The following is a 576,716-nucleotide window of genomic DNA, read 5'->3' as shown; positions in this document are numbered from 1 at the left end:
TCTATAATAGGGAGGCCAAAGTAGCCATGGCATTAGCCACTTTGTTATCTACTCGAGGAATTTGATGGAAGGTGATGTGAGCAAAATACTTCTTCAAGTCATCAACCATGCATTTGTAAGGGATCAATTTCTCATCCTTTTTTTGGTACACATAATTAACCTCGTTGATTATGAGCCAAGAGTCCCCAAAGATATCTAATTGATCCACTCTCCATCTAGCTACCATCTTCATGTCATTAATCAAAGCCTCATATTTTGCAATGTTATTTGTACAAGGAAATATAATCTTATATGCTTTGGGTATCAAATATCTCTATGGTGTTATGAAGATAATCCAACACTAGATCCCTATTGTGTGAAGGATCCATCAAAGAACTTGACTAATCAGGGAAATCAATGTTCATTGGTAGAAGACTCTACATAGGTGCATCTGCTAGCTGATCTGTCATCACTTGTCCCTTGATAGCTTTTCGTTCAACATACTAAATGTCAAACTTGTTGAATAGCATGACCCACTTAGCCAATCATCTTGTGAGATCTATCTTCCTGAGCAAGTACTTCAGTGGATCTATTTTAGCCACTAGATACATAGTGTGGGAAAGCATGTAGTGTCTCAACTTTTGGGGAGCAAAGACAACTGCCAAGCAAGCTTTCTCAATGATGGTGTAATTTTTCTCATAAGAGATAAATGTGCCACTCAAGTAGCAAATACCTCTCTCCTTTTTATTGTTTTCCTCTTGAGATAATAAGATTCCTAGAGATGTCTTAGTTTCTGAAATGTACAAAATCAAAGGCTTCTCATAGATAGGAGGCATCAAGATTGGTGGATTAGCAAGATATTGTTTTATCTGTGTCAAGCTTTACTTGCAATCCTAACTCCAATTATATTTCACACCCTTACGTAGAGTCCTTGTAAAAGATTGTGATCTATCCACTAGCTATGAGATGAACCTACAAATAGATTAGAGTCTTCCTTGTAAATCTCTCATTTGACTAATATTATGGGGTGGAGGCATATCCATGATTGCTTAAACTTTCTCTAGATCCACCTTGATTCCTTTTGAATTTTACACCCTTATGTAAAGTCTTTGTAAAAGGTTTTGATATATCCTCCAATTGTGAGATGAACCTACAAATAGATTGGAGTCTCCCTTATAGGCCTCTCATCTAGTTGATGTTATGAGGTGCAAGCATATCCATAATTTCTTGAACTTTTCCTAGATCCACCTTAATTCCTTTTTCCGACACAATGTATCCTAGTAATTTCCTTGATATGACACCAAATGTGCATTTCTTAGGATTGAGCCTAAGACTAAAATTTTCCATGCAATCTAGGATGGGTCCTAAATCTTGAAAAAAAGTATTAAATTTTTCACTTTTGACCAAGGTATCATCCATGTAGTCCTCCATGGTCTTATGCATCATATCATGGAAAATTGTAGTGACTTCCCTCTAATAGGTTGCACCAACATTTTTCAAGCCAAATGGTATTACATTCCAATAGAAGGTTCCCATGCACATGTAAAAGAAATATTTTCCTAATCTTCTGGTGCAATTTTTATCTGATTATAACCAGAAAACCTATCCATAAGTAAGTACATCTCATATTCTACTATCATGTCCACTATTGTATCAATGTTGGGAAGTGAAAAATCATCCTTAGGACATGCTAAATTGAGATCAAGGAAATCAGTATAAACTCTGATTGATTTATCATGCTTGGAGATTAGAAAAATGTTGGATATCCATTTAGCATAATCAATTACCTGGATGAATCCAACTTTCAAAAGCTTCTCCAGTTTAGCTTTGACAAGCAATGCAACATGAGGATGCATTTTCCAAAGTTTTTGTTTAACTGGTTGGGTGCCTGGTGCAATGGACAAATGATGCATAATGAGATGAAGATATAGTCCTAGCATGTTAGAATATGTCCAAGAAAAATTTATCTTCTTCTCTAAGAAGAAGGTAATGAATTCTTCCTTTTCTTTAGGAGACAGTGATTGTCCCAAATTTATCATATGAGGATGTTATTCTATTACCAAGTTGATCAACTGCATCAGCTCTATCAAGACCGATGATCTCTCTTGAAAGTGACTTGGAAGTGCATCAAATATCTCATCACAGGCGCCTCAAAGAGGTTTTCACCCTTGGATACATCTTTTTTTTTTTTTAATTTTTTGGGTTTCAACACTGCCACAGTATGATTTTGACCATCATACCTTTTATGTTTTTTCTTTTTAATTGTATGACTAAGATATTTTTTTCATTGGTGGAAGATGTCACAGGTTCGACAGTGTTTAGTCAGCAAGTAAGAGCATAGTCATTCTAGAATGTAGGGACTTCACTAGATGCATTAGGATTCTAGTCTATAAACTTGGGATATGTGAGTGAAAGTGTAGTGGTGGGTTCAAGTGTGTTCACAGTATAATCATTAAATGCCTAAACTAGCAATTTGAGACCTACAATGACTTCATCCACAAGTGTGTTCACATTCCTTTGAGTACTAATGTTAACAACTGATGACTTGAGGACACCAGTTGGATTAGACCTGTTTGACCTAACCCTAGATGTTTCACCCACTTTGGGTTGATTTTCATAGACATGAATTCAGTCAATGTCTTTATCAATAGTTGCTTCTAAAAGGGAGTCAAACTCATATTCCTTAGAATTAATGCTACATAGTGAGAGTCTATAGAATTCCATAATAGTGATAGGGATGTACTCACCTTCATCATCTAGATTTTTACACAAGTATTTAACATATAATGCCTGACTAGACTCTCCCTTTTCTAAATGAGCACTGGGTGGATCAGTATTGTCCTCTGAAGAATCACTAGTATCATCCATAGTGTTTACATGTGGCACAAAGTCATTTGGCTCAATAAAAAATTTAGCCAGATCATGAGGAATAGGATAAGGATAAGGATCCTCATCATTCAATTTATCATCTTTAGTATCTGACTTAGCTTGTGACTCATTCCTGGATAAATCCTTAGGCTCTGGTATGAATTTTTTAGCCCCCAAATGGAAGGGAACCTTCTTAAATCCTAGACTAGATGTATCTTTGTTTCTTTGAGCTATTGCTTTGATATGATCAACTAGACCATTGTTATTACACCCAATAGGAATAGTTCCCTTATAGCCAAAATGTTTCATGAGTCTAAGACTAGGCTCATATTTCTCAAGAGTGATCTCTCGAGCCTTCTTTGTTAGGTCTACTGGAGTCTCTTCTTTGTAAACCCATGCAACAATGACTTTGTTTTCACTTTCATCCTCTAAGGGAAATATAACCTTGACAAAAGTGCCATTATGCTTGGTTTGAGGTGTCAGCACAAATGGATTCTTTGTGTCAGATGGTCTCCCATAATGATGAGGAGACTTCAGAAGAGATGTTAATGAAAATACTAGTTTGATATGGTACTCACCCATGCTAGTTTCTTTCAGCTTGAATGACTGCTCAATCTTTTTTAGCTTGTTGTCATGATAATCAATGGATTCCCTATTAGTGGGGATGAAATTCTTAGTAGCTTTGAGCATATTGTAGGTGTAGCTAGTAGTGGAAAGAATAGTGACTTTAGAGCCATGAAACAATAATTTGATGCATTGATGGTATATGGAGGGCATAGAATGCATATCATGTATCCATGGCCATCCTAACAATATGTTTTAAGCCAAGGGAATGTCAAGGACTTGACAAGTGACAACCCTTTCCACAGGACTGAGATGAAGGGGTAAGACCATAAGACCTAGAGACTTTCATTTGACTTTGTCGTATGATTTGATATGACCTTGCGACAAGGATCAATAAAGTCCTCAAAATAATTCAATTATCTAAGAAAAGAGGTAGAGACAATGTTCAACCCACCACCATTATCAATGAGGACCCGATGAACATGTGTCTGATGTATCATGACCTTAATGTACAAAGGTTGATTGTGTGGGTGACTCAATGAGTTGTTATCCTCCCTAGAGAAGGACATAAAGTAAGGCGAGGTCAAGTGACCTACCATAGATTGAAATCACTCAAGATCAAGATCTTTATGAACATTTGCCTCAGTGAGGGCTTTTTCCAGAATCTACCTACTAGTAGGCAAGATTTTAAGTAGCTCAAAGATTGTGATTTGAGCGTTAGTTCATTTTAATTGATTGAGAACACTATAGCTAGTTGTTGCTAATTTTTTTGCAAGTTTTTCACCTTTGCTAGATGGTCTAGCAAGGGTTTTATCTTTATTTTGTTCAAGATCAGGAGTAGAAGGTGTGGGACCTTTGAGCACCAACTTGGCATGAGAGTGTGTAACAACATTGGTATAGTGTTGCAAAGATGTGTTGTCCATTGTTTTGGAAGTAGGGCCTCTCAAGACAAATGATGTATTGGGTTTATTGTTATCTTGCTTACCCTTAATGGTAATGATTTCATAGTATTCAAAATCCACAAAATCAACCATGTTGATCACATTGTTGTCATTAGAGTAAGCATAGTTGACCTTATCATTAGGTTTCAATTTTGAGCTCTCTCCTCTTTCATAAGTTGAGAAGGGCTCTTTGAAGGCCTTGTGATCTAAGTTCTTGTTATGTTCATCTACCACAATGTCACTAGCATCAATCATGTCCTGGACTTTGTGATGCAAGTTTATGCAATTACTAGTTTTGTGTCCCTTATTTTGGTGGTACTCACATAATGTGATTTTGTTCCACCCTGGTGGATGTGGTTGCAGATCATATGGGCGAGAGTTGTCCAATGGTTAAATGAGTTTGTTTTGTAACAAGGTTTTGTAAACCACATCCAAAGGTTCACCTAGAGGTGTATACTCTCATTTAGGGAATGTAGCCCAAGAGTTTCTTAGTTAGTTCCCATATGTCTTATTTTCAAGAGGAGGTTTCTTAGTATTCTTGGCCACATTGAGACCATCTATGAGATTAAAGGCTACCTTAGCAGGTTTAGGACTGACACAGTCAATGACCCCATCATGTACAACTTCTCAGTTCTTGTTGATGTACTTGGGTTTGTCCTTGCTAGAGGTGGAGCCTTGTTTTGTGTCCTTCTAAAGAGTAAGATCACCCTTCTTGACCATGAATTCCTCTATGTAGATAGACTATGTGATCATGTCTTCAAAGGTATGTGGACCTTGAAGTTGGACTCTCTACCCAAAATTAGGTAGGAGGCTATTAGTGAAGATGTCAAGCTTTTTTGCTTTAGGAATCTTGTGTGATTATTCAGTGTAAAGTTGTCTCCACCTCTGGAGGAATGTGAGGAAGGGTTCCCCAACCTTCTACTTAAGGTTACATAAATCTCAAATATTGATAGGGTGTTGAATATTATGAGAATACTAGTAGACAAACAAGTTGGCAATTTCATCAAATGTCTTGATACCAGGAGGCAAGTGAGAAAACCACTCCATAGCCTGACCACCTAGACTTTTGGGGAATAAATGTATGAGATATATCTAATTATGCATAAATTCCATAGACAAGGTACCAAATTCCTACAAGTGATCTTGAGGATTGGTAGTTCCAAAATATTTTTCATACTTAGGTAGCTATACTCCTCTTGGAAAAGGAGGCATGCCTATGCTCTTATCAAATGGACATGGACAAAGAACGTCTAAGGTGTATGTTTTTGTGAGTTTTTCTTTCTCATGAATAATTTGAGCTAGTTGGTCTTGCATGATTTTCAGTTTTTTTTGGAGTTTGGAGGTCTCAATTTCCTCTTTAGATGTGATGGTGGTTTCCACATTGAAGTGATGAGGTAGCTTAGCTCCCTCCTAGGCAAGTTTGAGAAAGTACTTTTCTTTCTCTTCATTGAGTAGGATTTCCATGACCTTTTGAAAGTTTTTGTCTTTTTCACACTTTTCTATGTGTTCAATCAGTATTTCCACCTCTTCCTGTTGCTCATCAGTGTCATGGTCTTTCTCTCTATCATTCCTAGGTTGATCTTGGTGTCTGTTATGACTACCATGTTTAGGTTCATAATCAGCCATTATAGGAATGTGTTTAGTTTCTATATGTTGTAATTGGAAAGGTCCTTTGAAAATGAAATCAGAATTTTTTTTAGAGATGCAAGACCTTTGCTAGTCTTAGGACCCTCTTGATACAAGGGATTCCTAGTTTTTTGTAAGTTTATGGAGAATGTTTGTTGGACTTGAGGTGATTTGACAGGTGAAGGAGATTGTGAAGATGCCTCACTGGATAATCTAGATACAGACTATGTATAAAATGGAAGGCAACCTCTACCATGACTATGACCCCTAGCTCAACCTCGCTTAAGTCTGAGGGGATAAAACACATTCATGCTTCTTGTTGTGACAGTCATAGACAAGAACAAGAAGCAAAAACCAAGACAAGGATCACACTAAAATATAGTCTTAAAAAGAAAAAGGAAGAGTGTTGTATACTAAGGTATGAGTAGTCTAAGTGAAGGCTAGAATAGCCAAGGATTATGGCTATCACAACATAGAGTATAACGAACACTGGAGGACAAGAACAAGACACTGAGAGACAAGACCAGTCAAAGTATAGACCACAAGTTATCAGTTGAGAAAAATGTCACTATTTGGTACTATTTATAGATAGAGAAGAGGTATCTTGATGTAGTAAATAGACTAGATGCAGAGCGCAAATTACTCAAAAAAGTTTATTTGATAGTTTTGACTCAAGGTCTCATGTGAAGATCCTTTGGGAGGTGCATAAGAAAATACATAGGCATGTGCAAAAACTCAGAACAACAATTTAAACTTGCAAGAGGATGTGCTCCAAGTCACACAAAGATGTGACAAGTTTTGGCAGACATATAGAAGGCTGTCAACAAGACCTTGCATGGAGATATGCAAGTTCTCATGTGAAGATCTAGACAAACTTGTGCAAAGAAGTTTCAAGACAAATTGGGCTCACACAAAATATTGAAAATTGTGCACGAAATATGGGACCAAACAGACAGCAAGCATTGGATTTCAAAGAGATTTTGACAATTTCATATTATTCTGGATAGATTATTGGTTCATTTGACAGATAATAGACAAATTGCAGGGTTGATTTTCAAATTGTGAGATAGTGTTGGGTTTCAAACAAGACAAGGTGTTTTCAACAAGACATAGGAAGCAAGCAGTAGTCAAATATAATCCAATTGAGAGAAAAGTAACTCAGAGGGATGGAGTCTTGACCTTCAGTTTGTTTAGGTAGGTTTGGACATGTTTAAGACTCAATAACAAACATGCTTTATCCCTAAAAATAGAAAATGGTAGAGAAGGAAAAACCTTTGTCCCACAACCTATGTACATGTATGCACCTCACATAGCTATGTCACCCCCAGAGGGTGCCCATGTTTTTAGTGTATTCAAAGGGATCAATAACATATATTAAAGAGAACAAATTTCCACAATCCATTATATTGTACTAGTATGTTTCTGGATTTGATTGTGTTAAGATTTTTACCATCCGTTTCGAATCACACTACGTGATCCATCATCAGGATGAAGAGCAAGAGAAGCAAAAAAGTATATTGGATCACGTAGTGTGATTCTTAACACAATCGAATCCAGAAACATACTAGTACAATAACATATATGCTGAGAAAACACCCTTGTGGTAGGGGTCAAGCACATATACCACCTTCCAATACCTAGTAGCATGCCTATGGTGAGTTCTAAAAGAGAGATTCTTCCCCCTCCTTGCACAAAGATTATGCCTCCTTTGGGAGATGAATTGGGTAGCCTCTAACTATTTTTTTTTTTTACTTGGATTCTATTCATATTAATCCCTGGTGGCTTTGCAAGTAGAGTTGAGACTAGTAGCCCACACCAACATCTGAGAGTGGACACACTTTCTTAGCAAGACTAGGGCTAGTGCTAGCTAGTGCAATAGATAGAGCTTCCCCTTGATATGTGATATCAAGAATTAAGGGGAAAAAATTAATATAGCTTTGAAGTCTTTCTCTCTACAAAGCTTCTTTATTATAGTGAGTTGGAATCTTCAGCTAAAGGAGTGTGCTCACTTGGGTCATTCATGGAGGTTGGATCACTCTAACAGGCCCTCTAAAGGATTGACTCAGATTGGTGGTTTGAACATAAGGGTCAAAGTTTTTGATTTCCCTCAAGGGAAAAGAGCATACTCCTCTACCTTAGTTTCTTACCAAACACACAGAACACATTAATCACCAACTTAGCTTAATCAATCTAGACTCATCCTTTCTAAAGATTTTGATCCCCTTAAAGGAAAACCATCTTCTCATCATAGAAAAGGATTAGCACTAAAGAACCACTAAGTTTCTTGCCTCCCTTAGATGTCATCTTTCAGAAGCTTCTAGGTTTCTTATTCACCCTTGATCATGACCTCCAAGTGGTGAAGAGCATAATTCCCTATTCTTCTATCTTACACCCTATGAAGTTCAAAAGCCCTAATTAGACTGTGCTTAGAAAGCAAGAAAAAGAAACATTGTTTTAATGGGTTTTAAGATTGGTCTTCAAAAATCATATCTTTGACAACATTCTGCAACACATAGTCAATTCATGTTTAGGCAAGTTTGTATGAAAGAGTCTTCCTCAAATGTCCTGTAGACAACTATTAGGCTACATAAAACTAGAAAACTTGAAATAATAATGCTTTATAGAAAAGACATTAGTAAAAGATGATAAACAAAATTTCAAAAAATTGAATCTTAATTGTACTATTTCAAGATTTTGCATGAAATCTTGTGCAGGTTCACGTGAAGTCTTCCACTATCACATGCAAGACAATGATGTGTCATATGAAAACCTACACAATAGGGCACTATTTTGTGTGAGAAAGTATACAACAACATGTAAAAACCTCAAATCTTCACGCAAAAATGAAAATTTTCATGCAAAAATCTAGAAGATTGTACGGACCAGTATGGCAGAGTACTGAAAAATGACAAAAATTAAGACAAATGTGACCAGAATTTTTTTTTTCTTGGCCCATGGTGGGTTCCAAAAATGTATACATGAAAATGAGGCCTTGGATCTTTCACCTAAACTTCAACATGGTCATTGTATGCAGATTCATCCTGGAATAAACATTGATTCATTTATCCAAGAGGTCTAACAATGTGACCTATTGCCCTCTAACTAGAAGGATTTTGCCTATGTGCTCTCAGAAAAAGATGCACACTAGACCTTTTTAGAATGAAGGATTTATGGAAAGTATGAGTGCACAAGTAATCTATATGATGTGCAATTTATTCTATTAAAAAATAAAAGAAACTAAGCTAGATGTATGCATTATTAATCTAGATGCCATTAAAATACTAAGCAAAAGCACATAGGAGAGCCATGAAAATGAGTATTTAGTTTGACAGCAATTCAATATCATCAAAATCTAACCTCTATAATGAGGGATTGAGAGCCCCTTAAATACAATCTAAGAATTGATCAATGGTCAGCATCGATTTGGATGAACAGTTAAGATTAGAGAGAAGATTCAATTAAAATGGAAACTTCCTTGTGCAAGTAAAATTGACTATTTCAAATTTGATTGTGATGAGTAGTTAACTAAAATTTTCATAAGTGTGAGAACAAGTTAACTAAATTGCTTCTAATTCAAGAGGTAGTTCACTTAGAGTTTCCATTTTGGAAGTGAAGAGGATATTTTGAAGATATTATTTAATTTAATAAATTGAGATATGACCTCATAAATGCCGTTTTCATTTAATTGAATAGTCAAATTCAATTAATTAAAGTGATCATAATTATTAAATTAAATATTTTTAATTCCTTAGTACATTAGCCTTGGGATATAATTTAATTTAATTAATATAAAAACACTTTGAATTAAATTAAATCTTAATCAAATAGGTTTAATGTGACTAATATGAGTCAACACTTAGGAATTAAATAGGTTGTCTAATTAATGCATATTTAGGGTTTTCTACATTTAACACTTAGGTCAAGTAGTCAAAATCAGAATAAGAATTGCCTAGTGACATAGGACTTTAGAATTGATCAGAATAGATTAGAATTGGTGATCATGGCAATGAGCCAATTTTGGGGTATTACAAGACCCACAACTTATCATTGGAGCAATATGTAACTGGTTAAGGTTACAAAGTTTGACCACCATCAATGGTCTACCTTGTGAAAGGCCTATCCTATTAAAGGCTTTACACCCTATTAAAAGTGACCTATCTAAAGGATTTACAAACATTCACTTGGAATGTCACCCTGATAAAGGATTTGCAACCCTATTAAGGATTTACAATATGGTTGTTAAACCAACCTATCATCATAGGATTTTCATTCTCCTAATATAATGGCTAGAAATTATTATAGAATGTATTGACCAGATGACTTAAAATCTTCAATTGTTGATTCCAGATCCTTGTTTTGTCCAATCTGATCTAATCCTTCTTGATCTAATAGAACTCTACTCAAAGTGCTAATACTCTATTCTAATAACCTTGATTCTGTAATGTTGTTCTTCCTCTAAGTCTTCACACCCCTTTTTTACTTCCTTCAAAAAATTTCTAGCATTCTCTCATGCATTCCCAAACAAAATTGAATTATGGGGTTTCACACTCTTTATAAAGGTTTTGAGACTTAGGGTTAGGTATGAATCTATGATCGAGATTCATCCATCTTTCTTTCTCAATTCTTTGCATTTTTCTAATTGGTTGCATGTTCTCTCCATTTTTCTAATTGGTTTCATGCTGATTGAATAGAGAATGTAGTAGATTAGATCTTATCTTTTAGATCCTTTGAGATTCATCTTGAGTCAGCTCATAAATAGTTTACATCAGAGATTGTGAAGGCACAAACTCTTATATTGATTATGTGTTACTTGACACTTACTGATTGTTGATGCTCAATACATATAGGAATTTTTTCTTGCTTGGCTCCTATAGTAACTCTATCTTTCTTGGCACATATACTAGCTTGACATTAATTGTCACTTGACACTTGATCTTTTCTCAATACTTGAATAACTCAACACTTGTTGATTTTTTGGCTTGACACATACTGTATCTTGGCATATATATTATACTCAACATCAACCTTAGAACTTTCTTAAGTGTATTGACACTCAATTGTCAAAACCAATATGAGACCAACATGCTCTATTATTTAATTCATTGCAAATATTTCTATGAGGGTGTTGAGAGTTATCAGTCAATAATAACTTGTCAAACTATTAGTAGCTTTTGTTCTTCCATTTGAATTTTTTTGACTCATATTTTACAATTCTTTTTGAAGGAAAAATTTGTTTACTAATACTCATCATGGAAAAGATATAATTTAATCCTTTCTAGTTTGACTTCTACTATTGACCTCATCTTTCTTCTTCTAATCTTCTTTTTGGCTTTGATAAGATCGTTCACTAGATCATCCACCATGACCTCTTCTCAATACTAAGGTAAAACTAGTATACCTCTTTAATACTATTCATATGAACTTCCATAAGACCATCAACTTCTCTACTCTTAGGAAAAACTGATATGTCTCCTCAATACTAATAATTCAAACCAAACTTAATTCCTCCTGAATGGTTGGCCTCAACCCATTAAAATAATTGGAAAATTTCTCCTTGTCATATTGTTGGTGTTTTAAAGCTACCATGTTCTAAACTACCCAATACCAGGATCCAGAAGAAAAAATGCAATCTAAGGGTTAGCTAATTCCTATATTCAACTAAATTCATCTAAGATCTAGACTAACATTAACATAGTATAAGGACTCTCTACACTTTAGGCTCCACAAGGCCAAGGCGGGTACACCTTAGGGATGGAAATGACTAGTTATTTTGATCTTCTTCTTCACAATTCATTCATTCACACTCTTCTTTTTAGATCTATACCTTATAGTAGAAAATGATCAATGATTCTTCTTAGATTTGTAATGACTCCTTGATTACAGTAGCTAAATATAATATAGAGAAATACTATTACAAATAAGTAATGACCAATAATTTGATTCTTCATGATAGAAAAGTAAATAATGATTTGACTTAAAATTTTCTTTTTGCAACCATATGAACTTATCAATTTGCATCTCAATTGATGATCAATGCCTTATCCATTTATATACAGAGTCACATGAGTAATTAATTGATCTATTTAATTTCCTTGTAATTAAATTATTAGTTGTTAACCCTAAACCCCATTCTTATGATATCCCTCTCATATGACTAGAAACCCTATCAATTTATGGAAGCGTTTACTTAATTCATTGAATTAAAAGAAACAATACATTGATATGCAACCTATCCTAGTTGCATTAAATTTTATGAACCTTACTCATTCAATCCCAAAATAAAAACCATTTGAAAATGGAGACATAATTTAGAGACATAGACATTCAAAACTCCCTCTTTTTATTAATATTCCTATAAAATAATACATCACTGGTGTAATACTAAAGATATAACTCAAGACATGACAAAAAAATGTCATTCAAGTTTCACTTGTATTCTTAGATTTGTACAATTAAATACATCATAAAATTAACACAAAGACTAATTAGACTGACTACAAAATAGCATGAAAACTAAAATTATATAGACTTCAAACCCCCACTCCATATCTTGGAAATTATTTTATAGGAAGGATTACAAAAAGCTTCAAATGGGAGGATAGATGTCACAACTCTATTGGAAAGAAAATACAAAGATATTTCATATACAGTTACATTCACAAACATTCTTTGTATTTTTATCAAAATTTTATGATGGAGTTGCAAAATTGGTAGGTGGCACTTTTTGTAGGTGTCCCTTCTACCTTTAACTGCACCCTTGAACTACCTAGTCACTTTCAATGGATAGTATGGCCTTTATATCTGCTATAACTTCCCAAGTAGAAAAATTAGTATCCACATCAAGGTAGATGGAATCCCGCATGGTGTTTAACTCATCTATGCATTTGTTCCATTTAGGATCAGTGATTACCTTTAATTTTCCAGTAACTTTTCTCATCTGATTCAATCCTAGATAGAAAATAATCATATCATAGATAGTTCTTACATCTGTCTCATTATTGCAGTAAGCAACAAACCATAGATGTCTCAAAATATCCTCAAAAGAGGAAGACCATTCCTACCAATATTTTATGACTTCATTAACATCTAAGATAACATTATGAATCCCCATAGCAATTATCTTCATTTTACCTTGGGATCAATTGAATTTTACCTAAGAAAAATCCATTTAATTCCTTTAGCGTATTTATCATCTTCCTAACATTGATAATTACCCACTTGGGCAATTCTTTCTCTTGGGGTAGTAGAGGGACCAAGCTATCAAAAAAATGTTTGTATTGCCCCCACGTTCTAAATAAAAAGGATAGAAAAGTTAGTGCCTTTGAGCATTGAAATTTATCTCCTTGCATACAGATGTAGCTGCTATGCACATTTTGTGAAATAATTTGCATTATTGGGCTCTAAATTATCCTAATTTCTACCTCCTTTCCACCATCCCACTCATCAATATCCACTTTTTTCCTTTCTCCCACATTTTTTGTATCAACCTCTATCTGGGCTTCCTAATCTTTCACCTCTATGATGGGCCTAGCCACATTTCTTAGGCTTCTCACCTCTTCATCCAAGGCATCTAATCTTTGTTCAAAGACATAAGTCCTCTTTAGATCCTCCTAATTATTATTTCTAGGATCAATGGATATGTTGTGTGTTTGATACATTTTTTCTTCCAACGTATCCATTTTTCTCTTCCCCATGAGTGATGTTGTGGTCATTAGGTTATGTATATGGTCACTAGACATAGTAGTGACATTCCAAAATATAACATTTCCTTGGGGAGATTCTTTTATCTCTATAAGGGTTGGCATGTTTCCCTCAGGAGCCATGCTCCATACTGCCATTGTCTTACTATCAATATTGAAACCAAACTACTAAAACTCACCATCAATGTTTTTGTCTTCAAAAGAGACTGGCTTATATTGTCTTCTTATTTAACTGAGCATGAAAGATGAACTAAGATCCCACCCTAGGAAAACAAGCATACCACTTCTCTTTACTAGCTCTCTAGCTCCTTCCTTAGTGAGGATCTCACTATTTGGGTCAGACTCTTACAATCTTTGTACTAATTGAATAGTATTCTATAATAAGTCTCATGGTTGTAGCTGCAAGGTAAGCTCATTTTGCTTGACCCTATATAAGAATGATCTGAATTCATCTAATTTTATGAATTCACCATCCTTCATAAATTATTGATCTTGAATTATTTGCTCATCCAACATTTGAATTTGTAGCTCATTTTATTAGGGATTTTCACATTCTCTCCAGCTTACTTCAACAAGAAATTATGCTTAACTATATCAAAATATTGAGATCCTCTAGGAAAAATTTGTAGTGTCCTTCATCTGACCTTATTAGGAATCTCAATCATCTTTTTCCTTTTTCTCTCTTGAGCCCATGAAGAACTCTTTGGCTGATAATCTTCTACCTCAATAATTATAATATCCTCCTACTAAGGGGCTTGAGGCTCTACTCTATCTCTTATTTCAATAGTTATCTCTTATTTCAATAGGTACTTGTGCCATTATCTAATCAAAATTATCAAGGCACTTATTGTACCTATCCAAATATCTTGGTTTAAGATAAAAACCCTAGAAAGATGATTTTTTTGCCTTCATGGCCTCTTCTATCCTCATTATCTCTCTCTACTTGTAGGTTTTATCTCTACAAACCTCTATGTCTAAACAAGTCATTATACAATCTTCCTCCCACTTTGGCTTGTTGTTAGGAAGAGTATATTTTCTCATCTACTTGAGAGCATTCCTCACCAAATCATTTGGATAATGGGTCCTAGTAGGGGCTCTAGGAAGCATTATTTAGTAATGCATTTTTCTATTTCTTCTAATGCATCTTTTCCTATCACAAAATCCCCTATTTTGGTATTCCTAGCTACAAAAGAGCCTTTCTTGACAACAAGACCTAAGTACTCCTTGTTCATCATAAGTAGTTGCTAGAAGAATTCCAACTAACATAATCTCTCTAGGACATACTTGGATAGCATATTAGGGGGCTGAGGACATCCAAAAACCCTTATCATTGAAAAGTTTTCAAAAAGAAACAAGCTAACCTATTCCTAGCTCATTACCTTATCTCCATTTAGAAAAGCATATGGTCTTATAAACATTCTTAATACTCTATGTATTCTCTCCATTATATCAACTTGCATGTTTGAAATTGGAAAATCAAAATCATTATAAAAAGCAATAACACTAGCATAAGAAGAAAACCTTTGCCAAAAATGACTCCAAGTTGACTCCAGGTTTGCACGGGTAGGTTCTCTCCATTTTCTATAGTGGCTTTAATGAAATAAAGAATAATGTGCATCAACAATGAGTAATGGAAAAATCTAAAATTTCCAATTCTCCCTTTTGAGCTGCAATAATTTCATCATGCATCCTACTAATAATAAACTCAACAAAATCATATCTAGCATTATGAACTAGGTCCTAGATGTCTAAAGCCATATGCATTCATGGTGCCATCTACTCCCACCAGTTTTTTGATCCCAAATATACTATATCTAAAGTATTTTTGGAAGAATTCAAGTGGCATAAGATCTCCTACCTTCTTAGGTAGTATTCCTTTTTCCTTCTCTGCTTTGGGAATGCGTCTTCTCATAACTCTTCTGTTAGATTGTGCTGACTGATCAGGAAAGTATTGTACATACTTGTATAAAAGGGCTTAGGGTTGGGTATTTTTTTATATGTTGTGATACGAAATTGGTTCTTGCGGCTGTATTGAGCTGTAAGGGATTACAGATTGTAATTAGGTTGTAATCACTGGATTGTAATAAGATCAGACTTGCTATTTGGTGGACGTAGCCCAGGGATTAGGTGAACCACGTTAAATCTTGGTGCCTTGTGTTCATTTTTGTGTGTTCTATTATTTTTTGTTATTGGTTATATTTGCATGTAGTTTTTATTTCTGTCAGTGGTTTATCCTAACAAGTGGTATCAGAGCAAGTTTGTCTTTCAGTTATCCTCTGCAGGAAAGTCTCACGGTTAAGTGGGAGTCTCACAGTTGAGTGGGAGCGATGGCAGATGAGGGTAAGTTGAAGGTTGACAGGTTTAATGGGCAGAACTTCCAGTTATGGAAGATGCAAATGGAAGACTATTTATATCAGAAGGATTTATGGAAGCCATTGGAAGGAAAAGCCAAGAATCAGGGAACTATGTTAGAGACTGAATGGGATCTTTTGGATAGAAAGGCACTCGGAAGCATTTGGTTATGCTTGGCACCATCAGTGGCATTTAATATTACAAAAGAAAAGACGACAGAAGATTAGATGAAAACCCTAGCGACACTGTATGAAAAGCCCTCCGCTTCAAATAAGGTATTTCTCATGAAGCATTTATTTAATATGAAAATGGCAGAAGGTGGATCTGTTGCAGATCATTTAAATGATTTTAATACTATTACTAGTCAATTATCTTATGTGGGTATCAATTTTGATGAAGAAATTAGGGCTCTCTTGATTTTGTGTTCTTTGCCTGAAAGCTGGAATGGCTTGGTAATGGTGGTGAGTAATTTTGTTCCTAGATCTAGTACCCTAAAATATGATGATGTGATTGGTGTTATTTTAAGTGAGGAAACTCGTAGAAAATTCTCAGGTGGATCTACATCAGGAAGTGTTTTAAATGCACAAAGTAGGGGTAGAACGACTGAAAGAGGAAGTAACTCTGGAAATCGTGGGAAATCAAGAGGAAAGTCAAAGGGGAGGAGGTCTCAATTGAGAGGACCAAATGATTGCTGGTACTGTGGGAAACCAGGGCACAAAAAGAAAGATTTCTGGAATCGAAAGAAAAATGAAGGAGATAAATCAGATGGAGACAAGGAGGCAAATGTGGTAAGTAACAAATCTGAAGAGGATGCTTTGCTTCTGTCTTTAGAGAGTGTTGATGATTCATGGGTTTTAGATTCTGGTGCTTCATTTCACGCTACACCTCATAGAGGTTATTTCATTGATTATGTCCAAGGGGATTTTGGGCTTGTTTATTTGGGGGATAATGAACCCTGTCAGATTGTTGGAAAGGGAAAACTTAAGATTAAGTTGCAGAATGGGAATCATTGGCTACTACATGAGGTAAGACATGTTCCAAAACTAAGTAGAAATTTAATTTCAGCAGGGCAGCTCGGTGATGAGGGTTGTGTAGTTACTTTTAATGATAAAAATTGGAAGGTTTCAAAAGGTTCCCTTGTAGTAGCAAAAGGTGTGAAAGTAGGCACCTTATATCTTTGTACAGGTCATATTGTTCCTTCTACTTTGATTGTTTTAGATAAAAATGAATATTTAGGAACAATTACTGCAGTTGAGCAGGGAGAACAAGTAGCTGCTGTAGATTCTGATACAGCGTTGTGGCACAATAGACTTGGGAACATGAGTGAGAAAGGTATGAAAGTACTTCATTCAAAGAAAGTTTTACCAGGTCTGAAATGTGTGAATATGGATTTCTGTGAAAGTTGTGTGTATGGAAAACAAAAGAGAGTGAGTTTTGTAAAGACTGGGAAGGAAAACAAAAAGGAGAAATTAGAGCTTGTGCATATAGATGTATGGGGACCGGCTCAGGTATCTTCCCTTGGTGGCTCTCATTATTATGTTACATTTATTGATGACGCAACTAGAAAAGTATGGGTTTATTTCCTTAGATAGAAATCTGATGTATTTCAAACTTTTAAGAAATGGAAATGCTTGGTTGAAAATGAGGCTGGTAAGAAATTAAAATGTCTCAGATTTGATAATGGTGGTGAGTATTGCAGTCATGAATTTGAAGATTATTGCTCCACTAATGGTATTCGTAGACAAAAAATTGTTCCAAGGACTCCATAGGAAAATGGAGTGGCTCAATGCATGAACAGGACTATAATGGAGCGTGCAAGGAGCATGAGTTTGCATGCTGGGTTGCCCTTACACATGTGGGCGGAGGTTGTCAATACTGTAGTATATTTGATTAATAGAGGTCCCTCTACTCCTTTGGGCTATGGTATTCTAGAGGAAGCATGGATTGGTAAGAAGGTGAGTTATTCTTTTCTCAAGACCTTCGGTTGTGCTCATATAGACTCTGAAAATAGAACCAAGCTAGAAGCTAAATCAAAGAAATGTGTCTTTTTTGGATATGGCATTAATGAATTTGGTTATAGGCTTTGAGATTTTGAAAATCTTAAAATTATTAGAAGTCGGGATGTTATATTCAATGAGAAAGTGTTGTACAAAGATCTATTGCAGCAACATGAGAAGAAAGAAGATGATTATGTAGTGTTGGATGATACTCCAAAAGCTGATGTTCCAACCATTCCTCATGATTTGCAACAACTGCAACAACAAATACCACACACACCAGTGAATGTTAGATGGTCAACAAGGCAAATTAGACCTCCACAAAGGTTTTCTCCCTCTTTGTATTCTATTTTACTTACTAATGCTAGTGAACCTAAAAGTTATGATGAAGTTGTGCAGGTGGATACTAGGATTCAGTGGGAGTCTGCAATGAAAGATGAAATGGACTCTTTGATGAAAAATAAGACATGGAATTTGTGCAAGTTGCCTGCAGGTAAAAAGGCTTTACAGAATAAATGGGTTTACAGGTTGAAAGAAGAGGAAGGAGGTAAGAAAATATTTAAGGCCAGGTTAGTCATAAAAGGATTTGCACAGAAAAAGGGAATTGATTTTGATGAGATATTTTCTCCTGTTGTTAAAATGACTTCTATTCGTACTATTTTAAGTCTTGTGGCTGCTGAAGATTTGCATTTAGAGTAGATGGATGTTAAAACAACCTTTCTTCATGGTGATTTGGATGAAGAAATATATATGGCTCAACCACAGGGTTTTGAGGTCAAAGGTAAGGAGAACTTAGTGTGCAAATTGAAGAAAAGTTTATATGGCTTGAAGCAAGCACCTCGGCAATGGTATCTAAAATTTGACAGTTTTATGCATGAGCATGGATATAATAGGTGTCATTCAGATTACTGTGTTTATTTTAAGAGGTTGGATGATGATAGCTACATTATTTTATGTTTATATGTTGATGATATGCTTGTAGCTGGGTCTAACATGGATCATATTAAGGGGCTGAAACGCGAATTAGCACATGCATTTGCTATGAAGGATTTGGGGGCAGAAAAAAAAATCCTTGGTATGAAGATTTGCAGAGATAGGAAGAACAGAACATTGATGCTATCTCAAGCTGATTATGTTGAGAAGGTGTTGCAACGTTTCTCTATGGAGAATGCTAAAGCTGTCAGCACACCTTTACCTGGTCATTTGAAATTGACTAAGGAGATGTGTCCCAAGACACAGGAAGAGGAGGATAAGATGTCCAAGGTACCCTATGCTTTAGCTATAGGAAGTTTGATGTATGCTATGGTATGCACTAGGCCAGATATTGCACATGCAGTGGGAATTGTTAGCAGGTCTATGAGTCATCCGAGATTTGAGCATTGGAATGCTGTCAAGTGGATTCTCAGATATTTGAGAGGAACATCCAATAAGTGTTTACACTTTGGGGGCTCTACTACTGATTTACAAGGCTATGTTGACTCAAATTTGGCTGGGGATATTGATACCAGGCGAAGTACTATAGGTTATGTCTTTACTATTGGTGGGGTAGCCGTGAGCTGGGTTTCTAGGTTACAGAAGATTAATGCTCTCTCCACTATAGAGGCAGAGTATGTTGCTGCTACAGAGGTAGCCAAAGAGATGATATGGCTTTAGTTCTTCTTGGAAGACTTGGGACATCCTCAGAAGGATAATTATTTGTTCACAGATAGTCAGAGTGCCATTCATCTTGCTAAGAATTCAGCTTTGCATTCTAAGACTAAACACATACAGTTGCGGTACCATTTCATTCGGTCAGTTTTGGAGGATGGACAGTTAAAGCTAGAGAAGATACATACCAATGACAATCCAGCAGATATGTTGACAAAGGTTGTAACAAGGGAGAAGCTAAACTCCTCTTCAGCTTCGGTTGGTCTTTTGGACTGAACATGAATAAAAGAATAGTAGAGTCCAGGATGGTTTGATCCAATGGGAGCCCCATGTGGTAGTGGTATTGCTACAGGATCAGTCTCCAAGTGGGAGATTTTTGTTTAGTGTAGAGCCTGATCAGTCCCCAAGTGGGAGATTGTTAGAATTTTTGCCATGAAAGCAATAAGAAAAGTTAATTTATTCAATCATTACTTTGATGTACTTATTTTTCTTTTGGTTCTAATTTATTTGTTTGTAATTATGAGAAGGGAAAAATTAATTGTTTGATTTATTTTTAGAATTGGATTTCTTCTTTTTTTACTATAAGGCATTTCATTTCATGCAAGCATGAATGTAATAACATATAAAAGAAGGGTTACCATTAATGTAAAGTCACTCTAACCCAAAATTCTACTTTAATCATTTGTCTATAACATGTTTGGAATTTTTCACTAGCTTGTAGTCTTCCAATGGAAAACATGATTGTCAAAGTCCCTGATGTGCCTGGCTATTCTCACTACTTAGGTGATATTCTTAGCTTGCATATTCAAACATTCTATGGAGAGTAACGATTTTGGACTAGAAATTCTAAAGCAAACCAATTTTCTTTTTGTTTTTCAACAAAAATCAATTGATTCTCTTTATGAACCTTGATGAAACTGGTCTTTGGGATTGGTGAGTTTGGCTTCTATATGGAGTAAGAGTTGATCTTTGGAGAATAGACCAACAATAGGTGATCTAAGGGAAAGGGCTAATGTTCTTTTTTTCAGCCTCTATACACATTGTAGATAAAATGAAATACATCTATGTAAGGATTTTTTATATGTTGAGGGAACGAGCCAAGTAAAAATTGTAGATTTGTGTTGAAGTCTCTACACTTGGTTATATGTTTTTAAAATATCATCAACCATAAATTTACACTCATTCTCATGAGAAGGAATATGCCAATAAAATTAAAACAATTTGTGAAAAGAAAAGTTTAAATCATAAGTCCAATTTGACTGTAAGTCATAGATTTTATATAACTCATGACACTGACCTTCAAATAATTATCAATTTTAGTCTTGAAGATATATTTAATGTTTGTTGGATCCATAATGAAAAAGTGTCTGAAAGCTATGGATCTTACCTTAAATGTGGTCATTTGCATTGTAGGTTTATTGTCTAGTCATGGTGATGGTGGAAGTTTGTTGTAAGTTCAAAAGTAGGAAATATCAAGCATCAATTTCTTGATGTTTATAACTAGCTAGTTAATCAAAAAGATTGTGAAATCCTCCTCCACTTCCTCTTCTAGTAACAATTTTTTTTTAATATTTCAGCAGATCATCACAATTGTGACAACCTAATCCAATGAAATGACATTGGATGATGTGACATTGCGAAGGATAAATTTGATACATATCTATTGCACCCATGGCACTACTATCACAAACCATCGCAATTGTGATGCCAACTCTGATAGATGACCATCGACCTTTGAGCACGAGTGTTGCTATTACAAAAACATAGTGAAATTGTTAGATGTCTTAATTGTGATGGTGTCCTATTGTAATTATGAAAATATGAAAATAAATTCTTGGGATTGCCTTCTGCCAAATTGTGACATCACAAGCCATCAAAATTGTAACGATCGAGCTTCCCTTCACAATTTGTGACTCCAAAAGTCTGACATCCATCTAATGGGAGCCAATCCTTGGTATTATCACTTGGCCAATGGGTGGCTTTCGTAATTAAGATAGCCTACTATTGAAATTCTCATAGCTCAGGTGATATTATTACCTTGCATGTTTAAATATTCTATGTATAGTCATGATTTTAGACCAAAAATTCTAAACCAAACTATAAATTTTATTATTTTTGACAAAAATCAATTGATTCTCATGATAAATCATGATAACAATAGTCTTTGGGAATGATGAGTTTGTTTCCTATATGGAGTAAGGGTTGGTCTTTGTAGAATAGACCAACAAATGGTGCTCTAAAGGAAAAGGCCAATATTCTTATTTTCAACCTTCATGCACATTGAAGATAAAATGAAACACATCTATGTAATGATTTTATAAATGTTCATGAAATGAGGTAAAGTGAAAATTGTAGATTTGTGTCTAACTATCTACACTTGGCCATATGTTTTAAAAATACCATCAACCAAAAATTGACACTGATTCTCATGAGTGCTAGTAAAATTAAAATAATTTTTAAAATGAAAACTTAAAATCATAAGTCCAATTTCAATGTAAGCGATAGATTTTAGAAAATTCATAACATTGACCTTCAAATGACTATCAATTTTAGTTTTGAAGATATACTTAACATTTTCTCGATCCACATTAAAAAAGACATTGAAACCTATGTGGATCACCTTCAATGTGGGCATTTTCATTGTAGATCTTTGGTCCAATCATGTTGATGGTGGACGTTTGTTACTGTGAGATTGTGGTGACTAATCGGGAAAGTACTATACATACTTCATAAACAAAAATTTTTTTTGGGCAGTAGCCGACATATTATGGCTGACATATGGCCGACATGTTATAACCCTAAAGCGGTTTAATACTTGTATAAAAGGGCTTAGGGTTGGGTATTTTTCATAATGTTGTGATATGAAATTGGATCTTATAGCGGTATTGAGCTATAAGGGATTACATATTGTAATCAGGTTGTAATCACTGGATTGTAATAAGATCGGACTTGCTGTTTGGTGGATGTAGCTCAGGGATTGGGTGAACCACGTTAAATCTTGGTGCCTTGTGTTCATTTTTGTGTGTTCTATTATTTTCTGTTATTGGTTATATTTGCATGTAGTTTTTATTTCTGTCTGTGGTTTATCCTAACATCTTCCAATAAAGAAACTTTTATGACTCTTGAATGTTTCATTCTTTTTTTCCTTCTCAACTAGCCTCATCATAGGTCCCCCTAGGTCAAAAACTTCAACAAAAGTCTCCCTATCCATGTTGCATAGGATACTTATATCCTTCCTATGAAATCCTTTAGTTGTAGGATTATATGGTTTGATCAACACCTTCATCAAATCAACATCTATTATTAACTCTTGCATTATTAATTTTACCATGGTCCCAATCCAAGGGTTGCAAATTGGTGATTTCTCAAACCTATTATTATAAAAATACCAAAAGATCCCATTCACATTAGTATCAAGAACAATAACTTCTCTACAGAAAGAGTATGCATCTTTGAATATATGGGAATTCATGGTTTGTGTTGGTAATTTGTAATGTTATAGGTTTCTGATAACCCTGATGAGAATATGGTACATCTAGGGGCATCTAACTCCCATCTTTAACATATCATTTTAGACACTAGGCCAACTATAATGCTTGACCCTTCTACTTTAGGCTCTGCAAAACCTACGTGGGTGTACCTCACATTCAATCAATATGGTACCAATACAAAAACATACTCTTGAATCTATCAAAGTAGATTTAACCCTTATATATCCTAATAGCTCATGCAATAACACATATCTACAATAGCTAAATGCAAATCTATGAAATTCATAAGCTAAGTGAGGGTTAGACTCTTCAGCTCTTCAACATGAAAGGGGAAAATCATTTGATTAATAATGTTGAATTCAACAAAACCCCAAATATGTAGCAGTAAGAACTAATGATCTTGTAGTTGATCAATGCTTTATCTATTGGGCAATTCCATGAATCAATCACATACATATGGATACCTGAGACATATTTTTATCTTTAGATATTTGATCTATCCATTCACCTTGTAAATAGACATCTATGTTTAATCTAAATCTCATTCTTACCTTATATCCTCATCAATAAACTTGCAACCCTATTGATTTCCCTAAAGCATTTACATAACTCCTTGAATTATAAGCAACAATGAAACAACATATAGCCTTAACAGACTACAACTATGACCTAAGCTCTTTGTTCAATGATCATAAAACATTGAAGATTACTGATAAAGGAGCCAAGATTTAAGAGGAAACTCAACACCTATTTTTCTTTGGATTGATTTACTTGGAATTATACATTCATATGCCTAAAATTAAAACATAGAAATGCCTAAAAGATCTGAACTATCTATGTTCTCTTAATTACTATTGTTCATACAAGAGAAATTATGTTGAAAGAATGGTGTCTCAGTAGTGAGTCAATTTTTTCTCAAAACTGGAACCAACCCTTACAAAGAGAAAGAAGAAGAACTATATAGAAGGAAAGAAATCCTAGATTTGATCAAAAGATGACAAGTGTCCCCTTAGAATTCTTTCCCAAGAAGTTGAAAAACCTCTCTCTACCTTCTCTCTATAATTGCAAATCAAATCCCCATCATTTTGGCCTCAAAAAGTAAGAAATATCTGAGATACTTGATTGAAAATCATAACTAATTTTGATGCCCAATTTGAACTCAAGGCAAAAGTGAAAAATTAGCTAAATGGCCTCTGGAATGCAATATAATCTTTTAGAATCATTTTTTTCCATAATCAAGCTTCAACAAGCTTTTAAATCTGTCTCCTAACCAATTTTGATGCTTCATGATGAAATCTGCTTGTTCTACTGAGAATGCCTTGGAAATCACAATTTTTCTTATAGCTCAAACCGATGAATAGCTATGCAAAAACTAACTCCATATTCAAAAAATTCATCTTCTCTCGGTTCCAATGATATATTGAAGTCCAATTTTTGAGCAAAAAACACCCTTGTTATGGCCCTCTGAAAATCCAAGCTTCTACTTGCAGTTTTGTATTAAAATGCAAAAATACTTGAAAATTTTAAAATTTCTATAGTAAAAAATATAGAAAAATCATCTCAATAACTTTCATTATTTTTTATGGATAGGTGCACATTTTGATATAAATAAAATATTCAAATTTAATATTTTATTTAAAACCTCTATTCCTCACTGGGCCCATTGGGCACCACCTGGGCTGCTACATGGTAGCCCTTGATAGGCCAGCTTGTGCCACATATTCACCCATAATGCACCACATGCAAATATTTGATAGGTTCTCTAGGCATTGTGGGTCCCACATCTCATTCTACTAGAGTTCTAATTTTTCTAGCAAGTTTCCATGTCGCTTGCCAAAAAATATCTCTTTTTTCTGGTGGTGACATGGCAACCACCAGATTCTGGTTATGTTTTTTGGCATACTACTTTGCTTACTAAGACCACATTAGTGCCACATCATCCATGCCACCTAAGTAGTCTCTATGTCACCAAATTAACCATTGTGCATCTTTCCTTTGGTGACATAGCGACGTTCGTCATATTTTCCACGTGGCACAATCTGGTGTTATTCGGTCCATCTCATCATCTTTGTCTATGTGCACATTTAAAATTTATGTCTAATGATGTCCATTTGGTCGACCATGGGCCCCACCTATGAGTGCATGGCTCACAAAAGTGTGTCTTTAAGACATTATGCCATTGTGTATGGGAGTATTTAAATATATTTTGAACTAGATTCCTACCTAATGTGGGATATTAGCTTTTCACCAAAGTTTCACTTATGTCACCATTGTTCTTGCTCAACATCTATAGTGTCTCTTGATGAACTCCTGTATGGGAGGCCTCCTTTATGGCATGCCCTATACTTTTGACGGGCTACTTTTTTTACATGGCATGGAGCTCTCTTTAATTATATTGTTTTCCCTTTTCATTTTTTTCTTGGGCTGCCCTTGCTCATGACTTGCTTGTCTTCATATTTTCATGCCATGGGCTTTCCTAATTTTTGTTTGACAGGGGTCTTGTGCCCTCTTTTGCAATGGGTTACCCTCCATGTGGACTGGGGGTACTTTGGAAAGATCGGCCTAATTTGGCCTTGTCTTGTCTATTACATTTTGGATCCTCTCTAACCTTATCATGTCTACCCAACTTTGAATCCTATTCATGCATTAAATGTGTCTTGCCCTTACTTCTTTCTCTCAATTGCTACCATGCAAGAGAAGCAAAGCCACCAAAGATGGAAGTATATTCTCTAGTTCCAAATCATCAAGTTGTTGGTACTTTCTAATTATAGGGAGCCTACCTCTTCTACAACAAAGGAAGGAGTAGCATCATCATTACTACACTAAAAGGAAGGAAAAAAACATGAGCTTCCTTAGGATTCGATGTGAGAATCGAGTTCCCAAGTTCAAAATCAACATAAACCTTCCTTGTATGAAATAGATGTCCCTAGATGGTCCATGGTGCACTAGAGGTGGTTCTCCATCTTTGTAATCATAAATCTTGAATACTTTCTCCATTTTAGATTAGCTCCACTAGAACACAATGCCCTTTCTATAAATATGGCCATGGGAAACATAGTCTGAAGTCTAGTTCTTGGCTTCTCCATTACTTGACTGGCTAGCTTTCAATATGACAGCCCTTGCCCATCTTAATTATAATTTCACCTTCAAAATCAATCCTCTCTTCCTCTAAAATTAAATTCACACAAATTCCTAACAATCACTCAACTACATGACCAAAACTAAAGCTAATTCTTTGTGCAAAGAAACATTAGCTCAAACATTACATTTTGCATTATAACTTTCCGCTTCCTTATAATAGTCATCAATAAATTTTGGGAAAAATTCAGATACATCTCATGTGTAATCAAACCATTTTTCCACATTTGACAAAGAATCTTCTTGGTTTTCTTCATCTCCCCATTTTTACAAAATCCAAGTATCAGTGCATTACAAGTTGGTATATTAGATGCAATACCATTTTCAATCATTTTATTGTACATGTTAAGAGCATATGCAATTTTACCTTCTCTACAATATTGACCAATCAAAGTACTATAAATAGAATAGTTGGTCTAATACCTTGCTTCACATCTCACAGAACAATAGAAATGCATCACCCAGTTCCCTTAACTTTACATATCTAATTATCATTTTTGAGTAGATATCAAAATTCAAAAATGTGTCTCTTATTTTCATTTCATTTATGACATGCCCTACCTCCATTTTCTTTTGTTTGTAAAGCTCATTAACTTTTGTATCGTAAGTTGAGAGATCTGGCTCAGGTTCACACAGTCTATTTTTTAATTTAGTTGTACCACTATCTCCCTCCTCCATTGCATTTTCCCTCTGGTGTAGACATTGGCATTCACTTTAGCTTCATTATTCTCATGCTTTGACTCACTCTACCTAATGGAATCAGTTAGGCCCCAACGTGGGTCTGGCTAAAAAAATTTCATTTTCAAACAACTGAATTGGAAAATTGATCAACTAAACATTTGATATATATCCAAATCAAAAACCATCATTGAACTTCTAATTAAAACTCATTTTACCACTTTATTTCAACTTGTCAATTTTGCGCAAAGAGGTTCTTTGACCGGCTTTAAAAACTAATTCAAACCTCTAACTAGGCTCTGAAAACTAGCACACTAATTCTTTGTTCTACATACTCCTACCTTATCAAATCTCATCTCATGAAAAATTGTCAGTCAAAAGATATTGACTATCAAAGTTGTCCTCTTAGAACTACCTGCAAGAAAACATGTCAGAATATAATAAATTGTGTTACGATTTGGCTTCAAAAATTGGGTAAACTGACACTTGAGGGCAAGAAAATTGTGATGTTGGTTCATTGTCATGAGGAGAGTATGAATCTGTGATTTGGGCTCATGATGAATAACAGGGTGCAAATGGCAAGTAGTCAAAATGGGTTACTCAGATTTTGCAAACTGGAAACAATGTCATAATAACATTTTTTGCAAATGGAAATGACATGGAAAAGTGTGCAAATGGATTCATTAAGACTTGAAAATTGGCACAATTGAAGCATTTTTAGAGTAGAACATAATGGTACAATCCATTTGATCTCACCTATGATGGATCTCAAGATATGATACCACGAATAGGGGTTCTAAAAAATCTTCTCCTTTTGACACCAATAAAAGTGAGAAATTGCATTTGGAATTGCATTTGAATACTGATCAAACAGATTTGCCATAAGCTCGAACTTGAAACATAGAAAGTCTCTAACCTCTAAAATGTAATGCAAAAGGAATTTTATCATTTTGGTCAACCAGATCAAAGTTATAACAAGTCAAATAGGGCCTCCCAGAATTTAGAACAATTCAAATCAGCATGGCAACAACAAATGACTAAGTTTAAGGGATTCAAAACCTAGTCAAACGGATTTGAAATGACTCAAAATCTTAAAAATAGGCTCTTAGATATGGACACTAGATACTCCCAAAGCAGAAAGTCAAGAAATATTATTGGGTAAAAGATATTCAAAGACAAACTGGGTCTCCTATTGCTATTTGACACTTAAGCAAAATTGCAAATTTTGACACTAGCTCAAAATGAGACTTTACTGAATGATTCAGGATGGAAAAATAGAATTGTGGATCACATGCATATGTCAAATGAAAGGTGTTAAGCCACTCAAACATCATGTAGGCCTCAAACTAACAACCAACTACATATCCATAAAAAGCATCGATAGGGCATTGATTCTTCAAAATTTTCAATATGTGACTAAAAAGGTCAATTTTTAGTCCCAATAGTTTGAGCATGGGAAGACCCTAGAAGGAAGTATACACATTCTTCTATATATAAACTTTCCAACTTTGGTTTGGCTTATTTAGTGGCTTTTGAAGACTCTTCTACATCAACCTGGGTTATTATCTTGCCTTCCTCTTGTGCCATGACTTATACAATCAATTCTTCCAACAAATCATTGTTAATATCAACTCTAAAAAATTTGAATGTCTTTGCAAACTCTAGAAATTTCTTAGTGCTCAAACTTCTATCTTTGGATTGTTCAAAATAATGTAACTCAAAAAACCCTTATGTCAACTTATTAAGTAGAGAAATGAGTAGCAGAGAAGAATTTAGGTATTTTTATGTGAACTTATGTGAAAATTCTCAAATTATATATAAGTGACAAAATTGACTTGTACTACTAGCCTTTCAAATATTTTTATGCAATTTTTTGATAGGACATCACTTTAATTCTCATTCCTATGACATGATGACTCCTTTTAGTCATCATTCCATGGTTATTTTCTATCTAGTGTTTAAAACTAGCAACTAGGAAACCATAGCTTCACACCTTCATCACCACTTCATAGTCTAGTTAATATTTTGGATAATTAACTGTGCAACTAGGCACCTTACAGATTTAATCCCCTTTTAGAACTTCAATACCATGGTTGCTCCATCTTATTAACATTTGCACTTACTACTTATGACCACATGAATGCCTTTAACTATCACAAATTCATGGCTTTGCACACTTTTCCTTCTTTTAGAACTTCCTTATTGCGACCACATGATCACCTCTTGCTTACTATCTATCTAACCACATGATGACTTTACTTATTTCATAACAAACTTGCCTCATGACTATATGAGCAAAGGATTCTTTATGCATTCTTTTCCTGGTCATTGCTTCGTAGCTTATCCTAACTGACATCTCTTTAACATCATGACAATGTGACTCATTATGTTCTTCTTTCCATCTAGCTATATTTCTTGGTTGTAGCTTAAATATTTCTTACAATACTTTACCACACAACCACATGAACAAGCGTCTCTTAGCTATTTTTGCCAGGTCAAAACTTGTCTTGATTAATTCCTTGTTTACATTGCAATAGTGTGATCAAATGAGTTCTTGCTTCAAACTTACTATGTTTCCTAATAATTTTCTTTTCAAATCTTATTCACTTCAACTACATCATCGAGAGAACAAATAAATTTATGCATCTTCTAGCTATACTCACCAATTCATAGCTTATCATGCATGTTATGACCTAACTACCTTAACTGCGTGACTAAAGGTAATCTTGAATGTTTTAACTCTATCATTGCTTCATAGTCAAACCTCTTTATTATATGTTTACCCCTATGAAAATGTGAACAAAGGCTTCCTTAAGTGCTTGTGACTACTTTTTCCTAGTTGCATTCATCTCAAACTCTTTATTCTTTAAGGCCCTAATTATGCAAACACAACATTTTGCACAGTCACTATTAAAATTCATAGTATCCTTTCCACTCAAGTGATTGTGTGACTAAGGCTATACTAGTTGCTTTACTTAGTTGTAATACAAAAAATGCTTAAGCACTTAAGTGTCATGATTCAATGAACAAAAGAAACTAGCTACTTCACCAGGTTACACCATAAGATTTTGCAATCTAATGATAAGCCTTGACTGTGAGATGAACCTGGTCACATGGTCACACACTTTAAAATTTTTATGAGCTCACATGAAAATGCAAATATACATTAAAAATATATAGAAGCAAATGATTTTTTTGAATTTTCAATAGTTTAAAAAGGGAGCGGATTAAAACCAATGGTTTGTTAGGGGAAAATATTTTTTATGAAAATCAAGGGAAAACTAAATGCCAGGAATGGGAAAACTAATCAGGTTTAGGATTTTCACCAAAGGATAGATAGCAAAATATTACAAACCCTAGCTACACAACACAATTCAAGGAATTTTCACATTAAAAAAATTTAGAATTTAGGCATAGTGAAAATAAGGGCTATTAGTGGCTATGTTTGGGGATGACAGATAACTTGTATCCGTGCATGAATTCTAAATTTTTGGGTTAAGAAGACCACACACATGACAACAAACTCTGACAAATCTAAGAGACAATGTAGACACAATAGAAACAACAAATATATATAGAGGGGCACACAAGAAAGACAATATACAAAGATTTACAAAGGCTTTCAAAAATTAACAAAATGTACATAAGACCTTAGACTATTGTTCATGGAAAAATAAGTATTTTAACAAAAATACCTCTTCAAGAATTTTCCATGAACTAGTAGCTCAATAATATCACTAGATAATTATTTTAAGAAATTGGAATCTTCACCTTTATTACCATGGATTAAGTAAGGACCAAATCATATGGGATCAAATTTACCATGCTTTCCTTTGTCTTCTAATCTAACATTCCATAGTAATACCAAATCCATAGGCTAAAACTTCCTATTTGATACTCTCTTGTCATACAAATACTTCATATGTCCTTGTAACCTTGCATTCTGTGTAGAAGCATCGTTCCTTGTTTCATCCAACTGTAAGATATCATCCATTCTTACTTGCATATCATCAACAATATCTTCATCATAAACTTGGATGAACCTGTACATCTCAGTCAGGTTGTTCTGAGGCAACTTTGCCTCGATCCCATACACTAAATAAAAAAGGGAACAACCAATAGCCTTTTTCACTATAATCCTATCTACCCATAGAGCCAAAGGAAACTAAGGATCCTAGGATTTCATTTTCTCTTCTAAAATCATCTTGATAATCTTGAGAAAACTTTTATTGCTAGACTCAGCATGATCATTTCCCTGGGGATGATAGGGTGATGATGTAGATCTAGTAATACAATATTTCTTTCAAAAAAATTTGTATTCATTTCATTTAAAGCACATGAAATTATTAGTGACAATTTTTTTCTTGGTATCCAAACCTAATAATGATATTATTCAATATGAAATTTATTACCACCTTATTGGTTGCATTCCTAGTAGGAATTGCCTCTATGCATTTTGTGAAGTAATCTTTGGCAACCATATTCCAAGAGTGCCCTCCACTAGACTTATTTGAGATTTCACCAATGAAATCAATACCTCACTGCTAGAAAGGTGCTTTCACCTCCACTAGTCTGAATGGCAGATTTCCAAAAAAATTCAATTTTCCACTAAATCACTGACATGCATCACACCTTTTTACCAACTCATGTGCATCTTTGAATACTGTAGGCCACTAGAAGGTAGATCTAAGGATTTTATAGGTTGTTTCTTTTTCCATATAATGATCCCAACACACTCCTTCATTCATGTCACACAAGATTTTCTTTGACTCTTCTTCATTTACACATTTCAACAAAACACCTTCCATGTTTGTCCACCACAACTGACCTCACACAATGATATATATATATATATAATGGCCTACAACTTTAGAGCCCTTTTCTAATTGTCAGTAAGTCCTAATGGAGCTTTAATATGATGTAGGTAGAAAATTATGCCCTTGTACTAGTCAAAAGTATCCATATCACATAAATCACTCATGTAGTTATCATCAAGTTTATTGATTTGGCTTGCTTCAAGGTTAGCCTCTACCATAAGCTTGGAAAGGCCTTGACCTCTAACAAACTTGGTAATTTGAAGATCAATATTAAATTACTAGATCTTATTGATCCACCTACATCTTCTTCCTGATGCTTCTTGCTATGAGAAGATGTCCTTTTACTATAGCATTTGGAACAAATGCAATCACATTATCTCCCATCTAGTAGCACCTAAATTCCTTGAAAAATTTAATCAATACATAAGCCTTCTTCTCATTTATATCATATTTTAATCCTAAAACTTGCAAAGACTTACTGAAAAATGCTATGGGTTGTTCATATCTCTCCTTATTCTTTTGTAATGACATTGCTGCTATAGTATAAAATGAGGAAAGGATAAAATGTACATGGGCTTGGAATAGTTAGGGGCTCTCAAAACAAGAGCATCTTTGATTTCTTGCTTTTTCTTATGGAAATCCATGCTTGGTTCTTCATCCCATTTGATCTTTGAACCTTACTTTAGCATCTTAGAAATGGGTCTACTTATCTCAGCAAAATTTGTGACATATTTTCAGAAAAATTTTATTTTCCCAAAGAATGACTGAATACCCTTTACAATCTTAGGCTTTTAGATTTTTTCTATGGCTTCAACTCTCTCAAGATCTATTTTGACTCCGTCATTTCCAACCAAGTGGCCTAATAACTTACCCTCAATAAAAGAAATGTCCACTTACTATTATTCAAGGAAATACCAAACTTTAAAGCTTTGATGAATACCTTTTCTAGGTGCATACAATTATCATTCTCATCCTGATATACCAGTAAGTTTTTATCAATAATATCAGCAAAGGCCACATCCATGGCTCTTTGAAAAGTTGCACCAACATTAGTTAATCCAAAAGGCATTCTTCTATAAACATAAGTCCCCCAAGGTGTTGTAAATGTTATTTTATACTATTCTAATTCTTTTACAACTACCTAGTTATAGCCTTAGAAGTCATCTATCATGGACATCATTTTTGACCTAGTAACTCTCTACAACATGGCTTCCATTTTTGGAAATCCATAGTTATCCTTCAATGATGATATAATCAAATTTCTATAGTCAACACAAAGTCTGATATCACCATTTTTGTTTCTCACAAGCACTAGATTTGACACCCAAGAAGAATGTCTAAATAGCTTAATAATTCTATCATCTCTTAGCTTTACCAATTCTTCTTTCATTTTTGGTGCCAAGGTTGGGTTAATAGGCCTCTCTTTTTGTCTGAAAGGTTTGGCCCCTTCTTTCAATGGAACTTCAAGTTGTAGGCCTTCAAGCCATCATAAGACCAAGAAAACATGTCTATATTTTCTTAATAATTCAATCAAAATTTTCTTGATTTTATGGGATTTTTTTATACCAATGTGTACTTTCTTAGGTTCTTCATTAGTCCCTATATTCACTTCCTCTAAATCTTTTGTATCATGGTCTTTTTCACTTGTCTTAAATCTGTCATGATTATCAAAGATAATTTCTAACACAACCAGACCCTTAGGAATTTTATTTGTCTTTAATTGCACAACTTGCTCACAAAAAATAGTCTCCTTACATCTATGGTTTCTACAAGAGCTAAAAAATCAATCTTGTGCCCAAAAAATAAGTCTTCACAATTTAGGAATCTTATTATATCTTTGTCTTCTTCAAAGACTTGCCAATGTTGGAGATTGTTAAGGACTGAGACTTTGGTCTGTACTTCCACTTTTAATAGAGAAGAAAAGTTTATATCATCAAGCTTAATAGAAATATTTGTCAATAGGTCTTCCAACTTATTATTACTCTTTTCTTTCTAGACTATCCCAAAAGCATCAAAACATTCAATCATATGCCATATAACATTCCTATATTGCTTTAATCTTTTTTTCATTGAAATATATAATCATCTTACTTGAAAAACAATTAGTTCAGAATCACCATTGACATACAAACATTTGATTCCATATTTATGAGCTAATCTCAATCCTAAGAATAGGGCATCATACTCTACTATATTATTTGTACATGGAAAACTCAGAGTAAAAGAGAAATTATAAATGTAACCATTAGAAGAAATCAAAAGAATACATGTCCCTGATCCCTCCTTGTAGTAAGATCCATCAAAGTATGCCATCCAAAGATCTCCTTTTTCTAATTTTAACTCAACTTCTTTTGCAATGGGTGCCTTGATTTTATCTTTATTTGGTGCCAACACTTCAACCCTGAATTCATTTACATTAGTATCTACAGATCATGTCATATCACCTTCAAGTTCTTTCTCAATCATGTAGATAATCTTGGGCTCTCTATTCACCTTTACCAACTTTTCATCAATTTGAAAAGTTGCATGTGATACATCACATTGCATACTTCCCCCCACTGTTGCACTTTATTTTCTAGATAATAAAATGCCATATTGGGGTGGGATATCTACAACTATCATACTCATGGTTTATTCCTTTTTAGGATAAGAAAGTAGTTTATAAGGCATTGCATTTATTATCCATATGACAGTAGCTTCTCTTTTGTCCATAGTATAACACCTACCTTGAGGAGTATCTACTTTCAGTCCTTATTCCTTCATTACCTCAAAAGAAACGACTATATTAGACTCTCTAGAATCAATCATACAGTTCTTTAAAGTATTTCCATTAACAATGATACTTAGGAAGAAAGGATCTACACTTCCTAAATAGTGATTGACAGAATCATCTAAATGCATAGGTGGAATTTGGGACACAAAAACCTTAGTTTCTAATTTATTCTTAGGCTCATTAGGGGTCTAATTTAAATTATAATCATGATTGACCTTATTATCTACACCCTTGGCCCATGCTATGGCTTTACTTTTATGCTCAAGTATTTTTAACAACTCTGATAGATGAACTTTTACTATGATTTTTGACAACATATTGATAGGAGGAGTAGTAAACTTATCAACTGACATACCTTTTATCTCCTTTTTCTTGTCAGATGAACTTGGATTGTTCTGATTTTTCTATTTCTCACTCATAGTAGTGATTACTAATGATCCCTTTTATTTCTTACTGTCATTAATCTAAATTTTAAGATATTTTGCAATATGTTATTTCTTGGTTATCCATTTCTTATTAATATTCTTGACCTTGATTTTTTTTTTGTCCTTTGGTTCATTGGGCCTATATTTTCTTTGGATCAGTCTTCTTGATAAAAACACCAAACATCTCATTTCCTTCAACCTTGTGTATCATATCTCTTGTCTACACTTGAGAAACCATGTTTATGGTAATCTGATCAATTTCTTCCTTAGTTGGCATTCTCAGAGTTGCTTCATCTTTTCATGACACCATATTACAAGTTGCATCATCCCCTTCATCTTTATCTGAGAATATTTGCTGTTGTATTGTACTACTAAAATGTATTTTGTCCTAAATATCATTATCATTATCATCACATTCATAAGAATTACCAAAAGATGACCCAACCATATTGCATCCAACATCTTCAACTCCACCATAATAACCTGGTTGTTCTTCATTCTTTTCTTGATCAGTAGAAAATTACTATACAATAGCACAATATTCTGGTGCATTAGGCAATTGATAGATTATACACCATTTAGGGTCATCAACCATGTTCATAGATGTTTTTTGTAAAGGATTAGGTGTACTTTTCTCACCAATATTCTTAGCAGGAGAAACAACAGGCTTCCCATCCTTCCATTGAGTAGTATAGGGAGAATTTTACATTCTATTCTACTTGTTGTAATTATTGTTGAATGGGGTTATCTCACTGGTATTGGGCTTATTTTCCTTGTATGCCAATAAATTTGTATTTTTGAGAAGATTCAAAACTTGACCCATTGTATCCTCTTCAAGTTTCTTACATACAACAAGCTTCTCACCTTATTTCTAATTATTTCTCAGATTAAACTATTTTGGTTCATATCTTCTTCCCAACTTATTAGAGGCTCTTCTATTATTCTCAATATTCACAACCATCTTATAAGCATCTCTCAATGTCCTAGAATCTTTGTCTCTAAGAGTATAGGCCATCTTACTATCAAATGCATTGAAGTAAGTAGTGAGACACACATCTTCACCAAGTCTGATCACTTGGAATAATTTGTACATTCTCTTTTAAAACATTACATTAAAATCAAAGGTTGAGTCATTTGGGCTCATTTTTATATTATTGATGTCATTCAACATAAAATGAACATTAGTGTTGTCACCATATTTCTCTTCAAGAAACTTTTATAAATCACTCCATGAGTTGATGTTGTGATTAGGAAATCTCCTAAACCAATCCCTGACATTTTCAGTCAATGAATGTACAAACAACTTCATCACAATGTCCTCATACTCTACCTCATAATCATTGATCATGTTAGTGAATTCTCTTAAGTGCTCTTCACTAGTTATGACATTTTTGCCCAAAAATGTTATGACCTTATCTCTCAGATCATTCAAGATAGGATGGTGAATGCTAGGAATACCTAAAAAGGACTTTTTTTATACTTGTCCATATAAATGGACCTTCCTCTAAAAACCAACAACATTTGATGTGCTTGGTTTAACATCCTAAGTTTGGATAGGGATTTGAGACTATTGAACTTGTTGAGTGGCAAGTATTTGACTAATTGTAGTAGAAGATGTAGTAAAGGCTAACTAGGATATATTTTGGCTAATGACTACTAACCCACAAGTAGGAACAAAGGGTGTAGCTTGTGAAGATAAGTTTGGCCAAGATGCTAAGGCAAAGTTAGATTTGATAAGTTGTATTTTCCTTTTGGTTTTAGCTGCTTGGGCTTCATTTTCTACTTTTTCAAGTTCCTTAGCAAACTCTTCTCTCTCCTTCTTGATTTTTTCTAAATTTAAATCCAATTTAGACATGACAAGACCCACAAATTTTCTAGGAAGAAATTGGAGCTCATTTATCTGTATTCCTATAACCTTCTACTTTCCTTAATAGGATTTCTCATAGTTAAGTCTATGACTTTTGGCTCAATAGGTTTATAAGGTTCGACTTGGGATATGACACATCCTTCTTTTTCATCTAGGAGGTTTTCTGGTTCCTAAACTTTTAATCTCAAAGTTTCAACATCTCCAAACACATCTAAATGCACTTTCGAGGACCTCTCTTCCAACTTCTTGTTTTGTTACTTCAGAGAAATCATTCTCCTAAGAAAATTATCTCTCTCAATAAGAGTGTTTGTGGTAATTTGTTCATTCTCCTTTTCTAGATGTATGTGTTTGGCCTCTTCTTAAGAAAGCCTTTTTCTAAGAACTTCCACTTTTTATTAAGAAATTCATCATGGTCTATTGTTGTCACTTTAGATTCTAAAGGGTCATTCAAATCTATTAGATTTTTTACAATGTACGGGGCTTCCCCAAGATTTGGCCTATTGGATTGAAGACTTCTAGGTCTAACATGTTGGTTCATTTCATCTACAACACTTGGTATAAAAAAAATATCTCGCATAGATTTTACCATTTTATCTTCATAAATCCTATCTCCATGATAAGGTGTTGTGAAAATATTACCCAAGAGCCTAGTAGTTTGAGATTTAGAACTATGGGATGACAATTCCTACTCAACTGAGGCATAGTATTGTGGGACATCTTTGGACTTCCATATATGACTAGATTCCCCTTTCTTTTTGGGCCAATTATTTTTATAACCCTTTGGTAACTCTATATACAATAGGATATCAAGGCTTTTCCCTACATAAGTGTTAGAAACAATAGTCCACAAAAATAACTAAGAAGGGGGGGGTGTAAATCAGTTATCCAACAAAAACAATTGTGAACCTTAATTAATCTTATATATTCAATCAAAGTAAATAGAAACCATACCCAAATGCACATACATAATTACACTAGATTTGTTAACTAGGAAAACCCTTGATCAGAGGGAAAACCCTAGTGGGAATGATGCTAACAAGATGATGTACTAATATAAATATTCCTTGTTAGAGGATGGACCCTATTAGGAGACTATTACAACACTTAGTACATATGAGTCCCTTTTAGGAGACTTTGAATCCTTGTTAGGAGATTCCAACCCTATTAGGAGTTGTAGAAGTCAGAAGGACCCATTGTCCAAATAGCTTCTAAGGCAAGACCACTGAACTCACTATCCAACTAATCTCTCAACTATTCCTTGTAGAATAATTGTCTATATTTTACTTTAACCTTTTTCCTCTATCTTTTCAACCAAACCAATCATTTTCATACCTTGTAGACCAGGTCATGAACCTCATATCCAAATATCCAACCTTAGATGTCACAATAAAATCTCAACAATGAAGTTTTCTCCACCTTTGCTTTGCTCTTCTTAGCTTCTCATTCTGCTCTTCATGCTTCTTGCAATCATTCATACATTCCATACATGATAAAGGAAAATTTCCTTCCTTTATACTAAATCCATAAAACAACTCCCTGAGTCAACTATTACACCTTCTCAATTAATTATTATAGGACCTCATTAAGAACATGTTACACTTAGTGATAATGTTGATCTTTTTCCTTGTAACTTGAATAGATTTTTTTACATGTGACATTACAATAAGTGATCTTAGCTACATCATCTCCAAAATTTTTTCTTCAAATCTTTAACTTTAGCTTCTCAAAATAACAACTCTATTAAGAGATATAATAAGTTAACAAGAGCATGCTTCTATAAACTATATCTCAGAACAATCTTCACCAAAACTTGCATAACATCTTCCAGACTTAATATCTTATGATTTTGAGGTTAGTTTCATATACTAGACACTTAGTATTATCTCTCATTAACCTAACTTAATAAAAAAATTCTACAATTTGTTTGTACCAACTTGATCTTTACCATTGTTCTTCTATCAGATACCATAGAAAACTGCTATGTTGACATCAATGACAAACATAGTAATGAATGTAACATATAATCATGATAATGATCTAATCATGTTTCTACAATACTCCCCCTTAAAAGTATCATCAAAATTCGTGCTTGCAACAATAAGCTCTCATACTTTTCCTTCTATCAACCATCTTTCACTTTAATACAAGCACTAGTAACAAAACCTAAACCGAATTGCCACCCACTAGGGGGAAAACCTTTTAAATGGATAAAAGATAAGAATATTTCATGAGAATAATATTTCTCAAAATATATTAGATAGAGGGACCCAACCCAGATAATTTTGATTGTATACTTTGGGAATATAGTTCTATATGCCTAGTAAGGCACTATGCAAGTTCACAATATGTCACATAGCTTCCATGGTATTGGGATATTTATAATTTCTCAAGGTTTTTCAATCAAAAGAAACCAATAACAACATGGGCTTACAAGATAAAAATATATATGACTATAGATATGTGACTCACATCAGATCAAATTCTAGCACTTCAGAGTTCATTTCTTTCATAGGCTCCCCAATAGAGTCACCATTTTTTTGGTGTTTTAAAGCTACCAGGTTGCAAAGTACCCAATACTAGGATATGGAAGACAAAAATCAATCTAAGAGTTATCTAATTTCTATATTCAACTAAATTCATCTTACATCTTGACCAAAATTAATAGACTATAAGGACTCTATACACTTTAGGCTTTGTGGGACAAATATAGGTGCACCTTAGCAATGAAAATGACTAGTTATTTTGATCTTCTTCTTCAAAATTCATTCATTCACACTCTTATTTTAATATCTACCCCCTATAGTAGAAAATAGTCAAAAATTATTATTGGATTCATAATGACTCCTTGATTACAATAGGTAACTATAATTTAGAGAAATACTATTACAAATAAGTAATGACTAGCAATTTCATTCTTCATTACACAAAAGTAAATATTGATTTGATTTAAAATGTGCTTCATGCAACCACATGAACTTATCAATTTGCATCTAAATTGGTAATCAATGCCTTATCCATTTCTATATAGAGCCACACTAGTAAATAATTTATCTATTTAATTACCTTGCAATTAAATTATCAATTGTTAACCCTAACCACATTCTTATGATATCCTTCTCATATGACTAGAAGCCCTATCAATTTATGGAAGCATTTACTTAATTCATTGAATTAAAAGCAACAATAAATTGATATATAGCCTATCCTAGTTGGATTAAATTGCATGAACCTTGCTCATTGAATCCAAAAATAACAAGCAAATGAAAATGGAGATAGAATTTAGAGACATAGATATTTAGATTTCGCTCTTTGTATTAATATTCCTTGAAAATAATACATCATTAGTGTAATACTCAAGATATAAATCAAGACATGATGAGAAATGTCATTCATGATTCACTTGGATTCTCATATTTTCTCAATTGAATACATCATAAAATTGACACAAAGACTAACTAGACTGACTGCCAAATAGCATAAACACTAAAATTATATGAACTTCAAACCCGCACTCCATATCTTCAAAAAAAATTATAGGAAGGATTACAAAAAGCTTCAAATGGGAGGACACGTATCAAAACTAAATTGGAAAGAAAAATATGAAGATATTTCATATACATTTACATTTACAAACATTCTTTGTAGTTTGATCAAAATTTTAGGATGTACTTTCAAAATTGTCAAGTGACACTTTTTGCAAGTGTCTTTAGCATATTTTTGTTTTTCTTCAACTAACTGTCACTTTCTTTTCCTTTTCTTTATACTTTTTTTTCCCTTCTACCTTTAACTACACCCTTGAACTTCCTACTCACTTTCAACAGATGGTATGGCCTTTATATCTACTATAACTTCCCAAATAACAATATCAACATCTGCATTAGGATAGATGGAATCCCACATGGTGTTTAACTCATCTATGCATTTATTCCATTTAGTATCATTGATTTCGTTTAATTCTCCCATAACTTTACTCATATCTGATTCAATCCTAAATAGAAAATATATCATATCATAGATAGCTATTTCATCTGTCTCATTATTACAGTAAGCAATAAACTGTGGATGCCTCAAAATATCCTCAAAAGAGGAAAACCATTCCTACAAATATTTTATAACTCCATTAACATCTAAGATAGTAGAAATAAAATTGGGAATCCCCATGGATATTATCTTCAGTTTACCTTGGATCAATTGCATTTTACCTAAAAATAATTCATTTAATTCCATTATCATGTTTATCATCTTCCTAGCATTAATAATTACCCCCTTGGGAAATTCTTCCTTTTGAGGTAGTAGAGGGACCAAGCTATCAAAAAAATGTGTGTATGGCACCCATGCTGTAAATAAAGGGAATAGCAAAGCTAATGCCTCTGACCATTTAAATTCACCTCCTTGCATAGAGATGTAGCTATTGTGCACATTTTGTGAAATAGTTTGCAAGGCACCTATCTTGTACTTTGTCAGGCTCTAAACTATCATGATTTCTACCTTCTTTGCACCATCCCACTTGTCAATATCCATTTTCAATCATTCTCCCACATTTGTTGTATCAACCTCTATCTGGGCTTCCTAACCTTTCACCTCTATGATGGGCCTAACCACATTTCTTAAGCCTCTTACCTCTTCATTTAAGGAAGCTAATCTCTATTCCAAGATATAAGTCATCTTTTTCTCCTCCTCATATTTCTTTCTAGCATCAATAGATATGTTATATGTTTTATACAACTTTTCTTCCAACATTTCCACTTTTCTCTTCCCCATGAGTGATGATGTGTTCATCAGGTTATGTATCTGGTCAGTAGACATAGTAGTGACATTCTAGAATATAAAATTTCCTTTAGGAGAGTTTTTTATCTCTATAAGGGTTTGCTTTTTTCCCTCAGTAGCCATGCTCTATACTATCATTACCTTATTATCAATATTGAAACTAGACTCTTGCAACTCACCAACGATAGTTGTCTCTTCAAAAGAGATTGATTTATCATGTCTTCTTAATTGATCAAGCATCAAGGATGAACTAAGCTCCCACCCTAGGAAAAGAAGCATCACACTTCTCTTTACTAGATCTTTAGATTCTTCCATAGTGAGGATCTTACTATTTGTGTCATACTCTTGCAAACATTATACTAATTCAACAATCTTCTCTAGGAAGTCTCCCAGTTGTAGCTGCAAGGTAAGCTCATTTTTCTTTACCTTGTATAAGAATGATTTTAATTCATCAAATTTTATGAATTCATCATCCTTCATAAATTCTAGAGCTTGAATTATTCTCTCATCTAACATTTGAATTTGTAGCTCAATTTAATTAGTGATTTTCTCATTCTCTCTAGCTAGCTTGAACAATAAATTATGCCTAATTATATCAAAATATTGAGATCCTCTAGGAAAATTTTGTAGTTCCTTACCTTTGACCTTATCAAGGATCTCCATCATCTCCCTTGACCCCATGAAGAATTCTCTAGATAATCATCTTCTACCTCAATATTTATAATATCATCTTGCTGAGGGGCTTGAGGCTTTGCTCTATCTCTTATTTCTGTAGGTTCTTGTGCCATTATTTGATCAAAATTATTAAGGCATGTATTGCACATATCCATATTTTTTTTTTCCTAATATAAACTTTAGAAAGGTCGATCTGTTTCCTTCATGGCCTCTTCTATCCTCATTATCTCTCTCCACTTATAGGTTTTATCTCTATAGACCTCTGTGTCCAAAAAATTCATAATGTAATATTCCTTCCGATTTGGCTTGCTGGTAGGAAGAGTCTATTTTCTCATCTTCTTGGGAGCATGCCTCACCAAATCATTTAGATCATAGGTCCTGGTAGGGATTGTAGGAAGCATGAATTCAACAATGTGTTTGTCTATTTCTTCTATTGCATCTTTTCCTTTCACAAAATCCCCTATTTTAGTATTTGTGGCTACAAAAGAGCCTCTCTTGATAGTAGTACCTAAATACTCCTTGTTCATCATAAGAAGTTTCTATAATAATTCTAACTCACCTAACCTTTTGGGGACATACTTAGGTATCACATGAGGGGGCTGAGGACAGCCAAAAACTCTTATTATTGAAAAGTTTCCAAAAAGATACCAACTATCCCAATTATGGCTCATTACCTTATATCCATTTGGGAAAGTAGATGGTCTTATCAACATTCTTACTTCTCTAGGTATTCTCTCAGATATATCAACTAGCATGTTTGAAATTGGGAAAAAAATCAATATAAAAAGGAATAGCACTAGCATAAGGATAAAAAATTTGACAGAAACGAGTCCACATCTGCACAGGTAGGTTCTCTCCATTCTCCTTAGTAGCTTCAATAAAATATGGACTAACATGCCCTATTTTATTATAAAGAATAATGTGCATCAACAATGACTAATGACAAAACCTTAAATTTCCCAATTCTTCATTCTAAGCTACCATAATCTCATCATGCGTCCTACTAATAATATACTCAAAAAAATCATATCCAACATTATGAGTTGGGTCTTGGATGTCTAGAGTCACAATACATATATACCCAAGGGCATTCATGGTTCCATCTACTACCACTAGGTTTTTGCTCCTAAATATGGTATATCTAAAGTATTTGTAGAAGAATTCAAATGGCATAAGATCTTCTACCTTCTTTGGTAGTTCACCCCTTTTCTTCTTTTCTTAGGGATGTGTCTTCTCATAACCCTTCCAATAAAGAAAATTTTCAAACTCTTGAATGTTTCATTCATTTTTTCTTCTCAATTGGCCTTGTCATAGGCCCCCCTAGGTCAAAAACTTTAGTAAAAGTCTCCATATCCAACCTACATAGGATACTTATATCCTTCTTATGAAATATTTTAGTTGTAGGATTGTATGATTTTATTAATGCCTTCTTCAAATAAATGTCTATTATTTATCATTATCAATTTTTCTATATTCCTAATCCAAGGGTTATAAATTGGTGATTCCTTAAACCTATTATTACAAAAATACTAGAAGAGCTCATCTCCATTGGTATCAGACATAATAGCATCTCTATAGAAAGAGTATGCATCTTTGAATATATGGGAATTCATGGTTTGAACATGGGAAGACCCTAGGAGGAAGTATACCCATATCTAGCCTGTACAAGATACTCATATCCTTCCTATGAAATCCTTTAGTTGTAGGATTTTATGATTTTATCTATGCCTTCATCAAATCAATGTCTATTATTAACTCTAGCATTATCAATTTTTCCATATTCCTTATCCAAGTCTTACAAATTGGTGATTTTGTAAATCTATTATTACACAATTACTAGAATAGCTCATTTCTATTGGTATTAGGCATAATAGCATCTCTGTAGAAAGAGTATGCATCTTTTAATATATGGTAATTCATGGTTTGAGCATGGGAAGACCCTGGGAGGAAGTATACCCATTCCTCAACATATAAACTTGCCAACTTTGGTTTGGCCTATTCAACAGCTTGTGAACACTCTTCTATGTCAACCGAGGCTATTGTCTTGCCTTCTTGTTGCATGACTTCTACAATCAATTCTTCAAATAAATCATTGTTAATATCAATTTTGAAAACTCTTAATGTCTCTACAAACTCTGGAAATGTCGTAGCACTAAAACTTCTATCTCTGGATTGTGTAAAATATTATAAGTTAGAGAACCATTATGTCAACTTATTAAGGAGAGAAATGAGTAGTAGAGAAGCATTTATGTGTCTTTATGTCAATGTACATTAAAATTCTCAAATTCTATAAAAGTGCCAAAATTGACTTGTATTGCTAGACTTTCAAATCTTTTAATGCACTTTTTTGATAGGACATCACTTTTTAATCATGATGAGGCTCCTTAATAGTCATATTTTTTCTATAAAAACTCATGCTTGTAACTTGACAACTCCTTTTAATCACTATTCCATGGCTATTTTCTATCTTAGTATTTAAAACCAGCAACCGAGTGACTATAGCTTCACACCTTCATCATTACTTTGCATTCTAGTCCCCTTTTAGAACTTCAATTGCATATTTTCTCCATCTTATTAACATTTTCACTTATTTCTTACAATGGTATGAATGTCTTTAACTATCATGAAGTCATGGCTTTGCACACTTTTCCTACTTTTGGAACTTCTTTGTTGTGACGACATGATCACCTCTTTCTTACAATTTATTCAAGACTTCACAAGGTCATAGCTTTACTTATTTCATAACATACTTGACTTGCCATTGTGTGAGCAAAGGATTCTTCATGCATTCTTGGCTTGGTTGCTACTTCGTGGCTTATCCCAACTTGCATCTCTTTAACATCATGACAACGTAACTGATTATGTTCTTCTTTCTATCTAGCTATATCTCTTGATTGTGATTTAAACATTTCTTACAATTCTTTACCATGTGACCATGTGAACAAGCATCTCTTAGTTGTTTTCACCATGTCACAATTTGTCTTAATCTATTCCTTCTTAACATTATGACACTACGATCAAATGAGTTCTTCCTTCAAACTAATTACATCACCTAGTCATTGGCTTTACAACTCTTACTCACTTCAATTGTGCGATGGAGTGAACAAACAAATTTATACATCTTGCAACTAATTTTTCTAGGTCATAGCTTATCATGCATGTTGTGACCTTATTGCCTCAGCTACACAACTAAAGGTAATCTTGAATGTTTAACCCTAATTTTGTTTTGTAGTCAAACCTCTTGATTGTATTTTTACCCCTATGACCATGTGATCAAAGTTTTCCTTAAGTGATTCTTACTACTTTCACCCAATCATAGTCATCTCAAACTCTTTAGTCTTTAAGACCCTAACTGTGCAGACACAAAATTTTGCATAGTTGCTAATAAAATTCACATTATCCTTTCCATTCAATAAATTGTGCGACTAAGGCTATACTGATTGCTTCACTCAATTGCAATACAAAAATTTCTTAGGCACTTAATTGTCATGACTCTACAAACAAAAGATACTTAGCTACTTCATTGGGTCACACCATAAGATGTTGCAGTTCGATGATAAGCCTTGACCATGCGATCAACATGGTCACATGGTGACACACTTTAAAATTTTATGAGCTCACATGAAAATGCAAATATATGTTAAAACTAGACAGAACCAATTTTTTTTTTTGAATTTCAATAGTTAAAAAAGGGTGTGGATTAAAACTAAGGGTTTGTTAGGGAAAAACAACTTTTATGAAAATCAAGGTAACACTAAATGCCAAGAATGGGAAAACTTATCAGGTTTAGGGTTTTCACCAAAGGACATATAGCAAAATATAATAAACCCTAGCTGCACAACACAATTCAATTCATTTTCACATTAAATTTTATAGAATTTAGGCATAGTGAAAATGAGGGCTATCACATACTTTGCATGGCCTATTCTGATCAGAATTTGATATAACTCTTCTATATACTCCTAAAAATATATTTGTCTTTCTTTACCTCTTACATTTTCTTTAGCAGATAAAAATCATAATCAATGAGAATGAATTGTTGCTTAAAATTATCTAGCATTAAATCTCTTTTATGCTACTTTCTTTCATGTTCTATTTCACTCCAATTGGATCTCCTACCATCAGCATGACCCTTTAGTTTGGCCTTTGCAAACTTGACCCTATTAGGATCCTCAATATCTTCATAATCAAAATATTCTTCTAATTCATTGATTCAATCGACTAATTCCTCTATATTAAGATTTCCCAAAAATGTGGGAACCTAAAACTTAGGTATTTTCCTAATATTGAAAATGCCCCTAAGATGTTTTTCTTCCTCTCAGTTCAAAAAATATTCTTCTTCTTCCTAATCAACTTCTTTTCCTCTTTCATCCTCATTTTCATCTCTTACATCAATATCATCCCTCTACACATATGTTCTTGTAGTTCTTGCTTTTGTCTCTAGAGAGCTATAAAACCCTTAGGTATCACACCTCTAGATGTTTCTCCTCATTCCCTTTATGGAGGCATTGTTTCACTTATCACTAAACCTGTAATGAAAACTACCTCACAATCAATAATTTTTCTAAAGACTAAGCTCAAACCATAGTCTTGGTGCAAACTGCCTCACATTTAGTGAATTATCTACACACTCAAGAACTCTTTCTTTTATACCAATTTATTAAGGTAATCCCCTTAATACCACAATCACATAATATAAAATAGAGAAATAATAGAAATTTATGAGAATAAAATATGGTCTTCTTATTATCTCCACAAGTGTGGAATTATAGAATTCATCTATATAATATGCAAACTGACATGACACCTTTCTTACAATAATCTACGAGATAAAGTTATGAACTACCACCCAGAACTACTATAGACAACCTATGGGTCTTCCTTATATAGAAATTGTCCACTTCCCAAGAAGGTTCTATTGGATACAATTGTCCAATTGTGTTCTATCTTTGATGTTACAAAAATGTCATATCAATTGGCAGATAGAGTCTACCGAGCTTAGTTGGTCAACAAAGAAAATTCCAGAGTCTGCTGAGCGTTCCTGGAAATTACTCTATGGAAATAGTTTCTACTAAGCTCACTCAAGCATTGAAGGATTTTTTGATAGAAGTCAGTGTTAACCGAGCTCAAAAGGTTAGCAAAGGAAAGTCAATGTTTATTGAGTTCACTTGATCTCCAAAGGATTGTGTAGAGTTTGTAGTGTTAACTACGTTTCAATTGGTTAACATTGGAAATTATTTTTGGAATAGTGTTTACCAAGAAGGGTCAGCCAATGAAGGATTTCATTATTTTGAGAAATAAAGTTTAATTGTTTTATGTAATAATTGTAGCTGATTGAGGTAATGATTATTGATAATTATAAGTTGTAACTGAACCAACTTGACAATTTGTAAGGTATAAATAAAAGGTCAAGATGTGAACTCTAAAGTGTAATGAGGGAGCATGCAAGTGTGTTCATTGTGAAAAGAGGAAAGTGTGAGATATTTTTGAAGGACGATCAAATATCCTTGAGGAGTAGTAAAGATTTATTCGATCAAAGAGGATCTAGTGAAGTAGAAAAAGAGATCTATATCAACATTTCAGTTGCATTTCATTCAAGTCAAGTCATTGTTACTTTCTCAACATTGTAGTAGTGATTTCTAAATCTCTTAATAGAGTTGGTTTAGCAACCATTTATAAATCCTCTAACAAGGTGATAGTTCTATTGAATTTTTCTAAAGACCTTTTGCAAGGCCACTCCTAACAAGGTGATTAAATCCTCTAACAAGGTCACACCTAAAAATGTGTTTTGTAACCGTTAATAGGGTTAGCTCCTAACATGGCTCACTTCAAAAGAGTGAAAATCAGTAGCTAGTTACTTGGTGGTTTTTCCCATATTGGGTTTCCACATTAAATTTGATGTCTCTTGTAGTCATGTTATTTATTTTATGCATGCATGTTAATCTATGTGAATGCGTAATGATTAGTAATAAGTTAACATACATTGCATCTATCAAGTTACATCATTTTTCTATATGATTACTGAGTGAAAGTAGTAACTAGTTTTGTAAGACATCTAAGGAATCTGTGGATTTTTTTTGTGGTAATTGATTCACTCCCCACCTCTTAATTACTTCATCTATATTTCCAATAATTGGTATCAAAGCTTTTCATGTTTGCAAGAATGATTTCAAGGATCTAAGCTAAAGATCAGGATGTCTTACAAGAGGGAAATTCCAAGGCTTAACAAGGATAACTTTTTAGCATGGAAAGGTCTCATGAGACTCCATCTCACTTCCATTGGAGATACAGGATTGAAATATCTTGATGAAGAATATACAACTCCTACTGCTACATTATCTGTTAATAACATTGTTGAGAAAAGGACTCATAACACCATGATGATAGACATTGAATCAGCCCTAAGCTATGAAGAATTTGATGATATCAAGGACTAAAAAATTGCTTTTGAAATGTGGAAAAAGCTAAAGGATATCTATGGAGGTGATGAAAATGTGAGAAGAGCCAAATAGAAAGTCTAAGAGGACAATTTGATTAGATGAGGATGAGAGAGGATGAAAACAATGCCAAATATGTTGAAAGAGTCAAAGAAAGTGTCAGTACAATCAAAGCTTTTGGAGGAGATATCAAAGAGGAAACAGTTGTAAGTAAATTTCTTAGAACATTGCTTCCCATTTATGCAATTAGAGTATCTGCAATTCAAGAAAGAAGATGTGAAGCAAATAATAAGATAAATTTAGAGGCCATAGTAGGAAGATTGACTGCATTTGAGCTAGATAACTATGACAACTATGTTCTAGCTTCCAAGAACATTGAATCAACATTTGAAGCCAAGATTTCACTCAAAGAAAAGGGCAAGAAGATAAAGGATTCTTAGTCAAAAAGTGAAGAAGAACTAGAAGAGAGCTTTGACAGTGATCTTGAGGTGGTTGAAGCTCTACTTGCAAGAAAATATTCTAGATGCAAGAAAATATTCTAGAGGCAAAGGAAAATATAAAGATAAGGTTCCTCTAATCTATTTTTCATGTGAGAAAATTGGTCATATTGTTGCAAGGTTCCCAAACAAGCAAAACAAGGATGAGAAGAAAGATCACAAGTGCAATGACAAGGAAGACTTCAAATCATTCAAGGACAAAGGTAACAAAAAATGTTTCATGGCTAAAGATTTTTTTGGTGTTTCAAACTACTGAACAAAAAAATGCTCAATATCATAGTGAAAATACTCACACAATCTAAGGATTAGCCAATTCCTAGTAGTAATTACATGAACAAACCACTATGACCCAACTTCAACAAAACCAAAGGATGGTTTCCTACTCTTTAGGCTCTGCTAAACCAATGCAAGTATACCTAGGGATGATTCTAATGCAAACTATTGTATGAAATTATCTTAGTTTCATTTTGATTCTCATCTTTTACCCTCAAGCACATATACAGTTTACCAAATTTCTCTAAAAGTTTCTTAAATCTATATGTATCCCCTATTAGCAGATCTGGTCATAATTATCCTAGGATTTACAAATATTCCTAGAAATAGTAGCTACCTAAGACTTAGAGAATAGATATAAACGAGTAGTGACCAGCATTTATAACTTTGAACAAAATGGAATGAAAAATGATTTAGATTTTATAATTGGTTTGATATGTAGTAGCAGAATTCATCCTTATTCACTTCTGACTTATATGACTAGTACCTTATCCATTGGGCAGAAAATTGACTATTGGCAAGAGATCTAATTCAAATAACTTGTAAATGAATTAATCAGTCGCAATCACCCATTTTGATTCTTATGAAGTATCATTTCTATAAACTCATAAATCCTACTAATTCATTGAAGCATTTCTATAGTTCCTTGAATTAAAAGAAACAATGATATCAACATACAACCCATTCAGATTGCTTTCAGTCAATTTAAACCTTATTTAAATGACTTTAAAGTAGATAAACCCATAAAATGGAGATAGAAATTGATGACACAAATATAGTGTAAATACCCCTTTATATTATTGTTTTAGATGACTAATATAATGACCAATAGAAATCACTTTGAAAACCTAGAAAAGATTGACTTTTCTATCATTTCAATATGTTATTAGAAAGTACAATTGGAAGAAAATTCAAAACAACTGCATAATATTAGGCTGACTATCTGTACTTTTCTTGAGAAAGACAAAAATTATACAAGTTACGAACCCTCATATTGCCTTGAAAACTCATTTATATATGCATGAGTTGAAACAAGAAAAGGGAAAATGTGATTGAAAGGTGTCCTTTTACAAAAATGTTTACACACACCTATCACAAAAGACAAAATGCAAATAACAGAAAGGTTGTTATATTGAACATTCCTTTGTGGGCCCTTTTCTATTATTCCATCTAAACAGACAAAAGTGTTACCATCTAATTCTTTGGTTATTCTGATTCCTCAGAATAAGTGGCTATCATGTTTAAAAGCAATGATTCATCTCTGATTACCTACATACTCACTTTAATCTGGGGATTTTCCTTGTCTAGATCATGAACTATAAGGGCAACTTTTATTTCTGCACCTTCTTCCTCCTCATCATCTTCTACTTCATCAACCTCTTCCATTTCTTCCATAGACAAAATCTTTTCCTTCCACTCATTGTAAATAGTGTCATCAGGCCAATGAAAATTAAGGACATCTCTTTGTACTATTATCAAAGAATTTCTAGTTGCTCCTATATCGACCAATTCCTTTCTGATGGAGTTATAGAATATTTTCACTTTAACAAACTCCTCATTTTTCATAGCCCATAACAAGTGTCCGATTTCATTTATAAATTTATTTATCCTTACAAAAAAAGCTTCATCTAGCTCCCTTTTCCATTCTTCCTTTTCCTTTATTTTGTCAATTGTCTTTAATGCACAAGGGAATAAATCAAACTTTTCTACAATATACTTCGAAAAACAAATAATTATCTTCTATGGAAAGAATCCCACCTATCATCAAAGCCTTGTAGATTATTTAATAAATCAAAAAAATTTTCTATTCGATTATATGTTAGCTGAATAATAGATATACACATAGCAGTGATATCTTAATTTCTCTCTGCCCATTTTTGTATAATGGGTTTGAATACAGTTTAATTTCTTTTCAATTCATCCCTGATAGCTGAAATTCTTGCTAATTGATCAAAAAATGTGGGCCATTCTATCCTGCCTATTAAATACATGATATTCTACCTCAATTTCTCTTCATACTAATTATTGAGTTCTACATGCATTGCATATAACTTATTTTTCTCCTCTTCAAAATTCATTGTAGTATAAAAATGAGGCCTTTCTAAAGTATCAGGTATCTCAATAATTGGTGTTGATTTAAAAGGGTCAACTGGTGGCTGTGGGGGGTATGCAATCCTAGGTTTACTAGTTTCTCCTAATTTTCTTTTCCCAAGAATCTTCTCCATTTGAGTTATTTTATTTTCTAATGATTGTATTTGCATACCCCTCTCCTCATATTCTTTCAAAACTTCTTCAAACCTAGCATTGAGTTGGGAAAAGTTATCTTCCTCTTGGCTAGACACCATGCTACCAAATTTTAGCATCTCTAATGCCATCCCAATTATTTGTTTACTACCTATCTCACCAGCCCTGAACACTACCAATGCACCAGTATGCTCTGTAGTGGAAATATCATGCATTATAGTATTGTTCCTTTTTTCCATGGACCATATAACAAGGGCTTGGTGGTCATCACTAAATTTGACTCCTCTATGAGCCTATAGTATTTCTTTAGCAGTCCTTGGTTGAACATCCCTCTATTTCCTTACTGAATCAAAAACAATGGCATTGGCTATATCCCATTCTGGCAGAAGGAGGACTCTTGACTATCTAACTATCTGCCTCCTAGCTTCTAGAGTAAATTTAGCAAAATCATTCAAAAATTTAGACTTCACCTCTTCCCTAATATCTAAATTAGGATTTTTTGGCTATTCTAGCTTTATCTTCTCATAGGTTTTCTCAAAATTTCCCATGTTTAATCTCCACAAAAATTGAGCAAAAGCCCTAGATTTTACAAAATTCTCATCATTAATAAACCTTTCAAGAGGTTTGGGCAACGATCAGATCAATTTCCTTACCTTGGTAATTAGCAATACTTAAATCCAAGGAAGGCATAGGAGGTTCTTGTGGTTCTCCAATCTCCAAATCTATGGAGGTAACAATTACATCCCCTTCTCCACCAATTTTTTCTAAGCTACTCCTTTAGAGATTCTTCATCATCTATCTGGATTGGGGACTAGCTTGGGGAGTATTGTTCTATTATTTGAGAAGAAGAAGATCCTTTCTCTAATTTTGGCCTTTTTGGAGAGCTGGTTGTAGATGGACTCCCTGGTCTTGTCCTCTGATGAAGGGGTGCCTGTTGCACATTTGAACCCTCACATAACCTGCCCTTCTTTGCAAGGTGTACTGGCTAGGAGCCACTAGATTTTTGCTACTTATCTTCCTTTGTACTTCTATAGCCTTGTCTGGATATGTCCTAATATACATGGATTTCTTTTCATTCATAGTTTGGATGATCACAAAAAAATTATTCATTAATGCTTGCATTTTGGCTCCCCAATATTTTTTTGTCTTTCAATGGGTCATATTGGGGGTTAAAAGTATTAATAAATTCTAGGGTCTTACTAAATACTATCCATTTTTATTTCCTCAATTCTTGCTCTTGGAAAGTGAAAATATTTTTGATTATATCCTCTAGATAATAAACCTATTGTACCATGTGAGAAGCTTTCACCCTCTCTCTTAAGAGGTCATAGAATCCTTCAGGATCAATAAATTTGGCATGAGATTCTGCCATATTATATCTATCTAGAAACAATTTTAGGTGCTTCCACCCTTTCCTGACAAAAACAAAATCGTGTACCACAATAAAAATTGGAAAAAAGGTACCCTTCTTAGACAATTCCCTCTCATCTATAGTAGCTATTTACGATAGGAGCTCAACTATCCCTATCTTCAAGGGCACATGAAAAGGCAACACATGTGACTCTCCCAAAAAACCATATACTCTTATTATAGTTGAAACATTATAAGGGATTATATCCCCCCAATTATGACTAACCAATAGTCCTTGTGCATGGTCCTTGGGTCTGACCAATTCTAACAATGCTTGTGGAATTTTGGAGCTGTCCCCTTTCAAAAATAGCCTAAGCTTTGATGCAAAGTATCTATCAAATCTCACATAATTGGCATCTGTAGCTTCTGAAGTCATATCTATGCTCCACAGCTGCACTGGATTCCTCTCTCCATCCCTAGTCATTTCTAGCTCCATACCCTTGGAGAAGAAGGTAAATCCCTTGTACAAGCATACATGCATAAGCAATGAATACCAAAAGAATGGTTTGTCCACTTTTCCCTATGCTATCCCCACCAAACCACTATGAATTTCTTTTGCAAGAAAAGTAGCAAAATCCAAAATAGTGCTTATCCAAAATTGAAGAGTTTGAGCCATGATAAGGACAATAGAGCTTGGGATTTGATCAACTTCATCCATCCCAAAAATCTTGCAAAGAGAAAAATATAATGGTTGAGCTCTGAGGTTGAAATGTCTTCTCAACAATGGCTCTAGGGCACTGGCTATAATCACAGGAAAGGTGTCAATTTTAGCAGCATGCTCCTACAATGGCCCTATTCTTAAGTAAATCCTTTGTGCATCATACCTTGCTTGAAGGTTATCCATATCAATAGTTTCATGTATAGCACAGTTAGGGTTGGGGTTGAAAACTTCTGTTAGAAATGGAAAAGGAAATATGGAAATAAGCTAAAACCAGGAAAGAATCTAAGTGAGTTAATTCATGAAAAGATATTACCATAAAATAGGAGAGAGAAAACTTCAAGCTCCAACACCATGAGACAAGATATTTGGAAAGGGGATAGCAAATAAAACCCATTGTGACATTATGAATGAGGCATGAAAAATCCTAAGGAGAGAGAGAGAGAGAGAGAGAGAGAGAAAGAGAGAGAGAGAGAGAGAGAGAGAGCAATTTCTCATACAATAATTGAGAAGAGGAAGAAACCTCATTAGAAATGAGAGAGGAGGGTCATCTCTTAAATAGAGATGAGAGAGAGGAGTTAGAATGTAACTCCCATGTCTATGAATGCCACCATTCATAAGTGTGTGAGGCCAAGTGTGAGATTTCTCTTAAGGAGGAATAATCTAAATTACAAATTACAATATATATTTGTCCTCACATATTCCACTAGATGACAAAATAAAATGTAGTGGACAAAAGACAAAAATAAATATATTAGGATACCTTGGCTTATATCCTAATATATTATAAAAATAAAGAAAGGAGGTCTAACCTTGGTTTATAAACACACCAAGGAAAGATTACAACTTCTAACACCCCCCTTGAATCTTTACTTGGGGTAATTACATCAAAGGGTATTAAACCCATAATTTACAAAAATCTGCAACTTAATCTTCAATATGAAGTAACTTGATTGTCTTAAAGCCATATGGTACATTTGCATATCCAAGAGAAGTACAAGAGTCCTTTGAATGTGATCAAGTGGAAGCATAGACACATCTACATATGTGAAAAAATGAGAAGGTTCCTTGATGGATCACCTAAAAAAAATAGAGAACAAAAAACAAGACAACTATCCACAAGTAGAATTACATTGAATGTACAAGTTAGTAAAAAAAGTTATAATCCTTTAATCAAGGAGGAACTAAGAGAGATGAGAATAAATGAATTTTTTCAGCAACATGCAATGGAGTTAACATGATAACTAAAATAATTCATAAGCTCAAAATGATCATAATATGGGTCAAAATGACCAATCTTTATGCAATAAATCTCTCATGAAAGAAACATACTAATGCACAAATGACCATAGACAAGGCCAACTAATGATATTTTCATCAACATTGCATAAATCACATAGATATAGATAGTCCACTAATGAGTCATCCCACTACAGGTGAATGGTTCCTGACTCCATCACCTACATGCCCCATGATCTAGGCAATAAAGAATGTAGAACATTATCACATTGTATATTTATCAAAGAAATATAAGAGGGACAGTTAATAAGTAGAACATGTTCCTGAAGCACCAAATAATTCAAGTTATAGTTTTTCCAAGAATTATAGCTGAAGTAGACCAAAGGAAGGTTTTATGAGGAGAACAACATATTGCCTTCAAATAAGAAATCCATCATGGACAAGCAACATCATTGCCACGAGGAAAAAGATCAACATGGGTCAAAACAACTTTTTCAAATAAAGTCTCCAATATGGGAGTACTCCAAGATATGGTAGCCTCATCACCTATACACTCAAAAATGAGCAAAGTGTAGGAAGTCATACCATGACTAAATCAAAACTAGGAGCATACACCAAGGAGATAAAGAGATTGAAATGGGAAATCCCCATAAAATATCATCCTTGCATTGAGGAATAAAGTGGAACAAATGGAGGGAAACTCCATTGAAGTAAGTGCACACCAATTATAGGTTGGAGGGATACTCCATAGGCTAGATAAGGCAACTACGAGTCAGTTTAAAACTATCAGGTCCACCATAGTTAACCTTGATAAATTGGCTCCCAATGCAACTTACAAAAAAAATCATATAAATCAATGGTATAAAACCATAAAGTGCCAACATGGGCATGGAATGATGGTATAAAAGCATAAAACTACAACCATGTGCAGATAGATCAATTAACTCAAATCATTAAATAATGAAGGCAATAGTGTAAGATACTCATAAACCTGAATAATTGAGATAAAAAGAAGTATTTGGAAGAGCAATAAGCATAAATTATTAGATATTAGTTAAAATTTCCATGCATGGTGAACATAAGTGAGAAAAATAATAATTAGTTTTGCAGATACCCCATACCATCCGTTAAAAAAAAACATCTGGTCATGGTGGTCGGGCTGCCGAAGAAGCCACAGTTATTTACGTAGGGCTAGAGGCCTTCTAGGACTTGGTACCCCATCTCCTCCTATACCCTATTTTGTGCCATCTCGGATTTAAATCCCCTCAAAAACAATAAGGACGAAACAAAACCCTTACGAACAAAGAAGAACCTAGATGATCTCTTCCAAAAAACACAATTCCATCAAGAAAATAGGAAAATCCAGATGAAATTCTGACCAAACCTCTAATCTTTTGTTCACAGACACTGCTTCACTATGGCAGGGGATCGAACTCGTGTACTTAGGATCAACCACAAACTTGTAATAATGAGGTAGCCATTTTTCTCTTCAACCCTATGGCCATCCCCACTAGAGAAAAGTGTGAGCAGCATACATGCTTGTTTAAAGGCGTTGGAGCCGAGGTGCAGGGGTCGAACCTCAAAAGATACAAAAAGTAGGGATTTCAAGGAACTCGATGATAATGGTGATGGTAACGAGGGTTTGAGTCCAAAGGAGGGGTGACCGACTTACAGTTCTAAGCATTTCTAAGCTTCTGCTTGGAGATGGACTTACAGGCCAACTGCTCATCCATCTTCTTATTAGTACAAAGGTACATAATATCAAACTCACCCCTGCCGAGCTCCTTATCGAGGACATATTTGTCATGGATGTTGCATTCCACAGCAATTCCCTTGAGAATAGAGACCTCAACACTGCTCTTGAAGTCATATGCAAACGGATTCGGCTTCTACCTTCCCTTCCAAGTCTTCTTGGTTCCTATGCTAGATCTACTGCAGGTGTTCCCCATATCTCACTCCTCCTCTGCTCGTAGGGTTTTTGAAGGTAGTTGTGCCTGAAACTCTGCACAAGAGCACACCTATTAGAGTTGGGGCAATAACTAGTTTAAGACAATAGCCTGGCACACCCCACATGATCGATCATGGTGGAGTAAATACAGAGAAGTGTTGTGCTACAACATAATGGTTCAATTTTACATCAAGTTTGTTGATAAAAGACTTAGTGTCAAGTACAAAAGAAGGAGACCAACTGGGAAACCACACATGACATGCCTGCCTCTCAGACTATCATACATTCACTAAGTACGATCTCATGAGCATCTCGAACAACTATTTATTAGCTTTTGACAGTGCATGCAAAAGACAAAAGATAGTGCATGCAAAAATAAAAGTAATGATTAAGTAATTAAAAACTGCACAAAGAGAATGAACTATCATTCATATTATGACATGTAGAAATAAGGAGTTAGAAATAATAATTGCAAAGAGAATATTCTAAACATGCAAGAGAGAAAATTAGAAACTTAAAGAGTGCAATTTCAAAATTAAAATGATTAAATAAGAACCAATATAAAAACTTTTTAATTATAATATTAGAAAAGAATTAATATTATTATCAAAATGAAAAGGATAAAATTTGAGATTTTGATTTATATGATATGATAAAAGATAATAAAAAAATTAATACAAATTTTAATAAAGGAGAATTAGAATAAACTTAACTAACAAAGTAAGGGGAGAAACTAAATTTTTTCTACTAAATTAAATTAGTTAAAAAAAAAATATATATACTAGAATAAACTCTCTCAACAATATACTAGATTAGGAGTGAGATATCTTTAAATTTATATTATTTTCTTTATCAACAATATATCAAAACCTGCACAAATTAGAGCAAACAGAAGTTAATCAAGTTTGGCAGTAAACCAGCCAAATCCAAAAAAAAAAAATTAAATTTCTTCCATCTTAAAAAGATTAAAGAAGAAATTAGTGAAATCTCTCTCAAGAGTCTCCAAGAATCGTACGTTCATGCAAACACTCAAAAAAAAGATTAAACTTCTCTGATACCATGTTAGAAATGGAAAAAGAAATATGGAAATAATCAAAAACCAGGAAAGAATCTAAGTGAGTTAATGCATGAAAAGATATTACCATAAAATGGGAGAGAGAAAGCTTCAAGCTCCAACACCATGAGACAAGATATTTGGAAAGGGGAAAGCAAAAAAAACCCCTTGTGACATTATGAATGAGGCATGAAAAAGTCTAAGGAGAGAGGGAGAGAGAGAGAGAGAGAGAGAGAGAGAGAGAAAGAGAGAGAGAGAGAGAGAGAAATTGCTCATACAATAATTGAGAAGAGGAAGAAACCTCATTAGAAATGAGAGAGGAGGGTCATCTCTTAAATAGAGATGAGAGAGAGGAGTTAGAATGTAACTCCCATGTCTATGAATGCCACCATTCATAAGTGTGTGAGGCCAAGTGTGAGATTCTTCTTAAGGAGGAATAATCTAAATTACAAATTATAATATATATTTGTCCTCACATATTCCACTAGATGAAAAAATAAAATGTAGTGGAAAAAGGACAAAAAAGAAATATATTAGGATACCTTGGCTTATATCCTAATATATTATAACAATAAAGAAAGGAGGTCTAACCTTGGTTTATAAACACACCAAGGAAAGATTACAACTTCTAACAACTTCACTAATTAATTTAGGGAAAACCCTAAAGTGATTCACTCTAGCATGGTTCTTTACCCACCCTATAATCAGATCATATTTCCTGGCCAAATGCATCAACAAATCACTATCAAAGAAAATTGTGGGGACTGTTAATTTATCGATGTCAAATCACCATACATTTCTCATAGGAGTGTCCAGTTTTTGCTCTAAAAACCATTTCTTAAACAACTCCAGATCCCCCATAGAAACCTGGGCATCTCTTACCCAATTTGCTCTATCATAAAAACCTTTTGCTATAGCTACTCTCAAGTGTTTTGAAATGAGTTCCCTCCCTTTAGTTATCTCATGCACTAATGATGGGAATTGTTCAAGAAAATCATCATGCACAAAATGCTTCAAATAATCCATTTGTTTGATGAATTCTTTTTGAGGAGGAATTTTGAATAAAACCTTAAAAAAATTATAACAGCAAATACTTGAAATTTTTAAAAAGAGTCATAGAGTACTTACCCACTAGAATTTGGACTTTTACACTGTGTGATTTCTTCTACAAATTTGCTAGATTACTAGCTAAAATTCCCGTGCCCTAGCTTTGATAATTTTGTATGCCCTGATGTTCTTTCTATGCTTTGGTGATTCATTAATAGTGAGATTGTGAGTTCTTTTCATACATTGAAATTGTACAAATGAAATCTGCACCATATTTACTCTTAGTGACCATTACCTCCAAATTGCAACCAAATTTGAATCGTATCTGTAGATTTTTGCCAGATCTAACAGCTTTGATTTAAAAGGAAACAAGCTTTATGGCTTTAAAAAACAAGGCTATTATGGCTTTAAAAAACAAGGCTATGTGTCGCAATACCACTTGCCCACATTTCTTAAATTTCTTGCACCTTAGAATTTTAAGGAAGCACTTCTCGTTGATCAAGACAAGATCAATGATCAGATCAATTCACAATTGAAAAAAATCTAGTTAGCTATACTGACCAATATGAAGCCTTTATATGAGTTTGTGCCTTCTAACAACTTCCATGCTAGCAGGTCCCATACCTTCTTCTGAGCAAGCAAGTGCTTGACATCATTATTTCCAAGTGTCAAGCTGGTGCATTCCCACTTTCCTTATTTATCAAGCATTTCCTTATTGTGAGATTGCACCAGCTGTTAATTTTTGTAAGATCAACAATGACACTGATTATACCCTGCAGAGCTTCTAAGTTAAAATTTTAGACATCACCATGGACACATGTTTGCATGGTGCATACCCTCTTTACTTAAACTTCATTCAAGTTCTTAATGCAAGTAAGCACCCTTCATAGATCAGGACAGGATCAACAGTGTGAAACAATTCTGCATCTCATGCTTGCATCATCTACTGGGTCCAATGAAATGACTGCTCTCAATTTGCATGCTCTGATTCATCTAACTTATTGCATTAATTTCTAAAACTTTCCATGCCCACAACATAAGTATTTCCAGCTAGGCACAAGTGGTAGACCACCTGGCATGACTCAGTGTTCTTCTATAATTTGGCCCCATTGTGACATACATGCATTCCTTATTTGACTAGAAGCTTCATAATGCAAGATTACACTAACCCTTGATTTTTGAAAAATCTATGGCTGATAAGGCTTCACTTCCATTTAGTAGAAAAACTTCTTCAGTGGCACATCTGGCAGTACATGTCAGTGATCATTTTACAATGTGGCACCACGTAGTATATAGTTAGTGATTCTTGACTGTCAAAAAATTGCTTGCTTGCATTATTTATCTCTCAAACAACTTGAGAATGTGGGCATGCACTGGCCTTTGATCTTTGACAGATCAATGGTTACAAAATCTGGCATTTTAAAATACCACGTTAGCTGAAGTGACAAATAAAATATTTCCATCCATTCCAACTCATCTAACACTTGCCATGAAAGAAATCTCAATCACCATCCTCGAGAACAGTGGGCCTATCTTGTCAGACTATGCCACTTGTCCCATTGACGCTTCCCCACATTATTTATCTCATGAGCATCTCCTTCTTGCAAAAAAGTGCTAGCCCTTGATTCTTTCAAGATCAACAATCAAAAATTATTTTGCGGTACATTAATGCTAGAATGGGAGGAAGGGCTACGTGTCATCATAGTGCATACCCACATTGTTTAAAAAACCTATAGTTTCTTCTTGCGGGAATGTGATGCCCATTGATCTAATCAAGATCAATGGTCACACAAAATTTGTGTTATGTAGGACCTTTTCTTAATAAATAATCGAGCTTGATGCAAGAAAAACATAGATAATAAAGGTTTAAACAATATTTAATGAAATTATGCTTGCACAAGCCCAACCCTAGGTAAAATGATAAACCATTAAAACGTTTTTTTGAAAAATACTTTGAGGATTTTTCAAAACTAGGATAAAACAAGGCAGGGCACTAGGGTTTTTGAAAAAATTCTCTGAAGACAAACCTTGAGAATTTAATAGAAAGTCAAAAACATAGAAACCAGGCTATGAACTAGGGTAATCTAAGGGTTTGAAAAATACACAGAACAAAACCCTAATTTTTAATATTTTAGGACTCAAATGATTTTTCACTAAATTTTCCATAATTTCTGTATTGTGAAAAATCAGACCAACAAATTCTAAGGATTCTGATAATAGTGAAGATGAAATAGTTTACATTGTTGTGAAAGATGAATCTGACAATGATGAGGAAGATAAGATGGCACTTATCTCTCATGTAAGAAAAAATGATACATGGATCATAGATGGTGGTTGTTCTCATCATATGACTAGTGACAAAACAAAGTTTGAAATTTTTTAAGACTATGATGGTGGTAGTGTGAGGTTTGGTAATAATGAACCTTGTTGCATAAAGGAAGAGGCTAAATCTCATTAACCAAAGAGCTTGTATGTGATAGTACCTATTAGGTTAAAGGACTAAAACATAATCTATTGATTGTGGCACAGCTAATTAGTATTGGATTCAAGGTGGAATTCATGCATGGAAAGGCAAGACTAATAGATGATAGAAAGCTGATTGGATCAGGCATACAAACAAAAGGTAACTTTTTCTATCTTGTACTTAGTGAATGCTCATGTTTTATTGCTCAAGTTGAAGAAATTTGGTTATGGCACAGAAGGTTATGTCATTTGAATTTTGATAACTTGGTGAAAATAAGGAAATTTAGGAAAGTAAGAGGCATTCCTAGTATAAATAATCTTGATGTTGGTCTATGCAAGAATTATTAGACTGGTAAGATGGGGAACACTATCTTTAAAAGTAAAAACTACCAGTCTGAAGAAATTTTGGAAATTATGCATATTGATTTGTGTGGACCTATTGGAATTGAGAGTTATACTAGAGAAAAATTCTTCATTCTTTTTGTTGATGACTACTCTAGACTGATGACTATCATGTATCTAAGAGAGAAATTAGAAGCATTTAAGAAGTTCAAATGATATTTGGCCAGAATAGAGAAGGAAAAAGGGAAAAGATTGAAATGTTTGAGATTAGACAAAGGTGGTGAATTCATTTCCCATGAATTCAATAACTTTTGCATTGAAAGAGGAATCAAAACAAAAGTATTAGCTCCTAGAACTCCCAAGCAGAATGGAATAGTTGAAAGAAGGAATAGATCTATCATGGATTGTGCAAGAAATCTAATGACTGAAAATAACATTTCTATCAAATACTAGAAGGAAGCTATTAGCACTACAATTCATACGTTGAACCAATTATAGTTGAAGAAGGACTCATTCAAAAACTCCCATGAGTTATGGTATGGCTATAAACCCAATGTAAGTTACCTAAAAGTATTTGGAAGTAAATAATATATCTCAAAATAATCTAGAAAAAGTGAATTTGATGTGAAGGGTGATGAAGGTATATTTTTGAGATATTCTTGCAAGAGTAAGGCATATAGATGTTTGAATTTGTCTACTCACAAAATCATAGAAAGTATACATGTGAAATTTGATGAGTTTGCAAAAAGGACTGAAGAAGAAAGAAAAAGGAACCAGAAGATTACATGAGATTTGTTTTCATTGAACTTGATATAGTGCCAGATACATCTGTCAATTAGGAGACTTTTGCTCCTAAGTCTTTAGTCATTGAGTTGCAAGAAGTTCAAACCAAGTTGTAGGAACTTGAGCCACGTTCAAATACTATCAAGCCAATGACTACCAAGCTAGAGCAGCTAGAACCTCAAGTTGAAGTGTAAGAGGATAACAATGCAATTCATTCAAAAGGCAAGGAACCTATATTGGCCAAGCATGCACTAGATCAAATTATTGGAAACAAATCTGACGATACTATGACAAGAAGTAAGCTAAAAGGTACTTGTTTACTTGCTGATTTTGAACCTAAAAATGTCAAAGATGCATTAGAAAATGAAAGTTGGATTGAGGCTATGAATGAAGAGATAAAGAAAATAGAGAAGAACAAAAAATGGACTCTTGTACCTAGGCCTAAAGATAAAAATGTGATTGGAACTAAGTGGGTATTCAAAAATAAGTTGATTGAAGATGGTAAGGTATCAAGAAACAAAGCTAAACTGGTATGTAAAGGCTACTCTCAAGAAGAAGGAATAGAATATGGAGATACCTTTGCTCCTATTGAAAGACTAGAAGGTGTCCAGACCTTACTTGCATATGCTGCACACAAAGGATTTAAGGTATATCAAATGGATGTCAAATCAACATTTCTCAATGGTATTCTAGATGAAGAAGTCTACATTGAGCAACCTAAAGGTTTTTTTGATCCAAAAAAAAAGGACATGGTATGAAAATTACACAAAGCATTGTATGGTCTGAAACAAGCCCCTAGAGCATGGTATGAAAGATTGCATAACTATCTTATTCAAATTGGTTTTTAGAGAACTAATGATAATAGTAGCATGTATATCAAGGAAGGACTAGATAACAAGATTTTTTTGGTAGAAATATTTGTGGATGATACTTTGTTCATAGGAAATGATGATCTATGCAAAGAATTTTTAGAGCAAATGAACAAGGAATTTGAAATGTCTATGTTTGGTGAGATCAAATTCTTTGTTGGTCTTCAGATTTAGCAGAGCAAGAATGGTATCTGCATCACTCAATCTAAGTACATCAAGGAGATACTTAAGAATTTTGGTATGGAAGATTCAAAACTAGTTGGAACTCCCATGTGTACTAGACTAAAGCTTACCAAGGATGATGAATCAAAAGAGGTAGATCAAACCTTATATAGATCAATGATTGGAAAATTATAGTATGTGGTTCATACAAGGCATGCCATTGCTCTTGTAGTTGGTATAGTAGCAAGATTTTCAACAAAACCCAGAGAAAATCACATGATGACAATCAAAAGGATCTTGAGATACTTGAAAGGTACTAAAGATTATGGATTGTGGTACAAACTTGGAGGAAATTTGGACTTGAAAGTGTTTAGTGATGTTGATTGGGTAGAAAACATTGATGATAGAAAGTGCACAAGTGGTGGAGCATTCTTTCTTGGAAAGAGGTTGGTATCTTAGACAAGTAAAAAGAAAAATTGCACATCCCAATATACAACTGAAATAGAGTATGTTATAGCAGTAGTAAACTATTCTAATATTGTTTGGTTTAAATAGTTGTTGGAAGGCATGAAGATGGAGATCAAAGAACCAGTTGTTATGTTTTGTGATAATACAATTGCAAATTAACATATCAAAGAATTTAATAATGCATTCCAAAATCAAGCACATTGCAATAAAGTATCACTTTGTTAGAGAATTGGTGTAGGATAAGGAGATTAGATTGGAATATGTCTATACAAAAGAAAAAATTGCTAACATATTCACCAAGTCATTACCTAAGGATGTAATCTTGTATCTAAGAGGTAAGCTAAGGGTCATTCCCCTATCTAAAGCTCACTAAAATAAATTTTTAGTGATGCATCAACAAGAACTAAGTTGAAGATCTATTAGATGATGCAACATAACTATGGAAACATTACATATGAATTAGTACTCAAGGTATTTTGTTACTCATTTGGTATGTGTTGTCTTTGGCATGTGTTATCTTTGGCATGTGTTGTCAAAGAGGGAGAGTTTACTGTCATATCTTTTTGAAATTTGAATCTTTTTATTGGAGATTTTTTTGTTTGAAAAGAAGCTATGTAATTCTTTCACAGAGGGAGATTACTACATTAGAGAAGTTTGTGCAATATAATCTAAGAGGGAGAAATGTTATGTCGAAAAAAGACTTGTTTTCAAATTTCATTGTGCTATGACATGTTGTGTTTCCATCAATACCAAAGAGGGAGATTATTGGATACAATTGTCCAATTGTGTGTTGTCTTTGATGTTACACAAATGTCATATCAGTTGGCAAATAGAGTCTACCAAGCTTAGTTGGTTAGCAAAGTAAATTCCAAACTCTACCGAGCAATCTTTAAAATTACTCTGTGGAAATAGTTTCTACCAAGCTCACTCAAGCATTGAAGGATTTTGTGGCAGAAGTTAGTGTTAACTGAACTCATAAAGTTAGAAAAGGAAAGTTAGTGTTTACTAAGTTCACTTAGTCTCCAAAGTATTATCCAGAGTTCATAGTGTTAATCGAGCTTCAGTTGGTTAATACTAGAAATCGCTTTTGGAATAGTGTTTATCGAGCAAGGTCAACCAATGAAGGATTTCATTGTTTTGGTAAATAAAGTTTAATTGTTTTATGTAATAATTGTAGCTGACTAAGGTAATGATTATTGGTAATTGTAAGTTGTAAATGAGCTGACTTGACAATTTGTAAGGTATAAATAAAAGGTCAAGATGTGAATTCTAAAGTGTAATAAGCGAACATGCAAGTGTGTTCATTGTGAAAAGAGGAAAGTGTGAGAGAATTTTGAAGGAGGATCAGATATCCTTGAGGAGCAACAAAGATTTATTCGATCATAGAGGATCTAGTGAAGCAGAACAAGAGATCTATATCAACAATTCAATTGCATCTCATTTAGGTTAAGTCATTGTCACTTTCTCACCATTGTAGTAGTGATTCCTAAATCTCTTAATAGAGTTGGTTTAATAGCCATTTATAAATCCTCTAACAAGTTGAAAGTTCTATTGAATTTTTCTAAAGACTTTTTGCAAGGGCACTCCTAATAGGGTGATTAAATCCTCTAACTAGGTCACACCTAATAGTGTGTTTTGTAACCTTTAACAGGGTTGGCTCCTAACAGGGCTCACTTTAGAAGAGTGAAAATCAGTAGCTAGTTACTTGGTGGTTTTTCCCATTTTGGGTTTCCACATTAAATTTGGTGTCTCTTATGTTCGTGTTATTTATTGTATGCATGCATGTTAATCTCTTTGAATGCTTAAAGATCAATAATAAGTTAACATACATTGCATCTACCAAGTTATAATTTTTTTTTGTATGATTACCGAGTGACAACAATAACTAGTTTTATAAGACATCTAAGGGATCTATGGATTTTTTTTTGTGGTAACTAATTCACACCCCCCACCCCTCCCCTCTCAGTTACTCCATCTATATTTCCAATAGGTTCTAGAGGCTCAACTCTAACTTGTGATGAAAACCAACCTCATATATATTAGTTTATTAGATAGAGTCATCTCAAGACAATTTACTTATTACATTTTTGGATGGCCCAACTTCTTGAGACCACAACTCCTAAGCTATTGATCCAATTGGCTACTATAACCCCTTTTTAAAAATGATATATTTGTTTCTACATTGATTGATCATATAGGGATCCATCAACTAAGGTTTGATCTTATTTTAGAGCCATTTAAACATTCATCACTAAGCCTAAAGTTTTGATATTAAAAATTCATACCAAAATCAACAATCACTTCACTAATACATATTGTAAGCATGCTTTCAACATCCAATTTTTGAACTTGTGAGAATTAGTCTTGTAGAAGTAGTTCTAGAATTATTTTAGTTCCTTGTTGGTTCTTATTACTAATGATGTCTTTATAAAGTTTAATTAGTAAAGAAGAAATGCTTTATGAACATGTTGAACTTTAACTTGAACCTAAAAGTTTAAAGGTTCGAAGTTCAAAGTTCAAAATGTAGATTCTATTTTGAGTTTGCATAATCTAAGTCCAAGCTTTGAGTTCAAAGGTTCAACTTCTCAGGTTTGAAATGTAGAAAACTATTGATTTACTTATTCAAAAGTATGCAGATTCAAAATTTCAATAGTCCATAAAGATGAAAATAAGTTCAAGTTCAGTATCTAGATTTATTTGGAACTTTCCATTAAAATTTCAAGTTTTGAAGTATAAAGCCAATTTTGAAGGTCTAGGTGCAAGGTCTAGAATTGCAATTCTATAAGTACAAATTCAAATTTAGTGATTCAAAGTTCAAGGTTTGATAATATAGATTTGAGTTCAAGTTTGGGAGTACACATTGAAGCTTGTGGATGAGTGATTCAAGTTCAATAGTTTGACAATATAGAAGCACTAGCCTAAGATGTCAATTTTGAATGCTTCAAAATCTAGAATCACAAGTTTAGAGCTAAATAATGTGTTTTTGTGATATAAATATGGATGGAAACTCTATTTTATTGAAGGAATAGGAAATATAATTTTAGAAGAAGAAAAAATTTTCAATAATGGTTTGAAAATAATGTGGTCCCCTCCTTTATAACTTTGATAAGACAGGCATCACCACGCTCTCTATGGAACATATATGTTACCTTTCCCAGCCATCATTGATAGGCCTTATATATAAAATGAAAGTAGCCCAATTAGTTGAAATAATGTGTTGATACCAAAATCATTCACTCAAAGCATCACAATTTTAATGTCATGTTCTTACATTGACATGTGTTAATTAATTGGCTCACATTATATTAACAAGGACTTAGATGGAATATCTCAAGTGATATAGACAAAGGGATGCCTTTTTCCACAATATTAATGTTAGAAATAATAGTCCACCAAGATAGCTGAGATGAGGGGTGAATTAGTTATCCAATAATTAAAACATTTATCCACCTTAAGTGATCTTAACCATTCAACCAAAGTAAACAACAATCATAACAAGAAGCACATACACAATTACACTAGATATGTTAACTAGAAAAATCCTTGATCAGAGGGAAAACCGTAGTGGAAATGATGCCCACAAGATGATGTACTAATATAAATATTCCTTGTTAGAGGATGGACCTTGTTAGGAGTCAATTACAACATTTAGTACATATGAGTTCTTAAGGAGACTTTGAATCCTTTTTAGAAGATTCCAACCCTATTAGGACTTGTGCCAACCTTATTAGGAGTTGTAGAAGATAGAAGGACCCACTATTAAGATAGCTTCTATGCCAAGACCATTGAACTCATTATCCAATTGATCTCTCAACCATTCGTTGTAGAATAATTGTTTGTACTATTCTTTAACTTCCTTCTCTATCTTGTCAACTAGACCAATCACTATCAAACCTTGTAGACCAGGTCATGAACATTGGATCTAAGTATCAAACTTTAGATCACATAATAAAACCTTGACAATGAAGTTTCCTTCACCTTTGCTCTACTCTACTTATCTTCACATTCCACTCCTTGTGCTACTTGCAATCATTCATTTTCATCCATACATGATAAAGGAAAATTCCCTTTCTTTATACCAAATCCATACAACAATTCCCTAAGTCAGCTACTACACATTCTTAATTAATTATTATAGGACCTCATTATGAAAATATTACACTTAGTGATAACATTAATCTTTTTCCTTGTAACTTGAATAACTTTCTATACATGTAACATTATGACAAGTGAGCTTAGCTATGTCATCTCCAAAATGTCTTCTTCACATCTTTAACTTTGGCTTCTCAGAATAATAACTTTGCTAAGAGATATAACACATTTACTACAACATGCCTTTGTAAACTCTATCTCAAAATAGTTTTCACTAAAACTTGCATAACTTTTTCTAGACTGACTATCTTATGCTTTTGAGGTTAGCTGCATATACTGGACACTTAGTATTTTCTCCCTTTAATCTTGCTTAGTGAAAATTCTCAACTGTCTATCCATACCAACTTAATCTTTTCATTGTTCTTTTATTAGATACCATAGAAAATTGCTATGTTGACATCAATGAAAAACAAAGTTGTAAATGTAACGTATCATCATGATAATGATCTAATCATGTTTCTATAGTAATCCCCCATAGGAATATCATCAACATTCATGCTTCCAACAATTTCCCCCTTTGGCATTGATGGCAACATAGATGAAAAACATCTAGTTCCAAAAGTACCATCTATAAAAGATTGTTAACCTTTCTTTTTGAATCGTCACCATCAATCATTCTACCCCATTGATATACCTCAATGTTCTCTATGCCAAACTATTTTTCTATGCTCAAATTGTTGTTGCTCAAACTATTTTCATGTTGTAGTTCTCCCAAACTATGTTTTATGTTGTACTTCTCCTGATTAACATCAATGTCAATGGTTTCAACTACAATCAATCTCTATAACAACTATCTCTAATCTTCTCAAGTATCCAAAGAAACTATTAAAAACAACATCCAACAAGAGTCCTAGATAACTCTTTTCATCATAGATACTCCCCCATCTAGGAAGCATTAGCATTTAGTCTAAACAAAAAATAGTGCTCTGTTAGATTGGACTAATGTAATCTTGCATCATCTACTCTAATGCAGGAAGGGGCATAACACCCTAGCATACCTCCCAAATACTCAAATGTCTCTTTGAGAAGAGGCTCAATGAAAATATTTTCAATCTACTCTTTGGTACTTACATACTCTAATCCAATTTTATTTTCTACAACTTTCTCTATCAACATGTGATACTTGATAGAAATGTGCTTAGTCTTAGAATACTACATTAGATTCTTTGGCACATTCATTGTGTTTGTGTTGTCATAATGCATGACAATAGGTTCACTAAATTATATCCTTATATACTTTAGCATCTGCTCCATCCAAACAACTTGATTACAATTATTTTTTGCTACAACATATTCTGCTTTTGTTGTACTTTGTGAGGTACATTCCTACTTTTTGCTTAGCCAAGAAACTAATCTTCCTCCAAGAAAGAAGGATCCACCATTGGTGATCTTTGTGTTATCCATACTGCCTGCCCAATCAGTATCAATATAAGCATATAAAGTGAAATCATTAGATCTATCATACCACAATCTAAACTTTGTTGTTCCTTTTAGGTATCTAAATATCCTTTTGACTATTGTATAATGTGCTTCTCTAGGGTTAGCTTGAAATCTTGCAACAATTCCAACTGAATTTTCTATATCTAGCCTTGTGTGAGTTAGATATTGCAATCCTCCGATCATAGATCTATACTTCTACTCAATAGTAGGTGTCTCATCCTTTGTAGATAAATTGTGTCTAGTTACCATAGGTGTTCCAATGGGTTTACATGTTTCCAAACCAAACCTTTTCAATAGATCTTTCAAATACTTAGTCTGAGAAATAAATATTCCTTTTTTTCCCTATACAATTTGTAATCCTAGAAAATATTTCATTTCTCCTATGATGCTCATTTCAAATTCCTTCTTCATTTCATCTACAAACTTGTCACTTTGAACACCATTTTCTCTAGATATGATATCATCAACAAATATTACCAAAATCATCAATCCATCATCAATTTATTTCCAATATAGATTACTATTTGTCATACCTTTTCTATACCCAAGCTTTGTCATCAAATGCTTGTCCAACCTTACATAGCAAGTTCTAGGTGCTTGCTTCAAGTCATACAATGCTTTCTTCAATCTGTATATGAGGTCCTTATCATCTGTTAAAGGAAAACCTTCAAGTTGTTCTATGTATACCTCTTCTTTAATTTCTCTATTTACAAATGTTGACTTGACATCAATCCAATACACTTTGAATTTTTTATATGCTTCATATGCTAAGAATAACCTTACCGCTTCTATTCTTGCTAGTGGAGCATTGGTTTTGTAGTCTATTCCTTCTTGATGTGAGTAACCTTTACATACCAATCTTGCTTTATTCATTACAAATTCACCTCATTCATTCATCTTATTCTTGAATACCAATTTTTTTCCTATCACATTCTTGTCGATTGGTCTAGGGACCAATTCCCATGTCTCATTCTTCACTATTTGATCCAATTCTTCTTTCCCAGCTTGCTTCTAATAGTCATCTTTACATGCTTCATCTGCATTCTTTGGTTCAACTTGAGATATCAAACATAATTCTTCATTGATTCTACTTCTTGTCATCACACCTTTATCTCTTCTTCCAATGATCTTCTTAGGTGGATGATTCCTTCTCATATTCTTACTAGAAGTAGGATTTTTTATCTCAACTCTTAGCTCTATTGAATGTTCCAAGCATTGTTTCTATCTTAGCTCTCCTTCATTCTACAAATTATTGTTAGTCTCAAAGAATACTTCATCATTCCTTGGTTTAGTAACAACATTCTGATCATCTAAATTGTAGTAAATTATTCTTTCTTATATCCTAAATTTCTCATCAACTCTTACATTTTCACTTTCAATAATAGTCTTAGTTCTCAAACTATAACATCTATAGGACTTTCTTTTCAATAAATGACCAAGAAGCATACATTTTTCACTTCTAGCATCAAACTTTCCAATATCATCATCTCTTTTGATATAATATTTACTACCAAAGATTATGAAATACTTAATAGTAGGTGATTGACCAAACCATAGTTCATAAGGGGTTGTTTGTGTCTTTCATGACTTGCACTCTATTCATAGTGTAGACTATTGTAGTCAAAACTTCTCTCCAAAATATCTTGGATGCATAATTCTTAGCTAACATAGCTCTTGTCACTTCTATTGCTAACCTATTTGTTCTCTCTACAATGCTATGTTGTTCTAGGGTTCTTAGAGCTAACAACTATCTGTTGATTCTATTAGCTTCATAAAAGATGTTAAACTCATTTGAAGTTAATCCTCCTTCTGTATCAAATATTAAATATTTAATCTTCATAACTAATTCATTCTCAGCTCTATTCTTGAATATCTTTAACTTATCAAATACCTCATATTTTTCTTTAAGAAATGGAACCCACATCATTCTAGAAAATTCATCAACAAAAATCATGAAATAACTTTCACCATAGAATCCTTTAGTATTCATAGCACCACTAAGAACTGTATGTAAATCTCCAATTTTTTTGTAGTAGTAAACTTCTTGCTGGGAAAAGAAGTTATGTTATGCTTTGCCAATACACACTCCTTGAAAATTGTGTTAGTAGGCTTTACAATCTTAGGAAAATCTCTAATTACAAACATACTATAAGTCTTGACAATGCTATCAATGTTTATATGAAATTTTTTTTTATGTCATAACCAACTGTCATGTACCTTTGCAACCAAACATGTCATTTCAATAGGATTGAGCTGAAATATATTACCTCTAGATTTGGTTCTTGTTCTAATTACCTTTCCATATTTTTCTCTAATCATGCATGTCTTTTCTATGAACTTTAATTGATAACATTTATCCACTAGTTGTCCAACACTCAAAAGATTGTATTTCAAACCATCAACAAAATATACATCCCCAGTGTTAGTCTTACCATCAAGAGTTATAGATCCAATACCTTTAACATGACACACTACATTATTTCCAACTCTAAAAATGCCTCCATCATGACTTTTGAAGTCAACAAACTTGTTCATATCACCAATCATATGATGTGAACAACCACTATCAATTATCCAATTAGATTTCTTTTCAACCTATGATACTAAAGCCATTTTCTCTAGAATTTCTTCTTTAATAGCTATAAATCTTATTTCATCATCACTTGCACTTACTTCTTGTTCATCAAAATCATCTTCTTCATTTGCATACAAACACTCTCTATCTCTTCTAGGTTTCAAATTTCCTCTATACCTTTTCACTATTTTAGGACACTTAGATGCATAATGACCAAATTCATTACAAGTACAACATTTAAATATTTTCTTACCATCATTTTCTCTTCTTACCAAAAGGGCTAATCCTTCTTCTATCTTTCTATCCTCATCAAATCTTCTAATGCTAGCAAAGTCTCCTCTAGCACTTGTGCTCCTCAATAAACTAGATCTAATATTTAGGACACTAAAAGCTTTTTTTTTTGGTCAATTCTCTAAACTGTCTAAGCTCATTCTCAACTACTTCATCTATCCTAAGTAATGTTTCCTTTGTGAAATCTTTGGTACAAAATATCAACAAATATATCATTTGAAATTACTTTCTTAAATGGTGGTGTTAATCTCTTCAATATCTTCCATATCACCTGATCATCTTGCTCGATTCCTCCTTGAGATCTAATACCTATAGTAATTTTTGATAACCTACCTACATATGTTCTTATAGATTCATCTTCCATCATTTTAGTATCTTGAAATGTACAAATCCAACTTTGTAACCTTAATTTCTTAGAATGTTCATCTCCTTCAAAACTATTTTCCAAAGTTTTCCAAATCATATGAGAAGTAATAAGTGACTTTGACTAGTTGTACTCAATTTTAGGAAGTGTAGACAATAGTGCTTCTCTAGCTCTCATGTTGCACATGAAAGTTAACTTTCTTCCTTGGTACAAGTTTCCAAATATATTTTAGCAATGATTGTCTTTTCTAATTTCGTCAAGATCCAATATTTTGGAGCCATACATAGTAGATGTTTCTTCATATTTTCCTTCCAGTTATCATAATTTGTTCCATTGAACTTCAAATATCCTTTCTGAATATGTTTTCCATGGATCTCCCAAAGTTGTTAAACTTTATCTTCAAGGACCTCATGTTCTAATACCAATTGTAAGAAACAATATTCCACCAAGTTAACTAAGTTGGGGGGTGAATAAATTTTCCAATAACTAAAAAATTTATCCACCTTAAATAATTTTAACCATTTAACCAAAGTAAATAGAAACCACAACAAGATGCACATACACAATTACACCAAATATGTTAACTACAAAAACCCTTGATTAGAGGGAAAAGCCTAGTGGGAATGATGTCCACCAGATGATGTACTAATATAAATATTCCTTATTAGAGGATGGACCCTGTTAGGATTCAATTACAACATTTAGTACATATGAGTCCCTATTAGGAGACTTTGAATCCTTATTAGAAGATTCCAACCCTATTAGGAGTTGTAGAAGATAGAAGGACCCACTGTCCAAATAGCTTTTGGGCAAGACCACTGAACTCATTGTCCAACTGATCTCTCAACTATTCCCTGTAAAATAATTGTTTGTACTATTCTTTAACTTCCTTCTCTATCCTATCAACCTGACCAATCATAATCAAACCTTGTGAATGTTATGGATACCATGCATAGTGATGGCAAGAAAGAACATAGCTCGTGAAATAGTAGAGAAGGCATGAAAACCATCCAAAAAAATGTTGATACAGTTATATGGAGTATAATGGAAAATTTGAAAGATTGCCTTCAAATCATTTGATCAAATGTTAATTCACAAAGGATGTTAAATGTTTGGAATATCAAATAGACACATTATGGAAACATGTCAAAAACATCATGACCCACCAGCCTATTTAGTCTCAAATGTGACAAGGTTGAAGAATGAACTAACTCCACCAAAGTGTGTCTTTGTAAAAGAGCTTATACTCGAGCCATTTATAAAGATAGTATAATCTTGACAAGATGATAATGATCCCAGCATGACCTCTAAATGATAGATGTGTAGCATAGGAAATAAAGAAGGTACTAACAAGGCAAGAGCCTCCCTCATCTATCAATGTCAATGAAGAGGTGCAATGAAGAACCCATATATTATATTAAGGAAAATAAAAAAACTACAACTAGGTCTATACACTAGAAAGATGAAAAATAATGTTGAGCTTTTATGATCATCAATCAAAATTGATGAATGACCTATCATTATAAAAATAGAAATATAATCTAAGGGCAATGCATGAAGTTCTTGGCTTGGTAATTAATGAGTCTCAAAAACCCAATATCAACTTGTTTTAGGGGATGATAATTTGAAGAGAGAGCTTGATAAACCATCAGATGCATACCAGCCATCCCAAATGTATATGCCTTTAATTTTATAATTATCTATGTCCTTATAACATAAAGTTCATAAAATATCAAGGAGAAAGTGATAAAAAGTGATTAAGATAGGAGGATAAACATGAATTATTTTTTATGACTGAAAGGGAACTTATCGAAAAGAAAAATAAATATGCAAAAGAGGGAGAAGTATAGGGTTCTTCTTTTCCAGACAGTCCTAAGGCTATAGGAGGAAGATGTCTTGTAAATGCTAATTGTAACAAGGGATAGATGAATGAGTTTGTTATTCTATATTTATTTGTAATTGTAGGGATATGTTAGTCATATGATTTCCTATTATGATTTCATAATAAAAATAGTTTATGTTAATCATATCTTGCAATTTGATGGTGTAATATTAGGATTTTTGTTGATCGTATGGTCATTGCTTTCATATTTTGAATTCATTCCTTCAATTTTTTAAAGTTGTAGAATAATATATCATTTTCTTTGTCTATGTTATGTAAAGGGGGATGAAGATTATTCATATGGCTACTATCTATTCTTTGACTATTTATTCTATTCTTAAATTTGATAATCACACTCAATCCATATTTATAGGTGAGTGTTAGCATGTCTTAGTACCATGAGGTTAAAGGTATATCTAGATGTTTAATTCATTTGAAAAATCTTACAAGAGGGAGTTGTACCTCTCAATTTAGAGGATATTTATCAACCAATGATAACTCATTCAATTGTTAGTAGCTTTTGATCTTCGGTTTGTGCATTTTGAGTTATATTGTGTATTTCTTTTTCAAAGGACAAATATGTTTACTAACACATATGATATGGAAATGAAACTCAACTAGAAAGATGATATGTCTTAAGATGAAAATACACCTATGAAATTAGAAAAATCTAATCTCACATAGCTCACTTACTAAAAATATCAGACTTTCACAAGTAACAACTCGACTTAGAAATAGCCCTTGAATTGAAAACATAGAAATAAAAATAGAAATATTTTTGGGTGATGCAATACTTCTCTTACATCTAGGAAGCTCATGCATCAACATCATGAACATGAGTTGGTTTCACAAAATGGTTGAGGACTTTGAAATACTAAATCTCAATCCTTAATTCATACTTCCTATTGAACTCACTTCCCAAATCAATCCTTGAAACATTGTATACAATCATATTCCTTATCCTTCTTCTACTTTTTACAATGAAAATCCACCTCATTATCATCTATCCATACATAATTCTTCCATCACCGACATGATTTCACTACCATGCTTAAACTTTCCTAAGAAATGGAAGAACTTAAAAATATCATCCTCATCTTACAAAATGGGGATCAAAAGAAAAGTTATCTTTCGAAGACATTTATCCTCCCTAAATTTATCCAAATCCATAAGTCTCATCTCTCAAATAGCCCTATTACTCCACCTAATGTACCATACTTGGAGCTTAGTGTCCAAAACCATCATCCTAGTCCTCCACCTAATCCTTAGCTTTCATGTACTCTTGATCCTCCATCATCCCTTTATTCCAAGAGGTTTTTATTTTTAGACAAAGTTACACAATCATCCAAAGTTAGATAATACAATTCTCTTATGAACCCTCTCAATATCATATCATATAAACTTGTTGACTACAATATTATGGTGTTTTTACACACTATGCCTTTTGATGAGAGTCAACCCAAACTTAGTTCATACAAGGAAAAATAAATACTATGATTATCATCACATAAAGGGAATTATATCAAGAAGTTTATAAATTTTAAAACTATATTTGAGACCTCATCAAAAATGGAGGGATTAAATATGAAGATCTTGACCCCTCCATCACATCACTTTGCTAAGTCTATATATGATAAGACCTCCAAAATCACACATGGATTCCTCTTCCCCTCTAGATGAATGCATTCCTCCATTTCATAGTCCCCTCATATTTGAAGATTCATTTATTCATCTTAATTTACATCATCCTCCCATTCCTAATAAAGATCAAAGAATCCCCTCTACCTCCACCAACGATCTCCTTCCACCTCAGGGATTCCCATCTATTTACCATCATATTCATGAATATATTTCTTATATTTAATCCACTAACTATCCTCCATGTCTTCCAAAACTAAAATTCCTTCTCCAAATACAAATTTTCCCATCACCCACATTCCAAATCCATTTTGGGCCCTTATGTCAACTATCCCATTTCTTCCTTATCTACATTTATTTTAGGTCCTTATATCCTAAATCCAAATCCTTCATCCCTTCCATCCATCTTGGTTCCTTGAATGTATCCATTCTCGACATATAAGTTCATCCTTCCATCACCACAACTCCCTAAAAATATCATCAAAGGAACACACCCTTGAATTCCTTCCAAAATTCACCCTTCATCGTTTCCTCCATAAACTCTCTATACCATTTATCTGCATACACCCATACCTTTGGTAATGGATGCAAATTGTATGCCAAACCTATATTTCATAAATAAAATAAATATGTCCCATCTAAATGGAATATTCAATCAAATAAAATAAAAAAAATCCAAAATAAAGAAATTAAAATGGTCGCAAAGGCCCAAAACATAAAATTAAAGAGTAATGTGCATTCCCAATCTAATCACCAAAGAAATGGATCTCAAAAAAAATTCTAAATTAGTGTCCAACCTTTCTAATCCAAATATTCCTCCACCTTTAATTCATTTATCCTTCCTTCTAAAAATACTCCAGCATTCAAATCCATTTTAGGTCCTTATACACCCAAAACCACTATCCTAAGTTCACCATCTACTTAATCTATTTTGAGTCCTAATATCCCAAAATCCACATTTTCACCTCCATTTCCTTAAAATCTCCCCCTCCACTATGTTTTTACCATTCAAGGAGTTAGTATGATAAGGAATTAGGGGTGATGTTGAAGGGGGGTTTAATTAGTGTAACCACATATCTTAAAACCTTTTGAAATTAACTAATATTCAAGTGATATTATAACATAAGTCCAAATAAAATGAAACATCCACAATATACAACACAAGAATAAAAATATTTTTATAATGGAAACCAAATGGGAAAAGGGGAAAACCATGGTGGAAATTAGTACCACAATGTATCACTATTATAATGATAAGATTGACCATGTTAGAGGTATTAAATCAACTTTTTAGGGGCAATACCTAGTTAAAAATATTTATAGCCATGCCAAAAGCTATACAAAATCCTAATAGGAGCTACCCAACTAATGTATATTTTTAGAGTCAACTTGTTAGAGGATTTAATATCCAAACCTATTAAGATCCTACTTACCTTGTTAGGAGTAACTTTGTTATGGGATTTAGCTTGCAAAATTGTTAGGGTCTTCCTTGAGTAGAGACTCAAATGATGATATAAAATATCACTCGCTACTTGACAAATCTAATGTTGTTCTTCCTTTATAATGCATTAATATTCTTCAACAATATTTTAATACATTTTCCCTGACTTCTTAAAAAATATTCATGCATTACAACCCCTCACATTATGATTTATACCTCCTTTTACATACCCTTTTCTATGTTAGTGGAAAGCCTCAAATGTGTTACTAAGTTAGCCTCTAAATCAAGTAAATACTATAAAAAATGTTGGAAATAAAGAGAGTAACTGAGAGGGGAGGGTTGAATTAGTTACCACAAAAAATTTTTCCTATCACTAGATGTTAAATTAAACTTTTCATTGATAATACAATATTGTCCATCTTGATTATAACTAAGTTCTTACTAGCACTCGGTTAACAAAGAAATCTATGAATATTAATCTATTTTAACCTTTATTAACTTAGTTGTAGAAACATATAGCATAAATAAAATAACATGCGCACATATGACACCAAGATTTTATGTGGAAATCCAATTTGGAAAAACCACCATGCAACTAGTTATAATATTTTTCACTCTTCTTAAGTGAGCCATGATAGGAGCCAACCCTATCAAAGTGTAATGTCCCCACTATTAGGGTTGGTTATAAATACTAATACCTACAAAAATAAATGTTAGGTTTAAATACTAGCAATACTATTCTTGATATAGTTCTAGCCATTATCTCATTCTCATCTAGCCATTTATACAAGGTTACTCATCTCTCACACTGGCACAATAGCCATTTATATGAGGATCTCACTTCTTGCATTGACACTATACGATTCCATCAATCCTTAATTTGGCCATTTATATAAAGAATACTCCTGACTCTATATTGGCACAAAGCCATTTATATAGATGAGTAATGTCCTTATACTGGCACTATGGGTTCTTAATCATTTCATAAGAAATATATGTACTAAATAATTAATTGACTTATGTGCATAAATATCACTTCTTAAACTAATATTAATACATTATACAATATTTAGATTCAATAATTATATTTCCATATATCATTCCTAGAGTAACCTATCAATACCTTGTATATTGCAATTACTCTTGCACTATATATTTTTGACATTTTAATACAAAAATATATTTAACAATAATAATAATGTAAGAAAACATCACTTTACCATGATAATGATCACAAGTAATGTCTCACATATATCATCCTATGTACCTTTACTCTTATTGGTTGTGTGGCACTCATTATTTTATTGGTAGGATTAGATGCCTACACTCATGACTTTGAATTAACTATATCCCCCACTATATTCAAAGACTATGTATCCATGTCACATTCTCCTTGGTGATTGGGGTGCAGTTGCTTCCATGTGGTTATGTTGATGACATCCTTCTTTTTTCTTTCTGTGTATCCACCTTCCTTCCTCCCCCTAATTCTTCTGTTGTCTTTGACTATTAATGTGGATGGAATTGCCACCTCATGAGCCACGACCCCTCATCATGATTAAATATAAATCCTTACTTATTGTATAGTTAGTTCAATCATTTATTTATTTAATCTTTCAATGAATATTATTATTTTCTATTAATATGTCAATGTATTAGTAATGCTTATATCTTTTTTTAACTAAATATCATTTGAATAGTATAAATGCATCTAATATTATTATTAATTACTATAGGAAATCAAAATAATTATTTGAATATATATTTCTTTACAATTGAAGTAATGGATGTTACATATGTTTATAGATGTTGCATGTCAAAATGGGGTTATTACATAAAGGTTACAAAACATATTGTTAAGTATGACCTTGTTAAAGGATTTAGATCACCCTATTAGGGGTGGCCTCGTTAAAGGTCTTCAAACACTTCAATCTTGAAATGTCACCTTGTTAGAGGATTTATAATATGACTAATAATTCAACTCTATTAAGAGATTTCTTCACTGGTACAATTGTTAGAAGGTAAAAGTAATTTGACCTGACTTATGAAGAAACTTTCTTTGCAAATTCAGATCTCTATTCTGGCTTGACCTCTGGATCCTTACTAATCAGAATATTCTTTGCATCTTATCTTCCACACTCTACTATTCTACCTTTTTCCTCACATATCCATCTTATTTCATGTATTTCACTTGTACTCTTTATCCTCACTACTTGACCTTTCATATATACCATAAGCTTTGATAAGTTAGATTAAATATTCTTTCAAATAATCAATAAACATCCAAATAGTCAGCCTCAATTAGTTAATTATTACACAATTGTATTATGTTGTCACTTGGTCAATTCTAGGATTGAACATTTGATTAACACTGGAAGTCCTTTGATGCCTGACCACTTGATAAGATTGCAAGTAGGATATCCTTCATTAACTGGTTGCTTGGTTGGCATTGAATGTTCCTAGTTAACACTACAAATTCTTCATTTCTCAGTTAATATTGACATTTGTGTAACCTTAATGGAAACACACAATTTTAAGAATTATTTCCAAAAAACTCCCTCTTTGGCATTGATGGAAACACAACATGTCAACATAAAAATGATAAGAATATGAGCAATTAGATAATATCCTTAGTTTCATTCTGATTCTCATCTATACCAACTCCATCTGATATTCTTCCTAGATTTGTCTTAGCTACATTCACATGAATTCCCCCTCTTACATTTGTCAACACTCTATTCTGTACTTTTGTCATTTTCTTCCTCTTTGTTATAGATTCCATCATTTGAATACTTTCCTTCTATGATACGAAAATATCCCTTTTTCTCTTTGACATAAACTCTCCCTTGTTGACACTAAACTCTCCCTCTTTGACATCAAATGCCAAAGCATACAAACTTTGAAGTTGCTATGTAAATCTGCATTTCACACCTGAAGTGTGACAATATGCATCAACTTGATAGATCTTCGATGGAGCTTGATTGATGCATCATTATGTCTTTCTTTAGTGAGCATCAGATAGGGGAATAACCCCTAGTTTACCTCTTAGATACATAAATGTATCTTTAGGTAATGCGTAAGTAAATATGTCTTTTATCTACTCCTTGGTGTTCACATATTTCAATCTTGCTTCTTTTCTTTGAAACAATCCCCTTAGGAAATGATATTTGATTACAATGTATTTTTTCTTTGTGTGCATCATATGGTTTTTGGATATATCGATTGCACTTGTATTATCACAATAGATAACTACTAGTTCCTTGGTTTCTCCCTTCATTCTTGACTATAATTGCTTGATCCATATTATTTTAGAACAATAGATTACTATAGCAATATACTTTTCCTCGACTATTAATTGAGAAATGCAATTTTTCTTCATGCATGTCCAAGATACTAATCTCTTTCCAAGAAAGAATTCTCCTCCACTATTTTTTTTTCTATCATCAATGCTTCTTTCTAAATTTGCATTAGTAAAGGTTCTCAACTCAAGGTTTCCTCCTTTCTTATACCATAAACCTTATTCTTTAGTTCCTTTTTGATGTAGAGAGATCAACATTGGAACTCTCCTTAAGGAATTAAACATAACAAAGTATGTTTGTATCAAATTACTCCACTTCAGAATGGTCAACACCCAAACCATATCAAACCATAGATAAATCTGAAAGTCATTTCCTTTTGAAATTATATTTCAAAATACATTAAAAATGGCCATGACCATCGAAAACCAAAGGGCTGAAATGTTCTCACATTTTTCTCTCCCTTTGAGCTATGTTTTGTTTGAATAGCTCGTGCTTTTTTATAATTTCATTTTGGGCAATTACAATGACTCTTGGGATTCTCTTTCAGTTACAAAAGACTTTTCATTATATTTATGTTAGTGCTTGATATGGTTACACTTTTAAAACTTCAAGTGCATAGTTTGAATCACTTCGAACTAACCACTTCGAACTAAAGTTTGAATTAGTTCAAAGTAGTTCAATGGTTCAGGTAACCCGTCCTATAGGTTCAATACAAGCGAAGTTCAAATTTTGGATTTGAAATGCAAATTTTTCAGTTCATAAAGTTCAGAGCCCATGTTCAGTTTAGTACCCGGGTTTAATCTCAATTCATGTTTCAAGATTAGACTTCATCAGCTTAATCAAATTCCACCAGCTGAACAGTTTCAAAGATTCAATGAGTCTGATGATTCAAAGGCTCAATCAAAGTTTGAAATGAAAATCCATTGATTCAAGAAAGTTCAGGATACATGATTAGTTTTCAAGCTCGATCTTGATTGAATGGTTCATGTTTAACCTATGTGGACATGGTTTTTAAACTTTCAGTTTCATGTTTTGAACCTCTCTGAAGTACTTCAAACTCAGTTCAAAGTAGTTCAAAGTGGTTCAAGATGTAGATTTGTTAGTTCAGATGGGTTTGAAAATGTAGGATCAGTTTCAAAAAGTTCAAAATTTCATCATTTAAGCTTAGGTTTTGCCAGTTCATAGACTTGAGAAAGTGCAAAGTACAGGTAAAGGTGAAGACCAGTTCAGTGGTTCAAAAAGGTTCATTTCCCAAGTTCATTGGCTGACAAAAGTTGAAGTGCAATTTCTAGTTTTCAACATGAGTTCAATCTTGATATTCAAAGATCCAACATCTATAGAGAGCCACAACTAGCAATAATCCATCATTCAATGAGATTGTTCAAAGAGAAAGATGAACAAATACATATGTATTCTTGGTGACTGCAGTAGTGACAGAGCTCAAGCATGTGAACCTTTTGTGAATGCAAGCAATTAAAAGCGTTGCCCTAAAATATCACAAATTGGGGGTCCCTCTCACATCTTAACTTACGTGGTTGTAGTAGATTACAAGAAAACACATAAGCTAGAGCATTTTGATGATAATTGCCAATCCATTATTGGAGATTCTCAAAGTCGCAAGCTACACAGAACTTAGACAACGTATCATTTGAGCTTCAAGATGAATGTATGTGGGCTATTCAACAAAGAGCATTGGAGTAAGCTCATATCAAGTCATAGGGACTCGCCTATGAATGGAGACATTGTGGAAAAATAGTGTTGGAACCTACAGATTCTTCCATTGCAGAGAATTAACAATTGGACATCCTACGACATGGAAACATTGACCACTCGATTGGGATAGGCTTCACCAAACATGAATCAAGACTATGCACCATGTCTTAGTTCCATAGTTTATTATAAAACTTGAGTTGTAAAGTTTCACCATACTGTTCAAACTAAAAGTTGAGAGTAGAGGTAAGGATACATATCTCCACAAGGTAACAATGGTGCCAATCCGAGTAGTCATTGAGTAAGCTGCAAAGACATATGAGTATCGATCATGCCAACCCACTCTATGCTAAGACCCATAAGGATGGAACCCATGCACTAATGTTGAAAAGCCACGAATAATTCATCTCATATTAATACAAAGATAAAATCGAGGGAACGACTTCAGCATTAATATATGATATGCTATCGGGTGAATAAGACTTAGGCTTGAGCTCGACTTTAATGGAGAACAATGCAGTGTGGATCATTTGAAAACCCATATGGTCTCAGGCTCAATACGTGTGACAATCATTGGGTACAATGTTGGGTATGAAGATGACCTTCAAGTTGAAGATATATAAATTCAATGCTATCAGCACAGTCAGTTACTTAAAATGGAGATAGAAGTGTGTCCAAATAGCTCCAAAGCTACGCATGCTCAAGAGAGGGTTGTAAGTTGACACTTTTCTCATAGTCACTTTAGTGAATGTACATATAGAAGACCTGTGTAAAGATACCCCAACCCACGGCATGAACAAAAGAAGGGTGAGCTAATGATGTTTGAAATCCTCTGCAGTCATTTTGATCAAAGGCCCAAAGGATGTAGATGAACTGTTTGACACAATGGTCAATCCAAAGCATATAATATTCCTCCTTGAGTGCAAATACAATCATTATAATAGCTGGTGTAGATAGTTTGAATCTTCTATAAGAAGAAGTGGCACCTTTCTCACATGCATATGCTCAAACATACCCACAGTATTTGATACCCGAGATCATGATGGCTGGGTCAATTCAAGCTTCCAAATCAATGCAAAATATAAAACACATGGCAATAGACAGTGGGTAGATTATCAGTTTAAATAAATCAAAAGGTCACTTTATTTAAAAATAATAATAATTAGTTAACCCGAGAGCAATAATCTAAAAAGAATGATTTGATGAGTCATCAGCTATATATGCTACTTGTCAGAAAACATATGGGCGCTCATGAGCCTTAATTCTCATCTCCATCAAAGAAAGATAAAAAGTTAAAAAGGAGAGAGGATTTCAAAGAATCCATACCTCCAAGAATCAGTTATAGAAGCTGAACAGTTTGCCCGCAAATTCTATATATGGTGAAAGCATCAAACAAACAAGGGTTCCATTTTTTTTTCTCTCCAAAAGACTGCAGACTTTGTGCTACAACAAGGAGGAGAGGTTTCCCCAATTTTATTTCATTTTCTTGTGAAGTTGTGGAGGGAAAAGCAAGTTTTCATTTTCCTATTCTAAACTGTGTGTTAGCAATAGGAGAGTTTTGAATTGTTACAGCTTTCTTTAATGGTGATTGTAATAGCAAGTGCAACTTTATGCTTTCAGAGGAGGGAGAATTGAGAGTTAATTGTTTTTCAAAACTTTGAGTTTGAGAAATCTACTTTCCACTAAGTGTGATCTTGGTGTCACTTTGGTTTTTTTTGAAATATGCTGTTATATCTCCATATCTTCATTTCTGCACTTTCTCAAGAAGATGGATAATGTGTTTCTTGATTCTATCTGTTGTTAGGGTGAATGGACTTTGTGTCATTTACCATTTAATTTCTTGTAGTTGTTTAGTTTTTCTTGCATCTACATTGTACTTATAGGTAGATGTTTGATATCCTTTTATGCTTTCTGGTAAAAGCATTCACATTTGATTCATTGAATATTTCATACGGGGAGCTGTACCCGATAAAATTCAGAGGAAAGTTATCAATCCAATGATAACTTGTCCAACTGTTAGTGCTGATTAGTCTTCTCATTTGGGCATTCAGGGTTATATTTGTATGTATTTTCTTGGAGGACAATCTGTTCACTAACAAATTTTTGGTGACTCTATTGGGGAAGAAATGAAGATCATTGCCTAACATTTGTTTCCGTAGTTTTATGGTTATCTCTGCATGCAGGAGATTGGTGACTCTACGTTACAAACTTGTTGAATCCTTGATTTTGGAGTTTCAACATGTACTATGGCAGTAGTTGTAGCTTAGCCATGGGGTTCTCAAATTGGACCATTTGCCTTGGCCCAATATTCAACCTTACCAAAAAGGTCATCAGAATTCCTTCCCAAGTTTCATGGAGATAGAACACAAGATCTAGCTGATCATATCAAAGTGTTTATTGTTGCATGCAAGATTCTTGGTGTACAGGAAGAAGATGTGTTCGTCAGATTGTTTGTTCAAAGCCTTGTGGGAAAAGCCGCAGAATGGTTTCAGCATTTGCAAGGTGGATGTATTACAACTTGGAATGATCTTGAGGAAAGATTTCTTGAAAGGTTTCAGCCCACAACCAATTCCCATCAATTATTGGTGAATCTTCTTCAAATTTAGATGAAAGATGATGAATCTGTAAGGGAGTTCATTGATAGATTTAATCAGACTGTTGGTAAAATTCCTCTAGTTCTTCAACCAAATGAAAGAAATCAGGTATGCTTCTTTATTGCTGCTATGGATGTTGAAGTAAATTTTTGGTTACAACGCTTTGGAATGAAAAATTTGGTAAATGTGCAGAAAGAAGCAGCCATATTAGATGAAGCTTTAATTCTTAGTGGTATGAAATCTGTAAAGACTCCCCCAATGAAAGAATATCTTTGTGAACAACAACATTACACTGATAAGAAAGTTACAAAAAAGAAGTGTGTTCTAGAAGGACCCAGACCTACTTCCACTCTTTCCCATTTTTAGAATCTAACGGTTTTTAATGATGGAGACTTTAAAAAACCTTTGTTCACTGAATATGGTGCTTTAAAGATGTCAGGATTCTGATGTGCGCATATTGAAAATGATAAAGAGGAGCAAAGCAATGCTAAAGAACTCACAGATTCAGGTAACAAGATTTTGCCACAATCTTTCTTCAACCCAGAGACTAGATCTCCCAAATCCATAGGTACGGAATGTTATCTAGTTTCAAATGGTCCAAATGGTAAAGATTTTCATAACAGTATTAAGGAGTTTAATCACACTGAAAGAATGAACGTTGATGATTCTTTTCATTTTGGAAATTGTAATCAACAAGTTAAAGAATATGTCATATATGATAATGAAGCCATATCATATTCTCCTTTGGGAATTTATGCTGATAATAAGGTGACATATGCCGATAAGAATTTATCTTACTCTAAAAAATCTTTTTACCATGATGAAGTAAGATGGGAGAACGAGAATACTCAAGCTAAAAATGAGAATCCCCGCACCAATGATCCAAAGGGTGAAGAAAAGGCTGAAAATCAAGAAGGTAAAATTGTCTGGAGTAACATCAATCCACTTTTCATACCAATGGGGTTTGATGAGAATACTGCTATCATAGAAAATCCTCTTTTCCAATTTCAAGATTCACACCTAAATAATGAGAATCTATTCAATAGCCCCCGGCCAGGTGAAAACTTTTCTGAAACACCACATGAAAATCTCATTTATGAAGAAGAAGAAGCTACAGGTATGTCTCTGCCATCACTTAAGCTGGATCATTTTCTTGATCATACCTTAGGTACCTATTCAAATGAGTTCCAGAATGAAGCATATATTGAAAATTTCCCTTCTCATTCATCTATGCATAATGTCATTGATTTGGAATGCAAAGGAAATGATGAGATATGTGATGACATTCTAAACAGAGAAAGGGATGGGATTTGTGGCATGATTGATGATAGTTGGTTTCTTGAAAGAAGTGAAAGAGATATATATCTAAGAGCTGATCCCATGCTGAAGGAGGCATCATTATGGCTACAAACTGGTCATGGCCATGCATAGGAGTTGAACTTGCATGACAATATTTTTGAGGATTACACATCATATTTTGGTGAGGCTTTTCCATTTCATATTTTTCAGCCTGAGGTGGAATCAGATCCTGCCAATGTGAAGGATCAATTCTTCAATGGACATGAGTACTATGATGAATCACAGCTTTTTGGAAAAGAGAATTGGTTTAGCATATGCATGCATGTTTTCATTTTGAAGTTCGGTATTAAAAGAGTTGTCATCAAGCAATGGTTTGGAGTTGTTCCATTGAGGTACGCTTTGCTGATTGGAAAAGGCTCCTATTTCTCTCAGTCGGTAAATGGTTTCATGTGATTCCTTTCTATTCTTCCAGTTCTCATGGTAGGTTCTCTTCCTACCTCTATAAATATTGTAAATATCTTTTTGGTGTGCATAGTGTAGTTTGAATAATGTACAAGCTTTGTGCTTACCAATAGTGTAAGTGTTTTCTTTGTTGTTGGTCTTGTTTGGTGGTTTTTCCCTGCTCCCCTCCACCCTCTCTGCAAGCAGCTCCTGGTTTTATTTGGCTGACTCTATTTGCCCAATGGATAAGGCACTATTATTTCCTAGAGATTGCTGGAGTTCTCTAATTTTGTATCAAAATCAGTCCCGCAGTTAGAGCCCCTATTAGTGCCTGATATGGTTACACTTTTAAAACTTCAAGTGCAGAGCTTGAACCACTTTGAACTAAAGTTCAAAGTAGTTCAAAGTAGTTCAGTGGTTCAGGTAACCCATCCTGTAGGTTCAATACAAGGGAAGTTCAGATTTTGGATTTGAAATGTAGGTTTTTCAGTTCATAAAGTTCAAAGCCCATGTTCAGTTTAGTACCTGGGTTCAATCTCAATTCATGTTTCAAGCTCAGACTTTGTTAGCTTAATCAGATTCCACCAGCTGAACAGTTTCAAAGATTCAATGAGTCTGATGATTCAAAGGCTCAATCAAAGTTCAAAATGCAAATCCATTGATTCAAGAAAGTTCAGGATACATGATTAGTTTTCAAGCTTAGTCTTGATTGAATGGTTCATGTTCAACCTATGTGGACATGGTTTTTAAACTTTCAGTTTCAGGTTTTGAACCTCTCTAAAGTACTTCAAACTCAGTTCAAAGCAGTTCAAAGTGGTTTGAGATGCAGATTTGTTAGTTCAGATGGGTTTGAAAATGTAGGATCAGTTTCAGAAAGTTCAGAATTTCATCATTTAAGCTTAGGTTCTGCCAATTCATAGACTTGAGAAAGTGCAAAGTACAGGTAAAGGTGAAGACCAATTCAGTAGTTCAAAAAGGTTCATTTCCCAAGTTCATTGGCTGACAAAAGTTGAAGTGCAAATTCTAGTTTTCAACATGAGTTCAATGTTGATATTCGAAGATCCAACATCTATAGAGAGCCACAACCAGCAATAATCCATCATTCAATGAGGTTATTCAAAGAGAAAGATGAACAAATACATATGTATTCTTGGTGACTACAGTAGTGACAGAGCTCAAGCATGTGAACCTTTTGTGAATGTGAGCAATTAAAAGTGTTGCCCTAAAATATCACAAATCGGGGGTCCCTCTCACATCTTAACTTACGAGGTTGTAGTAGATTATGGGAAAACACATAAGCTGGAGCATTTTGATGATAATTGCCAATCCATTATTGGAGATTCTCAAAGCCGCAAGCTACACAGAACTTAGACAACGTATCATTTGAGCTTCAGGATGAATGTATGTGGGCTATTAACAAAGAGGATTGGAGTAAGCACATATCAAGTCATAGGGACTCGCCTATGAATGGAGACATTATGGAAAAATAGTGTTGGAACCTACAGATTCTCCCATTGTAGAGAATTAACAATTGGACATCCTACGGCATGGAAACATTGACTGCTCGACTAGGATAGGCTTCACCAAACATGAATCAAGACTATGCACCACGTCTTAGTTCCATAGTTTATTATAAAACTTGAGTTGTAAAGTGTCACCATACTATTCAAACTAAAATTTGAGAGTAGAGGTAAGGATACATATCTCCACAAGGTAACAATGGTGCCAATCTGAGTAGTCATTGAGTAAGCTGCAAAGACATATGAGTATCGATCATGCCAACCCACTCTATGCTAAGATCCACAAGGATGGAACCCATGCACTAATGTTGAAAAGCCATGAATCATTCATCTCATATCAATACAAAGATAAAATCGAGGGAACGACATCAGCATTTATATATGATATGCTATCAGGTGAATAAGACTCAGGCTCGAGCTCGGCTTTAATGGAGAACAGTGCAGTGTGGATCATTTGAAAACCCATATGGTTTCAGGCTCAATACGTGTGACAATCATTGGGTATAGTGTTGGGCATGAAGATGACCTTCAAGTCAAAGATATATAAATTCAATGCTGTCAGCACAGTCAATTACTTAAAATGGAGATAGAAGTGTGTCCAAATAGCTCCAAAGCTACACATGCTCAAGAGAGGGTTGTAAGTTGACACATTTCTCATAGTCACTTTAGTGAATGGACATATAGAAGACCTATGTAAAGATACCCCAACCCGCGGCATGAACAAAAGAAGGGTGAGCTAATGATGTTTGAAATCCTCTACAATCATTTTGATCAAAGGCCCAAAGGATGTAGATGAACTGTTTGACACAATGGTCAATCCAAAGCATATAATATTCCTCCTCGAGTGAAAATACAATCATTATAATAGCTGGTGTAGATAGTTTGAATCTTCTATAAGAATAAGTGGCACCTTTCTCACATGCATATGCTCAAACATACCCACAGTATTTGATACCTGAGATCATGATGGCTGGGTCAATTCGAGCTTCCAAATCAATGCAAAATATAAAACACGTGGCAACATAGAGTGGGTAGATTATCAGTTTAGATAAATCAAAAGGTCACTTTATTTTAAAATAATAATAATTAGTTAACTCAAGAGCAATAATCTAAAAAGAATGATTTGATGAGTCATCAGCTATATATGCCACTTGTCAAAAAACATATGGGTGCTCGTGAGCCTTAATTCTCATCTCCATCAAAGAAAGATAAAAATTTAAAAAGGAGAGAGGATTTCAAAGAATGCACACCTCCAAGAATCAATTATAGAAGCTAAACAGTTTGCCCACAAATTCTATATATGGTGAAAGCATCAAACAAACAAGGGTTCCATTTTTTTTCTCTCCAAAAGACTGTAGACTTTGTGCTACAGCAAGGAGGAGAGGTTTCCCCAATTTTATTTCATTTTCTTGTGAAGTTGTTGAGGGAAAAGCAAGTTTTCATTTTCCTGTTCTAAACTATGTTAGCAATAGGAGAGTTTTGGTTTGTTACAGCTTTCTTTAATGGTGATTGTAATAGCAAGTGTAGATTTATTCTTTCAGTTGAGGGAGACTTGAGAGTTAATTGTTTTTCAAAACTTTGAGTTTGAGCAATCTACTTTCCACTAAGTGTGATCTTGGTGTCACTTTGGTTTTCTCTGAAATATGCTGTTATATCTCCATATCTTCATTTCTGCACTTTCTCAAGAAGATGGATAATGTGTTTCTTGATTCTATCTGTTGTTAGGGTGAATGGACTTTGTGTCATTTACCATTTAATTTTTTTTGTAGTTTTTTAATTTTTCCTGCATCTACACTGTACTTATAGGTAGATATTTGATATCCTTTTATGCTTTTTGGTAAAAGCATTCACATTTGATTCATTGAATATTTCATAGGGGGAGTTGTACCCGATAAAATTCATAGCAAAGTTATCAATCCAATGATAACTTGTCCAGCTGTTAGTGCTTATTAGTCTTCTCATTTGGGCATTCAGGGTTATATTTGTATGTATTTTCTTGGAGGACAATCTGTTCACTAACAATTTGGCACATCCATTGTGCAGATTTCTCTCTTAAACATATAAATATTTTCAACATGATATAAACTTATGCATTTTAATAATATTGTATGTTATCTTCCTCCTACCACTAGACTTCCTATTGCTGATGTGCCCTACACCATACTCCCAAATTTGAAAAGTTTCCATGTCCCATGGAAATGTGCTTGATTGAAACCTACAAAAACATAAAACCTTGCCTCTTCCTCTTCACTTTCTTTGATGTATCTACTAAATTTTATATTCAAACTGAGATTCTCATCATTAAAATTTGTAATGATTGCCTCCAAAATACATTGTTGCATCTCACACAAATAAACAACTTCTCTACCTCACCTAGGACTTCCTTCCATGCCTCTCTCCCCAAGAATTTTAGAAAACAACTTGGACCTCCTTCTAAGGCCCTCATGGTAAACCTTAATGACCACCTTTTTCAACAAGTGAACAAACACCTGCAACCAATAAAAACTCCACTAACAAAATCAAATCATAAAAACCTTTTGCTTCCCAAATACTAAAGTATGGCACACCGTGTTCAAATAAAAAGCTCTTGTCTTATTTTTTGTAGTCAAAATACTTTCAACTTTTGTCTTCTTTCTACAGCAAGAACATATGATATAAATATACTCTATTATATTTTTTACTTCAAACTTTTCTATTGTAATATATGACATAGACATACTCTGTTATAATTTTTACTAATTAATGTATAAAATGTTTGCATTGCTCTATCATAGCATGGTATTGACATTTAAGGGTGTTGCCAAAAATGAGTTATGAGTATCAATTTTTCCATTTCTATGCACTTCATGAATTGGCATGGAAATTATTGTTTTCATTGAGCCTTTGAAATTAAAGTTGTAACTAGTCCAATTCAAACAATGGGTGAATAGTTTATTTTCAATTTCACTGATTGATTTTACAACCCAATATTTTGATTCATCCCCAAAATGGATTAGTAAAAGACCATTTCTAATTTTAGTTTATAAAATGTGGTATTTAGTTTATGATTTCATCATATTTGTTAAAGAAATGGGATTCCTAGTCCTTTAAAGAGTCAATTTCGTAATTATGATTTGGAAAGATATTGGTTTGGTTTGGAATCCAAAAGTGCATATTTTTGTATGGTATGGATTTCTTTTATGGTCAAATTGGGAATAAGTTGAAATAGTTTTTTGAACCCAGCTGAATAACATGGAATAAGATCTATTTTCTTTATTAGCCCGGGAGAGTTAAAATGAGAATGTGCATAATGCAATTTCTTGGCAAATAAAAAGAGAAATCAGATTTTCTTTTATACACATTGGAATGGTTTCTTAGTGCAGATTTGAGTATTCAAAATATGAATTTTTAAAAGAAAAGTAATGGATGATGGAATTGATATTTTATTCTCAACATATGGAAACAATTTTTAGATTTTTCTATGGTTTGATATGGTTTGGTGTTGACCATTTTGAAGTGGAGTAATTTGAAATTTTTTTGTATGAGCAGATTTTCCATACTTTTAAATATTTTTGGAATTCCATTTGGGGAGACATGGAAATAAGATATAAGGTTGGTTTGAAGAGATTAGAAATTAAAAAATTTAAATGAGAAGACTTGGAAAACTTTAGCCATAGGAACAATATAGAGTTGCCTCTTTCTATTTACATTTTGACAGTAAATTAGTTGGAGTTTGTAGATTTGGTTAAAGAACTCATTATGAATTATATTAACATGTAGAAAAAATTCACTATTGAATCCCTTGAGTTTTTAATTCCTTAACAAGAGTTCCAGTGTTGATATCTCTGCATCACTTTTAGAAACCTTAGAATCCTTTTTACTACCATCATATGATTCTTTTTTGGATTCGCATGAAAACCTTGCAACTATGCCAAATGCCAATGCAATATCAAGTTTTATGTGTACCTCATACTAAAGTTTTCCAGTCATTGATATATAGATAGTCTGATTTACCTCCTTTGAATCATCATTCTTTCAAAATTTATATCCAGCAGACATAGGTGTTCCAATTGGTTTGGAGTCTTCCATTCTAAATGCTTTCAATGTTTCCCTGATGTATTTTGACTAAGTGATCAATATGAGATCCTTCATTTGATGGATTTGTAGGCCAACAAAGAATTTAATTCCTCCAAGTATAGAAATTTTAAATTATTTCCTCATTTCTTCAAAAAATGATTTTCATAACATCTCATGTACTTCAAATATGATATCATATACAAATATTTCTGCAAGCAATATCTTTTCTTGTGGTCCTTCCTTTGTATACAAATTACTATTACCATTTGTCTTTTCAGAACCAATTCTTACCATATATCCATGTATCCTTTCATATCATGCTTTAGGATCTTGCTTAAGTCCATATATAGCTTTGTGAAGTTTACATACCACATCTCTTTTGCTTGGATCAATGAAACCTTCGAGTTATTCAATGTAGACATTTTCTTCTAGTATTCTATTTAAGAAAGTTGATTTTACATCCATCTAATATACTTTGAATCCCTTTTGTGTAGCATATGCTAGAATTATTCTAACTCCTTCAAGTATTGTAACAAAAGAAAATATATCTCCATAGTCAATACCTTCCTCTTGAGCATAACCTTTGTATACTAGCCTTGCCTTGTTAATTGTTACTTCTCCTTTCTTATTTAACTCATTTATAAATATCCATTTTGTGCTAATCACATTCTTATCCTTAGGTCTATGTACAAGAGACCAAGTATTATACTTTTCTATTTGTTCAATTTCTACATTCATTTCCTCTAACCAACCTTCATTTTCTAAAGCATCTTTAAGAGATCTAGGTTCAAATTCACTAAGAAAACATTTTCCTTTTAATTTATTTCTTGTCATTATTCCATATGTCTCTCCTCCAATTATTTTTTTAGGCACATGATGTCTTCTGACATATTTTGTAAGTATTGGATCTTTCTTTCTTGATTCTAAACTTGGTTCACTTGGTTCTCCATGATCAATTACCTTTTTCTCGAGCTCCTCAAGCTGATCTATCTATAACTTGGGTTCCTCTATCTTTGACTCAAGTACCTTTGTCTATGACTCAAGTGCCTTTGCTTAAGATTTTCTATTGAAAGGAGATTGTTGAAATGAAGAAGATTGATGAAGCCTGTCATGGAGAAATCATTATTTTGTTACTGATGTTAAACCTACTACTTGTTGGTGAGACAATTACTTACTTTGGTCTAAATGCTATCATTTGATTGATTGATGAAGAGGATTTGAAAAGAAAGGATAACAAGAGAACCTAAGGAAAGGTTGAATTATATGGTATATAAAAGGAGCATTAAGAACAAGAAATAAATTGATGATATAGTGTATTATTTATCTACTTAAGGTTGTAATGAAAGGCTACTTGAGAAAAGACTATAAGGACGCTAAGTAAAGAAATGTGTCTACCAAGCCTAACCAAGAAAATAGTATAAGTCAAGCAAGTTAATGTAGGCTGAGCAAAAAGTTAGTTGAAGCTAAGAAATAAGTTCAGTATGTGCTGAGCAAAGAGAAATACAGTCCGTGTCAAGTGAAGAAAGTTAGTACATGTCGATCACCAGTAAAGACTTATGTATTCCTATCATGCCCAAAATGTAAGGACAAAAACACACAAATTCTTTTTATTTTTATTTTAACAATAATAATCAAATACATTAGGTTTGATATGTTTGACTCACATTTAAAGTATAGGTACACTATAAGATGGATACAAGATCTCCTATCAATACTTTAAGATTGCAACTCTGTTTTGAAAACATCATGTAAAAAAAGATTTTTAAACTTAAATGTTTGTTGCTAAATCAATTAATTAAATTTAAAAAACTAATTTAAAAGACCTAACACTTTATTATTATTTTTTAATTACTAAAAAAATCTTACATTCTTAGAACAATAGTAAAACATAATTACACTTAATTTAAATCCTATTACATAAATCAATAGAATATCTTTAAAGTAAAAATATCAATTAACAATAAAATTCATTTATTTGAATAATCATTTAAGTAATATAAGCCTAACCATTCAAAAATAAACTTGTTAATTGAGATAATGTCTATCACACAATTAAACAAACTTTATTAAATCTTTATTCTAATATCAATTTTGTTTGAATTTATGATCCATCCTAAAATAATAATATTAATACAACTAAAGTTAAATAAACTAAAATCCAAACTAAAACATACTAAAATAATTTATAGTTAAAACCATAATAATTAAAGTTACTTAAAACTACTTAAAATATAGAATAAAAAACTAACTATAATTCTCATATCTTATTATTAATTTAAAATTTCTTAAAGGAAAATCTAACTTTACTAAGAGCTAAACTACATTACAAAAAAAACTTTAATTAAAGGTACTAACTATATCTATACTATAATACTTGAAAGTTAGATTAACAACCATACTAACTTCAATCACCTAACACTTAAAATTAAAATTATTAAAATATAAATAACTAATTATAAAACAACCTAAATTCTAAACTACCAAAATAATAAAACTTACTAACGCCTAAACAATACATATAAATTAAATCACCAACAAAATAGAAACTAACAAACATTTAAACTAAATCTAATTTAATGTACACTAACTAATATTTAAACTTAAACTAATATAATATAAAAAACTAACTTACAAAACTATTAAAATTAAATAAAACTAACATTTAAAAATTTACACACTTATTACATTTAATTAATCCCTTAACATTACTAAACTAACAACTACCCACTACCCCCATCCTACCCCACTAACCTTCAAATCCCCCCACATGGCAACCTCAAAACCCAAAGCACTTTAAAAGCAAAAGCATAAGAAACAACCCCCCCCCTACTCCACTCTAAACCACCCAAGACAAGGCTAAGAGGAAATATCCTACACAAGTTGAAGTGGAAAAAGCATGTGGTTAAAAGGGTGAGAGATAAGTGGGAAAGGACTGCGCAACTTCCAAGGCCAAAGCTTCAACAAGGATTTAAAACTTGCCTTCTCCAAAGGACAATGTCAGTCAACATGGAGGAAATGCATGGGGATGCATTGGCAAAGGGGTCAAAATTGAATGCACCTACTACTAAGGAAAACTCTGTCCAAGTTTTATATGGTGAAATGAGTTATGCCAAAAGTTTAGTTGGTGGGTTAGAATTTGATAGGATAGGATATTTTGAGTCATGTTTTATGCATTTTATTTTATTTTTTATTTTTGATTCTTCTCTTTATTTATTTTTTTCTTTGTCTTTAATTTGAAATATCTAAAATGTTTTAAAGAGAAAATTTTGGGAATCTTTTAAGATTCTCTGTTGCAAAAAGGGAAAGAGTAATTTTTCTTCCCATACAAAAAGAAGTGAGTATTTTTTCTCTTGAAGGTGTGATTTTTTTCGAAGTGTTATTTTTTCTAAGAGTAGATTTTTCCAAGCAATGTGTTTTTATAACAAGGGAGTTATATTTTTTTTTAAACTTTCTAATAGAATTTGCTAAATGCCTGGTTAACCCAAGGAATTGGATAATTCAATTTAACAAAAATGCAATAGTGATTTTATTTCTTAATAATCATGAAAATAAATCAACATTCCAAATATAACATAATTTTGTCTTAACATGTTTGAACTTGAAATTTGCATAATTGAACATCATCATTTTATCTCATTTTCGGTACACATACATATAACTAAAAATAAAAAATTCTCATAAGCAAGGATATTACTCAATCATTATTTTATTGACCCCCTGATTCAAAGGCTCGACTGGTAAAGAACTAGGAAGAAAACTCAACATTGTTGCCACAACAAAAATAAGTTTAAAATACATTTTACACAGGATTTCAATCCTGAGGAGAAATCTCCTCAACATTACTGAATTTCAATAACAAGCTGAATTTCCTTCTTGGCCCTTAACAAGGGATCCATTTTGAATTCTTCAAAACATCATAGTGCTCATGGAGAGAATGAAAACTAACCTACGGACAACCAATCATAACATAAAGACAAAATTAGACATTCACTCCCATGCCAGGTTTTTACAATAGGTTTGACATTGAACTAAAACTAGGGAGAAGGTGGATTTTTCCAATAGGAGACGTCAGACACAACACCAAAATAGGTGCCATTTTGGGACTATAATCTGAAGAACTTTTGTTCTTCCATTCTTACATTCCAAAATTCATATGTGGTTTTTGCTGACAAGAAGGGGACCATAACACCCTACCCTCTCTCCCTCTTCTCATCCTAAGAAGAGACTTTACACTGTTGGAGTCCAACTAATGAACTTTCCCTGTACATGGCCACTTCTACCCTATCCAAGGATGAGTAATGCCAATACACCCATAAAAATCCATTTAAAATTCAAAGTAAAACACAAAGGAAAGACATTTAAGAAAACTTGTTTCCCATCCCCCCCAACACACTCAACACGCACACATGCATACATAAGCAATAAAACTGAAACATGAAACACAACATGAACAAAATGAGGTGAAGTATTCCTACCTTCAAAAATTAGGTTATGGAAAATGAACAAGTTTGAGATGAGCTTTCTTTCCTCTCCTTCTCCTTCAATTTTGAAAATTCCTCTAAAACTAGAGGTTGGGTGAACACTCCAAACCCTCTCAAAATTGCCTCTAAATAAGATCCTAAACTCAACCACCTCTAAAAGAAATAACTCCCCCACTTTCCCAAAAGTTCTAGAGGCTTCTAACACAACTAGACCTAAGGCTAACCTCAAGGTGGAGTTAAAGTCATTCAACTCATGATGAAAACTATCAATTTTTGCAATAAAGCAAAAATTGAGTTTTTGAGTGACCATAAATGTCAACAAAAGGGGCTGGGGGGGGGGAATGCCCCCAACCCATACCCATACCATTTGGGTACTTAGATTCTATAATTTTAGGTCTTAGGGATTAATTAGGGACCTAACAAATGTTAGGAAATTTTAGGACTATCTAACAACCTTCAAAAAGAAAATTAAACACTAATTTGGATTAGGGGTAATTAATCTTGATTATAAATTGATTACTAAAAAGGTCATTAACTTAGTCTGACTTAGATCTTTAGGTTACTCAGTTAACCCTAACTATCATGCTAGAATGCATATATAATTCATGAGTGTCAAGCGACACTATAAAAACATTGTTACAAAACATTAACATTTACTGATTATAGAATGATACATTTACACATCTCATGATAACAAATAAAATATGAACAATGGGGTTTCCATAAATGGTACATAGGGTTCAGTTTCATTTCTCCATTAGTTTTCTCGACTGAAATATCTTGCACAGTCATTACACACATTAGTAGCTGAAGAAAATCACATGCATATATGTATATAACTTATCAGGGAAATCACATAAATTAAAACATTCATCTTTTAAATAATCAGTTGTTTATCTCATTCTACTTATATTCTCAATCATTAAAATTGCATTATCAAAGTGTTAATTCTATATTCACTGACTTCATCAGTATATATATGTTCATAAACTTTAAATAACAAAATCAAATATCTAAAAGTAAAACATCACACAACATGAAATAATATAATATGTTTAGTGTATCAGATAGTGTCTTGACATATTGAGTCATGAGTATCAAAATAATAATGCATCAACTATGGTATGATGGGTCGAGGTGAGGCCTCGCATCCTTCCCCTCTAGGCATGAATTTCTTCATGGAGTTCATAAAAAAGATAAGAGTACTAAGATTGCATCCGTGTTGCATCCTCCCATGAAGCTATGACCTCATCATAACAATCTCATTGGACCCTAACTTGGTGCAACTCTCGACCTTGAAGAGCTAGGGTCTATCAGGCAATAATATGGATAGACTCCAGCGCTAGCTGCCCATTCGACTCCACCTACAAAGAATCCCAATCTATAATATGAGACTCATCGTAAATGTATCCTCTAAGTACTAAAATGTGAAACACATCATTTATGCATGACAGGCTAGGTGGAAAGGCTAAATAATATGCAACTAGTCCTATCCTCTCTAGGATCTTGTATGGTCCAACAAATTGGGGTACCAACTTAGAGCCCTTTCTGAATCGAATTAGACTCTTGTGTCATCACACCCTCAGGAAAACTCTATCTCCAACTTGATACTCTTGATCTGACCTCTTTGCATCAGCATACTTCTTCTACCTATCATGTGCCTCTCTCAAGCTCTATCTAATCAAGGTCACCTACTACTCCATGTCCTTTACTAACTAAGGACCAATAGATACTAGATCCTTGATGCTATCCCAACTCAAGGGCATTATGCATGGTCTTCCATACAAGGCCTAATAAGCTAGCATTCCTATGGAGAAATGGTGCCCATTATTATAGGCAAACTCAACAAGATGTAGGTATTCCTCCCATTTGACCTGATGGTCTTGTTGAATACAATTTTGAATTGTGTATTTTCTTTGATGTTACACAAATGTCATATTATCCATCAGACAGAGTCTACCGAGCTCAGATGGTTAGCAAAAAAATTTATAGTAACTACCAAGCATTCCTAAACATTACACAGTAAGTTAGCTCTTACCGAGCTCACTCGGGCATCAAAAGATTTTGTAGCAAAAAGTTAATGTTAACCGAGCTCTCAAGGTTAACAAAGAAAAAGTCAATGTCTACCAAGTTCACTCAGTCATCGAAGAGAAAGTTAGCTTTTATCAATCTCACTCGATAAGTGAAGGAAGGTCAGTGTTTACCGAGTTAACTTGGTCTCCAAAGGAAGTTGCAAGGTTTGTAGTGTTTACCAAGCTTCACTTGGTTAACACTGGGGAAACCATTCTAGAGTAGTGGTCATCAAGTTGGGTCGAGAAGTGAAGAATTTTAAAGTTCTAAAGAATTAAGTTTAATTGTTTTGTGCAATGTTTGCAGCCGACTGATTTAATGTCTTTCAATTGTTGTAACTTGTAATTGAGCTGACTTGACAATCTGTAAGGTATATATGAAAGGTCAAGTTGTGAATTCATGAATATGAAAAAATTGGATGCATAAGAGTGCGAATGTATAGATGTAAATGGAATGAGTGAATATTTAATATATTAGTGAATGTTGTGGAAGGATTAGATATTCTTGTGGAGCTACAAAGTTGTATTCGATCAGTGAGGATCTAGTGAAGCAGAACAAAGATCTGTATTCAGCAAAGATAAGTTGTATATATTTCAGATCACTTCATTGTTGCTTTCTAATCATTGTAATAGTGATTCAAAATCTCTTAACAGAGTTGGTTTAACAGCCATTTTGTAAATCCTCTAACAAGGTGACAATTCAATTGAATTGTTCTCAAGACCTCCAACTAGGCCACTTCTTATAGGGTGATTAAATCCTCTAACAGGGTCACACCTAACAGTGTGTTTTGTAACCTTTAATAGGGTTGGTTCCTAACAGGGCTCACTTCAGAAGAGTGAAAACTAGTGACTAGTTACTTGGTGGTTTTTCTCATATTGGATTTCCACGTTAAATCTAGTGTCTCTTGTGTTCATGTTATTTCCTTTATGCATGCATGTTAATCACTTTAAATGCTTAATAAGTTAATAGAACATCTATCAAGTTTTAGCATTTATTTGTGCGGTTACTGAGTTTCAACAGAAACTATATTTTAAGACATCTAAGGATCTGTGTATTTATTTTTGTGGTAGCTGATTCACCCCACCCCTCTCAGTTACTCCATCTCTATTTCCAACAATTGGTATCAAAGCTTTTGGTACTTGTAGGATAAGATTTCAAGGATCTAAGCTAAAGATCAGGATGTCTTATAAAAGGGAAATTCCAAGACTTAACAGGAAGAACTTCTCAGCATGGCAAGGGTTGATGAGACTTCATCTAGCTTCTATTGGAGACACAGGACTAAAATACCTCGATGAAAAATATGTAGAACTAGTTAGAGAAAAAAGTCTAAGAGGACAATTTGATCAAATGAGAATGAGAAAGGATAAAAACATTACAAAATATGTTGAAAGAGTCAAAACATGTGTCAGTGCAATCAAAGCATTTGGAGGAGATATCAAGGAAGAGACAGTTATAAGTAAAGTTCTCAGAACTCTACTTCCCATTTATGCAATTAGAGTTTTTACAATTCAAGAAAGAAGATGTGAAGCAAATCATAAGATAAACCTAGAGGCCATAGTTGGAAGATTAATTGCATTTGAACTAGACAACTTTGACAACTATTTTCTAGCTTCCAAGAACATTGAGTCAGCATTTGAAGCCAAGATTTCACTCAAGGAGAATAGTAAAAAGAAAAAGGAATCTCAGTAAGAAAGTGCAGATGAATCAGACCAAAGTTCAGATAGTGATCCTGAAGTAATTGAAGCTCTACTAGCAAGGAAATATTCTAAAGGCAGAGGAAAATATAAAGGTAAAGTTCCTTTAATCTATTTTTCATGTGAATAAATTGGTCATATTGCTGCTAGATGCCCAAACAAGCAGAAAAAAGATGAGAAGAAAGGAAACAAGTTCAATGGCAAGAAAGACTTCAGATCATTCAAGGATAAAGGATAGAAAACATGTTTTATGGCTAAAGATTCTAATGATGAAGAAGAAGATGAAATTGTCTACATTGCTGTGAAAGATGAGTCTGATAATGATGAGAAAATGGCACTCATTTCTCATATGAGAAAAAATGATATATGGATCATAGATAGTGGTTGTTCTCATCACATGACTGGCAACAAAACTAAGTTTGAATACTTTGAAGACTATGATGGTGGCAATGTAATATTTGGTAACAATGAACCTTGTTGTATAAAAGGAAGAGGGGGAATCTCTCTAACCAAAGAACTTATATGTGATAATGCCTATTGGGTAGAAGGACTAAAGCATAATTTGTTAAGTGTGGCATAGCTACTCAATAATGGATTCAAAGTAGAATTCATGCATGGTAAAGCAAGATTGTTGGATGGGAAAGGAAAGTTGATTGGATCATGTACTCAAACTAAAGGTAACTTGTTCTATCTTGAACTAGGTGAATGTTCATGTTTCATTGCTCAAGTTGAAGAAAGTTGGTTATGGCATAAAAGGTTGTGTCATGTAAATTTTGATAATTTGGTAAAGATAAGCAAATTCAAGAAAGTAAGAGGCATTCCTAACATAAAGAAACCTGAGGTTGATCTATGCACAAATTGTCAGATTGGTAAAATGGGAAAGACTAGTTTTAAAAGTAAAAACTATTAGTCTGAAGATATATTAGAAATTGTGCATACTAATTTATGTGGACCCATTGGAATTGAAAGCTATACTAGAGAAAATTTCTTCATTCTTTTTGTTGATGATTACTCAAGAATGATGATAGTCATATATCTAAGAAACAAATTAGAAGCATTTGAAAAGTTAAAATGGTATTTGGCTAGAGTAGAAAAGGAAATAGGGAAAAGATTAAAATGCTTGAGGTTAGACAAAGGTGGAGAATTCATTTCACATGAGTTTAATAACTTTTTCATTGAAAGAGGAATCAAAAGACACGTATCAGCCCCTGGAGCACCCCAGCAAAATGGAATAGCTAAAAGAAGGAATAGATCCATCATGGATTGTGCAAGAACTTTAATGATTGAAAAGAGCATTGCTATCAAATACTAGAAAGAAGCTATCAGCACTACAGTTCATACCTTGAACCGAGTACAGCTGAAGAAAGAGTCATTCAAAACCCCCTATGAGTTATGGTATGGCTATAAACCTAATGTAAGTTATCTTAAAGTATTTAAAAGTAACTGTTACATTTTGAAAGAATCTAGAAAAGGTAAATTTGATGTGAAAGGTGATGAAGGTATATTCTTTGGATACTCATGCAAAAGTAAGGCATATAGATGTTTGAACTTGTCTACTCACAAAGTCATAGAAAGTGCACATGTGAAAGTTGATGAGTTTGTAGAAAGGACTAAAGAAGAAAGCAAAAGGGAACTAGAAGATTATAAAAGGTTTGTCTTCATTGAACCTGATACAGTACTAGTTACATCAGAGAATCAAGATTTTTCTACTCCCAAGTCATCTATAACCGAGTTACAAGAAATTCAAACTGAACCACAACAAATCGAGTCAAATTCAGTGACTACTGACCAAGTGTCTATCGAGTTTGAAGGACCCGATCCAACATCTACCAAGCAAATATCTATTGAGCCAAAACTGATAGAACCTAAAGTTGAAATGCAAGAGGATAATAATGAAATTCATTCAAAAGGCAAGGAGCTTGTATTAGCTAAGTATGTTAGGAGACATCATTCAGCAGATCAGATCATTGGAGATAAATCTGAAAGAACCATGACAAGAAATAAGTTGAAAGGTACTTGTTTACTTGCTGATTTTGAACCTAGAAATATCAAAGATTCATTGGGAAATGATAGTTGGATTGAAGCTATGAATGAAGAGATAGAATAGATAGAAAAAAATAAGACATGGACCCTTGTACCTAGACCTAAAGACAAAAATGTGATTGGAACTAAGTGGGTATTTAGAAACAAGTTGGATGAAGATCATAAGGTATCAAGAAAAAAAGCTAGACTAGTATGCAAAGGATATGCTCAAGAAGAAGGAATAGACTATGGAAAAACTTTTACTCCTATTGCAAGATTGGAAGGAGTCAAAACCTTACTAGCATATGCTGCTCACAAAGGATTCAAAGTTTATCAAATGGATGTCAAGTCAGCATTCGTCAATGGTATACTAAATGAAGAGGTTTATATTGAACAACCTGAAGGTTTTGTTGATCCAGATAAGAAGAACATGGTCTGCAAATTACACAAGGCATTGTAAGGTCTAAAACAAGCTCCTAGAGCATGGTATGAAAGATTGCATAACTATCTTATTCAGATTGGTTTTCAAAGAACTAATGATAAAAGTAGCTTGTATATAAAGGAAGGATCAGATGATAAGATTTTTTTAGTAGAGATATTTGTAGATGACACTGTGTTCACAAGAAATGATGATCTTTGCAAAGAATTCTCAGAACAAATGAACAAGGAATTTGAAATGTCTATGTTTGGTGAAATCAAATTCTTTGTTGGTCCTCAAATTTAATAGAATAAAATGGTATCTACATCACTCAATCAAAATACATCAAGGAGATATTGAAAAAGTTTGGAATGTAAGATTGTAAACCAGTTGGGACTCCTATGTTTACTGGATTGAAACTTACCAAGGAAGATGAATCAAAAGAAGTAGATCAAACATTGTATAGATCTATGATTGGAAAGTTATAGTATGTAGTTCATACTAGGCTACATATTGCGCTTGCAGTTGGTATTGTAGCAAGATTTTCAGCAAAACCAAGAGAAAATCACATAATGGCAATCAAAAAAATAATGAGATATTTGAAAGGAACTAAGGATTATGGTTTATGGTACAAATTTGGAAGTAATCTAGATTTGAAAGTGTTTACTGATGTTGATTGGGCAGGAAACCTTGATGACAGAAAAAATACAAGTGGAGGTGCATTCTTTCTTGGAAAGAGGTTGGTTTCTTGGACAAGCAAAAAGAAGAATTGTACATCCCAATCTACAGCAGAGGCAGAGTATGTTGTTGCAGCAGTAAACTATTCTAATATTGTTTGGTTTAAACAGTTGTTGGAAGGGATGAAGGTGGAAATCAAAGAAGCAGTTGTTATGTACTGTGATAATACAAGTGCAATCAACATATCTAAGAATCCACTGATGCATTCCAAAACCAAGCATATTGCAATAAAATATCATTTTATCAGAGAATTGGTGCAAGATAAGGAGATCAGATTGGAATATGTTCATACAAAGGAACAAATTGCTGACATATTCACAAAACCATTACCTAAGGATGCATTCTTGTATCTAAGAGGTAAGTTAGGGGTCACTCCCCTATCTGAAATTCACTAAAATGAAGTTTTGGTGATGCATCAACTCATACTAGGTTGAAGATCTATCAGTTGTTGCAGCATAATCAAGAAATATTGCATATGAATCAGTACTAAAGGTACACTAAAATTCATTTGAGTTGAGTTGTCTTTGGCATGTGTTGTCAAAGAGGGAGAGTTTTACTATCATATCTATCTAAAATTTGTTTAAGATAAAGAGTTTTCTATGTAATTCCTTCATAGAGGGAGATTACTATAAGAAGGAGAGTTTTCTATCTTAGAGGGAGAATTTTTATGTTGACATATTGTGTTTCCATATAAGAGAAAAGACTTGTCTTCAAATTTCATTATGCTATGACATGTTGTGTTACCATCAATGCCAAAGAGGGAGATTGTTGGATACAATTGTTAATTGTGTATTTTCTTTGATGTTACACAAATGTCATATCAGCCATTAGATAGAGTCTACCGAGCTCAGATGGTTAGCAAAGCAATTTATAGTGACTACCTAGCATTCTTGAAAATTACACAATAAGTTAGCTCTTACCGAGCTCACTTAGGCATCAAAGAATTTTGTAGCAAAAATTTAATGTTAACTGAGCTCCCAAGGTTAACAAAGGGAAAGTCAATGTCTACCAAGTTCACTTGGTCATCGAAGAGAAAGTTAGCTTTTACCAAGCTCACTCGGTAAGTGAACGAAGGTGAATGTTTACCAAGTTAACTCGGTCTCTGAAGGAAGTTGCAAGGTTTGTAGTGTTTATCGAGCTTCACTTGGTTAACACTAGGGAAACCATTCTGGAGAAGTGGTCACTGAGCTAGGTTGGGCAGCGAAGAATTTTATTGTTCTAAAGAATTAAGTTTAATTATTTTGTGCAATGTTTGTAGCCAACTGATTTAATGTTTTTCAATTGTTCTAACTTGTAATTGAGCCAACTTGACAATTTGTAAGGTATATATGAAAGGTCAAGTGGTGAATTCATGAATATGAAAAGTGTGGATGCATAAGAGTGCAAATGTATGGATGTAAATGGAATGAGCGAATATTGAATATATGAGTGAAAGTTGTGGAAGGATTAGATATCCTTATAGAGCTGCAAAGTTGTATTTGATCAGTGAGGATCTAGTGAAGCAGAACAAAGATCTGTATTCAACAAAGATAATTTACATATATATTTCAGATCACTTCATTGTTGCTTTCTAATCATTGTAACAGTGATTCAAAATCTCTTAACAGAGTTGGTTTAATAGCCATTTTGTAAATCCTCTAACAAGGTGACAATTTAGTTGAATTTTTCTTAAGACCTCCAACCAGGCCACTCCTTATAGGGTGATTCAATCCTCTAACAGGGTCACACCTAATAGTTTGTTTTGTAACCTTTAACAGGGTTGGCTCCTAATAGGGCTCACTTTAGAAAAGTGAAAATTGGTGACTAGTTACTTGGTGGTTTTTCCCATATTGGATTTCCACGTTAAATTTGGTGTCTCTTGTGTTCATGTTATTTCCTTTATGCATGTTTGTTAATCAGTTTAAATTCTTAATAAGTTAATAGAACATCTATCAAGTTTCAGCATTTATTTGTGTGGTTATTGAGTGTCAGCAACAACTATATTTTAAGACATCTAAGGATCTGTGGATTTATTTTTGTGGTAACTGATTCACCACTCCCCTCTCAGTTACTCCATCTCTATTTCCAATAGGTCCATCATGTAAATACATAACATGTCTTCCAAAACATAATTCACTCGCTCAGTCTGAACATTAGTGTGAGGATGGTATGCTATACTAACATTGAGCCTAGAGCCCAAAGCTACCTGCAACTCTCTCCAAAAGGATAAAGTAAACAATGAGTATCAATCAAAGATGATCTTACAAGGAATGCCATGAAGTTTGAAAATGTCCCACAAGAATGCCTGAGCTATGTCTCATGTTGTGTATGTAGTACACACAGGTGAGAAATGAGCAACCTTGATCAATGTGTCAATTGTCACCAAAATGGCATCATGGCGGCAAGATGACATGGGGAGGCCAACAAAAAAATCATAGATATAGCATCCCACTTCCACTTTGAAATCTCATGAGGCTGAAGAAGCCCACTAGGATTATAGTGCTCTACCTTGGCCCTTTAACATTCGAGGCACCTTGCAACAATACTAGAAATCTGCACTCTCATGCCTAGCTAGTGATATTGCTATCTCATATCTGCATGTAACTTCTAAACATTGGGGTGCACTACATAAGGTGCTCTATGAGCCTCAAGTACAATGAGCTTGTGCAAACCCCAAATGGAAGGTACATACATATGTTCTCTATGATGCAAAAGTTGATCACACTCCAAAGAATACTCTAAATACTTCCCTTCCAAGGGTCTCTAAGAGTGCACTATCTAACTAACTTCTACATAAAGCTCATATACTAGCAAGTGCTATAGGATTTGCTCCCTCAAGTCCATGCAAGTAGTCACAGATGAAAGCTTATGGCACCTTCTACTTAAGGCATCTGCAACCACATTCTCTTTTCCCTTAATATAATGAACATCAAAATCATACTCACAAAGGAGCTCTATCGACCTTCTTTGCCTAACATTAAGGTTTAGCTGAGTAAATATGTACTATAAGCTTTGGTGGTTAGAATGAATCTCGAATCTATGACCTAGAAGGAAGTGTTGCCACCTCACTAAATCATGAACCATTGTGCAAGCTCTAGGTCATAAGTAGGTTAATTGAGTTCATGAGTCTTCAACTTCCTAGACTCAAAGGAACTAGGTCATCCATCTTGCATAAGGACTACCCCTATACCATCTTAAGATGTATCGATGCACACCACAAAATCCACAGAAGGATCTGGTACTACACGAATTGGTGCACTCGTGAGGGCTCTCTTGAGCTCTTGAAAAGTTCTATCACACTTCTCTTTTCACTCATACTTCTTTCCCTTCTTCTAAAGAGATGTGATTGGGTGTGCCAATCTAGAGAATCTTGCAATGAAGAGTCGATAATATCCTGCTAGTCCCATAAAGCTCCTCACTTCAGTGACACTAGTGGGTGTTGGCCAATCCATGATGGCCCTAATCTTCGATGGGTCTATTGAGACACCATCGCCTGATATGGCATGACCCAAATAATGTATCTTAGGTTTGAAGAATGCACACTTTGACAAGCTACCATACAACTGATTCTCTCTCAACTTCTACAATATTTGTCTCAGGAGTTCCTCATGCTCCTTCTCATCATGAGAATAAATCAAAAAGTCATCAAGGAGCACGACCACAAAATTATCTAAGAAGGTATGGAATACTCCATTCATGAGGCTCATGAATATAGCTGAAGCATTTGTGAGGCCAAATGGTACCATGGTGAACTCATAGTGACCATACCTCATAGAGAATGCAGTTTTCAGGATATCACTATCCATAATCCTCAACTGATGATAACTTGACTTCAGATCAATCTTTGAAAATACTCAAGCACCCTGTAACTAATTGAAGAGATTGTCAATTCTAGGAAGAGGATATCAGTTCTTGATGGTCACTTTGTTCAACTATCAATAATCAATACAAAACCTTAGTGATCTATCCTTTTTTTTACAAAGATGACTCGTGCACCCCAAGATGACACACTAGGTTGAATATGCCCCTTCTCCAAGAGTTCCTCCAACTAAGTCTTTAGTTCACTGAGCTCATGAGTACTCATCTTATATAGTGCTCTCAATACTAGCTTAGCTCCTGGCATAAGATCAATATGAAAATCCACTACTCTAGGTGGAGGCATACCAGGGAGCTCTATAGGAAACACATCTACAAACTCCTGTAGGATTGAAAAATCATCAAAGGATGGCTCCCCCTCTAAATCTTCCTCTCTATCACTAATGGTGATAGCAAACAATTGACATCCCTTTTGCATGCACTGCCTAAGCTACATAGCAAAAATCATATGAAGGGATAATGGTCTCTTTACCCTGAAGATCTCTCTAGAGATACCATCTTCATCCACACATTCCACCCTCTTCTATTGAAAATTCATCTTGGCACTATGGGCATAAAGCCAATCCATGCCAAGAACTACATCATAAGAACCTAGAGGGGTAATGTGTAGATTAGACATCATGGACATGTCTCCAATTTGCATCTGGTAATCATGTACCATGGAACTAATTGACACTCTAGCTCCTACGGCTAACTCTACTTCCCAATTGACATCTTGTCTAATTGCCACTAGCCCACAACACTCCATTGCATATGGAGATATAAATGAGTTAGTAGCTCTAGAATCAAATAAAACTGCAACCATATGACCTGTATAATACCTATAGGCTCGATAACTGTGGCTTAATGCTTAGCCTATAGTTGTCAACCACTGCAAAAACTCTATAAGATCTATTCATGTCACCAACTGTCGACTTTGAAAAAGCTGTTCTCTAACCACCAGATGACTATACCTGTAGACACTCTCTTTCTATATGACCCATGCCACCACAAGTGTAACATGATCTTCGAGTATAAGATCATGCATGCTATGATCTAGACTATTTTGCAACTCCTAACCTGCTAGATCCATTGTATCCACCCCTGGAAGACTACTAAGTCTTCACTGACTATGACTATGGGGCCCATACCTTCTAATCCTACTTGGGGCCCTATGACTGCCACTACTTGGGCTTTGAGCCCTAATAACCTTGTGAAGGTTTCTGCTACTGCTATTGTGGTTTTTGCTATTGAGACTGTTGGCCCTTAGAGGACCCTGCTATATAATTTTGATTCCCCTTCCAAGGGGGTTTCTACTAGGTAGAGTTTTGGTTTTGATACCAATCCCATGACTCCTGTCTACCCTGAGTATCCTCAACAACTAGTGCTATCTCAACTACCTCTCTGAAGGTGGTAGGGAAGGCCAAACAAACTAGACCCTAGAGTGAGAAATTTAGGCCCATGATGAATTTTTGTACTCATAGTTTCTCATCCTTCATGTATTCAACATATGGAAGGAGCTTGAGAAACTTGCTCTCATACTGAGCTACTCTAAGACCCCTCTGATATAGAGAATGAAATTCCTCTATCTATTTCTATTTGAAGTGCTCAAATAGGTACCTCTCCTAGAATCTCTCCAAGAATGAATCCCATGTGAGGGTATCCATCCTCACTCCTCCTATAGTCTCCTCTTGATGCCACCAATTGGAGGCATCTCCTCTCAGCTGATGGATTGCTAGACATGCCTTCAGATTACTCCCATAAGGATGTAATCCAAAGCACCATTGTAGACTTTGTAACTAGGCCTCTGCTACTATTCCCTCTATTGAAAGGTAAAGAATGGTGGCCTGAGTCATATCAACTCCCTGATATCATCTCCTATATGTCTAGGAGGTCTATTGAGTGGTGGTCCTCTCTAATCTATTGACTCACCTTCATGTTCGCCCTATCCATCTACCTACCTCAGTGGGGGACTCCTACTCCTCTCTCTACCTCTGGCCCCACCTTCTCTAGGTCCCTCTACTTCCCCTTCAAGAATTTGCTACCCTGGTTGTACTACAAGTAGTATCCTCTACTAGACTACACCAATCAATGTTTGAAGGACATCAAAAATATCCTAATTTGGGTTTGGTGGTGGCAGTGGTGGAGGTGGTGGTGATCCATTGTCCTGTCATGCTCTACCACCTCTCACCCTACAACCTCTACCTCGTTGGTTGCTTTGAGTAATAGGAGGCATCCTACACAATTTAAAGTTTAGTTTAAGTTTCAAAAGCATAATGGTTTTAGGTTCCTAGTGTTGAAACACGAGCTCTGATACCAAAATGTAAGGACAAAAACACATGAATTTTTTAATTTTTTTTAAAACAATAATAATCAAATACATTAGGTTTGATATGTTTGACTCACGTTTAAAGTATAGGTACACTATAAGACAGATACAAGATCTCCTATCAATACTTTAAGATTGCAACTTAGTTTTGAAAACATCATGTAGGAAAAGATTGTTAAACCTAAACATTCATTGTTAAATTAATTAATTAAATTAAACAAACTAATTTAAAAGACCTAACACTTTGTTATTATTTTTTTAATTACTAAAAAAAAATCTTACATTCTTAGAAAAATAGTAAAACATAATTACACTTAATTTAAATCCTATTACATAAATCAATAGAATATCTTTAAAGCAAAAATATCAATTAATAATAAAATTCATTTATTCAAATAATCATTTAAGAAATCTAAGTCTAATCATTCAAAAATAAACTTGTTAATTAAGATAACATCTGTCACACAATTAAATAAACTATATTAAATCTTTATTCTAATATCAATTTTTTTTGAATTTATGATCTATCCTAAAATAATAATATGAATACAACTAAAGTTAAATAAACTAAAATCCAAACTAAAACATACTAAAATAATTTATAGTTAAAACCATAATAATTAAAGTTACTTAAAATATAGAATAACAAACTAACTATAATTCTCATATCTTATTATTAATTTAAAATTTCTTAAAGAAAAATCTAACTTTACTAAGAGCTAAACTACATTACAAAAAAAACTTTAATTAAAGGTACAACTATATCTATACTATAATACTTGAAAGCTAGATTAACAACCATACTAACTTCAATCACCTAACACTTTAAAATAAAATTATTTAAATATAACTAACTAGTTATAAAACAACCTAAATTCTAAACTACCAAAATAATAAAACTTACTAACACCTAAACAATACATATAAATTAAATCACTAACAAAATAGAAAATAACCAATTTAATGTGCACTAACTAATATTTAAACTTAAACTAATATAATATAAAAAACTAACTTAAAAAATAATTAAAATTAAATAAAACTAATATTTAAAAATTTAACACTTATTACATTTAATTAATCCCTTAACATTACTAACCTAACAACTAACCACTACCCCCATCTTACCCCATTATGCTTCAAATCCCCCCTATCCAACCCACGTGGCAACCTCCAAACCCCAAGTGCTTTAAAAGTGCAAGCATAAGAAACAACGCCCCCTACTCCACTCTAAGCCGCCCAAGCCAAGGCTAACAGGAAATATCCTGCGCAGGCCCAAATGGAAAAAAGCACACGATTAAAAAGGTAAGAGATAAGTGGGAAAGGATTGTGCATCTTCCAAGGCCAGAGCTTCAACAAGGATTTAAAATTTTCCTTCTCCAAAGGATAGCATTAGTCAACATGGAGGAAACACATGGGGATGCATTGGCAAAGGGGTCAAAATTGAATGTGCCTACTGCTAAGGAAAACTCTGTCCAAGTTTTAAATGGTGAAAGGAGTTATGCCAAAAGTTTAGTTGGTGGGTTAGAATTTAATAGGTTAGGATATTTTGAGTCATATTTTATGCATTTTATTTTATTTTTTATTTTTTATTCTTCTCTTTATTTATTTTTTTCTTTGTCTTTAATTTGAAATATCTAAAATGTTTTAAAGAGAAAATTTAGCGAATCTTTTAAGATTCTTTGTTGCAAAAAGGGAGAGAGTAATTTTTCTTCACATACAAAAAGCAATGAGTATTTTTTCTCTTGAAGGTGTAAGTTTTTTGTAAGTATTATTTTGTCTAAGCATAGATTTTTTGAGCAATGTGTTTTTATAACAAGGGAGTTATATTTTTTTTACTTTCTAATAGAATTTGCTAAATACCTAGTCAAACCAAGGAATTGGATAATTCAATTTAAGAACAATGCAAGATTGATTTTATTTCTCAATAATCACAAAAATAAATCAACAGTCCAAACATAACATAATTTTGCCTTAACATATTTGAAATTTGCATAATTGAACATCATCATTTTATTTTATTTTCGATGCACATACATATAACTGAAAATAGGAAAATCTCATAAGAAAGGATATTACTCAATCATTATTATATTGACCCCCTAATCTAAAGGCTCCGTTGGGAAAGAACCAAGAAGAAAACTCGACATTGTTGCCACAACAACAATAAGTTTAAAATACATTTTACATAGGATTCCAATCCTGAGGAGAAATCTCCTCAACATAACTAAATTTTGATAACAAGTAGAATTTTCTTCTTGGCCCTTATCAAGGGATCCATTTTGAATTCTTCAAAACATCATAGTGCTCATGGAGAGAATGAAAACTGACCAAGAGAGAACCAATAATAACATAAAAACAAAATCAGACATTCACTCCCATACCAGGTTTTCACAACAAATTTGACATTAAACCAAAACTAAGGAGAAGGTGGATTTTCCCAATAGGAGACGTCAGACACAACACCAAAACAAGTTCCCTTTCGAGGCTTTAATCTTAAGAAATTTTTTTCTTTCATTCTTACATTCCAAAACTCATACGTGGTTTGTGTTAATGACCAAGGGCCCATAACACCCTATCCTCTCTCCCTCTTCTCATCCTGAGAAGAGACTCTACACTATTAGAGTCCATCTATTGACCTTCTCTCGTACATGGCCACTTTTTCCCTATCCAAGGGTGAGTAATGCCAATACACCCATAAAAACCCCTCAAAAATTCAAAGCAAAACACAAAGGAAATACATTTAAGAAAACCTATTTCCCATCCCTCCAACACACTCAACACACACACATACATAGATATGCAATGAAACTAAAACATGAAACACAACATGAACAAAATGAGGTGAAGTATTCCTATCTACAAAAATCAGGTTATGGAAAATGAAAAAGTTTGAGATGATCTTGCTTTCCTCTCCTTCTCCTTCAATTTTGAAAATCCCTCTAAAACTAGAGATTGGGTGAACACTCCAAACCCTCTCAAAATTGCCTCTAAATAAAATCCTAAACTCAACCACCTCTAAAATAAATAATTCCCCCACTTGCCCAAAATTTTTAGAGGCTTCTAACCTAACTATACCTAAGGCTAACCTCAAGTTGGAGTTAAAGTCATTCAACTCATGATGAAAACTATCAATTTTCACAATAAAGCAAAAATTAAGTTTTTGAGTGACCATAAAAATCAACAAAAGGGGCTAGGGGAGTGGGAAATGCCCCAAACCCATACCCATACCCTTTGGGTACTTAGATTCCATGATTTTAGGCCTTAAGGATTAATTAGGGACCTAACAAATGCTAAGAAATTTCAGGACTATCTAACAACCTTCAAAAAGTAGATTAAACACTAATCTAGATTAGGGGTAATTAATCTCGATTATAAACTGATTAGAAAAAAGGTCACTAACTTAGTCTGACTTAGATCTTTAGGTTACTCAGTTAACCCTAACTATCATACTAGAATGCATATACAATTCATGAGTGTTAAGCGACACTATAAGAACATTGTTATAAAACATTAACATTTACTGATTATAGAATGATACATTCATACATCTCATGATAACAAATAAAATATGAACAATGGGGTTTCCATAAATGGTACATAGGGTTCAATTTCATTTCTCCATTAGTTTTCTCGACTAAAATATCTTGCACAATCGTTGCACACATTAGTAGCTCAAGAAAATCACATGCATATATGTATATAACTTATCAGGAAAATCACATAAATTAAAACATTCATCTTTTAAATAATCAGTTTTTTATCTCATTCTACTTATATTCTCAATCATTAAAATTGCATTATCAAAGTTTTGATTCTGCATTCACTCACTTCATCAGTATATATATGTTCATAAACTTTAAATAATGAAATCAAATATCTAAAAGTAAAACATCACACAACATGAAATAATATAATATGTTCAATGTATCTAATAGTGTCTCAACATATTGAGTCATGAGTATCAAAATAATAATGTATCAACTATGCTACGATGGGTCAAGGTGAGGCCTCACAATTTTGAATAATCCAGTGTTGGTTGAGCATCAGGAGACAATGTTTACTGAGAAAATAGAGTGTTATTATTGAGTGACAATAAAATGTGTTAGATCAAAAAATTGACAAATTTGAGCTGATAAAGTTGATTTCTTGAATTATGGGAAGCATGTGGAAGGTTATTATGATGAGTTGATGGCACAAAGTTCAAGATAACATATTTTTAGGTGAGTTCAAAGAGGATTGTAAGAGAAGTTTCTAGAAGGGGATAAATGGAAAAGTGGGAAGATTCAATGAATCGAACTAACCCTGGCATGGACAATTCTGGTTAAGTAGCCAAAGACCTAAATTCACTATATAGGGAGATAGAAAGCTAGAAGAAACTATGTCATGTGTGAGAACCTAAGAAAGACAACAAGTATAGGGTGTTTCTTCATATGGTGGCCAAAGAGAAGAGTCTACAATTGGAAAACTAGGAAAGAAAGCTTAAGGAGATGAATTCTTAAAGGGTGAACAAGTTGTCAAGGGCAAAGAAGATTGAATACCAAGAACAATGTAGGACTGAATGTGAGATTTGTAATCTGCAAGTGAGTTGTATTTATTATCAAATCAAGTCTTGTTGTTCTTCTCTAACAATTGCATCAGGCTAGATAAATCCTTTGGACTAAGATTGACCTAACAATCATTTGTGAATCCTTTAACAAGGTGAAATTCTAATAGAATGTTCTAAAGTCCTCTAACAAGGCTCAATCTTAATAGGGTTATTGAAATCCTTTAACCATGTCACATTTAATAGTGTACATTCTAACCTTTAATAGGGCTGGATCCTCATAGGGATCACTTCAAAAGAGTGAAAATTGGTAGCATGTTACTGGTGGTTTTTCCAAAATTGGGTTTCCATGCAAAATCCTTGTGCCGAAATGTGTGATTGATTTTGTGGTATTGCATGTTTACATTTCTACAAAGTTATTTTGACCTAGGACAACAATATGCAAATGTTTAAGATATTGAATGATCAATGCATGCATAAGTATAAGGTGAAGTAATAAAAAGTTTATTTTTTACATTTGGACCTTGGATAATTGATTCACCCCCCCTGGCCCAAGTTACCCCAAACATTCCAACAATTGGTATCAAAGCACCAAGTGCTTAAGAAATTTTTTAAAGGTACTTAAAGCTAAAGATCAAGATGTATACAAAGGATGTACCCAAGTTAAGCAAGGAATACTTCCCTACATGGAAAATTTTGATGAAGCTACATCTAGGAGGTCTTGGAGATTATGCATAGTCAACTATCACCACTGAGCAAGTTGGTCCAACTAGAGCCCCAAATGTTAAACAATTAAAATAGAAAAAGGAACACAATTAGGCAATTTTGGAGATTGCATTTTCCTTGAGCTATTCAAAGTTTGATGACATCAAAGGATTTGATACTACAAAAAAGATGTGGAATTCCCTATAGAAGATCTATCAAGGAGAAAAGAATGTGTTGAGAGCCAAAGCTAAAAGTCTTGGAGGAAAATTTGATGAAATGAGAATGCAAGAAGGTGAGACTATAGTCCAGTATCTAATGAACAGATTGAAGATGAGATGAATAGAAAAGTATTGAGAACCCTATTGCCTATCTATGATATTAGAGTCTCTACTATACAAGAACTAAGGTGTACTCCTAGTAGTAATCTAACCCTTGAAGGACTAGTTGGTAGTCTCATTGCTTTCGAACTTTCAAATTTTAATATCGTCAAATATGATAATGTTGGATCTACTTTCAAAGCTAAGATGACACTAAAAGAACCTAAAGATAAGAAAATGAAAAAATTCAAAACTACTACTAGTGATAGTGATATAGATGATGAAGAGATAGAAGAACTAGAAGCACTGCTAGCTAGGAAATTTCATAGAGGCAAAGAAAAATATAAAGGTAAGCTACCGATCATATGTTTTAATTGTAATGAGGTTGGTCATATTGTAGTAAAATGTCTTGATAAGTTAGATAACAAGAAATAAGACAAATATAGAGGTAGAAAAGGCTATAAGGATAGGGGAAAGAAGACCTATTACATTGGTGAAGAAGAATCCAATGGTGAATCTAAGGATCGTGGTGATGAAGTTGTCTATGTTTCTATGAAAGATGATTCTGATGAAGATGAGGCACCTACATTGATATCTTATGTGAACAAAAGTGACAGATGGATCATTGATAGTGGATATTCATGTTACATGACTAGAGACAAAAGCAAGCTCATTACCCTTGAGTATTATAATGAAAATAGTGTTAGATATCGTAATGATGTACCATGTCTAATAAAAGGAAAAAGATCAATAAAATTAATAGGCAAGATCATGTATGACAATCCTTACTATGTGGAAGGACTTAACTATAACTTGTTGAGAGTGTCACAATTGAATAGTTCAGGTTAAAAAGTTGAATTTGATAACAGAAAGGCTAAGATCCATAACAATAATGGAAAACTAATTGGAAGTGGAGATTAGACTAGAATTAATCTTTTTTATTTTGACATGAATTTAACTACTTGTCTTTTTGTTCAATTTGATGACATTTGTCTATGACACAAAAGGCTGTGTCATGTAAATGTTGACAATTTGGTCAGTACCAATAAGATGAAAAGAGTCAGAGGTTTGCCAAAACTAAAGAAACTTGATAATGTGATTTGCAAACAATGTCAATTTGCAAGATGAAAAAGTCTAGTTTTAAAAGTAAGACTCATACTTCAAAAGAAATCATGGAATTTCATATAGATTTATGTGGACCAATTGATGTGCAAAGCTATGAAAGTGACAAGTAGATTATCTTATTTGTTGAGGATTACTCAAGATTGATGATAGTAATGTTTATAAAAAAAAAATTTGATGATTTTTAAATGTTTAAGTGGTATCTAAAAAAATTTTAAAAGGAAATTGTTAAAAGCTTAAAATTTCAGAGATCTGACAAAGGTGGAGAGTTTACATCAAATGAGTTTGAAAACTTCTACACCTAGGACCCCTCCACAAAATGGGATTGTTGAAAGGAGGAATAGATTTGTAATGGATTGTGTTAGACTAGTGATGATGGAGAAGAATGTTGATTTGAAACACTAGAGAAAGTTGGTAGTATAGCTATCTATACCTTAAACCGAGTACAAATCAAAAAAGGTACAAATTCCACACCTTTTGAATTATGGTATGGATACTCACCTAGTGTCAAATCTTTTAATGTATTTAGAAGCAAGTGTTACATTCTTAAGGATAATAGAAACGGTAAACTCAATGCAAAAAGTAATGAAGGTATATTCCTAGGTTATTCCACAAGAAGTAAAGCTTATAAGTGTTTAAATGCTAACACTTACAAAGTTGTGGAAAGTGTAAATGTAAAGTTTGATGAATAAATAGAAGTACATAAAGATGAAAAAATTAAGAACCTAAAAATTATAGAACCTTTATGTACTACTATAAAGACATGTCTGAAAATGATGATAATTCTACAAACCAAGTGGATAATCAACAAGAATTAGAGACTATTGAGTCACATACAATAGATGATGAGTTACATTCAGGAGCCAAGTTGTATTTAGGAGCTGAGTTGCAATCAAAAGTCAAGGTGCATACTTATACTAAGATCAAATTACATAAAAGGAATGTTGAGTTACCTGATAGAGAAGTGCACAATAAATTTGAAATTGAACTTCATGAAAGACATATTGGAGAAAGTAGAATAGAGCCAAGGTTGTGAAAGTATGTCAAAAGGCATCATCCTACTAGAAAAATTATTGGAGATATAGAAGAAAGATAAATGACAAGGAATAGATTGATAAATGACACATTTTTGTTAAGCATGTATGAGCCTAAGTTAGGGAAGGATGCATTAGAGAATGAAGACTAGAATCAAGCCATGAAAGAAGAGATTGATCATATTGAGAAGAACAAAACTTGGATACTTGTATCTAGACCTGAGAACAAGAATGTTATTGGAATGAAGTGGGTATATAGAGACAAGTTGGATGAGAATGGTGAATACACAAGGAATAAGGCAAGATTAGTTTGAAAAGGATATGCACAAGAAGAAGGAATTGACTATGGAGAGACATTTTCCCCAATTACAAAGATTGGAAGGAGTAAGAACTCTTCTTTCTTACTCTGCATACAAAGGATTTAAATTTTATCAAATAGATGCCAAATCAACATTTCTAAATGGTTTACTAGAATAAGAGGTTTATATAGAAAAACCTAAAGGGTTTTTTGATCCAAACAATAAAAACATGGTGCATAGATTGCACAAAGATTTATAGGGTTTAAAGCAAGCTCCTAGAGCATAGTATGAAAGACTTCATAACTATATTGTGAAGATTGGTTTTCAGAAGACTGATGACAATAATAATCTGTACTGGAAGATAGAAGGAGGTAAAGGAATCATACTAGCTAAAATATTTTTTGATGATACCATATTTGTAGGAAAAAATACATTGTGTGAGACATTTTCAAATGAAATGATGAAAGAGTTTGAGATGGCTATGTTTGGAGAAATAAAGTTCTTTGTTGGATTGGAATTATATTAGATGAAATATGGTATTTACATCATTCAATCTAATTATGTGAAGGAAATCTTGAAAACTTTTGGTATGGAGGATTCAAAACTTGTTAATACTCCTACTGTGATAGGATACAAACTATCCAAAACTGATGATTCTATTGAAGTGAATCAAACATTATATAGGTCTATGATTGGAAAATTGCAATATATAGTTCATAGAAGACCTGATATTGCACTAGGTGTTGGGATTTGTGAAATATTTTTTAAAGATACCAAGGAGAATTATTTAATGGTTGTTAAAAGGATTATGAGATACTTGAAAGAAAGTGGAGACTATGGTCTATACTACAAGAAAATGAAAAGTTTAAATTGAGAGCCTATATAGATGTTGATTGGGCTAGAAATATTGATAACAAAAAAAGTACAAGTGGTGGAGCATTATTTTAGGAAAAAGATTGGTTACTTAGACCAACAAGAAACAAAATTGTATTTCACAATCTACTACTAAAGTTGAATGTGTGGTTGCTTCATTGAATTGCACAAATATGGTATGGATCAAATAGTTACTCAAAGGAATGAAGGAAGAAATCAATGAACCTATGGTACTTTACTATGACAATACAAGTGCTATAAACATATCTAAGAATCATGTGATGCATACTAAGAAAAAATACATTGCAATCAAGTATCATTACTTGAGAGACTTGGTTCAAAATAAAGAAGTGATAATGAAATATATGAATTCAAAAGAATAAATAGCTAATATATTCACAAAGGCTTTACCTAAGGATGCACATGAGTATCTTAAAGGTAAACTAGGAGTGATACCCCTATCCAATGCTACTTAAGAAGATAAAATAATGCCCTGCATCAACTGACTTGAATGGCATATTTTACAATTTGATGCAGCGAAGCTTACTTTAGGATCTACCTAAAGTAAAGAAGGAGCTAAAACTAAAAGATTTACAGTCACATGCAAGGTGATAGAGGGAGAACTTGAATCAATTATATCTCCATGTATAGATGTCAAGTATTTGGCATTTTTGTCAAAGAGGGAGATATCAAAGAAAGAGGGAGAATATATAGAGAGTTGTAATAGATGAATATATTGAGGGAGATAGAGATATCTAATATCAAAAAAATCAAAGAAAAATGGAGGAAGATTGACAAGATTAGATGAGGGAGAAATCTAATGAAGAGATTAGAGTATGCAAAGGAAGGCACATGTATTGATAGAGGGAGAGATTTCAATGTATTAAGTTTCTTTTTGGTATTGTTGTTGTTATTGGTTTTTCATCAATGCCAAAGATAGACATTATTGAAAGGAAATTATTGAAATGAAGAAGATTGAGGAATCTATCATGGAGAAATCATTATTTTCTCACTAATGTCAAACCTACTACTTGTTGTGAGAGAATTTCTTACTTTAAATTTTTAGTTTGAATGCTATCATTTGATTGATTGATGAAGAGGATTTGAAAATAAGGGATAACAAAAGAACTTAAGGAAAGCTTGAGTTATATGGTATATAAAAGGAGCACTAAGACCAAGCAAGACATTGATGATATAGTTTGTTTTTTATCTACTTAAGGATATAATTCAAGGCTACTTGAGAAAAGGGTGCAAGGAGGCTAAGTAAAGAATTGTGTATGCCAAGCCTGACCAAAAAAATAGTGAAAGCCAAGAATGTCCATGCAAGTTGATAAGAAATTTAGTTGAAGTCTAGCAATAAGTTCAATATGTGATGAGAAAAGAGAAATCTAGTTGTTGTCAAGTGAAGAAAGTTAGTATGTGTCAAACACTAGTAAAGACTTAGTGTATGCTAAGAAACCCAATATTGGCAAAGCATCAAGAGATATTGTTTGCCAAGTAAATAGAGTGTTATTGTCGAGTGATAGTAAAGTGTGTTAGATCAAAGATTTGATGAATTTGAGCTAAAAAATTTGATTTCTTGAATTGTGTGAAGCGTATGGAAGATTGCTATGATGAGTTGGTGGCACAAAATTCAAGACAAAATTTTTGAGGTGAATTCAAAGAGGATTGTAAGAGAAGTTTCTAGAAGGGGATAAGATGAATTTGACCTAACCCTAGAATGGATAGTTGTTGTTAAGTAGTAAAAGACCTAAATTCTCTATATATGGAGATAATGTGCAAGAAGCAACTATGCCATGTGTAATAACTTGAGAAAGAAAAGATTCTAGGGTGTTGCTTCATATGGTGGCCGAAGGGAAGATTTTGTAGTTGGAATACTAAGCAAGAAGGCTTAAGGAGATGAATTCTTGAGGGTTGAACAAGTTTTTAGAGATGAAGAAAATTGAATGCCAAGTAGAATGGAGGATTGAATGTGAGATCTATAATCTTCAAGTGAATTGTATTTATTATCAGATCAAGTCCTACTATTACTCTCTAACAATTGTATCAGACAAGATAAATCCTTTGGACTAAGGTTGACCTATCAGTCATTAGGAAATCATTTAATATGGTGACATTCTAATGGAATGTTCTAAAGTCCTATAATAAGACTCACTCCTAATAAGGTGATTGAAATCCTTCAACTAGGTCACATTTAATAGTGTGCACTGTAACCTTTAACAAGGTTAGCTCCTTACAGGGTCACTTTAGAAGAGTGAAAATTGGTAGCATGTTACTCATGGTTTTTCCCAAATACGTTTTCATGTAAAATCCTTGTGTCAAAATGTGTGATAGATTTTGTGGTATTGCATGTTTACATTTATGCAAAGTTATTTTGACCTAGGATAACAATATGGAAATTTTGAAGATATTGAATGATCAATTCAAGCATAAGTATAAGTTGAAGTACTAAAAAAATGTATTTGTACATTTGGATCTTGGACAACTGATTCACCCCCGCCATTTACTCTAAACATTCCAAGATTTTCTAGGTTCACTTTCTTGTTTCTTGCCTTCAATTGATTATGGTAAAGACTCAGGCTCATCCTCATAGTAAAAAAAAAATTCTATAGTCTTCAAAATCCTTTTTACTTTGTTGTTCACTTGTTTCTGCAAACTCATCAATCTTTAGTTGTGCACTTTCTATGACTTTGTGAGTAGAAAGATTCAAACATTTATATGACTTATTCTTATTGGAGTAACCTAGGAATATACCTTCATCACTTTTTACATCATGTTTCCTTTCCTAACATCTTTCAAGATATATAATTGTCTTCCTAATACATTGAGATAAAAAATATTAGGCTTTTTCCCATACCATAATTCATAAGGTTTTTTGTTTGTACCTTTCTTCAGTTAAACTTGGTTAAGTGTATGAACTATCATGTTGATTGCTTCTCTCTAGTATTTTAGTGCAATATTTTTCTCAATCATTAGTGTTCTTTCACTCTCTATGATGAATTTATTCTTTCTTTATGCTATATCATTTTTCAATGGTGTTCTAGGTGTTGATACATATCTTTTGATTCCTCTTCCATTGAAGAATTTATTGAATTCATTTGTGATGAATTCTCCTCTTCTATCTAATTTTGAGCATTTTAGATTCCTCCCTATTTCTTTCTCAACTCTAGCCAAATACCAATTGAACTTTTCAAAAGCATCATACTTATCTTTTAAGAATATTATAGTCATCATCTTAGAATAATCATCAACAAATATAATGAAATATATGTCTCCATAGTAGCTTTCTATACCTATTGATCCACAAATATCTATGTAAGCTAGTTCCTAAACTTCTTTAAAATTAAAAGACTTACTTTTGAAACTTCTTTTACTCATCTTTCCAATTTGAAATTGTTTACACATGCCCATCTTAGGTTTCTTCAAATTTTTTATGCCTCTTACTCTTTTGTTCTTGCTTATGCTAACTAGGTTGTCAAAGTCAACATGACACATCATTTTATTCCATAGCCAACTTTCCTCTATTTGAGCTAAAAAATATGTACTTTTAGTGAGATCTAGATAAAACAAGTTACTTCTACCTGATTATCAGTCTCAACTAGGTTTCCTTTTCCATCCAATAGTTTATCTTTTCCATTCATGAGTTCTACCTCATATCCTTTATTGTTTAGTTATGCAACACTGAGTAGATTATGTCTTAATCCTTCAACCTAGTAGAAATTTTCACATTTGATTCCTTTAGTTAATGGTATGATTCATTTTCCTTTTACATAACATGGTTCATTATTTCCAAATCTAACACTTCCACCATCATAGTGTACTAAATGTTCAACCCTTTCTTTGTCACCGGTTATGTGATGAGAACAACCACTATCTATGATCCCATGTATCATTTTTGCTAACATAAGAAATAAGTGTCATCTTTTCATTTTCTTCATTATCAAATTCTTCCTTAACAATAATGTAAACTACTTCTTCTTCATTATCATCACTATCAAAAAATTTAGCAATTTAACAAGATTTCTTACCTTTGTCTTTGTAGCCCTTGTAGTTCTTGAAGTCTTTCTTGCTTTTGAACCTATTATTTCTTTTCTCATCTTTATCTTCTTTGTTTAGACATCTTGCAACAATATGACCAACCTCTTCACATGAGAAACAAATCAATGGAATTTTGCCTATGAATTTTCCTTTCCCCTTTGATACTCTGTTTGTAAGTAGGGCTTCAATGACTTCAAGGTATTCATTTGATTCATCTTCTTCTCAACTATAAACTTGTTTTCCTTTTGAGTTTCCTCATTTTCTACCAAAAGTTAGTTTGGCTTTGAAATTTAGATTCAAAGTTGCTAGGGTTAGGAGCATAGTTGTCAAAGATATCCAATTCAAAAGTAATTAATCTTCCCACAAGTGCACCCAAGGTTATATTATTTTTAGGATTGCATCCATTGGTACATTTGGGGGTAATTTTTGATGGTAGGCCAATTTGGCTTGTGAAATTCATTTTTAAAATAAATTGATCCTGATAATGTTGGAAGTTTAATAACAATAAAGTTTGGCATCGATAAAAATTTTGACATTGTCAAGGATTTAAACAAAAAGGGAAAAGTAAAACTTCATTTCATATTATGCAAAAAAGTACAGGCAGTAGGCTTTAGGCATGACCAATTAAGATATTTTTAGTGTCATCAAGGTAAGGTTGATGGATTCATTTTCATTATCCTCATCCTCTTTTGTTTGGAACTTTCTTTCAAGGTAAGGTTTGGTCCTCTTTTGTTTCCTTTCTTAATTTCAACATAAGGGTTGAAGGTATTTTTCATTTTCATTGTAAGGGTTTGAGGTAATTTTTGTTTGTATAATTTTACGGTAAGGATTCAAGCTAATTTTTACCTTGGCCATAGATTATGGAAATTCAAACATTGTTCATATTACCAAATTTCTTGGTTGGATTTTGTAAAGACCTAGCCATGTAAGATTTATTGAACTAAAAAATTGCCCTTGATTGTGATAATAAAATGGGTCTCATTTGTGACTTTCTTTTGCATCTTCATTATATCCAAAAGTTTTAATTGATTGAACCTATTAGACTACAAATATTGGTTCTAATTTGGATGCTTCCTTAGCTATGTGTTGAACCATAGGAGTACCATCATCCTCTTTATCCTTTGCATATATATCATTGCTTCATTTTCAGCATTGCCTTGGTCTATCTCCATTGTTCTCTCTATTTCAATTTGGTTATTATGTTTCCCTCTTCCATTAATGAGTCCTCTTCATCATAAATATTTGCATTGGGAATCACAAAGATGGATTTTTTTTTGGATAACTATTTATTTTAGAATCTTCAAGGATGTTTTATATTTAGGAATTTGTAATGAATGTATTTGAAGTTCTCTTTCTCACATTAATAAATAAAGGAAGAGAATTGTGTTGTTATGGGTTTTGATGTTGATGTGACCATTATTTGAAAAGACTTTTATCCCTGAAACTCATTTAATTTTATCTATTTCCTCCATAAGATGCATATGTGATCATTTTCTTGAATCAAGTTTGAAAATTAACTTGGCATTCTTCTATAGCATCTTTAGATTTATAGTTATGAGCTATAACTGCTGGGAGAAATATAATTTTAATTTCTACCAATTCTAACTCCAAATTTTGCAGCTTTGCATTAGAATAATTTCATGTTAATATATCATTCTTTTCTAAGCCCCAATCCATCCTCCTTGTGACTTAAGATTTGGTGTATTTTCAATCAGAGCAATAACATGATTATTCAATGCTATAACTTTTCTTTATACTATTTTCAATCATTTCAAAATCTTTATAGAATTTAGTTCCAGCAATAAGAGCATCCATATCTACTAACAAAAATTTTCAATTTATAAGTAGTTTAGGAACAACTCGTTGTACAATATGTTAAGCAAGTCCTTTAGCAATTGAAATTTTTCTAACACCAGGATCTTTAGTAATAATGAATTTATTTATGTTCTTTTTGAAAGAATCATTCCAAAGCTCCATATTCTTTCTCAAGATTCTAGATAGTATTTCTTTATCAGATCAAGTGACATCAATGATTGCCCATTTTCTACTTTCTAACATCATAAATGGAGGACCTGGCTTTTGAAAAAAAAACTAGGGCTCCATCTTGCCTCAGATTATTCCATTGAATCATATTCAAACTAGTGAATGTACCTTCCCACTCATTGTGGAAGATGAATAGCCTCTTCACAAGTTTCTCATATCACTTCCCTCCATTATTGCTCTAACTCGACAGATTCCTTATTAAACATTTATAACATTCAGGCAAAAATTACAATCATGTTTTTTGTTCAGATAAAAGGTAATCATATATATCCTTCGATAACAAAAAATCAGAAATAAGAGTAGGCCATATATAGTTTCTCAAACCATGAATGATAGTGTATAGGTAACTGCTACTTTCCATCATGAACATAGAAATTACAAAGCATGAACTATCAAGTTCCATATCTATTCTCGATGCTTGGTGCTTCCTATCATTAATGTCTATGCCTTCCAACATTCATTCACTCACCTATTTGACTTTCCTCCATGATTCCTTTGTACGATTCCAATATTTTAGTTTCTAAATTTTTATTTGAAAGTAAACTTAGTTAAATGAGGTGATAAAATTGCATATGCAGATGTATGTATGTGTATATATATGTATATATGTATGTATGTATGTATGTATGTATGTATGTATGTATGTATGTATGTATATATATGTTATGGTGAGATGAAGACCGAATCAATAAGAGTAAGGATTTTTCCACCAAAAGGATTGCCATTTCATTCCAAATCCATAAGTACTATTCCAACCCCATAATAGGTTGAAGATAATCAATTTATAGGTCACAACTCTTGACCTTACAAATTCATCCTTCCATGTTCAATCAAAATAATGATCTGATTGTTACACTTCTAGATTGCAAGAAAATTTGTAAAAAGTTGCATGACAACTTTTATTGCATTTTTTGCAATTTTTACAACTTTTACACAAACTTCAACTAAAAGACTCCACATGCCTTCAAAAATATACCACAATATGAAAAGAGATTATAAAACATAAAAAATAGAGATTTTTGGTCAACTTGAAATGTTTGACTAGTCATTGACCAACCTTTGACTTGCCTATAACCTTATTACATCATGTAAACAACTTGCCTAAATGCATGTTTGAGATTTTCTAAACTATCTTTTATCAACTTGGATGCTTATTGATCACCTTATATACTATCCTACATGGTTTTTAACCACCTTATTTAGGACCTAGGGCCCCTGCACCAAGATCTAGGATTCTGTTGTCATGCCCTTTTGATCGATGTATATTTATGTATGTATGTATGTGTGTATGTGTGTATGTATATAAACAATAAAACTCACTCAATAGGTAGCATGGCCTCAAGCTTTTAAACATAACTATATAAGGAATGAGTTAGGACATATACAAGTCAATTGGTCTAGTTTTTGATTAGTTGGATTGATTACAAATTCCTATAGAACTGTCATCATGTAAGGACCCTCCTCATATGTACTTATCAAATATGAATCCTATGTTAAAATTGTTATAGGAGATTGTATCAGAAATGAATTAATGTTTTATGTTGAGAATGTCCTAAAAGAAACTAATATTAGTTTATTCATTCATGTTTTAGATACTTAGTGATTCAAGAACTACTACATCACGTCGACTGTTTAAAATATTAATTTTTACTAATGATGGGATGAAGTGTTTTCACCTGATAATGAGGATGTTAATTTTGTAACACGATGATTAAGTTATATGCAATTCATATGATACAATATGCCCTATTGGTGATGTTATGATGTTTAGGTATATGCATGCCTAACAATGATTATACTAAAATTTTAAATTTGAATTAATGAATAAAGTTATGTTATGTGAGGCCTCGCCCCGACCCATCATAGCATAGTGATACATTACTATTATTTTGTTATTCATGATTCGAGATGTCGAGACATTATCTGATGCTTAGAACATACTTTATTATTTCATGTTGTGTGATGTTACTTTAAGATATATTTGAGGATTGTCATTTAATGTTTCATGTATATGTATGTTGATGAAATCAGTAAATGTAGGATTGAGACTTTGATTTAAGATATTTTAAATGTTTAAGAATTATGTAATATGAAGAAACCTTTATTGATGTATTTTTTAATTTATGTAAATTTTTGATACGTATACATTTTTGTACATGTGATTTTACAGGACTACTGATGTGTGCAATGAGTGTGTAGATATTTAGTCGAGAAAACCCTATGGAGGAACATAACTGATCTCTATGTGCTAATTTTGGAAACCTTGTTGTTCGTAATTCATGTATTTGTATTGTGAGATGTATGTATGCATCTTATTTGTTCAGTGAATGTTAATATTCATAATTATGTTCTTTTAGTGTCGCTTGACACTCATAAATTGTTTATGTGCTTCAGTGTGCTGTTTAGGGTTAGTTGTTTAACCTTTGGACCCAAGTTGGTTTAGTTAGTGTCAGTTTTCTATTAGGTTCTTAATCGAGGTTAGTCATCCCTTAATCTGAATTAGTGTTTAATCTGTAAGTTAGAGTAGTTAGATGGACCTATTTTATTCTTAGATTTTTATTTGGCTCTAAACCTCTTTTCTAAGGCTTAAAACTTGATATTACTATACCCAAAGGGTATGGGTATGGGTTAGGGGTCTTTTCCAACCCCTAAGCCCCTTTTATTGACTTTTGAGGTCACTCAAAGTCCCTTTTTGCCTTTGTGCAAAAATTGACCATGGTTATCTTGAGTTACCTCACCTCATCTCCACTTAGTGGTTAACCTTAGGATTGGTTGAGTTAGAAGCTTTTAGATTTTTAGGTGAGTGGGGGAAGTTATTGCCCTTTTTGGTGGTTGAGTTTGGATATTATTTAGAGGCCCTTTTTAGAGTAGTTTTGGGTTGTTACCCAATCTCTACATTTAGAGAGAAGCTTTTGAAGGTTGAAGGAAGGAAGTGGAAAATCTACTCAAACTTGTTCATTGCCATTACCTCTTTGTGAAGGTTGGAATTCTCATCTCCCTTGTTCAAATTTCATTCTTGTTTCATGCTTATGCTACCTTGATGTTGTTTCAATGTTTGTATGTTTGTGGGTATGTTGGGAAGCTTTAGAAACTATGTTATTTTTGGTTGATTTCCTTTCATGTTTATGTTGCAATTTTGAGATTTTTCTTGCATGGGTGTTTTGGTATTACTCACCCTTGAAAAGGGCAGAAGTGACCAATTTTGGGAAAGGTCTATTTAGTCGGACTCCATTCAGTGTAGAGTCTCTTCTCAGGATGAGAAGAGGGAGAAAGGGTAGGGTGTTATGGGCCCCTACTTGTCAGCACAAACCTTGTATGATTCTGGTATGTTGAAATGGAAGAACGGAAGTTCTTGGTATATAGCCCCGATTGGGCATCTGTTTGGTGTTGTACTTGACTTCTCCTGGTTGGAAGAATCCACCTTTCCCTAGTGTTGACTCATTGTGAATCTTATAGTGAAAACCATGTATGAATACGCATTTTTTATTGTCTCTTGGTTATTCTTGTTGTCACTTGATCAGAATTCTGTTCCATCCATGGTTCTAGAGATGTGTTGCACGAATGTTATAAATCCCTCGATGAGGGTCATGAAGAAAATTCAATTATATTGTTAAAATTTGGGATTGATATCCTATGTAAATTTTGGTATTTCAAACCTTGGTGGATTCGCATCGAAGCCGGGTTTTCTTCCTGATTCTTTCCTGGCTGAGCCCTTGAATCAGGTTTGCCAATAAAATTGGTGATTGAGTAAAATTACTTGTCTTGTGATAAATTTGTAAATTTTAATTAGATGGATGCATATCAAAAAATAGGATGGAAAATTAGATAAAATGGTAACATTCAATTTTATGCAATCTTGAGTTCAATTTCATTTTTAAAAAAAGAAGAAGGATATGGTTGATATTTCGATTCAATTTCATGCTTTATTGGAGATAAAATAAATCTTGCAATTTTGTGTTAACAAATTATTGAGCTCTAAGTTATAATACCCCTTTAAAAAATATATATATCCCCCTTGATTAATTAAATGAGTTGACATTTTTAAAAAAAAAATCAAACACTTAAAAAAGATATATACTTGAGAAAATTTATGTTTAGAGCAAAATTGCTCTCTGCCTTTTACATGAAGAGACTTTTAATTCCCCTATAATAGAGAATATTCTCAATAAAATCCCTTTTGTAAAACCTTTATTTAAATTTAATCAATATTTAAAATTTAAAAAAAAAGTGCAATAAAAGAAAAAATATCTAGATTATCCTATGACTCTTACCTTTACCCACACCTAGAAAACTTTAAATCTTAACTCCTAATTCTCTTCCCTCCTATGCTAGAAGTTGACAAACCCTCCAAGGTCAGAAAAAGTACCTCTCACATGGCCCTATGTCAGACTTGACATGACAAGTAGGCCAAGCTAGAAGAAAATGGGAATCATTGAACTCTAGCATGTATTTAAGAGCAATGAAAAGCACTTTTTTGAAACTCTTTTTACCTCCACTTGACTTGGGCGCTCAAAAATCTTGGGATATCATGTTGCTGCATTTTTCAAGCCTTGGGGAGAGTGTGGAGGCATGGGGAAGCACCCATGTCCTTGGGGTTAGGTTAAATGTTAAAGTGTTAGAAGGTTGGTGGGGTTAGTTAGGAGGTAGGGGGTTAGAATAGTAAGTCAAGTTAGGAATTGTTTAATATTAGTTAAAAGTTAGTGGTTATGAGGTGTTGGTAAATTTTAGTTAAGGGTTAGGATATGTTTTTAAGTTTTAATGTTAGTATTAGTATTGGATTATAATTAGTTTTTAGTTAATAGGTGGAAGTGAGTTGTTAAAGTTTAGTGTTAGAATAAGCTAGATGTTAAGTGTTTAAATAGGTGAGTAATAAAGTTAGAGTAGGAATTAATTAACATGTAAGATATTCTTTCAAACAAAGGTGGATTTATTGCTATTAGATATATAAAGTGAGTGTTTGATTATAAGTTATGCTCTATAAGTTTCATATTTAAATATAAGTGTTAGTAATTATTTTACGATTAGAAGTTATATGTTAGGATTTAGTTTTAAATTCAATAGGGATTTGAAATTTTATTTTCATTTTTATGATTGAAAATATTAAAAAGGTTGGTTAAAGGTATTATGAACATTAGTCTATAGAATTAGTATTGAAATTTTAACCGTGATAGTAACGAGAGGTAACCCATGTCCCTTGATGTATGAATATGTGTATATTTAGATTTAAATAATGAATGAACATAAGCTTTGTATTATTTTATTAAATAATTAATTAGATATGATTTTATTGTTATTAATATTTTGGTTTTAAGGTGTCATCAGGATATGTTAATGTGCATGTAATGTTTAAAAGGGGTTGTAAGATGAAATTGACTAGACATCTTGAGTTGGTAAATTGGATTATGTTTGAAGATGGAATGAATATTGTAAATGATTTAATAAAAATTAATTAATGACTTTAACTAGTTTAAAAGTTCATTTAAATAATGGACACAAAGTATTAAGGTAATTAGATGATTTTTTCTAAAATGATGAGACTGTTCCACCTGAGAGATTGAACCAACACACAAATGAATATGAAATAACTTGATACCTAATAGAACAAATGAAACTTTATGAACTAAAATAACATGATTTATGGAAGGTTCAAATTAAGGTTTACTTAGTCAACAATTAGGGTTTAGTCAACCCAAACTTTTTGTTTGTATAACACCATGATTTGAGTGTCCCAAACCTATACAGTATGGTCGGAATGTCAACTTTGCATCTTACTAAAAAAAATAACCACTTCTCACTCTAACGCTTGGTCAAACCTTTCATAACTTTGAAGGTAGCATGTATTACACATAGTGGATTAATTAGCTTAATTTTTAAAAAAAATGGTGTGTTTTTGCTCAAAATTTTTGGCATGACACATCAGATGAGGTACAATAAAACAAACAATTAGCTCTTCCCAGCTAGCATTAACTTGACTAGTCTATTTAGATCCATTGATTATTGTCACAATATTTAAAATATAAATATATAGGGAGTGAATTAAGACATATATTTTTTAACCTTACATTAACTGTAAGCTACAACACAAAGTTTGCACTAGGGTATTACAGGATTGTAATTATAGAAAACTGCTTGATTCACCCTAGTGGGTATATGATGGCAAAGAATTGCATTAGGTGAGTAAATATCACCACTAGTTATAGGAATATAGCTATATCAAAAAAATTAGAAACTAGAACTATGTATTCATTAGAGACAGTAGTTCAAGGGTCTTGATCCTATGTATATGAGTATGTAGGCAACCTAGTAGGTGGAGTATGCCTCTAATGTGCAGATACCTTGGACATAGTTAGGTAGCCTTGTACATATTTAGGTAGCATGGATCATCACAATGTGGTATGTGCTTTCTCCAACCTTACCTCATAGATGTAATAGTTCAAAATATTTCTACCAAGTTGAATGAATTCTAGAATCAATGCTAATGCTATATTGTTCAAAATCAATGTCAATATTTATATTGTATAATTCATTTGATTTGTTTAGATGCCATCTATACTAAAGAGATGTTAATTTTTATTATTTTATTATTATCATTTATATACAACATAATACTAATGCTTTTATGTTTATATTTGTTATAATTTTATAGCCTAAATATTTGCTTCTAAAAAAAGTCCACACCTAACAATATGGACCCAGAATAAAATAAGGCGACAACTAATAGATTGTGGTCTTAGTTCAAAAGAAATGGTGATGAAAAATGTTATTTTCCTTTAAAAAATGCAAGGGCTTAAAGAATCAAAGAATTCTAACACAACATCTTACAGACATTATAGGAAACATGATCACATTGAAGGGGGAAAGGATTTTCACTCTTTCATGAATGTGAATTTCAAACTGGTGGAACATTGAGATGTGAATATCAAAGTAGAACGTAATACCCCCATGGAAGAAGATGATTATGAGGCAGAGAACACAATTGAAGATGTTGGTATTGGTGCAGCTGATAATGTACTAGAGAACAGGGTTGAAGAAGATGTTACTGACATAACTGATGAAGATGATGAAGATGATGATAGGCATGCATCTATGATGATGATGAAGAGAACCTTGATATACCTGTAATTGAAAAGGCAGACAAGCCCTTGTACCAAGGATCACAAACAACACTTCTCTCCATTGTATTGTTGTTAGTAAACTTCAAGGTTATGAATGGTATATCCAATGTAGCAATCTCATGTTGATCTCAAATTGGTTTTGAAAAGTGAGTGTCAACACACTTAAGAAATTTACTTAGTTCATACCAAACTAGTAATGCATGATGAGTATAATATGTAAATACAAGACCATGTTGAGTTACAATGAGTGTCAAGTCACTCATGTACCGAGTCACTCAAGTGCTAAGTAGATAAACCATGCCAAGTGATTCAAGTGCTGACTAAATAGTAGATGTCGAGAAGTTCAAGTGCCAAGTTAGAAGTAGAATTATAGTGTATGTCGAACATCAATAACTATACATGTCAAGTAATATAGATTTGACATATTTGTTTGTTATGGTACAAAAAACTATGTAAATGATTTTTCAGCTAACATAAGGTTAGATTTTGATTCTTTAGATATAAGGATAGATCTACATGCAGATTCCCTATGTGATTACATGCAGCAAATCAAAAAAAAGGGAATAATTAAGCGATAAAATGGATGAATCTTAGTCATAGATTCATACCTAACCCTAAGCCACCTCAATCTTCTTAAGGAGGATGAAGCCCTAAATTTTCATGAGAGAGAAGATATTTATGAGCATTATAAAAGGGTGAATGATAAAATTGAAGGAGTGAACAAGACAATTTGTAGAGCATTCAAGGTGACTTAGCAGAGAGGGTGAATTGTAGGATTAGTTAAATGAAGAATATAGGATAGAGGTTACAACATTGTTATATCAGATCATGAAGGATTAATCAGAGACTAAATAGAGGTTATCTATTATTAGGAAAGCAAGTTCCAATAGCAAGATCTATGCTGAGACATTTTGACAGGTGATTTTAGTTAAATCTCCTATGCAGAGTGGTCCTCACAGGCCTTATCAAATCCTTTAATAAGGTGATATTCCAAGTGAGTGATTAGAAGTCCTTTAACTAGGCACACTTCTAACAGGGTGTTGAAATCCTCTAACAAGGTGGGACTTAATAGTCTTTGTAAGCCTTTAATAGGTCAGGCCTTTCACAAGGCAGATCATGTCTCATGGTCAAACCATTATAACCTTAATTGGCTACACTTTATTGCTACAGTAGTGAAGATTTGTGGGTGTCATCCCCACCCCAATTTTACCTTTTCATTTGAAGGGTTTTTGGGTAATCATATCTGGTGTCATGTGTGTGTGTTTAATTTCTTACATGTTTTAGATACATTTAATTTAAATGTTATTTCAGTATGATAATGCATGTGATGTATGAATGGTGAAAATTTTTATGGGTCCAAGTTTAAACTCCTAATTTACACACCCCCCCCCCACCACCACCCTTAAAAGTTTACCTTTCCCACTTGTAATTCCAACAATTGGTATTAGAGACAAGTTCTCAAAAGGAGAAGCTTTATAGCATATAGGAAAGATCTTGAAATGGAAGTCTACAAATTGGCAAAGACCATTGAGAACTAGGAGATTGAGATACATCTTATATACATCAACTGAATGAAGCCAGAGATGCCTTGAAGACCTCCTTGATGAGAAGGAAAGAGATTACAATTGAAGAGAATGACATACAATACAAAGAGATTGACACCAAAAATCTATTTGTAGATGGTAATTCCAATGAACTTGATGCTGCCATTGTAGATCTAATGGAAAAGAATAGAGCACAAGCTAACGAAATTAGAAATCTCAAGTTGGATCAAGAATCACAAGCAATATTACTATGTGAGGTGACTAAGAAAAAGAAGAAAACCATGGAAGACAAGGCTAGAAGAGAAATCAATAGAGCTATCTAGGATCTCAAACATCTAATTGGAGACCTTGAGCCAAATGATGAATGCTCATCATGAGTTGAATTTCAAGGACGTTGAGATAACTACATTGAAGTTACAGAATGAACAACTATAGAATGACCTAAAAAGAGAAAAAGAATTTTCTAAAATTTTCAACAAGCCAAATGAAGCCATCGAAGACTTTGAGCAATTACTGAGGTCCCCTAGATCCAATAAAGATACATCAGGATTGGGCTACACAAGCACTGAATAAGGAGAATCATCTAAGGCTGCTAAGGAGAGGAACAACAAAGGTAAGAATTCCAAACCTACTTGTCATAATTGTGGAAAAAAAAGACGTACTACTAATGCGTGCAAGAGAAAGTACAAATCAGAATGCTAAGCCTAAGAACATTGTCCATTGTCATAAGTGCAATAAACAAGGTCATCAAGCACATGAATGTAGAACCAAAACCATGCAAGCACCAAAATTTGAAGGATATTACTACAACTATCAAAAGTATGGACATAGAGCCTTTGAATGTAGATCTAATTCCACATGGTCATCAAACAAGCTAGCAAAGATAAGAAGCTATGGAAACTCTTACAATTGGGATTACAATACAAGATATAGATGTCACTATTGTCAAGAATATAGACATGTTCCTAAAAATTGTATTAGGACTCACTTTAGTGATAACTACAAAAAGTGGTTGAGTCAAACTACATGCTTTAGTTGTTTTAATACTAGTCATATTAGCATGCATTGTTCAACTAGGTCAAAAGCACCAAGTTGTGAATTTGATAAAGGCAAAGGCAAGACAAATGTTGAACACATCAGGAATGAGATGAATAAGACATGGAAGAAGAAATATGGTTGTAGTACATCAAATGGAGAAGGGGTCGATTCACCCAATGGGTCAAGTGATCACACTAAGCAAAAAAGAGGTATGTGGGACTAATACTTAAATTATTCTATCATACATTAGTTCCAAAAGAAGTTAGTACTAAAAGGACTACATTAGCATGAATGAAAATGCAAGATGTTTTTGAAAATTCAAGATCAAATTTTTAAGTTTTCATGTTGTTGCCGAGCTTGAAAAAAAATTTGTGGATGTTGAGTGGAACACTAGTTAGTAGCAAGCTAGAAGGATATCTAGTTGATGTCAAGTCTATAGTAGCTATCAAGTGATGGTAACACCTATAGATGATGAGTGAATCTAAAATTGTGTTGATGCCAATTTTATAGCTATACAACCACTAAGCATTACTTGTAAGGTTTTTGAAGGGTATATGTTTATTTTTTGCTCATTTCTCATCATTTAGAATTCAAGCAAGAGCTAAAAGTGTAGAAGGCAATTCAAAAGTTTGTTTTAAGTGACTACAAAGATCTCAAAGATGATTTCACTCTCATTCTTCAAATTTCAAAGATATTTATTCACAAGATGAGCTATGCAATTTGTATTTTTAAATACCCTAGTTTATCATAATGGCATCAAGCTCAAGAAATTTAGAAAGGAAAGAGGTCTTAAATGTGTAGTTAGTTAGTAATGAGGTAAAACAACTAGATTTCAAAGTAACTATAGATGTTTCTTATAAACAAGACCCCTCAGGTGCATTATCCATGATTCCCCCGAAAGTCATTATGGTCCAAGATGTTAGAAAATGTTATAACTACAAGATAGGTGGAATAGGTGATATGGAGATAAGGAAAACCTATGACAGATTGTGTGAAAATGGTATCTTAAAAGAAGAATTTATAATTGTTGAAAGGAAGGGTTTGATGCATGCCTTAGAATTTCCCACTATATTCAAGATAGATTAGATAAGAATAGTATTGAGCAGAATTCACAATGCATCCCTATGGTTGGAAGGAGGACCAATAAAGATTTCAAAGAGAATAATCCATAGGGTAATTAGTTTTCCTACCCTAGATCAGCCAAAGACTCTGTAGAGTGACTCTAAAGAGGCAATACAGAAGAATACATGTGCAAAGTGGAATAAACATGGAATGACAATTGATACCATCATAGATCCACTAATGGGTCATTTCTCACAAGTTTTATCAATCCATCAAATTGAACAGTGTGCCCTATATTGCAATGGATGTGGGATACACAATTGTGAAGAAAGATCATACTTGTGATCTAGATGAACTTCAACTGCAACAAATAATGGAGAGCATTAGGGCAGTCAATAAAACCAAGAGTGTACAGTGCAAATTTGGAAAAATTCTAATTTGCATATTTTTCTATGTACAAAATACATTCCCATATTTTGGCAAAATAGGATGGAAAAAAAATAGGACAATTTTTGCCTAGATAAATGAGTACATTGAGTAGATAAGTGAGAATTTTGAAACTATCATGACAAGCTATTTTGAAGACTTGAAGAAGTCTATGAAGCAAAGGATGAGAATACCTATTTCCTTGGTTGAAAAATACTATAATGATATATGTTTTCTTGTAGATATTGATTATACATATGTATAGGCTGCCACACCTAGGGTAAGATGGATAAGACCCTTAGGTTATGAGATTAATGTTGATGAAGCCTCAACTACCATTACTACACTTCTAGTTGAGGAAGCTGATAAAACTGCCAAAATCTTTGGCAATTATGATGTCACAAACTCCAAAGTAGAAATGGAGTTGAAGATATCCTCCACACTAAAGAAAAAAGAAAAATTAGTGAAGAAACTTAAGGCCAAATTTGGTGAAGGTGCTAAAGAAGAAGAAGAGGAAGGTGATAAAGAGGATGAAGAGGAAGAACAAGAAAAGAACTAAAGAACCTCTTGCACTAACACAAGGCATGGGTGAGGATAAAGAAGAAGAGGAAGAGGGTGCCAAGGAAGAAGAAGCTGAGGAAGCACCAATATATGTTGAGCCTAAAAGAGAAAGGCCAAGGCATAGCCTGTGGTCAAAGCTAAGAAGGTTGCAAAACCTAGTCCAACAAAGCCAATAGCACTAGCGACCAGAGCTAGCACCTAAGCTACCACTCAAAAGGCCAAGGAGAAAATAAAGTAGATAGAACAAGGAGGCCAAGAGAAATAGAAGAAAAGAAGATAATACATTGCTCAACCTGAATCAAATGAGGAAAGAACTGAATCAGATGATCAAAGCCAATTCAAAGTGGTAAGTCATACACCACTTTCTAATCTTAAAAATATGTGTGAAAATATCAAAAATAATGCAGATTTGTCTGGTCTTAAGAATGTAAATTTTGATAATTTGGGAAAGGAGAAGAAAAATTTAGTAGAAGAAGCCCTATAAATAATGATGTCCAAAAAATCAAGAATACGCCATTAGAATTTTCTAATTTAGTACCCAAGGCATTGTATAATTTAGTTGAGAAAAAGTGGCATTATTGTTTGAATTTGGAAAAATAATTAAGGGAAACCACTCTAGCCCAAGTAGTGCCAGAACTAAAAAAAGGGAAAATTTCTAAGGCAAATAATAAATATGGTGGAAGTTCACACCAAAATATAGAGCCTTAAATATTCTCCAAAATGATATTGAAGATGTTGTGAAGAAATCCACTCAAATGTGGAAATTAACCTATGGATTAACTACAGTTAAGAAAGGAGAGAAGGACCCCTTTGAGGGAAAAAATGATGATAAAGAAGAGGATGACAAAGAAGATAGCAAGGAAGAGAGAAATATAGATGAGGAGACTAATAATATGGACACTAATAGGGCAACATCTAAACAATAGCATGAGAAATGGAGTGTGCATGACACACAAATGTCGAGTGCTAGTCCTACTCATGACACAAGTGCTCCTACAAAGAATATAATTTTTCAAGGATGTCTCTGATGCATCATCTTAGAACATCAATTGATTAACTAAACAAGATTTGAAAAAGATTTTAGATCAACCTACACTGCAAGCACAATCATGCACAAATCCAATTTTGATCAGTGTAGAAGAACTCCAAAAGGTAGTAACTGAGGTTACAAGGGATAAGGTGAATACACAAGAACTATCCTCTACCATACCTTTAGTTACTAGTGATCAACCATTGATTCAAACAACAATAGATACATCAATTAGGGTTGACACAAGTGCCATAAAAGACATAGTTGAGCAGAAGTAGACTACCATAGAAGAGAAAAAAGAGATAGTAATAGAGAAAATCAGACAAATAGATACATCTATACCTGAAACATAGATACAAGGTGCTCATGTCATTGTCATAGATCAAGATAAGCCTAAAGAAGGTGAACAAACAACAAAGGTAAAGGAGTAGGAGGCCATTTAAGCTTTAGTAACTTTACCAATATCTGGCTCCTCACCTACAAAACTTCTTCAGAAGCTGAGCACGGAAGAAATACCCCTAAAAATCTTAGTTCCAAGATCAAGCTCTTATAAAGTTGAAAAGGTAATTCACTATGGTGATATTACTTTAGATGATGAGATAGTGATTCCAAAATTTGATTATGATACAATGACTACAAATCAAATAAGCATTTTACAACAAGCATTATAGAAGAGAAAACATCAAAAAATTCTTAGAAAGGAATATAGGCAAAAGCAAGCACTACAAGAAATCAACAGCATCTTTTGAGATGCATTCAGCTTGCCTACTCCTAAAGAAACCAAGCCACTATTGGAACAATTGTTAGATATTGTTGAGAAGGTTAATAATGAAGACCTAGATATAAATGCCAAACTTTTGGAATGGTCTAAAAGAAATTTTCAAGGAAAAGTAAATGAAAAGATATCTAGTGATATAGTACTTACTCAAGTTGCATTGGCAACCAAGGTCAAGGATGTGAAGAAGGTATTTTAGAATATCTTCTCATTGTACACCAAATTGTGTGATCCCACACTCTTCACTCAAGACACCAAACATAGAATTCTAAGCCTAGAGAGGAATTTAAACATATTAGGTACACAACTACCTAAGAACCTAGCTCAGGGTAAGGAGCATTTCCATACATTGCTTCAATCATAGAGTCAATTCGTTGTATTAATAGTAGAAGAGGCTAATATAAGAGCCAAATTGACACAAATTAAGATCTCTCTCACCCCACACATGGAAATCCTCCACAAAGAATAAGGCTATGTAGAAACTTTGTTAAAGAAAGATCCCAATCTTTCTACACTTGATGGCCTAGTACACCTTGCAATCAAGCTCGCTATCCAAGTTAAGTCATTGGATGTTGCATGTGATAATTGGGATGCATCTCTAAAAATAATCATGGAAGTCCATAAATCATCTTTGGAAAAATACACTATAAGTGTATAGACCCTTTGACATAAGTGTCAAAAAGGGGGAGATAAATAAAAATGAGGAGATAAAGAAGCAAAGGAGATAGATTAAAAGGAGGAGTAAATATGCAAGAAGAAAGGGGGAGAATAATGAAAGGGGGAGAGATGAATAAAGAAAAAGAGAAATTTTGAACAAAGGGGGAGTAATCAAATTTTGATCCTAGTGATATACATTTTGAGATATCAATTCAATATAGAGATAGAAATAGAGCAAAGTAGATATTAGCTAAGGAAGAGTACAAAGAGTATAAGAGCATTGAAGTTAAAGAGTTTCAATCAACAGAGACAAATCTAATTAGAATGGAGAAAATATTTTGGACATAGAATAGACACATTAACTCAGGGGGAGTTACTACATTTTGAGGTACATAGATTATTACATAAATTTGAAAATTTTGAAGTTTTGTATATAAGCTGAGTCATGGATATTTATAATCGAGAAGATAAAATTGTTTGTATATATTTAAGTGTTTTTGACACTCAGGTCAAAGGGGGAGATTGTTGATCTCAAATTGGTTTTGACAGTTGAGTTTCAAAACACTTAAGACATTTACTTAGTTCATGTTGAACTAGTAATGCATGCTAAGTATAATATGTAAATACAAGACCATACTAAGTTACAATGAGTGTCGAGTCACTCATGTGACAAGTCACTCAAGTGCCAAGTATATAGACCATACCGAGTGATTCAAGTGTTAAGTGAATAGTAGATGATGAGTAGTTCAAGTGCTGAGTCAAAAGCAAAATTACAATGTATACCAAGCATCAGTAACTATACATGCCAAGTAATACAGATTGGACATATTTGTTTGTTATGAAACAAACAATTATGTAAACCATTTTTTAGCCAACATAAGGTTAGATTTTGATTCTTTAGAGATAAGGATGAATCTACATGTAGATTCCCTATGTAATTACATGCAGCCAATCAAAAAAAGGGAAGGTTTAAGCAGCAAAATAGATGAATCTCAACCATAGATTCATAACTAACACTAAGCCACCTTAGTCATCTTAAGGAGGACAAAGACCTAAATTTTCATGAGAGAGGGAAGATAGTTATGAGCATTGTGAAAGGGTGAATGATCAAATTGAAGGAGTGAACAATATCCTTTTTAAAGCATTCAAAGTGACTTAGTAGAGAGAGTGAATTTTAGAATTAGTTAAGTAAAGAACAGAGGATAGAGGTTACAACATTGTCACATCAAATCATGAAGGATTAATCAGATATTGAATAGAGGTGATCTATTATTAGGCAAGCAAGTGCCAATAGAAAGATTTATGTTGAGACATTTTAACAGGTGATTTCAATTAAATCTCCTAGGAAGAGTGGTCTTAATAGGCCTTATCAAATCCTTTAACAAGGTCACACTCCAAGTGAGTGATTAGAAGTCCTTTAACTAGGCACACTTCTAATAGGGTGTTAAAATCCTCTAACAAGGTGGGACTTAACAGTCTTTGTAAGCATTAAATAGGGCAAGCCTTTTATAGGGTAGATCATGTCTCATGGTCAAACCATTGTAACCTTAATTGGCTACACTTTATTATTGCAGCAGTGAAGATTTGTGGGTGTCATCCCCATCCAAGTTTTATCTTCTCATTTGGAGGGTTTCTGGGTAATCTTATCTGGTGTCAAGTGTGTGTGTTTAATTGCTTACATATTTTAGATACATTTACTTTACATGTTATTTTAGTATGATAATGCATGTGATGTATGAATGGTGAAAATTTTTATCGATCCAAGTTTAAACTCTTGATTCATCCCATCTCCCCCCCCCCCCCCCCCCCGCCTGCCCCACACACACACACACACACACTCAAAAGTTTACCTTTCCTACTTGTAATTCCAAAATCTCATTTATGCTAAGGTATAGTGTCATTTTTGTCATCTTCTATGTTAGTGTACCATTAATATTATTTATATTAATATCAATATTTTTCCATAGGTTTATAGGTGAGTGTTTATTACCACCATCAAAAATTCTACCTCCCTCTTACTAAGAATTATTGACCATTAGGAAAGATATTGCAATAGAGTATCAAACAATACATGCATGTCCCAATGATCATATTATATATCATAAACAACATAAATTTTTAATAGAATTCCCTAATTGTCACACTAGTAGATATTGATCAGATCAAATAACAAAAAATGTGCCTCATAAGGTTCTTCAGTACATCGCCATTATTCCATGTCTGCAATGATTATTCAGGTGTACTAGCTTGGCACAATTTATGGATTACCATGCATGCAATAGAAGTCAAGATGACATTATGTGAATGCTTATAGATGGTTTTACATTTAAGGAGATAGAAGATAGGTGGCAAGTATTTAAACAAGAACCTCATAATTTGAAGCTTTTATTGGTAGTAGACGATGTCAATCCATTTGGAGAGATGAGATCTGTTTACTCAGGTTTGCATTTTTTTTTATTAACAATAGCATTCTTCCTTGGATATCTATAAAGAGGGAACACATAATGTTGGTAATTATTGTACCAATTATTTTTCCATTTAATAGTCATGTAAATTAATTTATAAACACAGTATCAAAATGGGCATAATAATTATATTTTGTTTATGTTAATTCAATTAGGTAAGTACCAAGTGAAAGATATGAATTTATATATTGAGCCCTTGATTGATGAGTTATTGGAGTTATGGAATGGGGTCACTATGTATGACATCTCTAGACCAATTGGTGCAAGGAAATTTTAATTTTATGAAATGCTTGTATGGACTATACATGATACCCCTAGACTAACACATTTTTGTGTTATGTAAAATTGCTAACGCATATTTTTCATTGTATGTTTAATTTGTGTATGATAACTTTAAATATGAATCCAATTATATACAATCTTGTCAGAGTTTAGACAAAGGGAAAATTTTCATGTCCAATTTGTGGTCCAAAGATAATATCTCACCATTCAAAAAATTTAGGAAAGCACATGTTTGATGAGCATAGACACTTTCTCCACAAAAATCAAGAGTATCGAATTGCCAACAAATTGCAAGAAGAGACAACATCAAAGCCATAAATAATGACACCTCACATGTGGAAGTTGGAATACAATAGACTAAATTGTAAAGGTAATGCCATTCCATATGATGTAGGTTTTTGTATGAAATTTAAATTTGGATACTATCTTTTGTTTACTAATGATATAATTGGTTTTCTTGAAGGTCGTCAAGGCATCAATGAGAAACTTCCATAAGGGCTTAAAATTTACCCTAGATAATTTAGTATGTTGTCATACTACAAGAACCTCCCAATTGTACATTTGTTTGACATTATGCATATTTGAAAAAATGTGTTGGGCGTTCATTTTGCACAAGATCAATGGCCAGAATCCATTGCATAATTCCTCTCTTGAAAAGAAAATATTTTTAAGGATCTGCTCCAAGGTTCAATATTTGTCTTGCAATGTACCAAAATCTACTTAGTAGAAGATAAATGTGAGTGTTCACAATGAGGCCTTTCCTGGTTCTAAAAACCCTTTTATCTCAAAATCGAAGTAAATCTATTCGTTGTCTCAAAATATCACACCAAAAAAACAATATTTTTCTATTTTTCTATTTTTTCAATGAATGCAATTCTAACAATGTAGCTACTATGAGGTCCCATTCTAACAGGGGGTTAGTAAAGAAAATAAAAAAGCTGAAAGAAAATAGCATGAAATTGAAATAACTTAAAATTGAAATTCCTAAATGGACATAAGCTACAGAACACAACATGCTACGAGTTAAACCTTCAAAGAAATTGATAGGAAACTAATGAAAATAGGAGTATCGCTTCCTAGAATCCACTGATGCAATTGTCAGCAAGAATCTTTAGCAAATTGAATGATGTTTCACTCTTCATCAAATCACAAGGCCACAGAAAGTGTGCTCATGTGAGATGAAAAGCTATGTTGACACAATCAGGTGATCTCTTCTCAAGCTTGTTATGCCAGCAAAATTTGTACATATGTAGCAAACACCAAAACTAAAAGATCGCACAACCAAAAACAACACAATAAACCCTTGGCTCAATCACAATATCATGAATAAAATTCACAAAAAAATGATGCATTCAGGCAAGAATAAGTGCACTCTGAATACTAGAACCAAAAGCATAATTTTATTGCATAATAATGGCAGCCCTTGTTACATTTTACAATGGGATATTTATAAGAAATTGTCTCCTCAATTTGTGTTGAGAGTGAGAGATATCTTGATGCAATAAAATGCTTTTAAAACATTAAAACAAACTAAATATATACAAACTAACAATCAAATTGGTTCTTAAAGGGACACCATCCATATTTTATTTGTTAATTGGATGCATGAGCCCTTTACATGTCAAAAATGATAAAAGAATGAGAGAGAAAGTAGGAGGAAGCCATCAGTTAAAGTGAAAGTGCATGGAGGTGCCAAAAATAGAAGCCAGCCCTTCACTAGGCATGTGTCAGAGCCATCAAAACATATTCCCAATGAATGGAAAGTGTTATTTTTGGAACTAGCAGTCAACTGTCAACGCACCTCCAAATTTTGAAATTGTGGAGCTATAGAGCTATGAAACTATAGAGATACATGAAAATATAGAGTTGCAAACCTATGGAGCTATGGATCTCGACTGGGTTAAAATCTCAAAATTTTACTAAGTGTCAAAATTGAAATTCTAGCATCTAGGTTTTGTTCATCTTCATCATAAAGCTATGTTTGGATGTTTGCCCTTAAATTTCTCTATCATCTCAATAATCTTAGCAGAATCTAGAAGATCTAAAGCCTCATACTTATCCTTTACCTTCTGCCTATAGTTTTCCACCTCAATTCAAGTCTCTGCAAAATCTCTGAGTTTGGTGTCCAACTCTAACAATGCTTCCTCTATCCTGAAGGGTTGTCTGATGTCTTCATCACTAGATGCCTCCTCTAAAGTCTTCCTAAAATTTTCCACAACTACCTCAACTGGCAATAGCTTCTCTCGTTCTTCATCTTCAAAGATATCAAAGCATGCATCACTGTACAACTTTTCTACTTCCAATATTCACTCTCGAGCTTGGTCCTTGAGCCTATGTATCTCATCATGCAATGTTTCCATCACTTTATTTCCTTCTAAAATCTTCTCTATCTAATCATCTATCATGTCTAACTCTTCTTTGATATATACATCAATCAAAATGCGGTACCTTTTCCCTTTTATGGCTTGTAGAGTTTGCAAATCTTTGCTCCATGCCCATACCTCATCCATGATACTAAAGTCCTGCCTCAAAATTGCCATGATCTTATCAACATTCTCTTGCATAGCATCCAAAAACTTCAAACTTCCTATGATTATAGTGACACCTTTATCCTCAAGGAAATCCCACCATTCTTGACAAGCTTTCAAAAATGGATTGAGGCATTCACCTTCCCCTTCTCTAAGAATGATATTCAAAGTCTCCTTGGGGTGTTCAGGATCAAGAGGACCAATAACTTTAGCTAGATATCCCTTTAGGATCTCTACTTGCCTACGAAGTGTTCTAATTTGAATCTCATCCTATTCCATGTGTTTGAGAACCTCTTTCACTCCCATAGTCATCATCTATCAGGATGTATCCCATGTAGGCTTTCTTAACATAATATCTTTCACTTCATAATCCTCAAGACTAACAACTTTTGTATTGGTACCTTTAGGAGGTTGAGCCACTTGTGCAAATAAGTCCTAGTTCTGTATGGAAGTGATGAATGCAAATGGCATTGCATCATGTAATAGAGACTCATGCTTGTTCAAAATCTCTGCAATATCACAAATGTCATCCTCTGAAGCATGGAACTGATGCTTGGCACTTATCATTATTTCTTTTCGAAACCATATTGGCATATGTCTCTCTACAACCTTGGCTCTGGATGATGAAGGGATGTGTTCAACTACCTCCTTCCCTTTATCACTCTTACTTGAAGTCTCTTTCTATGAGGACTCTTCTTCTATAGTCTTGGTATCTGTAGATCCTATAGTTTGATCCTTAACTTCTTGAGAAGGTTGTTGTACACATTCTACTATCTATGCCTCTTTTGATGCTTCATCATTAGTCATTGGTTTAGGTTTCTCTTATAATGATGAGTTCCTTTTGAACATGTTCCTCTTCTAAACTTGGAGGTGGAGGAGTGACTAAACCCTTATCTACCATCATGACCTATGGTGGAGATGGTGGAGTGAAATGAGGACCTTGTGTTTCTAGTGGCATCTATGTCTAGTCTTGCTATTGAAATTCACCTATAGGGGTGTCTCTGATCTTATCTCCAACTAACTCCATACCTATAGGCATGAAATCAAAATCCAAGATGGAGAGAACATCATCACCTTGCTCCCTTTTCTCATTCACCCATCACTACACTTCATCTTTTGAAAAAGAGATTTCTATAGGTTCCACTTGGATGGGTGGTAGGGTACTCATGGCACTCTTCCTTTTCTCCAACTCTGTGGCTTTTGCCAATTGAGTTCTCCTTTGTAAATGTGCTTGTTCTTCCTCCTCATCTAATTTTTTTTTCTCCTCATCTGATTCTTCCTCTGGAATGGTCTTAGGAATAGATGGATTAGAAACTAATCTTTTACAAACTCTTTGCCTCTTGTTCATTCTAACCTTGATCCTCTTTTTTTTTTTGTAGAACTATAGGAGAAGTGGGATCTTCATGCACTAGAGGAATGGAGGTCTCTGCAATGTCTCCCTCTTCTCGTTGACTTGAAAAAATAGTAGGCAATGGAAATTCAACCTAGATATGAGAAGCTCCACCCTCTTGGGGCTCTTACAAACTTGATTCCTATTGCTGGGAAGAGACTTGTTCTTCAACATGCTCTGTCTGAATCCTTTGAGGAGAGGCACTCTTCCACTTTCCCTTCCTCTCTAAAGGGTGGTAGTATCTTACTAGATGATCAAGCTGGTAGACTATTTCAGGCCTGATAGGAGACTAGAGTGCAAAGATAAGAACTATGAATTTCCTTCCCTTACCCCTTTCTTGGTGAGAATGTACATGGAAGATCATTGTATCTAGAATTAGATCAAGTGGAAAGGGTTTCTTAATCCAACTCTTTGTCATTCAGATGACATGTCTTGCTCAATGATTAATATCATCTCCTTTGTCTCTATCAACTTCTACATTTAGAATGGGTCTCTCACCAACTTTATCTATATTGAATAAAGGATCCAATAGTTCCTTGGAGTCCTATAGCCTTATCTCATCCGAGATGGTCAAATGGAGAGCCTTTTTTGCTAGATACAAAGTCATCCTACAATAGTCTTTGATGTGGACATCATAGTTGTTTATGGCATTCATCCAATGATCTTCAATGGCATCATCATGATAGAACTCCTTTCCTACCAGGTTTTCCACTTTATCAACATTATCTAAGAATGCATGAGGAGAGTTATACTCTTCAAGAGGGTAGTTCTCCTATTCCCACTCAAAAGTTAGGATATCCTACTTTCTCTTCACCTAATATGCTCCAACAACAAAAGGCCAATCCCAACAAGGTCTCCATTGTCTTTTGATCCTCTCATAAACTAACTCAATTTGCCAGGATATTTCCATTAGGACCAACTTGTCAGTAGGGTACCTTGGGAGTTTCTTTGGATTGGTGGATGCACCACCTACTTGAATGTATGTAAATGTCCAAAACTAGATGAAATATGCTCTGAGACCTATGATCTATGCCCTGGCTTCTTCGAAAAATCTCTTCCCATAATCCCCCTCTATTAATTGAATTATGGTAAAGATGAAGGCATCATTTACAATCATGTACTCTTTTCTCTATAGCAAGAGCTTCTTCTCCACTAACTAAGGATAGACTATATATGACCATGCATTAGGGTCTTGCATACTACCTTTTTTGTATAACCTATGATAGCTCATCGCCCTCACTGCAAGTAAGTACACCACATAAGAATTCATATAGAACTTCTTATTATTCTTTATTTTCCTCAATTAATCACATAAGTTTTCACTTAGCATGGTGGCCCAATCCAGTGGTATCTTTACATGCCTGATAGTCTCAATGAAGCTGACTATGAATGGAACGAGATGAATTATTGTAGGTATGCCCATGACTCTACTCCAAAGAATGATGTATTATCTAATGTTATCCTTCATGTATCCTCGAGTCATATCCACTTTTTTGATTGTCTTTCCCCAAGGTGGCTTCTCAATGAAGTACAAGGAATGTATGATGTCGATGGCCTCTTGGTGATGATCCTTATACCATCTTTTAGTTGCTTTGTAGGAGATTCATATGAACTAATTGGCTCTAGGCAGATGAAAAAATATCTTGATGTTGTCAGGTCATAGATCCAAAACCACTTCTTTGGTGATGCTCTTAACTACCATATCATCAGGAACAAAATGTCAAGATAGGGTAATGATCAACTCAGCTAACTATATCGACATAGGATATGATGTTGCATTCGCTAATCTAGATCAAATTAATGTGAACCTCAAGGATGACCTTTCTATTGGACTATTGCAAACTCTCAAGAATTCTCCCAAGTTTGTGTGTTCAAGGTCCATGCCTTTGATCTCAGTGTACTCATCGAGTAACCTTGATTTTGCAGTTATGCCTTGGAACTTGTAAACAACTGGTTTCATTGTTGATCTAGATGTGGACACCATCTGATTATGTTTCCTACAGATTACAAGAAATAAAACTTGATCAGTCATTAGATAGCGAGAAAAATGCAAGTGAGAAAAAAAGTCCACCTTGGGGACTTATTCATTTTTTATTTGAAAACTTATTTTATTATTTTATTTTATTTTTAAATTTAATTTTATAAAAAAAAATCAAAAAAACTAAATTTATTATTAAAAAAATAACATCCCCATGAGCACACGACACATGAAGGTGTGTGATGTTAGGCATGCGCACTGAGGTGCATAGGACTAAATGTGCACCCTCGACATTGCGCTCAACCCGCGATGCACGACACCTAGTGCAGCATTGAGGGTGTGTGGTGGTGGTAGCACCTAGTGCATCATGATGCTCAGCACTTACACCAAGGGTGCGTAGTGCCAAGGGCTCTACATGTGTGACACATAATGCCAAGGGCACACACTCATAGTGCACAATGCTAAGCGTGCAAGCCCACGATGCTCGACCAAGTGCCATGGCGAGGGGAGCGGGGGGGTGTCTCCTCACCTGTTCCTTCCTTTTCTCTCCCATAAAAATGAAAATAAAATAAGGGGGAGGGATGGTTTTATAGCCCCCTCTCCCTCTTGTGCAAAATGATAAGTGCGTCGTGCCTCTGTGTGTGTGTACGAGAGAGGGGGTGAATGGGTTTTTTTGAATTTTTTTTTGAACCTTTTCAATTTTTCTAATGTTTTTTTATTTTTGACTTATTTTTTGTGATTTTATCAATTTTTCATTTTTTTTTTTAAATTTAAATTTGACTACAAAATCTAACTTCTAATCAAATTTTCCTCTCCTGACTCTCGAACTGTGAGTTCGGGAGTCAAAAAAAAAGGGGGTCCTCATTCCTAGAAAGGAATGGGGCATGTGTTCTGAATACCACAATAAAATGTAACAGAGACACTATGGAAAATATTGGATGGAAGGTGTTACAAAGAAAAATTGGTCAAAATTTGCAATGATATTGATGAATCCAATCATGCATTGAAGTTTTTCATTGAATCAAATAGAGATGGAAACCATATTAATACAAGCATCATTCTTTGGTTATTAATGCAGAAACAAACTGATGCCATATATGAAGCTATAAAAAAACTAAATTTTTCATAGTATTTTCTACAAACATAAGTAGTCTCATATCAAAGAAAGGTGATTTTGAGTTAGGGTTGAAAATGCATGCTTAGCATACCTTTGTCAAGCTAAGTCATGTTCTCCTCTATTTACAATAAATTTGTAAAACATCATGTACTTTTGATTGTTTTATTTTATAATATATTTAAAAGATCATTTTATTATTATTGTAGTTCGTCCTACCTCTATCTCTCTGACACAACTTTGACAACATGAGTGTCAAACATGTTATATATGATCTCGGGAAATACATGAGGTTAGAAGTGCTATTTGTTAGATTTGTTGTATAGAAGTGTTACTAGTCTTGTTAATATATTTTTGCATGATGAATACCTTCTAGGTGGTTGTCATCTAAAAAAATTGATAAAAAATACATAAAGAAATAGAAGAGAAAAATTCTACAACTTTTATGCAATGCAAAAGTGTCTACCTTCAACTTTTTTCAATGCACAAGAACACTACCTTATACATCTAGTTGAGGAGATTGAATTGTGTGGACTTGTACCAACTAGGTCAATGTGGATGATTGAGAGGCACTTAAAAAATTTGTAGGGCTTGGTTCAACAAAGAGCATGTTCTGAGTGTTATATGGTCAAGGGATATATGGTCTACCAAACCATGGTTTACATTACTGAATATCTTCCGAAGTTTGCAACAAATATGCATGTAGCTCACAATTGGGATCCCAATTGAGGAAATAAGAGGTAATTATAAGATGTTATTGTAGTTAATTAATTCTTATCCATGATCAATATAAGTTTTTTCTAATTGGTCTATTTATTTTACACTATTGCTCGTGAGTGGGATGCACTTCATTTGTATATTGCAAACAATCTTTGATTGGATGATGCTATGGATTGAACAATCTCAACAAAATGGTTACTCATTAGCATGGGAAGGTTTTGCTTTATTGGTTGAAGAAGCTTGTCATAATGGACATCCCAATGTTATGCCAATGGTGATTGATCTAGGAAATGGTTTAAGAGGTGGAAAGGTATGTGTAAGTTAATTTGTCATGAACCATTTGATTAATATCAACTCAAGGATGGATGCATAATTATGACATGTTTGAAAAATAACATGTCAAGAACCATAGAGCTATGTACTACAATGGCCATAAATTTTACATAAAAAAGGTGGATGAGACTAAGAGAACTTGCAATTTTGGGATAACTATAGTTTGAGGTCACTAATATTTTGTCTAGAAATGACATGAATCCTCAACAATCTAAACACAGATACTATGGCATTTTGGACCATATAAATGAGTGTGACTTTAATTCCTTCAAACAAGTTCTATTTGATGTCAAATGGTATAGGCTATGATTGAATCAAAATGATCTTGATAGAACTATTATTAAACATGATAATGGATTTACAATGATTAATACAAGGTTATTTGAGCCAGCTGGAAATGAGCCCTATGTTTTTCCAAGCCAATGTGAGAAAGTGTTTTACTTTGACATTCCACATAAACTAGGTTGGTCATTTATCATTAGACACAATCCAAGAGGAAGACTGGTAAAGTATAATGCAATTAAGGAAGAAGATGAAGGAGGATATGATAATGATGATGATGAAGGTGAAGGAGGAGGTGATGATGCTAATGATGGCAAAGATGAATAAGGAGATGATGATGATGGTGGTGAAGATGTTTATGATTATGGCGATGGCGATGATGATGGTGGTGTTGGTGGTGGTGGTGGTGATGGTGAAGATGATGGTGGTGGTGATGGTGATGGTGATGATGATGATGATGATGATGACAATGATGGTCATACTGATGATCATGACATTGATGATGGTCATTATGATTGTAGACACCTAAAAACTTTTAGAAAATAAAGTACTTTTATTTTCTGAAAAAGTCCTGATGACATCATCATTTATTAATTAATTATTTATTTAATTAATTAATTAATTTTTATGCCATTAAATCCCTTTATCTTAATTAAAAATATTTAATTAAGGAATCCCTCCCAAAAATGTTTAAATATTATTTAAACATTATTTCCTTATTTATTAATTATTTAATTAATAAATTGACCAAAAATCCCAAAATAAATAAACAATTCATTTTTTTCCCAAAAGTTGGCCAATTTCCTCAAGACCACTAACCTCTTCCAAAATCTTCTAATCCTTCTTTAATTTTAATTAAAGGCTAATCCCATCATTTCCTACCCCTAATCCCAACTCAAAATATTTAATTAAGATTAAATATTAATCCTCATGTTTATTAAAAAAGTTTTAATAAGTATCTCCTCAACCCAAACCCTTGAAATAAATAAAACTTTATTTATTTCCTAAAAATCTAATTTATCCTCATCCTAAGAAGTTCTAGACTCTTCTAGAAAATTCTTCATCCTCATCCTAGGAAATTCTAGACTATTCTAGAAAGTCTTTATCCTCATCCAAAGTCTAGACTCTTCTAGAAGATGTCTTTAAACCTAATCCTAATCCCCTCCTAACCTTGTCACATTCCCTAAACATGAGTTAAGAATTACTAACCCAAGCCAAAGTTAACAAATATCTCCTCCTTCACCCACCCTCATTAAATTCCATCCACTTGCCTATCCCTAAGCTAATCCTAAACCATCCTAATCCATCCTCTAATCATTTGCACAAGCCTAAGCAAGCTTAAAACCCTCCTAATCAAGTTCAAGTCAAAATTTCTCTCATCACCCTCAAAATATCTCAACCATAAAACTTTATGAAGTCCACTAGGTCATAAATGACTCTTACAAGCCCTTTTATTGCTCTTACAAGTCATTATGAGGTTCTTTATGAAGATTTTATCCCTTGAGCCTCCTTTGTTGACTCATCCTTCCCCTTTCCTCCATCCTCTCACCATGTGACATGTGTCACTCCTTGATTTTCTATAAGGAAGCACAATCCATGTGCTCTCTTCTCATGCAATCTGAGCCCTCCATGAGCTTTTTCCCATCCTTGCATCTTAGCCCTCAACCCCTCAAGCCTCTTGCCTATAAATTGGATCCTTCCCCTTTGCAAAATAACACAATCCATGAAGTAAAGTTATAATGCTATTTTGAGAGCCAAATCCATACCAAAGCCATCTATCCACACCAAAAATCCACAATCATCCATTGAAGCCTTTGGAAACATATTGAGCATACATCCTATCCATTTAGATAAAGCCACTCAACAAGAGAGCTTCTCATTGAGAGAGCCCATTAATGGCTCATATTTTCAATTGAGAGCTCATCTTACTCTATCTTGAAGTTTATGAATTTTGTTTAGTTTATAGAAGCTTTATTTAAATTTGGTTTCTATTAGCATACTAACATTGCTCATATACATTTTGGCACGCCTGGTGGGACCCCGCATGGGTCATCTTCATTAGCTTTTTTAGTCAAGTTTTGTATGTCATTTGCTGATTTTGACTAATTTTGCTTGTTTTTGTGATTGGTAGGATTGTATAAATTGGTTTTGTAGGTCCACATGAGCATGAAGAAGACAAAGGAACTCATAGTCTATCTCATAGTATTTGCAGATTTTTCAAGCTTATAGGTGGACAAAGCACTTGGAATTCTTCTTCCTCTTCTTGTCTATATTTTTCTTATTCCATCTACTTCTTCTTCTTCTTGAGGGAGATCTTGGCCATTTTTTTTTTTAAGGAAGAAAAATCATACACACTTCTTTTTAGTGCTTAAAATGAACCCCCAAATCATACTTAAATTCATTTAAAAATTAAAAATTTGCAAAAAAGAAAAAATCTTTTAACAAGTGAAACTAAACCAATCTAATCATTTGCATCCTTGCAACATCAAGGTTTTAGATGCATTCATGCAAAGTTAGGAACACTTCATTTTTGGGAATTTAAAAAGAACTTCAAGTTTCCATTTCAAAAGGTTCAAAATCAACACTAAGTGCACACTAAAATCTAAATCAAACTCAAAGCATCAATCAAGGATAAAATGAACCTCATTTGCAAATATGTTAAAGTTCTTTTAAAAATCTGATGAAAACTAAGAGTCCTAAATGGTTGCCAAAATTGTCCTAAAAAGCTTTGTTATTTGTTCCAAACAAATGTCTTGTTGCAAAATCTTGAATGTTTCTTAGGTTTTTTATGCATCAAAACAATCTAGGAACATCATTTTTGGGCTTAAAATATGCAAAGTAGAACACAAAATCTTGAATGAAAACCAAAGTCCAAAGAGTCATTTTCACTTTTGAGTCCAAAACAATCTTAAATGATCTAAGGTTAAAACAAAGCACTTCAAATTTCTTAAAACAACACACAAAATCTCAATCTTGAATGCTCAAAGAAAAAAACTTGAATGTTTAATCACTTGTCTTTGAATGCATGTTGCTAAAATCACTCTTGAGTGCCATGGATTAAAATCAAGTTTGTTTTTTTTATGAATGCATGATTAAAACAACAAATCCAATCTTGAATGTCATAGATCAAATAATCATCTTTTGGGGCATAAAAAGAATCCACATTTTTGAAATCTTCTAAGTTATAAAAAACTAATAAAGACGCTTTGAGTAAGTTTGTAGTTGGACTCACCCTCTTTAATCACCCATCAATTTAACCATTGGTTGCAATCTTAGTGCCATCTATGGGGATGGGTCTACCTAAGAGGGTGTTAAGTGCTCCACAAAGATCAAACTCCACTCACTTGGGTCTTTAGTGGTTTTTCTAAGTTAGAAAATTCCTTGAATGCGCATTAATCTCGCTCACACTTCATTTGGGCATAAAAATTGGACAAATCTTGATGTGGAGAGCCTCCGGGTGTGCATTTGAAATCGAATCTCACACACCTTTGTTTTGGGTTTAAAATAAACTCACACTCAATCTTGAATTCCTTAAAGAAAAATCAATCGATACTTGACGTGGAGGACCTCTGGGCGCACGGGTTTACCTTCTTGTTGACCCTAACTCTTCTTCTTATTCGCATTCTTTGATCAATTTTATTTTTGTCGACACTTCAAAGTTGGAATAAACATTGTATCTTAAACATGAGTGCTTGCAAAGTCTAGATCAGAAAACTTAAGCATCGGTTGGTAAAAGAACAAGCGTGTTTTTTAGCCCAAGATCATCCAAGTCTTCTCTCCCCTTGTCGTCTTTCAAGGCCATCTTGGGTGCATAAGATTAGGATCCAAAATCTTGTCTTAGCTTTTTAGGAGGCCTGCTTGGGGATTTCATCACCCCTTAGGATGACCTCAACTCCAGCGTTCCGGTGGAGTATAAAGATCGGGAGGTGAATCCAAAGACACCTCTCTTGGGATCAAAATTGTGTCACTCGGGCTAAGCCTCAAGGAACTTAATACCCTTGAGAAGTGAAAAAGGAGAAGTGGGTTACCGCTCCTCTTGATTGTGTGACATCTTTTTGGTTTCATCTACAGATTTGGGCCTCACGTACCTTGTGTATATCGAGGACTCCCTAGCTAAACCAAATTTCATCCTTATAGAAAGCTTCCTAGGATGTTGGTGTGTTTGACGTGCTTGCTCCAAAATTTTGTCTTCTTGTTTGTTCATAGCTTTTGAATGAATATTTTCCAACTTTGGTAAAAATCCTAGAAAAGCAAAAATCTCCCAGCTCAAGGCATACTTAGCGTAGTCACTGCCTTATCAAAAAATCATCCAAGCTCCCCTGCTGCAACCGAATCTATCTAGTTCTTTGCCTTAGAAAAATCCCAAATCCAAAGTCCATCCAAATCATCCCCCCAGCCAACTAGCAACCCAATCCAAAATCACCCAAGCCTTTAAAGAGTTGTTGTTACTCTACCAGAGTTTTCTATCCAATCAATCCTACCAATCAACCAATCTCACCAAGGTTATCCCTCTGATAGAGCATTGTCTAGGGTAATCTAGCTTTGTCACTTGCATCACTCATCACCTTGAGCTAAAGGTTGGGATCCACAAGTGGTCAATCTCGTGTCATGCCCATAGGATCATTAGTCTATCCTCAAGTTGACACAGCCACAACCAAATCCAGCACATAGGAAAGCAAAACTCTCACTTTTTGACAGCATACCCTTGAAGTCTTCCACCCACAAGACAGCCAAAAATCTCTATCAATCCTCCTTAGGTTTGTCATGCAACTTTGACTCTCCCTAGGAAATATTTCATCAACCAATCCAAAATCTGTGCTTAATCCAAATCCAACCATGAGCTTCCGTGTTCATCCATATGCAAGACCCCATGCCCATCAAACTCATCATCAAAGCATGAAGTACCAATCCTATCATGATGTGTTTGGTCACATTGTCCTTGCTCCTACCACCTTCTATTCCAATGATGATGAAAATCTTGTTGACTATGACGGGTATATTGAAAGCCTTAGAAACATTCCCCCAAGCATCCCCCAAAATCAAAGAGTTATTCCAAACTATCTAGTCATGCCATCTGATATTCTAGCTTCCCCTCCATCACCCCATCAACCAAGCTTCCAATCTTCCACCCCCATTACACTAGCTATTCCTGTCAATCCACCTCCACCTTCGACACACGAGTCTCCAAGGAATCTCCTAGAGGAAATACAAGAAAATTCACCTCCAACAGTCGATAAGCCATGTCATCTAATCCAACCATATGAAGTAGTCAGTAATGAAGCTTCCCCATCTATAATATCACCTCCATCTCCCATAGCTATCATCCCCATACCATCCATCAAATTTCTTAAAATCCTTCCACTTCCCGCAAGCATCAAAATCCCACCACCTATCAAATCCCTCCAAATCCTATCCACATCGCCTCCAAGCATTTCCCAAATCTCTCGTAATGACCCTTATGCATCCATCTTCTACTCACCCATCTCCACTACTGAATCTCCCATCTATCCATCCACTGCCTTTGAAGAATCCATCCCTTCACCTCCTATCGCACCATCCATTCCAAACCAATCCTATCAAGATCCTGCCCAAAAGCATGTTTACATCCCCCAAAGCATAAATGAAGATATCATCGTACCATGTCTTCCATCCATAGTGCAGTCACCATCTCCTCCATCTCCAAAACCTCAAGCCATATCTCCTCCACTACAAGATATCTTGTCATCCCACCAGCTACATCAAGATCCTATCCTTCCATCTCCCCCACTCCATGCTTCCATCTTACCACCTATACAAGCTATTCCACCATCTATAATCTACCCTCTTGGTTCACTTACATTCATCCACAGTGGCCCTCTCTCAGCAGAAGAATTAAGAACAGTATCTCCCCTTTGCAATACACCTAATAAATCACTTCTACCATTTTCTGCAAGCAAAAAGTTTCCTCAGCTTGTTCAAATGCTCAATCAATGGCACTATCAAGGTCAAGGTTTAGGACCACAAGAGCAAGGAATCAAAGAGTCTATTATTGCACAAAAAAATCTAGGATTCCATGGTCTTGGATATGTATCCAAAGGCTCACCATCTAAAGGTGTTGGTACACCACACCCCCAAACCAAGCCTATCTCCAAGCCCACCATGCCAGCTTGCCATCACTCCTTCAAGAAATCTTATGTCATCCCCCCTCCACCATCTTTGGAACCCAAAACAACCTACCATATCCCCCCTTCATCCGCTAAATCCATTTTGGGTCCCTATGTCCCAAAATCTACCATCCTCCATCCTCCTATTAGCCATCATAAAAATCCTATTCCATCCATTCCTATGCAGGATCAACCAAGGCACATATCAGGGCACATCATCCATCATCATCCCCCTACATGCTCTTTCATATCCTCTCCATCTCACAAAGCTTCTCCTAACCATCTTCCCAAAGCTTACCACAACAATGTAAATGCCAACTTCAAAATGCATAAAGCTAAAAATCCGCATCCTAGGCAATCATATGTCTATTCTAAAAGACATACTCCAAAAAGGCAAAATCCAATCAAAGAATGCCAAACAATGCAAAAGCCTATGAAAAGAAAATCCAAAACCATGTGGATCCCCAAGAAAAAAGTTGAAACCCAATGCATAATGGCATCCACCATTGCTAATCCCCCATCTAGTGACTCATGTCCCCCATCTCCTAACTCCATCTTGGGTGCCCATATCCCCAAGCACGCTTCCACAAATCCTCCATCACGCCCGCATCTACCATCTATCCCCCATATGCTCTTTTCACACCCATTCCAACATGTGCCAATGTTGCTCTTGCAAGCATCCCCATCTCATGCTCCTTTCCAGCATTTTCATCCCTCCATCTCCTACCATCAATCTCATCTAATTTGATCTATTGCATAAATCACACATTCGGTGTACCAACAGCTAGCAACAAAATTGAACATTCCAATAGCCAGTGAAAAATCCCAAAATAGCCAAAATAGCTGAAGAAAGCCAAAATCATTCCAGCTAATTCCAAAGTCAAAAAGTCAAAAAAGAAAAGAAAAATAAAGGGTCCACTGGTGAAAACTTGGCAATTCAAGCGCCTTGGACAAGTACCATGATGAAAACTTGGCAAACAAGCATCATGCGTAATCCCGCCATCCCTAGCTTAGCCTATCACCCTCATGCTTTTGGTCATCTCTTGACATCCACCTCCATCTTCCAATATATCCACCTATCCTCCATCCTCCAGCTTCCATCTCACACCATCCACTAATCTTATGCAGCTTCAGCCAATCATCTCAGCTATCATCCATCTCCCTAGCCCCTTCAGCTTTTTCCATCCTAGCTTCAATCCTATCACATCCATCATAAGACCTCCTTCTGCATGTTATCTTCTGATTGGGGGCACTATATTCCTTGGAGATCTTGTCTTGTCAATCCTCCCTCGTCATTGGTATCTAGCTCTAGGCTATCCTCATGCATACCCAATGTCATCTCTTTATATCCATCATAATCCTAGCTATCTACCATCTTATCTAGCCATCTCATCCTGCTCCTCTAGCTATCCTTGGTCACAAAATCTCTCATCATCATTGGATGCATCCTGCCAAATCCATATCTTTCGCTATCACCCCACCCTTAGCTTTCACATCTTGCACAACATCGAACCATCCCGCTATCCTATCATCCTGAGCTTTTGCCTGCTTGTAACTATCTTGGTCCGTTAGCTTGTACCATATCTTGGTCAGCTTCAGCTTGTAAATATCTTGGTCCATCAGCTTGTACATCCTCTTTAGCTTAGTACCATTGTATCTATCCAACGTTCGTGTTAGTTTGTCCTTGATCAGCATCTTGCACACATCGCACAACCCTTGGTTAGCTATCCCAATGCATCCTTTAGCTAGATCTCATGTCACCAAAGTGTTATCCTTCTTAGTTCAGCTTTCCAGATGCATCACTCATCTAGATCCACCAGCTTAGGTGCTCTCCGATAGATCCTTGTAGGATATAGCTTTCCTCATGTCTGATCTTGGTTCGTTAGTACCTCGTCCTACCCATCTCGTTGGAAAATGTTTCCTTTTTGGATTTTTGCTTTCTTTTGATTTGGACTCTTCCCTATTGGGTCTTGAAATATCTTTTCCAAGCAATCTCCTTGTTCCCTCCTCAAGGTTGCCACAATCTTCCATATCATGGTATACTACGAATGGGGCAATCAGAGCGTAAGGTCTTGATCATGTCTTTTGCTTGTTTTCTTTTTTTCTTGTGGGTTACCCAGTGTCGTTTCCACACTGCTTCCTCTGGGATTCATGTGTGATACTGGGGCAATCCTTGCGTGTTTGTTTTGAGTTAGTTCTTCAGTCCTCTGGACAGTTGGTGAAAAGGCCTTGATGTTCTTGGTAACCTTGGAAATTAACCAACAGTCCTATAGCAAATCTAGTGCTCAACTACATGGTGGTACTTCTCTTTGAAGTATCCCCCCGCTCAAAAAGCTTCAATGGTTTTCCTTCATCTCCATTATCCCCCATCCATATCCAACATCCATCTCTCCTACCCCAGCTTATGCATCAGTGTCTCTTTGAATCACTCCTCACCTTTAGCTTTAGGGATCCACAATCCTAGTCTTAGGGATCCACCAATCCAAATCAATCCACCAAGCCTCATCTTTCGAGATCCACAATCCTAGTCCTAGGGATCTCCGAAACCCATCTTTCGCCAATCTAACTCTTTGAAATCCTATTGCATCAGCTTTTTTTAATCCCCTCATCCATCTCCCCATCCTGGATTCCTTTTATAGTGCTTCGCTCCTTCATCCTCTACCTTCCCTAAAGTCTTAAGCTTGCTTCCTCTTGTGCATCTGATTCTCCTTTATCATTCTCCCATAGTAAGAGTTTGAGCTAATTCATCCCATTCTCTTTGCCAATCTAAGTTTCCTTGCTCATCCAAGATTCTTGTACTTTTCAAGAAGCCATCGAGCCTCGCTTTCTCTCCCTGCTGCCTTCTTGAGGGGGCATCTCACAGTCCATTCTGTCCTCTTCTGCTCTGGCCTTGGGCATCTTATTTTCTTATCTTTGATGCCATGCCACTTGCGGCATCCCATCAAAGAGGGGCAAAATGTAGACACCTAAAAACCTTTAGAAAATAAAGTATTTTTATTTTCTAAAAAAGTCCTGATGACATCATCATTTATTAATTAATTATTTATTCAATTAATTAATTAATTTTTATGCCATTAAATCCCTTTATCTTAATTAAAAATATTTAATTAAGGAATCCCTCCCAAAAATGTTTAAATATTATTTAAACATTATTTCCTTATTTATTAATTATTTAATTAATAAATTGACCAAAAATCTCAAAATAAATAAACAATTTATTTTTTTCCCAAAAGTTGGCCAATTTCCTCAAGACCACTAACCTCTTCCAAAATCTTCTAATCCTTCTTTAATTTTAATTAAAGGCTAATCCCATCATTTCCTACCCCTAATCCCAACTCAAAATATTTAATTAAGATTAAATATTAATCCTCATGTTTATTAAAAAAATTTTAATAAATATCTCCTCAACCCAAACCCTTGAAATAAATAAAACTTTATTTATTTCCTAAAAATCTAATTTATCCTCATCCTAAGAAGTTCTAGACTCTTCTAGAAAATTCTTCATCCTCATCCTAGGAAATTCTAGACTATTCTAGAAAGTCTTTATCCTCATCCAAAGTCTAGACTCTTCTAGAAGATGTCTTTAAACCTAATCCTAATCCCCTCCTAACCTTGTCACATTCCCTAAACATGGGCTAAGAATTACTAACCCAAGCCAAAGTTAACAAATATCTCCTCCTTCACCCACCCTCATTAAATTCCATCCACTTGCCTATCCCTAAGCTAATCCTAAACCATCCTAATCCATCTTCTAATCATTTGCACAAGCCTAAGAAAGCTTAAAACCCTCCTAATCAAGTCCAAGTCGAAATTGCTCTCATCACCCTCAAAATATCTCAACCATAAAACTTTATGAAGTCCACTAGGTCATAAATGACTCTTACAAGCCCTTTTATTGCTCTTACAAGTCATTATGAGGGTCTTTATGAAGATTTTATCCCTTGAGCCTCTTTTTTTGACTCATCCTTCCCCTTTCCTCCATCCTCTCACCATGTGACATGTGTCACTCCTTGATTTGCTATAAGGAAGCACAATCCATGTGCTCTCTTCTCATGCAATCTGAGCCCTCCATGAGCTTTTTCCCATCCTTGCATCTTAGCCCTCAATCCCTCAAGCCTCTTGCCTATAAATTGGATCCTTCCCCTTTGCAAAATAACACAATCCATGAAGTAAAGTTATAATGCTATTTTGAGAGCCAAATCCATACCAAAGCCATCTATCCACACCAAAAATCCACAATCATCCATTGAAGCCTTTGGAAACATATTGAGCATACATCCTATCCATTTAGATAAAGCCACTCAACAAGAGAGCTTCTCATTGAGAGAGCCCATTAATGGCTCATATTTTCAATTGAGAGCTCATCTTAGTCTATCTTGAAGTTTATGAATTTTTTTTAGTTTGTAGAAGCTTTATTTAAATTTGGTTTCTATTAGCATACTAACATTGCTCATATACAATGATGATTTGAATGATGACATGGCAATAATGATTATGTTCATGATGATGAGATAGATGAAGAAGATGATCAATGACTTGATCAATGGAAATGTATTAGGTGTTGATTACTTATAATATGTTTTTTGTAGAGGTAACCAATTGAAAAATATACAATGCTATATTTTTTGTGATGTAGGAAACTATACTCTTTTAATGAGGATCATACAAAATGACATGGATCGAGAGGTATAGGTTTATTACATGCTTTCTTTCTCTTTACTTTTGATGTTAACTTTAGGAAAACGTTATCAATATTAGCCTCATTTTATATCTTGATATTTTGTTCCTTCAACTATATCTCTCATTTCATGGGTTCTAGGTACCACCAAATAGGCATCTATTAGATATGTCTTCCTCAAGTGAGGGAAATGTGAGAATAGAAGAGGATAGTGAGACATGTAGTAGGTCTATGAAAGAGAGACAAACTAGAGGGAAAAAGATTAGAAGAAAATTCAATAAACACATGCAATATTTCCTTGCTCAAGGGGGGTCACGCTCTTATGATGATGAGATAAATGGTGACATCAACATTCCCTTGATCTATAGACATCTTGAGAAAGAATGGGTACCCAAGGAATTACCTCCAATTAACACAGATTTTTGTGTTAACGAGAGGATATATCACATAGCTCCATCATCATTACATGGTTTGGGCCTCTTTTCCATAGATGACATAAAGGTTAGTTATAAAAAGGTTGTTGATTTAATGGAGTGTGTAGGAGCTTGTTAAAATTACAAAAACTAGATGCGAATAGTTCAATATAAAAAATGTATATGTAGATATGCACTATTAGCAAATTATCTATAATGGAAAGAAAATGGACAAAGTAAAAGACTGGTTGTGTACATTGATGGAAGGCCAAAAGAAAAAGGGAGAATTGTAAGTTTTATAAATAGTATGTGTCTTGGGTCAACTAATAAGTGACCCAATCGCATTTTCAAGGTGTGTGAAGGAAATCATGTTTTTGTATGTGCGATAAAATCAATAAGTTTAGGGGAAGAGTTGCTAATAGATTACAATTTGAATCGCATAGATATGAAGAAAGTTACTATCATGGAACTTGTAAGTACTCTATATGTAAAATTTAAGCTCATTACTTCCAACTAGAACTCTAATAAACAATATACCATTTTAATAATATTTTTTTTTGTTGACTGGACTATTCCTTTGATTATGCTGATGTTTTTATATATATTCTTCATCACAAGGTGACATGGTCAAGCCATCAGATGACAAAGACAGGGATGTTGCTCCCACCCTTCTCTAGCACAAGTAAACCTTCTATATAAAAATTAATGCAATTTTAATTTTACAAAATGTCAAATTATTATGTTACTTTTGTGAAGGTTTTGGACTTGTTTTGATTGTTTTACTAATTTTTTTGTCACAATTTGATTCATAGGGAAAGGAACAAATTATACAACATCAATTACTTGATGATATGGCAACCACGGTATTATGTGATGATGACATCTCATATAGTAGTGATCCTTTTAGCCTATGTAAAAAGACCCTAAAGAATGTCAATCTACAAATTCTGGAGCATGTGTTGGTTCCAAATCCAATAGAAGGAAAAGAGGCCATAAGAAATGAATTGTGTTGTAGAGCACATTGTCTAGAAGTAAGCCAAATGAGTCTTTTGCTAGGACAATAGTTCAATGAAAATTTATCTTTTATACTAATTTATTGATCATGAACCACAATATGTATGTTTTGTTACAAGATTTTTTTGAGATTACACCGAGTTCTTCCACTTGACTAGGGTACTAGTGTGCATCCTACAAGTATGTGATTCCAATTCTCAATCATCAGAAGGGACATTATTTTCTTCATGATAATTATTGAAATTTTAATATTACTATTGTTGTATGTGGAAAACTCATATATCTTTTATAATTATAATTGTTGAACCTTTATGATGACATTGTCTTAAATGTATATCCTCTTGACTAATTCCATGTCCATGAGCTTGTGATGATATGATTTTGATATGTATGTTGTGCATAACAGTCGGTTATTGGTCATATGGTTTATCACTAAAATTTTCTTCTATATTTTCTGCTAGCTTTGAAGTGACTTGACATATGATTTATAAAGTTTCTCTTTCTCTCATTTAATGTGTAGTACCCAATGTTGTCTTCTCTTCATTACTTTTTCTCTACATTTCTTGGTTAATGAGTAACAAGACTCTTTAAAAATAATTATTTTGTATATATACATATCACTCCCAATTTATGTGCTCTTTAATGTGGAACAAATTCTTTTGTATATATACGTATCACTCCTGATTTATGTGCTCTTTAATGTTGATTGTTCAACATGCCACATTGTTATTAATGTCGATTGTTTCCATCTTGGCTTGCCATGTTTTATGTGTCTCTCCTTCACTTGCTATCTCCAATAGTAGTGTATTGTATTTGTTGACAAATGGATCTTATTTTTATATCTACAATTTTACATGATGTTTCTTCTTGGTTAGTGTGAGGAACATATCACAATTTTCAATGCACTCTTTAGTGAATCAGTTTGTCCTTAAAATCTAAGTATGATTGGTGTATTCATACTTATTTAAAATGGTTAAATGCCAAGTAATGTATATGTTGGTCCTGATATAAATTTTCCTAATAAGCATACTTTTGACATCAATGACAACTTCTAACAATCACCCAAATTCTTTGACATCAATGACAATATTTTCATCAACTTCCTTACCAGATTGTGATTATTTCCATTTGCATATATTAATTTTCATATCAAAAATAGGATATTTTTGGTTCATGTTCCATCGATTGTTTTATTTTCATTCAATTAGCATAGTAGAAAGGGAAGTTGAAGTAATTGTCCTTATTTCCTAAAATAGCTTGTTGGTGTAAATAAGTATTTACTATTTACACTTACTTAAGTTTACTTACATTAATGCATATTTTTATTATTTATTTATTAGCCACCTAGGAGTATGTGTACTCTTGTGAGTTGTCATGTTGAAAACACAGGATTTTGCACCTCTTTTATGCACATGGTGTCTACAACCTTGTCATTCTTATGTACTCATCTAGAATGATGGATAAGGCATGTGCTTAGTTTTCATGATGCTTATCTTATCTCCTAGTTCTTTCTAGAGATATTCTAGGTGCTTCCTAAGAGGCCTTTATATACAGGCACTCCTAATGTGTTTATACATCACATATTGAATAGAGCAATGTATTCAGACATACTCTGATTAATAGATCATATCCATTTTTGGTCTATAGTTGTGCTTGTGTTGAGTTCTACAATCTTGGGTGAATCTTGCCCTAAGACAAATTCTTACATGGTATCAGAGCTCTTGGAGAATTTCTCTTCAAAAATTTGTTTGAGACTATCATCTTGCTTCATCACCATAGCCTGACTCTAGAGAATTGCAAAAATTGGGAGTGTCTAGAGCCAAATTTGACCTCATTATTGCATCTAAAATGTTGATTCAGTGAAAATTGGCTATAAATTTGACTATCTTCAGCCATCGTTGACTGTGAGGAAATTTTTTTTTGCAAACCAGACCCCAGAGGCCTCAATTTGCACTATGGGTATGGTCATTTCAGTATTTTATTTTCTCTAAAATTTTTGTCATATTTCTTCAATATAATTTTTGAAAAAAAAAATTATGTCAAGCAGCCTTGTAGAGAAAAAATTTTAGCAGCTATCGGGCTGTCAGATCTTGGCCCTATAGGTTTGCATAGGAAATTCGGAAAACTTTCACCTATTTTTGGCACTGCACTGTCACATTTGGTGAGTTGCTTTTTATCGGTGATAACATTCCTCTATTTTGCATTGGCACATTCATCAAGCTGATCACTTATTAAAATCTAGTGTAACAACCTACCACCTAGCCACATAGTCACTAGTGCATATACTCCAATAGCTTTGCCTTTGGAATGCCTTGCACAACATTTTCCTTTTATACACTCAAAGGTGTCAATCACCCACCAATATGGGACATATCTTATTGAAACATAGGCACATTTTGAAACCTTCAGCAGATGTCACAATTTTTGGCTTCAAAATTTAGCTAAGGTTCCAACTAATGGCAAGCCTTATAAAGGCTCGGTGGCCTATTTGTTTCATTCCAACCCCATGTGGGTTTTCTTTTAAAAAGTGTACAATGCTCTCACATTGTGAATATATGATATTTTCAAACCCCCACCAGTGACAACATTTTAATATTCTAGCTAGAAAATCTCTATTATCTAGTGTCGAGAATCCTTGTTCTAGTCCCTGTAGACTTTCCTGTGCTGCGAAACTTATTCTTCAACCACACGATTGTGAACTCCAGCGAGTTGAAGAAAGTTTGACAATGACTCAAACCTTCTAGCATAGTACACTTTTCACGAAGACATTTTGAAAGTATATTCTAGCCAATGTGTTAGTTTAGGGTGATGATTTTAAATTTCTGCATTGTTCAAATCCCAACCTAGCTAGGTACCTTTTTGGAGTCACAATAAAAAACTTTGTCCCATAAAAAGATTATTCTAGCATGCAGATAGAATTTCGTGATGAGTTTTAAACCCCTGGCCATGTAGACCAAGTATGATCGCCAAGCGGACCCATACATTGCATGACATGTGGACTACTTCTTGCCATGTTGTTTACCACTGTACCTGACAACTCAGCTTATACGTGTTTTAATAATTATCTTCCATGTGTCATCTTACCATAGAAAACTTTGACATCTCATCCACCTGCTAGACTTGCACACTGCCATGAAGACATCCATATGTTTCATATAGTATAGAATTCTAGTCAACATCCAGTCACCTGACACATTAGCAGAGGACTTTTTAGTGACATCAATTTTTCACTAGGTTAAATTTGACATCCATTTGACTTTCAAACCTAGTCATTTTATAACTACAACAATGGTCATTTGACTGTCAATTTTAAGATTGCAATTTTTTCTCTAGACCCCTCTCCAGATTACATTTCAGTTTGGTAGCCTGACTTCACAAGCTCATATCTCAAACATCTAGACTCTGATTCAAGTGTAATTTTTTTTAAAATTGGGTAGAATTTCCTAAATTTTCTAGTGGTGGTGTTTATCTTTGGTTTTGGTACAATAATTTGTCTTAATATGCATCTTTTGGTGACTGTACCTACTCAATCTTACAATTTGTAACTTGAAACAATCCATACAAGCTCACCTAGACTCTTTTTTAGGTTTCTTTTTGTGCGTCTACTTTCTAGATCTGATGTTAGATACTAGGGTTGTGAGGATAGAAATCTCACTTTTAGAACTAGGACATTTTATGCATTTAATTGCTTTTAGAATTTAGCTACTGTGCTTAGATCCAATTTTAAGCCTCAAGTGGCAGTTCCAACAAGCAAAATCAGAAGTTTACTTTTTTTAGTGCTTTTTTTATAGGGGTTCTTTTATTCTTTGGAGGTTCATTGATTGATCTCATGAAGTCTTGTCAGATTTGTCAATCTAGTATTAGACCACCATTGACAACAAGGAACTATCACAAATGGAGTGCTTTGATACTTGATCATCTAAGAGACCATCCAAAATTTCTTCCTTATCTCTATTCATTGCCACCACATTTTAATTGGACACATCTTGTAAACCTTAATTGCTTTTATATAATATTATGACTAAGGAATCTTTTGCTCCTCTTAGAATGGCACATTTTCCTTATGATATTTGGATGTCTATTTGGGAAGCATATGGAGATCCTTGTGATCCTCCATCTCTAGAGGATATTCTATATTCAGTCACTACAACTATGGTTTCAACAACTCCAAATGAGACCACACCTCTAGATCTTATTGCTCCTACTAATCATGTTCTAGCCATAGATACCATGTGAACCATCTGTAGAACATCGAGTGCTCTTGAAAACTTCCCTCTTTGTAACTTCCCCTCTAGATGCATATCCACTAGATCTATTAAAAATTGACCCTTATAAAATTTGATTTGAGGTAGACCTTTCACCATTCGATTTGTACAAAGTTGTTGAAGGTAGCGAAAGTCAAGATGACCATACCGCTCATGCCATAATTTTATTTGAAAATTTGATTGTGATAACAAGGCCTTTGAAGGAGAATTGGGCACAAAATGGGAGAAAGAGTAAAACCTTTTGTTATGATTCACTTTCCCCACTACAACCAAAGAATCATCTTTAAGACTGTGCACTTTTACTAAGTCTAGAAGGAACTCAACTCTACATTCATCGTCGAGGTGAGTGATTTGGTAGATTGATAGGAGATTTAAACTTAGGTTTGGAACATAAAGAACATCTTGAAACTCTCCATTTTCTATTTCCACATTTCCTTTTCCTTAAACTTCCATTTTTCTATCATCTCCCATGAAGATGTGTGGTACGTTTGAGTAATTCAATGAAGAAAGATCCTCCTTTGAAGAACCCATATGATAAGAGGCACCTGAGTCAAATATCCATTCATTTGAAGAGTTTGAATTAGCCATGAGTGCTTGCCCTTTGCCCTTAGAATCTAAAGAAGACCCTTTATCCTTATAAACATTAGGAAATGGAACATTACGTTTCTTCATGATGTTGGTCAATTCATCAATCTTCTTGAGATAACACTCATGCTCTTCATGACCTGATTTCTTGCAATAAGTGCACTTTTTCTTCTCCTTATTGTTGTCTCTCTTCTTGTTGGAATTTGAGGACTTGCCTTATTGATTGGATTGTGGTGTTGTCTTTTTTGCATCCTCAGATTTGTTCTTCCATTTCTTCTTACCCTTTCCTTTATTTGAAGACTATCCAGCTGAATGTTGAGAACCCTTATTGGCCACCAATGCTTTAGACTGAGGTGATTTTAGAATCCTCATTGATTTTAACTTATTTTCTTCATCATCCAACAGTTTAGCATATTCATCAAAAGTGACTTTCTTGTAGGAAGACCCTAAGGTAGCTTTTGATGTGTTAAAAGAAGATAAAAATGTGGAATACTCTGATGGCAGCTTGTTATGGATGAGATAGATCAGTCTGTCATCTTTGATAGAACTCCCACAATCAGTAAGCTTCGTCCTTAGTTCATTCACCTTGATGATGAAATCTTGGATTGAGTCATATGACTTAGGATCTAAGGAAACAACCTCATCTTCAATTTTGAAAACATCATCTTTAGACACTTTACCATAAAGTTTTTTGAGGGTATCCCAAGCTTCCTTGGATAAAGAACACTTCTTGATTTCTTGAAAGTGGCCCTTTTGTCCACACAACCCTACAATATGATAGCAGATGTGGAAATTAGATGAAAAATAATCCACTTTCAAAAAAATGGAACCTATTTTTGACTCCACATGTGCCTGTATGGAGTGTTTGAAGTTTCAAAATGCAAGACTATGTAGGTACAATCACCAAAAAATGCAAATTTTGAACAATCCATGCACCAAAACTAGAAAAAAACTATGCCATTGAAAAGTTTAGGAAATTCTACCCAATTTCAAAATAAATTGCACCTAATTGGAGTCTAGATGTTCGATTTATGGCATCCTAAAGTTGGACTACAAAATTGAAAATCAATCTGGAGAGAGGTTGCATTAGCAAAAGACAGGGTTAAATTTGATGGTCATATGACCATCGTGGTACTTCTAATTTGGCCAAGAATGATGGTTAGAAAGCTGCCAATTTTAATCCAATTAAAGGATGATGTTAGCAACCTTCTGCCCTATGATGACATCAATGATGATGTTAGTGGTTGATTTGGTAGTACCATACCATACAGACTGTACAAAATTGTATGAAAATAGATGATGTGGTAGGGTGCTCAGATGTTGACTAGACTATTGTTGTATATTTGCATAGATGATGACTCAAAAGTATGGATGTGTACACATGTGTGGGCAATTTTGCATCACTACTGACTTGTACAAGTGATGTCATGTGTTGACTATGATCCACATGGTCACTGGTACTACCTATGTGGTAGTCTACATGGATGCACTATCAACGAGTATGTTGGCACCTATGTCAACCTGAGGGGGCTCTGCATGTCTACCTTCTGTCTCATCTTGAGTTTTCTATATGGGAGTGTCAATTAACTATCAACAAAGACAAAATTACCAGCATGAGTGTATATTTTTCTAGAGAGTGTAATATGCAGTGGTCAAGCTTTGTGGGAAATATCCCACATTTTTTTTGGGAATGACTTTATTGTTGTTTAAAACAGATGAGCCATGAAAGTTAAACAAAGTCAAGCGGCACCAAATTATAATGCCACTAGGTAGTATGTGACCTCCACTAGTGGTATGTGGTAGGAAGTCTAAGGTTGGATTTCACTTGCTAGATTTGTTGCAGAGTATGGAGTATGACATGATTTGTTGTACAAAAATTTTAGAGGCCCGTAGAATATAATATAACTAGCTCGTTGATCAATAGTTAGCTCACCAATTAAATAATTCCTTGTAATAAATAATAAATCTCCAAAATTTGCAGAGCTAGGATCTAATAGCCTGGTTCTCTGATAGGGCAATAAAAAATCTAAAAATACTTGACTAGAAAAAAAAATTGTAGAGATGAAAAATAATTCAAATCTGAAAAACAATTAATTAGATCTGAAAATGATCATACCTGAACTGCAAATCAAGGCCTCTAGGTTTTGATTTGCAAACAAAATTTGCTTCCCAATAAAATTTCATCTAGCATAGGCAAATTTATAGTTGATCTTCATCGAATCAATACTCTAGGCACAACAGTGAGGTCAGATCTGGCTCTAGATGCTCCTAGTTTCTATGGATCCTCTGAATTCGTGTTGAGGTTCTGAAGCATGAATGGCCTCGAATGGATATGTGTAGAGAATCTCCCTTAGCTTTGATACCATGTAATAATTTGGATTAGGCTAGAATTCACTCAAGACCAAAGAACTCAAACACAAGAACACAGTAGACCAAAATAGAGAGAGTACAATCAGAATGATGATATTCATTCAATATGTCCACTTGAGAGTACACTAGGAGTGTCTGCATATAAAGGCCTCAAGAGAGCTTCTAGAATGCATAGAATTCAGCATCATGATAAGTTATACAACTAGGAACATATCCACCAGATATGGGTTATCCTCCATTAAGCACAGAATTAGGTGTGATGATGTGAGGATAAGCCTACAATGGTGTAGCACACAAATTAGTGGTGTAGACAACATGAGCTAAATTAGGAGTGTGAATAACGATGTTGTCAACATGACAACTTAGTGAATGATGCAAACTCTTGTGTTGTAGACACCATGTGCATAATTAGAATTGCATACATATATGAGAGCACAAAAATTCCTTAGTGTCTCACCTAAATAAATAATAGAATAATGCAAAATAATTAAATAATGCATTAACCTAAGCAAATTTAAGTAAGTGTAATAAGTAAATACTTATTTTTTAATAAGAAAAATTAAGTGTAATAAGTAAGTGTAATAAGTAAATAAGTATTTACTTATTACACTTACTAATGTTTGCTTAGGTTAATGCATTATTTAATTATTTTGCATTATTTTATTATTTATTTAGGTGAGACACTTAGGATTTTGTGTACTCTCATGAGTTATGCAACTCTAATTATAAATATGGTGTCTACAACACAAGAGTTTGCATCACTCACTGAGTTGTTATGTTAACAACACAATTATTTTCACTCCTTATTTAGCCCATTTTGTCCACACCACTGATTTGCATGCTACACCATTGTAGGCTTATCCTCACATCATCGCACTTAATCTCATTCTTAATGGGAGATAACCCATATCTGGTGGATATGTGCCTAGTTGTATGACTTATCATGTTGTTGACTTCTATACATTCTACAAGCTCTCCTAAGGCCTTTATATATAGGCACTCCTAGTGTACTCTCAAGCTAGCATATTGAATTAATATCATCATTCTAATCATACTATCTATCTTTTATCTATTGTTGTTCTTGTGTTTGAGTTCCTTGGTCTACTATTGTGCTCGTGTTTGATTTCCTAAGTTGTCTTGGGTGAATTCTATCATAAGCCAAATTCTTACATGGTATCAAAGCTATACCAAATCATAGGGGGAGGAGGACATTAACATCATCATAGATAATGATATTCCAATAAATAGGTACATGTTCCATTTAGAGTACTTTGATGGCCTTCCTAGATTTCCATTCTACATTAGTCTTGAAGGCTAGAAACTTGTCCAACACTTAATTCTTGTTATGAAGAAACTAGACCCAAGTGAACCTTGAAAAGTCATCAATGAAAGTCAATATATAGCGATCCTAGCTGAATGCAAAGGACCTGTTAATACCATGTGAACCATTTGTAGAACACCTAGTGCCACTAATACATTTGGTACCAAATTGTAACGGCAATGTCGTTGTAGTTTTTCCATCACAACCTTGTCATCACTGCAATTGCGACGGTCTACTGTCACAATTGTGATGATGACAAGGTTGTGACAGAAAAACTGCAATGGCACTGTCGTTGCAATTTGGTACCAAATGTATTAGTGTGCTCTTGAAGACTGATGGGGACACAACCCAAGCACAAAATGGACACAAAAGAAAACAGAAAATTTTATTAACTATACAAATATGCTAGTACACTTAGTGTAGAGAAACAGACTCCAAAACATGCCCTATGGGCTTACAATAGCATAAATTTGGAGATAAATTCTTCTCCTAGTACCTTCTCTCAAACTCCACTCCGAACTGTATTTTACAATGCTAGAAATGTTCTTAAATAGACCCCAGAGGGTTAAGGATTAGGAATACATTCTAGAAAGTGCTAGTGGGCATCCACCGACCAAATAGAAGGCTCTAGAAGTTGCATTAGAAGTCAGCACAAAATTAGAAGAATCCAAAAATGGTAACTGAACTTTCAGGAGGCATAACTTTTGAATTGTAGCTCCGATTGATGAACCGTTTACATTTCCAAAAAGCTCTCAAAGTGCTCTATATCCCTATGGACCAACTTCACTCATCCCCCATTTTTTTTCCCTATTTGAGTTAATTTAATGCCCCTAACCTAACTTTGAAGCATTCTTAGGATGTCTCTAAAAATCAAAAAATTGCAATAACTTTCAAACCGTGGGGCTTTTTGACCTGATTCTTTTTCTGGAAAGCTCTAAATTACAATTACATTCATCTAGCCAATTTCTACCCTCTAATTTACCAAAATTATGGCTCAATTACATACTCCTATTTTTCTAGCATTTACATGTATCCCAAGGTGTTCAAATACTCTAACCTAGAACATTGATAGTGGAACCATGAGAGTTGGAACCTTTATTTGACCCAAATGGGTATCCAAAAATGAAAACACATGAAACAAAAACTAAGTCTAAGTACATTTTTTTTTGTGACATAGGATTGCCCTTATACCTCTGGATGCTCCTACATCAGACACCCAAGGTAGATTGAAAAGTGACGCTCTCACTTTATGAATGGTAGAGGAAATCCCAAATGGGAAACCTTAGCTTCTGATATCCAAGTTGAGTCCTCTATCGTCTATCCTTTCCACTTGACCAGATACTCTTCATACTACTTATTTCTGGTACTCCTACCCACATGATGATCTAGAATGTCTTCTATCTCCTCCTTCTTAGAAGCAGGAATTGGACATGGCTCTAACATCAGCTCCTCATCTACACCATCATCATGATACTCTGTTAAGTCTACAATGTTGAAAATAGGAGAAATATGAATTCCATCTGGAAATTCCACTTCATATGCATTTCCTGAGTCATATTTTTTCAAAATTTTGCAAGGGCCAAATTTATTCATCTTTAGCTTGTTGTAACTACCGACTAGAAATCTTTCTTTTCTTAAGTGTACCATGACTAGATCCCCTACTTGGAACTCCTTATGTCTTCTCCTTTGATCAGCCCTAGCTTTATACTATTGGTTCATCTTGGTAATGTGTGCCTAGAGCTCCTCATGTAGATGCTTGATATGTTCAACAAATTCTTTAGCTTCAGCACTTGTCCTCTCCCCTTGCTCTATCTTCCTAAATTCTGGTGTAGTCCTTGGGCTACTTCCATATACAATTTGGAATGGTGATCTACCAGTACTCCTATTTATAGAGTTATTGTAAGCAAACTCTACTTGTGGTATATTCAAATCCCACCTCTTGGGCCTATCCCCAACTAAACATCTCAGCAAATTGCCCTGACTTTTGTTTACCACTTTTGTTTGACCATCAGTCTATGAGTAATGTGTGGAACTGAATTTCAAGTCTATTCTCAACTTCTTCCACAATGTTCTCCAGAAATACCCCAAAAATTAGTATCTCTGTTAGAAACTATACTCCTTGGGAGACCATTTAGTCTTACCACCTCTCTAAAAAACAAGTCTGCAATATGGACAACATCATGAGTTTTGTGGCATATAATGAAATGTGCTATTTTGGAGTACCTATCAACCACCAAAAATACTAAGTCATTACCCCATTGTGTCCTCGGTAATCCAAGAACAAAATTCATACTTATGTCCTCCCATGGCTTTGATGGAATAGGCAATGGATAATAAAGTCCAGTATTGTGACTAAATCACTTAGTAACTTGACAAATCTAACAACTCTGTACAAACTTCTTCACATCCTATGAAACCTAAGGGCAAAAATAATGTTCTCTAAGAATGGAAATGGTCTTATCTTGGCAAAAATTTCCTACCATCCCTCCACTGTGTTTCTCCTTAATCTGATTTTCCCTCATGGAACTCCTTGGAATGCACAATTGACTACCCTTGAACAAAATACCATCCTTAATCAAATAGTCTAGCCACTTGGTTCTATCTACAGAAATAGGCTCTTTACAAGCTTTCCACACTTTAGCAAAATCAGAATCCTCAAGGTATAGATTCTTGAGTTCATCAAACCCAACTACTTCAACCTACATTACTATAAGCAACAATTGTCTCCTACTTAAGGCATCTGCAACCCTATAAGATTTTCCACTTCTATGCTTCAACACAAATGTATAGCTCTACAAGAACTCTACCCACTTCATATGCCTCTGATTCAATTTACCTTGGTTATTTAGGTATTGTAATGCCTGGTGATCAGTGTATGGAAAAAATTCCTTTGGCAATAAATAATGCCTCCATTTCTTTAAGGCTTGAACTATTGCATAGAACTCTTGATCATAAATAGAATACTTCTTTTTCACATCATTCAATTTTTCACTAAAATATGCAATAGGCTTGCCTTCTTGGCTTAATACAACCCCAATAGTGCTACCACTAGCATCAATATCCACCTGGAACACCTTTCTAAAATCTAGAAGTGCCAACATAGATTTTTCTGTCACCTTCTTCTTTAGCATTTCAAAACTTCTCACAGCTACCACAGTCCATTTGAACTCTTTTCTTTCCCCTCTTATTGTATCAGTTAGGGGTGCACATATGCCACTAAAATTCTTAATGAGCTTCCTGTAAAAATGAACCAGACCATGAAATGATCTTACCTCAGTAGCAAACCTTGGAGTAGGCCATTCCAAGATGGATTTTACCTTCTCTGGATCCATTTTGAGACCTTCAGGTGATATAACAAACTCCAAGTAGACTAACTCCCTTTTTGCAAAGATACACTTCTTTAGATTAATTAACAATTTATCTTCCCTTAACCTTTCAAAGACACTACGAATATGCAATAATTGTTCTTCCAAACTCTTGCTAAAAATTAAAATATCATCCAAATAGACAATAACAAATTTTCCCAAGAACTTCTTAAGTACCTCATTCATAAGCCTCATGAAGGTGCTTGGGGCATTTGTCAATCCAAAGGGCATTACTAACCACTCATAAAGACCCACCTTGGTCTTGAAGGTTGTTTTCCACTCATCTCCTTCTCGTATCCATATTTGATGATAGCCACTCTTGAGATCTATCTTTGTGAAGTACTGAGCTCCACTCAAGCAGTCCATAAGATCATCCATTCTTGGCAAAGGAAACTGATACTTGATGGTTATCCTATTTACAGCTCAAGAGTGTGTACACATCTTCCATTCTCCATCCTTCTTTTGTGCTAGTACTATAGGTACTACACATGGACTTAGGCTCTCCTGAATCAAGCCCTTCCTCAATAGCTCTTGAACCTATCTATTTAGCTCCTTAGTTTCAGTTGGAGTCAGCAGCCTTGCTAGGAAAACTAGCTCCTGGGATTAAATCTATCTGATGATTGATTTGCCTTACTAGTGGCAATCCTTCTGGAACATTATCAGAGATGATATCTCCAAACTCACCTGGTAAATCTGAAACTTCAAGTGGTATTTCACTACTACCTTCTTTATATTTCCTATGGATCAAAGCATAGGACATACACTGCTTCCATCAACAAGACAAATCCTAGCACTGCTACATTCCTAGCACTGCTACATACCTTTTCGCCTTTTTTTTCATGGACTTCAGTTTGTGGCAAACTCCATCCTTTGATAGAGAGTATGTGTTTGCATGACCATCATGTATTGCATGCCTATCAAACTGCCATAGTCTACCCAATAATATATGGAAGACATCCATTGGAATAACATCATAGAGAACTTCATCATGGTAACTCCCAATTTTGAACTTTACTAAACATTGTTCACTTACTAGGACCTTATGATCATCTTTCGCCCAAGAAATCTGATAGGGCTAGGGGTGTTTCTCCCTCTTGAGCTTTAGCTTAGAGACCATATCCTCTGATACCAAGTTATCAGTGCTACCACCATCAATGATCACATCAAAACATTTATCCTCATACTTGCACCTAGTACAAAATAAACTCCTCCTTTGTCTTAGTTCAATCTCACCACTTAGTAGGACCCTTTCATTTACTAAAGTCTCTCCTCTTTTTTCATCCTCTGAATGTGATGATTGTGCATCCTCATCCACATGAGCAACCCTAGCTTGACCCTCAGCTCTCCTATCTATCCTTCCTTGTTGTTGAGGGCATTCAAAGGCATGATAAACTTCTTCATTGCAATGGAAATAGGTACCACACAAGAATCCTCTCCCTTGTACATGTCCTCTTCCTCTTCCTCTCTACTTTCCAAAGTCTTGATCATGGGAGTGGCTGAAACCCTCGTTCCTCTAGTTCCTACTAGTACCCACATCTTCATTTTTCTTTTGGGTTTCATTTTGGCCTCCAGATGACCTACCACTACCCCTTCCTCCTTGACCATGCCCTCTTTGTCTCCCTTCAAACCTCTTATTTAGCTTCTCTTCAACTCATAGGGAAAACTAGTATTCCTCTTCAACGTTGGTCATTCTTACCAAACTTAATTCCTCCTGGATGATAGGTCATAACCCACTAATATAATGAGAAACCTTCTCCTTATTTGCTTATGCATGCCGCACTCTAATCAAAAGTCAATAAAACTCCTCTATATATTCTTGGACTGATTTTCCTGCTTGTTTTAACCCATGCATCTTCTTAAACAAATCAAGCTCATAGTCGACAGGAATGAACTGCTTCTTTAATTTGTCCACCATACGATCTCACCTTGTGATCTTATCCTTTCCTCTTCTATTTCTTTCCAATTGAACCTCTTGTCACCAAATTTTTGCATGGCCTTTTAGTTTGGCCTTTGCAAACTTAACCCTATCTAGATCCCTGATATCCTCATACTTAAAGTACTCTTCCAGTTCATTGATCCAATCGATCAACTCATCTAGTTTCAAATTTCTTGAAAATACACCCACATCAATTGTAGGTCTTTTCCCAAAATTAGTAATGGCCCTAAAAAGCCTTTCCTCTACCTAATTTAGAACTTCCCTATCAATTTCCTTTTTTGGTCCAATTTCTTCTTCTTCATTGTCATCCTCACTTTCGTCACCTGCAGCAACATTTGTTCCCCTACAGAGCTCCTCTTGCAATGCTTGGACCTGCCTTTGAAGGGCTCTAACCTCCTCAAGATTAATAGCTCTGACCCTTCTACCATGCTCTCTTCATGGAGGCATCTTCCTAACTTGAACCCACAACCACACAGTTCTGGTGCAAACTGCATCACAGTTGGCACTCTGTCTACACACTTAGGAAAACCAGCTCTAATACCACCTGATGGGGACACAACCCAAGCATAAAATGGATACAATAGGAAAGAGAAAAATTTATTAACTATAAAAATATGCTATTACACTTAGTGTAGAGAAACAGACTCCAAAACATGCCCTATGGGCTTACAATAGCATAAATCTGAAGATAAATTCTTCTCCTAGTACCTTCTCTCAAACTCCACTTCAAACTACCTTTTACAATGCCAGAAATGTTCTTAAATAGACCCCAAAGGGTTAAGGATTAGGAATAAATTCTAGAAAGTACCAGTTGGCATCCATCAACCAAATAGAAGGCTCCAAAAGTCGCATTAAAAGTTGGCACAAAATTAGAAGAATCCAGAAATGGTAATCGAACTTCTAGGAGGCATAACTTTTGAACCGTAGCTCTGATTAACAAACTATTTACATTTTTTAAAAGCTCTCGAAGCACTCTATAGCCCTATGGACCAACTTTAATCATCCCCCATTTTTTGGCCCTGTTCAAAGTCATTTAATGCCCCTAACCTAACTTTGAAGCATTTTTAAGATGTCTCCAAAAACCAAAAAACTGTAATAACTTTCAAACCGTGGGGCCTTTTGACCTGATTCTTTTTTTGGAATGCTCTAAATTACAATTACATTCATCTGGCCAATTTCCACCCTCTAATTTACCAAAATTATGGCTCAATTACATACTCCTATTTTTCTGGCATTTACACGTATCCCAAGGTGTTCAAATACTCTAACCTAGAACACTGATAGTGGAACTGTGAGAGTTGGAATCTTTATTTGACCCAAATGGGTATCTAGAAATGAAAACACATGAAATAGCAACTAAGTCTAAGTACTTTTTTTTTGGTGACATAGGATTTACCTTATACCTCTGGATGCTTCTGCATCAAAGACTTCCCTCTCTATAACTTCCCCTTTGGATGCATATCGACTAAATCTATTGAATATTCACCCTTAGAAAAGTTGATTTGAGGTAGACCTTTGACCATTTTATGTGTGTAAAGTTGTTGAAGATAGTGAAAGTCAAGAAGATAGTTGAAGATAGTGAAAGTAAAGTTGTTGAAGATAGTGAAAGTCAAGATGACCATAATTAAATGTTTGAATTTGATTGAGTTAACAAGGCCTTTGAAGGAGACTTGGACACAAAATGGGAGAAAGAGTACAACCTCTTATTATGATTCACTTTCCCCACTACAACCAAGGAGTCATCTTTAAGGCTGTGCACCTTAACTAAGTTTGGAAGAAACTGAACTCTATGTCCATCTCTGAGGTGAGTGATTTGGTAGATTGATAGGAGATTTGAACTGTGATTGTCCTTATTATTGTCCCCCTTCTTGTTTGAATTCAAGGACTTGCCCTTTTGATTAGATTGTGGTGTTGTCTTTTTTGCATCCTTAGATTTGTTCTTCCATTTCTTCTGACCCTTTCCTTTATTTGAAGACTATCCAACTGAATTGTGGGAACTCTCATTGTTGGCCACCAATGCTTTAGACTAAGGCAATTTGAGAATCCCCATTGATTTAAACTTCTTTTATTCATCATCCAACAATTTAGCATATTTTTCAAAAGTGACTTTCTTGTAGGTAGACCCTAAGGTACTCTTTGAGGTGTTAAAAGAACATACAAATGTGAAATATTCTGATGGCAGCTTATTATGTATGAGATAGATCAGTCTATCATCTTTGATAGAACTCCCACAATTAGTAAGCTTTGTCCTTAGTTCATTCACCTTGATGATGAAATCTTGTATTGAATCATATGACTTAGGATCTAAAGAGACAAGCTCATCTTCAATTTTGAAAACATCCTCTTCAGACACTTTACCATATAGGCTTTCAAGGGTATCCCAAGCTTCCTTGAATGCAAAACACTTCTTGATTTGATACATGATCTTATCATTTACCCCCAAACATATATCACCTAGGGATTTCCTATCTATTGCTACCCAAGATGAATTGACCAACATCATGAAGAAATATAATGTTCCATTTCCTAATGCTTACAAGGAGAAAGGGTCCTCTTTAGGTTCCAAGGGCAAAGGGAAAGCACTCATGGCTAATTAAAACTCTTCAAAGGAATGGATATTTGACTCAAATTCCTCTTATCATATGGGTTCTTCAAAGGATGATTTTTCTTTAATGAAGCAGTCCAAGGTACCACACATCTTCATGGGAAATGATAGAAAAATTGAAGTTGAAGGAAAAGGAAATGTGGAAATGGAAAATGGAGAGTTTCAAGAAGTTCTATATGTTCCAAACCTAATTTAAAGTCTCCTCTTGATTTACAAATCACTCACCTTGGAGATGGACATAGAGTTGAGTTCTTTCAAGACTCAATGAAGGTGCACAATCTTAATAATGACTCCTTGGTTGCGGTGGGGAAAGTGAATCATAATAAAAGGTTGTACTCTTTCTCCCATTTTGTGCCCAAGTCTCTTTCAAAGGCCTTGTTATCACAATCAAATTCAAACATGAAATTATGGCACCAATAGTATGATCATCTTGAATTTTTCTACCTTCAGCAACTTTACACATTCAAAATGGTCAAAGGTCTACCTCAAATCACCTTTTCTAATGGTAAATGTTCAAAAAAATTAGTGGATATGCATCAAGGGCACCAAGTGTTCTACAGATGGTTCACATGGTATTAACAGGTCCTTTTACATTCAGCTAGGGATGCTACATAATTACCTTTGTTGATGACTTTTCAAGGTTCACTTGGGTCTACTTTCTTCACAACAAGAATGAAGTGTTGGAAAAATTCTTAGAATTCAAGACTCATGTAGAACGAAAAATCTAGAAAAGCCATCAAAGTACTCTAAATGGAAAATGGAAGCATGTATGTGAATAGAAGACTTATGGACTTTTGTAGACATGAGGGAACTGATCTTTAGAATATGCTAGCATTCAGTCCACATAAGATATATGTTATAGCCTTGAGGATCCTAACTCTTAATTCTATGGCAAGTTGCATGATATACGCCAAGTCTCTAGATCCATCATTAGAAGTCAAAGAAATCTCTTGTGCCACTAACATTCTTAATCATTCTCCTCATCTAGCCTTAGATGGAAATACTCCTTTTAAGGCATGCTGTGGTAGAAAACCTATTGTGACACACTTCAAAGTCTTTGGTTGTCATGTATGGGCAAGTAGATCTTCTAAGGGATGCAAGGCACAGTCATCTCAGCCTTGCACTTTCATTGGTTATGAAGATGGTGTGAAGGCATATAGACTATTGGATCTTGAGACACATCAAAAAATTTTGGATAAGGATGTATACTTTGAGAAAAGTTCACCAAGCTTATCCTCTCATCCTCTTCACACATCATACAGTGTGGACACTAATAGTGACACCAGCAATAGTGCTTCAACAAATTCAAACACATGGGGTTCTATCAATAGTTCCAGATCTGAATATTATTTCCTCTTTGAAATTTATTTTCCTATATGGGTATTTTTTGAATTTTATTTTTAAAATCACTCATTCAAGTAGAGAAAAAAATTGGTTGAACTAGGTAGTGACACCATAGCTCGACTTTGTAATTTGGGTGTGGTGGATTGAATTATTGTAGTTCTATTGGTTGGCCATCATATAGGGATGGTGTTATCCTAGGTGCTAGATGTCTGAGTTATGGCCTCTTAAATTTAGACTGCAAAAAACCAAAATCAATCTAGAGAGGGGTTGCATCAGTGAATGATAGGGTTAAATTTGACAGTCATACGGTCATCGCAGTAGTTCAAATTTGGCCTAATTTGACAGTAAGACAACCATCAATTTTAAGCTATAGAAAAAGATGATGTCAGCAACTTGTAGCCCTATGATGATGTTAGTTGTACAAATGATGACATCAGTAGCCTACGTGGTAGTTTCATATCATACAGATTATACAAAAAAATTGATGTGATAGGGTGACTATATAGTATGATTTGCTGATTGGACACTGCTTGTGTGTCACTGGAAAATGTTAGAGTGCCACATGTTGGGTGCTAGATGGTGCAAGTGGCTTGCAGTCAAATGGCTCTTTGTCCATGTGTCAAGGCTAGAAGATTTGACAGGGGGGAGATTCAAAGGAAATAGCATCAAAAATTGCTGACTATTTTGCCAGAGAATTGATTCAATTTTGGACAAGAGAATTGTTGTGCTGGTAGAATATTCCCACTAGCATGACAAAATATGCCACTCACATCACCAAAGATAATTTTGCAGCTGCCGAGTTAATATTGCGGCCAGTGGGTGATGATGAATATAGTCCCACATGCATGGTGCAAGGGACCTGCACTATTTTTTAAACAAAATAGTCTCAAGCAGCAAACAAAAAGAACCTAATGGGATGTGGGTGTTGTCAGCTTGTAAATCTCTCATCGATGATGTTGGAGTGGTTGGTGGAAGGGTGTTGCTATGCTAAATTTAGTTAAGGTGCTAGATTTAGTAGTTCACAGATTTAGCAGGTGTCCACAAAGATGAGAATTATTCTACCAAATATAATGCCCTACAGCTAATAAATATATTCGACCACCAAAATTATAGAGCCAAGCTAGGGTGTCACTGCCCAATTCAGCTAAAAAAAGTTTCTCTACCTGAATGAGTGATTCCCAAAATAAAATTTGAAAAATACCCAGATAAGAAAATAAATTGCAGAGAGGAAATTTAATTCAGATCTGAAAAACCAATTAATTAGATCTAAAAATGATCATATTCAAACTACAAATCAGGGAGTCGAGGTTTTGATTTGCAAAAAGAAAATTCCTCACAATCAACTTTCACCCAACATTATCAAATTTATAGTCGATCTTCATCGAATCAACACTTAGGATGTAATGGTGAGGTTAGATCTAGCTCTAGATGCTCCAAATTTTTATGGATCCTCTAGATTTGGGTCAAGGTGTTGAAGCATGAATGGTCTCGAATGGTTATGTGTAGAGAATCTCCCTTAGCTCTAATACCATGTAAGAATTTGGCTTAGGCCAAAATTCATCCAAGACCAAGGAACTCAAACATAAATACAGCAATAGACCAAATTGAGAAAGTATGATCAAAATGATGATATTCATTCAATATGCTAGCTTGAAAGTACGCTAGGAGTGCCTATATATAAAGGCCTCAAGAGATCTTCTAGAATGCATAGAAGTCAGCAACATGATAAGTCATACAACTAGGGACATTTCCACCAGATATGGGTTATCCTCCATTAAACACAGGATTAAGCGTGATGATGTGAGGATAAGCCTACAGTGGTGTAGAAAACATGTGCTAGATAAGGAGTGTGAATAACTATGTTGTCAACATGAAAACTCAATGAATGATGTAAACTCCAGTGTTGTAGATACCATGTGCATAATTAGAGTTGCGTAACTCATGAGAGTACATAAACTCCTAAGTGTCTCACCTAAATAAATAATAAAATAATGCATTAACCTAAGTAAACTTAAGTAAGAGTAAATAGTAAATACTTATTTACACCAACACCCCCCCTTAAGTCCAACTTAGAGAAATGCCCATAAGCTTATGAAATCTAGGATGATATGCAAAATGGATCCCAGCTAGTAGGCCATGTTAGGTACCCATGTACATAATGATATGAAATCTCTCATAAAGTAGAGAAAGAGGGAAAACCTCATGGGAAAAGCCCTCCCCCAAAAAGAGAGATAAATAGGGATACATGGATGGATGGAGTAATCAAGGCCCCCCCATTACGACATACATCTAGTATATACATAAGAGAATGATGAGAAAAGGAAGAGAGACAAGATAGGTTGCCCCCTAAGGAAAAATGCCAAACAGTGATTGCTTCGATGAAGAAGCTAATCCAAGACTACAGAATGGTTTTCCTCTACTTAGAAAGAAACAATGCCAAGGGTACAAATGAGATGCTTCCACTATGTGTGGAAAGAATCCCATGGATAAGTGATGTCTTTAAAACCTACTCAACTGACTGAAGAACCTATCTCCAAGAACTATCTATCTCTACAACTAATGAAGAACATTGTTGCAACTATTGATCATAATTATCCACAATCACTTTAACCTATGATGATTGATCATGTAGAGAATGAACAAGAGAGTCAGATGGAGCCCTCATGAAAATTGAAGAAGGTACTTTTGCATCAAGAAGAAGAGGCAAATCATCAATACTATCCACCAAATTTATCACTGAACCTATACTTGGAAGAATGGATGTACCCTATTATATTAGACCTCTCACTGTGGCTATGTATGAATGCAGACTGAACTAATGTAGTATGAAGAGATAGAGGATATCAATAGAACTCCATGTGTATAAATCTATTGAAGCACTATCACTTGTGTCACTATTAGTTTCCACACAATATGATGTACGAAGAGGATGAGAGGACAAACTTGGTGAGATTTCCTCAAAGTGTACATCCTTCTCCACAAATATCTGATGCGTCTCTGGATATAGAAGTCTATATGCCTTTACACTATCTTCATAACCAGTGAAAGTACAAAGCCCAAGTGACTGTTCCTTGCATCCCCTAGAAGATATCTTTTCCCATGTAGGACAACTGAAGACTCTAAAGTGTGTCACAATAGGTTTTCTGCCACACCATGCCTCAAAAGGAGTCTTGCCATCTAAGGATGGCTAAGGAGAATGATTGAGAATGTGAGTGGCACTAGAGATTGCTTTGACTTCTAATGATGGATCTAGAGACAATATATCATGCAACATTGCCATAGACTTAAGAGTGTGGATTCTCAATGCTACAACATCTATCTTATGTGGACTGAATGCTAGCAGAGTCTAAAGATCGATGCCCTTGAGTTTGCAAAAGTCCATATGTTTTTTGTTTACATACATACTTCCATTGTCCATTCAAAGTACTTTGATGTCTTTTCAAGTTTTCCTTTCTACATGAGTCTTGAAGGCTATAAGCTTCTAAACACCTCATTCTTATTATTAAGAAAGTAGACCCAAGTGTATCTTGAAAAGTCATCAACAAAGGTAAGTATGTAGCAACCCTAGCTGGATGCAAAAGGACCTGCTAATACCATGTGAACTATTTTTAGAACACTTTGTGCTCTTGAAGACTTCCCTTTCTTTAACGTCCCCTCTAGATGCATATCCACTGAATTTGTTGAACATTTACCCTTAGAAAATTTGATTTGGGGTAGACCTTTGACCATTCTATATGTGCAAAGCTACTAAAGATAGTAAAAGTCAAGATGACCATACTACTGATGCCATTATTGCATTTTTGAATTTGATTGTGTTAACAAGGCCTTTGAAGGAGACTTGGGCACAAAATGGGAGAAAGAGTATAACCTCTTGTTATGATTCACTTTCCCCACTGCAACCAAGGAATTGTTTTTAAGACTATGCACCTAAACTGATTCTGGAAGAGACTCAACTCTATGTCCATCTCTCAGGTGAGTGATTTGGTAGATTAAATAGAGATTTGAACTTAGGTTTTGAACATGGAGAACATCTTAAAACTCTCCATTTTCCATATCCATGTTTCATTTCCCTTCAACTTCCATTTTACTATCATCTCCCATGAAGATGCGTGGTACCTTTGATTGCTTAATTGAAGAAAAAACCTCTTTTGAAGAACCCATATGATATGAGGCACCTAAGTCAAATATCCATTCCTTTGAAAAGTTTGAATTTTCCATGAGTGCTTGCCCTTTTCCCTTGGAATCTAAAGAAGACCCTTTATCGTTATAAGCATTAGGCAATGGAACATTATGTTTCTTCATGATGTTGGTCAACTCATCAATATTTTTAAGATAAAATTCATGCTCTTCATGACCCAATTTCATGCAATAAGCACACTTCTTCTCCTTATTATTGTCCCCCTTCTTGTTGGAATTTGAAGACTTTCCTTGTTGATTGGATTGTGGTGTTTTCTTTTCTGCATCCTCAAATTTGTTCTTCTATTTCTTTTTACCCTTTCCTTTATTTGAAGATTTTCAAGCTAAATTTTGAGAACCCTCATTATTGGCCACCAATGCTTTAGACTAAGGTGATTTGAGAATCCCCATTGATTTCAACTTCTTTTCTTCATCATCCAATAGTTTAGCATATTTGTCAAAAGTGACTTTCTTTTAGGCAGACCATAAGGTAGTTTTTGAGGTGTTCAAAGAAGATAAAAATGTAGAATATTCTTATTTCAACTCGTTATGTATGAGATAGATCAATCTGTCATCTTGAATTGAACTCCCACAATCAGTGAGCTTTGTCCTTAGTTCATTCACCTTGATGATGAAATCCTGTATTGAATCATATGACTTAGGATCTAAGGAGACAAGCTCATCTTCAATTTTGAAAACATCCTCTTCAAACACTTTACCATAAAGGTTTTTAAGGGTATCCCAAGATTCCTTGGATGTAGAACATTTCTTGATTTGATACATGATCTTATCATCAACCCCCATACATATATCACCTAGGGCTTTCCTATCCATTGCTACCCAAGCTAAAATATCACTATCTAAAACTTTATCACCTGTTAATTTAGGAAGAGTACCATCTACATATTGTGAAACTCCATTATGCATTAAGTGATACTACATTTTTATGGACCATGTAGAATAGTTATGAGGAGTTAATTTAGGAAACTTAAAGTTGCCCATAATGCAAAAAATGAAAGAAATGTGCAAAAAAGAGAGAACACAACACCAAGAATACCCCCCCTTTCACTAAATCAAGAAACCCCCCAAAATAGATTCTTTGGGCACTTTATTAGTAGTGTGATTACAATGGGCCACTTGCCAATTGTGGCCTTTGTGGACTTCTATTTTTTGTGCTACAATTTTGAAACAATACAAAGCAAAGAAAAGCCATATTGCTGAAAGTGACACTTTTATCCACACAACCCTACAATTTGACTAAGGATCTAGAAAGTAGATGAAAAATAATGCACTTTCAAACAAAATGGAACCTATTTTCAACTCTAGATGTGCCCATACAAAGCATTTGAAGTTGCAAAATGTAGGATTATGCAAGTATAGTCGCTAAAAAATAAAAATTCTAACAAATCCTTACACCAAAACAAGAAAAGACTTGCACCACTAAAAATGATAGCATTGCAGGGTGACTAGGATCTAATGTGGCACTAACTGTAGCTAACAGTAGGGATGCTAACTTTTATTGCTTAATAGGGATCCACAACTACTGTCATGGTGAATAGGGATGGCCACGGGTATGCCATGTGGCATCCTTGTGATACACAAGTGAGAAGATAGTACCACTATGTGGTGTGACGTGATTGGGTGCCTATGCACAAAACCTTGCCAAAATTTATTTATTTTTGTTGTCAGAAAACAAATAAATGTCTGTCGTTGAAAAATAGTGGGTGTTGAATTGTTAACCACATTGGAATTTGTAGATAAGCCTAGAATATCCAATGAAAGATCAATTGTGTCTATAGCCAAGAAAGGTAGCAATGGTGCCAAAATATGCGCAAAGCGATTGTCGAGCATTACATACATAGTGGGCCAAATTTCCTCTTTTACGAGAGCTGAGACCCATTCTACATATCATCCTAGATTTTGTAAGCTTAAGGGCATTCCCCAAAGTCATACTTGAAGAGGGGTGTTGGTGTAAATAATTATGTACTATTTACACTTACTTAAGTTTACCTAGGTTAATGCATTATTTTATTATTTATTTAGGTGAGACACTTAGGATTTTGTGTACTCTCATGATACCATGTAAGAAGTGTGCTTATTGCAAGAAATCAGGTCATGAAGAGCATGAGTGTTATCTTAAAAAGATTGATGAGTTGACCAACATCATGAGGAAACACAATGTTCCATTTCCTAATGCTTATAAGGAGAAAGGGTCTTCTTTAGATTCGAAGGGCAAAGGGCAAGCACTCATGGAAAATTTGAACTCTTCAAGGGAATGGATATTTGACTTAGGTGCCCCATATCATATGGGTTCTTGAAAGGAGTATTTTTCTTCATTGAATTGCTCAAAGGTACCCCACATCTTTATGGAAAATGATAGTAAAATGGAAGTTGAAGGAAAAGGAAACTTGGAAATGGAAAATGGAGAGTATCAAGATGTTTTCTATGTTCCAAATCTAAGTTCAAATCTCCTATTAATCTACCAAATCACTCACCTTGGAGATGGACATAGAGTTGAGTTCCTTCTAGGCTCAATAAATGTGCACAATATTAAAGATGATTCCTTGGCTGTAGTGGGGAAAGTGAATAATAACAAAAGGTTATACTCTTTATCCCATTTTGTGCCCAATTCTCCTTCAAAGGCCTTGTATCACAATCAAATTCAAAAATGTAATTATGGCATGAGTGGTATGGTGATCTTGAATTCTACTACCTTCAACAATGGACTGAATGCCAACAAAGTCTAAAGATCAATGCCCTCAAGTTTGCAAATGTCCATATAAGACAGATGTTGCAGCACTAAGGATTAGGACTCTTAAGTCTATGGAAAGTTGTATGATAAATGTCAAGTCTCTAGATCCATCATTAGAAGTCGTAGCAATCTCTAGTGCCACTCACATTCTTAATTGTTCTCCTCATCTAGCCTTAGATGGAAAGACTCCTTTTGAGGCATGGTGCGGCAAAAAACCTGTTGTGATACACTTCAAAATCTTTGGTTGTCCTACATGGCCAAATAGATCTTCGAGGGGATGCAAGGCACAGTCACATTAGCCTTGTACTTTCATTGGTTATGAAGATGGTGTGAAGGCATACAAACTTCTAGATCCAGAGACACATTAGATTTTTGTGGAGAAGGATGTATACTTTGAGGAAAGTTCACCAAGCTTGTCCTCTACTCTCTATGCATGTCATACAGAGTGGAAACTGATAGTGACACCAACAATAGTACTTCAATAGATTTAGACACATGGGGTTCTATCAACTAGTTGTAGTGAGAGGTCACTACATTAGTTTAGTCCACATGCATACATCACCACAATGATTGGTCTAGTATAGTAGGGTACATCCAGTCTTCCAGATTTAGGTTCAGTGATAGATTTTGGGTATAGTATTGATGATCTACCTCTTCTTCTTGATGCAGAAGTACATTCTTCAGTTGTCATGAGGGCTCCATCTAGCTCTCTTGTTCATTCTCTACATGATTGATCCTCATAGGTTGAAGTGATTGTGGATACTTATGATCAATAGTTGCAACATTGTTCTTCATCAGTTGTAGAGATAGATAGTTCTTTGGGACAGGTTCTTTAGCTAGTTGAGCAGGTTTCAAAGACATCATTTATCCATGGAATTATTTCGACACATAGCAGAAGTGTCTCATTTGTACCCTTGGCATTGTTTCTTCATAAGGGGAGGAACACCATTATTTAGTCTTGGATCAGCTTCTTCATCAGAGCAATCACTTTTTGGCATTCTTCTTTGGGGGAGGGAGCCTATCCTATCTCTCTTCCTCTTCTCATTATTCTCTTATGTATATACTGGATGTATGTCATAATGGGGGGTCTTGATTACTCCATCCATCCATGCATCCCTATTTATCTCTCTTTTGGGGGGAGGGTTTTTCCCATGAGGTTTTCCCTCTTCCTCCACTTTATGAGAGATTTGCATATCATTATGTACATGGGTACCTAACATGGCCTAGTACTTGGGACCCATTCCACATTTCATCCTAAATTTCATAAGCTTAAGGGTATTCCCCTAAGTTGCACTTAAGGGGGGTTTTTGGTGTAAATAAGTATTTACTTATTACACTTTACTTAAGTTTACTTAGGTTAATGCATTATTTAATTATTTTGCATTATTTTATTATTTATTTAGGTGAGACACTTAGGATTTTGTGTACTCTCATAGAAGTGCGCAAATCTAATTATGCACCTGGTGTTTACAACACAAGAGTTTGCATCATTCACTAAGTTGTCATGTTGACAACACAATTATTCGCACTCCTTATTTAACACATGTCTACACCACTGATTTGCATGCTACACTATTATAGGCTTATCTTCACATCATTGCACTTAATTCTGTGCTTAATGGAGGATAACCCATATCTAGTGGACACGTGCCTAGTTGTATGACTTATCATGTTGCTGACTTCTATGCATTCTAGAAGCTCTCCTAAGGCCTTTATATACAAGCACTCCTAGTGTACTCTCAAGATGGGATATTGAATGAATATTGTTATTCTGATCATATTCTATCTATTTTCATCTACTGTGTGCTTGTGTTTGAGTTCCTTGGTCTTGGATGAATTTTGGCCTAAGCTAAATTCTCACATGGTATCAAAGCTGAGGAAAATTATCTACACATATTCATTCAAGACCGTTAATGCTTTAGCACCTTGACTCGAATCTAGTGGATTTGCAAAAATTGGGAGTGTCTAGAACTAGATCTAACATCACTGTTGCATCCAAAGTGTCAATTCAATGAAGATTGGCTATAAATTTTCCTATGCTGGGTGAAATTTGATCATGAGGCAAAAAAAAATTACAAATTAGAACTCGAAGGCTCCAATTTGCAGTTCAGGTATGATCATTTAATTGATATGATTATTTGTATTTAAGATCTGTTAATTATTTCCTCTCTACAATTTATTTTCCTACATGGGTATTTTTTGAATTTTATTTTTGGAATTAGTAGGACAGGTAGAGAGAAAAAAATTAGCCAAACCAGGTAGAGACACCCCATCTTGGCTTTATAATTTTCATGGGATTTTAAGTTAATTTATTGTAGGGTATTAAATAATTTTTAGATAGGCTAATTAACCACCAAGCAGCCCATACACCTACAAATTTTGAGCACCGCAAAATACATACATCGGTGGGCACTCTCAACAAATCTGGAATATCCCAACAAAATATAACACTCCCAATAGCCCAGTCCTGCCAAAGGTTCCTAGTGGCCTTCATTATTTGTTACTCATGTGAGGCTTATTTTTAAAAGCACTTTATATGCTTGACCCATGAATGTGGGATAATGTTTTAAACATTGGTGACACATTGTCTACCAGTAGCAATAGATATTACAATCCAGCATTGCATAAATCAAAATCTAGTGACGGCCTCAACATTAAATAAATAGGTGTTCATTGTTCTCCTTTTCAGCATCAAAAGTTTGTTCCCAGCTGCAACTTAGGATATTCTAGTATGTATAGTAGGATCTCTGGCAACATATTCCTACATATTATGCTATCATATATCATGTATCAAATATCTGAATATCTACGATGAAAAATATCATACTTTAAGTCAAATATCCCCTAGAATATATCTTACAATGTGCTACAATTTTGAAGCAATAAAAAGTAAAGAAAGACCCTATTGCTGAAAGTGACACTTTTGTCCACACAACCCTACAATGTGACTGAGGATCTAGAAAGTAGACAAAAACTAACACACTTTCAGAAAAAAAAAGTGAACCTATTTCCAACTCTAAGTGTGTCCATATAGAGCATTTGAAGTTGTAAAATGCAAGATTATGCAAGTACAGTCACCAAAAAATACAAATTTTGACAAATTCTTGCACCAAAATTAGAAAATACCTGCACCACTAAAAAATTTAGGAAATTCTACCCAATTTGGAGTCTAGATGTTCAAGTTATGGCCTCTTGAAGTTAGACTACAAAATTGAAAATCAATCTAGAGAGGGTTGCATCAGTGAATGACGGGGTTAAATTTGACAGTCATACAGCTGTCACAATAGTCCTAATTTGGCTTGATATGATGGTCAGATGGCTGTCAATTTTAAGCCATTAAAATTGATGTTAGCAAAAATAAGACCCCTACTGATATGGTAGTATAGCTTGTTGATGTGGCACTTGTATGGTCATACGGTCCGTATAGAATTATGTGGAAAATGATAGTATGGCAGGGTGACTAGGATCTGATGTGGCGCTAATTGTAGCTAACAATAGGGATGCTGACTTAGATTGGTTAATAGAGACATGTAGCTCCTATCATGGAAAATAAGGGTGGCCATGGGTATGCCACGTGGCATCTATGTGATATGCAAGCAAGCAGACAATACTATTGTGTGGCACATCATGATTGGGTGCCTGTGCACAGAACCTTGTCAAAATTTATTTTTGTCATCACCAAAAAAAATTGATGCTAAAATCATCCCTGACAACAATTCATGTAGTGACACACAAGAAAACCACAATAACATAGTTATGAGGAGATAATTATCTATGATGCATGGGCAAAGATACACTGACTTACAACAATAGCATAGTTATGTGGAGATAATTAAGGTGTCCAGATATCTCATGCCATAGTCTACTTTGAGTATTTGAATGAGTCAACAAGGCAAGAGAAGTTGACTTAGGCACAAAGTGTGAGAAAGAATAAAGTCTTGTCTCATGGTTTTCCTTTCCAATTGCCACCATAGAATCATCTTTTAGATTTTTCACCACTACTATGTCAAGGAGGAACTCTACTTTGTTACCACATCCATAGTGAGTGATTTGGTAGATGGAGAGATTGGTGGTAAGATTAGGAACATGTAGTACATCCTTGAAGACACTATTTTCCAACTCAACATTTCCTTTACCTTCTACTTCAACTTGAGTATCATTACCCACATAGATGTATGGTACATTTGATGGTTTTAAAGAGGAAAATTGCTCCCTTGAAACACCCATATGATGTGTTGCTCCTGAATCTAGAACCCATTCCTCTGCATTGTTTGTACTTGCAACTAAAGCTTGTACCTTGCTATTTGAAGTGGATGAAGAACCCTTGTCCTTGTATGCATTTGGTACATCAATTTTGTGTTTCCTCATAATGTTAACCAATTCATCAATATGCTTATCCTTGCACTCATGTTCATCACGACCATTCCTCTTACAATAGGAACATCTTTTCTTCTCCTTTTTCTTGTAATTTTTCCCCTTTTTATTATTCTTATAGATTTTTGCATAGGTATATTCCTTTTTACCTACCACCGATGGCCAAGCATTTTGCATTCACAGCGAGCGGCCAACAACCAACGGTCACAACCAACTAGTGAGCCCACTATTTACCTTTACACCATGGGTTTGGCCTCTTAAAAAAAAAAAATTCCACACATTTTACAAATGTGGGACTAAACTTTTAAAATGTCGATGACAGAACCCAATTTTTGGCATCGGCATTTCCTAATTTTTGGTAGGAGTATTTCCTGTGTACAGAAACAAATGACTCTGATTGCTCACTCAAATTCTAGTCCCTGCATTTGATAAATCTGAAAATGTCAAACAACATCATTTAAAGGTTTTTCATCGAGCGGAAGTGATCCATGTGGCACCCAAAGAGCAATCCATGTGATTGCTTCATACCCTATGTAGAGCACCTGTCAGTGCCAACTCAACCTTGCTGGCCATGTGTGCTAACAAGTAGCAAGCATTGTATCATTTGTAGTGTCCACCCAATCTACCCATGTAGAATAATAACTTTAGACATGTAGACCAATAATCACATGACATGTGCAACATCTTACCCATGTCACCTAACAATGTGTATGCCTCATTAGACTCAATTAGCCTGAATAGTAAGAAAAAACTATACATCTAGCTATCAAACATGTCAGATTAGCCACACATTACACATTAGTAGCCTACATAGTCAGCATCTATGTGGATTACCACATCATTTTTTTTCCCGCTCTATCTATACAGTCCATATAGTATGGATGTACGTATCTATGCAATTGACGTAATTATCTGAATGACTGATGTCATGACAAGCTTGGGGTACACTAACATTATCAAATCATGAGCATAAATTTGATGGTCATTTGACCATCATAATAGGGCATTTTTTAACTACTACGATGGTCATTTGATCGTGAAATTTAAGATAGTGTTTTCCTCACTAGATCCCTCTTCAGATGCAGTTTTGATTTGGCAACTTGACTTCAAACGGCCATAACTCGATCATCCAGATTACAAATCAGGTGCAATTTTTTTTATTTTGGGTAAAATTTCCTTTTTTTTTTAGTGGTTAGCTATTTTCTAGTTTTGGTGCATGGGTTTTGTTAGTATAAGCATTTTTTGGTGACTATACCTACTAATCCTACTTTTTCCAACTTCAAATGCATCGTACAAGCTCATCTGGACTCCTTTTTAGGTTCTTTTTTTTTTTGAAAGTGTATTTGGACAAAAGTATCACTTTTAGAGATAGGTCCTATTTTGCATTGTATTACTTCACAATTGTTGTAATTTTGAGCTACATTGTAAAGGTCCAGATTTGTACTCTATACAGAGGTTATAATCAACAAAATTAGAAAGTCCACTTTGTAATCAAAAAATTCTTACATGGTATCAAATCTCTTGGAGAATTTCTCTTCACAATGTTATTCGAGACTATCATCTTGCTTCATCACTGTAGCTTGGCTCTGGAGTATTGCAGAAATTGGAAGTGTCTAGAGCTAGATTTGACCTCATCATTGCATCTAAAACACTAATTTGATGAAAATCAGCTATAAATTCAGCTATCTTTTGCCATAGCCAACCATGAGGAAATTTTTTTTTGCAAATAGGACCCTAGAGGCCTTGATTTGCACTATGGGCATGGTCATTTCAATATTTTATTTTCTTTGAAATTTCTATCGTATTTCTTCAATAGAATTTTCAAAAAAAAATTAGGCCAAGTTTCCTAGTAGAGAAATTTTTTTAGTAGGTGTTGGGCTATCAGATCCTAGCCCTACAGGTTAACATAGGTAATTCGGTGAACTTTCACCTATTTTCGACATCGCACTGTCACATCTGACAAGTGCCTTTTTATTGGCAGCAACATTCCTCTAGTCGGCATTGGCACATTCACCAAGCTAGCCACTTATTAAAAATTTGGCATACCAACCTACCACCTAGCCACATATTCACTAGCACATATACTCTGGTGGCTTTGCCTTTGGAATTCTTTGTGCAACATTTTCCTTTTATACACCCAAAGGTGTTAATCCCCCACCAATGTGGGATATATCTTATTGAAACATAAGCTCATTTTGAAACCTCTAGCAGATTTCACAATTTCCAGCTTCAAAACCTAGCTATGGTTCCAATCAATAGCCTACCTTAGGGAAGAATTCACCCAAGACCAAGGAACTCAAAACACAAACACAAATTAGACCAGAGTATGAACTAAATAACTATATAGTATTCAATACAATGTACAAGTACACTAGGAGTGCCTAAATATAAAAGCCTCTAAGATGCATCTAGAATGCCTTAGAATTAGCATCATGATAAGTCCTAAAACCAAGCACATGTCCACTAGATATGGGTTATCTTGCATTATGCACGAAAGTAAGTGCGATGATGAGAGGATAAGCCTACAATACTATGACATGCAAATCAATGTTCTATACAACATGTGATAAATTAGGAGTGTGAATAATTGTGTTGTCTACATGACAACTCAGCGAATGATGCAAACTCCTATGTTGTAGACACCATGCACACAATTAGAGTTGTGTAACTCATGAGAGTACACAAAATCCTAAGTGTCTCACCTAAATAAATAATAAAATAATGCAAAATAATTAAATAATGCATTAATCTAAGTAAACTTAAGTAAGCATAATAAGTAAATACTTATTTACACCAAAACCCCCCCTTAAGTGCAACTCAAGAGAATGCACTTAAAATCACTAATGCATAATGGGTCCCAGCTACAAGGCCAAGTACGATCGCCATATAGATCCATACATTGCATGACATGTGGACTGCTTCTTGCCAAGTTGTTCGCCATTGTATCTAACAAGTCAACATATACACATTCTAATAATTATCCACCATGTTTCATCTTTCCACAAATATCTTTGACATGTCAGCCACTTGCTGGAGCCACACACTACCACAAAGGCATTTGTATGCTCCATACAATACAAAATTCTAGTCACCTGACACATCAGCAGAGGACTTTTCACTGATGTCACTTTTTCACTGGATTAAATTTGACATCCATTTGACTGTCAAACCTAGTCATTTTATAACTATAGTGATGGTTGTTTGATTATCAATTTTAAGAACACAATTTTTTCTCTAGACCCCTCTCTACATTGCATTTTAGTTTGGTAGCCTAACTTCATGAGCTCATATCTTAGACATCTGGACTCCAATTTAGGTGCAATTTTTTTTGAAATTGGGTAGAATTTCCTAAGTTTTCTAGTGGTCGTATTTTTCATAGTTTTTGTGCAAGGTTTTGTTATAATTTTCATCCTTTGGTGACTATACATGCTTAATCCTATAATTTTCAACTTGAAATGATCTATACAAGCTCACCTAGACTCCTTTTTAGGTTCTTTTTTTTTTGAAGTGTGTATTCCTTTTTCTACTTTATAGATCTGAAGTCAGATACTAGGGTTGTGTGGATAGAAATTTTACTTTTAGAACTAGGACCTTTTATGCATTAATTGCTTTCAAAATTTAGCTATAGTGCTTAGTTCTAGTTTTAGACCTCGAGTAGTAGTTGCAACAAGAAAAATCAAAGGTTTACTTTGTTCAATACCTTTTTCGAGGGGGTTCTTTGATTCTTTGGAGGTTTATTGATTGAGCTCATGGACTCTTGTCAAATTTGTCAATCTAGTATTAGACCACAGTTGACAACAAGGAACTATCACAAATGGAGTGCTTTGATACTTGACCATCTAAGAGACCATCCAAAATTGCTTTCTTATCTCTATTCATTGCCACCACATTTTAATTGAACACATCTTGTAAACCTTCGTCACTTTCTGTATAATAGTATGACTAAGAAATCCTTTTCTCCTCTTAGAATGGCACATTTTCCTTATGATATTTGGATATCAATTTGGGAATCATATGGAGATCCATGTGTTCCTCCATCTCCAGAGGAAATTCTCCATCCAGTCACTCCAACTATGGTTTCTTCAACTCCAGATGAGATCACACCTCCTGCTCTTGTTGCTCCTATTGATCTTCTTCCATCCATAGATGCTTCTAATTTAGTGCAGCAAGACACTATATGTCTTCCTACTTTATCTTCATGTGAAGACTTCCTTTCCACCCTTGCAGGCATATTCATGGAGTCTCACATTGAAGATGTGGGAGACATTCTTGATGATATTTGTATTCTTTTTTAGGTGAATACTTCATCCTTTACTGCAGTGATAGATTCATGTACTTCAACACTGCAGGGCACACATGGTCTTCCAAGTGATGATTTCTTGCCAGACATTTCAGCTCTATTCTTGGAGTCACACATAGTAGATATGGGAGAATTTTATGATGATCTATCACTTCTCTTTGTTGAGGATTCTTCTACAATTGTTGTGAGGGCCCAATCTAACCCTCAAGTCCATTATCTACATGATCAATATTTCTAGGTTGGCATGATTGTGGATTCTTATTTATAACATTTGCAAGAGGTCTCTTTCACATTTGAGAAGACTGTTGGTTTCCTAAAGTAGGTTCTACCACACTCCTTGTTTGATATGCAATTCTCTTCAGTAGTTTTGGAGGAAGCCATCATTAGTATTGACACAAGGACTTTTGAATAGGTTTCAAAGACATTGGTCATCATAGAGATTCCTTCTCCATACAGGGGACACATCTCACAAGTACCCTTGCATTTGATTCTTCCAAATGGGAGGAACATCATTCTACGGTCATGGATCAGCTTCTACATTGGAGCATTACTCACTAATTGGCACACTAACTTTTAAAAGGGGGGACTACCTCGCCTCTTTCTCCTTTTTTGAGGGGGGGACTTTTTCCTCTTAGGGAGTTTTGTCCTTCTCCCATTTCTCTCTTGTATATATTGGATGTATGTCGTAATGGGGGGGTCTTGATTACTCCATCCATCCACGCATCCTCTTTCATCTCTCTTTTTGGGGGAGGGTTTTTCCCATGAGATTTTCCCTCTTTCCTCACTTTATGAGAGATTTGTGTTTGCATTTTGTACATGGGTACCTAACATGGGATAGTAGCTCAGACCCATCATGCATTTCATCCTAGTGTCATAAGCTTAAGGGCATTCCCCTAAGTTGCACTTAAGGGGGGGTGTTGGTGTAAATAAGTATTTACTATTTACACTTACTTAAGTTTACTTAGGTTAATGCATATTTTTATTATTTATGTATTAGTCACCTAGGAGTCATAGGGGTTCGTACCTCTTTTATGCACATGTTGTCTACAACATAGGAGTTAGCACACTAATTAAGCACATGGTGTCTACAACCTTGTCATTCTTATCCACTCATCTAGAATGATGGATAATTCATGTGCTTAGTTGTCATGATGCTCATCTTATCTCCTGGTTCTTTCTAGAGACATTCTAGGTGCTACCTAAGAGGCCTTTATATGCATGCACTCCTAATGTATTTATACATCACATATTGAACAGAGCAATGTATTTGGACATACTCTAATTAATAGATCATATCCATTTTTGGTCTACAGTTGTGCTTGTGTTGAGTTCTATGATCTTGGGTGAATCTTTCCCTAAGGAAAATTCTTACATAGCTAAATAAAGGACATCACAAGAAGGGCTTTCTACCTTCCCTCATCTGTTATTGTTTATTAAGTCTACTAAAAAAGAGTACAACTACTTTAAAAGAAAAGAGAACATATTTCATCATGGTGAATATTGTAGTAAATATAATAAATAAATATTTTGGTAGCAAACTTGGTTAAGTTTTTAGTTCTTATTTTGCTAGGTTTGGTTATGTGCTAGTCATTTTGTAATGATGGGTTATTTGGTTAATTGTTTAACCTTCATTTAGAAGTGTTGATCTTATAAATAGAAATTTGAAAACAAGGTTAGGAGTATATTTAATACTATTTATACAATTAAATCATTGTTCTCTTTATTTTCTATATGACATTAATTGGTCATATGGTTTACTTGAAATATGAGCTTGTCATATGGTGTTGTACATTTGCAATTATGTTTCAAACATTGCTTATTGTGATATGATGATATATTGCTCCTAATATATTGTTATAGGACTAGTTCTACTTATAGTGGTATAATGCTTACCCTCAATTTGATAATATTTATTTCGAATGACTCATGGGTGGAGAGTTTCTCCCTAAAGCAATGTCATTATTTTATAATTTAAAAAAATAGTGACAAAGCCACTTTATATATATATTCATTATTCTTTAAACTTTATTTTTTTCTGATTCTAAGATACAAAGCTCCCAGAGAAGAGAATCAAGAAGAAAAACTATGTTCATTACCCCATCAAGAAGAAGAAAAAAGGAAAAGGATAGAGGAAATAATATGGAAGTTACACAAACCTGGTTATAACTTCCCAGGCATGAGATTTCCAAATTACAATGTATATCAAAAGAAGAAGACAAGTAGAAGCATTTAGCTAGAATGTATAATTTATAACATGACTAGAAAGTACAAGTGTAAAGAAATATAATGTGTATAAATTGCCACTAGATATCAATCAAAGAGGTCTATGAAACCAAGCCAAAAACAACCAAACCATCTACTAACTGAAATTCTGGTGCAGCCCCATGAAAAAAACTACACACAAAAACTATGGAAAACACAAAACCACAAAATGCCAACCAAAAAAACTTACTCCTCCATGTCCCCTACCATTGGAACAAAACTACCAATCTCAAGAGTAAGATCAGGAGTGGTAGTAGCAGGATTAAATGTGGGAGTAGAAGTTGGAATAGATGCCTGAAATAAATCATGTTCTAGCAAATCTAATAAAGCAAAAACAATCTAATGGACATTGTTGATACAATTTTTGCATAACCCACTACCAAATTACATTAATGCATCTTTCACCTAATAAAAAGATTGTCTGTTAAGAGATTTTTTAATAGTCTCATAAACCATGTAAACACTATGATTACTAAGGAGAGCATGGTGGTGAAACAAACTCCTAATGAGGGAAACACCACTCCATAGATCATATTTCTAACAAGCTTTAGTAAGATTGCCCTCATGCAAATAAATTGGTCTAATAATCTAATAGCTACCAACTCCACATAAAATGGAGACTGTAATAAATCCATAGCATTGGATAGAAAAATTGAGAGAATGTGAGAAGGATAAATTAATCTTTTACAAGAATTAAATAAAGCCTCATGGCCAATAATCCTCTTAATTCCTCTATGAATGTGATGACAGTCATAGAAGAACAATGTGGCTAGCATCTCATCCTTAATACAACCAAGAAAAGGTTGCTCCCAATCTTTTGACTCCAAAAACATCTTGAAATTCATAGGATAATATTCCATATGAAGAGAAGAACAGGTCAAGTAGACATCCACTAGGTAGCTAACTCCAACTAGTGAGCTTTGTTGACTCAACATGATGAAGCAACAAGGAACAATGAAGGCCAACACAAAGCAATAGAATCCAGAAACAACCACCCAAAAGACTAGATAGCCAAAAAGGAAACAAATGCTTCCACAATGATAATCGGCTCAAAGAAATTGTAGGCCTCAAAAGCAACCACCTAGAAAACCATTAGAATATAAAAAGCCAACAAACTATAAATCATAATGACAAAACATATACAATCAATCTCATTTAAAACACCATTTTGGCCACACAAGTGGAAGATATGAAATTAAACCAACATAATGAGAATACATGATAGCTCCCACAAACTGAGTATATATTAGCTGAGTGAAACATGAGAGAATAATTAACCACACACCCGAAGTAAATGAAATAGATGTCACTTATAGAATAAAAAATAATAAGGTACAAAAAATTTGTAAGATCAAATCCTAAGAAGAATGAGAATTGTAGACATGTGATGAAGAAAGATGCCACAAGGGAGTACAAAAACAACTTTCCCATTACATAATTTAGAATGTCACCAAAGCCACCTCACAAAAAAATCTAATAAAGTACAAGTGATAGATCCTCAAGAATCAGTTGAGAACATACAACTTGTCATTAAGACAAATATATCTTCCCCACTTGATGGAAAATACTAAACCAATACTATAATGAATAACATAGTAAGCTTGCTTTCAATTAGGATATGCATAAAAATCATATCAAAAGGCATTAAAAATTATAGCACTAACTTAATACTTCACACCAATTAGGAAAACAAAAAAACTCCTAACATACACCTCCCCTACTTGATGCCAATTTCTAGCCTAATGCTAATATGATTAATATCACCATTATATATGCACACATGAACCAAAAAAAGTTATATATGAATACAAAAACCATACCTAGTGATGTTAACCATATAACTACAGAACTAGTAATTTCCACCAATAGGAAAATAATTAAGATTCATTACTAATAATAGAAGCAATACAAGGAAATCTATCTAGCATACAATTATATGAATGAGAATCCAAGAAAATACCATCATAGCCAATATTTGCTAGACTATCAACCAGAACATTGCCTTCCCTGAACACATGAGATATCAAATAACTATTAAAAGAACCAATAAGATCCCAAATATGTTGGAAAGTATAGTTAAAGACCAACTATTAATCTCCCTATGAATACATGCATTGATAACTATAGAAGAGTCTCCTTCTATATGTAAGCAAGTAAAAGACATATATTTAGCCAAGATCAGCCCCTCCATTAGAGCTATAGATTCCACCATATTATTGGTGCCAACCAAAATTGGTTTTGCATAAAAAGCTAGTAGTACACCAAAATGATTATGCAAGGAAATCCCAATGCCTAATTCACCAGGTTTCCCTCTTGATGCCCCATCAAAATTAAGCTTAACAAACAAAGTATCAAGGGGCTTCCATTAATAGATTTTCTACAAATTAGCATAGATCTAATGCAAGGAAACATAGGATATGAAGGCAAAGAAATAAGCTTCCAATTATGAAGAATAAAGTTATCCCATGAAGAGAACATGCCATTACACTTAAAATGATTATTAACAAAGTTATTGACTAATTCAAAAATAAGCTGCTCAATTGTGTCAATCACACTACTAACATCAGATATCTCTTTACAAAAAAATCTCTTATTCCTTTCCCACCGAATGGACCAAATGATAGATGAGGGGACAATAATCCATAGACATGCAAAAATAGTCTTGGAAAATAGAATCGGCCAAGATTGGAATAGATCCCATAAAGACTTAAGAAGAGGTGGTTAGCCAAAACTGACCACCTAAATACCAACATTGTGTGGAAAAGTGATAGTGCACAAAGAGCTGGTCACTAATTCAATATGAAGACCACACAAGACATACTTGAAAGGTTCTACAATGTGCAATCTACTAAGTCTATCACTAGTCAAAGCTCTACCTTGAATGGCCAACCAAGAAAAAGTTCCCACTTTTGGCAAAACACTTTTATCACAACAAAACTTGAAAGCTCACTTTGAATCATGATGCTCTAACATTCCCAATAAAGTCTCATATCCTAATTTAACTGAGTACAACCCAATCTTAGTAGTACACCATACAATCCTATCACAATCTCTAGACAAGAAAACCACTCTCCTAGCTAGGATGGCAACAAAACACCTAGCCAATTCACTACTAATAGGCAGCAAAAAAGGATCTTTCCAACAAACCTTATGAGACACAAAATCAACATAATCCACATAATCCACTAAAAAAACTCCCCAAAAACTACACATAAACTCCATAACCTCATGCAAAGAATAGTTACGACACAATGAAAGATTATCATTCCAAGAATCTTTCCAAATAGGAAACATCATAACCAGAATGAACCTTCTAAGAAAAAAATTTAGTGACAACTGCCTTAGAAGACATCATAAAATTCCAAGTAGGTGATCCTATAGGAGGATTAGAGACAGTGAAAATTCTATGAGGACAAGAAAAATAAAGATATTTAGCTTGTATGATTTGACACCATAAAGATTGAGATTTAAAATATATATTCCAGACAAGTTTCACCCCAAAATCTTTATTCCTAATTGAGATGTTATGATAGCCCCACCATAGGATTTAGATAGATCCATATTTTGTAAAGAAATCAAAGGTATTTTCCTAACATTATTCATATTAGACGACCATAGAAAATTACGAATGCTTTTCTCAATATGAGCAATAACAGAAGATGGAGCTTGAAGAATAGAAAGATAATAATTAGGAATGACAAGAAGGACTATTTTGATCAATAAGATTCTCCTAGAAAATGAAAGCCACCTCACCTTCTAGGCTAAAATCCTACCCTTTAATCTATTAATCACATTATCCCAAAACAAAGGCTTCACTAGACCCAAAAAGAATGGAATCCCCAAATAAAGAGATAGAAACTCGTCTACTGAAAAACCAAGAATTTTAATTAACCTATGTTTAATTGGCTTAGGCATAAAAAGTAGGAAGAGTTTGGATTTATTCAAATTGATGACTTGACCAGATCCATTAGTATAGATTTTTAAAACATTCTTGATACACTTGGCTTCCCTAGTCAAGGATCTACCAAAAAGAAGAGTATCATCAGCAAAGAAGCTGTGAGTGACAAAAATGTCAGAGTTTGGTATATGAATATCTTGCCAATTAGCTAAGGCCTTCTACCTTAGAATAGACCTAGTTAATATTTTAGCCATAATAATAAATAAAAATGGAGAAAGTGGTTCACCTTGTCAAACCCCTTGGGTAGCACAAAAGTAGGAAGAAGGCATACCATTAATAATAACTACAAGTGAAGCACCTGAAAGACACTTCTTAATCCACTTACACCAAGGCCTTGAGAAGCCAAATTTGGCTAGCATAGCCAAAAGAAATTCCCAATCCACTTTATCATAGGCCTTCATCATGTCTAACTTTGCAACAAACATAGGAGTTTGATAAGATTCAATCTTATGAAGAACTTCTAATATAACTAGAGCTCCATCCAAAGTATCCCTACCCAGGACAAAACCTCCTTGTTGAGGAGAAACTAACCTAGGGTTTAGTAGTTTAAGCCTAAGATAAATAGGCTTATTAATAATCTTATAAATTAAATTACATAAAGAAATAGTTCTAAAATCTGCAAATGTAGTAGGGGATTTCACCTTAGGAATCATAATGATATTCATTTTATTAGGACTTTTCAGAATGAACCCTTTCTTCCAAGATTCCCTTTAAGACCAAAATAAGGTCAAAACTAATCACATCCCAATTCTTTTGGTAGAAAAAAATAGAAAATCTATCAAGACCAGGTGCTTTATCAGGAGCCATAGAAAAAACAATAGAATGAATCTCTTCATAAGTGAAAGGTTTCATAAGGGACTCATTATCTGAATTGGTAACAAGATGAGGGATGGACTACAATAACATACTTATATCATCCTTGATATTCCTCAGACACTTATCTAGAGCAAGTAATTTTTTGGAAAAATTTAACCCCCTCATTACAAATATCTTAATGAGAAGCCAAATTGGCCTAGTGAAGTGTTATTAATAGACACAACAAAAGAGGATGCCTTCTTAATGTTATCTAAGGCATGAAAAAACTTCATATTCTTATCACCCTCTCTTAACCATAATTCCCTAGACTTCTACTTGCAATAAATTTCCTCCCTAGCACACAAAACTTCCCAATAACCTTGAAGATTTATTTATTTTATGGATAGTTCTGCATGAATCCGAAACTTCATAATATGATCAGCAATACTTTTGAGAACTGTCTCAACCCTAGATTTTTTGTGAAACACATTCTTGAAGACCTCTTTATTCCAAACATATATTTTGGAACACACAAAAGACAACTTGTTTGCAAATTGAAACATTTTGTTACCTTACAAAATGGAGCACTAAACCACCATTACCTAAGTAAAGATAAGAAATGAGGATGAGTAAACCACATACTCTTAGACTTAAAGTAGACCTAGCTTTAGGTAGATTTGGCTTATTAATCTCCAAAGAAATGGAAAAATGATCAAATTTAGAAGATGGTAGAATCTAACCCAAAAATGACAAATTGACAAGCTTTAAATCCAAAGAAATCAAAAATCTATCTAGTTTGGAAGAAATGTGATCAGGAGATCTATGATTAGACCAAGTAAAATCACCATTTGAGAAAGCCACCTCAAATAAAGCATTATTCTGAATAAAAAAATTAAACTCCTCTATAATTCTTGGGGCAATAACATTGCCCCTAATTTTGTCAGCGGGTGAGGAGATGGCATTAAAATCACCCCTAATAATAACAGGAAGGTCCTCCAATTTACTAATGTGATCAATAATAGCATCCCATAATAAAGATTTATCTTGGGCTAAAGAAGGCCCATAGATATTGAAAACAAAAAAATTAAGTTCCAACCAATTAACTTTGATGAGTTTCCAATTAGATTGTGACATCAGGTACACCCCTAAGACATGTTTATTCTTCCATAACAAAATGAGACCACCAAAAGAACCAAAAGATGGAACACATATATACTCCCAAGAAAACTAGCTATGCACAAACTTCTCAAACAGTTCTTGAGATAATTTAGACTCTTGAATAAGAACTATACCAGCCTAAGAAGCTAGAATAAACTTCCTAACTCTACTACTTTTATCTAAAGAATTTAATCTCCTAACATTCCAAGATAAAATCATCATACTACCACAAGAGATCATGACATACTCTAAGTTTGAATAATAGATGAGAAAGAATCCAAAATAGTCATCTAAATTCTAGCCTCAATTTCCTCTTTAACTTTACAAGCAAGATGCTTTCAACCCCCTCTCTGGGGTCTTAAGAACTACTCCCAGATTTAGTAGAGCAATAGATGACTTTGATTGTAAGATGGATAATTCTTGAGATAAATCAAACCCATTAGTAGCAGATAGACACTTATGCTTAGGAGAATCAAACCCATCAGCAATAGATAGACACTTATACTTAGAATAATCAAAGGTCTAAACACCCTTTCTTCCAAAAAAATCTCATCCCTATCCTAAGATGTGACTGAGATGATGATACTACCAAACTTCAAACATGTCTCATGATAATCTTGCAGGAAACCTGAAGAAGACAAAATAGGAACAAATGGTTGACTATAGAACAACAAATTGTGAATGATACCCAAATCATTCCTAGAGGAGCAACTAGCCTAGACCCCAAGTGACTAGGAAAAATAAGAGATATATGAGAAGTAGCAGAAAGAAGTGGATTTCTAAGAGACAAACCAGAATCACTAACCAAAGAAAAGGAAAAAAATAGACATATCAAACATACCTGAGATACACACCAAAAAAATTAAAGAAAAAGGAGGGGGGAGAAGGGAGAGAACCTAATGAATATCCATCACACTAAGATTAGGAGGAGCCTCAGAGACTTTCTTTGGAAGAGAACCCTACCAAGAAACATGAGAATCAGTCACCAACTACACTAAAGGAGGATTAGAAGACAACTGAATTGGAAGCAAATTAATCCCAAGAGAGGAAACCTTTGACTCCACCTCAAAATGACCTTCATCAAAAGAAATATGGTGTCCCAAAGCTAGTTGCAAAGAGTTTGATTCTAAGCCTAACTGTCACACATAAAAAGAACATAACAACGGATATAGAAAAAATATTGAAAATTTTCTTGCAATACTAAAAGAAAATCTTTACACTGATGCATAAAATGTCCCAAAGAATTAACATTCTTAGCAACAACCTCTGGTTTCACATATTGAATTTTTTGCATCCAAATCCCAAATTTTGAACAAATAACAAATTTTGTAGGGGGTTTCTCACCTTTTTTCATAAGGATACACACCTAAAAAACCATATGTGACCACACAAATGGTATTAAATCATGCCTAACAAAAATGCCCAACCTATAAGAAAAAATCTTGACCAAATCTGGATCCCTATATTCCAATGGGAGATTTGGAAGCACAATCCATTGAGGAAAAAAATGTGGCAGATCCTTTGACATATCAAAATGGGGCATCCACTCCATTGTAGTGATACCAACCCCATTACAAAACCAACCCTAGAACTTGTGCCTTTCAGTTTTCTTCTCTATAGAATCAAAAATAGCTACAAAAGAGAGAGAATCCTTACTCAACAAAAAAAGTTTAGAAACCCCACCCAATATCGGCTGGCCCATGAAAGAAAGAGGTCAAAATCTATTGTGGCATGAAGCATACCAATAAGTGCCTTCAAATACAAGCCATCCACCTCCTCACTAATTAACTCAAATGGAATAGAAACCCTAGGTTTGGACAATTGGCAAGACACCCTACTGAGAAGTGGGTCACACCTAGCTTGATCAAGGGTAGATGGCAACAGAGGGTTAGGACCAGTATCTACCAACTTTAGAGTGAAGTGAGCTCTACAAGAATGAGAAGGGGTCTTCCAAATTGGGTTTCTATTTGGAGAGGTCACGAATCACAAAATAGGGATACCTTGAAACAATAAAGTGGGTGATGCAAGTTGAGAATCCTTGCAAATATCAAAGGGGGATTGCCAAACAAAATTCTTCTTACGATAAGGTTTATGCTTGGGAAAATGCTACCACTTACCCTATGGCCGAGAAGTATAGCCAAAAGATTTTTCAAAAAAACCAACAAAATATGGATGAGAGCCCAAAATACCTCCAAACACAAAAGCCCTAGGTAGAACAACAAAGCTAACCCTAGCCCACAAAAAATGGTTCTATCATACTTGTGAACCAACAGAAAGACCTGGCTTCATGCAATCTCTCCAACCCCTTGACAAAGAACCCATTGAGGAAGATGACTAGAAGACCTAACAAATGCCACATCCTCTTTATTTATTGAGAAACCACAAAGAATATCATAGTCCTCATAGGCCTCCATGCATAAACCATGCCCCTTCTTTATTGTTGGGCCAACTAGATTGCACCAAGAATCCAATCTAGTACCAATATGAACATTTGCCATTTTTTTGTTCAAATAGCAATGCCATTGTTATTTATTATTTATTATTAAATTCTATTAGAGAAAAATAGGGGACATGAAAAATACGTTGTATATATATGATTATTTGTTAGGTGCTAATGATTTCCATATGCCTACTTCCATGAGGTCGAGTAGCACTCCAAGATTACCAACTGCAAGATCAGTAACAAGGAGCATGCAAAAATCCACACCTACTACAACTAGAGATGGTAAATCTTTGTTTTGCTACTTTTTTTATGTGTTAAATATGATAATATTTGTACTTTATTTTTCATTTGAGTATATTATGACATTGATTAACTTTATTATGTGACAAGTACACTTTGTCATGTTGATGATAGAACGAATACCAGTAATGCTGATAATTTACTAGCCTTTCTTGGAGTAGCCTATGTTACTTGTACTAGATCATTGGAGGAATCATTGTTGATGGCCAAGAAAGATATGGTTCCCTTAAAATTTCTTAAGCTTCCAAGTACTTTAAAATTATAATTATTTAGAGTGTTACTGTAGTTTACTTATTCATAACTCATTTTTGACTAATGATGTGGTGATGATTTTGCAAGAAACTATATTTTTTATAAAACTTTTTTATGATTTAACATTGAAGATATTTGGGCCCACATTACGTAAAAGGTACATAGCTTGATATAATTGGTTGCTACATTTTTCCATTCATCCTTGAACTAATTTTTTTATCTAACAATTTTTTTTTGTTAAAAGCTAGATTGACCAAGCCCCTAAATTAAAAGATCATCTCATTAAAACTATGGAGGAGTTCTTTGGTCAAAATATTTTGAACAAAGCCCAACTTCTAAAAGAGCTTGCAAGCATCTAAAGATTGTTAAAGAATAGTACAAAAGGGCTCTAAAGCTCAACCCAAAGTATGAGCATCCTCCTATGGTGCCACAGCTAGAGTGGAATGAAATCATTGAAGATGCAAAAGAGAAGAGAAGAAGGGTTAAAGGAATTAACCCACTACCTAGAAAAAAATAGGTATGTGTCTCATAAACTTCAATCACATTTTTTTTTCAAGAATGTTGATTTACCATATTCTTCATACAGTGAGAATCATACAATCAATGTATTCTTCATTATGAATTTGCATAGTATTTACCATCTAACAGTGAGCAATGAGGCATTTTTCCATTACATGTTATTTATAAGAAGGTTAGTGCATTATCCTAAAAGGAGTGCCATGATGAACATATGAAAATACAATGGAAGGAGGTCAGAGAAAACTTTGGTGTGACGCATTTTCTATAACAACTAAAAATTATTTTGAAGGAATTGCATTCTCATGTTTTGTCTTTATCTTTTCAACCTACTATCAGCTCATCCCAATGTGAAGTGATGGAAGCCATTAACATATTTATTTCAGGAAAAACTTAGAATTTCCTTCATCAACGTGTGTGTGTGTGTGTGTGTGTGTGTGTGTGTGTGTGTGTGTGTGTGTGTGTGTGTGTGTGTGTGTGTGTGTGTGTGTGTGTGTGTGTGTGTGTGTGCGTGTGTGCATGTGTGCGTGCGTGCGTGCGTGCGTGTGTGTGTGTGTGTAATCTGCATCTCAAGGTTAGAAATTTTTTAGATTATATAAAAATGACAGAAATTTTTAAGAGAGTTGATATATTTTCATATTTGTAACTCTTTTCTTTAGTATATAGAAGTTGATTCACTGAATAAAACCAAGATACCACTTAATGAGTTAATCCTCATTATATCTAACACATAAAAGCAATTCTATAACAATTTGATGTTAGCAATGCATAATTTATACTCCAAATATAGAATGCATCTCATTCAAAAGTTTGTGCTTTTATTTCAAATATTAACCTGTTAAAGAGTTTAATAAATAAGATCAACTATGTTGATTGTGGATTTATATAATCTAACATTTTCAAAATCTTACATATACAGGTTGTAAGAGACATCAAACGCAACACAAGCTAGGAAAGAGAAGGTTAGTCAACACCATCTTGGCTCTGGTCTATATATGAAAAATCACTTACACCTTGTAAGTAGTAGTAAATGAAATTTCATATCAATTTTGTAATATAAAATTACAAATAAGAAATACATTAATTATTGATGATATTATGCAAAAATGCAGGAAATTCAATTTAATCTAGTGCCCATAGAAGAGGACAAACAAATTGGCTTCAAGCAAGGCTATAAAGTTGTGGTTTCCTACCACTACACAGATTCCAATGGCCAAATAGGTGTAGAAGATTCTAGTGTAGTGGTTGACACACAAGTATATAGGCCAAATGAATAATAATATTAATTAAGAACTTCATGACAAATAATCTATTTGATTTTAGTTTCAAACAATGGTAACAATGTGTTCATGAGCTTTCACTATGGCCTACTACTCCCGCTACAAATCTTACTCGTGATGATGAAGGCATGAATCCTACACATGAGGAACACCTCAATGCACATCACAATGATAAAGTTACATATTCAATTTCTATTTCAAATTAATCATGTAATTATTAATAAAATTTAACATCTTAAATTATAATTGGTGTAACCTTTATATGATATTTTTTGAGTCTGCAGAGTGTGATGTTAGTGTTGAGCATGTTGAGGTTGGGGCTAAACAAAATGTGATAGTAGATTATGTGCCACTATCAAGTAAAGAAAAATCCTTGTTATGTTCTTTAAATTAATGAAATAAGATTTTTTAAAAAGGTTTAGAATTAAACCCATTTATTTCTTATTGCAAAGGCACATTAGCCTTGTCCTTGATTAAAGAAGAGGAAGCCTCATGTCATAAGATTAGAACCACAAGAGCCACAGGATGTCGAAGATAGTCAAGATGTGCCTATTAGCCTTTATCTTTAAAAAAGAAAAAAGAAAAGAAGAAATGAATGTTAAAAACCTTGTTTGATGATGAATGTGTTGATGGATATTTATGAATGTTTCTTATTAATGGATTTTTATGAATGTCTCTTATTGATGATGAATGTTGATGGATTTTTATGAATATTGATGAATTTTATGTAATGTTATTGAATATTTTTATTTGATTATAATAATTGACATGTTCACAAATTATTGATGAATGTTTATAGGTATTAATGAATTATATGTTGTGTTAATGAATGTCATGTGAATATAATGATTGATATGTTCACAAATTATTGATGAATGTTTATATGTATTAATTAATTGTATGTCATGTTAATGTCTATTATGTGATTATAATAATTCAATGATATACTTTTAAAATGAATGAATGAAGTATTTACTTAGTTGTTAATGGGGAATATAGAGTGATTATAGTGGGGGAAAGGCCAAATGAGCTTCCACCTTCATGTGGTTGGCCTTTTTAAGTAAAGAATATGAAAGGATACTTGAAACCAAGTGAAGCTCAAACTAAACCTAGTGAATCTAAAACTAAAGCTATGAAAAAAAATTTAGTTACAATTTATTTTTGTATCATGTCATTATTGATTCTCACATGCATTATTGTCATTATTGTAGATCATGGAGATGTTCAAACTTTGAAGTCTCTAACATGGTACTTACTTTTAGTGGGTGACCATAGTAGGTTCCAAGTGAACGACTTAAAATGGCCTTAACATAACTACTATGAATTACAACATGTTTCTTTCTTTATAAGTTGTATGCAAACATGGAGCTACTCTCGCAAGAGATTGTGTATCACACTTGTCCACCAAGGAGGGGAAAGTATTTTATTTTCAATATTAAGGTATATTAATCTTCTAAGTTTACTAGCTTCAGGTTTCTCATACTATCTTTGTTACTGTCAATATCTTATGAGACTATCTACAAGTATGAGCTATGAATTTGTTCAAGTCTAATGAAGGTGAATGAATGTAGACTAGCATGAAAGATGATTTTGAGATTGGAGGGGTGTAAGAGCATTAGGCACCACAGACCATAGAGTTTATTTAGTTGATACCAAGAGTTTCTTCCAAGTTTTAATTTATTGTCATCCTTATTTTGCCAAAAATAAAAAAGAAACCTTGAGATCTATGTTCTCTCCAAGCTCGTTCAAGTTTATCATAGAAAAAGTCATGTCTATATTGAGATAAAAAGGCCAAAAATTCTATAGGTTGTGAAGACAACAACATGCCTTTGTTAGTATGCAAAAAGTTTGCATCATTACTTTATTGTAGTTATTGACATAACTAGTGGCAATGATATATAATGATTTTTATTTTTTGTTTGCCACAATGGTCATGTTGTATGTCATGAAAACATTTTATTATTTGTCATGGAATGACCTTATGAAGTAACTTGTCACTATCATTTTTTAAAAGTGCTCTCATATTCAAAGCCCTCCTTGATATGCTTTGACATAAATGGACTTATGTCAAAATTGTTCTCTAATTTAATCTTGTAATTTATTGCTAGCATGTACATTATTCACATATATTGATGATTGACATGCTACATTGAAAATGTGTTCAAAACTCACCACTATTGGATGTATAAGAAAGTCGAAGTAATCAATGATTCTTTGGAATGATTATGCCATGCCCAAAAAGTAAGGACAAAAACACACACACTTTTCTTTTCTTTTTTTTAAACTAATAAAGATGATAGGGTCGACAAATGTTCATATGATTAACTAAGATTAAATAAGATAACATGGTCATAGAAGTTTTAGCATTTTAACTATAATGGAACCAATGATGATCCATTTCCACAACCTTAAGGATGATCTAGTTAACTAGGCCCTTACTACTAAATTAATAACTTGAATGTCATTACAACTTTAATCATTTTCCCTAGGCTTAATGTCATTAGTTAACTTCTACCATCTTCATTCTAATTACGTTTTAAAAACTTTAAACCCAAATATAAACTTAACCTTAAAATTTTCCCCAACATACTTATAACCATTTAATTAATTAATTTAATTGTTTGCTATTAAAATTGATGACTAGAACAATTTCAAATGAATCTATAAGTTACTAAACTTGTTCAAACTTTATTATAATTTAAGGTCCAACATTGAAATGTCAATCATTACAATAACCTAACTAATTCATAAATAGCATTGAACTAGTGATAAAACATTAAGCCTATTTTAATTTAAATGTCCTAATATCAACTTAAACTTTTAAATTAGCACTTATAATAACCTACATTTAAATTTCTATTCCATACTAACTTCATTATAACATTATGGTTAATGCTTAACTATCAACCTAAGCATATATGCATAACACAAAAGATCCTAAATTAACGAAGCTCAATATTAAAAAAAAGAGACAATTTAAATGCTCCCTAATCTCATAAAGTAATTATAATCTAATTAATAAATTAATAAGAATCTAATCTAAGCTAATGGTAGAATCTATCCATGAATTAATGATACCAACTACTAATCGTATTTTACATTTAAGGTAAAACTTTCAAAAAATTATCAATTAACTAACGTTAATTTCTACTAACTCAATTTAAAAAAATCTAATACTAATTAAATTAACTTTAAGATTGTCATAATACCAAACTAAAATAAAATTCTATGAATTTTAAAACATGAATACATCAACTAAAACAAAACCACTAACTAACTGCTACACTAACAATATAATGCCATTCTTGTTTGCAATTAACATAATCTAATTCCTAACTAACATTATTAAACTGCTCCTACTAACAAATATATTTAACCATACTAACCAAGGATTATTACCTAACTACTAACCTAATTAACTTACTAATTAAACTTACAAAACAAAACATGAATAAAAGAAATGAAAATTTATAACCTACACTACCCCACCCCCCCCCCCCCCCCCTACAACTACCATGCTACAACTACCCACCCTAGGCCTACCCCGCGCACTTTCCAAAGCCTGCACATGGCAGGCCTATCCCCCATCCCACGTGGGAAGACGTCACATAGGGGGAAGACCTTGTGTTTGGAGGAGATCATGGGGGATAGGGAGTATGTACGTCCCTCCTCAAAATTTAAACATTACTTGCCCCCCCCCCCCCCCCCCCCCCCTTTAAAAGAAGCAAGGTCAGTGCTAAGTGTGGAGGAGACATGTTGTGAATTAAGGAAAAGGATTTTTTAACATAATTCTGCCCTCCCTCATGATGGATCGACCCCCTGTGCTTGCTGACAGGTGGGTGGAAACTTTTATATATATATTTTGAAATTTTTATAAGATTCGACTTGTATCACAAGTCTTATGGAATTAAATGCCAAAAAGTTTTATTGTTGGGAAGTTGAATTTAAAACATTATCATCTATATATTTTGATGCATGATATTCAATTCTTATTAAAGTGATGTTATTACAAGAATTAACAATGATTTTTAAATTTGCAAAGCAAGGAAGAATATTTCATGGAATATTCTCTATGACTAAGGGAATTAAAATCTCTTCCATACATTTTGCAAAGGGCCTTTTTGACCTGGAGGTGCACATTTTTTTTTTAAAGAAGCCAATTTTGACTAAGTGTTGACATGTTTTTTTGCTAAAATTCTTTGATAAACAAGATGAGTTAAACATTTCTAGAGGCAATATGGAGTTATAATCCTCTTAATCAAATTGACACACAAGCATGCAAAGGATTATAATCCTCTTAATCAAATTGATTTTATTCTTTATGAAGCTTAACAATGAATTATGATCCTATATTCAGAATTCAAAAAGGTGATGAATACTCCTTATCAAATTTTATTGTATTACTAATGAAGCTTAACAATGAATGTGATAACTAGGTGATCATAATGTAGAATTATTATTACATGCTAATATTCAAAACATTGAGTTGAAAACTTCAAAACATCAATTGTCTTTCACTATCATAATTGAAACTTAAAATTTCCCAATTCAAGACTTTATCTATCATTCTAAGTTCTTATATACATATGCCAAAATTTGGAACCACATCAGAGCATTGCAAGGAGAATTTCATAATCTTTTCTTTCCTCTATTATTCATCCTAGTTCAAGGCTCCATCAGGAAAGAACCAGTAAGAAAACCCGATGTCTTTGCCACTACATCAAATTCAATTACAACTTACATAATATTACAATTCATTGAATTTTCTTCAAGGCTTTCACAAGGGAACTTTTATCAAATGTCTTCATTGCATCAAGGGAAAACATGGAAAAGACAAGAACCAACATGGAGTTAAACAACACAAGGAGATAAGAAAATTAAACATGCATTCCCACCCAGTTGCACAATAGGTCCAACAATGAACCAATATAGGGGAAAGGTGGATTTTCTCAATAGGAGAAGTCAATCACCATACCATCACATAGCCCTTTCGGGGCTAAGACTTCAAGAACTTCCATTCTTTCACAAGGCCCTTTCGAGGCTATAACCACAAGGATTTTCATTCTTTTTCACATTCAAGAATTCTCAATAACAACAAGGTATGGGATGACAAGTAGGGGCCCATACACCCTACTGTCCATGAGAGGAGACTCTACACTATTGAGGTCCAACTAAGGCCCTCTCCCAAAAAATGGCCACTTCTTCCTTATCCAAGGGTGAGTGTTGCCAAAAACATCCCCATAAAAATCTCTCAAAAAACAATCAAAACATCAAGAAGGCATATGAATAACATCAATGAGAATAAGATGAAATCCCTCCCAAATCCACCCCCAACACACACAAGCAAGAAATGCATAACTACACAATGTCTCCAACATGATTCAAGCAAGATTAAAACAAGAACACACATAAAGAACCATTCAAGGAGTGAAGAACTCCTACCTTCATAGAAGAGTTATGGCAATGGTGGTTTGAGAAGAGCTTCCCTTTCTTCCTTCAATCTTCAAGACTTCCTCCAAAACTAGAGGATTGGGTGACAAAAAACCAAAACTCCCCCCAAAATGCCTCTAATTATGGTCCTTAACTCCACTAGGCTTCAAGTAACTCAAGATGGAGGTTTGGTTTCACTAACCCAAGTAAAGAGCAACCCATTTTCGGAGTCAACCTAAAATAGGGTTTTTGAATGACCCTAAGAGTCAACCTAGGAGGCTAAAGGGTTGGAAAGTAGCCCCACCCATACCCTTACCCATAGGGGTACTTAAATTTAATGTTTCTAAGCCTTTAAAGACTTATTAGGAACAATAAAAAGTTAGGGGAGTAGTAAGATCAAATTACAACCCTTTAAAGAATTACAATACAAGGTTAGCATAAAATTAACAAGTAATTTAGCTCAATTTTTTTTTGAGTTGTCTCGATTAATTTTCCTGCACACTCATTGCACACATCAGTAGGTCCAAAAACCACATGCATAATGTGAATTACATATTAGAGGAATTATATAAATTAAAGCATCCATTTCTTAATAAATAGTTGTTTATCTAATTCTACTCATATTTCTAACCTTTCGAATTGCATAACCAAAAGTGTTAGTGTTGCATACATTTTCTTCATCATAATACATATTTATAAGAATTAAATGACAAAATCAAATAACTGAAGTAAAACGTCACACATCATAAAATAGCATCAAAATGTTCAGTGTATCCAATAATGTTCTGACATAACAGCATGAGTATCAAAATAACAATGTATCATCGGTGCTAGGATGGGTCGGGGCGAGGCCTCACAGATTACCATTCACCTTGAATAGTTGGAGATGAAGTGTGATTTTGGGTTGCAAGTCTTCTTCATGCAACCTTTCATTTATCAATAGTAGCTCTTTGTAAATGGAAAGACCAATGTGCTTAAACTAAAGATACAATCCATGCTTAACAAATGATGTCTAATATGTCATCTTTGGCAGCAACTATTTGAATATCAATTATTTTATAGAATTTTTCTTGCTGTTGCATTTAATTTTTAACCTTGACTACCATCGCTATTTTGATGTTTACTATCGTCAATGGTATAAGTAACTCGTTAAAACATCTCTATAGGTCACTGATAGTTTGATGCATCCTACTATCAAGAGTATGAAAAATTCATTGAAACACATCTCTAGGTTGTCAATAGTTTGACACATCATGATGTCGATGATGTGGAATATTCATCGAACCATCTCTCATAGCCATTGATAGTTTGATATTCCAAACTAGTTATCTAGCACCACCATGGGACAATGATGGTAATAATTTTTGGCACTTTTTTTTGTCAATATATCAATACCCATCTTGGCCATCAAAATTTCAACTCTAATTTAGCAACAATAGGTTTCGACATTTTTGAGTTGCAATTTTGATGAAAAAGTGTCAAAAAATAGGTCTAAATTTACTAGTGATCTCATCTCTTGAATAAATCTTATGAATATTAATCTATTAGTAACTTAGTTGTAGAAACATAAAGCATAAAGAAAATAACATGAACATAGATGACACCAATTTTTAACATGGAAACCTAATTTGGGAAAACTACCATGCACAACTAGTTACAATGTTTTTAACTCTTCTAAAGTGAGCCTTGTTAGGAGCCAACCCTATTAAAAGTTACAAAACATATTGTTAAGTATGACCTTGTTAAAGGATTTAGATCACCCTATTCAGAGTGACCTGGTTAGAGGTCTTCAAACACTTCAACCTTGAAATGTCACCTTGTTAGAAGATTTACAATATGACTATTAAGTTAACTCTGTTAAGAGATTTCTTCATTTCTACAATGGTTAGAAAGTAACAAAAATTCGACCTAATTTATGAACAAAATTCCTTTGTAGATTCAAATCTATATTCTAGCTTGACCTCTAGATCCTTATTGATCAAAATATTGTTTGCAACTTACATTCCACACTTTCTTTCTCTTCATTTTAACTCACATATCCATCTTATTTCATGTATTTCAAATGTGATTATAGTTATCCTCACTACTTGACCTTTCATATATATCATAAGATTTGATAAGTTGGCTTGAATACTCTTTCAAATAATTAATAAATATCCAAATAGTCAGCCTCAATCAATTAATTATTAGACAATTGTATTCTATTATCACTTGATCAATATTGGGATTGAGTGCTCGATTAACACTAGAAGTCCTTTGATGCTCAACCACTAATTTTAAACTACAAGTAGGATATCCTTTAATAACTAACTACTCAGTTAAAATTGAATGTCCTTAGTTAATATTACAAATTCTTCATTGCTTAGTTAATGCTGACATTTGTGTAACATCCATGGCAACATATGATTTGAAGAATTACTTCCAAAAGGAACTGTGCCAATTCACCATTTCAAATTATGATGTGATCAAAAGAAAATCAACAATAAATTAATTTATCCTTTTATTTTTACTCCATCCTTTTATCAATTTAATCTAACTTACTCTGTTGATGCCCTTTTCTAGCTACTATCACTAGTTCTCTCCTTGAGATATTTTCTTGTACTACAAAATAGCTAATGCAATTCAAAACATATATTGATATGATATGATCAATTCTTACACATGAAATACATTACATGAAACCACTCAAATTCACCATTGATCACCTATTTCACAAATGGCTATCTCATCACTAATACATTGAACACTTAGTAACTTGATCTTTTAGATCCAGTCCACTACCAATATGGTTGATCCATCACTTTCATTATGATTTTTTATCAATGATGATGACATAACTTCAACACTTGATTCTATATGACTAAATCATCTTCATCATTATGCCAATAATCTCTCCCTTTCACATTGATGGTGATACTTAGTGATAATTGAATAAGTGTCAACACTTGTAAAAATATGTCTTTGATCAACAAAACATAAAAAAATGACTCCACCTAAACTAATTAAAAAATATACATGAATTCCCTTTGGATGATGATACCAATATTTTTTTACTAACCAAATACTCCTCCTTTGACAACAATGAAAAAGGTATGCAAAAGGATACAAAAATGAAAAAATATATTTCTCATACATAAAAAATATTTTTTTTCTAAACACATTGACAAAAATGGCCTTTAGGACCTGAAGATCAATCTCTCATGTCTTCTATAGATTTTTAATGATTACTAAGTATTCATGTAACAAACATATTAGCTCTTCTAGTGTAACTATACTCATATTTGGTAAGGTTAAAACAACTTCAACCTCCTTTATTAATTTTTAGAATAAGTTTATATTGACAATCAAATGGATTTTTTTCTCTAACAATGCAACTACCCTTTTCTCATAATCAAAATTGGAATTTTGGAGCTTATGGATACCAATCCTTACCAAATCTCCAAAAAAAATTGTAGAGTGGTTTACGGAATCAAAAATAGAAATCAAATTCTTTAGATCCTATTGAAATCAACTCTTTTCGACTTAATACATTAAATAAACCATGAAAAATCACAAATTATGGCATGTAGCTTACCACTTTAATTTAGCACTTCCTTCACTTGGTTCCCACCTACTGTAAATAAACCTATATCAAATTGTTGGAAATCTGATTGAAAAAGTTCATTGTTGTTAAAGATCAAAAAGGGATATTGTTGTAAAATAATGTCTTCAATCATTATTTTGTCATTGATGTCAAACCTGGTATTTATAAGGATGATATTTTGCTTATAAGATCCAAGTACTATTACTCAATTGATTGATGAAGATGATTTGATCAACAAGATGTAACACAAGTATCTAAAGGAAAGGTTGAGTTATAATGTTGTAATGAAGTGCAAGGATCGGTTAAGACAATGGTCAAGTAATGTATTGATGACATACTCAAAGATATAGAGGTTGGTCACACTTAGAAACATTGGAGGAAGAAGTTGTAACAAGGTTGACTGCAAAGCTTAAAATAAGATCTTTAGTTGGTGTCAAGCAAGTTAGTTGAAGCTGAGAAAATCCTCAGCAGGAGCTGAGTAACAGACATTTTTAGTGTGTGCTAAGTGATCTTCAAGTGCTGAGTGAAGATCAGGTGTCGAGCATCAAAAAAATTTTAGTTGGCATCTAGTGATCTTTAGGTGCTAAGCATCAGGAAAAACATAGTTGATGTTGAGTAACACAATATGTGTCAAGCACTAGTATTTTAATAGTGCTAAGCTACTACATTATTTGAAAAGATGAAGATTTGCCAAATCTAAGCCAACGTAGTGGCTACATTGAATTTTTTGAATGAGTTGGAAGATAAGGATGATGAGTTGTTGGCATAGAATCCTATGAAAACCATTTTTGGGTGAATTCTAAAAGATTAATCAAGAAGTTTCTGGAGGAAATAGAATATGGGTTAGATGCAATGAATCCTACCTAATCCATGCAAATTGAAATTGAAAAATGGAAGAATTGAGTGACAAAAGGAACTCCAACACTTTTATTTAAGAAGCTATAGACCAAGAAGCAAAGAGCTACTAATATTGTTGCTACTAAAGAGCCAAATCTACGAAGTGATTAAAAGGGTGTCAAGGAGGTGACATCTAGGAGAAGGAAGAGCATAGAGGCTCTACTTCTACAAGTGGTCATAAAGAGATGATTGCACTAGTACATTGAGTATGGAGACTCAAGGGGACAAAGCTTGAAAGGAGGACAAGCTGTCAAGAGTTGCAAAGATTGAAGGCCAAGTATGGGTATGAGCTGAGAAGTGATCTAAGACCTACAAGATAAGTTTTATGTTGTAGTCAAGTCAAGATTTTCTAATACTCTCTAGCAATTTTATTAGATCTGAAAATCCTATGTGTAGACACCTAAATTTGATTACACTACTTTGGTAATCTAATTTAGCCATCTCTAAAGGCATCATTAATTAAATCCTTTTTCATCCCCTAGTTGATTAATTTAATTAATCATCTATAGTCCTAATTGATAAATCAAATAATCTATTATTTATCAATTAAATCCTTTTCTCCTATCTAATTCCAAAAATCCCCATTTATTAAATAAATCTATTTGATAAATGAAATCCTCAAATTCAAAAAAACCCTAACCTATCTCTAATCCTCCATTTAGCCTAATCCACCCCATCCACCCATACTAACCAAGCTTAGCCACTAACTCACCCACCCTCATTAATGCCATCCACTTGCACATCTCTAACATCCCTAATCTAATCCTAAACCCAAGCCTAATCCACCCCCTAATGTTGTCACATTCCTTAAACAAGTTTAAGACTTTCCTAATCCAAACCAAAGTCTCCCCTCAAAAAAACCCAACCACTAAGTCATGAGTGCTCTTACAAAACATAAAGACTCTTACAAGCCCACTCATGACTCTTACACCCATCTTCCACACTCTTCCCTCTTCCACACTCATTCCTCTTACATCCCTCTTACATACTCAACCCCACTCATCATGCCCTTAACCAACCCTTAACCCTACCCTCTCACACTCATCCTCCTTGTGACAAGTGTCACCTTCCCATTGGTGCTAAACAAGCACAATCCATGTGCTCCCCTTTGAGTGCATCTTAGCCCTCCTTAAGCCTTCATCCATCCTTGCATCTAAGCCCTCCATCCCTCTACCCCTTAGCCTATAAATTGAATCCCATCCCAAGCCATTTCATCAACAATCTTTGAGCTAAAGTTACCATGCTATTTTGAGAACCAAAGCCATCAACCATACCCTTATAATGCCAAATTGAGAGCTCACAAAGCTACCAATTTTCCATTACCCATCTCCATTGAAGCAGCTTTTGAGCATCTTGAGCATACATCCACAGCAAAAGGACACATCTACAGAATTAGGAAAGCATGGAGTGTTTTCTCTCGTGAGGTTTGCACTTCTTATTTTCTTTCTTAGTCTAAGCATATATGTGAATTTAGTTTTTGGTTTGTGAATGTTTACTTTATTTGTTAATGTTCTTTGCATACTGATTCTGGTTCTACACTATGGACTTAGGTTAACCTAACAGCCATTTGTAAATCCTTTAACAAGGTGACATTCCAAGTGAATGTTCTAAAGTCCTTTAACCAAGCCCACTTCTAATAGGGTGGTTAAATCCTCTAACAAGGTCACATTTAATAGTTTGTTGTAATCCTTTAATAGGATAGGCCTTTCATAGGGCATCACTTCAGAAGGGTGAGAATTGAGTAGCATGTTACCAGTGGTTTTTCCCAAATTGGGTTTCCACATAAATCGTTGTGTCATGTGTTGATTTCTTATGTGTTATGTCATGACCATATTTTCTTACCCAAAATAAAACATAGATTCTTTTTAAAGGAATACATGATTTAGATAACTATCTTCTACTACAAATTTCAAATCTGCACTATAAGGAAACAAAACTTTGATTAACTAATTTATTTCAACTTGAAAGAGCATTAGATTTAGATTTCCATTTTAAAGTCTTTCAAATACAAATCTTAATAAGATACAGAACTACCTTCTTTTTTCTCTTGTTTTCATATATTCAAATGGGAAACCTTTCATACATCACAAATGTAAGATTGCAAACTTCCCTTTTGCATAGAGTCATATACACAAGCTTAAAACAAATAACAAGACTTAGCTTTTATAAGTTTCATTTACATTTCTTTGCAAGATACAATAAAGAAAACTACAAATACTCAAACAATGCTTATTTTCCACCCACCAATTAATGGCATCGTGAGGCCTCTAGTGCCCTAGCCATACCCCCAAGCAAGAACTCACTACATCTTAGGATCATAGATTTTATCATATGAGTGAGTTCCTAATACAAGAACAAAATTTTTAACTACACTTGTTACACATTTCAAACTTACATGAATCCAACTCAAAGAAAAATACTACTGAAGAAAAGGGATAGAAAGATTCATCTCTCTCTCAAGTTCCCCCTTAATCTTCTTCTCCTCATACTGGTTCTACCATCATCTCCCCCCTTCTCCATTCTCCTATTCTGCAGATAACTTCCCCTTTTCATCTCCAACAATGGTGAATGGTCAAACCTCCAAAATCTTCCTCCCTCTTCTTCCAAAACCCTCCCTCATTTAGGCACATGTCTTTCTTATCAATGTGTCATAACCCATTGTCTCCCACTATTCATTTTCGTCACATTTGAAGTGGGGCCCTTTTGAGGTGTCATAATGTAATTTTTAACCATGATTTGACCCTCAAATAACCCCCAACCCTGGGTAGTATAAGTGGGTTAGGTTATTTTAACCTAAAATGCACTCTAGGATCCATTTTAATGCCTCTAAAGTCCAACTTTAGTTCATATCTAATTTTACAAAAAGTTTCCATTGAGGTCAACTTTGATTGTTGTACAAGAGTTGGCATAGTTTTCTCAAAGGTCTTCATAATCATCCAATTAGGCCTTCATAATCATCTATTGCACAAATTCAAATTTAACATCAGTAACTCAAACATATAAATATAAGACTATAAACATTAATACATATACCTAAATTAACCATAGATCAACCCATTAGATCAATATCATATTCCAACATCATTTCTTCAAAATCATTTGCATATGAAATTCATTTACAAATAACTATCATTCTTTCTACTTTAACTGCTCTAATTACAATTTTTTCAAGAATAATAACCACATTAATAATTCATAGCATATGTATCAAAACACCTTACACCTTACACATACATTAATCAAATTCATCAAGCATAAGTATTTACTCTTACTAATTATAGGATTCAAATCATAACATCTCTTAGAATAACATAACAAGTATCACTAGTATTGATTGTGTTATCTATATTCTATTCATTTTTATACTTCTTTATTTAGATTTAAATGATACATAATTTACTTCAAAACAATAATCACATAACCCAAACTTGATTCCCATTTTCATAGTCACCTTATGTAGAATGTATTTGCTACAACACAATATCTATTTAATTCAATTGGCCATAATTTCAATTATTAAAACTATCTAATTATCATGATGAGATAAGATGAACAAGATAAGGTATTTATCCATAAGGTAGCTCAAATTAGCTAATCAAGATGTTAACATAAATTGGACAACCCATCATAGTGGGAATTAGTTCTAATGCTACCAGTCTCATAAACTATCTAAACTATCATATCATATGTAAAGAGGTCCAACCATTTCTATTTGTAATCAGTGTCAATCGTATGAACAAAATCTATAGTTTATCATAAGTTGAGTCTAACTTTGCACATTGATTAAATAAGCAAGATTCTACTATACAATGTATCACATACACATTTTGCACCTAATATGTAGATGGTTACAAATGATACGTCAACCTTATTTAAACAATACCAATTATAGCAAGTCGCATAAGGATCCTCCCTAATCATGTTATTGCATAAGCCATATAATGTTCTCTAATGAAAAAATTAATAGTTACTTCTAATCAAATTATATTGTAGAAAAATTAATGATCCTTCTAGTCCTTACTTGGTCAGGACCTTACATGTTACACTTGCATGTTGATTTATAGTAACTTGATAATCAGATAAGTTAAAGCTTGGATGAATGAATGGTTGAATTGGTTCATTATACTTAGTGAAAAGTTTGAATAGGAAATTTGGACCTTGAATAACTAATTTACCCCCCCTCTCAGTTATTCTAAAGCAATTTTAACACAAATGTAGTTTAGTATATCAATTTATTCAATATTTTCTTCTCGTAGTCATTTTTCACTCTGTGCATAGATGTATCTCGAAGACTTTACATTTTTTCTCCTTCAACTATCACTAGTATATATAATTTCTCTATATGTGTTGCATTCAAATCATAATTAACTTTAGGTGCTAAATATAATAATATATCCCTTTTTTATTGGATTACTTGTGCCTCTTTCTTTTGATCCTTGATCATTTTCTTGAATCACAATCAACTTCAAGTATTAAATCTAATAATATATCTCTTGTTTATTGGATTACTTCTACCTCTTTCTTCTGAGTCTTCATCATTTTCCTTTTATCCTTAGATTTCATTATTGTGGCTATTTCCACAATTTTATTATTGATCAAGTCGCTCGAATAAATTGGCCCTTAAATGGTTGGAATGTCATCTTAATCTCCATCACCTAAATTTGGCTTAATAGTAGACAAGGAATGAGAATATTTTACTTGTCCTTTCTCCTTTCTTGATTCCCTTTCTCTCCTTCCACTTCATATCTTGAACCATATGATACATTATTTACTACCTTTCTTTCCTTTCTTTCCTTTCTTTTATTATATCTACTACCACTATTTATTTCTTCTCTTCAATAGGTACATTAACCATGGTATCATCAATTATGATACCTTCCATGATTTTTTTCCCCTAATTTCTCTAGAAAATCCACTTGTTCTTCTATAATAACCTTGAATTTTTCTAAAAAATATAGGATAGAAACATCATCTATGCTGACTTCAATGCCATATATCTTCCCCCTTCATTAGTATGAGTTATCTTGGGCTCATATCATTCATTCTCTTTTCGTTGCTCATGTTTCTCTTTTTTTCTTGTTTTTTAAGCCCAAGAACTTCTTCAAAATGATCATTTCTTCATTTTAGACTAATTGAGATTCACCATTTAGTAACTTTGTTATTATTTTCTTTGTCTTGAATGTTGGTCCAGTTTTGTCTAGAATATTTTTTATTTCTTCTTTAAAAATATCTAACTATAGTTGAATTAGGACATATTTAATCAACTTTTTATCTTTTGTTAATGAAGTAAGTCACCTACAAGGATTTTGGGATCCATCCTTACAAATCAATAAGGGATTTTATCTATTTGCATCCTCAATCTAGTTCTAATCCTTTTCATTAAATTTGTCATAATATTTTTTACATCAACCAATATACCCCACTTTATAATTTTTTTTACTATTTGATCTATTGAAATAAATTTACTAATATTAGGATAAACAAATTTTATTTTTGGGGGACTAACCACCTTATGTTTTGTACCAATGGCCTTTAACACCTTCTAGACATCATTTGAATTAGTTCCTTATATCTCCTCACTTCTTTCATTATCCTTGTAGATTGTTTGTTCTTATTCATTCTTCCTCATTTGGGAAACTTTTCATGTCCTATTTGTCTTCTTGACCTTTGCATACTTAGGCTTACAAACCATAGTTGAATTATTTTTCCTCTTCAATGACAATTTGGTAAGAGATGATTTTTCCTTTTTTATAGTGGTGACACTTCTACTTTGCCGATTGGTGTGAGCACTACAATTTTTAGTAGACACAATAAACCTCTACTTCTTCCTCTTTTCTAATTATTATAGATGTACCTACTTGTCCATATTCAATATTGTCTCTTTTTTTATTTATCATATTCTTGACAAAACATTTCTTTAATGCATATCTAGGGAGGGGTTGCATCAGTGAATGATGGTGTTAAGTTTGATGGTCATATGGCCATCACAACAGTTTTAATTTGGCTTGGTATGATAGTCAGATGGATGTCAATTTTAAACCATTAAAATTGATGAGATTAGCAAAAATAAGACCCCTACTGACATGGTAGTGTGGCTTGCTGATGTGGAACTTTTATGGTCATACGGTCTATATGGAATTGTATGGAAAATGATAGTGCAACAGGATGGCTGGGATCTGATCTGGCACTAACTATAGCTGACATGAGGGATGTTGACTCAGATTGGTTAATAAGGATCCATGGCTATTGTCATGGCAAATAGGGGTGGCCAAAGATATGTAATATGGCATCTGTGTGATACGTGAGCGAGTAAATAGTACTACCATGTGGAGTGACATGATTGGGTGCCTATGCATAGAACCTTGCCGAAATTTATTTTTTTCATCGCTGAAAAAAATCGATGCTAGAGATCGAAAAACAATGGGTGCCAAATTATTAACCACACCAAAATCTGCAAATAAGCCCAGAATATCCAATCAAATGTTGGTTATGTCTATGGCCAAAAAAGGTAGCAGTGATACTAGAATATGTGCAGAGTGTTCATTGAGCATTGCTTACGTAGTGGGCTAGATTTCCTCTTTTGCGGGAGCCAAGACCCATTTTGCATATCATCCTAGATTTTGTAAGCTTAAGGGCATTCCCCTAAGTTGTACTTAAGGGGGGATGCTGGTATAAATAAGTATTTACTATTTACACTTACTTAATTTTACTTATGTTAATGCATTATTTTATTATTTATTTAGGTGAGACACTTAGGAGTTTGTGTATTCTCATGATACCATGTAAGAATTGTGCTTATTGCAAGAAATCGGGTGATGAAGAACATGAGTGTTATCTTAAAAATATTGATGAGTTGACCAACATCATGAGGAAACATAATGTTCCATTGCCTAATGCTTACAAGGAGAATGGGTCTTCTTCAAATTGTAAGGGCAAAGGGAAAGCACTCATGGCAAATTTGAACTCTTCAAAGGAATGGATATTTGACTCAGGTGCCTCATATCATATGGGTTCTTCAAAAGAGGATTTTTCTTCATTGAATCACTGAAAGGTACCCCACATCTTTATGGAAAATGATAGTAAAATGGAAGTTGAAGGAAAAGGAAATGTGGAAATGGAAAATGGAGAGCTTCAAGATCTATATTCCAAATCTAAGTTCAAATCTCTTATCAATCTACCAAATCACTCACCTTGGAGATGGATATAGAGTTGAGTTCCTTCCAGACTTAGTAAAGGTGCACAATCTTAAAGATGATTCCTTGGTTGTAGTGGGGAAAGTGAATCATAAAAAAAGGTTATACTCTTTCTCCCATTTTGTGCCCAAGTCTTCTTCAAAGGCCTTGTTATTAAAATAAAATTCAAACATCCAATTATAGCATGAGTGCTATGGTCATCTTGACTTTCGCTACCTTTAGCAATAGACTAAATGCTAGCAGAGTTTGAAGATCAATGTCCTCAATTCTGCAAAACTCCATATAAGACAAATGTTGCAACATTGAGGATAAGGACTCTTAAGTCTATGACAAGTTGCATGATACATGCCAAGACTCTAGATCCATCATTAGATGTCATAGAAATCTCTAGTTTCACTCACATTCTTAATCATTCTCCTCATCCAGCCTTAGATGGAAAGACTCCTTTTGAGGCATGGTGCAACAGAACACCTATTGTGACACACTTCAGAGTCTTTAGTTATCCTACATGGAAAAATAGATCTTCTAGGGGATGCAGGGCACTATCACCTTGGCCTTGTACTTTCATTGCTTATGAAGATAGTGTGAAGGCATACAGACTTCTAGATCTAGAGACACATTAGATTTTTGTGCAGAAGAATGTATACTTTGATGAAAGCTCACCAAGCTTGTCCTCTACTCCTCTCTACATGTCATATATAGTGGAAATTGATAGTCACACTAGTGATAGTGCTTCAACAGATTCAGACACATGGGGTTCTATTGACAGTTGCAACAAGAGGTCACTACATCATTTCAGTCCACATGCATACATCACCATAGTGATAGGTCCAATACAATAGGGTACATCCAATCTTCTAGGTTCAAGTTCAATAATAGATTTGGGGGATAGTATTGATGATTTGCCTCTTCTTCTTGATGTAGAAGTACCTTCTTTACTTTTCATGAGGGCTCCATCTAACTCTCTTTTTCATTCTCTACATGATTGATACTCACAGGTTGAAGTGATCGTGGATACTTATGATCAGCAGTTGCAGTAGGGTTCTTCATTAGTTGTAGAGACAGACAGTTCTTTGGAATAGGTTCTTCAACTAGTTGAGCAACTTTTAGAGACATCACTTATCCATGGGATTCTTTCCACGCATAGCGAAAGCGTCTCATGTGTACCCTTGACATTTTTTCTTCCTAAGGAGAGGAACACTATTCTGCAGTCTTGGATCAACTTCTTCATCATAGCAGTCACTTTTCGGCATTCTTCTTTGGGGGATCTCTTCCTCTTCTCATCATTCTCTTATGTATATACTAGATGTATGTCATAATTGGGGGATCTTGATTACTCCATCCATCCATACATCCCTATTTATCTCTCTTTTTGGGGGAGGGTTTTTCCCATGAGGTTTTCCCTCTTTCTCCATTTTATGAGAGATTTGCATATCATTATGTACATGGGTACCTAACATGGCCTAGTAGCTAGGACCCATTCTGCATTTCATCCTAGATTTCGTAAGCTTAAGGACTTATTACATTTTACTTAAGTTTACTTAGGTTAATGCATTATTTAATTATTTTGCATTATTTTATTATTTATTTAGGTGAGACACTAAGGAGTTTGTGTACTCTCATAGAAGTGTGCAACTCTGATTATGCACATGGTGTCTACAACATGGGAGTTTTCATCATTCACTGAGTTGTCATGTTGACAACATAGTTATTCACACTCCTTATTTAGCGCATGTTGTCTACACCATTAATTTGTGTGCTACACCATTGTAGGCTTATCCTCACATCATCACACTTAATTATATGCTTAATGGAGGATAACCCATATCTAGTGGGCATGTGCCTAGTTGTATGACTTATCATGTTGTTGACTTCTATGCATTCTAGAAGCTCTCTTGAGGCCTTTATATACAGGCACTCCCAGTGTACTCTCAAGATGGCATATTGAATGAATATCATCATTTTGATCATACTCTCTATTTTCATCTACTGTGTGATTGTGTTTGAGTTCCTCGGTCTTGGGTGAATTTTGGCCTAAGCCAAATTCTTACATGGTATCAGAGTTGAGGGAGATTCTCTACAGATAGCCATTTGAGACCGTTCATGCTTCAACACCTCGACCCAAATCTAGATGATCTACAAAAATTGGGAGTGTCTAGAACTATATCTAACCTTACCATTGCATCTAGAGTGTTGATCCAGTGAAGATTGACTATAAATTTTCCTATGCTGGGTGAAAGTTGATCATGAGGCAAAAAAAATTTGCAAATCAGAACCTGGAGGCCCCAATTTGCAGTTCGAGTATGATCACTTAATTGATCTAATTATTTATATTTCAAATCTATCAATTATTTCCTCTCTAAAATTTATTTTCCTATTTGGGTATTTTTCAAATTTTATTTTCAGAATCAGTACAACAGGAAGAGAAAAAAATTTAGCTGAACCAGGTAGAGAGACCCCATCTCAACTCTATAATTTTGGTGGGATTTTAGATTAATTTATTATAGGGTATTAATCAATTTTTAGGTGGGCTAATTAACCACCAAGCAGCTCATACACATACAAATTATGAGCACCATAGAATACATATACCGGTGGGCGCTCTCAATAGATCTGGAATATTCTAGTAGAATATAACACTACCAGTAGCCTGACCTCATCAAAGATTTCCAGTGGGCTTCATTATTTGTTACTCACATAGGGTTTATTTTTAAAATGACTTTGTATGCTTGACCCACAAATGTGGGATAATGTTTTAAAGAGCAGCGACACATAGTCTATTAGCGGTGAGAGATATTACAATCTGGTGTTGCATAAATCAAAATTCGGTGACACCCTTAGCATTAAATAAATAGGCATTCACTATTCTCCTTTCTAGCATCAGAAGACTATTCCCAACTGCAACTTGGGATATTGTGGTGTGCGTAGTAGGATCTTTGGTGACATATTCCTACATACTCTGTCATCATGTATCATGCACCAAATATCCCAACATCTATGATGACAAATATCATACTTTAAGTCAAATATCCTCTGGAAGATATCTTACAATGTGTTATAATTTTGAAGCAATACAAAGCAAAGAAAGGCCTTATTCCTAAACGTGACACTTTTATCCACACAACCCTATAATCTAACTGGGGATCTGGAAAGTAGAAAAAAAAAAATGCACTTTCAAAAAAAATGGAACATGTTTTCAACTCTAGATGTGCCCATATAGAGCGTTTGAAGTTGCAAAATATAGGATTATACAGGTATAGTTTCCAAAAAACACAAATTCTAACAAATCCTTGCCTCAAAACTAGAAAACAGTTGCACCACTAAAAATTTTAGGAAATTCTACCCAATTTTTTAAAAATTTGCACCTAATTTGGAGTCTGGATATCCTAGTTATGGCCTCCCAAAGTCAGACTGCAAAATTGAAAATCAATCTGGAGAGGGGTTGCATTAGGGAATGACAGGGTTAAATTTGGTAGTCATCTAGCCATCACAAAAGTTCTAATTTGGCCTAGTATGATGGTGAGACAGCTATCAATTTTAAGCCATTAAAATTTATGATGTCAGCAAAAATAAGACCTCTACTAACGTGGCAGTATAGACTGATGACATGGTACTTGTACAGTCATACGGTCCTTACAAAATTGTATGAAAAATGATAGCACAATAGGGTGACTGCAATCTGATGTGGTGCTAACTGTAGCTAATAGTAGGGATGCTAACTTGGATTGGTTAATAGGGACCTACAACTACTGTCATGGTGAATAGGGGTGGCCACGGGTATGCCACATGGTGTCCATATGATATGCAAGTGAGCAAACAATACCACCATGTGGTACGACGTGATTGGGTACCTATGCACAAAACCTTGCCAAAATTTATTTTTGTCATCATCAAAAAACAAATCGATGCCAAAATCATCCCTAACATTAATCTGTATAGTGACACACAGGCAGACCACAATAGAATAGTTATGAGGAGATAATTATCTATGATGCATGAGAAAAGATACATGGATGTATAGTAATAGCATAGTTATGAGGAGATAATTAAGGTGTCCAAATCTCTTGTTCCATAGTTTACTTTTAGTATTTGAATGAGTCAACAAGGCAAGAGAAGTTGACTTAGGCACAAAGTGTGAGAAAGAATAAAGTCTTGTCTCATGATTTTCCTTTCCAATCGCCACCATGGAATCATCTTTGAGATTTTTCACCACTACCGTGTCAGGGAGGAACTCTACTTTGTTGCCACATCCATAGTGAGTAATTTGATAGCAGAGAGAAGGTTGGTGCTAAGATCTGGAACATGTAGTACATCCTTGAAGATGTCATTTTCCAACTCAACATTGCCTTTACCTTCTACTTCAACTTGAGTATCATTACCCAAATAGATGTAAGGTACATTTGATGGTTTTAAAGAGGAAAAATTCTCCCTTGAAGCACCCATATGATGTGTTGCTCCTAAATCTAGAACCCATTCCTCTGCATTGTTTGTACTTGCAAATAAAGCTTGTCCCTTGCCCTTTGAATTGGATGAAGAAACCTTTTCCTTGTATGTATTTGGTACATCAATTTTGTGTTTCCTCATTATGTTGACCAATTCATCAATCTGCTTATACTTGCACTCATGTTCATCATGACCATTCCTCTTACAATAGGAACATGTTTTCTTCTCCTTTTTGTTGGAATTGTTCCCCTTTTTATTATTTTTGTAGAATTTTGTTTAGGTATATTCCTTTTTACCTACCACTAGTGGCCAAGAATTTTGCATTCATAGCGAGCAGTCAACAACCAGCGATGACAACCAACTAGTGAGCCTGCTATTTACCTTTACACCATAGGCTTGGCCTTTTAAACAAAAGTATTTCCACACATTTTACAAATGGGGGACTAAAGTTTTAAAATTCCAACAAGAGAACACAATTTCTAATGTCAATTTTTTGCTAATTTCTGGTAGGATTATTTCCCACACATGGCAATAAAGGACTTTGGCCACTCACCCAGATTCTAGTCCCCATATTTGATAAATCTAGCAATGAAAAATGGCATTGTTTAAAGGTTTTTCATTGAGAAAAAGTGATACATGTGACACCTGAAGACCAGTCCATGTGACCACCTCGTACCCTACACAGAGCACTAGTTAGGACTAGCTCAACCCTATTGGCCATGCGGGTTGACAGGCGGTAGGCATTGTATCATCTGCAGTGTCCACCCAACTTGCCCATGCAAAATAATAACTTTAGACATGTGGACAAATAATCAAAAGTCCATTTTGTATTCTTGTGAATTTTTTTTTTCTCTATTTTTTTTTGGTGTATTAAGGGGATTACCTTTCATAATGTGGTATCATAGTAGGACTTCTTGAGTGTGTAGACAGATCATTGACTAAGAGACAAATTTTACCTAGTACATAGTTTGAGCTGGGTGTATAGACAAATAATAAAATGTGAGATAGTTTTAATTAGGACCATGGTTTAGGGTTTCAATGATAATAATTAAACTACCTCCATGAAGATAATATGGTAGAAGAGTTAGAGGTGTGACACGTGAGGTTAGAGCCCTTTAAAAAAAAGAGTGAGCATTGAAAGAAGAGATTCATAGACGGATGAATATTGTAGTAAGAGATTAAAGTGGGGGTGGATTCAAACAAGAAAATGTTGATCAAGAATGAAAAGGTGGGATTATGATCCAAGAAGAAGAAAGACTTTTTAGATTCATTTCCAAGATTGGGAAAAAACCCCAAGATTGAATTCTCCATTTTTTTTTGGAGATGTTAACCCAGAGGAACTAATCAACTAGATAAATGAATCAAAAGAATATTTTAAGTATGAATATATCAAAGATATTGATAGGGTCATGTATATGAAGGTTGGACTAAAGGTTAATGCAAAGATATGGTGGTGAGAAATTCAACAAGAGAAAAATAAGAGAGAAAAGGAGCAAATCACAAGAGGGGATCAGATGGTGGATAAATTGAAGTAGAAATTTATTCTCATTTATTATTATATTGACCTACTAAAGAGAATTGAATGCTTGAAGTAGGTTAGAAGATCTATTTAGGAGTATACAAAGGAGTTCTATTTAGTTATCATCAGAGAAAACCATGCAAAAGATGAAAAGGAAAAATTTGTTTATTCTATGAATGGGTTAAGGCTAAGTTTTCTTGAGAGGAGTTGATTTTTGTTCATAATGAACAATATTAAAGAGACATACTATTTTTCCCTAAGAGTAGAGGAAATGTTGAACAATAATTTTGAGAGTAGGAAAAGTGTAAAAGGTTGTGGTAGATGATTAAATGGATGGTCTTATGGAGGCTAAAATAAATATTTAAAAAAGTAGGATGAGGTTGACAATAGCCAAAGTTAGAGAGGAAATAGTTTCAATTTTTTTATGATAAAAATAATAGGGATTAAAGTGGAAGAAGAAGAGGACAATGACCTCAATGATGAGTGATATAGGAGCATCTTGGGTATTTGAGCAATCTTGTATCAACCAAAAATAGTTCTTGTTTTATGTACTTGTCTGTTGTTTATGAAGTAGTCATTGTTTCTTTTTGTTTTAGGTTGTGGGTTTTTGATGTCATGTGAAGGACCTATCCTATATCCTTTCCCTAAGTGTGCACATTTTAATGTGTCATATGTGATTTGAGTTTTTGTCATTCTTTGTGGTCTTTATTTCCTATAATTTTTATCCAATGAGGTATGTTGATTTAGTTAGAATGGTTTCCTTGATGACATGGCATCTTGCATAGTTGTGAGATGACTTCTAAATCCCATGTGGACCTACCCTTAAGTGCATGTGATCTTATATTATCTTTTTCTTAGGTTTTAGTTTTCTCTTATAAGACTAGACCTATAATGTAATTAAATTCTTGACTAACCAACTGTTGGAAATACTATAGGGAAAGTAAACTTTGAGAGGGCAGGGATGAATCACCACTTAAAACTTCAACCTTAAAATTATTCACCACACATCCATCTCACAATATATATTAAAAAATTGAAATACCAAATTAAGCATATACATCCATAGCATGAAAGTAAAAACATTTAACACATGTATGACACATGATATTTGGTTACCCAAAAACCCTCCAAGGAGAAGGTAAAACTGGGGTGTGGATGACACCCACAAATCTCCACTACTTTGGTAATAAAGTCTATCCAATGAAGCTTACAATGTTTTTATCATGAAACATGATCTACCCTATGAAAGGTTTGTCATGTTAAAAGCTTACGATATTGTTAGATCTTACCCTATTAAAGGATTTCAACACCCTATTACAAGTGTGCCTAGTAAAAGGACTTTAACTTACAATGAAGTAAGCACCATCTTAAATGGTTTACAACATCCTATTAAGACTAATCTATTAAGAGATTTAACTTATTCACCTGTTAGAATGTCTCAACAATGATCATTCGATTAGCACTTTGTTGCTTGGTTAGATGTAGGAAATGAAGTACTCATAGATCTTAGAGAGTAGAAGATATAAGATGTGTGCTTGGACTCTAGTTTTGAAATTTTCTCTATATAAAGTCAAAATATGGAAGGCCTCATAGCTAGGCATGTTTCTTTATTTATATGCAAATTGAATTAATTACACCTATCGAATGCTACATATTTCCTCTTGTTCCTTATTGTGTATTTGATAAAGCTTTCATGTGTAACTATTAGCAAGGGGGGTTATTTGTAGGCTTAAGTTTGGTTCCTTCCACCTTAACTCCTTCTCTCTTATCCTCCCTTGCATCAGCTGGTATCAAGATGAGTTCTTACTTGTGGATTGGATCATAGAGAACCCTATTGGATTTGGTTGTAGGATGGTAGATCTATAACTTGTAGAAGGTTATGATCTTATAGGAACTATTGTCACAATGGTTCATGGTAAAGGAAATATTGATAATGCTATTGTCAACATGTTGAGGTAGATTTTAGTGAGACTTGAATCTATTGAAACACCCAAGAGAAGAGGTTTACATCTTGAAGATGTTAGTGATTATGAGGAGGCAATGCCTAATATAGATCTTGAACCTAAAGTTGAACATGCTGAAGAAATGATTTTGCGAGTTTTATCTAGGGTGAATGCTAGAATTGTTGAATTTTATTTCTATGATGGAAGAATTGATACTAATGTAGTAATGGATTGGATCTCTGAGATGGACAAATACTTTGAGTATGAAGGTACTCCTAATAATAAGAAGGCAAAAATAGTAGTCACAAAATTCAAGGTTTATGCTTCACTTTGGTTAGATCATTTGTAAACTAAAAGATGGAAGAGCGGAAAAGAAAACTATAAGAAATTGGTAAAAATGATTGGAAAAATGAAGAAGAAGTTTATCTCTACATATTACCAAGTCAATTTTTTGAGAAAATATAAAATTTGAGGGAAACAGACATGAGTATGAAGGAATATACTAAAAAATCTACAAGATAGATATTAAATCTAGACATGTTGATGATGCAATTGAGAAAGTGACTCGATACCTAAATTATTTAAGAACATCATTTCAAGATGAGATCATCTATGTTAAGATGGATAGTGTGGAAGAATCATATCAGTATACTCTAAAAGTTGAAGAAAGATTGGTGAAGAAACATGATCAAAGTAAAAGAGGTAGAGGTGGTAGATTTTAAAGAATCGGATGTAGAACTTATGGGGAAAGTAATAGACCTAACAATACAATGCAAGATAAAGGAAAGAGAATGGACAAAAGAACATACTAGAAAAAGATGTAACTAAACTAGAGGTAGAAATACTAGTGACTCTAGGAAAAAAGATGGTAGAAAAATAGAGGAAAAAACTTGGTTTAAGGGAACTTGTTTCAAGTGTGGAGAAGAAGGGCATACAAATTTTGAATGTACTAACTCTAGAAAGAAAATTAAAGCCTAAAAATGGTGAGAACCTAATGTTGAGAAGGATCTTTTGGAATGAAAAAATCAATGAAGAACCTATTTTGAGAATAACTTTGTTTAAGAATAAATGTAAAATTGCTAGATAATGTTGCAAGGTAATCATCGACAGTGGAAGTTCTAATAATTTTGCTTCTAAGTAGATGGTTAACAAGTTGAAATTGTAGATATTCGGACATCCTAAATGTTACCATGTTTATTGGATATTGAAGGAGCATAATCTACTTGTAATTGAACAATGCCTTGTTAAATTCAAATTTGGGAATTATTATGATAAAGTGTTGTGTGATATTATGCCCATGGATTTTTGTCATATTATTTTGGGTAGATTTTGGCACTATGATAGACAATCTTTGCATTATGGTACATTGAATCAATATACTATTTGGGTGGATGGAAATAAATGGATATTATTTCCTTTGGTTGAAGCTATTGAGGATAATCACTATATCATAGTTAGAGAATGTTTGGTTGATAGAAGATAATTTTCTAAGCATATGAAGAAAAAAAATGATTATTTTGCTCTAATTCCTAGAAAAAAAAAAGAAACAAGATGAACTTGAACATGTACTTAAGATTGAATCTTTGTTGGAAAAAATTTTACACATCATTTTTTATAATATACCTAATGGTTTACCTCCTATGAGAAGTATTAGTCACTATATGGATTTGATACCTTGAGCTAGTTTGCCTAAAAAGCACCATGTATATTGACGCAAGATAAGAATACTAGGTTCAATAGACTGGTACATAAATTTCTTGAGAAAGGTCTAATTATAGAAAGTTCAAGTCCTTGAGTACTACCTATTGTATTATAACCTAAGAAGAATGGAGAATGAAGAATGCATGTGCACTAATTCTAGAGCTATAAACAAGATAACAATGAAGTATATGTTTCTTCTTCCTAGGATGGATGACATAATAGATTGTTTGAGTGGACCAAAGTATTTTACCAAAAATAATTAGAAAAGTGGATATCTTTTTGTCAAAATTAGAGGAGATGAATGGAAAACTTCTTTTAAGAATAATGAGGCATCGTATGCATGGTTGGCTATGGTATTTGGTTTAACTAATGAGCTAAGTACTTTTATGAGGCTGATGAATAAAGTTCTGAAGAAACTATAGGGTAAGGTTTTGATTGTATATCTTGACAACATTTTGATATTTAGTAAAACTAAAAAGCAACACCTTGAGCATATCAAACAAGTATTGTAGAGATTGAAAGAGGAGAAATTGTTGATTAACTTGAAGAAATGTTCATTCATGAAGGAAGAGATTGTGTACCTAGGTTTTTATTATTATAGTTTATGGTTTGAAGGTGGATCCTGAGAAGGTAAAATTTAATCTTGATTGGCCTACACCTAAGAATTTTGGAGAAGTTGGATCATTTCATGGACTAGCAATTTTTTAAAGGAAGTTTATTAAGAAATGTTTTTTTATTTGTAACTCTATGACTTAGAATATGAGATGGGATAAAAAGGATTTCAAATGGACACATGGAGCACAAAATAATTTTGAAATATTGTGAAATATTTCAGAATTACCTACACTTGTTTTGCCTAATTTTGGTAAATTTTTTCAAGATAAATGTGACGCTAGTGGAAGTTCTATAGGATTTGTTTTGATTCAAGAAGGAAGACCTATAGATTTATTTAGAGAAAAGTGGGATGATGCTAGAAGAAAATATTCATTTTATGATCAAGAATTATATGCTATTGTTCAAGCTTTGAAGAAGTGGAGACATTATTTTATACTTAAATATTTTGTGTTGAATACTAACCATAAAGCTTTGTAGTATTTGAGAAGTCAGAAGAAATTGAATTAGAGACATATGAAGTGGGTTGAGTACTTGATAAAAAAATTCTTTTTATTGAAGCACAAGAGTAGATAGTTAAATAAATTTATTAATTCTTTGAGCCGAAAAAGGAGTTTGGCAATAGAGATAAGAGTTCAAGTACTTGGTTTTGATGATTTGAAGTACTTGTATGAAACTAGTCCTAGTTTTGTAGAACCTTGGAAATCTTGTAAAGATCAAATGGTTTGAGATAAGTGGATAGAGTATTTCATTTAGGATGATATATTGTTAAAGGAGTCTACTTATGCATACCTAGAGGATCTATGAGAGATAACATCATGAATGAAAAGCATAGTGGAGGACTTATAGGAAATTTTGGAATTAATAAGATAGTGAAGTTGATTTCTAATAGGTACTTTTGGTTACAAATTTAGAAGAATGTGTAGGGAATAGTTAGAAGTTGCAAAATTTTTTACACAACAAAAGGAACTAGTTAGAATTTGAGATTGTATTCACCATTGTCTACACCTAGTAAACCTTGGGAAGATATTAGTGCAAACCTTGTTCTTGGTTTATCTTGAACTCAGAGAGGTAATGATTCTCTTTTTGTAGTGGTTGACATATTTTCAAAGATGGCTCATTTCATAACTTGTAAGAAGACATCGAATGCAATACATGTGGCTGAATTATTCTTTAAGGAGGTACTAAGATTGCATGGTTTTTCTAAGACTATTTTTTTAGACAGAGATACTACTTTTGTTTAGTTCTACATTTCATCCAAAAACATATGGACAAACTAGGGCTATGAATAGAAGTTTGGATAACTTGCTAAGATGTTTTCTTGGAGATAAGCCTGTCAATTGGAATTGGTTTTTGCATAAGAAGAGTTAATATATAAAAATTATGTGAACAGAAGCACTAAGAAGACACCTTTTGAAATTGTTAATGGAATGAATCCTAAAGGAACTATTGAGACAAAAAGAAGTGTTGAAGGAGAGGAATTTGCAGATTTCATGAAGACTTTGTATGAGGAAGTGAAAGAGAATTTGATGGAGATTAATTTTAAATACAAATAGAAGGAAGATAAGAGGATGAGACAAATATTTTGAGGCTAGAGATGAGGTTATGATTTATTTTAGGAAGAACATATCCTAGTTGGTATCTAAAATTTGGTCATTGTAAGATCCTAAGAAAGTTTGATAGTGGAAATTCTTTTGAAATTGAATTACCATAAGATATGGATATTTCATCTATATTCAATATTGTAGATGTCTTTGAGCATTTTTAACTAGATGATGATAATTCAAAAGTCAAGCTACAGTACCCTAAGAAGAAGATAGAAAACATTGAGAGGATCTTGAATAGAAAAATAATCAAGAGTACCAATGGAAAAGACTACATGCAATACCTAGTTCAATGGATAGACACACTTCTTGAAAATAGGTCATGGATTACACAAGCTCAATTGAATCTTTTTGATTCAAGTAAGAAAATCAGTAATGCTTGATGTGTACATATGTTCTCTATTAACACTAGGTGTCTAATGTAGGAGCATCTTGGGTCTTTGATAAATCTTACATCAACCAAAAATATTTCTCTTTTTTTCTACCATTTTCTTTTTCGCAAAGTAGCTATTGTTTCTTTTAGTTTTAGGTTATCAAGGACTTGTCCTAGATCCTTTCCCTAAGTGTGCACATTATGATGTGTCATATGCTTTGAGTTTTGTGTCATTCTTTTTAGTCTCTACTTCCTATAGTTTTCATCAAGTGAGGCATGTTGATTTACTTAGTGCAATTTCATTGATGATGTGGCACCTTACATGGTTGAGAAACAACTCCTAACTCCCATGTGGACCTACCCTTAAGTGTTGGATACAATTTATTAATTATGTGTTGTCTTTGATGTTACAAAAATTTCATATCAGTTATCAATTAGTGCTTACTGAGCTCAGTTGGTTAGAAAGATAGTTTTCCTTGTCTACTGAGTGTTCCTAAAGTTTACTCTGTGAAGAAAGTGTCTACTAAGCTCACTCGGGCAGTAAAGGGAATTATGGCATAAAGCAGTGTTAACTGAGTTCACATGGTTAACAAAGGAAAGTTGGTGAGAGTTAGTTCTAATTGAGTTCACTCAATTACCAAAGGATTTTTGCAAGTTTGTAGTGTTAACCAAGCTTCTATTGATTAACATAGTTTAATCATCTCAGAACCAATGTTTACCATGCAGGATCAACTAATAAAGGATTTTGTTGTTTTGGCATGAGAAACTTAATTATTTTAAGTATTATTTCTAGCTAACTATGGTGATGATTATTGGTGATTTTAATTTGAATTTGACCCAACTTAACAATCTAGATGGTATAAATGAAAGATCAAGTTGAGATTTCTAGTGTGTGTGCAAGTGTGTTGATTGAATTAAGAAGGAAAGAGTGCGAGAAAACTTGAAGGATACGCAAATATCCTTGTTGAGTAGAAGGATTTATTTGATCAAGAAGGATCAAGTATGAAGTAGAATAGAGGTTTGTAATCAAAAATTTAGTTGCATCAAAATTAGGTCATTTCATTGTTACTCTCTAACCATTGTAGCAGTGATCTATTTTCTCTTAACAGAGTTGGTTTAACAACCAATTGTAAATCTTCTAACAAGGTGACAGTTCCATTGAATTGTTTTAATACCTTTTTCAATTCCACTCCTAACAGGGTGATTAAATCCTCTAACAAGGTCACACCTAAAAGTGTTTTTTTTAACCTTTAACTAGGTTGGCTCCTAACTGGGTTCACTTCAAAAGAGTGAAAAATAGTAACTAGTTATATTAGTGATTTTTCCTATATTGGGTTTCCACATTAAATAATAGTATCTCATGTGTTCATGTTATTTCTCTTATGCTTGCAAAAATTAATTACTATTAATATCTTAAGATCTGTTAAAACTAATTCACACTCTGCATTTACCGAGTTACAACATTTTCAATGTGTTTATCGAGTAACAACAATAATCAGTTTTCTCAGTCTAAATTTTATTGTTGACATCTAAGGGTTCTTGGATTTATTTTAGTGGTAACTAATTCACTACCTCCCCTCCCCCTCTTACTCACTCCTTTTAAATTTCCAAAAATTGGCATCAAAGCTTTTGGTGCTTGCAAGAAAGGTTTCAAGGACCTAAGCTAAAGATCAAGATGTCTTACAAGAGAGAGATTCCAAAGCTAAACAAAGCCAATTTTTCAGCATGGTAGGGACTCATGAGACTTCATCTGGCCACCATTAGTGATTTAGGATTGAAATACCTTGATTAAGAATACACAACCCCTACTAGTACATTATCTATTAGAGATCTTGCTGAGAAAAAGAGCCATAACATCATGATGATTGATATTGCATCTACTCTCAACTATGATGAATTTGATGAGATCAAAGACTGCAAAACTTCTTTTGATATGTGGAACAAGATAAAGGACATCTATGGTGGTGATGACAATGTAAGGAGAGCCAAAGAAGAAAGCCTTAAAGAACAATTTGATTAGATGAGAATGAGAGAAGATGAAAATGTTGCCAAATATCTGGAAAGAATCAAAGTTAGTGTCAGTGCAATTAGAGCTTCTAGAGGAGAAATCAAGGATGAAACCATTGTAAGTAAATTTCTCATAACATTGCTTCCTATCTATGCAATTAGAGTATTTTCTATTTAAGAAATGAGGTGTGAGCCAAATTACAAGTTAAGTTTGGATGTCTTAGTAGGAAGATTGACAACTTTTGAGCTAGACAACTTTGACAATTATATTTCAGCTTCCAAAAATGTTGAGTTTGCATTTGAGGCCAAACTTTCACTCAAGGATAAAGGCAAGAAAATAAAGGACATTCAGTTAGAGAGTGAAGAGGAAATAGAGGAAAGTTCTAACATTGATCTTGAAGTTATTGAAGCTTTACTTGCAAAGAAATATTCTAGAAGTAGAGGAAAATGCAAAGGTAAAGTTCCCCTAATCTATTTTTCATGTGAAGAAATTGGTCATATTGCTGCCAAGTGCCCAAACAAAGAAAGCACAGATGAGAAGAAGAGTCACAAGTGCAAAGGCAATAAGGATTTCAAAAATCACAAATCATACAAGGACAAAGGTAAGAAGACTTGTTTTATGGCTAAAGATTCTAATAACAGTAAAGATGAAATAGTATATATTGTTGTGAAAGATGAATTTGCTGAAGAAGGAGATAAGATGGAACTTATCTCTCATGTCAATAAAAATGACACATGGATCATAGATAGTGGATGTTCACATTATATGACTGGAGACAAAAAAATGGAACATTTTGAACACTATGATGGAGGTAGTGTAAGGTTTGGAAATAATGAACCTTGTTGCATAAAAGGGAAAGGCCGAATCTCATTAACCAAAGAACTTGTATGTGACAATGCCTATTGGGTTGAAGGACTAAAACATAATCTATTGAGTGTTGCATAGCTAATCAACTTTGGATTCAAGGTAGAATTCATGCATGGCAAGGTAAGACTACTAGATGACAAAGGAAATCTAATTGGATCAGGCAAACAAAAAGAGGTAACCTATTTTGTCTTGATCTTGGTGATTGTTCATGTTTTATTACTCAAATGGAAGAAATTTGGTTATGACACAAAAGATTATGTCATGTAAACTTTGATAATATGATCAAGATAATAAAATTCAAAAAAGTAAGAGGTATTCCTAGTTTGAAGAAACCACATGCTAGATTATGCAAAAATTGTCAGATTGGCAAAATGGAAAGATTAGTTTTAAGAGAAATAAATATCAATCTAAAGATGTCTTGGAAATTGTGCATATTAACCTATGTGGACCCATTGGAATAGAAAGCTATAGTGGAGAAAAATTATTTATTCTTTTTGTTGATGTCTATTCCAAAATGATGACTGTTATGTATCTTAGAGAAAAGTTAAAAGCATTTAAGAAATTCAAATAGTATTTGGCAAGAGTGGACAAGGAAATAGGAAAAAGATTGAAATGCTTAAGATTAGACAGAGTTGGTGAATTCATCTCCAATGAATTCAATAACTTTTGCATTCAAAGAGGAATCAAAAGATAGGTATCAACCCCTGGTACTCTCGAGCATAATGGAATAGCTAAAAGAAGAAATAGATCCATCATGGATTGTACAATGACTCTAATGATTGAAAAGAATATTGCTATCAAATACTAGAAGGAAGCCATCAGCACTGCAATTCATACTTTGAACTGAGTTTAATTGAAGAAGGACTCACATAAAACTCCCTATGAATTATGGTATGGTTACAAACCCAATGTAAGTTAGCTAAAAGTATTTGGAAGTAAATGTTATATCTTGAAAGAGTCTAGAAAAGGAAAGTTTGATGTGAAAGGTGATGAAGGCATATTCTTAAGATATTCTTGCAGAAGTAAGGCATATAGATGTTTGAATTTTTCTACTCATAAAATCATAGAAAGTGAGGTAAGTGCACCAAGTTGTGGTGACAAAAGGGGGGTATAAGTGGACACCTTTTTCTTGAAATCAACAAGAATTTGAAGATATTTACGTTCAAAATTTTAAGATATGACAACAAAAAAAAAGTCGTAGTCCTTTGAATTTAGTTTCTAAACTACTAATTTTTTTTCAAAATGGTTTAGTTTTAGGTCCTCAAAAAAGGGGCCACAAAAGTTGGTACTATTTATTCCAAAAAAAATAACATAGTACAAAGTGTGGCCACCCTAAAATTTTAACTTTTCTTTTGAAATTCTTTAATTGCTCCAATCAAAAGTTACTTAACACTATGTTGTTTATCCCAGATTTTTCAAGTAATTTTATAATGTGTAATTTTTTAATGAATTTTTTAACTAGACACATCCCAAAACTATGAAATATCTATTTTCTCCCCTTAGGAATAATTGAAAACTAATCTAAAATCAAAAAAAAAATTTTGAAAGTGTGTAGAATGGAGTCTAGTTTCTAAAAAACTAAGTTGTTGCAAAATTCAATGAACAAGCTAAAATCTACAACCCAATTAGTACATGGTGGTTTTTGACAAAAATGGACGTACATTCAAAATAAATTATAGATGAAAGGCTTGAAATAGTTCAAATTAAAAATAAATTATATGGTTATATAGCCAACATAGAGACCTACAATGTCATGTAACCTAATCTTATCAATGCCCAACCACGAGGAATCCTAAAGGAGAGCACATAGGAAAAATCAATCATTTTTTGTATGTTTGTAACAAAACATGTCTAAAAGTTGTTTATAAACTCTAAACCTCTGGGTTGGATCTCCAAGGCAAAACCAATCCTCAGGCTTGGGTTTAATGCAAATCTTTGAATAGTGCATATGCCTTATAGTGCGCATGCACGTGTTATTTAAAGCTTTTGAATTTGGGTCTCAATAGTGCATGTGTGTTATAGTGTGCACATACTATTGAGACCTAATTAGTGCATAGAGAAGGAAGAAGAGATGCAGAGTAAGAGAAAGAGAAAGGGGGGGATGTCTATGTGTGTGAGAGAGAGAGAGATAGAGAGAAAGTAGGGGATGGGAGAGGGGGGAGAGAGAGAGAGTAGGGGATGGGAGAGAGAGGAAGTGAGAGAGAGTAGGGGATGCAGAGAGAGTACGAGATGGGAGAGAGAGGAAGTGTGAGAGAGAGTAGGGGTGGCAAAGAAAGAGTATGGGATGAGGGAGAGAGATTGAGAGTAGATGGGAGAGAGAGGAAGTGTGATAGAGTGATTAGGGGTGGGAGAGAGAGTACGAGATGGTAGAGAGAGATTAGGTAGTGAGAGAGGGAGTGAGAGAGGAAAAGAGGGTGAGAGAAAGAGGAGGATGGGTGTGTGTGTGTGTGTGTGTGTGTGTGTGTGAGAGAGAGAGAGAGAGAGAGTAGGGCATGGGAGAGAGTGTGAGAGTGTGAGAGAGAAAGTAAGGGATTGGAGAGGGAAGAGAGAGTAGGGGATAAGGGAGAGAGAGTAGAGAGGGAGAGAGTGAGAGAGAGAGATAGTAGGTGGTGGAAGAGGGAGTGGGAGAGGGAGAGAGAGGGGATGGGAGTGTGTGTGTGAGATATGGAGAGAAGGGGATCAGAGAGAAGAGAGAGAGGGGGGATGGGAGTGTGTGGTGTGTGTGAAAGAGAGAGAGTATGATATGGGAGAGGGGAGAGAGATAGAGTAGGGGATGGGAGAGAGAGAATAGGAAATTGGAGAGGGAGTCAAAGAGGGGGAGAGGGGGGAATGGGAATGTGTGTGTGTGTGTGTGTGTGTGTGTGTGTGTGTGTGTGTGTGTGTGAGAGAGAGAGAGAGAGAGAGAGAGAGTAGGGGATGGGAGAAAGAGGAAGTGTGAGATAGAGTAGGGATGGCAGAGAGAGTACAGGGTGGGAGAGAGAGATTGAGAGTACAAGATGGGAGAGAGATTGGGAGTAGGGGATGGGGGAGAGAGAGTAGGCAGTGGGAGATGGAGTGGGAGAGTGAGAGCAAGAGAGAGAAGGATGGGAGTGCATGTGTATGAAATAGATAGAGTAGGGAATGGGAGAGAGGGGTGAGAGAGAGAAGCTTAAGAGAGAGTAGGGGATGGGAGAGAGAGTGGGAGAGGGAGAGAGAGGGGGGATGAAAATGTTTTAAGAGAGAGAGAGAGAGTAGGGGATGGGAGAGAGTGTGAAAATGTGAGAGAGAGTAGGGGGTGGCAGACAGAGAGTAGAGAGAGATTGAGAGTAGGGGATAGGGAGAGAGAGTACAAGATGGGAGAGAGATTAAGAGTAGGGGATGGGGGAGGGAGAGACTAGGTAGTGGGAGATGGAGTGTAAGAGTGAGAGTGAGAGAGAGGAGGATGGGAGTGCATGTGTGTGAAAGAGAGAGAGTAGGGAATGGGAGAGGGGGGAGAGAGAGTAGCTCAAGAGATAGTAGGGGATGGGAGAGATAGAGTAGGTGATGGGAGAGGGAGAGGGAGAGGGAGAGAGAGGGAGGATGGAAATGTGTGTAAGAGAGAGAGAGAGAGAGAGAGAGAGAGAGTAAGGGATGGGAGAGAGTGTGAAAATTTGAGAGAGAGTAGGGGGTGGCAGAGAGAGTAGATAGGGAGAGAGTGAGAGTGTGTGAGAGATAGAGAGAATGAGAGTGAGAGTGAGAGTGAGAGTGAGAGTGAGAGTGAGAGTAGGTAGTGGGAGAGGGGAGAGAGAGAGTAGAGAGGAAGAGAGAGAGACTAGGTAGTGGGAGAGGGAATGGGAGAGGGAGAGAGAGGGGGGATGGGAGTGTGTGTAAGAGAGAGAGTGAGAGAGAGAGTAGGAGGTGGCAGAGAGAGAGTGAGAGAGAGAGTAGGAGGTGGCAGAGAGAGAGAGAACAGGATGGGGGGGAGAGAGAGAGAGAGAGAGTAGGGGATAGGAGAGAGTGTGAGAGAGAGTAGGGGGATGGGAGAGAGAGTGAGAGAAGGGGATATGAGGGAGAGAGAGAGTAGAGAGGGAGAGAGAGTGAGAGAGATAGTAGGCAGTGGGAGAGGGAGTGGGAGAGGGAGAGAGAGGGGGGATGGGAGTGTGTGTGAGAGATCTAGAGAGTAGGGAATGGGAGAGGAGAGAGGGTGAGAGAGAAGGTAGTGGGAGAGGGAGAGAAAGAGTAGGTGGTGGGAGAGGGAGACAAAGAGTAGGTGGTGGGAGAGGGAGAGTGAGAGAGAGTAGGGGATGGGAGAGAGAGAGAGAGAGAGAGAGAGAGAGAGAGAGTAGGGGATGGGAGAGAGAGTAGCCTAAGAGAGAGGGGGATGGGAGTGTGTGAGACAGAGAGAGTAGGGGATGGGAGAGGAGAGAGAGTAGGGGATGGGAGAGGATAGAGAGTGAGAGAGTAGGGGATGGGGGAGAGAAAGTAGGAGATGGGAGAGGGAGTAGGAGAGGGAAAGTGAGAGAGAGTAGGAGATGGGAGAGGAGAGAGAGACTGAGAGAGATTAGGGGATGGGAGAGGGGAGAGAGAGTAGGGGATGGGGGATGGTGGGATAGGGAGAGATGTGGTTTGACATAGTGTGTATGCACTATAGTGTGTACATGCTTTATAGTGCGTACGCACTATATCAAACCACCCAAAAATGGTAAAAAAGAAAGTTTGGGTGCCATTTCATCCATTCTCTACTTCTTTTTTTTGCATTTTGTTGTTTTGATAGAAAACATAGCTTTCAAATGGAAAACACTATTTGAAGACTTCTTGAAGCTAGCAAACACCAAATTCAATCATTGGATATGAGATTTGAAGACGTTTTGAATATTCTTTGTATAGAAAAGGTTAGTGTAATCCTTTTTAAATATTGTTTGTTGATATACAGATACATATTTGATTATAATTTGAAATGTTGTTCAATATATAGTGAATTCTTTGAAATTTGTATGTTTGAGTGAAATGTTATTTCAAAATGGTTAAAAATTTAACAAGTTGTTTGATACATATTGTGTATTCATTCAAATAATTGTATTTTTTATATGTATTTGAATGATTTGTAATTTACACATTGTAAGTAATTTAGATGTTTGAATAATTTGACATGTAGAAATCATCATGCCAAAGAAGAAACCAAAAAATCAAACAGATGAAGATAGGGAGAGAGATTTGACAATTAAAAGAGATAAAATGAAACTACTACGTGAACAAAGAAAATTGTAAAGTAATAATGAAGAATTGACTTTCGAAGAGGATCAAGAACAAACGATACAAAGAAACAAAGAGGAAGAATTAGAAAGACAAAGAGAATGAATGAGATTGTTACACTCAGGATGCCAATTAAATTGTGAAGCTACACAATCTTCCAATGTTGGAGTCATATCATCCTCTCATTTTGAAGAGACACTAATTTTTAGATCCAAAAATTTACACACTCCATCATGTCATGTTGAAGACACAACATCAACACATCAAGTAGGTGATATTCCATCTTTTGCATCTTATTGCCAAGGCACATCATCTTCAATTCAAGGTACACAATACACTCAACCTTATGTTGATGTTCAAAATGTTGAGGGAATGGAAGAGATTATAACACCTTCTAGAATTTTTTTTAGAAGACCAAAATATTTGATTGATATTGATACTAACATTTTGAAATCAATGCCTGACAATATTAGGAAACATACTTGTCAAAGAAAAGTTAATTGTATGTGGAGATTTTTTTTGAAGAATTAAATATTATAGGTCAGTGCCAATTATTTGTTGAAATGATGAAGAATTTAAAATTTAGGCCTATCATGAAGATTCTTGGGCTAAGAACAATGGACAATTCAAATGAAAAAAGCATTGTAAAGAATCTAATGAGTTCTTATGACAAAGTGGGTTCTAAATTATGCATCAAAGATAGTAATATCACAAGACAAGTACTTACATTGACAATAGTAAGTAGCCAAATGAAGAAAGCTCAACTCATGAGAAACACAAGAAAAACATTAAAAATTGGTAGAGGTACTCTAAGTATAGCCATGCTAAGGTGAGAGAGATTGGAAGATCCAACAAAAAATGAGTTATGGACATATAGTGGTAGACTACCATGAAAGGATAAAGAAATTAGTGAAGCTTTGAAATCATTGATCGAAGATTTTTGAAAAAATAACACACATGTTTCCCCTAATCAAAGAGACATTGTGAGAAGGAGGATTGTTGATAGCCAAAATCGCGACCCACATGTGAAACATTTTTTGGACTCAACTTAGACACAATTTTTTGCAAAATTTATTGGTATGTAGCCTCAAATTTAAATAAGTGAAAGATTTTTTGAGATGGTTAAACCTTTTTATGTCAAGATAAATCAAACATGCACAACTTCTTGTTGTAGGATACATATTGAATTTTCTAACTTTTTTGATGTTTTTAGGCATATATGTGTGTTTTTGCATTCTAAGTTTGTTTTGCAGAATTGCGACATGAATGAGCCACCAAGATATTCAAGGGAATTCATATTCAACATTTTATGTGAAATAGGGGACGGCCAACAATTTTACAAGACATCATGCTTGGATGGTACATGCTTATTTTGTGGTTCTTTGCAACTTTTATCAACTTTTCAACATATGGATAGTACACATGCAATTGGAAATGAAATAGTAGATTATGGAAACTTGAAGACAATGACATATGCTCTAAAAGATGGGAAATAGGGCAAAAGATGTGATTTAGTCATTGAAAAGATTCTAGTGTATGAGTTCATGAAGATTTTTTGTGAAAAGATTATTTACGAGTATGCAAGGCATACACATAGAGATCGATGGCTAGATTTGAAATTCAAGTTGTGCAAGGATACATTTCCATTGGATACCATTGTTTTGGCTATAGACCTTATAGAGAACTACACACTACAACCACAAAATGAGGTGCAAGCAAAGTATTATACTTCTTAACAAGTTTCCATATTTGTTCGCATAGCATTCATGCATTCACCTACAAGTACAGAGGATGATAGGAAGATTTTGAGTACCATTTTTACATCAACGATGATTGATCACATTCTACAGAGTTTGTACAGGGTTATTTTCAACTATTTTATGGAGATTTGGCCAACAGGGGCATCACATATCATTGGCACATTATTTGGTCAAAAAATTGTGCATCTCAATTCAAGAATGCACTAATATTCTATTGGTTGAGTAGGATGCATAGGTTGTGTAGAATTCAATATATGTGGAAATTCAAAGAGGCTAGTCATGGAAAGGGAGAGCATGATGGTGCAGGTGCATGCATCAAAAGAGTCATAGATCATGAAGAACTAAAGTATAAAGATGGAGCAATATTGATAGATGCAAAATCCATCATCCAATGGTGTAATGCTACAATGGGTTTAGGTAAGGAAGGTGAGTCTACGGTTCGTAGGATTTTTTGTTGATAGATAATATTAACATTGCACCATATTAGGATTGTTGCACACTAACAAGATCCAGTGAGTTGCACTCTTTTAGATGCTCTGATGCAGGTTCATAAAGTATCCACACACGAAAAATTGGGATGATTGTGAGTCAACTGAATGGGTGGACAAATGGGATATATAGGTTTTGGACCCAATTGACACATATCTTCCCCCAAAAGCACTGACAATGGTACAGATGGATTCTTCTATTAACTTTGACCACTTGTCTGATCTAGTGCAACCTAGTAATATATATATTTAAATATCTTTGTAATTTCAATATGTAACTTTATAACTTTTACCCAAGTATTTTTTGAATTAATGACCACATTTTGTACATTTGTCACTATAGGCCATGTTTTTGTTGTTATTGCACCTGAAGACAATAAAGAAGGGATAGATTATTATTTGTGTCATTGTGTCCAAGCCAAACAAAAATTGGATCACTCAGTTATAGATGGTGAAGGTTTAGAGTATCATGTCAATGCAGTGGTTGTAAACAACACATGGCTTAGAAAATATTCTATGAAGAACCCTAAGTTGTGGTTATTCGAGGATTGGCAAATAGAGAGGAAGATTCTTCATTATTCAAACCTTTTTGTCGCATCAAATGTCCACTTGATAAAATGTGGTGGAAAAACACATAATAAGATTCTTTGAAAAGTTCACAAGTCAAACCATGAGGCAATACTTGAGATATTAAAATGTAGAGCATATCCAGTTGGCTCATTAGATTGAATAGGGAGAGAGGAAGAGAGAGAAAGAGTGATCAATTGGATCCAAATACAATGTTGCAGTCTCTCCCCCAAGACTATCCACATGACAAGGTGGACCATATTGTTATGATGTGTAAGTGATGAGATAAGTTTAAATCATAGATTTTATGTTTTGATTTGTTTAGAATCTAGATACATTATTTGATTTTATATTAGATTCTTTAATAGGACCCATTTTTAGATTAGTCATTTGAATAAGTGAAAGCTTAGAATTTGTTGTTTAGATCAAAATGTAATGAAAGAACATGAAAATTGTTAGAATGTGAATGCTTTGTGATGTAAAGTTATAATTGTGTGCATGTAACTGTTACCAAAATTTTACTCACGCTAAAAATTTTACTCCAAGAAACATTGCAAAAGGAAAACATTCATTTTTTATTCATTTACATTCCATCATTTTGAAATCATATAAAAAGCATGAGCAAAAGAGATATGATGTTCATTGTCTAAGTCATCACTGATATGTACAATTTTCATAACAAATTTTCATATTTAAAAAGTATGAAATGAATAGAAAAGTACTGGAAATGACAATATCTCACACAAATCATGAGTACAATTACTGTCTTTCATATGTACTAAAAACAAGAGAAATAAAACATATGAGAGAAAGATAGAGATAACCATTCATTTCCTTTCAGACTTTGATTGGTTAGGTGTTCTCTATTGTCCCCTTGTCATCCTAGTCCAACTCTTGATCTAGCAAGCTCTTGGCTCTTCATTCCCCTACAAGAGAAAGAGGTGGGGTTAGATCATTATGATCTAAGCAATGATTGGTTATCTATAGTTCAATACTTTCACATGTCATATTCTTCTTATTTTGAATACATACAAAAAATAGCAGAACGAATTCTAAGTGCTTTAATGCAAAATCTGAAAAATATAATGTTATGAGGATATACTAACTCTAGTATGAAATCTTTCACTATAATCAAGATTAAATGTAAATCAAAGAAAAAGTAGTTTTATGAGTGTCACGAGCCCATGCTTGAACCTTATGAAACAACCATCATTATCACTATTGCAACTCACAATGCATTCAAAAGAAAGAAAGAAAATCATAAAAGAATTGTCTTTGATATTGGTCATGAAAAAAATTATTATCTATGAGAGAGTTTCAGATTTAGCTAAGTAGTATTATGCTGGAAAGGAAAGCATTCATTATCTTCAAAGGATTCATTCTTCTTGTTGTTGAAGGATAGAGTTAGGAGGATTTGAATCAAAGCTCAAGGGTTAAAATCTACATTTGGAAGGAGATGTCTATGGCTGGAAATCACTAAGATGTATTCTAACAGCCAATGTTTAATAGCAACAATCATTATCAATCTAGAAATTTCTAGCAGCCAGCCGTATGGGTATGATTTCTATGGCAAGTGATGTTTTTGCATATGGAGACTTTGGTAGTACTAGGGTTTCAAACTACAATTTTCTAGCCAGACTCAGAATATGAATGATAAATTTCAAGTAATTTATCATTTTGTCAATTCAAAATAGAATCAAAAAACTCCATTAAAGGATGAAAGCAACACAAAACTCTTCATATTAGAAAGGAAAACATGATTGTACTTGCTATTTAAGTAGAATGGAAGCTCGAGTTTCACAACTACATTAGGAGGGTCACAATGTGCCCCCGACCTCTCAAACAATGACCCCCCCCCCCCCCCCCCCCCTCTACTCTAGGAGTCTAATATATCAAAATAATTAGGAATCTCCCCAAGGAAAAACTCACAATACAATTTCTTTAAAAAATACATGGGGACCTCGTGATTATTGCAAGGAGGAGCATCAAAAACCATCCACCATCTATCCCAAAAATTATTTCTAATAGCATCATGTATGGACTAATGGATGGGGAACTGTATAGTACCCTCTCTAATAGTATTTTATTCATCGAGTTTTCTGAATAATGCACATATTCTACCTTTTGGTATTTCTTTTTTTTTTAACAACTTGATATGACAATTTATTTTCATAATATCTTTTTTGTTCATCCCTCTTAACCCACTAAACATCTAACTAACCACTAACAAAAGCCATGTGAGTCTTAATGGATTCAAGGGATGATGTCAATTGAGCTCTCATTGGATTGGTTTGTCCACATTCTTTCAACTGATCAATGAGTCCTTCTAATTCAGTTTTGACTCTTTGTATTTCATTTATTATATTTTCTTGTGTGCCAAGAGGAGGTCTTGCGATTGGTTTAGGCTATAGAATTTGTTGTTCTTCTTGTGGAGGGTTTTGGTTTTGATTTTTTTGAGGGTTTTGAGCTTCTTGGGGCTTTTTTGCTTCATTATTGACATTTCCTAATAAGAAATCAATTGACATCTAAATAAATAAACAAATCTAAAGAAAAATTGTTAAAAACCTACAAAAAAATATAAAAAACTTACAAAACAATATAAAAAACATATCAAACAATGAGAAAAGGAATTTAGATAACATACGACATGCTCATGATCTCGAACTTCGATGGCAAGGAGGCATATTTAAAAGGCGGGTGGTGAAAAGCTTGGTTTGTTGCAATCTGCGTACACACTAATACAACGAGTAGGGAAAACAAGTGAAAATGAATGAGTTGTAAGTATGCAGCCCATTTATAATTTATTTTTATTTTTTTTAAAGTGTGTATGTGCTATGGCTTAGATTGCCCAAGCTATAACATGTAAACGCTATTAAAAATTGAAAAAAAAATAAAAATGTGTCACCTTTTTGGCACCACAACTTGGTGTAGTTACCCAGTGCACATGTGATAATCGATGAGTTTGCAAAAAAGACTGAAGAAGAAAGCAAAAAAGAACTAGAACATTACAAAATATTTGTTTACTTCAAACTTGATACATTGCTAGACACATCTAACAATAAGGAGACTTCACCTCCTAAGTCTTCCTCAGCTACCAAGTTGCAAGAAGTTCAAACCAAGTCACAAGGACTCAAGTCACATTTTGAGGGTAATGAGCCAATGCATACCAAGTCTAAAAGACCTGAGCCAGAAGTTGAAATTCAAAATGAAGATAGTGCAATTCACTCAAAAGGAAAAGAACCTATATTTTCCAAGTATGTCAAAAGGCATCATGCACCTAATCAGATTATTGGAGATAAATCAAAAGGTACTATGACAAAAAGTAAGCTAAAAGGTACATGTTTACTTATTGATTTTGAACCTAGAAGTGTTAATGATGCATTGGAAAATGAAAGTTGGATTGAATCTATGAATGAAGAAATAGAACAAATAGAGAAGAACAAAACTTGGACCCTTGTTCCTAGACCTAAAGACAAAAATGTGATTGAAACAAAATGGGTATTCAAAAATAAGCTAAATGGAGATGGATAGGTCTCAAGAAACAAAGCTAGATTATTGTGCAAAGGCTATTCTAAAGAAGAAAGAATTGATTATGGTGAGAATTTTGCTCCTATTGCAATATTAGAAGGTGTTAGGACCCTACTTGCATATGCTACTCACAAAGGATTCAAAGTATATCAGATGGATGTTAAATCTGCATCTCTTAATGGTATTCTTGATGAAGAAGTCTACATTGAACAACCAAAAAGTTTTTTTTGTCTAGGCAAAAGGGACATGGTCTGCAAATTACACAAAGCATTGTATAGTCTAAAAAAGTTCCTAGAGCATGGTATGAAAGGTTGCACAACTACCTTATACAAATTGGTTTTCAGAGAACAAATGATAATAGTAGTTTGTATATTAAGGAAGGACTAGATAACAAGATTGTATTGGTAGAGATATTTGTGGATGGCACTCTATTTATAGGGAATGATGATCTATGCAAATAATGTTTAGAAAAAATGAACAAAGAGTTTGAAATGTCCATGTTTGGTGAGATAAAATTCTTTGTTGGATTACAGATACAACATAACAAGAATGGTATCTATATTACTCAATCTAAGTATATGAAGGAGATAATCAAGAAGTTTGGTATGGAAACCAATTGGAACCCCCATGTGTACTAGACTAAAGCTTACCAATGATGATGATTCAAAAGAAGTAGATCAGACCTTATACAAATCAATGATTGGAAAATTACAATATGTAGTTCACACAAGGCCTAATATTGTTTTAGTAGTTGGAATAGTGGCAAGATTCTCAGCTAAACCTTGAGAAAATCATATGATGGCAATCAAAAGAATTTTGAGATATTTAAAAGGCATTGAAGACTATGGTTTATTGTATAAACTTGGAGGAAACTTAGATCTAAAGGTATTCATTGATGCTGATTGGGTAGGAAATCTTGATGAGAGAAAAAGCACAAGTGGTGGAACATTCTTTCTTGGTAAAAGGTTGGTATCTTGGACAAGCAAGAAAGAAAACTACATATCCCAATCTATGGCAGAAGCAGAATATGTTACAGTGGCAATGAATTATTCTAACATTTTTTGGTTTAAACAATTGTTGAAAGGCATGAAGGTTGAGATCAAAGAACCAGTTGTCATGTTTTGTGATAACACCAATGCAATTAACATATCAAATAACCCAGTGATGCATTCCAAAACTAAGCACATTGCTATAAAATATCATTTTTCTAGAGAACTAGTACAGGACAAAGAAATTATATTGGAATATGTTCATACAAAAGAACAAATTGTAGACATATTCACCAAGCCATTACCTAAGGATGCATTCTTGTATCTAAGAGGTAAGCTAGGGGTCATTCCCCTATCTAAAGCTCACTAAATAAAATTTTAGTGATGCATCAACAAGAACCAAGTTGAAGATCAATTAGTTGATGCAGTATACTCAAGAGAATATTGCATATGAATCAGTACTCAAGGTACATTGATACTAATTCAGTATGTGTTGTCTTTGGCATGTGTTGTCAAAGAAGGAGAAGGTTACTATCATATCTTTCTAAGATTTGTTTACAACTCTATGAGGGAGAAGTATACTGTCATAGAAGTTATGTAATTCCTTCACAAAGGGAGATTACTACATACAAGAAGAAGAAGCTTTTGGTGAAAAATCTAAGAGGGAGAATCTTTCTATTAGAGAAAGTCTTATTCTCAAATTTAATTGTGCTATGACATGTTGTGTTGCCATCAATGCCAAAGAAGGAGATTGTTGGATACAATTGATTAATTGTGTGTTGTCTTTGATGTTACACAAATATCATATTAGTTACCAATTAGTGCTTACTGAGCTCACTTGGTTAGAAAGACAATTTTCCTTGTCTACCAAGCATTCTTGAAGTTTACTCTATGAAGACAGTGTCTACAGAGCTCACTCAGGCATTCAAGGGAATTATGGTAGAAAGTAGTATTAACCAAGTTCACATGGTTAACAAAGGAAAGTTGGTCAGAGTTAGTGCTAATCAAGTTCACTTGATTACCAAAGGATTTTCACAAGTTCATAGTGTTAACCAAGCTTTTGTTGGTTAACATAGGAAATCATCTCAGAACCAATGTTTATCGAGCAGGGTCAGCTAATAAAGGATTTTGTTGTTTTGGCATGAGAAGCTTAATTATTTTAAGTATTGTTTCTAGCTGACTATGGTGATGATTATTGGTGATTGTAATTTGAATTTGAGCCAACTTGACAATTTGGATGGTACAAATGAAAGGTCAAGTTGAGATTTCTAGTGTGTGTGCAAGTGTGTTGATTGAATTAAGAAGGAAAGAATGAGAGAAAACTTGAAGGATAAGAAGATATCCTTGTGGAGCATAAAGAGTTATTTGATTAGGAAGGATCAAGTATAAATTAGAATAGAGATCTATGACCAGCAATTTAGTTGCATCAAAATCAGGTCATTTTATTGTTACTCTATAACCATTGTAGCAGTGATCTAAAATCTCTTAACAAAGTTGGTTTAACAACTAGTTGTAAATCCTCTAACAAGGTGACAATTCCATTCAATTTTTTTAAGACCTCTTGCAAGGTCACTCCTAATAGAGTGATTAAATCCTCTAACAAGGTCACACCTAACAGTGTGTTTTGTAACCCTTAACTGGGTTGGCTCGTAACAGGGCTCACTTCAGAAGAGTGAAAAATAGTAACTAGTTACATTAGTGATTTTTCCCATATTGGGTTTCCATGTTAAATCCTAGTGTTTCATGTGTTCATGTTATTTCTCTTATGCTTGCAAAAATTAATTACTTTTAATATCTTAAGACCTGTTAAAAGTAATTCACACTCTGCATTTACCGAGTCACAAAATTTTTGGTGTGTTTACCGAGTAATAGCAGCAATTAGTTTTCTCAGTTTAAATTTTATTGTTGACATCTAAAGGATCTAGCATTTATTTTAGTGCTAACTAATTCACACCCTCGCCCCCACCCCTGCCCTCAGTTACTCCTATATTTCCAACATTAAGTGTGTGTGATCATATGTTGTCCATTGCTTTGGTTTTGGTTTACTCTTTCAAGAGTGGACCTATAATGTAATCAAATGCTTGACTAGCCAAGTTGTGGCTTACCTGGCTATATAAGAAGCTTGGTTAGCTATAGGAGAGGAAGTACTTAGAGATATTATATATTAGAAGATAAAATATGTGTTCTTGGACTCTAATTTTTTAATTTTCTTTGTATCAAGCTACAACTCAGAAGGCCTCACAGCTAGGCATATTTCTTTCTTTATATGTGAAGTGAAATAATTACACCTATTGAATGCTACATATGGTATCTTGTTTCTTCTTATCTTTTTTATAAATATTCCATGTGTAACTCTTAGAAAGGGGGTTTATTTGTAGGTTTAAGTTGGGTTTATTCCACATTAACTCCTACTCTCCTATACTCCCTTGCATCAAGGAGGCTTTCATGGAACATTTTTTTATTGTGGAGAAGAAGGTCATAGGGCTTATGAATGTTCTCAATACCAAGGATGGATAGATAAGAGAGCTAAAGGTCAAGTTAGAGTTTCACATGTGGATGAAGATGCCAAGTCATCACATTCTAAAGATGTGGAAAGAGGAGAAGTTCTAGCTACTAGAAGAGTCCTTCTCAGTGGTGAGAATGAATCTAAAAAAGGAGGAGTTTTTTTTAAATAAAGTGTAAATATGACAATAAGTGTTGTGATGTAATTATTGATAGTGAAAGTACTAAATATTTGGTGTCAAAGGAGATGGTCATGAAGTTAAATATCAAGAAGCAGAAACACTCACATCCATACTAGATTGCCTAGGTGTAGGATGAACACAAGGCCATTGTAAATGAATAGTGCCTAGTGAAGTTTAATATTGAGAGCTACCATGATGAGGTACTATGTGATATTATACACATGGATACATGCCAAATTTTTCTTGGTTGGCCATGACAGTTTGTTGGGCATGTTATGTATGATGGTCATGTGAATACCTATTCCCTAACAAAGGATGGAGTGAGACATAAGATAAATCCATCGAAAAGAATAGCTGAAAAGGTATTTAGTAATGCTAGATATTAAAAAAAAACTTATGGACAAAATTTCCTAGAGGGTATGGGTCATGAGAATATGTGTTTAACTATAATTCCAAAATATGGTAAAAAAGAACTAGGAGATGTACCTATAGAAGTCACAGATTTCTTGAATGAGTTTGAGGATATTGTATCCAATAATTTGCATGATGGATTGCCACCAATAAGGAAGATCAATCATTATATGGACTTGATTCCAAGATAAAAATTTCCAAATAATGTAGCACATAGAGTAATTCCAACCAAAAGTAAAGAGTTCAACAAACATGTATAGGAGTTATTAAAGAGGGGATTGATTTGACAGAGTCTGGGTCCATGTTTTGTACTAGTAGTATTACAATCAAAGAAGAATGGAGAATGGAGGATGTGTACAAATTCTAGGGCTGCCAATACAATCAAAATAAAATACAAATTTATTGTGGCAAGGATGGATGATATTATGGATTGTTTGAGCAGAGTTGTGCATTTCACAAAGATATATTTGAGGAGTGGATATAACCAATAACCAAATTTGGAACAAAGAATAGGATGATTGAAAGAGAGGCTTCAAGAAAATGAAGAATTGTATGAGTGGTTAGTCATGCCATTTGGGCTAACTAATAAACCAAGCACATTCTTACAACTTGTGAATGAGGTATTGAAATGATCTCTAGTAATGTCTATCATTTTTTACCTAGATGATATGTTGATCTTCAGAAATAAATTGGAGGATCATATAATTCATATTAATAAGGTGTTTGAAAATATAAGGGAAGAGAAATTTCTAGTTAATTTGAATAAATACAATTTTATAAAAGAGTTTGTGTATTTGAGATTTGTAGTTTCATTTGAAGGTCTAAAATTGGACTTAGAGAAGGTGAAGGCTATCCTCGAATGGCATACTCCAAGAAGTGTTATTGAGGTAAGACCTTGTCATAGTTTGGCTAGATTTTATAGAGAATTTATTAGGAGTTTTAGTAGTGTCTATCAACCCTTGATTAAAATAATGAGAGGGGGTAGGAAAGAGTTTAATTGGACTATAAGACTATATAAGGGTTTTGAATTTTTAAAATTGAAAATTATAGAATAACCTATCTTAGCACTTCCATATTTTAATAAGGTGTTTCAAGTAGACTATGCTACTAGTGATACTACAATAGGATAAATTTTGAGCCAAGAAGGTATGTTTGTTGCTTATTTCATTGAGAATTTGATTAATTCCAAAAGAAAACACTCTATTTATAATCAAGAATTTTATGTTATAGTTCAAGAATTGAAGAAGAAGATATATTATCTTCCTTCTAAGGAGTTTTTCTTATATACTGGTTATCAAGCTTTGCAATATTTGAATAGTCAAGGAAAATTGAATCAAAGGCATTTGAAATGGATTGGGATTGTGATACATTTATTTAGAAACACAGGAGAGAGAAATCTAATAGGGTTGTAGATGCTCTTAGGAGGAGATAGATTTTATTTAGTAGAGATGTAGATTGTGGTTGTTGGGTTCACAAAACTCAAGAGTTTGTATTTAGAGGATCCTAATTTTGTAGACGTTTGGAGAGCTTGTATAGAACTTGTTACTCTAGATAGAATGAAGTGGCCATATCTTATCATCTAAGATGGCATGCTATTTAGAGGGAGTTAGTTGTACATTCCAACAAGATCTATGAGAGATAATCTCATCAAGTAGAAGCATAGTTGAGTATTGTTTTTTTATTGTAGTCAAGATAAAATCATTTTTCTGGTTGGTGAGAATTATTATTGGCTACAATTGTAACAAGATATCAAGAAGCTTGTACAAATAAGTAGAGTATGTCAAGTGGAAAAAGGAGAAAAGCATAATATAGGGTTGTATCTATTGGGTGGATATTTTGCAATTGACAGTTTTGGGTAAAATCTAGTCACAAAATAGGATGACCAACCATAGCATATGAGACAAAGTCTCTCCTACCTTAAAGGGAAGGCTCCCCCTTCTCACCATTCCTTAGATCAACTCAAGGTAAGCAAGAAGTTGAGAGATTTTGAAAGGGACATTACCAATATTCTTTCCTTTTATCTTTCAAAAAAGAATCCACCCACTTGTGGAGCGAGTAATGGGCAAGATGAAACCTCAAACTACACTTCTATCTAAAGTTGTCAATGGTGATACTAATAAACTAACATTAACTCAAAGGCTAGCTAAAAGCATACCAATTTGGCTCTAAGTCCTATTTTAACCTATTATATAAGAATAATCTCTACCATTGGGGCACAAAAAATTTCAGAAGTAGAGAATTCTAACTATTTTTTGTGATACCTCTATCATTAGGGCACAAAGACTTCTAGAAGTAGGGAATTCTTACTATTTTTTGTGAATTTGAGATAGTAATACAAGCTACATTCAAAGCTCATAGTCTATGTATTGCCACAAAAACTCCCAATCAAAGCTTCAGCTCCATTTTGTTCTTAAATCACTATGTTATATTATTGAACGCACAATAATAACATAAATCAAAGATAATAGGCACAAATTATTATCAAAGTTTCTAATTTACTCTATCAAAGTTATGCTTGCACAAATGTGATAGATCTTTCTTGCATACAACAAAAGATGACTTTTACAATGGGGGGTACTCCTTTAAATAGGCACAGGAGTTGAGAAAAAGATGGAGGACTAAGTAGGAGCAACTCAACCAATTTTGACTCAGTCTAACTAAAAGAGATATAATTGGGTTACATGCAACTCCACGTGCAACACACATTACATGTAATTACACATTTTCATGTAATACATTCTCTTCAATTACAAACATGAAAGAAGAAGAAGAAGAAATATAGAAGAGAATTGAAACATTCCTAAGGATTTTCCTAAAAGGCCTTGTACTTGGCAATGCTATCCTAGATGATCACAAGATCGTGAGTTCCTATAGTTTGTGTCATTGTATTCACCTTGATAACCATGGTCTTGCATATTTTAATAACCTCTAGCTCTCTTTGATGAATTGTTCGTTGTCATTTAAAATCTTGATGTGATCAAGATTTTCTTGTTCAAGTTGTTGCAATTTCTCCTTTGTAGATTGGCAAATTCTAGATTCTTTGACACTTTAAAAACCTTTTTGATGATGTATGTATGTAAACTTGGAATAACTTTCCATCGGCACCTTTAACTCTCTCTTTTTTCTATTTTTTTGAGTAAAGTGCTTGGGGCATGAGAATGCATGCAAATGACAAATTTTGACTTTAAAAGTGACTTGGGATTTCAATATGTCATTACATAGAAAGTGGATTACATGTAAATGCAACATGTAATGAGGAATGGAAAGTGAGATGACATACGAAAGTAGATGAAGAATGAGATTACATGTATGTGCAAATGATGGATCGAAATTCGTGTATTCACATGTGAAAAATGAGATGTGAAGTTTTGTGATATGGAAAGATGGAAATGGAATGAAATGGAAAGTGGAGTGAAGTGAAACATGCTCAAGTTCTTAGGAAAGAACTTGCAATTTCTTCCAAAAGAAGAAAAATGAAAAGAAGCAAGCAAGGAAAAACAAGCACAAGACAAACACGTGCCTTTGATCTTAAACTCAAACATGTCAATAAGCAAGTTTCTTTCAAGTGAAAATTCAAATTTAGAATTTGGAGAAATTTCAAAAGTGTGAAAATAAGAGTTTTTATCATTTTTAAAAGAAAAAGGCACTTTTCATGGCATATATATGGACAAGTGTACAATAACAAGCCATAATATGCATGGAAATAGAAAGATAAGCATGAATTAATGAGAAATTTTGAAAATTTCCATTTACTTGGAGATCAAAGAGCCAAAATAGCAAGAATCATAGACTTTGAAGACCAATTTTCCTCAAAACCTAGATTCTCAAACAATAATTTGACTTTTTGCATACTTGCATTCAATAAATGTTAATGAGAAATGAAGGGTTAAATTTGACATGAAAATGCCAAATACATAGTCTCCAAAGACACTAGCATGCACTAAAAGTCAAAAATGACCCCATTTGATCCAAATGTATGGGCTGAAATGCCATTTTTTGAGTTCTTTGAACAAAAACGTGACTTTTTAACACAAAAATTTGGGCCGTTTTTGCAAAAATGTAGCCAAAAAATGCATTTTTTTAAATCATTTTTGACTTGTGAATGCAAAAACAACTTTTCCAAATGCTAATCCATGGATCCAAATGTTAAAAAGTGGCTTCAAAACGTATAAAAGTGGATTAAAACCCCAATTTTCTAAGCATTTTTAGCAAAAATGTGATTCAAAAAAAGGCATAAAACAAAAATGTTTTGGCTTCTAAAGTTGTTAATGTGTATCACAATACAATGGCAAAAACTTAAAATGCCAAATTGGTTCCTCTTTGGGATAAAAACATGAGCCAAACATAGTGTTTTTTGAAGATTTTTCCAAAAAAATGCCCTTGGAAGGAGTTTGAAATAACATTTTTAAGCAAGATAAATCCATTTCCATTGCTTGAAAACCCATTGATAGGAAAAACCAACCCTATTGGGGAAGATTTCATGAAAAACCATGAGGACATCTTCCACAATCTTCAAAAATGGGTTCTTGGAGGCTCTTTGTATGTGTTCTTCCAAAATCAGGTTTCTTGAGACGAAATACATGAGTTTTAGTGCAAATCAGATCTTTTAGGAGGTAATGCATGTTTTAAAATATGCACAAGATGTAAATTGGACCTTTTAGGATGGAATGCATGTTTTAAAAACTCCCCACAAAGAAAACTGTACCTTTTAGGAGGCATTACATGTTTTAAATTATGCATTTGATAAAAATAGCACCTTTTGGGATGGATTGCATATTTTAAGTGAAAGCTCATGTTTTGGACGCAATAACACATTTTAAGTCATAAATCTCACCTTTAGATGCAATGGCACCAAAAAGGTCCACTTTTGATGACTTTGTGCTTTTAAGTTGAAAATTATAAGCAGTGACATGTAAAATGTCCACTTTTGATAGATTTTACACATAATAGCATATAAATGTCCACTTTTAATAATTTAAAGTGATTTAATAAATATATGTCAATTTAATCTCATTAAAATATTACTTTATTGGGAGATAAAACATATTTGCATATCATATTAAAAATATAACTTATAAATATCATTTAAAATGTAACATTTAAATGAGCATTTGACTTAAACATCAAAAATTAAACTGAACTATATAGTTAATATAGTCACTTTAAGTGAAAAATCAAAAAGTAACTCAATGTAAAATTATAACATAAAGTGCACTGTAGTTACTTTAAGTGAAAAAAATAATGATGAAGTAACTTAAAAACATAACATAAAGTGAATTTAAGTTATATTTTTTTAAAAGAGACTATCAAATTAAAAATATAACATGATATTTTTAATTCGTGTTGTTGCATCAAAAAGGTCCACTTTTGAGGCACTAAAATGAGCATATCTCTTGACTAACAACTCTGACTACACTCTAGGTTATATCAAATCGAAAGGAAAATTGAAATCCATGACTTGAGTAAGACCAAAGAACTAAAAACCAACAAACACAAACTCAAAAACAAAGAAAATGATGATGAAGGCCTCAAAAATCAAGCAAAGGCTGGATAGAAAGAAAAAAAAAAAGACTTGACAAAAGCCTTTAGTAAAAAGATTCATTATATCAATTGGTGTCTTTTGATTTATCAATGCAAACCAATTAAATAATGAAATAAGATTAAAAAAATATGAAACTAATTTGAAAAAGCTTTGTACTATTACCTACATTTTGTGGTGACAAAATGTAGGACAATGGTATCAATCATTATTTATATGAGAAAAGTCATGGGATGATATCAATATGGACATTGTTCTTGGTTTATCAAGGACTCATCAAAGGCATGATTCAAGTTTTGTAGTGGTTGATAGATTCTTAATGATGGTACATTTTTGTCTCAACAAGAAGAGTATTGATGTTGTTCATGTAGCAGTATTATTTTTTAAAGAAGTGGTGAGACTACTTGGTCTATCAAAGAGCATAATTTATGATCGAGACACTACATTTTTTGGGTACTTTTGATACAGATTATGGAAAAAGTTAGAGATAGAGAATTCACCTCATCACATCATCCATAGAATGATGAAAATATAGAGGTGGTGAATAAGAATTTGGGGAATTTTGATATGTTTGGTTGGAGATAAATAAATGGGATGAGATTTTATTTTACCATAAGAAGAATTTGGATATAACAATTTTATCAATGGGAGCACTAGTAAATCACCATTTTAGATTGTATGTGTAATTAGTCTCATAAATTCCTCTAAATTGAGGAAGTTGGACAAATGGGAGATAAGTTATTGAAGCTAAGGATTTTGTAGAACACTCAATGAACATCCATGAGGAGGTGAGGAAGAAAATTACAAAGATGAAGATGTAGTACAAGTATAAGCCAAATGAAAAAAGAAGACATAAGGAATTTTAGGTTGGAGATGAAGTCAGCTGCATTTGAAGGACTGATTTCCATTAGGTGCATATAGAAAACTGAAATGAACAAGTTTGAACTATGTAAGAAACTAAAGAAGCATGATTCAAGAAATTTCCATGAAGTAGAGTTACCTACTAAAATGAATATTTCACAAGTAGTTAACATTTCAGATCTAATAGAGTATCATGAAGGAGGTGTTGAAAATGAGGTCATAGAAGGGAAATGGAGTATTCCAGCAACTACTTCATCTACAAAGTAAATTGAAGATATATTGGAGAATCATACTAGCAAAGCCACAATAAACAAGATGTATATGAATAGTATCTATTCAAATGTAGAGGCCAACCTATAGAAGATTCACCATGATTGACAAGGGAAGAGGTTACTCATTTTGGTTTCTCTCTGAACACCTTAGATGTGACATATTCACTTCTTAAATTGCCTCATGGGTTTGATGTAGGAACATACTGGCTCTAAAGGCAATTTTGCATCACCCAAAAAAATCATGTTTCTATCTTTAAATAACCTTTATTTTAGTGCAAAGTTTCTATTTGTGGTAACTTATTAATTTTAGTAATATGGTCATACAAGCTCAAAATGTTCTAATTTCATGGGTGGAGGCTCATCTTAGATATATCAATCTGTTAGTCAAGTTTTTTTTTCCATATCATATGCATTGGTAAAGTTATTGAGTATTTTTAGTATAGATTTTTGGTTTAAAATTTTTGAGCTGAATTTTTAAGGCATTAGAGGCTCCAAAACAAGAAGGTCACTTGCATAATCAAGTGACATAGATTTTTTAAAAAATGTCATTTATGAAAAGTGATTATAATATCTGATCAAGTATGGTTAAAAAGTCATGGTTTCTTAAGGTTGGGATACCTAAAAATATAATTTTTAATTATTTTGAGTCAACTCTAGCATAATAAATAAAATAATTTTAGTGTTGGTCAACCTTAAGGGTTAGGCTAAAGTCTATAACTTTCTCAAGTGGTGGAAAATTTACTATATAAGAAAGGCCTATAGGTTGTCTAGAGTAGTTCAAGATTTTTTTTCAAGACTTTGTCTTAGAAAATATTATAAGGAAGATACCTATATGGCTTCATATAATGTTGAATTTAACAAATCTAAAATTCGATAATTTTGAAGATAATAAGAAGCCCATTTTCAATTCCTACAAATTATTTTTGTTTCTCTATTTCTATTATTTATGTGTGGTATTAAGGGGACTACCCTTCATCATTTCTTATCCTATTCTCTACCACCAATTGGTTCAATTTACTAAAGACTTTCATGATCTTCTCATCAAAGGTTCCAAACCTAGGAACACTTGGGTCTACTTATTCTTCCAATAGATCATTAGCATATCAACATCCACCCCATAACTCATAGGCATGACCCATGTGGTCCTTGTTTAGACTACTTATATGATGTATGAATCGATATCTACTATATAAAAAATGGTATCCTTGTATTTCTTGACTATTTCAATTGGAATCATTTGTCTCTAGTGCATTTTCTTATAAAAACATTTGAAGTAACCCCATACTTAGCTTGTGAACTTATTCTAGAGGATTCTAATACTATTCCTAATTTGGATAGTTGTTGGTTAATCCATAGGCTGACTAATACTTTGAATACTAGGAAATAAATTGTAGAAATAGAAGAATAGTCCCATAATTACTTGACTATATTTGAATGGTTGTTTCTTTTCCTTCTTAATATTCTCCATGTTCTTTGCATAATTCATAATCAACATTCTCCTTAATCATTTGGAATGTAGTGTGAATGGAAGATCTTAGAATACTATTCATCTTCCTAGAATGATATAATTTATAACCTATTACCATAGCAAAAACTTCACCTCTATATAATTTATGTCATTCATTGACATTGCCCATTTATACCATTTTGATCCAATCAACTAGGTGACTTCACCTTGTTGTGAAAATGTTAATGTCATCACTTCTCTAGTAGCACAAAATCTTGTAGCAAATGCACACCCTCCTTTGTGATTTTATATGAGTGGTCAAGCCACATGAACTAATTATACAATGCTACGAAAATATATGACTTTTTTATCATCAAAATCCTTTAGTAAATTGACCACATACATGAAACCTTATATTTAATCCTCCTATATTCATCCCTTAACACAATATTATCACAAATTTTCTCATACTATTTGAAAATGAGTTTAGAACCTAAATACTCTACCCTACAATGGATATAAGCTCTAATATCTTTTACATGAAGCACATCATATGGATCACAATATAGGGCACCCACCAAATCATCTTCTATTGGTATAAATAGATATCTTTTGAATTCCAATCATTTCCTCTCAAAATATCAACTTCTCTAGCTGTATCCATTTCAAAAATAATAGATTTAAGTTTAGAGAACTAGATAAATACCTTTTAGACTTTTGCAACTAAGGTTTTTCTTAAAGACCATTTGATTATTTCTAGAGGATAATTACAAACACACCTACAAATTAAACATAAACATATACTATTCAATTTCAAAGACTTCAGTTGCAATACTATAAAAATTTATGTGAATCAAAATGACTTTACATCATACTTCAAAACATACTTATGCATTTAAATATGCAAATAAAAATTACTACACACAATTACTAAGGTTTCATAAATATTTCTGACAATATTTTTTCCCCCTAAGATAAGATGATGCAAAGGAAAGGATGATGGACCTCTCACAAAAGATAAGTTGCACAAATTTGCTTACAAACCCGCAACTTCCTAAAGTGCTTAAATAGCTTTAAAGAGACTCAACCCAACCAAGGTTTCTCCAGACACAAACCAATGATATATTTGATGTACTTAGGGTATATAAAGATGTACTAAATTGGTTTCAAGGTTTCTTGACCTGTCCCTTTCTCACAATGGCAAAAAGACTCCAAACTAGCCTAATGAGGCATAGAAATTAGAATTTAGTTCTTTTTATCTTCAAACACAAAAATTTCCCAAAACACATGGAAAACTAAAACCATATTCAAATACCCTTTTTTTCATTCTCAAACATACCTTAAGCTTAGGTATTAGTCTTTTGGATGAAGTAAGAGTATTTAGCATGTACCCCTACAAATACACTCAAAAGTTGGTAATTTTACAAAGAAAATACCATTTAAATGTATCCCCAAGGTCTCAACTCTTTGACAGTATCAATAAATGTTCCAAAATCTCTAAATATAAAAGCAATTAGACTCAAAACACATAGAACACCAAAAGCTCCAATTTGGTTGCTTCAATCCCTTATTTCTAGGGTTTCTTCAATCTCACTCTTCCAAACCCAATTGGTGATTGATTCACCATTGAATCCACAATAATAAACTATTCCAATCATAAAAATCCCATGTCATTCAGCCCAAACTCCTACTGCTACACTTGTGCCATCAACTTTCAATGGAACATGCCTTGCTACAACTTGTGATCACACTTTGCATTTAATCTCTTCTAATTTTTAGGTTAGATTCATATGGTACAAGATTATAAATCATCATTTCATGGATTCTATTCCTTTGAGTCCATGGAATGGTTATTAGTTACAATAAAACTTCAAAACAACTAAAGGAAAGCTAGGAAAATCAGTCTAATATGCTGGAAGTGTAAGTACAGTCATGTAAAATGACTCTCAAACCCTTTAAAATATGTAACACAGCCTTCAAATAGCCTTTTGAAACTTTTAGCACTATTCTATTGTTAGATTTCGATCAAAACAAGAAGTATCAGTGCTAAAACAATGAATTTGCTGATCCAAACATGTATTTCGTTGAATCTCAAAGTTGTTTGTACACTCCAAGCTTCCTTGTCCATACAATGGAGTTCTTGATACAAATAAAATCAAAATTAACTTCTCCAAACTCTTCCAACTAGTTTGAGAGATTAGTTAAATGGCTAAACCATAAAAACTCCACTTCCCTCCTCAATGGCATATTTGAACTTTTAAACCATGAAAATGAACTCAACTTATTAAATTTCACTACCTATGACTCCTAACTAAGGATTTTTTCCTTTTAGGACCCGAATAGCATTTCAAAACTCCTAAATTCATAAATAGACTCATCCTTAACCTTCTAGGCCTATTATTCCATGTTTTGGCAATTACATTCACTATGTGCACCAAGTGCATTATTACAAGTTATTCCATCTATCATGGATCAAGTCATTACATCCAGTGGCCTAGTAGCCATATTAAAATATTTAAAATACCTTATAGGTCTTGTATCACCTTCAAACTCATTACTCACCTAAGTGACCCTTCTTGTCTTCAAGAGGTGCCCTGGACAATAAGACAAGGCTTAGTTGATGAGTTCTCCACACTTGTTGGAGATGTGGATCCTTTTGATGGTTTATTATCACTCTTTCTCACTCAAATTTGATTCATTCCACTTCTTGTCTCTTCCAATATTTCAATCTTCTTTCCCTTTTGATTATTTTACTAGTTAACCAGTTAATTTTCTTTTTTATTGCCTAACCTAAAAAACCTACAATTTTTCCAATCTTGTGACAACAAAAACCTATCATTCTAATATCTCTTCAAGGTCCAACATTACCTCTATTATTCATTATTATCTAGTTAATGACCATGTGACCATAACTATAATAATGTGAGAATATATCTATTAGAAAGTGAAGTTCACAAGTACAATTGAGAGGGGAGGGGTGGGGTGAATTAGTTGTATGCCAAATAAACTTAAACTCAGCATATTAAATCTAGATTTGATAACCAAAAAAATGAGAAATTCTAAGTAATAAAACATACACAATGACATAATAAATTTTTCAATTAGGGAGACCTCTAGTTGGGATGGTACCCACAAGATGATGTACTAGTATAAACATTCCTCATGAAAGGATGTGACCCTATTAGGAGTCAATTATAATGAAATTAGCACTATATTTCCTTCTAGGATACTTTTAATCCATGTCAAGAGGTTCTAGCATTGTTAGGAGTAGAAAGGAAGATAGTTAAATGTACTATCAAAGTTTCTTCAACTACTTTTATACAAATAGATATTTGGAATAAAAAAAATCCAAGTAGTGGATTGACCAAGACTACAACTGAATTGCCAATATAGTTCCTTAGAAGTTATCAAACCATAATCAACTCAATCCTCTACTCAACTCTAATAAAATTCACATCCTTAGCATACGAACATATAATATCACACTTACATGACCACAATTTCCTCCAAGGAAAAATCTTTCCTTTATACCTTGTCCTACCAACAAATTAGGTTTGAATTATGAGCTTCCCCAATGTAAAATTAATTACATAGGATCTTATTAAGATATAACATTAAATTTCTAAACATTATAATAAAATATAAACTTCCAAAAAATTTCCCAATACAATAATCAATTTCCAGTGAACATACCTTATGTTACACTTCAACAACCTCCACAAAATGAACTTCAACAACCTACAAAAACATATCATCATGAAAATATTCATAAATTAAGGTGGATGAGCTTGGATCATGGTCAAAGACATGTTTTTGATCCTATTTTCATGTTACCAAGTCTTGAAGATCATTCTAGATATGTCACAAAAGTAAAATATGTGATTTATTTTACTTGTAGTTAATTATGTTGGTGAAATGTGTTGATATTTATTGGGTAATGTGTAAATTATATTGTTACATGTGGGCACCTTATTTTAATATTTGTAATTATTCTTAGGGGGGGCGTATTCCTTAGTGAGGACCTATGTAACCAATTGTACATTGGGGAATCTTTAACAGGATGACCTAATTAGTTATCTAGAAAGGATATAAAGGAAAGTGTTGGAAATTAGTTCAAAGCTCCCCTCGAGATTCATGAAAAAGGCTCAACTTCCTCTTGCATACTATAAGTTGAGTGGTTTTATAAGGCATTAATAGATTGGTCCTTTTTTGTAATGGTAACCCCACTCTAACAAGTGGTATCAAAGCTTGGTCATAGGTTCGAATCCTTAGACACTCTGGTAACATTGAGGTAGAGATTGTTTAAAATTTGTTCAATGCTCCCCTCAAGATTTTTGACAAGGTCTTAACTGCCTCCTGTGTACTATAAGTTGAGTAATTGTATTAGGTATTGATAGATTGGTCTTTTGGTGTAACAGTAACCCCACTTTAATAGAAAGTTGTATTCATAGGTGGAAAATAAGTATTTAATGTATATGGTTAGTTGATGTGAGCTTGAAGGCTATAAAATTGTAGCAAAGTAGAGATATGTTGGTTGATGGTTTTGAGCCTCAAAGGAACTATATTAGAAATTGACTTGCAGTATTGGTCAATTTAGTTCATTATTTTTAATTCTAAAGATTTACTATTTTTTGTTGTCTCAAGAAATTTGGATAGTGAGTTCAGTTGTCTTCCTAATAGCCTTTAATAGGTTTTGAACCTTCTAAAAAGCATTTGTCCTTTAATAGGGATTATTTTACTTATTGCATTGTATTTTCTCATAATAGGGTCACATCCTTTCAAAAGAAACTTTTATATTAGTAGATTGTCTTATGGGTACCATCCCCACCAAAGTTTTCTCTTTGATCAAGGATTTCCCTAGTCAACAAAACATTTTATCATTATGCATAGTTTAACTATTGTTATTATTTATTGTTTTGGTTATTGAAGTTGGATATAAGTTTAATTTAATTAGAATTAATCCACCCACCCCTAATTGTGTGTGTGGACTTCACTTTCTAACAAGATGTTCATACAATTTATCAACTTCTTGTTTAGGCTTGAAAAGATCATCCACCTTGGCTTTTAGGGATTCTTCAAAAACCTTTCTAGCTTGTGATGCAAGAGCATCCTGGGTGTGAGGGAAATCTTGCATCACCCAAAAATATTTTTCTTTTCAGCCTTTTCTATTTTAATCAGGACTAGTAGAAAAGGGTGTTACTATTTTTGGGGGCTTACTATTTTTAGTAAGTTTGTCATATGAGCTCAAAATGTTCTCATTTTCTACATGAAGGTTCATTTTAACAATATAAACCTTCCATAAAAATATCATTTCTCTAGATTAAGTTTCAGAGAAGTTATTACGGATTTTTGATGGAAAATTTTAGAGAAAAAACTTTGAACTTAGTTTTGAAGCCCTTAGAGGCCCTAAATGAGGTTTGAAAACTCAAAGAAAGGGTGCTTGCATTGTTTGGAGCATGTAGATCATGAGCTGACATTGTTGAAAGTTGGTTATACTAGCCAATCGAATTACTAGTTTGAGAGTTATGGCCTTCTAAAGTTGGGCTACCCAAAATTTCTAAAATAGTTTATCAAAGGTGTATTTGGCCAACTCTATATTTTTTTTGGGTATGTCAGCCCAAGGTATTAAGTTTAAGTGTCTAGAATCTTCCCAGGTGGCATAAAATTGTCTATTTAAGAAAGGCCTAAACATTTCCTACGACAGCTCTGGGTGATAGTTCGCAACATTGTCTTTCAAATTACTATAATGAAGGTGCCCATGTGGGTTAACATATTGTAAATGTGAATTTTGTAATTTAACATTTGCGGCGATAATAAGAAACCCCTATTGTGTTCTCACAATTGTTGTTTTTTCTTTATTTATGTTAGATGTTTATGGTATTAAGGAGAGAACTCTTCATCAAGTGTTATCAAAGCTAGATTTCTTGAGTGTGTGGAAAGATCCCCAACTGTGAGGCAGTTCAAACTAGGACCATGGTTTGGGCTAAGCATGTATATAGATCATTGATTGTGAGGAAGTTTACACTAGGGTTTCAATGAAAGCATGAAAATACCTCCATGAACAGAGTCTGGCAGAAGAGTTGTAGGTGTTACACATGAGGTTTTTAGAGCCCTTCAAAGAAAAATGCAAGAATTAATAGAAAAAATGCGTAGACGAATGAATATTGTTGTAAGACATGAAAGTGAGGATGAGGCCAAAGAAGAAGAAAATTCTGAAGCAGAGGCAATTCTAAACCCAGAGGAAGAGATGCTTTTTAAGGCCATCTCTAAGATTGGAAAAGGACCTAAGTTTTAGGTTCCCACATTTTTAGAAATCTTAACCTAGAAGAGATAATCAATTGGATCAATGAAACTAGAGGAGTACTTTGAGTATGAAGATATTGAGGATCCTGATAGGGTCAAGTTTGTGAACCCAAAACTGGAGGGACATGCAAAGATCTGGTAGTGGGAGATTTAGTTGGCAAAAAATAGAAAGGGAAAGGACAAAATCACTAGATGGGATTAGATGATACCTAAACTAAAGTGAAAATTCATCCTCATGGATTATGAGCTTGATCTATTGAAGAAAATGCAAGGGCTGAAGCAAGAAGGAAAATATGTTCAAGAGTATACTAAAGAGTTCTATTGAGTTCTCATTAGAACTGGCCATGAAGAAGCTGATAAGGAGACAATGGCCCATTATCTTAATGGGTTAAGACCAAGTATTCAAGATGAGCTGAGTCTAGTTTGAATGAATAGTATTGAGAAGGCGTACTAGTTTTTCCTAAGAGTTGAGGAGAAACTGAGAAAGAAGTTTGACAACAAGAATATTGGAAGAGGTTGAGGTGTAATATCTGGTGGATGATCTTATGCAACCAACATGATGATCAAAAGAACATGGGGTTGGAAATGGCAGTCAAGACTAGAGGGGAAACAATTCCAATCATTTCCATGATCATAAAAATAGAGATCAAAGAGGAAAAGGAAGAGAACAAGGATCTAGAAGAGGAGGCTTTCGTGGGAAATGTTTTCACTATAGAGAAGAAGGGCATAGAGTATTTGAATGTTCTCAATGCCAAGGAAGGACAAATCAAAGAACTGAAGGCCAGGCTAGAGTTGTAAATGTTGAGAAAGATGCTAGATCATCACATTTTGAAGATGTTGAAAGAGGATAAGTCCTAGTCAATAGTTCCTAAGTGGTGAGAATGAACCTAATCAACAAAGGAGTTTGTTCCACACTAGGTGCAAATGTAAAGATAAGTGTTGTGATGTGATCATTGATGGTGGAAGCACTGACAATTTGGTGTTAGAAAATATGGTCACAAATTTGAAGCTAAAAAGGAAAAAACACTTACATCCATATTGCATTTCCTAGGTGCAAGATGAGCATAAGGTCACGGTCAATGAGAAATGCTTAGTGAAGTTCAAGATTGGAAGCTACCAAGATGAGGTATCGTGTGATATTATACCTACACATTGACCAAGGATGGAGTGAAACAGAAGTTGAAGTCATTGAAGGAGAAAGAAGAAAAGGTATATAGTACTTCCAGAATATGTTTTGTTGATGGAAACGAGCATCTCAAAGGTATGAAGCATGTGCATATGTGTCTTTTCGTAATTCCAAAAGATGGCAAACAAGAAGTAGACGAGGTACCTATAGAAGTTACAAATATGTTAGGGGAGTTTTCTAACATTGTATTGGATAATATACTTGATGGATTTCCCCAATGAGGAAGATCAGTCACTAGATGGATTTGGTTTTAGAAGCCAATTTTCCAAACAAGACAGTGCACAGAATGACACTAATAGAAAGTGAAGAGTTGAACAAACAAGTTCATGAGTTGTTGCATAAGGGGTTGATTTGAGAGTCTAAGTCTGTGTGTTGTACCAATCATATTAGCACCAAATCATAATGGAGGATGTGCATAGATTCTCGTGCTATCAACAAGATCACAATCAAGTACAAGTTTCCATCATCAAGGATGGATGATATTATGGATTATTTGAGTGAGGTTGAGTATTTCAAAAAGATAGATCTAAAGACTGGGCACCATCAGGTTCGTATCAAAGAAGGTGGCGAGTGGAAGACATACTTTCAAGACAAGGGAAGGACTATATGAGTGGTTAGTGTAGTGCCTTGGTGAGTAGTCCTTTGGAGTGTGTCCTTTTGTTGGTAAACTTTCATCCTATTTGTTCTAAGGGTGAGTTTATATGGATTCCAGAATGATCATGTGTGACATGATAGTATTCTTGAGAATTTTGGGATGGTTATTCCCCATGATTCAAACTCTTGTTGGAAGTGTGTCTTGTTTTGACCTTGTTTGTGGTCTTGTAGTTGGTGCATGTTGTAGTTGGGCACCTTTTGACAAGGTAGAGAGGGTTTTTTTTTTCCTTACCTTGTATTGTTGACTCTATGGCTAGACGGGTTTTTCCTAGCGCATAGAAGGTTCCTTGTTGGAGGACCTTGTGTCTGTGTGACACCCATTCTCTCATGGTTAACCTATTTGGGGGTTAACATCATGGTTTAAGGATGTGGGAGTGATTGGGTTTGACTTGTGGAGAGTTGTTGAGTCATTCTTATTGCTCGCTTTTGATTTTGGTTCTTGTGTGTTTTGGTTTCTATTCATGGATTACATGCTTCCAGGAGTAAGCCTAGTCTTTGGGAGGGATGATGTAGTGCCTCTCCCATTTCACTATTGTAAGTTGTCTTGATGGATGCAACCTTGTTGATCTTTTTTTGTGATGGGATCATGATTGTGACCCTAAGTGGTCTACACCATTGACGTGTTTGTGTTTATGTTCTATATCAGTTGCTTTGATTATGCTTTTGACTGATCTTTGAGATTATGATGTGATTTTGGTTCACTGAAGTTTGTGCTAGTGGTTACCAGGATCGATGTGGTATCATGAGGTTGTTCTATGATTACCCTGAGATGTGTGCAGAGATTGCACTATGTTCTATTACCATGCTACACTGGACTAGGTTCCTGTAGCAGTGGTTAGTCATGTTTATGACTTTGTTTGATTATGTGTTTTAAATGCTTTTTTAATGTAGAGTAATCAATCTTTATTAAATGTGTAAGTAATTAAATGGATTGTTCATGTGAGATTATTTGGTTATGTGTTGCGGACATTACCTTGTTATATTTTTTATTAGAGAGATAATTGTTACTCATGTTATGTTTATATTTGAGAGGACCTAAGGGTCAAATGTTACACTTTGATTTCAATATCATAGATACTAGACTGCTATGTTGTTCAGTTAATCATATTGCATGATGATGCCATTTTGAGATGATAGTGTGTTTTATGATGATATCTAGTTATCTAGTATTTGGACATACCTCTGATTATGTTAGGTGATGGATTTAATGCTATGGTTATTTTCTTCATTCCTACGTTGTTATGCTTTGTGCAAACGTGAGTGATGTAAATAGATTACTTTAATATAATTAAATAAATGGTTAAATTGGGTGATTTAATGCATTTATTGCTTCAGCTATGTTATTATATGCAATTGCACTTGATCGTGTTGTTTAATGTGCAAGAGTTATATCCTTGGCAGTGGCACATGGAGTTAGTGATTCGGTCGTTCATATTTTACCAATGTCATCCTTTTATGGTTGACGTATCCTTAATTAAATGTTTAATTTAAACCTTTCGATGATTATTAAATCCGAACTCATTTGCATTATGTGATTAGACCAGTAAGCATGTCTGTACATTTAGAGGTTCACATTGTCGCAAAATTTATTAAGGAGATTTATGTGTTTTTGGGTTTTCGGGCTTTTTAATTGATTTATTTTAATTTATGGCAGTTTTGCCATAGATGAATTCCTATTTATAAGAATAGCCTATTTTCATTTGGGTTGATTCGGGGTTTAACTAGATTGGTTGGTTAAATGCCCTAATCGATTATTCACACAAAAAGTGAATAAGTATCCAAAGAGGAATTTAATTCCTCACTTCTCATTTTCAAATTGGAAAGTTGGAGAGTAAAACCCAAAATCCTCTTCATGGGAATTTATTTTTTTGTTCGTTGTGGGAGCTATGGGCGTGGGATCATCATGAGGTTGAGCTCATTGGATCTAGCTCAGGGAAACCTTGGATTGCTACTATTTTCAACTACTTCTATGAGATATTTATTTTATGGTTCAGATTCACGTTTTGCCCTTTTGGCTGTGAGGTAGGGCTTTCCTGTTTTATTGTTTCTGCTTCTATTTTTGGTAGCTGTTTGGTTGGAGGCTGAGAATTAGTGTTCCCCTCCATTTTTGTATGCTAGTTCTACCTGGTTGGGTGGGTATGAACATTTCCCTATTTTTTGGGATGAGGGTTTGGGATTTTACACCGTTATGCTGGCCATTTTTGCATACGGTGTTTGATTTCATTTATTTTTAGATTTTTGGGGTTTTTGAACTCAAAGGCCAAATGGGTTTTAATTTTGAAGTTTTCCTAAATTTGGCGTTTTTACCTCATTTTCCATGCCGCCCTATTTTTTTGACTTCTCTTGGCACAATGTGGGTCGTGGACCTTGATGATCCATTTGGATATCAATCAGACCACTTTTGCACTTTTATGTTGCATTGGGATGCGTGTTGCATCCGTACTCTTGACGTTGTGTTCGGTTGACTAATTTTATACCTGTTATGGTTTCTGTTGGACCTTTACTTTTGTTTCATGGGCACTAGGATTCATGTAGAATCCATACTCTCAGATTGAGGCCGGTTGAGTGATTTCATGATGTATGGTTTTATTGGCTTTTGGATTCATGTAGAATCTATTCTCTTGAGTTGCTTTCAGTTGGGTGTTTGTTTTGCATTGTGTTTTCATTCCTGTCCTTGTGTTATGATCTTTGTGATGGTGGTGCACCACACATGAGTACGTGCACATACATTTTTTGGGTGACTTGTGAGGCCTGATCTTTCGTGGATTTTCTAGAAGTTATGATCATTGGGGTTAGGATGGGAGTATGCATGCCCACGGGCACTTGTTGTAGGATGAGCATGGGTAGGGCAGGGTAGAATATGGAGGGGGCTTCTATCTCGTAACCTGGTGACCTTAGTCTCATGGGGTTGGCGGAGGATAGGAAGTTTTAAATAAGTGATAATTAAAGAAAATGTGTGACTGGTACTAAAACTTAAGATAATAAAATGTGTGTGCAGGGCCCTCCATTGAGGAGTTGAAACGCATGATCAGAGCTTGGGCTTTTTGATGTCAAGCAACTCTCCATGATACTAGTCCCTACATAGTAGCCTATTGTGTGTCTGACCAGGACCTATACTCCTTGCATTGTCTTAGGTTCTTGGTTGCAGCCATCATACTGTCTGGCATGAGTGTTAGCCATGGATGTTGTGTTTTATGTGTGTTTGTGGTTGGATCATTATCTCCATTAGCACGACGGGTGTGGACCTATGGGTGCCACATGGTTGGGAGGCGTAGCTACCTTCACCACTGCTAGGGATCAGTGTACAGAGATGGTCTTGTCTTAGTGTGATCGTTGTTGGATGTTTTCACTTGGTACTTTGGGTTCCGGAGTATGCTTTCTTGTGATTTATGCTTTCATTGGGATGCTTTTATATCATGTTTAGATGATGTTAGTTTATTTGATGCATTCCCATATTATGATGTTTAGCATATGATTAGATGATGTTAATTGTTTTAGTAATATATCTGTTGCTTACTGCTGTGTAGCATGTGATAGGTGATGTTACCTACTGTTAGATTATCTTATGCATTATCACTAGTATGTTAGATTTTCTTATGTTGATATTGTGCATGTTTTTAGTAGTAACATCCCTATTATGACAGTATCGACGATCTGGTCGGTGGCTTGGGATGTTATGCATGGGGATGGCTAGGATCCACGATGGACTTATGTTGCTATTGATGGTTGGGAGGAACTGTGCAATTAGTTTGGTTGTTTGGTTCACTGTTATGTTTATTTCAATGTGTTCTTTGCTGTTGTAGTTTAGATGGATAGATGTTCTTCTTTCTGTGTTGTTCTTGCGCTCAAGTGTTCTTTCCTCGAGCCTTTGTGGATCCGGTACTCCCTGGTGTGGAGGTTCTTTGCTCTATTTTGGTCCTTTTTGCTTTCGAGAGTGTTTTTGTTTTCTATGGGTGACATTTGTTCAGCATAGTGTGACACTTTAAAAAGTATCGCACACCCATGCAAACTATGTCGTACGACACTGTAAAGTATCGCACGCCTTCTTGAGAAATGTCGTACGACACTAGAAGAGTGTTGCATACCTTCTTGAAAAATGTCGTACAATGCTGAAAAGTGTTGCATGCCTTCTTGAGAAATGTCGTGTGACACTGGAAGAGTGTCACACGCTTTAAGGAGAAGTGTCGCCCTCCCTTAGTAAAAAGTGTCACACGATTTTTGTGAAAAACCTGTGTGTGCCATCAGTGGGCACTTTTCTTCATGATCTGATCTTTTTGAGAGTTGATTTGGATACCCTTTTGGGCATTCTTGGACCCGATGTTGTTGCATTTTGCATTCAGTTGGTTTCTTTTGAAATCCAATTTTTGTGTTTTTGTTTGTTGGGGTTAAAAATATATTGTTTAAGTATAAGTTGACAACTTATACTTAAGATATATTTTAATATATGCGACAAATCTTTTGAGATAGGTTTTAGACCTCTCAGAGATAAGTTATGGATTCTAGGAAATTTCAGGGCTTTAGAAATCCAGACTTAGCCAATTTTCAGGGCTTCAAGATTTTAGGCTTAGCCAAATTTCAAGTTTCTGCATTTTACCCCAGCTTGGTGTTTTGTTGATGAGTGATTGTTTCTTGTGCCCTCATCAAGTGTGTTGTTGTTGTTGGCTTTGTTTGTGTGTCTCAGTTTGGTAGTGGCGTTTGGAGATTCATTGGTTGCTGGGATAGTGGTGAAGTCTTCCGTTGCGATCATTGTGATCCCTATATGATGTTGTCATGTGCATTCATACTTGTAAAAAAAGAATTCTTGGCTTGTATTTCATCCTTGTTTCCAAGGATCTCCGGGCAGGGCATTACATCTGGTATCAGAGCCCATGTTCAAACATTGGGATCTCTGTGTTTATGTTGCCCTTGTAGTTTTTGCTGCGTTGGTTGAGTGTGAGTGTCTTGGTGAGAACTTGAGATCTTTGTTGCTTTGGTATCTACTCGTGATGGACTTGCTTGTCCAGTAGATACAACTAGAGCAATGTGTGTGGAAGGAAGTGAGTCTTTCTGGCTTTGTAGGTGGGATCGATGTGCCTTATTTGGTTGGTTGCGTGTGTGACCCTTTTTGGATGGAGCCACTAATTGGTTTCCATGTGTTGGCTTGTGTGCCTCTTCTTGTTTCTCCTTGTGGAGTTAGGTACATTGATTTCCTATTTTTCTCCTAATTATAAGTTAATAGATGAATCTTATTGCGATCCTTTATTTTGTTGTTATAATAATGAAATGGTTCCTTTCATTGAAAATGAGTGTTTATTGTGAATCATTGCAAAGTAGTAGTTTTACATTATATCTTTGGGTTAATGACTTAAGTCCCCAATCTAATTGCTTCTTAAGCTTATGTAAAATTGTATTAATTTGATGGATATCTAAATGTTGCATTGCATGGAAAATAATTAAGGAAATTATTATTGTCTGCATATGCATGAAATTACTGATGGTATATTGTTTGATGTGTGTGAGTGTGTTATCTAACATTGCTAGGATGATGTATTCCTTAGCATTGTGTGGTGGTTTATCCCTCTTGTGTGACTGTACTCAGTCATCACCTATAATGTGACTGTACTCTTGGAGTAGTCATCAAATTTTATCTATCATTCTCTTTGTGATAGTTGTCACATTTGACTTATTGTTGAAATGAGCTCTTTTTGGTACTTACTGTTGGAATTGATAATTCCCCCATTTGGGCTCTTTGATTTTGTTTCATGATGACTAGTCTGGATGTGTTTCACTGCTGGCCAGTTGTGTGTTGTGACTCTATCATGTTCATCTTGAACCTCTGGTAGTATCTACAAGGGATAATATCATGGAGAACATGCTAGTGTGTCTTTGTTAGATCTAAAGTTGTTATTGTAACTGAATGGTTTAAATGGTGATTAAACTTAATGTTAATTATTGAAAGATATGTACTTGTTTTATGGTAAGTGACTCTTGGACCCTTGCTTGAAAATCTTTCAGCTCATTATGCATTAGTGCTTATTTTATGCTTAATTAATGAAATTATGAAAGAGGAGTAATGATGGTTTCAATGTGTGGATTACCTTTCATTCCATGTCTTATGTTGTTCTGGGCATGTGTGCTCTTGTGTGGATTTGGACGTTTTGTCCGTCGCTTGTCTTGGTGGCCAAGACTATTGTTTTTGCCTTTGTGGTTTTGTTTTGAGTGGTGACTCAATCGTAGGTCTTAGGTCTCTTGAAGCTCCATCTTGTTGTAGTTTTTTTCGTTGTCTTTTTGGTGCTTTTCAGATGGATTCAATCCAAGTCCAGATGTGAAAGCTATGGCTTCTAGAGTTGTTGATTGATGTTCCAAGTACCTTTTTGAGTAGAGGCCAATTCAATCATGACATATCATATTTATGTCCATTGGAGAAGTTTAACTCTTCATGTTATTCATAATGGAAGAGTTATCTTGTCTTCATAATCTACTAGGTACCTGTTGGGGTTTGTGCTTGGGTTTTTGTGTTTCCTATTGCACTGAACTACCCTTGTGAGGAGTAGTGTGGTTTGTGAGTGTTCCTTGCTCAGGGTTGATGTTGCCTTGTTTTTGGAAATGACTCAATTCTTTGATGAGTCTAGATTCTCCTTCTTTGACGTTGTCTTGGGTGCACCTCTGTATCCTTTTCTCTCTTGTGAGAGTAGGCTAGTGTGGTTATGCCACTAGCTCAGTTAGTGTTTTTAGGTGAGTATGTTGATGGTTGGTGAAATTGTGAGTTTCCTAATGCATCATGGACTGGTTAGTGTAGAGGTTGAGAGAGAGACTCCCTCTCAGTCCTAATGCTCTGTAGTATCCTTCACCCTAAGTTTATATCTTCATGTGGATTGTCTCAGTCAATTTTTCTCTTTAACTGTTGACTTGAGGCTAGAGATTGAGTTTAGCGGTAGATTGGGTGTAGTTTTCCTAGCATGGTGCTAGAGGGACATGGTATAATTGGACACATGTTACCATCTCGTGAGTTGGTATGCAGACATTTGATGATTGTGTCCACTGATGAAAGTCTGTGCAACCTTGTGGAAAGGTGATATCTTGTTTGGTTGGGTTGTGTTACCCTAGTTTCCAATGGCAGTTGAGCTTTTGTGCCTTGGTGAGGCATCGTGCTCCTACGCTTGGTGGTGAGTAGTCCTTTGAAATGTTTCTTTTTGTTGGTAAAATTTCATCCTCTTTGTTCTAAGGGTGAGTTTACATGGATTCTAGAATGATCATGTGTGACATGATAGTATTCTTGAGAATTTTGGGATGGTTATTCCCCATGATTCCAACTCTTGTTGGAAGTGTGTCTTGTTTTGACCTTGTTTGTGGTCTTGTAGTTGGTACATGTTGTAGTTGGGCACCTGTTGACGAGGTAGAGAGGGTTTTTTTTTTCCTTACCTTGTATTTTTGACTCTATGGCTAGATGGGTTCTTCCTAGCGCATAGAAGGTTCCTTGTTGGAGGACCTTGTGTCTGTGTGACACCCATTCTCTTGTGGTTAACCTATTTGGGGGTTAACATCATGGTTTAAGGATGTGGGAGTGATTGGGTTTGACTTGTGGAGAGTTGTTGAGTCATTCCTATTGCTCACTTTTGATTTTGGTTCTTGTGTGTTTTGGTTTCTATTCTTGGATTGTAGGCTTTCAGGAGTAAGCCTAGTCTTTGGGGGGGATGATGTAGTGCCTCTCCCATTTGACTTTTGTAAGTCATCTTGATGGATGGAACCTTGCTGATATTTTGTTGTGATGGGATCATGATTGTGACCCTGAGTGGTCTATATCGTTGAGGTGTTTGGGTTTATGTTCTATATCAGTTGCTTTGATTATGCTTTTGACTGATCTTTGAGATTATGATGTGATTTTGGTTCACTGAGGTTTGTGCTAGTGGTTACCAGGATCGATGTGGTATCATGAGGTTATTCTGTGATTACCCTAAGATGTCTGCAGAAATTGAACTATGTTCTATTACCATGCTACACTAGACTAGGTTCTTGTAGCAGTGGTTAGTCATGTTTATGACTTTGTTTGCTTATGTGTTTTAAATGCCTTTTTAATGTAGAGTAATCAATCTTTATTAAATGTGTAAGTAATTAAATGGATTGTTCATGTGAGATTATCTGGTTAGGTGCTACGGACATTACTTTGTTATATTTTTGATTATAGAGATCATTGTTACTCATGTTATGTTTATATTTGAGAGGACCTAAGGGTCAGATGTTACACTTTGATTTCAATATCATAGATATTAGACTACTCTGTTGTTTAGTTAATCATATTGCATGATGATGTCATTTTGAGATGACAGTGTGTTTTATGATGATAACTAGTTATCTGGTATTTGGACATACCTTTGATTATGTTAGGTGATGGATTTAATGTTATGGTTATTTTCTTCATTACTGTGCTGTTATGCTTTATGCGAACGTGAGTGATGTAAATAGATTATTTTAATATAATTAAATAAATGGTTAAATTAGGTGATTTAATGCATTTATTGCTTCAGCTATGTTATTATATGCAATTGCACTTGATCGTGTTGTTTAGTGTGCAGGAGTTATATCCTTGGCAGTGGCACATGGAGTTGGTGATTCAATCATTCATATTTTACCAATGTCATCCTTGTATGGTTGACATATCCTTAATTAAATGTTTAATTTAAACCTTTCGGTGATTATTAAATCCGAACTCATTTGTATTATGTGATTAGACCAGTAAGTGTGTCTATACATTTAGAGGTTCGCATTGTCGCAAAATTTATTAAGGAGATTTATGTGTTTTTGGGTTTTTAGGCTTTTTAATTGATTTATTTTAATTTCTAGCAGTTTTGCCATAGATGAATTCCTATTTATAGGAATAGCCTATTCTCGTTTGGGTCGATTCGGGTTTTAACTAGATTGGCTTGTTAAATGCCCTAATCGATTATTCACCCAAAAAGTGAATAAGTATACAAAGAGGAATTTAATTCCTCACTTCTCACTTTCAAATTGGAAAGTTGGAGAATAAAACCCAAAATCCTCTTCATCAGGATTTATTCTTCTGTTCATTGTGGGAGCTATAGGCGTGGGATCGTCACAAGGTTGAGCTCGTTCAATCCAGCTGGGGAAAACCTTGGATTGTCGCAATTTTTAGGTACTTCTGTGGGGTATTTATTTTATAGTTCAGATTCTCATTTTGCCCTTTTGCCTGTGAGGTAGGGCTTTCCTGTTTTATTATTTCTGCTCTATTTTTGCTTCTGTTTTTTGTAGTCGTTTGGTTGGAGGCTGAGAACTAGTGCTCCCCTCCATTTTTGTATGCTAGTTCTACCCGGTTGGGCAGGTATGAACATTTCCCTATTTTTTGGGATGAGGGTTTGGGATTTTACGCCATTATGCTAGCCGTTTTTGCATACGGTGTTCAATTTCATTTATTTTTGGATTTTTGGGATTTTTGAACCCAAAGGCCAAATGGGTTTTAATTTTGAAGTTTTCCTAAATTTGGAGTTTTTACCTCATTTTATGTGCTGCCCTATTTTCTCAGGTTCTCTTGGCACAATGTGGGTCGTGGACCTTGATGATCCGTTTGGATATTAGTCAGACCACTTTTGCACTTTTATGTTGCATTGGGATGTATGTTGCATCCGTACTCCTGATGTTGTGTTAGGTTGAGTGATTTTATACCTGTTATGTTTTCTGTTGGACCTTTGCTTTTGTTTCATGAGCACTAGGATTCATGTAGAATCCATACTCTTGGATTGAGGCCGGTTGAGTGATTCCATGATGTATGGTTTTATTGGCTTTGGGATTCATGTAAAATCTATTCTCTTGAGTTGCTTTCGGTTGGGTGTTTTTTTTGCATTGTGTTCTCATTCTTGTCCTTGTGTTATGATCTTCGTGATGGTGGTGCACCACACACGAGTACATGCGCGTACATCTATTGGCTGACTTGCGAGGCTCGATCTTTTGTGGATTTGCTAGAAGTTATGATCATTGGGGTTGGGATGGGAGTATGCATGCCCACGGGCACTTGTTGTAGGATGAGCATGGGTAGGGTAGGGTAGCATATGGAGGGGGATTCTATCTCGCAACTTGGTGACCTTAGTCCCATAGGGTTGGCGGAGGATAGGAAGTTTTAAATAAGTGATAATTAAAGAAAATCTGTGATTGGTAATAAAACTTAAGATAATAAAATGTGTGTGTAGGGCCCTCCATTGAGGAGTTGAAATGCACAATCCAAGCTTGGGCTTTTTGATGCCAAGCAACTCTCCATGATGCTAGTCCCTACATAGTAGCCTATTGAGTGTCTGACCAGGACCTGTACTCCTTGCATTGTCTTAGGTTCTTGGTTGCTTCCATCATACTGTCTGGCATGAGTGTTAGCCATGGATGTTGTGTTTTATGTGTGTTTGTGGTTGGATCATTATCTCCATCAACATGGCAGGTGTGGACCTATGGGTGCCACGTGGTTGGGAGGCGTAGCTACCTTCACCACTGCTAGGGATTGGTGTATAGAGACGGTCTTGTCCTAGTGCGGCTGTTGCTTGATGTTTTCACTTGGTACTTTGAGTTTTAGAGTATGCTTTCTTGTGATTTATGCTTTCATTGGGATGCTTGTATATCATGTTTAGATGATGTTAGTTTATTTGATGCATTCCCATATTATGATGTTTAGCATATGATTAAATGATGTTAATTTTTTTAGTAGTATATCTGTTGCTTACTACTATGTAGCATGTGATAGGTGATGTTACCTACTGTAGGATTATCTTATGTGTTATCACTAGCATGTTAGATTTCCTTATGTTGATATTGTGCATGTTTTTAGTAGTGACATCCCTATTACAACAGTATCGACGATCTGGTCAGTGGCTTGGGATGTTACACATGGGGATGGCTAGAATCCACGATGGTCTTATGATGCTATTGACGGTTGGGAGGAACCGCGAACTTAGTTTGGTTGTTTGGGTCACTGTGATGTTTATTTCAGTGTGTTCTTTGTTGTTATAGTTTAGATGGATAGATGTTCTTCTTTCTGTGTTGTTATTGCGCTCGATTGTTCTTTCCTCGAGCCTTTGTGGATCTGGTACTCCCTGGTGTGGAGGTTCTTTGCTCTATTTTGGTCCCTTTTTCTTCTGGGAGTGTTTTTGGTTTCTATGGGTGACATTTGTTCAGCATGGTGCAATACTTTAAAAAGTATCGTACGCCCATGCAAACTATGTCGTACGACACTGTAAAGTATCGCATGCCTTCTTGAGAAATGTCATACGACACTAGAAGAGTGTCGCACGCCTTCTCGAAAAATTTTGTATGGATCTAAAAAGTGTTGCATGCCTTCTTGAGAAATGTCGTAGGACACTGAAAGAGTGTCACACGCCTTAAGGAGAAGTGTCACCCTCCCTTAGTAAAAAGTGTCGCACAGTTTTTGTGAAAAACTTCTGCATGCCATCAGCGGGCACTTTTCTTTGTGATTCGATCTTTTTGAGAGTTGATTTGGATACCCTTTTGGGCGTTCTTTGACCCTATCTAGTTGCATTTTGCATTCAGTTTGTTTCTCTTCAAATCCAATTTTTGTGTTTTTGTCTCTTGGGGTTAAAAATGTTTTGTGTTTTTGTCTATTGGGGGTAAAAATATATCGTTTAAGTATAATTTGACATATATTTAATTTCTTATACTTAAGATATATTTAAATATATGCGACAAATCTTTTGAGATAGGTTTCAGACCTCTCGGAGATAAGTTATGGATTCTAAGAAATTTCAGGGCTTCAGAAATCTAGACTTAGCCAATTTTCAAGGCTTCAGGATTTTAGGTTTAGCCAAATTTCAAGTTTCTATATTTTACCCCAGCTTGGTGTTTTGTTGATGAGTGGTTGTTTCTTGTGCCCTCATTAAGTGCATTGTCGTTCTTGGCTTTGTTTGTGTGTGTCAGTTTGGTAGTGGCGTTTGGAGATTCGTTGGTTGCCAGGATGGTGGTGAAGTCTTCTATTGCAATCATTGTGATCCCTGTATGATGTATTCATGTGCATTCATACTTGTAAAAAAAAAATTCTTGGCTTGTATTTCATCCTTGTTTCCAAGGATCTCCAGGCGGGGCATTACAGTTAGTCATACCTTTTGAGCTAACTACTACACCAAGCACTTTTAGGAGGCTCATGAATGAGGTACTAAAGTAGTTTCTAGGTAGGTTTTTCATTGTTTACCTAGATTTTGATCTTTAGTAAGACACTAGAGGAGTATTTGATTCATATTTGCAAGGTGTTTGATAAGTGGAGGAAAGAAAAGTTGTTGATAAACCTCAAGAAGTGTAGTTTTGTAAAGGAGGAGTTGGTGTACCTATGATTTATAGTCTTAGTGGAAGGTCTAAAAGTGGACCTAGAGAAAGTGAAGGCTATCTTTGAATGGCCTACTCCAAAGAGTGTAACAGAAGTAAGATCTTTTCGTGGACTAGATGGTTTTTACAAAAAGTATATAAGAGGTTTTAGTAGTATTTTTGGACCCCTAATTGAAACAATGAGAAGGTATAGGAAAGAATTTAAGTGGACTATAGGAGCAGATAAGAGTTTTACTCTATTGAAACAAGAAAGTTATTGAGCAGTCCATTTTAGCACTTCCTAATTTTAACAAGGTGTTTCAAGTAGACTGTGATGCTAGTGGTACTACAAGAGGAGTTGTTTTGAGCCAAGAAGGTAAACCTATTGCTTATTTTAGTGAGAAGTTGAATGATGCAAAAAGAAAATATTTTTTTTATGATTAGGAATTTTATGTATAGTTCAAGCATGGAAGAAGTGGAAACACTATCTTCTTCCTAAGGAGTTTGTTTTATATATTGATCATCAAGCTTTGCAATATTTGAATAGTCTAAGAAAATTAAACCAAATGCATTTGAAGTGGGTTGAGTTTTTGCAAAGTTATACATTTTTTTTGAAACTTAGGAGTGGAAAGTCCAACAGAGTTGTAGATGCTCTTAGTAGAAGATAACTTTTACATACAAAAATACAGATAGAGGTGGTTGGGTTCAAGGAACTCAATGCTTTGTATCTAGATGATCCTAATTTTGGTGAACCATGGAAGGCTTGTATAGAACTTGTTACACTTGATAGGACAAAATGGTTGGATTTCATGATCTAGGATAGTGTTTTATTCAAAGGAAGTCAGTTGTGCATTCCTTGAAGTTTAATGAGAGAGAATATCACCAAGGAGAAGCATAGTAGAGGATTGGCTAGACATTTTGGTAGAGATAAAACTGTAATTTTGGTTGTTGAAAATTATTATTGGCAATAGTTATAGCAAGATATAAAGAAGTTTGTATAGAGTTATAGAGTGTGTCAAATGGCGAAAGGAGTGAAGTAGAATATAGGGTTGTATTAGCCATTACCTGTACCATAGAATTCATGGGAGAATGTTAGCATAGACTTTGTTTTTGGATTATCAAAGACTCAATGAGGGCATGATTCTATTTTTGTAGTGATTGACAGGTTTTTGAAGATGGCACATTTTATTCCTTGCAAGAAGACTAGTGATATTGTTCATGTGGCAAAGTTGTTTTTCAGAGAAATAGTGAGACTACATGGGCTACCAAAGAGTATAGTTTTAGATTGAGATACTATATTTTTTGTTTATTTCTAGTGTACATTGTGGAAGAAATTGAAGATAGATTTAAAGTTTAGTTCATCACATCATCCACAAATGGATGGATAGATAGAAGTTGTGAATCATAGTTTGAGAAATTTACTTAGATGTTTGTTTGGAGACAAGCAAAAGAGCTAGGATCTGATTTTACCACAGGAAAAAAATGCATATAATAATTCTATCAATAGGAGTATTAGTAAATCACCATTATAGATTATATACGGGAGTAGTCCTAAAAAAATTTCTAAATTGTGATAGTTGGATAAAAGAGATATAAGTAGTGTTGAAGTAGAAGAAGTTGTTGAACATTTGAAGAACATCCATGAGGAGGTGAGGAAGCACATCATAAAAATAAATACATAGTACAAGGCTAAGGCATATGTGAAAGGAGGTATAAGTAATTTTAGATTGAAGATGAAGTCATGGTTCATTTGAGAAAGGATAGTTTTTTAGTGGGTACATATAATAAGCTCAAGATGAAGAAGTTTGGACCGTGTAAGATATTGAAAAGATGTGATTATGAAAATGCTTATGAAGTTGAGTTTCCTATTGAATTGAATATTTCACCAGTATTTAATATTTCAAATTTGATAAAGTATTATGAAGGAGGTGATGGAGATGAAGTTGCAGAAGCATAATGGAGTATTCCAATAGCTAGTTTGGCTACAAAGGAGATTGAGGAGATACTAGATAGACATGTTGCCAAAAGTACAAGGAACAAAACTTATGAGGTATACTTGGTCAAATGAAAAGGGAGACCAGTAGAGGTTTCATCATGGCTAGAAGGGGAAGAGGTTAATTGTCTTGGTTTTCCTCTAAACACTTGAGATGTGATGAAGTCACTTCTCAAATTACTTTGGGTGTCTGATGCAAGAGCTAGCATTTCTAAAAAGTGATTATAATAGCTAATCGAAGCAACTATTCGAGAGTTATGGCCTTCCAAAGTTGTGCTACTCTAAATTTCTAAAATAATTTGTCAAAGGTGTATTTGGATGAGTATTTTTTTTTAGGGTTTTTTGGGCCAAGTTTGAGTGTTTAGAACCTTCCTGGGTGGCATAAAATTGCCTATTTAAGAAAGGACGAAACATTGTCTAAGATAGCTCTGGGTGATAGTTCACAACATTATCTTCTAGATTACTATAATGAAGGCGCCCATGTGGGTTAGCATATTGTAATTGTGAATTCTGTAATTTTGCATTTACAACGATAATAACAAGCCCCAATTTTGTTCTCACAATTGGTGGTGTTTCTTTATTTATGTTATGTGTTTATGGTATTAAGTGGAGCACCCTTCATCAAACCCATTTCTAGAGGTAGATTATAACTCTCCTTATATTTTTTGGAATTCTTTTAGAATAACTAAGAGGGAGGGTGAATCAGTTATTCAACATCTAGATGTCCAATTAAAATATTTATTATCTCAGTGAACCCATAAAGACATTCATAGTCATGCATGCATTCATTGTATATCAACTAAAACTTATATGTTATTGTCAAATCAATTTGTACAAATATAAAGCATGAAACACAGCACATTCATCAGCACATTTGACACAATGATTTAACATGGAAACCTAATTTGGGAAAACCAATAGTAACATACTACTCATTTTTCACTCTTTCGAAGTGATGCCCTATGAAATGCCAACCCTATTAAAGGTTACAATACACACTGTTAAATGTGAACCAATTAAGGAATTTTTATCACCCTGTTAAAAGTGAGCCTTGTTAGAGTACTTTAGGTCATTCACTTGGAATGCCACCCCATTAAAGGATTTTTCAATCACTGTTAAGTCAACCTTACTCCAAAGGATTTACCCTAGACTAATACAATTATTAGAAAGTAACAGTAGAGCTTTGATCTAATACAACTTACAACTTCACTTGTAAATTACAGATCTCTATTTAGTCCTCAATTTTGCTTGTCTTTCATTCTTTGCATCTCTAACAGTTTGTTCACCCTTCAAGAATTTATCACTTTAAGCTTTTTTTCTTAGCATACCATTGCATACACTTCTTTTGAGTCACTTGTTGAAGAAAAACCCCTTTATCCTTCTCCTTCTTATGTTCTCGCACCAAAATCTCTAAATGTTTTGCTTCATGACTAGAGATTCCTATATACATGAAATTAGAACATTTTCCTACTCATTATCCATCATCTAAATTAGTGTTTTGGATGGATTAGGTAGGATACAATGTATCTACCCCATATCTTGTCTTCTCTAGAAACTTCTATTGGAATCCATTTGAATTTTTCTCCATAATAGTTTACACAAGATTTTGTGCCACCAGCTCATCAATCTTATCTTCCTCCTAGTTCACAAGTTTTAAGAAAATAAACTAGTCATCTTTTATTTGGTGAATCTTCAATCTTTGTCATAATGCAGCAGCTCGACATTATCAATCTTTTGATGCTCAACACATGTTGCATCACTTAGCATCAACTGTAAAATCACTTAACATTAACTGGATTTTACTCATGCTTGGCATCAATTGAAATTTACTTAGCATTTACTATCTTTCTTGGCATCCACTAGAATTTTGTTTCACTCAGCTCCAACTACCTTTTTTCTTGACTTGCACTAACTTTTCTCAGCACCTACTATCCTCTTAGTCAAACTTGGTAGAAAAACTTTGTTTAACTTTTTCTTCTATACTTTCTAAGTGTAGCCAGTCATTTTGTAACCTTAACTAGATAATCAATACATCATGTTATCATTGTCTTAACTGATCCTTGTACTTCATTACATAATCATAGCCAACCTTTCCTCTAGGTGCTTTTGTTACATCTTGTTGATCAAATTCTCCTCATCAATCAACTAATTCATAGTACTTGAAATATATAACCAATTGTCTTACCAGCAAATGGCAGGTTTGACATCAATGAAAAAAAATGATTGAAACACATAACAATCTCCCTTATAACAATCTTTCTAATCAATGATCTTTCCAATCAAATTTTAACAATCTCCCTCTTTGGTATTGATGGCAAACCAAACTGATCAACCAAGTCAATTGAATGATAAACATATTGTTCAATCAAATTAACTAGGTTAAAACAGTAAGGCAATGCCAAAAAAAACTTGTATTGGAATTTCTCCCTCTATCAGCAACTTCCATCTTTTGATTAGGTTACAAAATATAACTCCCTCGTATGCCTCTCTTTCATACTATATTGATCAAAAGAATATCTACCTCTAATAATGATCCTTCTAACTCTCTGATCAATACCTCATTCTTTGTTCTGATCCTTTATCTAATTGCTTTCTCCCTCTTTGATCTTTTGATTAGTTTATGCTAATTCTCCCTCTTTCTCTCTTGATCTTCTAATGATGTACTTTCTTCATTGTTCCTCTTGCACTTGATCAATTTAATGTACTTTCTCCCTCTTTGACAACAATGCCAAAGACATCTACCAAACACTTGGCATCTTTAATACATGCAGATATAGGGTTTTGCAAGTCCTTCAATTTCTCCTTCTGTCACCTTGCTTGTGACTGATTTGTAGTTCCAATTTTGTGATTACTTTAGGCAGTTCCTAAAGTAAGATCCATTGCACCAATTTGTATTATATGAACATCATCTTGTTTGATGCAAGGCATGCCCTCTATCTCTTACATATCATTTGATAAGGGTATCACCCCTAGGTTACCTCTTAGATACTCGTAAGCATCCTTAGGTAATGCTTTTGTGAAGATATCAGCAATTTTCTCCTTTGTGTTAACATATTCCATCTTCACCTCTATGTCATCAACCAACTCTCTTACATAATGACACTTGATTGCAATGTTCTTCATCTTTGTATGCTTACTAGATTCTTTAATATATCGATAGCACCTGTATTATCACAATAAAGTATCACTAGTTCCTTGATTTCTTCCTTCATTCCTTTGAGTAGTTGTTTGATCCATACAATATGTGTGCAGTTGATAGTAGTAGCAACATATTGTGTTTCAGTAGTAGATTGGGAAGTACAACTCTGCTTCTTTCTAGTCCATGTAACTAGTCTTTTGCCTAAGAAGAATGCTCCTCCACTAGTGCTCTTTCTATCATCAATGTTTGCAGCCCAATCAGCATCAGTATAGCCTCTCAGCTCAAACTTTTGATTCTTCTTATAGTATAAACCAAACTCTTCTATTCCTTTTAAGTATCTCATTATTCTCTTCATAGCCATCAAGTGATTCTCTCTAGGATTTGTAGATGCAACTATTCCCATAGCTAATGCAATATCAGGTCTAATATGTACTACATATTGCAATTTTCCAATCATGGATTTATACAATATTTGATTTACCTTAGTTGAATCATAATTCTTTGATAGCTTCAATCCTGTCACCATAGGTGTACTTACTAGTTTGGAATCCTCTAATCCAAATGTCTTCAATATCTCTTCAACATATTTTGACTAAATGATATATATATCATACTTCATCTAGTATACTTGTGATCTCACAAAGAATTTGATCTCTCCAAGCATAGACATTTCAAATACTTGCTTCATCTAATTTGCAAAGACCTTAAATAGTATCTTGTCCTCCAAATATGATATCATCAACAAATATTTCAAATAATAGTATACCTTTGCCTTCTTTTATCTTCATGTACAGATTGCTATTATCATCAGTCCTTTCAAATCTAATCTTCAAAAGATAAGTATGAAGTCTCTCATACCATGCTCTTGGTGCTTGCTTTAATCCATATAGGGCTTTGTGCAGTCTACATACCATGTTCTTATTATTCTCATCAACAAATCCTTCTGGCTATTCTATGTAGACTTTCTCTTCTAGTATACCATTCTGAAATGGAGATTTAACATCCATCTAATAAACTTTTAAACCTTTGTATGCAGCATAAGCAAGTAGAATTCTCACTCTTTCAATTCTTGCAACAGGGGCAAATATCTCACCATAGTCAATTCCTTCTTCCTGTGCATATCCTTTGCAAACTAATCTTGCTTTGTTTCTTGTTTCTTCACCATTCTCATCTAGCTTGTTTTTGAATACCCATTTGGTGCCAATCATATTCTTATCTTCTAATCTAGGAACTAGACTCCATGTTTTGTTCTTCTCTATCTACTAAGTTTCTTCTTCCATGGCCTTGTACCAGTCATCATCTTCTAATGCATCTTTTATTGTCTTAGATTCCTTCATGCTTAACAAACATGATTCACTTCTCAATCTATTTCTTGTCATTGGCCTTGCATATTTGTTTCCAAAGATTTGATCTACAGGATGATATCATTTGACATATTTGGACAATCTTGGCTCAGTTCTTGTAACTTCATTTTGTCTCTCAACTTTAGTATTACTAAGTACATCTCTATTAGGTATTTCAGAATCTCTTTCATGTATACTGATCTCGAAATTGGAATGTGCATTTTCTTCATTCTGCAACTCGGCATCTAAATGTAGCTCGATTCCTATATGCAACTCGAAATTCACAGGTTGTGACTCGGCAATCACTAAAACTTGTTGTTGGTTTTCAATTTGATTTGTAGCATCTTCTTTAGTAGGCATTCCTTCATAGAAGTATACAAATGATTTTTATAATTTTGGTTCTTTCATAAGTTTAGCCTCATGTGCTTCTGTAAACTCATCAAAATTCACATTTGCACTTTCCACAATTTTTTTAGTGTTAGTACTTAAACACGTGTAAGCTTTACTTCTTGTGGAGTAACCAAAGAATATTCCTTCTTCACTTTTTGCATCAAGCTTTCCATTCCTAACATCTTTAAGAATATAACATTTTCTTCCAAATACCTTAAATTATTTCACATTAGGTAGATATTCGTACCATAGTTCAAAAGGTGTTGAATGTGTACCTTTCTTGACTTGCATATGGTTCAAGGTATATACAACAGTACTTACAGCTTCTCTCCAATATTTCAGAGCAACATTCTTCTCCAACATGAGTGTTTTTGCATAGTCCATTATAGACCTATTTCTTCTTTCAACAATTCCATTCTATGGAGGGGTCCTAGGTGCAAATGTCTCTCTTTTGATTCCTCTATCATTACAGAACATTTCAAACTCATTTGAAATAAATTCTCCTCCTCTTTCTGATCTCAAGAATTTTTAGACTTTTACGTGTTTCTTTTTCAACTCTTGCCAAGTACCACTTAAACATTTGAAAAGCATCAAATTTTTGCTATAGAAACATGACTGTCATCATCGTAGAGTAATCATCAACAAATACCATTATGTACTTATCTCCTTTGTAGCTTTGCACTTCAATAGGTCCACACAAGTTAGTATGAACAATCTCTAGTATTTCTTTAGAGGTATAAGCTTTACTCTTAAATCTTGACTTTGTCATTTTGCCTAACTAACAATTTTTGCATACTATATTATCAGATTTCTTCAACTTAGGCAAACCTCTAACTCTTTTCATGTTATTAATACTAACCAAATTATCAAAATTAGCATGACATAATCTCTTGTGCCAAAGCCATACATCATCAAATTTTACAATAAGACAAGCAACATCCTCTATATCTAGATAGAATAGATTGCTTCTAGTTTTATCACCTTTACCAATCAGCTTTGCATTTGTGTCATATATCTTGGTAGTTTTATTTTCAAACTCAACTTTGCATACCAAATTATTCAATTGTAACTCTCTTAACCAGTTATAATTCAATCCTTCAACACAATAAGCATTGTCACATGAAATCTTATCTGTGAGTTTGATAGACCCTTTCCCTTTTATCAAACATGGTGCATCATTACCAAACCTTACACTATTTCCATCATAACAAGTTAAGGTAACAAACTTACTTTTGTCTGTAGTCATGATGTGAGCATCCACTATCAATGATCTATTTATCATTCTTGTTCACAAAAGTCACAAGTGCAGTTGTTTCATCCTCATCAGATTCATCCTTCATTGCAACATATACCACTTCATCATCATGTTCATTAGAGTCATGTTCATCAGCAATGTAGCATGACTTCTTGCCTTTTTCTCTATAGTAACCACCAGTAACATGCTACTCCTTTTTCACTCTTCTGAAGCGATGCCCTATGAAAGGCCAACCTTATTAAAGGTTACAATACACACTGTTAAACGTGACTCGGTTAAGGGATTTCAATCACCCTATTAAAAGTGAGCCTTGCAAGAGGACTTTAGGTCATTCACTTGGAATGCCACCCTGTTAAAGGATTTTTCAATGACTATTAAGTCAAACTTATTCCAAAGGATTTACACAAGACTGATACAATTATTAGAGAGTAATAGTAGATCTTTGATCTAATACAACTTACAACTTTAGTTGTAGATTATAGATCTCTGTTCAGTCCTCAATTCTACTTGGCTTTCATTCTTTACATCTCTGACAACTTGTTCACCCTTCAAGCATTTATAACTTTAAGCCTTCTTACTTAGCATGCCATTGCAAACACTTCTCCTAGATCACTTGTTGAAGAAAAACCCCTTTCTCCTTCTCCTTCTTAGGTTCTCGCACCAAACTCTCTAACTCTTTTCCTTCATGACTAGACATTCCTATATACAAGAAATTAGAACATTTTCCTGATCATTATCCATCCTCTAAATTAGGGTTTTGGATGGATTAGGTAGGATACAATGTATCTACCCCATTCTTGTCTTCTCAAACTTCTATTAGAATCCATTTTAATTTTCCTCCAAAATGGTTTACACAAGATTTTGTGCCAACAGCTCATCAATCTAATTTTCCTCCTGGTTCACAAGTTCCAAGAAAACAAACTTGTCATCTTTTATTTGGTGAATCTTAGATCTTTTTCATGATGTAGCAGTGGCATTATCAATCTTTTGATGCTTAGCACATACTACATCACTCAGCATCAACTATAAAATCACTCAACATTAACTAGATTTTACTAGTGCTCAGCATCAACTAAAATTTACTCGACATTTACTATCTTAATCGGCATCCACTAGAATTTTCTTTCACTCGGCTCCAACTAAATTTTTTCTCTACTTGCACTAATTTTTCTCACCACCTACAACCCTCTTGGTTAAGCTTGGCAAAAAAACTTTGTTTAACTTTTTCTTCTATTCTTTCTAAGTGTAGCCAGCTATTTTGTAACCTTAGGTAGATCATCAATACATCATGTTATCACTATGTTAACTAATCTTTGTACTTCATTACATTATCATAATTCAACCTTTCCTCTAGCTGCTTTTGTTACATCTTGTTGATCAAATCCTCCTCATTAATTAACTAAGTGATATTGCTTGAAACATATAAGTAATTGTCTTACTAGCAAATAGCAAGTTTGACATCATGATGCAGAAGCATCCAGAGGTATAAGGGCAATCTTGTGTCACCCAAAAAAATGTACTTAGACTTAGTTTCTGTTTCATGTGTTTTCATTTCTGGATACCCGTTTGGGTAAAATAAAGGTTCCAACTCTCACAGTTCCACTATTTGTGTTCTGGGTTAGAGTTTTTAATCAGCTTGGGATGCATGTAAATGCCAAAAAAATAGGATTATGCAATTGAGCCATCATTTTGGTGAACTAGAAGGTGTAAATTGCAATGAAGAAGGTCATCGTGCCTTTGAATGCCCTCGACAATAAGGAAGAACAGATAGGAGTGCTAAGGGTCAAGCTAGGGTTGCTCATGTGGATGAGGATGCACAATCATCAAATTCAAAAGATGCAGAAAGAGGAGAGACTTTGGTAAATGAAAGGGTTCTACTAAGTGGTGAGATTGAACCATGACAAAGGAGGAGTTTATTCTGTACCAAGTGGAAGTGTGAGGATAAATGTTGTGATGTGATATTTGATGGTGGTAGCACTAATAACTTGGTGTCAGAGTAGATGGTCTCTAAAATCAAGCTCAAGAGGGAGAAACACCCCCAACCCTATCGGATTACTTGGTTGAAGGATGATCATAAGGTCCTGGTAAGTGAACAATGTTTTCTGAAGTTCAAAATTGGGAGTTACCATGATGAAGTTCTCTGTGATATTATTCCAATGGATGTTTTCCATCTATTGTTGGGAAGACCATGGCAGTTTCATAGGCGTGCAGTACATGATGGTCATGCAAACACATACTCTCTAACAAAGGATGGAGTTCGCCACAAACTGAAGTCCATGAAAAAGTAAGGCAAAAAAGGTATCTAGCAGTGCTAGGATTTGTCTTTTTGATGGAAGGAAATTTTTAGATGGCATGAAACATCAGTGTATGTGCTATGCTTTGATCCCTAGGAAAGATAAAGAAGGTAGTAGTGAAATACCACTTGAAGTTTCAGATTTACTAGGTCAGTTTGGAGATATCATCTCTAATAATGTTTCAGAAGGATTGCCACCGATAAGGAAAATCAGTCATCAGATAGATTTAATTCTAGGAGCTAGTTTTCCTAACAAGGCTGCTCACAGGATGACTCCTACTAAAACTGAGGAGCTAAATAGACAGGTTCAGGAGCTATTGAGGAAGGGCTTGATTCGGGAGAGCCTGAGTCCATGTGCAGTACCTATAGTACTGGCACCAAAGAAGGATGGAGAGTGGAGGATGTGTACAGATTCTTGAGCTATAAATAGGATAACCATCAAGTATCGATTTCCTTTGCCAAGAATGGATGATCTCATGGACTGCTTGAGTGGAGCTTAGTACTTCACAAAGATAGATCTCAAGAGTGGCTATCATCAGATACAGATACAAGAAGGAGATGAATGGAAAACAACCTTCAAGACCAAGGAGGGTCTTTATGAGTGGTTAGTCATGCCCTTTGGATTGACGAACGCCCCAAGCACCTTCATGCGGCTTATGAATGAGGTACTTAAGAAGTTCTTGGAAAATTTGTTATTGTCTATTTGGATGATATTTTAATTTCCAACAAGACTTTGGAAGAACATTTATTGCATATTCATAGTGTCCTTGAAAGGTTAGGGAAGAGAAACTGTTAATTAATTTGAAGAAGTGTATCTTTGTAAAAAGGGAGTTAGTCTACTTGGGGTTTGTTATATCACTTGAAGGTCTCAAAATGGATCTAAAGAAGGTAAAATCCATCTTGGAATGGCCTACTCCAAGGTCTACTACTGAGGTAAGATCATTTCATGGTCTGGTTAGTTTTTACAGGAATTTTATTAAGAATTCCAGTGGCATATGTGCACCCTTGACTGACACAATAAGAGGGGATACAAAAGAGTTCAAATGAACTATAGCAGTTGCAAGAAGTTTTGAATTACTGAAGAAGAAGGTGAAAAAACAACCTGTGTTGGCACTTCCAAATTTTAGAAAGGTGTTCCAGGTGGATTGTTATGTTAGTGGCAGCACTATTGGGGCTGTATTAAGCCAAGAAGGTAAGCCTATTGCATATTTTAGTGAAAAATTGAATGATGCAAAAAAGAAGTATTATGTTTATGATTAAGAGTTCTATGTAATAGTTCAGGCTTTAAAGAAATGGAGGCATTATTTATTGCCAAAGGAATTTTTTTTATATACTCATCATCAAGCATTACAGTACCTAAATAGCCAAGGTAGATTGAATCACACGCATATGAAGTGGGTAGATTTCTTGCAGAGCTATACATTTGTGTTGAAGCATAGAAGTGGAAAATCTAACAGGGTTGCAGATGCACTAAGTAGGATATAGTTGTTGCTTACAGTAATGTAGGTTGAAGTATTTGGGTTTGATGAACTCAAGAATCTGTACCTTGAGGATCCTGATTTTGCTAAAGCGTGGAAAGCTTGTAAAGAGCCTGTTGCTATAGATAGAACTAAGTGGTTAGACTATCTGATTCAGGATGGTATGTTATTCAAGGGCAGTCAATTGTGCATTCCAAGGAGTTCCATGAGGGAAAATCTAATTAAGGAGAAACACAGTGGAGGGAAGGCAGGACATTTTGGTCGAGATAAGACCATTTCCATTCTTAGAGAACATTATTTTTGGCCTCAGATTTTACAAGATGTGAAGAATTTTGTACAGAGTTGTCAGATTTGTCAAGTTGCCAAGGGATTTAGTAACAATACTGGACTATATCAGCCATTTCCTATTCCATCAAAGCCATGGGAGGACATAAGCATGGATTTTGTTCTTGGATTGCCAAGGACACAAAGGGGTAATGACTCAGTATTTGTGGTGGTTGATAGGTTCTCCAAAATGGCACATTTCATTCCATGCCACAAAACTCATGATGTTGTCCATATTGCAGACTTCTTTTTCAGAGAGGTGGTAAGACTGCATGGTCTTCCAAGGAGCATAGTTTCTGACAGAGATACTAAATTTGTGGGGTATTTCTGGAGGACATTGTGGAAAAAGTTGAGAACAGACTTGAAATTCAGTTCCACGCATCACCGACAAACTGACGGCCAAACAAAAGTGGTAAACAAAAGTCTGGGCAATTTGTTGAGATGTTTAGTTGGGGATAAGCCCAAGGGATGGTATTTGATTCTACCACAAGCGGAATTTTCCTACAATAACTCTGTAAATAGGAGTACATGTAAATCACCATTCCAAATTATATATGGAAGTAGCCTAAGGACTGCACCAGAATTGAGGAAGATAGAGCAAGGGGAGAGGACAAGTGTTGAAGCTGAAGAATTTGCTAAACATATCAAGTGTCTACATGAGGAGGTCCAGGCACACATTACCGAGATGAATCAAGAGTATAAAGCTAGGTCTGATCAAAGGAGAAAACATAAGGAATTCCAAGTAGGGGATCTAGTCATGGTACACTTACGAAAGGAAAGATTTCCTGCTGGTACTTACAACAAGCTGAAAATGAAGAAATTTGGCCACTGCAAAATTCTGAAGAAACATTACTCAGAAAATGCATATGAGGTAGAGTTGCTAGATGGTATTTACATTTCTCCTATTTTCAACACTACAGACTTAATAGAGTATCATGATGATGGTGCAAATGAGGAGCTGATGTTAGAGCCATGTCCAATTCCTGCTTCTAAGAAGGAGGAGATAGAAGACATTCTAGATCATCGTGTGGGTAGGAGTACCAGAAATAGGAAGTATGAAGAGTATATGGTCAAGTGGAAAGGACGATCGATAGAGGACTCAACATGGATTTCAGTAGCTGAGGTTTCCCATTTGGGATTTCCTCTACCATTCATAAAGTGACAGGGTCACTTTTCAATCTAACCTGGGTGTCTAATGCAGGAGCATCCAGAGGTATAAGGGCAATCCTATGTCACCCAAAAAAATGTACTTAGACTTAGTTTCTATTTCATGTGTTTTCATTTCTGGATACCCATTTGGGTAAAATAAAGGTTCCAACTCTCACAGTTCCACTATTTGTGTTCTGGGTTAGAGTTTTTAATCACCTTGGGATACGTGTAAATGCCAAAAAAAATAGGAGTATGTAATTGAGCCATCATTTTGGTGAACTAGAAGGTGTGAATTGCAATGACGAAGGTCATTGTGCCTTTGAATGCCCTCAACGACAAGGAAGAACAGATAGGAGAGCTAAGGGTCAAGCTAGGGTTGCTCATGTGGATGAGGATGCACAATCATCACATTCAAAAGATGCAGAAAGAGGAGAGACTTTGGTAAATGAAAGGGTCCTACTAAGTGGTGAGATTGAACCAGGACAAAGGAGGATTTTATTCTGTACCAAGTGGAAGTGTGAGGATAAATGTTGTGATGTGATCATTGATGGTGGTAGCACTAATAACTTGGTGTAAGAGGAGATGGTCTCTAAGATGAAGCTCAAGAGGGAGAAACACCCCCAGCCCTATCGGATTACTTGGGTGAAGGATGATCATAAGGTCCTGGTAAGTGAACAATGTTTTGTGAATTTCAAAATTGGGAGTTACCATGATGAAATTCTCTATGATATTATTCCTATGGATGTTTGCCATCTATTGTTGGGAAGACCATGGCAGTTTGATAGGCATGCAGTACATGATGGTCATGCAAACACATACTCTCTAACAAAGGATGGAGTTCGCCACAAACTGAAGTCCATGAAAAAGGAAGGCGAAAAAGGTATCTAGCAGTGCTGTAGAAAGCTTGTAAAGAGCCTGTTGCTGTAGACAGAACTAAGTGGTTAGACTATCTGATTCAGGATGGTATGTTATTCAAGGGCAGTCAATTGTGAATTCCAAGGAGTTCCATGAGGGAAAATTTGATTAAGGAGAAACACAATGGAGGGATGGCAGGACATTTTGGTCAAGATAAGACCATTTCCATTCTTAGAGAACATTATTTTTGGCCTCAGATTTTACAAGATGTGAAGAATTTTGTACTGAGTTGTCAAATTTGTCAAGTTGCCAAGGGATTTAGTCACAATACTGGACTATATCAGCCATTTCATGTTCCATCAAAGCCATGGGAGGACATAAGTATGGATTTTGTTCTTGGATTGCCAAGGACACAAAGGGGTAATGACTCAGTATTTGTGGTGGTTGATAAGTTCTCCAAAATGGCACATTTCATTCCATGCCACAAAACTCATGATGCTGTCCATATTGCAGACTTGTTTTTCAAAGAGGTGGTAAGACTACATGGTCTTCCAAGGAGTATAGTTTCTGACAGAGATACTAAATTTGTAGGGTATTTTTGGAGAACATGACTGACAGCCAAACAGAAGTGGTAAATAGAAGTCTAGGCAATTTGCTGAGATGTTTAGTTGGGGATAAGCCCAAGGGATGGGATTTGATTCTACCACAACGAAATTTTCTTACAATAACTCTGTAAATAGGAGTACAGATAAATCACCATTCCAAATTATATATGGAAGTAGCCCAAGGACTGCACCAGAATTGAGGAAGATAGAGCAAGGGGAGAGGACAAGTGTTGAAGCTGAAGAATTTGCTAAACATATCAAGCGTCTACATGAGGAGGTCCAGGCACACATTACCGAGATGAATCAAGAGTATAAAGCTAGGTCTGATCAAAGGAGAAAAGATAAGGAATTCCAAGTAGGGGATCTAGTCATGGTACACTTACGAAAGGAAAGATTTCTTGCCGGTACTTACAACAAGCTGAAAATGAAAAAATTTGGCCCCTGCAAAATTCTGAAGAAACATGACTCAGAAAATGCATATGAGGTGGAGTTGCCAGATGGTATTTACATTTCTCCTATTTTCAACATTAGAGACTTAATAGAGTATCATGATGATGGTGCAGATGAGGAGCTGATGTTAGAGTCATGTCCAATTCCTGCTTCTAAGAAGGAGGAGATAGAAGACATTCTAGATCATCATGTGGGTAGGAGTACCAGAAATAGGCAGTATGAAGAGTATTTGGTTAAGTGGAAAGGACGGCCGATAGGGGACTCAACATGGATTTCAGTAGCTGAGGTTTCCCATTTGGGATTTCCTCTACCATTCATAAAGTGATAGGGTCACTTTTCAATCTACCCTAGGTGTCTAATGTAGGAGCATCCAGAGGTATAAGGGCAATCCTATGTCACCCAAAAAAATGTACTTAGACTTAGTTTATATTTCATATGTTTTCATTTCTGGATACCCATTTGGATCAAGTAAAGGTTCCAACTCTCACAGTTCTGCTATTAGTGTTCTAGGTTAGAGTTTTTAATCACCTTGGGATATGTGTAAATGCCAAAAGAATAGGAGTATGTAATTGAGCCATCATTTTGGTGAACTAGAAGGTTTAAATTGGTTAGATGATTGTAATTGTAATTTAGAGCATTCCAAAAAAAGAATCAGGTCAAAAGGCCCCACGGTTTGAAAGTTATAGAAGTTTTTCATTTTCTGGAGACCTCCTAAGAATGCTTCAAAGTCAGGTTAGTGGCATTAAATGACCTTGAACAGGGCCAAAAATGGGGGACGAGCAAAGCTATCCATAGGGCTATAGAGCACTTCGAGAGATTTTCGAAAATGTAAACAATTCGTCAATCGGAGCTACAGTTCAAAAGTTATGCCTCCTAGAAGTGTGGTTACCATTTCTGGATTCTTCTAATTTTGTGTCGACTTCTAATGCGACTTCTAGAGCCTTCTATTTGGTTGATGGATGCCAACTAGCACTTTCTAGAATGTATTCCTAATCCTTAACCCTCCAGGGTCTATTTAAGAACATTTATGGCATTGTAAAAGGCAGTTCAGAGTGGAGTTTGAGAGAAGGTACTGGGAGAAGAATTTATCTCCAGATTTATGCTAGTGTAAGCCCATAGGGCATGTTTTGGAGTCTATTTCTCTGCACTAAGTGTACTAGCATATTTTTACAGTTAATAAAATTTTCCCTTTCCTGTTGTGTCCATTATGTGCTTGGGTTGTGTCCCCATCACATCAGCGATAAAACAATGATTGAAACACATAACAATCTCCCTTATAACAATCTTTATAATCAATGATCTTTTCAATCAGATTTCAACAATATTTTCCTATCTTGAATCAATTTCTCATTCTCCTAGGACATAGCCTCTAAGGCTTTAGATTCCTCAAATCCACTACACTCTAAAAGTTGTTCAACAAGCTCGTATGTCTTGGCTATTGATTGCTTGATTTGTTCTTTCAATCTATTAAGAAACTCCCCAATATTAGCAATTTAATTCTCAATTTGCCTTTGATATCCCATTGATCCCTCCACATCTACATTAAGGATCATCACCAATTTGTTAGGATTCTTTAAGGGAACTTGGCTTAGTGACCAATTTTTACTATAATATGACGTTGCAAGGGGGAGAATAACAGCAACTAAAGATCTTAAAACCTTTTTAAGAAACTTCCAAATTACCGAACATACAAGTAATATTCTAACATAAAATAAAAGTGAATGAAACATCCATAATATGCAACACAGGAACCCCAACATTTTTATCTTGGAAACCCTTGGTCTAGATAGAAAAACCATGGCTAGAATTAGTAACCATAATGCCTCACTATTGTAGAAATAAATTTTGCTTTCTAAAGGCATTACATCACTCTATTAGGGGTATACCCAATTAAAAGTATTTATGTCTATATTAAAAGCTATTACAATATCCTTGTTAGGAGCTACCTAGTTAAGGGATTTAGAAACTATTTATGAGATTCACCTTGTTAGAGGATTTAATCTTTAGGCCTCTTAAGATCCTTCTTTTCCTTGTTAGGAGTAACCATATTAAGGGAGTTACACTACAAAACTATTAATATTTTCCTTGAGTAGAGAGTGACATGGTCATCTAAAATTAACTCTCACTACTTGATAAATCCATGGGTGTTCCATCTTTGTGATACTTTAATATTCTTCTAAAAAAATTTAAAACATCTAATCTAACTTTCTAAATCACATTCGTGCATCACAACACCTCACATTATGATTTATACCTCCTTTTACAAACCTTTTTCTATGTTGGTGTAAAATATAAAATGTGTTACTGAGATAGCCTCAAAATCAACTAAATCATGTCAATGAGTTCTTTAATTCAATATTTCAAATTACTTGATGTTTGTTCCAAGAAATTAAATTATTCTTTGACTTTCACTCCAACGGATTAAAGATTTAATTAATTTACTCTGTCAGTACCTTATTCTAGACAATATCACTAGCTCTCTTCATCAAATTTTTTTTGTACTTCAAACTAGCTAATGTAATTCTGGACATAGATTGATATGATGTTATCAATGTGTCCACATGAACCACATAACCTAAAGATGCTAAAATATTTGTCGTTGATCACCTATTACAAAAATGACTATCTTTTCATTAGTAGACTAAACACTTAGCAACTTGATCTTTTTAATCCAATCCACTACTAGTATGGATGATCCATCACTTTTATTCTTCTTTGTTTCTTACATCTTCAATACTTTGTTCTCTCTAGTTCAATTGTCTTCATCAGTATGCCAACACAAGGTGTGTTTCAATGATGTTCTTTTTTAATTCCTCATCTAATTCCCCATAAATCCTCCAACTTATCATCCATCAAACATCATTCATCCCTTACCCTTACATCTCTTTAATGTAATTTTTTTTAACATCCCATCTTCCATCCTCCCGATCCATTTTATCTCCCTTCCCACCAAAATCTATGAGAACTATTCAAAAAGTCATGAACAATTTCTAAAAAAGAGTAAATAGTCTTAAAACAATTATCTGCTTGGTGAAACCCTAAAAAACATGCACCTTAATAATTAAAAAAATCATCTAATGTTGAAGACCTAGTATTTAGGTGCCTTGGATAAGTACTGCAATGAAAACTTGACAAATAGGCATTATGTGTAATCCCTCCATTTAGTTTATCTTCATACTTTGGGACCATTCTTCTTGATATCCATTTTTTATATTTATCTCTCACCTACCTCTCATACCTATCATATCTTATCCATTCTCTTAATGTCATCCCCTTCACCTCTACACTCCGGGGAAACTTTCATACTTGCTATACTACCCTATGTACGTTCCATTCACCATCAACCTTCTTGATCTAATTATATCATCATTTGTTATGTATCTTTGATCATGACTATCATATCCTTCCATCCATATTGCACTACCATATGTTCCTTTTATACCCTTTAATCATTATCCATCGGTACCATCCATTATTTTGGATATAATTCCCTTCACTTTTTCCATATTCAATCTTGACACCCTATACCCTCCATCTCATAGTCCTTGTCCCATTACTTCATTTACTTTCATAATCCTATATTAGCTCATACTTCTTTCCATGTCTTTGATATTTATTATCCCACTAATTTCCCCCATTTCATTTTATTTGTTGTCATCCATATCTTCCATGTCATTATCCCTATCCTATCCATATTCTCCATCTTATATCCTTTATCTATAGTCCTTCCACTTTCAAATCACTAATCTTCACTAAAATATCTATGTGCTTTAGAAAACACAAGCCTTCACTTCCTCAATAAATATGCTTTATACATTATCCATCAGCTTCATGCATCTATTTTTATCCATCATTTCATTCTTCATTTTCCTACCATTAGTCTGGGGCATTTCATTGTCTTATAGCATAGCCCTTAGATATTCATCCTCCTATTCCCCATGTTTTTCCCATGTCCTTCCACAATTCATTCAATCCCTCTATCTTCCATTCATATAGTCTACCTCACCTATGTCCATCCGTTATAATACCTGTGTTCTCTCTTTTCATTGGCCCCAATATATTCTATCATCTATATTTCAACCCATACAACCAATACTTGCATATCAACTCTATTCATCTTTTAGTCCACTTCATTCATTCCCTTCCATCCATTCTATCCATTATCCATCTAATTAAATTTATACATCCAATCCAATTGTACTTTTGTAATTATTTCTAGCCCATTTTCCTTTCTTTCATCATATTTAATCCCTCTTATCTTCTAGCATCTTATTCACTACATTATCTTCCAATCTCCTTCTATTTGATCCATTTTTTCAATGAGCTTTATATGATCATGACTCTTTTGTAGACACATTGACAACACATGTGCTTTCTCAAATCAATATTAAGACAAACTAATATTGTTGATTATTCCTTTCATTTCTTTTAACTTTGTACATCATTCCTTAATTAATCCATTTAACAACCCTTCAGGATGTATCCTTCCTAATATGAATAATCAATCCTATATCATAAATCAATACTTATTTAGGGTAGGAACTTTGGATTTAATGACCACTTGGTCAAGAGGACTTCTTTTTCATTTAATCTTTTGTTATTGGTTGATCCTAACTTGAATGACCATAATCTTCCATATCTTGGTTCATTTATAATGACATAAACCTGCAATTGTGATTTTGTGTGCAATAATTTGTTTGCGGTTATTTAATATTTTTTTTTTTTTAAGTAGTTATAGTTATGGATACCTTAATGGGGTAGAGTCCTTTGCACATTCTACCAAGCTACTATTTCTTACTTGGGTGTATTAGGGCTTCCCTTTGAGATTCATTGCATTTTTCGAATAATAATTTTCTACCTACATCTACAAAAGTGAGCTCACCTTGTTTGTCATTTAGTTTGGTCCATGCATAGGAACCATGTCATTCATGATTTATATCACCTGATGCATAACACCAATTCAATATTAAACTTAGGTGTGTCCCCAACATTAACACCATGTTAATCACACAAAATCTTTTAGCAAGTTGGCATATAGTCAATGTTAATACTAGGCAACATTGGGGGGAGGTGATGAATCGGTGTAATTAAAAAATTGGATACTTTCACCACTACTATAAGTTTCCTATTTTGAAATAATAAATTATTTTAAATTATTGTAATAATATCATAGTAAATTAAATTGATAATACTATATGTCAATGAACAAACATAATACTAATATAATATTTAGTATCATATTTTAATAAAGATTTAGTAAATAGATGATAATATAATTTCAACATAAACAAGTATCATTTAGTGGCTTGTATTTTATGCAAGTTATTGTAGTTTAATTAAGTAGATAGTATTGATTAAAATATAATAATAAAGATTGGAAAAATTATTATTGTATTTTTCTTAAAGTATTTCATCTAAATATTTTTAATATAAAAATATCTATCATAAAAAATAATTTTATGTAATTTTGTATAAATACTTGGTATTTAAATATTTTTAAAATAATATCATTATTTGTATGTTAGTGTATCATTAAAGACTTTGTAATTTATCTATACTCTTTATAGTATAGTTGTATTTAAGTGAATTGATATTTAATTCAATGTTATTTAAATTAAAAATAATTAAATGTGTTTTATCTTCTAATGTTTATTTATCTTGGCCTTAGAATAGGGTAGCACTTCCATAAATTCAAAATATTGATCGAGGTAACTAGAAGTGATTGCAATAGTATTAGCCTATCGCAAATACAACAACTTCCACATAGTGGCTTAGTACTTGCCTTGTATTAGTTTTAATTTTGATATAAATTAGTTGTAATTTTATTATATATTTATTATATGTATGAAATATATTAATGTGTACTTTCATAATTTTTAATAATCATATTCAATGTTTTTCAAATATATTTTATATATAATTCATTTTGTACAATCATGTAGTTGTGGGCAAATTGTTCAAATTAAAGAAGCATCAATTTTTGTAACCAACACATTAATTCACATAAGATTAACACATCATAATACATATGAAATAGTTGAATAATAATTTTCTATTTTGACAATATATAATTAAATATAATAATTGAAAGAATGCTTTTTGTGTACTATGCTAAATAATTTGAAAAAATGTGTATTCAATTTTGTTTTATAATATTTTATTTTTAAAAATTGTATAATATAATACTAAAACTTAAATAATAAAAATTGAAAGAACTATTTAATAAATATTAATAGTGGATGAATGAAATAAATATAATATAAAACATTTAACAACAGTATTAATTTTTTTAATATAATAAATTATTCAAACAAAAGTTCAAGAATTGAAGGGAATTACACTCACCTAAGAATTGTAATAAATAATTAAAATAAATATTTTTTAAAAAAATCAAAAATTATTTCAATCTATTTCTTTATAATTAAAAAAATTATTTATAATAGTTCTAGAAAATTAGAAATATCAAATTATTGATTATATTATTATAATATATAATTTACTATTGTAAAATCTATATACAATAATTGAAACAAAATAGATGATGAATGTGCTAAACATTAGGGATAAGAGAAACAATACAAATATTCTATAAAAAACACTTCTCGCAAACTCACAAATTCGCATATAAGGCTCTAATTCTTTCATCTAATTAAAAGCTAGAAAATTAATATATAAAAATTGTAAAGTTAAAAAATTGACATGTATTTCTTCATAAACATAATATTTATAGAAAAATATGGAATGAAATGAATTTTTAGTGGTAGAATAAAACTCATTTAATAACAAGTTAACTTAAGTAATCCAAAAAATGACACAATAGTACTTAGCCTACGAGCAAGTACTAATAATAATAATATGATCAAATATAAAAAGCAATATTAACAAGTGGATTGTTTTCCATTGTAGTTTCAATATAATTAGCAATTAGAATTTAAATAATAAATTTAGTACTTTTGCCACAATATTATATCTTTATAATAATTAAGAAAAAAAAATTAAAATATTAATTAAGATATTAGTTCAAGTAAAACTAATTGTCTTGAAATAAATTTTGATAAAATAACTATCTTAGTGTGTATTATACAAAATAGTTTAAGTATCTTATTAAGATGATTACTAGGTAAAATGTATATTAAAAGAAGCTTACAAAGTCATTTATGACATGTAAAATTTAATATTGAATTTTTTTTTAAGCATTAATATGCAAAATATAATGTTCAATATGCGAATATAATATTTGCAAAAAATTATAAAATATTTTTTGTATGATGCAACATATTTGAATCTTGGTTAGATTAAAAAAATAATCATTTTAATTATTTATAGGAAGTAAAAATTATTTGACTATATTTTAATGATAATATTTTATATTTGTATTGCAAATTTTCATTTTCAACAATAGTTTTTATTTTTACTTTTTCTTCCATGCTATAAAATATAAAACCATCATTAGGTTATCTTATCAAATTATGTATACTATTAAAACGACATTAAAATGGTCAAACTTGATACAAAAATTATCTAGATGATTGTTAAATTCCCAACCTAGCATAAGTGTGTCAAGTATCAAATGGGAGTTTATAAATAGAATACATTTTTAATTTAAGAGATTAACATATTTTATTTTATAATATCCTTTAAAACTAAGAGAATATTTTAATATGTAAATATAATAATTATTTGTAGATAATTTAAGAAAGAGTAGTTCATTAATATTTTGATCGGATGTATGAGTTTTATTGGTTCAAGTAAAAATAAAATTTAATTTCTTAATAAAGTAAAGTTGTTATTGCTCACTTAATTGTACCAAAATTCTTTAAAAATGTTTTAATATATTTTATGGACTCATCAATTGTATACATAAGGCCAAACAAAATCAATCAATTAAATTTGAGAAAAATAATTTCTATAAACAATTATTTCTAATTGGTAGAAACTAATTAAGGAGAAAGCAATTTAGTATGTTATACAAAACTCTCGGTGAACTTGAGCCCGACATTGGTAAACGCTAGAAGGTGAAAGAATGCAAAGGAAATATTGTCCAACATTGTGTCAATAGTTAAAAGGAAGGCACAAATATAACATTCATATTGTATTTTTTAAGCCGTCTTATTAGATTATGTAAACAATAAATTTATTAAGAGTACACAAAGACTACATTATTTTTAATATAAACTAAATATGAATTTGCATAATTTGAATGGTAACTTAAGAAATAATAAAATAAGAATGTATATATGAATATAAAATTTTCTTTTCACAAAAATTAAAAGCACAACATCAAATTAATTAATTTAAATATTATAAATATGGTCTATTAAATTTAACCTTTTTCAAAGATATAATTAATTCAAACTGTTTTATGTCTATGAATTTCATTGTTAAAAGTTTTTAACAACAAACTAATTAATTAAAACATTTTTCAAAGATATAATTAATTCAAACTATTTTGTGTCTATGAATTTCATTGTTAAAAGTTTTAAATGGTAAACTAATTAATTTAAACATTTAATTTGCTCACAATCAGTTAAACATCGAAATATAGTAAAAATGACAACATCAAAATTTATAACTTGTCTTAGTGTCTAGATTATTATTTAGTTGTATATGATGAATATAAAGAATATATTTTTCAAAAACAAAATCAAAATTGACATTGTTGTATTTATATTTCAAAATTGTTGAATGTGTTTTATTTAACAATTAAGTGCTTAAATTGTTTTAAAAATGTAAGATTTTAATATTTTTAAGTCATCCATTACGATTAATTATAGATTAATCGTACATTTATTTAAAATCTTAAAGTATATTTAATAAAAGAATTATGAAAAAAATTATTAGATATGTTATAATAGATTTATTTACAACAATAGAGGTGCATTTTATATTAAATTAATTTTTTAATAGTTTTATCATTAAAACATTCAAGAAGGTTTTGAAGTTATCTATAGGAATATCAAAAAAATTAAGAGCATTGCATTTGTTTTCTAATTAATTTTAAGAGCACTACATTCAATTTAGTGAAGATGCTACCATTTCTATATCACATTTTTAGAACTTGTAGTTTAAAGTCTTGTGATTTCAAAAATTTATCTATTTTCGTTTAATAATTATTTGAATAAATTATATTTATAAATAAGTATGTAAAATTTATAAATATTTTATTAATCAAAAAATAATTCATTATGATTCTTTGATAGATTATAAACTAATTCACTAAATAAAATTGTAAATGTGAATGCAATATTACTAGCCTACCACAAGTACAATACGGATTGAATATGAAAATTACCACCAAATATTTATTCGATTCTGAACATGACTACATACTGCAATTTAACTATTGATAAAATTAACTATATATTCTAGAAATTAAAGTCTTGATAACTCTCGGCTTCCTTTGAAATAAAGGAATCTTGAGAGCACAAAGAGTGGAGGTAGTTAGCAAATGTCAATCCAACTTAACCTGAATAAGATCATGCCATTTTCTATTATTAGACTGAGTAAAGGGAGGCCCATGTAGATCCATATCCATTAAATCATTAAAGTCAATGAACTTCAACAAACCTTGCATACTATTTATAAAATCATTCACCCCCCTGTTTCTCACAAGGATATAAAGGAGTAGTAGAGTCTCCTATGTGCATAACCATTTTATTAGCACTTCTAGCTAAAAAGGCAAAAAATTGTCACATAAAACTTTCATTCCCACCCAAGTAATGGGGGCATAGATGGTAACAATGTTCCAAGTCTTATTGCAGCTAGAATGTTCCATGATAAGAAAAAAATTTAATCTTCAACAAAGTCCTACCTGATAACACATTAGGATTCCAAAGGGTAGCAACAGCACCTGAAGCACCCTCCACTTCACTATAGCCAGAACCAACTCTCGACCATAGTTTTTCCACCAACTTAGAAAAGTTGAGCAAGACATCTTTACTTCTTGAATAAAGAAAACATCAATCTTAAGAGACATGATATATTGTTTAACAACCTGTTGTTTTGGGGGATTATTCAATCCCTGCATGTTCCAAGTAAAAAGCTTCATTTCTTACCTTTGAGACAATGTCCAAGGTCGATTGTCTTCCACTGGCAACTTCCCTTGCAATTTGTTTTGTCCTTGTACTCTTGCTATTTGGTCTACCTTATTTAACCGCAACACCAACATCAACCTTCTTGCTACCTCTTGTCTTTTCTTTGGAATCTGTCACTCACTACCATCACTACCTTATGGTGAGGAAGGGATCGATAGGTTGCCAACATATCACTACCAACCAAGTTGGTGAGTTCCTTAAGAGGGACCATGGTGGAAGGGGACATCATGTCCCTTTTAGGAGTAGATGAGCCAAAACACTCTCCCCAATCTACCTTTTGGCCATTTTGGTGACACTCAAACTTCTTTTGCCAATTGTTTCAGCAGTGTCTCCTTTAGGAGCCTAAACTTCCTTCAAACTTTGATTTATCCTTCCTCTAGAAAGACTTCCTCAATTTGGATATTAGTTTTCATGTCGCTAATAGGCATCTTAAGAAGTCATCAATCCCTTGTAAGAAAGGGTAGTCCTCAATATTGTTCTCCACACATCCTTCAGAACTAACCCCAAAGTTGAACAAATCATCATGTCTTTTAACAAGTTTTGTAACTGGAGATTTTAGAGGTGGTATGGACAAAGATTGGCCTTGTCCCACACTCTCTTTCACAATCCTAGGAGAACCCACTTTCTCCTCCTTTGGCCTCGAACCTTACAATCTAAAATCACATTACCAAACATAGAATAGATTTGGCAATATAACCCAACATTTTCATACACTATGGTTTGTTGTTCCCCCCCACTTGGTGTTAAGGGTAACATAGTTAGGCAAAGTTTTGTTAATCGCCACATTCACACAAAATCTAGCATACACTAATCTAGATTTCTATAGGGTGACAGTGTCAATAAAAAACATAGTGACGAAAAGAGTTCCAAACCCAACAAAGATCTTCTAATCCCACAACACTGAGGGAAGGCTAGGAAGTCTTACCCAATGGGAGCAAGCCTGCAAAGTTTTGTGGATAGAGCAAACCATGGGTGCCACTTAGCAATTGCCAACCAATGTTTCCCATAGTGCTAGGTCTCGAAAAAAATCATAACTAGATCTTTCATTCCATGAATTTAAAGAAAAACAACCCCTTGGTCATCACTGAAACACTTACACTCCCTTTTACCTTCCATTTTTAGCCAATCCATTTCTGAACCATCTCAATCGAAGGCCTAAAAGCAATGAAACAACCCATCAAATAGCATCCTAGCGAAGATGAGACACTCTCCACTACACACTGTGGCAAAAAGATTTCAAGACCTTTAGGCTTTAGAATTTTTAGGATCATCAGAGGGAGAACCACCAACTTCACCAAGGTATCTTTCCATCTCAAACAAGCACCAATAAAGTCAACCTTTGACAACACATTGATCAGAGGAGATCTTTTGGGGGACCCTCCCAAGAAGACGAAGTCATCTCCCAAAGAATCTTCAGTTGACTCAATCCTCACAGAGTCAACTCCATTAACCAACACACTAGATCTGAACACATTGGATTGACCCCCCTATGCCCTTTGGTTGGAGGTAAGCACCAAGATAAGGTTCGAGAAAACATAGGTACCCAAGTCAACCAACAGGAAGCCCTCATGAGCCATCCAAACTCAAACAACAGCAGGTGGAAAAATTTGCAACTCTGAGCCATGCAAATTCAAACAACAGCAAGCAGGAAAAATTGCAAATTGAAGAGTTGCATAGGGAAAAGTTACTATATATTTATTATTTACATATGTTCAACTAATTAATTTTTAATTTCACTCATACCAATTTCAAATTACATATCATAATAAATAGTGCAAGAAACATCCACATTTTAAAATTGAGCATCATTTAATATTTGTAACTAAACCATTCAAAATATGCACATAAGAAAACTATTAAAAGTATGCAAGTCACTAACCCTTTTTCATACTTAACAGTTGAAATCGAGAACCAATACAAAAATAGATAATCCTAATTATAACTAAAATAAATGACAATCAACAAGGAAAAATTATTCTGATTAAAATATGAACACATTAAATCTTAGAGACACTCAACTTTGGTTGTGTCAAACACACTTAGGTTAGTAAAGTCAAATGAATATAATGAGATGTATGATTGTAGAATACAAGCTCTCCCGTGTTCTAATTGTTTAGAGATTAGAGTTAACTTTTGTATAAGGCACTCAAAGCTGCCTCACATGCTCCCAATAATATAGTGATAACCAAATTATATAATTTTTTATCAATATAAAACAATCCTTCACTTAAAATGGCAAAAAAATAAAATTACACCTTAGAAAAGAAAATACTTAATTTTACTCAAGCATTTGAATACAAGTAAGTTTAAAATCAAGAACACCATCTCATGTGATATTATGTTAAGTGAAGTGGGGGTTGCACCTATTGAGGCAATTGCTATGATTCGCTTCATTAGCTACCTAAAAGGAACTTTAAAAATGTAAAAATATGTGAAGATAGATGGCCTAAAATGGTTTTTAATGATGCATTGTGCAAACGTAAAAAGACATGGATGCAACAAAACATCAAATGGATGTGCAAATAGAATATCTTTTTTAATATGTGTCCCACTAATAATAAAGAAATAAAGCTCTTTGTTAAGGAGAAATTCTATAAGAGCATTTGGGGTAATGGACTTGGAAGGAAAAAAGCTTATTACATCAGCAAATTCAACGTCACATGTGATCAACTCCAAAAGGCATACATAGGAGCCAACATTTCTTCGAGAGCTAAAAGTCTCATTGCAGAGCTCAGAACCAACTCTCATCAACTCCTATGTGAGGCCGGTCAATGGAAGAGACCAAAAGAGTCTTGGGAAGAGAGAATTTGCACATTTTGCAATGCTTGGAAGGTGGAAACAGAACAACACTTTATGTTAGAATATGTGCATACAAGGACATTAGGTTCAAATTTGCAGATATTATATGTAGAAGCTCTTGGCATAATTTATTCAACGCGGAGAACAATGAGAAGTTAGGGGGATTTATCATTAGTTTGCACAAAAATATATCTGAATTACTAAAGGTGGTTTAGTCAGAAGATTGTCTCAGTTTATTCTTATCTCTTATCTTATCAAAGAACCAAATAGCTTGTAGGAGCTACAAATTTTGATTGTGATTCCTACGTCAAAATAAAACATTTCACAGCTTTCTTAAAATGGGTTTTAGTCCCACAATATTTTACTAAGACCTTTAGTATAGAAAGACTCGGCTCACTTTCTTCGGGTATCAATTTTGCTCGTCTTAGTGTATTTACATTGAGAGCAGGTTGCCAAGACTTAAACCTCATCCTTTTTTTACATTACTTTTTCCATGTTACTGCCTTGAGAAACTTTTTCAGATTTCTATTTTCACCTCTTTCTTCCACTTCTAGGTCGTGTCTAGATTGCGCGGCACCAATTCTCTATTCTCTATCGTCTATAGACTTCGATATTATCATATTAGAGCCATCTATTTTCCACAAATCTAAATGATCGTTGATTTCTCTAATGCCACCATTATTTGTTATCATATATAAGAGGCGTTAATTTCCCACAATTCTAAATTATTAGTAATTAATCTTTTGTAATATAGTTTCGGTCAACCAAAACTGTTGAGTTTTTGAAATATACAATTTGCGGAAGTGATTCCTTTCATGTAATATGATTTTTCCTTATCAATCCACCATGTTTGTAGACTTGTGTAGCATATGACACGGTCTTACTATTCAATACAGGCTGTCTAATATATATGGAAAAAGTGACTTCATATTGATATTAATATATTACTGAAGTATTGAATATAGTGATATTAATATAATAGTGTAAAGAGAGAATATTTCTTTTGCTTATGAACAGGACTGGAAGGTTGAGAACATGCACTAGTTAATTCAACCAGATGGCTAACTTCCTTGTCAATTTCATAATAGGAGGTTCATGGACGATAGGAGGTTCAACATGGAAAAGAGCACGAGGACGTTTTTCTATCTCATACACTATTTAGTCTCGTGAATATCATCAAAATCTTTCTTGCATCTATTCGTAACTATATTTTAAGCTGAATGTTTTTCTGTCCCATACACTATTTAGTCTCGTGGACATCGTTAAAATCTTTCTTGCATTCATTCGTTACTATGATTTAAGCTCAACTTTTTCAGTATGAATCATGATCACATCCCCATGTGGAAAAAAAACAGAAATGGTTACTCATACATCCACTCTGCAAAAGATATTCAACCAAAAAGAATTTTATTAAGTTCCTTTAGATTTCGAGTTTTGCTGTACACCGTAAAAAAATTTAATTTTGCAAAAGTAGCGGTGAGGATATATCAAAATGACAATTGCGACAAGAGGTCTCAATTCCTGTTGCACCCATGTCCAAGGAATATGACTTGGCTGACAGAAGCCATGTAGTAAATCGTGACAAATCTATATGTCGTGTTCTCAAGTACAGTGGAAAAGAGATTGGGCACCAAAAAAGATGTCCACAACTCCAATTTCTTGGAAAACCCATTCCATATCAACATAAGATTCAACTCAAATGTTTCAAAATTGAGCCCTTTCATCATTACAAGTGGTCCTTCAATGAGTTGGCATTTTGTATGCACAAGACTAATTCAAGATAAAATTCGTCATTTTCATATTGGTAAAACCTCAGCAACGTACCAAAATCTTAAGTGTATCATATCCCGTGCATGCATCGACAAACTCTGGACATGCATTAGTACTCTTTTCTTAATAACCAGGGTGCTAGCACATACATCTGACGAGCACCCAACATCAAACCTAAGAGGACAAAATTGTGGAAACCAACAATATACCAGATTAAACCAAATTAAACAATTCGTAAGAGTGCTCCCTATGTGTCCAAACAAATCCATGCCGAAAAAATCACCGCATAAAAGATTCCTTTACAAAGCACCGGCCTCCTGAACTGAATTAACCATCAGAAATGGTTAGAAACATATTGGATCATACAGACATTGCAAATGCTGTTTCTTGTGTCCACAAATTGTAAATGGAACAGTACTTACTTGTACTCCAAGTGTATGTTGAGAAAGCGTGGATTCTCCTTGCTTTGTGACAATTTAACAGAACCATTAATAGCTTGATCTTGCTTGACTTCTAACGGGTCAAAAATATAGAGTAAAGTCTGCAAAAAATGGATTATATACCATGAACATCAAAGCCAGGATTATTTTCATAGACAAATATAGAAGAAATAAAAAGAAGTAAAAGGGATCTTAAATAGATGACTTAAAACTCTCTGTTTGGTTAATCAGCAGATCAGATGCAAACTGTTTAAGCTGTTTTCCCTGTAACAATAAAGAACCTAAATGCAAACAACACAACTTTCAGGATAACATTCTTGCAAATGTGATATGCTACCATACTGGTTTCGCAAAGACCTCTATTCCATGAAGGTACAAAATGCTTCTTATTGAAAAGTTCCTCCCTGATAATAAATCAGGAAGTTGCCCACTGCTGGCATGTATGTTATCATTATGAGATTCAGATAAGGGCAAAATACACCTGGAAGGCAGCTGGGTTTTCTGTGGCCTACCATATTCAATTCAAACATGGCCAGGAAGGTCATCTTGTATATGAATTTTCTTCATAGACACCTCCCAAATGAGGAAAAGAAAAACATAAATAAAAGAAAACAGCATAGGAAAAACAAATCAGTGAAACTTAGTACCCATACAAAATTATTCATCTATTGACACTTAGTGAAAACAATAGTCATTTCCTATCTAGTCAAACATCATAAAATCCATGCTCATTATTGTATTTTGAACTTTAATAGTGTTATTGTGTTGCCAACAATAAACACTTGGATGGCAAGAGAGTCACATACCCTGTTCAAGGACCTGGAGGTTTAGGTGATAGGTTTCCTTGAACAGGGTGTAGGACTCTCTCGCTATCCAATCACTTTTATGTCTCCATCTGCCTTTCTGGGAGGAGCCTTCTTACTCATCTCTACATTTTTATGCATTTTTCAATTGACTTGTTCACATGTAGGGTTTCGACATAGATGACCTAGGCTTTTACTGAAGTAACTTTAAACACACTTTCAACTCCAAAAAGCTCCTAGGACTAAAACAAGATTGAATTTTGAGCATAACTGCTGAAAACGTGCTGTGATTTGCTTATTTTACATTTACCACTCAAATTGTGGCATCGTCAATTTCAGTTAGAAACTGTAATTTCATCTGCAACTCACACTAGAGCTTGAAAACTTTTGATGACTTTAAATGATTGATGCAAACATAACGGTCTTTCAACAGTCAAATTTTGAGATACTCCAGTCGTGGAATTTACTGCATTCATGTGCATTCTCAGTCTGTGATTAGATGTTTTCACACTTTGAATCTTCTTTGTTGATGTTTCAAGATTGAGTGTGATTGAATAACCAGGATGAAAAGATTTCGAAATCAATGAAGATTAGCTTTTTAAACATTTGATCTATTCACCTTTAAGAAAGTGGGTTCCCCTAGACACGAGTTTCCATATATTGATTCTAAGGGAAAGACTCGACCCTGACAATTCTAGCAGTATGAGGGTACAACCCAATAAAAAAAGCAACAGCTTGACATGATGTGTCTTTTGACTTGCAATGAACCGATTTGATCTAACTACTTGTGTAAAAAAGTAGAGAGTAGTAAGAAGGCTCCTTCCAGAAAGGTATATAAAGACTTAGTAAAACAATTGGATGGCAAGAGAGTCCCACATCCTGTTCAAGGACCTGGATGTTTAGATGATAGGTTACTGGATAACATAACTGGTCTAAGGGATGCCAAGATACCAGAGATGTGGTGGCAGTCATTTAATCACTTCTACAGAAAGAGAGAGCCTAAGATTCCCATGAGTAATGGATGGAATTTGGACATGGGCAAGCTCTCAGTCTCAAATGATTTGTGGATGCTGACTTGATGAAATTATTTGTGCAAAGGTATGATAAATGTATGATGCTAGCAAAAGAGCAATTATAGCAGCAAATGGCACTACATTCATTGATATAGATAAGTGGTTGATTGATGGTGTTCTCAATATGAACAAAGGTGCATCAATAAGAATAGATTTGAAGAAACTTGAGATGAATTATGGGACACGTGATAAATTGCTTAGAAGAACCCTCAGTTTGAATAGAAGGATGCAAAAAGGAAACCAGATTCAATTTCTCAAATGGGAAAGTAGCCTTTTGAAGACTATTTTGTGAAGACACTGGGCCTTGTGTCAGATATTAGGTATTAATGCCCAAGCGGCAATGCCACTGGGCCTTATGTGACTGGGTGCACAGAGCCAAGACCCAACGAAAAACACAGTTTGACTTTGCTGGATTTTTAGAAGATGAAATGAATGAGAGTTTTCTCAAGGTCAAAGCAAACCTGAACAAGTTTGATTCCCAGTTGTATTCTCTCATCTGTCACATGTTCCTATTTAGAAGAAGAGATATCTGGGATGATAAATTGAAAATTAGATTTCAGGACAACAAAGGAAACATCCCCTACTCTGATTTTGTCATTTTCCAAGTGTATTTTGTGCAGAAAATCATAAGATACATGGTTGTCCCACAGGAGAGAATCCCAAGACGTGCTAGAATTTCTTAAGCCTGCTCAAAGAAGAATCTTGGGATTTCAATTGGGGAGATTTCTTTACCCACAACCAGGGAACAAGTTTGATTCCCGGTTGTATTCTCTCATCTGTCACATGTTCCTATTTAGAAGAAGACATATGTGGGATGATAAATTGCAAATTAGACTTCAGGACAACAAAGGAAATATCCTCTACTCTGATTTTGTCATTTTCCAAGTGTATTTTGTGCAGAAAATCATAAGATACATGCTTGTCCCACAGGAGAGAATCCCAAGATGTGCTAGAATTTCTTAAGCCTGCTCAAAGAAGAATCTTGGGATTTCAATTGGGGAGATTTCTTTACCCACAACTATGGTATATGTGTAATAACCCCAGCAGGTTATAACTTCAACAAATGCCAAATTATTTACTAATTCAGTTGTTTGACATTTTGTCAAACACTTTGCAAGCAAGCTCTTATACCACTGTAATATTTTGTGCAATTCTGATTTTTATTTCCTGATTACTAACTTGAGAATTTCATCAAACACTTTGCACACAAGGGATATATATATTGCAGATCTAAAGTCTGATTTCTTTCAAATTGCCAAACTTTAATTTATTTGCTTGCAAAACTCCAAATAACCAATAATAAATGTTTTTGTATTTTTTTAAAACATACAACATTGACTATAAATGAGAAAATATGCATCTACATCAATAAGACATTAGGGCAACAATTCTGATGTAAAACTCTAATATAAATCTGATTACAAATGATCTCTAAATTCTTCACATACCCTAAAATATTCAAATATATCCTCTATGCATTACAAATGAAATAGATAGGAACCTAGAAAACTGCTCAAGGGACTTTAGATTTTTACTGTACCAAGTTCTTGTAGCAGCAATGACACTGTAGCGAACTATTGTAGCAGGTTACTATAGTGACGACACTATAGCAATGGTACTATAGCAAAGTTACTGTAGCAGCAATATTGTAGCAGAGTTCCTGTAGCAATATCCAACTTATTCCTTACTTCACAAATCTGGCCCTAGGCCACAAATTTGGCACAATGAAAAAACTAATTTGTCTTCTCCAACACCTGCAACCCTTTGGAAGATATTTCGCCACCTCAATTATGCAAATCAATGGGAGTGTTCATTCCCAACGATCAATGAAGCAACTGCATAAACCCTTGGCTCCACAAGTTATCCAAAAGAGTAGAAGCAACACATTCGATGCTCAACAATGAGGCTGCCTTCCCTATTTATTTTTTCCTCCAATAGATGGACCTCCTTCTAAAAGAAATAAAATAATATTTAATTCCTCCTACAAGATTCTTTTAATTTATTTATTTAACTTTAGTCACTTTTAATTAAATCAATTAAATATAAAGTCACCTTTTAATTTTAAATTTATTTAATGACTTTATAAGAAATTAATTTAATCAATTTCTCTTTATTTCCCCACTTAGCCTTCGGAAAATGTAAAGGCTAAGTACTCCACTGAGATGCTAAAAAAGATGGGGACATTACAATCCACCCTCCCTAAAATTGCTTGTCCTCGAGCAATGTCAACTCCGGAGGTTGTTAAATTTCCTCACCTTCCCAAGTAACATCCTCAACCAACAAGTCCTTCCATTTGATCAAATATTCCCTAATAACTTGTCTCCTCACCTGTTTCTCCCTAACATCCAATATAGCCTCAGGTACCAGAATCAACTTACCCTCATCATCTAAGGGTGGTAGAATTGTGAAAGGAACCACACAATGTCCTAACGCCTTCTTGAGGCATGACACATTAAAAAGATTATGTACCTTACTATATCAGTTGGTAACTTCAACTCATAAGCAACCTTACCCATACACCTAATGATTCAAAAGGGTCCATTGTATCGTGGCTCTAGCTTCCTTGCACCGTTCTTCTTTAGTCTAGACTGTCTATAAGGCTGCATCACCAAGTACACCATGTCTCCTACTTCGAATGAACTTTCACTTTTTTGATCTGCATATTGCTTTTGTTGGCTTTGTGCTCTCTGAATATTCTCCTTAAGAGCCTTCATGATATCTTGATTTTCTTGCAGCAAAGCTCCAACACTAGGCATTCTAATATCACTAATCAACAAATCAAGAAAGTTGGGTGCCTCATAACCATACAAGACCATAAATGGTGTCATCTGAATAGAAAGATGGTAGGTAGTGTTATAGTAGTACTCGCAAAGACATATCCACTTAACCCATCCATTTTTCTGCCTTGCAAATTAGTTTCTGAGATATCCCTTCTTGGTTAGATCAGAAAGTGGTGTTGCATGTCGTGAATATATATTAACAAATATGCAGTAAAAACCACATGAGCCCAAAATTCCTCTAAGTTGTATGAGACTCTCGGGTATAGGTCACTCCATGATTGCCTTGACCTTGTCTAGATCTATGCGTACTCTCTGTGTGCTAATGATGTGTCCTAAGTACAACAATTCTCTAAAACCTAACTCGCACTTGAATTCCTGGATATGCAAGGTCTCTTTGCCAAGAATACCCAAACCTATATCAAGATGTGGAATATGATCCCTTCACAATTTGTTGTACACAAAAACCAACACAAACTGCCTCAATTGTTATATGTCTAGATGATAAGCATTTTTTTCTGCTCCTCATGTATTGGCATCAAAACACACTCTATGTCATGAAGCCATGTCATCCACAATACTCTATGTAATAACCCCACTAGGTTATAACTTCTTCAAACACCAAAAATCTTTATATTTCAATTGTTTGACATTCCGTCAAACACTTTGCAAGCAAGCTCTGATACCACTGTAATGGCCCTCCTCAAATCTTCTCTCAAAAATGTTGATGAAAGTTCAAAGAATTTCATCAAACAATTCACATGCAAGGGACGTATGACTGATATAGTATTTCGACTGGCTTTAAATGACTTTTTCTTCAATTTGCATCAATGAGAATCTTGTGCTAGAAGACTACAATGGACTACACAATGACCTAACATGAGTGTGCTACTAATTTTGACAATATTCAGTGCATATATATGATCTAAGCATGAGAAATGAACACCTACAACCGACATTTTTACAAACAGTTGGTATGCAAACTAACTAGCTGATAAATAATGATATTAAATTGCTTAAATGACACCAACAACTATTATCTTCTTAATTGCAATAAAAAATACAATGCTCATGAAATATGGCCAAGACTTTGGCATTTACATGGATTACAAAATGATAATGCTGGTATAATGCACACTTACAGCTGAAACTTATAACACCCTAAAAAGCAGTACTAACCAAAAAATCTAGTTGTAGATGGCTGTAATAATTTCCTTCAATGCTGCCCCTTCTGCTTTTCTTTTTTCGAACTGCTTTTTCAGCCTGCTTTTTCGGTTCTGCTTTTTTGTACCCTCTTTTTCAGCCTGCTTTTTCGATTCCGCTTTTTCGGACTACTTTTTCGTATCTGCTTTTTCGGATTGCTATTATGTTGAATCTCAAGACCATATCTTTCAATGGCGTCAAGATTTCCAACTTGAAGGGATTTCGTCCTTCAAACTATTGAGACAATCTCCAGAAAACTCCCCAATTTCTTTGATATTTCCAAGCATACTTAAAAGCTCTTCCATTTCTTTTATAGTGTTCTGACAAGAGCTCCATCTTTCGTTTTCTCAATGTGGGATAAAAGATAACTCCCTTTATGTAACTTATGTCTCCAATGTGTTATAAAATAAAGGGGACTCTTTTAATTTAAATATTTCCCACAAACTATAGTCTATGCATTAATAAAGTTAAATATTTAAATTTAACTTTATAAAATAGCTTTATCAATGCATAACAAATCTTATCAATGATAAACAAGTCTTCTTGTCGATTTTTAACAATTACCATCGACATACCGCTGCCCCTGGATGTCCGACCATGTCCAAGATGACTTACTATAAATAGTAAGTATGCCCAAAGTTGCCTCAAAACCCCTCAGAAAGACCTGCAACTGAAACTATCTAGGCCAAATGGCCTCTAAGTCCCTTTAATGTCCTAGTTAGCCTACGGGACCGTGGGGAAATAGGCTAACGACAACATCATGCTATGAATGCTAAAAAGGGGACATTACACTATATTAGCATCTCCCATGTTTACCACGTAAAAGTCTGCATTAAAATCAAAGCTATTCAAATGCATGGGCAGATTTGAAATCTTCCTATCCCATCTAACAGTGTAGCCATTCGTAACCTTTACTCTTATACCCTCAAATACCTCCGTCTGTATGTTGCGTCTCTCAACCAACCAAGCATCAATGAAGTTATGTGTAACTCCTGTATAAAGCAAGGTAATGATTTTCTGCCCAACTAAAATTCCACACATCGTAAAGGATCCCTCACGTTGTATGTTAGTGATATGTGCTTCCTATAGCTGAATTGACTCTTCCCTTTTATCCCTTTCTTCCTCATGTTCTGATCTTGCTAGCTCAGACCTTTCTTGATCAAATTTCTGATCTAAATTTTCAGGTTCAGAATTCTCATTATATGCCCACATAACACAGTCAATCTTCCCCTTAGACCTTAATGGACAATCATAGTTTGCATCATGTACCCCTTTGCAATAAAAACAAAACTTCTTTCTACTCAAATCATTAAGCGTTTCTCTATCTAGGGATGTTGTTGATTCCCCCTTTGGATCTAACTTTTTCTGAACTACCGAAATATGATCCTCAATTTGTTTGTGCATAGTGTCATGATGAGATAATGCTGCAATAATCTCATCCTCCTTCACCTTAAACTAAGTCTCCAAGCTGTGAGCAACTTCAACCGCACATGAAGAACCCTCAAACTGTTCTTGTTTCTTCATGTTTGGAATCATTAACAAATCCTTTAATCGTCCAAACTCATCAGCTTCATTGCTGTCATTGGAGGTGCATTTTCAGATCCATTCTCTTTTTGAAACAAGAGTCTTCTAATGTTATCCATCCTCTTTTGCCTTTGTATGTTCAAGAGATTGACCTTTCCTTTGACTTCTTGGAGACATTTTCTTGTATTGGCAGCCACCAATTTAGCACTTTTAGCTTTTTACAACCATTCATCATTCATTTCTTTAAACCTCTTTACCTCTTTAATGCCAAAGTATGTCAGACCAGCTCTCGTATGATTGATATCTTTGTCTTTACTAATAGGTGTAGGACTTCCATCAATGAATGATATCACAATGCTGACTTTCAGATTATCACAAGCTTCTACTTCATGAGAATGATGGTGCATAACACAATTGTCCTCAAACAAATCAATAATGATATCATGACATTGTAAAGATTTACCCTCATCATGTGTAACCAAAATACTAGAGGCTGCTCCACTATGTCGAGGATCAACTTTCATATCCACCTTAAGTGGCTCAATCAAATGATGAGGTCTTTGTAATTGCCCATTCCAAAGCAAGCTCCCCGACTGAGATGAGTCTGAATTAGACACATTATGTTGTGTGCTATCAACATCCAGGGTACTGCTACTATGTCCTTCAATAGATAACTCAACTACATGTTCCTCTAGCTCACAATCCTGGGGCTCCATGTCAACAACTGAATCTTCAACCTCCTTTGCTAAGGTCTGATTTGAAAAATCAGACTCATCAGTGCATGAATCTCCATCATACATTGTGTTATTAATACCCCTTTCTTGAGTACTACCAAGTGACATATCAAGGATAACATTTGGCCTTTGTGGATACAAGATTTCATAACTGATGTCACAAAAATCAGAAGTGTTTATGCAATCTCTATTTATGGTACCAGTATCTTGAGTGTCAACAACCACGGTCACTTTCATAACCTCCTGTGAAACCTCTTGTAAGGATGATGTAGACAAATCGTTACCCAAGGCTGTCATACTATTTTTCTGATTCAAATTTGCATTTCCATCAAATTCATCATATAAATTTTTACACACCTGATTGGAAGTAGAAGACATAAAATCATTCTCTTCTATCATGGGTCAAAGATTCTGGAAAGTATCTAGCTTATGAGTCCAAGATTGAGTTGGAACTATCTTGTTACTATCAAACATAGGTAAAGTAAATTGTGTTCTGTATTCTTCAAACCTTTGTTTTAAAATCATTCTCTTCTATCATGGGTCAAAGATTCTGGAAAGTATCTAGCTTATGAGTCCAAGATTGAGTTGCAACTATCCTGTTACTATCAAACATAGGTAAAGTAAATTGTGTTCTGTATTCTTCAAACCTTTGTTTTGGTTGATTGGTCTTCAATCTCGCCTTGTCTTATAATGCTCTCTCCTTTGACTTCACAATCTATCAAAGCATAGGTGTTCCCTAACCTCTGGTGTCAATGATTCCCATTCAACATTCGTTGTCATAAGATGCTCTGCAAATGTTGCCTCTCCTTCAGCATTATAATCTTCATGTTTATTCTTGAGAAAGGTAGGGTGTGTGGGCCTATGAATGATCTAGGAGGAATCTCGTTGTACTATACTCCTATCAGCATCTAGGACTTGGTTTTGTTTGATCTGTGGGTTCATCTTCTGTATTGTTGTAGTAAGTTTTTGTAAAGCTTCAGCAATCCGTTGCTGCTCTGCTGCCAAATGTCTGAAGAACTCTCATCCTTCTCTTTCTTCATTGTCTCCACCATATTCTCCTTTATTTCTTGTCATCTCTTTTCCTCCCTTCTCACCCATTTCTTCTACGGGTATATTCTCAAATTGATTTTGCTCTTGTTTTGATCTCCTATGAGTGTAAACCCACCGTAGTGGCTACATGAAACCTCAACCCTCCAAGATGGCAGGATCAAAGCTTTGATACCACTGTAATATCCCCAACAGGTTATAACTTCAAATACCAAATTCTTTACTAATTTAGTTGTTTGACATTTTGTCAAACACTTTGCAAGCAAGCTCTTATACCACTGTAATATCCTATACAATTCTGATTTTTATTTCCTGATTGCTAACTTGAGAATTTTGTCAAACACTTTGCACACAAGAGATATATATATATATATATATATATATATATATATTGCAGATCTAAAGTCTGATTTCTTTCTAAATGCGAAACTTTAATTGATATGCTTGCAAAACTCCAAACAACCAACAACAAATGTTTTTGTATTTTTTGAAACATAGAGCATTGACTATAAATGAGAAAATATGCATCTACATCAATAAGACATTAGGGCAACAATTCTGATGTAAAACTCTGATATAAATCAGATTACAAATGATCTCTAAATTCTTCACATGCCCTAAAATATTCAAATCTATCCTCCATGCATTACAAATGAAATAGATAGGAACCTGAAAAACTGCTCAAGGTAATCTAGATTTTTACTGTACCAAGTTCCTGTAGCAGCAATGACACTGTAGCGAATTACTGTAGTAAGTTACTGTAGTGACGACACTGTAGCAGCGGTACTATAGCAAAGTTCTTGTAGCAGGGTTCTTGTAGCAATATCCAACTTATTCCTTACTCCAAAAATGTGGCCCTAGGCCAAAAATTTGGCACAATGAAAAGACTAATTCGTCTTCTCCAACACCCACAACCCTTCGAAAGATATTTCACCACCTCAGTTATGCAAATCATTGGGAGTGTTCGTTCCCAGCGATCAATGAAGCAACTACAGAAACCCTTGGCTCCACAAGTTATCCAAAAGAATAGAAGCAACACATTTGATGCTCAACAATAAGGCTGCCTTCCCTATTTTTTTTTTCCTCCAATAGAAGGACCTCCTTCTAGAAGAAATAAAATAATATTTAATTCCTCCTTCTAGAAGATTCTTTTAATTAATTTATTTATTTAACTTTAGTCACTTTTAATTAAATCAATTAAGTATAAAGTCGCCTTTTAATTTTAAATTTATTTAATGACTTTATAAGAAATTAATTTAATAATTTCTCCTTATTTCCCCACTTAGCTTTCGGAGAATGTAAAGGCTAAGAACTCCACTGAGATGCTAAAAAAGATAGGAACATTACAATATGGAACCCCAAAGACACCTCATGTGTTACCAAAATATTTGTCATTCAGAATTGCATTCTTGAAGTCATCTGTCGACTTGATTAGATTGGCTATGTCAATTTGAGGAGGATGGTTAGTCTTCCTTGTTTCCCACACAATGCAAGTTTGCAAACTTCCATGCTAGAAACAACGAAGCATCTTAGCAGTTTTGTGTTTTTTAAAGGACATATAGGATGAGTTATGAATAGGTTAGAGCTTATCACCCAGAGGATTTTATGAGAACTCTCATGCCAAATTTCACACATGATTTTGGTTGAAGAGGATATTATAAAGAATTGCTCCAGATTTGAGATTGTGAATGATAGGAGAAGAAAGTGAAGTATGACAACGAAGGTCAAAGAATTGAGAAGTCAGAAAGACCCTAATTTTCTTTGCTTCTTACATGATGAGCTTGATTTTTGGGTCAGAATTCAGAAGATACTAATGAGTGCAGAAGATCTCTTGAAGAGAGGAAAACAACCTCATAAATCATAGTAGCCTTCAACAAAAAAGAAAAAGTTTCTAGAGTTGCCCAAGAAAGAGACAGGTAAAGATCATTGATGTTGAAGATCTTGAGAAAGCTATCCATCATGAATAGAAATAAGTTAACTATACACTTGTTCCCTATACTCCATCCTCTCTGCCTTCTCCAAAAGATCAAGTCATAAGGAGTATAGTCCCTGTGAAGCCAGAGGATAGATCAATAGAAAGGTTGCAGGTTGTAAATGACTCTATTAATGACATCAAAGCACTAGCTTGTTCCCAAATCATCAATGATGAAGAATTTATCAAATCAAAAGACTCCAAAGACTTTGTGAGGGAGTATCAAAAGGGAATTAAGGAAGAAAGAAAGTTCCACCCTCTAAGTGCACGAAAGTCGACGAAAAGATGATGAAATCGTTTGACTTCAAAGCTCAATAAGATGACATTGGAAGAGGCTAAGCAAATGGTAAAAGATGCAAGTATATTGTTTCTTGGATGGAACATAGCCACAACCCTCATGTTCCACTATGCAAGGAAAGAACAAAGGCACTATCAAAAAGTGAAGAAAAAATTGATCATGATCTATCAAGTTCAATTTTCAATCTAGATTGTGGATTGTAGTTAGTGTTGGCCTTGTCTCCATCAACAGAGAAACCTAATTTATTTCGAAGATATGATCAATTCAAGGGCAATGCCATGGTGAAGAGAGCCTCTGATACACCTACCAAATGGCTTACAAGAAAACAATTGCTGATGGATTTAATTAAGGGATCAAGGTGTAGTGACAAAAAGTCACTTGAATTGAAAAAAGCATTCAACATTGTTATGATTCTTGAGGTGGTAGCATTCACCATAAGTTGGAGGTGCACCTTGAAGAGCACATGACTATACTAAGAGTGGGACAGGGGGGGCAGGGGGTGAATCCGTAAATAACTACTTTGCCAATTAAAAACTTTTTATCCAAATAATTGCTCTAATAACTTTAAATGTTGAATGTTTACCGCATAGGGTAAAAAGTTAACACATGTATAACACGATTCAATTCAGAACAGGTACTTTATTTATGTATGCACTTGCAGATTACAATCCAATTACAATAACTACAATGATCTATGATGCTTCCAAAGTCCATCTCGGACATATACCTTTCCAAAGGGGTGAATCAAGCATCACACGCCCATTCAGATACTACTCTACCCATCGGCTACATTATACATTTACCGACAACACTGAATTCAATAATTATGCACATGAACACAATGACACAATATTTACATGGAAACCCAATGCAGGAGAAAACAACGAGAAATAATTGCTTTATAAATAAACTTGTTCTTTTACAATGTTTTGTAGGCTCCAATATACTAGAGGCTCAAACCCCTATGTTTATGAGCACTGACTTACTAGAAGCTCCAACTCCCACATTTCGCAGGCTCCGACCTACTGGAAGCTCCTACTCTCTTACTTCATAGGCTCTAACCTAATAGAAGCTCCAACTCCTACACTTTGCAGGCTTTGACCTACTAGAAGCTCCTACTCAACTATTGATTAAACTATCTTCCACCTTTGTTTTTGTTTTTTATCAGATAAACAGGTTTTACAGGGATCCTGAAACCCAAAAGTTAAAATATATAAGGCTGATAATAAGCGTGAAAGCCCAGCCAAAAAAGTATAAGTTCAGAGGCTGATAATAAGCATAAAGCCCAGCCAAAAAGTAAAGTTCTAAGAAAAGACCAGGAAAAAAGACATGTATTACCACGGCCTAAAGCCAGAGCAAAAGCCAAAAGACATAGAAAAACAAAAGAACAGGCGAGAGTTATTTCCACCTTTGTTTTTGTTACCCTTACAGTTAATGATGGATATTTTAATTGCACAAATTTCTTTTCTTCAATCTGTTATTTCCGTATGAATTCAACTTCAGCATACATATACCCTTCTCTCTTTAATTTGACTTTTTCGCTTTGCACACTCCACTTTACTGACTCACATATTCTTCTCATTTACATTCATATTTCTTCTATATGAACATATATATCAGATTAAAAATCTGATTATATATTTCTTCCATTCTCCTCTTATCACTTCTCAATCTTCTTACAATGCATTTCTTTGAACTCCAACTTTACCCTTTGTTTTTCATCCTCAAATTTTCTTCTTATAATTTTGAGATATATTCTTTTTATACTTATTTCTCCTCACACTTATCTGCAAATGACTTATTTTTATTTATTTTATATCTTCCACATAGAAAAGACATAGCTTTTCATTTCCAATCAATGTGCCCTTTTTTTAATTCATTTTACCATTCACTTAATCAAGAGTTTATGATAACCCTTCATGCAAATCACACATCTTCTCTATTGTATTACCAATAAACAATATAATGAATATTGTTGGAGTTTAATAATTCATGGCTTCCATAGATCTTCATAACTGACTCATCCTGACTTATTTCTGGAAACTTGTGACGACATGGCAGACAACATATGCAAATTACAATTTGCAAACATTTCCTCAATATTTTGTTCCCAATCTTGTCGCTGTTTTATTAATATTTCATTGTTGTTATAGAGGAACCAAATACTTTGGTTACACTTCTATTATAACTTCAATTATTTTACGTAACCTGATTTGAGTATTATAATCATTGGCATGTTGCTTTCAATGCCTTCATCTTTTACAAATATATATCGCTGCATATGATTCTTTGTGTGTCCAAGCTGTGTCACCCATGCTGACTGAGTTACTTTATACAAGTGACTAGACATTATTATTTACTATCATTGCTATGATTGGCATTAAAGTCAGCGAGACCTAACTGAATCGTATCTTTTGTTTAATTATTAAACACTGCCAATATTGCAGCCTGTATAAATTCAAATGCTATAAATGCTATGGTCATTCGTACTGATTCGTTGCCTCAGGGCTCTGTCTTCCTTAGTGCAAGTTTATGTTAAATACAAAAGCGACATCAACCTCTGTTCACTGCTTTTATTTAAATCTTCTGCTGTAAGACACTATAGACTTTCCTTGTTGCTTGTAAAGTGATAGATATCCTTATTATAGGTTGCTGATGATGTATCTCTGCATCAGGATAAGTTACAAGGCACTTATGAATAGTATTAAAACATCCTTACCCATCGATTCATTTATCACATTCTGCAACTTCAAACCCATGCTTTGCAATTGAATAGAGACTATGCCTATCGATTTGTTGTGCTATCTTTTTATCATCGCTATCTTATGTGTTTGGCGATTTCAGATTTGCAGTGAATTGCAAAATAATTGCCATTAACTTATGTGTATTATTATCACCGTAAACTTTGAAAGCAGTCTTCTGTTTTTATTCACTGTCATCTTTCCTTCATTCCAATATTAATGCACAAGAACTTTGGTTCACTTGATTTGGCCAGTTTCATGTCTTGTGTGGCTTTCTTATCTTATTTTGTATTTATTGCTAAGTTTGTCCTCTTTCTGAGGGTATATAAATTGCCAATATGTAATACTCTTTATTTTCTGCTTGTTATTTTGGACCTTATGATATAATTTAAATCTCCTGATATACAAATTGGAAGCTCTCGTGTCATGTTCCCTTCTCCGCACTAGTGCTTTGGTGCCAGGTTAATCTATCTCCACATCCGGATAGATTAACGGCACTAGCTATCAGGATGCCTACCAGTCACATCAGAGATTTTATCTTATGTACTTCAGTTATTAAGTGTATGGAATAAAGTTGCTTTATGTTATTAAGTCATTTACATTATAAGGTGACTTAAGTGACTATAGGACGAAATTGTTGTTTTATCCCACATCCCTTATTGTTTTTCCCTCACTTCGAGGTTATAAAATAAGGAGCTTGCATTGGGATTTACACACAAGAATTTATGAATAGAAATATTGCAAGTTTTGGTTGCTTTAATATGACTGGTTTGAAACTGTGAGGACGAAAGCCCTCAAGTTTGGAGATTCCAAGGGAGTTGGGCGTCACCCCAATCTTCCTTTCTTATAGTATTGTATAGGTTCGGCAGAAAATCGGCAATGGAAGAGATGTTCAGAAATTGAAGCAAATGGAGGTAAGTACAGTTGAGCCAGCCAGCAAACACATAGTTTGAATCCGTGATTTTGAAATTCCAATGGTAGAATCGTATTCTGGGTACAGGAACTAGTATCTGATGGGAGTAACCAAAGGTGAATAACATTGTGTGGGAACACGAGTATACTTGTAAGAGAGACACCATTTCAGTTCACTGACTGAGCCTTCTACTTTGGCATCGCCTACATACAGCAAATACCTTCATTGACATTGGAGATTGCAAGGAGAGTCTCGGGCCAGTTGCTGGTGTAACTCTCACCGATTGTGGGAAGTTGCAAGTTCCGCAAACAATAGTCAAGTGTCTTGGGGGAGCCGTAGCAGTGTTAGAAAACTTGGGTTCATCGTCCGTAGCACCAGGGATCTAAAACACACCCCGACTAAGGGTCACGACAGAACACGTGAAGATTGCTTAACTGTTAGCCGCCGGCTTATTATACAGTCGAGATTCAGATGGTGTTAGGGTGCAAACATTCTTGGTACCAGGTCGGAGTATGGGAAGAAGTGAGGTGGAACCAGTCCTCCATTAATATATTCTTTGGCTTGACTATATGTACATCCTTGTCAATCTTTTAATATTGTATTATTCACAGATATTGTTCACAAAATTGAAGCATACAGTGGTTGGATTGGCAATTTTATCATCCTTGTTGCAATATTAGTGCATTGGAGACCATTTAGAAATCTGGTGAAAAGATTCAATTTCCTTCTTGTTCCTAATAATCTTCAGTAAATCATTTATGCTAGTAACTTCTACAACACACTCAGTATTACTTGTTCCAGGCTGGACTTCTTGACATTTGTTTGATGAAATTACTTTGACATTTGTTTGAGATGAGCCGTGAAGTGAAGTTGAAGTTGATACAACTTGTGTGCAGAGACCTATCGCAAGCAGAACAAGAGGCTCTTTCAGACACATCCAAGGTTAGAGGGTTAAAGAAATCTAATATTCAAGAGGGTCATTGGCGTTGTTTGATGGATAAAGTGAAAAGCCACCTCACAAGTTCGAGCCGCACTTCAAATATCTCTTTTTCCCATGTAGCCATGATGAACGAGATTTTGCACAGCAAGGTTTATGATTGGGCAGCATTATTGGTCGAACGAATGTCGGAGTTTCTCACTTTGCAGCATAAAACGTTCTATATGCCACATTATACTATTGGTTTGTTCTTGGATGCGACGATGCAGATGATCCCGAATGATGCACTAGAGGCAAAACTGAGACCACTCACGCCTGGCTAACCACCTATTATGCAGTGGAGGCATTTGGATACTCTAGGCACCAAAACCGTAGGGCAAAAGCGACAAAGGTCGAATGGTGGAAACATAGATAGTGGCCGAGAGGAAACATCTTCAAAGGAGAGTGGGTCTAAGGGGGAAGAGGAAGAGGACAAGGAGGTAGAAGTGATTATAGCTACACCTTTGAGATTTCCGCGGCCTGTGCTTTCGGCTACAACACACTTGGTTCCTATAGGCATACATGGTATTCCAAGGTTTGGACAGTTAAGGCAGCCAGTGATGATGACACCAGTTTCAACTATGACACAACCCACCATAGAGACACGAGCTGTAGCGGAGTTACATCCGTCACCAACAAAGATAGCAGCTCCGGAGGTACCGATGGAGCCAGCTCGTGAGACTCTACTAGATACAAGAGATTAGACTTTGATACCTGATACAGAAATAGACACAAAGACAAAGGTGATGGAGGTAGCGACAGGCAAGGAGTTGGGGGCATTAGGTGTCCAACTGGATGTAGTAGGTTCTGATGCGGTGGTCACAGTAGATATGGCACTGTTGGCATCACCTGAGCAGGATAGAGAGAGAGAGCCGAACCCAGAAGGTGAGTGCTTTTTTGAGTACAAAGTTCCACCGAACCCTGGCACCTCGAGTGACATACTTGTCGACACCCACACGGGAAATAGTTCTAGAGAACCCATTACAGGAGGTTGGGCAGGCACAAAGTGAGGGAGTACTGCATAGTGCTGTTGAGCGTATGACGAAGGCAGTGGAGAGGGCTATGGGTGCACAGTAGGTACACCCAGTAGCGCAGGAGATAGCAATGACAGAGGCAATTTTTCTTGATGATGTTGCAGCTCTAGCATCTCGGGCTTGCCAAGTGTTAGCTTCAGCAAAGACTCAAGCATTGGAGTCAGTGGTGAAGGAGCTAGAGGGAGTCATATCCTTCATGAGGTTGGGATGTCCAGCTGCTTTTACAGTTTGTTTTGAGGAGAGGGGATGGCCGGATGTGGAAACCGCGAAGATGCGGCAGGACTAGTCCACGACGAGAGACCCTGAGATGGAGAGTCGGGTAGAGGCTCTGATTCATGAGATGGCGAAGTTACACAGGGAGGCGTACTACACTCTTTAGAGGAGTCAAGCGGATCAGGTAGCAGCTGAGAGAGCTCGGGAGGAGCCAGCTGCCAGGTTAGCTTCAGAGAGGGCAACCTGGGAATCTAAGAGGGTGGCTTGGCAATCCAAGAGGACAGCCATGTTAGCAGAAAAAGAAAAGATGGCAGCAAAGGAGTTGGGAGAAGTTAGAGAGATGATGCAATCCGCTCTAGAGCTTCAGATGGCAGCAGAAGCAAAGCTGAAGATTAGGAAAGAACAGGTCTACAAGCTATGGACGGAGCTGAATGAGTTGAGGATGCAGACGCAGACACATCCCTCTGTCTAGTACTTATGCATTGATGTATTTTGTTATTCTGAATTTTGTTGTATTGTCATCTAAAGATGACTTTTCTTTTGGGGAGGATGATGTTGTCAGTAAAATGTATAGTATAGCCGATGAGTAGAGTAGTATCCGAACGGGCACGTGACGCTTGAGTCACCCCTTCGGAAAGGTATATGTACACGTCCGAGATGGACTTTGGAATCATCATGGTGATCATTGTAGTCATTGTATTCGGATTGTAATCAGTAAATGCATATATGCATAAAGTATCTGTTCTGCGTTGAATCGTGTTATACATGTGTTAAGCTTCTTACCCTATACGGTAAACAAGACAATCCTATAATTTAATTCCAGCCCAGCCAAGAATACATCATCTTGACACTTTTCTACCTCCAATGCTTCACTTATACGTTATACATTATCTTAAGACCATCATGACTTTATAACTATGATTTACTATATATAGTGCTCACGTCGGAAAGTGGGAAGAGTCGAGCTCCTATGTAGCGACTCAAACATTTGACTTGCATTGTCGCAACTTTCATATTTATTTCCTCTCTGCTTTAATCAACTATAATATCTTTTTGTAATCGCTGCATGTGTAGTCGCTGCTATACACATCACTCCTGAGGCACACACATGCAATATACATCAGCAAAATCATGTGATTTACACTTTTATTTTTTGTCTGTGGATCATTTGTGAATGTAGTCTCTTAACAAATCTTCTTTCACTTGCTATTGCTTCAAGCTGTTATGTGTACATCTCTACTCCTTATGTATTTCACCAATGCTAAGAATTTCCATATAAATTAAGTTCCCACTGCCTGTCATTTTATAAATTGCAAGTCTTGGTCAATGTATATACTTTGTTGAATTACCAATTTCTATAAATCAGTGGGATGATGCACTGGTGTTAACTATCTTTCCAAATCCAAAACACAAAATTTCCATCAATCTCCCTGATCGACTTTGACATCAATGACAATACTTTCATCACACCTTGAGCAGAAATTGATGACAATTTAGCAGATGGAGTGCACCTTGTTGCCCAACAACAAAGATGATCAGGGAAACCCTAAGACAAGAGATCAATGGAAAGATGAAATCAGTTCTTTGTTGTCTAGGCTGCTATAAATGGTATATGATGATGAAGAAAATGTTGCTAAATTGAACAAGTTGTTGGATGAGTTATATACCTTTGAGTAGATTTATGGGAAATACCAAATGGAGTCAAGAGCACTGCTTGAATCAACGTATAACAAGAAAATTGAGAAGTTGGAGAATATGTTTAAGTATACTTGGCCAAGTAAAGAAGTGTTCATTCAGTGGCAAGCAAAGTATGGTCTTGACCAAGATGAAGAATGATCCAGTTTACTAGGTCAGCAACAAATTTAAAGTTAGCATTAGAAGACTAATTTGTCCCTCAAACCAACAAGTTTGCTATGACAATTTGCACCCACCAAAAGAGAAATTGTATCTGCAACACATCTCATTTTCTATTTTATAATTTCTAACTTCCTGAGTTTCAAGGTAATTTGTAATTTAAATTGTCAAGTCACAAATTAACCTGTGCCCACATGCTTGAAGCTTGTTTTGCTCCCTTGTTCTATAAAAGGGAATTCATAGACATTGTGTAGGGCTCATTCCGAGGTTTTCATAGTGAATCATATTACATACCTGATTTTGTAATCCTAATCTTTGGAGTTTGTAGATAGTGTTCCTGTTAGGAGTCTGTAGCAAAATGATAAAGCATATCAAATACAATTGTAAGAATTTTCAAAACTGATAATGAAATGGAGTTTCAAGCTTTCACAATCAATTGTCTCCTATTTTCATGTGTTAATTCTCATGAGGTTATGAAGCAACTCTTTATCATCTCAAATCTGTGAATTTTTTTACAGTTTATGTTTTGGTCTTCACTTAAGATGCTTTGATCAGAATATAGGGGATTTAATATATTCTTTTAGGATCTAAAAGAAGAATTAAATCATGAGCATTGTAATGCATAAAGTCTGTTAAGCCCGAGAGCTTTGATGTTTGCATTCTCCAATTGTAGTTGTATTTGTGCAACCAGAATCTATTGCCCTAGTAAGGCACTGATCTAGCTCTAGCAGATTTAAAGGTTAGGGTTTCAAAGTTTCCTTGAATCATAAAATCAAAAACAATATTTTGCTTTCATGTTTTTCTCAGTTTTGTTAGAAAAGGGTTTCAGTTTTCCTTAATCCTACAAGAATTGAAATCCATAAGAACTAGCTAAAATGGATTAAGCAATGAAATATGGATTGTATGAAGAGAAAAATATCTCTTAAAATGATATCCATGGGTTTGAAGGTTGTAGTTGTGGGATATTGTCATAAGATCACCCTCAATAGTTTGCAGAGCCAAAACTTGAAAGCCCTTAAATATAAGAATGGCTAGTCTTTAGAGGGTTTCACATAACCTAGTTGAAAAAAACACCAATGAAAATTTTGTTAGGTGATGTATAGTCCTGGTGTAACATGTAGGCTTTTGGACTTGGCCTACTACCCATTTGGATTAATGTTATGTGTCCGAGTGTGTGTAAAGTTGAACAAGGTTCATTCCTAGTCTCTTTGAATGAGTAGATGTGCAAGTATGTGGGTGATGCTAAATGAGTAGCACAGTCATTATTGAGGTTTCATCTGAAAATCATATGCACCATGCAAGAGGATGTTTTGATGCTGATGAGATTAGGAAAAAGCTAAGTATTCATCTTTGTAGGTTCGCACATCATATCTCTTGTATTCTAATTGTAATGGGCACCCTAGAAATGCCCAGAAACTGAACAAACTGCTGATAGGAATTTAGTCAAATAATTTGCATCCAACTCTTAATTTCTCCGTTAAATGTTTAAACCCCTTTATGGCTCCAGAAACAAAATGTTTGTTTGTTTTCATGTCTTTGCATAAATTTGAAACCACATAACATGAACAAGATAAGATACTAATATAAATGTCCAACAAGAAACCACAAGGGTTTATGGGACTAAGCATACAAACAAAAGAGCCGACCAAAGCAGGTGCACCAAAACACAACTAGAAAAACCAAGGTAAGGATTAAGAATCCTTCCTTGGTACAAAGAAATCAGCCATAGAAGGGTAGAGCCGTGAACGATCAAGAGCCTTAGATCCACGTTGGTAATCACTGGATGGGTGTCGCTCCTTGGAAAGACTAGTATAATGTCGGACCGATCTAGAGTGAATAGTGTTGGATGGCCTTTTCACGCCCCATGGAGAATACAAGGGAGAGAAAAAGGCGATGATGAGTTGGTCTGAAATATGGCCCTATGGTATGAGTGACTGAAGGGCATAATCGAGTTGGGTGGCCTGCCGTAGGTAAAGTGCAAGGCACCGCTAGTCAATATAAGTAAAGAACACTGAATGGGAAAAACAATCTCCAAATACACAGTAAAATCTCCCTTTGATCTCATAGTAGATAGGACAGTGAAATATAAAGTAAGTCTCAGTCTCCACCTCTGCTAAAGTACATAGACAACAAATACAATCCCCTCTAACCATATGGTGATCAGTGTGAACCCAAAGACGGTGAGAGCCAACTATGAATGAGCCCAAAGAGAATCTCAAAGCGTGACTCTAGCGTCGATAAAGATAAGGAAGGCGGACAATAATACCATTTTGGGTCTCAACAAAATGCTCAGAATAGAAGGCCATATTCGGACGTCATCCGCCAGGAGGATTACGCCAGGTAGTGATAATGTATTGTCTATAGATATCCTGTCTAACATGCTCATTCAACTCCCAACATTAAGGAAGGAGGTGAGCAGGAGCATCCAGCGAAAAGTGGTAAGGAGGGAGATGATCAATCTCGATCCCGATCAAACTCAAGAGAGAGGTGGCCTGAGCATACCAACAACGAGATCTAATGCTAGTGTCGGATCTCATAACCGTAACAAAAGAACAATATGCCAAATGAGAATATCTGTTTTGGTCAACAACCAAATCCGTAAAGCCTCGAAGCCGATGGAGAAATCAAATCAAGTCAAAAATGGCTGCAAGTTTGAAAGGATGAGCTCTAAACTCGACCAAAACAATGTTGTGGGGGATGTGTCTATGACATCTGATGATACGCCATAAAAGCAATGTCTGAACACGCTCAATAGAGGCCCAATCAGAAGCAAGAAGAGAAAGTCCCCAAACTACCGAGCCATTGAGAACAGTCGCTCGAACCAAGGAGTCGAGGAGTGACAGCTTGGACGAAATGTCCCAAAAATGGTGTTTGAAACAGTGTCTCTTGAGCATGGACAAAGAGCCCATGCCCTTACTAACTCTAGACTGAATAGTCAATCTCAGGCTGAAGCGTGGTCTTGAGAACTTCACCCTGAGATACATGTAAGAAGAAGTAATCTCAACCTTTTGACCTTGAAAGAAGAAATGAAGGTAAGAGGTCTTTAAACAATTAAAGATCATGACCCGAGTCTTGGCCAGATTGACCACAAGCTGACCCCGATTACAAAAAGAAGCCAAACCATCAAAGAGTCTCTACAAATTGTCAGGAGAAGAGGCCAAGAGAACATCATCAACAAACAAAAAAATGGAGATCAGATGTAAATAGAACCCATCTCCAAGCTGCAAGGAGTTTGCAAGGAAATCCTCAAACTCATAAATATATAACCCGAAGAGTGTGGGAGAAAGGGGGTAGTCTTGCTTCACCCCAATGGTGCTTTGAATCGGAACAGAAAAGCCTCTAGTGTCCTAAAACGACCAATCACCTTTTCATACAAATGCATAATAGCAGTCAATACCATATCTAAAATCCCAATCTCTCTAAGTTTTTGAAATAAGGCCATCCTAGGAACAAAATCAAAAGCCTTTCGAAAGTCCACAAAACAATAGTAGACCTTCTCAAAGCGATGTCTAGCCTCCTCAATAATAGCCCATAGCGTAGAAACATGATCCATAGTCTAGTAATTAGCCCAAAAACCAACTTGACCTCTTTCTCTACACCCTTTCCTATCAAGATCCCTGGACAGTATAGTGTTTAGAGCAGTGGCATAAACTTTGACAAAAGTATGCCCAATCATGATAGTCCTGTAGTTACCAGGGTCAGAAGTAGTCCTAGACCTATAAATAGGGTAAATCACATGTCGCGACTAGGGCTCAAGAAATCCAGTACAAACAACTCTATTAAAGAGTGTAGGAAGATAGGAACCAAGGACCGAAGCACCAAGTTTGAAAAGTTTTGCCTGGAAACCTTCTTCATCTACCACCAGACTGCATCTCATGGATCTGATGGCCTGATAAATACTAGAGGAGCTGAACAGATGACAAAAGGGAGGTGGAGTGGAATGGAGAGTTGGTTGTCCTAAATATTGTAAAGCATAGTGGTGTAGGAGGTCAGAGAGTGAAACTCAAGGATGGAAGAAGTGGGTGGGGGGGTGCTACGAGGAAAAAGGGTACACCAAAAGATCTGGGGTTCTAGGTAAGCGTGGAGCAAAGGGATCTGCACTGAGAAGCAGAAAACGAGCGTTTCTTGTGGTGAAGAAAATGGAGGTAGGAGAAACGCAAGTGGGTGAAGGTAGGGGATTGAATCTCAAAAGCTAAGAGAACAAAGCGATGGAAAGCTTTACAATCAACATCAAACCAATGGTTTACAGGACATGTATTCAACGCTTAGACCTGAGAGGGAGGAGAGCGGTGAGCGGTAGAAAGGACAGCGGACTCCCAAATGGCAAAAGCTAGTGTATCAAACATGCCAGAGGCCGCAAATGAATCACTAAAACTAGCAAGTGTCAAAAGTCTCCTAAGGTGGTAGGAAAAGAGCTCAGCATCTCGGTCGAGGTAGTGGAAGTGACTAGGGGTGCAGGCAGTGTCATGCAGGATGAGAGGGGAATGGGGAGAAGGTGACAAACAGGGAGAGATGCGGATAGCAATGCAAAGAAGGGCATGGTCAACAAAAAGGAGATGAGAAATAGTCAAACTATTAATGGAGGGAATGAAGGAAGAAGAGGTCATGGCACCACAATGGGGCTAGCAGGTAAAGAGGTCAGAGCTAGGAAAAGATGATAACTCGTTCAGAATCAACAAACCGGAAGACTCACAAAGCTATAGGAGGTGGCGACCATAGCAAGAGAGCGGTCCAGAGTATCATCTGAGGTACGCTAAAGACCCAAACTACTCGAGTCTATCTCAGAAGTATAGATCGAATCAGAACCCCACTCATGCATAGGTGTCTGGAGTTTCCTAGTTCAAGCGTTGAAGTCTCCAACAATAATGATGTCACCCAAAGCTGCAAACTATGAGATACTCTCCTGAAGGTCACAAAAAGGATCCCCATCCTCAACCTCATGAATGGCATATGGAGATGTCGGTGGAAAGTAACAAACAGCAAGAAAGATGTCCCTCAGATGGTGATTCCGACGACAAATATGGACCCACATGAATCTGGCAAAGGTGTTGGCATGAACCACTGATGTGTATCTGAAAATATCATCTCAAACCAAACAAACAACACCCCGAACCCGCGGGCCCCACCGAATGTACAAACCTCTTCTCTGCAAACCAGACAACCACTGGTATCCACAGTAACCAGGAAGAGGGCACATGGGACTCATGGGTTTCCATAACAGCCAAAATATTAGTAGACCCCACCGCCTCATGGAAGAGACTAGGTAGTGACCACAAAGAGCCATTACCATTCCAACAATTGACAAGAAGAGAAGAAAGCTTCCTCTTGTCAAACTATTGTCTAAACCATCATGTGGTTTTAGAGGGTCGTCTCGCCTCCCATCCACTAAGAGGAGAATCACGAACAACTACTCTAAGATTCCTTATAACTACCCATTTTCCAACCTGCCTAGCCTCTACCACAACACCCCTAACATGTTTTAGCTCTGTAACCTGTGCCTTCGTGAGATCATCGTCAAGATAAATCTTAGAAGAGAGAGAGAGAGAGAGAGAGAGAGAGAGAGAGAGAGAGAGAGAGAACAAATTTCTCTTCGTTATAAGAGCACGAAGCCTATCCGAGAAAGAGAAGAATCTGATGAAAAGGGCTTCTCTAGAACCAAACCAGCACTTATCTAAAGTGATATCGAAGATACTAAGCTAGTCAGCAAGGAAAGAGTGTCCAGCAAAAAGAGAATCAGAAGTGGATGGGAGACCACAGACACGTAAGTTGAGTTCACGTGCACGTCGTACACGTTCATCCTTAATCTTTCCCTGAACAATCTTGTCTAAACTCAACCGAGGTGTAGTAGTATCAGTGTTGGTGCAAAGAGAGGCCCAAGACTTCAGCTTTTGTCCAGTTTCAGCAATCAGAGAAGACTGTATTGTGGCCAATTCAATTTGTTGTTCCTTGATTTTTTCTAACCCATCTAGTTGGCCAATGACAGATTCTATATTGGACTTTAAGCCTACAGTTTTAGAGATGAAGGTATTGAAAAAACACTGAATACGTGAGGTATTCAATCCTATAGCTTGTTTGAGTTCTGTAATCTCTTTTGTTAATGCAGCAAGCTAATCTCTGAGCAAAGAATTATCAGTTTTAAGTTTGTTCAAACATTCACAAAGATGTTTGTAGGTTAGAGTTTGATTTTGAGAGCAACCATCACCAGTAGTCATGTTTTTTGTGCAATAGATAATATTTGTCTACACATGAAAGGCAATAGACTCCCATAAAAAATACCACACCAACAAAAATGTATGCACCAGCAAATATGGCAGAGAGCAGAGAGATAAACAACGGTCTGTTGTTTAAGGGCAGAATACGTAGACTCTTTGACCCCACACCATCAACATACATGTATTAGGAACCACAACAGAGGACAAGGAAATGAAGGGCCTGTAAGCTGAAGAAAATGGAGAGAGAAGACCCGTGGAGAATGGAGACTTGCGGAGGAAAGCAACAGAAATCAATTAAGCGAGCAGACCTGTAGAGGAAAGCAAGAGAAATCAATTAAGAGAGGAGACCCGCGAAGGAATGCCAGAGAAATCCGTCATAGCAAAAGATTGAATCACAAGGATACTAGTGAGGAAGGATGGACAAGGCATAAAAGTCGTGAAAGCAAAAACACCAAGAAGCAATTCGAATGCAGGAACAAAGGGGCAACCCTAATGCGACCCAAGTGCAATAATTCACCCGTAGTCAAGTCGAACAAGGCAGTCCAAACACAACCCGAATGCAGGAACCGGTTAACGGCGATCTCCATTAACACAGAGAGGAAGGTCGATCGCAGGAGATGAGGGTCAAATGCTCCAGGAGGTCGATCACAGGAGGGCTCATCACAAGAACACTAGGGAAGAGGGAATTTATAATAATATGCAAACTAAAGATTGAACTACTGCTAAAATAATATTAATTTTCAAAATAATAAAATCAAAATACATAGCAGACTTTTCAACTCACTAATTACTCCACCATTATAACATAATGTTCTAATAATGACTTTCCACCTTGCTGCTACAGTAACATGAATAGTGTCGTGCTATAGTGATGTGAATAGTGTTACGCTACAATAATATGAATAGTGTTGCGCTACAGTGCTGCTATAGTAAAATATGTCTTCAATCAGTCCAAGCTCCTCATAAAATCATCCATTCAGAATGGCATAAGCATCAGACAAGAAGCAGGAATGATATGAGCAAACACCCAATCCGCCTATAGTTGGAAATGCGCCCAATCTGCATGTTAATGAAGCTGATAGCAATGAATTCCAAAGGCCAAACCCCAAGGGAATGACGTCTAAAATGTCACAAGAGAGGATAGACGTTCTCTAATGCCAAGAAGGGATCTGCAACTCACACATCAATTTTCTTCTCATATTCAACCTCCCGAATAAAGCCACTAACACTCCCTTTTATTCTTTCTCCAAGAGTCGATTCAAATCACATGAGCAATGTGGGATAAAAGATGTGCAATATAAAACATATTAAAATAATCACTTATGTCTCACTTAGGCACCCCCTTTGATTTGCACACATTCCCATAAAATTTAATATTAAAGTAACATTTTAATATTTTACAACTAAATTAACTATTACTTTAATAATACTTCAGGCATAAAAATATATTAGCTATAGCACTCCGAACAACACGAGTGATAGCTCATCGGAAAGCTCTCACTAAAGAGTATCAAATCCAATCACCAAAACTAGCCTCCCCTATGTCCTATTGACTTACTAAAAATAGTAAGTATGCCTGAGACTGAGTAAATCAACTATGTTTTGGCCCAAACTGGAGATGACTAGGCCAAAACACTCTAAGACCCATTTAAACCCTTAGTTAGCCCTTGGGACCATGTAGAACTAGACTAATGCACACACACTTGGTCGAATACTAAAGTAGGGACGTTATAATAATGAGATTGGTGGTGCACTTGCTAAGCTGGTGCTCAAATCTTGGATTAGGGAATCGATTGGTCGTATAGATTGGTGCCTGCAAATAAAAATTGGGGATTGTTGTATATCATATTGTATATTCTTCATTACATCTTTGCGACACAAAATCTGGATAGTAGTTCCAAACAACCATTTTCACCTTGGTTTTCCAGTTCTAGCTTTCACATAAATTTGGTCTTCATTTTTGTAGACTTGTGTTATTTGACTAGTTGATTCATAACTACGCAAAGAGTAGTAAATGCAATTAACTATGATTTGGATTTGATATTAGTTATGATGCTTGAAGAAGTTATTACTGGTAATCAATATTGAATGAATTTGGAAATAGCGTACACTAATCCACCCCAGCCCCTCTCCCCCCCAACAGCTCATCTCTTATGCCAAGCACTATGACCGCCCAAAAAAAGAGAAACTTGCACCATTAGCAAAGATGCTATTGTGAAGTCTAGTGTTGATTTTCTTGGGCCACCCTTTAGCTTGCTAGTGTGCTTGGAGATACAGGATAAAAAAATCAGATGAGTATGATGACACGTGAAATGATCATCTCTTGGATTGTTTGAGGCAAGTATGTAAACATTGGTTGAAAGAGTCAAACAAGCCTAATCAATTGCTCAAGGTTGTGAGGAATAATGCATCTAAAGAACTCTTGATCATGATTACTACCTTGCTTAACCACATAACTACACAAGGATGCAAGAACACTCAAGAGTTGGATGTTTTACATCATGAACATCATTTGTGAAGATTCATTTCAATTAGAGTATTTTTATCAAAAAAAGCACTCTAAAAAAATTGTGTGAGTTTAAACAAACTCACAAATTTAATATGATATCCTTCCCAATCTATAATATGGAAGAGCTTGGTATTTTGTTGGCCAAGCAGAAGTAGGATCATGCAACATAACCCAACTTGTAATATCGCAAATAGAATATTTTGTCAAATTAATTAAAATGAAAAAATCCATAGAAAATATGAAGCAAAGTAAGATGCTCAAAACCACATGAAATTACTTTCAAATGTATCCAGAAATACCCCCCACAAAATCAAACAATTTTTTCATAATATTGCATCCATTTTGACATAATGTTTTACAAAAAATACTTGCACTTCTATTAGTATTGATATGAACTCATATATACACAAAAAATATGTCATAACAACCAGCAGAACCGATAGCAACAACACCAGAAAAATATATATGATAGCTAAAGCATTAAAATGCCTCACGAATCCAATAATTATAAAACACAGGTAATAAAATCTTTGCACCAAACTAAAATATAACATCTTCAACTCTTGGAGCTCATCTGGAAAAACAAAATGAACAACCAGCTTCTTTACAACAGCAATGACAAACAAGCTACTAAAGACCACATCAAAATAACCTCAACATCTCACAAAACAGTTCACTTGTTTTCTGATGTTTAATAACCAACATAGTTTTAGTGAATCACTGGCACTCCATGTATTTCTTCTCGTTTACCTACAATACCTCATGTTGATGATGATGATGATTTTTCTTTATGAACAGCCATAAAATGCTTGATGCTGATTTTAATACTTTAATAGTGAACAATAATAAATATAATGACACTTAACTTTGGAAAACTAGCATTTTAGCAAGGAAAACTGGAAGCATGTTTTGACACTTAACTTTGGAAAACTAGCATTTTAGAAGGAAAACTGGAAGCATGTTTCAAGCAAAGTTGTAGCCGTTTCAAAAAACACAATAAACTTCAAAAACATTTCCAGTTTGGGGAATGGTATAGAAAAATGATAGGGAAGTGGTGGGCGAGGGGGTTGTCTCAAACCATCTCGAGGATGGCCTGGCTATATGTCCTTCCTGAATTGCAACGTTCTTTAGTTAAAACTTGACCATACTTTAAAAAAATAAACTAGTATTCTATTCCTTAGTGACCCCAATACTTCTAGCTTGCCATAAATGGGTACAACCTAATATCTTCATTGTTATCCAATTTTGAAGTTGAGCAGAAAGGGAGAAACGAGCAGCACAGTTTGAAACCTTGAAGGAGACCAAACATGAAGAAACTTGCATATATGATATATATGACACTTTTGACTCTTTTGAGACTATGACATATGATACTTTCATATGAGATTGATCATTATCTAACCAGAGAAGACTGGATTTTCCGCCTTTGCACTTTATCCAAGACAGAGACTAAGATCCATTTCATCTTTAGGTGCCTCATCTACTACAAGATCAAAAGAGGTTCCACTGCTTATTCAGAGATTGCAAATCCATCTCGACCTTTTTCAATTATTCCGACCAGCAATGTTTAGCTTTTTATCTCCAGAAGACCACTTAGCTGTGGGACCACACTTTACAACTCATGTTTTCTCAGAGCCAAGCCTCTGATCAGCTCATCACCGCCTTTTTTCCGCCCACATCCCCTTCTAGGAGCATGAAGAGGCCACCTTCTACACCCATCTCCGGGCACACCAAATTGGTTAGGCCTCATCGTGGATTTCTCAGAATGCAGCACCCCATCTCCAAGGTTTCTCAAAGACAGGCCCGAACCCTTGCTCGTCCTACGCCTTACTCTTTGATGCTAGATTTCTTTCTACTGAGAAAGGATAGCTACTCCTTCTCTCGTCTATTGTTGTTTCTCTTATTTTGCATTCATGTTTGTTCTTTCCCGGACGTCATTTAGCGCTCCTTCTGGGTTGCTCTTTTTGTATGTCGTCCTATATTTTGTCATCACAAAATGTCGGTAATAGCACGAAACTTTTCCAAGCTAGTTTTGCATTTCTCTAAGCTTGAATTTGATATTTAATTGTTTAATGTTAATCGATTGATTCATTTCAATTCAAATATCAAATTGTTTTACTGAAGGCCTTCGTCAAGTCTTTTTCATTTTGCTTTTTGTCGGGCCTTTGCTTGATTTTTGAAGCCTTCATCGTCCGTTCTTTACTTTTGAGTTTGCTTTTGTTTGTTTTTAATCCTTTGGTTTTGCTCATATCATGTCTTTCGTTTTACCCTTCAATTCGGTCTAACCTAGAGGTCAATTGGAGTTGTCAATCAAGAGTTATGCCCGTTTTAGTGCCTCAAAAGTGGACATTTTAGGTGCATCAGCACGACATCATATTTTCAATTTGACATTCACTTTTTGAAAAATATAACATTATACTCACTTTTTGTTATGTTTTTATGTTACTTTTATTTTAAATTTATAACTTAAAGTGACTATAGTGCACTTTATGTTAGAATTTTAAGTTGAGTTACTTTTTAATTTTTCACTTAACTATCTAATTATATTGTTTCATTTTAAATTTTTGGTTTTAAAAATCAAATGCTTATTAAAATGTTACTTTAAAATGATGTTTATGTATTATATTTCATAAAATATTGTTTATAACCCATTTTGTAACATTTTTATTATTTTAAGTGAATTAAATGACTTAAAGACTTCATAAGTGGTCATTTTATATGCAATTACATGTAAAAAATTATCAGAAGTGGACTTTTTCCATGCCATTGCATATAAAGTCTACTTTGGTGGACATTTTTCATATCATTACATCAAAAGTTCACCATAAGTGGACCTTTTTGATGCCATGACATGAAAAGTGGAGTTTTCATGCTTATGCATCTAAAAAGTGAGATGCATTTTAAAATATGCATTCCTCTCCAAAAGGTCTGATTTTCACTTGGAAGAATATTTTAAAATATGCATTGCAGCCAAAAAGGTCCCATTTTCATTTGATGCATATTTTAAAATATGCATTACACCTAAAAAGGTTAAATTTGGAAGGAAAGCATGTTTTAAAATATGCTATGCATCCTAAAAAGTCCGATTTTGAAAGGAAAAGCATGCATTTGGCCTCCACGAACTCGATTTTGCCCATAACTTGAGATTTTCTTGGTGGAATTGCATGAAATCTTCTCCATTCAAAACGTTTTTCCTTGGAAATGATTTTCTTTGCATCAAGAATGGATTTAGCATACTGAAAATTGTTTTTGGAGATCAATCCTAGGGCACGTTTTTTAAGAAAAACTCCAAATTCCTTCATTTTTTCTCATAACTTGAGTTTTACTCAATGGATTTGCATGGGATTTGTTCCATTTGAAATGGTTTTGCATGGCAATGAGTTTCCTTGCTTCTAAAATGGATTCATTTGCCTTAAAAATGTTTCTAAAACTTTCATGATGGATCACGTTTTTGCAGAAATATGCAAAAAAAATCTATTTTTAGTGCATGTTTTTCCTCCCAACCAAATTGATTAGGCATTTTTTGGGGATTACTTGGCAATGAAGTTCAAATTTTGAGGTTTAATGATAAAAACGTCTTGATCTTGCAACATGAAGAAAAACATTTTTTGCCAAAAAACGTCTTGCAAGCATGAAACTTCAAAAACGTTGGATCTTGGAGTGTTTTTAGGGCACATTTTGGCATCTTCTAACAAGAATCCCTTATTTGCTGCCCTCTCCCATTCGAATTTGCAAAGTTGGAAAAGGTCTTACCATTTTTGCAGAAGTTTTCAAACATTGGAGCATCTTTTTCCTTCATATTTGACACTTAATCTTCATGTAAGTACACTTCTTCCTCCTTGCAATTTAATTCATGCTTATCTTGCTGATTTTATGTATGAAATTACTAGATGGTTGCCATTTGTGAAAATCTTTGCCATGGAAAATGCATTTTTCTTTTAAATATGAAATTTTCATTCATTTTCATGCTTTTGGTTCTTTCCCAAGTCCCAATTTCAAATTTGAGTTTTCAAGTGCAATGCATCTTGACATGTTTGGGTTATTTTCGAAGGTACATAGTGTTGGTTATCAAAATCGCTAGTTAGAGACCTATGAGCCTTGCCTACTCGATGTTGTGTCTCTAAGTAATTTTCGCCAACTTGACAAGATTAATCTAATCGATTCAAATCCTCTGCGCTTTTGGCTCCGCCGAACCAAGGCCTGTTCACCCAAATCCTGGATAGCAAAGACTTGGATCCAAGATGATTTATAGCGAATTATAACATAAAAACAAATTCCTCAATTGGAAAGTGTTCAAGGAAACTTTCTGGATTGTGATTAATAACTATTACTCTTAAAACTTTGATTACTTTATTAAGATCATATGCAGCAGAAAGGAAAATTTAAAAAAAAAACGAATTATTAAGCTGTTGATGCGAGTTTTGTATCACTTACATAAAATATTAGCAATTGAACATTTGACACGGAATATCAAACATACAATTCCTCTCTTGAAAAGTTAATACTCATGAGACATGAGTATAACTCCAATGTTCCTTACACCGTTGGATACTCACTCAGTTTTATCGATGTGATTTGTTGGTAATCACGTAGGCGGCCTTATGCTATTCATTCGAAGATGACTTGGACTTTGGTGGGATGAAGGTGATGGTGGCTCGATTTGTGAAACGTGCGGGTGGCAAATAATGTTGATGGTGGTGGTGATGAAAGATGTGTCTGCCAAGGATGATGTTGATGGGAAAGCGATGGTTATGGGAGGTGAATGGATGAGTTCTGATATTTGGCTTACTTCTTTAACTTGCTTCTCTAAGCTTCGACTACCCAGTTACTCACTATTCTACTCCTATGAATGGAAGGTTAGCAAATGGACAGGGATCAAACCTAATGAGAGCTGACCAGTGGCCTCACTTCCACAGGATAAACTAGTTTACCACACAAAGCTTCCCAACCAGCCACTAGGATGCTAGTGGCCTAATATTGATCCCTATCAAACATTTACCAATGCTACCATACAACTATCCATCTACTTTAACATCACTTAAACAACTTAAACAACTTGAAATGAAATCTAACTAAGTGGAAGTAGAAAACATGCAATAACACCCAATGTTCTTGATCAACATGCCATTCGCAACAATGAAAAAGACAGAAATTTTGGTATTATCTTCGCAACAATTTCTCCAACACTTTACAAATGAGAGCAAATGGCCTTTTATAGGGGCCAAAAATACAACGGATGATGGAGATCAAAACAAAATCAACGATCCAGATTGGATCCTAAAAACCCTAATTAGGGTTGCCATCCCATCAGCCAATGAGAAGATGCCACCTCATCAATGGACCAATGAAAAAAGTGCAAAAAGTGGCAACCAATGAGAAGGCACCAAAATGGTGGCCAATCAGAAATAGACACTTGTCCTATTCTAGAAGAAAGGGAAATTGCCACTTGGGCTTACATCAAATTATCTTCTAATATAAATCTTCCATTTTCTTTGATCTTCTTAGCTAAGGCAATGAACTTAACTAGCCTTTCATTAACTTCTTTCGTAGAAGGACAAGGTGTGTGCTTCGCCCTAAGTTCCGCTGACTTTGCCACGCCACTTGCTGCTTGTAGTATCCTTTGGTGATCCTTCTCATATTCTTTCTCAAATCCAAGAAAAGCATTGAGTGAGAAAAGGGTGCCCAAATGCTTCTTCTTGATAGCAACCTTCCCCAACTCATCCAACCTCGATCCAAAATCTGTTTCATTGACATCCTCTTCTCTGATATCCTCAAAATCAAGTGCCACCTCAACGTTGCTCGTCATGGTTGAAATGGAAGTGTCGACGCTTGGGTTGTGATATGCAACTGCTTTTTGTATATCCTTTTATGGTACCGCCATTGGTATTAGTTATTCGCCTCATTTTTTGAGAAGAAGGGAGTTTTGGGCATCATATCCTCTTTGTCTTTCTTAGTGTTTTCCCGCTTGGGATTCTTACTTGCACTACCATCCTCAATGCTCGTCGCCCTATTACGAGATGGTAGAGTGGTCGACCAGAAGGCAAGAAGAACCAAGAAGAGCAATCCTTAGACTAGAACGAAAGATGGATGTCAGCTTAAGGACCCCTTGCAACTCTAGATGATTTGAAATTACCTCTACCTATAGCCAAGGGGGATTGTCCTTCCTTTAGTTTGTCCTTCATCTGTATCATGTCCACCGTAGCGATATTGGTGTTGGTTATTCTCTTCATTTTCGAGAAAAAGAGAGTTTTGGGAATCATATCCTCTTTGTCTTTCTTATTGTTTGCCCGCTTGGGATTCTTACTTGCACTAACATCCTCCATGCTCGTTGCCCTATTACGGGATGGTAGAGTGGTGGACCAGAAGGCAAGAAGAACCAAGAGGAGCAATCCTTAGACTAGAACGAAAGAAGGATGTCAACTTAAGGACCCCTTGCAACTCTAGATGATGAAAATTCACCTTAACCAATAATCTTACAGTGACCTTTCGGAACCTAGGATATGACTTCAAGAATTTCAAATCCCTTTGCAAATTAGAAATTTATCATGCAATTCACCTCCAAATAAAATTACCCAACCTAGGGCAAAAATTGCAGCCTCTTAAAAAAATCAGAATTTTATCTTCCACAAATTTCGGCTCCCACAAATTTCACCCTCCACAAATTTCGGCTCCCACAAATTTCGCCTTCGACAAATTTTGCCAAGCAAGAAGAGTGCAGATCTGCTCTTGCAAAATCACCAACGCCTTGAAAAGGAGAAGTGAGAAGTGAGGAAGGAATGGGAGAGAGGCCTCCTCTTATACCCAACTTTCTTCTTGGACCCTGGGAGAAAGAAAAACAAATAATTAATGCAAAATTATGACCCACAATTAAATACTTAACCAAAATTAATTTTGCCTTGATGAAAATTGCCTTTTAAAATTGCCAATTAGTTCTAAATTGCAAAAAGAAATTAAATGGTGCCTTGGAGATGTTAAAAAATTCCATTTAATGAGGATTTAGTAATTAATACGTCATTAAAAATTGTATTCTGGCTAACCAAAAGCCATTTTTCAATATTAAATTACTAATTTCATTAAAGGCAAAAAGTTTTCAAAGCAATTTTAATCTATTAAAGCCAATTTTTTGCAATTTTTCTCAAATCGATTTTGCTATGCCAATTATAATTTTTTTTACAAAAATAAAATAAAATTTCTTACACAGCCAAAAATCGATTTTGCAATTTTATTTCACCATCACAAAAATTAATTTTCTTCACCAAAAAAAATAATTAAGATTTTCCAAAAGACCAAATTTAACAAAAATTTCATTTTTTGAAAATAATCCAATTTTATACAATTATATCCAAATTTTCAAAAGAAAATGTCTAAGTACAAAATTTACAATTTTATCCTACCAAGTGTTGCTCTTTTAAAATTTGTTCGGCCTAAGGATGAAATTGGTGGCTCTGGAAAATCAAGTTGAAACCGGGTGAAAATAAATCTAACCCTCTCCCCACTGGCCCTGAAGGTGTCCAAGACGTGAAATCTTCAAATTTGAAACCTCTAAACTGAAAATTATGAAGGCAATCGAAAAAAAAGGGGGTCCCCAAAATTTTGGGGCGATGGTGTGAAAACCTCACAACACAAGTGAAATCAAATCCTTAAAGAAAGAAGCTAAAGAAATGCCAGCATTTTCATTTAAAATTTATGAGCAAATTTGTCATTAGTGTCAAATTCTAAGTGGGTAATAGAGTCAAACATATATTTCTTACATACAACTTTATCATATTGATGATATTATATTTGTTGATAGTTCAGTTATTACGATGCCACAAATTGTTACACTTTTGCGTATTCAAATTAGTCTATCATGCTATAACCCTTATGTGGACACAATAGATACAAATAATGGAAAAGATTATATCTTGCACTATTTGTATTTACTAAATCTGAGTAGCAATGAACAATTTAATGTACTTATTGAAAAAGTAAATTATAAACAAATGATCAACAAAATCACAAAGGACGAGTTATATATATTTCAACTCTAAAACAAAATAAAGGCCTTACGAAATATATTGTCGAAAAATTCGTACTGAAGACACTCAGATTTCCAATGCTCTATTCAATACCACTTCGATCCATACAATGTCTGGAATTAATACTCAAAAATCTAAACCTCTTTTGCTTAGTTCAAATCTCCAACTCCTCCTTTAAAAGGAGAAAACTTCAATGGTATCAATGCTAAAAAAAATGCCAAATTTTAATGAGATCAATTGAATGTTCCTCTACTTTTGCTTTTCACATCACATATATTTATAAAACTCAAAAACGTGCAAATAAAAAGTCACCTCTCTTCACACTACCTAATTGGGCTTCAACTAAATAGTTGTGATGTTAATATTTGACCATAACAAAACATATAATTGCTAATCTTTTCATAATGAAACCTTGCTAAAAACTCCAACAACCAACTAAAGTTTTAATTAGGAGTTTATTAGATATATCTCAAATATGCTATGGAATATGGGAAATCGTTACAGAAACTTGAATTATTTGCACCGCTAGATTCTCCATTTGGTGTCATCTCTCTGCCTTCATATTCATTGCCGTTATGAAGGAAATGATAGGGTTTTTTGCACATAATGATTTTCTTTATCAACAATCATTATTGCGAAGCTCCTGTAATCGCATGAATGCCTCGAGTCTCCATAACATTAATCCACGCAAAATCCCTCCAATGTGTATACCTGCAACAAAAAAAAAGAAAATATTCGAAATGAGTCACTAGGCAATGATTAGTAAAAATAACATTTTAATGGCTCACCTCCAGCAAAACCCATCCACGCAATATCGGTCTATGAGCATCCCACAAATCTACAAATCCTTGTATCCAAGTAGTTGTTGTGCCTTCATTAAACTACACTCGAAAATTTCTGCCCATAATCTTTTCCAGTTTTCTAACGATTTTTGTATCTGCATTCTTGTAGTTTGATATATCTCCCACAACTACCACAATCGTTTCCTATCGTCATCCTTCATGCAACTTGGACACGATCGTGATCTCATATGTCCCGCGCTAAATATCCCATCTGGTATAACGTAAGAGTCTCCTGCCCACGGGTATTACTGCACATTCGTTTCACCCAGCATAATAAACATCGCTCATTCCACCCATGATATACATCAAATCATACAGATCTGGCTATCATTATCTCTGCATTAACCTAGATGTGGCACTGCGTAACCAATCCTAGCTTTAATGGCTTCGAGCAATCCTTTTTGGGTCGTTCCAAAGTATTTCGTTCAACACCATCATCTGTTGTTGCTAATGAATTTCAGCAATAACATTCAAAAATCACTCATCATTTGAAGCTGAAATATTTCCAACAGCTTTACCCTTCCCTTTTGACTTCATCTTTGAATCCAACAAAATGTCATTTAACTTTGTGCATAAGGTTTTTAAAATACAGAGTCTCTCTGTAACTCCTGCATCAACAAAACCTAAATCAGCAGGAAAGTATTTATCTTTGAAACGTTTAGCATGAGCACTAACAGCTGCAGGAAGACCAGTATTAAAGGTTGGAGTTGATGCATCCCCAGCGATTGTTGAGCCCTTCTGCTCTTCAATTCCATTCATTTCACTATTTGATCCACCACTTGGCTGCTTGTTGCGTCTATGCTTTGCTATTGCCCCTGTGAGAAGATCCTGATCCTTCCCTGTATGCATTGAAATCATACTAGGTTGATTTGAAAGTATTAGTGCATCTACAACATGAACAATGCCCTCTATAATAGACATTGTGGAAAATATATCAGGCAGTTTTTGCATGAGAACCTCTGTCGTTTGCAAAGCTGGTACCAACACCTGTGGATCTTTCCAAGCAAGAATTCCAGCTAGAAAGCTTGAAATATTTGTCACTCGAAGAAAAGATTGCAGAATGTCAGACGTACTGAAATACATCAATTTGCTGAATACAGAGAAACATATATGCCGAACAGGGGCATTCACACTCGAGCCATAGACTTGTACTAAAACTGGAAAAAGATCCACTCCAAGTTGTCACAGAAGCTCTAATTGATTATGTAGTAGTCGTTCCCGAGAAGATATCTCTGGAATGCTTCCATTTATATCTTCTTGTTTTGCATTATTGCTTACAAAATTCTGCTTCTTTGAATTACCTTCTGGCATCCGTTGCTAATCAATCAGCCTTGTATTTTCCTTCATGTAAATCTCATTAATTTTAACAGCCAAATCCTTATCATCTTTGGCCTTTCAAACAGGTTTTTTTTCAGGACTTTTTTGCTTATCGCATTTAACATATCTTATATTTCATGATACTTAAGTCGTTCAAATTTGATGACCATTTACATGGCTTTGACGTAGATTGTTATCCTCTAACATGGACTCAAATAACTGGGATGAACAACTCCCACAATTTTCCTATCCTCTACAATCATGAGTTTATTAATAATTCTAAAACATGTGTCCTCCATTGATCTGAGAGCAGTATTGTGCATATGTTCATCATATTAAACAAGATCTGATTCTCACTACTTTCATTGCTTCAACAAGATATAAAAATGATCCGCTCCATTTTGATCCTACAACATAATCTCACAAATGAAGTCACAAAATTTTGGACTGCATCAGTGGCTCTCATTGGGGACACATGCCTCTTGTGGGCAAAGTGAGCATATCAGCTATCTCTGGAGGAGCAAACCATCCATAATATTAGGAGCAATCAGTTTGTGGAATGATACATATACATCATAAACAATAAAATAAAATAAAAAATACAATAAAACAAAGAAAGGAAATAGTACTTCCCTTTTTATGCTTATTGAAAGAATGGCTTAAGATACTGCCCATGGACCGGAAAATCTTGAATACGACCACCTGTACCTTGCAAAAAATAAGATTGTTCCCCAACCTTTTCAAAAATTATAAATGGTCTAAGTCATCAAGTTTCAAACTTACCATATTTTCCTTTGTCCTGATCCTTAACATTCCATTTCAAGACCCAATCGCCTGCCCTAAAAGATCGGTTTGAAGATTTTTTGTCATAAAGGTATTTAACCTATTGCTGCTTATTTATGTTCTTTTCTTGTGCTAACCTTCTTACCTCGTCTAACTCAATCAATGCATTTAACCTATTCTCCATGAAATTGATATCTTTTAATTGTTCCTCAGTAACAAATTTGTCAACAGGCAGTAAATTATTCAAAGGAAGCTTTGCTTCTTTCCCATAAACTAAGTTGAAAGGGGAGAAACCTGTTGACTTTTTTACCGTGATTCTATTTGGCCACATTGCTAGATTCAGCTTCGAATCCCAAGCGCGCTTGTTGTTATCCAACATTCTTCCGATAATCTTCAAGATGTTTTTGTTGCTAGACTCCGCTTGTCCATTGACTTGGGGATGATACGGAGATGAGTATGATACCGTAATGCCATATTTCCTGCAGAACTCGATAAACTCATTAGATCTAAAACACGTACCATTGTCTGCTATGATCTTTTGAGGAACTCCGAATCTAGTTAAGATGTTTTCAGTAAGAAACTTAATCACCACCTTACCTGTTGATTGCCGAGTGGGTACAGCCTCTACCCACTTGGTAAAGTAATCGGTGGCAACAAAAATCCAACTATGTCCTCCACTTGTCTTATCACTAATTTCTCCCATAAAATCAATTCCCCACATTTGGAAAGGCTCTTCTACTTGTAATGTCCTTAAGGTGAGTGTGCCATCATACTTCAACTTCCCAAAGAATTTCTGACAAGCTTCGCACTTTCGAACATAGGCATGACAATCTTTAAAAAGTTGAGGCCAGTAGTAACCTGCTCGTAGTATTTTATGTGCTGTAGTCCTAGCTGAAAAATGACCGCTGCAAACCCCTTCATGCATCTCTTTGAGAATAACTGCTAACTAGGCAACATCCAAACAAAACAATAAAATTCCATCCTGATTTTTCCAATATAAATCTCCCTGAATTAAAACATATTTTGCAGCCTGTAACCTAATAGTTCTTTTTTCATTTTCATTCAAATCATCTCTACATTTAGTATGCTGCAAATAATAAACTATGTCTATGTACCAAGGGGATCTCTCAATACTAACTTTAGTATGATCATTGTCAATTTGGTGATCTCGCAATACTAACTTTAGTATGATCATTGTCAATTTGGTTTAGTTGAACGGCCTCCAAATTTGATTCGGCCATAAGCTTAGCCAATCCTTGTCCTCTAACTAATTTTGTGATCTGAATATCTATATTAAATTCTTGGATTTGATTTATCCAATGACATCGTCTCCCAATAGTTTCAGACTGTCTAAATATATCCTTGATGGCAGCATTTGGAACATAAGCAATGACATCAGCTCCAACTAAATAAGGTCGAAAGGATTTAACTGCTTTAACAAGAGCATAGGCCTGCTTCTCATTTATGTCATAATTTAGTTCAACCGCTTGTAAACTCTTGCTAAAGAATGCAATTGGCTGCTCATGACCCTCATCATTTTTTTGTAGCATAACAGCTGCTATAGTATGGTAAGAAGCAAACGAAAATAACTAAAAAAGCTTCTTGAAATCAAGAGACTTCAGAACTGGAGCTTCTTTAATAGTTTTCTTTATTTTAGCAAATGCTCCTACAACCTCATTATCCAAAGCAATCTTTGCTCCCTTTTTAAGCATCTTAGCGATAGGTTTAATGATCTCGGCAAAATTAGAAACAAATCTTCTCACAAAATTGATTTGCCCAAAGAACAATTGGATTCCCTTGGTTGTTTTGGGTGTTTGAATATTGTCGATGGCTGCTACCCTTTCTAGATCAATTCTTACCCCTTCCTTAGAGACAATATGACCTAATAGTTCCCCTTCAGTAACCCCAAATTGACACTTTTTAGGATTTAAACAAATTCCAAATTCAAGGGCTCTTATGAAAATCTTCTCTAAATGTTTACAATGATCCTCTGCTTTTTTAGAATAAGCGGTGAGGTCATCCTAGTAAACTACCATAATTAAATCAATTAATCCATTGAAAGCAACATCCATTCCCCTTTGAAAAGTAGCTCCCGCATTTGTTAGCCCAAAAAGCATTCTAGCATAGACATAAGTACCCCAAGGTGTCGTCAAAGCAATCTTTTATTGTTCGGACTCTTTAACTTTAACTTGATTATAACCCGACAATCCGTCCATCATAGATAATAATTCATTACTAGTTACCTTCTGCAATAAAATTTCCATATTAGGTAATGCATAATTATCCGTAAGAGAAGATATATTCAAATTTCGAAAATCTATACATAATCATATGTCACCATTCTTCTTTCTTCCTGCGACTAAATTCAAAACCCATGTAGAGTGCCTAATAGGTTTAATAATTCTAGCATCTCTTAATGAGTTCATCTTTCATTTTTGGAGCTAGGGTTGGATTTATTGGACGTTGTCTCTGTCTAAATGGTTTCGCATCAGGTTTTAAAGGTATTTCATGTTGAAACAAGTCTTCCCTATATGCTTTAAGCTCATCGTAACTCCAGGCAAAAACATGTCTATATTTTCATAACAGAGCAATTAAGTCAGCCCTTGTTTTGGATGATAATTTCTTTCCTACATAAACCTTTTTGGGAGAATTTCACTTCCTAAATTTATTTCCTCAATATCATTTTGGATTTTAGTGGATTTGCTATTTTTTTGTACTTTCCCTTTCATCAAAGATTCGCTCTAAAGCCACTAAACCCTTCGGTATTTTATTTGTTTTCAATTGCACTATTTCTTTTCCAAACAATGTTTCCTTACCATCTTTTTCTTCTACACGCCCATTCCAATCAATGAACTAATTTGAATAATCCTCCTGACAAGTTAAAAATCTAATGATATCTTTATCATCCTCAAAAACTTGTCAATTTTGCACATTGTCTGGTATTGAAGATCTGTTTTTCATTTCAACTTGAATAACCTCATCAAATGGGATATCTATTTGCCTAATAGCAAGGTTAGCCATTATATCAGCCAAGTAGTTAACTGACCTATCAACCCATTTAATAAAAAAGCCATCAAAGAATTCTAGCAAATCCCATACATAATTTCGATATTGTTTTAACCTTGGGTTCCTAGTTGAAAATTTATGCCTAATTTGGGAAACAATTAGTTCTAAATCCCCTAAGATAGTGAATAATTTAATCCCATAAGATTTTGCTATATCAAGACCAACAATTAATGCTTCGTATTGAGCAATGTTATTAGTACATTCAAAATTTAATAAGAAAGAAAATTTGAAAATTTTATCTGATGGCAAAATAAATATAACGTTGGCCCCATTTCTTTCCTTACTATAGGCACCGTAAAAGAACATTTGTCAAATGTCATTACAATCTTCTTTCACATAAATTGAAATTGGATCAACAATTTTAGAGGTAGGTTTAGTTATGCATACCTGGAAGTTATCCATGTCGGAATGGCAAAAGCTGACTTCAAGATCCGAAATATAATCCACCAAGTAATATGACTGGGGTTCCCTCTCAATTCTGATTTCCTTGCCCCCTTGCAATGTCCCCTTCTCAATTTTAGTTCCGAGCGACAGAATTAATCTATCTCCACATCCGGATAGATTAATATCGATTTCAAGCAGGATGCTCTCCAATCACAATAAGGAATTTAATTTAATTTATTCCAAAACTTTATTAAATGAAGCAGAGCTAAGTCACTTTAATATTTTTAAAAGTTATTTACTTTATAATAGCTTTAAGTGACTACAAGATGAAAATGTCATTTAATCCCACATTCCTTGTACTTTGTACTTTCCCTCATTCCGAGGCTATATATGCACGTGTTTCCATTGGGATTAACACACGAGAATTTATGAACTACATTATTCTGAGTTCTGGTTGCTTTAATGTGACTGGTCTGAGATTTGAGGACGAAACCCCTCAAGTCTGGGAACACAAAGCGACCTGGATGTAGCCCAAATCTCTCCCATTTTCATTTTCCATTAGTGTGGGTCAAAATCGGCAATCGTAAGTTCAATTGATTTGTTCTGGAAGGAATTGTTGCACACAAAAGTTTACTCGCAGTATATTTAGTTGATTTTGAAGTTAGAAGCCAGATATCTTCATACATCTAGACAGAAGACAGTCTGTATTTGCCATCCACTAGGTCAAACTTTTCCTTGAGACGGGATTACAAGACTGCATTGCAAAGGGGGATTGTAAGAGAGAAAAGAAAACTAAAGGGTTTAACGCACGACTTAATACAGGTACTAAGGTTTTGAATGGCACCAGAAATCCCTACGGAAGGCAGGAATTCCAACTTAACATTTAACAGGCGGCATTTGAATTACCATATCTTGCACAAGCGGTATTTGCAGTCAAATCATTAGTTGCTGATGTTGGAAGGTTACAGGTCGGAATATGTTATCCGTGGCTGTAGTTGGATGTGCATTTTAACACTTTTCTCAGGCGGATTCTAAAATACTCGACCAAACACGTGAAGCTCTGTATTTTCATGACCATTTACCAAGCCCGAGAAGCTTCCAAGGACGTCATAGTGGAGACACAGGATTCAAAGAACTCAAGAAATAAGTCGAAACTTCCCACAGTAGGCAACCAAGGTATAGGTGACGTCACTCTAGTTTCTTGCGTGGTGTCTTCAGGTAGATTTCTGCACACTCTAATACTCAATGTCGACATAAGGGTCTGCATATCCCAGGTGCTATATTCTACGTCGTGTTTGGTCTTTTAAGCAAGTTGTAACTGTTAAGTGAGATGAATTTTCTGTCATGGTGTTTTGGCATAGATTGTAAATGTGTGTGAACTTTATTTACTAGTTAATGGTTGCCATCCAATATCAAAATGCAACTAAGAAATTGTCATGATTAAAATTGCCGTATCAAGTTCTATATTATAATATCTACTAGAAGTCGTCTATTTGAGTTGGAAGCATAGCATTGCACAAAGTAAATTTAAAATATATGCTTGGGTTCCAGTTTTCAGTGCTAATAAACAAATAGAGGTTACATATACAGTGCATGCTAACTGTTTGATTAAAATCCCCTCACTGTCTAACCAAGAATTTTGAATCTTTTATTCAAAACAAGACCAGTTCAAATTGGCCAGTGGAAACTGTTTGATGCAATTTTTACTCATAGTGAACAGTATTTTAACTCCTATCTAAAACAGAGATTATTACAATGGTATCAGAGCCACAGATCCTACAGCTTGTGGGAAAAACTATTTTTGCAGGTTCATTAAACAAAATGACAGCCGAGAATTAGTAAAAGGTAGTATACATTCTGTCATTTTCAGCCGGAAAAGATAGAATCTGCAGAACATCTTGTAGTGGAAGATAGTTATTCAGTAGATGAGGATATAAGTTTTGGCCCAGAAGTACAAGTTGAACAAACTACTAGAATTGAACAGGTTCAGGAACAAGCACCAGTTTCTCCAATGGCACGAAATGACGAAGTAGTGGATAGGGAAGTAATGGAAACCTTGCGGACCATTGGAGAGGGGGCAAAATAACCTTGCTATAGTGTTACAACAACTCACAGGTGCCATGCAGCAGTTAGCTACTGTAAATAGAGGAGCACCCGGCCACCACAGTGGGGGTGGTAGCATAGCAAGATCACCCCGTACAACAAGAACTCCTACTCAAAATACAAAAAGACCCTTGATGCCCGTCTTTGTGGGAAATAATGCTGAAGTAGAAGTGGCTCAATTCGCAGCTCCAGCTTTGTTACCTGATAATGTTATAGTGATATATGATGAGTGGGATTTACTTCCAGATCCAATCAAACAAAATTTGACTTTTAATCAATATATGAATCAAAAGAGGGCTAAGAGACCTCAACATGATAGGAGGCCCAGGATACAAAATAGGGATCTTAAACATGCCATGAACAAATTAACACTTCACACTTTTGATGGAAGCAATAAAACTACAGTCAGGGCATGGATTCATAAGTTGGATACTTACCTAACACTCAAGCTCATGACGGAAACAGAAACTATTAGATTTGCCACGATGCATCTTGAGGGAGCAGCCTATGATTGATCGCACCATGGACTAGTTACCCAAGATCACGAACTCATCACTTCATACGAAGTTTTCAGCTCAAACCTGATTACTCGTTTTCACAAGAAAGACATCGAGGTTTACTACAGGGATTTGGCCCAGTTACAGTAGAGCGGGACTTTGGATCACTATATAGATGAGTTTCAATGGATATTAGTGATGGTACTGGATATGTCCGAACAACGCAAAGTGATGTTATTCACAGAAGGATTACAGGACAGATTTATGGGTTTGGTCAAAGTCCTAAAACCAAACACCTTGGATGACGCCATTAAGATTGCTCACGATTTGGACTCACCTACCTCACTATTACAGCCTCCGAAGAAATCCTATAAAGGATCCACTTCTTTTAAGGGTAATAAAAAATAGCAAAAGAAAAACACCCCTAGATTAGATTTTGAGACACGCAATGAATTGAGGAGAAAGAAGTTATGTTTTACTTGCAGGGAGCCTTGGACTCCTGACCACAGATGCCTGGGTAATGGCAAAATCCACTACGTTGAGGTCCATTCTGAGGAGGAAGGGGTAGAAGAGCCACAAGAAGAGGATAACAGTGCGGTGAGCGAGGAGGAGGAAGTTGAGAGGCAGCCCAGTAAAGATAAGAAGAAGCAAACTCCTACTGAGCAACCTCCTGTTTTAGCTACCCTTTCTAGTGATCCAGCATGTCATCCTTTCAGGGTGAAAGGGGTTGTTAGAGGCCAGCGTATTTATTTTCCTTCTAGATACAGGAGCCTCGCATAATTTTATCAGTACACAGATGGTATCTAGGAGGGGCTTACAGACAATGGCCATACTGGAGTTTGATGTTAAGGTAGCTGGTGGAGAAGTTTTGAGGTGCACAGAGAAGGAAGCCGGTCTTGCGATTCAGTTTGATGATTATCTTCTAGATTCTGATTTTTATGTGGTTGATTTGGATGGACTGGACTCTATTTTGGGAAGACAATGGTTGAGTACTCTCCGTAGGTATACATTTGGTCATGAGACTATGCAGCTGGAGTTTTTATAGGATGATAGATTGGTGATCTTTAGAGCTATTCCTGATAGTGGTCCCAGAGTGATTTCAGCTCACAGGATGGAGGCTATTTTGAGACACGATGATATAGATTGGGCTACTCAGTGTTTCATCTCGTCCAAGGAGACACACAGTACAGGACAGCGGTATCACTGTGACATACAAACAGTTATGGATAAGCACAGGATAATGTTCGAGGATATTCCTCCTGAGATTCCTCCATAGAGAGGATTTGAGCATATTATTGAGCTTGAGGAGGGAGCCAAACCTGTTATTACTACACCTTATCGTCATCCTAAGCATTACAAAGAGGAAATAGAGAAGACAATAAAGGAGCTTTTGGACATGGGGCATATCAGACCCAGCTCTAGTCCCTTTGCATATTCAGTAGTGCTGGTTAAGAAGAAGGATGGCACCCTTTGCATGTGCATAGACTACCGCGCACTGAACAAGAGGACTATCAAAAACAGGTACCCGATTCCTTGCATTGATGAGTTGTTGGATGAGCTTCACGAGACAGTTTACTTCTCCAAGATAGATATTCACTCAGGGTATCATCAAATACGGGTCCAAAAAGAAGATGTGCATAAGATAGTCTTCAAATGTCATTACGGACATTACGAGTTCTTGGTGATGTCATTTGGGCTCACTAATGCACCAGCCACCTTCCAGTCATGCATGAACCACATTTTTAAAAAATAGCTAAGTGTGTTTTGGTATTCTTTGATAAGATATTGATTTACAGCAGAACTTGGGAGGAACATTTACAGCATCTGGATGAAGTTCTTTGTCTCTTAGAGGAAAACTTTCTATTCGCAAAGGAATCCAAGTGCTAATTTGGGTTGACCGAGATTCTTTACTTGGGTCATGTGATTGGTGCTGAGGGAGTTAAGGTGCACCAGGAGAAGATCTAGGCAATTTTGGATTGGCCACCACCAAACGATGTATCAGAGTTACGGGGTTTCCTTGGTCTATGTTCCTATTATCGGCTGTTCGACAAGGGTTTATCATAGGTAGTTGCACCCTCATCGATTTGACACGAGAAGGGGCTTTTTCTTGGACGAAGGACGCTATGGCAGCATTTGATAAGCTGAAATAGGTGATGAGCTCATGACTAGTGCTAGCACTTCCTGATTTCTCTAAGCCCTTTGTTTTAGAGTTTGATGCATCGGGAAGCGGAATAGGGGTTGTTTTGATGCAAGACCGTTACCCCATTGCTTTTGAGAGCAAGAAACTTCGGGGCAGTGAGGTATTATATTCCACATATGATAAGGAGATGCTGGCCATAATGCATGCTTATGTTACTTCCTAGAACAAAAGGAATTGAATGAAAGACAGCAGAAATGGGTCAGCAAGATACAAGCATATGATTTTGACATTGAATATGTCAAGGGGAAAAATAATATTGTTGCTAATGCTCTTTCTCGTAGACCCCCAATGCTGGATTGTTATGTCACTTTTGAGATTTCAGCGGATTGGAGATCACAACTACTAGTGGAGTATTCCAAGAATGCACATGCATATCAAATTTTGGATGGCATACTTCAGGATGAGCGGTACAAGGTACTAAATGATATTATATACTATAAGGACAGAATTTACTTAGTACCCAATTCTAAACTAAAGGGGGATATTATGCGCACCATACATGATGCACCGATAGCAAGGTACCCTGGGTTTTTCAAAACCTACACGTAGATTAGAGAGAGATTCTCCTGGAAGGGGCTTAAGGATGATGTTCTACAACATGTTAGGGAGTGCCAGACTTGTCAGTAGAACAAGTCTGAACAGGATTTTCCTATAGGATTACTTCAGCCCCTCCACATTCCAGCTCAGAGATGGGAGAGCATTTCTATGGATTTCATCACCAGGTTGCCGAGGGTCCAAGGCAGGGATTGCATCTTTGTAGTGGTGGACAGGTTGACCAAGTACGCACATTTCTTCGCGATATCCACAGATTGGTTGGTGGCTTCCCAGGTAGCTGAATTGTTTTTCCGAGAGATTTTCAGACTCCATGGATTACCTAAAACCATTGTGAGTGACAAAGATAGTAGGTTTCTCAATACCTTTTGGCAGGAGATTTTCAGATTGACTAGTACAGAATTGACTCCTAGCACAAGTTATCATCACCAGACTGATGGCCAGACCGAGATAGTGAATAAGTGGGTGGAAGGTTACTTGAGGAACTACATTGTAGGACAACAGAGAGCGTGTGTCAAGTGGCTGTATTTGGGGGAGTACTGTTATAACTCCACCCATCATATGTCTATTCAGATGACTCCTTTCCATGCTCTCTACGGCTATGAGCCTCTCTCTTTTATTGTTTTGGCTTTAGCAAACAGGAGAGCACCATTAGCCAGAGATTGGATTAAAGAGCAGCAAGATGTCCTTCAAGCTCTCAGAGATAATATTCAACAAGCGCAAAATCAGCAAAAGTTGTACATTGACCGACATCGCACAGAGCGGAGTTTTGAGGTAGGAGATAGAGTTTTTCTTCAGCTACAGCTTTACAGACAAAGCTCATTGAAGAAAAGCGGGGCCGAGAAACTTAAGCCCAAGTTTTATGGACCTTATTGTATCACCAAAAGGATAGGGGAGGTCACGTATGAGCTAGAATTACCTAGTGACAGCTGGATCCACGTCTTTCATTTTCCCACAATCTCCTTCCATTTCAGGGTAGAGAAAAAATATTGGAAAAAAAAAAAGAAATATTTAATTGAATGACAATGACATTGTTATGTAACATACAAAGGAACAGATGTGCAGAAATCCTTTCTTTTCATTCCCCTTAAACTGGGAATAATTTAAACTCGATGGGAATAGTATTCTATGACCAATAATTCATTAATCTTCAAATCGATACGGTTATTATCTATTAATTTTTTTACTAATTAACTATACTGTGACTTTTGTTTAATTCGATTTAAATGTGGGGGCACCCTCATTTTATCCTTTTGAAAAATCTCTATATTTTTCTTCACTATATTTCTCAATCCTTGTTTCTCTTTTATAGAAATTAAATCTTGGGGTTTGCAATGATAACTTGGTATATCTACTATACGACCATTGACCAGGATATGCCTATGGTTGACTAATTGTCTGGCTTCAGGAATAGTAAGCGCCATACTCAATCGAAAAAGGATATTATCCAAGCGCATTTCCAGTAATTGTAATAGAACCTGACCTATTGATCCCTTGGCTCTTCTAGCAATACAAACATATTGAAGTAATTGGCGCTCTCGAAGAATTTATGTCTGGTGCCTCAAGAAGGCAGTGGGCCAGCAAATTGTGCCTTCAGAGAATTTACCTCCACTTGATGATGTGGGTAAACTTGTTTTGGTACCAGAAGAGGTGATTGCGACCAGGGAGAGGAAGCTACACAACAGAACTATCAGGAAATATCTGATCAGGTGGAAAGACTTGCCTTATGAGGATGCCACTTGGGAAGGCAAGTCCATATTGCAGCACCCAACGTTGAGATTGCTTGAGGGCAAGCAATCCCAGGAACGGAGGACTGTTATGTCCCCTTCTCAATTTTAGTTCTAGGCGATAGAATTAATCTATCTCCACATCCGGATAGATTAATATCGATTTCAAGTAGGATGCTCTCCAGTCACAATGAGGAATTTAATTTAATTTATTCTAGAACTTTATTAAATGAAGCAGAGCTAAATCACTTTAATGTTTTTAAAAGTTATTTACTTTATAATAGCTTTAAGTGAATACAGGACAAAAATGTCATTTAATCCCACATTCCTTGTACTTTGTACTTTCCCTCATTCCGAGGCAATATATGCACGTGTTTGCATTGGGATTAACACACAAGAGAATTTATGAACTACATTATTCTGAGTTCTAGTTGCTTTAATGTGACTGGTCTAAGATTTGAGGACGAAACCCCTCAAGTCTAGGAACACAAAGGGAGTTGGACATAGCCCCAATCTCTCCTATTTTCATTTTGCATTGGGGTGGGCCAAAATCGGCAATGATATGAAATCAAGTAAGTTCAACTGATTTGTTCTGGAAGAAATTGTTGCACATAGGAGTTTACTGGCAGTATATTTAGTTGATTTTGAAGTTAGAAGCCAGATATCTTCATACATCTAGACAAAAGACAGTCTATATTTGCTATCCGCTAGGTCAAACTTTTCCTTAAGACGAGATTACCAGATTGCATTGAAAAGGGGAATTGTAAGACAGAAAAGAAAACTAAACGGTTTAAGCCACAGCTTAATATAGGTATTGAGGTTTTCAGCGGCACCAGAAATTCCTAAGGAAGGCAGGAACTCCAACTTTAACATTTAACAAGTGGCATTTGAATTACCATATCTTGCACAGGCGATATTTGCAATCAAATCATTAGTTGCTGATGTTGGAAGGTTATAGTTCGAAATATGTTGTTATCTGTGACTGTAGCTGGATGTATGTTTTAACACTTTTCTCAGGCGGATTCTAAAATACTCAGCCAAACACGTGAAGCTCTGTATTTTCGTGACCATTTACCAAGGCCGACAAGCTTCCAAGGACGTCACAATGGAGACGAGATTTAGAGAACTCAAGAAATAAGTCGAAACTTCCCACAATATGTAGCCAAGGTATAGGCGATCTCACTCCAATTTCTTGCGTGGTGTCTTCAAGCGGATTTCTCCACTCTAATACTCAGCGTCGACATAAGGGTCTGCATATGCCAGGTGTTATATTCTACGTCGCATTTGGGTCTTTTAAGGAAGTTGTAACTGTTAAGTGAGATGAATGTTCTGTCATGGTGTTTTGGCATAGATTGTAAATGTGTGTGAACTTTATTTACGAGTTAATGGTTGGCGTCCAATATCAAAGTGCAATTGAGAAATTGTCATGATTAAAACTGCCGTATCAAGTTCTATATTATAATATCTGCTAGAAGTCAGTCTATTTGAGTTGGAAGCATAGAATTACACAAAGTAAATTTAAAATAAATGCTTGAGTTCCAGTTTTCAGTGCCAATAAACAAATAGAGGTTACATATACAGTGCATGGTAATTGTTTGATTAAATTCCCCTCACTGTCTAACTAGTAATTTTGAATCTTTTATTCAAAACAAGACCAGTTCAAATTGGCCAGTGTAGCTTGGGTATCACTGGAAACTGTTTGATGTAATTCTTATTCACAGCGAACAGTATTTTAACTCCTATCTGAAACAGAGATTATTACACCCCTACAGGTATGGTAGCATAAGACAAATCCAACTGCACATGACCTCCAACCAAATTCGACCATTGTCTAAATAACAACATACCATAACTCACTAATCTCTCAACTACTATAATGTCAGTTCTATATGATATATGCGGAAATGATGGAAAACGAAATTCAACATTTTTAATAATTCCAACTACAGGTACAAATCTATTATCCATAGCATAGCATTTACCAAAAAGAGTATCAACGTTGAGACCTATTTCTTTCATTAGATCAACAGACATGATATTAACTGTTGCGCCAGAGTCAATAATACAATTTTTTACCAATTTATTATTTATTAAAAATGTTAGATAAAATGGGTCTACTTGATTTGACTTTTTATTCAATGTTGTTCCTAGATATACAATAGGCAGCTCTTCATTATTTCTTACATCATCCTTATTACTAATATCTTGCACACTAGAATATATCTTCAAAGTCTCATCCCTATAATCAGAAATTTTCATCATTTCCATTAGAGGCACAGTGATTTTTAACTAAGATAGCATGACTCATAAAACTATGACAGTCAGATATTTGCTTACCATTAGTATGCATGACTAGTTGCTTGGTCAGCCTATAGGGTTGATTACCTTTCTTTTGCTTGGCTTGAGCTTGATTACCAGGCTTTTTAGATGCTTATACCTACTCCTGATTTTTTGCAAATATACCAGCGGGACAACCCTGATTAGTATTACTGTCTTTATTTCTTCTTTGGTAAATGTGTTTAGCATGTTCTACTGCTGCAATAGTATAAGCTCTTCTTTCTTCTGTCGTTAATCTGCAAAAAGTAGGTGTATCCTCCTCGTCTGAAAACACCTGTTGAACACAACGCTGCTGATTAGAGCCCAGGCAACTTGCAAAAATCACACCATGGGCCATCATCAACAATGTTGACTTTTTTTAAAGGATCAAGGGTGTCATTAGCATAACTTGTCTTTCTAGTTTGCCGTCTTTCCAATTCATATTGTAGGGCATATCCTAGAGTCTCACCCTATCATTTATGTGAAAGGGTGGTCTTTCATTTCTATTTGTTTTGACCTTTATTTCCTTTAACATATCCATTATTTCTTTTAGTTCATCCTTTTTAGGGCTTTTAGAATTGTATAATTTTGGATCATCCCTCTTGTTGATTCTTCTTACTAATTTCCTATCATTCTCAATTGTCATGGCAATTTTGAAAGTTTGTGGCAGCAAAGGTGATCTTTGAGATCTTACCTCATAGTGGGTTTTACTATGAAAAGCACTTAAGTAGAAATCAACCAAAAATGAATCCACCGGTCTAGTTTACCTCAGAATCCTATTGAGAACTTTGTTAAATCTTTTGTTGAATTCTGATACTGATTCATTTGTGTTATTTTTAATGCTTGTTAAATCATGTGATGCAAAGGATGTATCATTGTGATCACCAAATTGCTCAATAAACTTATCAGAAAAATCACACCATCCAGAAATGGATCCATCTGGCAAACTTCTGTACCATTCTACAACATCCTCGATTAATGACTGAACAAAAAATTTCATGAATACATCTTCATGTTCTTCCTCAAAATCTTCAATTACATTCTTCAAATTAATTACATGTCTTTCAGCAGATTTTGTTCCACTTCCTAAAAATTTTGGAAGAGCACTCCTTAAGTCATTTGATATAGGATTCGGTTGTCTTCTAATCCCATTGAAATCAAGTTGTCTGTATCTTTCAATTGCCATAGGCTGCCTTATTACTTGATTTGTAGTGCCCTAATTTTGTACCATATGACCTTGGATGTTTCGATTGTTATTGTTTTGATTCAACCCATAGGGTTGTCTAATGTTTCCACCATTTTGCTAAATTCCTCTATTATGTTGCCCATTGTTCCATGTTCGTTGATTGTTATGGAAATGTTTGTTAAAGTTATTATTTTGATTTCTATCTCTTTTGTTCTCATATAATCGATTGACATGACTAGTAGCAAACTGTGCCTCCAGATTCTTTCTATGAGGCGGATTGTACTTCGGTGGTGTATTCATTTCATTTTGTATTTGATCAGACCTTTCTTCCCTCTGTTGGTTATCAAAATCGCTGGTTAGAAACCTACGAGCCTTGCTTGCTCGATGCTGGGTATCTAACTGATTTTGGCCAACGTGACAGGATTGAATCAAATCCTCTGCGCTTTTGGTTCCACTAGACCAAGGCTTGTGTACCCAAATCGAAAACTCGGATGCAAGATGTATTATAGCGGATTATAACACAAAAACAAAACTCCTCAACTGGCAAGTGTCAAGGAAATTATCTAAATTGCAATTAATAACTTTAAACTTTGACTACTTTATTAAAATTGTATGTTGCTGAAAAGAAATTTTTTAAAACGAATTATTAGATGAAATCAAATCCTCAAAGAAAAAAGGTAGAGAAATGCCAGCGTTAGATTCAATATTTATGAGCAGATTTATGGTCAGTGCCAAATTCTGATTGGGTAGTAGAATCAAACATACATTTCTTACATACAACTTTATGATATTGATAATATAATATTTATTGATAACTCACTAATTACGATGCCACAAATTGTTACACTTCAGCGTATTCAAATTAGTCTATTATGCTTTAACCATCATGCGGTCACAATAGATACAAATAATGGGAAGGAAATTAACAAATAATGGGAAGGAAATTACATTCAGCACTATTTGTATTTGTCAAATCTAAATAACTATGAACAATTTAATGTACTTATCAAATCAACAAATTATAAATAAATGAACAAAATCATAAAGGACGAGTAATAACTGTTCAAACTCTAAGACAAATAAAATTCTTACTGATTTTATTGCTGGACAGATTGTATTGAAGACACTCAACCTTTTGGTGCTCTATCCAACACACTTTGATCCACACAATGCTTGGAAATAATACTCAAAAATCTGAATCTTCTTTGCTTTGTTCAGATCTCCAACTCCTCCTTTAAAGAAAAACTTTTTAAATGTATGCCTGAGAATGGATAGCTGCTTTTTTAAGAGCAATAAAAAGTATCATGGATGTTTTCAGCCTTGCTTAACATATATTTATGGACATAGAAGAGGTGTTGGTTTTATTCCCTCAAGCAACGCACCTCTCACCAAAACTAATCAATTTGTTTTAAATTGTTTTTAAACAACCAACTATTGATGAATTTTAAAGATAATAAAGCCAAGAACTATCGTTGTATCTCCATTTATGCGGGTCCTTTCAACATACGCCATTTTAAATAATATTTTTGCTTGCTTCCTGCGGATTCCTAGCTTGTTTACAATTCAGCGTTATTATACGCCATATGAATATCGCTTAAGCTTTTATATCATGCTACACGTCCACCTGAGACTCCCCATTGCTCCTGCGGGTTCACGCATACACCTCCAAACCTACACCAAAAGTAACCACATTACATACTGATAAATTTATAAAATTAATAAAAAACAACTAGTGATTCTATTGGAACGTGAACGCCAAATCCCTCATGATCGCAGAATGTAGAGCATAGAGGGAAACACGTGCAGACACCATAATCTCCTTCGAAGGTTACTCTCAGGCATCACACATGGGTCTCTTCTACTTCGAGTCCTTCAAAATCATTGCCCATATAGACATGCAATTATTCTGCACATGCCTCTCCATTTATTGTGGTGTTTGTTTATGCAAGGAGTGTGAATTGTCATTGTATCTGGAATTCTTATACCCAAAGAAAGTTTGCGCACCATAATGCTCACATTCTAGGTTTTCCGTGCTTATTCCTAGATGTTGAATGCACGTAACTCTCTAGACATTGCGCATCAATACAGAATCTGTTTGAAAGTGAATGATGCTTATGGAACAATTATCTCTCCCGTACGTGACTGTGTTGAAAAACCCCAATGTGATAAAAATAGTTCAACATCAAACCCGAATTCTGACTCTCGATGACTCTCTAATCCTCTTTCAATCTGACATGAATGATCGCCATGCTTGCATTTCCTACTGTAATCTTTGCTTTTGAGTTAAGATATGCTTCTAAAGCTCTAATATCATTGGGACAGAATACTGAGAACATAGCAATTCAATGGTGGCATCTCTCATCCACAAGAAGTTGGACAGGAAATAGGTCCTCTGCAAAGATAAGCTCCATTCCTGAATTCTTTGCAATCTTTATCAAAACAAACTCTAACAATTTTACTCGGAATCCACTCGAATTCCCCACTGTGGGAAATAAAGCCTTCGAAGCACTTCATGCAATAAGCCTATAAACTTCTACGAGTTTCTAAAGAGTGTTCTTTCTTACAGAAACCTTCTTATCACGTAAACGCTCTGCCACATTCTTAATAATCTCAAAAGATACACATCTAGAATTTATTTTTGCTATGTCACAAATCACATTTACAACTTGAATTCGAACTTTATCATCGAAGTCTAGAAAACGACCTCCAAGCCCAGCAAGAATCTCAAAAGCCTCATTTCTAGATGGATTTGCCAAAAAACAATCTTTTGCACATTCCACAACAGCCAACCTTACTTCCACAATCTTATCAGAGAATCTTTTTAAGAATTCAGCAAATAGTTGATGGTACTCTTGTGCAACATGTCGTCCATGCAATGCAAATAATTTTCCCAACAAATGCACTGCCTTCAACCGAACATCTAACTAATCTGTCAGTAGTTCCTAGGTTAGATTTGGAATGACAGCCAATAGCATCTGAGGGGCACAATGATAAATTTCAAAAATAATATTATGACAATTTTCTTGTAGATCACTTCCAACAGCCTTCTCCTCAAACATTACTGAAGTTAAAAATTGCTGAACAACTGACTCCAACTTTTCTACATAGCGTTGAACCACGGATACTGAAAGCTGACGGAAAGAGCTTGTTTGGCACTACTGATGTCCTTGTTATACTCTGCAAATTATTTTGGATTGCCATATGATGCTTACTGACACATGATACAATCAGCTTGAAACATTGAATGTGGGGAGAAAGCACCTCTAGGCAATGCAATATCCAATATGCTTGATGTCCCTTTACCCAATATGATCATCATAATAATCTCACACATGTAATGGCCAAATATAGAATATATCCAGAATACAGCTATATGATACTTTGCATATTTGTAGCTATAACATGATACTTTCTATTGTGACCAATCTGGAAATTAGAATCCTCTTACATCTTCATAGATACAAATGATAAAATATTGAAGAATATGCATGCTGCTGAAATGTTTGTCTCCAGTGATATCACTAAATGTTATATTTCAATCTCCATCAGTCAATTCCTATCCTAAAAGGATGCGGCAGAGATATTTGGTGTTCTTTATGTGCTTTGCTCATTACCCATGTCGCTGATACACATATACTCCATAAGGTTGACATGACATGGATATCAAAGTGATAAGAGAGTGCACAAAAATTGAGACTAGAATTTGGGCTCCATCACCCTCCACCCATTCGACTTTTCTTCATTACAAGCTTTTCTAGGCAGGTAGGCAATAAGATCTTTTGATATTCCTATTTTTTCAAGGATATCATCCGGCTACATTTTTAATGTCTTAGCCAATATTGCACTATTACCGTTTATAGTTTCAACCATCTTCTTTATTATCATATCCCATTGCATTATTTTCTCTTGTTCTTCATCATCCTCAATACGAGTTATCTCACATTCTGGCTCTTCATCAACCCTAGGAATATGGAAAAATGGATTACAATTTTCCTCATCCTTTTCAAGACTGTTATAACTTGATTCACATATTTCGAGTTGTTTGTTGGTCCTTTCCTGCAAGTTTCTATGTCCTGTTTAACACATTTTTGGCTTTTGATTTTTACCTTTCTTATTTCTTGGCTTTTTCTCAAAAGTTAATTGTTCAAGTCTTTTAGGTTGGGGATTTATTGATCTTTTACCCCACAAACACTTCAAAAGTAAACAATTTGATGCTCAAAATATAATATCCAAACAAGATAGTCGCCACTTTCTCTTAAGAAAGAAATGGAAATCTAGGTTCTTTATCCAACAGAGTTAATGCCAAAAAATTGAGAACAATTTGCTGAAAATAACAAAAGAATTTTTTGTCTTAGTTGCTTCAACTATTTACGTGAAATGTAGACAACTTTAGATTAAGCCAAAACTTAAGACTTTTGAACACACCCAGAAATCCTAAGAAGAAACTTATGAATTTTACTCAAATGCAGATAAGAAACTTGAATATTAGAATCTGAAAATTATAAAACAAAAAATGAAAATACTAAAAGAAAGCTTCTAATACGTTCACAATTTTGGTAAATGCTCAAAAGAAACGAAATCTGAGAACTCACCACAAAGCTATGCTTAAACGAAACTCTAGACTGCTCTTGATAGAGTATGCAAAGCTTACTTACGATTGTCCCCAACAGAGTCGCAATTCTGTTGGTTATCAAAATTGCTAGTTAGAGACCTACGAGCCTTGCCTGCTCGATCCTAGGTATCTAACTAATTTTGGCCAACTTGACAAGATTAATCTAATCGATTCAAATCCTCTGCGCTTTTGACTCCGCTGGACCAAGGCCTGTTCACCAAAATCCTAGATAGCAAAACCTTGGATTCAAGATGATTTATCGCAGAGTATAACATAAAAACAAATTCCTCAACTGGCAAGTGTTCGAGGAAACTTTCCGGATTGTGATTAATAACTATTATTCTTAAAACTTCGATCACTTTATTAAGATTATATGCTGCTGAAAAGAAAATTTAAAAGAAAAAACGAATTATGAAGTGAAATCAGATCCTTAAAGAAAGAAGCTAAAGAAATGCCAGCATTTTCATTTAAAATTTATGAGCAAATTTATGATCAGTGCCAAATTCCAAGTGGGTAATAGAGTCAAACATATATTTCTTACATACAACTTTATGATATTGATGATATTATATTTGCTGATAACTCAATTATTACGATGCCACAAATTGTTACACTTTCGCGTATTCAAATTAGTCTATTATGCTTTAACCCTTATGTGGACACAATAGATACAAATAATGGAAAAGATTATATCTTGCACTATTTGTATTTATCAAATCTGAGTAGCAATGAACAATTTAATGTACTTACCAAAACAGTAAATTATAAACAAATGATCGACAAAATCACAAAGGACGAGTTATATATGTTTCAACTCTAAAAATAAATAAAGGCCTTACAGAATATATTGTCGGAAAATTGGTACTGAAGACACTCAAATTTCCAATGCTCTATTCAATACCACTTCGATCCATACAATGTTTGGAATTAATACTCAAAAATCTAAATCTCTTTTGCTTAGTTTAGATCTCCAACTCCTCCTTTAGAAGGAGAAAACTTCAATGGTATCAATGCTAAAAAAAATGCCAAATTTTAATGAGATCAGTTGAATGATCCTCTCCTTTTGCTTTTCACATCACATATATTTATAAAACTCGAAAAGCTGCAAATAAAAAGTCACCTCTCTTCACACTACCTAATCGGGCTTCAACTAAACAATTGTGATGTTAATATTTGACCATAACAAAACATATAATCACCAGTCTTTTCATAATGAAACCTCGCTAAAAACTCCAACAACCAACTAAAGTTTTAATTAGGAGTTTATTAGATATATCTCAAATATGCAATGGAATTTGAGAAATCGTTGCAGAAACTTCAATGATTTGCATCGCTAGATTCTCCATTTGGCATCATCTCTCTGCCTTCATATTCATTGTCGTGATGAATGAAATGATCGGGTTTTTTGCACATACTAATTCTCTTTATCAACAATCATTATTGCGAAGGTCCTGTAATCATTATTGTAAACAAAAGAAAATATTAGAAATGAGCCACTGGGCAATGATTAGTAAAAATAACATTTTAATGGCTCTCCTCTTGCAAAACCCATCCACATGGTATTCGGCTATGAGCATCCCAGAAATTTACAAATCCTTCTATCCAAGTAGTTGTTGTGCCTTCTTTAAACTACACTCGAAAATTTCAGCCAATAATGCTTTTCCAGTTTTCTGACAATTTTTGTATCTGCATTCTTGTAGTCTGATATATATCTACCACAACTAACACAGTTGTTTCCTGCCGTCATCCTTCATGCAGCTTGGACACAATCATGATCTCATATATCCCACGCTGAATATGTCATCTGGTATAATGTAAGAGTCTCCTGCCCGCTGGTATTATTGCACATTCTTTTGACTCGGCATAATAAACATTGCTCATTCCACCCATGATATACATCAAATCATATAGATATGGCTATCATTATCTCTGAATTAACCTAGACATGACACTGCGTCACCAATCTTGTCTTTAATGGCTTCAGTCAATCCTTATTGGGTTGTTTCAAAGTATTTCGTTCAACACCATCGTCTGTTGTTGCTTATGAATTTCAGCAATAACATTCAGACATCGCTCATCATTAGAAGCTGAAATATTTCCAACAGCTTTACCCTTCCCTTTTGACTTCATCTTTGAATCCAACAAAATGACATTTAACTTTGTGCATAAGGTTTTTAAAATACAGAGTCTCTCTGTAACTCCTGAATCAACAGGACCTGAATCAGCAAGGAAGTATTTATCTTTGAAACGTTTAGCATGAGCACTAACAGTTGTAGGAAGACCAGTATTAAAGGTTGGAGTTGATGCATCCCTGACAGTTGCTAAGTACTTCTGCTCTTCAATTCCATTCATTTCACTATTTGATCTACCACTTGGCTGCTTGTTGCGTCTGTGCTTTGCTATTGCCCCTGTGAGAAGATCTTGATCCTTCCTGTATGCATTGAAATTATACTAGGTTGATTTGAAAGTATTAGTGCATCTACAGCATGAGTGACACCCTCTCTAATAGACATTGTGGAAAATATATCAGGCAATTTTTGCATGAGAATGTCTGTCGTCTGCAAAGTTGCTACCAAGACCTGTGGATCTTTCCAAGCAAGAATTCCAGCTAGAAAGCTTGAAATATTTGTCACTCGAAGCATAGATTGCAGCATGTCAGATGTATTGAAATACATCAATTTGCTGAATACAGAGAACCATATATGTCAAACAAGGGCATTCACACTCGAGCCATAGACCTGTACTAAAATTGGAAAAAGATCCACTCCAAATTGTTGCAAAAGCTCTGACTGATTACGGAGTAGTTGTTCCCAAGAAGATATCTCTGGAATGCTTCCATTTATATCTTCTTGTTTTGCATAATTGCTTACAAAATTCTGCTTCTTTAAATTACCTTCTGCCATCCGTTCCTCATCAATCAGCCTTGTATTTTCCTTCATGTAAATCTCATTAATTTTAACAGCCAAATCCTTATCATCTTTGGCCTTCCAAATAGGTTTTTTTTCAGGACTTTTTTGCTTATCACATTTAACCTAAGATATTTTACATTTCATGATACTTAATTCGTTCAAATTTGATGACCATTTACATGGCTTTGACGTGGACTGTTATCCTCTAACATGGACTCAGATAACTGGTACAAACAGCTGCCACAATTTTCCTATCCTCTGCAGTCATGAGTTTATTAATAATTCTGAAACATGTGTCCTCCATTGATCTGAGAGCAGTACTGTGCATTTGTTCATCATATTAAACAAGATCTAATTCTCACTACTTTCATTGCTTCAAAAAGATATAAAAATGATCCACTCCATTTCGATCCTACAACATAATCTCACAAACGAAGTCACAAAATTTTTGGGCTCCATCAGTGGCTCTCATTGGGGACACATGCCTCTTGTGGGCATAGTGAGCATCTCAGCTATCTCTAGAGGAACAGACCTACCAAAATATTAGGAGCAATCAGTTTGTGGAATGATACACATACATCATAAACAATAAAATAAAATAAAAAATACAATAATACAAAGAAAGGAAGTAGTACTTCCCTTTTTAAGCTTATTGAAAGAATGGCTTAAGGTACTGCCCATGGACTGGAAAATCTTGAATATGACCATCTGTACCTTGCAAAAAATAAGATTGTTCCCTAGCCTTTTCAGAAATTATAAATGGTCCGAGCCATAAAGCTTCGAACTTACTATGTTTTCCTTTGTCCTGATCCTTAGCATTCCATTTCAAGACCCAATCACCTGCCTTAAAAGATAGGTTTGAAGATTTTTTGTCATAAAGGAATTTAACCTGCTGTTGCTTATTTATGTTCTTTTTCTGTGCTAACCCTCTTACCTCGTCTAATTCAATCAATGCATTTAACCTATTCTCCATGAAATTGATATCTTCTAATTGTTCCTCAGTAACAAATTTGTAAACAGGCAATAAATTATTCAAAGGAAGCTTTGCTTCTTTCCAATAAAATGATCCACTCCATTTCAATCCTACAACGTAATCTCACAAACTAAGTTACAAAATTTTCAGGCTCATTCACATTGTTTCTTTTGTGTTTTGTGTTTCATGCTTGCTTATTTGTTTTCTCCACTTGGAGAAATTATAGGTTTTTTCCCAAGAACTTGTTTTTGCTTCTTTACATGCGAAAGCATCATCATATTCCACATTCTGTTTCCATGTCACAACACTTCATCTCTCACTCAACGAAACGTGTTTACATGTTTTTCATCTCATTCACCATCCACATATGCATGTAATCCCATTTTCCACTTCCATTTTCACCCATCTCACTTTTCATTTTTATTCGCACGACTTGATTACACTAAATGTCTTACATGTAATTAGATCCAAAAGGTCCGATTTTGATTAACAGTCACATTTTGAAAAGTCAAAAAGATGTCATTTTCACTTCCAATGTACTTTGACTTCTCCTTTTCACTAAAAGTGACTATAAAACTCATTATCTCACCTTCATTTTCCATTTCCATCTCTTCATATGCATTTGCATTTACATGAGTAAATACATTTTTTCGCATCTTTCAATGCTTTCCATCTCATCCTTCATTCGCACATACATGTGATGTCTATCCTTCACTCGTGTTTGCATCTTATTTTACCTTCCATCTCCCATTGCATGTTGCATTTACATGTAATCCATTTTCCATTTTCCGTGCAATGACATCTTGAAAGCCCAAGTCATGTTTAAAAATCAGCAATTTCCATTTACACGTATTCCTATGCGCCAAGCACTTTGTCAAAAAAAAAAAGGTAAAAGGTGCTGATGGAAAATTGTTCCGAGTTTACATCCGGACATCGTCAAGAGGTTTTCAAAGTGTCAAAGACTATAGTTTGTGCTGATCTACAAAGGAGAATTCATGACAAAATGAGCAAGAAAAAGCGAGATCACATCAAGTTTCCACATGACAACGGACAATTCATCAAAGTTAGAGGTTATCAAAAGACGCAACACTATGGTTATCAAGGTGAATGCAGTGATACAAAGTACAGGAACTTCCGATCCTATCATCATCCGGGATTGCATTGTCAAATACAAGGCCCTTTAGGATTGTTTCCTTCTCTTTCGTTTTCTTCTTCTTCGTTCATGTATGTAGTTGGAGAGGATGCATTGCATAAAGATGTGTAATTATATGTAATTCGAGTTACATGTATGTAAAAGGATGTAATGCAAGTTGGTTGAGTTGCTCCCACTTTTTCCTCCACCTTTTTCTCAACTCCTATGTCTGTATAAAGGAGTGCCCCCTCATTGTAAAAATCATTATCTTTATGCAAGAGAGCTCTAGAGAAATTGTGCCAACAAAACTTCGTTTGTGTAAGCACTATTTTGAGAGAAAGTGAATAAAAAGGAGCATTTGAGACTTAACTTTGATTAAGTGAGATTGTTATTTGTGTGAATTGTAAGTTTTGTCTATAATTCATCCAAGTTATCTTTCATTCATGTTATCTTGTGTTATTGGTAATTGTATCTCGTGAATTTGAATAGAAAAGAGTTAAGAAGCAACTGGAGCCAGAGCTTTGACCAAGAGCAATTGTCGAAGTGTATAGCTAGAAGCTTTGTCTATAGCTTATATTTTCTTCTTAATTCGCAAAATAGCTAAGTAGTTTTACTTTTAGGAGTCGTTGTGCCCTAACTGTAAAGCTTTTCCATATAGAAATACAACCAAACTTAGAGCCAAACCTGCACATTTTTCAGCTAGCACTTGAGTTAGTGAAGGTTTATCGGTATCATTGTTTCAAGCTCTGGATACAAGTGTAGTTAGAGATTCACCCTGCCCATTACTCGCTCCACGAGTAAGTGGATTCTTTCTTGAAAGTTAAGAAAAAAGGATATTGGTAACACCCTTTTTACAAAATCTCTTGACTTCTTGCTTACCTTGAGTTGATCCAAGGAACGTTGAGAAGGGGGAGTCTTCCCTTTAAGGTAGGAGAGACACTGTCTCACATGTTGTGGCTGGTCATCCTATTTTGCAATTGGATTTTTACCCAAAACTGTCAGTTGCAAAATATCCACCCAACACTGTATTGTTGTATCTTTCAATCCCTTGGACCCTTGTTGGTCTCTTGTTGGACATTAATATCTTTATATTATCTATCAAACTTGTAGCCCTTGGACATTTTTATATTCATATAATTATATACATGTTGACAATTATTCAAGATTCAGTGAATTATATTATGAGTGTATGAAATTAAAAGCAATTTGAATTAACTATAGTATTGAGTTACATCGGGTAAATGAATTTATGAACAAAGTTACATGAACAAATGTGTGCGTGCACGAGTGTGTATTTATGTGTGTGTGTGTGTGTGTGTGTGTGTGTTTGCTTATTTATTTTAATTATAATTTGAATATTAATATTTCAAAATTACTTTTTAAATATATTTTTAGCTTGAATTGTCTTTTAGATCAGTGATAAGATTGTGTTATATTGATTGTAAGTCGAGTTAGAGCCTGGCCCAACCCAAAGGCAGTAACAACAAAGTACTACCTCTCCCAAAGATACAACATTCTCAAAAAGACCCATGGACAAGTCAAACATTAAGGATTACAATTTGCTCCTTGTTTTGGATGCGAGCATAAAATCCTATCAAAACCACATGCCATCTTAGACTCTTGGCTCTCTTCCCTTCCACTACCTACCATCCCTCTTCCAGCCTATCAAACTCATTATATGACTCCCCGCACATGTCAGTAGAAAGTACTTTTCCCTTTCATAGTTTATATTTAAATTTTCAATTGGTGATATATAAAGAGGAGTATACACTTTCACCCAAAGTTATGAACTGATGAGGCCACAAATGGGGACATCATCCCCATTTGAACCTTGATGGCAAGAACAATATAACAACTTAACCGTCAAAACATGTCATAGTTGGCAATTTGTGATATTTTTAACTAATAATAGTAAATTATTAATATTTTATTTTGTTTTGTTTTTTCAATCTAAATTTAAATGTGAAGTTAATAAAAGCAAAAAAAACAAATATGAATGATGTTCTTACTTGTATATATATTAAAACTTATAAATTAAAAAATAAACTATAATGAATAATAAATTATAATAAATAAATTGGAAAAATTATTTGTTACAAATTAACTTTTAAAATATTATTTTTTAAGTTTTATTTAAAAAACTATCAATAAGAAAACATTAATATATTCCTAAACTCTAATCGAATGCTATGGAAAAGTTATAAGTTTAAGGCGAAGAAGTTAGTATCAAAATAGCGACACACCTGCACTTGAAGCCATCGCCAAACTAGTTGAAGCCTTAGGATGGGGCCATCTGAGTATGGAGGGGGGCTTCCTTAAAAATAGAGTTGGGGTCAGTGAGAATTTTTAGGATTATTTATAGGTGAGTGGTCCCATGAATTTTGTAGTGTGCAATAGCTTTAAAATGTCAGCTCTAAATGGAAGGAAGCTAGTGGTCCCAATGAATTTTATAATGCAGATCATGAGTGTATAATATATTCAAAAGGTAAAAACTTTGTTTTCCTTCTAAATTCTTTTTTGGGTGGGTAGAAAAATGAGCAGATTGTTTTCATGTGACAAAAAGAAATCCAAAGCTGGTGTAAATAGTTCCAATCCCAACTCATTTGCACCTGCTTAACTTCAAAGGCCTAAAACGTAGGAGCACCTGTTTTGGAGGAAAAAATTGCAAATTAACACTTAGCCCGCACCCCTCCTCAAATTCTTATGGGCCCTCTTGTTCCTTGATAATTGAGCCCAACCCTTCCTCCCCCATGGTCCGCCTTAGCCGATCTGTGAATAGTTCGCGTGAAGAGATGCACGAGCTTGAAAAATAGCAGGAAGAAGAATGAAAAATCGTAGAAAAAAACATGCACGAGAGAGCTCTAGATTTTAATTTGGACAACGGTTTAGTTGTTATAAAAAAATCTCCAATTTTCTCCTCTATTTTTCTAGCGATAAGAGTAGATTCTTCTCAAGGTTTTTTAATAAACTATAGCCATGTGAATCTGACACGGGCTTACAATACCGGTGTCACTTAAACATGCAAGGATATGTTTTAAAGCCATGTTGTTGCTTTGTCTTACCCATTCCTGTACAAGTATGCACACCCCACAAAAGTGATTGTTGTATTGTGCAACCCTGTTTATGACTTTCAACTCGCATTTTAACTCAATTGCTAGGGTACAAGGCCCTACGGTGGAGTACCCTAACTTCACGTCCCTAAAATCTAACATATTTCAAATGAGGGTGTTACTAATATTTTTGAGAAATATTATGAATGTATTAATGCAATTCAACTTAAAAGTTTTAAGCTCCGAATGGTGGTGGTCTCATGAAGAATGATGTGAATAAAAACTTTAAAATCCAATATCATTTTTCTTCTATTTTGTTTTAAAATATTTCTTGATATGTAACACAAAAATACTGAACTAGTAGGATAATATGCAGTTTCTATGCAGAGGCCACAATTTTTTAGGGGAAGATTCCAAATAATTATGTTGCATTCTTTTATTACTTTTTGGTTTCATGAGATTTCCCACTCCATGAAATAGATTCTCAAGCCCCCACTTCATGGGACCTTAAATTTGGGATCTCTCAAAGATATAGCACGGAGCGGCTTCTTACTTAAGGAGTATTGTAAGGTGTTACCCTACCTCAAAGATTCACTAAATTTTAAGATCTATTGCATATTAGGGCATATTGATGATTGGGCAAAAGGGAAAAGAACTCTAGTTTTTGAAGATTTGTCTATATCTTCTAAATGACTACGAATTTTTCAGCAATTTCTTTTATCTGAGGTGATCGATTTTCTCACTTTTGTCTCTTCTTCTGTTGTGCGAGGCTGTATTCTTCTTTTCCATTAGATCTTGTGTCCATCCCAGGCCCTGTAGCTGAGAATATGGCTGACAATGGGGAATAATGCTCAACACAAGGCTAACAACTCCTGACCTATCAAAGGTTATGTGATAGGATTTCAAAGCTGGAGATGGACAACATGCAGCTAAGAGAGCAAATTATCTCTATGACGGATACCACTTCTAAACTCAAGACTACCACAACCTCTAATTTGTCATCCATTCAAAGGTTCGGATACTTTCACCACTAAGGCAGCAAATCTGCAAACTGATATCTACTCCATTATCGCACAACTTGAGGGACTTGATACCATCAAAGAGCAACAATTAGTTATTGCAGCAAAGCATTCTTCTCTCATCTCTGAAACCGAACAAAAGTAAAATCATGGGCATCCCTCTATAGTAGCACAAATACTATGCCTCTAGCGAGTATTAACAAGATGGTTCAAGGGAAAACCGAGGATGAGCAGGTGAGATGGGTTCATGAGCTCAACCTACGGGTTCGTGGACTCCCTCCTACTTCAAATCCTCTTTCAGCGAGACACTCTTTTCTTTGTGACCAGCTTGGTCTTGCTAACATCACGTTGGATAAGTGTTGGGTGGGTCATGATGGTTTCTTATTACTCCATGCTCTTTGAGCTCAAAGGAAGTTATTCTCTCTCCCTTCCAAGATTTTCCTAGATGAAGATCTCACAAAGACTCAAGTTGCAGAGTTGAAACATGCTCATCGTGTTGTGGTTGAGGCAAGGCAGCCAAGTAAATGGGCAGTTATCAAAAATCTCAAAGCAGTTTTTTGGGATTCCCTCCCCAGTGGTTGGGTAGAGAGATAGGCCCCCAAGGCCAAATGATGGGCCCGCCAGCAGTTGGACAAGAGGGAGACCTCCACTTGTTCCCTTCTTGTTAACTGTTGGAATGGTAATGGCTCTTTATGGTCATTGCCCAGTCTTTTGCGCAATGGTGTGGGGTCTGCGGATATTCTTGTTATTACCGAAACTCACAAGAGCCCTGTATGTCCTCTTTCGAGGGTTATAAGTTATCAGTAGTTATCTATTTGTAGGGAGGAGGTTCGTGCTTCCGGTGGGGTACATGGTTCCAGCAGAGTGACTTGTTTGATTAGGGATGATATCTTCAATTGCACTTCTATTGTACACACTGATACGTTTACCAAATTCTTGCGGGTCCGCATTGACCATAAGAGTCACCGTCAAAGAGATTTCTTTTTGGTTGCTTGTTATTTTCCACCAGCTTCCTCCCACTATGCTATCCATAGCACCAATGACAGGGGCCCTTTCACTAACTTTAGCGAGACTCTCTCATTTTGTTGCTTTAGGAGATATAATTATTTTGGGTGATTTCAATGCAAGGACCAAGGAACTCCAAACTCCACTTTATGACTGTAGCTTTGATTCCATCTACTCCACTGAGATTGATCTGGTTTCTTTATGGTTTCAGCGTCCTTATACAGACGCTCTTGGACTACTCTCTTGTTATGGTCGCCATCTGCTTCAGCTTTGTGAGTCTTCTGGTCTTGTGATCTTGAACGGTCTTTCTTGCTTCCCTGGTTCTGAGCTCTTCACCTGCTAGCCTCATTGCAATGGTGCTAGCATTGTTGATTATGCCCTCACCTATCCCTCCATCTCGTGCATCCACAGTTTCACCATCTTACATCTTCCTCTTGCAGATCATGCTCTCCTTAATATTCATACTCGCCTTTCCCTCCTTGTTTCGCCCCCTTTTTTGTCACCTACTGCTCGTTCACCCATTCACTTCCGCTTCATTGACAGTGATTGTGAGCTCTTCTCCTCTCATCTCTCGAGACTCCTTAACCCTGCATGCTTTTCTGACTCTTGTGATGCTGCCTCCATGTTTTGACTTGTTGCGTTTGCCATCCAGAAGTCCGCTATCCTTTCCATTCCTCACCATCCTTCGCTGCCCCTCTACAGTAAATGCCGTAATACTTGTCCTATGAACCAATGGTATAATGGGAACTGCAAAGCTTTCCATCGCTCTATTCTTTTTTCTTTTGAGACTCATTCTCTAGACTTAACCCGCTTGCATTTGTCTTTCCTTCACTTTCTTCGTAGGAAGAAATGTTCCTTCACTGCTTCCCAGTGCAAATCCCTTTGTTTTGCGCTGATCCGCAACCCCCATCTTTTTTGGCGCACTCTTTTCCCCCATTGCTCCCCTCCACCCTCCACCCTTGACTTTCGCTACCTTACCTCTCACACCATGGCTCTTCATGACACCCCTCGGCAACCTTCTATCCACCCCATTCTGCCTCCTTTCTGCCACTTGTTCACCCCATCTTACATTTTTGAGGCCATCAAATCCATGAGATGTAGTAGAGCTGCGAATGAAGACGGATTCCAAGCTGAGTTCTTCAAGTTTGGTGCCTCTGTTCTGAGCCCCTATCTCTCTATTTTTTTCAATAGAGTAATTTGCACTGGATTCTTGATCTCTTGGTCCAGGCATCTGATTTAACCTATCCACAAGACCAGTTCGGTCTCTGATCCAAGGAACTACAGATTCATCATGATTGGACACACGTTTGCTAAACTTTATGTAACAGCCCTCAATGCTATGCTATCTAGTGAACTTGACAAGAAAGGGTGTAGGGCTAGAGGGCAAGCTAGTTTTCGGGCCGCCTATCAAACCATGGATCACATCTTCACTTTGCAGGCTATTATTGAGGAGGCTAGACACAAATTTGAGAAGGTTTATTGTTGCTTTATTGATTTTCGCAAGGCTTTTGATTTTGTTCCTAGGATAGCTCTTTTTGAGAGTCTTCGAGAGATTGGGATTTTTGAGTTGTTGCTTATTGCCATTATGAGATTATATGAGACTGTAACTGGTAGATTCAGAACTTCTCAAGGGTTCTCTGATCCCATCCATAGCACCATTGGGGTCAAGCAAGGATGTCCTCTCACTCCTACCTTGTTTGGGTTATATATTGATGAGCTTAAGAACTTCCTTCTGAAGTCTTCTCTTCCAGGTGATGGTTGCTACCTACACCAAGTCGCGATCTCCATTCTTCTTTTCGCAGATGATGTGGTTCTTCTTGCTTCCTCTCCAAACAGTTTACAAAGGCTCCTTGATGGCTTGGCTTCTTTTTGTGATCAGTGTCAGCTTGTGGTTAACATGACTTTAATTGCTTAAAGACTTCTCATCTTCACTTCTTATTTTAGGGACAGGAGATTGAGATCACTTCCTCTTATACCTATCTAAGGGTTAAGTTTTCAGGACCACGATTCATCGTAAGACTAGTGATTCAGCCCAGAGTCAACAAGGGTATGGACTCTCTTGCTTTGCTTGAGAAGCAGTGCTTTAGACATCACTTTCAGGATACCTCATCCAAGTTATCCCTCTTGGAGTCCCTTGTGCGGCCAACAGTTCTTTATGGATCTGTGGTTTGGTTCCCATCTCTCCTTGGTTCTGATTGGGCCTCAATCGAGCAGGTTCAAACATTACTTCTACAGTGCATCACTAGATGTCACAGGTTCATTCATCATAGTATCATTTTGGCGCTCATCCTTTTAGCATCGCGACCATTTTTTAGTTCATTTGGTTCATCATCTTTGTGGTTTTGCGGATCTAGTGGGTGAATGGGATCGGTACTCCTACTTTGCTTATTGTTCTAAGGCTGGTTCTCGTGCCCATTGTTGGTATGCACAGGCTTGCTCTTTGCTGAGATTGATTGGGATTGATATTGATCGCCTCCCCCCTTACCAGTTCTCACTAAATGCCCCTGTTCATCTTCTCCCCTCACGGCAGGAGCTAAATGAGCATGTTAGACTGGACATTTATAGACAATACATTGCCACTGCCTAGGTTAACCCGCCTAGGGGTTTACGTTCGAGGATTTTTTTAATGCGGAGCTCTTCTTGGAGATCTCTGACAGGATTATTGTTTGTCCTAGCTACCTTTCTCGACGGTGGTCTCACACCCTGCATATCTCCCTAGGGTCCTTCAAAGTTGGCTCTCACTGTCTTCGAGCTCGAACCAATCATCACATTGACAGCGGGGAGCGGATGTGTAAGCTGTGCACTTTGGATGAGGTTGAGACTGAGACTTACTTTATCTTTCATTGCCCTGTCTGCTATGAGATCAAAAGGAGATTTTTCTATCTATTCCAGGAGTGTTTCTCTCTTTATGATTTTTTCAGTTACTATGATCAGCAGTGTCTTGCACTTTATCTTCAAGAGGCCACTACTCTCCGTGACAATACGCTACAGTCAGTTCTTCCTCACCGACATACTTCTACTCAGCTCATTACGGCCTTTTTCAAACCCTTATCTCCTATACGTGGTGTGAAAAGGTCATCTAGTTCTACTAGCTCTCCCAGTCATTCCAAAGCTGTCAGATCTTGTTCCAGCTATTTGCAACAGCGACACTCCTCTATGAGTTCCCAAAGACGGAGCAGAGCTTCTACCCATCAGCAGGCATATCCTTCTGTGACTGATTTCTTCCTGCCTAGAAAGGACCCCTAGTCTTTCTATTGTTCTTCTCTCTGCTTCTCTTCTTTTCTTCTTCTTGCTTTCTGTCTTGTTGTTTGCTTTAGTTTCCAGACACTGTTAGGTGCTCCTGCTGTTTTCAGTTTCATTGATGTAATCTTTCAGTCCCATAATACTTTTGGTGGTCTTCTGGTGGACATTAATATCATTATCTTATCTTATCTTATCGTTACTCATCCCAGTGTCCCGACATACCCAAGTGTCAGTGTTACACTAGGTTTTTATAATTAATATTTTGTGATTTATTGCAGTTTCATTATTGTTTGTAAATTCACCTTCCAAGTCACAAATCGGTGAATAAATTCTTGCATTTCTGGAAAGCTTTTGAAAATGTATTACAAATCTCTATATTTACTCTTTAATTCGAGGCCAAGTACATCTGTTTTTGTCAGAACAAAGTTGGGTCAATCAGATCTGGTAGAATGGTTATCTTAATCTATTAAAGGACTTTTTTTTAAACCTACTTTCAATGTGTTTTTTATTATTTTCTGGAAGAGGAGATGCATTAAAATCTTGGCACAGATACAAATATCTCTTGGTCAACCTATACAATGGAAATATTGGTTTCCTCGTTATTTAAGAGGTGAAGCTAAGGAATGGTGTGCACAATTAGATAATGATATTCCCTCTTTGGATGAGAACTAGAAGAAACTTTCTTAAATAGATGAACTATAGAAGAAGAATAAGAGGAAGAAAATGAAGAGAAAGAAGAGGATGACAAAGACAAATAAAAAAAGGAAGACAAAGAAGAAAATGAAGACAAGGAAGAAAAAATAGATGGATAAGGAGAAGACTTATAATGAGATGATACAGGTATATGCACTTTAGCACTCATAAAAAAGAATATTCAACCTTTCTTTTTCATGGATGCATTTGAGAAAACTATTGTCTCTATAAATGCTAATATCTCAACAGAAATCAGCGAAGGAGATGCATGTACAAGGAAAGGACGTTAAGAACAGAAAATATTCTATGGATACTCAAATGTATGAAGGTGTAAAGCTCTGCATTGATAAATGTATTTTACATTCAAACATTCATGCTCTGGATATGGATGGAATGCATAATGCTCTTGGCTGTCCTTGATTAGAATCCTGTGGGAACAATAAACATCATTGTGCAAAAGAAATTCATGAAGCTTTGGTATAGAAGGAAAAAGAATACATTATAAGATATAACACAGAAGAGGAAGTGCAATAATTTTATGAAGATTAAAAACAAATGAGGAATACATGAGGATCAACTCAAGAGGTTGAGAAAAATGGAGATATATTACTTCTACTGAGAAATCGCTAAGACAAGTAGCAGGAAATAGTGAAGAATCAGAGAAGGTTCCAATGACATAGTGTATAGGCATCTACAACATTGTGGAGGATCAAAAGCTAGAGAAACTAAAGCCTAGGATCCAAATCTATTTATCTTTATTCTGAAAACCATTTTGCAGAAAATCCCATGAGTTGTCCTAATGGTCATTGAAACAAAATAGTTTTTAACCTTCAAATAGTACCCTTGTATTCTAGACTCTTGAAAATGTTCAGAGCTTCCACAGTTTCAGTAAATTTCATGTGCTGATTTTCAGCTCAATCTATTCTTAAATAACAATTTTCCTGAGAAGAATAAATTGCTTTATTTGATAAATTTGATATTTATAAATTTCTTGTACTAGCGAAGCCTTCAATTTCCTTTCCTATATAAATATTTGCTCGATATTGAAAGAATTGTGAACTGAGAAATGTAATGCCCCGCCAAAGAACCGTAAAGAAATTAACCTAAAGTTTCACTAAGTTTGCCCAACATTTTTTTTTGAAGATAATAAAATCAACAGATAATCCACATCATGGAATAATCACAAGTATGAATCAAATTAAATAATATACAATTACAAAGGATGCCACTTGGCATAACTAAAATGCATAATCATCCATTGTACAAGTCACAAGGTATGAAAAGCTCAAAGAATATACATCATCAATAAGATCTCTGATAAATCAAGTACAATACAATAGAATAATAGTATCCAAGACAAATACAAGATCAGAAAGAAAGGAACAATTGCACAAGTACATCCAACAACGGCATCCAGCTGTCGGATCTCAATGGTATAAGAAAAAATGCACTACCACCCGACTTCATGGAACCTAAATGGCCCACTCCCACCGTGTTGAGAAGATAGTCTCAAGTCCCAAACAGAAATCAATCCACAAGTCATAACCAACATCTAGGTCAAGGAAATCCTGATAACAAACTATCTCAAAGGGTACCAAGACACCAGTATCATCTAATCCCAAAGGCAACAAAGACACGTAAGAAATCTACTATGCAAGTGAGAAAGTGTCATCGCATGAGCCAACTCTAAGGTTACCCTGGCAACCTCTCTGGACTCTGGCCCCCTAGTGTCTCTATGTGGCACCAGTATCCTAGCCTATACTAGCACTCAAGGCATGGGCAAAGAAAGACAATGATTCTTATTAATTAATTTTACTCTCATTTAATAAAATGTTATCACTTTTAAAACTACTTACAATGGATTACCCAAGCAGCCACTTAGGGCTTCGGCCTCCATTGGAGGTCACTTCCCAACATACACATAGATTACCTACCCTAGCCTCATAAAAGTACAACTCATAAAATCACAATTTTCACTTCAATTCTTTACAAGCGTCTGGAAAGCACCTATAGATGAAACATAGTATTCACCTCAGTAGATTTCCTACGTGTCTTTGTTGACTCTGGGATTAGATGATACAAGTGTCTTGGTACCCTTTAAGACAGTTTGCTATCAGGATTTCCTTGACCTAGATGTTGGTTATGACTTGTGGATTGATATCTGTTTGGGACTTGAGACTATCTCCTCGGCACGGTGGGAGTGGGCCATTTAGGTTCCACGAGGTCAGGTAGTAGTGCATTTTTCTTATACCATTGAGATCCGACAAGTGGATGTCGTTGGTGGATGTACCTATGCAATTGTTCCTTTCTTTCTGATCTTGTATTTCTGTTGGACAGTATTATTCTTTTGTGTTGTACTTGATTTATCAGAGATCTTATTGATGATGTATATTCTTTGAGCTTTTCATACCCTATGGCTTGTACAGTGGATGATTATGCATTCTAGTTATGCCAAGTGGCATCCTTTGTAATTGTATATTATTTAATTGGATTCGTACTTGTCATTATTCCATGATATAGATTTTGGTTGTGTTAGATTTAATATTAATAAAACTTATACATGTGATTCAACGTCATGGGACCCTTCAGAGATGTAATCTGTTTTGAATGGTTGTATGCATATGAGTTAATGCTTCCGCTATATTATCTGTTGATGTTATTATCTTCTTCTTTTTGCAAATGTTGGGCAAACTTAGCGAAACTTTAGGTTAATTTCTTTTGGATTCCCTGGCGGGGCGTTACAAAAAGCATCCTTGAGTTCAATCATTCCATAGCAATTGAACAAGAATGAAAGAGAAAATTGAGAGATGCAAATGACAAACCCTAGCAAAGCAAGCGAGATTCAAAACATTTTTAGCACACATATTTGCATCATCATAGTATCACAGACATGTACAAATTAAAAAGGTTGCACTTATACAATGTTCAATTGATGACTGGAACGGATAATTTCACTCAAATCTCCAATAAGAATTAATAAGTAACAAAAGGTCATATTCAAAAGTTGTATGACTATTTATCTAGCTAAAGTTACTACGTTGAATGAATCGTACTTTATTGCAAGTATTAGCAGTGATTGTGTGTTGTACATAGGGATATGAATCAACTATAACAAACTCATTTATGATCTTATCTCTCAGCCTAAGCTATGCTTAAGTACAAATCTTGCACTTTCTAAATATAAATCAATTATTATCGTTGGAGACTCATCCAAACCCAAATAAATTATACTATTCAAAAATATAATTTTAATATTCTTGGATCTCTGTACCTGGGCCCAATGTGTTGGAGCTTCCTCTGGAGCAGTTGAGAGCACAAGTGTGTTGGAGTATTTTGGACACTTTTTTCTTTGATGTGTGTCATTTCGACTTAAATCCACAGATATAGAGCTATCAATTGATGATTCCAAGTGACTGTCACTTGTTGTATATTCTCCAAAAGCAACATCAAACCATAATGCAAAACCATGAAGGGGTGCTGCAAACAACCATAACTGTACGAATTACATATATCTAAAAACAGCATTGGATAAAGTTAAAAAAAATATATATTTAAATATTCCATTTCTTTACAGCCATTAGTAAGTCACTTTAGTTGTACCTTGAAACATATTTTTAAATCAGAGGGGGTAAATTTGCAGGGACTAATAAATGTCAATTCATGTCTAAGAGTTGCCCTTTTTCTTCATAAATAGATGTGAATATATAATAACATTCTTTTTTCTTACAGGGAAAATGGTAATCAAAAACTTCAGGAAATGAACTATGCAAAAGAATCTTGGCTAGAAAGTTGCTTAAATAACTATTCTACAGCTTAGCTAAGTTCAAAGAACGAACTGTAGATGGAAAAATTTGCTATAATTACATGAAAAATGCAGTCAGAGAAAATAAAATTAGAAACCTCTACAAATTAGGACACAGAAAACCTCTAAATTGCGATGAAAGATCTAATAGATAGGTACAAATAGCAATTCTATGACTTGTATTATCAAATGCATGGCACAAGCAGACAGTTGCAAATAAAATATTGCTCCTATCATCCTTGACTATCTTGTGAGTCAAATTGTACGGTCATTCCTCACAATGCCAAGCATTGTGCTCATAGCCAAACTGTGCAAACATTTGAAGTGTCAGTTGGATTTATACCTATCCCTGTTCAAACTACGCATAACAATAGCATTGTTTATCGTTCCAAAAGCAACCATATTGATTCCATTTCAGCCTTCGCACATTTATTTATAATATGTTTAAAATTAATCTAAGCAAGTTTATTTTGTATTTAACTTTTTTTAATTATATTTCAATAATATGCACTTGATTTATACTAATATAACAAATATTTTACATCATTATTAACCATCGAGGGGCTAATATTATTGAAAATGAAATTTAAAATCATAAATTTTTCAGAATTATATAACTATAATACATAGATTTTGGTTATATATGTTTGGTTTTTAGTTCTTTAATTACATTACATAATCTTTTCTATAATTATTTAAAACATAATGATAACCTATGTAACTATAAAGTATATCATATTATTTTGTGTACCAGCAGTCACGAAACTACCACTGCAGTTCTGATGTTTTGACATGATTGCAAAACTGCCACAATGTTTTGGTTTCCAGGTGGCAATTTTGCCCTTTCATATGTAATATTTTGGCCCAAAACAAATGAAGAATGAAAGTTTGTGTTACAAAATGTTTCTTTTCCAAATGGTGTACTTCAAAGCTATTGTTTGAAAATATGAGACCCACAATATACACATTGTGACAGCTTAGAAGTAGATATTTACAGCCTCAGAAAGTTCAACAAAGTTTCATTCTTGATTTTACTTGATTTTATTTTATCATCTTCTACTTTTACTTCACAACACCTATATCTAACCAGATTTCTTCCCTACTCTAGTTTTATGATGATTATAAATAAACTAATATTCTTTTGTCATTGATAGGAGTTCAAAATATAATTCCTTATGCCTAAAATGCACTTCACGAAGATACACAAAACCTTGTCAAATAGACACGTCCTACCTGTCTTCAGGGAACTGAAATTGAAATTTGCAGAAACTGTTTCCAACTCCTCACTAGTTATTGTCCCACAATCAATGCGTTTTACCTGTAATGATAATCCATAAGGTCAGTATCTATTGCTTGTCAGCACATTCCAATGTAGCTGTGCCTATGGATTGAACGTAAAAGTAGTTTGACATGATAGAAAATGCATGAATGTAAATCCAATTAAGACTTCACAACTAGACGAGCTCCACTTGCCAATTCAACAAATAAATTACTCCCAATTAAATTAATCAACTTAGTGTCTTTTAAAATGAGTTAAGCATAAACTTACAATGAATGGCCCTGCTAAGATATTTTCTCCTGTAATTGTTTCAATGCAAGGCTCTTCAAATGCACATTGCTTCGCCAATGGTAACATTGCAGACACTGGAAGAGTCAAGTGTCACCATGTGCACAAAAGTTGCAAAATTATAAATGTAATCTTCACAAGTAGCAGCCACAAAGTTTAACAAGTACAAAATCAAATTTGATGACCAAAACAAATGAAATAAAAAGATTGAAATTTCTCACTGTCAATCCCATAAACATTGCGCCAGAAGTTGATGCTTTCATCATATCTCTCAGCATGTGTGATCGGTGCCATGTACAACTGCAAAAAAGAAAAAGAAAAAAAGTTATAAGCTACACATTAACAAAAGCATATTCAAGATTAATTCAGCTGCTCAACTGTTAGTTGAAGACAACCAAGAATCTGGTTCTCACAATTCCCTGCTTAGATATTTTTTTTCTGATCCTGTATCAATCGAGTTCTAGAGATCATCTCTTCCCTTACAAGACCATGTACCTCGTAGAATAGTTACAATGTGATTTACTACAACCACACTAGACTAAAGCAGTGTGTGTGGGCGCATGTGCACCACAAGATGAAATAATTACACCAAAACAGAAGACAACCAATGAGAACTGTAAAATGGATCTCTTGTGGGAACTTTGGGGATAATACTCATTTACTGCCAAAGACAAAAGAGATGAGTGCATTCTACTAAGTAGATCGATGATAATTATTTGTATTTGTGATAGAAAATTTGAAACCGGGAGAATAATACTTCTATCAACTAGTGTCCAAGCAAATTCAAAATAAAGTACTCAATAGTAAATGATATTCCTTGCACCGCAGCAATGTGACTAAAAAGCTACTCAGTAGTCCCACATTAAGATATTTTTCTGTGAAGTACATAAAGGGGCTTACAAAGTGCTTACTAATACTCTACATCTACTCATTGAAATTTTCAACCACAATACCAATCAATATATCTCCTCCTTGGCTTCCAAGAAAGCTTGAATTATAGGGATGTACTAGCACAACACAACATGCAAGAATGTTTTTCAATTCAAAGGATGCTCATACTAAGTTTACTCTAAGTTGCTGAATTGGGAATCAGAACAGGTATGTGGATATGGAATGCTGGTACAGCAGAAATGTTTGTAGGGTGTTGGGTGCATTTTGGATACGCGCATACAGATATGTATATACATTATGTATGTATGTATATGTGTATGTATTTGCATATGTATGTAGGTATGTATATGTGTGTGTGTTTGCATATATATCTATGTAGGTATGTATCTATATGTGCAGCTTAAAAATAGAATTAAGTTTAGAATGTCATATACCTATACATATGCTAAACAAAACCATTACAAATTTCAAACTTTAAAACATCATTCTACTTTAAATTTCAGGTTTCCGTATCAAGAAGATCAAGCAAGAATCTAATGGTAGATAAGAGTTTGCTAATCAGCAGTCTAGGTCTTAAAAATATATAAAAGATAAAACTAGAACACTAAACATTACTGCATTTAAAAACAGAAATCCCAGACGTGTACCCACAGAAAATTCGTTTCAGAATCGGATTCTGGTATGTTTCGTACCAGGAAATGCCCAGAAAGATCTCATGTTTCAGCAACTTAGAGTTTACTCCTACCAGTTTCAGCAGATACTGCAACTCATATATATAAAGTTCACCCCACTAGTAATATGTTTTGGAGCAACGAGTATCTGTGGGCAATTCACAAAATTGAAAATTTCCTTGCAATTACACCCCGCAGCTTCCCCGAAATGAAAATTAGGGATGTTTAATTACCTAGGATGTTTGGAGGACCCAGTAAAATTATATGACATCAGATTGCAACAGCTGACTGAAAGGAAACACCTCTACAACCCATCTCCCCCCCTTTAGACACATCTCGGAGATGGATACACATTTCTGCAGTCTCCAAAAATGGTTGGAGACATCATCGTGAAGTCTCCCGAAGAATCGGAGTCTCCCATTCCAAAAAATGTGAAGTCTCCTCGAGAATCTGAGTCTCCCATTCCAAAAAATGAAATCTTCTGTCTGTCTCCTGATTAAAAAACAAATTTAAAATAAAGCATTAAATCATTTTATGATTTTAACCCTCATATATGGATGGTCCTTCAGCAAAATGGGACAAAATTGGACCTGATGGAAATGCTGCAACCATGGTGGAAGAAGCGGTTGAACCAGATGGCATTAATGAATTGCCCAGAGTTGTACTACTATCAGAGGAACCTGAGTTAGAGAGATGATTTTCTGGACGGCATCATAAATGAAGACCTTGAGATGGATGACCACATCCTTGTGGGGTACATTTCTCTTATTTTAAAATATACCACCAAGTTTGCATTTTTTGATTGACTTTGACATACAATTCTTGGAAATTTTTTAAGTTTGTCTTTTGCCTCTTTTTTTTTTCTAGATTTTATAGTTTTCTTAATTTTTGGATTTTTGAATAAGAATGGAAAGAGAAGAATTTCTTTAAGCACGGTGATGTATTCAAACTGAAACAAATAGAGAACTGAAAAAATGGACATCAATTTGCTATTAAATCTTGATTTCTGAGAACAATGGATCTAATACAAACCATACCAGGTAATGGGAAGACTCTAAACTGATCTCCGGATGACTACTACATGCAAATTGCCTCCTACTATCTGCTGGCGTAAGTTTCAGAAGGCCTCTAATTGATAATTTGACTGATATGTGAGCCAATGTTATCTGGAATTCAGTCTGTAGTAAATATGACTGTTGACTGTGATTTGTATTGTCTCTCCTTGAGCGAATCAAATCAGACTCCAATAGTTCCAGAATGACCAATCTGCTGCGAGTTGTAATTCCTCTTCTGAAACACGCCAGTTAATGGAACAATCTGCTCACGTGACCTGGTGTTTCCTAATTTTCAACCCCCTTATGTGCCTTGCACGGCTTTCAGCTTCCAGGTAAAGCCCAATCTGTGTCTGAGAGCTGGAAACTCAAAGCCTGGCGGTGCCGTCTTCACTGTAACTGGATGTTTTGGTATCTTTTCTCTTAAGAATCTGCTCTGTTGCCCCCACCACTGTCTAATTGCCCTGGGTTGGAGCTACCAACATCACGAAATTTTCTCTATTTGAGAGTTTACGTTTCTAAATAACAAGATCAGAATCAGAAACCCTCTGTACCAGGTTCTCCTCTCAGCTGTCATGCCAAAATACCAAGTTCTGGAATGGTCCAAATGATCTCCATCTAATTGTTGTAAAAAAAGAATTCCCTCCAAGCTCAGAACAAACTCCTTAGGGATTCCCATCATTATTTTAAAGATCCCCTTTTTATTTGATTTATTTAAAAGGCATTACCACCTAGAGACTTGGTCACACTTAATAATATATCATTTTATTCCCTAAATGATTTTAATAATCACTTTGTTTTATAATAAGCACTTTATTATATTTTTTTAATCCCCAAAACATTATAATAATTAATTTATTCTTCAAAGGCAAAAGCCTACAACACAATGGTAAATTGTGAGCCTCTTATCTAATAGGTCTTGGGTTAGAATCTACTCAAAGTTAATAAATAATAATAATTAATCATAACACATAATAATGATAATTAATCTTGGCTTTGGCCTCTTACTGATCCAAAAAGAAAAAATATTTATTCTTCAAAAGTTAATATCTCACAATTCTAACCGTCGATTGGCGGACGATGACTAGCAGTTCGCCCCTAAAATTTAGAAACTTCCTACTAATAGGAAATGCGCTAGAAACATCCACAATGTTCCTAGAGGCCCTCTAGTGTATTCCTGCTTATTCCCACTCCATCCCTAGAAAGTAGGGATTTTTCCTTAAATCGAGGAGACTGTTGATGTCAATAAAAAATTATATTAGAGCCAACGAGATGAGTTAGTATCCAAAAGTATGCATGACAATTGAGTCACCCCTTCGAGAAGTAAATATACATCGTTCGAATGGACTTATGGATCATCATTGTAGTTGGAATTGCATATCTGCTTATATTAATAAAGTATATGGCTATGTGTTACATTCTAATCTCTTAATGTGATAAATACTCGTTTACCCTGTACAGTAAACATTTGGTGTCATTGCCAGTCAAACCTAGTGCAAAAGATGTGTTATGAAGATTGATGCTGAATTTGCTCAATAAAGATCAAAATAAAATAAAAGACAAGGATGATGTACTCACAGCATGTAAAGCATTAATTCTCACACAACAGGCGAAGTGAAGGCAGAAGTTACAATAGCTCATTGGCGGGCACCGAAGTGGTGAAGGAGCATGGACCGAGGGAGTGCATTCACCTAGCAGGCCGAGGAGTGCGAGGACTTGCTTGAGGAAACGCGATAGAGATTGAATTTGGTAGAAGAGACAAGGGAGGAGTTCCTAAACTTGTATACACCAAGGGTAGAGAATCTAGAGGGAAGGGAAGGAACCCGCATGGCTCGAAGTGTCGAAGGAGCACAAGTGTGGGGTGAACTCTTCATTCCCGATACACCTGACGAACAAATACAAGTTGAGAATCGAACAACTTTGCTTGTAAAAGACCTCTTCACACCATAGAGTAACACAGTTGTCTGAAGTAGCACAGTTGTGCAGAACAACACGGGTACATAGAACAGTGAGGGTGCTCAGAACAGCGCGGGTGCACAGAATAACGTAGGTGTACAGAACAGCGCAGATGCACAACAAGTACCACAAATACTAAAGAAGTTAACAATAGCAGGACCAAATGAAAATTTGCCAAAATTTAATGGCAATGGGACGACCAATTGAGTCAAACATTCTAAAACATGTGAAACAGTCTGGACTAAGAACGGTGTAATAGATCAGGATGATTGGGTCCAACAGTTTCCAACTACCCTACAAGGTGTAGCGATCGATTGGTTTTCAGACACTGACCCAAAGAAGTTAACTACATGGTTGGACGTCAAGAAAGAATTCATAGCAAAGTTTTGACTACTTAGGGACGATAATGAGATAGTAACGGAAATCTACAGTACCAAGCAGGGTATATGCAAGGCTGAAGGAGCTAGTAGGAAAAAATGGAAAGCCAACCAGTGGACAATTTGAAGAAAAGGTGGTTCATCGAAGGGCTACGACCAACACTCTGGAAAAAGATGAAAATTGTACCTACAACATCATACATCAATGCATATAACCGCACGATGGACTTGGAGAGCAAACGGAAAATGGGCAAAAAGAAGAAAGACAGATTGTCAAATTCAGAAGATTCATCCTCTAAAAGCAGCAAAGATGAGGAATCAAGTAAACAAGTTTGAGGACTACAGAGGGACATGCTATGTATGATGAAAGAGTTCAAAAACATGAAAAACAACCCTGGCCAAACAAGAGAAGGGGAACTTTGGCATGTGGATTGTAAGGAGGGGCACACAAAGGGCTCTTGCCCTAAGAACCAATTTTGCGATATCTACTAAATTGCAGGACATTCCACCAAGGAATGCCCATTCAATATGAAAATTAAGGGACACCAACAAGTATTACTAACGCAAGAAGTGTCCACCTCGGGAGAAGGAACAAATATAAGCAATGAAATGGCAACCTCATGAGAGTACCAAAACAAAAACCAACAAGGACACGGCGGCAGCAACAATAAGAACAATAACAGGGGTCGTAGTCAGGTACAGTACAATCCGAGTGGACGGCCAATGATACAATGTTGTGCCTACAACATCTAGGGCCACTTTGCCAAAGACTGTACTACAAAGGGAACACGACAGTTGTGTAGATGGTGTGGTTTTGGAGACCATGAGGATTCAAAATGCCCTAAACCTGGGGTGAACCTATTAACCATAGAAACATGTGACGAGGAAACACTGGCAATCACTCGCACACAAGAAAAGAAGATAACGTATCCAAATCCGGAAGAGGAAAAGAAAAGGATGTAGCAAGCGTGAGCAAAAATAGAAAAAGAGATGGAGGCTGAAAAATTGCAAAGGAAGGACATTGTCAGCACCTCAAGGAGGAACCAGGTAGAACAAACTATCATATGACGGGTAATGCAAGTTGAGGTTCCTATGAAGCTCAACGACCTTCATGCAATGCCTCAATTATGGACCGCAATCCTGAACATGACACCATCCCCGAAGGTGGTGGAAGAACCAAGGAAGGACATACAAGGTGGAAGTGGAATGACCACGGTAGACCCAATGTTACTTGCGCTAAATACTGGAAGACACCCTTGCTGTCGTTGAGATGGGAATTTTGGGAACTATCCTCGCAAACACCATCGTAGATGGAGGTTTGGGAGTAAATGTATTGCCAAAAGAAACATGGAAGAAGTTGGGGCAACCTACTCTATGGCCGCCTAAATTCCAACTGCTCAACCCCTATCAACACGGGATCAAACCCCTAGGTACTCTAATGGCACAACCTGTAATGATTAGGACACAACCCTTCTTACTGGACTTCGTGGTCATTCTGCTAAAAAGGAAAGAGTACGACACCATCCTCGAAAAGGGCTGATTGGTGCAGGCAAAGGTAAAACACGACTAGAAGAGGAACACTCTATCCATGGAAAAAGGAGGTCGTAGGTTTTTTATTGACTTACACACCCAGATGGTGGGAGATGAGGCAACATTGTCAGACACCAAGAAGGCAAAGGAGATGATGAAGGGAAGAAACGAATGGAACCCAATGAAGAAGGAATCTTGAAACTGGAAGGAAGATCCGACAATGACAATTTAGATTCAATGAACGGCCTACTCCATTTGCAAATGGAGGACTATGAGCTCTTTTCGAGCTGTGATTTGGATTCGGTAAATGGCCTACTCCATTGGCAAATGGAGGACTATGATCTCTTTCCGAGCTGCCATATGATAGGGGTCGAGGAAGGAAATAAGGGAGAGGAAAAGAACGAATTTTCGACAAAATACAAAGAAGTGAAAGAAGGAGAGGCACAGATAGATGAAACACCTGCACACACATTCAACGACGAGAAGCCTATTAAATACGAAGAACCCACAGTGAAGACGGTGAACTTAGGGGTCGACGCTGATCTAAAAAACATATTTGTGGGAGATCACTGGAATCCAGTTTTGAAAGCGGCACCATTTAAAATATTTATGGACTATAAGGATGTTTTTGCATGGAAATACAAAGACTTGAAAGCAATATAGCCAGAATTGTGTGTTCGTCACATCCCACTGATAGGAGCAATCCTCGTACGGAAGCGACCATACCAGATGAACAAAAATGATGCTACAGGGGTCACAGACGAGATTAACAAAATGCTTGAGGCAGGCATTATTTTCCGAGTACAGATGAGTGAGTGGGTATCCCCAATTTTGATATCACTGAAAAAGGATACCACCCAAATAAGGATATGTGTAAACTTTCGTTGTCTGAACACGGTAATGATTAAGGATCCATTTCCAATACCATTCACCGATAGTATTCTAGAGGAAGTTGCAAGGCATGAAATATATTCATTCATGGATGGATTTTCCAGTTACAACCAAATATCCATCGCAAAAAAAGATAAGCTCGAAACAATCTTCATAGTAGAAGATGGAGTATACGCCTACAACAAAATGTTGTTCAATCTGTACAATGCCTCGACAATGTTTCAAAGAATTATCCTGCACATCTTCGACAAGATGTTCATCAGAAACTTCAAAACATTTTTGGATAATTGGTCAGTTTTTAGTGCAGAGGACAAGCATTTGACCGCACTCCGGGAATGCATGTAAACATGTAGACAAGCGAGACTAGCACTGATTCTGAAGAAGTGCAGATTTATGGTGCCTCAAGGAAAATTGTCGAGACACATCGTGTGTAAGGCAGGATTAAAGATAAATTCGACCAAGATTTGAGTGATTCTGGATTCTGGAAATGCCACCCCGACAGATGTGACCGAAGTGAAATCATTCCTAGGACACATAGGGTACCATCGAAGGTTTATTAAGAACTTTGCTAAACTATCTTACCCGCTCAACAAGCTAACGTGCAAGGGAGAACCTTACAAATGGGAAACAAAGCAAGATAAAGCCTTCCAGAGATTGAGAACACGACTGGCCACAACACCTATCTTGGCTTATCGAAACTGGGACAAGGAATTTCATGTACATGTTGACGCATCAAACTACACAATTGAAGCAACATTGGCGCAAATAGAGAATCATGGATTGGACCACCTCGTGTACTTTGCAAGTAGACTAATGTCTAAAGCAGAGAATACTTATAGCAAGACAGAGCGGGAGGTTCTTGGAATGGTGTAAGTTGTATAGAAGTTTAGACACTATTTATTGGTGACTCCATTCATGTTCTACATGGACCATCAAGCCTTGCTATACCTGGTGAACAAACCTATCATCCAAGGAAGGATAAGTAGATGGCTACTCTTGTTGCACGAATTTACATTTCAAATCGTGGTACAGCCTAGGAAAAGCCGTGTCATTGCGGATCATCTATTCAAAATCAATTCGGGAGAACCTCCAAAGGGAGTCAATGATGACTTCCCCAACGCACAACTATTTCATATTGTCGTACTACCATCCTGGCATGCGAGTATCGGGGAGTATCTTTCAACGGGGCAATTTCTAAGGGAAACGTTGTCCAGCGAGAGGAAACTGGTACTGAGAAGTTGAATGTTACAATTGTTCAACGGGTTGCTATATAAGATGGGAACCGAGTAGATTTTACGACAATGTGTTCTGGAGGAAGAAATACCTAAAGTATTGAAGGAAGCACATGAAGGGCCCGTAGGACATACTGGTTCAAACACAACAGTGCATAAGATACTTCTCGTTGGATTGTGGTGGCAAATCGTGCACGACGCCAAGGAGTGGGTCGTTGCATGTGATACATGCCAAAGGGTCGAGAAGCCACTAAAGAGGGGTTTCATGCCTCTAAACACTTCACACGCGCAATAACTATTTAAGCATTGGGGGTTGGAGTTTGTTGAGCCCCTCAAGGTGAGAAAAGGCTAGAGATGTAGGTACATTGTTGTAGCAACGGAGTACCTTACCAAGTGGGTAGAGGCACGAGCCCTACCAAACAACTTTGCACTAAGCACGACAAGATTCATCTACGAGCAGATCATTACAAGGTACGGAATCCTGATATAATTGACGAGTGACTGTGGGGGACATTTTGTCAATCATGTCATCCAGCTACTGACCACGAAATTCAAAATATACCATTCTCTATCGAGCCCATACTATCTTACTTAGTGCAAACAAATAGGCGGAAGCCACAAAGAAAATCTTGGTTGCAGTAATCTACAAGTCTTATGCAGTTGAAGGTGAAGATTGGGAGGAAAAGTTACCATCGGCAACATGTGCATAGCATACCTCTTACAAAGTTACCACGTGACACTCCATTCCAGTTGATGTATGGTCAGGAAGTTGTGGTACCAACAAAGTTCATGGTACTAAGTTTACGAATAGTGATTGAAAACAAATTAGGAGACACGGAAAGTCTCAAGGAAAGGTTGTATAACTTGAATAAAATCGAAGAACGGCGACTACAAGCACAATAGGCCACCAAAGTTTCACAATGCAGACGTGAGGTATGGCCCGACACGCACTTGAAACTAAACAGGTTCCAACCAGGTCAACTAATATCAAATCGGGCAAATTTAAGTTGACGTTGGTCGGACCATACAAAATTCATGAAGTGGGCAATAACGGAGCAATAAAATTATGGACATAAATGGGAAGGAGGTGACCTATGCAGTAAATGGGTCGAAATTAAAAAACTATCATGAAAGGAATAAGGTCCCGAGAGGGAATGAGATCTGGACAAACAACTCAAAAGCAATATAAAATTATATACTAATAAATAGTGGATAATATAAATATATATATAATATTATACTACTAGTAAAGAATTGGGATTTTCATATTTGCAAACAAAGAATTAGGATTTGGAGGACTAAGCACTATATGGTCTATATATAAGACCATAAAGCACTATCGTAAGGCAAAAAAAAAAAAAGAGAACCCAGGCAGCATACAAACAGGGAGAAGCCAAGAAATACAATCTTGACACAAAATTGTACATCATTTGATTGGAGTCATACATTGTACTGACATTGAAGACAAATCGTGAGGACCGAAGTAAGCCGTACAGTCTGGACAGAAGGAAGATTTGTTACCGTATGAACACAAGAGGCGAATCGGGACAATAGGATACCATACGGACGGAGCAAGGATACCATACGGCCAAAATAGAAAGCCACAAAGAAGACATCGTATGGATATAGGAGAACACCATTAACGCATTGTAAGGTTAAAGAGCCAACACCCATATACTACATTGGTAATACACTATACGGCCTTGGCAAAGGAGCAATATCACCGTACACCATACAGTCTGAGGGAAAGAGCGAGTTAACCGTACAACATTGACAAAGGAAAGGTTAGTGACCGTACGGCCTTGGCAGAGAGAAGGATAATAACTGCACAACCCAAGCAATAAGAAAGCCATGCAACCATAATACCTTGGGAGCAGAGGGTAACGGCCAAGAAAAACAAGAATGTGCAGCCTTGGGCAATAAAATAAAAGCAAGAGTTATGGAAAGGCCAGCATACAAACAGAAGTGAGGAAGAACACTGTACGATTACAACTCCTTGAGGAAAGTGAACAACGACAGACGAGCATTTACAAGAAAACTTAAGGAGGATCATGCAAGTAGATACCATACGGATTGTACGGCAACCCAAGTGAGACTCACAAATTGATAAGTATCCAACACACAGAGCAACAAGGGGTAAGCATAGACCGTATCGTTGGAAGGGTGAGTGTTACATCCCAATTTTTGACCTAGCTTGAAATATAGACGTTGAAGTTCACATGAAGTCAGTTGGTAGTTTAATTTGATATAATTTGGCAAAATGGTAAGATAGTTAATCGTTATGATTTCAAGTGAAGATGACATGCTAGTTATTCGTTAATCGCGAATTCATGAAATTAAGACGAAAGGTTAACTAATATGATTATTTATAATTTATAATTTAATTACAGAGAAATTCCTTGCAAGGAGCTTGTTGAAGGGGTGAAAGCATTGTCAAAAAAGAATTAGGCAGGGCATCACCATCACTGAACAGATAGGTAGAGGACCAAGCGATTTGTAACAAGACTCATCTCTAGAACTGCATGAGTTGTTAATAATTAATTAAGTTTAAATATAAACGTATTCTTAAAAGATTTTAAATTATCTTTTGGCATATTATTTTAATAATAGTTTATACATGTGCATTTGCATATAAAAATATTTTGGCATCTTTATATGTTAATAATTAATAGAATGATGCTTTAAAAAGTACTTATAAGATTTTAATAAATTTTCGAATTATAATAATATTAATAAAAACTTTCTCACCTTTGTTCCAACGATTCATTTTTCCATTTGATGGAATTCAAAGCGCATTTGAGTCTTGTAATGGCAAGAAGCCATAAGGTCAGATTTGATTGATTAAATCTGTTGGCTTTGTCGCTTATGGGGGACATTGGATATCCATCTCAGACTATTCCTACAACACGTTTACCACCCTGCGATACATTCATCACCCTGCTATACATCTATAACCCTGCTCAATCATTGTGCATTTAACATCTAAACTTCCACATTTTGCATATCTCGTCTTTGTTCTAGCGGAACACTGAAGAAGCAAACACGCTAAGATACAGTAACTCCTCAGTATAGCCATAAGCCAAGTGAGGTTGTGATTTGTTTTATTGTTTTATCTTCCAACTCTCATTCATGTATTTGTTTTGTTTTTATGTCAAGTTGATCCAAACCTTAAGAAATATTTTATACAGTATTAAGACTTGTTGCTTATCTTTACTGACTATTCAAGAACGCCTTAGAATTTGTATGCACGATAGCTTATGAAGCAGTTTACTGTTTAAAAATGAAAGCCAACTGTGGAAGTATTAGTGCTTATATAATCTTGTTTTCTTTTGTCCAGTAATACCGAAAACCATCACTTGAGATTCTTTTGAATATAGATTATTTCAATATCAAACCATACATGCCATAAATCTGTAGATTTTATCTTGAAATGTTTTTGTTTCAGATAATATACAGAAAAAGTAATCAATTCTGAATACCAAGGAATTTCATAGGATGTAAAGTCTTAATAAATGGGTATATGATGTAATGGTTCAGGCACCGAGAATACACCGATCTGATGACCTGTTGATGATGAGAGGTGTAGATGAACCTGATAAAAAAAGAATTAAGAATGATATCAGTAAATTGAAAATTCACAAACTAATCTAATGTGTTTAGCTCATGCAATTCCACTTTGATAATTATTAAACAAGCGCCTGGAAATCACGGGCTTGGAGGCCTGATGAGGTTGAGGGGGCGTGAGGAAAGATTCATCAACAATAAGAACCTGTAATATCAGTTATGACATTTTTAATATATATATCATTTAATATGAATTATTAATAGCTTATGCATATTCCTGTTATGATGATCTCCTGCTGCCAAGTCGTATGGCGTGTTATATATCATGATGCCCAGTGAATGGTAAGATGTTCCCTGTCAATTCCGGGTAGGGAGGGCCTTTCTCGTTAAGAGATCATGTGGGGATATATATTGTGGTCCGAGGTTGGCTGGTAAAGCCCCTGGCAATGTTTCACCTCTCTCAAGATATCAGATATGCGTCAAACAAAGATAAGCCATGAAATCAATTGTCTATCGGAAACAGGTAATATCATTTTTGTTTATGAGAAGGTAAGATTAAATTGAGGTATTTCATTGTTATCATCATTTTACTTCATATAAATGAATATTGAATATAAGTAATTATCTAATTTTGACAAATTGTCACAAATAAGCAATCGGAAGGAAAAGAAATCCGAAGCCCTAATTGATTGTGTGACAGCTGGAACCTTAATTGATATGGTGGTATTGGAAGCCCTAACTGAATCCGTGGTATCAGAAACCCAAATTGAATCCGTGGCTACGGAAGCCCTAAATTGAATCCGTCGTCGTCGAAACCCTAGATAAATCCGTTGTCGCGGAAGCCCTAAATTGAATCCATGGTCGTGGAAGCCCTAAGTGGTAAAGCAATACCAAAAGCCGTAAATAAACCGATGGTAATTGATGCCCTAATTGGTAAGATGATATGTGATGCCCTAATTTAAGTTATAATGGTATTTAGTGGTATTCATCAAATGATTTTTAAGATAGCAATCGATTTGAGAAATTGTTATAGTATATTTGTGGACTAACCCAGGTGGTTGCAGAAGCATACTTAGATGAATTTCAGTCTCAGTTTTTCCGAGGTATGTGATTTCAATTTCTGAAGTAATTTCATTAAAAGGTATTTCAAGTATTTAGTTAAGAAATTTTGTTTAATTGACTTTAACGGTAATCTTCTTCACATGATCATGAATGATGTAACTGCCTTCTTATGAAGTTGAAGTTAAAATTGTATTCTATGCTTATGACAGATGTTAAAATTAGACCCGGGAAACTAGTTGTTACAGTGAGAGGGTTGAAGAAGTGTTTTTTACCAGTGATTGAAACAACACAAACAACAGTTGCTTCCCACGGACAAGCATTAAACCACTATATAGCGGATAAGAGCAGGAACAGCTTAGCCATAGCTGCACAAGCACATTGAAGGGAGAAAACACCAACTTGAGAAGTAGAAAGCACCGTACAGCAGCAAAAAATGCAGTAAGGTTAACTCTAGAAGTCATACGAACATTGTACAGATGATAGCAAAGCTTTCCAATAAGTTGTACAAAGTTGTATAGAGGCATTCCAAAAGAGAAGCAACCGCTTCAACCATCTTCTACACACTGTCTTTTGGCAAGACAAAAGATGAGCTAACCATTATGCAGTCAGCCGGGAAGAGAGCTTGGAAGAAGTTAGACGAAGATTCAATAACCAACACAACCATGAACTGAAATGTGAAGACCTTGCCAACAGGAGTGTGTGTTGCAAAAGGCACAAGCATAGGCACATGTAAAAAGAAGGGCAAGCCGACAACATAGTCAATTGCACCCGATCGCCTCACAGAAAAATATCTCTTTTGAAGGCTTGAATGGAGCGGAATGTAGGAATTGGTGGAGGGATACACCTAAGAACCATCTAGTTAAGAACAGCATCCGAAAGGGGCAGGTGGAATGAAAATGTCAATGTTTGCATTTGGGATTACGAAGGTTTTCTGTACACGATGATAGAGACTTACGATTGGTTCTCTTGAACTAGTTAGTTTGCTTATCTCGGGCATGACCTAGTAATTTCATTCAAGGCACTAGATTTCACGCGGGTATTTGGAATACCTGGCCATGCACAAGGTGGGAAGAAAATTGACAAGGAGAAAAAAGTTAAATCAAGAGCTTAAGGTACAACTGATACAGCTGGTATGCGGTGACCTATCACAAACAAAAAAGGAAGCTCTCATGGACACTTCGAAGAGTAATGGACTGAAGAAGTCCAACATTCAAGAAGATCACTGGTGTTGCCTCATGGATTTAGTGAAGAGTCAGCTAATAGGATTGGTGTAAGATAAAACTCCTAGGCTTAGTTTTCCACTCCCACCAAGAGATTTCTCTTATCTCCTAGTATCCTATGCTTCTATAGGATCTCCTAATAGGATTAGATCATTAACTAAATCCTATTCACTCTTTACTACAAGAGTCACACCTCGAAAACTCCACCTTGGATGATCCACACCTTAATTTTGGTTCTCTTTCTCACTTTCACTTAGATGGATCTAAGTGCCAAATCCACTAAAACCTCACAAATTTCAAACTTCATTGTGGGAACCTTCTTCACATTGAATTCATTCATATTCCATCCCATTTGACTGATTTGGGAAGGTTCTTGGCTCATGGGTTTATCAGATTCAAGATTTCATCAAAAGAGATTTTAAAAATAAGCCTATTTCTAGTAGCCTTTACCAGTCCGTTTTTCCCCTTTTTAGTAAACTTTTCCCAAACAACTCAGAAAAATAAAACTTTATTTGGATACCCTTTTGGAAGTTTTAAAACTTTCATTAAGGGTTCTGGGTCTCAAAGTGACCGTATGCCTCCTTCCTAATATCAAGGAGAAACAGGGCTAAAAGGCCTAGTTTCTAGGACAGTTTGTCTAGGATTGATGAAAAATGCTCAAGACCTATCCTAATGGACTGGTACGACTTCCCAATGCTTAGGATGGATGAATAACATGAAAACCTACCATAAAAATTCCTGGGGACGTGCTGTACTTCCCATTCCCCACATGAAATGATTTGATTTCCCCCTGTCAAGCCTCTAACCGGGTATGTCAAACTCGCCTAGGGCCTGATCATAAAGCTAGCTCCCTTGCTCATGATGATTCCTAAGTTTAGATACAATATGTACAGAGGCCCCACTTGAATATTCAACCACTTATTCAGTGTTTCCATGGTTGAAACTCATGTGGGAGCCATTTTTACAAAATCTGTCACAGTGTGACCAAAAGAAAGGCCTGAACTAAAACAACTTGAAAACTATGATAAATCTACTCTAAACCCTTAACACATAAAATGAAAAAGTCTTCAAAATGACTATAGAACACGCCTCAACCACTGTATCAACACGTTTTTGGCTTCAAGTATGATTGTTCCTTCAAAAACCGAAATATCACTTCAAAAACAGAGTTTTCCAGCACTTCATTAACTCAAAACTTTTTTACAAATATACAACCAATGCTTGGAGATTCGAGCCATAACTCCATTAGGTGTCTTCTCCACCATTCTAGGTCCCATTTGGTCGAAAATAACCTCCCACAATCAAAGGAATCCAAAGCTATCCATGTTGCATGGAATATTTGCAATAAGTGCAAAATGCTGTTATGACAACATTCTTACAACACTTGGCAACTTTGATAGATGCCTTAATCCTATATTATAGGCTTCTTATCCTCACATATTCTGAGGATCCAAGATCATTCATGATCATCATATTTATAAAATAACCATTAACCATTCTTAGGCCTAAGACATATTAATGACTCAATCTCCCTAACTCCTAACATTAAGAAATTAAATGACAACTAACAAAGGCTATTTGTGTGACCTTAGTCTTAGTGACTAATTCACCTAGCCAACATAAAACAAGACCTTCTAAGGTCCTCAACCAAATTACACTAACTTCTTAACTTGGCTAGAGTCAAGTACAAGCCAAAATTGACTAACTAGTAGAGGTTAGCCTAGGTGCTCCTGCACCATCCCACCAAGAGATTTCTCTTATCTCCTAGTATCCTATGCTTCTATAGGATCTCCTAATAGGATTAGATCATTAACTAAATCCTATTCACTCTTTACTACAAGAGTCACACCTCGAAAACTCCACCTTGGATGATCCACACCTTAATTTTGGTTCTCTTTCTCACTTTCACTTAGATGGATCTAAGTGCCAAATCCACTAAAACCTCACAAATTTCAAACTTCATTGTGGGAACCTTCTTCACATTGAATTCATTCATATTCCATCCCATTTGACTGATTTGGGAAGGTTCTTGGCTCATGGGTTTATCAGATTCAAGATTTCATCAAAAGAGATCTTAAAAATAAGCCTATTTCTAGTAGCCTTTACCAGTCCGTTTTTCCCCTCTCGGTTTGTACAAACTTCCACCAAGTAAGAGCTGAACCTCTTAGTCTAGATTTGGCCACCATTACCTTTTGTGCTTCAGAGATACCATCACATTCAAAATGGTTCTCAATGCTGTCTATCCAATCCACAACTGAATCTGGATCCATTTGTCCACTAAAAAGTGGAACACCTTCTAAAGCCTTGCCACTCAGTGCCTTCAATGCTTTCAAGAATGGCTCTTCAGGAAGAACAGGATCAGGAGTTGGTGCTTCTTCCTCCAACTCTAATTCCTTCTCCTTTGCTTCAGCTTCTTCTTTAAGGTCAATCTTCTCTTTGACCCTATCAGCTTTGTCTTGGACTTCACCCAAGAGCTGCTCCATTTGAGCTATTCTTTGTCTTAACAATTTGTTATCCTCTTCTTGTTCCTCAACCTTCTTTGCTAGTTCAGCATTAGTCACCATGGCTTGGGCTGGTGTATTCTCTCCTACTGATTCAGAAGATTGATGCATTACCCACAAGCTTGATCAACCAAGCTCTGATACCAATATGGTGTCATTATAGGCATATTCAGCTTGCCCAATCAACTGATCCCATTGCTGTCCATACTCCTTAGTTAGGCATCTTAGAAGGTTTCCAAGACTTCTATTAACAACCTCAGTTTGACCATCGGTTTGGGGATGGTAGGCTGACCCAAAGGATAAGTTAGTTCCCAATCTTTGCCAAAGAGTCTTCCAAAAATGACTCATAAATTTTGTGTCTCTGTCTGAAACAATGCTGATTGGTAGTCCATGTATTCTCACTATCTCTTTGAAGAATAGAGATGCTATTTGACTTGCATCATTTGTAGTCTTGCATGGCACAAAGTGAGCCATCTTGCTGAATCTATCCACAACCACATACACACTATCCATTCCTTGTCTTGTCTTGGGTAACCCAACTACAAAATCCATACTTAAGCATTCCCATGGCCTAGTAGGAATAGGTAATGGTTGGTAAAGACCAGCATTTGTTGAAGTGCCCTTGGCCTTTTGACATACTACACAACTCTCCACATACCTCCTAACATCAAGATTCATTCTAGGCCAAAAGTAAAACCTTGAAACAAGGTCTTGAGTCTTAGTGATCCCAAAGTGACCACTCAAAGCACCATTATGCTTTTCTTGAATTAAATTCTCTCTAATAGAACCTCTAGGAACACACAATTGATTCCCTTTGAACAAGAGATCACTTTGCAAAGTATAATCAGCATATTTGCTATGAAAATGATTCTTGTATTCAGCACATACCTTATAAATGTCAGCAAAGTCTTCATCATCTACATATTGATCCTTGAAATGATCTATCCCCATGCTTTTCAATTGAATTTCTTGTAGTGTGAGGGCTCTTCTTGACAATGCATCAGCCACCTTGTTTAGTACACCCTTCTTGTGCTTGATATGGAAGGTGTAGGCTTGTAGGTACTCAACCCACTTCATGTGCTTGTGACTCAACTTCTCTTGTGAATTCAGGAAGCTAAGTGCTTGATTGTCTGAATACACAATGAACTCCTTGGGGAGCAAGTAATGCCTCCATTTTCTTAGAGCTTGGACCAATGCATACATCTCTAAGTCATATGAGGAGTATTTCCTCTTAGCCTCACTTAACTTCTCAGAATGGAAAGCCACCGGTCTACCCTCTTGGCTTAGAACAGCCCCAATTGCTACATTGCTAGCATCACATTCGATGGTGAATAGCTTCTCAAAGCTTGGCAGCACCAAAACAGGTTGGGTAGCTATTCTTTCCTTCAACAACTCAAAGCTCTTGTTAGCATCTTCATTCCACACAAACTTGGTTTTCATTCCTCCTTTGATAGTATCCAACATAGGAGCACAAATTGCACTAAATTGTCTTATAAACTTCCTATAGTATTGTGCAAGACCATGAAAACTCCTTACCTCAGTTGCTGACCTTGGAGTAGGCCAATTCATGATAGCCTCTACCTTGCTCTTATCCATTTTCAGATTGCCATGAGATAAAACAAACCCAAGATATACCAATTCTGATTTGATGAACTCACACTTCTCCAAATTGATCATCAACTTCTCTTCATGCAGCTTCTTGAAGACAATATCAAGATGTTTCAAATGCTCACTCTTTGTCTTGCTAAAAATCAGTATATCATCTAGATATACAACTACAAACTTGCCTATGTAGTCCTTGAGTATTTCATTCATGAGCCTCATGAATGTAGAGGGGGCATTTGACAATCCAAATGGCATGACAAGCCATTCATACAGTCCTTCATTAGTCTTGAAGGCTGTCTTCCACTCATCTCCTTCATGGATTCTTATTTGGTGATAGCCACTCTTCAAGTCTATCTTGCTATAGTACTTTGCTTCACCTAAACAATCCATTAAGTCTTCAATCCTAGGAATAGGGAACCTATACCTTATGGTTATCCTATTGATAGCCCTTGAATCAGTACATAGCCTCCAATTTCCTCCCTTCTTAGGTGCAAGTACGGTGGGTACAGCACATGGACTAATACTCTTTCTAATTAGGCCTTGATCTAAGAGCTCTTGTATTTGCCTTGCTATTTCCTCATTTTGTTGAGGGGTCATCTTATAGGCTGCTTTGTTAGGTAGAGTAGCTCCTGGGATAAGGTCTATCCTATGACTTATGGCTCTTTGAGGAGGCAAGGCTGAAGGTTGACCATCACTTACAATGCCTTGGTAAGTCTGCAACATACCTTGAATCTCCTTTGGTAATTCAGTCTTCTTAGTCACCTTGTCTTCATCTCCTTCTCTTGGTTTCAACATCAATGCATACCCTATACCTTCACCTTCTTCCATGGTTTGTAGGAACTCTTTTTCACCTACCATAAGAACATTTGGACCTGCTGTCCTTACTTCAGCATCCTCCAACAATGACTGAATTTTGTAGGTAGTATTATCCTTCTTGAAAGAATAAGAATTCTTTCCTCCATCATGTATGGCTTGATGGTCAAATTGCCAAGGTCTACCTAGGAGCAAATGACACGCATCCATAGGCAACACATCACATAAAACTTTGTCTTTGTACCTTCCAATGGAGAACTCCACCCATGCTTGTTCATTTACTAACACATGTTGACCCTTATTGAGCCAAGTAACCTTGTAAGGATTGGTATGGGATATCCTTTTCAATTTGAGCTTGCTGACTGCTTCTTCTGACACTATATTATCAGTAGAGCCTGAATCAATAATGATCTTACATACTTTTCCCATTATCTTGCATTTGATTCTAAACAAAGATCTTCTTTGGCTTGGCTCCTCCTTCACCGGTTCCTTGATTAGAGTTCTCCTCATCATGAGGTTCTCCCCTTCCTCTGAATTTAATGGAATCTCAGAATGTTTATCTGCTGCATTAGTGTCTTCATGAACAAGGTTAGCTCTCTTATCACCTCCTTGTGATGAGCCACCTTTCTCAGGGCATCTATAGGCAGGGTGCCCCATTTGATTGCAATGGTAGCACTTCATATTGGAAAAATAATTGCCTCTTCCTCTTTGTGAAGAACCACCACTTCTTCCTCTAAAGTTAGAGTTAGAATTCCTTCCTCTACCACCTCTACTTGAGCTTCCTTCTTGCTGCTCACTGAATTTTACCTCACCTTGAGCTCGAGAATCAGAAATTCTTCCACCATAGCCACCTCTTTGACCTTTGGTATCTTTTCCTTTGCCTTTACCTTTGGAGCTATCTTGCTTTCTCTTGCTCTTTTCCTCTATCTTCAAGGCCATTTGATAGCATTGCCTAATGGATTTGAAGTTCACTAGGCTCTCATGGATTTGGAAGCTCTCATGGACACTTCGAAGAGTAATGGACTGAAGAAGTCCAACATTCAAGAAGATCACTGGTGTTGCCTCATGGATTTAGTGAAGAGTCAGCTAATAGGATCAAGCCGCACATCCGATATCTCATTTCCACAGGTCACGATGACGAACGGGATTCTGAATGGGAGTGTATGATTGGGTTGCACTACTGACGGAAATGATGTATGAGTTCATGACACTTCAACATCAAACCTTCTACATGGCTCACTATGCAATCTGGTTATTCCTCGATGCAACAGTGTGTATAATTCCTTCTGACGAGTTAGAGGTCAAGCCTAGGCCGCTCGCGCAAGGTGAGCCCCCTATTATGCAGTGGAGACACTTGGCAGCAAGACCACAGTCAAGAAAAAGCGACCAAGACAGGAGGCAGGAGATACGAACAGTGGTTGGCAGGAGACATCTTCTAATGAGAGTGGGACCAATGGAGAGGAGGAAGAAGATGACGAATAGGACGGAACTACCTCTATCATAGTAGCGGCTAAGCCGACTATAGACCCCAACCATTTCGGAAGCCATGGCCATAGTTGGGACAGAGTCACATTCATCACCAACGACAACCTTACCAAAGGAGGTGATGTTGTTACTGGTACAGGTCAGACTAGAGGTAGTGGGATCGAATGTAGTGGTCACAATAGACGATGCATCATTGGCCACCAATGAGGATATTGCAGCTGATGACTTAAGTGAGCAAAACTTGAGTGGGTATTTGGGTAGGAGATTCAACATTAGACCGATAGTACCGACACTTGTCACTATCTCACCTATGAATTAAGTACCTGAGGTGACAAATCCTCCAACCCTATTAAAGAGTCATCCTATCGTCGCAGTAGGCCACCACCACCCCCCACCTCCGACAAGGAGTACTGTGGAAAGGATGTTGGAAGTAGTAGAGACAGTGATGGCCACAGAGCCCACCACACCATCTGACCCTTCGACAGTTATAGAGGAGGCTATCAAAATGTACTTAGCTGATGTGCTAACTTGAGGTCGCCGAGTAGTAATCTCAGCATAGAGACGTGCTTTGGAGGCAGTGGTACGAGAGTTAGAGCAAGCCTTAGCATTGCGGTTTGGTTGTCCAGCGACCTTCTCAGTATGTTTCGAGGCGAGAGGATGACCGAACATAGAGACCCCAGAGATCTAGTAGAGTGGAATACTCAAGAGCCTGTGGTGGAGAGCAAAGTTGAGCAACTCACACAAGGGATACTATAGGTGCATTGATAGGCATACTAAGCTCTATACAGGAGTGAGGCAGATCAGGTAGCAACAGTAAGGGCTCCAGAGGAGACAGCTACCAGACTAGCCACAGTAGAAGCAAGTTTAGCCACCCAGGACGCAGTTTGGGACAAGGAGCAGGCAACACTCATTGTTGAGTGTGCAGCAGTTGTATCTCAGTTGGGTGATGCAAAGAGAGAGTCAGACGCAATGGAGGTGTAGCTTCGAAAAATAGCTGACATGAACTCCAAATGCAAGCCAAACTAACTTTGGACGCTCAGACGCAACAACTGCACAAGTTGCAAGCACAACTAAACGAGCTTAGGGCACAGAGGACATCTACCACACTAGCCCTACCAGGGACGCATCCCTCTTCTTCTTAGTTTGTTTTCAGTCTTGATGTAATTAGTAGTTACTTGTCTCTATTTTGTTGTCCAAAGACTACTTTTCTTTTGGGGGGGTGATGTTGTCCGTAAAAAACTATATTAGAGCCGATGAGATGAGTTAGTATTTGAAAGGTTCTGTGTCGATTGAGTCACCACTTTGGGAAGAATATGTACATTGTCTGAATGGATTTAGGGATCATCATTGTAGTTGGAATTGCATATTTGCTTATATGAATAGAGTATCTTGCTCTGTGTTACATTCTAATCTCTTAAGGCCCATTTGTTTCAAGGAATTAGCACAACTGGGTTTTCATTCAAAACCTGATTTTGTCAAAATTGGGTTTTTAATTTTGAAATTTGTTTTTGAGGAAAAAAAATCCCTATTTGGTTAACCTAGAAGATGAGTGGGAAGATACATCTTCCACGTTTGGTTCGTAAAATTGGGAAGATGAGTGAATATTTTTTATTATTTAATTAATTTTATTAAAATAATCAATAACATTTCTACAGTTGTTAAAATGGCATTGCAAAAGAAAAACCGTAACCTTGTTGAACTGCAAAACAAAGCATCTAGTACGCATACCTATGGAGCGGCTCCAAGTCGAAGTGAAAAAAGCAAAGGCAACAATAATGAGAAGCAAACCAAAGCCAGCAACGACAAACCAAATAGTTTTGTGGTGGACATAAAAAAAATGCTTGCAAAAACCTCCCTCAGAAACTCTCCACCCCTAGAGCCAAAGCAAAATCCCAAAAAATGTTGGAAGAAACCTAGAAAGTACAGTCACCTTTAGTCGCCACACCACAAAAAGTAGTTTTTAGTCAAGTGAAGAAAACCATGGCAGCATGATGGTTTGGGTTTGTTTTAAGGCTAGAAATTCAGCGAATGCCAACAATTGTTCATTTCAATTATTTTCTTGTAATCCTCAAAATGTCAAACCTTGGATTCAATTTCCAATTCCTACCATTTCGATGAAAGACTAGTATCCTCATTTTGGGTCAAAATTAGAAGACTGCAATTCTAATTTTGTTTTCACAATTTTGACCCAAACGCTCATTTTGAAAAAACTAGGTTTTGTCAACCCAATTCCGGTTCAATTCCGTGAAACAAACAGGCCCTTAATTCGATAAATACCCGTTTATCCTGTACGGTAAACAACTGTTAAAAACCAAAGTTACAGGACTCAAAGAGTTTAGCAAGGACTCTACGAGTCTCGAGGGGAGGCTTCCTCCCCAAGGCTAGAGGCCTCCTACCTCGAACTTGGCCAAGTTTGGGGCGAATTTCCATGGACAGACTCACAGGGCTTGTTGAGTCCCACTGGCAAGACACTGACATCAGCAAAAGTGCAAAAAAACAATTTTTTAATGTTTCCTCCTTTCTTTTTTCAGTAGGTTTTGCATGTCTAAGACCTAAAAGGTAATTCTATCACTTGTGAAAGCAAAAAATAGAGAAAGAAGGCTTGAGAGAAGAGAATTGGAGTTTTAAGAGATAGATGTGCGAATCAGTTGGCTCTCATATATCAGTTGTTGATTGTTTGTGCCACTTTGTAGCTTGCATGTAAGAATTGAGAGGAGTTAAAAGAAGCATTGTTAACTCTAGAAATTGCACCCTATCTCTACATCAAAATACTAGAGATTTCTAGAGAACATGGGATCAGTCTAAGGTGTGGGTGACCTAAAATAGGACTAAACCTCTGGATTCTAGACCAATTCCTACTGGATTTGCAATGGTGTTTACCGCACTAGGGTAAAGAAATTAATGCATACAGACAATAGATAACAACAGCAATACTCTTTTTATTATTCGCATATTCCAAAGACATTACATTATGCTTCTGATGATGATTACAATGATCTCGGAGGGTGTATAAATACTTTCCGAAGAACCTTCCCGAAGGGGTCCGTCGGCTACATATAACATGTCGACTACATAACAAGAACCTTCCCGAAGGAGCATATACCGACGGGATACATCCCGACGCACACCCTGTCAGCTATACAATATTTACTGAGGACATCATCCCCCCCAAAAAGAGAATTCATCTCCGAACAACAACACAACAAAACTCAAAACAACTAATTACATTTATTCATAAAAACAACATAGACATCATGAACCAGAAGGTTGTGTCTCAAATTGTGAAGACCGGCTACGTTGAAGCCAATACACTTGATCTGTCCGGACCTTCAAATAAGCTCTGATCTAAGAATTCTCCTCCACTACTTCTTTCAGCATCAACATGACCACCTGGCACTCAATTTCTTTCTAATCATAAGCCTTCTTCGTTGAGTCCTTCTTCTGTAGTGTTGTTGCCAACCACTGTTCCGCTGCTACTAGTTGTTGTTCTGCCTGTTGCTTCCCTCGTGCAGTTTCCTCGAGCAATGCTAATAGGGCACTCTGCTCTGCTTCCCAAGCAATCTACAGGGTGGGAAGTTGGTCGGCCATCTCCTCCTGAGCCTTCTCTGTCGTCTCCCAAGCTTCCTGCGTAGCCTCTGCCTGTCTTCTCTCTATAAGCACCAACTCTGCCAGGGACTTACTTCGCTCTATGATGTCAGCAAGGCATGAACAAACATCCTTATCCTTCTCTTCCGCTAGTGGTAGAGGACATGTCACCTGCACCCCTCCATCTACTTTCTCTGCTACTGCTGTTGCACTCTGATCCTCTAACCCCAATGATGCCAATACCTTGACTACCACTCTATTCGACCAAGTGGCCTCTAGCTGCAGGTCCTCTTTCATGGGAGATTGGATGGAAGGACCTCTGGCAACAAAGGCAAGTAGCCATTGCCTTAAGTACTCACTCACCCAACTTGCTGAGCTCATCGGTTCCATTGCTGGGACCTTGGGTTCCGCCTCCGGTATGCTCAAATCAATATCCTAATCCGTCGCCTCATCCAATAGAGTGTTGGCTATCGTGATTACTGCATCCGTCCCAATCACCTCTAGACAGACCTGCTCCTATGCGCCTCCCTAACTAATTCCTCCCTTCGTGGCTGCCAGCTCCACTACAGGAGATAGTTGAGGCAAACTCACTGCTACAGGTACGAGGGTCGATTCCTGAACCACTAGCTGAGGATGTGATCCCACAGGTTGCATACCCGTGTCCGCTGGTGGTGTTGTCCTCCGACTTACTGAAGGTTGGACAGGTGCTGAATGTGAAACTAATCCTCTACTGTTGTCTGTGATCTGGGATTTGGACTAACTGGGATCATGACCACTAGATGCCAGAACTATTCGAAACCTGGGATGTGAACATATGCCATGGTGTGCATATGCGAAGCTGAAAATGACAGAATTGATGGTGTGGCATTTCGTGGCGCAGCTGGCAACTGTCGCAAAAAGCGAAGTGGGGTTGCTGAAATCACCCGAACTTCCTCGTCATCTTCCTCCTCATCCTACTCCACCTCCTCCATATCCTGTGACTTGTCTTCCTCACAAGATGTATCCTAGCGGCCACTATCTATGTTGCCTGATTCCTCTTTCTCCTATCACACCCTCTTCTGACCAACACCCTTCTACCCTGCAGGTGAGCATAAATGCCTCCATTGCATTATCGGAGGTTCGCCAGGTACTGCCGGACTTGGCTGAATTTCAAACTTTTCTTGGGGTATCGTCCTCGCAAATGCGTCCAGAAAGAGTCCAATGGCATACTACAGCATATAAAATGTTTTACGCTGTAATGTCATGAACTCATCCATACACGTGGCCAAAAGAGAGGCCCAGTCGTACACCTTCCCGTTCATGAGTCCGTTCATCATACTGACCAACGGAAAGGAAATGTCTGACGCCCTGCTTGTGAGGCACTTCCAATGGCCTGCTCGAATGTTAGATTTCCGCAACCCTCTTCCTCTCTAAATGCCAATAAGGGCATCTTTCTGCTGTTGTACCTGGTCATTGCACACTAACTGTACTAACTGCAACTTCCTCTCCTTGTCCATCTTTTATGGCTTACTATCAATTTTCTTGCCTCCTTGTACCGTGCCTGGTATGCCGAATACTCTGGTGAAGTCAACTGGCCGGAATGAAATGACCACATTGTACCCCAAATATGGAACTGAACTCTTCCGGGAGTGCCTGTCATAAGCCTCAATCATGGGATGCAATACACCTTCGAAGTCTCGGATACAGAAAACTGGAATCCAGATTGCCCACTCCACCTGTGCTTTGCAAATGCTTGCTTTGACGAGGTGGGTATCCGGGTTTTCATTCCACATTTCCTACAGTCCAACCCAATCAACCCTTTAAATACTACATTCTACGTCGTTGTCTGCACCTCTAGCTGATTCTATACTTTGGCCCTTTGCTTGCCCTTGTCCTTTCCGCATGGCTATGCTTCGGAAGCCCTGCCTACAATTCTTGACTCAGCTGAATCCTGATCAAGTTGCTTCCTCCAAGCCCTCTTTCTGGCTGATTGCATGCCTAATATGCCTTTACCAGTTTGTCGTTAAGTCAGTTACTTATTCTGTACGGTTCCCCTCCTAACCTTTGTACGGACGCTAGTCCTTTATTCTTACTCCTATATGTCATGCGGTCGTACTGCTTCCTTGCTTCTTCACTAGGAAACACTGTGCGAATGATTGCCTTTTCTTGGTACAACCTCCTGTCCGTACGGACACCACTTCTCTTAAAAGATGGAAGGATGCTTGAGTTTCAAAAGGCGACACTTCTCCAAATTCTTCACTTGCCTTGACGCCTTTGCCTTTACTTTCTTTCTTTGAAACCCTTAGCGTACACACCTGTTACAGTAAGATTATCACCCAAACACCTATTGCTCGTGCTTGACATTGGTAGCTTGTTTATGTAAGACAAGGGCTGAATTGTAGCGCCTAATTGTTATTTGGAGTGGAGGAAAGAGCACCCCGCATACCCAATACCATGCCCAGAAACCTCGCCATCCTTCAACGATTTATCAAATCCTTGTTCCATGACTCCTTCAATATCTCATAGTATATGTACAGTATGCTAGGTGAGTGAATGTCACAGTTTGTCGTTTAGAAAAGGTCGTACGGGCTCAGTGCCTAAACATTTAAAAATATGGCGTATTGCATCTCAACTTGGGAAGTCATACAGTGTTGACTTCATTTCCTTGCTCCACGCATAGTGCTAGAGGTATACCCAATGTCGTACGATGATGCACTTGGAGACGTCGTACAGTGTTTCAACATGCAATGTTGCCGTCTGAGAAGAAGTCGTACAAGATCACTATGCAAACACTTCCAACCCTTACACGAATATACCATAAGGTGTTTACTTAAGAGCACCGTACGGTGCTCATAATGTCGTAGTCATTGTACTTGTCCTACTGTACGGGTGATAGGCTGGTGACTTATGTTTGGAAGCCGTATGGATAGCCACCGTACAGTGACCTCTTTTTTTTTTTTCCTCGAACTGCTGCTCCTTCATATTCCCTACTAGCAACTTAGCTTGCGCACAATAAATTTTTAACTTACGCCCATTCTCTGTTTCTAAAACTTCCTGTCCATCCAGCATCCATAACTTGATTGCCCTGTTATAGCCAACTTCTTGTATCTTCTACGATCCGACCCATTTAACTTTGAACTTTCCACGCTTAATTTCATTCTGTCCGTTATATTTCAGTACTAACTGACCCAATTGAAATTTGTTTAATTTTAAGTGTTTATCGTGCCATGCCTCTCGCCTCTTTTGTGTCATTTCGATGGCCCACTGTGCCTGCAGCTGTCACTCATCAAGTTTGTTCAAGTTATACAATCTTTCCCTTAAGCTTTCCTTGTCATTAATAACTGTATTCTTGATTCTAGAACCATCACTCCGTACAACTACAATTTTTATTAAGCCCTTCCTCTTTGTTTCCTTTGTTTCCTGTGCAGCCTATATGATGTGTCTTCCTTGTTGCCGGCATTTTTCTGCTATATCTATGGTTTGACATAATATTTCCTTTCTGCGCGGTCATACAGTGGAATCTTTCTGTTTTTTGGGTTTGTACTATATGTTCTTCCCTTCCGTTTCAATCCTAACTGCCTTTCCTTCTTCCACTTCTCTATATTCCTTCGAACATTCATTTGCCTCTTCTTTCTCACCTTCGTTGACCCTTGACATATTACAACTCGGAAAGAGCTCGTAATCCTCCATCTGCTAGTGGAAAAGGTCATTCAACGAGTCTAGGTCATCCTCATTCGACCCTCCTTCTAATCTCAATACTCCCTCTTCATTAGGTTCCATTCTCTTCTTCCCCTCATCATCTCCTCCACCTTCGCCTTCGGAATCCGACGACGCTGCCTCCTCACCTACCATTTGTGTGCAGGTCAATTATGAATCTTCTACCTCCGCGGTCTATTAATAGGGTATTCTTCTTCCAGTCATGCTTAACCTTTGCTTGTATGAGCCATCCTCGGTCCAAAATGGTGTCATATTCTCTCCTCTTTAGTCAGATGATGATGAAGTCAAGCAAGAACGTTTGCGTTCTGATAGTGACTAGTTGTGCCATCAAGATGCCAAGAGGTTTAATGCTGTGTTGGTCCGCTGTCAACAACTGGAATGTAGGTGGCCACAACGTCGGCTGTCCCAACCTTTTCCAGGTGTCCTCTGATAACACATTGACACCGGACCCTCCATCCACAATCGTGTCTGTCAAAACAATCCCCAGAATTCCCATTTCAACGACTACCGGATGTCGTCCGAATGAGAGGGCTAGCAGCATTGCATCCTCTGCACTTGTGCCACTTTCCTTTTCTTTCCTTTGTTCCGCTAGCAATTTAGCAAACGGGGCGATGTTGATGAGTGTTGTACGGAGTTGAGGCATAGTGAGCACAAGATCATTTATTTTGACGGGTACATCCATTTGTAATATTTGTCATACGATGTTCTGTTCTGCGCAGTTCCGTGCGGAGGTACCAATAGTGTCCTTCAAGTGTGTTTTCTCTGCCTGCATTGCTTTTTGGATTTCTACCCGCGCTTCCTCCAGTCTTTTTCTTCCGTTGGGTTGGGGTACACTTTCGCTTGCTTCCGTGTGATGGCGAGAACCTCCTCTTCGTCTGTCCTGATGGTGATCAAATTTACTCCCGACTTCAAGCAATTGGAATCTTCATGATCGCCGGGTCCGCACCATCTACATAATAATTTCGGTGTGTGCCATTGTACAATCATGGGCAAAGTGGCCTCACAAATTACATGCTCGGCATTCAACTATGGGTCGATCATTCGTATCGTATTAAATTCGACTCCTGCTGCCATTATTATTGTTACCATTGTTGTTGTTGTTTTGTCCTTGCCGATTATTTTTGTACCCTCCCAACATGGCACCCTCCGTACTGGTGTTCCCGCTCCCTCCTGACGCGGAAGCTTCTTGTGTGAGGAACACTTGTTGAGGTGCTCTTGTTTTCAAATTGAAAGGGCATTCCTTTGTGGAATGTCCCAAGATCTGGCAAATCTCGCAAAATTGGTCCTTCGGACAAGATCCTTTGGTATGGCCTTCTTTCTTGCACTCAGTGCACCATAGCTCATTTCCCTTGGTCTCCTTATGCATGTTCTTGAATTCTTTCATCATCCGGATCATATCCTTTTTGAGGGCGCAGACCTTCTTACTACCTTTATCGTCCTCACTGCTCTCTTCTTTTGAAGATGCGTTGTCATCTGAATCAGACGAGCTACTCTTCTTCTTTTTCGTCTTTTGCTCACTTTCCAGGTTCATTGCTCGATTGTATGCTTTGGTGTATAACGATGGCAGAACAATCTTCATCTTCTCCCACAACTTCGAGTGCAGGCCTTCAATGAACCATCTTTTTGCAGTGCGTACGTCGGCTTGTTTTCCATTTTATTTATCAAATCTTTTAATTTCCTCGTGTAGACTCGGACCATTTCATCTTTCCCCTATTTTGCATTGTATATCTCCACTACAATTTCGTTGTCGTCGCATAACAGTTGAAATTCCATAATGAACTCCTTTTTGATGTTGTCCCAATTGTTTAACTTCTGGGGCTCTATATCAGCGAACCAATCAATTCCAACACCCTGTAGGGTGGCCGGAAACTGCCGGACCCATTCGTTTGTATGTGTTATACCATTTGCCCTCCAAATCATTTTGCATGTTTTACAATGTCAAATTGGATCGATTGCTCCGTCACCATCAAATTTTGGCAACTTTTCTTTTGGTCCTGCCATTATTACTGGATGTTGTGTAGGGGCACTGTTTGGTACTGCAACACCGATGTTCTGTATTCTGGCACCAACATTTTGTATCCCGACACCAAGGCTTTGTATCCCGACACCAACACTTTGTATTCCGGCACCAACTCTTTGTACTTCGGCACCAACGCTTTGTACTCCAACACCAACGATTTGTATCTCGACACCAATGCTTTGTACTCCAACACCAATGCTTTGTATCTCGACACCAATGCTTTATATTCCAGCGGCTGTGCTTTTTGGTGAAGAAGGTTCTCCATTAAGCGAATTTGTCCGTTCTGGAAGTGTATCTTGGACGAAGAGTTCACTCCACACTAGTGCTCCCTCGACACTCCGACCCGTGCGAGTCGATTCCCTTCTGTCTGGATTCTATTCCCTTGGCGAATACAGGCTCAAAAACTCTTCCCTGGCTTCTTCCACCAATTCCACCCACTGTCGAGTCTCTTCCAACAATTCTTCAGTGCTTCGGTGTCCGTCAGCAATCTTCTGAAACCTCCTTCTGCGTTCGGTTTGTTGTGCCAAAATTAAATTTTCTTGCGCAGTACATATTCCAGCTTTTCCCTTTATCTTATTTCAATCCTTGTTAAGCTGATTTGGCATTAATCTTCATTCCTCTGCCTTTCTAGGTCCATCAGGCAACGGCGCCAAATGTTTACCGCACTAGGGTAAAGAAATTAATGCATACAGACAATAGATAAGAACAGCAGTACTCCTTTTATTATTCGCATATGCCAAAGACATTACATTATGCTTCTGATGATGATTACAACGATCTCAAAGGGTGTATATATACTTTCCGAAGAACCTTCCCGAAGGGGTCCGTCGGTTACATACAACATGTCGACTACATAACAAGAACCTTCCCAAAGGAGCATATATCAATGGGATACATCCTGACGCACACCCTATCGGCTACACAATTTTTTTGTGCTTCTCTTGCTCTTCATCCTAATGATGGATCACGTAGTGTGATTCGAAACATTGATGGTAAAAATCTTAACACAATCGAATCCAGAAACATACCAGTACACTACACAATATTTACCAATGACAAATGTTATATCACTTAATAACAAGTGACTAGAAAAGAAACTTGTGAGGAAAAGGAATAAGAAAGACTGATAATAAACAAATGCCTAGGTAAAATGGTGATACACCAAAAGGATTGCGATTAAAAAATTATCTCCTTGAACACAAGCTGAAACTTTTAGCAATTGCTAAACTGATACAATTTGTGACACATGATCAGCACATAAGTATTTCAAAAGAAGACCAAATACTTTAAGGTATTAAAAGGAACCTAATTCACATTTAACACATACAACAAACTAGTACAACTTTGACTTGTATAGAACAATAACAGTCGCAGAAAGATGCTTAACAGGACAAATCTCAAACGTTTCAGGATAACACTATAGGAGATATCAACCATTAATCTCATACAAAGATGTGACCCAAAAACAGATCACCAATGCTCAATATATTTCTCCAAGGTTCTGAAAATACAATTCCAATCTGAAACAATACTGAAGACACAGTAAATAGTAACCAAAGGTCTCTACTCAAAAATGAATAATTTGCAAGTACAAGTGATAGAATATATCAAAACCTCCTTCACCAGCCAATATATGACCCTCAAAATGAGGAACTATCTTGGGTCAAGATCATGGAAAAATGCTCTAAAAAGGGAGTCAATACTCATTAAAAATGATATCTGACTGATAAACTGCACTAAGTCATAAAAAAACCTATGACTCACTCCTAACCGCCCATGAGATACTCTAATTGGTCATAAAGACCCTTAAATTGCCTAGTCAAAGTCCAGATTTGGCCTTGTAATCCCCAAAAAGACCCAGAGATCTTCTAAAGTAAGTAATTCAAGTACCAAGTATTCTCATGAAATATTTGTAACCTCCAAGACCAAGTACTTATGACACATGTCAAATTATTACTTTTCCCTCCATTTGCATTTTGAAATAATCAAAAATATTAAATGACTTTAAATATGTCATTAAATACATTTGTTTTACAATATTGAATAAATGCAAATGGTATAAAACAAATAACCTCTAAAAAACACAATTCCACCCACGGCATGTATAACTTTTGTAAAGGAAAATGATAAGAATTAAACCCCATGTAATGCTCGTATTCCATATATTATAAAAACAAATTTGGGAGATTACCCACATCAAAACCCTAAAGTTTATTCATTTTGCATATCGCATTTGTTTGGAGAGCTCAAGAAGGAATGCGGCTAGGGTTTGAAGAATTTTTTTATTTTTTTTGCAGCTAATTGCTGGTTGCAGCTTTTCTGAGATGTTTAAAGTCCTCATTTGTTGTCTTTGTTCATTCTTTCTGTTCCAAGCTGCCATGTCTGAGATTATGCTTTACTTTCTACAATTTCCTGTGGAAACGCGTGATTTTAAGCCCTGACTGATCCATGAGAATGCCATTTTGGATTTTGCTCCAGCATTATCTGCTCATTCTTTTGCTGTATGTTTTGAACGTCTTTTCCTTGGCACTCGAGCAGCCATATTTCTTTTTTCCACTGCTAGGTATTCTGAAAAATGTCATTATTTTTAATAAGCGGATCTGGAGTTTTGTTGGGTTATGGAGCACATTTTTTGTTGCTTTACCTTGTGGATGGCTCATGAATTGTTGTTTGGCTGCCATGATGGAGATTTTCCTGGGCTGTTATGGCTTTTCCTTAACACCAAATCTAGTATTTGTTGTTGATAAGTTTCTGGTATCAGCCCAGCAAGATTTTGAAGAGCTCTCTGTGACTTTGACGTCAGAGGTATGAACTTTATTGTTATTTGCTTAGCCCTTTCATTTATTTTCCCTGCTGTTAAGGAATGGCTGCATATTTGTATTCTTTACTGAATATTTGAAGATCTCACGTATTTCATATTTGGAGTCTTGCTTGCGATTTTGAGCACATCTGGTGGTTGAGCCGCCATATTTTGGAGAGAAGCCTGTTTGTTCTATTGTTGCTTGATATATGACTGTTGTTGATGGAGATTTCTTTCCTGCAAACTCCCTTCATTCATTCGTCATTTCCTGGGTTTTCACTTTCTAAGGCTGTAACCACTCCTGGCATGAGTGCATATTTGATAACTAGAAGAACTTTGAGTTTTTCTACCCTCGTATTTGACGTCTTTCCTGCTATGGCGGTGATCTTCTTTGCTGCTGTCAGCTTTTCATTTCATTTGCTGGAAGTTGATGCTATAGTGGGAAGCTTGTTTACATTAGCATGACCTTTCTCAAACTGCACAAGGCACATGTGAAATCTTCTTGCCATGATTTTCATACAGTTGTAGTTATTACTGATTTTTGATCTTAGTATTACTGTTATTTGCAGCTTGATTTGCACTTGTAAACTCACCATTTTCACAATTGCAGGGTTATTTTGCATTCATGCTATTATAAATCTCTGTTTAAAGACACCTATTGTAGCAAAACTTATAAATCTGCTGCTATAGATCTCTGTTCAAAGACACCTGCTGTTTGATGGCACTTTTTAATACTTTTCATTACCATTCATTGTAGATTTCACAATAAAACATTTCCTCAATCATGATAGCCCACTTTATCTCTGTTGATTCACTAGCTTGATTGAATCTGTAACAGAAAACTCTATGATTTCATTCTATAACAAATTCTGAAAATGTCTTGCATTACAGATTTTGCATATGATTTTAACCTTGAAACTCTTCCTGATCGCATCAAGATTTGCTTTTCTCTAGATTTAAGCTGAAAGCAACTTTTCAGTTCATGTGCAAAGCTGCATTGTAATGTATGAAAATTCTTTTTGAAACGTCTTTTTATAGCATTTGATAATTCCAAAGTTGTATTTATTTCACTCCTTTATCTGTTCAATTTAAAACAAAAATTTCAAATCAACTTGCCCCTTTGATGCTTTGCTGATCTGGTACTGAGCTTGCTGCTTTATACTCCATCATATTTGTTAGAATCAACCTCATGAGTCATGTTTCTAATAAGTACGCCGGGCTCAATAACCCTTGTGGGAGCCTATGGTTATATCTACATACTTATTGGATGCAGGACACTGCACAGTAAGCAAAACCTCTTAATAATAAAGAGCTTTGATATGACTGCTTGCTACCTTTACCATTGGTATGTATTCCTATTTTATGAAAATGCGTAGCATCTTAGAAATATGAAAGTGATGGAAAGATGAGATACTAGCATTGCTTAGATCCATTGGATCTAGCATTTTCCTCTTGCCATTGAGGATTTGGAGGGAACGTGATGCGGAACAGCAATCAAGCAGGAACAAGAAGACATTGACTTCTCATTACAGGCATTGACTGGTGCCCATGACCCTTTCCTTGCTCTTTTATTTTTATCATATTATTTATTTTCAAAGAGTTGAAAATTATAGCAGTAGTCTAGGGGCTACTCTCACAGTCAATTTGTGTGAGAGACATTTTATTTCTAGCTTTTAAATCATTTCATTGTTCAATGACCGTAAATATCAATTGTATTGTTATGATGAATAATATAAGGACATTATCTATTCTTTTAGCATGTAATGAACTTGATCTCAATATGCATGAACTAAGTTAAAAAATATAAAATGTTGATGTATTTGAATGAAACCATTGCAATCAAATCTAAATTTCAGCATGTGTATAAATTTAGTAACAAGCAATTGGAGGAGGCTTCTACAGTTTCCATTTTTAGAGAAAATTTGAAGAGATAAGATACATTTCCTTGTGTTATTTTGTAAATTTTATCACTTTCATGAACCGTTTTTTAGCTTGCACTTGTTTGTCTTTAAATTTATTCCATTTTATGTTGATGAAAAACTTCAAAAGTGAGCAGCACTAGTGTTTGTAAATTTGATTTTCTATATTGTTGATGCTTATTTTTTTAATTATGATATATTGCAATAGAAGCAACATCATGTCTCAACCTGAGAGTAGTGGATCTAGGCCTAAGAGATCTAGGCCGAAAACTAACGTTGATACCAACCCTATTGCAGTACTAAGGGATAGGGCTTGGAAACATGCCATTCTTGGCCATAAAAATGGAGTTGTTACATGTCGGCATTGTATGGTAACACAACAGCATTAGTGTTTGTAGGTTTGATTTTCTATATAGCAGATGCTTCTTTTTTTTAATGATATATTGCAGCAGCAACATCATGTCTCAGCCTAAGGGTAGTGGATCTAGGCATAAGGGATCTAGGCCGAAAACTAACCCTGATGCCAACCCTGTTGCAGTACTAAGGGATAGGATTTGGAAACATGTCATTCCTAGCCATAAAAAATGGAGTTGTTACATGTTGGCATTGTATGGTAACACATAATGGGTGAGGCGTTAATAGAATGAAATGTGACCTTGCACATATACCAAGGCATGATGTGAAACCATGCAAGGCAGTACCCCAAGATATCATACGCAATATGCAAGTTCTTTTAGAGGCATCTCAAGAGAAAAAAGAAATAAATAAGAAACAACAAGAAGAGATGGCACAATTAGCTCGAAGTGTGGAGGTCCCTTCAAGTTATCACAATCACCCTCCAATTCTACCTACTAGTATTATTACATTTGCGAGTGTGAGCATTGGGCCTCGGGTTCAAAAGCAAAGATCCACACTTTATTCCATCTTTGTTCCATGCACAACACCATGTGCACAACCATCACTCGAGGGCATGGCTTAGAAAAAGAAGCATGAGCAAGCAAAGTTGGCACTTCGAGATTTCTTCTTCTACAACAACCTTCCATTTAATTCAGCAAGGCGCTTATTATTTTATATTTTAATTTGTATGTCTTTTCTTACTTTCAAGACTCAAGAATTTGTACGTCTTGTTGGTGTTTGAAAACGCTATAGGTTTTTAATTACCCCGATGAGAATAAGACACATCTAGGGGCAGCTAAATCCCATCCTTAACACATCTTTTCAGACACCAGGCTAACTATAAGGCTAGACCCTTCTTTTACTTCAGGCTCTGCAAAACCTAGGCGAGTGGACCTCAGATTCAATTAATATGGTACCAGTGCAAAAACAACTCCTAAATCTATCAAAGCAGTTTTAACCCTTTATATCTCCTAATAACTCATGCAATGACACAGATCTACAATAGCTAAATGCGAATCTATGAAATTCACGAGCTGAGTGAGGGTATTCTATTATAGCTCTTCAACATGAAAGGGGGAAAAGCATTTGATTAATAATGTTGAATTTCAACAAAACCCCTAATATGCAGCAGTAAGAACTAATGATCCTGTAGCTGATCAGTGCCTTATCTATTGGGCAATTCCATGAATCAATCACATACATATGGCTTCCTGAGATATATTCATCTATTCAGATATCTGATCTATCCATTCACCTTGTAAATAGACATCTGTGCTCAATCTAAATCTCATTCTTACCTGATATCCTCCTCAATAAACTTGCAACCCTGTTGATTTCCCTGAAGCATTTACATAACTCCTTGAATTATAAGCAACAATGAAACAACATATAGCCTTAAGGGACTGCAACTATGACCTAGGCTCTTTGTTCAAAGATCATAAAACATGACAGCTCACTGAAAAAAAGGAGACAAGATTTAAAATGAAACTCAATCATCTGCTTTTCTTTGTATTAATTTCTTTGAAATAATACATTCATATGCATGAAATCAAAACATAAAATACCTAATAGATCTTAACTCATTCTATAATCTACACTACTGTTGTTCAGACAAGAGAATTATGCTAAAAGAATAGTGTCACAGTCAAGGAAACATGTCAAAAACTAGAACCAATGGTCCCACAGTGAAAAACTAGAACCCCTAATGGCATCACAGCAATGAAACTTTTTCTTCCCAAAACTGAAACCAACCTTACAAAGAGAAAGAAAAAGAATTATATAGCATGAAAGAAATCCTGGATTTGATCAAAAGTTGACAAGTGTCCCCTCAAAATTCCTTCCCAAGAAGCTGAAAAACTTCTCTCTACCCTCTCTCTGTAACTCCAAATCAAATCCCCATTATTTTGGCTCTTAAAGGCATAAAGAATCTCAGATATTTGGTGGAAAAGATAACCGATTTTGGTGCCATACATGAAACTAAAGGCAAAAGCAAAAATCAGTTATATGACCTCGATAGGCAAAATAAACTTTTCAAAATCATTTTTCTCCAAACCCAGGATTCAACAAGCTCTCAATTATGCCCTCTAACCAATTTTGATGCTCCTTGGTGAAAATTACCTGTTTTACTGAGAAGGCCCCAAAAATCACAAATCTGCTTATAACTCAAACCGGTGAATAGCTGTGCAAAAAATAATTCCATATTCGGATAGCTCATTTCCTCCCAGTTTCGATGGTATATTGGAGTGCATATTTCAGTGAAAAATGCCCCTATTATGCCTCTCTGAAAGTTAGGCTCCCTCTAGGCTTCAAGATTACATTTGAACAAATATTTGAATGTTTCAAAAGTTAAAACGATATCATAAATTCAATTTGATTTTAAAACCTTCTGACCTGCACGTGATTTAGGGAATAAAGAATTAATTTTTTTACTTTGCGCTTTCCCTTAATTTACTATCCGGGTCAAACTTAGTTTGACCACCCTTGACACGTATCAATACTGGATTGGCTCGTTGTTGCTTCATCATCAGTCCCTACCACCTGGGCACCACGTGTAAGCATCTTATTGGTCTTCTATTCTGCCACGTCAGTATGCCATGTCATCACGCCACGTCATGGTCACTATGTCACTATGTTATCCAGCGTGCAACTTCGCCTTAGCAACATCCATCTGATCTGCCACGTGGCACGATCTGGTGCATCGGAGATATCAACTTGCCACATTACTACCTGCCTTGGAGTTCGTGCCACATGGCACCTTATGGTTGGTCTGATCATCGCCACGTCATGGTTGCCACTGCACATACTGCTACTTGTCGATTTTTGGTTCATTGACTGCATCTAGAAGCGGGACCCACGTTTTCATTTTACCTTTGGCAGAATTCTAACCTTTTCGGGCTAGATTTGAGATTTTTCGACAGGTCACCATGTCGCATGCTGAAAAATCTCGCCATTTTCTAGTGGTGACATAGCGAGCACCAGAAATCTCCACTTTTTCGACGAATGATACTAGCTTTTCTGACAACTTTTCCGTTTACTCCGTTCAAAATTTTGTCATCCACGCCAGTCAACCATCCACGGTGGGTCCCTCTACACACTTCACTGCCTTTCAAAAGGCCACATCCTTTAAGACATCAAACTAATAGTGTGCAAAAGTATTTAAAGTATAGAATACACTCCACCTATTCAATGTGGGATCAAATTTCTTATGGCTTTCCCAATTTCCTGCGCCTTTTCCTACAAGAAGTGCCTTCCTTCATGGCGCTTTTATCCTCCTATAACCGCCATGGTCTCCTTCGTCCTTTTTGCACAGATTTGCTTGCGTATAGTGTTGCCTATAAGCTGCGGTTTCCTCTTTTACATGTCAGCTTCTTCTTTCAACAACTGTTGCCCTGCATTTTAATGTGCTCACTGGCGTGGATCTTCATTTCAAAGGCTTACGTGATCTTTTTCTTTCCTCTCAATGGCACATTGTCTTCTTTTCATGCATGGGTGACTCTTTTCTTGCATGGGACTACTCATTCTTACATGCCTACTTCTCCACCTTACTTGCGGCTTTCACCATGCTAGGTCCCTACTCGTTCATCTCTTTTCCTTCCAATATGTTTGCTTCATTCTCTGGCTGTGTGTTTATATCTTGCCCATAAAAGAGCCACCTCTCCCCTTTAACGTGTGGTATTCCTCTATTTTGCTGTGGGTTGGTTGAAAACGATGCAACGTGTGCATTGGGCGGAGGGTTATAAGCTGTATTGAACATGCCCCTACCACTTCACATTGCTTTAGAATGAAACGGCTTCCTTTTACAAGATGGCATCCTTTTGATTTGGACTAGCGTGTTGAATGCCCAATCCTGCTCTTTCCTCATTCTTTATTTGCGACTTGGCCTTTTTATATCTTCAAAGGCGTCTGCTCTTTAAGTTTGGTGGTTTCCCCTTTTTTTGTTTGTTGTGGCTTTAATATATTTGTGGATCTCTGTGTTTGTCAAGTCTACTGCCTCCTACATGTGGACTTCCTCTACAATCGGCCCCTATTGATGGCGTGGATGGTGCTCTGCCTTTTCCTGGCATCCAGCCTTGCTCTTATCTGCTTGGTCCGCTTTATCACATGCCATAACCTTCAATGCATCGAACTTCAAATAAGTATTAAAAATAAGAGGGTGTTTCTTTGCTCTTGACAGGTCGCCTTCCGCCTTCCATTTGCTAAGATTCTAACCTATATAATCCTACAAGTTTTACAGTACAAACCGTACCTCTCTTAGTGTTGATATATCTTAAGATTGGCATCTAATATTTATACTTGCTTATCCTATAGGTGCCAGCAACTTTCTAGGGATGTCTTTGTTTGTGTTTGACTAAACTGATGTTTAGTTAGTTAAATCCTAAACTAAGTCTCCTGAAATTGCTGACTTAGGAAGAGGTATTATTAAATGTCAAGTGAAGGGTTATGTACCTTAAGGAACACACCCTCTAGCAAGGTATATATTTAGTTGTGGATGCAGATTAGAGGACACACAATTCACAACAATCTGCTCCTATAAGCATCTCACTTCTAGCAATCAATAAGTCTACAATATTATATATTATCAGTTTGGAAATAGAACATTGAATCTACATTCAAGATAAACCTTCAACAACATACTTAATATTGATAATATTAAGAAGATCATTCTCAGCCAATCTCAGAACTGAATTATAAGTCTAATTCAAGAGTCAGAATTTGCAGAACATTACATGGCATCAGAGCCAAGTTATCAGACCTAGGGCTCTGCAAATTTTTTCAGTAATCAACCCTTTTATATATTCAATAGTTGTCTTCCATTTCCAATGGCATTTACAATCAAGCCTGAGGAAAAATTCGATGGAAAGGAACACTTTGAAGCATGAAAATTCAGAATCTTGATGATTCTTGAAGAAAACAATATTAGACAATTTGTTGATGGAGCATCTAAACAGCCACCAGTTCAACCTCACAAATCCATATGGACCAATGGAAATAGAAAAGCCATTCAAATCATCTTGGATGGAGTTAAGAATGATATCGTACCTATGCTTACGAAACACCAAACTGCTTACGATATGATTAATGCATTACGGAATGCATTTGAAGTAAACAATGCAACTAGGGTCCTTGCATTAAAAAGACAACTGAATCACAGCCAGATAAAGAAAGGACAATCAATAAACTCTTATTTCTTAAGAGTTGCTAACATTAGAGATGAACTATCAAGCATAGGAACCATCATTAATGACACCGAACTAACGCTTATGGCAATAGATGGATTGCCAAAATCATGGGAAACATTCGCACAAGGAATAAGTGCTAGAGATCAACTTCCGGACTTTAACAAACTCAAGAATGATTGTCTTCAGGAAGAGTCAAGAAAACTAAAGAAAGGAGGAAAACCAAAAGTAGAAGATGAAGAACTTCATGTTCTTAATGCCAACTCTTATAAAGGCAAGAAAAAGCACTTCAAGAAGAAAAAGGGAAATCAAAAGAATGGAAAGCCCAAGAAAGACCTATCTAAAATAAAGTGTTTCAAATGTGAAAAATTTGGACACTATAGGTCTAATTGTCCAGAAAATTCCAAACAACAGGCAAATTGTACAAATGTCATTAGAGAAGAAGAGACTTACGACCCTGAGAACCGTGTTTTTTATTCCTCTCTATCAAATGAAATCTCAAATAAGGCATGGGTAATTGATAGTGCATCTTCAAGACATATAACGGGATACAAAAAAACTCTACACTCCTTATCAGAGAAAGTTAACGGTGAAGTTACTATTGGTGATAACTCTACACACTCAGTTGAAGGAATTGATAGCTGCTCTTTGAAACTAAAGACAAGAAATACTCTTCTTCTTAAAGATGTACTCTATGTACCAGGGATTAAAAGAAACCTAATCTCAATACAGCATTAGAAGATGATGGACACAATATTGCATTCATGGATGGCAAAGTATTAACTTGGGCTAAGAACTCTTCCATCAAGAGAGCTAAAGTAATTGGTCAAAGCAAGGGATATTTGTATGAACTGAATATAGAACCTAGTAGATCCATTCAAGCCCTAGTTCACAAAGCAAAAGATTCAAATGAAATATGGCACAGAAGATTAGGGCATCTAAACTTTAAAACCTTATCAATAATGGAAAAGATGGTTACCGGATTACCTAAATTAAATAAAGATCACCCTAGTATTTGTCAAGGGTGTGCTCTGGGTAAAAGTACTAGAAATCCCTTTCATGATAGTACTAAGAAAACAAATAATGTACTTGAGTTAATTCATTCAAATTTATGTGGACCTATGTTCGTTCCCTCTCTTGGAGGATCCTGGTATTATATCTTGTTCATAGAGGACTTCTCTAGGAAAACATGGATTTATTTTTTTAAATGCAAGGAATCAGAAGAAATTCTACAAAGATTTAAAAAATTCAAAGCATTAACTGAAAATTTTTCAGGACATAAAATTAAAACCCTTAGAACAGATAATGCAGGAGAATATACCTCAAACTTATTTAAAAGATTTTGTAAAGAATCAGGGATCAAGAGGGAGTACACTGTTCCTTATAACCCAGAACAAAACAGGGTAGCTGAAAGAAAGAATAGGACAATTATAAAAGCTACTAGGGCTATGATTTTCGACCAAAATCTAGAATACTATATTTGGGCAGAAGCATCTTGTACTGCTGTATATATTCAAAACAGAAGCCCTCACTCTTATCTAAAAGATAAAACCCCTAAAGAAGTATTTACTAAAGTAAAACCCAATATAAGTCATCTCAGAATTTTTGGATGTCTTGTATACATTCATGTTCCAAAAGAAAAGAGAACCAAGTTAGAGCCATCTGGGAGGAAAGGTATCTTTGTAGGGTATAGTGAAACTTCTAAAGCATATAGAATTTTCATACCTGGACAGAAAACTATTGAACTTAGCAGAGATGTAATCTTTGAGGAAGATCTTGCATTCAAAAGAGCAATAAGCTCCAATGAAACCTCTCCTTTATCAAGTTCTAAAAGAATTAGTGAATCTGAATCCCAAAGGGAGAACTTACAAGAGGTCGAAGATGAAAATATAAGCCTTGAGGAAAGTTCAAAGAAAAGACCACTTTGGACCATAAAAACAGTCGAAGTAGCTCAAGATTTTGCTGCACCTTCAGGATCAGTCAGAGAAAGTAAAAGACCTAAAAGATTCTCTAATCATACAGCAAATATGATTAATTTATCCAAAATAGAGCCAACCAATCCATCTGATGTTATTAAACATTCAACCTAGAAAGAAGCTATGATAGAAGAATATCAGTCAATTATGAAAAATAATGTTTGGGAAATAGTTCCAAGACCAGAAGGAAAATCTGTTGTTTCTTCCAAATGGATATTCAAAATAAAGCATGCTGCTGATGAGAGTACTGAGAAATATAAAGCCAGATTTGTAGCCAGAGGTTTTTCTCAGAAAGAAGGGATTGATTAGGAAGAAACCTTTGCTCCTGTTGCCAGATATACTACCGTTCGAGCTGTCTTAGCAATTGCCGCATCTAAGGGATGGAAGGTACATCAGATGGATGTAAAGACAACATTTCTCAATGGAAAGATTTCAGAAGAAGTCTATCTAGAGCAACCAGAAGGAATTGAAACCCATGATCCTAATGCCTTTGTTTGCAGACTCAAGAAAGCTCTTTATGGGCTTAAACAAGCTCCCAGGGCCTAGTATGAGAGGATTGATAAATATCTCACCGGCTCAGGATTCTCTAAGAATGAAGCCGATCCAAACTTATATTATAAAAGAGATACAGATGGTATGGTAATACTGATATTGTATGTTGATGATTTATTAATCGCAGGTGATGATCATCTTATAGATCAGTGTAAGAAAGATCTAACTAGAGAATTCGAGATGAAAGACTTGGGGCTTCTCCATTACTTCCTAGGATTGGAAGAATGATAGAATTCGGATAGTATCATACTAAATCAAGGAAAGTACACTTCAGATATCTTGAAGAAATTTGGAATGTGGAATTGCAAGTCCATGTCTTCTCCAATGGAGACCAATTTGCATAAACTTAAAGAAGCAGCTGCAGAATCATCTCCAATAGATTCTACTCTCTACCGACAGATGATTGGGTCACTGATGCACCTAGTAAATACAAGACCTAATATTTGCTATGTTGTTCATGCCTTAAGTCAGTTTATGTGTGAACCTAAGGAGATTCACCTAGTTGCTCTTAAACACAGTATGAGATACTTACAAGGCACTCTTAATTATGGACTCAAATATGGGAAATTTGCTTTAGATTTGCATGGATTCATTGATTCAAATAGGGGTGGAAGTGTTAAAGACAGGAAAAGCACTTCAAGATGTTGTTTCAGTTTAGGATCAGCAATGATTTCATGGATATGCAGAACGCAGTCTTCAGTAGCTCAGAGCTCCACAGAAGCAAAATACATTGCAACAGCGATGGTCTCTCAAGAAGCAGTATGGCTGAGAAAGTTACTTGTGGGATTATTTGGGCAAGCCATGAATCCTACGATTATTCATTGTGATAATCAGAGTTCCATCAAGCTCTTGGTGAATCCAATTTTCCATGACAAATTCAAGCATATTGAAATTCCTTACCATTATGTGAGAGATATGGTAGATAGGAATTTTGTAAAATTGGAATACATTTGTACTGCAGATCAGACAGCAGACATACTCACCATACCTCAATCTAGAGTAAAGATTCAACATTTCAGGAGGAGACATGATATGGTTGAGTTGTAATCCATTTGTACTCTTTTGATTATGAGTAAAATAATTTTATTTTGTCAAGCTATTGAAATTTATGGGCTCCACCATTTGTATTCACTTGTATTCATTATTTTAAGAGGTGATGATCTCAGAAAATAATAAATACTCGTATGAAACATTATGAGAGGTGGCGATCTCTTAGATAATGTGCTAAACAGTAGAGATCTACTGTAAGATCTAGATGAGTTCAAGATCATATTGTGATGTTGACATTGTTATGTTCATGGGTCAAAAATTGGATAAAGGAAGAATCTTGGTATTCTTCCGGTTTATCCTGTATTCTAGTAGATCTTAAAACTCAGGATCATATTATGATACCAGCTTCTATGAAATCATAACTTGGATAAATGAAGCGATTACCCTTCAGATTTATCTTGTATAATATCACTAGTATCAATGATTTGTCATATCACAGGTTTAAGTAATATGACTTTGTATCATGTGTTCTATGATACCACATAAGAGACAGACAGATATAGAGTATTAATACTTGCTTACTCATTTGTATTGATGATAGCTAGATATAAATCTCTCAGTAGGATTATCAGGTTAAGAGGGAGTGTTAAGATTCTAACCTATATAATCCTACAGGTCTAACAGTATAGACCATACCTCTCTTAGTGTTGATATATCTTAAAATTGGCATCTAATATTTATACTTGCTTATCCTATAGGTGCCATCAAGTTTCTATGGATGTCTTTGTTTGTGTTTGACTAAACTAATGTTTAGTTAGTTAAATCCTAAACTAAGTCTCCTGAAATTGCTGACTTAGGAAGAGGTATTATTAAATGTCAAGTGAAGGGTCATGTCCCTTAAGGAACACACCCTCTAGCAAGGTATATATTCGGTTGTGGATGCAGATTAGAGGACACACAATTCACAACAGTCTGCTCCTATAAGCATCTCACTTCCAGCAATCAATAACTCTACAATATTATATATTATCAGTTTGGAAATAGAACATTGAATCTACATTCAAGATAAACCTTCAACAACATACTTAAAATGATAATATTAAGAAGATCATTCTCAGCCAATCTCAGAACTGAATTATAAGTCTGATTCAGGAGTCAGAATTTGCAGAACATTACACCATTTCCTATCTAATATTTGTAAACTTATCAACCAAGCTGGCTCCAAAAGCCTGATATGTCACTAAGTATGAGAACCAAATAATAGGCCAACCTCCATCAATCAACTATTAAGGAATATCACGACTATTAAGGAATTTAGATCAGAGATAGAGGATTAATAATAAATTATAACTTCTTTCAAATCAGTTTTATCGATAATATTTCTGATAGATAATACAATTATGCAATTGCATATCTTTCACTGGTTGATATTTGTTTGATGCACAAAGCATAAGATGCATATTCTTTTTGATATCGCCGTACCTATTGATATGTTTGTAATTGATATGATCCATGGCAGCGATATCTTCTGTCTTATATATAGTATGGAATAGCCATACCCATGTAGGGGCATCACTCTACATGGCATAAGCCACAAGAACAGGCTAATCTCCATCCAAAATGCAATAAAGACAAAACAAAGTTAAACTTTCTTTTTTTTTCTAGATTCATGAAAAAGTAGTGATTTTTTTCTCAATTTTTTTGTTATTTTCAACTACGAACTATGCAGATCATAAAAATCAAATGCTGAAATTTTCAGAAAAATCTATGATGTTTTCGATCTTTTGAAAATTGGTCAACTGTACAGTTTGGATGGAAGATAGCCACGTAGGGCCATGGCCCTGTGTGGTCATGACTTATTGTAAGTTTAACTAAACATGATCGCAGTTAACAATAGCCTGATCATTCGGTGCTTAAAAAACAAACACAAAGCTAGGGAAGAATATGTGATGTAACACGATATGACTTAATAGACAATGAGTAAGTAAATCATTTCTAAATATCGCATATGATCATTATCACATCAGATTAATAACTGCTGAGATTATCATTACATATTGAAATTTAAAATAAAAAATATATGGTTTCATGCTAATCGCTGATATCCACACAAAAAATACAGAGCTGTAAACAAAAATATATTGTCCCCTCCTTAGCCAGGGTAGTTGATGTTAATTGATGTACCTTCAATCAGATTGAAGCATACAGTGAATCATATTTAAAATGATACATAATAATATATTTGTATGCTTATATGTATGTATTTATGTATGTATGTATGTTCTGTAATTGTATATCTTTCACTGGTTGATATTTGTTTGATGCAATAAACATGAGATGTATATTCTTTCTGATGTCCCTAAAGATATTGATATGTTTGTAATTGATATGATCCTTGGTAGTGATAGTGATATCTTTTGTCCTATATATATTATGGAATAGTCATACCCACGTAGGGGCATGACTCTACATGGCATAAGCCATGTAGGGTCATGACCCTACGTGGTCATGACTTATTATACGTTTAACTAAACATGATCGCAATTAACAACAGCCCGATCATTCAGTGCTTGAACAAACAAACACAACACCAGGGAAGAAGATGTGATGTAACACAATATAACTTAATCGACAATGAGTAAGTAAATTATATTATAATTCTAATCAATCAGTATTAATAAATATATATATATATACAAGCATACATATATATTTAAATTATATTATAATTCTAATCAATCAGTATTAATAAATATATGCATGTCTATATGTATATGTATATGTATACATACATACATACATATATCATTTTAAATATGTTTGACTATATGCTTCAATCTGACTGAAGCTACATCATTAACACTTCGTCTTAGCTAGGAAGGATTGAAACATCACAATTATCTCAAAATGGTGTCATTAATTGGATGTCATCATACATGAAACCATCCAATTTATTTTCCCTTATATTGTCTTGGCATGTGCACTAGCATCAAATCCATGATGCCTACTAGGAAAATATTTGCACAATATCATATCCTAGAGTAGGATAGATGTTATCTGATTTCAGGACAGCAACTGAATGTTGTCAATCAAAATAACAATAGACTCATGATCTCCAAGACAGAAACTGAATGCAGTCCATCATGAATAGTAATTAGGTTGTCATGAACTCCGAGACAGCAACTTAAAGTAGTCCATTACGACAAGTTATCATGAGCCTGGGATAGCAACTTAATGTAGTCTATCATGATAATAGGTCAAGCCATTGTTAAGATTGTTTCCTCACAATAGCGACCTCAATAAAATACATCGATGAAAGATCATCACCTTCCATGACATTTTGCACATATGCAAATAGTAACTCAATTTAAATAAAACAAAAGAATATTACATTTAATCATAACTGAGACTCAATCTCTCAGGAATTACATTTACATTTTGAGCATACCAAATTTACCTCTGAGGTGCTCCACTTTTAGTTTTGAAAGAGATTTGGTCAAAATGTAGGCAGTTTGCTCATCAGTGCTAATATATACAAACTCTGACATTTCTATCCACGATGTAATGATAGGTAATCTCAATGTTCTTAGATCTGTTGTGAAGACTAGACTTACTAATAGTTTTATGCAACTTTGATTGTCACTGTATATGACTGTAGGGTTCAAGGATTTTCCAGATAATCCAACCAGTAACTTCCTTAACCAAACTGCTTCTTGAGCTCCCAAAGAGGTTGCTATGTATTCTGCTTTAGTAGAACTCTTTGCAACTGAGGATTGCTTCCTAATGAACCAAGTTATCACTACAAATCCTAGACTGAAACAACATCCTATAGAGCTTTAATGATTTCTAGAGTTGTCGGTCCAGTTTGAATCTGAATATCCTTGTAGTTGTATTTCAACATTGTCATACTTTAGATTGTATCCAATGGTTCCACATATGTATCTCAAAATATATTTAGCTACCATAAGATGAATTTTCTTGGGTTCGCACATGAATTGACTTAAGGCATTTGATGCATAGCATCTATCAGGACAAGTATTCACCAAATATAATTAATGAACCAATTATCTATCTATAGTGTGTAGGATTTGCAGATTCAGACTCAGATGCATCACTTCTTAGCTTGTAAAGTTTTGTCTTCATTGGTGTAGATAAGGGTTTACAGTCCATCATTTCAAATTTTTTCAACACGTCAATAGTATATTTAACTTGATTTAGAAAAATATAGCTCTCTTTTTCCATACTTCTAGTCCTAGAAAATAGTGCAGGAGACTTAGGTCTTTCATATCAAATTCAAACGCAAGGTCTTGTTTACATTTTGTAATATGATGATCTTCCCCTATTATTAGTAAATCAACATAGAGAACAAGTATTAACATGTCACCATCTTATACTTTGAAGTATATATATGGATCTGCTTCATTTTTGGAGTATCCTACTTTGGTAAGGAAACTGTCTATTCTTTCATACCGTACCATGGGGGCTTGTTTAAGGCCATAGAGAGCTTTCTTCAATTTACACATATGTGAGTTCTTGTCATAGATGATAAAGTCTTCCAGTTGCTCTAGATATACTTTTTCATCAATAACACCATTTAGGAATGCAATCTTCACATCCAATTGATGTATCTTCCATCTTTTAGATGCAGCAATGGCAGTTATAGTTCTTACGGATGTATACCAAGCAACAGCGGCGAATGTTTCTTCATAGTCAATTCTAGCCTTCTAAGAAAACCCTCTCGCGACAAATCTAGCCTTGTATTTCCTAATACTTTCATTTGGTGCATGTTTAATTTTGAATAGCCATTTAAGGGACACTACTGATTTGTCCTTAGGTCTAGATACGATGTCCCCAACATCATTTGTCAAGATAGATTGGCATTACTCAATCATAGCATCTTTCTAAGCTTGGCATGTTAAGGCTTCTTCAACATTTGATGGTTCAGATTTGAAGAGCTCACTTATAAGTGCAACATAGCATGAGTGACTTCTTGTTTTCGTACTTTCTCTAAAGATTTCTTCAAGTGCTACATTGCTTTCTTCAATCATCTTTCTTGTCCAAAGTGGTATTTTCGTATTGGATGGAATTTCAACATTTTGAGGTTTATATTGTATGGGTTCATGATCTTCTGAATAATTCTCCTTTTGAATCTCAACAAAATGATTTCGTCTAATGTTGTGCTTAGTTCATCATTTGGTTCTTCAATGTTTGTTGAAATCTTAAATGCAACATCTTCTTCAAATTTTACATCTCTTATCATTTCAACTATTCTTTGTCCTAGAGTATATGCATTGTAGGCTTTAGAGGATTCACTATAACCAACAAATATGCCTTTCTTTCTTGAGGGTTCTACTTTGGACCTCTTCTCTTTGGGAATATGAATATAAACAAGGCAACCAAAAAATATTAGGTGATTTAAGTCTAGCTTGTTTCTTGCAAAGGCTTCTTCAGGTGTTATGTTCTCAAGAATTAAATGACCACATCTATTTTGAATGTACACAATTGTATTTGAAGCTTTCGCCCAAAATGTTTTGTGAAGGTTTTGATTGTGCATCATGGCTTTAGCAGCTCCAATAGTGGTTCATTTTTTCCTTTTTGCTACCCCATTTTGTTGTGGATTATAAAGTATTATATACTCCCTCTTAATCCGAATAAAAGCGCAGAATTTTTTAAAACTATTAGAAATGTATTTTCCACCATTGTCCGATCTCAGAGTTCTTAATTTTCTTTCCAATGCGATTTTCAACTAATGCCTTAAACTCTTTAAATTTCAATAACACTTCAATTGATTCTTTAAGGTTTAGAACGTAAATCCAATTTTTTCTAGAGTAGTCACCAACAAAAATCATGTAATACAAGCATCCCCTAATGATGGCTTTGCATCACAGATCAAAGTGAATAAGTTCTAGTAAAACTTTCATTTTATATTCACTACATGGAAAATATCCTTTAGAGTTCTTTCCTAAAGCGCATCCCTTGCAAGCTCCAACATGTTTAGATTCTAATACATATACATATACATATACATTTCTATATATACATATATTTATTAATACTAATTGATCGGAATTATAATATGATTTACTTAATCACTGTCTATTAAGTCAGATCGCGTTACATCACATATTCTTCCCTAGCGTTGTGTTTGTTTGTTCAAGCACTGAATAATCGGGTTGTTGTTAACTGCAATCATGTTTAGTTAAACTTTATAAGTCATGACCACGTAGGGTCATGACCCTATGTGGCATAAGCCACGTAGGGTCATGACCCTACGTGGGTATGACTATTCCATATTATATATAAGACAAAAGATATCAATGTCAGGGAACATATCAATTACGAGCATATCAGTATCTGCAGCGATATCAAAAAGAATATACATCTCACGTTTTCTGCATCAAACAAATATCAACCAATGAAAGATATACAATTACAGAACTGTATATGCATACATATACATATAAATATACATATACATATTCATATACATATACATGTACATGTACATGTGTATGTATATGTATATGTATATGTATATGTATATGTATATAAATATAAATATAAATATGTATATAAATATATCTATCTATCTATCTATAGATAGATAGATAGATAGATATACATATACATACAAGCATACAAATATATTTATTATGTATCATTTTAAATATGAGTCGCTATATGCTTCAATCCAACTGAAGCTACATCAATTAACATCAACTACCCTGGCTAAGGAGGGGACATTACATTTTTGTTACAGCTCCATATTTTTTGTATGGATATCAGTGATTTAGCATGAAACTATATATTTTTGAATTTCAAATTTCAATATGTAATGATAATCTCAGCAATTATTAATCTGATGTGATGCTGATCAAATGTGATATTCAGAAATCAGCTATAAGTTATAACTATGAGATATGCAATGTGAGTTTTGAACTATTTGACTCTATATTAATATGGCATTACTATTTACTAATTTAGTATTAGCCTTTGACTCTTTAAACGTCTAATGTTCAATGTTCATACTTGTAACTTTTTATTGTTCTTGTTTTCAAAGCACTATCTTATGAATTTATGGTATTTCTTAGAATTTATTAAATTATATTTCAAAAATTGACATCTCCTAGTACCCCCGTCTCTTATTATAGAGAAACAGTCGTATTGGTATTAGTACTAGAGACCTCTGAGTCTACCCTTCTCCAGGTAAACTTAAATAAAACCATAACAAAATCCCCTCTCATTGTTTAAACCAAAGGTCTACAAATACTATTGAGATTTTTTATAAACTTTCTATAAAAGTTAGCCAAAACATAAAAGGATCTTACCTCAATATCACTCCTTGGAGTATGTCATTCAATGATAGCTTTCACTTTCTCTAGGCCCATTTTAAGACCATTTGCTGAGACAATGAATCGCAAGTACACTAACTCCTTCACAAAACTACAATTCTTCAGATTTATCAACAATTTCTCTACCCTTAACTTCTCAAAGACCTTACAAATATGCATTATATGCTCCTCCAATGTCTTACTGAAAATTAAAATATCATTCAAATAAACAATGATCAAATTAATCAGAAATTCTTTTAGTACCTCATTCGTGAGCCGCATGAATGTGGTCGGTGCATTGGTTAGTCCAAAGGGCATGACTAACGACTCATATAGCCCCTCCTCTGTCTTGAATGTTGTCTTCCATTCATCCCCTTTCTCTAATCTGAATTTGGTGATATCCACTCTTCAGATCTACTTTGTAAAGTGCACAACTCCACTCAAACAATCCATGATGTCATTCATTCATGGAAACAAAAATCTATGCTTGATAGTAATCATGTCAATAGCCCGAGAATCTATGCATATCCTCCATAAACCATTTTCTTTGGTGCTAGTACCACTAGTATAGCACATGGACTCAAACTTTCTTGAATCAACACCTTTTGTAACAACTCTTTCACTTGCCTATTCAACTCTCACTTTTTGGAGTCATTTTAGGGATGCCTTATTTGGAAACTAGCTCCAGGAATCAAGCCCATTTGATGACTAAGCTTTCTTATAGATGGCAATCAAACAAATTTTCCATTATATACAATATCCCAAAACTCATCAAACAAATTTGCAACTTGCAGAAGTACATCTTCTATTATCTGGTTTTCAACTTTTGGAATTGAAGGAAAACACACAGCTCATGCTTCACCTTCTAGAAACTTCCTTCCATTAACTAAACCTATTCTGGCATTACTACGTTTCTTTTCTTTTGCTTCCTTTAATGGCCTCAGCTTGTATCAAACTCCATCCTTTGTCAAAGAATAGGTATTTGCATACCCGTCATGTAATGCACAACGATCAACCTAGCAAGGTCTTCCTAACAACAAATGACAAACATCCATAGGCATAATATCACACAGCAACTCGTCATGATAGTTCCCAACCTTGAACTTTACCAGAAATTGCTCACTAACCAAAGCTTTATGATCCTTTTGCAGCCAAGCAATCCGGTAGGGATTGAGATACTTCTTTCTCTCTAACTTCAACTTATCAACTATTTCCTCTTAAACAAGATTATCTATGCTACCACTATCAACAATGACATTGCATTATTTACCATTACACTTGCACCTTGTGCAAAACAAATTCCTCCTTTCCTTAGGTTAATTCTCATCATTCAGCAAGGCTCTTCTAGTAGTAATGTTGTGAGGTTTTCAACCATCGCCCCAAATCTTGGGGACCCCCTTTTTTTTTAATCACCTCGGCAAATTTTTGGATTGCCCAAAATTTTTTGAGTTTTGAAAATTTCACGCCTTAGCACCTTCAGGACAAATTTGGGAGGCTTAGCTTATTTTCACCCAATTTCAACTTGATTTTCCAGAGCTATCAATTTTATCCTTAGGCCAAATAATTTTCTAAGTTAATTTCAACTTGGCAGGATAAAGTTGTGAATTTTGTACTTAGACGTTTTCATTTGAAAATTTGGTTTTTACTCTATAAATTTGGATAATTCTCAAAAGAGAAATTTTAATTAGACTTAAGTTTTTGGAAAATCTCAAATTTTTCTTTGGTGAAAATTTTTTTAATTTTGTTGAGGAAAATTGCAAAAAAATAGATTTTTGGTTCTAAATGCAATTTTTATTTTTTTATTTTTTTATTATAGCTTGGCAAAATCGATTTGGTAGAAAATTGCAAAAAAAATTAGCTTTAATTGGATTAATTGTCTTGAAAACTTTTAAGTTTTTAATCAATTTAGTAATTTAATATTGAAAAAATGGCTTTTGGTTAGCCAAAATCCAAATTTAATGACGTATTAATTACTAAACCCTCATTAAATGGAAATATTTAACACCCTCAAGGCCATTTAATTTCGTTTTGCAATTGGAGCTAATTGGTAATTTTAAAAGTGCAACTTTCTTTTTGGCAAAATTAATTTTTTTTGAGCTAAGTATTTAATTGTGGGCCTTAACTTGAATTTAATTTTTGTTTTTTGTTTTCTCCTAGACCATGTAGGCCAGCATTATGGAGAAAGAAAATTGGCTATAAAGGGAGTCTCCTCCCCATCTCATTTTCACAAATCATTTCTTCCTCTTCATGTGGGCGAATTTTGTGGAGGAGCAGTTTTTTTTCAGACTTGGGCGAATTTTGTGGAGAAGCAGATTTTTTCCAGACTTCGGCGAATTTAGTGGAAGGCAGTTTTTTGCATGCTAGGGCAATTTTTGCTTGCATTTCTCCATTTTCAGACCTTGGCGATTTTCCTTGTGGGCAGATTCTTGCATATTTTGGTGGTTTTCTCCTCCATTTGTGGGCTGCAATTTGTGCCCTAGGTAGCATTTTGGGCAGATTTCAGACTTCATGCTTGGGCGGATTTGAGACAAAGGCAAAATCTTCCATTCTTGGCATTTTATTGAGACAGATCTGATTCTGATTTTTGAGCAATTCATAGTGAAGGTCTGATTTTTTCCTCTTTTGGACTGCATTTTTTATACTAGATTTTGGCAATTTTGTTGGGAAAAGAGATACATATGAAAGTTTGATTTTTGCATAGAAGGCAAGTGTTGGATAGTTTTAGGAGTGTAAATTTCTTTTTGCAAAGGGATTTGAACTACTTAAAAGTCATATCCTAGGTTCCGAAAAGTCGCTGTAAGTTTATCGATTAAGGTGAATTTTCATCATCTAGAGTTGCAAGGAGTGCTTAAGCTGACATCCATCTTTCGTTCTAGTCTAAGGATTGCTCCGCTTGGTTCTTCTTGCCTTTTGGTCCACCACTCTACCATCCCGTAATAGGGCGACGAGCATGGAGGATGATAGTGCAAGTAAGAATCCCAAGCGGGCGAACACTAAGAAAGACAAAGAGGATATGACGCCCAAAACTTCCTTCTTCTCGAAAATGAAGAGAATAACAGACACCAATATCTGTACAGTGGACATGATACGAATGAGGAACAGACTGAAGGAAGGACAATCCCCCTTGGCAAAAAGGATTTACAATAGTGGAATTGTACACGCAGCGGCTTTTCCTCCCACATTGCCTTGTCCAGAATTGATTACGGAATGTGTATCCAAATTTGATCTAAACAGTAATTCCATCATTTTTGATGAAGGGAAGAGAGTGTTGGCCAACATCAGCGAACAAGCAATTGAAGAAACATTTAACATTCCCCAGTACAAGGGCATGACAATTGTAATGATGGATCAAGCAACTAAATCATTTCAAGATAACCAAGAGGCCTATTACACGCATCTAAAGCAGAATTGGATACGCAAGGGAAGGAAAGGAGTTAACAGAGCATCGAGGCTTACAATAGCAGATTTCAAACCAGAATATGGTAATCTCGTTGTTCTGCTCAGTCAAATCATGGGCCTAGCTCAAGGGATGAGATTTGAAAACTGGATGTACTTCATTGATGAGATTGAGAAAGGGAAAAGAAGGTTTGATTGGGCCAAGATCATAAGCGAGAACTTAGAATTGCAACTCAGAACCGTGCAAAACCAAAGGCAATTCTACATGAGCTCCTATCTGTTCTACCTAATTGCTAGATTGTACAAAAGTCCGGGACTTAAGGCCTTAGGAGAAGTTGGTAATGGACCGAGGCAATATTTGGTACATGAATGCTATCCGCAGCTCCATTTGCACAATAACAAAGATTACAAGATATTTTGCGATGCCTTCGCCATGAAGACAGTAAGGGTGTTACAAGGGACACCTGCTAAGAGACTTTCATCGGAAGCAGAGACAAGAATTAAGAAGTTTGGGAGTTGGTTCATCCAATTTCCGCAGTTTACATACATTAGAGTGGCAGGAAGTATAGTTTGTCCCAAGAGGCTTCCAAGGTACCCACCCGACAAGGTAGTTTTGTTAGAATTGGCTAGACAACTTGAGCACTATGTCATGTCCCCTATTTTTCCAGTAAATTTCAATAATATAAGGAGTCAAAAAGATAATAATTAAATTGATATTAAATTATATATATGATATTTAAACATAATAAATAAAATAATAATATATTAAAATAAACAAGTAATAATTATTAATAAACTAATGGTACAAATAACAAATTATTATTTGACAATTACAAGTGAATCTTATAAATAAACATTTTATAATTAATGAATGATTATAATAACAATAGAATAAACTATAATCTAATTTAATTGATAAATATAATAAGAAAATAATAATATATGATTCATAGTATTCAATACAAGATTGAATATTTATTAATATTGTCATATTAAGAAATCATAATAAATAATAATAGTTACGAACTATTGCTAATTTATAGGTAATATAATAAATTAATAAATAAATAAAATATACTTTGTAACTATTTATGTTGCTAAGACAATATTAGCATCTAACCAAGATAATATTATCACATAGTTCAATGCTTATACTGGGATAAGATAATAATAAAAATTACTATTAAGAGGCAAACCCGAAATTACCATAGCATACATCACATATTGCCCGGCAAATAACCCATGATCACCGTGCATCTTGAAACGGCGTCTGAAACAGGCATGCGACAAGTCGTATCCTCCTCATAGCATATTAAGAGGGAAAAAAAAAAAAAAAGAGGAAGGGACAAGGAAGAGGAGGAAGTGTTTAGCATAAGAAGAATTCCAACATCAAGTGCAGACTTGGGAATGAACGGAAGTAATATACAGAGCAGAAATATACATACACATGCATCCACGCAAGAGGAATGAATTAGATTCTACATAAGGAATCGGGTACCTGTATTTGCAGTTTGGTCAGACTGATAAGATTGAACATCCAGTCATTCCAAGAAAAGATAAAACACATCACAGTAATCTATAAGATACGTTACTGGTAAAAGACTGAGCAATAAGGAAGATATAAAGTCTCATATAAATAATCCCGAGTTCACCGGATATCAAGTGGTAGTAAAATATTCAATGTTTGTATTGCTGTCATATAGACATTTCAACATGTGATTGGAGCCATAGAAACAGTATCTGGGAGTTACTGCCGGCAAAACAAAGATTACATAATCACATGAGGCGGAAAACCATACAAATTGTAAGTGTCTAAATCTTGGAGGTATTGAAACTACATAAGGGTAATTTTGTCACCTCCTAACTTGAACTAAGGGGAAGCACACTAATAAGTATTAAGACTTGGACAAATAATTCATATATTGTAAAACCCAACATACATAAGTAGTAATATAAGCAAAGATTCAAACTCATAACAATAGCAGGCCAAGAAGTCTTCTCAGATCAAAGATACATCTTAACATCTCAGTCATATCTAAAGATTACAGTTGGTGACTGATATATATTGATATAGACATACTTGTTCCATTTTGCGTAAAAGATTTATATAGATAGATCCCTCGTTATCTTGTGTATTGGACTCCATTACATATTGGAAAAAGATTCTTACAATTAAGAATATAATAAACAGTTATAAACTTCAAGAGGTGTAAGTACAGGGTTATTACAGTCCGTGTTATCAAAATAGTGCCAAATTTTGTGATTCGGACAGAGGAACATTACACACTATGATAGAATATTGAGAAACGAAGAAAAAACAGGCATTTCATTCTCAATCATAATTGGCAATGATAGTTGCCCAAATCGGGCCTCCTTTGAAGCCACATAAAAGGAATTGGAATGGTATCATCTAGGATGGTACAAAGCAAGGCAAGGGTTTGACCCTAATGGTCTTATCAAGGCATCTCATTGAAACGAATTCAAGCATGTTCCCACCATAGAAGACTTTTGGGCCAACACCAAAGATGACTTTCATGTGAGTAAGCTAGCTTTCTCAAGGCTGACGGTGAACATGATGAGGGCTATTAGATGGAGAGGCTTTGATATTCCGGATCAACTGGATGATGATGGAAATGTGTTGAGAAAAGACTATGATACAGTAGAAGGAACAAAATTGAATCCAGTGGATTGGGATGACCATTAGGATCCTTCCTTGGAAGCAGTCACAAGGGTAGTAGATTTACATACCGAGTCATGGTGTAATGAAGGACTAAGGAAGCTACAAAGACAAAGGATTCCCCTTACCTATGAGATGATGAAGCCAAAAGAAAGACAAACTTAATCAGTTGGGCATAGGAATGAAGGAAATGGCCGGCAACAGGAAATAACTAGAAATGGCAAGAAGAAAGTTTTGGAGATAGAGAAGGGCAAAGAACATCCAGAGCCTCCAGCCAAGAGACAACATGCAGCGCCATCAAGAGAGAGTATAATTGAGGGTAGAGGCCAAGAGGTCAATTCAAATGATAAAGGGGCCGCGGTGGAGGGAGCTTTGATTCGGAATCAGGTGGCTATAGTGAAAGCACCGAATACTCCCCTCTCTCGGAGAACCAGCAAGGAAATGATATGGAAGAAACTAGTATAGAAGAAGATGGAGCAATCGACATCAAGGCAATAAGTCAGGAACCCGAGGCCGTTGGTGATACTTTGTTACTCGAACCAAATCCAGATTTGGGGAGATGCACTGCACCACTATGGTTAAGACAAATGCTTATGCCAAGAGGCGAGGTGATAACGGCCCATACAGCTGAGGACATACAAGGGTTAATAGAAAAGGGTGATAGCGAGAACCAAAAACAAATAGCAAGAACAGTGGCAAGGGTAATCAGGAACGACAATGATGATTATCGAAAGGTTCAGATTGCTATTCCAACAGTCAACAAGGCAGTGAATGAGATTGTGGCCCAAGAATACGAGATAGTAGAACATAACTTGGGAAGGAATACAGATGATATGGAGTGTGAGGAGGTCCAGGAAGGTATAGCATCAATCAGAGAGAGGTTAAGGAAGGCAAATGAAAGGATAGTAAAGTTGGAGGCCGAGAACAAATATTGGAGAGACAGCCAACCCATCCAACAGCTGCACTAGGCAGCCCTTCCTCAAGACAGCGGGAGCAATTCAGGAGAGATATCAGCTCAACTACATGAAGTCAAGGATTGGATCCATGATACAATCCAAGATGGGCAAAATTTCTCGCCTTCCTTCATCTCGACATTCCAGTCATTAGTGGCCATTAGAGACGAGTTCAGGTTATTCGAAGAGGAGTGGAAAGGTTTCCTTCCCATCTGAGATTTGGCTATTCTTAGGCTACAGGCGTTCATTGGGCTACCAGAGGCACATTTGCAAAGGGCCAGGTTGGTTGATCAGAGAGGATTGAGTATAGTTGAACCTTGGTTTGTTGCATTAACTACTAGATTTAGAACACTTGAGGAGATACATAATGAGATTGCACGACACAGTCCAAACGGTGAAACTTCCATTTCAACCATGATGAGCGATGTTGGGGTGGCACTTGATTTTGAAGATATTAGAGAAGAAGATATCAATGAGACGGATTTTGGATCAAGACTAGATGAGTTGGGAAAGGTTGCTATCAAGAAAAAGCATTTGGGCACCTTTCCTCTCTCAGCGCTTTTATTGGATTTGCAAAAGAATATGAGAAGGATCACGAAAGGATACTACAAGCAACCAGCAGCGTGGCGAAGTCAGCGGAGCTCAAGGCGAAGCACACACCTTGTCCTCCTATGGAAGAAGTTAACGAAAGGCTAGCTAAGTTCATTTCCTTAGCTAAGAAGATGAAAGAAAAAGGAAGAGTTATATTAGAAAATCATTTGATGTAAGCCCAAGAGGAAAATTTCCCTTTCTTCTAGAATAGGACACGTGTCTATTTCTGATTGGCCACAATTTTGGTGCCTTCCCATTGGTTGCCACTTTTTGCACTTTTTTCATTTGTCCATTGATGAGGTGGCAGCTTCTCATTGGCCGATGGGGTGGCAACCCTAATTAGGGTTTTGAGGATCCAATCTGGATCGTTGATCTTGTTTTGATCTCCACCGTCCATTGTATTTCTGGCCTCTATAAAAGGCCATTTGCTCTCATTTGTAAAGGGTCGGAGAAATTGTTGTGAAAATAATACCAAAATTGCTCTCTTTTTCATTGTTGTGATTGGCATGTTGATCAAGAACATTGGGTGTTATTGCATGTTTTCTACTTCCACTTCGATTTTTCTTTCAAGTTGTTAAAGTTGGTTGCATTTGAAGTTGTTTAGGTGAAGTTAAAGTAGATGAATAGTTGTATGGTAACATTGGTAAATGTTTGATAGGGATCAATACTAGACCACTAGCATCCTAGCAGCTGGTTGGGAAGCTTTGTGTGTTAAGCTAGTTTATTTTTCCTTTGAATCATTGCACCTGTGGAAGTGAGGCCGCTGGTCAGCTTTCATTAGGTCCGATCCCCGTCCATTTGCTAACCTTCCATTCATAGGAATAGGAGTAGAATAGCGAGTAGTTGGGTAGTTGAAGTTTAGAGAGAAGAAAGTTAGAGTAGATCAAGTGATAGAACTCATCCATTCACCTTCCACAACCATCGCTTTCCCATCAACATCATCATCGGCAGACACACCCTCCATCATCGCGACCATCAACATTATCTGCTTCCGCACATTTCACAAACCGAGCCACCATCACCTTCATCCCACCAAAGTCCAAGTCATCCTCAACAATTTACGTAAGGCCGCCTACGTGATTATCAGCGAATCACATCGATAAAACTGAGCGAGTATCCAACGGTATAAAGAACATTGGAGTTATACTCATATCTCATGAGCATTAACTTTTCAAGAGAGGAGTTGCATGTTTAATATCTCATATTGAATATTCAAATCCTAATATGTTATGTAAGTGGTACAAAACTCGCATCAACAAGTAAGGACTTCTATTTTAACATCTTTCGAATGTAATGACTTGGCATCTTCATCTACATGCGCAACTCATGCATTGTCATCTAGTCTTCTATCTATTCTCCCTTATGTTGGGGATTGTCATAAGCTCTATGACCTTCTTCTCCACAAGGAAAACATGTCCAACAAAAGCCACCTCTACCTGATCCTTTCACTCTTCACCTTTCTTTCTGATCTTTGTTATTTTGATCGTAAGAATGATTGAAACCCTCATTCCTTGGATTTCAGCTGGTACCCACATCTTTATTGTTTTCTCTAGTCCTCATTTCTATACCCAAAGGATCTTCCACCACCTCTTCCTCCTTGACTTTGCCCTCTTTTCTTTACTTCAAATTTCTTACTCAACTACTTCTATCCTTAAAGAAAATGGGTACACCTCTTCAATATTGGTCACCCGAACCAGGCTAAGCTCCTGGACACTTTTTGCTTGACAACTTCTGCATGACCTATTCTGATTAGGACTCAATACAACTCTTTTGTATATTCCTCGACAGATCCTCTTACTTGCTTTTACCCTTGCATTTTCTGAGCAGATCAAGCTTGTAGTTGATGGAAATGAACTGTATCTTCAATTCCTCCACCATCCAATCTCATCTTGTGCTTTTCACTATTCCTCTTTGATTCCTTTCCAACTAAATCTCGTTCTACCAAATTTTTTCATGAGCTTTTAGTTTGGCCTCCACAAATTTGACCCTCTCAAGATCTTCAACAGCTTCATGCTCAAAATATTCTTCTAGATCATCAATCCAATTGATTAAATCATCTGGGTTAAGATTTTCCCAAAATGTACCGACTTCAATCTTGGGTCCCTGTCTCTTACCGCAATATTCATTCCCCCAAGAAACTCCTCTTACAATGCTTGCACTTGTCTCTAAAGGGGTCTAAACTTGTAAAAAAACCTGTCAGTTATAACTTCAACAAGCACCAATTATTTCTTAACTGAACAGTTGCTTGGCAATTTGTCAAACAGTTAGCAAACAAACTCTGATATCCCTGCTTAAGGTCTCAACTAGTTCACATCCACCAAACTTAATCAAAGGATGCTAGCAATCCCAATATAATCTTGACTTTGTAAATTCAGAGAGCAGATTATAATATTTACAAATAATATTCATAAACACAGATAAGCAGATGTTCAATGCAATACCAACTCGCAAGTCTGATATGAAAGCTTGAATGGAGTATCATTAGTCACATTAGTTCTGATAATTCTCTAAAATTTATTTATTTATCCCTACGCAGCAGAATACATTAAAAATGAAATCCTTTATAATAAAGCGGAACCTGGGAATCAAACAGCAATAAATTCCCTCAAGTTTATTCCAGCACCCATTTGGGCTGTAATAGAAGCATCCAAATAAGACTGCAGCTCCTGATAATGGTGATGTGAGCCTCCAGGTAAGTTCGTGACTCCCACAAATGCAAACACAGGCCCTAAAAAGGAAATTGCAGACCCTCTATCTATAAGAGCAACTCCAATGATGAAATGCAGGATTTGTAAACAATATTGCAGGGCTTCCAAATAACACCCACATAGCCTCCTTGATGTTCACACAGCTCCAAACACATCAAACGCTGCGTGATAACTAACGGCAGGTACTGCACAGGTAAAATGCTGCCCAAATGAGTAACGGCAGCCTCTCAATAGCCCACAGCCTCCCCTATTTCCAAACACCGATGCAATTCAGTCAATAGCTGCAAAGTCTCCCACAAAGAAATGACAGCCCTTGGAACCACAGTATGAACACTATGGGTTGTAGAAACATTACCTGATGAACCTCCAATAATGATTATCCCAATTTCAGATTAGAACAATCACAGCAACTCTCAGCTCAATACTTCTTCCAAAGCAACAGGCAATACAGACATGGAAGATAAATCAACTAAATTAATTCTCAAACTTAACCATAATACCTCAGCTGTGGAAAGTTTAATTAGCTCAAACCTTTATACCTCAGCAAAGGATTTGAAAATCAAAACCTCAAAAAAGCCACAAAGGCAACAAAAGAAAATAAATATTCAAACGTGCTTTTTCCAATGAAATGAGCTCATATTTATAATTCCTTGTTGACAAAAGTTTACGGATGCTATGCTAGATGGGCTGGGATCAATTATGGAGTGATCAATCCCTGGAATAGGCAAGACATAAGCGAATGCTTTGACGATGAAGATGATGCTCGTCATTATGGATATGTGCCCTTCCTACGTTGGAAAGCACAAGCTGATAAACCATTACTGTTTCATAAAGCCAAGGAGGCATGGTTGAGGGTTGTAAGAGAATTGGGGAGAGTGGAACGGGCAGAAAACGCAGCTGGCTTGGGACCCTGGAGAAATGTCCCTCACCGTTGAAGAAGCAGTGTTAGGTCCTGGTCTGGCTCGAGCGATGATTGAGCGTAATGGCTAGGTAACAGATGAAAACAAGTTTTTGGAGGCTTTGAAATGGAGGAGATGCGAGGCGGAATAGTTTGGTTTTTTGGCGTTGTCCAACAAAAGCACAAAGAAAGGAAGAAGCCACAAATAGAAAAGCGACAGAGCTTGATTCTGTGAAAACAGAAAAGCTCATAAGGTTTTTTGATTATGCATCATTGTATAATGTATAGACTTTTACAGCTTAAAAGTTAATAGGTAGGATAGAGGCTTAGCTTATAAGGAGCATAAGCAAGTATGGGGGAGAAAGGATTGTGGGGAGGTAAAGAGGCAGGGGTAGATGTTATTTGAATTTGAAATTGATGTAATGCTTTTTAAATTAATACAAAAAACCTATTACCAATTAAAAAAACTGCGAAAGTTTCCCAAAAGAACTCAGCTCTTGAATCTTTCCAACACAACTCTTTTAGTAACACTTAATAATTGGCTTAGGCATATAATTAAATAAACAAATGGCCCCTTCCCATGATGACTCAACCCTCAACTTAAGTGAAATTATAAAGTTAAATTATAACTTTATAATAAGTCATTTAATGATTTAATAATAATTTGGCCACTAAAAATACAATAACTCCAAAAATATTCATAATTTAAATATGTTGTCTGAAATAGGGGTCATGCATATTATTTCTCCATGTGACCAAATGAACTTTCCAAAAATAGAAAGGGTCCATCACAATCAACACCCAACTTACCACAAATAGTAAGTACACAAAACTAAGCCCAAACGAGGTCCAATCTGAGCCAAACAAAAATCAACTCGTAACTTACTCCCAAAATACTCATCATTGAAATATGTTGTCTAAAATAGGGGTCACATATTATTTCTCCATGTGACCAAATGCACTTTCCATAAATAGAAAGGGTCCATCACAATCAACACCCAACTTACCACAAATAGTAAGTACACAAAACTAAGCCCAAACGAGGTCCAATCTAAGCCAAACGAAAACCAATTTGTAACTTATTGAATTATGTAGAAGATAAGACCCTCCCAAGCCAAGTTACTACGTCAAAAGACCCTCTATCAACAATAATTAGCCTACGAGGATCACAATAATAGGCTAATCTGTCAAACTTCGATGTTGGCAAAAATGGGGACATTTAAAAAACCCTCTTTTATCACACTTGAAACTCTTCTATCATGGTTTCTTTGTGGAGGCATCTTTCACACTTATCACTCAAAGCCACGGCCACAATCCTGGTGCAAACTCCACCACTTCCAGCAGTCTCTCTACACACTCAACAACTTTTTCTTTGATACCACTTGATGAAGGGTACTCCCCTTATCAATACAAACACACACAACAAAATAGAGAAATAACAACAAATCGCAAGAACCAAACAATTGCAAGAATAGGAAACTTGTTTTCTATTATCTCCAATAAAATGAAATTAAAATATTCAGTGCACAAAGTGCATTCTCATTACACTATTCTGCAGACCAAAGCCACCATAGACATCTGCAATCGCCCTAGGGTCCAATCTTCTCAAAGGCATCTTCCAAGATCTTCGAAAACCCTCTACAACAAATCCCTAACAATCACCAACCAAATCCAACCTTCACTCTAATACCACTTGATGTTGTGCAGGGCAGGCAAACCCCAAAAGGAGGTGACCAAGCCCCTAACAGATAACCACACAACGGAAATATAATAATAACTCATATATTCAGATCCAAAACAAGATAGATTCTCATAATAGAATCATAAGATTTACATCCAACACGCCCAACTATAAGGCCTTCTAGGTTACAGCCAATCCAAAGAAATTACAGTAACAGTAATCCAAGATTTCACCATATCCAAATAACTCCTAGCTGACCCAGATCTGCAACAACACAACAATCTAGTAAAAACCCCAAGAAAGATCAAACTTGAGCTCGCAAGCTACCAAGCAATCTTCTTGTTTCCTAAGCCCACACTCAGTTGCTAGCTTTGCTAAACTTCGCTCCTCTGAGCTACCCTTTATCAAATCCATCATGAATGAATGACTCTAGATATCACAAGACCCTCTACTTATACTAAACCAAGCCACAAGTCAACCTGGTAGATTACATGACACTTAGGCCCCAAGTTTACAATCCATGACTAACTCATAAGATAAAATAACATTATGCGGCCTCAAAATAGGATCACATGGCATCCAAAAATCCACATCTAAGATCGCACAAGCTAAGTCCCATGTATTGAAGCTTGTGGAAACAATCTCCAAAGTCCACCCACGAAATACGAGCATGTTACTAGCAGCCACCAAAAGAGCTCTAACTCCAATATGATCAATCCAATCATTATGCGTACATAGGACAAGGTCCACCAATATGTCTCGAACATAACCCTAACTACGGGAAACATAGAGTCCACAAAATCCAAGCTCGACACTCCTACATCACCAACATACAGGATTGCTAGCTACCCCAAGATGCTCCTATATCAATTAAATAACCAATTACCTAACAAATGTCACAAAATGTCTTTCTAAGACACTTACCTATCTTGTACCCCTCAATTTTGCACTCAATATACTACAATTCATTAGTTTTTTATTAGTTCCTTTTTCCCTTCAATTCCTTTGTCATTCTCATCATATTTAATCATGGAGCCTAAACTGTTTTTTGTTAGATTCTTTGTTGTTGCTACCTTAAGTGCATCAGTCATCATTTGTCTTCCTCTTCCCTCACAATGATACTTTTTTCCAATCTAGACATCCATCACTCAATTATAAGCATCGACATACAAGGGCAAAGGCACTAGTTTCATCTTTTTGTTCAACAAAGAGAACAATCCCTCGATCAACACCCACTTCTTTAGCCCATCAATCAAGTAGTTTTCCAACTTTAACAACATCTTGATCTTACAATGTAATCTTGTATGATCATGTGATTCTTGTGTTTGTCGAACAATCTCACTATCATCTCTCAATACCTTGATGGCTTTAATATGTCCCAAGTGCTTATAGATTTTCTATCAACCAATTGAGGGCTATACCTACATAGTGTCACTAGAAACACTCTCAAAGAATAGCTTTTATTTCCAAGGATGATTGCTATCCAAATGGTTCAACATGTCTTGCAATGCCTCACAGAATCTTCGGACCCATTCTGTGGAATTTCAAAAAATTGTCTGACTCTTTCCTCATTCAAACTTGTTGTGGTTTCATGCTTCATTATGACCTTGTGAGTTTAATCTAGGCATATTGTTTGCATTGTATGATTCAATTCTTATCCTACACTCACACACAGGTAAAAGTCTGACATCTGTCCACCTTCAGAACCCTTTGTACTTTGGTTATCCTAACGATCATTCCTAGACTACTTTCATCCAAGGGTGGGTCTTTGGCTATAATCCTCAAATTTTTGGGGTGTCTTCTCTCATGATGGATAGTTTTCAAATGTGGTCTATGTTACTCTTGAATGCTTCAATTAATTCAAGTCCAAGGTGTCACTTTTCATCTTTCTTATTTGATGTTGTCTATACAAACATTCGTCCTACTTGGTAGGCAAGGTCTTGGTATGGTAGTTTCTTCCCCTCTCCCTTTGAGTGTTTTCAATGAGTGTTTTCCTCTCTTATCAACTATGGCTCTAATTGACAACTTGACTTTACTTCATTCTCGGCAAGGCCTTCAACTTGTGAATTCTCCGACTAGATTTCCCTGAATTGTTTTCATAATCTTCTTCGGTCACTATCATTGTTCTACAATCCTTAAAGACCGCTTGATCTTCACCACCTTGTGGCCTCTTTTAGCCTTTATCATGATCTAAGGACATGAACCACTCAAATCTGACTAGATTTCTTTTAAGGCAATGGTGGCAGATATTTATTGCTATATTTGATAAATTAAATACATTAATTAATAATGAAGATGACAATATATACCAAATACACAAATAAAACATGTCTATATTCAAATAAGGATTAGAGTTGATCTCATTAAATCATACTACTTTCCTTGATGATACACATATACTTAAAGGACTCGATGGTTACCAAGAGGAGCAAAACCGTCAACCAATCAATTCTTATAACTACCGCAACTGATACATACTTGTATACCCAAAATGATCGAGCATAACAATAGACACTACATGTTAGCTGCATTAGGGACATGATATCATAATGTATTTAGGTGGATGGAAATACCAAAATGTGGCACACATCCTTTAGCCACATTGGATCATGTGGACAACTTGTGTAATTAACGATTTCGAGTAATGAGTATGCATTCATAGGGATTTCATTACATTATGAAGGGTTTTTTAAAGGAGGTGATTATCACTGGAAGGATATATATTGACTAAGATAGTATATTTGGCATAAATCTTGGTCATATAGCATGGAGTGAACTCTTCCATAAGTATTGTATAGTGTTACCCTACTTCAAAGGATTGATTCTTTCTACATAAGATACTAGGTTGTCTTTGACCATAAAAATCTCTTGTGTCATGTGTGATCTTTGTTCTATGATACATTATTGCAACTATTATTTGTGTAGAACTTAAGTGGTATCCCTACTATAAAATTCCTACCTTTTCACATATTCACATACAAATCCTACCTGTTTACACATTCACCTGTATCTTTGAAATAATTATGATTTATTTTACTATTTTTTTCAATGTAGTTGGGAGATCATCGAAGGAACTTAAAGCCCAAAGATTAGGTTTATACCATTTATATTACGAGAATCGCTACATTTTTTTCCTAAATTTTCTTTCTATGATGCAAATCAAAGGGGTTTTTTGTAATTTTATATTTCTAGAAAAATGAACAAAATTTAGGATTCTTTTGTTTGTAATTTTTATTATGATGCCAAAATACCTATGAATGCTTAAAAAATCGAGGATGAGTTTGTAAATAAGTTTTAAAACCCTAATTTCAATGTAAAAGAGCTCATGGTAAAAGTATGTGTTTTCCACTCTACCTAGAAGGTGAAGCTAAACAATGGCATAAATCAGTCTGTAAAACTATTTCTTGGTTGGATTAACTATAACAAGTTTTCTAAATAAGATAGGCTCCAAGAGTAAGAGGAGGAAAAGAACGGACATTGAAGAGGATATGAAGGATACAATTGCATGCACTGTTGCTGCATGTAAAGTCCTTATAATATCAGCAAGGTAAATTTCTTTCTTCCGTGAATTCATTAAATGCCCAGCACCAATACCATGGAAAACCATGCTGGAGAAAATAATATTTCCTTTTTTACATGATGTAACTCATAATGCATACAATTCAATGGTATCTAATATCATAAATAATATCCTTCACGAAGTTCGACTATAGATCAACAAGCTAAATTCTCACCAAAGTGCTTGGATAAGAGGCATGTTTGGTTTCACAACAACCAGTCGGAATTAAAAACGTAGAGGGGAGGGGGTTAGGGGGGAGGGCGGCGGGCGAAGATCAATCCTATGCGTTAGAATGTAATACTAATATTTTATTGGAAAACCGCACAGGCGAAAATAATATTTCCTTTTTTACATGAAGCAACTCATAATGCATACAAATTAATGGTATCTAATATCAGAAATAATAACATATCTTTCACAAAGTCCCACTACTGATCAACCAGCTGAAATCCTCACCAAAGTGCTTGGATCAGAGCCATGTTTGGTTTCACAACAACTAGTAGGAGTTAACAAGGTGGAGGGGAAGGTGGAGGGGTGAGGGGGGTGGTTGGAGATCAATCCGAGGCATTAGAGTGTAACACTAATATTTGATTATTATTACAACTCAGTCGTAGGATATGAAGCGTCTAGGTAGCTGAATTGAACAATCTTTTGTTGATTTAAAATATCTGCATCATAATGTCAACTGAGAGAATTTCAGTTTTCAAATTTCATTTCAGTCCTTTTGTAATGTCCCCTTCCGACTTAATTTCCTATAATACAATTATCCTATAATCTAACTATAGAACTAGACTTGGAGGAAAATATCACCAAAAGACATGTCTAACATTGATTGCTTGGTAGAAATTCTTGTCCTCCAGGGACCTTATTCATTGCTTAGTTCATTTTTTCTCCATATACCTCCTTCCCATTAATAGTTTCTACAAGTGTCTATAGTGCATTCACTTTTATTACTCATGTTTTAATTTCTATTTTATCTCCTTACTTCTGTTCTTCTACTCCATATGATGCCCTTAAGTGGATGATTGACTTATTTTAGCCAATACTTCCACTCCATCTTATACACAATATATATGTATATATAAAACCGGCATACTTTATTTCCTTATACCTTTAGTTACTCTATCTTCCACATCCTTTTCTTTTTCCTATACTTTAGCGGTTGTTTGTGTTAAATGCCCTTCCAATACATTAAATCCTGATGTTCTGCACATTGTTAAACTTTGGTTATTTATTGAATTTGTCAACTCCATCCATATGTCTTTATAATATTGGTGGTGGTAACTTGTATTACCTTTCCCTTTATTTTATCAGTTTCTTGTAAGTTATATCATCCTCCTATTTATGTTTTATGTCATGCTGCAATTTCTTCTCCCTAATAATGAAAAGACTGCATTTCTTATCCTATATAATAATTATCTCATATATATGAGATAATAATGCTTGGTTGTGTAATCATATTAATTTATTAATAATAAATCATAGTATAGTTTCTTAATATTAATCATTTATAATTGTTGGGTTCCATTCGAAGAGCGGTCATGACACCAGTTCCCTGTTTGACATAACATCGTGCCCATCTAAAAATTCAATTGAATTAAAATGGATAATTTTCTATAAAAGTTCAATTCAAATGTCCATGTCTGTCACAAGAAACACAAATGTCATACACCATTAGCTATCAAAGACATGTTTAGGCAGAAGAAAAATTATTTGAGCTGTAATTGTGTGCGTATGTTCAAATGAACCTGGTGAAAATGTGCAGTAGTTAAGAATGGATAACACCATTTCAATGATTTGAACATAACTAGTTTGATTAGTGCCCAAATTGTAAAGTGATACACAACACTAAAACCTGAAGTTATATCACTTATTATACCGTTGCATGAGAAGGAAGAATTAGCCCTCCGGATTTAAGCCAGCGATCTCTTGCAATTATAACACTAGAGAGCATGCTCTGCATACAAATGTAGATAACAACCACATCAGGAATAAAATATACAACCATAATATCAACCTAGTATGAGATCTCCGATCATTAAATTACATCCAATAAGTAAAACAAGCTTCAAAAAACTGTATTTAGTCATATCAATGAGCAGGTAACCAGGATAAGAGATAAAGCTAAATTCATGCATATTCAACAAATCATACCTGAGACGTATTATTTCACTCTAATTAGAACAATTTTCCTAGGAAAGTAGATCAATAATCAATATTTCACCTCATAGAGTAGCATGTATCCCATCCACTCTGAAATGATTACATCAACCTCTTCATCAATATCAACTTCCTACATGGAATAAAATCCAAAATAGATGTTAAATCCATAGATTATCATTTATTTTGGACCAACTTTATTTGTTCCTATCATCCTATCTATCTGCCGGGCTGAATTTGAGATACACAAGGTTTATAAGGAGATCACTTTCCATAACATTGAAACATTGGAAAGATAAGAAAAAATACATGAAGTGTGATGATAAAACTCTCTCAAATAAAAAGAAAAATATGAACGATAAAAGTCATTGGTTAAAAGGTAAATAATTTACCATAAATTATCACAAATCAAAAGCCAATAGGGATAGCCATCCAAGTAAGTTAACATGTATAATGCTGCACAGCTCTCCTCCAATCATGGAACTGACTCTAAACAAACCAGCTAATAATTAATATTTACCAAGACAAACCATATGGTACAAGGCCATGTAACAAGAGGATGCATTCCCCACTCCCTGCTCCACCATACCAAAATGTTATATTTGGGAACGGAAACATCCTCAAGAATAAAATATCATCCGAGAAATGTTGCCAATTTCCTCACTACCACCAGTAGCAAGAAGATGCCTGTAATATCCCCCTTATAGATTTGCTACATTTTATGTTTCTTTTGCAATTTCCAAGTAATTGAACCCAGAATCTCTTTTCTTAACATACAGCATTAATAAACGCAGTAAAGCATGGTTAAAAACGGCAATCTACACTTAATAACTTTCCAAGAGTTACAAGTGCTCCTTATCGAATAAAATATACTGTTTCTATAAGATCGTACCTCCACTCTCCCATGAAGGACAATAACCTTATCAGTTAAGTTATTTGCTTTCACAACCTCTGCTGCCTGAGAAACCAAGAAAACGAGGAATGCATTACTATTGGAAAACATAAAAACGTAGACCAACAAAATATAGAATAACTTATTCAAAGTGAGAATTCCCTGCCAGAGACATTGCACTGATAAACTTCAGTTAAAATGTTTTAAATGGGATTAAATAACACCCAGAAATAGTTCTCTAAGAGTCTAATTGATGCCATTTCAGAGAATAATAAAGAAAAAATCAGTGTTTTTAGTCGTATTTCTAGATGATGGGCAGCAATGATAAATTTCGGAGATCGTAAGCGAGTGGCTATTAAAATAACTTAAATAAACTATTAGAAGCTTTAATTTTTAAAAATAAGTAAAGTGTGCTGTGTTTGCAATAACAATCCGTCTTCTTTAAGCTTTTTGGGGATTTTAGCATTTTTTTTTTTGAGTTACCTTCGTAAATTTCTAGGCACCAAATGGAATAGGCTGTCCAGTTCTGAAAGAGTTGTCCCCTCCAAATCCCCAAGTACCCAGGGCATTAGGGACATTACTCCGACCCAGGGGACACATCCCCATAAAACACTGTAAAAAAATTATTTAGGGAACTTCTGAAAATTCTCAACAGATGATTTATTTCATATACACTGAATTATAAAGACATCACATTGAAAAAGTTCAAATTAAACTATATTATTTTAATATTTTGACTTCATCCAAAAACAACCAGCAGATAAAATCTCTTGTGTTATTTCTTATATGAATTGCAATGAATACATTAACAATATACAGTTACACTATTAAAATCATTTTTATTTTGTTATTTCCAATTTGTACCATCACACTGGCTTATCATCTCCACATCCAAATCAACCATTTTATTTTATTTTTAGAATTTGTCACATTGTTTAAATGTCACACCATCATATACACTATGTTTTACAAGACAGTGCTGTTCCATATCAATGGCAAACACTGTTCACTCCATGACATCATATAAATGCCAACACAAAGAAAATTGAATCAATGTATCCTCAAAAATCAGAATACAAATTGAAACAATGTATCCTCAAAATCAGAATACAACCTACTCTCTAGGGAGTGTGCATAATATTTGCTAATGCATAAATTTGGAAAATCAGAATATAATCTACTCTCTAGGGAGTGTGCATAATATTTGCTAATGCATAAATTTGTCTTTACCAAGATTTGTCTCTTGTTAGACAATACAAAATGAAATAGTAATACATTTAAAGCATTCTTAATATTGTAAGAAGAAGCTCGCTAGGATCTAACTACACCTACAATTAACTCTAGACCTAAATTATAGTGAGATTGTATGTATGTACACTATACAAAATTTCATTGCAGGTGTTTGCATAAATATAAATTACTAATTCACAATGTTTTTGCACTGGATGCAAGAACCTTCTCCTTGACATTGTCATCATCGAGTTGTGCCAATCTTCACTTAGCCCTTGACTGCCTTCAATATAGAATAGGATAGTGAAAGACTTGTACACATTTCCCAATAAAGCAAGGAGAAAAAAGTTTGAAAAAACACTCATGCGTTTTACTTATACTAGGCTCCGCCTTATGCTTTGTGTGTGGTTTTCTCATGATTTTGCCCAATAAAACTCGCCTTACATCTCGTGGACATGGCTAAATGCATAGTTCAAAATCTTGTTCTCTGCCACTTATCGGCAAGGCTAAAAATAAAGTTCTCAACAAATATTGGAGATAAATCGGCGACTGCTTGGGAAATTATTAGGAATTTAAAAATGACATAAATTTTATTAGAAATGCATTTTTCTGCAAAATTCAATAAGGATGTGCATCTAATGAGTCAGTGAATGAGTATACAAACCAAATAAGCTGATCTAGACATATATAAATGCAATATGTAACAAAGTTGCATCCTCATGTGAAATGTCAATGGTTGGCAGCCATATTTAGAAACTTTGAACTATAAAGCAAACTAGAAATAGAAAATTATCCTTTTAAAACGGTAAACAAATACAGCTGTCAAGTAAAATATGAAACTAATCTACATCTTGCTCTTCCGCATCCCACTAAAACGAAACAGAATTTAGAAAACTTACTTGTGAATCCGGAATCTTCTTCAAATCCACTTGTGATCTATCTACAAGGCTGCCAAAAACTATTTCTCTCTATCAAAACCCTTCTCTCCTCTAGATACACAAAATTGCAAAACAAGCAATGAATGGGCAAGTCGTTGGGTGTCCCAATTTTACTGGTGTCACCTGATGTCAGTAAATTCTATATTGTAGCCGACGGGTAGCAGTGTATCTAAAAGGACACATGACGGTTGAGTCACCCCTTCGGGAAAGTATATGTACATCGTCCGTAGGGACTTTTGGAACATTAGCAAAATAATTGTAATCATAATAATATTGTAAGCATTGGAGTGCATATTGTGTATCTGAATAAAGTATATGTTCTGTGTTATATCTTACTGTACTACATGCGATAAGTATCCTTTTACCTTGTATGGAAAACATCACCCAAGAGAAGTAGTTAAGTTATCGCAAGAAGTTTGTGATTTATCGCAGAGAAGTGACCAACTTATTGGCGAGAATTTAAGATCTTCTTGGCTTGAATTTCTCACAGAAAACCTCAAGTTTTCTCATTTTGGAAAATTTTTCACGAGAACTGAAGATGTCTGCCACTTCTCGGAGAGATTTTAATCTATGGCTAAATGTAATATCTCATTTTGTGGGTTCTCTTCTAGTGTAGTTGCAGCTGACTTTTAGGGTTTGTGTCAGCAAAATCTGAGTATTTCAATATCACCAATGGGCTTTGATGAATTAACATAGTTGTATCATAACTGTTGGTTTTTTTATGATCAGAAATAAGACAACATAGAAACAACAAAAAATTCACAACACACAACTGGTACAACCAATGACATGACAAAGTATCCTAGGAAAACCCTCCAACTTGAGGGAAATAAACTCAGCCATAATATATAACTTATATATATAATGAAAGAGAATAAGTCTGAATTACAATTAAGCCAAAACACTAGGCTAAATGAAGCAATAATAATAGCACCTCTCTTTTGATGTCAATAAGCAGACCATAATAATTTCTTCTTAGTAACCATCTCCTTGAAGCAAAAAAATCAATCTATATGTTTATGCTAATGCCTTTTTGAAGAATATTTAAGTTGTCTTGACCCTTTATTGTTTTGAAAATGCAAAGATGACATTACAAAATGAAGCATCACACCACTTGAGCTGGCCCTATAATTTATTTATTTCAAATTTAGGAGCGAAAGAGAACTACTACTATAGCATCAACACTCCCAATTAGCTAGGAAGTTATCTTTTCCAAATATTCATGGCATGGAGTCTTGCGACATGACACTTACAATAGCTGTCCACCATTTGTGGAAAAGAAAATATCACGAAATCTCTCAATGTGATAATGTCATGGACTAACTCGACACAACATCCACCATTGCTACTCAAATGTGTGGAATGAATGTTGTCCCATTAGATCCATGCAAAGTTGTCCCATTTGGATGATCTAAACTTTTGAATTCTTCACTGCTATCAACACCTTTGCCAACTCCAATGACCTTTTCATCCAAGGATAGCCATACTTCCTCGCCTATTATAGATTGCAGATTTTCATTCTTCTTTGCCTCCTACAGAGTCATACCCAACATCCTTAGGATTGACAACCCAGAACATGAACACTATAATACCTCAATTATAGCCTCCGGAAGAGCAAATGACCACCCCCACCCATACTATAAAACACTAGCTGCAATCAAGAGCCGTAAATACTTCCAACCAAAATATGGACATTCTATAAACCCATTATCAAATCCATTTTCCATTTTTCAAACCAATTTCCAAAATACCGAACATGATAGAGGACTTGGCCAATAAGAGCCTCGAAGGACAAAGAAAAGCCCACAAAATGTCATCCAATCACAAGAAGAAAACCTACGGACCGCCAACCACCCACAAAAAGGTGTGATTCAAGTAACCAACTGAAAATGATTGACCACTCAACACGTATACAATAACAAGAACTGCTAATGCACAAAACCAAATATAATTGTGTTGGACATGTTGGTTCCCAAAACGGCAAATTGGAAATCTAAGAGCCTGCCACTTCTCTGATAGGATTTCGCAATCAATTCTGGCCAACAAATGGGAATACTTCTCGATTCCCCTAAGCTTCAAGCTCTGCTACACCTAGGCGGGTAGACCTTCTCCTCGAACCTGATCACTTGGTTCAGAGCTTTTCTAAAGCGAATTTAGGCTTTGAAGAGTTCTTTGGCTGGCAAAGTCCTTGAACTCAATTAATATGAAATTGAATGCTGAGTGTTTTAAATGGTTGGATGTTTTGTATAATATTTGTAAATAATGGATTTGATGCTTGTAGGAAGTTATAGATTTTCTGACTTCAACAACAAATAAGACTAGTGCCTCTGCTCATCCGAGCAATAGAGTCAACTTTAGTGAATTTTCACATACAACATTATAATGTTTTACGCAATTTACTGCCAACAATTAAATAATCAAGATGCGACAGATAAAATATATACGCAATCTTAAATTAGTACAAATTGAACTTTAACTCCTTTGGTAGGGAGACAAACTGGACACAAATACGAAAACAACTATATATTTCACAATGAGTGATGATCAAATTTAAAATGCTAAATGATCATGTCCACTTATCCAATATTTAGATTGTATACAAAATTTCAAAAAATAATTGCAAAGGACAATTCCTCTGCAGTTTAAATCTCCATGCCATTTAGAAATAAACAAGGACTTTTATTTTATTATTAAAATAAAATAATTGAATTTATATTACAAAGTCATATTAAACTCCTTATCTCTCCATACAAGTAATATAAAATGCTTTTTTCACAATATGAATGTTTTTTTGAATATCTGATACGTTGTGTCTCTTTTGCACTTGGTACTTACATAATATCCAATAGTCACTTGGTTACATCCAACCAATATGACTTTTCAAATAGGAAATTAATTACTTTATTATTCCCATAGGATGATTGTTTATACTATTAAAATATTTTTAGTTTACCACAGGTTTCAAGAATGTCGTGCCTAAAAATAACTAGGATCACTAACTTTTAAACAAGGTATGGTTGAGTAATATTTCTTACTTTAATCGCAACCTTATTTTATAACTATGTATTGACTTGCAAAAATTGCCACAGATTATTTCTTCAAATAAAGTCATCTTCAGATTGAACTTTCATATCTATTGCATAATTCCATTGACTCATGCAGCAACCACTAGAGTTTCAATCCATGCATATCAAACATATGACAATTACAAAAACAAGAAATTGAATTTTTCCGAAGAGTTTTTTGGTGTTGCCGTGAATGAAAGGATGATTTTCAATCATGGCGTTGGATCTTCCTTCCTGCCATTATTGCCCATCACACATCTCAGTCATTATTGACTTTGTGGCTTCCTATACATTTCCATTGTCTTTTGCCCTGAAAGAGTGTCCATCACGTCTAAGCGAATAAACAAGACTGAAGGCACTTTCATGAATATTAGTTTCGTCTCTATATGCGAATATGAAGATTCATGACGCCATCTATTATGTTTATTGGCTCATGTGCGATGCTTCTTCAAATTTATGTCTTTGACCATTGTAAAACTTTCCTTTTTCTATCTTTGGCAAATATCGTGCTACACAAGATGTGTTCCTCCAATCCTTTGAATCTCCTGAGCATTTGGTGGGTGGCATCTACTTCATTTTTCTTTGTTCTCCAATAACAAACAATTGTTAACCATAAAAATAAGATTGCATTCGAACCTTGGTGGAAGTTGTCTTTCTTACTCCTGGTGGTCATTTTGCTCGTTTTGCATCTCTTGCGTTACAACAATGATTACTATATGTATATTTAATTTCATTCAGAAAGTATTTTTCATTCGCCAATCACTCGGTTCATAAAACACCCGCAAACAACAGAGGGAGGTGTCTTGATATAATCACACCTTTACATAATTAATTTTCGAGATATTGGTGACAAATTTCATTGCATTGAGAAATCCCGAGAACAAGTTATCACTCAATTTACAGTATTTGATGTCTTCCTTGAAGTCAAATTTGAACAAGGATTCTTATACCTATGTATTATTTACAAGTCATAGAATGAGCCATCTAGCTCTCACTGCTAGACTGTGCTATGCTTTTAATTGGGACTGACAGATTTCTTCGAGACAAAGAAACCCCATAGATGTCTTCCTATGGGCCATGTATGCAGGTCATAACTAATTAACCTTCATATTCCTGAACACAAATTTAATATGCACCAATGATTAGTCTCAACTTTTATCATATGCACGAGACTAGTCTTTTCCACATCACTTCCACCTCTTGCTTGAATTCGTTTAGCTGATAACCTAGACAATGATAGATTCTGAGTTTACAGTGGTCATCCCTTCCTCCACTAGAGCCTCTGCCATGATGACTACAATTAGAGGGAAAGATGTGTATTTTAACTTATACCGATTCCTTGATCATGATTCTTATTCAACAACGAACATAACATCCAATCAAATGAGGTGACTTACAATACTGCAAGCAAGCCCTGGAAATATAACTTCAATCAGTATTTGTTTTCTCCATGAGTTTCTTACACACAAAAGGTTCATAAATGGAGAATAAAAAAATAAGGCTCCATCAGGACAATCGTCAAATATATTGAAGATTCCAAGAACAAAAATTTTGATCTTCACCTAGACTACAACGAATCTCTATAATATTTTCTTGATGAATCCAAGAGACCTCAACATTTGGAGAGTATAATATAGCCATATAGAGCAAAGTGGTAGAGCTTCCACTAAACTAATGTTGTATGTTGTGTATGTGATCATTGCGCCCATAATAGAAAGAGTTCCATGACTATTTCCCCATAGATATTACTCAATCTACACCAGCAAGACTCACTGCAACCATTGGCTTCCTACGCACCTTTAACATTCACGACACAATGTATTCGATATATCAAATAAGCCTATGTCTAGCTTTCTGTCTTCTCTAGCAAAGTGTTGTCCTCAATTTTGACATCACAAAATTCAAGCAACCCTACACAATTTTCTCATGAATTCATAGGTTAAGCCCCTTCGATTTAATGTATGGATAAGGTGTCATTGAGGCAATTCATTATCCCCAAATTGTACCATATGTAGCTTTGTTAGTTCGTACTCTTTTGGAATTTACCATTAAGTTTAATCCCCAATGTTTGCAAAAAAGAGTTTTTCTTCTCTCATTGCAGACACTTGATGTTTGATCAACTTTCACCTCTTTTGTTTATTTTCTTCTTCTTGTAAATAGTTTTGAGTCTTGTTTTCACCTTATGTTAATCACTCTTGTAATTCTGCTCATTTCGAGCTAACTTAGGCCTCAAATGGAGTTGCCTAGCTCAAGTTATGAAGGAAAAGGTGGGGGTTTTCAAGCCAAAAGCACATCATGATTAAAATACCTCAAAAAGTGGACATTTTATTGGCAAAAGCATTAATTAAAATTAAATTTAATATTTAAAGTGAATTTTGGCATTCATTTTAAAATTTTAACTCATTTTGAGTAGATTTGACAATAGTTTTTAATGTTTTACGAAAATTAGCATTTTTAAGTCTATTTTCATGTTACTTTATTGAAAACTATAGTCATTTTATTAAATTTAATTACATAAGACATTAAAAATGTATAAAGGCTGCATTTTTATCACTAAAAGCATACATCAACATGTTAAACACTTATTAAAATCCCACTGTCAATATATTCAAGTCCTAAATGCATTAGGGTTGGACCTTTTAATTACAATAACATGTTATTTAATCATCTAAATCACTTAAGGTGGGGAATTTGAACCCAAAAGCATGTGTTATTGTGTTTTCACAGTTTATTAATGTGATTATCAACTTGAGTTAGTTATAAAAAGCACATAGGTCGAGAATTTGAACCCCTAAACTCATACAATTTCGAAAACATGTGTTTTTCATCCTCAAAATCATGTCATTATTTATTTGTGAGGGGATTTTGAACATGTTTATGCATATAGTCGCCTTTTCGAACTCCAAAACATGTGCTTCTCAATCCTAAAAGTGAGTCATTACTCATGCTAGTGTTAAAATGCATAAGACTGGCAATTTTTCTGTCAAAAGCACATGCTTTTGCCATTCAAAAGCATATCATTTATTTTTAAAAATATATTTTTAACCAAAATCACTTAAGGTGGGGAATTTCAACCCAAAAGCATGTGCTTTTATCACCTAAAAGTGTGCCTTTTGTAATCGTAAAACTACAAGGCTTGATGGTGGCAATTTTTGGCCAAAAACCACATGCTTTTGGCTTTCAAAAGTGTATCTTTAATAATAAATGCATGAGTTTGAGGAAAGTGGCGACTTTTGGTCCAAAAGCACATGCTTTTGAAACCAAAAAGTATGTGTTTACTTCATAATATGAGATGATTTGGTCAAATACCCAAAAGTGGTGCTTTTTAGCCCAAAACACATTTTTGGCTTTCAAAACACCACTTCTTCAATTATTTCTCTCCAAAAATGGTTTTTGCAGCGTTCACGCTTATTTCATGACCATTGCTTGGTGGTTTTCAATGATCTCTAGGTCGTAATTGCCTAAAATAACCCAAGAATCACATTGAGCTATTTAGAAAGGGAATGTCTCATGTTTTGCTCATTTCTAAACCCATCTAAGGCACGTTTTTGCCCGAAAACACCTTAGTTTGAGAAATTTGCACTATCATTACACTAAGTGATTGGATCAAGGTAAGTTTCAATGCATTTCCTATCCTTCCTAGCTTACATTCAAGTCTTTTCATCACTCGTTATGCATTGGACACCACTTCCCAACTTCTTTGCATGTTGCACATTGCTTGGTCAAAATGGTTGCTAAAATGATGCAATTTTTTGCTCTAAATTCCTACACTTGGCAAGCTACAAATTTCTTGGAAGGATTCAAGATTCAAAGTCTATTTAACACTTCATCTTGCAATCTTTCTAAACCCAAGAAATCTATTTGATTGCATTTTCAAAATTTTTGCAAGTGTTGAAAAATAAAATTCTCTTGCCTCTTGTGGAAAAGGTAGGATTCCTTTTTTTTAATAAGGTTTTTGATGGTATATATTTGTTGTCTTGTGTATGCAAGTCTCTTCATTTCAATTTTCAGATTCGCATGTATATATGATATGTTGCTCCTATTCCCGTCTACATTCTTCAAGTTCTATGGACAAGCACTTCATCCTGCTTGTATGTGTGGTCAGGATTAAAAACCTTGTTCTTAAAAATAACTCTCATGATGAAAGCACATTCACCACATACTTTTCTTGCAAAAAAGCCTATTTTCATGCTTGCAATATATTACTTTCATATCTTACATACTGTTGTCATATATTTCAAAAATCCATAATGGTGAATCCTTCCACACACATCACGTTTGTTTATGACGAAAATACAAAATCTCATCATAAACAAACATCTTTCCATTCATTTCTCATGCTTCTTCCATAAGAACATCCTTCTTGTATGCACGTGCTTGTGCCTAAAAACACCGTTTTGGGTATTGTTACCATATAAATGCATGTTTTCAAGCTTGAATCATCATTTGCATTCGCTGCCCCAATAACTTCCAGCCCTACCTTCCATGCACAAGTCTCATATTCCTTGCTTGAATGCTCAAAACTTCACTATGGATCCTCCTCTTGAAGATGTCCTTACATTTTGGAATTTCCCCCATGTCATAGTTGGTTGCACATACACACTTGTTATGATGGAGAACATTGTTCCAGCTAAAGGTAGAGAAAAGCAAAAAATGAAGTACCAGTATGATCAATATCATAACTCTATGCCTCCTACACACGTTTTCTCTCATTGTGAAGGCTAAATCCATGCCTCCTTCACAAGTTTTCTCTCATTGTGAAGGCGTCAAGGATTCCAATATCTCACAATTGGATATCAAAGATTTCATAAAAAGGGTAGATGATGCATCCACAAGTGATATGGTGTAAATCAAACAAAGTTGCATCCATGTAGTATCAACTTTCCCTTTAGCAGCTCATGAACCCAAGTTCATATTTGCATGTGCCAGAAATCTTGATGTTCTATCAAGAACAATCAGAGATCGAGATGGGAGGACTATCATCAACTTGGATCTAGAGACCACTGACCAGATCTTCTGTGTTCCACAATACCGAAGGCCAAGAACATGGAATTTGAACATCAAACAATCACCTTGAAGAAGTTCGTGGAACATGCTTGCTTTGATTGGCAATCAATAAATGATAAAACCATAAAATCATACATTCATGTTCATCTCCTTGAAGATATTTGGGATAACTTGCGCAAAGCTAGATATCCACAAGATGGATTATTGTTGGTTGACCCTAAAGTAGATAGTGGACTTTGACCTCTCTGTTTTCCCTGGAAGGGTTGAAGACGATGCTGAAATCCTAGATCCAAAATATACTAAGCAGCACCTTCATAGGTTGTCCATCTCACCTCCATCTTATTCATCCAAAGAAAGCGTCTCTCTTTGGAACTGTTTTCAGCTTATTCTTGCCAACACTAACCTTTGGTTGTAGAAATGAGGGTTGAAAGCCATTAACATGAAGTGGGGAAAAGATTTTGATCCAGCTAGTTTGATTTGTCTAAGGGTTGAGAAGAGGGGTAAACCAAAGAATGGCACTGAATCTTCGGCAACAACTATTCCAAAGCTCACCATCAAGGGTGAGAAAGCAAGGGATGTGAAGCCTATTGAACCTCAGAAGGTTTACAATATCCTTAGCAATCACAAGCTTCCTCCTCCACTGAGAAAGTGCTCACCAAAGAAATCTCCTCCTTTAGAAGTTTTGATTGTAATTGTTCTTCTTGATTCTACACCATCTTCAGATGAGTCGGTAGGTTCACCCTTGCATGCTGCTATGGATGCTTTTCCTTCTCAGTAGGCCTCATTTCATGAGGATCCAAATCCAATCACACTAACCAAGCCTAACTCTTCGGTTGCTCCTGCAGTCCTTGGACTAAAGTATTATCACAACTTTGAGAGCATGTTTAATGCATAAACCATGTCTATCCCAAATGTTGTGGTTCCCTCAATGGCACTAATGGATAATTCATCAGCACAATTTGAGTAATTCATTAGCACAATTTGAGTAGTTCATCCTAGAGGTCACACATAGTAGCCCAACTCGCATGGCAATTATGTCTAAGGCCCCAACAATTGTAGCTACAATTGCACAGAACGGTCCCGTGTCTTCTCTAGTTACTACAACTGCCATGGGATTTTAATCCTTCCCTCTTCCTGCTTAGCTCACCGCAATTACTCAAAAGAGGAAGGAGGAATTCACACCTAAAGATCCTGATTCTAGTGTGGTTGCAAAGGCAAGGTTCCCAAGACAAAGAAGGCGAAGGTGGTAACAAGGATCGTGAAGAGTGCTAATAAGACCAAGTATGTAGAAGTAGCTAAGCTCCTTGTTGAAAAGTTAGCAAAGTTGATGCAAACCAGTGATTATAAGTTCACCACCATTAAACTTGTAAAAAAACTTGCTTGGCTTGTCAACAAGATGCCTATAATGCTCTCACTATGCTCACACAAAATAACGGTAAGTTGTGGGAAAGAAAGAACAAGCTCAAGATGGAGAACGCCAAATTGCAGGATATCATTGAAAAGATGAAAACTTCTCCATTGACAACTAAATCTTCAAAGTATGCAATACAAATTGCGAAGAAAGCCAAGGCCACGAACAACTAGTATGATCCTTTAAGGGATAGATGTGATCAAAAATGGCTTCAGGATACTCAAACATGGAAGAGACATTTAGCAAGGTTGAAAGGACCTCTTAGTTGATTTCATTGACAGCTTAAGTGTAATGTCCCCACTAGTAAGGAAAAGAATACTTGCAAAACTAATGTTAGAATTTATACAATAATAAATTAGATTTCACTATTCTACCCTCTATGCTAACCCAACCTTAAAGACGTCTCCACATCGGGACCAATAACCCTCTTGAGGATCCTTAGATGCCCGGTTACTTCCTTGTCTTCTATGATGTGCTCCCTTTAAGGTCCTTCCTAGAAGAGACATTTTCTATCCAGGGCCCTTGACACATATGCATATGTTAACATCTATGGAATATTTTGGCCTTATAACCGTATTATTAAGATCACTCTCTTACCAAAGGGACTCTCTTGATCTTAAACTACTAACCATATTAAGATAAATCTCTTCCATAAAAAGGGACTCTCTTGATCTTAAACCATTAACCATTAAGTCTTGTGTGTTATCCATTTGGAATTCCATCTTTACATATATATCTGTATATGCAAAAATTATCCACAAGTATGATTCATTAATATAAATAAATTCATAAAAAATATTTAAACAAATATAATCAATAAACATACATTTCTTACCTTCCTCTTTTCTTAGTCCATGTGGCTCTATCCTTAGTCGGCCCTTCAATGAGTTGTTCCTACTAGATTTTCTCAACACCATATTTACTTTCTAAAATTCTTCTTTTTCTATTTATAAGGAATACATAAAATATATTTTTTTGTTTTTTCCTTTCTGAGAGTTGCTACTTTTCATAATAGAGATTTTATGAAAAGTCACAACACTTCATAGTTATAATTCTTTCAAAAAGTCACACAACACTTCATAATTATAATTCTTCAGAAAAGTCCCAATACTTTATAATTGCAACAATTTTGAAAAGTCGCAACTATTCATAATTATGACCCTTCCAAAGGTTCACATCCTTTCAATATCATTGATACCTTTTCAGAAAGTCACTTCCTTATTTTCTTCATATTACTTTCTTCTTCCATTTTTCCTTTTTGAAGTCCTATCTTCTCCTCTTTTTTCCCCTCTAGAATAAACTTTCTTCCCTTTCATATTTTAATTTCAAGGAGTCATGTATATTTATTAAATATCTCGACTTTTCATTAGATTTAGTTGATTTATATTATTCTATGTTATATTATCAATTCACTTACTTATTTGTGTTTATTATTATTTATTATTAAATTTTATTTAAAAGATTAAAATACTTTCTATAATATTGTCTCTTGTATTTTATTTTAACTGTGGAGGGCTATGAGTGAAGTTGACTTGGATGTTTTGAATGATTATGGTTCTTTCTCTTCAGTAGAGATGTACTACTGCACCTTGCATCTAATAGACAATAGAACTAAATAATAAATGATAACAAAATAATAATAAAAATGAGTAAATGAATTATAATAATACTTATTATTAATTATATTATCAATATAATGATAATATAAGAATAGAATATATTGTAATGCAATAAAGATATAATATATTAAAATAAATGATATTATCATCATGGCATATAAATGAATTAACAAATGAAGATAAGAATAATAATAATATACTAAATGAATATAATGTTTTAATATTATTAATACTAAATAATAATATCACTACAATAAAAGATTAAAAAACAATTATAAAACAAGATAGTGATATGATGTAAATAATCCATATAATGCACATTCATATTGAAGTATAATAATATATTAAATTTGTGAATAGCCACGACTATTAACATTCACAGATATATAAGGATAGGATAAATATTGGAAAAAGGGGGAGATATTGGAAAAGACCTTAGAAGCACCAAATACACCGCTCGAGCAAAGGGAATATTGCCATCAAATCAGACAAGGAGCGGAACTACGAAACAACAAAGGTGCACATCAATTGACCATTTGTAAGTTACAGATGGATTTAATAAGAACACCGACCAGGGGACAAATAATTTGTATCAAATAACGCAAGGCCAGTAGCTTTAGATGGAGATGTAAGGATTGATAAACACCAGCACCGTACTTGAAAGAAATAAGAACAGGCAGAGGTTGCATACCGGGTGATAAGAATCACAAAAGAAACGAAATCCAGACAAACAAAGGAAAGAGCAAAGAATAAGGAAGGTCGTTACAGGAAGTATACAATGTGCAGAAATACGAACAGTTCACATGGTCAATGTTCTCCGAATTAAATAGGGGGGAGCACACATATTAGTGTATTGTTGCATGGGTAAAAAGAATATTACAGCATCATATGTGGAGGCAGTGATGATCATTGAACCGTCGTCACATAGATAATAAAATCGTGCATGAAGGTTCCCTCGGATTTTGGAGTCTCAAACTAATCCAACAGATGATAATAACTTCTGGAAATCAGTGATAAGATATCTACTGAAAGTCTAACCAAATACTAAAGCCAAATGGCAATAAAAGGTGTTCATAAACCAATAGCTTGTAAAGAAAGGACAGATTACACCAGCGGAATATATTAGGACAGTGGTGATACTCTCAGATTTAACCTTCTTCACATCAGAAAATTATTGGATCTAATAAAGTATAATTATATCTTGAAGTTGAGTCAAACCTAATAAGTTACATCCTTAAGGAACATTTCGGTTTGTTGAGAAGGGGGGAACACATAGGAGGGATTACAAAGACAGTCATGTGGATTACAAGCACAACATGAAGACACTAAAGGAGGTCAATATAGAGAGATTTATATTAGTATAGTCAAATAATCAGTGAACAAGAACGATAAAAATCATAAAAGAGGAAGCTTACACTAGTACTCTCAAGATATCCATATCAGTACACTTATATATATTATATCTGACAGGGTGAATAGTCATGGTGATATTACATAACCACGAAACTATCCCATTTACATACAAACCCTCAAGCGAGTAGATATAATCAAGTATAATTGTTGATGAAAATACAAAATCAGGTAAGATTGGTATATATGAAACATCTAAGGGTCATTATGAAGAGAGTTGATATTTGCAATGAGTATATTGCTTGTACACAAATTTGTCAGAGTATAAGTATTAGTCTTTTTTTAGAAGATTATTTCAATTTTTGAAGCCAACTGGCTAAGGGACTTTACATCATACCTTTGAGAAACTCATTTCCATCAACAAAACATAGTTTGGCAGCACTACATACATTTTATTCTTTCTCCTTCAATGGCTTCAGCTTATGTTTCACTCCATCCTTTATCAGAGTGTAGATATTTGCTCGCCCATCATGTACAACATGCATGTCAAACTGCCATGGCCTACTTACCAACATATGACATATGTCCATAGGTATGATATCACAAAGCATCTCATCCAGGTAGCTTCCAATCTTGAAGTTCACTAGGCACTACTCATTAACTATAACCTTGTGGTCATCTTGTACCCAGGCAATACGGTATGGACGCGGGTGTTTCTGCCTCTTGAGATTTAACTCTGTGACCATCTCTTCTGACACCAAATTGTCAGTGCTTCCACCATCAATGATCACATCACAACACTTTCTTCACATTTGCACCTTATGCAATACAAACTCCTCCTTTGATCAGCTTCATTCTCACCACTCAACAAGACTCTTCGATTAACTAGAACTTTTCCTCTTTCAGCATCCTTAGAATTGGATGATTTGGAATCTACATCAACATGCTACTTTGGCCTAGCCTTCAGTTCTTCTATATGTCATTCCTTGGCATTGGGAACATTCAAATGCTCTATGCCCTTCTTCTCCACAGTGAAAACATTTTCTATGAAAACCTCTTCTTCCAAATCCTTGCCCTCTTCCTCTTACTCTCTAATCTCTATTGTTCTGATTATGGAAACGATTGGAATCGTTTCCCCTCTAGTTCTAACTGCTACCACTTGCCTCATCCTTGTTCATTTGACCATCATTTCAGCCTCCATAAGATCGTCGGACAGATCTTCCACCGCGACCTCTTCCACTATTCTTGTTATCAAACTTGTTCAACTTTTCCTCAATTCCTAGGGAAAACTAGTATGCCTCTTCAATATTGTTCATTCAAATGAGACTCAACTCCTCCTAAATGCTTGGCTTCAACCCATTAAGATAACGAGTGGCGTTCTCTTTATCAGCTTCAGCATGGTCGGTTCTGATGAGAACTCGATAGAATCCTCGGTATACTACTGAACAGACCTTTCCATTTGCTTCAACCCTTGCATTTTCTTTGGTAGACCAAGCTCATATAGCTTGATGAAGGGTGCTACCTTTAATACTACAAGCACATAATAGAAACAAAAAAAAAACAGCAATTGCCGAGAACAAAATGTGGGCTTCTTATTATCGCCGCAAATGCGGAATTATAGAATTTTGAAATACAACATACAAACCCACATGGCCGCCTTTCTTATAATAAATTGTAACACAGAGCTATGAACTATCACCCAGAGTTGTCCTAGACAACGTACCAGCATTCCTTAAATAGGCAATTTTACATCGCCTAGGAAGTTTCTAGACATTAAACCCTAACCCTTGAGACTGACTAACTCTAAAATTACATATAGAGTCAGCTCTGTACACCTTTGACATTTATTTTGGAAATTATGGTCAGCCCAACTTCGGAAGGCCATAACTTTCGGACCATTGCTCCGATTTTCTACTATAACCCCTTTTCAAAATCCACAACTCTTGATTGGCAAGGCTCAACTATTGCAAGCTCCAGTTAACCCCATTTCAAAGCTCATCCGAGGCCTCTAAGTTCTTCAAAACTAAGTCTTATGTTTTTATACCAAAATTGCACACCAAAAATCTGCAATAACTTCATGAATACTCATGATATGGCACTAAGCCTCAACTGGTAGGCTAATATAGCCAAGATGAACATCCACCTCTAAAATTAGGACATGCTGAGCTCGTATGACTGACTTACTAAGTAGCAAATCTTCACAGACAACAACTTTGCACTGAGACAGCCCTCATTCAAGAAACAAAAAGGAAATATTTTTGTGTGATGCAAGATTCTTACACCCAAGATGCTCTTCCATCAGATTAAGATGGAGAACTCGTTGATGAGCAAGTTCTCTTAACAAAGTTTGAGGAAGGTATTAGCCTATAACTTGAGACAAAAGAATTCAATTTTGGAGAGATTGAACCTCTCACAGGCTATAGATTCTCACATAGTCATTTCTAAGATAAGGTAAAAGAGTGTAGTAAGGTTACCACAAGAATGCAAATGTCATTTGCAAGTTGTCCATTGTTACACAAAGCACATGAGAGTTGAATGTGACAATTCTACAAGAATCGTTGCAGAAATTCAATGAATTCATGGACATGTTGTGATGATCTTCCTAAGTGCTTAAGGGCACTTCTCTTCTTTCTCATACTTTTCAAAAGTAGGATTGTGTTGACAAGATTGCATGTAGAAGCAATTGAAGTTTGTAAATATAGGCAACATACACCTTCATACATGCTTCGTGTAATCAAAGTTGCAACAGCACTAGGCATGCAACTTAAAATAAGTCAAAAATTAGTTAGGAATTTGTTAGAAGAATAAGTCTAGGTGGTTAAGGGTTTCCCCTTTCCTCTCCACCTCTCTCTCTTCTTTTCCTATATAAATAGGAGAGCTCATTGCAAATAATCATCTTTTACTTTATACAAGAAGGTTGTGCTTGTAACATGAAAAGAGTTTCTAGATACAAATTTCGGAATTGAATACAAAAGCAAGTTTTCCAAAACTTTGTGTTATGAGGTTTGGAATTGATCATTGTTTTTCTAAGTTGCATTGATCAATGTATCTTTGTTCCATTTTATAATCATCTTTGTGAACCATTTGAGCATTCAATTTCGCTTCTTGAAGACTTTGAGCTTCTTGAAACAGGATTGTTATAGTTAAGTAGTGGTCGCAAGTACTAAGGATTAAAGACTTTGTGCTTTAGTTCCTAGTATATCATTTCAATTTGGATAGGTGACAAGAGACTTTGAGCCTTGTTAGCTATCCGCTTTATTATTCAAAAAGAATTGATCATAATAGACTTTGGGTTCCTATTATCAATCACACAAATTATATATAACTATTATCTTAAAGTTGTTCTTACATCAAATACTAAGCTATCGATATTATCATAGCAGTAGATTCCTTTTGTTAATTTGCAAGTAGTAGTTGTTACCAAAAAATGATTCCTAGAAAATGAGAGATTGATTCAAAGAACTGCCTACTTGTCAATATCATGAGGTTTCCATTGTGGCCACTTATGCTAAGAAGGGAGCCTCCCCTACTGCTGAGAAGAGATTTATCTCGCTCCACCATTGCCTAAAGTTTCCATTTTGTAAGTTGTAGTCTTAGTAACTTAGAAAATGTTTAGCCAACACAAAGATAATCAAACATATCAAATCTCCACCAAATGATATTCATTTATAGCCACAACAACTAACTCTGAACCCACAACAAACATTTGATTCTCGGGCAAATATTAATTCAAGCACTTTATCCTTAGATAAAACTTACAAAAGCTCCAATATATTTCTCCATCCACTATAGATTGTGTTTAATGAAACTCATTGGTACTTATAATAAATAGCAATCTCTAATTACAGCCCATTATCAAATATTGCAATATTTCATGGATTTGTAGTAAGATGAACAAATATATTTTTGAGATCCACAAACATTGGCTTGAAAAGTCAATAAATGACAAAGAAATATGAAGTGCCAACTTTAATATATAAATCAATGACAACTGTAAATAGCATTGATTTTGACCAAGCAAATGTCCAAAGCCTCTAGCCACACTGAGTCCTATGACATCTTTATTGATCCCCTTGACTTCAAGAATATGTGAAATTTCCAATTGATGCCCTAAAAAATCCTTTCCTAATCTAAAGGTACGATATCTAGCCTTTCATAGTATTATTCTCAACTTCAAGCTCATGTTCGCCACCTTGCATATCCTTTCATGCATGTAACTCCTCCTTGATTGGGTTCAAGTCCTATTTAACTGAGAACTATGCTACAAAGAGGGAACTTGCACCCACTAGGAGTCTAGCTCTCACTTCTTGCTTGCAATTCTTACCATTTTGCAATAGTTCATATCAAGGAAAATTATATCATGTTAGTGGAGCCGAAAAGTGGCATTAAATTAATAAATTAGACATTGGAGCTCATGGCTTGGAGCTATAGAAATATCACATTCATATTGCATCACAATTCTGTCAGGTTGTAATTTTAATCTTTCCATGCCATTACTACTATTCAATACTAGGCTGAATATATGCATTTGATTCTTCCTTTCATTTCTCCATGGTCCAAATGGACATATAAGTTCATATAGCAATGTTCAAAACTTACTATGTACCACTATGTCAATCATGGAATGAGTCGTCGGTTCAAGTTGTTTTGCAATTCCTTTCTTTCATTTGTCTCTCTATACACTTACATATGACAATGAGAAGGAAATCATGCGAGACAACACACTTCCTGTTACTGTGGCATCCTTCCATATGTTGCTAAGAGCATAGAAGTATACCCACTTGGGTGTTTAGCGTCTGAAAAAGGCTTACAATTTATTCACTTGACCTTATTTATGAAAGATATTTGAAAGATTGTTGATATTCTCTTGCATCAATCAAACCAACATAATGTAAGCTAGAAAATTACACCAAAAATCATCAAGGATGGCCATGTAAGGCAAAGACATGTAGTGTCATTTGTGTAAGTTGGATAGTTCAACACTCTGCATAAAACATCAATTTATATCAGAACTAGATTGAAAATTTTAATCTGAAATTAGAAATCTAGTTAGCTCATGGTGGGGAGTTTGGGTGATGTCTTGTTTGTCAAGTCGAGCAGTAGGTAATCAAGTACACAATGTCCATGTAAATCCCTAGCCAGGATAGGTTCACTAGCAAATGAAGCTACTATGATCACTACAAATTGAAATAGCTCACAGTCGGATGGATAGGTTGTTAGGAGGGTTCCTCGGTCTAGTCGGTTGTGTAGTTGAAACCCTAACACCAAGATGGTCAAAGACCAGAATGCTCAGGTGGTTGGACGCGATGGTGTACACAGGCCTTATCACATGCAAGGTAGGGCAATTCTCAGTTGAGAATGAATGGGGGATACACTAGCTCCATGGTAGGGTGGTTAAGCCTCTAGCAATGCTTCTCCTCTCCACCAATGCCAAGACTTGCACAAGATAGAATTGGGTCTGCATCTTTTAACCTAATGTGATTCAAACTTAGTTTGTATTTACATTTCCTCTCATGTTTTATTTCAATTTCAGCTAGATATATATGTGCAGTTACATTTACTTCTTTCAGTTATATGAAGTGATAGTTAAATGTTCCAGTTAATTAAAGATCACTCATCATGTGTACTACTTTATTGTTTTTTATCAAAGTAAGTAAATCTTCAAGTGGTAGTTAAGGCATATCATATAAACACAGTTAAATCGTTACAACTATTAATCCCATGCATGTGATTATGTAAATAGCTTAATTTTAAATGATACAATAAGAGATAATTAAGGATATGAAACTTGGGATGTTATATATGGTATCAGAGCTCTAGGTTTGACACTGAACCTTAGTCTTGCCATTGTTTTCAAACTGAAAAATAAAGTTTGAATGAGAATAGGATGAGCACCCGAATGACGCCTCGGAAGAAACCCCATCATCCAATTCATATCTTTTTAATTAGAATATGCATAAATTTGATTACTTCCTCTTACTCCATACCCAAGGATGCTGAAACATTAGCCCATGCCTTAATCAGGATAAAGGAGTCATATGGACTCCTGACAAGAAGGCAATTATGAGAAACAAATTTATCCAAATCGGGAATTCTAAACAAACTGATCCACTTATGATGCATTATGCACCTTGAATCGGGCAGAATAAGCCCAAGGATGGAAACAAACAGGGTACCCAAGGATAGGGTGTCTAATTTCCTTAAGGAGCAATGTTAGAAAAAAAATTGTACTTACAACAGTCGATAAATCTTTGTAAATAAATGTAGTTACAATCATAATAAAAATCCATTGCCTTGTTTATTTGAGATTTATAAAGAAAGTGATTAGAACTAATGAGACTGTGTACTTGCTCATTCTTGCTATTTCTTAGCAACCAATTGTTTTTATTCTTTCTTAGCAACCAATTGTTTTTATTCTTTCTTTCAAAAAAAATGGTTAACTCTATATGCAAAATGGCAAACATTGAAACTTAAGGGCTAACAACTATATTTTAGGAAACTTAATCAAAAGCAATAGCAAACGGTGAAAACAACAACCATGTGCAAAATGAGATATACAGGGAAGCTAACTCTCCGGGTTCTATGGATTAATTGGTTGAAATTTTACTTGAGACTCGGACCCAAATGGAGAAAATGGAAAAAAGGATGAATAATTTAATAACCCAACTTTGGCAAGGGCATGAACACACTCAAACCTAACCTCATACTAGAACCGATCCAGAACCATTTGCCAATACTAAACAAGAGAACAAGCCAAATCCAACACAGTTGGAGATTCAAAAGAAGATGCAGACAGCCAACGAGTTGAACTATTTGCCAATACTAAACAAGAGAACAGGCCACCTCCAACACAATTGGAGATTCAAAAGAAGAAGCATATAGCCAACAAGTTATCCGCTAATATAAAGAAAATGAAAAGTATGTTGCTTCCACGAATATCGTTGAGGCATGGTTGATTGAAATGGAAAAGTATTTTGACATTAGGAGTTTCTCTGAGTCCTCAAAGGTTGTTTGGGGAATCTATCAACTTACTGGAGAAGCTGCTACCTAGTGGGAAAATAGTAAGATGGAATTGAGTCTTAAAACTACCAACATCACTTGGGCAAATTTGTCACTATCATTAAGAATCGATGGTTACCCCAATCCTTCTACGATCAGAAGGTGTTAGAATTCCAAAACATTAAGCAAGGAGACTTGACAGTGAACAGATACTTGGAAAGGTTCGCTCGACTTCTGAAGTATGTCCCTGCCTGCCAACGAGATGGGAATATCAAAGTCAAAAAGTTCATTATGGGGTTGAATAACAAGATTGGGGGAGCCATATATGTGCTAGTGCCACAAACCATGGAGAAGGCCCTCAAAAAAGCCATCAGACAAGAAGAAAATTAAAGAAGAATGATTCCATCAGAAATAATAAGAGGAAGGCAAACTGGAATTCCTCTAGTTCCCAACCAAGAACTCACAAAAAGAACTTCAAGAGCTTCAAGTCCAGCAAACCCAATTTCAAAGGGAACAATAGTAAGGATTTCAAGGACAATTACAGCGGTACTAATGACAGTAAAGGGAATGAAAAAAGAAGGAACCAGCAAGGGGTTGTTTCGTTTATGGCAAAGACCACTATACCAATCAGTGTCCTAGTAAGGCCACATCTAATCAGCAAATGCGTCCTCCTTTACCACCTCAACAAACTGTTTTTCAGCAGAGGATTCATGCATTATTCAATAACTGTCAAGCCGAGCAGCAACTAGGCCCTATAGTAACCCTGGGTAAGATATATAGAAACCCCATCTCAATACTAATTGATACTGGAGCCATTGAGTGTTTTATATCTCTAAAATTATTAAGTAGATTTTCAAAAAGAACTGGATATATGGCAAACCCTTGGACTATTGAGTATGCCAACCAGTCAAAGGCTCGAGTAGACCAATGTCTATTTGAGTCTCAAGTAGACTTTCCAACCCTCTCAACTAAGGTTAACCCACCTCCAGGATCCTAAGGCAAAAGTGGATTGTCTTGCAAAGGCAATAGATTGCTTAGATGACAATGAAAATCTTGTGAACATTCAAGGAATACCATGAAGTGAAAACCAGTCAAATATCAGCCATGCAACTTAAAAGATGCAGAAGAATAGGCTGTGAGATCTATGCAGTAAAATAAAGGACAATAATGAGGTTTAAGAAAAAGTTTACCAAGATGACTACATTTTAGAGGATGGGGAATTCAGGGAAGGAGTGGAAAAATCCTTTGCTGAAAGGTACCCCTATCTTAGGAACTATCAAGATGTATTCCAAAAGAACTACCTGGCTTACCTCCTCCTATGGTGTTAGATTTTACCATAGATCTAGTACTGGAAGCAAAACCCATATCCAGAGTGCTTTACAAGATGACAACCACAGAATTGATGGAGTTGCAAGTGTAGTTGCAGGAACTACTAGATAAGAAACTCATTCGTCCTAGCATCTCTCCTTGGGAGCCCTAGTATTGTTGATAAGAAAAAAGATGGAACCAAAAGGTTGTGCATAAACTATAGGATGCTCAACAAAGTCACCAAAAAAAAAAAAGATATCCACTTCCTCAAATTGATGATTTATTTAATCAAATGAGAGGAGCATCGGTATTTTCTAAGATTGATCTTAGATCAAGTTATCATCAGCTCGAGGATCGACGAAGAAGACACTCAAAAACAACCTTTATAACCAATTATGGAAATTATGAATTTACAATTTTTCCTTTCGAGTTAACCAATACCCCTGCAGCCCTTATGAATCTTACGAATAATGTAAGCCATGATTGTCTGGATAAGTTTGCTTTGGTATTTGTTGATGATATCTTTATCTATGCTCAAAATGTGGAAGAGCATCAAAAACATCTAGAAATAGTTCTTCAGAGGTTGTGCGAGCACAGATTGTATAACAAATTAGCTAAATGCTCCTACCAAAAAGAGTTCGGTATTTAGGGCATATTATCTCAGTGAAAGGAATTATAGTAGATCTTGACATGATTAAAGCAATCAAGGAATGGTTGACAACTAGAAATTTGTCAAAAGTCAAAAGTTTCATGGATTTAGTTGGGTTCTATAGGAAATTCGTTAGACTTTTCTCGAATAGCTCACCCCATAACTACTTTGCAGCAAAAAGGAAAATAGTTTGTTTGGTCAGAAAAGTGTAATCAGCTATATCAAAGGAAAGGAAAACCGAGTAGGGTACACCTTGAGTAGTGAAGACACATCTCGGCTACAACAACAATAAATATCACACATAAGGAGTAAGTGCTTAAGTGTTTATTGAGGGATGATTTCTATAATCAAGTGCGTCAAGCCCTCCAAAGAAATCCTCGAAATATCAAATATGAAGGTTATTAGCTAGAAACAAATGGACTCTTAAGGTATAAAGGAAGAATGTATATACCTAAGGATTCTGAAATATGAAGAATGATTTTGAGGGACATCCATGTTGCGCCTTACTCAAGACACCGTGGGGTGACTAAAACACTAGCTGATATGAAACCATTATACTTTAGAAGGGTATGAAGCAGAAAACAGCCAAGTTTGCGGCAAGTTGTCTCGAATGTCAGAGGGTCAAAGTTGAACACAGGTATCCAGCTGGATTGCTACACCCGAACAAAATTCTAGAGTGGAAATGGTGAATAATTAGCATGCACTTTATACAAGGGTTATCTATGACTGGAAATAGGCATAACACTATTCACGTAGTAGTGGATTGACTAACGAAATTTAACCCATCGAGCACCTTAAATTGCTCATAAATTTGTAGAGGAAATTTTCAGCCTTCATGGGCTCCTAGAAAAGATGATTTCAAAAAGGGATGCTAGAACAACATCTAGATTTTGGCAAACTTTGTTTTCTACCTTGGGAACATAATTGAATATCAGTTCAGCCTATCATCCATGAACTAATGAGCAGACAGGAAAGGGTAAACCAGGTACTAGAAGATCTTTTAAGGTTATATTGCATGGATCAACAATATCGTTGGGAGATGTATCTCCCCTTGGTAGAATTCACCTATAATAACTCTTATCAGTCTATTATTAAGATGACACAACTAGAGGCTCTATATGGACGAAAATGTAGAACTCCCATGAAGTTGGAACAGGATTGAGTATCTAATAATTGTTGGTCCTGAGATGCTCTTAGAAATGGAAGAACAAGTAGTTCAAATCCATCGAAGATTGAAGGAGGTGAACGACTGTCAGAAGAGTTATGTAGATGCTAAAAGAACTCATAGAAAATTTGAGGTGAGAGAAAAGGTTCTCTTAAAAGTAAAACCCCTAAAGAGTGCTAGCAAATTTGATAAAAATGGCAAGTTGGCCCCAAGATATGCAAGAGCCTTTGAAATATTGGAAGTTGTAAATACTATAGCCTACAGAATTTGTCTACCTCTTGCCCTTGCCCTGATGCATAATGTATTTCATGTATCTTATCTTAACATGTATATAGCAATGCTAAGCATGTCATTGATTGGAATCTCTTGCAGGTGCGAGACCCAAGAGTGGTGGAAGTAAAATCACTCGGAATACTCGAGGTGCGTAAGCTACGCTTACAAAACCAGAATGTCACCCAGTGCAAGGTTCAGTAGGACCAACTTGCTGAGGAGAATGCTACTTTGAAAGATTATCATGAAATCTTCCAAATATTTCACCATCTTCTTCCAAGGACATGAATTTTAGATTGATGCTATTAAATAGTGATCTAAATTGAGAACTTTGAGACTTTTATGACATTTCTTATATTTTCTTGTGTCACTGGTTGTAGTTGTTCATCAAGGACAATGAAACACAAGGGGAGGGGGGTTATTTTACATCCCCTATTTTGTTTATTATTAAAGTATTCTATATTATCGTTTGTACTTCAAATAAATTTGAAGTGGTTGGTTAAAATTGGTTGTTCATTTTGAATTCATGTGACTGGGAAATATTAGTTATTTCATTATGTTTCATATGAAATTGAAGATATGGATTAATTGTTATGATTTTACATGAACTAGAAATGGTCAGTTAATACAATTGTTAGTTATGACAAATTAAATTTGAATAAATTGGAAATATGTTTTCACCATGTTATTTCCCTCTTGCAGGAATGCGGCGAAGGGGAAAGCATTGGCAGTGAGGGAATAGAGCACGTATGTACCAAATTGCCACCGAACTTTTAGGTATTTGTCTAAACCGCCATGGTCAAGGGAAAGCAGGCTAGGAAAAACTAGACAATGCCAATTGTCCACCATGAGCTAACTAGGTCACCAAATGCATATGCATATTTATATTTCACATAAACAAATAAAACAGAAATAAAAATTATTACCATTGAATATCACTTGGAAAGTATGCTCCATCTAATGGCGAATTATGCCCTATTATAGATACTATCCATGGTACCTAGGAATAATTGTACATGTTTCATTATACATACATATGTATGTATGCAGATATCTTGGAGTAACACGTGCATAAATATAATTTAGTACGCATCTTACATACATGTACACTCAATTTTAATATATAACGCATATGTATATGTATATGTGTGTGTGTGTGCGCATGTATGCGTGTAAACATCACGTACAACTATACTTAGATAATATGAATATTATCTAAAATAGGTTGGTTGTAGGCTGATTGCAAAAGAATTTAGTTATCTCATGTCTAGCAGCCTCTTATATTCTTTTAATAATTCAGCAATCTTTACTATTCATATTTTGTCAAAAACTTAAAGCTCATGCTCACCACCTTGCATATCTTTTCATGCACACAACTCCTCCTTGATCGGGTCAAGGCCTTTTGTAATTGAGCACTATTATACAAAGATGGAAACCGCACCCACTTAAGGGCTTGCTGTGAACTCTTGCTTGCAATTCTTACCATTCCACAATAGTTCATATCAAGGAAAATCATATCTTGCTAGTGGCATCGATAAGTGGCCATTAAATTAATAAATTCAAACATTGGAGCTTGTGGCTTGGAGTCATAGAAATATCACATTCATATTGCACCGCAGTTCTGTCAAGTCGTAATTTTAATCTTTCCATGTCATTATTGTTATTCAATACTAGACTGAATGTATGCACCTGTTTCTTCCTTTCATTTCTAAATAGTCTGAATGGACATATAAGTTCATATAGTAGAGATCAAAACTTATTGCGTACCAATATGCCAATCATGGGATTGTCGGCTCAGGTTGTTTTTCAATTCCTTGCTTTCATTTGTTTCTCTAGACAATTATGTATGACAATAAGAAGCCAATCATGTGAGACCACACACGTCCTTTTACAGTGGCATCCTTCCATATGTTGCTAAGAGCATAGAAGCATATACCCTGTTGGGTGTTTAGTGATTGGAAAAAGGCTTACAATTTATTTACCTGACCTTATTTAAGAAAGCTCTTGAAAAATATGTTGATATTCTCTTCATAATTTCCTTTGGAAAATTACACCAAGAATCATCAAGGATGGCCATGTAAGGCACAGATGTGTGGTGTAATCCATGTAAGTTGGGTAGTTCAACACTCTGCATAAAACAAAAATTTAAATATCAAAATCTATTGAAAATTGTAATCTAAAAACATAAATCTAGTTAGCTCATGATGGGAGTTTGGATGAGGTCTTGTTAGTCAACTCAAGCAGTGGGTGATCGGACACACACTGTCCATATAAATCCCTGACCAAGGTAGGTTTAGTGGCAAATGATGCTTCTATGACCACTAGAGGTTGAGATAACTCACTCATATGGATAGGCTGTTAGGCACTTTCTAGAACATTATTTCGCCCTCTTGACCCCACTTCACAAACTTCGTAATAGAAAGAAAATTTGTACCCACCTTTTGGCACTTTCTTTAGGCCACGTTCTATTTTAATTGTCAAAAAAAAACTATGAATCTTTAAAAAAAATCAATAAAATTATTAATATTAATTTCATGTCAATACTTCAAGTATGGTTCCTTCATATTTAATTATATATTTTCACTCCCAACACCTGGGACTTAGCATAGTAACACGGGGATGCGTCCCTACCCTTTTTCCCTGATGCACCCAAGACAGGGATGCACCCAGGACGGGGGACGGCATTCCCGTGTCTCCAGCGGCACCACCATTGGGTTGTCATCTCGTCAAGGATAGGGGGTATCTCCATGTCCCCTTTGGATAAGGAAGGATAGGAACAAATCCCCTAACCCCTCCAAGGGACGGCTAGGTGTCACCGATCCAACAACTGTTGATTTCTAGGATCGCTGCAATGTACTAACAATTGCCATTGTATTGATTATGTTCCTAATGCAAATGAAAGCTTATAAATATGAGAGGAGACATCTCATGAAGAGACATGTCTCTACGGTTAAACAACACTAGTTAACATATCAATATAATAGTAATATAAATAACCATATATGTAACTCATCTTAATCATATATGTAATATTAATATGTTAACCATCTATGTAATATATTATTATATAATAATATATAATATATATTATTATATTATTATATAATAATGTATAATGTATATTATATTACATATATAATATATATTATATATATAAGATACTTATCTTGAAGATTATTTACTATCAATAAGGTATCTCATGTCAAAATCAATCCGACAGAAGCTACAACCTTAACACTCCCTATTAGCTAGGGAGGATTTATAGAACACATTATGCTCTCAAGAATATGAAGAGATATCGTCTGAGTATGATATTCAATTCACTATGAGGCTAAATTTCTCACCTAAATTTCTCACTTTTCATAACACACAATTAAAGCAATTTCCATATCTTTAAAACACCACCTTGAGTATGGTCTACAATAGTAGCTATGTCATGGTGTCCGATAAGATCCGGCCCAAAGAACCATAACAAGTTGGTTATCATGGTGTCCAGCAAAATCCAGTCCAAAGAACCATGATAACAAGTCTACCATTTATAAGATCGCCACCTTACAATGGTTACCTTTTGTCTGTTTGTTATCATGACTTCCAACACTCTGGGACAACAACTTAATGAAGTTTGTCATGATAACAAGTCTACCATTTATAAGATCGTCACCTTATAATGGTTACCTTCTGTTTATATATGTCAATGAAAGATCGTCACCTTTCATTACATATCATATATGAAACAGTAACCACCATGAACCAAGTCAAAGGGTGGTGCAAAGGCTTTCACCTCAATTCTCTCTCATTGAGAAGAATGCGTTACAAGGAATTTCACTTTGAACTTCTCCTAATAGAGAAGATATCATTCACAAGGATTGCACCTAAAAAATTCTCCCTCTAAACAATGAACCTGGGAAGTCAGGGCTAGTAGTTACTCCCTTAGAGGCTCTCTTCCCCCAAGGATTCTTGTTAGACTCACTCTGAATCTGATATCAATTTTCTGATTTTTTGGTGATAAGTCATCACTTCCTCATGATATGCATAGGAGTAGGCCCATCAACATCATGCAGTCATGCACATGTATTTCTAGACTCCCTCTAAGTATCAATCTTCTAAGCTCCTGCGTTGCTTTAAAAGAAGTGCCATACTCCCTCTTAACATAGAAGGATCTCATAATCTCAATCATTAAAGATGTTTGCTTCAAGAGCCTCACTTTATCGATCTTGACCATTAGAGTCTTTGGAGCTACTATCATTAGATTGAGTCTGCACAATATTTGGTGGCATTTATAAAGTACCAACTTTCTTTTCTTGTAAGAACATCTTCAAAAACATAAAGGAAAAGATCAAGGCAAATAACCCTTATAGTATGTATAGAATTACAAATAAGAGAGAGATAAATGTAAAACATAGGAATACTTATTTGCACATGAAAATTCAAAAATTGTCTTCTTAGATTATTTGAGAATGGAACATCTCCCCTCTAAAGAAGGTTCAAGTGGGAATGGAGCATTGACTATTATTCCCCCCCACAATGTAAAATTTTCACTCATTCTATATTGTTGAACAATTTTGCATCAAATGAATAATGGATTCCTTTGACATCATCTCTTGTGTCGATGTCCCCAAATATAAGGTCTACCCCTTTTGCAAGTAAAGAGCTGATCTAAATATCGGATCTAAATTAACCCATATCCGTGCTCTCATGTTATGTATGGCCCAATGATTTCTTCCCAACTAAGACACTCTTTAATTGTTGAGTTGTCTATTCAAGATGATTTTAGACAATGCTTGATCCACTTATCCAATCTGATTTGTATTGCCCTTGCTATCCAAAATGAGCTAAAGACCTTGATGAGCTAGTTAGATAGTGAAAACATTGAATATTATTATCACCCGTACAATGTATAATTTCCACACATTCCATTTTATGGAGTCGGAAAATTTCTACCAATTTTCTTTAGGAGTAAACTTGTAATCTATTTGTAATCTCAATGTATATCCACCCTATTCACAAAACATTTGTTCAACTGAATCGCATATTTCCTATCTCAGCGACCACTGTGATGACCCCTCTCCTTAGTAAGTTTTCTCTCAAAAGGTGAGCCCACGGTGCCTAGCACCTTTTGCATTAATTGAAATAAAGTTTTCACTCTCAATTTGTTTAAGGTGGTAGTTAATATGAATATCTTATTTTGATAGTAAATGTACATTCTTATTCATTGAATTTACATTCCCATTTCATACTTCCTTCCTTATCACTAAAATTATGCTATCAACACTAAGAGAATCCATCTCAATATTATTTACTCCCTCCTAATCAATAAGACCAAGTTCACTGAAGGTTAACTAAATAACATCCTCCATCTTCTCCCTCTCTTTCAAGGTTGCCTCTAATAACATGTCAGGCTCCGTCTAAATCTCAATCTCCCTCTTCCTGCAATAACATTCTCGGAGGAAAAGATCAAGGCATATATTTCATATGGTATGTATAGAAATACAAAAATAAGAGAAAGAATAGTTTAGATAAATGTCTAATTGAAATATCCAAGCATATATTCCATCTTCTATATATATAAGAAAAGTTATATAATAAACTCGCTTAACAAATAAAAACAAATTTCGTATTAATAAAACAAGCTACCTTTACATAGCATACCTCACTTGTTTGACCTCCTATAATTTTAGATTTCATTTTGGTGGCCCTTCATGACTTTATATTCTTTACCTTCTCTTATCATGAGTAACATTAAATACTTATAAATTCATTTCATATGTGATGATTATATGAGTCGTTGCCTTCTTTTATTAGCACCCTTCCTCTTAATGTCCACCTTGTATGATATAGCATGGATTTCAAATTGAAATCCTATTTTCACAAAAAGGTTGTGGCTTTTCAAAATTCAATCACTCCTTTATATTTACACTTTACCTTTATGGTAGACCAACTTACACTGATTTGCTCTTATCTTTGTCACCTTCATATTCGACCAACCATGTTTTATCGTGTATGTGTCATTATTTTCTCATTAATTTATGCATGGGATGAGTCCTCTTTGCTCCCGTGGCACATGAGATGGCTCACCCAAAAATGTATGTTTAAAATTCTTTTGTAATGTCCATGTATAATGCCTAATCATCTAATATAGTAATCCATATCATGCTTATTAGGCAATGATGATGATAAACATAAAATACAAAGGAAGTGTCTCCCATAAATGAACAATGATGAATGCACAATCGGTCATGAACAAAACATAAGAACAATGAGTATTCTATCAATACAACCTCTGTAATGACAGTTTATAGACAGAGATCCCTCCCTCTTATCCCCTTGTCCACTTGAATATTGCTGGAGTAATATCCTCTTACATGTTGACACCCTTAGTTTCAAGATATCAGTAATATTTTATCTTGTTTCAAAACAACCATAACTGATGTGCAATTTGCTCTCAACCAACTCTTCTCATTATCATGTCTCTTCAAGACCAATTGATCTGTTATTTAAGCATATATAAATCCCCGATTTATCTAATTTGTTAGCAACTAATTGCCCTCTTTATTAAATCAGTATCTAATGTTGAGAGACATTTTAGATACACTGATCTAAGTTCCTTTAGCGCCATCTGAAACCAATTCTGAACAGTTTGAATGACATGTTTAGCTCGTTGATTGTGCTGCTTTTCCACATGCTTAGTTAGATATGCATTCGTAAGTGCCTAGATGAATGTTTTCTTCTAATACAATGATGTTTCCTATCACACAATCACAATAACTAGGTCTGCAATACTTTTGGATGCCAACTTCCCTATCAAGATAGCAGAGCATGTATTTCTTCATTGACCACTAGATGACCTGGCCTGCTGACCAGTAAACTCCTTTCATCCTTGTGCTGTATAATCGGTTTGTCCGTCCAGATTCAATGGCACCATCAATCACTAGTCTCATTTGCCAATGAAGTTGACTCGAACTTGATGATGCCCTTCATTACTGCATGTATCTTCCTCCTCTGTGTGCTGAATATCTTTGATTTGTTCATTCTGCAACTAAGTATATGTGTGGGAGCCTTTGGATTGTAAGAAATTTCAGAAATAACTAGACTTGCCAGTTTTTGTCTTATTTTCTCATTAGATTCCTATTCCTGAGCGACTACATTCAGCATCAAAATATCTGGAACTTGGATTCATCACATAGATCACCATAGTGATAATTTGCAAGTAATTATATAAATGGCAGTTCATCGTAAATGGCAGGAGAATTCTGAGATGGACTGTACTTACCCTCATTTTAATTTATACTATTCTCTATATTCCTTCCTAATTACTTATATATATCACCAGTTCTAGGAAAGAACACTGCTCTGATACCATGTTGATTTCTAGGATCACTGCAATGTACTAACAATTGCCATTGTATTGATTGTGTTCCAAATGCAAATGAAGGTTTATAAATATAAGAGGAGACAAGTCTCATGAAGAGACATCTCTCTATGGTTAAACAACACTAGTAACATATTAATTTACTAGTAATATGAATAACCATATATGTAACTCATCTTAATCATATATATAATAGTAATATGTTAACCATATATGTAATATATTATTATATTATATTACATATATAATATATATTATATATATAAAATATTTATCTGAAAGATAATTTACCATCAATAAGGTATCTCATGTCAAAATCAATCCAACAGAAGCTACAACCTTAACAACAACAAAATTGAAGTTTGTTTATAAAAATTAAACCTGTTTTCAAATTCTATCGGATGTATTGAATATCATATCATGTTGCTCAATATAATCATCTCTATGATGAGATACTCATACTTTCGATATCTATGACTATTATTATTTAATATTTATATAATAGAAGTTAGAACTCTTTCATTTGCTCATACGAGTATTTAAAATTTTAATATTTAATATTTATTGGTCAATGTTCAATGTTCCACTTTCATGTTCAATGTTCAATGCACTGTTCAAGACTCAAGTATTTAAATTTTAGTAAATTAGTAATTATTATTTTACATCTTTATGTTTTATATTGTTATACATATTTTCATAACTAGCATTTTAAGTACCACATGTATAGTACATAGTATATACAACCCCCCCCACCCCTCCTGTCCCCCATCGCCGTCCCTAAATTGAGGCCCTTTTGTCCCCCCGTTCCTGAGTCCCCCAAACCGGTGTAACTATGGGACTTGGGCTTTTTCCTTATTTTCAACTGAATTAATCAAGTTCTTCCCAAACGGCACGGCAGCCAAGGAATTTGGTAAATATGAATTGAAATTTTAATTTTTTTTTTAAATTGGAGTTGGAAGTTTTGCGATGACGGGGAAAGAAATGGGAAAATGGCATGGGGTCACAATGAAGAGAGTGGATTCAATGGCGGAATAGGAGGGCCATCTCTCAGCATCCCATGCTAGAGAACCCTCCATCTACTCTCGTTCGAAGAGATCAACAGGTAGGGTGGTAAAATATTGGTTTAAAGGAACAAAAGTAGTCTTTCAAGATACACAGCAATAACAAAAGAGTCTTTGGCTAGTGATTTTATGACACTAGTGAGATTCATGTTGTGGATGGGGTGTATAGCAGATTAAAAACTGTGAATTCCAAACTGGTATTGTTCTTGTTGTGGAGAACTAGCTCTTATATAAATTTCCCATTTTCAGTAGTGACAGTAGAGACCAACAGGATGGGCCATCTGTTCGTATTGACAACTCAAGAAAAGTTAAACTAGAACCATTGCTCGTTTGTGAATCCCAAGCTGTAGCACGGCCTATCTAAAACCAACCTTGGAGGCTTACTGTCTTAAGTTTCAATCCTACAATCAGTGTCTTCAAAGCAAGTAGACAATGAAATTCCTCCTCGAATATGAAGAACTCCCATAGGGAAAATGAATGTGTAGCTAAATTATACATGAAATTTTCCATAGAAGTAGGAAGATAGTACTCATATTTCCTTTATCTTCAGTAGGAAACAAGTCTTAAGAAGTTCCTTCTCATCACCTGCGATTCCACTAATATGCAGAGAGGCCAAGTCAATTATAGCTGTTGAGAAAAAAAAAATTCTACATCCTTATTACCTGTTGTTCATACAGGGTTCAACAAGCACTAATTTTCCTTTGTATCTTTGTTTGGGTCTATCATTTGGAACCAAGATTAACTTCACAATAGGTCTGTAGGATACTGTTGTCAACTTCCTTATATTTGAACTTTGCAGAATCTAATCTCTTCTGGAAATTAAATTGTCTCCAAATTTGAAGAGGAATGGACTTGTAGATTTGTTCTACTAATTAGGAACTGTAGTTTTGCTCCTGAGTAAAGCTCTGCTTTACAGTACTAGGAATCCATCTTTTCTGTTTAAATAGACAACAATATTAGAGGTCAGAGTTCCATAAGTAGGATTTATGAGCTTTTGTTACAATAAAGACCAGTTGGGTAAAGATACAAGAAGATGGAAACTACACACTTATCAATTCATCCTTATGATAACAATGATATTCCTTCTGTACTGCTATAAGTTAGCAAACAGGAGATAAGATTATGGTATTGTTTATTTGGGGTGGATGTTCAAAATGAGTCCTTTCAATTATTTAGAGTCACATAGCAGTAGGTAAGAAACCTCCTCAAGGAAGTATAATAGTATTGCTGGACTGTGTGGAAATAAGCATAACTAATTAAATAGGGAACACCAAATTTGAACAACCTCAATTGTGGATGGAATGTCTCATATATTTGTCAAATGAAGTATCACTCAACACAGCCAGAATTTGTAATTTCTAACCTCAGACACGAGAGCAAGTTAATCTGAACTTTAATCATAACAGGCTTAAAATGTATCAGAAGAATTAGTAGATACAGCTTAGGTTTCCTTCAAGATTACAGTTCTAAAAAAGAATTCCTTAGTTCAGGCTAAAGTGGGAAGGGTGAGAGACTGACTCCAAATTAATAAATCCTTGGCCAAGGTGCATAGCTAGATGACAGTCCAACTAAGAACACCGAATACAATTGTAGTCAGGTGTCATACCAAGTCAGCACTTAGCTATAGGGTACAACCGACTAAGTTGTAGGCCTTCTTACAATAAATCCAAGATACTTGATGCCACCATTCACCGTCCCTTGCAGAGGGTCAGGTTTGCTTCAAGAAAGAAGCGGGCAAGGGGGTCGAGGGTGGAGAAATGCCCCAGTGATAACCTTTTTCCCCTTCCAGCTAACTGCAAACAAATCTTCAAGAGAAATTCTGCAACTCCAAATTCCACTAAGATACTTTCTATCTTGTCGTCTAGCATTTCATTTCAATTCTTTTAAAAATATGTATATATGCAGTTTTCTTAATTCCGTAGGTGTAAAATACTTTTTATTTCTTATAAATTTAGAAAGCCATTAATGGAAATATGAAGTAGTAGAAATTCTTGTTCTTAATTTAAAATGTGTTTATTGTTTTTGGAAAACTAGTCGTTATCTAATTAATGGCTTTTAAGCATATTACACCTCTGGTGAGAATAATTCTCGATTAGGCAACCATCATATGGAGAGCGCCTCTCTAATCTAAGGCCTCTAGAATCTCTATTAATGAGCATACTCATTAACAACAATTACTTGATAGAGATCCCACCTCTAACCATGTCTCTGAACTCTAACATATACATATGATTAACCACTACAATTTATAAATTGTCTCTAGAGATTCACAATGAATCTCTCCCAGGATTCCAATTTGAAATCTCAACATTCATACAAAATGCCCTCTAATCTCTGAGTTCTGCTTTGGAGAAACTCGACATCCATAACAGATGCCCTCTACCAAAATTACCCTGGTCTCTATTAGAACTATAAAGTTCTTATCCATCATAATTCAAACTTCCTCTATAATAATATAAATATAAAAAGAAATATGATATACCATTTAGTTGCAATTTTACCCTCTAGATATCATGTTGCTTTTAATTTTCACCTTTCCCAAATGTTCTCTATGTTCTTCTCTAAACCTTTGATTAATTTTGTAATTTATTATCACAGTAATAAAGTATTGGTAATGCACTTCTTGGCCTGATCACTTTATCTTATTAAAATGGTTATCATTGTCTGTTTGTTTTTATGTTCACACTAATTCCTTCATATTGCTGATTTGCCTCCATAATAGCTATGAATGTTATCGATCTTACTTCCTTTAGACACTGCTACGTATTTTGCTGAGTACTTTGTATTTTGTCCTTATTATCCTCCTGGTCCTGAATGCTCCTTGTCCACTGTGTATGCTGTTGCGATCTCAGTTTTGTCCCTGTGAGTTATTAACGTTTGGTCCTCTGTTTGGTGCTTAATATCCTTGTCTGTCTTTTATTCCAACCCTCGCTGCTTCCTCGGTCTGCAGTTTATTTAATCCTTATCACTATTTTGTTTTTTTCTGCTTATCATTGTCCCTTTCTTCTTAAACCTCTCCCCCCGCCCCAGGTCTTCATAGACTCAGTGCTGACTTCTTATATATTTTATCTCAAATCCTACGTGACCTCCTTGTCATATTATTGCCGCTCAGTTATGAGTAGCGGCATATTCCATAGGATGCACCCCTTGGTCCCTCGACCATGGTTGCAATTTTTGGTTGCAGCCTTGGTCCGACCAAGGGTTCTGGGTCTATTCAAATAAAACTTGTTTTTCTTTCCTTTTTTTAATAAACTTTTTTTCATGTATGGTTGTGATCCGAATAACTTACTTTTATATTTATTAATGTGAATGATTATATATATGTAGATGTGCGTGCATATATATATATATGTGTGTGTGTGTGTGTGTGTGTGTGTGTGTGTGTGTGTATATATATACACATACATACATATATATAATATATGTGTGTGTGTGTGTGTGTGTGTGTGTGTGTGTGTGTGTGTGTGTGTGTGTGTGTGTGTGTGCATACATATATATATGTGTGTGTGTATGTTTTATTTGATATATCTATAGATTTTTTATATAATAGAAGTTTCAAATGTTTATTTGAATTTACAATAGATTCATTAATTTAGTGGATCATCAGAACCCAAACCTCAAACACTATTTTGCACATACCCACGAACCAGGTTTTCCTACCCATACTCAAACAGGCAACTTAGCAAATAACTGTGCAAAGAAAGAACAAAAAGATTAGACGATCTCTAAGCTTGGTAGCAAAAAAAGAACAATCATGAACATGACAAGAGGCAGCCAAAGATACTCCCATAGTAAAAATTTGAAGCAACAGTCCAACTTGAACTCTAAGCATGAGTTGGACTTTAACTTAACAGATAGGCTACCAAAACATTCAGCCCGATATGAATATCCACACAGAAAAAGAATAGGTGGAAATAGCAAGACATCTTGCATTACCGAATAAGGATGGGTCAAACTTGTACACTGAAGTGGGCGCAAAGAATCAGAATCTATATATATATAATGAATACGAACTCTCATTCCCTCAATTTGATCTAAAAATAAGTATGAACGGGGGGTTGCTTGAAACAACAATCTAATTTTAGTTGAGAATTATACTGTGTGTTTGAGAAAATGTTTCCAAATTCAACAGCGCATGCATTTATCCATCTAATGTTTACATGGTCCTATACGAAACCTTTTCTGAAGCTAATATCATGGACTGGGAATTGTCTTTAATAATGATCGTGTTTCAAGCATCCACATATTGTTCAAGGCTATCAATATGCTCCCCCTCATATTTCAGCCATTTCTAAGACACAAGATTCCAAAGAATACGCTGAACAAAGAAAATTCGAAAGAGTAAGCTTGTTAAAGATGTCGAGTAATATTAGTTGCTCAATCAACAAAAGGATAATGATTCTCAAGCCTAAATGTTTTTTAATTGAAGTTCATGACTGTTCTTAAATGCTTTTATATTGTCTGTTTTTATGAGTTTCTAAATATACAATGACATATTTCTATATTCATGTTTATGTAAAACATATTGAGCAAAAGATTCAAGCTTCATAGGTCTAATATATTATAATATATAGCAACAACTCAGAGATTCCAACCTAATAATGTGAATAAATTGGTCAAATGTCTAATCACATTTTCTAACCATCAGTATAACACAAGTTTCCAGAATATATGGTGAAAAGGCACGGAAGAAAATGTACAAACCTGAACTGCAATGTCACTTGCATCAATTGCATAAACCTGCAAAATACATCATATTGTAAACTGAACAATGTAGAAAGGATAGAGAACTCAAATCATCAAAAGAATTAAATAGTACTCATTTATCACAGTTGCAAAAAAAAAAAGTCCTCTCGATACAATGTACAATTTGAATTTCACCATATTATAAAAACCGCAGACTCTTGATGAAACCAAGCATCATAATTAGATGTTTTCTAACATGAACCATATAAGAGGTTAAGTCAAACTAAGTTTGATATTTTACCACCAAAAATGCAATGTCAAGTGCCATCCTACAGTACTGAAATAATTAATTGCTTTACCTTGCTGTTTTCTTGAGGCCAAATCTTTTCCAAGTGAAAAATGTCAAGCTCCATAAAACCATAGTCCTGAACTAATTAATATTGAATCCAAAACATCTGGCTGACACAATTCTGTAGAAGAAAGCCAAACTTCATCCTAAGATGGATTAAGAATATACCATATTTACAATGCCTTCAAAAGACCTTACTTCCAAAGACTATCGCTGCCGATTTGAATTTGTATAAAACATTACAGCATCATCATTTTATTGAAGGCTTCCTTTGTAAAATTAATCATCTGAAATCAATGACCCAGCAACAACTCAATCCAGGAGGCTTATAACTTTGCCTAGCCTATCCCCCTAGGCATAAAATTAGAGAACTGATTATGCCACTCATATTGCTAATAAAGAATATGTACGGCATTGGCTTTGAAACCACAATTAATTGGCTTGTTATGTGCATGAGGTCACTTGCAATTTTTAATTATGTTGAGCGTGTAATGACCCATAATAGGGTCTGTCTTAATTCGTTTTAAAATTCCCCTTTTAGAGTTTATATCATACTTACGGATGGTATTTTGTAGCGTCTCAAGCTAGGAGAGTGTCAGATCTCACTAATTGTCATATGTCATCATTTCTAGAAATAATGCATACTTAAGATTTTATTCCTTTATTCCTAATCACGAACCCTAAGGCAGACGGTAGAATTACTGCTTCTTGAGTATGGAAACAGTCTACTTGAGGCTCCCTCATGAACAAAGCCCGTTCAGGAATCTTTGCCTCAATTTGACTGAATTACTCCTTCCCCTGGGCAAACTCCCTATCCGCTGAGTTGTGGTAATGAGTGATTAAAGGATTAACATAATATATATTATTAAAAAATTAAAAATATATGTTCGATGTAATACTTCAGACTAAGTATCCAAATTTATAATTTCTTCTCTCCTCAACTCAACCCTAGGGAGAGCACGGATTAACTTGTCATAGGGCACTTGACACTAGTACAATCTTTGGGTTTACTTCACCTCTCCCTACACAACACCATCAACTCCCAAGACTATAGCAAGAGAATAATGAATAGGAAATACATCTACCAATACCTCTTCTATATGTTCATATAATATAGAACATATTTATGGTTATGATTTCACCATTATTAACATGCTTATACATACATACATACATACATACATACATACATACATACATATATATATATATATATATATATATATATGTATATTTGAATGTACACTTCTTAGTATACACATAACTTCATAAGTCACCTTCATATTTATATAGGAATTGGCCATCATTCAAAAGATACAACACTTCATAATCATAGTCCTTTTGAAAAGTCACCACCTTTCATAATCGCAATCATTTCGTAAAGTCGCAATCATAATCATAAATCATTCAAAAAAATTACAACTTTTCACAAATACAATTCATTTGAAAAGTCACAACCCTTCATAATTACAACCCTTTCAAAAAGTCACAACCCTTAATAATCATAATCCATGAAAAAAGTCACAACCCTTCATAATTACAATCCATTCAAAAAGTCACAACCCTTCATAATTACAACCCCTTCAAAGAGTCGCATCCTTTCATCATTATTGTCTTTTGAAAAATCCACCTTATTTTCTTTACATTCCTTTCCTCTTATATCAATCCTTATTTAACTCTATATTTTCTCTTCTTCCTCCTTTCTTTGGTCAAATGAACTCTCCTCCCTCTTGTATCGTATTTTGAAGGAGCCACATCTCTTTATTACATACTTCTTGACCTTTTTATTAGATTTAGTTAATTTATATTGTTTATTTTCTTTTCTTTCTTTTTTTTTCATTCAATTATTATTAATTGTTATTAAAATTCTATCTTAAACTGGAGACATGACACCGCAGTTGGATACCAGATGTCCAAGCATAATAACCAGGCAACACACCTTTGTGATTGTTCTTATGTGTTCCTCTTTTGACATCAATTGGGGAAATAGTCATATGTTCTCCTAGTGTTGTATTGCCATTAACAAGAAACTATACATTGCAAACAATGCTAATGAGATATCAAAAAAAAATATTTACATCCTCCAAAGCATTTGACAAGTTACAACATCAACTGGATCAAGTAAGAATAGTTATTGAGTCCTTTTTGAGCCTGAAATTTAACAAACAAATGGACAATCATAGTTAGTGCATACAAACCATCAATCACTTTAGTACTTGCCATCTCAAACTAAATGCAATCCCATTATTAAAAGTTTGAAGAGGATGGGATTCATAAAGCACTTTCATTTGGTGGCAGAAAAAAAGGTGTGACATGCTTTCAAGACACCTCTTGTCTCAACAATAAGCACTTTTTTATTGTTGGAAACTTGGGCCCTATTGAAAATGAAGCTTTTGTTGAAGTTTATGAGCATTATGTAGATTTCAGTTAGGTATCTAAGCACTCCTGAGGGGTAAAGTGGCTAACTTGGAGCAAAAGTTAGATACTGCCTAAAGAATTGGCCCCTCTATTAAGTGGGAAAGTTGTGAGCTCTGAGTAAAAAGCTCAATGCTCATGCATGAGAGTCATAGCTCAAGAGTTGTAGGGTATTTTGGATTACACAAGACAGACACTAGCATTCAGCAATACATATATTGACCTTACATGTAAGTAGATATATTAAAGTATAGAACGAGCTGCAAGTCATTGATGCAAGAGCATCCTTGGGTCGTTGGCAATCTTGCATCACCTAAAAATATTTCCTTTTAGTTTTTTTTAGCTTGCTAGTTTGCATGCATTTAGTGGCATTCCTTCAATTTGGGTCATTTGAAGTCACGAACCTTAAGGTATATCCTAGACGTCTTTGTTTAACTAGTCAAGTACACTGAGCAAAAAGAATCTACCTTTTCCACCTTCATGGCCAATAGCCATACAGATCATGTGAAGTCTTCTACCTGGAACATTGACTCAAGTGCTTCGTGCCACTTTACTCATCGGCATGATTGGTTCACAACCTTCTATTTGTTCGCTAACTAAGTTGTTTTTGGAGGAAGAGAAAAATACATAGTTGTTGATAAGGGCACTATTTAGGTACATTCTAGTAGGAGGGTCTCATATTTCTCAATGTATAGTATGTTCCTGGCATGGAACAAAATCTTCCCTCAGTCAATCAAATCATGTGCAATCCTCCTCAAATGGATGTTGTATTCAACTCACACAAGTGTTTGATTGTTGATCGAGAGACTTGCACTACCGTAGCTGTTGGTATTGAGGATCATGGTCTTTTCCAACTTGTGGATACTGGTGATTTTCTGGAGTTAGCCATGGTAGCCAGAAGTACTTCCATCACCAATCTTTGGCATCAGTAGTATGGGCACTTAATGTGCACCATCTCTCTCAGTTGGCTCGGGAAGGACTTATAGTTAGCTTACCTAAGGTCCTGACTCAGCATCATAGTGTTTGTGGAGCTTGTCAGGCTAGGAAGCAACACAGGACACCATTCACAAAAGGTGACTCATAGCGAGCCTCTAAGGTACTTCAACTGGTTCATGCTAACATTTGTGGGAGAATGAATACACTTTTTGTGTACTAGTTGCAAGTATTTCCTATTTTTTGTTGATGATTTCAGTCGTAAAATGTGGATGTACTTTCTTAGACAACAAATAGATGTGTTTATTGTATTTCAGTAGTTTAAAGCCATGGTAGAAAAAGGGTCTAATTGTTGTATAATTGCTCTTAGATCAGGGGGGAATTTTGTTCTACTACATTCTCCAACCTCTGAGATATAATAAAACATCGGTTAACCACACCCCACCACACTCCCTAGCAAAATGGTGTCGTAGAGTGATGCAATCATACTATTGTTGAGATGGCTTGTTCCATGTAACAACACAAGAGTGTTCCTAATAAGTTTTGGGCAAAAGCAATTTTCACTACGGTTGTCTCCTTAATAGGTAACCTACACGGATCGCTATGGGAAAGACTCCTGCAAAAGCTTGGACAGGTCGCAAACCTAGGAGGATTCATCTCAAAATCTTTGGCTCTTTTGCTTATGTATGGATTCCAGACATTAAGCACTCCTAGTTGGATTCTAAGAGTCAAAAGCTTATGGTTACAAAGCATAGTGACAACCATAAGGCTTACTGATTGATACATGCAAACATTGATCATCTTGTCTTCAGCAGGGATGTTGTCTTTGATGAAACATGTCGACCTTTTCACCCATCCTCATCTGTACAAAAATTCTACAGATCAACCTTTGAAGCCTTTTGATTTGGGTTTCCATCTTCGGATAGGTCTACCTAATGGGAGGGATGATGCAGATCCTGAGCTTAAAGATGCTCAGCCTGAGTTTCCTCCGAATGGTGGTAATCTTCCACTCAGTGAACCTATTCTAGATCTAGTACTAGTTCTAGCTCTTCCATCCGATGTTGGTTCTTCTACTCTTCGACCTAAATGTGGGATAATGGTAATGGTGATCTTCATCATGATGAGCTCATTGATGGTAGATCATTTAAAAACAAGAGTGAAACAACAGCATACAGTTAACTTTTCTCTTATGGCCAATATTCACAGTGTTTATGAGCCTTAAACATATTCAAAGGCTAAAGGGACATATGAGTGGGAAAAAGCTATGGAAGCTGAATATTATAATCTTAAGAAGGATCACACTTGAGTCCTTTTTGATCTTCCTTTAGGGAAGAAGCCCATTATCTGCAAATGGGTGTATAAGGTGAAATACAAAGCTGATAGAACCCTTGACAAGTACAAAGCTCGTCTCATTACTAGAGGTTTCTCACAGAAGGAAGGCATTAACTATGTGGAGACTTTAGCTCCTACAGCCAAGATGAGTATCATTTGGCTTGTTCTTGCCCTAGCAGCTCAATTTGATTGGAGAGTTGATCAGATGGATGTTAAGAATGCTTCCCTCAACAATGAGTTTAAGGAAGAAGTCTATATGAGTCAACCTCTAGGGTTCAAGGTTGCCCATCAAGAACACAAGGTGTGCAAACTAAAAGCACTCTATGGCCTGAAACAAGTTCCTCGAGCTTGGTACATAAAGATTGATATGTACCTCATAGATCATGGCTATCAGAGATGTCCATTTGATCATAATTTGTATATCAAACAAGTTGGTAATGAGATTCTACTAATTATTGTCTATGTTAATGACCTGATCATTACTGGCAGCTTAGAACAATTGATTGGTGAGCTCAAATAGAGTTTGTGTAGCTCATTTGATAGGACAAACTTGAGAATTCTCCATTATTGTTTAGGTGTTGAGGTTTGACAAACAGAGAGCTGTATCCTCATCTCCTAATCCAAGTATGCTCGAAGTCTTCTGGATAAGTTACGAATGCAAGATTGCAAACCTGCCTCCACACCCATAGAAGAAGGGCTTAAGTTGTCAGTTGAGCCTGATTCACTTGTAGTAGATCAATCTTTGTTCACACAAATAGTAGGTACTCTCATCTATCTCACTGCTACTAAACCTGAACTCAATTTTGCAGTGAGCTACATTTTACACTTCATAACAGTCCCCAAGGTTGATCATTTTGTAGCAGCAAAGCGTGTGCTACATTATGTGTAGTACACTTCTGATTTTCGACTCTTGGACACTTGGAGTCAAGATCCTAGACTTCTTGATTATACAAATTCAGATTGGGCAGGTTCTGTTGTTGACAGAAAACCAACATCTAGGTATGTGTTCAGTTTGGGATTTAGTGCAGTCACATGAACTAGTAAGAAGCAATTGGTTGTGGCTCTCTCCTCAACAGAAGCAGAGTACCATGGAGCTGTTACAGCAGCTTGTGAGGCAGTTGTATGCTTGCGGATATTCAAATATCCCAAGCAGGTCCAACTCCTTTGTTTGTGATAATTAGGAAGTTCTCAAAGTTGCCAAGAATCTAGTCTTCCATAAAAGAACCAAGCATGTGGAAACTCATTACACTTCACTAGGCAGCTTGTTGAAGACGAATCCATTCAATTGTTCTATGTTCCAATAGTGGATCAAACAACAAATATCCTCACCAAGTCCCTCAGTCCAAATCAGTTTATAAAATTCAAGGGCTCTATTGGTGTTGTTGATAGACTGAGTATTAAGGGAGGGTAATAATGTTTTATTATTTATTTAATGATCAAGAATGTACATTATTTTAATCTTAGATGATAAGATCATCTCTGATCTTATCTGTAATTTCTTTTTATAAACTTTTTTATTCTATAAATGTTGTAAGCTTATTTATTGAGCATCTTTGTTCATTGTTGATACGTCAAATAATTTACCAATTACTTGCATAATAAGATGCCAAATACAACTAATTTTTTGCATATTAAATAAACATAAAGAATTAAGAGCTTATAAAGATACTCTTGTTCACTTGTTTAACAATAATCTCTTATGGAAAAAAGAAATCCCCTTTATGCCAACATATTTTAATTTCTTTAATTAAATGTTGAAAAAATCAACAAATAATCCATAACTAACATACATAATATACGAAATAAAGTAAGGTGAGACAAATATACTACTATTTAGAATAAATGTTAATTAACAGAAAATTATTAACATAATTTATTAAAAAATAATAGTATATTATCTAACCTACTCTACTTCATTCCTACCAAAATGTTCACTAAGGGTTTTCATTACCCAAACTTGGATATCCAATCAAAGACCTAAGTTAGGATTTAAGTCCTCATGCAACTCATACTCACAGGGTTTGCATTAATTGGCATGGTCATTTTAATTTAAAAAATTCCATCAAAAACAATAGCTTCTTTGAGAAGCTTCTAGGGCTCCATAACTATGCCCTGATTTGGCATCATGTGTTTTATTTGTAATTTTTCACTTAGGAAACTTTGGCTCTACGAGAAACAAAAACCCTAGTCACCATATTGCACTCTGTTATATCATTTTTTATGGCTCCTCTTGGCTCGAACAATGACTGGAAGTGTTGATCTTGGCATTTTTCCTTCAAATTTGATTACTAGTGAGCATCTTTCATTTCTTCTTGCATAAATCAGGAAGCTTTCAGGTTGAGTTTCAAAAGAAAAAGGTTAAAAATGCCCCATTACTGACTCCTCAGCATGTTGCCATGGCTCTCTATTGCTTTTGTTCAAGTTGGTGTTACTTTATTTTCAAGGGTTTTCAATAACATTTATGAAAATTTGTACCTCATGTTTTTTTGAAATTTTGCATATTTGGTACATGAGGAATTTTCTTGCGTCCATGCTCTATTTTTCCAATTCAAACGCTTCAACTTTGTTCACGTTCCAAAAAATGGCAGGAGGGTTCCTTTTTTCTGTCCACTTAAACAATTGAGGGCTTTGCTATGCAAATGTTACAACTCGACCCATGGTTCTAGAAACTTAATCCCTTTAAATCGAGGTTTATTAAATATACATGAACCTTCTTTAGCTCATGTTGGCAAGATTTTCTTATTTTTGTGTCCTTTCCCTGCATGTATGCTCATATGCAACTTCTCTAATATAGGAAGATGAAAAAAGAATCACATATCTTTCACGATTTTGTATCAAACCCTCCAAAACATGAAAAAACAGTCAAAAAAAGTGAGAAAACAATTTAGTTGTACTTGGGTATTTCCCTATATATTTCTTATATTTCTTTGCTGACAACAACATCTTCCAAGTTCTTTGACAGCTATGAACTCAACCTCATGCATTTGGTGTATCATTACATATGTTTTTAACTACTCATTTTAGTTGCATTTTTTGATGTATCTGAACTTTGACACCTCTGTTTTCTACTCATCATTTACATATCTAATACTATGGCACTGAAGACTTCAGATGCTTAGCCATGATCTGGACATTTGCATTGTGGAAAAAGAAAATAAGGGTCTTTTCCTTGAGATGATATATACATGTCATGACCTCTCACTTTTTCTCACTGGAAAACATTGTAGCTTCCTTTGCACAGGTACCAAAGGTTGAGTTCTTGCTGCTACCTTATCCCATTCTTTGCTTATACATGGCCATGTTTGTCCCCTAGTTTAATAGACAATGTTTGGTCTTTGATAGAATTATATTTTGCACATTGATATACTGGTGGTTTCACTTGGCATTTATCAATCCTACAGTAGTTGTTTACAAACAGATCAAATTGTCCTTTTTTATATATAATTTGTTATCTTCACCATTCAATCTTCATGAAATTTCTATGAAAGAACCCATTTCTTTATTCATTGCTTTGATTTTGAATTCTCATAATTTCACATTGACCCATCATTAGGCAATATCCGAGTCATAACAAATTTCTAGCGCATTATTTACAACTAATACATTGTGTCAACATAATTGCAATCCCAACACTCATATTGTTATTTGAAACACAAAATGAAACCATTCTGACACAAAAGATCATTGATACATATTTTAATTCCTCTTTCGTTGTGTTTGTTACTTTCACTATTAGAGGCTGTTTGAATGCATCCAATTATCAGTAATGATCTTATAATTAAGATAACATGTCTCTATTGTATAGATGGTTCCATCTTGGGCTCTAGAAGACCTGCTCATTTTTTCCTTCTTGTAATGGTACTTTGTCATCTCACAAGCCAAAGTGGCACTGGAGAGTGGAATCAAAAGCTGAAGTGAGCAGATGCGAAGGCGGGAGCTGATGCATCTGGAAGCCGGTCAGATGTTGTTCCCAGGCAGCAGAATGCGGCAGGAAGCCACTGTTGCTTCCGGTCATATTCGGCTGGCCAAGAATGGTTTCTGGCAAGCTTCCAAACGCAACCGAGAGCATCCACAGGCTTCCAAACATGACAATGGACCAAAAAAGCGTTAAAATTATTTTTTGATATTTTTTTTCACTTAAAACACATATAGGGAAATAGATTTTTTAATCTATTTTTTTCCTTGCAAACCCTAAAAGAGACCATTTGACTACTACTCTGTCCATTTTGTTTGCAGCTCCTCTCTTTTCTCTTTTGCTCTCCATTTTTGCATTTTGAAGGAAAGTTGATTATTTTCAAAGAGGATAGCTTCCACAAACGAGTTTTAAGCAACTAAGGTAAGCATTTAATCCCATTCTTGCATTCTTTCATGAATATTTTGAGATTTGGATGAATTTTTACAAGTCTGTGAAGAATTTTTTCAAGTTTTTTTTGTTTTCTTTTGAAAAAACGAAGTAAAGCAAGAATTTTAGCAATCTATTTAAGTAGTCTTGTATCATTTTTTTGCACTTACATGCTTGATGTTCAGAGTGTTTTTTTTAATTTATTTAAATTCTTATAGATGGTCACCACCAGTAGTGAAAGTTCAGTGGGCGAAGCAGCTAATAGTTTTAAAGTTGAAGTGGCATCTCCTTCACGGAGACATACCACAATAGAGGCAACAAAGCTTGTTAATCATACCATTTCACAATGCCTCTATGCCACCGATCTTCCTTTCAAATTGGTGAGATCACCATATTGGAAGAAAATGGTTCTACATCCCACAATCACCGCAATCACGGATGATGATGCTAATAACATCATGACACGTGGTGTATTTAGCACAAGTGGAACCGTTTTGGGTTCACTTTCTCTTGAACTTGCAGCAGTTGGAGGAGATGAAACCAAGAAATGTCTGGAATGATGATGAGTTTTTTGCAAATCCATATAATACAGGTTTGGATTGATAAACTATATTTTGATTTGTAGTTTATGATAAACTATATTTTGATTTTGTAGTTGTGATGATTTGCTGATTTGCACTGGAATCATGAACACAAACACACACAATATTCATATCATTGATTTTAATTTTAATTATATAATCTTATTGAGTATTTAAATATGTATTGAAGTTGCAAGCTATCAAATATTTTAATTTTGTATATTTCTTTCATTTCTTTGCGCACGCGCACGTGTGCACACACACAAACATACACATCTGAATCAGTAACTAAGTTTGTCATTGTATCATGATCTTGTAGTTTCATGTCTTCTATCCATGATGCCTCCTTTCATAATTCAGATGAATTTTAGGTATTGTTCTGATCTTATAACAACCACAACATTGCCCATATGGACTGTATGTTACCTTTCATCAGCTGTTACATAGCTTTTTCTGTAGCCTTGAACTTGAAGACTCTTTGGACTGTACCAATTCATAGTTATTTTTGTTGTTATCAGATTAATCTACTATGACCTCTGAGATCATTGTGTATATCTTCACAATGACACATGGCTGCTATGATGTTAATGATGCTCTTTCAACTATATATATAATTCTTTGCACCTTTGTGGCATAACATCAGTCACTGTTGAAAACACGTAAGTTATTAACTAGTCCGCATACCATGTCTTTCTCTCTGTTTGCTGATTATACTTTGAATGTCACTGCCCCTTTTGCAGCTTTGTCAATGCTGCTTGTGTTGGAATTTACTGACTGATTGAATTATTTGTTGTTGAATAAGCTGCTAAGGGTTTCGATATTCACTCCCGCACTTGTTTAAAACTTTCTCCTGTCATTTAGAAATTCAGATGAATGTTCATCTTTTTGTCTCATGTTATACCTTCTGTGTCTCAAAGTGTTTTGTGCAGGTTGCAGTCTGTGACAATAGTATTGCAATAGTTTAGCATTGTGAGAGTTATCTTTCCTTCATCAGACTTATGCATAATCAGAACTCCCTTGAATATTTATGCACATGCATGGTAAAATTGGTTGTGTGAGTTCATCGCTGCGTCTAGGTGTTCAATGAGTCAGTTTTTAGGAGTATTGAAAGCTAACTTTTGGTGTTGTCACCCACCGCATGCAAGTTTTTTAAAGCTTTTCATTTATAGTCTTATGAATTTTAATTCTGTCATTTCTTAACTCTTTCCCTTGGAAAAGATAGAGTTAGATTTTAGGTGATAATTCAGGAAGCCGGCCTTCTCCGGATGTTTATTTCAGTCATGGGGTACTCACAAACTAGGAATCATCCCAAGTTTCTCTATAAGTGCTTAATTTGCAAGAATTAGCATGGGGTGCAAATCTGAGAGATAATAGTTATCATTGATTCTTGCTTGAGCTTGTGTAATCTTCATGTTCTTATGGTTGGTTAGAAATTCCCAATCTCGCAAAGAAATTTTCTGATCAGCAAGGCTTATATCTCAATGATCTTTGGTCTTTGGCCAACATCTTTCTTGGATTGCACTTTGTTTCACAGATTATGAAAGATCCCTATGATTTGGGTCCTGGCCTATATTTCTATACGAGGCTTATATCTCGATGATCTTTGGCCTTTGGCCAACATCTTTCTTGGATCGCACTTTGTTTCACAGTTTATGAAGATCCCTATGATTTGGGTCATGGCCTATATTTCTATACGATACACTTCTTGTTCTTGGAAAATGTAATACATCTTGCCAACATATGTGTTGCGAAGGCTCTATATATTGAGGCAAGTGATCTTTGCTTAGGGGCAGCCAAGCAGTGATCAAATAAGTTGTAAATATATCTTTGAGGTTACGATTGTAGGATTTGTTTCTGATATTGAGCATGTAAGCAAAGAATGTAAGTTACATGTTGCAAGTCACTTTGATCTAAAGACAATACCCATAGAATTTTGAAGTATAAATAGCATGTTGTTGAGTCATGATAGATTAGGGAATTAAGTGTTTCAATTCACGTTGTTAGATGTTCAATTAAGGTCATGTTGACCAAGTTCTTGTTTTAAGCATTATGGGTCAAGTGAGTTAAAAGTGGGAAAATGCCATGCAAGGTCATAAATGGAATATAATGTAGTATTAAGATGTCATAATATGATGTTGGACCTATTTAGGGTGTCTAGAAAGCATGAGAAATCATAAAATGCAAAATATGCGAATAAGTGTAAAATTGCCAAAAATGTTGCTGTCAGCAATTTTTGTGCAAAACGGCAAGTTTTAGAAGGTGAACAGTCATCCACCTTGAATGACCTCTTAGAGGAGGTGCAAGGTCTTGTTTTTTGTTATAAAACATTACATCTTCATGTAGAAGATAGAGGAGAATGTGTGGAGAAAAGGAATGAAGTGTTTTATATAAGGTTGTGAAATACAAATCAGTATTTTGGTGTAATATTGCTATTATACTGGCATTTAAATTACAGTCCTATCTTCTCCTTGAATTCGTGGTTGTGATGGTATAAAACTTCCTATTTATGGTGAAGAGCATAGTACTTCTGTGGTTGATTGAACATTTGTCTGTTGTCATTATATTATTAACAAGAATACATTATTTGCTGTCTGGAAAGTAAATTTCATATATTTTTAGAATATGGTGTGATAGTGATTGTATATTCTCATTTGTGGAGATAGCGGAAGATATTAAAGGTTCCCATGGTTGTTTTAGATTGTCCTCTTACTAAGTTGACACCTTATCTTGTTTCTTGCAATGGAGATGCCCATGAATCAGCAAATTACTTGCTGCCATAATTAATGACAGTGAATCAGCACTCTTGGAAAAAACGTGACAGTGGCAGATGTGATTAGTGCTGCATATGTATTGGAAAGTTAGTATATACTCTTAGGATGTTGTAGAACCATTTCGAAGGGAAGAAAAGGTGGTGGATTGAAGTTTGAAAGCCAGTCATGCTATTCGGCAATGAAACCCTCACCAAGCATAGGTTTGAAAGTTTAATGATCTCCTCAAAGACTAGGAGCTCGAAAATCAGCAGTTGGACAGTTTTTGATAAGGTAAAACTATAAACGAGTTCTTTTGTTATTGTTATTTGAAAGTTGAGTGGGTTTATAGCTTGAGTAAGTGTGTTAGGCGTAATAGCATAAACTAGGGCCTTCGAGTTATATGCTTTAATGAGCAAGTTAGAACCTCAGATTTTGGAATTTGAGAGAGTTCAATAATGAATATCTGATTCTGCCTTTAATAATGTTAGATGTTTTGAAGAGTTTGAGTTCTTACCCTACATTCCAAGTTAGGCTACAAGGAAGAGTCTCGTAGTGAGAGTTTGTATTGGTGTTTTGAAGCCCACCAAGGTGTCTAGAACCTTATGAATATTGAAGGCACTTTGTTGGTAATGAGTTAAGTCTTTTGGAAGCTTATAGGGATATGGTGTTGATAAAGATCCTGGAGGGTGTAAGGTGGTGGAGGTGTTGTGAGGTGTGAGAGTTAATTGTTAGGGTTTTGGTGAAGGTATAGGTAGAGACATTTGGAATAGGTGAGGTGGCATAAGGAATAGGCCAATCACCCGGTCTCTAACCTTGGAGAATCCTAAGGAATAGCATATGATATGCTTGGTAGGCTTGGAAGAAGCCTAGTAATCAGAATTAGTAAGTGAAGAACATAATAGTTATCACCTCCTCCTTGCATCAAAATCTTTGATTTTGCGATAAATGCTAAGTTGCTAACTATCATTTCTTGTGTCTGGTGTTAATTGTTTCTGTTAAGAATGTTAGCCTATGTGAAATTGAATTTATAATTCTTCTAATTATTTTCAAAACAAACTTTAAACTGATTACGTAATTATATTTATATATACATATAATATTACACACACACACACACACACACACATATATATATATCTCATTATTACTATTATATATATATATATATATATATATATATATATATATATATAATTGTGATTAGTTTATATAACGTAATCAGTTCATAATTATTCATATTGTCGATAGCTCACTATATTGTGATCTGCCGATAACAACATTATTACTCACGTAAGTAAGACCAGTATATTAATACTGTCGTTGGCATTATAAACCATTTACCACCGAAGATTATGATATCTATCTTTTATCGTATTACTCAAACTTCCTTTAACAAACCGCAGATATATTATTAATATGTTAAAAGGTCGTGACCTGTCCCAGGAACATAGGGTGCATATTTAGTTTGATACGTGATTCTTCATCACGTCTCTTCACTGCTCAAGTCACATATATATAATATGATTATAATCTGCAGTAAGAGGTAGATCAATAACAGCGGTAATCTTACCTTCGGACTTGCAGATTATAATACATAAAATCTACATATATCCAGTTCAAGAAACTCAATCTTCAACAGCAATCTAGTAATCACTAACAGTATCTAAACATCTTCAAGTTCAAGACTAATAAAATTGAGATTTACACCAATCAAGATCTCAAGATAACATTAGAACTTTACATGGTATCAGAGCCAAATTGGTAGAGAAATCTCAATTTTTAAGGAAGAAGAAATAGTGGCAAATAATGTGAGGGTGGAAGACAGACTTGAAGGTGCATCAAACTTCTTCTCTTGGAAAAGCCGTATTATTACAATTCTGAAAGAACTGGAACTTGAAGAATACATTAAAAAGATATTCCAATACCTCAAGATGAAACCCAAAAACTCACCTGGAAAAGACGAAATAACAAGGCAAGGAAAATCATTATTGATTCAGTTAAAGATCACATCCTTCCTTCCATATCAGAGATCAAAAGTGCATATGAAGTATTCAAGACCATAAAAAATACATTTGAGATAAATAACTCAAGTAGACTAATCACCTTAAAATCCAAATTACTGAATACTAAAATGGAAAAAGGAGATTCTATTCACTCTTATTTTGAGAAAATCTCTGAAACAAAGAAACAATTATCCTCCATTGGAAACAAAATTGATGATCAAGAACTCTCATTAATAGCTCTAAGAGGGCTTCCAATGTCTTGGGATACCTTCATACAAGTTGTAAGCAAACCCTCTATTCCTACTTTTGATCAATTGAAAAATGAATGCATAGCAGAAGAATCAAGGCTAATCTCCAGAGGGATCACTTCAAATCAAGAGGAAGAAAATCAAGCTCTTCACATTGTCTCAAACAAAAGGAAGAAGAAATTCAATAATAATAATAAAAAGAAGTTTAAGAAAGACCATTCTCATGTTAACTATTTTAAGTGTGAGAAAATAGGACACACATTCAGAAACTGTCCAGAAAGAGAAAAAATTCTAGCCTTCCTTGCTGAAACAAAGGAAGATGAAAATCAACTATACTATTCTGCACTTTCAAGTGAAGTAAATTCAAATAAAGAAGCTTGGATTGTAGACAGTGGTGCATCCCGTCACATATCCAGATTTAGAGATATGTTTGATACATTTGAAACTCATATCACTGAAGGAGTTACTATTGGAGACAATTCTACCTATCCTGTAAAAGGTATTGGGACATGTTCTATAAAATTAAAGGATGGAACTACACTTAATCTTAGAGATGTCTTATTTGTACCAGGCATAAAAAGGAACCTTATTTCTATTTCTAAGTTAACAGATGATGGATATCGTGTCACCTTCAACAAAGACAAAATACTATATTGGCATAATAACTCAAATATGAAAAATGCTATTATCATAGGGTCCAGATTTGGAACATTATATAGATTAAGTAACATTCAAACTCAAGCTCTTAGTCTTGAAACATCCAATGTTAATGAATTATGGCATAGACGACTTGGGCACATTGGGTTTAGTTCACTTCATAATTTAGATAAGATAACTTCTGGTACTCCCAAACTAGACTCATCTCATAGAGGAACCTGCAAAGGGTGTGCTTTAGGGAAAATCATAAAAAAACCTTTTCCCTCTAGTGAACATAGGTCAAAATCAGTTTTGGAACTAGTTCATTCAGACCTTTGTGACCCATGCCCACGCCTTCTCTAGGAGGTTTCCTTTATTACATATCCTTTATTGATGACTTTCCTAGGAAGACTTGGATCTATTTCTTGAAAGTCAAAGAATCAAATGAAGTTCTATCAAAATTTAAAACCTTCAGAGCATTAGTAGAAAATCAGACAAGCAAAAGGATTAAAACATTAAGATCAAACAATGGAGGAGAATATATATCTGACATCTTCAAAAGTTTTTGTAATTCTGTTGGGATTAAGAGGGAGTATACAGTACCTTATAATCCTCAACAAAATGAAGTCGCAGAAAGAAAAAATAGAACCATTATTGAAGCTGCAAAAGCTATGTTCCATGATCAGAATATGCATGCCTCATTTTGGGCAGAAGCTTCTAAGACTGCAGTATATATTCAAAATAGATGTCCACATTCATTTCTAAAGAATACCACACCTGAAGAAGTCTTCTCAGGTATCAAACCAAATCTAAGCCATCTTAGAATATTCGGATGTCCAGTATACATTCACATACCCAAAGAAAAAAGGACTAAGCTTGAACCTTCTGGGAAGAGAAGTATATTTATAGGATATTGTGAAAATTCCAAGGGTTATAGAATCTACATTCCTGGACAAAGATCAGTTGAAATAAGTAGAGATGTAATTTTTGAAGAGGATTCTACTTTAAAACTTTCAACTAGCATAGAAGATGAACCAATCCCAGATGATGAGGAAATTAGACAAACTGAAAATCAAAGGGAGCATACACCTAAAGAGAGAGAACTAGATATAACTAATGGAAAGAAAAGACCATTATGGGCAAGGAAGATGCTTGAAGAAAACAATGTGGAACCAGATGAGATCTCAAAAGAAAACAAGAGAACTCGAAATCAATCATGTTATACTGCTCTTATAACTGAGATAAACAAAATCGAACCATCTACAGCTGAAGAAGCCCTAATATCACAAGAGTGGAAAGATGCCATGGTAGAAGAATACAATTCCATAATTTAAAACGATGTTTGGGATATTGTTCCTAGGCCTAAAGACAAAACAATTGTATCTTCAAAATGGTTATACAAAATCAAATATGCTACAGATGGAAGTATTGAAAAACACAAAGCTAGATTTGTTGCTCGAGGATTCTCCCAAAAAGTTGGCATTGACTATGAAGAAACCTTTGCACCAGTAGCTCGTTACACTTCTATAAGAACAATTATTGCAATTGCAGCTTCAAAAGGTCGGAAGATTCATCAAATGGATGTAAAAACTACTTTCCTAAATGGGGTCATTAATGAAGAAGTCTACATAGAACAACATGAAGGGTTCATCATAAAAGATAAAAATTTATATGTATGTAAACTCAAGAAAGCACTCTATGGTCTCAAACAGGCTCCTCGAGCTTGGTATGAAAGGATAGATAACTACCTTTCCATACTTGGATACTCAATAAATGAAGCTGATTCTAACATATACTTCAAAACCACCAGTGATGGAATGGTAATACTTGTTCTCTATGTTGATGACTTGTTGATAACAGGTGATGATAAATTAATTGAAAAATGTAAGCAAGATCTGATAGCTGAATTTGAAATGAAAGATTTAAGGTTACTACACTACTTCTTGGGATTAGAAGTTAATCAAAAAGAAGACTACATTTTCTTACATCAAGGAAAGTACACTCAAGATATTCTGACCAGATTTGGAATGATGGATAGTAAGCCCTTATCTACCCCAATGGAAACAAACTTACACAAGCTAAAAGAAGAAGCATCAAAATCTGAGGTCATTGATCCTACTCTCTTCAAACAAATAATTGGATCCCTTATGTATCTTGTGAATTCCAAACCCGATATACGCTATGCTACAAATGTTCTTAGTCACTTCATGTGGAAACCCAAGAAGATCCATCTTATGGCTGCAAAACATATATTAAGATATTTACGAGGATCTATTGTTTTTGGACTAAAATATGAAAAGGTTGAGATAAATCTGGAAGGATATATTGATTCAAATTGGGCAGGATGTTCCTCTAACCGCAAGAGCACTACAGGTTGTTGCTTCAACCTTGGGTCAGCGATGGTATCTTGGTTCAGCAAAAAACAACCAGTTGTTGCCTTAAGTTCTACCGAAGCTGAGTATGTAGTCGCCTCCATTGGAGCACGTGAAGCAGTTTGGTTAAGAAAACTTCTATTTGGAGTATTTGGAAAACCTCTAAAACCAACTGTGATCCATTGTGATAATCAAAGTTGTATCAAGCTATTGGAAAATCCAGTTTTCCACAATCGATCTAAGCATATCGAGACTCCTTATCACTACATAAGAGACATGGTTGGCAGAGATATCATTAAATTGAGTTTTATCAATACAAATGAACAGAATGCTGATATTTTCACCAAACCTCTTGCGAAGTTGAAAATTGTGTACTTTCGAGAAAAACTTGGTATGATATTGTTGTAAATGAATTTGTTATTCATGAATACAAATTATTTTCTAATTTTTGCATGCAAGCTTCTATTGTGAAAAGTGACTGACTTTTCTTGAGAAAGGTGACGACCGTTCATATGTTCTGATCCTATGATAAAGTGACGACTTTATTTTAGTTGATCTATTTTCAAACAATGGTTGAAATTGTTGTTATCCTTTGGGCCGGATTTTGCCAGACACATTGATAACTTTCATGGATCTTTTTGGGCGATAGCCGGATACCATGAAAACCAATTGTTTTGAAAGTTTGGGTTATCCTTGTTCTTTGGGCCAGATTCTGCCGGACACAATGATAACCTTCATGGGTCTTTTGGGCGATAGTCGGACACCATGAAAATCCATTATGTTTTTTCTTTTCAATCTCTCCCTTAGTCTAAAACATAATGTTGATTATATGTTTTTTGTGTAATTCAATTTCCCTTGCTAAAGAGGGAGTGTTAAGAATGTTAGCCTATGTGAAATTGAATTTATAATTTCTTCTGATTATTTTCAAAACAAACTTTAAACTGATTACGTAATTATATTTATATATACATATAATATTACACACACACACATATATATATCATTATTACTATTATATATATATATATATATATATATATATATATATATATATATATATATATATATATATATATATATATATATATATATATATATATATAATATTATATACATATATATATAATATTATATACATATATATAATTGTGATTAGTTTATATAACGTAATCAGTTCATAATTATTCATATTGTCAATAGCTCACTCTATTGTGATCTGCCGATAACAACATTATTACTCACATAAGTAAGACCAGTATATTAATACTGTCATTGGAATTATAAACCATTACCACCAAAGATTATGATATCTATCTTCTGTCGTATTACTCAAACTTCCTTTAACAAACCGCAGATATATTATTGATATGTTAAAAGGTCGTGACCTGTCCCAAGAACATGGGGTGCATATTTAGTTTGATACGTGATTCTTCATCTTCACTGCTCAAGTCACATATATATAATATGATTATAATCTGCAGTAAGAGGTAGATCAATAACAGCGGTAATCTTACCTTCGGACTTGCAGATTATAATACATAAAATCTACATATATCCAGTTCAAGAAACTCAATCTTCAACAGCAATCTAGTAATCACTAACAGTATCTAAACATCTTCAAGTTCAAGACTAATAAAATTGAGATTTACACCAATCAAGATCTCAAGATAACATAAAACTTTACAGCTTCCACTATGTGACTCTTTCTGCATGGTTTGAATCATCTCCATTGGTAATACTCCTGCCATGACTATGTCAGATGGTATCAGAGCAATGTTGATGTTCATATGTTAGCACATCAGGGCTCCTAAGCTTGCGAAGCCCTATTTGTGTTTGTTGTGGGGTGGTAAAGTGTGGATCTGACCCACAATTGTAGAGGATTTGTGCAAGGGGATCACAGAGGAGTTGTTGTTGGTTGAGGATCTTGATTGAGTTCTTGAAGCATTGCAAAGGCAGGCTGCAAATGTCTCCAGTAGACTGCAACATGAGAGGCAATTTGTACCTTGTAATCAGATTTCTGAAGTCAAGGCAATTGCACCTAAGGATTGGAAAGATGTCACCAAGAAGAGTGAACCTTAGAAGGTTAGAACAAATGATGGAGGACTTCAAGCATGAGATGAGGATTGAGATCTAAAATGCTTTGGCTGGAATGTAAAGGAATCCTAAGACTAAGGAAGAATATGAGGAAGTTGTTGAAGATCTTGACACTGTAGATACCAAGATACCAGCAGAAGGAGAAAGATTGGTGAGGGCTTTTTGGTTCTTCAAATCCTATAGATTTGATGGATGGGATTGGAGAGTTGGAAGATTACTTTGAGCTTATGGATATTAGGGATCCACAAGGGTTAGGTTAGCACAGACTAAGTTGAAGGGTCATGTATTGTGTGGGGGAAAGAGTTGCAGAAAGAGAGGGAGGAGAACGATGAAATGAATATTGCTAGATGGAGGTTGATGGTTGCTAGATTGAAAGCTAATCTCATACCTGAGAATAATGAATTGAAATTATTCAAGAGTTTGCAGAACTTGAAGCTAAAGGACAAGAGTGTGAAGGAATACACCAAGGAGTTCTACAAGATGACAATCAAATCTGATCGCTGAGAGTTGTCCATGAAGAAGATGGCTAGATATATTATTTGCTTTAGATTCAAAATTCAGGATGAGCTTAGTATGTTTAGTACAATGGAAGATGCTTATCAATATGCATTGAAGGTAGAAGATAAGTTAAAAAGGAAAGTGAGTAATCCTCGAGGAAAGGAGAAGCGAGTGGCATTGGCAAAGAAAAGAAGACAATTGAAGAATGACCTAATGAAAGGACACTTAGGAGAGTAAGGGACAACAAGGATTTCAAGAGTACTTGTTCCAAATGTGGTGGCATAGGGCATTGAGCTTTTCAATGTTCCGAAGGATCTAGCAAAAGCTTGGGCAAGCAAAATCTTGTGTCACATGAGGAGCAAATTGTTGATGCACTTGTGGGAGTGTATGGCAGAACTTGACATAGGGGTGTCTCTTATGTGTAGGAAAAACTTGTTGAGAAAGATGGAAGTCAAACCTATACAAAAGAGAAGCTTGTTTAGGACTATATGCAAATCAGGAGGTAAATGTTGTTAGGTTAGGATAGTAGTAGTACTAATAATTTGGTATTAGAAGAGATAGTATGGAAGCTTGGATTCAGGAGGCTTAAACATCCTTGTCCTTATGGGATAAATTGGTTTCAAGATGATCATACGGTGGAGGTGAAATATCAATGTTTGGTGAACTTCAACATTGGGCCTTATAGAGATGAGGCATTGTGTGATGTGGTATCTATGAGTGCTTGTCATGTTCTTGTTAAGTCTTGAAATTTGCACCCAACCAAATTCACCAAAAAGAATTGGAAATTTCAGGTAACATTGAACCACTCATAGGTAGTGGGATTTTCCTATGCAACTAAGTAGATCTTTGAGTTATAGGCTAACTCCTTGGGATAATCACCTAAGCTCTTGTAACTAAAATGAACTGTACTTCATAGGAAAAGGGAGAAAGATGCAGAAAATAAAACCTTACAACTAGACCTAGCTAATAGGCGATGCACCAAAATCTTATTGATACTAAAAATATGGCTGCTAATAAACAGTGAAACTCCCCTTGTTGATCAACACTTGGATCCTATACTAGTTTGCATCAATATTTCATAATAAGGTCCTAACAATGAGAGTTAAGGAAAATGAAGGCATTCACATAATAGTTCCAAAATGAAGACACAAATTATAACTTGCAAACAAAAGTAAAAACTGCAACTAGGTGATAACCAAGACGGGATGATAAGGAATCCTAATAATTCATTTTACACTTTATCAATCAAATATTATCACACACAATAACAGAAAGGATCAAGGCTGGATTTCAAATTAGAAGGTATCACTAAATGACTCAGTACATATATCGAGTATCCCAAAACTGAATTATAAAAAGATGCAGAAAATGCCAAGGACACAAAAATATGTCACAAAATTCCTCTTTACATAATCAGAACTCTCTAAACATTCGTAGTCCAAAAGACTAAGTACAAACCCCTTGGGGTCGAATCCATCAAAGAAGCCTCAAAAAAAGGAGTCAATACTCATCAAAAATAACAACTCATTGCCTCATAACCCCACTAAGTCATAATAACATCAATGACTCACTCAGAATCCTCCACAAAACACTCTAACTGATCATAAAGACCTCTAAACAGACTAGATAAAGTCAAATTCGACCCCAAACAAGATTCCTAAAATTTCTCCTCACATTTCCATCTGATTTATAATACTGAGTCTTCACCTAATATTTTTCCTCCTTTCCCTCTTTAGACACAAATCAAACTTATCCTAAATGCTAATCATAATCAAAAGAATGAGTCATATAGAAAGAATCAACACACATTCTAATGACTTTGCGTAATAATAAAAAATATAAAATAGCTTATAAAAACACTATTGTATATCATTATTTTACGTATAGCATGTAAAACATAACAAGTGTTATTTAACACTTAAATCAAATCCCATGACCCGTAACCATATACAAGGCAAACATTATGGGCAATTGAATTCCACCAAATGCATTGGATCCCAAATTTTATAGAAAATGAATAAGGGCAAAATATATCACATTTTAACCCTAAACTCATTCATTTTGCACAATGCATTAGCATTCTGGAGAGAAGAATGAAGCATAGGGTATTCTGCATTTTTTGTAGCCGCCATTATTGGGTTTTGCTCCACCTCCTTGCATTTTCTTGAGTGAACGCATGATTTTCTATTGTTCTCTTGTGATTCCACATGCTGTGACTAGAGTTTGGAGTCGTCATATTTTCTTGCTTGTTGTTGCTATTGATGGAGGCATTTTCGGGTTCTTCATTCATCCTCACTACCGTTTTTGGGTCTGTGGAAACAAGGAATAATGTCGTGATCATTGAACGATTGTCTATCCATTTTTGCTCTTATCTGGCGTTGTCTGGACGTTGGAGGCATGATATGATTCTGAATACTTTTTCCTTACCTTGAGCCACCATTTGTTGCTCGAAAATTGTTGTTTGGTTGCCATGATGGAGTTTTCACTAGATGGTTATGGGTAAAACGTGGCCATGCTTTTTTCCACTATCGTAACTAAATAGAGGCTTCTCTTTCTGTAAGTCGTCTTTCCTTTCTTGCCCTTGTCATACCGTGACTTCTAGGATTTTCATTTTACTCTCTAAGATCACTGCATTTGGTTATTTGATGAAGACATGTACATGTAATTACAACTTGTCTTTTGCTGAAGCTAAGTGTTTTTTAAAGCAATTTATATTTCCTAATGCTTTAACCGACATGGGTAGAATTAGATACACGGCTAGCCATTCTGTTGGGGTTTATCTCCATTGTTTGTTTCAATATTGATAGCTTGTGACTGATTTCTTTTGATGGAGTTGAGCATTTTGGCTATCTGGGTGTTTGGCTGCAACAAGCAAAATGAAAAACCCCAATTTTATAGAATTGGTGAGCAAGGCTAATGTAAATCTCACCAAATCTAGGTTTTAACTACTGCAAGTTTGTTTGACCTTGCTGTTATGGCATGATATGATTTTGAACTACCAATACGGCCTCATTCTTTGTTCCTCTTCTGTGTCTGCATTAAGGGTAATTCTGGACTGTTTTCATCATTGGCAAGGGTTTTGAGCATATATCCTACGTTTGCTACACTTGACGGCTGAGTCTAGACTTTTGAGGAGTCTTTCTTAGCCATTGCTTGTCATCTTGTCTTTGGAGAATGTTTTCACTCCATTTGCAGTCGGTTGTATTCTTCATGTTTTGACGTGCCATTTTTGTTTCTAGAACCAAGTATGATGTCGTGACCTCCTTGAATCTTGCTTTTATCTGATATTGTCTCGGCATTGGAGGCAGGATGTGACTCTAGGCTTAGAGTCTTACTTATGATTTCGAACACATTTGTTGTTTGAGTCACCATATTTCAGAGAGAACCATGTTTATTGTAATAACCCCAATAGGTTATAACTTCTTCAAACACCAAAAAACTTTATACTTCAGTGGTTTGACATTTCGTCAAACACTTTGCAAGCAAGCTCTGATACCACTGTAATAACCCTTCTCAAATCTGCTCTCAAAAATGCTGATTGAAAGCTCAAAGAATTTTGTCAAACAATTCACATGCAAGGGACATATGACTGATATAGTATTTCAGCTTGCTTTAAATGACTTTTTTCCAATTTGCATCAATGAGAATCTAGTGATAGAAGATTATAATGAGCTACACAATGACCTAACATGAGTGTGCTCCTAATTTTGACAATATTCAGTACGTATATTATGATCTAAGCATGAGAAAAGAACACCTACAACCAACTGGCATTTTTGCAAACAGTTGGTATGCAAAGTTGCAAACTATCTAGCTGATAAATAATGAGATTGAATTGCTTAAATGACACCAGCAACTATTATCTTTTTGATTGCAATCAAATTTCTAATACAATGCTCATGAAATATGGCATAGACTTTGGCATTTACATGGATTACCAAAATGACAATGCTGGTATAATGCACACTTACAGCTGAAACTTATAATACCCTAAAAAAAACAATACTAACAAGGGAACCTGGTTGTAGATGGCTGTAATAATTTTCCTTCAATGCTGCCCCTTCTGCTTTACTTTTTCGAACTGCTTTTTCGGCCTGCTTTTTCGATTCCGCTTTTTCCGCTTGCTTTTACGATTCCGCTTTTTCCACTTGCTTTTTCAGTTCCACTTTTTCCGCTTGCTTTTTCGATTCCGCTTTTTCCGCCTGCTTTTTCGGTTCCGCTTTTTCGGACTGCTTTTTCAGGTTGCTACCCTGTTGAATCTCAAGACCATATCTTTCAATGGCGTCAAAATTTTCAACTTGAAGAGATTTCGTCCTTCAAACTATTGAGACATAACCTCCAGAAAATTCTCCAATTTCTTTGATATTTCCAACCATGCTTAAAAGAAGCTCTTCCATTTCTTTTATAGTGTTCTCACAAGAGCTCCATCCTTCGTTTTCTCAATGTGGGATAAAACATAACTCCCTTTATGTAACTTATGTCTCCAATGTGTTATAAAATAAAGGGGACTCTTTTAATTTAAATATTTCCCACAAACTATAGTCTATGCATTAATAAAGTTAAATATTTAAATTTAACTTTATAAAATAGCTTTATCAATGTAAAACAAATCTTATCAATGATAAACAAGTCTTCTTGCTGATTTTAAACAATTACCATCGACATACCGCTGCCACTGGATGTCCACCCATGCCCAAGATGACTTACTATAAATAGTAAGTATGCCCAAAGTTGCCTCAAAACCCCTCAGAAAGACCTGCAACTGAAACTATCTAGGCCAAATGGCCTCTAAGCCCCTTTAATGTCCTGGTTAGCCTACAAGACTGTGGGGAAATAGGCTAACGACAACATCATGCTATGAATGCTAAAAAGGGGACATTATATTTATTCTATTGTTGTCTAACGTATGGCTGTTGTTGACACCGCAGTCCCATTCATTCGCTTGCCATTTTCTGGGTTTTCTCCTTCTTACCCTGCTGTTTGGAATTATGGAGTTTTGGCAATTTGCGATACATTTTCTTCACAACATGTTTGTTTTTAGATGCACCAGCTGCCGGAGATTCATTTGCTTCATATAATTCTCTTATGTTGGTTGAAGCTATGTTATGACACTCCTGCATCTAGGTATTTAGAAATCTGATTCTTGAAGTAACCTGCATTTTTCCACTGATGATAATCTGAAGAATGAGAGGAATTCCTGATATAGCTATATGCCTCTGTTATTTCACAATCTGCCCTATTTGCATATATGAATTCCTTTGTTATATAGGCATGTCAGGAGTTTCTTTGATAGAGTATATCTTGCTGCTGTTTTAATCATTGTTTTTTTTTAAATATCAGCTTTTTAGAATACCCTTTGCTCAGTAGATGATATATTGCCTGTGTTTACATCAATTACTTTTGTCTCCACATACTGAAAAATATTATCTATTGATTTCTGTTATGGCATTTGTTTAAATAAAAATCTGTACCAATTTATTTCAGTACTGAACATATTTAACTTGTTCTTCAAATAACTTTGCTTTTCAATTGTAACCCTTTCTTGCAAAAGTGGATCCATTGCTGTCTGATTCTATTTCCATCCTATTTCAACTTTGTTTTGATCAGCATTTATACACAGTGATAGCAGCATTCATTAAGAATCATTTTAATACTTTATGTTTCACTTGCATCATGTTTGTGTATTGATTCTACTTCATTCCATACCTGTAGCTTGCTGCTTGTTTTGATCTTCCTGTAGCTTGCACTTTCAATTCTGTTGCTTTGCGATTTTTCACCGTGGATGCCTATTATGTTTCTTTCATGACACTTTTGATCAGCTTCTTCGATCTTATCTCTTATAGGCACATCGGGCTCAATAACCCTCGTGGGAGCCTACGGTTATATTCGCGTACCTGTAAGATATAAGATTCTACACAGGAAGCAAACATGTTAGCAATAAAACATTTCAATGTGATTGTTTTCCTTTCTCTGCTGATATATATTTATGTTTTGTGATAGTGAATGGCATGATAAGAAAATGAAGGAGGTGAAATGAGACACTTTGCATTGCTTAGATCCATTGGATCTAACAATTTTCTTATAAATGTAGGGTTTGGATGCATGGATGGAACACAACTCGAGACAGTGGATGAGTGGAAGTAGACGGACGGAAGCCAACCATTCATTACAAGAATGACTGATGCCCATGACTTTCTACTCTTTCTTTTCTCTTTCATGTTATTTACTTTTGTAGAGTAGGATATATATCAGCAGTTAGGGACTACTCTCATGGTCACTTGTGTGAAAGAATTTACTTTCAGCATTCTTTGATTATTAGCATTCTGAAGTGTTACTATTCGAAGAAGTAGAACGCAAAGGTTGATATAGATGTAATGTCCCCAACATAAGGCTACTTAAGAAAGTGTTGGCCTTCAGTTTTTTGGATGGCCAAATTTAGCCACGATAAGGGATAAGGGAGGGATTCAAGCCTTTATGTTGGGAACTTTGAATGAAGACAAAAGTAGGGGAGGTGATGTATCATTCCAACTGACTGCCTATGTGGATGACTGTAAAGACAAATAAGAGTGGGAGAGTTGTCGTTGGGAACGGTGAGAATGAATGGCAAAGGTAATCGCGAATGCTAAAAATAGTCTGTCATGTCCCCATTTTTAGCAAGTTCCTGCAGTTGGCTTGGTCAATTTACCATCGTGACCCTCGTGAGCTGACAGTAGGATTTGAGGGTCTCCATTGTGAGGTTATAGGCTTTTCAACAACCTATGGTGTGTTTTGGCTCCACTTGAGAGACTTACTATTTATAGTAAGTCAAACTGTTGGTTCTAATGAGCTCAGTTGAGTTAGAGGAGTTGTGTGATGCTTTCAGTTTTTATTTCGAGCTTCCAGTTTGGGCTCCAAGAATCTTGGAGGGAGCGTCTATTTATAGTAAGTCACCTCGTCAAGTTCATTCGTCTTTCATCATTAGAATCACTTTGGTGGTGTCAGATTTTGATTCTGATGCTTCTTCAATTGTTTTCGCAAGACGGGTGAATTATTATTATTATTCAAATGCGTTGAGATTGCTATTTTTATTGGTGTTGTTGATTGGCCACCTCAAAATCATAACTCGTTGGAATCAGGACGAAAAGTTTTGAATCATGGGAACAAGAAACAGTGGCTTTGCATGTCAAAATATTAAGCTATGGTGGAAAAGATCTTTTTTGGAGCCAAAAGCAATTAATAAATTATATTAGTAGCACTTTATTATATTTTAATGTTGTGTAAGTGGAGTTCTTTTGGGAAACTGGTGTGATTTGGAAATTATAAATACGAGGACATTTGATAAGAAAAGTATCTGATTATTTGATTATCTTATTTTTCTTTGTCGTCTTTGTGATGTTTCTGAAGTATGATTTTTCTGTACCCTTGTTGAAGTATACGCATTTGTTCTTGAGAAGTTCACTGTAATTCACAACTGAGATATTGTGAATTAGTTTTTTGAGAATTGTTCTTTATCTCCATTGCCATATACACTGCGGTTGTGAAATACTATGGTGTTGGAAATTCCGAATTTGACGTCTTCTTATACTGTTATTACTGTTGCTGAGAAGCGGTTGGGTGTTGGTTTATTTGGAGTTGGTTGAGCACCCATTTATATTTGCTGCTAAGCGTTATTTTCTATCTGCACTTTGTGAGCAGAGTTTTACATATCTGCAATTGCATTTGTTTGCTAGAGAGTTATTTTGTTGCTGCTGGACTTTATTTCAAAGGGTTTCAAGGCATGTCTTACTTGTAAGTTCATGAATTGTAACTTCTAATTTTTCTGGATATTGTTGATTTATATAATAGGGGATATTTTATCAACTAGGTTGTTGGTATTTCGTAAAAATACTCAATATCTAAGTTGATATTAAAATCTGAAATTTTCAGCTGTATATTCCCTATGTAATATCCAAATATTTGAGTTGCAATTATTATTGTAATATCTTCTATTTTGCTGCTATATTGTTGTATAATAAATTGTAAAACCTCAAAAACAAAAAACAAAAAAATCATTTCTTTGGAACAGATTGTTTGAGAGCCAATAGGGCTCTTTATAGTGGTATCAAACCTTGCTTGCAAAGCGTTTGACGAAATGTCAAACAACTGAATTATAAAATAATTTGGTGTTTGATGAAGTTATAACCAATTGGGGTTATTACATAGTCTCAGTCGTTACTTTTACTTCTAGGAAGAATGTGAAGGGGTGGAGAAGGGTATGTAAAGGGAATTTCAAAGAGAAGAATGCATGTTGAATGCAATTGCACAAGAGAATTGCTAACAAAGATTAAGAGTGTGTGGGACGAAACCCCTGCATTCTAACAACCTCAATGCCTTACAAGGAAGGTCTTGAGGTTCATGTTAGGAGGTTTGGAAGTGACGAAGGTAAGCTTAGAACACCAACACACTAGAGTTTGGAGAAGTTAGCGGCAATTGGGAGTCATTAGTGGGGAATAGTGGTCAAGTTGCAAAATGTTAGCATAAAGGGAACAAGTAAGCTCAGGATGGGGAATGAGTAGTGTAGCTCACAAGTAATCGTCATGGGAGGAAGGCACGCAAACAAGTAGTCGACTCATAACAGAAGTGGTGTACTCTAGATAACCTGCCTTGGAGTTCCTGTAGGTGACGGGTGGTATAGGAGACAATAACTACCTCCAAGTAGGGCCGCAAGCTAACAAGCAGTCGATAACCAGAGCCGTGTAGACTTGTATCACAAGGATTCAGAGCTGTTGTAACTCAAGTAAGTCACAGTGACTTCATGTCACCCTTGAAAGAAAAAAAATTTGAATTTTATTGGTTATATTGTTGTGATGTTTCGGTCTGTTATGTATTGCCATTAATCAGAATGATTTGATAATTAGATTATAGAGAATCATGTAAGTTTTTGAAATTTTCCTCCAAGCATCAACAAAAATAGAAAAAGGGGTAGATTATTACAATGGTATCAAAGCTTTAAGATTCTCCAGCCTGTGGAGTTCGTTGTGACTGATTGCAACAATGTGGGTGGAGGATGAATAAGACCAATTATAATATACGAAATACACCAACACGACAGGTTAGGAGCCAAAGTGACCAAGGGTCTAAAAGTGAAACTTTATTACAGGTAGAGATAGAACCTAGTGATACAGATTCTGAGGAAGTAATATTTGAGAATATGGGCGAAAGAAATGCGGAGGACAATAGAGGCACATATGTTAAGGCAGTTGATAAAAACCATCAACCAAGGGCATGTATTGGTTGAACAAAGAGCACAACGGCAAGATCGGCGAATGAAATTCATGGTGCAAATGTTGGCAAGACAAATGGCGTTAAATGTGAATATTGATGATAATGGTGCAGAAAATGAGAATGGGAGAGTTAATGGAGGACAAAATATGGGTAACAATAGTGGGGTTAATGCAGTTAACAATGTAGACCAGCAGGTTGACCAAAATGGACGAAACAGAAGAATACAACTGGCTAATAATTTTGGTAGAGTGCCCAGACCAGCAAGAATTACTTGCTCAAGGTGAAGCATTCCAAATTTTCCTCCTACAGTTCAAGTCCAGCAAGGGAAAGAGCTGCAACTCCAGGATGTATAGGGCCAATTGATGAGTGGGCAGTAGAAGGAAATAAGTTTTGAGCAGCCATCTCTTTATGTGACTATATGGACCTAAGGATGAGACACGTGCCAAGGGGTGGCAACAAAGGCCAGCAGACAAAGTTGCTAAGGAAGATTAATAAATTCTCCCTCCCTTCTTGTGATGGAACGAGTAAGGTGACCGCAAGGGCTTGGATCCAAAAGTTAGATATGTATTTTTGGCTTAATCCTATGCTGGAAGAGGATGCCATTAAATTTGCAGCATTACACCTAGAGGGACTGACGCACAAATGGTAGAATCATGGTCTGATTACTTTGGGGCATAATCAAATTACTTCATACATTGACTTCACGAAAACATTGATTGAAAGGTTTGATAACAAGGACCCTAAGTTGCATTTTAAAGAATTAGCACAGCTGAAACAATGAACAAGTGTTGATAATTACATAGCTGAATTTCAAAGGCTAGTATGCCTAGTCATTGATATAGCACCCAATAGGCTTTTAATGTTCTTTACAGAGGGCCTCACAAAACCACTAAGAGGATGGATCAAAGGACTAAGTCCAGCTTCATTACAGTAGGCCTATAAAAAGGCAAGGGACATGGAGCCAACCATATCTAGAGACAGATTTTATTTCAAGGGTTCCACTTCGATAAAGGACAAAGATAAGAAGCCCTTCCACAAAGAACAACCTCAAAGGGCTGAAACCAAAAAGTTGGACAGCAACCAGCTCAATTAGCTTAGAAGGAAGAAAATGTGTTTCCATTGTAGGGAATCGTGGGATTTGTCTCACAAATGCCCTCTCAACACTAAGGCAGCTAATATGGAATATTTTTCAGCAGAAGAATCATTATCAGAGGGAGAGGGCAGTCATTCGGAAGATGAAAACAGCAAGGGAGGTGAATCCACGGATGATGTGGTGATTGAAGGGAAAGTTATAGCCTGCCTATCAAGTGATGAACAAGTGAGTATGCAACAGAAGCATGAGTACCCACCGCAGATTCAGGATTCGCTGACCAAACACTCTAAAGTGTTTGATGTTATTCCAACAGGGAGATCTCCAAACAGGGGTATGGAGCATGTGGTTGAGTTAGAAGGAGCCAAACCAGTTATTATTACACCTTACAGGCATCTGAAGAGGTATAAAGATGAGATAGAGAAAGCAATTAAGGAGCTCCTAGAGATGGGTCACATCAAGCCTAGTAAGAACCCCTTTGCTTCAGCAATGGTATTAGTCACGAAGAAGGATGGGACTTTTCAAATGTGCATTGACTACAGGAAGCTTAATAAGCACACCATTAAGAACCGGTATCCCATACCCAGGATCGATGAGTTGATAGATGAATTACATGGGGCATGCCACTTTTCAAAGATTGATTTGAGGTTCGGCTACCACTAGATCAAAGTCAAGGATGAGGATGTCGAGAAGACTACTTTCCGATGCCATTATGGGCATTTCGAGTTTTTGTCATGCCTATAGGATTGACCAATGCACCAGCAACTTTCTAGTCATGTATGAACAAGAAATTCAGAGACCAATTGAGGATATTTGTATTGATCTTCTTCGATGATATACTCATTTACAGTAGGACATGGGAAGAGCACTTGCAGCACTTAGACACAGTTCTGAGCATCTTGGAGAGGGAGTCATTATATGCAAAAATGTCTAAGTGTAAGTTTAGCATGACAGATTATTATATCTTGGACACATCATCAGTGCAAAGGGCGTTTGAGTGGATCTGAAGAAGATTCATGCCATTATGGATTGACCTCCACCCAACAACCTTTCACACCTCTGAGGGTTCATGGTATTATGTAGTTTTTACAGGCATTTTGTGAAGGTGTATTCACAGGCGGGAGCCCCCCTTATTGACTTGACTCAAAAGGACGCTTTTGAGTGGACAAATGGGTCTCTGTAGTCGGAATAAATAAATGTTATGTTAGTACTTGTTATTGTCAATCAGGTTGGGTAGTAAGGTGGTAAGGAAATGTGTCGGTTGGTTTCCAACTAATTGACCCTTTATAAATATGTGGAACATTGGTATTGTAGATGTATGAATTTTTGGTATCAATAAAGAAATCATTTCCTTTCCTACTGGTATTGTGGTATAATGGTATGTTTTGTATTTTACTTCTTATGTATCAGTTGGACTATTCTGTATGTCTATGAGAAACTGTAATATCCCTATCTACATTTTTCGCATCATTGCCTAAGTTCGGATTTGGAGGTACTGGGGTGATAGGATGGACTAATGGGAAGAACATTTACACCTTGCATCCAAATTGTTAATAGCGATGGAGAAGAGGCAAAAATAACCAAGGAGGATCAGTTGACACGCGACCTGGTGACAATGTGGGAGGTCGAGTAGTACGTGCAAAAGGAAGCTCGTGAGAGAACGGTTCCTGAGAGCACGGTACGCGACGAACTCTCCGTGCCACCAGCGGTGTACGATCTCCTAGGATTGATTCCTCGGCTATTGGCAAGGAACCTCGTACATATTGAGGACGAAAGAGCACAAATTGAGAGGGAAAGAAGAAGGCAACAAGTTCTTCAACGATTTACCGAAGAGGCGTAAACTTCTAAATGAGAGGAACCCAATAAGAAGCCAAGAGAGGGAGATAGGCACTAAATTACTTCATGCCCTTAATTCCAAATATATACCGGAGAACAGTACCAGAGGAGGAAACTGAGGAGAAAGTAGCCATAAGAACCTTACATCTCCAGCAGCAAGAAGAGAGGCGCGTAATTGGAGAACACAAGAAGATTCCCATCAAAGTTAGGAAGGGTGGATTGAACATACTATTGAGGAACTAGCCAATTCGGTTATTTCAAACACACCGGAAAGGCAGTCCGCGTGCCGAAAATCGAAAACCCTTAAACGGCAAGAACTCGCTCAAGAGAAGATAAGGGGTCAGGAGTCTAGTCCATCAGGAAGTAGTGTTCCATCAGGAAGTGGAGTTCCATCAGGAGGGGGTGTTCCATTTGGCAGGGGTGTTCCATTTGGCGGTGGAGTTCCATATGGCAGGGGTGTTCCATCGGGAGGGGGAATTCCATTAGGAAGTGGTGTCTCATCTGGAAGTAGGGTTCCACCGGGTAGTGGTGTCTCCTCGGGAGGAGGGGTTCCGTTGGGAAGGCGGCAACAAGCAAAGAAAATGGCAATCGATAAACAAAAATTGACCAAATTTACGGGGGATAGATCAGAGTATCCCACTCGCCATTGCAAAACCTGTATAACTATATGGAAATCAAACGGGGAGAATGATAGTAATGAATGGTTAAAGGCATTCCCTACCACATTAAGAGGGATTGCCATAGATTGGTATGCAAACTTGGAAGTTGGAAAGAAGAACATGTGGGATAACCTGCGTAGAGCATTCGAGGAGGAATTCAAATTGTTAAGAGATGATGATGAAATTGTCACAGAAATTTATAACACTAGGCAAGACAAGAAGGAATCGATAAAGGCCTATACGAGGCGGCTGAAGGAACTCATTAGCAAATTGGACAATAAGCCTACGGACAGGTTAAAGAAAAGATGGTTTATTGAAGGACTCACCCTGTCCTTAAGAAAAAAATGAAGATAGTTCCACCATCCACTTTTGGAGATGCTTGCACGCAGGCTATGGACATTGAAAGTGAAACTAAAACCTCGAAGAGGAGACGACGTGGAAGCTCTAGTGAGAGTTTCGAGGAGAGTGAGGAAGAGTCCAAAACCATCCAAGCCTTGAGGAAGGACCTCAAACGGCTAATGAAAGAAGTAGCCGAAAATAAGGAGGAGAGGAAGGAAGGTAACGACCTATGGTGTACAAACTACCAAAAAGAGGGTCATACCAAAGGAGCATGTCCTAGAAAGATGTTTTGCGAGATTTGCCAGATAGGGGGTCATGCTATCAAGGACTGCCCTTATAACTTAAAAACAAGGAATGCCCAGGTATTGTTCGCTGGAGAACAGTCTACACCACCCGCAACTCCCCCAAAAAACAATAATATGGAAGCTTCCCCAAGGGGGTACAAGAGTAACCATAGAGGCAATGCAAATAACAGTAATAACAATAGTAACACCAATACACCCCGAAGGGCAATCCGATATGACTCTAGAGGAGGGCCCATGATCCAATGCCGAGAGATGCAACGAATGGGGCCATTTTGCCCATGAATGTCAAAATGGAGGGGGGCAAAATGGAGGAATGCTCTGCAAATGGTGTGGATTGGGCAGCCATGAGGATACAAATTGCCCAAGGCAAAAAGGTGTGAACATGTTGGATATTGAAGGATCAGAAGAGGAGGTACTTGCAATAACAAGGATGCAAGCCAAGAAAGCCACATACCCGGAGGCCACGGTGGAAAAAGCAAGATTTGAGGAGGCAAAGCAGAATATCCAAAATGAGTTGAGAAGGGAAACAACAGCTAAGCCAACGAAGAGCCCTATGGGAAAAGGGGTACCGAACATCATAAGGAAAGTATTAGAAACTACCATTCTGGTTTCCATTGGAGAATTACTGGATACACTACCCCAGTTACAAGTTGCCTTGACACAAGGAACACGGCCAACTGAGCAGGAGGATTCCCAGGAGGAACCAAAAACAATAGAACACTTGGAACTAGTGGAACCAAAAGAAGTAAAGGGGGTAGAAGAAGGAGAAACTTCAGCGGAAAAGGAAGAAAATACCTTATTTACAACAGGTTTGGGGAGAACACCAGCAGTGGTGGAGATGGAAATAATGGGATACAAACTCTCAAACACAATAATTGATGAAGGATCCAGGGTAAATGTTCTATCCGAAGATACTTGGAAGGCGATCAGGAAACCTACCTTGTGGCCGCCCAAATTTCAGCTTGTGGGAGCAGATCAGCATGGCATCAAACCAATTGGCACCTTGATAAGGCAAAAGGTAATAATAGGAACTCAACAGTTTGTTTTAGATTTTGTGGTTATTACCTTGGTGAAGAAAGGATATGATGCTTTATTGGGGAGGGGATGGATGGTAGTAGCAAAAGCCAATCACAACTAGAAAAGAAACACCCTCTCTATTGAATCAGAGGGAAGGAAGTACATTATTGATCTCAAAAACTAGTCGGTGAGTCAGGACTTGGCATCTGACTCGAAAGAAGAAGAATATGAAGGAATGGAACCCGACGAGGAAGGAGTACTCAGGTTGGGGGAGAACTTGGAGGATGACACAAACTAAGTTAAGGGTTTATTGCACTGGCAAATGAGCGATTACGAAGTCTTCCAAGCAGACTGCAACATGTTACAAGAATTAGAGGAACGATATCCAAAAGGGTATACGGAGTACAAAGAAGGTGGAACCGCCCTAGATACGACACCAGCCCACATCTTTGACCAAAAAGTGGAATACAAAGAGGCTAATCTCCAAGCCTTAAACCTAGGAGAAGAAGGGCAAACCAAAGAAATCTTTATAGGTGATGATTGGGATCCTGTGCTCAAAATGGCAGCCCTCAGAATCTTTATGGAATACAGAGACATTTTTGCATGGACATACAAAGATTTGAAAGGAGTACCACCAGAGGTGTGTGTCCACCGGATTCCACTCATACCTGGAGCAAGGCCAGTACGGAAACGACCCTATAGAATGAATAGAAACTATGCCGAGCAGGTAGGAGAGGAAATCGCAAAGATGTTGGACGCAGGGATAATATTTAAAGTTCAAACAAGCGAATGGGTTTCTCCTATTGTGATATCACTCAAGAAGGATGGCACTCAAATTCGGATGTGTAGATTTCAAAAGCCTAAATGTTGTAACCATAAAAAACCCATTTCCCATTCCATTTATAGACAGCATTTTGGAAGAAGTAGCCAGCCATGAGATGTACTCTTTTATGGATGGATTTTTGGGGTATAACCAGATTAGTATCGCAGAGGAGGATAAGCTGAAAACTACATTTGTAGTGGAAGATGGTGTGTACGCATATAATAGGATGCCTTTCGGACTATGTAATGCATCGGCTACCTTCTAGCGGATTATACTACACATTTTTCATGGTATGTCAGTAGGAAATTTTAAAGCATTTCTTGATGATTGGTCGGTTTACAGTAGTAAGGAACACCACTTTAAAATTATTGGAGAATGCTTGGAGAAATGTCGGAGAGCAAGACTAGCACTCAATCCTAAGAAATCTCGGTTCATGATCCCACACGGCAAACTTCTGGGCCATATAGTATGTAAAGAAGGCTTAAAGACAAATCCAGACAAAACAAAGGTAATTTTGGAAATGGAGGCTCCGCAGAATGTGACAAGTATCAAATCTTTTCTAGGCCATGTTGGGTATTATCGGTGATTCATCAAAGGATTCATTGAAGTATCACTTCGATTGGAGAAGTTAACTAGGAAAGGGGAACGGTTTGAATGGAAGGAGGAGCAGGAAGACGCCTTTCAAGAACTCAAAAAAAGACTTGTGGAAGCACCTATCCTTATCTATCCTGATTGGGACAAGGAATTCTAGGTTCATGTAGATGCTTCCAATTATGCTATAGAAGCTACCTTGGCCCAAACAAGAAAGGAAGGATTGGATCATCCTATATACTTCGCTAGTAGGCTCCTATCAAAGGCAGAATGGAACTATAGCACCATGAAGAGAGAAGCACTGGGTATGGTTTATGCGGTCCAAAAATTCAGGCACTATCTACTCGCTACACCCTTCACATTTTTTGTTGACCAACAAGCATTAATGTATTTAGTGAATAAACCAGTAATTCAAGGAAGAGTAAGTCGGTGGCTGATTTTGTTACAAGAATTTACATTTAAAATTGTAGTGAAACCTAGGAAGAACCATGTGATTGCTGATCAATTGTCTCACATCAATTCAGGAGAAACTGCAGGGAGTGGAATAAATGAGGATTTTCCAGATACTCATCTTTTTCAAATTGCAGTATTACCTGGATGGTACGAACAGATTGGCCAGTACCTATCCACAGCTACATTTCCTCCACGACATGCCTCAAGCAGAACAGATAAAAATTGCCTTAAAAAGCCGTACATTTCAATTAATTTAAGGGTTGTTGTACAAACTGAGACCAGATGGAATTCTTCGACAATGTGTGATGGAGGAAGAAATCTCGGGGGTTCTAAGAGAGTCCCACGAAGGAGTGGCAAGAGGCCATATGGGACCAGATACCACTGCACGAAAAGTGCTCTTAGCAAGATTATGGTGGCCCACATTGTATGTGGATGCCAAGGAATGGGTAGTAAGTTGTGACACATGCCAACGAGCAGGAAAGCCGCTCAAAAGAGACTTCATGTCGTTGTTTCCATCTCAACCACAGGAATTATTTGAAAGGTAGGGACTAGAATTTGTGGGTCCTTTATCGGTTAGCAAAATGCATCGGTGTAAATATATAGTGGTGGCTACAAAATACCTCACCAAATGGATAGAGGTACGGGCCTTGCCAGACAATATAGCTCGTAATACCGCCAGATTCCTCTATAAATAGATAGTTACCCGGTTCGAGATCCCACTACGACTCACCAGTGATCGAGGGGTGCATTTTGTGAATCACATTATTAGAGTGATGACCATTGAATATAAATTATTTCATTCTTTCTCCAGTCCCTACTATCCAAGGGCAAATGGTCAGTCAGAAGCCACGAACAAAATATTGATTGCTATTCTCTACAAAACTTGTGGTGTTGAAGGTCAGGACTGGGAAGAGCATATTCTAGCAATAGTATGGGCCTATAGAACAACCTATAAAGGTACTACGGTGGCCGTACGCAGGAACATAAGGAGAAGCCATAAAGGAGTTTGATTATAGGGAACAGTAGCTGTACGGACACCGTACACGCAAATTACATAAAGTGCTTACAAATTGGGACGCCAACAATGATTTTAGGAGGTCATGGGGGTTATTACCATACATGCTGGCAGTTTGTAGATTGGTCATATTTTTCTGACATGGTGAAGTTAAGCATGGGGAATCCCAGCCAAAGCCACATTGTGGAATCCAAGGGTACTAAAGCAACTGTTGTACAGGCAAGAACTCAGAAGTCAGTCATGACGCAAGGCAAGACTAAACCGTAACAAAAGATCAACGCTTCCACTATTAGTTTTGAAGGTGTGCTCGGCAATGAGTGTAGGGCATGGTGGGAAAAACCAGACGAAGATCATCCTCTTCGAAAGGCATTGGTCGCAGCAGAGGTAGACAAGATTATCTTTATGCCAATCTTTGATTTACACAAATTTGAACCCATTCTCCGAGACTTGATTACAGAGTACAATGGAGCAGGTCATTAGTCTGTTATACAGTATGCTCAACACCAAGTGGTGGTTTCTTATTCTTCTGAAGTACTTAGTAGGGTTGTTGGAATCCCTAATCGGGGTCAAAAGTTGAGTAAAGGCCCCATGATAGGAGAGGATAAGCGAAAATGGCTCAAACTCCTCTGCCGCCCGAATGTTACCAATAAGGAATGGGAAGGTATTCTGAAAAATAGCCAAGGGCTGAGAAAGGTTTTCATTGCAAATAAGGAATGGCGTTGCGTGGTGGATTTGATAAAAAGTAAGCTCACGACGAGCAATCACACCTCAGATATTGCTCTTTGGTTGTTGCCAATGGTGGAGGGCCTATCCCAAGGACAGGTTTATAACTGGGCCCAACTCCTTTCTGATAGACTGCAGGAATTTCTGGAATTGTGGCATAAGGCTTTCTACATGCCCCATCATGTAGTGGCTTTGTTCTTGGAGGCAGTTCGGCCGTAAGTTAATAGTGAACATCATGGGACATTGGTACCAGCAAGTAGAGTGGAACCGTACTGCCCAGCAATGACTTATTGGCTACACCTTGACACTCTGGGTTGTGGTGAACCTACCAAAAAGAAAGTACGCCAGACCGTAGTAGTGGAAAAGGATGAGGATCAAGCCAATTCTGAGGACTCCACAAGTGATACAAATTCCTCATCTTCTAATTCCCAAGCAGTCGAAATTCGCCTTAGTCACTTACAGGGCACCCCGAGTGAAGTAGTGTTTCTGACACCTGCAACAGGACCCCTTCCTACTGGGGTCACTAAGGTCCCTCAGCCGGCTTCCTCACCTAATGACGTTGAGGTACCACTAGTTCCTTCCACCAAGGATGCCGGCTCCAGACACTTTTCGACATGGGGGGCTTCTAAGCTATCTATTCTAGGAATCAAGCCTCTTCTCTCGCCAGACCAGCCCACTCGCACTAAGGTGATTGATTTAAGAAGACAACCTCATTGTGGACACAAGGTACGACTACAGACACCTCTCAGGCCAAAAGTGGTCGAGCCTGTAGCTCTTGTTGTTAAGTCGGCTGCAGGGGAACACTCTAAGGACCCTTCCTCTCCGGGTACTCAGGGGCCAATGCCACAAGTAGATATTGTTTTAGACGAGGCTGACAAGCTGCTGGAAGAAGAGGGATTGGTGTCGTCCCCTGTACTCTCGCGGCTAGAGGAACCAATGGAAATACCAAGGGGGCATGAGGAACCTTGGTTCCAGCTTCTTTTACAACCCAAGCAGAAGAATTTCTTACAGAGTTACGAGCTATGGAGCATTCTACCAGTAAACTCCTTCAGCAAGCGGACATATAACTTGGAGGGTGTATTCACCACAGCCGCAACATTAGCCCAATTCATGCAAACTGACTGCTACACAGATTGGGGTCTCTTGGAACAAAATAACTACAGCCACAAAGAAATTGCCTCTACTTGGACTGGCCATTCTATCATTCCTCAGACCCAGGTTGCTTCTTCCCCTCTCATTGCCTCTCTGGCTGCTATAGAGACAGATTTCCGAAGTATTTTTATGGAAGCCCAGTGGGACAAACGTCTTCATCAGCAGGCCCAGGCATAAAAGAATGCTGTGTTAGCAGGTTGGCAGTTGGAATGAGCTGAGTTGGAAGGCAAGTTGGCAGCGGCTGAGGCCAAAAAGATGGATGCTTTGCGGGTCCTTCTGGGTGTTCGTACTAAGCAAAAGACGGCAGAGCAGGAGTTGCAACGGTTGTGAGGCACTCAGGTCCAGGGATGTCCTCCAATCCTTCTTCTTGAAGTTGATGTTGTTTTGTTTCATGTTGTAAAGCGATCTAGAAGACGCCTTCTCTTTTTTGGGGGGGATAGATGTAGTCAGAATAAATAAATGTTATGTTAGTACTTGTTATTGTCAGTCAAGTTGGGTAGTTAGGTGGTAAGGAAATGAGTCAGTTGGTTTCCAACTAACTAACCCTTTATAAATATGTGGAACATTGGTATTGTAGATGTATGAATTTTTGGTATCAATAAAAAAATCATTTCCTTGCCTACTAGTATTGTGGTATAATGGTATGTTCTGTATTTTACTTCTTATGTATCAGTGGGACTATTCTGTATCTTTGTGAGAAATTGTGATATCCCTATCTACAGTCTCAACAGTGTTTTGACGGGTTCAAGCAATTGATGAGCTCTTGCCAAGTGTCAGCTACTCTTGATTTTACTAGGCCCTTCAAGTTACATTGTGATGCTTCAAGGGAGGTAGGAGCAGTATTGATGCAGGACAAACATCCAATTGCTTAACGAAGCTAAGAGGGGTTAAGCGGAGTTATAGTATTTATGACAAAGAAATGCTGACTATAATGCATGCCTTGGCCAAGTTTAGACAGTACTTGGTTGGTAGCAAGTTCACCGTCAAGACACACCACAACAATTTGAAACATTTCCTTGGGCAGCAAGAGCTGAATGATAGGCAACAAAAGTGGGTAAGCAAACTACAAGCATATGACTTTGATATAGTTTTTGTAAGGGATAAGAACATAGTTGCTGATGCATTATCTCTAAGACCACATTTGTGTGCGGTTGGGGCATTGTTGGATGATTGGAGAGAGTTGATTATGGCATGCTATGTTAGAGATGATTGGGCCTCAGGCATCCTAGATGGTACTAACCAAGATGTGAGATATATAGTTGTGAATGGACTAATCATGTATAAGGATAGGATATGGTTAGTACCTGACTCCACGATGAAGCAGAAAATCCTTACAGCCTTTCATGACTCACGTATGATAGGACACCAGGGCTACTTTAAGACTTACATGCAAGTGAGGGAGCAATTTGCTTAGAAAGGACTCAAGACCGATGTGATGCAGCACGTGAGGGAGTGTATAGTTTGCTAGCAAAACAAACATGAACACTCCTATCCTGGTGGGTTACTGCAACCTTACCCATTCCCGAGCAGAAGTGGGATAGCATATCAATGGATTTCATTACAAGCTTACCCAGGGTGCAAGGTAGAGATTATATTTATGTGGTAGTGGATCGATTAACCAAATTTGCTCACTTCACAGCTATCCCATCCACCCACACTGCTGTTCAAGTGGCTGAGATTTTCATTAAGGAGATTTTCAGATTACATGGGCTACCACAAATTATTGTTCATGATCGGGACAGCAGGTTCATGAGATCGTTTCGGAAAGAGCTTTTTAGATTATGTGTTACATAGCTCACATCAAGCACTAGCTATCATCCCCAAATGGATAGTCAAACGGAAATAGTGAATAAATGGCTTGAGGGTTATTTGCGCAATTATGTGGCCGGACAGCAAAAGAGATGGGTGAAGTGGTTACACATTAGTGAATATTGTTTTAACACAACGTACCACATGTCCATACAAATGACACCTTTTATGGCCCTCTACAAGTATGATGTGCTGAACTTCTTAGACTTGCTCTTCTGTGATAGAGGGACACCCAGATTGAAGGAATGGCTGCAAGAAACCAAGGACATGATGAAATCACTCAGGGATAATATGCTTAAAGCTCAAAACCAGCAAATGCAATATGCAGATCAGCACAGGACAGAGCATTCTTTCGAAGTGGGAGGCATGGTGTATCTCATGTTGCAACCCTCTATGCAATCCTCTCTTAAGAGGAGTGGGGCAAAGAAGCTGAAGCCTCGTTATTATGGCCCCTTCAAGGTCATCAAGTGGGTTGGAGGAGTGGCATATGAGTTGGAATTACCAGCTGATAGTAAGGTACATAATGTGTTCCATGTTTCATGTCTTAAAAAGGCAATTGGGCAAAATGTGATGCCTACAACCAACTTACCTCCACTCGATGACGAAGGGAAATTCATATTGATTCCCAAGGCAATTTTAGACAAGAGAGTGGGTGCTTCGAAAAGAACCATCAAGGAATATTTGGTGCAATGGACAAATCTACCCCATGAAGATGCAACCTGGGAGCGTGAGGAGCTACTTCAACATTTAAACCTAAATCCGCTTGAGGACAAGTGAATTCACGGGGGGAAAATTGTAATGTCCCCAACGTAAGGCTATTTAGGGAAGTGTTGACCTTCAGGTTTTTGTCCCGAGAAGGCTAAAGTTAGGCATAGTAAGGGACAAGGGGGGGGGATTCAAGCCTTTGTGTTGGGAACGTTGAATGAAGAAAAAAGTAGAGTAGGGGAGGTGATGTATCTTTCCAGCTGACTGCCTATGTGAACAGTCGTAAAGACAAATAACAGCAAGAGACTTGTCGCTGTGAACGGTGAGAATGAATGGCGAAGGTAACCGTGAATGCTAAAAATAGTCTCAGGTAACTTCTGGGCAGAACAGGATTCTTGGGAAATGTGAAGGGGTGGAGAAGGGTGTGAAAATGGGATTTCAAAGAAAAGAATGCATCTTGGATGGAAATAAAGGAAAGGGTTGGTTGAGTGTGAATGTAATCGCAAAAGAGAATTGCAGATAGATTAAGAGTGTGTGGGACGAAACCCCTACATACTAACAACCTTGATGCCTTACAAGGAAGGTCTTGAGGTTCACATTGGGAGGTTCAAAAGTGACGAAGATAAGCTCATAACACCAACACGCTAGAGTTTGGAGAAGTTAGCATTGATTGGGAGTCATTAGTGGGGAATAGCAATGAAGTTGCAGAGTGGTAGCGTAAAGGGAATACAAATCGGGTGCAAGTAAGCTCAAATTGGGGAACGACTAGCATGGCTTGCAGGTAGTCATCGTGGGAAGAAGGCACGCAAACAGGTAGTCGACTCAATGATAGAAGTGATGTGCTCCAGGTAACCTGCCTTGGAGTTCCTTAGGTGACGGGTGGTATAGGAGACAATAACTACCTCCAAGTCGAGTCGCAGGCTAACAAGCAGTGGATAACCAAAGTTGTGTAGACTTGTATCGCAAGGATTTAGAGCTGTTGTAACTCAAGTAAGTCCCCGTGACTTCGTGTCACCCTTGAAAGAACATTTTTTTCCGTTTTATTGGTTATGTTGATGATGTTTCGAACTGTTATGTATTGCCATTAATCAGAATGATTTGATAACTAGATTATAGAGAATCCTATAAGTTTTTTTTTTAATTTTTCTCCAAGCATCAACCAAAATAGAAAAAGGGTTAGTTTATTACAATGGACTAGGAGGAGGATCTTGAGGGCAGACTTGAGAATAAATTGGTTTTGAAAGGTGATAGAGGTAAATTTTTGTAGAGGAAGACTTTGGTTGCTAATCAGATGAAGTACTTTGGTTGCTAATCAGATGAAGTCTGATGAAGTCTGATGGAAGACAAAAGGTGGAGGTAAAAATTATTAATTACCTTGCACTGATGTGAGATATAACAAAGAGAATACAAAGCAAGACAAGTTAATGGATCTAACAAAAGAAGTAGAGGTATAGAGAAAGAAAGTTGCAAATAAAGAGGATATTTGGATTAAGAATGAGTATATGTCATGAATCCTATAAGATGTTCCTAAGTTCCTCTTACAAAACATCTTCCTTTTCACCAGGGGTGTCTAATCCAAGAGCATCCTTAGGTTGTTGGCAAGCTTGCATCACCCAAAAATGTTTTCTTTCAACCTATTCTTAGTTTGTTTCAAATTGCGAATTTCTGTGGTTTTACTGGGGTTCCTTTGATTTGGTCATTTATTGTTGTGGACCTTAGGGTATATTCTAGACATCATTGTTTATCTATGTCTAGGTTCGTACCTCCATTTGATTCTTTTCGATGAAGTTATCCTCGATTCTTACTCAAGCCTGTGTGTTCTTCATGTTCTTACGGTTGCTCGGAGTTTTCCAATCTCACAAAGCAATTTCTGATTATTGAAGCTTAGTGGCTCATATCTCAATTACCTTTGGTCTTTGGTGGACATCTTTCTTGGATCGCACTTTGTGCATGATTTATGAAAGATCCTTTTGATTTGAGTCTTGACCTACATTTCTACATGTTACATTTTCTTGTTCTTGAAAATGTAATAGATATGGCTGACATATGTGTTATGAAGGCCCTGTATATTGAGGCAGTTGATCTTTGTTTACAGCCAGAGAGGTAGTGATCGAATAAGTTGTAAATATACCTCTTGGAGGTTAGGATTGTATATATTTTTTATATTGGGCATGTAAGCCAAAGAATATAAACTGCATGTTGCAGGCAATTTTGATGTAAATCTTTGATTCTGTGATAATGCAAGATTTGTTTCGGCATGTTGACCATCATTTCTTGTGTCTAGTGTTGATTGTTTCCACTGTGTGACTCTTGTTGCATGGCTTGGACCATCTCCATTGGGGAAACTTCTTCCATGACAACGTCAGTTATGTAGTATAAGCAAGCCAAGTAAACAAGCCAATGCTTGCAAGGCCATGGAAGAGCATATCTGTGGACTTTGTAGGCAGTCTTCCAATGTCTAAGCATGGGTACAATTGTCTTTTTGCAGTGATTGATGGATTCAATAAGATATGTTTGTTGACTGTGTGTAAGAATAAACTAATAGGAAGTCATGCAATAGTTATTCTTCAAGAATGTTTGTGTTCATTTTGGACTTACCAAAAGTACACATCAAAGAGTGACACTCATTTCTTGGATGAGATTTTCTATAGGTTGTGTGAGAAAGGTAGAGGAATTGATGAAATAAAGGCCCTTTTAGGCAGCCTACCTAAGTAAGGAAGGGCATGGCCAATACTAAATCAATGGGAAAAGGCCACGACAAATGCAGTTCAAGTGGGAGGCTCTGATTGCGCCATCTCCAAGGCAATAGAACCATGTCTATATACCATATTAACAGGCTTTGATGAGGCTCATGAAATTACTTTTTGTTTTGGCTCCCACTGATGACAGCATAGAAGATTCAAGGCTACTTTTTTATTTGGTTGTCTTTGTACCTTACTCATGACCTAGTTAGGGAACTCTTGCACATACCAAAAAAATATCATCATTCATTTAATTTTTCAGTGACAGAATATGAAAACAAACCTGATGCAATGGAGCCTAGTTGGACTGATCACAAGGTGATCAATTGGTCCAAAAACCCTCTTCACTAAAGTCCTTCAACCAAATCTCTTGGTAAAGATGATCAAATGTGCAAGCACCAATCACAAGTGCTACAAAGATGATGCCAGGTTATCACAACCCTACACCCAAACAAGGAAAACTCTAATCACTAGGGAACCCTATGAACAAGACAACTTATCACAAGTTGCTTACAAGGCACACATTGAGCAATTTTGAGAAAACAACCTTAAACTTCTTCAAAATGTCCAAGGAAGACGCCAACACATGGGAATAGTCTATTTAGGTCACCAATGACATGAAACAATGGTTAAAACCAAACTATGTAAGTTTTTTCGCATAGTTGCTCTGTTAAACCATCCAAAAATGCTAGTGGCCATTTTTGATGAAAATTAGAATTTAAAGGAAATACCTCCACACAACCCAGGGAACAAAATTCAGTTTTGGAACCCTTTTGGGACTTGCAAAACATATTACGACACCAAGGTTTGATAACACAAACAAATGGGCTTTTGTTCACTTTCTCACTTAGGCAACTAGGGCAATTAGGCCTTCATTTCCAAAGGAAGTACATGTTCTCGGACTCCTTCCTGCAAAATAATGATGGGAACATGTGAGGACAACCCTAGACAAGTTCCAAACTTGATTTCAAGCCTTGATGCCAAGTCTGGTTGGAGTTGTGGGAGGTTTTGCATCCTTTTCCTAGATGCACATGGGGAATGCATGCCTAGGGCATCAGATTTCTCAATGATCCCTGCAAGTACAAACTTAAAACCACTTGCATCTTAAAATACATAACCAATACTAGGATTTCACCAAAGGCCATTAAATTCCCATGGTGAAGTCCTCGTCTATGCTTGAAAATGTTTCAAAACCCTAGGTTAGCAAGAAATCCAGCCCTACTTATACAAAAATGTGAGTATCTTGAGTTAGGTGATAGATGGAGACTTCAAACCAGAAGCATTGGAAAGTTACTTCATCCACCTATCCAAAAATGTAGGTCTTAAACTTCAGATGGATCCGTACAAATTCGTACAACACAGGACAGCAGGCTGTTTGCAGTAGAAACAGGGTTTTTTTTATTGATTTAAAAATTGAAATTACATTATCTCTCCTTCACTCTACCTATCACCCGCCTAAAATGGCTTATTATAGGCCTTCCAACGGTCATAAACAACATTTCAAACTTGTTATGGCCATTGGGGAAGATTTTGCTTTGATTTGCAAAAAGTTGCTTGACAACTTTTTAAACAATTTTGCACTTTTTGCACTTTATAAGCAAAGTTATGAAAACTTAAACCTAATGACCCAAATAGGTCCTAAACATGATAAAACATGAAATAATCCAAAATCCTAAGATTCTAGGCCTTTTGACCATCTTTGACCATAGTTGACCAAGGGCTTATAACAGTGCCAATCTTGGAACTAGATCATACAATTTGGTCTAGATGCCTATTTGATTAATCTTTCCAAGGTTTTATATTGAGATCTGAGGTTTTATATTTGGATCCGAGGTTTGATATTGATTTATTGTGGGTGCTCCTGCACCAAAACCCTAGAAAACGTTGTATTTTAGTCGGTTATTGCAGACTTTTCTAAATGCGACCATCACCTCTTAGTTCTTACCAATGGCAATATTTGACTCAAAGAAATAGTTAGACTTTTCAATGATTTAACTTTGTCAGGAATAGTAATGGTCTGCCTCTCCACTATTCCTTCCAAACAAATTCAGGAGTAAACTTTTAGGCCATCAATTTCAGAACAAGATTTAGAAAAATAGTAGAGTTTGTATTGGTTTGTCGAACTAATAGGGCTGCTAAATTTTCAAGATCGATGTTTGAGTTAGAAAAAGCACTAGGTCTCTTATTAGGCACAAGGCTGGTGGTCTAAAACAAATGACTTATCAATGATATATGCATTCTAAAGTTAAAATGAATGAGCTAGTCTAGTGAGCATGGTAGTGGCATATTTGAATTTTATATCAAAATCAAGTTTGACTTTTTTTAAGTATATCCACCTGGTGATTGTTCTAACTAATTTGAATGAAAAAATGGGATTTAATTTGTACACATGCATTAAAAGTTATTGTTGAAATATTCCTTGTGGGTATAATGTGCCTTTTTTGCTCCATCCCAACATTCCTGGAAAGGAATCTTGTTGAGTGTTGGTTTCAATATCCTAATAATGGAAAAGTGTACCAAAGGTCAAAATGAATATAAAGGCAGATCTAACTTTCAAGGAGCCTTTCATGCTTCTTTGAGATTTCCAAATCCTTATTGAGCATAGCATAGAGGATTGTGATGTGTGCATAAAAGTAATTAAATAGATAATTTAAGTTCTCTTAAGGTGACTTTATGTTCTAAAGGTAACTTACATTTTTTAATTAATTTGAAAAAACTGTGGCCTACAATGTGAACAAAAAAGTGTTAGCACTAGGCATGGGGTATAAAAGACTTCAAAGATTATTACTTAAAATTGACATTGAAATGGGGGATTTAAAAAATAATATATAATTTAGAAGTTCTCAAAAAAGTCACATTATTCAAGTATTGAAGGAAAAAGTGAAAGTTTGAAAGTTATGTAGAGAGGACTAGTTAGATTGAATATGTACTTGTCATTTGCTCTAAGTGAGAACGGGAGATCTTATATTTCTTGCGGATAGAAATCCTCTTGGAATACCAATCACAAAGATGAGAACCAGAGAAATCTAGGGACTCGCACCCCCCAACCCAAAACCTCAAAGTACCCGTCCTTGCACCGAGTACTTGGAGTACCCGAGTATCCCCTTCTCCATCATTCCACAACCACCCCACCACCGGACTTTTGATTTTTGAATGTTAATATTGGGTATATACTATGTTACTGTTGAGGCCTGAAATTTATACCCTACTAAATTCATGTAAATGAACTGGAAATTTCAGTCAACATTGAATGACTCGTAGGTGGTAGGCTTTTCCTATTGAGTTGAGTGAATCTCTGGGTTATGGGCCGGCTCCTTATGATAATCACCTAAGTTATGAATATTGAAACAAACTAGACTTGATAGGGAAAGGGGAAAAAGATGCACAAAGAAAACCTTAAAAATCTGAACCTAGCTAATAGGTGACACACCAAAAACTTATGAATATTAAACCTATAACTGATAGCAAATGGTAAAACCCTCCTTGTAGACAAACACTTCAATCTTATACAGATTTGCATAAATGTTTAATAATAAGGTCCTGATAATGAGAGTTAAGGAAAAGAAAGACATTCACATAACTCTTCCAAAATAGAATATCACGAACTAGAACCTGTAATCAAAGTACAACCTGCAACTAGGTGATAGATGACACAAAATGACAAGGAATCCTAAGATTCACTTCCCACTTTATCAATTAAATATTTTCACACAAAGAAATAGAAAGGAAAGAAGGCTAGATTTCAAGAAGAAGCTGCCACAAATGATTCAATTGTATTTCAAATCCAAAATGAGTTACAGAAAAACACTCAGGGTTAAAGAAATGCCACAAAATGCCTTTTCAGCATAATCTGAACTCTAAAACAATCGGAGTCCAAGAGACTAAGTACAAACTCCTTGGGTGGGGTTGAATCCATGAAAAAAGCCTCCAAAAAAGGAGTCGTAATCACCAAAATGATGACTAACTACCTGATAATTTCCACTAAGTCATTATGAAACCCATGACTCATGTCAAACTGCCCCAAAAATGCTCCAACTGGCCATAAAGACCTCCAAACCGACTAGGCAAAGTCAAATCCGACCCCAAACTTAACTACTAAAATTACTCCTTGTGACTCCAACTTGATTTGCCACTTGGTCGGAAACAATGACTCTCCCCTCGCTCTTGGACATGTGTCTTTAGACTTAAAGACTATGACATATGAATAAGTCTACCCACCTTTATTCTTTCATCAAGAATAGAAAATATTAAATGATTTATAATTATATCTATTACAAGATTCAAGAAGAGTTGGCAGATTAACGGATTTTCGGATGATTCATTAACAGAAGAACAAATGTGTTCCTTATAAAGAATTACAAGGACGTTGTTTCTAAAAGAAACAACGTAGACTGAAGACGGAATTAGAAACAAAACTAGAGACAAGATAGGAAACATTCCTATCTGGACTGAAGAAAAAAGAGACGGAATAGGAAACATTCCTATCTAGACTGAAAGACGGACTACAGACAAGTAGTTGACTATTATAGAAAGTATAAGATATTATCTTAATACCCTCCCTTAATGGTCAACATACGAATGTCGGAACATTCTAGGATAATTGAGACCCTCCCTAGATCTACAGAATGCTGAAACCAAGAAGCTTTGCCAGAAGAGTGCTATGACTCAAAATAAGTTGCAATTACAAAACTTCGTTTTTGTGGAAAAAACGGTAAAACCCAAAACCTCACGCAACCTTGCATATTACAGACAACTTGAAATGATTTTTGAGGGGAAAATCAACAAACCCAGAATCTCACACAACCTTGCGTATTACAGACAACTTGAAATGATTTTTGAGGAGAAAATCAACAAACCCAAAATCTCACGCAACCTTGCGTATTACAGACAACTTGAAATGATTTTTGAGGAGAAAATCAACAAACCCAGAATCTCACGCAACCTTGCGTATTACAGACAACTTGAAATGATTTTTGAGGAGAAAATCAACAAACCCAAAATCTCACGCAACCTTGCGTATTACAGACAACTTGAAATGATTTTTGAGGACAAAATCAACAAACCCAGAATCTCACGCAACCTTGCGTATTACAGACAACTTGAAATGATTTTTGAGGACAAAATCAACAAACCATAAAAAACAGAAACAGATTCAGAAGGCGAAAAATGCAGCTTCGCCTTGATCAGGACCCGGAGAAGTCGAACACTGCCTAACACCCAGAATAAGTTGATCGGTGTTTTGATATTTGAAGATTGCGATGATGTGCTGCTTCCAGATTCCATAATTGCGACCATTGAATTTGGAATTATGCTTGAGCAAAATATTTGTCAGAGATGCCATGGCACGTTTTCCAATGAAAAACAGTGAAAATCTGTGAAGGCACGTTCTTCGAGGCAAAAATACGAAAGACCTAGAAGAATTAGAGAATGACCCAGAAGAGAGCTCGAAAAACTCAGAAGGAATCTGCTGTTTTTTTTGGATCCGCTGGCTCGAAAATCGAGGCACCCAGAAAAAACGGATGACAACCCAGTTGAGCTCTCGAAAAACCCACCAAGAACCTGCAAACACAATATTTTTTCAACCCCAAAAATTAGGGTTTCGAAAAAAAACGGCCCTGGCTGAAAAAAGCTTGAAAAAACTTCAAATTTCTTGATAAAAATGGCGGATTATTTTCAAGGATCGATGTGCATGGACGAATGGGGCTAGAGTGTGCTGAACAAACACCAAAAAACGGCGTGAGTTTGCAAAGCCGAATGCAGAAAAATCTTCCCACGATTTTTAGAAAAGAGACCTAGCTGAATTTCGAAAAATTTGGGCAAATAATTTCGAATGAAATTATAAACTTTTCAAAAAGTTCAAGAACTAGGCTTTGATACCATGTTACAAGATTCAAGAAGAGTTGGCAGATTAACGGATTTTCAGATGATTCATTAACAGAGGAACAAATGTATTCCTTATAAAGAATTACAAGGACGTTGTTTCTAAAAGAAACAACGTAGACTGAAGACGGAATTAGAAACAAAATTAGAGACAGGACAGGAAACATTCCTATCTGGACTGAAGAAAAAAGAGACGGAATAGGAAACATTCCTATCTAGACTGAAAGACGGACTACAAACAAGTAGTTGACTATTATAGAAAGTATAAGATATTATCTTGATAATATCATCTAATACTTCTTTTACAAAGACCAAACTTATGCAAAATAAGAAATGTTCAACAAAATTATTAAGCAACCCTTGCCCACGACACATAAATATATTCAATGTGATTTTGACAAATAAAATCCCACGTAAAACCATCGGACTTCAAAACTTATGAAAAGAAATTGAGGGTAAACATATCTGTCATTTACAACCCTAAACGCATTCATTTCTTCATCTTGCATTTGGAGTCTGGAAAATTCAGAAGAGGAGAAAATATAGGTTTCCAATATAAGAAAATCGTTCTTTGGCATTTTACTGCTGTCGTGATCCTTTTCCTCATGCCATGGCTGGAGTTTCTGATGCTATCATGGCTATTCTGTAACATTTCCTCTTTGTATTTTTGGCTTTTGATGCCATGGATATTTGCTGCATTTTGGGAAACTGGAGTTTTCTGCTGGGAGCCGTTATTGATAGAAATTCACCCCTACATCATTATTGGAATTTTTGTATTTGCCAAAGGTCATTTAAAGAAGGTGAAATGTTTTATTTGCCTCTTTTCTTCCATTTCTCTTGCGGCTTCTTAGATATCTGCGGATTATGATCTTTATTTTCCTTTATTGTTCCACTATCAAACTTCTAGATTATAATACCTGCATGTTATTTCTTTTGCTCTTTCTTGGCATCTACAGGCCATGCCAGGAGATTATTTTTGGATTATGGGGAAGATGTTCGAAGAACAAGTAACCGTCATTGATAGAGCTTCTGTGATGAATCTTGCCTCTTATTTTACCACTGATGTCTTTCATCATTTTGCTGGAAACAAAGAAAGAGTAAGAAATATTTTTCTGAACCTCCAATATCTGGCTATTGTGGGCCATTTGCAAATTACTAGCTAATTTTCTTGAAATTCCTCATGTCTGAATTTTACTACTGTCTGAACGCTATTAGCTTGTGGGTATTTCTGCATAAAAGTTATGGCACCAAGGGTTTATATTTATTCCTTACTCTTTTTGGAATAGGGCCAAGGGTTTCATTTTTTGCTAAGAAATGGATTTACATTTTTTTTTCTCTTTCAATTCATCCAGCTTTTCGCATATTTCAGGTGCAATTAGCATTCTGTATCTTTTCTCATCACTTCGGTTGAAGTTAATGACTTCATTTATCAGTTCGTGGATATAGACAAGCTCAATTGTAATAGATGTAAATGCCTTCTTCATAATTTTTAGATTCAATATCCCTGCCTGCTCATGTTGGTAGCCACGGCTTGTAGAGAAGCATCATTGATCACTTATTACCACACTGACCTGGTAAAGATTTAATGGGCTTTGAGAAAAAATTCATTTTGCTAACTGAAATATTCATTTCCTTTGTTTAGTTGTGATTCCTGCCCTTAGTTCTTCCACTTATTCTGGGTCTACAACCTCGTACTGAAAACTTTTTTGGGTATTTGTACAGCTGCAATTATTTAGGAAGCCATGCTTTCGTCTACTGAAACTCTCCTTTTGCATAGGCATATAACAAACAAATTTGCCATGAAAATTTTCTAAAGGTTTAACCTCTCTTTACTCACAGCATGAGTACATTTCTCTATCTGGGTGCTTTCTTCAATTCAAATTTGCATTATCTCCCTACAATCACTGCAGATGCTCATGAATTTGTGTGTCTTTGTCTGCTTGAGAGTTTCTTCTCGTTTATCTTTTGCAGGCTGCCATTCTCTGTCACTTTTCATGCCATTTATTTTAACTAGTAACACTTGAATGAGAGAACGAAATGTGTGAAATAAAAGATTGCTATGTCCATATATTTGCAGATTTTACTGTTGTTTCAAGTTGTGAAGTATTCTCCAAATTTTGCAAGCTATAGCCTTCAGCTTTCCGTTTGTACTTTTGACTGGAGAAATTCATTCATTTGATACTGCTTCATTATTCAGCAATCACTCATACAACTTCCATTTTGGCCTCTTCCCTCTTACTGAAAACATCCTTTCAGTTTCATCTCCTCTGAATGCACAATTTGCTTGTCTGCTCTGTATTTTGAAATGATGCTCAAACTGTCCATTCTACTCTATATTTCTTGCGTCTCTTCACACTGAAATATAGAGCCTCTACTTCTCTTAGGGCCCGTTTGGATGCAAGCATAGGAATGGAGAATAGGGATGCAATATTCGGAATAGGAATGGCTTTTCCAGTAACAGCTATTTTTTGGAATGGGTATAAGCTCATTTTAGAGATAAAATGGGAATATGTATCCCTATTCCCTATTAAATTTAAAGAACCAAACGGAGAATAGAAAACGTATTCCAAAATTTCTATTCCTATTCTAGCAACCAAACGAGCCCTTGGAGTCCATTATTACACTTAGATGCATATATTAAAGCAAAAGGTTTCAAAACTGATAGAAGTGTCCCTTTAATGCTTTACCATTATGAATGATACTTGCTGTTCGTAATCAGAAAGAAGATATAAACAAAAGGTTTCACACATGTTGCATATTCCTTTTATGCTTACATTTAGTTGATTTAAATGCAGACTCTTTCATGTACTTCTGATATATGCATGTGACTTGTGATCTCCTGCTGACATATACCTCATTTTCTATGCAAATGTACAAGATGGCGCTAGGACAACATATGTATGTATAAGAGGAGGTACTGGTATTGCTTAGATCTTTTGATCTAAATCATTTCTCTTTCTCTTGCAGGACACAACTGAAACTCTGGATGCAAGGCATAGGGCAGCTAGCACTAAAAAGCAAACAAGAGGACATTCAACCAGTCATTCACCACAGGCAATGACTGGTTACCCATGACCTATTACATACCTATTCTTTTCTTTTCTTCCATGTTCATTACATTTGTATACAATAGGTAATAGCTTAGCAGTTGAGTAATAGAGGCTACTCTTACAGCCCTTTGTGTGAGAGGTGCATGCACATTCAGCTTGTTAGTTGCATTTCATCAAATGTATATATTAGTTATACTCATCTCTTGATAATGAATACAAAAGGACATTTCAGCTTAATTTTCAGTTTTACAATAGAAAAGATTTGCAAACAGAACATCTGATTGTAAACATGAATTGAACATGCACTTTTTGTGAAATATTCTGCTTATATGAAACTGAATTATAACATAAGTAACAAATTCAGTAACAGTTACTATGTTGAATGTTCAATAGTTGTGGTTTGTGTTGCAATTTTGCTAAGCTCAAGTATTTATTTGGCATGTTATGCTGAAACATCATTTCATAATAACTAGCATTTCAAGTTCTATATGTATAGTATACATCTCCCCTGCCCCCAACATTTTCCAAGATTCCATTACATCTCTGCACCCAACTGTCTACCCCATGCTTCTTTTTGCCTTATTATTTTTCATATTGGTTGTGTTTGTATAAATGAGTACAAGATAGACATGCTCATCAAATGTGAACTGATCCATTCTGGACCAATCATTGGTGGTAGATGTCCAAAGAGGCATTGGGAAGAAAACCCCGCTTCCTCGGACTATTGAATTGGGCTTATTATATATATTCTCTTGAGAATACATCTAAAATTTATAAGATGAAGTAGGATAAAAATTAAAACAACAATTTTTTGGCAGGAAAACAAATGCAGAATAAAAATTTTGACAGGAACAGGGAATAAGAATACTCACGAGGTCTTCACATAGACTCTTATCAACTATAGTTATATCTCGCGATGATTCAGCAATGTGCAATACAATGAGTAAAACAAAATTGATTTAATATTTCTTGATTTCAGTTTGTTTCCTTATGAGTAATCATTAATTACCTATGTTATCAGGTTCATCCCTGCTGCCCGGATTCAGGTCCAGGTCTGGGTTCGCTGCAGGTCCGCGTAGGGTCCTTATTTCGGACAATGGGCTTGCCTGGGTCATGTTGGAGCAAACCAACAACAAACCCGGATGGACTTAGGGCAATAGGGTCCAAAATGTGACATAAACAACTTTAAAGAGTTTTTTTTTTTTTTTTTTCAATGTAACCCTAAAAGGAACCTAATAGAAAACATTTCACTCGTCTAATCTCTCATTTTGAGGAGGAGCATGATATAGCAGCATGTAGGACTAGTGGAACCGGTTTGGCTTCCAATGATGAGGATCTAGATATAGTTGTAGCCGAGGATGAAGCCACTGATCCCTCATTTTTTGATGACCCATTTGACCCTTGAAGGGCATTTGATACTGTGATCATTGATAAACTACTAAACACTTGTCATTTATCATTATGTTTCAAATTTTATTATTTGATTACCTAGTCTATGTTTTGCAATTTCATTTTTCAATTTGGTAATTAAATGTATGATTTTCTTTACAATCATGAAGATAGATTAATGAGCAAGTATTTAATGATTATCGTTAGCATTTGGCATCAATCAATGATCAAGCAACATACATTCATATTGTGAAATGACTTAGTTTTGCAATTACAAACGTTTCTCTTTTTTTTAAGTGTATATAATGCACACACACACACACACACACAAACCCACCCACGAACCCAAATGGTAAATTTTTCTTTTGACCGAACCCATTAACCTGAATCTGTCCCCAAGCCCGAATCGTCAACTTAGTTAATTACCAATTAGTAATCTCATGAAATTTCTAGACACTCAATATATCCAGATGGATTCCCCTATTTATGAGATCTTGACACGTACTGAAATCAGGGGTGCATTACACAAGTTCTTGGTATGCAGCCACACAGCCCTGAAATTTGCAGTAAAATTGGCTACATACTGCCAGTTGTTGTCAACCATCACAATCCATCTACATATTTGTCACATATGGTAGTCCAATAATTGTTCAATGAAATACTTCCAGCCATTCTAGAGCCCAAATTATATTAGCGGGAGAATAATCCATGTGCACACGGCAAACTCCTGATCAATACAAATGTGTCCTGGTTAATGCATTGTCTGTTTTTCGTATTAAGATAAAAATGATAATATTTTGAAGCTAGGAACTCGGCTTGTACAGAAAACTCTATATCTAATACCAGACAAAGCAAAAAGAACAACAAGGACACTTTTTGGTAGCTTGAAATGCTAAACATTGTTTTACAAACTCTATGCTAGTGTGTAAGGGATTGAACGCATCGTGCTCAAGTAACAATCTTGATTGTGTGTCTCTTAAAACGGCAAAAATGCATTATTTTTCTTAATGAGAATAGACCGTACAAATTGTCTAACATATAAAATATACTGCAAAAACCCATTAAACCACAACTCAAACAACCTTCTCAAATATATGACAATACCTTTTTAGCACCAGCCAATGCACAGAATATTGACAGTATTCCTGTGCCACATCCTACATCCACAACAACCTGCAGCTCCATCATCAATTGCATAGCAACAGAAAACCAATTTTATTATAAGTTAAATTACATAATACAAAGACTACAGTTACGCAACCATGTAAACTATAACAACTAGAGACTTTCTTTTAAAAGTTCTCATAAAACTCAACAACACAATCTACATAACAAAATTCGGACTATTACCTTTCCTTGAATGGTGCTTCGATAATGCAAAATGGCAGCTCTATAAGTTTCTGTACGCACACGATCCTACAAGAAATATGAACTTTGACATACATACTCTCCTCATATTATTAACCAAAGAAAGACCAGACTTCAAATACAAACTTTTTCCAAAGAATAGGCTTGGGACTACAAAAAATACTTTAAAAGACTATATCTTAAGCAAAAAGCTCAAATGGCACTTAATGTACAGTTGGAAGACACTGCAGCAAGTGGACATCCTCTAGAATAAGTTAACATACACACAATCGTGAGAAGACATACAATACACTTGTAAACTTCACTCATTCTCTGAGAATGAGTGAAATCAGATTCAATACTCAAAAGATACAAAAAAAACATACTATATTAACAACATATCTTTTCAATGTTGTTTCTAAGAAAATTAATGAAACCAGAAGTTTTTGTGAAATTGCCTCTAAGATGTGCTGTCATAAATGTGCCATGCACAATCCATTTCACAGGCACCTTGTGACAATCATAATAAATAACCACTTTTTATTGTAAAAACTTAAAGGAAAACAATTGTGATGTCCATTTTTATTGATGGTATAAAATTAATATTGTGAAGTCGGAAATTGATTATTACTGTGATATAAATTTTATTAGAAAGATTGACAAATAAATACATATAAATGAATTAGTTAAAGAACATGATAGATATTAAAAAATTCTAATCAATCTACTCAATGAAGATTCATTACAAATCTTATTAAGCTTAGACATAATCAAGACGGTCTAATGACAGTCCTTGCATAATCAATGAAGAGAAAAATAAAGATTCATTAACCAATTTTGCTTCATTCTTTATTATGATAGGACCTGCCAGTTCAAAATGGTAATTTGAAACCCATGTTGTTCCATTTTCAGAAACACTACATTCCAAACCACTCCAAAGCCACTAGTGCAGAGGCAGAGCAGTCCATTTTTTGAAACACTCTACATTCCAAATCACACCAAAGCCACTAGCTCAATGGCAGGGCAGTCCAACAACATATGGCCACCCCTAGGTTCAAATCTTGTATGGTCCAGCAAAAACTAAATAGTAAGAGGCATGAGAATTAGATTATGAGCCCCTGGCACAAATATGTGGCTTGAGGGGGGAGATGGGAACATTCCACATTCTGAGCAATACAATGGGCAATAGCTCAATGAAAGAGCAGCCCAGCAGGCTATGGTAGGTCCTAGTGGCAAATACTAACTGGTCTGTAGAAATTTAGCATTCAGTGGCACGGCCAATCACTTACAAAACAATAGATGAGCAGCCTATATATCTTTCTTCTACTAGGTCTGACATTTGTTTTGTTGTTAGCATTGTCATATGACTTCTTGGTAAACTCAAACTTGATTGTAGTAGGAGCAAAGAGGATCTTGTGGATCATTAAATGTGTGGTGGATATCAGCTCTTGGGTTACCGAGTCACAGATTGGGATGATAGGTATATATTTAATCTTGGAATATGTGCAATATCTTGGGTAAACAAGAAGCAATAGACTGTTGATTTGTCAAGAATGGTACAAGTTAGTATTTTGACATTATGTAAAAGAGGATCTTCTCTAATTTATAATCACATCATAAGCTGCTTACAGGTATACTTCATGATTAACAGGGTCTTTTCAATCAAGTCAAAAATAAAGTCTTCTATATATAACAAGAACATTAAACAAGCTGTTGTACCTTTTTCCATTTTCTGCGTTTCCATATTTTCTCCAATCTATGTTTTGAGTTTCCTATTGACACCTCTCTTTGGAAAAGGGTATCCAAAATTCAGAACTAATCAAAAAAATATAAATATGAGTTTTGAACACTGTCTGGAAAAAAAAAGCATAAACTAAAGAGAATACAAAGGATTGTGTATTATAGGGACTGTCTGAAATTGTAAAACAAGCCAAGAACACAAAAAATCTAAAAGAAACCAAAGACATGGTAGACAACAACCAATAAAAATGGCACACTACAACTATGAAGTAAAAAGCTTTTTGAAAGATGAAAACACATATAAGTATTTATTATTTATGCTAACTTGTATTTGAAAACTTTAACATTATAGGAAAAAAAAAATTAAAACATTACAATATATCACTAGCAGCCAAAATCAGAAAAAAAATTTAAAAATACAAAAATTCTAAAACTATATTGAACTAATAGATTTACACAAAATATATCAAATATTCAAAAATCAACTAGAATACACATTATAAGTTAAAAGAATTGTGGAATTAGTTCATGTTCTTGGGCAATATATGTCACAGACTAGCTTCACACAGAGAGTTATACCATCATATACAAGTTTTAGAGAGTGCCTGTAAGGTAATCGACAACAGTTTAGTCAGTCTCAATGTCTAGTTCTACATTGTTGATCTGGTTATTATAACTATAACCGTACAATGAAAATAAATTTCTGTACCCTAAAGGTCAACTTCCATCCTACGTATAAAGTTAACAACCTTAGCATCTTCACTTTGAGAAGATTTTCATCTTCAAATTTTCTATTATTATGAATTAGAGTGCAGAATACCTTCGCCTTTTACCTTTTATAGTTATAGTAATCTCCACAAATACTCTTTCTTTAGCAATCATGTGAAGCAAAAGGACCTTCAACATTGTGAGACCACTTTTTATTAGTCAACAGTAGCCTGATAAAGTGAAAATTAATAATGACAAAACATATTTTGCTTAAATAAATATAATGAAATAGTTAACCTAAAACATGCATCCAGCACAACAATTATAGGACTGTATAATGTTTAAACATTTCGTATTTCTCAAAAGGTCCGATCCATAAATAGAGTCACAAATTGCTATTCCACGCATTCCGAATTGAAAAAAGATAAGTGAAATGTGTTTTGAATACATGCTTTAGGGGTTACGCACAAGGTTCCAGCAATGCTTTTCATGTTTTTCACTTTTGGAAGCAGCTTTGTGTTTCTTATTTTATGCTTTTGTAAGAAATGGGCCATATAGATCTGTTGAAATATGGAAGGACAGATAGAAATGGTTATTTTTGTCTGTGTCTCAATCTGAGGGTGTTAAAAAATGAGATGAGGCTGGGCATGTTGTTTCATTTGGCATAGACGAAAGATAATATGAATCAAACAAGTCCTAGATAGTCTTTCATAAAAGTATATTACTCATTAAAATTGTGTCTCATGGTATCCAAGGGCATGTAAAGGGGGGGAGAACATGTGCATGAATCTAGTTCAAATTTCCCTCATAGCAATAGGACAGAATTTTGACAAGGATGTGTTAAACAATTACAGGGTACAAACAAGTGTGACCCATGCTTATAAATCTTGTCTCATTGTGTCAATGGTATTTTACTATTCACTATTCAAGAAAGGAATCTGGCAAGCTGTGGTTTAAAATAATTGGGTATGTTTGAGTACATTTCATGATTATAGATCTTATGGTTCTGATCGCTAATATTTGTCTCACCATATGTGCAGTGTTGTTGGGTGTCAGGCTAACAAGAGAATTTATAAGACCGTGACTCAGATTCAAATTCACTTGCAACGCCCGAGGTTCAACTGTAATTTTTACTTTGGTTCTAATATACGGTCTATTTTATCAAAAAGAAATGCCTAATCTTTCCAATTCCAATCACATGTAATAAAACTAAAAAGAATGGTCCAACTTCACAAACAATGCTTGTAAAGCAACTCATAACCTCACCCAAAATTTACCAAGAAACTGAAGACATCGTCTAGTGATATTTAGTCAAAATATTACCCAGAACAATTGCATACCGTAGCGTTTCTAAATATAATCTCACATGTACTGAGATTGACAAATATGTATAATATATCCGACAATGCTTTCATGGAAACTCTCAACCTCTTTCAAAATTCACCGATAAAAAAACATGCGTCATCCCATGCTCTATTAATTGTCAAAACTCAAAAGCGCTTTGCCCAAACCAAATTCTCGACTTCGACAGCTTAAATTTAATCTTCCGTGTAGGACCGAAGGTTTCAGAACATGCTTCAATCTGTGAGCTGAGTTTATAAATCTTAAGAGTATGATTCAGGCAAATCCATTATGTCTTTCGAGGGAAACGATAACCTCTCCCATGAAGTATCAAGTGAAGAAAAACACATCTAAGAGTTTGCAATTTTCAAATGGGTTTTACTCTCTACAAATTAATTAATGCTTGATGCTTCTAAATTCAATCACTAATCCATTACTCAAAGTTAGGATGTGTCTCAAATCCTGAGAATGTAGTACAAGCCCACCAACAATGCTTTCAAGACAAAACAGAGCCTCAGCTATCAAATGGGTTCTATAAGAACCTTCATTTAAAGCATGTATTCATGCTTACCATTGCACAAACATATTACATTTATGAACTCGGTACGGTCCAAAGCAATCATACCGTCATATGCACTTCAGAATTAACTCTCCCTTCCCCACCCAAAAACTCAGCAATAAATAGCTGGACGAGAAAGCTCACCTTGATCATTTCTTCATGAATTCCAACATGGGCATATGAGCCGAAATACAAAGCATCATTTTCAGTACTACTACTACAAGAGGTTCCCTGCTGTTGAGCAGCCCAAGCAAGCCTGGCATCCCTTGAATTTCTACTACTTCTGCGGCTGCTGCAAGCGCTATTAAAGCTCCCGCGTTTGTGACCGCTGAACATGGCTGCTGAATGTACACTGTTTATATATACTCCCTCCAACTTCCAGCTTTCAAACGGTTAAAAATGTGACTTGCAGAAGAAAGCAAATGGGGTTTTGGGATATTGTTAAGGCCAGTGAATAAGGGTTTAAGCCATTATTAATTTGATGGATGTGCCTCCTTTCTGACATGGTGACGCTGCTCCACCTGTCCCTTTTATTTATATTTATACAATTTGAAGCGAAATCATTAAGACAGGATTCAACAAAAACGCTTCGTTTACACTTTTATAGGACTGTTGTCTGAAAGCCGGACCTTTCCTTTTTGAAACTACACGTTCCGATTGGCTTGAACTTGCGGCAAATTTTGTATTATTTGGTATAATTCAGCGGTCTCACATGTTGGACACACATTAAAAAATATTTAACAGGCGGTTCCTGATGCATATTGTAGATTTCCAAAGATTTTTTGGCCTTTAAAACTATTAGTGTTGTGACATGTCATGTGAGTGTTCATTCGTCGCACAAAACACTATGCGTCATTTTTTATTATTGTATATTAAAAGATTTTAGTGTTAATTTGTTATTCAAGATATTTCAATATTTTTATAGCTAATTGGCCAAAGTCTAGATTATTTATTTATTATTATTGTTATTGTTATACTCAGAATTTACCATTGTGTTAAAGGCTTGGTATGTGTGCACAATAAACATTAGTAAGATAATTTATATCTTTATTATTTTCTCTCCCTCGGTACCCATGGAATACACCTTTTTAGACTTTTCCTTCGTCGAGGTTCATCCTGTCTTTTTAAGAATTTGTCTTCATCACAAATTTTGTCAATATCTTTGCACCCATTTTCACCCACAATGAACTTTATAAGCTCTTTTTTCAAAATGGCTTATGGTTTGATTATCCTCCTCCAAAGAAATGGGTGTTGCGGGAACATTGACATCATGATATGAGACATGGACTGCAGGAGTATTTGAATTGTATAAGCCGCTACATGCCAAAAGAGAAAAGACGTGATATTATATAAGGAACTAATAAGGAAGGGTTAAAAATATTGTGCCAAAGAAAATATTTGTACCTAAAACTTTTAGTGTTTCTATTAACTTCTTGAACATAATCTTACAATATGTAGATTTTTACAATTACAATTGTCTAAATCCCTCTAATTTCCCTGTACTTCAACAAATTGGTATGTAACATCTATTAGAATTGTATCTACAATTAATTTAAACATTGAACAACTTACATTATTCAATATAACCTTTAGATAAATTATAATTACATCATTGAATCATAACTGGAACACTTATTATCATTTCCCAACTATTCATTTTTAAACATTGTTATTAAATAGATAGGATTGGGTTAGGAGAGTCTACCCAACACCCCAACTAACCTATTTAGTGTAATAATAATTAATTATTTAAAAATTGACATACGATAAATGTGTTGTTTTAATTAACAAATAAGTATAATTTGCTAACATAAAGTATATGTTAAAGATATCAGATTTCCACAATCCATTGAAATTATTGGACTGATTTCTGGATTAGATTGTGTTCAATTTTTACCATCAACGTTTCAAATCATACTACATGATTCATCATCAGGATGAGAGGATCTCTCATCCTGATGATGAATCATGTAGTATGATTTGAAACGTTGATGGTAAAAATTGAACACAATCTAATCTGGAAATTAGTCCAATAATAAAGTATATGTTTAATAATGCAACTCGACAGTTATTTACATTATCATCGATTCCTTTTGGGTTTGTTTGGTTCGTGGAACTTAAAAAATTAGGATTTCTACAAACCTTGGTTTAGCCAAATCAAGGTTTTGCAAATCTTCATTCTGATTTTAGGGATTTTAGTTGAACCGTTTTTTTCACTCAAAAGATGTGTGTGAAGACACATTTTTATGCTTAAGCTTGGAGTTGAAGGCAAATTTCAAAAAGTAGTCCAATCTATTGTTTTTACAATCCTTAGAAAACATAACCAGGTTTTGATTTTCAATTCCTACTTGCTGGTAAGAAGTTGGAAAACCTGGTTTTGAGGCAAATTTGAAACTCTCGTATTCTAATTCCATTTTGCCAATTTTGAAACAAACGCAAAAATTTTCAAATCCAAATTTTGAAAAAGCCAATTCCTGTCATCTTCTAGGAACCAAACGGACCCTTTGTAAATTAGTGTGTCGGATGTGTGACAATTTTGAAAACTAAAATCTCTAGGGGAAATATGAACAAAAGTAAATCCCTATTGCATTTAAGAGAGTACCAAAACATATTGGATCCTCCCTTGAATAAAAGCCAAACCCTCACAGTATATGCCCTAGAAGATGAGATGTGCATGTGACTGGTAAGACTTTTCTATTAGTAGAGACAATGAAAGGAAATGAAGAATTTAGGGTTAGAATAATTTTTTTTATGATATTTAAACCAAAATGCTCAAATGTACTCAAAGCCCAAAACTTTATTGGACCTGGTGGATGCCTAAAACGCAACTATCTACATATAGTATGACAAACCTTTTTCCCTCAAACCATCTATGGAGTCATTCAAATACTACAATGAGCTCCCAAAGAAGTTTAGGAACAGTTATTGTTTGTGTGTAAATTTACATTTATCTATATAAATAAATGTGCGTGTACATCCCAGCTTAATAACAATAATTAGACGTTAATTACCTTGAAAGTTATGCCTCTATAAAGTTTCAAATCCCATTGGACCATTGAGCCCAAAGATTTTAAATTTTAAAATGAATGACAAATTAACAATAACTATTTATAAATTGAAAAGAATAAAAAAATCGAACAAAAATTACTAAATACCTTACATTATCCATCATTTGTAAAGTGATTAGTGACTACACAAATTTTACTTTTCAACTATTTAATATTTAATTATCTTAAAATAATAATAATTATTCCATTTTCTTTCATTATTGAATTGTGATTTAAATTTCTTTTTAAAATTTACTTAGAAGCTATTGTTTGCAAGGATCAAAATATATACTCTACTAGTGTATATATGTACATATATATATAATCTATCTAAATAAATGTCGATAGATATCCCTTATAAAATGTTTAAACATTAAGTTACTACATCTAGTATATTTCTATGTATTTATATTTATTTAAGTTTTTTTAATTTTTTTAAAAGATCATTTATATATCCAAAGTTTATAATTTTAGCAAATATTTTATATAAATTTTATTAAATTATTTTTTAAAATATACTTTTTTATAATAAATAATATAATTTTGACATGTAAATGGTTGTCAAATTTAACCTAAAAAGATAAATGTTAACATTAACACACTCACACCATCCCACTCCAACCTTTTTTCCATTGTAGAATGTATATCGATATTAATTAAAAATGAAATAGAATACTCCCCCATCTATAAAGAACTTGTTAGAAAGTAAAGTCCACCAAGATAAGTGAGAGGGGAGGGGGCCAGTGGGCCAGTGGGGGTGAATCAATTATCTAATCAAAACAACGTCTTTCATTAAGCTTATTAATTCTCAAACATGTGATTGATATAAATAGAAACTATAAAAGGATAACCATACACTATAACACTAGATTTGTTAACTAGGGAAACCCTTGATCAGAAGGAAAACCTTGGTGAGGGTGGTACCCACAAAATGATGTACTAATATATAAGTTCTTTCTAAGAGGATGAACCCTATTAGGAGTCAATGAATTACATTCAGTACATATTAGTCCCTATTATGAATCTTTGAATCTTTGTGAGGAGATTCCAACCCTGTTAGGAATTGTAGAAGGCAAAAGGACCCACTATCCAAACAACTTCAAGGGCAAACCATCAAACTCAATGTCCAACTAGTCTTTGTATTACCCCTTGCAAAATAATACCCAATACAACTGATCTCAATAACTCATACTCTTTCTCTATCCTCTTACTGTGCCTCTTCTGCACTAAATACTTCTTAGATTTCAATACCAAATCCACTTACTCACATAACAAATCCCTTAGATCGCTTACTCACATTATACTATGCACTTATAATTCACATTTTATTTAAAAAGCATCTCATACACCCTCTCATTACAACTAAGGAAACAAACCTTCCTTTGTACCAAGTCCTAGATAACATTATTGAGTCAACCTTGAGCCTCTCCCAATTTACAATTATAATGGGACCTCATTGAGATAAAACAATACACGTTACATCACATCTTTTTATAATTACATAACACTGTCGGTTCATGATCTTCACAAATCTTCACATATGAAACCTCAAAATTTGTGCACTCACTAATGTCATTATTAGGATGTCCTTTACCTCTATCTAACTTCGCTCAACTAGATTCTATCCTCATTAGTAGATATAATTTGATTACCAGAGACTACTTTTTTGGAACTATGTAAATTGTCTTTTGTAATTCTCAAACAACTGTCACCAGTCTTCAACTTTATGTACATGCACTTAACCATGGAATTAAGAAACTTTGTAGAACATGTCTCCAACTGTGCTTGACCTCATCTTTACTCCTCAAACCATACAGTGTCAATCATTGTCTGCTACTTTGCCAATTTTCAGCATGTTGACATCAGTGACAAATACTACCATAAATACAACATGTAACCATTGTAACAATATCTTAAGTGCTCCAACAATGCCAAGATACTCCCCCATAGGAATGTCATCATCATTCATGCTAAAAATTTCCCCCTTTAGCATTGATGACAACATATGAAAAACATCTAAATTCCAAGAATACCAAATCATTTTATTTTCAAATCCTCTTCATCAATCAAATCAATCACTCACAAAAACTCTGTTGCTGCTACAATTTGCATATTTTTAAATCATCTTCATCAATCAAAGATGAATCTCATGAATAACTCTCCATCAGTTTTGTTGCTCTCCCATTGATATACTTCCCCTGTTGATATCAATATTTTCTCCATTTCATGTACAAATCTCCCTCATATCTGGAAGATATTTTTCATGTACTTCTCTCCCCCATGGACATCAATAACAAAGACATCATTATGTCAATTATACTGCAAAATATCTTCATCAAGCTCAAGTGTCCAAAGACACTATTAAATATTAGCTACCAAGAGTTCATCTTAGCTCGAACACAGATACTCCCCCATAGAGGAAGCATCCAAAATTCAGTTGAGATAAATAACAATGCTCTGTACCACTAGATCGATACAATCTCTACATCATCTATTCAAAAGTCGATAGGGACATAACCCCAAGCATACCTCTTAAATACTCAAATGTATCCTTTAGAAAAGGCTTTGTAAATATATCTGCAATATGTTCTTTTGTACTAACATGTTCTAGTTTGATCTCTTTCTCTACAACTTTCTCTCTCAAGTCATGATACTTAATAGATGTGTGTTATTTCCTAGAATGTAACACATGATTCTTAAACATACTCATTGTACTTGTGTTGTTACAATGTGTGATAATAGGTTTTCTATATTCAACTCTAATATCCTTCAACATTTGTTTCATCCACATGATCTGATTACAATCGTTTTCCATTACTACATATTATGCTTCTATTGTGCTCTATGAGATACAATCTTGTTTCTTACTTAGCCAAGAAACCAATCTTCTTCCTAGGAAAAATGCTCCACCACTTGTACTGTTTTCGATCATCCATACTGCTTGCCCAGTCTGCATTAATATATGGACATAACGTAAAGTCATTTGATTTGTCATACCATAGTCCGAAATCATGTGTACCCTTCAAATATTTGAACATTATTTTTACTTCTGCATAATGTGATTCTTTAGGACCAGCTTGAAATCTCGCAACAATGTCAACTACATTAGCTATATCTGGTCTTGTATGAGTCAAATATTGCAAACATCCAATTATAGATCTGTACTTTTTCTTCTCAATAGTAGATGTCTCATATTTGCTAAAAAAACTTATGACTAGTTACCATAGGTCTACCAACAAGTTTAGAACTTTCCAAACCAAATCTCTTCAATAAGTCTTTCAAACACTTAGTTTGTGATAGAAAAAATACCATCGCTATTATGTAGAATCTGTAAACCCAAGAAATACTTCATCTCACTAATCATGTTCATCTCAAACTTCTTCTTCATTTCATCAGCAAATTTATCACTTGCTTCATCACCACCTTCAAAGATTATATCATCCATGAATATCACAATAATCAATAGACCATTCTTAATTTATTTTAGATACAAGTTACTATCTACAGTACCTTTAGCAAATCCCAATTTTTCCAAATACTTTTCCAACCTCACATACTAGGTTCTAGGTGCTTTCTTTAATCTAAATAGTGCTTTCTTTAACTTGCAGACCATATCTCCTTTGTTAAAGGAAAACCATCAAGCTACTTAGTGTAGACTTCTTCAAGTTCTCCATTCATAAATATTGACTTCATATCCATTTGATACACTTTGAATTTCTTGTTAGTTGCCTAAGCCAAGAATATTCTTACTACTTCAATTCTGGTAATAGGTGCAAATTTCTCCTCATAATCTATACCTTCTTGTTGTGAATAACCTTTACATACAAGTCTTGCTTTGTTTCTCACAACTTTACCTTTCTCATTCATCTTGTTTATGAAAACCCATTTAGTTCCAATGATATTCTTGTCTTTAGGTCTTGGAAGCAGTTCCCAAGTGTTATTCTTCTCAATCTACTCTAATTCTTCCTTCATTGCTTGAATCCAATGATCGTCCTTACAAAATTCATCAACACTTTTAGGTTTACCTTGAGAAATCAAACACAATTATTCTTGTACCTTTTTTCTTGTCATAACTCCTTTGTCTTTGCTTCCAATAATTTGTTTACCAGGGTGATTCTTTGTCAAATTCTTGTTTGGTATTACTATTTCAACTCTTTCTTTTGCTCTAGGTTCAGATCTTGTTTCCTCTTTGTTCTACAACTTGACTATCATTCTACAAATCATTTTTGGTTTCATAAAATAATTCAACATTCTCTTGATTAGCCTCAGGGTTAGTTTCTTCATCAAATTTGTATTCAAGTATTCTTTCTTAAATCCAAACTTCTCATCCACTTTAACATTTGCGCTCTCAAAAATAGTATTAATCCTCTAATTAAAACATCTATAAGCTTTTCTTTTCAATGAATAACCAAGGAACATATCTTCATTGCTCCTTGAATCAAACTTACCAATATCATCATCTCTCTTAATGTAACAGTTACTTCCAAAGATTCTAAAATGCTTCACTAATGGTGCATGTCCAAACTATAGTTCATAAGGAGTCTTATTTGTACCTTTTTTTATCTATACTTTGTTATTATATATGCTTTGTATCTATTGCTTCTCTCTAGAATGCCTTTGATACATCATTTTCAAACATCATAGTTTTTTATAAGTAGGATAATTTCCACAGCAAGTCAAATTGTGATATTGCTATTAGGATTTAACTATGTGATTTTGAGTCAAACTCAGTGACCCATACTTCATGAGTAGTGATTCATTATGAATCCATCTCTCATGAGAATAAATGGAACACTTAGCACTCATTGGATCTAGGTGATGCTCATAGAGGTGAAGCACTGGGACTTCTCAGGAGGTCACCCATGCCAATACTACTCTAGCTTGAGCACGCTTAACTATGAAGTTTTCTCAATGGTTAGACCCACTCTACTTGCAACACCATTTGCAAAACCTTCACCAAGTGTTGTGCCTTATGAACCATTCATTAAAAATCCCCTTAAGTTCATCAAATGATAAGTAGGAGATAATTTCCACATCAAGTCAAATTGTGATATTACTATCAAGATTTAACTACGTAATTTTGAGTCAAACTCATTGACCCATACTTCATGAATAGTGATTCAACATGAATCCATCTCTCATGAGAATAAATGGAACACTTACCACTCATTGGGTCTAAGTGATGCACACAGAGGTGAAACACCAAGACTTCTCGCGAGGTCACCCATCATAGTTCTTGTTGCTTTTGTTATAAACCTATTTCTTCTCTCAGCTATACCATTTTGTTTAGGTGTTTTAGGGGCTGAAAGTTTTTTCTTAATACCAATCACTTCATGAAAGGTGTTAAACTCATTTGAAGTAAATTATCCACCTCTATCATGTCTCAAACATTTAATCTTTAATCCAGAGACATTCTTAACTCTATTCTTGAATAACTTAAACTTCTCAAATGCTTTAGATTTTTCTTTAAGAAATGCTACCCACATCATCCTAGTAAAATCATCAACAAGAATCATAAAATACCTTTCACCATACAATCCTCTCGTCTTTGTAGGACAACTTAAATCTATGTGAACAATCTCCAACTTCGTTGTTGTATTGAACTTATTGCTAGGAAAATAACTTTTCATTTGTTTAACCATAACACATTACTTGCATACAATGGTAGTAGGCTTCACAATTTTAGGCAAATATCTTATTGCAAATGTAACACTTGCTTTCACAATATCATCAAAATTTATGTGACAAAACCTTCTATGCTATAACCAACAGTTGTCAACCTTAGCAACAAAGCATGTCTTCTCAATAGGATTCAACTAAAAAACATTACCTATGGATCTTGTACTAGTACCAATCATCTTACCATCCTTATCCTTGATAATGCATGCCTTTTTTGTGAACTATAACTGATAGCCCTCGTCAACTAGTTGTCCAACACTCAAAAGATTATATTTCAATCCATCAATGAAATAAACATCGTTAGTGTTAGTTTTCCATCAAGAGTGAATGATCCTATTCCTTTTATATGATAGGCTGCATTGTTTCCAACTCTGACAATTCCTCCATCGTAACTATTGAACTCAACAAATTTATTCATGTCACTAGTCATATGATGTGAACAACCACTATCTATGATCCAATCAGCTTTCTTTTCAACTTGTGACACTAAAGCTCTTTCTTCTCTAACTTCTTTATCAGGATGTTCTTCCTTTATAGCAACAAATCCTAACTCATCATCACTTTCACTTAGAACTTTTTCATCTAGTTCATCATCATCATTTGCATACAAACATTCTCTATGATTTCTAGACTTGAAATTCCTTTTGTACTTATTTACTCTTTTAGGGAATGTAGAAGCATAATGACCAAATTCATCACAATTCCAACATTTGAAGATTTTCTTACCTTTTGGTTCTCTTCTCACGAGCAAGGAAATTCATTCTTCAATCTTTCTATTTTCTTCAGATCTCAATCTACTATTGCTAGCATAATCTCCACTAGTGCTTGCACTCTTAGATGGGGTAGGTTGAACACTCAATGCGCTAAAGGCAGTCTCCACTCTAGGAAAATCTCTAGACTATTTCAAACTTGTTTTTGTTGCTTCCAAACTTCCAAGAAGAGACTCTCTAGAGAACTTCTTATTACAAGGTATCACTTGCTTAATCATCTATGTTGTCTGCTTGAATGGCGGAGTCAAATTTTTCAAGATTTTCCATATGATCTCATCTTCTTCTTTACTTCCTTCACAAGCCTTGATTCGTGCAACAATTTTTGATATTTTGGCAATATGACTTCTTATAGATTCATCTTCCATCATTTTAGATTCTTGAAATTGACATATCCAGTTTTGTAGTCTAATCCTTTTAACATGTTTATCACCTTCAAAAGTAGATTCCAAAGATTTACAAATTTCATAAGATAGCCTCAAAGATTTTACCTAACTATACTCATTTTTCAGGAAGAGTTGACAAAAGTGCTTCTTTAGAAAGCATGTTACACATGAACAAATCTCTTTTAGCTTCACTATATTCTTTGAGCATGTTTTCTTCATTTATGGTCTTCCCATTTTTAGTGATTAGCTAATATCCTAGACCCATGCATAATAGATGTGTCTTAATCTTCTCTTTCCAGCTGTCATAGTTGACTCCATCAAACTTAGGACTTTATTTTCTGAAATGACCTGCCATTGATCTCCTTAAGCTGTTAAGCTTTTCCTTCAAGGACCTAATGCTCTGATACCAATTTTTAGAAAGCAAAGTCCACTAAGATAACTGCGAGGGTAGGGGTGAATCAGTTATCTGATCAAAACAACTTTTATTAACCTTATTAATTCTCAAACATGTGATTAATATAAACAACCATGAGAAGATAACCATACACAATAACACCAAATATGCTAACTAGGGAAACCCTTGATTAGAGGGAAAACCCCAGTGGGGATGGTACCCACACAATGATGTACTAATATATAAGTTCCTTCTAAGAGGATGGACTCTATTAGGAGTCAATGAATTACATTCAATACATATCATTCCCTTTTAGGGGACTTTGAATCGATGTGAGGAGATTCCAACCCTATTAAGAGTTGTAGGAGGTAGAAGGACCCACTATCCAAATAGCTTCAAGGGTAGACCACCAAACTCACTGTCCAATTGGCCTTTGTATTATTCATTGCAAAATAATACCAAATACAAATAATCTTAGTAACTCATATTATTTCTTTGTCCTCTTACCATGCCTCTTCTACACCAAATACTTATTAGAGCTCAATACCACATCCTCTTACTCGCATAACAAATCCCTTAGATTGCTTATTCACATTGTACTTCGCACTTACAATTCACTTTCTATTTCAAAATCATCTCATACACTATCTCATTACAACCAAGGAAACAAACCTTCCTTTATACCAAGTCCTAGATAACATTATTGAGTTGGCCTTGAGACTCTCTCAATTTGCAATTACAATGAGACCTCATTAAGATAAAACAATACATGTTACATTACATCTTTTCATAATTACATAAACAACTCACAGTCTTCATAAATCTTCACATGTGCAACCTCAAACTTTGTACACTCACTGACATCATCATTAGGATGTCCTTTATCTCTGTTTAACTTTTCTCAACCAGATTTTATCCTTTTAGGATATATAACCCAATTACTAGAGACTACTTCTCAAGAACCATATCTGTAAACTATCTTCTATAAGTCTTAAATAATTTTCACTAGTCTTCAACTTTCTACATGCACACTTAGCCATGGAATTGGGACACTCTATAGAACATGTCTCCAATTACACTTGTCCTCATCTTTAATCCTCGAACCATATGGTCGTAATCATTGTCTGCTACTCTTCTAGTTTTCAATATGTTGACATCAATGACAAATACTATCATGAATGCAACAATTAACCACTGTAACAATCTCTCAAGTTCTCCAAAAATTCTAGGATACTCCCTTATAGGAATATCATCAACATTCATGCTAACAGAACCTACACAAAGTTTGAGGTCTTAAACATAACTATTTTGAATTTTCTTACAAGAAATATTATTTTAAAACTTTACAAGTCTTTAAAATACTTTAGGAAACTCTACAACTATAATTTTCCCTACCAGACCAATCTAGATCCATGATTTAATGTTGGTTGACATGTATAGTGACATTTTTAGCAAGATATTTTTGTCTCCCTTCAATGGAAGATTCTTGTGAAATATTCTACATTAGATCTATTCTTACAAGATCATATTATGTAATTTCCATTTGGTACAAATTCCTGACATTTTTTTGAATCTTCGTCAATAAACACTTTGATGTGGAGAGATCAAAGGTGACCCCATCATTAAACAATGCAAACTACCTATAATTTACCAAATCATCCTTAAAAAGCCAACTATCCACAAAGCCCTTAAATTCTAGGTTTCAAAATTTAGAAGAAGGATTTATAAATTTAGATCATTTTAAGAAGTAGAAAAGGAATTATATGCTCCCCTAAATTCTGTAAGGGAATGTTGAGCTCATATTTGGAAGCCTTTGATGTTAGAGTAAATAATTAATTAATTATTAATTATTTATTCTATTACTTAAGCTTACTTAGGTAAATGCATTCATTTATTAGTTGTAGTCTAGGAGTTAGTTATAAGTTGTTGACAATACGGGAGTTTGTTCTCTCCTAAGTCATACTTATCCTCTCACATTGTTCGAGGACTTTCCACCTTATGTGGATGTATGCTTAGTTGTCACACTTATCTCCTAGCATCTTCTAGCTTGTTCTAGAAGATTCCTCGAGCTCTTTATAAGCGAGCTCCCTCTTTGTATTTTCACATCACATATCACATTATTACTTCTCATTGTAAATACATTTTCATTGTGTTTGCATATGTGGTCTCTCATGTCTGTTTAGGGTTTTTCCCTTGCTCCATGCTCTTCCTCTCCTTGGCTTCTCTTTGACAGGTTCTCGCATGCAGGTGATCTTGGGCATCTTCAGAGTTGGCTTTCCTCAACTCCAACATTTGATAGGTAATATAGATTGATTTGCCTCGATTTCCCATAGCAATTTGTCACATCAGTAGACATAGATTCATAATTATTCAATCTAGAAGGGTTGTCATAAGAAGTTTTCTCACTGTGTATAGTTGGTATTCCTAAATAAAAGATAAGCTCATATAGTGTAATTCTCTGCCCGAAGTTCCTTGGAAGAAGGATAGATAAAAAGCCAATACAATTTTATTTTTTTAAGAACAAGCATGGAATCAAACACATCAACATGCAATTGATCAAAAGATCACAATGTAAGACTTAACCAAGCAATCCAAACATCCAAAAAATCTCCAAGTGTCACTACCTACCAACATGTCCAAAGCCAACTATGAAAGTTTACACAAATGAGAAACCAATAATCTCTGACCTGTCAAGACTTAGGAAGGGGCACAACCCAAGAGTGTACCCAAAACACCTTTCAACTCTCAACCAACAAGTCTAGAGATACCAGTTGTTTGATTGAGTAGGTTTTTGCAAGAATTTAGGCGATATTTTCCAATATTGTACAACATTATACAATACTACTAGGCAATATTTTTCCAGTATCATGTAATACTTCTTATAACTACTGTGTGATACTTTCCAGTATCATGTGATTAACCTTATTACTACCGTGCGATACTTTACTAGTGTTGCACGATAGAACTTTCTACTATCATGTGATACTTTACTAGTGTCACACAATAGAACTTTCTACTACCATGCGATACTTTCCAGTATCACATGATATTTCTTTCTAAGGCGTGTGATACTTTTCTATTATCACCCAATGTTGAACTTATATTGCCCACAATTGCAAAGAAACAACCCAATGAATAATCAAAAGAGGGAAAGAGTTAGAACTTCCACACGAGGGAGTACTGGATCCACAATAGTCAAGGAGTAAATGCTCGAAAGCATAAGGAAGATTGTATAACTCTAACATTTCAACCATAACATCTAATACAAGCATCTAATGTATTCATGTAAAAAGCAACATCACAGTGAACATACATGTGCATAAATTAACTATCTCTATGAACTGAAATAACATAAATCACATGGATAATCTAGAGATACAGAGAAGCATGTAAGCATCCAGCTTCAGAAGTGAACATAGAGGAAGGCTAACTCTGTATGCCGATCCCTAGTAGCGGTAAAG

The 576,716-nt window shown here is 35.2% G+C and overlaps 1 protein-coding gene across 3 annotated transcripts; it reads right to left on the bottom strand.

The window, feature by feature from the left end:
* Positions 1 to 315,281: 315,281 nt before the first annotated feature.
* On the bottom strand, positions 315,282 to 563,710 carry LOC149546411 (putative protein arginine N-methyltransferase 6). 3 transcript variants are annotated; one of them, XM_089791186.1, is made up of 13 exons: positions 563,127 to 563,710; positions 558,638 to 558,703; positions 558,392 to 558,460; positions 501,933 to 501,968; positions 463,788 to 463,853; positions 462,960 to 463,028; positions 462,615 to 462,692; positions 393,202 to 393,280; positions 392,963 to 393,057; positions 392,647 to 392,731; positions 390,883 to 391,088; positions 316,084 to 316,202; positions 315,282 to 315,983 (listed from the first exon to the last, which is right to left on the bottom strand). In XM_089791186.1, the coding sequence occupies exons 1-13, from the start codon at positions 563,316 to 563,318 to the stop codon at positions 315,941 to 315,943; spliced, it is 1,203 nt and encodes a 400-aa protein (XP_089647312.1). In that variant the 5' UTR covers positions 563,319 to 563,710; the 3' UTR covers positions 315,282 to 315,940. The 3 variants fall into 3 exon arrangements, 2 of the variants coding, with proteins under 2 accessions (XP_089647312.1, XP_089647311.1); XM_089791185.1 differs by having other exon boundaries at positions 315,282 to 315,978; positions 563,127 to 563,496; XR_016353711.1 differs by lacking the exon at positions 390,883 to 391,088 and having other exon boundaries at positions 315,282 to 315,978; positions 563,127 to 563,496.
* Positions 563,711 to 576,716: the final 13,006 nt, after the last annotated feature.

This window comes from Cupressus sempervirens, chromosome 7, assembly GCF_028749045.1.
Source record: "Cupressus sempervirens isolate cs-2001-9-10 chromosome 7, ASM2874904v1, whole genome shotgun sequence".
NCBI lineage: Eukaryota > Viridiplantae > Streptophyta > Pinopsida > Cupressales > Cupressaceae > Cupressus > Cupressus sempervirens.
The sequence above is the reverse complement of the archived record's forward strand: the minus strand, read 5'-3'. Positions and strand labels throughout refer to the sequence as shown.

Bases quoted from the DNA above. Each gene is read 5' to 3' on its own strand.
- LOC149546411 (XM_089791185.1), bottom strand. From the start codon at position 563,318: ATGTTCAGCGGTCACAAACGCGGGAGCTTTAATAGCGCTTGCAGCAGC. The intron at 392,732-392,962 runs GTAAGTTTATGC...TTATCATTACAG, and splicing joins TCTTAGCAGGGCCATTCATT to GTAAAACGCATTGATTGTGG. The intron at 391,089-392,646 runs GTAGGACGTGTC...GGTTGTTTGCAG, and splicing joins TTTCAGTTCCCTGAAGACAG to CACCCCTTCATGGTTTTGCA.